Source organism: Thermobia domestica, chromosome 12 (genome assembly GCF_964235325.1).
Source record: "Thermobia domestica chromosome 12, izTheDome1.hap1.1, whole genome shotgun sequence".
In the NCBI taxonomy this organism is placed as follows: domain Eukaryota; kingdom Metazoa; phylum Arthropoda; class Insecta; order Zygentoma; family Lepismatidae; genus Thermobia; species Thermobia domestica.
The window spans coordinates 72,544,964-73,121,679 of NC_137465.1; the positions used below are offsets into that span (position 1 = coordinate 72,544,964).

The 576,716-nt window shown below is 35.5% G+C and overlaps 1 protein-coding gene and 1 long non-coding RNA gene across 4 annotated transcripts; both read left to right on the forward strand.

The window, feature by feature from the left end:
• Positions 1-111,695: 111,695 nt before the first annotated feature.
• Positions 111,696-461,416, forward strand: fuss (SKI family transcriptional corepressor fussel). Of its 3 annotated transcripts, none has more exons than XM_081733785.1 (6): positions 111,696-111,863; positions 250,029-250,183; positions 273,243-274,619; positions 384,571-384,622; positions 399,695-399,856; positions 460,966-461,416. In XM_081733785.1, exons 2-6 carry the CDS (start codon positions 250,031-250,033, stop codon positions 461,055-461,057), a joined length of 1,836 nt encoding a protein of 611 aa, XP_081589911.1. In that variant the 5' UTR covers positions 111,696-111,863; positions 250,029-250,030; the 3' UTR covers positions 461,058-461,416. The 3 variants fall into 3 exon arrangements, with proteins under 3 accessions (XP_081589911.1, XP_081589910.1, XP_081589912.1); XM_081733784.1 differs by lacking the exon at positions 111,696-111,863 and adding an exon at positions 118,010-118,115; XM_081733786.1 differs by lacking the exon at positions 111,696-111,863 and adding an exon at positions 186,646-186,700.
• On the forward strand, positions 134,873-144,268 carry LOC145665733 (uncharacterized). Its single transcript, XR_014127623.1, has 3 exons — positions 134,873-135,030; positions 142,933-143,071; positions 144,115-144,268. It is a non-coding gene; the product is annotated as an uncharacterized LOC145665733 (long non-coding RNA).
• Positions 461,417-576,716: the final 115,300 nt, after the last annotated feature.

Below are 576,716 nucleotides of genomic sequence, written 5' to 3' on the forward strand. Positions count from 1 at the left end.
TGTTTGAACCTACAATAATATTTAGACAAATCAGATTCTGATTTAGACAAATCAGAACATATTGAATAGCAGTATACATGAATGAAAAACAAAAAAGTTATTATTTCTACAGTTTCACCATGAAATTTCAAAGGAGATAAAGAGCTTTATATCGAATAACAGTAAAATATATTTTACAAATTAGGAACCTTATCAAGATAATGAATCTGTGTTAACGGCATATTGTGTACCATACTTTTCTGTATAATGTTATTCATGATCAATCATTTCAAAAATGATTTAAAATATTTAATAACAAAAATCTGAAAAATAACGATAAAATGGTGTATAAGTACGTAAGTAATAAAAAATTGTATAATTTCCATTATTTACAATTTTAATTCTTGTATTTTATTTACAATTCCTATAAACAATCGGGAAAAGTACAATACGAATAACGCATTAATTAATGCTAAAGATGGTTTACATTATGATTAATAATTAAATTGTTGAACATTACCATATGCACATCCTGATTTTCGTTTACAATGTTACTACGAAACCTACAGTATTTATTAAATACATTTTCGAATAATTTCTTGAATGGCGAACAATGTTTTGTTTCTAAATCAATAACAGTAGAATAGGTATATATCTTCGTGGTCAAATAACCAAACCAAAGCAGATAATCAAATCGAAGAGGTGTAAAGTGGAGAATGGTTCCGGAGATAGTACAATGAGTTGCACATATCAAAGGGGAGCATATAGAGCAAATACTGCAAAAGTGAGTGTTTTACCTCTTATATAATTTGCATTTTATATCTGTAATATACCAATAAATTATATAATAAATTCTTTTGATAATTTTTACATGCTATAATGTAACCCCAATTAACTTAGAACCCTCTATTGTAAATTTATGATAGTGTTTGATAGTTTGAGATATTTCCAATAAACTTTCTCCTTGAACTCTCTGATAAAATCTATCTTCTTATACTGTTTAATTTTTAAATCCAATCCCTGTTAATTTTATCCATCGTATACAATCTGATAATTTTTGACATATGAAATGTTTTTTTAATTAATCTTACTATGCATCTATAATAAAATCCTTTGGTTATCTTCGACCGGATGAAATACCTAATCATTCTATCTTACCGTAAAATTCTCTGATAAATCTACTGATAAAGCTTGTTGCAATGAAATATAGTGCCAATCAACTTTATCTCTGAATCCAGTGAAGATCTTATGATAACGTTTTATAATTGAGAAATGTGACTCCAATCAACTTTATTTTGAACTCTAATAAAATCTTCTGATAATTTTTTACCTTCATTTCCACCAATTATTTGATAAAAATTTGTATGTTATTTAATATATATTTTGTCAGTTCTAGACTGCGGGAAGTTCTGTTTATAAGATACAAATTTCACTAAGAAAGAGTTCCTATTGTTACGGTAAATGCATCATGATTTTGAAATTTTATAATGGCCATGTGGAAGTCTGTCTATTCCGTTTTTCAAGACATATTTTTTTATCATCACAAGGACTTAGTGATGCCATATTTAAGTCTACAGTATGAACCTCATGCGTAATAATTTTTAAAAAAATATTTTTCTATACTCTTTCTTTCATTCAATAGACAATTTTTATAATCTTCCACTGTTCAGTTTTAGCAACAGTTTTATAGCTTCATAAGCATTTTATTTTTAAACTTTCTACATCATGACAATATTTTTAGATTGTAATCCAATAACCTCGATAAATATTTTTTATTATTATTTTCATCTTTAATTTCCCAAGTACTTTTTGTTTACTTGTAGTATACCATATTTATTTTATTTTCTATCCAATTCATCTAGTAGATCAACTTCATCATGCATTCATTTCAAATCTTCACGTACACCATCAGTAAATATGAGATGCTCTAAACTATCTATATCAGTATAGATTAGCTCAATTTTATTTCCATAATTTTTCTTTTTAACATTGGAATGAAAATCATACAATCTAATTTTTGTAATTCTAATGTACATACACCAACATACATTGGTTCGTCAAATTTTTATTCAGCTCTATTCAGCTCTCAGCTATAAATATGCTTAGCTAACAAATACACCAATAGATACCAATTAGGCACGACTCTTCGTATTGTTTATAATCTGAAACTGTTCTACAATCTAACTGATTTCTAATATTTTCCATTGTTTTTCAAAATACACTATTATTCATGAGCACATAAAACTCTTTTTTAAAACTGGTAATGGTCTTTGTTCTGATATATGTGTTACTTTTTAAATCAATGAATTAGTTAAATTGGAGAACGTGTTGTACTTTAGGTACTTTTAATCCCAGCTATAAATATTTTTTTTTTTTTTTGTATTTTGATAATGAAACACACATTTCTGTGTATTGTAAAATGTTACTTATAATTCAGTATTTTAGACGCAGGAGATTTTCTGTTTTCTGAAAGTAACGGATAATGTTTATGATCATTATGTAACTCCTCTTGATATTCCAAATCTTCTTCAAGTATTAAACTAATATCAGCATCACTAGCTATAGTTATAATTTTATAATCTGTGTATGACCATTTAAATTCTCCATATAGTAAATACTGCGTCATGGCCAACCATATAGATTGTTCGTATCTAAATCTAGCAAATAGGAGCTTTACTTATTTAAATTATAAGCTTTTGTATATTTATTATTAGCATCTTTTGTATATCATTTATTGCATTCAGATAATCAATCCCCTTTCCTTTTTCTATCACTAAACTCATATAAGAATTTATTTGTTCTAGATCAATCTCTTATTTAAAACAAGTGCCAAGTGTCGGGTCCCTACAAAGTAGCTGGGACACCTAAATGGCACATGCCTAGCACATCCTGTGCTGTTAGGGTACTGTACGAAGCAAATAATTTCATATTAAATTTTAAACGGTCATGTAAATCAAGTGCATTGCCAATTTTATCTTTTACTATTTATCCTATAACACCTAAAAATTCCGATGTCTTGTAGCTTGTTAGACAAATTAATAATATCCCTAACAGCACAAGATGTGCTAGGCATGTGTCATTTAGGTGTCCCAGCTACTTTTTAGGTACCCGACACTTGGCACATATGATATTCATGTGCTAAGTATATACTTCAGCTACCTACAGTTTTAGGTACTTGTTACACCTAATTGATATTTGCAACTATGTACCACAAATATAGCACATATATACCTGGCTCAGTTTCGCACTCTACCAGTCATTTGTTTTTATGTCGTTACTTGGGACATATATCTGTCATGTTCTAGGCACGTCTTTTAGGTACATACTGCTTCAGATACCCTAACAGCACAAGATGTGCTAGGCATGGGCCATTTAGGTGTTCTAACTTAATCTCTCACATTTGATGCATTTGTTGCTTCTTTTTCTAAGCGATTGTGTACTAGAAGCAACAAACGCATCACCTTTATTAGATAGCAACTGTCGCCGATCATTTGAAAGTAAATATGGAAGAACCATGAAACCAAGGCGTCATTTCACTCGTCATTTTGTTATAAAATTACATGGCGAGTAGATTTTATCTGATCCCAAACGGTTATCGTCGAATATACACGGTTAAATTAGCACTCTGATTAGCCAAATTTAAAAGACCTCAACAATTTATCCCCCTACAAGCCTCGTTCTTTTCAGCGCCTCCGTGGCGAATCCAAACCACCTCGCGGGTAGTAATCCAAAGGTTGGTGAGTCGCACCCACCCTGGGGTACATTATTTTTACTTGTTTAAAGTGTTTTTACTCACCTTAATGTAAACACATTACGCATATAGGCGATTTAACATATTTTAGGGGAGTAATTTTGTGGTTCATTGACGCTTACGCCATGGGGACATATCTAGAACATACTAGGGACGTTCCCGACGTACATACTAGGCATGTGCCTAGGAGAGGACATAGACTGTGATTATCACTTGCCATTCATGTGATTTCTCTCTCAGAGGTATATAAGGCACATACTGGACACATTCCCATGTACCTGAGGGAACATGATAGGCATATGCCTGCTATGTAATTGTGCTGTTAGGGATCTCAAGTTAAAATTCTGCTTTCAGGATCAGTTTCTACAGTTTTAATTTAAATATCTTCAATTGTAGACTTATCTTGTATAGGTTCAGAGTAACAACCGCCAATCAGTTTTTAGTAATTCAAATACTCTGCTATATTTAATCAGTGTGTAATTCTGAATTAGATGCTATATCATTACTTATCGATTAAATAAAAAGAATTTTGGTATCTTTCATATGGTTAATGAAAATCATAATTATCAAATCGAAATTAATTTTTATTTCGCTCTCCAATATGATCTAATAGTGTCTTTTTAGTCGTATATTTCCAATATTTTAGTATTTTCTTTTTAAAGCTCTGTTTCTCGATTGTAATCAATCTGTGTTAGTAGATATTTTTTTCTTTTGCAAAATGTATATTGAGATCTCTTATCAATTGCATTTTTATTTGTTGTTTGTCGTGAACTTCAATTCATTTATTTAGATCAAAGCACGAAAGGGAAACTTCGTTTGTATGCATAACCTATCTCTGTATATTTTTACCTTAAGGTATCCAAGTAATGACCATAATGTCATGGTGTGAAAGCTTACTGTTGTATCATTTTGATTGTTCATCGTACTGTTTATGTTCGAAGTACTGGGTTGTAATGTATCATTTTCCATCTCCATTTAATAGAGAAAAATATCAATGAAAATTTATCATGCCATTACTTGGCATGATACAAGTTCGGATTCACACTTATACAGTAATAATTCATGTAGTTCAGATTTTAAATGTGTATTAAAATTTAATTTGTTATATATTTATTATATTGTACGCAATATACTTTTTGAGCATTTTGTAATTTCACACTTTTTTCGAAACGTAATATTTACATCCAACACCAAATTTCATAGTAATACTTTTACCAAGTTCACTAAAATGTTTAACAGTGCGGTCCGGCGCTGCTGGCGCCACGACATCACTGCCAACCCATACATCTGACGTGTTGCCAACTACAGATGTTTCCATTTTTCTGATCACCATCTGTATATAAAAATGATCGAAAATGGCCACTATCACTGTCGAATTTATAGTTTTCTGGGTCGCTTAGATGAACAGTGATACTTCGATCCCGTTTAAATTCAAATTCAAACCCGCAACTTGGGAGAAGGGTATATATATATATATATATATATATATATATATATATATATATATATATATATATATATATATATATATATATATATATATATATATATGTGTGTGTGTGTGTGTGTGTGTGTGGTCGAAAATGACCAATATTAGTGTCGAATTCATAGTTTTCGGAGTCGCCGAGATGATTAATGATCTTTCCGATGCTGTTTACATCGATGCTATTAAAAACGAAAACAGCATATTTTACGGGTACTAAACACATGAGATACGGAGTTGTGCATTTAAATTTTCATTTCGACCCAGCGATGCGGGTAATATAGCTAGTTATAATAATAAAAATAAGCAATAAAATGAGGGTTGGTAATATAGCTATATTTATTACAAATAAAGAGTTAAAGAAATTAATAATTGATAACATTTTTAAAGCTAAAGAAATTAAAAACATAGAGAAAGCTATTAACAAAGGTGTAGTTTAATATTAACTTTATCAATCCAACAAATTAAAAAATGACGAAAGAATTCAAACAGGTAAAAAGAAATATTACGGTGATGTTGTACTTACAATTCCTGTTTTAACTTTAATAGGTTCTATTGTTGTGGGATCTGTAGCGATTGTTAAAATTCTTATAGATAGTAAAAAGAATTAAGAACAATTAGGAGAACAAAAAGACATAATAAATAAATAAGAAACTATTGCTTTTGGTTCAGACTTAACATAAAAGAAAAAACTATAGGCTGTGAGTAACAGTTTTTTTTTTATATAGGAAACGGAACGTGGAATTATAATTTAGGTAACTAGTAATATTGGAACTCATTTAATTTGGTATTTGAAGAGGGAAGTTGTAAATATATATTTGATTCTTTAGGTGGCACTCCTTCTAAGATTCTTATGAGGAATTTGGAGGGAAATTGTTTTATGTAGATGAAATTTAAAAAAAATATTTCATTGTTTTTCTCTTGGATATATCTTTAGCTGGCCATTAAGCTTTAGTAGTTAAAAAATAGATTCTTAAATATATAAAAGGTTGTGTGAGAGAAGTACTGTTCTGAAAAACAGACTAAATCATTATTTAAATAATAGGAATGGTAACATGAAGTTTGGAAGTTTGGTTAATTTGTATGTACACAATTTATTTGATTCCTAATGTTACTAGGAAAAATAATAAACTTAAATATGGGTATAAAAAGTAGAAATATTACTTGGTCAATGTGAAAAAAATTATTAAGTTTATATATATATATATATATATATATATATATCGTAAACATGTTATTTAATGAAGTTGGAATAACGGCAAAAGACAAAGTATATATATAATGAATATTATAGAATATTTGAAATTTAGAATTAAATTAAATATATAACATCTCATATAATTCAAAATTCATTCCATTTGATACTATTAATATTCACTTTGATTCAGTTGATGGAATGATTGTAAAGCATGGTAATTATAACCACAAATCTGCAGAGATTATTGCTTGTTCTAAAACGGAGTCTGAATTTAAACATCCATTCATTTACAACTCTCCTTATACATTATTATTCGTTATTTGTCATGATGACTTTGATTAGTTTCGAGTAAGTATTAGGGATGAAAATGTTCATTTAACTGCTTTTGAAGAATTTATTATTGGTGTTCTTTGTAAGTAAATAAAGTAAATCTATTAGTAATAAAGTAAATATATTAGTAATAAAGTAAATATATTAGTAATAAAGTAAATATATAAATATATAGTAAATAAAGTAAAATTTCTTATTTTATATAAATGGAAGTACAAAACAAATTGAATGTTATGAATATGAAAATTTTCTATGAAAATCCAGAAACAATAACACATTTAAATTCAAACAATAGAAATATTGATTGAAATAAGAGAAAATATGTTTATAACTCTCACATGAGATATATTAGAATGAAATTTTAAATTACAGGTGATGCTGGTGGAATATTTGAAACAAATTTAAAATTATTGGAAATTTCTTTTCATATTTGTTTCAAGAAATTGATGTTAGTAGGCTTGGGACACTTATAAATACTATCAATCATCCAAGTTTAATAATATCAGCTATTGTCAGTATAAGATTCACGTCAGAAGATGTATATTTAAAACAATCGGGATCTATGCACGTTCATGATAAATTAAATGTTAGAGAACATACACTTAATTACCATTAAAATAATTATGCGAATTTGAAACTGATTATAGAAATATATTGTGAAGAGGAAATTTGAAATTTCATTTATTACAAGTGGAACGAATGACGGTTTTTTATAAATCGCAAACAGAAAATAATGCAACTACTCAAGGACAAAATGAAAAAATTATAATAAAAAGTATAGGAATTAGAGTTGCAATTGTTGAATTTAATCAAGGTTTTGAAACTAAATATAAAGCTCAGATGCAAAAAGAACCAAATCAATTAATATCATTTAAGATATATTAATTCCGAAGTATTTGACATATCTGATTTTGTTATTTTATTTTTTCAAACAAGTAAAGACGATAATTCAGATCACAGAAAGAAGTTAAATCTTTTTACTTTTGTAATGTTTGAAATTTTTATTTCAAGAATGTTTGAATTAAAACGTATCCCAGAGAAAATTGTAGCTTAGATATTACAAATAGAGTTTATTTAAATATGTTTAAAACGTATATAGATTGCAAGAGATTTGTATACGAAAATACAGATATGCTTTTTAGTCCTCAAGATCTTATTGAATGTAAATAAATGTATGTCCTCAATTGTGTTGAAAGAAAACAAAAACTGTTACTGCTAGAACTAGTATAAAAATGATTTTAACTTTAGAAGTGGTGTAGCAGGTAAAACAGTTGTTATGCCATATTAACTATATAGAGAAAAATTTCATATTTGATTCGAAGATTGTGAGAATTACTAGAAAATTCTAAGTTTGTAATTCTTTTGCCCTTAAAAAGATGGAATATCTCATGATATTATACATGAAAGATTGATTCTACTATTAGAATCGACAATAAAAGAATGTGAGAGAACATTGAAGAAAAACCAGAAAAAATATAGGATTCTATAAGAGGTTTCCATTATTGTTTAATCACGTTTTCCATAGCTTTATCAGCTGCAACAGGCTTTGTAAATATTTTAATACCAGTAACTATAAATAAAATTATCAGTACTAATTTTACAACAATTTCAGCAGTTATTACTGGATTATGTAGTAAATTTAATTAAAATAAAAGTGACAGATTATAGAAATTCAATTGATTTCATTAACAATGTTTAAAGTGAATTAAAAGTTCTGTTAACACTCAATGGAAACATGGATGATGAATACATTAATATATTGTCGAGAACATTAAAGATAAATTGTTTAAAATATCTTCTGAAATACATCTCAACAATCAAGTGATAATTCAAATATAAGAAGTTTCAATACGTATCCTTAGTTATGCAAGCGATAATACTTTGTAACATAACAACAATACAAAAAATCTATTGGCGTTCGAATTTTGAAAATCAGTCAATAAATAACTGAGACATAAAAGGTTTTAATATCTATGCCTAGAGTTATGTAAACAATTTTTCATTAATATATCTTTAATGAAACAGGCGTTGTAAATATTTTAATACCAGTAACTATAAATATATCTTTAAGTTACGTTTCAATTATGAAACTCAATCAATAAACAACTGACATACAAATAACTAACTCTATGGCCTATGGAACCTCAAAGTTCAATGCCTTTTTCACAAAATATCTCCACTGACTTCTATCCTTAGCCAACAGGATCCAATTTCTACTTTATATTCCTACTTCTGCGAGATCATCTTAATATTGTCATCCCATTTACACCTAGGTCTTTCTAATGATTGTTTTCCGATTGGTCTTAAAGTAGACTTTAAAAGCGTCCCTATTTTCTTCCATCCTGGCTTTGTGACATGCCCATCTGAGCCACCTAGATTTGATGACCCTAATAATGTCTGCTAAATTATGTAGTTTCTCCTTATGAAGTTTCCGCCATTCCCCATTCTCGATCCTCTTGGATCCGAATATTCGTCTCAGGATCTTGTTCTCAAATACTTTCAGTTTATGTTCTTCCCTCAGAGTAAGTGACCATGTTTCGCAACCATACAGAACAACAGGCATGATTATCGCTTTGTACAAGCTTTAAATTCCTCGACAGAATTCGCGACGACAAGAAATTTTTAATTGAATAATAACACGAATTTCCTGCGACACTTAATTTCTTCGTGAATATAGTTTTCGTCTGTTAATATTGATCTTAGATATTTCAAAGTATTCACTTTATGATTTGATATTTTAACACATCTATGATTTGCCGTATTACGATCCCAACAAACTTCCGTGTATTTACAGATAGTTTTCTCTACGCTTACTTTTAAATCCATGTTCCTGCAAGCATTTAATAAGACCTCTGCATTTCTTTTTGTTGTTCTCCTATAATCCCTTATTAAATTTACATCACCAGCATACGCCATAACCTGCTGAATACCATTCAACTCTAGACCCTAGTTGCTACATTTGATTTTCCTTATAGTATATTCCAGGACAAAGTTGAATAATAATGACGACAAGGCATCTCTTTGTTTCAGGCCATTTATGACATGAAAGTTCATGACCAAACTTTTCCTACGTGGACTTTACTTTGGGATACTTTTAAATATATCTTATTTAATCTAATTAGCTTTTTCGCCATTCTAAATTCTGTAAGAATGTTGTACAATGTTTCTCTCCTAACCGAGTCGTAAGCCTTTCTAAAACCAATAAACTATTTATGATCCAGGGTATTGTATTACCACTTCTCGAGTATTTGTCGAGTGGTAAATATTTGGTCAATAGTCGATCGATTTCGTCTAAATGCGCACGGATAATCTCCAATTATTTCATCTACGTATGGGTCAATCTTGCTAATAGAATATTGGAGAGGGTTTTATAGGATGCTGACAGAAGAGCAATGTCTCGATAATTATTACAATCAGTTTTGTTGCCTTTTTTGTAAATTGGAACAATCATTGATTCTTTCCACTCTTAAGGCAATTCCTCTTTGTTCCGGATAAGGAGAATAAGTTTGTGAATCTTGTTCAACAGTTCGCCTCCATTTGTTCCACAATGATTGATTCTTTTCACTCTTGTGGCAATTCCCCCTTGTTCCAGATAAGGGCAATAAGTTTGTGGATTTTGTTCCACAATTCGCCTCCGGTTAAAATTAACTCAGCCAGAATTTCGTCTACAAGTGGAGATTTGTGTTTCTTTAATTTCTTTGTAGCGATATCTACTTCTACTCGGTTAGGTTCTAAAATATACGGTTCTGCGGCATGCATTTCCCTTTCTCCACATACATTAACTTTTGACTGAGTGTTAAGCAAATCGTAAAACAAATCTTTCCATCTATTAAAGTTGCTATTTATATATGTAAGAACTGTTTATTCGGCTTTCTTTAATTGCGTCGATCGCCTTATACATGTCCCGAATGTTTCTGTTTTTACTATTATCTTCAAGTTCCTTAATTTTAGCTTTCAAAAAATCACGTTTCTTTGTTCTAAAAGTTTTGGAAGTTTCCCGCCTGATGTCTACGAAACTTTGTATAGTTATTTTATTCGGATTTTGCAGCTAACGCAATTTTGACTGTATCCTCTTCTCTGCTAGTTTAATGCATTCCTCGTTGAACCATGGTTTGTTCCTACGTATTTCCGAGTACCCCAATTTTTCTTCTGCTGAAATTTTAATGCTACCTCTGGTTTCAAACCAAGTATTCTCAATACTAGTGCAGTCCGAATCTTCTAAAAGCGAGGAATCTATTATAAACTTCTATCTAGTGTTCCTCTCTTACCTGGCTTTCTTCTAATTTCTTTAAACTAAGTCTCTCCGTTTCCAGATATTGAATATTTCCTTTATTTAAGGATAATCTCTCTCTTATTATCCTTATTAGTGCTGCTACCAGGTAGTGATCAGTGTCTCAATCAGCTCCTCTAAACAACCGAACATCAATTACGCTAGATTGTCTTTTTGTATCTACTAAAACGTGATCAATTTGATTATTTGTTTTCCGCCTGGTGAGGTCCAAGTATATTTATGAACGTCGCGATATGGGAATTTTGTAGTCTGTACGATAAGATTTTTGGATGTTGCAAAGTTCAAGAGTCTAACACCTTTGTCATTACTTATGCAGATTTTCATTCCCTATAATCGGTTTGAAAATATCCTCTCGTCCTACCTTATCATTGAAATCCCCTATTAGAATTTTCTTATGGTATTGTGAGAGTTTGTCTTTTATATAGTCATCCTTATCTTCTGTTGGGGCATGTACATTTAAAATAATAATATCACACCACCGACCCTTAAGAATAATAAAAGAAACCTATCATTAACAAATTCAACCGGTTTAATTGCTGATGTTATTCGTTTATGATTGAGATATAAAAAGATTTATTGCTAATCCTTAAAGCTATGCTAATAGTTTTACTTGAATATAAAACATCCATATATGCGCTTTCAAGTTACATATGAATTTAGAAAATTGGTACAAATAACTGTTTTTGTTTTGTCAGGGTTTCAGCTGAAAGTTTGACACTAAATTTAGTGATTTTTCAACATTTGGCCTATAAAACCATAACCCCTCGTGGATGAAATTTCAACGCTCTACATCTCTAAAAGAAACTGAGATATCAGATATGTTATTACTTTCATGCTTTGAATTTGGTCGGCATATGAGCAAGTTTGGTTTTCTCGAACAGTTACTCACTTGCTCAGTAGATCACTTACTCAGGAGTACTTACTTACTAGTGCTCTCCATTATTTAGTTAATCACTTTCCACATCGATGCAGTTACTTAAGTGCTGTGATATCTGTGACTGCACCAGTATCTAGTTGAGAAGTACTAAATTAAGTTTGCTGCTGAGATCCTCACCGTCAAAAGTGATTTACCATCGCCGTAAAGAGTATGTGATCACTACTTACATCTAGAAGGGGCAGGCTGCATAAGCATATAAATTGTTCACAACACCAGTGCAATATCATCTGTGAAAAGATTCGGATTCTCAGTTTTATGATTTTTTGTATGATACGTTAAGGGAAGCACTATATTGTATATTAGTGATTGGTTGTATTTTTAAGTTTTGAAAATAGTGTATTTGCCGAAACATTCATCTCCAGAGATTTAGTACAAAGAAGAGGTGTAACATCTATAACATCTATTTGGTTTACTAAGCAACTCTATTCGATTTACAAGACAGGTAAGAGGAGCAGGGATATCTAAAAATCTGAACTTTCAAAAGTGTTCTAGAGAGGCGCAATTATGATTAAAATTAGCAACATAATAATTTAATTTCTCTATCTCGCGTTAATTTTAGTATACTTATCTTAATTTTAGTATTTTCGAGCATCCTAACGTCACCACGTACAATTACAAGATAAAGAGAATATTTCTCCTTTAAGAATTAAATCAGAAAATGTTGCTGTGTTCCCGATCAGAATTTGAACCGGCAATTTTTTTAATTACGAATCCAGGTCTCTACCACTTGGCTAAATGCAACTTCTTTACAACATATGAAAAATTAGTATATCTGGAACATGTCATGTTTGCTAATCACGTTTTACGTATTTTCTATTGGCAAGATATATAAACGACTGCCCATTCACATTTGAGTTTTACATATGAATGAACACCGATTGGTATATATATACAACTAAATGCCTGTTGTCCTTCATATCCACGAGCTTTCTCGAAGTTCTTTTTTTTCTCCCACATACTTACTCTTCACTGTCTCTCACCTTCAATAATCATCAGTTTTCTTTACATCGGAAGTTATAATCAGAAGTTTCATTTCATTCCATTTTCTGTCCATAGTAATCCGTATTGTTGGCTTGGTATACTTAGAGGATAGATATGACGTACAAAAGTCATATCTATAACTTTAGGGAAATAACTTTAATAACTTTAATAGGGAAAAATAACTTTAGGGAATAAATCTAAGATATTGATAATTAGAACTAAAAGTGGACTATTATAACTGTTAGCTAAAATGTCCCTTCTTCGCACAAGAAGAAAAAGTTTATTGGAAATATTTGAAAGATATATTTGGAAACCTGCCCCCTTTTGATATTTACTTAAATGAAAAGTGAAATAATACACCTCAGTTCGAGCCAAGTAATAACTATGTTAAGAAAATGCATTTCATACAGTGAAACCATTATTCTGTGCAAGAAATTTAAACTTCCTTTTCCCTTGAAGATTTCTTTCTTCTGTCACTGTGAATTCATTAAAAAAAGAGTCGACCTAAATGCTAATTATGTTCAAAAGCTAATTTTAAATGGTTCAAAAGTTTACACACTTCGGTCATTTTAGGAACAGAAAATGGGATTAAAATATTTTAGAAATTGAACCCTAACCAGTTTAGGAGCAGAGTTGTCGAAAACTCTTGAGCACGTTACTATTTCAGGTTATATAATGAATTTCACTTCTTTAGCACAAGAGGCTCGTGTGATATTTAATTTTCGGTGTATGTGGTAACTTTCCACTTCCGTTAAAATACCCATTTTAATGAAAGTGATATGACGAAAATCAGGTTCCAGCTAAATGTTACCCTCGAAAGTTTATTTCAAACAATCCAGGCCTTTCCTGTTTTGATAAGATGCACAACGTCAAGGTCAGTTTTATATTTTGACAAAACGTTATTGAAATTTTTCCCTTCGAAGTAGAATTTTCGACATTGCTGGGGAAAATGACCACTTACTTTTATCTTTGATTTTATATGTATACGTTCACTTCTTTAGGAATGAAAGTCTTGAAAACGCTGAAACATTATACCATTAGTTTTAGTTAAGAAATTAAAAGATAAATTTCACACTTTTAACTTAAACGAAATCTTATATGGCATTTTCTAAATAGATATTAGGAAATTTTAATATTATTGAAATACAGAATCATCAGATAAATGTGAACATAGAAACAATCTTCCTTCAAAATATGAATCAGAAAAATACATTGTTCCCCGTCCAGAATTCGATCTTATCTTAAAATAAGTGCGACTCAGAGTTGCAATTGCCAAAGGAATATCTTAAAACCCAAAAGACCCCGCACAATGCTTATGGAAATTGGATTTCTGTGCAATTGCTTGAAACCATAGTATGTTGTACTGAAGATATTCTGGTCCTGAGAAGTCTCAATGGGCACAACCACCAATCGCTCACCGTTTGGTCACTACATGGCCACTTTTTTGAAAACATCATAAGGTAATTGTATTTTGAATTTACATGGAATTGCTTCAAACCATGATATGTTTTAGATATTGTGATCCTGAGAAAAAGTGTCAACAGACACAACCATCATCACTGACCATTTGGCCGCTACAGGGTCATTTTTTTTAAATCAGCAGAAGGCAACTGTATTCTGGATTTCCATGGAATTACTTGAAACCGTGATATATTGTAGATATTGTGATCCTGAGAAAAGATCTTAATGGGAACAACCACCAATCACTGACCGTTTGGACATTATAGAGATACGTTTTTGAAAACAGAAGAAGGTAACGGTATTATGGATTTCAATGAAATTGCTTGAAGCCGTGATATGTTATAGATATTGTGTTGATGGGAAAAGTCTTAATGGGCACAACCACGAATCAGTAACCATTTGCAACTATGGGGTCACATTTTTTAAAACAGCAGAAGGTAACGATATTCTGGGGTTTGGTGGAATTGTACGAAACCCTGAAAAGGTTTAGATATTCTCACTCTATCCCACGACCCGGAAAAGTGGAGGGGAATGTAGCGGCCATCACCACTTAAGCACAGATAACATTCTCTTGTTAATCTTTCGGGACAAAGGACAGGATAACCGACCTAGGCCGAATCTCCCGAATGAGAACAAATTCTCTACCAACTGACCTACCATGGCTCGGTAGCCACAAATTAAACAATTTTTATCACCTTCACATCTATAACATATCACGGTTTCATTCATTTTCACCGAAATCCAAAATATTGTTATACTCGGCTGTTTTAGATAAATCTGGACTTGTAGTGGTCAAACGGTTAATAATTGATGGCTTTTCTCCTTAAGACTTTTTTCACGACGAGAAATTTTACAACACATCACAGTTTCATTCATTTTCACTGAAATCCTGAATCTCGTTATACTCGGCTCTTTTCAAGAAAATGATCCTGTAGTGACAAAACGGTTAGTGACTTGTGGTTCTGCACATTGAGACTTTTTATCAGAATCACAATATCTACAACATATCACGATTTCAGTCATTTTTACCAAATCGAGAATATCTTCGGCTGTTTTAAAAAATGTGGTCCTGTAGTAGCAAAACGGTCAGTGATTGGTGGTTGTTTCCATTAAGACTTCTCTCAGAAGCACAATATCTACAACATATCACTGTTTCGGTCATTTTCACCGAAATCCAGAATATCGTTATCTTCGGCTGTTTTCAAAAAGTGGCCAAATGATCAGAGATTGATGGTTGTGCCTGTTGAGACTTTTCTTCAGGATCACAATATCTACAACATATCACGGTTTCAAGAAATTTCATGGAAATCCAGAATACCGTTACTTTCTACTGTTTTTTAAAAAGTGGCCTTGTAGTGGCCAAACGATCATTGATTGTTGGTTGTGTCCATTGAGACTTTTTCTCAGAATGACAATTTCTACAACATAACGGTTTTGTCATTTTCAACGAAATCCATAATATCATTATCTTCAGCTGTTTTCAAAGAAGTGGCCCTGTAGTAGCCAAACGGTCAGTGGTTGGTGGTTGTGCCCTTTGAGACTTTTTTTTTCAGGAACACAATCTCTACAACATATCAGGGTTTCAAGCAATTCCACAGAAATCCAATTTCCATAAGGATTATGCGGGGTCCTTTGCTTTCCAAAATTGTTCTGTCTTTAATTGGAAATATATATTTTTGCGTCTATTACTTTGTTGAGTGCAATCTAAATTATGATGATTCAACATCTTGTGCCACACAAAATGGACTAGTTCCTTCAGTTTTTAAGATATAAATAATATTGGTATCCTTTGAAAGATAAGACTTTACATATAATATTCATTTCTGGATGTTTTTCTACCAGTATATGTCTGGTAGTTTCATAGTAATCTGCTATGAAATAAATATGAACAGTATAAACTAAATTTTAAAGATAATAGCCGCCATATTTAAACATGGCACCAATGTACGTGAAGGATATTAACTTAAATCAATTGAATCATATATTATTTTCAATTTGGCATAACAACTAATTTAGGTGATTTGCTAACTACGATTTCTAACAATTTATTTATAGTCTCAGGAGTTCCAGAGAAATATTAAGACAAAATTAGTTTTAATTTTTTTTCCATCTCGAGTTGTCTTATTTTTCTACACTACGAATAGAACAATATAATAGCTCGTACATGCAGTGTATTAACATATTGTTTGTCGACGTCATAGTAGAGAGAGTAATGAGAAAATATGCGATTACTACAGGTTTTTCTGTAGGTACATCAATTCTGTAGCTAGGAAGTAAGTGCGGTTCAGCCGCTCGTCCCCCCGAAACACCCTTCACTCCCCCCGAAACTTTTAGTTGTTAGTTAGAGTGTAGCACACTACTACGCGAAAATTGAAAACACTTGAGATAAAAAATTACACATACTTTGAAAATATTATATAATGGAAAACTTACCAATTTAAAGCTGTTTGTTAGATTTAAACCCCAATCATTAATACACCTTCTTCTTGTGCTGGCTGCCTTCCAAGAGTGCTTTAAGAGGATACTCATTCGTATTTCTTGCATCGAAATAATAATCTTCACGAAATCATAATCTGCTTGTGCTATATTCCTCTTGGATTCTTGTTCAAATTGATTATCGTCCTATAAAATGTCATCTTTATTGCCATCCATATTTTTTTAGAAAAAATAGTATATTAGAAAGCCCTTAACAATAAACTAATAGATTGACTTCTAATCCTATTTCATGCTGTAATTAGACACTGAACCACTTTAAATAAGCTATGAAATAAGCTTTCTCTTTTTTAAAAAAAAGTCTAAAGGGACGAACATGTGTCCATGACAATTACAGAACAAAGGTATGTTACGTTATTACATCCATTATTGTGATATTATTGTAAATCGTACTTGGTTATTTATCGAATAATTCTATTATAGGACATTGCAAGAAGTAAAATACAAACAATTAAAATTACGTGCTATTTTCTAAAGTATGGAACAGATATTCCTGCTGAAACCTGCTAAAATATGGTGCTTTTAGAATAAAATTCGTAAATGTTAAGTAAACTAGAAAGTCTGAAAAAAGGTAATTGTATACAATATTATTGGCGTTCAACAGAAAAGAAATCTGTACAAAAATAAGACATACTAATCTTTAGATTTCAACGAGTTCAATACAATGATATGGGTATGTGTAAATCCTCATGAGAGGAAACCAGCAGAAATGATTTTAGTAAACCTAAAAATTAATGATTCATAAAAACACTATACTATAATATATCCTCATCAAACTTTTCATTATGTAATAACAAGATGACAGTACTCAGTATGTTTAATGAGATAGAGCCAAAAATCGATAAATTCTTAAAATTAAATGTTTAGTTACAGTATTGTCCAAAGATGAAACATATGATATACAAGTCGATAGATTACATGCAGCTGAACAAAAGAGATGCTGGAGAGTAAATTCTGATGTGAAATTTCCGAAAAAAATGAGAAAGAGCAATTTTGTGGCGTTAAATAAGATTAGCTTGTCATTCGTTGCAATTGATAGCTTTTATACTGGTGAAAAGTATTCTTTATTCATTTTGTTTACGTACTATACTGTATATGAAAAACAGTACACTGTTAATTAGCTTATTGTATCTACTTTTGTCTTCTCCTAACGAAAAACTCATACTCCTAACAGTGACACACATAATCGTAATAGCGATAAATATACTTCTAACTGTGATGCGTATACTACTTTTAGTGCTCACAAAAACTAGAAAAGACGATTATGGAGTCAAGTGCCTAATAATCTTTCAATTAAAAATACCTACAATCTTTTCCTGAGGGGCACTCTACTATTTAGTTAAAAGGATACACATACATATATTAGTGCTGGGCACAAAAACCGGTTTTTCGGTTTCTGGTTTTAGGAAAACCGAAACCGGTTTTGAAGATTTTCAAAAACTGGTTTCACTTTTCTCCAAAACGTTTCGGTTTTCCACCGAATCCGTTTCGGTTTTCTTCAAAACCGGTTCAGTTTCTCATCGAAACCGGTTTCAGTTTCTGCAAAACTGGTTCTATTTCTGACCAGAATATGGTTTTGTTGTTCTCCGGAAAGCGATTCCGTTTTCACAGAAATAATTTGAAGTGTTCTGTGAAAACCGAACCGGGCTTTTGGAGAAAATCGAAACCGCTTTCGGTGAAAAAACCGAATTGGTTTTCGAGAAAACCGAATGTCGGTTTTTCGGATTTAGGTTTTCCTTGAAACTGGTTTTGCCCTTCCCGAATATATATATATATATATATATATATATATATATATATATATATATATATATATATATATATATATATATGGGGTGATTCAGGAGGAATGTCACATAATTTGTAAGGTGATTCTACACGGAAAATAAACCGAAAAAGTCTTATGAACTTGTGTCCAATTTCCGATCGTCACTGTACTCAACCGGGCTGAAGACTAGACACATCTGTGAATTATTATGAAGACAAATGTGAATATCACTTACTGAAATGCGGTGTAGTATCTCATGAGCTATTCAACTTAGGGAGATGAAATTTAGTATATTAACTCTTTATTAAATGTAAACAAAACGTGTCCTAGTATTTTTAAAATTCTCCGTTACGGGGGATATATTCTCTGTATATCTGGAAAATTGGTAGTGGGTTGATTTGGAAAACTAATCGGAAACGATCAATATTAGTTGAGAAATAAATTGAGAAATAAACTACAGTTCTTCGTATTTTATATCCGTTGCTTTCTATTATAATAATTGCTGAAGCTTGTGTTTTTATATGGAGCGTTCAGAACACATGGTAATCAAGCCATAAATTTGTGAGAAAAATAGATGTAAAATTTGTACTGTAAGCTTAATTACTGGAAATTTTAAATTTGTATGGTATGCTTAATTATATGGTAAATTTTAGTGATTTTTGTCCCCTTTTCGTTGGTCTACTTTACCTTGATTTGAGACTTTCAAATTTTATCCTATTTTATACTGAAAAAGTATCTGTAACTCATGATAAGAATTAAATTGAAATTCATCGTAATTTGGTCCACGATAAACATTATACCATTTTATATCGTAAAGGTCAGATCCACCGGTATTGTAATAGAGCGGTGTTTGAGCAATTGATCGTAGAAATTTAAGCTCCGATTGATCATAATTTCACAGTCTTGTTTTATTAGAAGTGTAAACTTTTTAGTCAATGGAAAAGAGGGCGTGGATCATGGGTCAGAGTTCATGTCGATGAATTTTGCTGGATGATGGGTCGGAGTGCGTCACAATGGGTCAATGTGGTTCATGGTGGGTGGTAGGTCAGAGTGTGTCATGGTGAGTCATAGTAGTTCACGGTGGGTCATGGGTCACGTTGGTGATGGATCAGTGAGTCACGGGTCAAGTTTTTAATGACACACACCATCTCTGATCTAGGCAGGAGCTCCAATTGGGAAAGGCGGGGCAATTGCCCATCCTCCCTGAGTTTGAGATGTATATACATTTTAGTCAGTAGTATAATAATATACTAATAAAACACGTGAAACTCTATGTGTATGAGAGAGTATTGCCCCAAGTCTGAAATCACACTACTGGATCTAAGTCAAACTTCAGGACTCCTTGTGATCACTATAGTCCATCAATATAATTTCTTCTATAACATGTAATTAGGTAGGAGTGAGCGATTTTACCTATTATTTTATACAAAAAAGTCATTTAGTTTCTATGTCTAAAGACATTAGGAATATTTTTAGAATAGTTGTAAGACCAGTTCGTAGGTTCATCCGGCAACTCCGCAAGAAAAGTAAATCTGAAATAGTACTTCATCCATCAACGAAATTGATGCTTGTGTCCCTCAGGGAAAAAACCCAGGTTTCCATTTAACACTAGTGAGAGTATGCTATGTTCATTGATTGCGCATGTTCAGTAGACCAGGACTCTTGATATTGGAGCATTAAGCTGCCACCGCATGGATTACTAATTGATTATTTCTGGAAAATAAAGTTCCACAATGACATCTCTTACTGTTACAGTAAAAATGAATAGGGGTTGTTTGGAAAGAGTCTTTTCCTTCCCCCTTTGCTGGTTTTCTCAACCTCTGGCAGTAATAATATCAAAAATGATTGAGGCAACGTATTGCATCAACAAAATCACTTTTTATTATTTCTGGCGATTAACCAAATGAAGTCCCCTTCCCTTGTTCTCAAATCGCTCACTGTGTACTGTCTGCAAAGATTAGTAACGATTCTCTATTGTCGAGTGGCTTCAAGTAATGCGCCAGGGAAGCTCTTAATCCCTTGTCCTGCCTCATCCCTCGACTACTTTTAGGATCAAGCGTTCGTTTATACGACTCCCGCGTGTTCGCGTTTTACTGCCAATTAGCAAATTAACGGCCGCCTTCACTTGCTCCTCTCCAGCCCTCAGAGGATGAGGGCGAGTGCGGCAAATCACTTCCAGTAGGCGGGGATCACCAACTGCACCGGCTACACGGGTTTCCAACTAGGGGAACGACTCTTCTCAGCCACGAGAGCATTGTTTAGATATCGCTACCGCAAACAGGAAGCAAGTCAATTTGCTACTCTCCTCTTCCTCCTTCACTTCTTTAGGCGTGATGCCTGTTCTTTGCATCACTTCGAGCGTATAGAAGGGAACAGGTTGTAATTAGGGTAAAATAAAATAGTAAGTATTATACATCGTTATTATTTCTAGGGAGCCACGTTTTACGTATAACTTTACGGATGGAGTGATTGTATTCGATAGATAACGATTGCTACTGTAACCCAAAAAACACAGAGATTTTTAAAAATATAAAGTTCCCGGGAACCCTTTCTTCCAAATGTTCTGTTGTCAGTGAAATAAATTCTACTTTGTTAAATCCATTAGTTGATTTTTAAGTCTGATTGAAATTAGTTTACTCATCTTCTCTGGACTTATTTTTAGAAAATAAGTTCTAAAATACGTATCATATAGAAATTAAAAAAAAAAAACTAAATAAATTCATTGTATGAGTCAATAAATAATTCGTATTTCATTTATGACTTTCATGTGACATGAAGGAAGGCACCTCTTTCGGATAGTAGCTGAATATGTTAGAAATTTGAAGTAGTAACTCTAAATGGCAGGTGAATGCATTAACTTTGAAGCAATTAGCTTATTTTCTGAGGAGAAAACGTAAGACGATAATGAATCCAGACTTGAATAAACAGTAAGAAGTGGTCAAATTCATACGATCTTATTTCTCCGAAAAGTACAGTATTTGTTGTATGTAACAAATATTGAAGAAATATGTGAAGCGCATTTTCCTCCGTGAAAAATGAATAACGTGAGTACTTATTGTTTGTTGATTTAGAAAGTGCTTGTGAGATGGAAATTACAAGACTAGTAGTTTTAAGAAATAGGACTCATATTTAGAAGAGTATTCTTTTACATGTACGTAGGGTCTACATAAATATAGATTTAAACAATCTGTTCCAGCAGAATTATTATTATTATTATTGATATCGAAAAAGTGGCGGATCTAGCACGGGGCCGAGAGCTTAGACCCCTAGCTTTATGGGTAGCAAGAATAATTTAAGCTATTTATACAGGGTGTTTCAAAACAACACCAACAACGTTTGGGAGGTGATTTCTGACACCAAGATATGACAAAAAATATGTATAGACCAACCTGGGTGCAGAAATGCTTCCTTTCGAGGTTATAGGTTGTCAGAAAACACGAAAACATGAAAAAATAAAGTTTAAAGGTCCATAGCTAAAATACTGTGGGACGTCCTAAGTCGGGTCAAGACTTCACTTTGGAACTAGTATGTACCCTATCCATTATTCATGTTTCAGAATCCTGCTTTACTTCCGCAACAATTTTTATAGAAGTAGTTGGTGAATACTTCAAATTATATGCCCACAGCCAAACTCTCTCTACAAAAATTATTGCGTGAGTACCGTAGGATTTTGAAATTTGTATTTTTGGATAGCACACATATTAGTTCCCAAATGAAGTCTTGACCCGACTACGGTAGGTCCCATACTTTGGAAGCTATGGACCTTTGAAGTTCATTTTTTCATTGTTTTCAGCGTTGTCGGTGTTGTTTCAAACGTTGTCGGTGTTGTTTCAAACTTTGTCGGTGTTGTTTTGAAACACCCTGTATATCTTTATATAGTAAACTCATGATATAGCTATCATAGTCTGGGTTCTGGCTACCCCCTCAGTTTTTACCTTCTAGATCCGCCCTGCATCCAACGACATAGATACTTTTTACAGTCATAAATAAGGCCCGGATTTTTATGTAGTACAAAGTACCGAAATATGTACATAAATATGTAACAAAAATCAATGAAATATGTAAGAGATATGTTAAAAATATGAAAATATGTAAAAATATTTTTCATGTTTATTTTGTGTCTGTGCTATGTTCTTAGCTAATTAATATACTCTAACATATTATGTGATAAAAGCTTAACAAGTGTAAATAACTTCCTACAGATACGTACAAATTTTCAGGAGAAAAAAGTGAAAATATGTATTAAGAAAGTAAAAAATCACATTATTGAACATATAAACATAAAAAATATTTATTTAAACAAAAGGCATTTACTTTTGGGACGAACAATGAGCCACTAAATAATTTTACGCAATGGAAAAACTTTGTCACTAACTTGTCACTGATACGTTCAAATTTTCACTAAGAACAAATAAAATTGTCTCGTGGAGAAATAAAAATCACATTATTGAATATCAAAAGAGAAAAAAATATTTAAGAGAAACAACGCTTACCTTTGGAACTTTCAAATCTATAACTGCGCGTTTGAAAACCACTAACTTTCGATAGATACGTTCAAGCTTTAACAATTAACAAATAGACTTTGTAAACACATTGTTAGAAACAGCACCACCCGTAGAGATTGCACATACAAAAAAAGGTGAGAAAGCTAGCCAACTGTGTGCGTTTTAGTTCGTTTTGTCGGCACACACCGAGTGGCGTCTGCTTGCAAAGGCGATAAGCACAAAAATCCTTATATTGTTTTATTTCTATATATATATATATATATATATATATATATATATATATATATATATATATATATATATATATATATATATATATATATATAAAAACAAATCTTTCTTTTTTTTCAGGATTGGAAACGATAACTGACGACGTTTCTTTGCATATTGTAGAGTGTACGATTTGTTTTAGCGCAGCTTTCCCGCAATGCAAATCGGTTGAACAAAGTGAGAGAAAAATACAGATAATTAAATAAAGTACTTTTTGAGTTATTGTTCCATATATAGGCCTATCTTTATTTGTGTATTATTTAAAGAAAATTAGCGAAAAGGAGCAAGGAAACTGAATTTATGTAAAAATATGTGCAGTAGACAGAAAATATGTTACAGACTTCAAAATATGTAAAAATATGTAATGTGATTTTGGTTTATATGGCTCCTTACTTCGTAATTTGCGAACATTTCATATTTTCCCCAGCGTACATACAAAGGAAAAAATATGTAAAAACATAAAAATCCGGGCCTTAGTCATAAAGTTAGTTTTTGTCCATTATTTCAAAAAGTGCGCATCAGAATTTAGCCCTTAAGGGTATCATTTTGTTGGACTTGAAGTGATTTTTCAACTAACGTATGTCTTATCTTTAGGGATGCCCACGATACAAGATTTGAGGCTCTCTCGTCTCGAAAATGTGCTGTAAAAGTGATGTCTCGACTCGAAAAATGCATTCTTTATTGGAATAGCTGTGTCTCGACTCGAATTTTGTCAGGAAAATTCTGTCTCGACTCGTCTCGTGCGCATCCCTAACAATATTTTAGGTAGGGGTCTAAATAGAAAATAAAATTTAAAAGGTTATCTTAATTTTAGACAATATTCTATCAGTAACCATACTACATAGTGTCGTCTTGCGAGTATAATAAAGAACAGTTTTATTAGGGTATATTTGAGCATCACTTTCAGCTTAATAGGTGGTGTGCTTTTTCGTTCGGAATCAATTTTTAGGTTTACAAAATAATTTGTTTTCTCAGTTTCCTCGGAAACTACTAATAAGCTTTTACACCAACAAATATAATTTTGTTCTACCTAGATATTCACTTACAGCTATCGATTGGTGTATGTTTGTTCTTTGGACATTATTTTTGCTGCTAAACCTAATAATATTGTAGAATTTCTAAGTGCTTTCCTGTTTCTTTCTTTGTTTCTTTCTTTATTTTTTGTTTCTGTTTTTAAGTATAACTAAAATGAGAATTTGATAGAGATGCTGCTTGTCTGCTACTTGATTTATTACAATATCTATTTGGATATATATATATATATATATATATATATATATATATATATATATATATATATATATATATATATATATATATATACTGAAGACTTCCATTCCGTGGTAGGTCAACGTCTTAATGCAGTTTCTTTGACTATGATACGGCTCTAGTTCTGGAGATTGAGCAAAAACAAGATTTTAAATCTATGAAGAGAGAGGGCAATCTGTTTAAAAGAAAAACAATGAAATTAAATTTTTAGTTTAACGTCTCTCCGCATGGAGTAATACCATCAAAGATGTTCCCATAATTATATTCCTTTGTTGGGTTAGTTATTGAAAACTCTTCCACATTCGAGTAATTTTTGCAAACAATGCTCCCATTATTTGATCGAATATTTGAATAAGAGATATTTGAAGAAAATATTTTGCAGATGCTCGAATGTGGTTATTATTCATATTTCAATATTACTGTGGAGTATTATAGTGTTAGATAAAACATACAAACTTCAAAAGAGCGATGAAAAGGAACTAGATATATTTGAAACGGAATAAGGAAAAGAATATAGATAATTACACTTTTTGAAGGAAATAGCATAATTGAAGGAGAAACATTAATATTGTAGAAACAAAAATAAATGTGAATTAAATTAATTAGCATTCAGTTTTGCACGAAATGTTATGCTAAGGATTATAGAATGTGTGGAAGGTAAAAGATAGGAGAAACATAAGAATGTAATAGTAGAAAATGCAGAATTTCTACTAGAGTATCAAGAGATTTGTCGGGTGTAGCGGAGGGAATCTTCTAGACTTCCTGTATAATGTAGTGAGGCTAATTATTATGTTTATTCTCACTATATCCAATTAGGAAGGCTACACGATAGTTTGAATCGGAAACTTTAACTCCAGACTACAGATTTACTTTCAGCACTAATTGAAACGAAATAATAATTGATGTTCTTGCATTTGGTGTCTCAGGTTTAGAATCTGATGGGAATAGTATCATTCGCAAAAAAAAAAAAAAAAAAAAAAAAAAGCGAAGTCAGTGATGAAGAGTGCAAAAGAAAGATATAAGAATTAATCATAGGTATTAACGTTTCCTGAGAAGAAGTAGCAGAACTGGATGGCAAATCGTATCTGGATATTCTCCATTATCCGAAACTTATTCGTCACTCGCTTATGATTCCTTATCCGGTACCGGAATATTACCTGTATATCCGCATCGTTTTCCAAATATCATATCCATACAACGAACCTCGGTTATTTATTCTGATTTTAATCAAGAATCTTCTCCGCTACTATGTAATACCTTCCTTGACTGCTGGAAATTTAAGTAAATGAAAATTGTTTCCTATAACTTTTCCACAGATGATTTCCTTATATTGTAAACTAGCATATATTACCCGCTTCGCTGGGTTGAAATGAAAATTTAAATGCACAACTCCATATCTCATGTGTTTAATACCCGTGAAATATGCTTGCAGTAAATGTTAACATTATAGCGCCTGTCATTTATGTTAACCCGCCGAGTGACACGGTCATGCGGGTTGCATATAAATACGTTTATTTTTACCTATGATGAACTAACAAAGGATTTGTACGTTATGGACACTTGAATGGTCAATTATCTCAAGACACTGGTAATTAAAAATTAAAGTGATATGATAAAAACCATCTAGGGTCCAAATCCTAATAACCCCCCAAAAATGAAAGAAATTGGTTCAGCCGTATTAGCGTGATGAGCTAACAAAGGATTTGTGCGTTCTCTTTTATATAATAGATTGTAAATAAATACCATTATGTGTCATTGTCATAAACTTAACTTCTACACAAAGTTATATGTTTTCTAAAATGATTCCTTATATATATATATATATATATATATATATATATATATATATATATATATATATATATATTGGTCTAGGAATTAATTCGTGCGGGTGGACAAGAGATGGCGCAACGAACGGAGCGTCCCACAGTTCCGTGTATCCACACATGTGTTGCAAACCCCTGTCATCGCGTATCGTTCGTAGTATAGGGCAGTGGATTAAAGCGTCAACAACACCAGTTTGTAGTTAACTGAAAATGGCGCAATTTGTGCCTGATAAAGTGTTTTTGCGGGGTGTCCTGCTGCATTACTTTAACATGCAGAAAAGTGCGACTGAAAGTCATCGTATTTTGGTGGAAGTGTATGGTGACCATGCTCTAGCTGAGCGAACGTGTCAGAAGTGGTTTGCACAGTTTAGAAGTGGTGATTTCGGCTTGGCAGACCAAGAGCGAGCTGGACAGTCAAAAAAATTTCAAGACGAAGAATTGAAAGCATTGCTCGAGCAGGATTTGTGTCAAACGCAGGAACAACTTGCAGCAGCATTAGGCATTGTACAAACAATAGTCTCCAAACGCTTGAAAGCCATGGGAATGATTCAAAAGATGTCACATTGGGTTCCACATGAATTGAAAGACAGAGACGTTGAAAGACGAAAAACCATTTGTGAATTGCTGCTTCAACGACAGAGCAGAAAAGGGTTTCTGCATCGAATTATTACGGGTGATGAGAAGTGGATCCATTACGAGAACCCTAAACGAAAAAAGGCCTGGGTGAAACTAGGTGAACCAGGTCCATCACAACCAAAACGAGATATTCACTGTGCAAAGGTTATGCTGTGCATATGGTGGGATATGAAAGGTGTTGTGTACTATGAGCTGCTGCAACCGGGTGAAACTATGAATGGAGAACGTTATCGACGACAATTAATGCGTTTGAAGCAAGCTCTGGCCAGAACACCACCAGAATGGGAGAACAGACATGATAAAGTTATTGTTCAACATGATAACGCTCGCCCACATGTCGCAAAACCGGTCAAAACCTATTTAGAAAATGTCGGATGGGAAGTTTTACCCCACCCGCCGTATTCACCAGACGTTGCTCCTTCGGACTACTACTTGTTCGATTGCATGAACAACGATTTGATTGGACAGCGGTTTACTTCTTCAGAAGATATCGAAACATGGGTCTCTGACTGGATCGCTTCCAAGGATGAGGACTTCTTTCGCCACGGAATCCGTACATTGCCTGACAGATGGGCAAAAGTGGTGGCTAGCGATGGACAATATTTTTCTTAAGGTATTTATGTATTTTGTGTTTGTACTACAGCTTCAATGTGTGCGTACCAACCGCACGAATTAATTCCTAGACCATATATATATATATATATATATATATATATATATATATATATATATATATATATATATTGTGTGTATGTATGTATCCGTGGATGCATCTCTGTATACAAAACTATATTGATATTACGTTGTAATAATGGCCACGCATACGCCATCCCCGTAATGCTCTGCTATACAAATCCTGTGAAATTGACCAGGTTTCCGTCAGTCCTTATATTTTCACTGATGCATTCGCACATTGCACGTTTCATGTACAGCAATGTGATATTTCTCACTATCACATTGTTTCTGCTCGATTAACCATCGGCAGAGGAAAAAGTCATTCTATAAGGTTTCTTATAGCTACGTAAAATATAGTTTTGAAGTTCAAAATTCAAATTATTTGATTCTAAAGGGTTTAACTGAAGATAAATTATTTAGATCCTTATAGTAGTATTCTACCTTTTTCCTCTCATCTCAATACATATTACTGTATCTTCATCACACTCATTCTCAAATGCTTAAAATACAGGCTACTCAAATGGTGTTCTTTCTATTATCATAGTTGGAAGCCCTAGCTTTGGTAGGATAACCCCATGTATTCTCGATGTAACTTGTTTAATACTGAGCAGATGGGTAAGTATCCACACAGCTACAGTACAATGGAAAGTGAAGAGCGAGGGGAACACCACCTGACTTTTACCATATGTCACGCACCATTCACGACTTCAATAAGCCATTGTCAAATGGATCTCAGCTAAAGATATCAAGATATACTCAACTTACGATAGTAAAGAATGAAATATCACAACTGGTTCTGCGAATAAGTAATCACCACAATATTCAACTTAGAGATGGGTGAAAACCTTTATTAAATTTATTGCGATAGAAGCATTGATATTAAACAATATTTTATATAATAAGTATCGTTTTTCTTTCTTATCTGTATACAAGTAACAGCAGAAGGATCTTTGCTAATATTAAATTACGTAATTCATAAAGCATTTATAAAAATCCATCAAAATATCACAAAAGTTGCACCAAAATCATATCAGAAGACGAAACCTACAGTGTAACCACAAAGTTATCGTTAATAGTGGTAGAGTTACTCAAACAGGGTTGTCATTCTGGTCTATTCACAAAATGTTAACATTGGGGAAAATACTGTTTTATACAATGAATTTAAATTATGGGACTATGAAAATATTAAGCGTATAATGCTATAATATGCAAAATAAATACAAAAGTTTATAAATAAGAAAATCTTGTAGTTCTCATAGTTGACGAATTTTCCCACAATACGAAAAAGTAAAGCAGTTCCACTTATTAACCAAAGGCATAAGCATTCGGGAGCTTATAGTTTCTCTTAATATATATATATATATATATATATATATATATATATATATATATATATATATATATATATATATATATATGTATATATATATATATATATATATATATATATATATATATATATATATATATATATATATATATATATGTGTGTGTGTGTGTGTGTGTTAGTGTGTGTGTGTGTGTGTATGTCACTTAATTTCTCAGTAACTATTAGTCGGATCTGAATCAAATTTGGTGAGTAAATAGCCCATGTCTAAAAGAATAAAAACGTTGTACTTGGTGGCTGGGCTACATCGGGGATGTGCTCGGGGTATCAGGTCAGATGCTCAAGTGTGTTTTGCTCAACTATTAAAATGTGGGACATTTGCTCAAGTGTCTTATCTTGCTATTGATCATGAACTGGAAATCCATCACAGGCGCGAAAATATTGGCTAATGGCCAGAACGGGGGTTGAGATTTTCATATATGATAAAATATGTGCAGGGTTGCCACAAGTTAGATATCATATTTTCCATATTACGAAGGCAAAACATTGTATCTGATCAATTCAAGGTACAAACTGGATTTCTTTTATTGCTTAAAAGATTTAAGAAAAAGAGAATAATTAATTACAAACGATACACAGTATGTACGAATTCTTAAATAAATAACATTAATTTCTCAGGTTATGTACAGTATAATTCAAATGAGCTGTATTGAAGGAGATTATATTAAATGTTCCATTGTTTGAAACAAAATGTTTTATGCGTAGATTATAACAACGATTAAGAATAGTAGGCCTATTAGCCAAGAGAAGAGATTTAAGGCTGTTTCATCTTAAAAAGGAGGCTTGAAAGTGCTGTCTTTAAAAATGAGTTTTTGGAAGAGTTCGGTGTCATCTCAAAAATTCTCTCTCGACATTATGTTGGGTAACACTAATTCCATAATCTATATAGTACTATTATATACAAGAATGGAAGTGATTCTCTTATCATCGCCTAGATCATGCTTCTTTAGGTAAAAATAAACTGAAATTTTTGACAGAATATTCCTCGGGTGTACTCCACTAGCGCACAAAGAAATGAAATAAAGTGCTTATGGTATTGCGAGCACACAATATTCGATATTGCGTTGTCATGGTTAGATTTGTTTTACAAATTATGGCTATATAAGAGATTGTTCCTGTTACATAGAGAGGCAAATATCAAGAAATATAATAGACGTTTATTATAACACGATTAATTGCCACATTTTGATTTGTGAAAAATACGGGAAGATGTTTTGTATGAAAAGGTAAATAGCAAGAAGTATAACATATACGTAATATTATTATATAGTAAATTTTATATCCACGATATGTCTTTAATTGACGTTTACCCATTTTTAGTTAGCACCTATAAAAAAGAGAATAGTGAACATCACCGGCTAGCACCACAGTATAAGTGCCGCTAAATGTGTAACTTTCGTGAAGGGGAAAATTTAAGTTTGTTTGTGTACCAGTTTTAGACAATTTAAAATAGGATTCTTGAATTTCATTTATGCACAATTATTCTTGCTGTTTACTTTGAAAATGATACCATATGTTAATAGAGAACAGCAGTTTACTTTTTTAAAGAATATGCTGACAATATGAAAGTATAAAGACGTGACACGTAGTATGTTGACCTATCTCCAAATTCTGTTTTCTTCTCCAGCGCGAAATAAATTAACTAATCTTGTGTTCAGTGATAATGCAATATTTGTTTCGAGGGTGGAGGATGGTGATTTTGAAAAAAAAAAAATCACTTGCCAAAAACTGTTTTACACAATGGAGTATCTTTGCATAATATTTTGTGCACTCGAGGTTTCTTATTTGTGTCATGATCGCACAGAGGCCTTTATTTGAGCACTCCCGGCCTACGGCCTATCCCTTTTATTACGGAGGCAAGAGATAAGAAAGGATTGTTGGAGCACGTATTCCAAGGGAAATAAAGAGGTTTTTAAAGTTTTTTTTCTTTTTTAAAAAAAGAATTCAGTATCTCACACATTCATGAAATTAGAGAGATGAAACTCAGCATATAAACTCTTCTTTATAATAAGAGAATACGTATTTTTAGCGCTTTCAAAAATGCCGTTTCTAGCGGAGACATTTCTATAATATTCAAACTTCTCTTCCTTTCTTCAGAGACTGTCGAATGTGAAGATTCGCTTAAGTTGGAGATGTGGAATTCAGTACATAGATTTTTAGTTAAAAATAAGGGAACACATGTTTCAAGAGCAAAAAGAAGGTCATATTTATTATATTGAAAATTCCTTTTATTTATACATAAAGTGCCGAGTGTGACAATTTAAATTTCCGGTATTGTATTTATTACACTTTATCTTCCTGTAAGGAAAACAGAAACTTCTGCTACTGTATGTATAATCAGAATACGATAAAATATGTATTTAATAACTAGCCTTCGGTTGTCTGGGGACTTCGCCCAGAAATCGCCGTGTTTCCTCAGCCTACGGCCTCACATCTCATACACCTGCAAGCATACCGATTTTCAGTTCAAACATCAAGTTTCATGTTTCTAACTTTCGGGATCCCTAGATATGAATGTATTATTATAATCCGTAAAGAGGATTACGTAATATTTTATCATTTAATATTGAATTTGGAAGTTGTAGTATGGTTCTTTCAATTCCGGTTTGAGTAGAAAGATTAGTGTTGAAATGGAATATAGGCTATTCTTGGGACACTTAATTGATTAAAGAAAATTGCTTCTCGCTATCTATTACCATTTTTAATTTACAGTGATCAGCATTATAACCGGAAGAGAGTAACTTCTACTTCCGGTTATTCTAGAATGTTAAGGATGAAGATGAATGTTGTCCTTGAAACGTTTAATCGATTACGAAAACAGGTTTTCGCTATATATTACTGTTTTTGCTATATAGTGATCAACGATAAAAGAAGATGTGTCTTATTTCTACAACTTGCGATTTCACTAGGGTGTTAAGGATGAAGATGAAAGTTGTCCTTGAAATTTGTAATTGATTTCCGAAAACCGTTTATCTCTGTCTATTTCCGTTTTTCCTCTGATAAATGTGGAAACCGGAAATGGCTCATTTCTACTACTTCCGGTAGGCAAATCACCTCCATCAACGAACTCCCTCGAGATAATCACTCTATCTATCTATGGCAAAAAACAGAATTTAAAAATTCGCATTCGTTCAAAAGTTATCGTGTAGAGTAACGGACGTATGTACTAACATTGTAATCTTATAAGTACCACTACGTGATCCTAATAATAGTAATACTTCGACTAGCTAGGTGTTTCGCCCTCAGACTCTTGCATATGTTCAGCCTACTGTCTCGCAGCTCATAAACGTACAAGCACACCGAATTTCAGTTCAAATACTAACTTTCATTTCTCTAACCATCCTGAATGCCGAAATACACTGATAATTTCAAGTACCAGGCGACTTTGCCCCCAAACCTGCGTTCGGCCGGCCCACGGGTTTACATCCCATGAACCTATAGAGTACCGAATTTCAGTTCAAATACCAAGTTTCATGCCTCTAATCTTCAGGGATCCAAAAATATGAACATCTTATTGTAATTGTGATCCTCACCTTTTTCTTTTCTTCTAGGCCAGATGTAAAAAATACGTATAGTGACATCTTATCATAATAATTGCATTCCCTACCTTTTCCCCACCATTTTTCTTCCTCTTTTTATTAAAATATCAGATGTTTCTAACCTTCAGAGATTCGAAATATCGATATATAATAATTGCAAACCCCCACTTCTTTTCCACTTTCCATTTCTTTTCTTACCCTTTTAGTAAAATATCAGAAAACGCTGAAAAAAAAGTATCACATTATTTTAAATGAGAAATCTCAATACCAAATTTCAAATCTGTCACTTTAAGGAATTCGGAGATATGGCCATCTTATTAAGTTAATTTCCATTCCTATTTCTCCCCCTTCCCCGTCGAATTTCCAAAAATTCTTTTTTAGTAGTACCCTATGTCATAAATCTTACATATTGTCCAAATTTCAAGTTTATAGTTTGAGCAGTTTGGTCTGTGGGTTGATATATATTTGAGAAGTTTAATTAAGTGCAAACTTTTTAGTCCAGTATGTAGGAGTCTGAACTAAAAAAAAAAAAAAAAAAAAAAAAAGTAACTTAATTAAACTTGCAGGGCAGCTTCTTTCCATCAAGTATAGGCATATCCTGGAAGTGCGCTTTAAGCTTCAGCAAATATGGCTGCCATACCTAATTTGGCCGCCTTTGTCTATAGAAGAATGATGCTTTCCTTGATTTCTTACTTTACGTTCAATTCTACAGTCTTGAAAGTTATAACAAAATATTTTCGAAGTAAAATTTCATTTCGTTTGATATATAATACATTTTTGTAGGTTAGGTAGATATGAAGTTACAAATGATAGAGTAGGCTTGTGTCTGTTTCTTTCAAGAGTAGTTTTCTGATTTTTTAAAACTCTTCCATAAAGAAGGCAGATTTCATCAACCAGTCAAAATGTATAAATACATGAAATTACAGGAGGAAGTATGGGTGATGTAATACTGTTTTCACATTAATTTTCAGGAAGTGACACGACTTTGTCTCTGTTCCAGAAAGAGAACAAGACTTGTTAGAAATTACTTGGGAAATAGTTAATTGCAATAAGTTGTGAGTATATTCAACAAATGTACTTCGAATCTGAAATAACATTTCCAATTACACTTTTGTGCATCGTATGATGAAAACGCACTGGCTTTGTATCTATATTTCTTATACAGAAGATTTATTTCACACCAGTCACCCATTTCTCAGTTTTTACCTATAAGAGCAAGTTCGAGCAGACGACACGTATTGAAGGTGTACCATCAGGAGAAAACTTCACTAGAGCAAGATATTCCAGCAATTGATTGTAGATCGGAGGAGTAAATGAAGAATATACTCAATTACTTGTTTGGACACACCAGCACCAAACTTTTTTCTTTTTCTGAAGCTTGTGTATTGCAAGTATAATACTCTCATGTACTTAATCCAACTATTATGTTAGTAATCTTCGAGATTGTACATGTCGGCGTTTTATTCAGACATGTTGGCGTTATATTAGTGTTGAACTGCCCTCGAATTATACGTTACTTTTATGAATCTTTCGAAGTTCCTTCTTTCTTTTTAATTTTTCAGAGTAATAGGTAACTTTCCTGTTCTGAAAGAAGCAGAGTTTATTACATGAAACCTAAATTACTAAAATAGAAACGCTCTGCTTAAAACTCGTCGTTTCAACATTTTCCATTTGAAGCAGCAGTGGGTCTGATCCAACTCAACTGTATCGCTTATGTCCCAGCAGTGCACCTTACCAGAGATTGGTTAATTTATGTGTCTTTTATGTACTATAGATACTTTTATAGTTTATAAAAAACTGAATTTTGCTTAAATAACGTTTTCTCTTCGGACTATTTGCTAAATAAGTTTATAGAAATTTTCGCATAATACCCTATTATTTTCAAATGTACCATATTTTTTATATATAAATTCTAATTATGGCATGTTTCTTTCATTCTTTCATTCATCAATGTCTCCTATAGCCTTTGAGCGTAATTGAGAGAAGTTAAATTTGACTATAGGTCTATATACTACATAGGCTTTGGCAGAAATATTCGATGGGAGAGGATATGTAATAACTGTGATAATAATAATATCTTCCTATTGTGTTTTGTAGAGCGCATGTTCACTTCTCTTCCTGATACTCCCCCTCTCCACATAAATATGAAGAGTATGTGGGACGAACGATAAAAATCATATTTTCACATTTCTGAGATACTTTTTTTTTAACTGTTTTAAATTGCAAATTGATTTTCATCGTTCTTCTCGCCTACTCTTCATACTTTTTCTCCACTCCCTGATATTCAGGTTCCAAATACCAAATCCCGATATTCTCTCTCCCCATTATTTGTTTATTTAACTAAAATAAGTAAATTTGATTTTCCTTCTTTATTTACAATTAATAAAATATTTGGAATTTTATCTTATCTCCCCCTTTCAAAAGTTCTTGAGGTACACTATGCAATACAATACCCCATTCTGGAAAACATTGGGAATGTATAAAATACAATCGGGGATCTCATCCAAATCTCCTGTCCATTGCAGTTATGGTGTGGTGCTTGAAGTAATCGTCTCTACATTTCCTTCACGGTTTGGTTAAAATATCCCTTTATTTGGATAAGTATATACTGTAGCCTGTTAAAAATTTTCTGAACATTTGGAAGCGATGTAACGTAATGCCTATAAATTAACCCTCCTCCACACATTAAGATTGTAACTTTTCCAAAATTTAAGTAATCTGAAATCCATTCTATTTAAGTAGTAATTAAAGTTTAATCCAAGTCGCCCGATCCCTCCCCCACCTTGGATCCACGCTTGCCTGGATGGCCTAACCAGGATGTACGGACTCGGGATTTGAACTCGGAATCTTACGATTAGTAAGTGCAGCACAAACTATGTACCAGATACTATTTTAATATTGTCTTTTCTTCTTAATTAAGATTGAAGGAAATTTTGATAGAACTACTAGTAAGAGTTATGCCTAGTACGTAGGATAATAACAAAACATTTGACCAAAGAACGTAACTTTAAATTAAAATTGAACATCTCTTTCGAAATAATAATAATAATAATAATAATAATAATAATAATAATAATAATAATAATAATAATAATAATAATAATAATAATAATAATAATAATAAAACTGACTTATTCAGCATATATTTGAAAACTTGGTCCTAATGGCGTCAACCCTCTGGTTCGTGGGGTTCCTGGTTCAATTCCAGCCCGAGCAAAGTAGGCTTTGTTGTGAGCACCGTGTGCGTTGGTTTTCTCGGATCCTACCGTTTTCTCCAACTTCCTTTACTCCAGCATTGTGATCCGTCTCATGCTTGTGTCCTTTAGCCTCGGTGCATAATCATAAGACGTTAGGCTAAAAAATAAAATAACGGCGTCAATAGAAATTCGATACTTAATCAACATAACTTCTTATTTTTGCTTCGCTTTCACATTGAGATAATTTAGTCAGTACTTTTAGGTTGTGATATGTTTTTAAAGAAAAGTTCAGTTAATTTATTGTAAAACAGACATTTTATATTGTAAAGTCTTAGTTTATGCTTCTTTTTCAGTTGAACTAGTTTCAACTATGCTTAGTTTACCATATTTTTAAAAGCAACACAATTTTATGTGACACACTGCAACCCTGTCTATCGGAGATATTTCATAATAGCCTGCAGCGAAACCATCCATCCCCTTTCTGGTATTTGCTAAGAATGCAGCAGGTGTCCCTTCTGTTTCGGTTGATGATCATCAGATTAAGAAAAAAGATAACTACTTTAGGAAATGACTCTAGTTTAGAGACTTGAGGAAATAGACACTTGGGCAAATGACCCTATTTCGTGCTCGGATAGGCACAACTTGCCGTGTATGTGGTACTTTATTTCTCATCAACTACTGACCGAATCTGAAACAAATTTAGTGGGCAAATAGCTCATGGCTAAGTGGATAAAAAAGCTATATTTGTTGGCCTGGTTCAGGTAGGGACAGGATCGGCTTGGCTCGGCTCACCTTGTATGTAGTACTTTATTTCTAGGTAACTACTGACCAGATATGAATCAAATTTGGTGTGCGAATAGCACAAAACCAAGGAAATATAAATTCCTATATTTGGTGTCCGGGCTCGGATCGGCTCGAATCACCTTGTATGTGGTATTTTATTTCGCAATAAAAACTGTCCAGATGTAAAAGAAAATGATGTGCAAAAGCCATGGTCTATGGAATAAAAATTGGTTTATTTCATGGCCGGGTTCAGAAACGGACAAGTTTGGTTCGCCTTGTATATATTATTTCTCGGTAACTACTGGCCGTATCTGAATAAAATTTGGTGTGCAAGTAGTCAATTGCCTAAGAACTAAAGATCGCTGGTTTTGGTGGTCAGACAAGTCTCAACAACAGAAGTTGTATTCCACAACTTTGTAAGCCGGGACCCTCTGAGTTTGATTCACTTTTACTTGTCTGAACATCAGTTAATGTCTCCATATGTTACTGTGGGTAATATTTTGCATTCTTCTTTCTATACTTCTAGGTCAAACATCTAAATTTCACGTCTGTAACCTTATGGGATTCCGAGACATAGACATCTTATTAATGTAGTTGCAACCTCCAATTCCTTTTCTGGCATCTCTTTTTTCTTCTAGGGCAAATATATATTGGACCCATATATCACATAGGGTCGAAGCTGTATGCCATACCGCCACTGGTTTTTCAGTGATGAAGGCATACCTTCTTTGTTTTTTCTGTGATCAACAAAGAGCTTGGCAGATAAAAAGATTTTATTTCTGGTGTAGAAAAAATTTCTAAGTAGACAACACCGACATTTTTGTTATCTTTTTCCTACCTTTTGTTTTTAAAATGGGGTGTCTTCAAAGAAGTTCAAAGAGGTTTATTAGGCCAGTCAATGAAGGGTTCAATAAGGGAAAAAAAGGTGGAAAGGTGTTACAAATTTTATTTTCTTTATAAAAGTGTTCGGATTAACATACTAATTTTGCACCCCTCTACCACCCTGGATTTGGCTGATATCTTGGAAAAATAGCGCCAAAACAGTTTTTTTTTTTTTTTTTTTGTAAATATCTGGCATGGAAAGCCAGAGTTGGCGTGAGTCAATGAAAACGTGCAATTATTATGAATATTTATTCAAAGTAGTTTACCTAAAGCAAAGAAGAGAATTACTAAAAATTAGGTACAAAGTTGAATTAACACAAATAAGCCATTCGTACTACAAGTATACATTTTCCGTAGCGGTAAATCATCCGCAGTGGAATGATGTCCATCCTTCAGCCAAGAAATAACTAGCTCGTCTTCTTTGAGCTTGTCTAGCGGTGGGCCATTAACATTGATGAACAACAAGTTAGATAATCTTTGAGCTATCTATTTCTAATATCATTCATCTGTAAATACATAAGGGGAAATCCCCGTTCGCACTCTGTCGTGGAAATTAATAATACCTCTACCCGATTTCTGCAACTCCTCATCGACAATCTGCTTGTTAGACTTAAGTCTGATAACGATTTTTCTTGGTCAGGTTTGAAATACTCAGAAAGAAGTATCATCTTTCTATCACCATACAACATCTTTTCCATATAGACCATGTCAGTTGGTAATGTCGACTCATGGAGAGCAGAAACTTCATCTACCACATTTTCTATTGGGAATCTTGTGAATAAATTATCAATTAAAGCCTGATAAACTGGTGACTTTTTATTTGTTTATAAATTTAATTTTTGCAATTACACATAAAAGTTTGATGCCATTACCAAGTTCCCTCCCCCGTCTAGAAAGCGAAAGGTTCCTGGAATGGAAAGTGTTCAGAGGTGAATGGGAATTTCCCTCCTTCTTCCCTTCAATCACCACATTGCTGTTTGCCATGTGCCAAATTACGATGAATTTCAATTAAATTATCAAAGTATAATTATTTCCTTGTTGAATTATCGATACCGGTACTTTTCAGTGGAAAAAAGGATGAAATTTGAAAAAAAAATAAAATTTTCCATATAATTATGTGTATAATCCAAACTTCAAATTTCAGTGTAATTAAGCTTACAGTACAAATTTTATGCCTATTTTTCTCACAACTTTATGGATTGATTACCCTGTACTGTAAGCGCTCCATATAATAAAAATAAGCTTTAGCAATTATTATAGTAGAAAGCAATGGATATATGAAGTCAAGCTCTGTATTTTTTGTTTCTGATTTTTTTTCTTATATAACATCGATTGTTTCCGATCCTTTTTACAAACCAACTCACTACAAATTCTCCATATATAGAAAGTGCCCCCCCCCCCATAAAGAAGAATTTTTAAAAATGCTAGGATGTTTATTTTCAATAAAGAGTTAATACACTGAATTTCATCTCCAGTGGCGGAGCCAATGGTAGGCTTGGGGGGGCCAGGCCCCCTTGTTCAAAATCTTGGGCCCCTAGCGCCCCCCATACAGAGTGATACTGCTATAGGTCGACAAACGGTGAGTTCATAGTGGCAACAAGTGAAACTACTACAGAAACATATCTCGATAACAAAGTTACCAACTGCAGAATATCGTATGTTGCAATAGTCTGCGTTCCGAGTAAAAATCTTCAGGCTTCTTTTTGTTTGTAATACAGCAAGATCTAATTTATCGAAATCTGTAAGGTGCATGCATTGACCTCAGCATCTGAACGTTCCTTTTAACCTCTGTCACTTATCAGGTTGTCTTCTTTGTTTTCGACAAAGAACAAAAAAGAAGAAGAAGAAGAAGCAAAATCAGTCTGCATTCTGATTTGCTTCAATGTTGAAAGTCATACTAAAATTTGTTGAATACAAATAGCATCATGAACTGCAGTAAAACTTTACACTCGTTTTGGACGAAAGAAGTCTTCGTACACTAAGTAATTAATTTCCATCGATTATGGCGACATAGAACAAATGCATAGCATCCAACTAAATAATTTGGTATTATTATTATTATTATTATTATTATTATTATTATTATTATTATTATTATTATTATTATTATTATTATTATTATTATTATTATTATTATTATTATTAAATAATATCGAGAGGTCTTGTTTAATATACAGTAAAAGAAGAGAGCAGAAGTTTTTATTATTTCTGTCATTCTCTCTGCTGTTCGTATCCCAATAGTTCGAGAAAATTAAGATACTGAATACTGCCAACACCTACTATTTGCTACTGGTACAGGTTCTACTTCTCGACTACTTACTGGTCTTGTCTCTAGTACGTCTAATTTCCTAACGCTCTTGGCCGCAGGCCCGTGCTGGCCCACCGGGACACCGGGAAGTGTCCCGGTGCGCCCTCCGAAACATCACAGTATAAATAAAGTTACAAGATTTTAGTAATAAATTCTTACAGTTTTATTGGTAAAGAACCCGTGAAAGGTGCAGTGCACCCTTTACATTAGGCGCCCTTGCGAGTCCACATCAAAGATGAACGATTTTATTTACTCCTCTGTATAGCACAGTTCTGTACAATAAATACATATAGTTACTATTGGTAAAGAACCCGTGAAAGGTACAGTGCGCCCTTTACATAAGGCGCCCTACGAAACATCACATTATAGATATGTGGTTTTAGTTATCCTGTGTACCAGCTTTATATAATAAATTCAAATAATGATTGTTAATAAAGAAGCTGTGAATAATAGAAGGCGCCCTTTATAATTCATACAGTTGCTAGTGGCAGTGAACAGGTTAATCACATACAAAAATATTATAAAGTTATGTAGCTATAAAACGAAACAACGTGATACATCAAGAGTAGTTCGGATAGTCAAACGTATGATGCATTCATGATATACTACACTGACACTAGTTTCTAATTTACGATTTTTACGGTATCGAAGCTTTTACAGCCTTAATATGCGTCCACATATCCGAACATATTGATTGTTCCCGTGTGTTTTAAATCCGTGTTCGGATAATCAGTACCTATTGTAATTCTAAAATATAGCTATATTAATTTCCGTAAAATGTGGTCTTCCTGTCACCACGGCACGGGGCGTCCTCAGGTTGTGGATCGAGAAGAAGGCCTCTGGAATATAGAGATTAGCTGCGAATATACTGAATAAGCAGTCGCGGACAGACAAGGGGTGATCCTCCAGTTTGTGGATTTGGTTTGGGGCTAATAACTCATCCTGTGAAAAAAGGCTTGTTCACATATATTCGCAGAATCCTCGGATCAGAACTGATAACTTGGCACGAACTCAGCTAAGTAAAATCGACATGAGAATTGGAACATGGAAGATAAAAAGTCTCTATAGGACAGGCGCGTTAAAATGAGTTTAGAAATAGAAGATGGAACTAGTGAGATATCAGGAACTTAGATGAGAAGGAAATGGAGGAGTCGAGTCGGGAAATTTTACGTTCTTTTACGGGGAACGAATTAAAAATTACCAACTAGGATCAGGGCTTTTCGTTCACAAACGAATACGTAATATCAGTAATTACATGGGTTGAATTTGTTAAAGTTGGTTTTTGTTTTACTTTTCTTAAGAGTCGGTGGTGTAATATTATTGTTTTAAATGTACATGCCCCAACAGAAAATAAGGATAACAATAAAAAAAAGTTTTTACGAAAGAATAGAACGGGTATTTGATCATCTCGTGTAATACCATATGAAAATTCTGTTAGGCGGTTTCAATGCGAAGGTAGGACGAGAGGGTATTTTCAAACCGATTATAGGGAATAAATGTCTGCATGAGGAAGGTTGTGACAATGGTGTTAGACACGTGAACTTTGCAACATCCAGAAACCTTATCGTGATGATTACAAAATTCCCATATCGCGACGTTCATAAATATACTTGGATCTCACCAGACGGAAAAACACAATCAAATCGATCACGTTTTAGTAGACAGAGGAAAACAGTGTAGCACAACTGATGTTCAGTCGTTCAGAGGAGTTGATTATGATAATAAGAGAGAGACTATCATTGAATAAAGGAAATATTCAATATCTGAAAACAGAGCGGTTTAATTTAAATAAATTGGAGGAGAGTCAGGTCAGAGGAGAGCCAGATTGAAGTGTCGAATAGATTCTCGGTTTTAAAAGGTTTGGAGTGCACTATTGTTCAGGATACTTGGTTGAAATTTGAAAAAACATTAAGATTTCAACAAAAGAAATATTGGAACAGGCAAAAATACGTAGGAACAAAGCATGGTTCAACCAGGAATGCACTAAAGTAGCAGAGAAGAGAAAACAAGAAACAGCGTTGGCTACAAAATCCGAACGAAATAACTACATAAAATTTCACTGTCATCTGGCGGAAAACTTCCAAAACTTTTAGAAGAAAGAAACGCACTTTTTGAAAGCTAAAATTAATTAACTTGAAGATAATAGTAAAAAATAAAAACATTCCGGACATGTATAAATGCATCAACGGATTTTAGAAAAGGCTATCAATTTCGTGATTATATATTAAAGAAAGCTAAAGGAACAGTTCTCACTGATCAGGATAGCATCTTAAATAAAGTTTTCTTTCACGATTTGCTTAACACATAGCCAAAAACTAATGTGCGTGGAGAAAGTGAAATATATACAGCATAACCGTTTATTCCAGAACCTAACCAGACAGAAAGATAAATCACTATTAAAAAATTAAAGAAATACACATCTCCGGGTGTAGACGAAATTCTGGTTGACTTAATTTTAGCTGGGGGGGGGGATTGTAGAGCAAGATACACAAACTCATTCTCCTTATCTGGAACAAGGAGGAATTACCACAAGAGTGGAAAGAATCAATCATTATTCCAGTTCAGAAGAAAAGCAACAACACTGATTTAATAATTATTGAGGCATTTCTCTTCTGTCAACATCCAATAAATTTTCTTAAACATTCTATTAGTAAGATTGACTTCATACGCATATGAAATTATTGGAGATTATCAGAGCGGATGTAGGTAAAATCGATCAACTATTGACCAGATATTTACTATTCAACAAATACTTGAAAAGAAATGGGAATACAATATTCTGACACATCAATTATTGACTTTAGACTGGGGTAAGGAGGGAAACATTGTACAACATGCTTACAGAATTTGCAATATCGAAAAAGGTAGATTAATTAAGATATGTTTAAATGAATCCCAAAGTAAGGTTCGAGTAGAGAAATTCTTGTTCACGAGCTTTCACGTTGAGAATGACCTGAAAGGAGATGCGTTGTCGCCATTATTATTTAACTTTGTTCTGGAGAACACTATAAGGAAAATCAACGAGAGGAATCAAGTCCTAGAGCTGAATTGTATTTACCAGGTTATGGCGTATGCTTATGATGTAAATTTAATAGGGGAAGATAGAACAATAGAAAGGAATGCAGAAATCATACTTAACGTTTGCAGAGCTATGGGTTTAAAAGTAAATGCAGAGAAAACTAAATAAATGGAAGTTTGTCGGGATCGTAATATTGCATTCTATGGACGCGTTAAAATACCAAATAATATTTTCTTTCGACAAAGTGGATACTTTCAAATATGTAGAATCATTATTAACAGACCAAAACCATAATCACAAAAAAATTTGATGTCAACTGAAAGCAGGGATTTCGTGTTATTATTCAGTTAAAAATCTTGTTGTCGCAAATTCTGTTGAGGAATTTGTAGTTTAAAATATAAAACGACAATCATGCCTGTTGTGCTGTATGGTTGCGAAACATTGTCACTGACTCTGAGGGAAAATCGCAGACTGATAGTATTTGAAAACAAGATTCTTAAACCAATATTCGAACTCCAAGAGGAACGGGAATGGGCAATGGCGAAAACTCCATAACGATGAACTGCATAATTTTATACTGTTTACAAAAACATTGTTAGGGTCATCAAGTCTAGGGGGCTCAAACGGGCAGGTTATGTAGCCATAATGGAAGAAATTAGAAACACTTTCAAAGCTCGCACTGGAAATCCAAATAGGAAAACGAAAATTAGGAAGACCGAGGCGCAGATGGGAGGACAATATTAAAATGGTTCTCGCAGAGATTGAAATATAAAGTAGAAACTGGGTCCAGTAGGCTAAGGACGGAAATCAATCGATAGCTTTTGTAAATGCAGCACTGAACATCCTGTGTTCATAAGTCATAGAGCTATATTAAGTTGCTGATACACTTAGCTTCTTGAAAGAAAGTATAGATGCCTTTCTATATCAAAATCACCAACGAATTCGTTTTAGAATTAACGTAAATAGCTAATTTGTGGAAACCTTGAATCGAAATCCTCTTTACTAGAGAAAAACGTTTTAGTTCCTAATAACATTTCTGTCAAATAAAAAGAAGCTAAATGTATCAACAACTTAATATAGCTCTATGGCCTATGGACACAGGAGGTTCAGTGCCGCGTTTACAAAAGCTCTCCATTGATTTTCGTCCTTAGCCTACTGGATCCAGTTTCTACTTTATATTTCAATCTCTGCGAGAACCATTTTAATATTGTCCTCCCATCTGCGCCTTGGTCTTCCTAATTTTGATTTACCTATTTGGATTTCCAGTTCGAGCTTTGAAAGCGTTTCTAATTTCTTCCATTATGGCTACATAACCTGCCCGTTTGAGCCTCCTAGACTTGATGACCCTAACAATGTTTTTGTAAACGGTATAAAACTATGCAGTTCATCGTTATGGAGTTTCCGCCATTCTTGGTTTAAGAACCTTGTTTTCAAATACTATGTTGAGTTTGATAGAAAGGCATCTATACTTTCTTTCAAAGTATATCTATCTATCTATCTATCTATCTATCTATCTATCTATCTATCTATCTATCTATCTATCTATCTATCTATCTATCTATCTATCTATCTATCTATCTATCTATATCTATCTATCTATCTATCTATCTATCTATCTATCTATATATATATATATATATTCCCGTTTGGATGGGCGCCCTTTTAGTAGACTTGTCCACCACCCTCATTAATATCCCAGCACGGCCCTGCTTGGCCGTGGCAACTAAGTTGAAACCTTCTGCTGCGATGTTAATAAGCGATACTAGCGATCTCCAAGGAAAACGGAGTCAGCGCTTTGTGTGCCTATTCTACTAACTAAAGCCTGGGGAAATGAGGATAACAAAGTCAGTGATTCTTTATAAATAAATCTTTCAGAAGTATTTTCTTTTAAACTATTTTAACTGTAGCATAATCCCAAAACTGTTACTACTAGAGAAATTCCGAAATTTATCACAGAGCCAGTGCTACAATCTTCTGATTACTAACCACCAGGTAAGATACCGAGATGATACAACTTGGTCGCGGCAGTAATGCTGTTTTGTGTAAAAGTGTAGTTACTCCCATGACCAGGTTGTATCATCCTGTTATCTGATGTTTGTGGGACTGGTCTACAGATATTCCATTCAGTAAGTTCAGTCAGTGAATACCAATTTTTATCGCAGGTTTATATTAATTCTGCGTCAAAATATGTATTTCTGAGAAAATTAAGCATTAAGCATTTCTGAGAAAATTGCATTGTAGGAATTATGCAGAACAGTAAATCAGTGGTGCCCCTCCTTCAAATCTAATCTCAAAACTTACAATATTAATTTAGCATCGACTACAGGATACTAGCGTTATTTCAACTAGATTTGAATTTATTTTATGGCTTTGAAACATCCGAAACTCAGAGGGTAGAAATAAGGGAAATTAGTCAATAGGGCCACCGAGGAAGAATCTTGGTAATTTCCTCAGTTGAAATATTTATCCACGAGGGATCAATTACATCATCTTCCGAATCTTAAGCTGATGTTCTACCGCTGAGCTTTGGCTATTCAGTGTGGGTGTGAACTGTTTATGTATTTGAATTCACGTCAAATTCTAAAATGTAGTGAAGGTAAACAAGCGAAAGAAAGAAAAGGACCACGTATACTTCTTTTGCTGTAAGGAGTCCCGATTTAAATGTCTGTTCTAACACTGTTTGATATTAGGGAAAGAAAAACATATTTCCTCTTTTTGCTTCAAAGAGTGCTCACTTCATCATTTTAATAACGTAAAGGTACATTCATTACTCAGTTTTAGAGTTCAAGCGAAAAAGTAACCAAAAGTAATTAATCTATCAAAACAAGATCCTGGAACCGGGGCAGTTGCCTGGGCGCCAGCAAACTAATATGTGTGTTTATTGGTGTAGATGTAGATGAAAGGGGTAGTAATCGCAAAATTTTCCGTGAGCACCAAATGTCTAGATTCGTCGCTGATTAGGCTACCATATTTTAGAGCGTGAAATTTTGACATTTTTCTGAAATATTAAGAATACATGATAATTATTGGCAGTTTACTTTAAAGTGAAATTTAAGCTTCAACAGCATGGCTTATAATTTAAAGTGGGGTGGAACGGCAAATCACTGTCCTGTTAGAGTTCAGTTCCTGTTTCTGTGCGACGTTTGTCTCGTAAGCACTTTTGTCCTCGTACATCACATTTTACTTTATTATTATTATTATTATTATTATTATTATTATTATTATTATTATTATTATTATTATTATTATTATTATTATTATTATTATTATTATTATTATTATTATTACCAAAGAACTATTTATATTATTATGCGGTATTAAACCAAATCTGGAACTTGTGATATTTATTTACTTCCATCATACCATCCGGGAAATAAATGTCATCTATACGAGATGGAATGTTTTCGGGTAAAATGTAATATGACTGCTGCCATGCTATAACTTTGAGCTTCGCCTTATTTTAAGTAGATGCAGGCATGTCGGAAGGTTTGATTCTTGTACATTCACTAGTTCAAACGCTGTCGAAAATGGGTCTGGAGAATATGACTCTCAACGAGCAACAGTCTAACAAATTTATCAAGAATATTTGGGAATATGCAAAGAAAGTGGTCCTGAAATTCCAGAGCCGTAAATAGAATATAGGGGTTCCTCGTGGAAATGAACTAGATATTCGCCGTCGAAATATCACAAATTCATTTTGGATGAATCTCTTCCTTCATTGGAGGCAGAAAACGAATTTTCTAAAGATAATATACTAACAAACATTTTTCTGCCTACTATTGATAAAGCAGTCACTGAGACGGAAAAACGCTTTGGATTATGTAGCAAAATCATTAGATCAATCACCACTCTACATCCAAAAGGTGAAAACTGTCTAAATCACAACATTGTGGAGCATATGGCTCAGTATTATGAAAGTGATCTGCAAATATTTAAATGTAAACTCAAAATCCTCCCAAACACAATTAAGTTGTATGAAGATGAAAGAAAACCAAAGTTGATTCCTTGGTGAATGTCGTTGATCTTTGCGTCTACAAAAACGCATTCCTAGAGACCAACTAGTTAGATATAATCTCTGTGACTAGATCAGTTTCTAGTGCTACATGTGAAAGGCCATTCTCATGTTTGAAAAGAGTAAAGACATATAGGCAATTCAATGGCTGATGATAGGTTGAAAAGCTTAGGATTACTTTATATTGAAGAAAATTGCTAAATCGTTAGATCTTGAAGAAGTTGTTGATAAGTTTGCTGTTGCCCACAAGAATAGAGGCATGAACCTCTAAGTTATTTTCTTGACCAGTAAAAGTGTATTTCTCTGCTTCCACTTAAATCAACCAGCCACACATATTTTAAAAGCAGCGATTAAATTACTACTTACTTATATTGGAAATCAATTGTATTAATGTATCCTAGTTGTTTGAAGTAGTAAATTAATACATTTTCACCGTAAAAGAGTAAAATCATGAACAATAAAGATGTAAACATTCAGGTTGAAAACACACACACACACACACACACACACACACATATATATATATATATATATATATATATATATATATATATATATATATATATATATGTATATAAACTCATTCATTGGAGCTGGCCCCCTCAAAATTTTCTTGGGCCCTTCATTGCCCCCCCCCCCCTGAAAAGAATTCTAGTTACACTACTGTTCAGCTCCGTAAGTTTAACGGCTTGAGAGATACTCATTTTTTACCGCAAAAATACGGATCCTAACTACCTCCTTAGGATATTATGCATTATAATGAAAGCAATATAACATCCCAGTTTGGATTAAGGATTAACTATATATCAAAAGTAATTTCATTTGACTTTGCAATTTGACCGTGATGATCAGGCACACATATATTACAGTGATTCAAAAATGTATTTTTTCCAGTAGTTAGTTCCTCTAAAAACTCACAGGTCTGGAAAGCCAAGTCGTATTATAAATCCTATTGCTATTATTACAATTAAAAATATCAATATCCAAAAGTGCCTGAAGTTCTTTTTTCACTTGGTTAGATTTACTCACCTCAGGTAAGTAGACAGAAACAAATGGTAAAGGAAGGGAAATGAAGGTCTTGAAAGTAAAACGAAAACAAATTTACCAGTCTTTAGAAGATACTGTCTACAATGCAGTGAGCAGAGTGGGTCGTTAGATCATACTGAGTCGGTGGGTCGCAGTGGGTCACGGTGGGTGGTGGGTCGCAGTGGGTCACGGTAGGTGATGGGTCACAGTGGGTCACGTGCTGTTGACCCACGACCCACTGACCCACTCAGAGAACTTGACCCACTCCATCTCTGTGGAAAGCATCTTAGAACAAAACATGTTATTACAAAGAGTAATCTACATTAAATTCTCTACAACAAATGTTCTCTTCATTTTTTTTCTAGGATGCATCGTTTAGATGCTATAGGTCTGCTACTTATGCTTCTCCGCTTCAGCATTGCTTGGTAGCAGAATCTTAACGAAAATTTTCTGATACTATTTTGTTTCAGCGATTTTTTCAAATAAAATATAAATTATTATATTTTTCATTTATTGCAGGTGTGACTAAGGATAAGTAATCATGTCAATTGGATCATCTATGTTCAAGATGTCGGCTGAAAAATATTTTATCTGTGTGAGACGTGTATAGTAAAGGGACTGAAAACATTATAGTAAATTGTAGTATCAAAGTGAAAGATGGAAAGGAATACCAACTTAATTGGCTGAAAAGTGTTACGGTTCATGAAAAGTGTAGAAAATTTACACAAAAGCAAGAAGTAGCAAAGCGTTGCTAGAACGACATACTTCATCACTTATGCGATAATCCTTAGATCAAAAGTACTAAAATTTAATTTTCGAGAAGCGTGCCTGTTTTGTGTACATCAGTGTATATTAGTCTGGAGGATCGGTCATATGATCGTGCACTTTTTGATTAAATTTGCAGTACACAATAATTGATGTGTAAACAACAATATTAGGGGTGGAGCCAATCGAAATTGGCGCTCTTGTCATAATGGCGGCCATATTGAAAAATTAATCTCGTAAAGATGCTTTTTCTTGAAAATAACTTATATGTGCTCTTTATGTGCAAGTGACAATATTATTTTAATTACTATCGACCAAATAATGAACAATTTACACATTTGTATATTTTAGTTTGTTATTTAGTTAATTTAGTTTGCTATTTTTCAACATGGCGCCCAATGTGACCAGATTTAACATAATGCCATAACTATAGAGTGATGGGTATCAAAATATATGTTCTTGAGGTCACTAATTGCAAATATATGCTTAGAAATACTATCAGGCGGTCTGTTTTTGATTTAAGAAAATGGAATTAACAGCACTATTAAGTATTTTAAATTTATCTTTCTAACTTTACACGTCAAGCTTGTGGAAATTGAAGTTTGAATATAAGATTTCAGCAATATCAAAACTGTACAATAAAACATATCACATAGCAACAAAATTGAGAATTTTACTTCATGTTAAAACATGAAGGAGAGTAAAATTAGAATTTACAGTCTTTCTTCGTGTACCTATATTCAACGTTCACATCCTTCACATCTACAAAGAGCTGTACATGGTAAGTCAGCTTTGAAACAGCTACACTTTCCAGAACACACTTTGGAACAATTACATTTCAAAATCTCTCTTGAAGACTCACTGACTAGTGGAGTTGTTGTCCAACGAGGTATCCACCTTCCTTCCGTTTGTGTTCATCCGTAAAGACTCAGAGATGGAAGTTCAGGTTCTTTTTCAAGTGATCTTCCCCAAATCTGTCTTGTTTGATAAGCTGGTCGAAGTAAATGCTGTAGCAAAGCATCTTGAGTTGGAGGTATAAGCTCAAGCTCACGATTCTTTCGTGTAAACATCTTTTGCCAGACTACATTTATGTCATTATCTATGCTGCAACGGTCATATAGCGATACAACAAATTTTTCAACAATTGGAAACACTGTCTTCACGGCTTCTATATCTGGAGCACTTGATAATACTTGAAATGCCGACGTTACGTCATCATAAGCTTTCCAGGCTGTCCAATCTAATATTTTACCTTTACCCGCAAATTTAGATGTAGTGTCACTTCCCGTCAAAGCATGAAAATCAAGTATTGCAGAACTTTTCTCACTTCCCAGTGTCTTTGATATTGCTGTAGCATTGATGTAACGCATATGTTTTCCTGATCCATACAATACCCACAAACAATCACATTCCAACTTAGCTGCTTGGTTGACTGCCAACACAACCACATCTGAGTCAACCGTACAAACTTGTGTATTTCGATACTCTTCTATTATACCATCTCCTGCATGTAAAAATATTCTTGTGTCTGCTTCATCTTGAGAACATGGTATTATTCTACTTAAATCCGCAGGTTGTGAACAAACGGCACTGCTTCCTTGAGTGACAACTTTTCCTGGATATTCTGCTAAACTTACAAATTTTGCCAATAAAAGAAATAATTCTGTTTTGTTTTTATCAACTTTAAGAAAGTCCTTCCAGTTTTTAGGCACCTTTTTATCCGCTTCAACTTTTCTTCGAATTTCTGTTCCTCTCTTCTCACGAACACAACTCTTCAAGCTATCTGGTTTATAGGTATCAAACACTACGTCAACACGTTCACTTGTCCTTTAAATCGATTTCTAATCATGTTTATGAACTTTTCGGTATAGTCGGCAAACCAATCTGTAGCTACGGGTGTCAGAAAGTGCACAATGACTGCACCATCAAGAATAATCATTTCAACATCAGGTCCAGCTGGATGAGGTTCATAACTATCTTTTCACTGCAAGAAATAACTTTTTCCAGGGAGGGTACTATGTCTGATTTACCTCCATACCGAATGCTTCCATTGCACTTTGCCAGTGACGGAGGAAATGATTGATGCTCATGACTAAAAACTGATAAAGGTCGCCATCTCGAACTTGACATCCTATGTACTTTCTAAGGAAAAGATTGCGGTCTTGTTTGACGGCTACAATTTGTTGGGTGATTGTACATTTCGACCTAATTGGAGAACTGAAAAGCGGAAATTTATTCATTGTCAGAGTTTCATTCATATTAACTTCATAGTTTAATAGACGATCAATGAAGAATTGTGTGCTCTGTTCTCTTCCAAATGCCTTCATGTTTCTATATGATTTTGTAACATTTTCATCAGCAACCACAAGTGAATACAAGGTAACAAATCTTGCGTGCTGTCCAGAAAAGGATCTCCCATTTTTTTTATTGTTTCCGCTAGGTTTCTAACATCCTTGATAAATCGAATCTGATTTGATGACACTTGTTCATGATGAATAGTTGAATCTGAGGAACTTGACAGGCTAAAAATTTTTAAGCATTCCTCCACTACCCGTGACATTTTTGGCCCTGAGACCATCCATCTACAAAGTGCTTCTGGATTCTCTGTAGTTCCTACAGCTCCTCCTTCGCTCTTAACAAGCACATTATTATGTTTATGTGCTTCGTCAAGAGGCATGAAAGAAAGAGGTCTCGAAGTTTTATTTACTGTGAACTTCCCCTTGGAGAATTCTTGAAGAATAGTAGGGTGAGTTTCTTTAAGTCGTCTCATATCTCTGAGATGAACTGAAACAGCTCTGCGTGGCGTAGTTAGTATGATCCAAAGCAAAGAACAACCACACAATGTTTGATAAAGAACTCACATAGCACTGAAAATCTCCTTCATGAACAGATCGATCCCATATTAACATGTCAAGGATGACTTTCATTATAAAGTTCCAGAAGAAAAACTGGGGACTTTCCTTGCTCTAATTTCTGACAACTCATTAAAAGATAAGAGCTCATTGCTGTCCTCTCTCGATTCAAGGTATTGCTTGTAGGCGTCGCTCTTCAGTTTGGAAAGTATGCATGCTGTTACTTGATAGGCACGAAGCGTCTTCTTTATATGTACCACTTTGAGAAACGCGTCCGCAGACGCGGGAGTTGAAACTCTAGCTTGTTCTAGAGCAGTTGTCCAGCCACTTCCTTTCATAATGTCTCCAAGACATTTAAGAAGGGCCATCTTTATGTGAAGGCCTCCTAACATGGCTACAAATGTATCTTCTCCATAAGAGTTTATCCAGGTCCATTGAATTTCCTTTAGAATCCTGAATAGCGGTTGATCACAAGCGATGACTGGAACTTGATTGGGATTGAGGTGAGACACAGTTTTTCTAATCACATCAATGCAATGTTTTATTGTTGCTACTGGGTTAGAATACTCAGAAAAAAGAAGCAAAAGAGCACTTTGAGTCAGAGGTTGTTGACTTACATTTCTTTTTTTAAGCATGATATGATGCCCATGTGCAATCTAAAGTCAGATGTGAATCTTCTTTTTCGGTAGTACGGTAAACGTGTTCACACCATTCACTTTCTTTATCATTTTCAGCATTCCCAATTTCTAATGGTGGTATCGTCTCAATTTTAGGTGCAGAGTGTTTTATCTTTGGAGAAAATACAGGCTTGACTAGAGTGTAACTCTCTGGGAGTTTCATCAATTTTTTTTTCATTTGTGCACTACACGCTCTTCAACTTGTTCTTCATCCAAATGTTCAATATCTGGATGTGAAACAGTGATATTCCCGTTCCATGAAATGAAGTAGTAGATGAAGGATTATGATCGATATTATCAATTGCATCTGTAGTAAAAACATTTTTCTTCAAATGTAAGGGAGCTACTGCCATGAAATGAATTATAACATAATTACCCAATTCTGCTGAGAGGCAGAAAATTCTGTCATAAGGTACACTAAGTCCTAATTCAAACAACACATCAACTATTTGTTTTGATCTTGTATATGAATGAATCATACACCCAACGGAAAAGGGCAGCGGCGTTATTTGGAGAATGGACTAAATGCTGTGAAACTTTTCTACGTTTTTTAAAACAATTAAAGGATGAAAGCTGTGAAAGAGAGAGACAAACTTGGGACATATAATCCTCTTTGTTTCCAATGTTAGGACCATATAATACCGTTCCAATAAGAGTTGACAATATCGTTGGTACACTGTTTTGTTGGCACTTATCCTCAAATGACCCTTTAAATTGAAAGTGGGGAGGTTTAAAAATATCTCGTCTTACTATATTTGCAGCATGAGATAAAACAATGGCATCTAACTCAGAATTATGAGAACATGCTTTCTTGAGGCTTTCTCCTATAACACTCTTTCTCAAAGCAAAAATTCTCGACCAGCGCCATGGGGTTCAAGTTCTGTAAAATGACTAAGTATTTTCATTTTAGCCGCGTTGAATGCACTGTACTTGGGTCACCACAAAGTTGCTAAATTCTCTCACAATAGAGTTTCCTGAGAAGGCTCAATTGCAGCACAGCGGAAATTTCGTCGTCATCAAGAATACTTTCAATGTACACTAAAAGTTCTGCTAATGCTTTTTTTTCATATGTATGAACGAATTCTTCTTCTGATCTTAATTTTAAATCTCTTTCACGATTATATAGGGCCACAAGACATTTTGCATGATACACTGCATCTTGAGCAAACATATCACCAGCACTTAACTTTGCAATTAATTTGTGGTCTTGGAAAGTAAAAGCACATGATCTCACACGATTATCTATTTTACGTGTTCGTGATTTTCGAAATGACTGTGATTTTTCATCCACTGGTTCGTCACAAAAGAAGCACAATGTACACCCACCTTGACTGACTGAAAGTGAGTCCTTTGATCTGGTATTTTTTTTACTTGATGCAGATACGTCTGTCTTATCTTGATTTCCACTTTTCTTATTTTTCTTTCAATTGCCCTGTCCAATTTAGTTTTATTGAATTTGAAAGAGCAGCTCTTATGATATTTTGCCTTTTTATCTATAGATGTTTGCTTAATACCTTGTCCTTCATCCACCATTCTTATTTTAAATCCAGAAGGTAGTGACTCTATTTCTTCAAATTTTACTAAATTTTCCGTTATAGTTGAATATCCAGCAGCTTCATTTGATGATTTACCAGCAAAATCACCAGGGCAGGTCAGCCTCTCCTTTGTCACTTCTTGGCAAAAAAAGACTAAGATTCCAGTTTGTGATTTCATCACGTGGTTTGGAAACCTCAGTATTGTCTATTAGTTTGAAATTTCGTTTCATTTTAGTTCGGAAATAAATCGAAAACAAAATTTGAGCTACACTGAAAGACGAGAGAAATAGCAGGCAAAAAAACTGTAAAACTAATAAAAATAAATAAATCAATCAAAATTAAACATTTAAATTCAACAGTTTACTACGCCAAGTGTCAAATGACCTTTATCAAGAGCATAAAAGTGAAAGTAGATTATAATTTAAAAATTAAAACGCATTAACATGTTAAACAATACAATTAAATGTTATTTTATATGTTCAGAGTGGCAATTTTTAATATGGCGGCTATCTCGACGAAATCACGTGATATTTTTTTGGCTCCACCCCTAGAATTGTTTCTTATGATGCCTATAAACCGTGCGTAAAATTTGACGTTTGTATCGTAAATTGCACGATTCTTTGAGATTTTGTTACGGATCCTCCTAACTACAAAAGCTTCTACTTCAAAAATCGATAATGATATAGGTAGTTTATACTTCAAAGTTATGTTTTGTGATGGAATGAATATTGCAGCTCTCACTGAAGAATCTGGATATTTAGATGCATCTGTATAAATGATTACAGTATTTTTGAATTTGGATTTGAATCTTAATTTTTGAATTTGTTCTGTCCAAATATTTTCATATATTTTTTTCGTAATACTGGATTATCTATTTTAAAGAAATTTGGAATATTAGATTGAATACTGACTAGATTAGTTGTATATTGCCAGGTAAAACAAGGAATAAGGGGTACTTTATGATAAAAGGTTTTATATATTTTAAACCACTATATGCTTGATATAACCACGGTCGATTATTAAAATTTTTAAGATGTTCTAACTTACTAATCATTGGAGATGTAGTTCTACTAAACTTTGATAAAAATAATTTTCCAGTCGATTTTTGCAATAAGAGTAAATGGGGTTGACTTAGTTTCTTCTAATATAGCTTGTTTTGGGCAAAAACTAGGTTGTGAAAAGATAATCTTAAATAAATCATAAATTATCGTATCCAATCGTTTATAAAATTGAGTTATATTATGTGGATAGAATGCTCCTCCTACATAAACTTAGCCACTACACTTTGTTTTAGAATTGTTACTAGACTAAAAGGATTAATGCCATATTTCTTAGATACTATGCACTGAAAAAATCTTGAAAAATTAATGGCTTCCCGTGAAAGATGATTCCAATTTATTTTTTTATCCAAAAATAAACCTAAATATTTAATATAAGATTCGTTTGATAATTGAATATTTTGAATATTAATCGTAGTTATAGGTATAGATTTCTCCGTCTAAAAAGATTATGAACTTGTTTTTTTTTTTTAATTTATTTTTAGACCATTTTGATTGGTCCAATTAATAATGATAGAAGAAAAGATTTTAGCTTCTTTATCCCAATCTGCAAATTAGTTGTAAGTATAGTAGCTAATATATCATCCGCAAAGCAAAGTAATTGAATTGATTCGGTACTTAATTTGAATAAGTCATTGGTGTAGATATTGCAGAGTATAGGATTTAATTTACTACCTTGTAGGAGACCTTGTGATGTAGTACGATAAGTGTTATAAAAATTACCAATTTTGATATATATTTTCCTATTTATTAATGTATTGAGAATTATGCGAATAATCTTACTCGGTATATTTAAATTATATAATTTATTGATAAGGATATACAAAATTACGGAATCATATGCTTTTTGTAAGTCAATGCTAATTGCTAGCAGATATTGTCTGATATAAAATGCATAATGAATATTCAATATTACTGGTGCTAAAGCATCATACGTAGAAGTATTTTTTGGGGGGGGGGACCAGTTATATTATTATTAAAAATTTGATTAAATTCTAGAAACCAATTCAAACGATTGAGTCTGAAATTTTCGAAAATAATATACGCGCATGTAAGTAATGAAATTGGACGGAAATTTACTGCTGTTCCGATAGACTGTTTTGTTTTAGGGATTGGTATAACTAAAACCTTTTTCCATTCCATAGGAATGACACTGGTATTCCATATTTTATTAAAATATTGTAAAAGTAGTTTGATACCTGATGTTGGTAAATTTTTATAATGAGAATATGTGATCCTCTCAATCCCTGGTGTAGTGGATTTTGTTATATTTTTTAATACTATTTCTAATTCTCCTATCTTAAAATCTTTTTCTAAGGCTGGATTAGGATTATGTAAAAGTTGATTCTGTAATATAAGTCGTGAGTTATTAATAAAAGGCGGAATTAAAATCTGATAAAATTCTTCTACCCAATTTAATTTACTAAGATATATAGGTGCATCTAAATTAGACATATTTTTAATATATTGTCTCCAAATTTTTCAAAGTTGTTGAAGCGGAGTTCTATTGGATAACATAACAAAATTCCTGCAATTTCAGTCTTTTGGTGCTTTTAATTATTCTTTTGGGTTGAGTTTTTTGAGAACAATAATATAGAAAGTCTTTCCTTGATGGATCTTTAATAGATTTGCCAAAAGCATATTGAGTCATATTTATACTCTGTTGACAAGTTTGATTCCACACTATTGTTTTTTTTTTCTTTGAATGTTTTCTTTCTGTTGAGAATGATTAAAATGTTTGTCTAAGGTAGTTTTAATGCTAGATGAAACCGTAGATTTAATAAGGTAAAAAATTTATGAGGGATGTTTTAATACTTGATCAGAAGGAGAATTAGAATTTTTTTCATAAATTATTTTTTGATATTGATTCCAATTTATGTTTGTATGTATCTTTTGTAATTTCGGCTTAAAACCTAAATGAAGTGCAGACCTATTAACATCTGAAAAAGGAAATGAATGAGTTTTAAAATAATAGGGTAATGATCACTATCACATGGTGTAAAATAGTCCACCATTCAGTCTCAATATAAAGGCTATTTTTTGTTAATGTTAAATCAGGTGCACTATGACCTGTTGAAGAAATCCTTGTAGGCGCCCCATTGTTTAAGTATAGATAATTTGAACTTGCAAATTTTGATAGAAATATTTTCCCAGATGTATCAGTCAGTACGATTTGAACCCCATATATTATACTGTATATTTGGATCTCCTCCTATATAATCTACTGTATATTTAAATTATTATTAAATAGTCTATCCCAAGAATTAATATTTGGATGAGTATCAGGAGGAATATATATACATTAAGAAATTTTAATTTATTTACTACTACTCCAAGCATTTGAATTTGCGATGAACTAACTATATCCGGAAGTGTAAACGTGTTGTATGAGTAAGTATTTTTTATGCCAATGGCAATGCCCCCATAATTATCTGGTCAAGGTTGATTAACAATTATGTAGATTTTAATTCTCAAAACTGTTTTTGTGTTGCACCAAGTTTCTTGAAGGAAAAAGAGATCTGTTTTGAAGATGTTAATTAAATGGTTAATATGGTGAATTTTATTATTTACACTTTGGCAATTCCACTGTAAAATTGTGAATCTATACAGTGATTGCCGGTTCATTCTAATTTAAATTTAAAGTAGAATATAAAGATGATATTAAAGTTTCTAAATGTTTGTCAAATTTGTTTGCCAAAGGACCACCAAAAATATTTGATTGGTATACATTTTCTAATTGCATCCTTATATTTTTTGATTAAAATTATTAATTGTAACCAGATCCTGCCACCTAGAGGGAACTAGAGAAGAGTTTAAAGGTTGAGAACCAGTTAGAGCCCTAAATCCCTTCTGATCTTTATTGAGGAAGGAGGTTCTTGTGCATGATTCCTGATTGTTATAACGATTGTTTTTTCTGTTAATAGATCGACAATCATCTAGATCAATCTGTTTCCCTGTCTCATTGAATTTCGGATCCCATGGTTGTGAATAGCTATCCTTATATCGCTTCTTGACAGAATAAGCTCCATTTATCGTTTGCTTCCGAAAAGGGGGGGAGTTAATGTTAGTGAATCCAATATGTAACTTCTTTTCTTTTCTAGTGAGGAATCTGAACTATTAATTTATGTTGAAATATTTGAGGTGTATATGTGGTAGATAACCTACTCGCATAAGTATCATTTAATGTGGATATATTAAGATGATCTTGATTCGAGGATATATTAAGATGATCCGAGGAAGTACGAAATTTACACTGTGTAAATTTATAAGAGGAAATTGATTTTTTCTGTGTCTTACTCACTAACTTGTTTGCTTTATTAAAGGAAATTTTGTTAAGTGCCATTAGTTCTACTATTTTCCTTTGTCTGAGTTTTTTTGGACATACATTACTATCTGCCATATGATCTTTTTCACAACTAAGACATTTAGTAGGATTCGTACATGTTTCATATGCATGAGGGGTCCACAATTTTTACGTAAAATTTTATTTAAGCGACAATTTCTCTTTAAATGGCCATATTTAAAACATCCATTAATGCATTGCCTTATAGATGGGATATAAGTATTCACGGGTTGACGCATATAATATAATTTAACATCTGGTGATAATGATTGAGATTCAAATGTGAGAATGACTGTTTTTGTTGGATGGAGTTAACCATCTGAAGTTTTCCTGTGATTTCTGCGCGCTGATGTTATTGGTACTTCACATTGAATATCCGTTAATAAATAATTGGTCCATCGTAATATCCATATCTATATCACGGACTACTCCCGTTGTATAAATAATGTGATTAGGAATAAAAGCTTCCCATTTGTTTTGTAATAAAATGTTGTGTTCCAAGAACAGATTTGGTTCCTCTCCTGAACGAAATTTAATTTTAAGAAGACTCCGTCCTATACCTTCAATAGCTTCAGAAAGCAGTTCAAGAACGATTTTATCATAAAATAAATATTGCGAATATTATATTTCTAAGAATCCCACACTGAACTACAGTACGTTGCACAATGCACACTCAATATGCACTCTATTCACCAATACAATCGCCAGTTTTCCAGCAACTATTTCATTTCTGTTTATTTTATATCGATTCGAAAAAATATTAATTTAATGTAAATTTTAATTTTAATATTTGAGGGTACAGACCAGAGTCGAAATTGCCTCTTGTCCAAATATTAAGCAATGCGCTGAGGTGTAGGTATAGATTAGCATTACAAGCATTCAGTGATTCATATATAGAAAAGGCTCAAAGAAATGTTCACCTACTGTTCCACTCCATGGACTGACTTGGCAAAGTCAATGTGAAATTGTTGTAGACTAATAGTGCATGTTCCTTAGGTTAACGTTTTCTGATTGGTAAAGGTTACCTTGTCGATGAATAGGATTCGCGACAAATCTGGAGTGTCGTGTCGTAGCAACCATGTGTAAAACCGAACACGCTTCGCAAAATCATATTCATATAATTTCTGATGGATTGAGATATGATATGGAGGAACTGTGTGTTTGCAGAATGCGCAATGCACTTCACTGTCTCATATAACCGTCCCTAGCTATATCGCTGGAGCTAATGTGTGGATTTGGAGCAACAATGGCAAGGACATTTTTTGTTCCCACCTCACCTGTAACTGGCATGTTCCACATACCTTGTCACGAAGTTATGTTTCCGGTATTCCTTAATTTCAGAAAGAGCATACCAAAAAGACGCAATCCATCTGTCCAGATATCTCTCTGCGCAAACACAGCAGACTTCTGAGGCATTCTTCCTGCACTCTCCATATATCAGGATCATATTGACTTTTTCTGCATTTATAAACACATCATCTTCACTTTTGTCTATACGATTATGAAATAGCACGATTTCGTAGCTCAACAATCGCAACTTGCTTATCACGGAACACTCGGTCAGGCACCTCGGAAGGCATACATACCGAAGTACATTCCGTACCAAGTGGCGGTCAAGCGATCACTTGTCTTTCTGTTTACTACTATTCCGATGAACATGTCTCCGGTACTATCCGCAACAGAAACATAAATCAAACAGCGTTGTATTTAATCGTGTGTGCCATTTCATCTTATTTATATTTTTGTCTATTGTTCCATTACAAAAAATCGTTTCGTTCCTGATGCCCTCTCTATCAACACTTTTCCTATCACACCATATCTCCGTTTGACGAGTCCCATTTGATACTGCTTTTTACCCTAAACCACATATCGCTAGCGTTTCTAGTTTTTTCCGTATTTCAGGGGGTACTTTTAGATACATCACCCTGTATACGAGTACTCCATGATGTGTCACCTTTACCAATATTGAAATGCTATAAATTAAGATTACATATGTAGCTATTATGTAAAAATATGTAATACCAAAAGTAATATTTAGAATACTGCAATGTGGACAATGCACACACTTTAAAAGGTGAGAAAAGACTGTTACAATTGCAAACCGGAACAAAGTATTAACCCTAATTATAACGGGAAAGGGACTGCTGGTGCATTTCTTCTACTCGTTTCCATTAGCTACATCGATCGTCCCTACATTTTGTTTTGGGTAGGTGACAAGCCTATGCTGGATCCCTAATCATTTCTTTATTAGAAGGTAAGAAAGTATTTTAATATATAAATATTGCATGCTCACTACACTAACAATACTTCCAACATGAACACTCGTCAAGGAAGCAAAACTGAAACAATTTAGCTTCAAACAACCGATTAACGACGCCACGAATTTGATTGCCTATTAGTTAGATTTTGTATAATTATGAAGTGTTGCCAGTTGACTAAGACAGAATTATACAACATGAGAATCATAATCGCACTTCGAACTTCTGATTATACGCTCAGAAACACCCAGAAGTTCGTGGACCACAATTTATAAATCACTGATATAAAAGATTTGCTTCATTACAATTATTGATTTGTGTTTGTCAGTATGGCACGTCTCATACAGATTCAGTGCTATAGGTTCAGTCGATGCAGTTTCAGTGATGGATTAAAAGTATCTATTTATATCCAAGAATATAGAACTTTAAGAACACACTTCGATTAAAAAGAAAAAAATCAAGATCTTGATATATGCCCCACCTCATTACTTCCCTTGTGAAACTGAAGCAGAAGTTGGGAAAATATAAATCAAAAGAATGATTGAACGCGGGATTCACACATAATACCTCTCGTTAGCACACATAACACCTCTTATATAAGTTCACACATAACACCTCTTATATAAGTTCACTTAAATCAATGTTTTGTTCTTTGGATTTGAGTATAGCGTTTCTTTCAGCAGTGAACTTATATAAGATGTAGACCTACAGCTTCAGGTGGAATCCGAACTATCGTAATGCGTTCATATTTCAAAACTTCTCGTCTGGAATCCATTCAGGATCCCACTGACCAAACGCACGAGCGCTAGTCATTAGATGTCTTGTCTTTATTTTTATTATTATTTAGAACTGCATAAATTTCTTGTGTTACCTTATAAAGCTTTAGGAGTGCAGGTGAGACTGATACATAATATTTAGTTAATTTAGTCATGCCATTTATTGTTTCGAATTTCGTTTTTAAGACCAAACAAAAAAAATGAACGTGTGAATGTATGTATGTATGTAATAATTCAAAATGTTAAACTAAAGTATATCTTAATAGTTTAAAAGCTTCTTCTTTTCAATATACTTTTTATAGAACTATTTTATTTATTTGTAACTTGTAATTACATTTTCCACTTATATGTTTCACATACAGTAATACATTTTCAGACAAAAATATGTTAAAAATTAGTAATTTCATTTAAGTATTCATAATTCGGAACCTTATTATCAGAAGGAGAAATCAGTATTAACAAACGCTGCATTCGTTATGTTGTACACACACTCTTCATGATAAAGCGTGTTTTTCGTCTCATAGTTAGCAACTCAATTGAGCGTCCTTTTTCGCAGCCCCGCTTGTTTCAGCTCGTCAGCAATCGAAGGAAATGCTTAAATGGATGGTCTCTGTTGTAAATAGTATACGTTTCTCTAATAAGGAGATATAGCTAACACATTGATATGCTGTGATTTTCTTGAAGTGCTAGTAGCTTACACAGAGGAAAAAAAAACGTTTGTGGCGTACGTAAAAATAAATAATTACAGTGGTAATTCCTGTAGTTTTTGGATTTAAAGTACAACTATATATAAAACATCCTGCAGAAAACGTATAGCTGAAAACGTATAGCATGTTTTATAATACTGTCCATATATACTTCTAAATGCTCCATGTGTACGTACTTTCCGTATAACTGTATATAGGCAGTAAGGATCTCATAAAGAGATGAACGTATATAACATATAGCTGGCGTATGTAAAATACGTATACGTATGTAATATGCGGAAGACTGTTAAGTATCGGACATTCTGCAGTGGCATGATGTAACATCTAAGCGGGGAAAAAGACAGTATGTATGTAGCATATGGGTAATGTGTGCTCCGTACAGATTTCTGCATTAAACATATGGACTCCGTATATTTGAACACCATACAGCTGTCCGGATAACGGACTTTTCTCAATATACCGTACCTTAATCTACCAGTATTTCTGAGTTCTGTTATCCTTTTAGCAATTTTCGTTCTATGACATTCCATTTCAATAAAAACGCCAGAGAAATATTGTCATCTTCATATCTTTTAAATTTGTTTGTTGACATTTCTTCTGTACACTTTATACGAAGCATGCTTTATTTATACGTACCAATGGACCACTGAATATGAATTGAAAGATAACATATTTGTAGAGAAATTAGCATCTAAAATTTCTCGAGCGGTATCTTAGAAAATGATACAAGAGTTCTCTTGATGGGTACTCGAAAGATCTCTTTTACTAAAAATCAACACCGAGGTGCCTTGATGAAACACGAACTCCAATTTTGTCATGTTTCTAATTTCTAAAACTATGCAGTTATTATTTAACCGCTCTTGAATAATTATCGCAGAAACTCTATCGTCATCATTTAAACTATAATATTTGTGATTCTGTTTCCATTTCTATTTTCAGCTGTAATGGTCTGGTATGTGAAATTACTCAATACTAAATCGAAGAAGACAGTGGCTGTTGACAGTGTGCAATCGTTAACTGAAACACGGAATGTCTAATTAATATTTCAAGCATAAAGACAATTCAAAGGAAAACAAGTTAACAAACACGAGAGATTTCGTGCAATGACTGTTTTATTATTACCTTTCTTCGTTACGGTGTTTATCAGCAATCTTCATATTCCACCGTTCTGTGTTTTCCTTCTTTGAGCTCGTATTCGGTTGCAATATGTTATGTAAAAAAATATTTCTTGCTAGTCAGTCACGTGATTGATACATATTTCATAATCTACGCTTTATTTCACAAATAAAATAAAGGAAATAGTCATAAATAACGGTGAACAGCTATCGTGTCATCGACACGAAATAGTCCATTTAGTTGAACTGGATGAAATTGATTTTCATTCTGAGGGTAATATTGATAACAGATATTAAAACGACTACTGATGTTTACACTTGTGTATGAAAGTAAAAATTTTGTAGCTTGAAATCTGTCTGAATACTTTTTCTTTCTTTTATATGTATCAGAGAGGAAATATTAAAGTAATCTAATCAACAGTGTCCACAGCACATTGTCCACTTCAATGAGTCTCACCTAAAAGCCAAGCTGTTCAGCATGGAAAGCGCCAGCTTTAATTTCTTGTGAGGAGACAAACGAAGGGGTAGAGATTTTGGGAACAGTTAGTTTTTGGCCTCAGATCCAAGGGGAGGCTATAGGGGCTCTAGGTTCCGCTTGACGCCCAGGTATACACTGGATAAAATGGGCTTCAATCCTACTTTCTTTACACTGGATAAAGCTGCAAACTATGGTTTAGCCCCTCCCTTGATCATATCCTGGATCCTGGTTCTATATCTTATCTATTTTTTTAATATACGGTGTAAATAAAATAAAGAGTTTGTTGGTGTGTCTGTGTGTGTGTTGTGTGTGTGTGTGTGTGTGTGTGTGTGTCTGTGTGCGGCCTGGGGACCTGACGAGTGGACCGAGAGTTACCAAATTTTGATCACGGGTACCTTGGTTCAGACCCCAGATCAAGACGAAGAGTGTTTTTTAAAATTCGAACCAGAGGGGTCTCAAGAGGGCGTTTACCGGGACATTTAAAAGTAGTAGAAAATAACCGATATTAGTGTCAAATTCATAGTTTTCGCGGTTGCTGAGATCAAAGGTGAAACTCCGATAGTATTAACTTCCAAATTCACCTCATTCGGTGCAGGTCGAAGGTCACCGGGGATGGATACCAAGACAGGTAAAAATAATGCAAAATAACCTATATTAGTGTCAAATCCATTAGTAAAATAGTCTTTCGTTGTTCAATTTGTTTACATAGATATATTTTATCTGATCCATGTGTGGTATATAACAGCTAGTTATATATATATATATATATATATATATATATATATATATATATATATATATATATATATCGGAAAGGATAATTTTTCATTACTTGACATACAGTGCATTACAATACAATATATCTGGAGGACAGGGGTAGCCATGAGGAAGCACTTGTCTAGCTTATCACAGTTGTTTGTGGTCGTCAATGCAGTCTCTTTCTGGCAATAGATGCTCATAATGTCAATTATAATGTGAAAGTTGAAGATTCCTCTTCTTGTGGTAGACACAGTCTTCCTCCATGACAGATGGAGACCAAAACCACGGGAGATTGAGCATATGGACCATTTAGGAACACCATCACCTCAACTGCATGCTTGAGGAAACAAATTGTAGTAGTAGGTCATTAGGCACAATAATGAAATCCCATGATATGACAACGCCATGAGGGTACAGTAGTAATGATCATGATGTAGCTAAAATTGATAATATGACTTTTCTATGCTAAACTTTAAAATGATCTGAAAATGAAACTCGTTAAAATTAAGAGGTGTTTGAAAATACGTTAATCCACAGAACAACTTTGCGTATGTAACTTCATGACAATCCATTGTTTTCCCCCCTCAAAATACTCGGTAAGTTAATACGTAATTTCTGTTTCTTTCTTTAGTACTGAAGAGGGTGTGTAAGAGGGAGGAAAAATCGGCAGAAACTCCTCCTACATCACTAGCGGTCAGAAGAAATAAGTGGGGAATCTAGCTCTAGATGACAGGTACTACGATCGGACGGCTGTCCTTTGAAGTAAAAGCATGATTATCCAGTAAGGAATTAGCAAGAAGATTTTCTAGAAAACAGAGACTGGGTTTGGAAGGAGATTAGGAGAGTGATGTGAATGCCTTCATTACGACGTCTGGGTGCAATGCTGTCACTCCTCGATGATCAAGGCCGGTGTCCAAACGCTCGGCTTCTTACTCTTTCTAAGGCTCTATCGTCTGCTGGTCTCGAACCCTTGTAGAAGTTTCCTCTTGTGAATCAGACTCTCGTCCACTGGCCAGATGCAACAGCCATCCGCCAGCTCGCAGTCCAACTCCACAGCCACTTCCTAAAGCGGAAGTCTATTAAGGTCGGGCCCAGGGCTCGGCAACTATTACAGGTAAGCCAAGAAGCGAGTCCCAGACGTCACGGGAGGTGTGGTATGAGGTAGTAGGAGGAGTCAGGAAAAAGTCTCACACAGTTATTACGAAACGTTAAAAAATAAATAAATAAATTAAATCACATTTACAAAGTGCTGATTCAGCAAAACACAGAACAGTCGGTCACTGGTCCTTGAGAGCATTAGTTCACATGTTGCTCCTTTCTTGCGACGTAATATAAGCACATAATAATATAGCAAAGGTCTCTGTCCTTTCCCGAAATACAGTAAATCTCTCTAAACACAAACAGCACCCACAAAAATAGGCAACAAACATCATTGTTCTCTGATAAATTTGATATATACAAAATCAATCAATCAATGATAGAATGATCACTGACAGTCTCTAATGTGGGCGCCAGCACAGACACATCAGTCCCTTTACAGTACTAACATTTAATAAAGTATCTTATTCCTGGTCATTTTAATAGGTTTAGAAACCTCCAAAATTTGTTTTGTTGTTGTTAATTTTATATCCATAAAAGGGAACGAGAAGGACCTCCAAACTTCTAGAGGTACATGTCATGGTCCTATACGTCCCTCCTAAGGTGTTCAAGACACCCGTTGCCCTGGGGCAGGGACCCAGGTTAAAACGAAATATGTATAAATACTTCGCTTTAGCCCTGATTCGTTTTACGTATCTTTAAATTATCATGTTATTATAATAAACATATCAGCTACTAATTACTAACCATAAATTGCATCCAGATATCGTCGATTTATTCTTCTGTTTTATTCGTACATTAAATATCAACAGCAACCATATCTTTCGTATACGTATCCTCTAATTTCGTGTGTATATCTCCGTAAAGAGCTTTCCCATAGCAACTAATAATCTCGACAATAACAACATGTTCTATCAATAACAAACTAATAATCTTACTCATGACAACATGTCCTGTCAATAACAGCGTTCTTTCTTTTAATTATATCTAAGCTATATGCTTAATTATTGCGCCTCTGATCAATGTTGATAATATAGGTACAGATTAATTATAATAGGGATATATCGCTGTAGATGTCGCCCAGAACGGGAATTCCGTAACAGTATTACAGAGAAGGAAAGAACCCTGGATATTTTCAAAACATTCACCTTTTGAATAGTCCTCGTACTAATTGTTATTACATCAATCCTCGTATTAATTATTATTATTACATCAATATAAATATTTTTCTTTTCTCTTCTTTCTCCATATATATATATCAATTCATTTATAACAACATTTTCCTTTTATTACTAATTACGTATCATAAAACGTCGATTCATTATAAATATCATTTATGGGTCTATTCAAAATTATAACTAATTGATGACTTACGCAGAGTTACTAGTTAGTTGTTCCTCTTTTACATTGAACGATAACATCCATATACAAACAACATTATTTATAATTAAGATCGTCATCTTATCAAAACAACAACAAGATCAGAAGGCAATAATTACATTTAAAGGCTTCAATTTAAAATCAATGTCATAGATTTCAAGTTAACATAATCAAATCTCTTTTGAACATGTAAAGTAAAATAAAGGTAAACATAACACTCAAAGTTAATACAAAGATAAAATAAATTAATCACATCATAACATGTTGCAGAAATATAAAGTCCAAATGAAGTATTCACAACACAACTCGTAACATCTGAGAGAATAAATTAAGAATTGTTATCCAAATTTAATTTAGTTAACATATCAGGGTTGACTAAAGTTTCAACTAGTTTCAACCATTTGTTTTTCGTGATTTTCGAAGGTTGCCATACCTTTAGTTCGTCAATATTGCGAAACCCTATAGATTTGCCTGTTTTAGCATCAACTAATTCAAACACTTTAGGATTAATTTCCTTAACACATAGGTAAGGACCAGCATAGACATCACAAAACTTATAAATTCGCTTTAAACTAGCATTGCTTTGCGGATGGAGCTTCAGAAACACCATGTCGCCAATTCTGATCTGATACTTATTCTCCTGTTCTTCCTTTACCTTTTCATTACGTCGTTGAAATTTCTGAGATCGACGAGTTCGAACCATACTTATCAAATGTGAGGGTTCCAAATCCTCCGAATCTCTTAACTTTATATCAAAATGATGTTCAATAGAGTATATTATATCAGTTCCGTTATGTATATTTGCCGGAGCCACTCCGAGCGAATCAGAGATAGAATAATTTAAGAAATAAGTAACTTGAGTAACATATTTTACCCAATCCGAATGTTTGTCTTTACACAAGTGTCTGAAAAGTGTGCCAAAATGGCGATGAATATTCTCCACCACGGAACTGCTCGGATGATATGGGGTAACCAAATGGACTTTGATACCCGCATTAGCCATTGATCTTATAAATGAGTCGCTACGAAACTGTGGACCATTGTCGCATAGAATATGTTCTACCGTTCCACAATGAGGTATGTATACATTCAATATACGGTATATAATGGCTGATGACGTCGCTTTTCTCAAAGGGTAGGCCACAACATAACGGGAAAATATATCCATCACGGTAAGCAAGTAGGATTCTCCAGAAGATGCCCTTGGTAAAGGACCATATAAATCTATAGACAGGAAATAGTGAGGTCTATCAGGTAGTATTGAAAGCATCGGCTTATTGACAGCACGGTTATTATGTTTAATACGCATACATTCTTCACAATCACTAATGTATGTTTTAATAGTACGTCTGAGAGATTTCCAATAAAAGGATTTATTGATTAGGTCAAAAACCTTTCGATAACCAAAATGCCCAAAATCGTCGTGATACGCCTTCAGTATCTTAGGAATTAATGTAGGAGGAACGCAGATTTTCTTGCGATCTTTAAATTTAAAGTCTTTAATCAATAACACATCATTTGAAAGCACGAACGTGGTATTCCACCCTTTGGGACAATTACAACCTGGGGCACATGACGACAGATGGTTTATAATTTTCATATAATCCTCGTGATCTCTTTGATTCTTTATCAAGTCTTCTAAATCTACATGAGCAATTTCATCCTGAAGAATCTTAAACACGTTGATACTCAAGATGCGCTGTTCTTCACCAGGGAATATTCTTGACAATGCATCCACGGGACCATTATTTATTCCTTTTATATGCTGTACTTCGAAATCGAAGGACTGGAGTTCTAACGACCATCTTAATAATCTATTGTTGTACCCTCGTATACTGCGAAGATAACGTAGCGAACTGTGATCGGTGATCACCGTAAAATGGCACCCACTAATATATGGAGCAAACTTCTGGATCGAAAAACGTATTGCTAATAGTTCAATTTCAGTAGTAGTATACCCCTTTTCTGCTTTCTTGAGTGTCCGACTCACACAATGTATGACAGCGGGATTTTCCATTGTAGGATTAGGTTGCCAAAGAATTCCAGATACTCCCGCTAGAGAACCATCACACTGCACGAAAAAAGGCATATCATAATTCGGATGATTTAAACGAATATTTCGCATTACGCAGTCCTTCAGTTGGTTGAAACTTCGTTCCTGCAACACACCCCACTGCCATGGTATTCCCTTTTTGGTAATAGAGAATAAAGGTTGTGCAATTTCAGCAAAACGAGGAATCGATTTTCGAAACCAATTGAACAACCCTAAAATTTGGCGAGTTTGTTTTACATTAGTTGGCGGAGGTAGATCGTTAATAGCCTGAACTTTGGACTCACTGAAACACAAACCTTCGGAATCGATCTGATAACCAAGAAATTCTATTGACGTTTTGAAAAATTTTGATTTTTCCAGGTTTAAAGTAAACCCAGACACTTCTAAACGTTTTAACACAATATCCAGATATTTTAAATAATCTTGGTAATCTTTTCCCATAATTAATATATCGTCAGCGTACACTATTACATTACTCCTCAGATCTTGGCCCAGGACTCGATTTAAGCATGATGCTAACGCTGCACTTCCATTGATCAGACCAAAAACTACTCGATTATATTCGTATAGATGTCCTTCGAAGGAAAAGGCCGTGTAGGGTCGTGATTCCTTATCTAGCAGGATTTGGTTATACGCCATGACCAAATCGAGATTCCCAAAAATAACGTTCCCTTGTAATGTACTTAAAATTTCTTCTACAGGTGGGTATCTGACTTGCTGTAATTTTATGCACGAGTTCAATTTACGCATATCTAAAACAATTCTCAGGCGTCCATCCTTTTTCGGTACAACATGAATGGGGTTTAAGTGAACACTTTGGGACGGACTAATTATCCCGTCACGCAACATTTCTGAGATTTGTTTCCTTACATTTTCCCTGAACCTGTAGGGAATTATATAGGGTTTAGTAACAATTGGGTTTTTGTTATGTACCTCAAGTGAATATAGGAAATTTTTACAACAACCAGGGCGGTTAGAAAATACCTTTCGGTGTTTATGCAAAATCTGTACAAATTGTGAAGTTATATCTCGGTCTTTAATTTCCAAATCATGTGAAATTTTTTGGACATAAAGATCGAACGGATAAGCTTCCTCACCTTCATCAACTAAATTATTCACCATATTGCATTGAAGCGAGCTTTCTTCCATACGAGAAATCAATTTTTGTGTTATTCTGTCAGATAACCCAGGTAAAGTAAATGTTTGGTTCTCAAAGTTTAAAATTACACGAAATTGTGTTATGAAGTCAAGACCAATCAAAAGGTTTTCATTTAACTCATTTATTACTAGAATAGGAAGATTAATATCCCGTTCTTGCACAGACAAGACAATATGAGTTCTGCCCATAACTCGCTTTTTATGTTTCCCTGTATAATCAACTAATATCAAATTTTCAAGCTTTTCCAATCTGGGATTTGAATATTCTTTAGCAATCTTACTCCAAAATGAAAAAGACAACAGCGACGCGTTAGCTCCCGTATCAAGTAAAGCATTTAAAGAAATTCCATTAACCTTCACAGGAATTCTTGCCGTACAGAACGACTTCAAAAATACAAAATCATTGTCATAATTATATGAATCATCAATGTCATCGTCGGTTTCCCAACAACAATTTGCAATGGGTAAATACTGATATATACAACGTCTATGTACTACATCAAATTTATATTTATCATCATAGTTATCCTTAAATAAATTGTCGTCGTTCTCAAATAAACTATTAGATGAACATTGAGACGAATAATCATGAGAACCTTCAGCTGATATGGGATTAACCCCAACCATATCAGCGGGTTTTAGTTTAAATTATGATTAACAAATGAGTCAATTAAAGTACATTGAACACCACAATCTTGGTTATTCTCTCTTGATCCATTTCCCGTTTCATTTATTACTTCGGTCCTATTCCGACAGTTCCTGCCATCTCGAGATCTCCAATTGAATCTGTTTTGGGTCACACTGGTGTGCATGACATTGTTACTGTAATTACGTCTTCCACGAAAGTTTCTTCCGTTCGTCCAACTGTTCCTCGGATTATTATAATTCGTTCCATTTCTACCGCTAGAATTGAATCTTCCATTAGCTCCAGTTCCAGTACGTATAACAGATCTTTCACTAATTCCAATGCCAGTATTGTCACGTGACCTCTCATCGCTGCGAAGATTTTCGGTATTTTCATTAGTTATATTCAGGTTTCTGACAGGAATTGGATTGGGTGGATTACGATTACTTCCGCTAGGGTTCGGGAATTGATTCTCGAAGTTTTGAACTAAAATTATCAGATGATTGAAGTTTACGCATTGAGCAGACAACAGAATCTGTTGTAATTTATACGGCAATAAAATGCGTACGGAAGCGATTATTCTGGATTCTGGCTGAAACGGATTGACGAGTTTAAGTTCATTATATGCATTGATTGTAAAATCCGTAAGAGATTTATCGACCCGAGGTGAATAGTGTCGAGTTCGCACCATCGCATCACGGTTAGCTAACAAGAAATCATTTTCGTAATTAGCCAACAGGGCCCGTTTAAATTCTTCGTAGGATTTTATATGGTCGCGAATAGCTTTAAACCACAAGGAACAAGGAGGAAGTAACAGATGTGGTAACAACTTCATAAATTTAGATTGATCTACACCCATAATCTCGCACTCTGCTTCAAATTTTTCTAAGAACGAGCTTGCGGTTTCGTCACACTTACCGCTGAATTTAGTCATGGCCTTAATTTCACTGACCTTAACGTTTATTTTGCTATAGTTATGTTTTTGTTGGCGTTGATAATGGTCTGGAACCCTTTTGTACTTATTTATCTCCTTTCTTCTTTTGCGATCTGGACTTTGGAATCGCCTTCTGTGGTTTTCCACAACTAAACCATCATCAGTAGAACTCTTAGAAGAAGATATCCCGTCAGTTTCTATTAATGGAGTTCTCGGGCAGTGATGCAATGCTTCCTGTTGAAGATGCAATGTTTCCTGTTGATTGGGAGTACCCAAAGCCTCCTTATACATAGGATTATTGTAGTCACATTCCCTCTCTTGTAACGATCTGATTTCCTCTTGTATGTTGGATATCAGTATGCTATGTGAATTGACCTGGGCAGTAATATTCACTATCTGATCTTTTTGTTGGGCTGTCGTCGATTCCACGGCTTCAACGGCTTTCTTTATCGACTCTGTTTCTAGAGCTAGTTGATCCTGTCTATCTTGCCATTTGTTATTAAATTGTTGAAACCTAGTATCAACTTCTCGCGTCATATCATTTGTAATTTTGTTGGTAATTTCATCAGCTAATACTTGCAAATTTTCTTTCAAATTGTATTGCAAGCGATCAAAATTTTCTTGCACACCTTGTACTTTATCTGAAAGAGATTTATGCTGCGCTAGTATCTGTTCTAGCTTTTCATCGTTTGATTTCAGCTTTTGATCGTTCAATTTCTGCATCTGTTCTAACTTTTCATCATTCAATTTTTGTTGTTGATCCAATTTAGTTTGTTGTTGATCAAATTTAGTATCAAGTAGTTGACTAAACATATCAATAAGGTTAGAATAGGAATGTTCAGACAGAGTTACGGCATTTCCAGGTATGGTTTCATTTGAAATGCTGGGTACTTCTTCAATCTCGGAATTCTGCATATTAGCAATTCTTTGTATTCTCTTCCCACTTCTCAAAGTAGTGAAACTCATAAAAAGGCATATATACGTATGCACATAAACTCAGTTCTTACTATTCTTCGGAACTAAAGGTTTTCGGTATAGTCCCGTGTCTTCGGCACCAGATAAAACGAAATATGTATAAATACTTCGCTTTAGCCCTGATTCGTTTTACGTATCTTTAAATTATCATGTTATTATAATAAACATATCAGCTACTAATTACTAACCATAAATTGCATCCAGATATCGTCGATTTATTCTTCTGTTTTATTCGTACATTAAATATCAACAGCAACCATATCTTTCGTATACGTATCCTCTAATTTCGTGTGTATATCTCCGTAAAGAGCTTTCCCATAGCAACTAATAATCTCGACAATAACAACATGTTCTATCAATAACAAACTAATAATCTTACTCATGACAACATGTCCTGTCAATAACAGCGTTCTTTCTTTTAATTATATCTAAGCTATATGCTTAATTATTGCGCCTCTGATCAATGTTGATAATATAGGTACAGATTAATTATAATAGGGATATATCGCTGTAAGGTACACAAAAGTTCAGCCAAATCACTCCGATTCTGCTAACGCTTAAGTACATGGAAAAGTTTACACACGAATTTTATGAGTTATTTACAATATCTGGATATGAATCTTTTATGTTGTGAAAGAAGCTTCAGATACTTGTCTGCAAAATATGCATATATAGAAAAGTTCTTGTGCGTTTGTCTCGTAAGTAGTAGTCCTTCGTAACATCCTATTAGTATACTTTTTAAATTTATACATTCCACAACTTATAATATTAAGGGAACTTATTTAGCATCCATGATAAATTAAACAATGAGTAACTTTGTGATACATCTTACTTAAGGATCATAAAGATGAAATATTTCTGAAGTGACCAAAATGGACTTGAATCCCTTGTGCACTAAACTCTATAGAGAAAGTGGAAAAGCAGAGCACAAAACTTATTACAGATATAAATACATGAATGCTTAAGAGTAAACAGTGGTTCTGTATGAAAACTGTATTTTTACGGGCTTAACACAGAGTTTAGCTTAAGAAAGTTATATGAAGAAAGACAACCTTCATCCTGTTTCTTCCTAGTTTCTCTAAAGTTATTAGTAAATCTTGTGCTTAATAACACTATTACTTTACTTGTCTGCAAAATATACATATATATAAAAGTTCTTGTGCGTTTGTCTCGTAAGTAGTAGTCCTTCGTAACATCCTATTAGTATACTTCTTAAATTTATACATTCCACAACGTATAATATTAAGGGATCTTATTTAGCATCCATGATAAATTAAACAATGAGTAACTTTGTGATACATCTTACTTATGTTTAAATATGTATAATGTTTTTAAAGTAATTATTTGACTTTTCTGTTCCGAAGAATATTGTTCAAAATAAATTGTGTTTTATTAACCGGACATTTGTTCTCAACGGAAATAAATAACAATACTGCTGGATTTCCTTCAGAACATACTATAATAGTTATATGAAATATCATCTTGGTTCTTGACTGAAAGAGAGATTAGAAAAATAAAGGTCACGTTTAGAACGGTAAAGTTAAATTCCTCTGAGATATGTGCATGTGCATCAAAATTTATATTTATTTTGATAATTGAAAATATAATACTGTAAGAATTATTAGGTTGATACAAATCAGGTATCCTCTTTGACGTCTGGTGGCAAACTCGCCAAACCAACAACTAAAGATAAACTAAGGTCACCTTTTAGGAGGGAAGATCTTCCCTGATGATCGATTGGTGTAAGTGTCTGACAATTGCTATTATGTGAAAACACGAGACAATTGCGATCACTTTCTTTTAAAGTTTATTTCTAAAACATGAGTTGTGGAAATTGAGACCATTTTGATAATCATCTTATATGTTTGTATCAAACATAGGAATTATATTTTATATATATATTAAGGCTAAAAAGTAGCCGAAAACTGTTGAGTAAGAATATTAATTACATAAAGAATAGAATAAGCTGATGTCATAGTTAAGAGAGCTATGACAACACAATATATTATGTATGTCTTTTCTTATGTTACTTGTGTAGGAATCGCTAGATATTCAAAGCGGACTTTGAAGTACTTTAGCAATAAGATAAGTATTTCAATTAATACAGTGGTTCTTTTTTTATATAAAGAACAATCCATTTGAAGATTCAAGACTTGATTTCTTCCCTCAAGTGGAAAGCAGCAAGTGGAATGTGATGGTGATCCAAATTTACTTAATCTAAAAGAGATCAAGTGAAAGAAATGGTAAATACAAATGTATAAGAAGATTGAGAGAATCACTCAGAAGTACGAAGTTCTGCTGATTTCAGAAAATGCCTGAGATCTTTCGCTCATATTAAAAGCTGCATTAAGAAACAATCTTAAATGAAATGCATATGACACTGATATCTCATTTTAATAACAGTACTAGACAAATAATGCTTAAAAAGACCACAAAGTGAAAGTTAAAGTGATTTAAACACAACTAAATAATGCGCATTAGCTCAAAATCTTAACCTCTTGCCATATTTTGACGCGCTGGACGCGTTGCTTTTCACTTTTCATTTCAGTATTTTGACGCGTGTCACGCGTTCCGATGTTTGAGCGACTGTATCCCGCTTGCTGCCAATAGAAGGCAGAAGTTTACAGGTTTCCTGTGCTTTGTGAACATCTGTTAGTTTAAGTAAGCGCCAGAAGAGGCATAGATGTTTACAGCATTGCAAAAAAAAAAAAAAAAAATCCGAAAGAAGTAATATGTGAAGGGGTTAATAACAATTATTTTGACACTTTCAGTCGATCTCAATTGTCGCGATAGCGGTTGCAAGATTTCTTCGTACCGTAGACGGTTACTTCCTGTTTCGCAGAATGTTTTATCAGTGTACAACGTTGCCAAGTTTATACATTCCTGTTTTGCAGAAAAGTTTTGTTAGTACACCATTATTACAAATATTTGGCGAAAGGAACAAAATACCAACATAAATCTAAAGAGGTGCGACTCGCAATAGAGACTTGTCGCACAAATTCAATCGTGATTTATTGCAACAAGATACAAGAAAAAATGACAAACATACAAACACATAAATAAAGAAATAATTTGCATTGAACAATAATGGCATGAACCTAATAAATTTAATATATCACCTTGTCTTCATTGGATTGTAATTTCAAGTATCCAAATGAATGCAATGAGATACTGCATTAAAGTACGGAATAAGGCCAATCTCACCACACCTAAACCTACTCTTAAGAACCCATGTACGACAGTTTAAACGTCTCCACAATCTTTTCCGCAAATCTCAATTGCCTGCTTCCAACAGCCGCATCCTCGGACTGTTCTTGCTTCAAAAGTAGAATAAATATGTATATATAGGGATGATTTGTCCACTTCTATTAAACTTGAAATGCTAAATCTTGGCATTGTTCGTAATTTTTTCGCTGTTGTTATCAAATTTGTTTCTTATTGACCTGAAATATTAATAAAAATATAATTAGTACAATGTAAGGAGTCAAATACTAATCCAATAAAAAAAAAGTAAACTTTCAAATGTTGCTGTATTTACAGGTGGAAGATTGCATTCAGTTCGTCAACATAGGTGTCCGCCAAGTAGTCTCGGAATACCTGTGTCTCCGAAATATTGGGTGCGTCGTCTTGTACAGGGTCAGATTTAGGGGGATGCACCGGTGCACGTGCACCTCCTTTCGTTGTAAATATATACTGTCTAAAGTGAGAAGCTAGCAGTGAAAATAGCAAATCTTTTAGAAACTTTTTACTGTCACGTTTCCATTTGTTGCTTAAAAGTAAGCAGAGCTTTGCAAACGCAATAGTTAAATAGATTTTCTGAAGGTTGAAGCAAAAGGAAACACCAAGCAAAACAATATTCCTTATTCACCACAGACACCTAAAGTCATTAAGAAAAATCAAATTTAATTCAAATTTAGTAGTAGTTATTGGTGCACCCCCTTAGAAAATCCTGAATCCGACTTTGGTCTTGTATATATGGAAATGCATCAGAATGAGCAGAAGTGCATCTGTTTTCCTAAATATATTTCCTCATATCATTATCAGCCTTGTAAAGTGGAGTCAATCCAATATCTTGTACCTTTCTCCGTATATATTGGGAAAAATGAAACAAATAAGCGCGTAATGTCGCTTGCTGTAATGTTTCTCTTGTAGCGTTTATTGCCGCTTGTTCAGTCAGTAATAAATTCTTGCACACAAAACTGGAAGCAACAATCTTTAGCTTTTTTCTTGACTTGCTGAAGCATGGGTATGTACAGTGACTGACTTTTACTTTGCAATAAGCAGAAGAGGACTGAAAAAAATATCCGAAGTACTTTCCGTGCAGTGTATATACAGATGGTGATCAGAAAAATGGAAACACCCGTAGTTGGCAACACGTCAGATGTATGGGTTGGCAGTGGTGTCGTGGCGCCCGCAGCGCCGGACCGCTGGTGTTGGTGTGTTAGGTCGGTCTCCATACTACGTCAGGCGCAGTGGAACAGCAGTGTCCAGTGGCTGCAGCAGACGGAGGTAGTGTAAAATGGGAGACCTCTCAGATTTTCAAAGAGGGCAAATTGTTGGTGTGCGGTTATGTGGAGTGAGTGTGACAGCAGTGGCTACTGTGTTAGGTGTGTTGCGTGGGACAGTGTCGAAGGTGATGACGGCCTACACAACACACGGGAAAACCACATCGGGGAAGCGGAACAGTGGGCGGAAAAAAATCATGAGTGACAGCTCACGCCGGGTATTAAAGCGCATTGTCACGCAGAACCGTAGTGCCACTGGGGAGCAAGTGACGGAGGAACTCAATCAGCACCTCCCCCACCCTGTTTCGACAATCACAGTCCGCTGCGAATTACATGACATGAACTTACGGGGTCGTGTTGCACGGGCCAAACCGCTCATCAGGGACCATAACGCTTTCGCACGCCGCAAATGGTGCCGAGACCATGCAACTTGGACCGTTGAGAACTGAAAACGTGTGATATGGTCGGTTGAGTCATCCTTCACCCTATTTCCAACCACGGGCCGTGTTTATGTATGGAGAACGCCCAAAGAAGCTTATGATCTGCAGTGTCTCCGCCCAACTGTGAAACATGGCGGCGGCTCGGTGATGCTGTGGGCCGCCATATCATGGTTTTCATTGGGTCCTGTGGTCACACTTAGCGGACGAATCACTACCAACGATTATGTCGCAATTTTAAGAGACCACTTGCATCCTATGGTCCGGATGTTGTTCCCGGACAATGACGCCATATTCCAGGATGATAATGCACTCATTCACACAGTTGGCGTTGTTGCAGCGTGGTTTGAGGAATATCGAGATGAAGTTCAACACTTCCCCTGGCCCGCCCAATCTCTAGATCTCGACATAATTGAACATCTGTGGTCCGTCTTGGAAACACGACTCCGACGACGATTTCCATCTCCATCCTCTCTCACAGAACTGGCCGATGCCCTGCACGAGGAATGGTGTAAAATTCCACTTGCTACCATTCACGACCTCTATGCCTCCATCCCACGTCGCATCAAGGCTGCTCTGAAGGCGAAAGGTGGCCCGACACCATATTAATCTGGTAAGTTGCAGTTTCGTTCAGGTGTTTCCATTTTTCTGATCACCGTCTGTAGCTATGAAAATTGACGTGAACAAATTTTAAATGTTTCATCCATCACTATTTTTTCCTTCCTTTCACTTCACAGAAATTCCGTTTCACTTTACAGTGCGCTGATATACCAGCCATCTTGCCATTCTCAATAATTTATGAAATAATTTGTTCATTACTTATAATTTGTATATGTGATTACAATATTACGACGGAATCAATTTCTCAACATGTAATACAAATATCGGCGTACTTCTGGTGCAGTACAGGTTTTCCAGAAACTTATGTAAAAAATAAAAACTCTCATTCTAGTACAAATCCACAGCGCAGCATACAAGTCGAGTTTCATTTTACTAGCTGCCAAACATAAGCTCTCTAAACTAATTTTAAGAAGAAAATGGGAAATTTTAGGCCTGCGTTTCTTAATTTTTAAATTAGTGTTGTTCTGCACTATTGCACTATTGTGCACTTCTATTGCACCTATATCCACATTTATTTTTAACATAAATACAGGCTTCTATATTTTTAATTATATTAATTCATTTTACTCTCTCCCCAGAGGTATAGTATCGAGAGCGCGCTTTTTTTGGTTTACGGGGTCTCGGGTTCGATTCCTGGTGGGAGTGCACTGAAATTTGAATTATTTGAATTCCATCTTATACCCTAAGACTACGTCTCATATAGCCTCTATGTTAAAAAGAGACGCTGCAATTCTACAAACAAGAAACAATTTACATTTTTTTTCGATTATTGTTATTATTTCTTAACACAGTATTTTATACTAAAATCCAGTGTACTTTCTGTTAAAATCAATTTGAAAATTCAAATTCATGAGGACCAGAGATGAATTAATCCAGTTTCTATTGTTTTAAAAGAGAAAAATCAATTGGAACTCAAACGATTTAGTGCTATAGTGTTATCCTGAAACCTAATAAGTTCGTATTCATAAGCATCACTGAATATTGACAACTCTCAGTTATTGTTTCAGATAGTGAAGACTAAGACCCACAGAAGGAAAAGTCAAATTATGAAACTTGATTAGCAAAGAGTCTGTTTTTAGCTGTGGGTGGGAGGTTTATAGCTGGTTTCGCCACCACTGGTTTCACATTTTTTAAAGATCAGGTTCCTATATTAAATTAGGCCGAAACAGTTTTCAGAGAATCATTGAAGATGAAACGCCAGTCCAACTGTGTGCACTATAGTCTTCTGATCGTTGGAATTAGAGATAGGCCACGGACAGTGGTTGAACATTGGTTTATAGATACTTAAACTCATTTTTACACGATATGTATAAGTATTGATTCCATTAAAGTAGGTGATTCTTAACTGTATTTCTTTTGTTGATTACCTATAAACTACTATTTACAAATTTTTATTCTTCCCTTTCTGTATTCTGATTATGTACCACGTATCTACTTATTTGGATGCAGATAAAACGACTAGTAAATATGAATAATCAATTTTCTTAGGTCTATTTGTCGTCTATTATATGTGTCTTTATGTTTTATGTATATGTCATAAATATATTAATAAGCATACAATTCACCCATCTGTTATTCCCTTGTCTTCTCAAATCACTTCATGGATGTTTCGCAATCTGATAATTAAGGTTGAAATCAAACACGCATGCAAGAGTCTAATGAATAGCTCATTTCCTGCAACATAATGATTCATTTGAATACCGACAAATATATATCCATTACATTCATAATGCTTTGAGAATACATGTGAATGTTCAATTATATTATACACCAACAGTATATCAAGAAGCATGTCGATAACGAATATTGATTTTTTTTTTTTTGCTTCTCTTTGCCAACTATGTTTCATTTTACTTGAGTTAAGGTCTTACAGGAAGAAACAATGACGACTTAGCGGTAAACCATTTATAATTGAGAGCTCAGTAACAATTTTGATTTCAGATGGTACATGTACAAAAACTTCGTGATATACAAACACCATGTCCATATTTTTTTCTTTTTTTACTTAAACGTTTTCCAATGCACTTATCATTATTTGCGATACTTCGTTAATTTACGTTCCACAGAGTAGAATGAAATTTCTGTTTTTACGTCTCAAGATCAATTTCTGTTTTTACGTTGAAAGCTGAAGAAAACTGATGATTAATGAAAGTGAATGTTTATGAAAGATTTGGTGGATTGATAAAGTGAGAGGAAATGGAAGAACCCATGGAAAGGATGTTGTCTACCACAAACATTGGCAGGCCTATCTAATCCGGGTTCCCTCCCACGTTAGGTGAACGATCTACCACTGAGACAAGATGCTCTTTTATATCTCATATCGTCTCTTAACTAGTTTGATGTCAATATTTCTTTCATTAATTTATTAACAAAGGAGTTTTTAATATTAATATTTTAAAACAGAACAAAAGTCACTGTACAGAAACTATTTAATGAATGTATTTATAAATAAATATGTTGTGATATTATCTGAACAGTGTAAATTGATATTTAAAAAACTGTAATTTTAATCGACTAAATGCAGAATAATGTTTAAAAAGAAATGTGAAATTTCGCAGATTTAGTACGCTCCGAAGAAATAAACCGAATAATAGAATTTGATGAATAGCATATGCATAGACAATCTAGCACTAGGTAAAGTCTACATTACCAAGGTAAACTAGGTAAGTATTGCGTCGCACAAAATTTAATATGGCTGACATAAAAAGCCGTAACATTAAAATGTAAAAATATAAAAATTATCAAATATCAATTGAAACATTTTCTGTGGGAGTCTTCCTTGCTAGTCTGTGGTTAATACTCACGCCTTTTATACACAGGCTTCCGAGCGCGGTTTCTGTTGGGAGAATTTTGAAATTTTAACGCATTACTATGATATTGATTCAATCGAAATTTCACATCTCATTTAGTCTTGGTGCTGTACGGGACGCTAAACTCTAACCAATTTTGTGTAGGGCCTGAAATAAAAGGATCATATATATGCTGTGAATGTACCCGAATACCTTCAGTTTTTGTCATATTCTGGAATTGTGGAAGCCTATGAATTAAAGGAAATATTTATTTATTAAAACATTTTTTATATTACTCTCTGAACTTTCATTCACTTGTCGTTGACAGTCAAGAATTTGTAAAATCATTCTAACAATATTGTAATCTAGGAAATAAAAAACTACAAACTATGTCCTTCTTGCTATTACACTTCACAAGACGTTGGATTTTGATTGGTTTTTCAAGTCTGGGTTCCTAAAGGACTGAATTTTAATGAAGGAATATATGTAGGGGGAAATTATTTGAAATCTCTAAAGACTGTATTTAATTACAAAAAATCTAAGGTTTTCTTTAGCATACTGTAAAAAATAAAACAGCATTTAAACACTTTTATTGTAGATGTTGCTGGGGATTTTGAAGTGTGCTTCGGGTGTCCAAAAGCGTTTATTCTCCGAAAACACTATCTAGTATGACATATTTAAAACACTTCTTATCGGCAAACAGTTCGAGAACAAAGTACATACATCTGGGGTATACTTGGACAACACAATATCTGCACTGAGAAAAAAATTGTAGGTGGCGTACTTCAAAAAGTAGGTTACATGCGTAATTCCTGTAGTTTTTTGAGTTAACGTACAGCAGATGTATAACTGAAAACGCATGTTTTATAATACTTTCCGTATAAGTGCTCCATCTATACGTACTTTCCGTATGAAACAATATAGGCGGTCAGGATCTCACATACAAATGGACGTATATAACATATAGCTGAGAAATGCAACATAAGTATATGCATGTGATGCACGGAAAACTGTTGGATGTCAGACATCCTGCAACGACATGATGTAACATCTAAGGGCAGCGTCCATGTAGCATACGGATAACGTATGCTCCGTACTTTTTTCTGTAGTAAGCAAGAGAATACCGTTTATTTGCACAATATACCGCTGTCCGAAGAACGGATTTTTCTTAGTGTACAAGGGGTGAATATGTGTTGTCATGAGGTGTTAAAAGAGTGTCGACAATGTGTATAGTGTCATACGGTGTCTAAAAGAAGTTTCTGAATTTTTTGCAGCATAATAAACGTTATACTTTCATATATACCGGTATAGGTAGAACGCATAATAGGAAATACGGTTTCCTAATGTTTCAATTGATGGTATTACATTCACCGACAGATCAGAGTTACTTCATCTAGTTAGTTTACTTTATACGGTACATGTAAATTATATTAAAATGTTGTTTGTTTGTAGAAGTTTAGCGTCCTTTTTCAGCACTGAAGGTGTATGAAATGTAGACCTATAGTTTAAGATTGATTTTCAATAACTAGAATGCACTTTCACTGACAGACAAACCCAGGACCACGTGGACCAAAATGTTTAAGTGCTAGCCACTAGACGGATAGGGAGGGCTACAGTATAATATTGTAACCGTCCTGTAGCCAACCAGCATGATTTAAATTTCCAAAATATGTATATAACATGAAAACTGTAGTTTCCTCCCGTAACTCTACTTTCATTTTCTTCCCTGTTTCTTTCATATCGTACATACCGTTGTATTATTCCTCCTATGACTTTATTCTTTCTATTTATTGATTCTTCGCGTTTTCAAAATATCCCCTAGCGTTACAATGTTTATTATTTCACACCCAATAATACATCAACTGTTTTTTTGATTATTGAGTTTATATTCTGCCATATGTTTAGCTTTCGTCTTTTCCATTTAGTACTGTTTTATGATCTTGTTTCTAATGGCTTATTTTTTAAAATTTCTTTAACTCATTATTTGCATCTTTTCTTCATCCTATTGTTTTCTAATACATTCTCTGTGTTTTAGTTAGTAGTAGCGGAGTGAAAAATAAACATACGTCATTAATATGGTTAATAGTATCCCAATTCCTCTTTGCTCTATCGACAGTTTTGTATTTTTGTAATTTTGAATGAGATGTTACAAGTATGAAGGACATATATACGTGTCTTGGATGGTATGTTGTAAGGGTGAATAAACTATTTGATGTCACATGTTATTTGAACCAACTATTTACTGGTATGTACACATGTGTACTCTTCTTTATTATGGCGGGAAATTTTATTTTAATAGGGTCAATGACACATGTACGTATCCATAAATAGCGAGGATATTTATTTTTACGTATACATTTATAATTCGCTCTGCCAACATGGGTGCAATCTAAAAAATTGTGGAAAATTACTCTTCATGCAGGACTTTCATGTAGACTCTGTGATAGAGTACGCCATTGTAAAAAAATTGCTTCAGTATATTTTTATTATTACGTAGATACATATTGTATATTCTTGGTGATCATGGTATTGGTGTATTTTTTATTATTACGTATATATTATATACTTAGGGTGAACAATGAGGAACACTGTGATTGTAAGTCTGCTTCTTACGTGCTCCTTGAATTGAGTGAGGTGAGTGAGGTTCGTGTTCGTAAAGATGTGCGGTGAAAATTTGTTAATACAATGAGGTAAGTTATATTTTGTCTTACTTTGAAGTAACATTTCGTTTTATGGGAAATACTACAGTCTATGGGAGAAGTTACGACTTATTTTTTTTTGCTGTTTTATATGAAAATACTTCTTCAATACACTACCTCACCTTTTCCCGGTATCAGTTATGAAGTCAGCATTTCATTGTAATTAAAATATGTGAGAATGGGGCAAAAGTCGGATTTCTTCTGGGGCAAGAATCCGAATGCGGACTTTTGCCCCAGCTCGAATTTGTAAATAATGTTATTTTTAAATTTAAATTCTAGTTACTAACAGTAGACCTATTTAAATTCGCTTGTTATGTAGGCTTTCTTTAGCTTAACTAAAGTTACGTAGGCCTGTATGGAGGTTGATCTTTGAATTTGGACAAGCCAAGCTCAACACTGATTAGTGCTTCGATGGCACCAAGGGCACTACTCATATTTTAGCGGTGTAAACAGAGCCTAGGTTTAATAGTCAGTAGTGCTAACACAGACCCGTTTGTATTGCTAAATCCATCTCTTGAGGTGTGAAAAGTGCTCTTGATGTCATTTGGTTCATCGGTGCTGAGAAACATTTGTCATTTGCTATTAGAAACCCTACGAAAAAATATGGTTTAAATTTAAAGAGATATGACATCTTTTTCGGAAGGTCAAGAAAAGAAAAGAAAAGAAAAAATGCGTTGTCGCATCCCTAACAACGCAAGATGTGCTAGGCATGTGCCATTTAGGTGTCCCAGCTACTTATGTAGGCCTGTATGGAGGTTGATCTTTGAATTTGGGCAAGTCAAGCTCAACACTGATTAGTGCTCCGATGGCACCAAGTGCACTACTCATATTTTAGCAGTGTAAACAGAGCCTAGGTTTAATAGTCAGTAGTGCTAACACATACCCGTTTGTATTGCTGCATCCGTCTCTTGAGATGTGAAAAATGCACTTGATGTCATTTGGTTCATCGGTGCTGAGAGAGATTTGTCATTTGCTATTAGAAGCACTACGAAAAAATATGGTTTAAATTTAATGAGATATCTTTTTCGGAAGGTCAAGAAAAGAAAAGAAAAAATGCGTTGTCGCATCCCTAACAACACAAGATGTGCTAGGCATGTGCCATTTAGGTGTCCGAGCTACTTTTTAGGTACCCGTTACTTGGCACATATGATATTCATGTGCTAAGTATGTACTTCAGCTACCTACAGTTTTAGGTACTTGTTACACCTAATTAATATTTGCAACTATGTACCACAAATATAGCATTTATATACCTGGCACTCTAACAGTCATTTGCTATTATGTCGTCACTTGGAACATATATCTGTCATGTTCTAGGTACGTCCTTTAGGTACATATTGTTTCAGATACCCTAACAGCACAAGATGCGCTAGGCATTCGCCATTTAGGTGTTCTAAATTCGTCTCCCACATTTGATGCATTTGTTGCTTCTTTTTCTAAGCGATTGTGTACTAGAAGCAATAAACGCATCAACTTTATTAGATGGCAACTGTCGCCGATCACTTGAAAGTGAATATGGAAGAACCATGAAATGAAGTATATAGACACCCGTCAATTTGTTATAAAATTATATGGCGAGCAGATTTCATCTGTTCCCCAACGGTTATAGTCTAATATATGCTGTTAAAGGAGCACTCTGATTAGCCGAATGCAAAAGACTTCAGTAATTTATCCCTCTACAAACGACGTCGTCTTCTTCGCCTCTGTGGCCAAATCGGGAGAGCACGCGGCTAGTAATTCAAAAGTTGGTGGTTCGTGCCCACTCTATTGTAATCCTACATATTTTTTTTACTTGTTTAAAGTGTTGTTTAGACTCATCTTAATATAAACATATTACGCATATAGGCGATTTAACATATTTTGGGGGAGTAATTTTGTGGTTCATTGACGCTTACGGCATGCGAAACATATCTAGAACACATTAGACACGTTCCTCAGGTACATGTCAGTCATGTGCCATGGGGCTGACATAGACTGTGACTATCACTTGCTATCCATGTGATTTCTTTCTCAGAAGTATATAAGGCACATACTGGACACATTCCCAAGTACGGTACCTGAGGGAACATGATAGGCATATGCCTGCTATGTAATTGTGCTGTTAGGGTTTGGATGGATGAATGTGCCATGGTGGCTCTGAACTTACAATACACGTGTTTCTATTTCTGGGAGTGATGGTAGTTTATTTTCTGATTCTCGTCAACAACGAAACTTTTGTATTTTTTCTACAGGGTGGTTTTAGTACAGTGGATTATTTAAAAAAAAAAAACATGATTAAAGCAAATCTGACTAGCGGAGGGAGGACTTGGGTAAAGGAGCTACCGATTGATGCAGGTGTGGAGAATGGTGGCCATCTTTGCCATCCTGGATCCAGGTTATTTTTTAATGGGAAGGTAGACATGTGATACATCAATTAACACTGTTTTTTTTTTGTTTTTTTGTTTTTTTTTTTTTTTTGGCAGGGGAATGCAGTCCTGCAAGCAGAAATGTGTTATCATGTTCCGTTCCAAAGTTATGACGCCCCAAAGTTGACGGTTTTCAGTTTCCTTACAGGGACAGAGACATAGCACTAACGCTGCAAGAAAGACGTGATGCCCCAAATTTGACAGGTTTTCTTTTCGTTGCAGGTAGACGAAATGACACTCACAAAGCAGGAAATATTTGAGATCATCCTAATGTCTGGGGAAAGAAGCAGTCGTGTGATTGCCCAGGACTTCAACTCGCGCCACCCCGAAAGACACGTACCACGTGCTTCCGTGATGAGGATTCTCCATACGTACAAGTGGCATCCCTTCAAGCTACAGCTTGTTTACAACCTTTCAGAGGATGATCCAGACCGGCACATGGAATTCGCAAATTGGGCTTTGTTTCAATATGACCGAGATCAGCATTTCCCAGCCAGCATTCTCTTCACAGACGAGGCAAACTTTTATTTGGATGGGGAAGTGAATCGCCAGAACATTCGATATTGGTGGCATACAAACTCACATGCGATCAAACCTTGCAAGAGGGCCCCTTCTCATATCATGGTGTGGTTTGGCATACGGAACACGTCGATCATAGGACCCTTATTTCTGGTACCAGTACTTTCTCCTGACACTATTCATTTGACATAGGAAAATGACGGTACACTGTTTTCATCTACGAGGCTATATCGAGATGGTACCTATATTAAAATAGCCCTGACCTGGCAGCTAACTTTCCTCATCTCTTTCCAACAGCATAAGCCAAGATGTCAGTTTGCTGTAATTAAATTTAAATCAATTCCGTTTTGTATCTGTCACATCGCTTTTAAAGATGACGTCAGCTCTGTGGAGGGTGGACATTGAATTTGCGTGTGATCTTTGTTTCTTTGTATGTTCTTTTTACTACTCTCTGTATAGTAATTAAAACTACATACAAATTTGCTTCGGAGCTCCTTTGTGGCTAAGCGATTAGCGTACACGCCTTTGGCGTGGGAGACGTGGGTTCGATTCCCGGCGGGAGCTCATGTGGTTCGGATTCCATGTTAATCAGTATCTCATATAGCATCGCCGCTGAAAGGGATGTTAAAAGCAATTCAAGGATTTGCTTAGTTTTGGATATACCTGTATGACGTAAAGTAATCCTGAAGGCAAAATTAGTTTCTATAGCAAATTCATGAAATTCATGTTTTAATTAAATTCTCAAACACAGGTTATCACCACTTACAGTTCCAGGGGGTCAATTAACCTTGAAGGAGGACTCACCCCTTGACCCCGTCTGGCAACTGGTCTGATGCTCCTCCGAAATATAAATCCGGAACAACCCGGAGCCTCCTGAACGATGTCCTTGCCTCCTAGTCTTCACGACTACCGAGGTCGATAATAATAATATTACTACTACTACTACTACTAGTGGTAGTAATAATAATAATAATAATAATAATAATAATAATAATAATAATAATAATAATCAATAGTAGTAATAGTATCATTGATTATAATTATAGTGTCTATGTAGGACACTTGAACAGAGGATTTGAAACTCCACACAGGGTATGGCTCGATTTGGCTCGTTTCGGCTCGACTCGACTCGAAACTCGACCCAAATTCGAGTCGAGTTGGGGGAGATTTTTCGAGCCGAGTTCTCGAGTCGAGCTCAAAGATGTCTGTTTCGAGTAGAGTCGAGTTTCAAAGAAAACTCGCTCGAACTCGCTCGTGCCCATCCATAGTATACACTAAATCACCGTCTATTTCATACCACTTTGCAATGGCCGATTTTATCTTTCTGTACTGTGACACTTTTATCCCACTTTCCATAAGGTTCCATTGTTGAAGTCTTGAACCGAGCAGTTGCTCCTTTGTTTTAGGTAAATCCAAGTCCCGAACTAGGTCATTCAACTCAGCTTGTGTTATCAGGTATGGTTTGGAAGTCTGGGGTGAAGGAAAGTCATCATCATCATCTTCCTCCTCTTCGCCGTGCCCCATCCTGACTCTTCCCTGGCGAGAAGTTCGTCATACAACAACCACTAAATGAAATGATATCTTTCAGTTTAACATCCACAATTACACTCTTTAGATTAAGAAAGACGCGTGATTAAGGCAAGTGAATGTTGACTTAAGAATTGGTAGAATGGGAATGTGGGAAGAAAGGAGATAATCCTGAGAAAGCCTACGGACACAATGTTTTCCGCTACAAACTTAATTGGCGCTCTACGACTGAATCTTCTTGCCTCCAGCGACAACTAAATACACTCGCAATATATATATATATATATATATATATATATATATATATATATATATATATATATATATATATATATATATATAATATTTTGATATGTTACACACGAAGAAAAATTGGAAGAACAGGCGTTTGCTACAATACAAACGTTCTGCTAACGATAGACGATGTTACTTGCACAAAGTTTTCTGAACGGATGCTGATCGGTGTTTGTGAAGGTTAGTGGAGACACAGATTACTACGTAGTACTTTCACGTTCAAATATGCTCGCTCGCTCAATTATTTAGGTCGAGATTGATTGAGCCCGAGAACCGGGCTCACGAGTTTGAATACAATAAATTACCATCCTGCAACATAAATTACCATCTGTATACTCTTTATATAATCTTATTTTAGGCCAAAATAAAGTTATGGGTTAAATCCCGTTAATTCGTTAACTTCTGGTGCGATTACTTATGTGATGTTCAACGAGAAAGAACTTTATTTAATCTAATTAATCTAATCTAAATTAAACTAATGTGAACTAACCTAATCTATTTTTATCTAAAGTAAAGTAACCCAAGCCTACCTAATGTGTGCTTCATAAGCTGGCAGGGTCTAACGGAATTTGCAGTAGCGTTATCGTAACTATTTTTCAAGTATGACCCAGATATGTCCAACTATTATATTCCTTCAAAAGTGTAATATATATAACTTTATTCTCAAAGTTTTCGACCAGAAGAAAATGTTTTAAATGTATCCCATTGGAACAACGTTTTGAGAATTATGCCGGTAACACGAATGCTTAATTAGTATTTTAAAGAATGCCTCCATACCCCAATTTCCTTTATACAGTTTGTTTCGCCGGTACACGAGGACTGTAAAAATGAATATTTAGATTTAACTTATATTAGTTCCTAAATAATTCCTTCAATCGCTTGCGATGAATCCTGTTTAGTAATTGTTCTAGGTTATTACAAAATATTTTAATTTTACTTGTAGTGTTCGACAAGAAGTGATGTCTTACATTCGTCTTTCTAGAGTTTCAAGAACACTATTTTCGCTATTTAAACGCTATTTAAATACGTCCAGAACAATTTATTAACACTTCTTGACTCATTTCCTCCACAAAAGCTGTTATAAAAATGTTTGAACATTGTTTCATTTTTAGTGTTCCACTGCAAGTTGTAAGTTTTGAGATAAAAGAATAAATCCACAACGAAACGATTCTCACACCTCTTCGTGGAAAGAAATTTTAATAGAATTACCTTGTAGGTCATTATATCTGGAAAACGGTATTTTTTATATTATCTCTTTAACAAAAATTTCATTTAAATCCCAATACGATCGTATAGTACCGTGACGGAATGAAATAATAAGTTACTTGATTAACCCTTAAAACCTAATTGAGAACAAATATGGGTGGAGGCGGTCTCTTACAAGGAAAAATGAAGGTTCATAGTCGAAATCTGAGAATGGATTCAGAAGCAGCTCATCGAAATAATTAAGAAACAGTCAACGTTATGTATTTAACAAAACATTTTCAGACCTGTGTAATTATTAACTTCAATTGAGTCAGATTTGATTTGGCATTTGTTTTACAACCGGTTGCCAACCTGACGTCTACTCTCAACCTACAATAGAGAACCAGGATTTTCTGTCGGAGTTTCCTTCTCTAATTTCAAAAGCACTATAACTACTACTAAAATTTACCGAACTACTGTTAAAATTACAAAATTATTATTAGAAGATACAGAACTGCTACTAAATTTACTGGTCTACTACTGAGATTTATCGTACTACTGCTTCACTCAAATACCTATCAAATACCTATAAGTATAGAGAATACTACACTGGGAAACGAGAATGAAAAGATGGAGTGCCATGAAAGATGCGTTAGGATAATAGAATGTGATCGTAGAAACAGACCTAGTAGTCTACATGTTGAGGATCAAAAATACAAAATTTAAGATACGTTTCTAAGGAACAAATTAGAACAGACGCTTCAAAACATAAGAAATGAGAATGCAGCTGGAGTAGATACGAGACACGTTGAAAAGAAATACCTCTTTTTTTATGTGAAAATGGTTTAACTTGTCGGTGTATAATGACCGCACATACATCACTAGAACTTTAATCTATATAGCACAATAATTATTTTTCAACATAATCACTCTGGTGATCAACAAACCTCTGCCATCGTGTGACCAGTTTTATAATCCCATCACTGTAAAATTGTTCATCTTCTCAACAGAACTACACACTGACTTCCTGCTTCACTGCACCTTCAGAATCAAAATGAAGTCCTCTCAGGTGTTCTTTCAATCTCTGAAAATGACGAAAAATCTGATAGCCCAGATCTGGACTATATGCGGGATAAGGCATGGTAGAGAAACTATAACCGTCACCAGGTTATATAAGTAATTTTTGTGGAAGCTATGTATATTTTGGAAAGACAGAAATCATTCTTCAATTTATATTTTATTTCTGCGACGTAAATAATTTCTTTCTTCGATGGGAACTGCTAATAATTCAATTTCTTTCCCACGAATCAAGAACAAAAGAGTCTTTCATCGTTCACTCGTACATATGTGTGAAAGGTTTTTCACTGTGAGAGAATTTTAGTGAGTAACAAAGATAACATTCATTATCTGAGCTATATATATGATAATCATATTTCTACTACTTGGATCCTCAGTGTTTCTTCCTTACTCATTAATATGCAAAGACTACGTTCTATAGTTATTGGGAACTGAATTGTTTTCTTCACACAGGCCGACGTTTTTAAGCTTTTGAAAAGTTACAGAAACAAAACTCACTGATTCTGACTAAGTTTAGGTCCCTGAATATGCATATGATATCCATTTTACTACATTAGCTCGCATTTTTGTGTAACGCATAGTTGACAGATTTACCATAATAGGGAAAATGAGATATCATGAAGTGTACCGGCCAATGAGCTGTTTGCGTGCCGAAAGGGAACCAACTTCATTTCGACAGTTGTTCAAGAACGACATTCAGTTTTAAAAATTCTTAAAATTAATTTTTTTTAAATCAAACCAGTTAAAGAAAACTATATATTCTGTTTGTGTACTAGCACTAAAAAGTATATATATTATGTTAGTCTATGCCTATTAGCATTTACATAAACAGAGTAATTTGTAAAGTCTAATGTTTAGAGCTGCAAATAACACCATCTGCTTTACTTTTTTCTTTTATGAAATGTAGGGGTCCTCTCTCTTCACCGACCAGCAATAGTCCCCCATCATTGCAGAGTTCCATTGTCCTTGATATCGAGTTTCCGTCGTTCTTATATCCTGGTGAAACCGTTCTCCCATTTCGTCGCTTACATCTGTAAGTTTTTCTGGAAATAAGTTGAGGTAGGAGTACAGAAAGTGGATTTTCAAAGACATGCGACATCCCAGAGCTTCATATGCGACCAGAAGTTGCTGCACCAGAGCCTCGTAATTTTGAGCTTTAGTTTTGTCCAAAAAACCTTTTACAACTTGAACAAAAGCACGTCAGGCATTTAACTCTTTGTCGTTTAAACTCTGTTCAAACAATTCGTCATGGATAAGTTTGCGAATATCAGGTCCTGTGAAAACTCTTTCTTTTAATTTACCATCACTTAGTTTTGGAAAACACTGTCTAAGATACTTAAATCCTTCACCTTCTTTGTCCATAGCTTTTACGAAATTCTTCATGAGGCCCAACTTAATATATAGAGGTTGAAGCAGCACCTTGGCTGGATCGATCAGAGGCTCATACTTGACACTGTTGGTACCGGGCTTAAATGTCTCTCTGGGGGCCACTCTTTTTGTGAAAAATGTTTTCCTCTGCCCTTGGGTCCCAAAGACATACATACACACACACACACACAAAAAAAACAGTACTTTGTAAATCCACTTTTCAGACCAAGTAATATTGCAATAATTTTCAAATCTCCGCAAATTTGCCAACCATATTCTTTGTAGTTAATACGATTAAAATGAGTGCGACATTCTCTTAAGTCTCTTTCACCGAAACAGAGTGTGCCACAAAAATAGACGGCAGCTTATTTCCATTATGAAATAAACTGCTTTCAGACTGTACTTAGACGAATCTATAAAAATACGCCAATCGGGTGGATCATGTTGAATTTCTAATTCATTTATCAGACCATTGATGTCCGTGCATACACAAAGGGAACCTTCCATTCTGTTGTATTCTGCAAAGGGCTCGATCGTTTTCCTGTAGTGAGTGTAAGTAGTTCCAGGAGCCAGTAAATTCCACTCTTTGAGTCTAGCACCCAAAAGTTGAGCTTTCTCTTTCGAAAGTTGTAACTCTCTCACTAAATCATTCAACTCATGTTGTAGGATGAAGTAAGGCTCATCTTTTACGTGGAAAGAACTGTCTCTCGGATCTTCATCTGCAGATATTGAGTTGGTGTCCTCATCGCTTCCTGTAGGAGCTGTAATTTTTGATAGTTTCCTAATCTTTCGGAGGAGTAGGTACAGGTAAATTTTCTCCATGGGGCACTGGTCTGATCGCGGATTGCAAGTTTGGGTATTCGATGGCACGTGTTTCTTCTTGTTACTTCCTGCTGTATTCGTCATACAGAAATAGCAATCATCTTAATGATTCCGGGGTTCTCTCCATATCATCGGAACAGCAAAAGGCATCCTTCGCTTGGTTCCTTTAAACCAGGCAATCAGAGTCGCATAACACATCAAACAACACACATGAGGGGCCCAGCTTTTATCTTGATCACCGATCTTGCAGCCAAAATAAAAAGAATATGGTTTCCTAACGTCATCATTTATCGATCCAATCTGCGACTTAACCATAAATACGCCACAGATATAACAAAATCTGTCCGGTGAGTTTTTACATCCTCTGCGGGAAGAACTTGACATTTTGCACAGGAAAGAGAAACTTAGTTTAACAGCACAACCACTTATCCCATGAAATCACTAAAAAAATACTGAAAACACAGACAAACAGTTCTAGAAATACGGTAAAATAAAACTGAAGTTACTGACGTAAAAATTCCAAGTCAATTCTCCCGACAAAATATACACTTGAGAGATTACTTACTGCAATGCATAAGAGCAAGACTGATCCACGCAATAACTTCGCAGTCGGTCCTTTTTTCGCCCGCTTCATCGTGCCGCTCATTGTTGCCACATAGACCCTATTTTTTAAAATGGTTTCAGTGGTCTAAAAACAAACAAACAAAGGACGGAGAGGAACATCCCCGTCCTCCCGTTATTTATTGTTATATATATATATATATATATATATATATATATATATATATATATATATATATATGACAACAAGGGGGGTCCTATCTGTCGCCAACTGAGTGAAATCTAATTTATTTCTTACTCAAATAGCATTGTCAGACCGGTTACTTCGATGACAACTGAAGCCGTCCCTACAAAATGGCAAAATTGGCAACAATGCATAACGCCAAAATACGAGCTAATGTAGAAAAAAAAAGCTATCAATTTCGAATTCAGCATCCTAAAATTAATCAGGATCAGAGGTTTTCCTTTCTGTAACTAAACTGACGTCGGCCAGTGTTCTTTATGGACATACTGCGGCAGGCCAGAGCAGACCAGGTGTTTGAGCGAATCACCGGCGCCAACTATATCGCTCAGTCCGATTTTATCTCTACGTTCTCACGTTCAAACTACACCCCCTCCTCCTACATTGTGGCCAGTGAACTGTGAATTAACGCAAATGGTTTTAACATTCAATTTGCATATGCATACAGGTGGCTTAACCTAATTACATTTCAAAATGAACTGCGAACATTGACCAGTTGGTCAATCCAGCTTACAACTGGAACACCTCAACTTTAGGAGTTTGCTCCACGTGTCGATTTAGCGAACATGTTCGTGGAATTCGCCATAGAATTAAATTAAAGAGCATACGTCTAGTGACCGCTCAAGGACTAGTATTGCGGCTTGCTCCCGTTTAGTGAAGTCCTGGGTCCGCAGAACCTGTGCGTATGATTAGTTAATGTGCCCATTAATGTCCTAATAATACAGTGCGATTACCTGTATTTGTTCTGTTTTATACTACCGTCAACTTTTTAGGGATTCTTCTCGCAGCAGCTAGGAACTTACGTCATAGAATTACTTTAGTGTTACTCCACAGTGTTAACCCCACGTGCATTATTTAGTGGTGTGAGAAAGGTGTGGTGAACTCCCAAATATAATATTTCATCAACACATATGTGATACAAAAGTAAAGGGCTAAACGTCATGAAATGTGAAGTGTAGTTTTATATTAATGGAAATAGTTAAGTGTTTACGTCTATATCAGTGTTTAGTGTTGTGATTGTTTTTCTTCTTCATATGTTTTTACACATAGTGCTCTTAATAAAATAAGCATAGTATTTTATTTAATGTATTTTTATTGCATGTATGGATGATATTTTTGTGTGTCGTGATCTGAGCGATCATCTGTATGTCCTTGAGGATTTCGAGACAAGATATTCGAACAAGATATTCAAGACAAGATTTCCGAGATTCGGTGCTTGATGCTTATCTTATTCTTAAGACCGGAGGGCGATCCGGAAAAAGTTCTGTAATCCCTTTATGGAACTGTCTTTTGATGTCTTAACCAGGTAAGTTCAGGTCTCCTGAAAGTACTCGTTGGTCGGATAGCAGTGGGGCAGATCCGAAAAGCAGTTACAAAACCAAGGCAATGATTCTTCTCTGCTGTCATTGCATTAAGACGATCTCATTCAATACGTGCTTTCACTTCTGAAATGAAATGAAATCTTTAAATTTTACGTCACACAGTTATGCAGTGTACACTAAAGGAGACTATGATGATGGGAATGAGTGGAATGACGGAATGAATAAAGTGGAAGGAAATGGGAGAGCCCGAGAAAACTTGCACACTTGGTACTTGTCCATCACAAATCCCACTCGGCGCGAGCTGGTATTGATTTAGGGACAACTCGTACCAGAGGTGAACGCTTTATCACATTGATAAAAAGGACTTGGTCAGATTATTATATTTATTTGGTGAGGTCAAATGGTTAATTTATTTGTTTTTTTTTTTAAACCAAATATTTGATCATTTATACCCGATATGTTTAGTCATTAATACTTATATTATTTCGTCAGAAAAAATCAATTGTTAATGTTGTAATACCAACCAAATCATTACTAATTTGGTTTTCTTAATATTAAGTGACAATTATCATGTGTATCGAACTGACTTCTGGGTATTCATAAGGGAAAGATAGCGTGAACAAGTTGGTTGAGAAATAGATGTGTGTTGAACATTAACAATTTCCTGCTACACAATTACCAATTGATTAAAACAAGAATTAAAACAAACAACTTGATCTCACGTAGTAAGTGATAATCCCGAGTTTGAGTCGATACAACGTTTGTGGTATGCTTTTATGATCCAAGTTGTTGCCCACGTCCATCAGAAATTCAAGCCAAAGTGACTACGCCGAAAGTTGAAATAAAGAAGTGGTGATACTTTAATATTACTACATTGGACCAGTTGGTTGAAAAGGTACACAGTGGGGACTAAATTAACTAATCAATCTGTTTGGAAGTAAGTTTACTTTGTTGTGTATATGTCTGTTAAGTAATGTCTATTGGTTATCTAATGTCTATCGGGATGTATCCAGATAAAGTGGTCAGATATATTCAACGTAAATTGTCATTGGAAAAAAGGTTGTAAGTCCATTTGGGGAGAAGAGTAAGTGTTCGAAGGTTTTGTTACATTACATTAGGTTAGGTTAGGTTAGAGTTTGGATTTATCTGGCACAAATTTAGCGAAACCAAAAAGTGTAATAATGTCAATAGCGTCGAGGAAAGAAACCAATGAAAATCAGTGCAGTGAAATTTGCGAAGAAATTGAACAAGATAAACTTTGTAAGTCGCTAAAATTTGAAAATTAAGAAACTTAGGAAGAATATCATACAGTCGGTAGCGTCAATGGTATGCACTCGGAACACAACAAGAATTAGTTCAAGATATTGAGACAACCACGTAACAAAGCAAGGAAGTACAAAGGTTAACAGAACAACCAATTCAAGCTCATGTGATGAATGAAATGACAGAAAAAGAAAATAGATATAAAGAGAATCAAATGAATTATTCTTGTGATTAGCCTATCAAACACATTGGAAGACATACAATAGAAAGAGAGAGTACAGGGGCTAGAGTACGTATGGACAAAGGTACGATTCCCTAAAAACAGGGGAATATATTCGCGTATGACAATTGTGCGTCACGTGGAGTTTGATATTAATGGCGTCTAGAACATAAACAAGTTTGAGTGTGTTGCGGAAAACTACAAGCTATCTAGGTAAGTATTTATGTTTTTCTAATAGGTTGATATAATATTGGGACATAAGTACTAACGATTTCAAAGTACTGTAAAGCGTTAGTTTCTAAGATATTCATTGTTTGACAGGATGGAATAAATTGACTTTCTTCCAACAGTTGGCTGTGCAACATCACGGGAAAGTCCATTGTCTAGTTAGGAAGTAAGGGTATGCAGATACTGACGGGACAAGTATACGCATGCGTACTCTTGCCCCTTCTTTTCTATGGAAAAAAATCCAATTTGATTGAGATCTAACAATCAAAAAAGAATGTAGATTCCTTTGTAACAGGCAGTGATCACAACTGTTAAGAATGCTGGTTCCCATATGTACCCTATAACGTTAAGAATTCTGAAGAATACTGATATTTTCTTATGTACGAGGGACAAATTGTTATTACATAACAATATTTAAAGCAAACTCACCTAACTTTACCTAGCCTGAAGTGAGTAAAATGAATATACGTAACGTTTGACGGCAGAAACATTGGGGAAGTTTGGGAGAACATCTTCTGAGCAATCGTAACTCCCCCGTTCAGTAATGCATCACCATAGTGTAAAATTAATAGACCCTACATATATTTTCATTATGGACACGACAGGTTACCTACGATTGCTTATCAGATGGTCTTATAAACTTGTCCATTTAGAATGTGTCTTTTACGGTGTAAAATAAAACTATTTTTTTTTTTCAGATCCTGGTGCGCACATGTCAGTGGAAAACACACAGGCGGCTTCTTACAGAACAAGAGTTTACAGAAGCAAGAATGACAGTGGAAGGGGGCGAGAGCAAGAGGAGCTTCACTTCAATGTTACCCTCGTAATTAATAAGCATTCTTTACTATAAGAAACTGATGAAATATGCTGACGTTGAAAACTATTTTTATAATTTTTCTAAATATTATCTGATTTTTGTATCTTATGCATTCTCATTACTGATATAAGGAGAATTAAGGAATTTTCTTTCTTTTATCTTCTACAAGAAGAACCTGCACCGTCTTTGGGCACAATAAAGGCAGTATTTACCAAGGAATGGAGAACGAATTAGTGGAATATATTGCATTACTGGATCAACTCTTCTATGGATTAACTTTGAAAGATCTAAGAAGAGTGGCGTACGATTTTGCTAAACATAACCAGTTGTTCCATCGCTTTAGCCATCTGTCGAATGGCTGGAAGAGTTGGATAGAGTCTTTCCGTCTAGACTTCCAACTATTGCTTACAGCCTTCAAACACTGGTCTGGGAAGAGGTCGTGGTTTTAGCGAGCACAACGCTTTTCTAATTGTCTACAGGACCTTGTAAGAGAAAATGATTTCCCTCCACAGGATATCTATAATATGGACGAAACTGCCATAAATACAGTTCCTCATAAAGTTCCAAAGGCGTTGTTGGCGAAAGGAGAACCAATTGTGAATAAAATTGTGCCTAGTGATCATGGAGTTACCGATACAGCTGTTTTCTGATTGAGTGCATCTGGTTCTTTTATTCCACATGCGTTGATATTTCCCAGAGATCGAATGAAATAGGAGTTACTCGATGGAGCGCCGTCAGGGTCTGTGAGAATAATATCTGATTCCGGTTTCATCAACTCACAACTTCTCGTAGAATGGTTGCATCATTTACACCAACATATGTGATCAAATCCGGACATGTAAAAGATATTGTTACTTATATGTTAAGTTTACCACCCCATACCAGCCATAAGTAGCAATCATTAAATCGCTCCTTTTCTGTTACACTGAAATCCTGGTATTCAACAGCGTGTTATAAATGGATGGTGAATTATCCATCCCGCCCAACTGCACAATTCCAAGTGGCGACTTTGTTCACTGAGGCTTATTACAAAGGTGCAACCATTGGTAATGCAGTGCTATGCTTTCAAGAATGCGGAATTGTCCCACTGAATCCAGATGTGATCACTGAAGATTTTCTTCCTTCTACTGTGAATGTCGTAAATGTAAAAGCCAACTCTGATGGTGAAAGCATTCCTGAAGCAAAGAATGAGCTTCTCCTCTGCCAGTTGCTCCTTCTTCTCCATCTGCTACCAAATCTTCAGCCAGTAATGCTGGACCCTCACTAAAAGAAAGCAGGAGCTCGTGTTGACTATCCATTTCAAACACTCCTCTGCTGGTTGCTCGTTCTTTTCCATCTGTTCCCAAATCTTCAATCAGTAACGCTAGATCCTTACTAGAAGCAAGCAAGAGCTCATGCAGACTGTCCACTTCAAACACTCATTTGCTGGTTGCTTGTTCACCTCCATCTACCAAACCTTCAGCCAATAACGCAAGATTCTCACTAGAAGCAAGCAGAAGCTCATGTGCGCTGTCCACATCAAACACTCTCCTGTTGGTTACTCGTTCGTCTGTTTACAAACCTTCAACCAGTAAAGCTGGATCTTCACTGGAAGTAAGCAGCAGTCCATGCGTACCGTCCACATCATACACTCCTCTGGTGGTTGTCAGTCCTCCTTCGTCTGCCACCAAGCCATAACCAATAAATCTCGATCTTCTCGAGGTCAATCTGAGATTCTGAGATCCTCTCCTTTCAAACAGAACTTATTTCTGAAAGGCACCCTCCAAAGAGCAAAGGCAAAACTCAACATGCACCAGGAAAACTACAACAAAAGACAACTCCTCAGGTCAATGAGAAAGTAGTGTAAGGGTGTCCATTGTGCAATATCATCTTCAGCGATCCCTCAACAGAAGATGCAGTGAATGATGGCATGAACAATGAACATCATATGAAGGAGTGGGCATCTTCATCTGTTACAATTGTAAATGCTCCTTTGAGTGTGTATTCTTGCCCCTTTGATTTCGTACTCTTGCCCCACATACTGGGGCAAGAGTACAAATTTGAATGCTTTCATTTTATGCGTTCTAGTTTCTCCAAGGACAGAGGTATATAAAAGTTGAGTTCACATTTCGTAAAGCAGAGTAGAAGTTTTGTGTTTGATGTGAAGGTCTCCGATGTAACTATTTTTTACCAAGATATATACTTTAATTGAAATTTGCTTACTCTTGCTCCTTTCCTCTCTCTCTCTCTCTCTCTCTCTCTCTCTATATATATATATATATATATATATATATATATATATATATATATATATATATATATATATATATATATATATATATATATATATATATATATATATATATATGGTTATTCAAGAAGGAGAAGATTTAAAATATTATTTATTTCTAATGAATAGATTGAGTTTCAGGCACACAGATCACAGCGCCGCTATAGGCATTGAACGAAACTAGTAGATGGGGATTTAAAATGAACCTCTCGTTACCCAGTGATGTATGGTATGTGCCTCTATCTATTGGCCGTTCATTAGAAAACATATCTTAAACTTACGTTTTTTTAATAACTAGGTATTTCAAATTCATTGTTCATACTCCAATTATGACAGTTATTTTCCACTCTTATATCGATGTGTACAACGTCGCAATAGATGTTAAAGTAAAAATGTTTGGTACATTCTATTCCAGTTACCTACAAGTGAAGGTATTTCATTAAATTTTATAAAGCAAAAAATCAACAGAAACTTCTCGTTGAGACATAAATTCCCGTGCTTTAAGAAACAGTGCGTCTGTATCTGTGAACTAGCTTACTGCTTCAGGCTATTCTTAGACAATAGTGACACCTGATATTAACTTAAAAGTATGATAGAACCCTGTCGTGAGTCAAGTGGGTCAAGATTTGTGAGTATGTCAACAGGACGTGACCCACTACAACCACCTTCCACATGTCCCACTCTGACGCACTGACCCACCATGACTCATTGTGATCCCTAAGACCAACCGACTCACTCTGCTCAGTGCATTGTAGACAGCATCTTCTGAACAGTGGTGAATTTGTCTACGTTTTACATTTAAGGCTGTGTCCAAACTCGGAATGCGTTGGGATTTCCGTATATACAGTAATAACATGGCATATTTCTTTCCAAAATATTATGAAAACTATTTATTTCATACATTTCAAAATTCGTCCAAATGTTTGTTAGTATTAATATTGCATGTTCACTTTGACTTTTCCTTGCTAGGATAATATTAAAGCGCGCTAATTGAAAACTAATATTCTTCCATGTAAAAGCTGTTTAATATATGGCTCTACATGTTGCAACAACGCTGAACAGTAGATAAGGGGCTAACCACGTAGGTTTCTTTCATTCTCGGTCCCCCGCTAGATCATGTGCGCGAACTTTGGGTTGTCCCCGGAGATAAAGAAACCGATGGAATGCAGATTGATAGCAGATAACAGGAAAGTTTGTTTTCTCTCTCTGTAGATCTTAAAGATTTCATTGATTCTACATAATCATCTCTGTGAATAATTACCTGTAGAGACATATTGTGACGAACGAGACATATTGTATTAAATAATGTGACGAACGAGACATATTGTATTAAATAATGTGACGAACGAAAATCATCATACACTAGATCTGGTCTTGTCTAATATAATGAATATAGAAGTCAATAGGGAATATTGTCCACTAATTCCAGAAGATGTACACCATCCATCCTTAGCAATAAACTTGATGCAGCAGGGGACTGCGAAGATTAAAAAGAAAACTAATATATCAGGATCAGGATTGATATGTTTAAAACAAAATGTTTAAAACAAGTGTTTAAGACATGTTTAAAACGAGGGCTGTTGTTTTATTCAGTTTGTTTTAAACGTTTTAAACAAATTGTTTTAAACGTGTTTTTTTTTTCGATGCTGGTTGGACATGTTTAAAACAACTACAATATCAGATTGAAGAAGCTAATTTAATTTTCTAACAAACAACCCAGGATTTGTGCATGTAGTAAATTACAAGCAGAGTTATATTCTTATTATAACAGCAATTACTAAACGAAATTCTGCACATCAGTGTGCGTATAACTAAACCAACAGAAATTCAAGTGAAGTATTTGAACATTTCTTAATTTCCAGGAATAACGGAGGTTAAACACACTATACACTATTCTAAAATCCAAATTCACAAATTCAAAACTTGGGTATTTTTTGATCACTATCATTTCCATAATAATGACAGTTCTCACATCATAAGCTAGAAGAAATGCTCTGACAAATACAATACAACTCATAGAAAAGAGTAGTGACTAGCCTACAAGGAGCAAATGACATTTTAACTAAACAGTTTTCAAGATACATCTCTATCTGCAACATGGGTAGCTAATAATGATTAGTGTCTACGGCATAACAACACAATTAACTCTAGACACCCGCCAGGGATTTTAACAAAATGGTAGACTCTCACGTTCGAGGCTGTGGTGACCCCCCCTAATTATCACAGTCATGAGTTATACACCATTGGAAAGCTTATAGACCACAGATTCCAATGAGGTAACATTCGTGAAATTCCCGTCGTATTCGTAGAAAAAGAACAGACATAAAAATCATTAAAAATATGAAAATATTGACTTTGCGGGGCCCTGGCAACCCTTGTAGCCACCCTACGCTGACAAAATGATGCTAATGTGTAGGCCACATACTTGTGACAATAATATAAGAAATGGTAGCCATTGCTGCCATTGGGTAATGAATTCGTTTTATGTAGGAAATATTTTTAAAAAAATATGCGCAGAAAAGCATTCATTGAATTAGACTTCTCTCCCCTCCCTCAGTATAGTTCCATGTCCATATGCAAATCATTTTTGCTGCACACATCATGTATACGAACAAGAATTATGCTTCTAGGCCACTTCAGTGAAATATATCTTGTGTTATATGGGACCGTCCCGAAAATAAATGTAAATTAACCAAATTTGACCTCCTCTTCCTCTATAAACAACAAGTACACATATAGGTTACTATCATGTAGGGAACTACTTCATTGCTTCACATACCAATTTTTATGGATGTACCACAAAGGAGGGAGGAATACCCGCCAAAACCTGATGAAAAAAAAATTGATGAAAAAAAAACTTCATCCTCCCTCTCTCGGCCGTACATACGTACCCCCTATATACATAAAATGCAACTGACGGAAAGCTTCATCCCTCAAAAATACTTTGGTACCAAATCATCTTTCTAGCTTAATATAGGACTGAGCTACTGATGTTTGTTGTAAAAATAAATGTAATTTACGTAAAAAAAAAAAAAAACTTAAACTCCAAAAATTGGCTAACTTTGCCCTCTCCTTGCTCCCCCATATAAGCAAAAAGTACAAATACACGATAATACCATGTAGTGTACTTCCTACTTCATTGTTTCACGTAACAATTTTTATGAATCTATCCCCCAAGAGGGGGAATGGCTCCCAAAAAACTGTTGAAAAACAAACGATATTTACCCTCCTCCCACATACATAAAATTCACACCAGCAAAGCTGCATCTTTCAGGGATAAATTGGTACCAAAACCATCTTCCAGCCATAATTTGAGGCTTAAGACAGCCATTGAGGTTTAAAGCAATGACACAGCAGTTGCGTCAATGGGAGTTTATGCAGACGACCAGTAGAGCGTAACACAAAGAAACTAAACTACATATTCTGTGAACGGAGATCGGGAAAACCTGATTTCTTTCTCCGGAATTGAACATTTGGGCGGATCGAGATTAGGGAAGTTCCCGAAATTTGATCTAGCGGTTGAATATAGATGGCAAGCAATACCTAAGAGTGTAAAAATGTAATATATATGCCTATTTAGATTATTGTTTTAAACAAAATAAACATTTTAAACATTTTTTGTTTAAAACAAAGTACCTTGTTTTAAACGTTAAAAACGTTTTTTTTTAAAAAAACGTTTTTTTCAACCCTGATCAGGATATAATTTTAGGAAAACTAATTTCTTATGATTGTATCTTGAATTCTCATCAATTGACTGGAACTGCCTAAAGAAATATGAAAACGCCAATGGCCTAGTTGATAATCTCTATTATATATTTTATAGTGTATTTGACAAATGCGTACCACTTAAAAAGAACTCAAGAACAGCTTATCCGTGCTGGTTTACAAATGAAATTATCAAAACAATCAAAACTAAAGCAAGGTATCATAAAAAATACAAATGTAATAAAGAAGTGAATTATCTCAATAAATTCAATGAATTGCGAAACAATACAGACACCAACTGGAAAAGGTCCAATCTAAATTTATCAAATACTTGTACAAGACAACTGGAATTTATCCATATTATGAAAAATTATCTAACATTAATAGACAACTTCTGTATCCATACACTTGAACAAAGGCGAAATGTGACAGATATCATTCATCTCCATAAAATAGTACAAAACGAATTTAATTTTACGGATCTCATATCAGCATTAAATTTTCATCTCCCAACACTTAAAACTAATAACTCTGGCCTGTTCTATTGCAACATAGCAAGGACCAACGTATTATTGAAATCACCAGTTTGGAGAATGTGTACTACTTATAACAAAATATGTATCAAACACAAAGAAATTCACATCTAAAATATGAACTCTATGTTTAACCCTTTCTGGAACCTGGGTTTTGGGGGTATTTTTTTGACTTTCAGTCAAGCAGCTACTGCATCGTCACTATTTACACTAGGATCATGGTTTATACCTCATTCTCTTTAGAATAGAGCAGGCTTTGAAATGATACCACTTGCATGCCTATACCATATATCAGGAGAGGGAAAAGTGGTGTTAAAGGGAAAATTTAGGTGGGATTTTTTTCTCACACTTCGGGCCCCTCTGGAACTGCTCTTTGTGAACGTAGAGATCTCAAAAGAATCTGATAAATAGTACTCGGTAGACTGAATGTGTGTGCCAAATTTCAAGTTTCTAACTTGAATAGTAAGGGCAAGAGAAAGTTCATCAAGAATCCCCACAATGCCCCAAATTACCGCAAAAGACCCTGATCTCAGGTAAAAAAAATTCCTGAGACATCTCTATTTACCCTAGGACTATAATCCGCCAATCATTCTCTTCAGAATAGAACTGCCTTTCAGGCGGTACCATTCACATGTCTCCAAAATGTATCTAAGGCGGAAAAAACCTGAAGAAAGGGTTTTTTGGTAAAAAATATCCCTTTTTTCAACTTTTTGCCCCTCTGGACCCCCCTGTTTTAACGCAGAAATCTGAGAAAAATCTGTTAAATACTACTCGGTGGACTGAATGTTTGTGCACAATTTCAACCTTCTAGGTGCAAAAATAAGCCCACAAAAAATACCGAAAATGTCCAATATTCCCCTATACAGAAGTATATTTTGATAAAAATTCCCTGAGACATCCCTAATTACCCTAGGATCATTTTTCACCCACCGTTCTCTTCAGAATAGAACTGCCTTTCAGACGGTACCACTCACGTGACTCCATCATGTATCTGAGGCTGGAAAATCCCGAAGAAAGAGATTTATTGGGTTAAAATATCCCTTTTTCCATTTTTTGCCCCTCTGGACCCCCCTGTTTTAACGCAGAGATCTGAAAAATTTGATAAATACTACTAGGTGGGCTGAATGTTTATGCACAATTTCAATCTTTTAGGTGCAAACGTAAGGCCGCCAAAAAAAATATATACCGACAATGTCCAATATTCCCCTATACAGAAGGATATTTTGTAAAAATTTCCTGAGACGTCCCTAATTACTCTATGATCATGGTTCGCCATCATTCTCTTCAGAAAAGAACTGCCTTTCAGACGGTACGACTCACTTGTTTCCATCATGTATCTGAAGCAGGAAAATCCCGAAGAAAGGTATTTTTTGGATAAAATATCTTTTTTTTTTTTTTTTTTTTTTTTTACCTTTTTGCCACCCTGGATCCCCCTTCTGCTAACGCAGAAATCTGAAAAAATTTTGGTAAATACTGCTCGGTGCACTGAATGTTTGTGCAATATTTCAATCTTCTATGTGCAAAAATAAGCCCGCCAAAAAATAATGAACATAGGCTTAATAAAAGAAAATATATTGTTTAAAAATATGACGTCATCACCTCCTATGTCTCGACGCAGGAAGGTGTGAAACCATACGTAACGTCTTCTACAATGCCTCTGGACTTGAAAAATACACACACACACACACACACACACACACACACACACACTCCACACACACACACACAAAAAAAAAAAAAAAAACGGACGAAAAGCTCAAATAGAAGAGTTATAACGCAATGTACCATGAAACACCCGTATGGTACAAATTGAACCATGAGATCCCGAAAGGGTGAAAACTATTGTAAATGTATTATGTAATACACCAACACTATAATTGGGCTTATGCCTATTGTGTTGATGGCAAATAAATAAATAATAAATATTGGAGCTAACGACGTACGAAAGTTTCAGAAAATGTATGTTGCTTTCAAATGAGGGGAGTGTTCACCTTATAAAAGTAGTTTCGAACTGTATAGCGTAGAGTAAACTCGCTTATTTGTCGCATCAACTGACAAACGTTTATACAGAGAAAAAGGATTTAATCTGTTATTATGTATAGAGAACTGCTTTTCGATATATTGTATCGTTTTTGCTCTATGAAAATCAATATTGAAACCGGAAATAGTAGAAATTTATACCAGTTCTGGTTTTCAATAGAGAGATAGGAATGGTGGTGATATATTTTCTAGAGACATTGAATCAATTCCATAAAACTGCTTGTCGCTAGCTATTATAGATTTTGATTTATGGCCCGTAGGTGGTCGATCTCTATCATTTATGATTTATAGGTATAGAGAAGATTGACGGAGGAGATTGAACCTATTCTTAGGACGCTAAATCGATTCCGGAAAACCCTTCTCGATATCTCTTGTCACTTTTTGCCCAGATACCTGTTAACAGACAAATGGATAAAGCCGTTCTATTAGACTTCCGATACTTATGCATAAAATAGTCTGGAAGTTTAATAAACCCAGGTAGAAGAAATATAATTCATCAAATATATTTTCGTGCAGATTAAGAATATGCGAATTTCAAAATTTCTTTTACATAAAATAAACGGGTACTTAGGGTTTACGTGGAAAGCGCAAATTTGGCATGGTTGTAGCTTTCCAGGACTAACCCAAGGAAAATTTTCAAAAGTGAATATTTTAATTTTTATGGGGTCTAAAGGGAAGATGAAGAAATTCGCCATGTTATTTTAATGGGCATTTTTTCGACCTATAATCTCATGTTTTAAGTACTTGAAATTGGAATAAAAACTTGAAATTCTGTACACTTGAACGTTATCGTTAGTGTTACCTAAGTAAATCACTAAAAATAAAATTTTCCAACTTTAGAGTGGTTTTATGGGTAAGCGAAAAATCTTACCCATGTTGTTTATATGAAACATCTTTTAGACCCCAAAATTATTGGGCACTTCCTATAAGTATCTACAAAAGTTAAATTTGACATGATTGTAGCTTTCCGAGACTATGCCACAGGAAAATTCTAAAACTGAATATTTTTAATTTTTAGGGTGTCTAAAGAAAGGATGAAGAAATTCCCCATTTTGTTTAAATGGGCCTTTTTTGGGACTTATGATCTCATGTTGTAGATACTTGGAATTGGAAATAAAGACTTGAAATTCGGTATGATTGAACGTTTTCGTTAGTGTTACATAAGTAAATCACCAAAAGTAAAAATTTCCAACTGTAGAGTGGTTTTATTGGGAATTGAAAAATCTTTCCCATGTTATTTATATGGGACATCTTCTACACCTCAAAATGTTTAGGCACTTCCGGCAGGATTAGAATGATGAAATTTGACATGATTATAGCCTTCTGGGACTAACCAACAGAAAAATTGCCAAACATTAATATTTTCACTTTTTAAGGGGTCTAGAAGGGGTCTAAGAAATTTCCATGTTATTTAAATGGGCGTTTTCTTGGGATACAAAATCTTATTTTTTTTTAGATAGTCGAAAAGTGTGTTTAACAGGTGCGAGGCCGTAGGCCGAGTAAACACGAGAGTCAGGGGGCGCAGGCCCCAGTTTGGACAAAGTCAGGTAATGTTTAGAGCAAATGCACGATTTAAGAGACCCGAGGCCGTAGGTCGAGTAAACACGGGGTAGGGATGCGCACGATACGAGTCGAGACAGAACGAATGTGTATATATGGACTAATATAGCTTTCTGTGGATATATTTTTATTGAATCCGTGCGATTTGTGATCATTCCAATTTGCGACAAGGTTCATGTTGAGAGTTTGATAAGATTCCTCAGCCGAAAATAATAATTCCAGTATGCGACCAACCGGTATTTGGTTCTTTAAATGAAACAGGAGAGTAGAAGTGATACACGTTGCCAGATATTTTCCCCTAAAATTATGAAGTGTTATGAACTACGTAGGGGAAACAAGGATAAACGTCTCTTTGTTCAAAAGGTTTTCAGTCAAAATCAAGTGAAAAATATTTCACTTGCTTATCCTTGGAATACCAACATCGAGTCCAAATGATGTAGACATTCAGAAACATTGTAATATTCATTTATTTATTTTGTATACTACTATTACGCATACGCACGAAATGCCATGATTTGTCCTTCCATCTTCCCAGATTTTTCTTTTAAACCTTTATTTTTTAAAGTTACATTCCTTATTTTGGAAAGCAAAATAATGATAATGCTTTTAGTTTTGCATTCCCCTGTCGTGTCTCTTTTTCCACCGCGCAAGAATCAAGATTTAGGTTCAAAAATGGAAATAGGAAAAGTGCACCCTGTTTAACAAGAAGGTTTGTTATAAAATATAAGTAAAAAGATGTGTAGGTAGATAAAGTTGTCTCATTTCTGACAGCGGCCAGTCTTACCTCCCCCAACCTTTTCTTCTTCCAAACCATATGATCAGGTTATCAAGTAACATAACTTCGAAGATATGCACTCTCTGCATTTTTAGATGAACGATATTATTTCATTTCGTAATTTGTTTCCCTCCCCTACCAACGTTTTAAAGATCAGTGAGGAACAATGGTGTGAATAGATTTGCACCACCACGAGCAGGAAAAGAAATCTTGCTGATTCTCCAATACTTTAATTTGTGTTTACATTTATGTTTCCAACGTTGTCACATTTCCTTGTAAAAAGTAATATTAATGAACTATAAGAGCTAGTTTAAAAATAAAAAAGTGAACATGTAGTATTGGGGCAGGTTAACATCTGGAGAAAGTTTGAACTGCATGAGGCAAGTAGTTTTCATAATACTTTGGAAAGAAGTTCACCATGTAAGTATATAGATATTGATGATCTTAGCTGGAAACGTTAGACACTGCCTTATGGCCTCCGATTTTCTTCCTTTTTCATTTGTTTCTATTTACTTACCTGAAGTAAGTATAAGCCTAAGAGAAAAAAAGAACTTCAGGCATTTTTGAATATTAATATTTGTAATTGTTATAATAGCAATTGGACTTACTACTTGGCTTTTGAGGCACAGTCTAATTTTACATCCTTTTTTTTCTCCTTTACGTTGGCTTACTTTACCTTGATTTGTGACTTTCAAATTTCATTCTATTTCCCACTGAAAAGTATCTGTAATTGAAAAGGAAATAATTATATATGGTAATTGAAATTCATCGTGAAACGGCCCATGACAAACACTTTACCATTTTATATCGTGAAGGTCAGATTCACCGGTATTGTAACAGAGCGTTGTTTGAGCGATTGGCCGTAAAAATTCAAACTCATTAATTTCCCAGCCTTGTTTTATTACAAGTGGAGTTTTTTAAATCAGTGGAGAGGACGGCATGGATCACGAGTCAGAGTTGATGACGATGGGTTTTGGTGGATGGTGGATCAGAATGGGTCAAGTTGAGTGGTGGACCAGTGTATCATGGGTCAAATTTCATTCTGGTCCGCCTATTACCTGCATACGCTGGCGGTCTTTCTTGTCATCAGGTAGGACGCAGCGCAGTTGTGACAACTGTTAGCGTGAATGTAGACTATTGGGAGTTAACGCGACTAACAAAGTGAGGCATCTCATGATTATCCTCCGGATGCCTGGTGTAGAGAGGGCTCTACAAAATACGACGTTATTTCCATGCTCGTTTACTCAACGATCTCGTGTTGCGCTTTGTTAAAGCCGGTTGTAAATACTTCTCTACAGTTGAAATTCTGCTTTGGTTCATAGATGCCAGGAAAAGTCCGAGAACTAATCCACTTCTGAAGGAGGCAAGATGGCGTCCAGCAATACAGAAGTCAAGGTCTCGCAGTCAGCGGGTAATTTATTTTGTTTACTATTTAAATGTAATTTTGTGTGTTCAAACTTTGTGTGTAGATGTATGAAATAATGTAAATTCCTTGTGTTATTTCGGATTTCCTTTGTAGTTCTTGGTATGCAGCACATTATTAGTGTGTGCGTAGAGAAGTCTCTATACTCGTTTTTCATGCATGTAGATTGTGATAGAGACAAAAAAAATATCCAATATTCGAAATATACTATGTAGATTTGTTTTCTTGTAGTTTGATGGCGTTTGTTTTGCCAATAACATAAACTTATAAGCACCGTACTACTGAGCTACTATGCATCCTTGAAACCAATCTGGAATTACTTAGCAAGAAATAACCATACCTGGCATGTGAAATTGTAGATGAAGAAGGCACAGGTGACTGTGAAAAGACTCCGAGGAATACTGAGATAGATGCATAATAGAATTGTAGAGAATTTTGGACAACAGGCTTTTGGGACTTGGAGGGCAATTGACGAGGAAGAATTCCCAGCGGTTTATTTTCAAAGCGTACGCAACCGCTTGCCAGAAGTGCTGATCTTTTGCAATGTCTTATTTTTAATCATGAATAAAATAACTGTAATAGTTTAGTTCACTCTTCACAGTGCGGCTTCTCGGACTCCGCTTGCATTTCGATTCTAAACTGCGTGGAAAATAATAGTCACTTGGAAAATAAATACAATAGTTGTTATCAGTAGCATTATCAAATCTTTTCAAAAATAGCCAAAACATTTCTTTCGCAATTGTCAGCATTACCTCACACATTTTCATATGAGATCCAGGAAGCCTCACGTCAGTGTGAGGATTGTGGTTCCATTAATTTAAAACAAACTGTAATCATGTATTTATTTTATTTTCAGTATCCAAATATGACAATGTACTGGGCAAGTAAAACCAAAAGTTCCTATTATTCGAAAGATCCTATTAACATGACCCGTGATCGCTATAGGATCCTCCGAGCTAAACTGAAAGTAATGTTAGATGATGAAATTCCTGAGGAGGAGAAAGAAAAGGGCATATTTTGAGAAGTGAGACCACTTATTGAACGTATGTGACAAGGTTGTCTGACTGAAACATTCATCTACTCAAGCAATGACAGAAACGAAGAAGATGATTCAGATGAAGCAGAACCTTCTTCAAAGAAGTCAAAGGAAACACCTATTTCAATACCAGTCTCTCAATCAAGATATGCAGACGCAGCACATCGTCCAGAAATCGTTGATCTCAAGAATTATGCGCGTTGCAGAAATCCAGGCCGGAAACAATTTTCGAGGGTGCGATACATAAAATGTCAAGTATTCTTCTATGTACAGCCCATTCGAAACTGCTTCCTCACCTTTCACAAAAAGCAGTAAAGGAGTAATGAAAGTGTGGTTATTAACAATAGAACAAAAATACAAATGAATATGAGGAAACATTCCAAGAAAGAGTATTATATTGTAGCGTAGTATTTTGTAGTGTAATGTTGTTTTAATAATATATATAGTTATCAGGTATGTCATTAACAGTCATGATATTTATGTATGAAAAAATATATAAAAGATAAAAGTGATAATTATGCAATTTAGAACAATTTCTTTTTCATAAACATGATAAATGTAACAATAAGAATTAATGGGCCTTATGCAGAATTGTTTTGACCTATGATTAGAGCCATACTAAAGGCCTGACTGCTGCAGGAAACATATGTTAATCTAACTCTTTAGTATGGCACTAATCACGCGCCAGAATGACTGCATAAAGCTCAATATTTTAAAACCATTTCCGCTTTATGCAGAGTCATTTTGACGTATGATTAGCATCATACTAAAGGCCCGACTACTGCAGGAAACATATTAGTCTAACTCTTTAGTATGACGCTAATCACGCGTCAAAACGACTTTGCATAAGGCCCTTCATGTTCTAAGTTGTAATCGTTGATTCCGAGTGTAGAGATGGCTGTACATGGTGTTACTACGCATGCGTGTAAAAATGTTTATCAAATATTTTCGTTTACTGGTCAAAGGGCGGTAAGCATTAAAATTATACAACACTTACCATAAAAATGGGCATAATTCATATAGTTGAATTTTCCTCGGTCTCAGGAGGTTAAAGCAAGGATTAAGAATACGTAAGTATTTTCGACTAAATGTTTATGCAACCTGTAATTCTTAAAATTGTTTTGAAGTTTGTATATTAACTTTACTCAAGACTTGATATGTAAAAAAAGACTGCATTTTTGAGATGTAGGTTCTTCCCAGAAAAAGCCGGATTTTGGAGGGGAAAGAACGGAAATTTTTACTTTTTCGACTTTTTATGACTTCTTTAGTCAAGAACCACTTCTGTTTTCCTGTTGTGGATTCTACAAATTAAAAAGTAACCTTAGTATATAACATTCACTTACGTATGAATCCAATGTTTCGTCAAAGGATGGCTACCTTATTTGGTTTTCAAACTGGCATTTCTTCAGGTGCCAAGAAGTGTAAGTTATACAATCCAACATAAGTTATTCATGGAGTCAGTCAAGTTGCCTAAATACCTAATCCACTCCCTGTAATTTGTACACCTTGTCATATGTGTTTTGCAGCCTTCCTAAATTCAAAATGGCACTCAAGGGAAAGATATCATAAACCAAGAAACAGACACAACACCATTTCGATTTTGGTATAAAATTTCTCTTGTATTTTGTAGAACCTAGAATAACATCAGTTCTATAAGATTAGTTTGCAAAATAAAGGCTATTAACGGCACTTCTAGGAATGATGTTCATAACTGTGGTAAAAGCTTTATTATTGACAAAACTACATCTTTCTGTATTGTTATATCGCTTCTATATGTTTGAGATGGAACACTTGGGTATTGCTTTTCTTAACTGTCTACCCCTCGAATTTTAACGATCTCAATAAACGCTATGTAAATAGAAACATTTGTTCCCTGTAATGTCCTCCACAAAATATATCTTTATCTCCTAAAGCGTTACTATCTAAAGTTTGTTTATATATAAATTGTAAACAATTATGTTGTTCCACGAAATCTCACATTTTCAGAACAGTTACATTATTAAAATATTTATTAAAACACTTTTGTCGTTGAAAATTAATGTTTAAAACTCTACGAACAATTTGTTTGAACTTGAAAATCCACTGTGTTGACTGATTTGTCTTTTTTCTTTCCTTTTATGAAACCGATTTTTCTTTGGTTCTTGAACTTTTTGTTTTAATTATTTCTTCAGAATATAGTAATTAAATGTTATTTCGTTTTATAAGAGGAAAAGAATGGTAGAATGCACAGTCATTAATTCATTAAAATCGAAATCTTAAAAAAAGACTAAAATTTCAAAGGCAAAAAGCCTTGAGGAAAAACTTAGTTCTTTTTTTTATAGCTCTTGCATCTCTACTCAAGATAGATATGCCTTTGCTTTATACAGTGTGTCCGTAAAGTCGCGCAACCCAAAGTTTGATTGCACAAATCTTTTGAACCAAGAAAGATAAAGACATAAAGCCCGTCTCACACGGATCTGAACTAAGGCCTCAATCCAGGCTACAACTTAACAGTGTTGCTTAACTCAAACTTCCATACAATTTCTTTTATCCTCAGGTGATGTAGGGGTTTCAGACGATCCTTAAAGAGCCTCTCGTGGTCGGTGTATTAAACAGACAAAAACACTTGAAGAATGTGTCACGCACAGGGCAATCAACTGTCGTAATTCTAAATATTATTGTTTATCTATTTCAGAATATGAGTTCATCCGAAGATGAAATCGCCGTAGCGCTGATATCTGCTCCGTTGTTGACACAACATCTGCCCTCCCCTCCCCCCAAAAACGAGAGAGAAAGAGTAAAGAGGAGCTGCTGGTCAGGGAGTAAATTCTTCGCCCCAATAATGCACAGTAAAGCAGTTCAAAGGTGAATAATGAACCACATACAGAAGATCCCTATTCCTACAAAAAAAAAAAAAAAAAAAATCAACAGAGTGGACTATTCAGAATCCCATACGCTATTGCAATTAGTAACTCCGAAAATTTGGCAGCGAGATACGAACAAGAGGGAGTCTGTATCAGCTGAAAAAAAAAGGTCTGTAGATCCTCGTATCCACCAGATTGTAAAACTGAAAATCAAATGACTTGTCCGCATATGTAAATGAGGAAAGTTATCAGGCGCTGAAAGCTAAAATAAAGAAAGAGCAATTTTCTAGTATTGGTACTGAGTGCATCCGCTCAGCTCACTGCCCACAAAAAATGTCCACATAACCCATAAAGTAAACTTATACCGCGCCGGGAGCTCCTCTCATGCACTACACCCGGACTTTCTGTATTGTGCCAGCATTGTAGAACTGTTCCCTAAAATTGCACGAAAGCCACACAACATTGATGACAATTAACTTTCATTGTTTCCGTTTCTGGTGCTGGTTTACTTTTCGCGTACCACACCTGAATTTTATGTTTATGTGTATAGAATTACTAGTGTAAAATTATTACAAATGCTTTACGACGGATAAAATAAGTGAGTTCATATGAAAGATGCCTGTATAAAAACTAATTTTCACCGGCGGTGAATTTATGCACAAGTGTACAGAAGTTGTATTTTGTTTACAAGTGAAACGCTACTAGTATGAAACCATAACAAATGCTATTGAAACTCGTATCATTGCCAAAACTCATTCGTTTCCACTACCCTCGCATATGCGGATACCCACCTTCACTGACGCACCCCTCGCTAACAATCGGGCCCTCCAGCTTCGGTTAGATAGCATTCGTGCTTTTTAGTGGCTACCTAGCGCAAGTTGTTTTGTGTTTTTTTTTGGGCTGTAGTTTTTATGCATGCATCCGGACGCTGTATTTATAGGCAAATAGTAAAAGAATTATAATTTTTCAACAATTGCTTATGATACCCCCTTGAATTTTAACTATGCATTGTGGACATTTTATGTCGCCCAGCACAAATCATTTAGAAAGCAATAAGAAGGAAATTAGTAAAGGAATTCTAATTTTTGAACTCTTATTTCGAGTGGTGCGCCAAAAGTAAACCTGCACGCTTTTTTACAGTTTTTGGTATATAAGTTGCACAACATACTTAAATAACGTATTTTTATTCTTTTAAAAGATGTAATTACATTTGTTCACACCTTTTGTGTTCTGGCGGACACTACTTAATTCACTGCATACCTTCTCTAAGATCTTTATTCTTGCAGTTTTTTAAAATAATATAAATCGTGCTTCACATTATCTAAAAATTCATATTTTTCATATGATTCTATTAATATTTTTAGTATTTCTCTTGTCCAGGCAGCATTGTTTTGAAATTACAGCGAGAAATAAAGTTGAATGTCGTCAGGCGCTACTCCTTTCTGATTGGTAGTTGTATTGAAGTCCAGAAGAAAATAGAAACTGCTTCTATTTCTTCCAAGTCAGTATCCAAATAAAGACAGCAGAAATTTTCAACCTGATCTAAGGGCAAGTTACCTCTCACACGATCGTTAAGTAAGGTCGTGAGTTTTAGATCGTGAATCGTAGCCTTACTTCAGTCCCGTCTGAGACAGGCTTAAGACTTGAAACAAATGTAAGCGTGTTCTATGTAGATATTTTCGAGACCATGACCAACGTTGGAATTTGTAACATTTTAATGTAGTGAAGAAAGTAAGTACAGAAAGTAAAATTGTAAAATAAAAAATGTTCAAAATGAACAAAATCAATATTCAGTTGCAGAAAACTGATTTCCTGCGGGTTAATCCCTGTGTATAAGTGCAGTATGCATCAACATTTATCCATTGGTGCGAAAATGTGACAAAGTCGATGCAGTGTTGCCATGCAAAAAGACAATTTAATGCAAGTCTATAAAATGGGTGTCTTCTGGCAGAAACGCGGCTCCTGGCAACAATGTTGTGTTAAAATTACTGCAACAGGTGTGTTTTAGGTTAATTAATGATAAGCAATGAAAATTTGCACATAATTGATAACTTGAGTTTTTGTTCAAAAATTTGCGTTAAAAAAATACCCACCTAGCAGCTGCCATAAAAACTTAAGTTATCAATTTTGTGCAAATTCTCGTTGCTTATCATTAATTAACCTAAAACACATCTGTTGCAGTAATTTTAACACAACAGTGTTGCCAGGGGCCGCGTTTCTGCCAAAAACACCGATTTTACGGACTTGCATTAAATTGTCTTTTTGCATGGCAACACTGCATCAACTTTGTCACATTTTCGCACCAATGGATACATGTTAATGCATACTGCACATATACACAGGGATTCACCCACAGGAAATCAGTTTTCTGCAACTGAATATTGATTTTCTTCATTTTGTACATTTTTTTATTTTACACTTTCACTTTCTGTACTTACTTTCTTCACTACATTAAAATGTTACAAATTCCAACGTTGGTCATGGTCTCGAAAATATCTACATACAACGCGCTTACATTTGTTTCAAGTCTTATGTCTTTATATTTCTTGGTTCAAAAGATTTGTGCAATCAAACTTTGGGTTGCGTGACTTTCCGGATACACTGTAGGGTATGTATATAAGACTAACCTTTGGCCCCCGGACTCCCGCATTTGCTCGGTCTATGGCCTAGCATCTCTTATGTATCATTATTTGCATCAACAGTGAATCAGCATTTGCTCTTAATAGTTCCTGAATTGGACAGCTAGGGGTTCGCTCCGAGGTCCCTGCATTTGCTCGGCCTACGGCCTCGCACCTCTTAGACCCACAATTTTACCGAATTTCAAGGTTTTTTTTTCCTATTTCAACTATCCAAAAGAAAAGATTTTGTATCCCAAGAAAATGCCTTTTAAATAACATGGGAATTTCTTCATCCTTCATTTAAACCCTTTAGGCCTAAAATCTAAAAATATTCACTTTTGGTAACTTTTCCTGTGAGTTACTCCCGGAAGGCTACTATCATGCTAAATTTCATAATTCTAATCTTGTCGGAAGTGCCTAAACACTTCGAAGTGTAGATATCCCATATAGACTCTATCTATATACTATTCTAAATAACATGGGAAAGATTTTTCAGGTCTCTATAAAAGCATCCCATTCTGGTGAATTTTATTTCTGGTGATTTACTTGAGTAACGCTAACGAAAAAGTACAAACGTTTCGAATTTCAAGTTGTTATTCCAATTCAAAAAAAGAAAAAAAAAACGGCCCATTTAAATAACGTGGAGAATTTCTTCATTCCCCTTTAGACACCCTAAAACTTAAAAATATTCTTTCGGCAATTTTTCTGTTGGTTAGTCCCGAAAAGCTACAATCATGCCAAATTTCAACTTTCCACGTCAACCGGAAGTACCGCTTTATTTTATGTTAGTCAGTTCATATAGTTTTATATATAGGATAGGATTAGGATGTTGCTTCAAATCCTGTTTGTGTATGCTAATATTGTAAGGTGGTGTTCACTTGCCTGTCCCTTCCGCATTTCAAGAACAAAACTAGCAAGAACTATTCACTATAGCATCAACATTTTTAATATGCATATTGCATATTGTTTATTATTCCTGTAATGTACGTTTTGTGTTTCTTTTGCAATGTCTAGTTTTCAATCGATAGTGGCTATAAAGAGAAAATGGAATTTTACTTTCTGTGAGAAGTAAAGCTCAGCGCATAAAAAATCAAATATTGAATACAAAGGATAGTTTTCTCTTTTTTCTTTCTTTTTTTAATCATACAGAAGGCAGAAACAGCATCTGCATAATTACAGGGAAATCAGAACTAAATTAAAATTACCTGGAAGCAATTTTACATTTTCTGCCTTGTATCTCAAACAAAGTCTCAAGAGATCTTAGCGTTGGTAATAACACAGACACATTTATATAAAAACTGCTTCCTCTATGAGCAATAAAACGTTGAGCAAACACGTTTGTGTCCACTCAAGTTAAGTCACTCATGCGGCTAACTGGATTATCGCACGGTTGTTCAGCGAGAAGCGAAAAACAGCTTCTGATGTGAATGCCGGAACGAATAAATTCCGCTTCTCTTAACGAGATCGAAGGCATAAATCATAGAGCGTGTGTTTGTTTGTTCTGTGTGTTACAAGGAGAAGAAAACGGGAATAAAAATGCAATATCATTTTTCTTTCGGCGAGAGTTAAGCGAGTTTCCAGCGATAATGCATTGAATGTAGACGCAGCGGGTCCTGCGCATTGAATTGTCCTGTTGAAGTGTTGTTGGGCGATGGGAGGGAAGCTCTGAAAGAGGTAGTTAAACTTTATTGCCTTGCTCTGATTGGCTGAGAGTCCGAATGACGGCTACTAACACGTGACTAAGACTCCACGCCTCCAGAGTTTCACGGATCGTGGTTGAGTGAAAAAAGGCTCATCCGGAAGCCAGTGCGTGATTGTGTAAGTGTGTTGGAAACAGCCGGAAGAAGGAGGAAACACTCCAGTAAGTAAATGTTTCATTGCTGAAGAGCGAGCGGGACATGGTTATCGACACTTTCAGCGGGAAATGATCGTTGCCCTAAAGTTAACTGACAGATCGAGTTTTCACTTGATTCTTCGAAAACGCGACACATTTTTCATTCTAACATGTTTTTCTAAGTGCTCTTTAGTTGTTCAGCGGTAGTTTCGTTAATTTCATTACTTCATTTTTATTGTGTAAAGAATAGTTAAAATGTATTTTGATTGTCCATGAACCTGTAGCTACTCTCGACTATAATAGAAACTTTTACTCAAATTTGCTCTTTATCAAACAAAAAAACATTATTTTTCCTACTTTTTCCGAGAAGAAACCAAAGAAATATCTTAACAATTTTAGGAATTTTCAAACTCAATTCAAAGCTGTTTTCCGGTATCAATTACATAAAAATTCATAAACAATATTAGAATAAAGTTAACCTCATAACACATTGCGATTTGCATAACGCTATTTGTATTTAATCTTTGTTACTCCATCGTGTTTTAAACATTTTCCCTTGCATCTGGTTAATTTCTTTCTACTTTCATGTGGATTGCCGGACTCAATTATTTTTTTTGGAGAAGGGAAGTTGTATGCGGAAAAAAAAAGTTTAGATACAGTCTGTGCACTATAAAATGTATTATTTTCCTATGTCGATGATGCTTCAGTGCTAATTTTGAAATTTAGTTATGTATTATTTCTCGTTTATGAAGATGAAATATCTCAGCATAAATCCTATAAATCATAGCATGAGACAAAATTAAAATAGCAACAATTCTTAGTTCAATACAGTACTGATTGATAAAATCGTACATTTTTCTCGCGATAATGAATATCGAAATAGAACCTCCAGTGCACCCTACATTCCTATTTGAATCCACCTTGATTCAAAAACTGTAAATGAAAATTATTTCATTCAGACAATTCGAATAAAATGAATTCATCTTTACACTTATTATGTAATTTGCAAATAAGAGTTTCGTGTAATCTGAACGTAGTTACGTTCTTCTGGAATAATAATAATAATAATAATAATAATAATAATAATAATAATAATAATAATAATAATAATAATAATAATAATAATAATAATAATAATAACATTAAAGAGAAGCGGAATTTAATTGATAAGCCAAATAACTAAAGTCCTTTTCTGAGAATACCCACACACCGTGAAGATTTTAAAATCTGGTTAGACCGCATATGAAATCACGAACCCTTATATATATATAGATAGCATTTTAGATAGACTTTTAGATAGCATTAATAATAAATTGTTATGTTTGGATTTTGTGTAATAAATAAACATAGATATCTAGGAAAGAATCATGAACAAGAAGAAATCAATTAAAGATTTGATATGTTTACCGAAAGAGAAATAAAACAGATCCTAACAAGTCATCCATATGACTCTTCTCATATTAGAAATACACCCGTTAGAGCTCTTCGTCACCAATATGAGTTCTCGATCACCTCATGAGACATGCACAGTCAAATTTATGTGAATTAATTATCATTTTAAAAATAAATAGTAGGCCTAATATATATATATATATATATATATATATGCATTTTGAGATTAAACATGCTATTGTAGTCTAACACAAAGAGATATACAATCTAAATCAAAATAGAAAAAATATATCAAAATAATTATCCGAAGATAGTTATGAAATAATAAAGAACAGTGTGACAAAATTTATTGGTTATAACGGTATACCTATGTTGTATGGTGTATCTTCACGTAATGTCACATAACTATCACATTCCTTTCTAAGTATATTATCCGTTTTCATGGATGCAGAACAAAAATAATATTCAATGCATTCTTTGGGTTCGCGTCTATTTTCATGTATCTTTCTTTGATGATGCAGTGAGCCGAAGGCTCAGTCGAAACAACTAGTTAATGATCCGTATGGGCCTTTATAATTGGAACATTTTTATTAATTAAAAGGAGTAAACGAAATGAACATTTGAATGCCGTACTATTACGTTCCTCGAAGGTGAGAAACACAAGTGAACAATTATGAGAGAGTTGATGAAATAAAAATTTAGAAGGATGCGTTAGAACTAGGAGAAAAAGTATGAGGATGATGTTCTTCAACATGAGTTCACATAGAGCATGGTCTAACAGCTTTCACTCTAAGGGTGAGCACCCTACTTCGATAGCTAGAATCTATACGTAGTTAGAGTGAAACTAGATAAATTATTATTAATAATAATAATAATAATAATAATAATAATAATAATAATAATAATAATAATAATAATAATAATATCTGAACTATTATGCATCAAATCAAATCAGTACATTTCATCAAATTTCATTGTTGCAAACAAATTAATTTGCAACGTGCGCTACATGCGATTATTTTAAATGTTCCCATGAATTAAAAATCAGAGTAATGCAGAAGAATAGAAGCGACGAAAGGGGTAAGAAGTTCTAGAAATCGGAATATTCTCACATACACAAAATCAACAGAACTTCTTTCCAAGTCTTTTAGCGAGTTCCCATTTTTTTTTATCGAACCCGCAAGACCTCGCGACGTTGATATACACGCCACTATAGGCCTAAATGTATTACATCTTCATCCTAGACACCTCATATTTCAATAAAAAGTATGTTTATATTTCTACTAGACAGTTGAGGTGCTTCCGTGTTTCTAAATGGTTAATAGACTTACCTTAATGAGCGTGATCATGGGCTGGATACGCGAAAAGACAAAATTTTTAGTGTTGAATCGTGAAAGTGCTTCATATCTTCAGTCACGAAGCAGGTCCGCAGCCAGCCACAAAAGTTTGGCGATGGGAGGAAGGGAAGAAGGATATAAATATGTTAGGGCATATAAGTCCTTAAAAATTCTACACCACTTTACATAAATAGTTAACGCGTGGTAACCATAGTTTTCATTATATTTCTTTACTCTAGCTCCCTGTTCTCATAATAATAATAATAATAATAATAATAATAATAATAATAATAATAATAATAATAATAATAATAATAATAATAATAATAATAATAATAATAATATATTGAATATTTCAGAAACGTTTATTAACCCGTGAAACATATAACATGTACAGAGACTAACACTACTATTGGATGCATGAGATACATTCCATAATGAACTTCTATTTATTGAAATAGGTTGTAAGTAGTTCAGCGTTTTAGTGGCGTAATAGAACTGTTAATTTTCTTTAACCCTTTGAGCGTTGCCCTCTGAGACATAGACCTTCCCAAGAATGCAGGTCTTTTTGTTGTAGTTTTTAAAAAATTAAATCCAGAAATCTAGAAACATAAGAATTATGTATTATACACACTTGGAAAGGTAGAAGCTTCCTCTTTAGTTTGACACACCATATTTTACGTTCCAATTATAAGCCTATAAAGTTGCCTACAAGCCTATAAAATGCATCATGTATTGCATAAAATTTACAAACTTAAAATGTTGAAGAAACATTATAATGTACATAAAGAAAGTACGTGCCTTATACTTTTACTGACTATATTTGCTTATAATATTTCTTTTAAACATTGGATTACATTTTCAGCATCTGCACTGAGCTAGATTGTATCAATTTATGATGTAAAGTCTTTTCTAAAATGAAAAACTTCGAAGCTGGGATCTTTACAAACTTTTCTTGTATAATTTTATGCAAATATATATATATATATATATATATATATATATATATATATATATATATATATATATATATATATATATATATATATATATTCATGAATTCAGGAAGGGATAAATTGTTACTGTTAGTTTTGTTGTACACTAGTCAAAAGTTGGCCAAACCCATGAGACACATACGAAATGTCTTTCCGTCAAAAAGCTCATCGTCACTTTCTCTAAATTCTTCGTCCAAATTGAGGCATATGACACTGTCCTACAGACTTTTTCTCGTCATTTTTGCTGTAAAAGAATGTGCACACCATTTTCAGACGTCTACAGATGGAGATTTGCTCATATAATTTCGCTGTCTAGAAATATATAACTTGTCTATAACTTGCCTGCTTGCACATCAGCTAGTGACAAAATTAAGATCCATCAAATTCAAAGAACAACTCAAGATTGATTACTCCGTACAATTATCAGAGAAAGCAAATTAACTGAATGAAAGCACGTATTTATATGAATCCGCAGTCTACAGAACTTCGGCTACTCCGTATATAGGCCTATACGTAATTAGCATTTAAAGTGTTAACTACTTTTTAACAACTTTTGAAATTTTTCTATTGCCTTAGTTCCTTTTGCATGAAACATCATTTAACTGTTTGTTTTTCTTGAACCTGGGCTAAGTGTGGCGGCTCTTAATAGTATTCTTGTTAATTTAGTGATATGCTAAAATGAAGAAAGACAAGACTAGATTAAGTAAATATGCTCTTTATCATTTAGACTATACTGTATATTGTCAACAATAATATCTGAGAAATCTTCTAAAATGCATTTTTAAAATGAAACACAATGAGAGGTACGAACCACCGCACAAAACTTTCTTGCTCCCGCTTAGTAAATTAGATCAAGTCATGCTGCTGTTATATATTCCTAACGTATTTATTTATGAAATATGAACAAAATTATGATTGGCGTTTTCGGAAAACTTCGAAGAAAGCTTACTCCCAAGACTAAGCTCTTCCTTGTTCATTTTCAGTTTAAATGACACGTAAAATATTGTACGATTATATATTGTGTTTATTAATAAAACACGAATAAAACTGGCTGAACAGATTTTGAGATAACTATCCAAAAAATATCCGATATCTTCAGATGAAACGCCTTAAACCACATTATGAGGCTACTAACGAAATATATATTTATGAAATAGTGAAACCATCAATAAGTTTTTGTCCACTTACAGCGGTATGCCCCGCAAGATTTCATTGGGTGGGCCCATGCCTTTTTAACGGGGTGCCGGACTTATACATACTAAAAGCAAACCGAAAGTCTTGTTTCAGGATATGATAGTATTAACAATAATTCGCCATCATATACTACATACATAGGGCTACTAAGGATAACCAAATCCGGATTTTTAATATCCTGATTCCGGATAGTGAAATCGGAGAACTCTGGATTTTGGGTAAAATTCCGATATCACAGAAAATTATGATTTCGAGGGGAAAATAACTATCTTATACTCAATTCGGATGTGAAATCATAGTTACTTTTCAGTATAACTGGGTGAAAGGTAACCAAAACACTACTTGTACGAATAGAGACGAACGAAGAGATTTCCGAGCAGCACATACGGCTAACAGTATTGTCACATCTCGATCCAATACAGGTTAGCCTTTATAAAGTTATTTTGGAAATTTTAAATTACATATCGTATTTATCTGATACTGTATGAATCATTCCATTTAGAATCTTTTAATTTTAAGGCGTGGAGGACATTACAGTTTATGGCCCACAATTTCAGAAAATTTTCTGAAATCCTTATTGAAGGCTCAGCCAAATATGTCAGTTGATTAATTATTGTTGATTTTTTTTCTCAAGTGCAGACACTAATAGAAAATGCACACATATTTTCTCCATCGTGTGCTTTTCCTCTTCTATATCTTCTGTCTGCTCCAACAAGTTCTTTACCACACCGTGTTTGTCTTCATGACTCTTTCTCTGTGTTACAAATAGTGCTACCAACTGACTGGTTTTCAACCGAACAGTTTGGTTTTACTATTTATTATCCGGTGCTTTGTTCGTTAATCAGATCGTACACCTTTCGTTTCGTCCTTTTATTTACAAGAATTATGCGTATATTTTTAGCTAAAAATATGTTGATTAGTTAATTAATTTTGTAATTAAGTTGAGACTATAAGAAATTGTTACAGTGGCCGAAATTCAAATTTTATGAACATTGTGGATCATCATATTTACTATTCCATCCAGCAACGCTTACGTAGAAAAGATTAACAGTAGAATGAAACACGTATGAAGCAATAATAGACTGCTGAACTCATAGTGTATTACCATATCTCTGTGTCAGGTATTGAATTGTTAGATCATTTAAGAAAAATAAGAACCAAACAGGTTCTTGACGATGCAAAATTTACTGTATGGAGAGTTTAATTTCTAAAATTATTTAGTGTTCCCCACGAGACAGAAGTGCATTTTCAAATTCGAGACGAGACGATTTTTTTTTTTTTTTTTTTTAATTTCGTAGGCGACACTACTTCCTCAAGTCTTAGATCTCAGACTCCGTTTAATGTAATTTTGTTCAGAGTATAAACGCTATAAATTGATAAAATGATTGTACGAACATGATTTAAATCTTTCAGTTTTACGTTCCACGATTATACCAGACAGGCTAAAGGAGATGGTGATGATGAGAATGGTTTAAATTGTGGAATGAAAAAAGTGGGAGGAAATGGGAGAACTTCTAGAAAACCCACGCACACGATGTTTGTCCACTACTAATCTCACTTGGCGAGAGCTCGGATCGAACCAGGGTCCTTACATACCAGAGGTGAACGCTCTACCACTCGGTCACCGCGGCCTCTGCACAAACTTAATGAAGATTCAACGTTTAAAGATATGCAAGTCATTAAATATACTCGAATAATAAATATCATTTAAATGTTGTTGTATCATACTCTTCGTAGACTTCTCGTGAAGGATTTTGATAACTCCTAAATGAAATTAAGACAAAATCATCGCACAAATTTTGTATATAAACTTACTGAACGAGACGAGACGAGAAAACTTTCCGAGAAACGACAAAGAATTCCTCGAGAATTGAGACGAGACGAGAGTTGTACAAAATTTACGAAACGAGACGAGAATACTTTATTTCTAGTCTCGTCTTGTCCCGTGGCAACACTGAAAATAGTTATAAATTTTGTTACAAAATGTGACATCATTATCATAGGTATTCTACCATTAGTGACAGGACAGGTCATTTGCTGCAACTGAGAAGCCTCCATGTTCCACGGTCTTCCGCTAAGCTCTTCGTTTTCACGTACAATTTTTCTATTTTGACACCATCCATTAATTGTACTCTCCTTCGACCTCTCCCTCTCTTTCCTGCCATCATACCCTCTAGCACCCTCTATCATACCCTCTATCATACCCTTCGTGATACAGTTTCTTCTCAGTCAATCATCCAATCAATTTCTCTTCATCTTCTTAATAATATCTAAAATTGTTCTTCTCTCTCACACCATTTCTAAGACCCTCTCATTCGTTTTCTGCTCGACCAAGCTAATTTTCTCAATTTTTCTCCACATCCACATTTCGAAAACTTCCAGTCGTTTTTCACCATTTTTGATTAATATCCATGTTTCTGACCCATACAGTACAACACTCTATGAAGTATTGTATGAGTCTTTTTCTCAACTCTTTATTCAAGATCTCACAAAAGGATCTTTTCTTCCTCCTAAAGGATTCTTTCGATATTCGTATTCTTGTTTTTATATCACGTTCACACCTCATATCACCATTAAAAATACTACCCAGGTATCGAAAACTAGTCGCCTGTTCTATTTTCTCTCCTCCTACTTCTATATATTTGACACTGACCGCTTCGTTCCCATCACCATGCTTTTTGTCTTTCTAACTTTATTTTCATCCCATATTCATCAAGTTTTCTAAGATCTTAGAATATTGATTTTCTCTTCAGATTCTGCAACAAGCACCATATCACCTTCAAACTGTATACACCTAATCATTTTACCTCCTATTGAAATGGCTTCTTCATTTTATAGGCTCTTTTTCACTATCTTCTAGGTAGATATTAAATATAGTTGGCGAGAGACAGCGTTCCTGTCGAACTCTCCTTCAAATTGCGCTGTCTTCTGTGATTTCCACCCCTATTCTAACACTTACTGTAGAATTTTAGTTAAGCAAAATTAAAATATAAAACTTAAGCAATAAACTTAGTGTTATTGATTTTAATTTCTTATTCCACTGATAACATTTAGATCTAAAAATTTTAGGTTGTGTTATAGCACTACCAAAAGCAAACGTATTTATTTAGTAGTCTATCAAATAGTATAAAAAATTAACTTTGTGTTTTGTAGTTTTGTGCAGTACGACTATAACGTCCTTTTCAATAATCTCATTTGTTGATTCAAGAATTATTTGAAATAGCAACCTTTATTTGCCCTACTAACCTTATTTAATTGACACCTAAACTACTCAGAACTGGAAAAGGGATATACTAGTTCAACAAAAATATAAATAGCTATGTGATTCTTATTGTTATATTCCCAATGGGATTACTAATATTTTTTTCGGAGTTAACCCAGCATCATGAGGCAAACGGAGAATTACCTGAATTAAAAGGTTGCGAACTTCTGTCCAGAAAGACAGAAATAAAGAGAGCTGGAAACCGATGCGGTGACTACGTATCATTCCGTTGAATGCGTGCAATCTGGCCGACCGTAATCCTTTGTGTTGTAGCACTGGATGTTTAGCACTAAATAAATTAGGTAACTAGCGAAATCACGGAACCTGTAGAAGGGACCATTTTCTGATCTTCTATTTCTTGAAGCTCTAGTTAGAAATATGTGACATATCTACATAGTCATTTCGTAGCATTGGCATAGAAATAATAGTTTTGGGATGTCCTGTATTTTTATTCAAATGGTGAGAGAAAAGCAATATTTGGTTTACAACTCCTAAAAATAAAAATAAAAAAAAATATAAACGAACTAGATTGCGGAAGCATTTGGTTAGGCTGCAATATGTGTTACGAAATTAACATGTAAGCTATCTCTTTGTCATAGAAATAAAGATTTGCTTCGTGGGGTATATAATGCCAAGTTTCCGTTTTTTGACGGCATTACGAATAGAAAGCTCCTCGTGCATACATTCAAAGTCAACTACTATCTTAGCAAGTCTGTAAAATTACTTAAATTGTAAATGATTAAAATTTTAACATGTTTCACAAATTACTACAATCAAAAAGTTGATATCAAAAATCAAAAAGTTTCGAGACTAATTCTAACACGTCAACAGATGATAGCGCAACGCTGCATGCACAGGCACAGGGAGCACTGAGCACTGACTTTGATAAGTCAGTGTGCCAAGAGACATCGTCTTGTGTACATCGGGAGCGGTGCACTAGAGCTATTCTGACCAGTGCGTTACCACGACTGCAATTACCTCATGGACAGCAAGTTAGAACAACGAGCGAACGTGAAATTCTGTGTGAAACTGGGCAAATCCGCCATAAAGATGATTCAGTGAATGTACGGCGTTGCAGCAATGAGTCTTTCGCCGAATGTCCTCCCTCAGATGCTTAAAACCTGGCAATTGAACTCGCTATTGATAGTCTGTTCCCTGGAGATACGTTCATGAAGCACAATATCGCGAATGTCGAAAAAGACGATGAGCATGCACTTGGTCGAGCCGCGGACCTGCGTCGCCTTCTTCGGTCGTGGAGATGATTGGCTTTTCCACTGTGAAGACAGTTGCTTTGCCTCAGGGTTGCACTCGTATACGCAGTTTTGTCACCGGTAATAATCCTCGACATGAAAGACGGGTCAATCATGGTCAAACACGGAAGAAGTTTTTGACAAACACAGTATTCTTTCTGCTCCTGGCTCAGCAACCTGGGGACGAACTTGACAGCAACACAGCGCATGCTCAAAGCACAAGTGAGGATTGCCTGCACTGATCGTATGACACACTGACAATGGCAGCAATTGTGAATTTTTCTCCGACGATCCTCATGCACAAGTTATGTTCTTCCGTTCTTGTGCCTCTCAAAACATGTCGAATGGCTCATTGCAGCATCGCCATACACTTGCTGAATCATGTCAAACGTCTCTGCGGCGGATTGGCCCAGTTTCACACAGAATTTCAAGTTTACTCGTTGTTCTAATTTGCTGTACATGATGAAATCACAGACGTGGTAACGCACATGGTCAGAATATTACCAGATGCACAGCTATCAATGTACACAGGACTATGTCTCTTGGCACACTGACTTGTTTCTCTTGACAAACAGAGGCAACGACGGCTTGGAAAGAATCTGAAGCTCGTGACGTCGAAGCGACGCTAATACTAGTCGTTACACCATTGGCACTAGTCACTGAAGCTGCAGGTGCACGAGTGGTCGCAGAAATGGGCACCAAGGCAGGAGATGCGTAACTAAGAGAACAAAGTTCGACGCTGGTGAAGGCGCAGAAATACTGACATCGAGGTGACGGCACTCGCGACACGTCGTAGGCACGCAATGAACGGGGCAATCGACATTAAATCGATATTCGACGCAACTTCACTGAGACGATCAACCATTTAATATGTATACTATGCCACACTGAACTCAAACGCATATTAATTTGTATATTATTTCTTTAGAAAGAATGAATACTTTTGAGATCGTATTAGTGCAATTTGTTCCTACCCACATAGACGTGTGAAGAAAATGTAACGAAAACTGTTCCGACCAAAAATTCGGCTAAGATTTTCTCCGATATCCTGATTTTATCCGAAATGAGGATGACAAATTTCTGAAGTCCTCATTTTCTTCGATACGGTAACCAGATTTCCTTCGAAATCTGAAATTTCTTAGAAATCCGTAAAGTAAAATCTCCGGATTCCGGTATTTTAGCCATACTGTAATTATTATTATTATTATTATTTGCAGTTGAAACGGGTTTTGACATTGTGCAAAATTAGAAACACAGGCAATAAAATGTCACAAGAAAAGAAAAATTGGTTTAGGAAGTCCATTTGTTTGATTTCGCCTAAATGATAAAATGGAAAAAGTAGAACAAAAAATAAGATCACACTCAGACATTATTATGCAATAATATAGTAGTAAAATCGCAATTGTGAGCATCCAGTTAGGTAGGATGCATAGTCAACTCGTTGTTCTCCCTGAAAAGAGATTAACAAAGTACGACACTTTTAATCATTTCAGCCGTCACAACTTCAAACCTGTTGTACCCAGAAGCATAAAAATTACACAAAACATCGGTACATTTATTATGTATGTTCATGCATGTAGCACAGCTGTTTCATTATAAGGGCAAACATTTATTGGTCGTCTTACATGTATCTAAACAAAATGGTCTGAGGAGGTTTCGAGAAAATCTTCCGAAAAAAAAAATATTTGAGAAAATCGTCCAAAAAAATTCACCTTCAAGAATAAACTAACCCTTTTAGAATTTTTCAGGGGAAATGGCCCACGTCACACTGTAGGGTAATTAATGAAGTATTTATTTAGAAAATTTGAACAAAATCGACTGAAAGGCATTACATAAAATTATCCGGAAAATATCATCCCCAGGAGAAAACTACTGCTTGTAGACTTTTACATGAGATATCATTTATCCCACGTTATATTTTTATTAATAAAATGTATGTTTATGAAATACTAGCAGATTCATTTTGGACATAAATGAAGTCTGAATTTAGATTTAAACTGCACCGGAAGTGTCACTGTTCGTATCAGCGATTACGAAAGTTATGGATTCGACACTAATATCGGTTATTTTCTTTCATTTTTATCTAGGCCTACCTACCTACCTACCTATATATATATATATATATATATATATATATATATATATATATATATATATATATATATATATATATATATACATATATACTCCCCAAGTTGCTGAGCTGAATGTGTATTTAAATGGCATCGGAAGTGTCACTGTTCATCTCAGCGACCTAGAAAACTATTAATTCAACACTAACATCGGTCTTTTCGATCATTTTAAAATATCTTCTCCTCCCCTAAGTTGTACCATAAAATTTAAATAATGAAAGCCATCACAGGTCCGAACTTAATGTATGTTGAAAATTTGATCAAAATCGATCTTGTGGTTCAAGTTGTTAAGTCTTATATATATATATATATATATATATATATATATATATATATATATATATATATATATATATATATATATATATATATATATATATATATATATATATATATATCCCTCTCCTCCTCCCGTACGGTGTACCGTCACAGAGTGAAATAATAAAAAACATTTCAAGGCCCGTATCTCACCTATGTTGAAAATTCGATCGAGATCGGCTAGGTTATTTAAGAGGTACGAAATTATAAACATAGTGGCTTCCATAGATAGAGGAACAAAATCGCTTGAATCGTTTTTGAGAATTGTCTTAAAAAAAATTAATGTACCAAAAGTAAATTACTGCTTTTGAATTTTTCTTTATAAAATATTTATACCATATTCTAGAGTTGTTTATGGTATATTGATTTATGAAATAGAAACAAAAATCTTTTTGAATTGCTTTCGATAAATTTGCAATTGTTTACAATCATCCTCTATTAAACTATTCTTATTTTCGAGGATAGGAAGAAAATTCGGAAAATACTCTTAGAGAATCTTATAAATAACTTAAAATTCTGGATATGTTGAACCGTATGGCCTGTAGGTGAAGGTATATTCATCGGCACTAACGAACGGACGGATGAATAGACAGACATCGAAAAGACACCTTTTCGAATAGAGATCATGGAACGTGTAAATACGTTAAAATCTCGAATACGATTATATTCCCCTTCCCATACTTCCTTCTGTCCTATCATCGCTCAAAGTAAAAATTACACAAAAATGAAATAAGTGAAAATATACGGAAATAAAATAAGTAAACAAAATCCGCAGAAATAAAGTAGTATATAAAAGAATATCGAACGCACAAATAGTATGTAAAACTTCGACTCTTACTTTATAAAAGTGAAAACAGCACAGAATTATATAACCTTCTCGAAATCATGTATTCTTAGTTATATTAACCTGTATAACTACAGTGGAATGGTAATATTTAGTGATAAAGTAACAAATTTCTTCCAAAATTTTGGAAATTCGTGAGACCGTGTTCGACAATCATCATTATCATAATAGGGATTCTGCTATCATTGGCAGATCACTTGCCGCAACTAAGAAGCTTAAATGCACTATGGTCTTCCGTTAACCTTTTCGTTTCACGTACGATTTTTCTGTTTAGATACCGTCCATCAACTGTAACTCCTTTACTACTTCCCTCTCTTTCCCGTCACCACACCCTCTAGCACGTCCTTCATGATAGAGCTTGTTCTCAGCCAATGTCTCAAACCAGTTTCTCTTCCTCTTTTCAATTACATCGAAAATTGCCTCTTTCTCCTCTACTATTTCTAACACCTTGTCATTTATTTTCCGGTCGACCCAGCTAATTCTTCTCCACACCAACATTTCGAAGGCTTTTACTTTGACAGTAGCACCGATTAAATTTAAAACTCAAAATACGTATTGTCTTATTTCATAGCAATTGAAAATATTACCAATCCTATTAAGAATATTTTTGGAGCTGAGAAGTAAAGTAGTATAAGTAATAAAATCTTAATCTCACAGAAGAAGCGGAAAAGTGTATTCAAGATAGTATTTTGTTGAATTGCGTCTATAGTTTATTGACGGAAAAATTTTTCACTTCCAGTGTTCCAGTTGTCTACATCTCAAAACTTTCCTAGTGTCCCTCGTACTAATGTAAGTAAGAAAAAATATGATAACTCAATTTCAGCCAAAAAGTGGCTTGGTATAGTTTACCTCTCAGCCCCAGATTTATGTCTGACTGCTAGACTGTACCCAGACTCACAGAGAACGTCCCAACATTAGTCGGAATTCGGTACTTGTTTTGTATTATTCCTGACTTCGGTCTTTTCGAAATCCATATGTGTTTCAGGCCATTTCGCTTACAACGATTACCGACATTAAATTCCACTCACAGCATTTTATCTCTGATGTCACTGAGGAATTACCAAGAAATTCGCTGAAAAGAGGTGCATTTATTCTAGCCGTTTTCAAAATTTCATCATCTGGTATTTCCTTCAAGAGATTAAAATTAATCTCAAATAATGTATCACCTATAAGTATCTAAATTCTATTTTTTTTTTTCGTATTAATATAGCACATAATCATGGCTTCCCGCAGAGTGAAGCAAGGGGAGCCTCCCCTTGTATTTTCGAAGGGTGTTCAGTTCTTGGAAATACTTAGACATGTCAAAATATACTAATTTTATCGCACATACTATAGTAGGGCTATTTAAAATATGTACTCGTGTGTTACGTACTATAGAAAAAGGAATTGAGTTGATTTTGAGCTTAACATCCCGTTCAGCAGCGAGGCTATATGAGACTTGGACCTACTGATTAACGTGGAATCCGAACCACATGAGCTCCCGCCCGGAATCGAATCCGGGTCTCCCACGCCAAAGGCGCGTACCCTAACCGCTTAGCCACGGAGGAGCTCTATAGTCAAAGGATTTGTGCGTAGAAGATTGTTGTTTTATATGGTGAATTATGTGTTTCAAAGTATTTGTATATTCGCGAATGAGCATGTGCATCGGACTGTCGCCCCTTTCTTCCGAAAAAATCATCCGTTCATCCCTGCACATAATGACGCTATGTGGTTTGAGGGAGGGAGAGGAAATATCACGAATTTCATTGTAGGAAATTAGTCTAGGAGCCCATGGACTAATTAAAATTCACCCACTTGAATGTATGGTATCTACTCGGCCATTCGCTTCGTAGTTCTAAAGCCAGGGAGTTTAGCAAATAATTGAATTTGTATGCAGAAGTCTACTTTTTATTTCCTTCTTCTTCTTTCTTTTTACATTCATTCTTTTGACTATACTTTGAGAAACGCATTTATTTCTTTTTCTTGCAACATCTCATTCTGAAAAGTTAAAATATATAGCCTGCGCACTATACAGTACATTAAAAAATAAATAAATAAGAAAGAAAATTACTACACATTATTGGCAAACTCACTTCCACTCATTCATAAATTACAGCCATATTAACTCGAAGAATATGCTTAATATTATGCTTAGTATTAAAATAATATAGATTGATGGTAAATAGACGATGAATAATCATACCGGTAGCGAAAAAATACTCTATTTCATATCAATCAACATTCCTCACATTATGAATGCAATATAACTCCTGTTATCCAGACGGTGACAACCCATTTTGTTCATAGGACAACGTGCTCAGAGACATTCGATCCAGTAACATTTGGTCCAGTGCCATTCTGTCCAACAGACATTTGGTCCAGCGTAAAATTTTTCCACAAGACATTTTGTCCAAAGTACAATTTGTCGACAAATATTTGGTCTAAACAGCGATTTGTTCATTGGACGGAACATTCATTAGACATTTCGTTTATTGGACATTCGATCCAAACCCATTTAGACTAACGTACATTTCGTCCAAAGATATATTTAGTATTAGTATTTGCAAAAAAAAAAAAAAAAAAAAAAAGATGTATTGGTGAAATGATATATTAGGAAATAAAACAAATAAGTACACTGAGAAAAATCCATTATCCGGACAGCGGTATATTGTACAAATACAAGGATTCGTTATGTTTACTAAGGAAATCTGTACGGAGCGTACTTTATCCATATGCTACACAGGTATTGCCTTTTACCCGCTTAGATATTACATCATGTCGCTGCAGGATGTCTGATATCTAACAATCTTCTGTATTTTACATACGTATACGTATGTTAAATACTTCAGCTATATGTTATATACGTCCATCTGTGTGTGAGGTCCTGACCGCCTATAGACACCTCTTTCTTGCACCATAGATGACGTCATGAAAGAACAGTCGTTTGCTTGCGAGTTGGTTTATAAACGAGGTTGTTTACAAACGGAAAAGAAGAGCGGAAGCAAAAGCCTGGGTAAGTGCAATAGTAAACTATCACTTTAGTTAAATATTCCATTAATTATATATTCCTTTAGTATAACTTGCTTTAATATAGTACTAAAAAAGTAATGTGATTTATGACTACAATTCTTACTATTGTAACTCGTTAATGGTTGAGGAGAAAGAAATGGGTTAATCTGAATTTTGAGAAATCTTTGAATATTAATGTTTTGTAACTTTTTACATTTCAAGGTACGCAAAATGAATGTTATGTGTTTATTCTTTCCTTTTTATATGTGACGGTTTATTACTTGATGGAGATTTACTACAGGACTGCTTAACATAATTGCTAAGAAACCGTTTTCAGCGCGAACATTTTCTTGTGTAGTGAAGATTTAGGATTTAGATTTCTGGGCTTTCGGCATCAATGACCTTGTTAGCCCGTCACATGTGAGTTATGACGTCCCTCGGTGAGCACACTATCCGGGGAAAGGGAAGGAAGCAAACGGCCTGGGACCTATATGTTGGGTACCACCCGGCATTTGCCTGGTATGAAATGAGGAAAACCCAAGAAAGCCTCATTCAGGATGTCTGGACTTAAAAGCTTTTGATACTTTTTCGACCGAGTGCCCCTACCGGAATCGAACCTGGGTCCGCTCGTACCGAAGGCGAGAGCGTTACAACTACGCTACGCGGAGCCACTTGTGTCTAGGAAACCTATTTTTACTAGGATATCTGCAACAAAATTTATTTCCTTTCTTTCTTTATTTTTCTTTTTCTTTTTGTTTTTTAACAATAAAACAAAACATATTTTACAGCCTCACTGAAATTTAAAAACAGCAGTCAGGGAGAGCTCACGTTTAAGATTCTTTTTGTTTTGTTTTGTTTTGTTTTGTTTTGCTTGTTATGTTCTCTAGTTAACTAATGTTTGAGTTCCTGAGAATTACATTATTATTATTATTGTTTCATAATTTTCGAACCAAAAATTAGATGTTTTTCTTTTTTTCTTGTGTTGACGTCATTGTGGCAAGTTGGGGTGTTTTATCGTACCTTGGCATTAATTTGGTTACTAGCACATAGTTTCAAGGTCATAAGTTGTAGGCCGCTTGAAACAGCTATTACACAGTTATTTGAAGAGTTTCAGGCAGGCTGAGTGTCAGGCGTTTGACTTGCAGCTTTCGTTACAGCGTCTAAATTGCAGTATTGGATTGCGTCCAGCTTCTATGGCTGGTAAAAAAGTTATATCGCTTTCGTAATATGGTAAGAAATACAATGTAACAGTTAGATATAGTATATATGACTAGTTTAATTAGTCGGAAATTACTCTGTTTCCTTGTCTTATTCTTTCGATTATGTTTAAGTACTGTGTCTTCATAGTATTGTTTCACTATTTCTAGAAGGAATTAAGTATTAACGAAGTAAAGAATAAGCAGAAGCCCACTTTGATTGACGTTTACTATTTCTCATACTTCATTGAGAATGTTTTGATCCCCAATTGCGCAAACTTCTAGTGTGTGTGTGTGTTTCTTTTTGTTGTTGTTGTTGTTGCTTACACTGCTTTAGATATGAGCTCCTTCATGGCTAAGCGGTTAGCGTACGCGCCTTTTGTGTGGGAGACCCGCGTTCGATTCCCGGCGGGAGTGGTTCGGAGTCCATGTTAATCAGTAAGTCCACGTCTCATACAGCCTCGTTGCAGAAAAGGATATTAAAATCAACTCAGCACTGCTTTACAGATGGAGTTGTTTGATTCAGGGTTCGAATGAAGCTTTTTACTGGAAGCAGGCACGTAGCCAAGGGGTGGGTCCAGACCCCCCCCTCTTCGGACCCAGAAATGAAAAATATTAAGGAAAGATGAAACAGAAAGAAACAGATGAATCAGCCTCAAAAATAGAAAGCTACAATAAGCGTTTTGGTTACTCTTTCTTACGAGGAGCTTTGTGTGGAGGAAACGGGAGGAGGGGGGGAGGCGGATCAAGTTGAAATTGGATATTATTGTAATGGAACATTCCAAATTCCATCTAGCTCCATGTTAACCGTATGCAGCGGCGCAAATCTGTCTTTAACATTGGGAGGGACGGGTAAGACAGTTCTCATAATTTTTTTTTAAGGATGTTCAAAATATTTATGAAGTTGAAAAACAATGCTGCGGAGGATCAGAGTTGTCTTCAAAATTGTGAGACGGGCAGATTTAAGGCTTATTCTGGGGTGGGGACATCAATTTCATCTTACTTTCCTTTGTGGTAATCGGACACAAATCATCACATTTCTCTCCAAAAAACGCATTTCAAATCGGATTATTGAGGGGAAAGTCCCCCCACTTCTAAGATTGGAGGGGACATGTCCTCATCCCCCCCGGGATTTGCGCCAGTAACCCTATGGACTACAAATGACGATCGATAAACCGGTTCTTTCAGATAGCCTGTCAGAACTTAAGCAATGCCCAGAATTGCCAATAATATGAACCATTTTGAATTTCGCGGCAACACTAATCCATTTTATAGGATGTCTTTACTCCCGAAAGAGATCTCGTTGCTATTCTTGACGGCATTGAACTAAGATAAGAGAAATAGAAAGAAGAAGAGAAGAACCGAGTTCTAATGACCTCGGAAGACTATGTCTTTGTCAATACTTTTTTCTATTCTTTTACGCAAGATTTCTTCATAATTCTTTAATTAAAATACTTACTAACATATCCTCATTTAATTGTCCTAACAAATCAATATGGATATGTTGTCAGTAAAATAGTTTAGATTGATCGAACCCCTGGTGTGATAACCACAGTATTTCGTCACGGACCTCCCGTATTGCGAAATCGTGGCTACGTGCCTGCGGGGAGGGGGCGACTTTTCAGATATACAATCCAAGCATTTTATTTCTCAGTGATGCAAGATGTAATATATAGTATATAATATGTAAAATATGAAATGAGGGAAAATATTTTCCCGGCAAGGGAGAAATTCTTTGGCGAGTTGGGGAAATTACTTGACGAGAGGGAAAATCTTCATCCTCCCGTTGATTCAAATCTTGATCGAAGATCATGCGAGTAGGATTCCATATTATGCTGTAGGTGTAGGTAGTACACAGTCTTGGCGCTGAATAGGACGCTAAACTTCAAGCCAACAACATGTCTGTAATAACCTATTGCGATTGAATGGTAATGTAACGTAATGTACGATATGTGCATTTTCTAGATGCCATAAAATTATAATTTTAATTAAACATTCCACGATTATGTACTTCAGGTTAAAGGAGTTTGATGATTAATTGAAGTGAATAATCGAGGCAGTGATTCTCAATCTTCTTGACTTACGATACACTTTACTAAACCCCAGTGACATCGATATATTTGTTTAGATTTTGGTTTGCTTTCCAACAAGTCGAGCCGCGCCAAAGCTGTGTAGGCTTACTAAGTTAAGTGAACTAATCCTAATCTAAATCCATTGTTTTCGGGGGCGCAGAAATGGACAGTGACACTTCCGATACTATTTAAATCAAAATTCAGCCAAGCAACTTGGGGAGGGAAAGAGGGGAGACGGATCTTACAAATGATCGAAAATAACCGATATGAGAGAGCGTTTCGTAATAGTAAAAAAAGTGACTGACTAACGTAACATATTACTGATTTTCTTATTTTCACCCAACGAAGCAGGTAATAACGCTAGTACCGTATGTGTAGACTAAATGAGGTGATTTGTTTCGTGACCCTTCGAACAATGTACGAAGCGGATGCAAGCAGTTAATACATGGAGTTAGCTTACCTAAATTTAGATTTCGCTTTCCGAAATCTTAATGGATGTATTAAGTGATTTCGTTACTTACACTCTCAGTCTCTAAATACAAGGATTCAAAACACATTTTCGATTCCAAACTATGACTCTGCTAGACAAAGAAAGCATAGGCCAGTGTATGTTTTACTTCATTTTCATATACGTGCTCGTAGGTTTTCTCGGGGACTTGGTTTCCTCCCACTTTCTCATTTCACCAAATATTCCATAATCATTAACTTGCTTTAATCACCGACTCCCTTAGCCTAACAGCATAATCGTGGGACATTAAACTCAAAGACTTTATTTTTATTTTCAAGTAATTACTTTTCTCTCCCTTATTTATTTTTAATTTAATTTCTCTTTCAATTTCCCTCTTTTAGGAACATGAACATAATTTGCAATTCTTTCTCATTATAATAACACTATTAAAAGTCCCATATGCAGCTCACCACGTTGGAACCCAGCGGAAACAGATGAACAACGAATATTGTCGAAAATATGTATTGCTTACAGCGGCGTAGCGAGCATTATAAGATTGGGAAGGGGATGAAACTTGAAATTGCCAAGTCTTGATTTTTTTTCTTAAAAAAATGTCAAGTCTTGATAAAAAAAAATTGCCAAGTGTTTCGAAAATCTTACAAACCCTATGAAAAACTATTACAGCAACCTTATTTTCATATTCGTTCCATTCCATGCCCCGTCTGAGACCGAATAAGATCAGCCCTTCTTCCGCTCTCGAGTACAATTTAACATCTAACCTCAGGATCATTATCATCACCCACGATGCACAACTGTTAATTTGATAACTCATGGCTATGTTAGGTAACCTCCGCCAGCTAATCTTCACGAGAACCTTTAAAGTTACAATCAGTTGTAGAAATGCATTTAAAAACGTAGAATAAGGTAGATTATATTTACTGTTTGTGATGTAGAAGTGTCTAATTTACATATTAAACATTCAATTGAGGGGTTCAGTGAGAGACCAGGCTAACTTACATCCAGGTCAAGATTGAGATTTTGACGGAACAGCATTCTAATGTCATTAATTGACCTTTGCCTCAACCACTTGTCTGTGTGGCTTGTCCTGAGACAGGGGCGGATCCAGGGAGGGTCTATCTCCCCCAAGAAGAGGAAACTTTGTGTATTTTAATATAAAATAAAACCCACCCAGAGTTGAATCTCTTAAAAGTAGCGATAGCTTGTAAGTAGTGGCATTACAACCCACCGCCCCCCAGTAGTCCATCCTGGATCCACCCCTGTTGTATACTAAGCCAAACTATGAATATCAGACGTATCCTTTGTAACGTGCTGTTTTCATTTGTTTCCTTTTCTTTCAGAAAGTTAAAATTGTCAGTTAGCCTAGTCTCTCGCTAAACTGTCAATTGTGACAAAACACACCAATAATTGTTGATGCCAACTAAAACATACATATCCAAAGCCTACAAAATATATCACATTATTTAAGTTTTCTTTCTTTCTTTCTTTCTTTTCTTTTTTTTTTTTTTCAAAATCGCTTGCAATGTTTTTCTTCGTGCCAAGCATCCGAATGTCATCTTGAATTCTGACCTTCTCATTTCACTACAATTCTTTGAAGTGTAAGACTGCCCAGCTTTTTTTCCCCTCTCTCTCGCTCTCTTCAGTCCTTCAGTCTCCCCCCACTTTGATTTCATGATTTCGCACTCTGATGAAAAGTATTAAACACCAAAATGGAAAAGTACTAATATATAACCTCTCTTTTAGTAGCCCCTCCAACCACACGCCCGGGGCACGTGCCTTGCTTGCTCGCCCATAGCTCTGTGAGCTATATAAGTAAAATACAATGCGCGCGCATATGTAAACTTGGTGCCAGCTTTGATTCTCGCTGAGAGAGTATACATATAATGTTGGTTCGAATTCCATCAAAACCATAGGCTCATTTTTGTGTAACCTTGGTACTGAAGAAGACAGTAGACTTCAACAAATATTCCTGTCGGGCCTCGATGGCTCAGTGGTAGAGCGTTCACCTCTGGTGTTTGGGGTCATTGGTTTGATCCCAGCTCGCGCCAAGTAAACTTTGTGGTGGACAAACACCGTGTGAGTGGGTTTTCTCGGGGTTCTCCCGTTTCCTCCCACTTTCTTCATTCCACCATTTCATTCATTATATTATCATCAGCGTCTCCTTTAGCCTAGCCGGTATACCCGTCATTATTGATACAACTATTATATACAGGATGCATCAGAAGTCCCTTGTCATCCTTTCTGAAAACTACAGGGATGTAGTTTCATTGATTGCGAGATAAGAGATACACATTAGGCCCAGAGAGATACTTTCGGATTACATCACGCGGACGGTCGCCATCTTAGATTCGAAATTGTAATACGGACGATAAGTGGGTAGTGTGATACATGGCCATGCACTAAAATGTTCTGAGGATGTCAAATATGCAATCAGATATCATGTAACTTATTCTGGTGAAATGATATTGGCAGTGAACCAAGTGAGACTATATGTAGTGGTATGTCATATCCTTCTGTTTTTTTTTTTTTTCAGTGATAGAGACATACCGTTTCTGTTTTTTTTAGTGATCAAGATATACCTTCACGGAAGAATAAATGCTAAATACCATTAATAAATCCATTTTTTATACGTATTGACGAATAGCTTTGCACATAAAAAGATTTTATTTCTTATATAGATTCTAAGTTGACAATACTGACATTTTTACCTTTTTCTACCTTTTGTTTGTAAAATGAGGTGTTTTCAAAGAAGTTCATCTAGTTTATATTTTGATGTGCCGTATTGAATTGTTTCTTTCGTATGTATGTATGTGTCGTCTTATCTGAATTCTTATAAGCGTCGTGTTTTGAGCATGGGCGGATTTAGGGGATTGCTGTGGGGGCAGATCTTACGTTAGTTTGAAATACCCCTCATTCGAGTGTGTGGTCCAGGAGTTTTCCCGCTGGAAATTGTTAATATTAAAAGTCGGTTTTTGAGCACTTTCGTGTATAATTCTCTGATACAAGGTAAGGGCTATTTTTTTATTTATTTTTTTCCAGAAAATTGTTCACGATGGATGGATCAGTCTCTCCGTTTTTCCTCCGTAACTAAAAGAAGCTTTCCAGTGGTTTTCAAACATTATGTAAATAGAAATGCAATCTTGTAGGCTTCACACCTCACTGCATTTGAACATTTAGATAGCCGATATGTCGAGTCAAAATCGTAATAAAACACACCGCCTCTGATTTTTCCCACTTCGAACACATTTCCCTGTTATAGTCAGGGGTAAAAGCGAGGGGGAACGCGGGGGACGCAGTTCCCCACCTCGAAAAATATGTAGGGCGTCCCCCAGATCCTAAAATGGTACAATGGGCAGAGATAGGCAGGAGGAACGGCGTGGAATGATGCCGCTACCTACCGTCCCCCCACCTTTTCAGGTCCACTTTTACCCCTGGTTATAGTATATGTTCCACATGTTCCTACTGACCAATAAACATTTGCAGAAGCTTCTTCCAATTGCTGTGGACACAAAGTAGGATATAGGGTCAAATTTGTGCACATACGATGGCGATACTTTGTTCTAGATGATAAAAATTATGAATATTTACTGCACAAACCATAGCCTTAACTTTTCCACTTAGCTAGAAATTGAACAGCGTTAGGTCCGGTGATCGAGCAGCCATTCAACTGCCTCTCGTCGATCAACCCATGTTCTAGAGAATTGTTCAAGTAGTGACGCAATACGAATCCATAATGAAGAAAGCGCCATGGTGTTGAAAAAACTGCGAGAATGTACCATCCTCGGGCATCGCAGCTCGCAATATCTATCCCTGTACGAGCGTGAGGTATTATTCCGCAGTTAATTTTATGGAATGAAAAAATGACTGATTAGACGTATTCCTCATTTGTCTGCCAACACCATAATTAATTTTCTTTGCGCTGGTCATGTTGGAGGGGTCTTGCACGCGGGGTTGTCAGGTGACCGATTGTGCATGTTCTGCCTATTAACCTTCCCATTTACGTAGAGGTCAGCTTCATCTGAAAAGAGTATTTGCATAAAAATGTTAACCATAATTACTCACTGCACTTGGCGATCAACATCGTTCTCGTGGAGATGTTGCTTCATTTGCACCTTGTACGGATGCACTTATACACGCGCAGACCCTATGACTCAACCCACATTGCATTAATAAATGACGTGTGCTCCTCTGGGGCCACATCGAGAAAGAAGTCAGCACTGCCGTAGGCGTTGCTTCATCTGTAGCTGTCTACGATCGTCCGCTACGACGTATGTCCACGAATGTGCCCGTCTCCTCAAATTTAGTTAATTACTGTGACACTGCAACATGTAACACAGTCACATTGTGGATGATTCTGTTTGCAATCGGTAACCACTGTACAGGCACTCCTCCCGCTCCACAGTTTGAATATTTCGATGCATTCCTCACGTGCTAACGGTATGGTTCTACATCTAGAAAAAAGAGGTAAATACAACATTCAATTGGCAATAACTTTTCACCAAATTAAGCTCCATGGAATCTGATTGCATATTTGACATACTGAGAAAATTCTAGCCCGTGGCCATATATATATCACATTACCCACCAGTTTATAACAAACAAATTTAATCCAAAATGGCGGCCGTCTGTGAGAGTATTCCCAAACGGCCTAATGTGTATCACCCATCTCACATTCAATTAAACTACACCCGTGTAGAATTTAGAAAGGAACTTCGTATGATGTATACAGGGTGTTTCGAAAGTCCTCTGACAGTTAGAGTTACAACAAAACGTAAGAGGAAAAACCATTTCTAAATATGTTGTTTTCAATCTAAAGTGAACACTTTTTAAATCGGAGGAGCCGTTTGGGCTGTACTCTTTATGCGCCCAATGTGGAATGAAAATGCAATGTTACCATTTACCTGGACCCACAACATATGTGAATGAAGTTACTGTTTGAAATGGGGGCTAGCCATCGACATGTTAGCATAAAAATCAGTAACTTCATTCACTTATGTTGTGGGTCCAGGTAAATAGCAACGTTGCATTTTCATTTAACATTGGACGCATAAAGAGTGTACAGCCAAACGGCTCATCCGATTTTGAAAATTCCTTCAACTTACATTGGAAACAACATATTTGGAGACGGTTTCCCAAATACATTTTGTTGTAACTCTGATAATAATCGAGTTACTTTATGTCAGGGGACTTTTGAGACACCCTATATATCTTATGGAATATATGTTTGATGTCCCTATAACTGTGGTATAATTTAGTTTGTTTAAATTTACAAGTTATTACAAGTAGATTCTGACTTAAATGCGTAAGAGTTTGTATGTAACTAACTAATGAATTCTATTTCATGAAATTTACATTGAAATATTTAACACAAAATCTTTTATATTCATGCTTAACTTAGTGACTTTGCTTTGGACTGCAACTGATTATTGTACCCCATTATTGCTTGAGAAGAAACAAGATATCCGAATCTTCATTTGGAGAAATCAAAGGTCTATTGGAATGCTGAGGATTACAATCATTACTTTCTACACTTTAAGGTGCGTAAATTATATCTAGGTATATTCTGTGTTTATTGTTATAATTACTATTACTATTATTGGGTTTAGAATCAATCAAGTACTTCATGATATTTTAGAGGGATCAAGATGGCTGCCAGATAGATAAATATTTGAGCGTCAGGCCCTTATTTCTTTTCAATTTTATATTTAATCAATGTCTATTCCCCCCCCCCCTCATTATTCCACCAAATCGTATTCCAAGACCATCAATTTTCAATACTCATTTGTGACTGTCAGCATACATAGCATAACCGTAGGACGCTAGAACACGAAAACCCCATAACTGTGTGGGTCCTCCCTTTATTTGACAATATCTTGATAGCCATTAGTCATATTTTCATTAATTTTCTAAACTACTGTCAAGTATGGAAGCCCCACATACCTATGGTGTTCCTATTTATTTCACCATATTTCGGTAACTGTTAAACATACCGACTTGCGGTTTCGGTAAACACACACCTGTAACGTTCTTTATAAGTTTATTAAGATATATTTTAGAATGTTTAGAAATGGGAGGTCTGCGAATGCCATAGTACCCGAAAACCCCCATAAGGACGTGTGTGTAGTGTATTGAATTGAAACTACTTTTGAGGTTGTTGTTAGCCCTCAGTAATTACGTTTTCGAAACTGCACAATCTAGTACGCAAATCTCACACTTCTATGGTGTTGTCCTTTATTTTCCCATACCTCGGTATCCATAAGGCTTACCGAGTTGCGGTTTTCTGTACTAAACAGATATCAGTTCTCTACATTTTAGAGACATATATTTCCACATATCTAAAAATGCAGACATATTAGGTACCCCATGGTACCTCGAACGCCAGTGGGTACCCACTTACTTTTGCATAGTAATACATTTCGAGTTGTTCAGCATCAACAAACACTTTTTTTTTAAATTCATCATTTTTCTACCAGAAACCCAAAAGTCCATACCTGACCGAACAGATTTTGTCCATTTAATCTAAAAAATGTTAAATATTTTAAAATGTAACATTTTAAATATTTTTGGATTTTTGTTTCAGGTATTTCATGCATCAAAACAAAACCAGGATTCTGCATGAAAGACAGCGAAAAGAAGCAGTGTAATTTGTGGCTAAAAGCACGTCCTTTCTGAAGACAGACCCGATTGTATTTACATTCTTTTGTACAAATATGTAACCTTAATAAATATACTGCTCCGCAAATTATTTCTTTCTTCCATAAATTAGAATAAATGTATGTCTGTTTAAAGAAAATGTTTGTTAGCATTAAGTCCTTTCAACTCTTTTTCTCTGTAAATAAGAACATTATACCTTGCAACTTTTTTTTTATCATTTTGCAATTCCGATTTTATAAAGTAAATCTGCACGAAGCACTATTATTTCAGTCATACATTAATAACTAATGTATTGTTCTGTGAATAAGGCAATGGTATAGTGAATATGTTTTAACATAAAATCTGTAACTCAGCTTTTCAGTAGTCAACTTTATTGAGAATCCGAAGAAAGAAAGAAAAAATGTTGGACTTAATGAATTTCAAAATTATTTTTGTTCGAATTCCTGACTAATCCAAATTATCCAGAGAAATCATTTATGTTGCTCTCTACAGATGTACCCTTTCTCCAAATCGTATGAAAAGGAGACTTCATACATCGCTATATTTTGTATGTACTATGTTTCGTATTTATTTAATCACTTTGTACCTTTCTCTAGTGTTGAGAAGGCCGCAAGTGTCAATCGAATAATTTAGTGTTTCACTCATGTAACCTTGTGACTAATGTACGTCCTGTCGGTATATATATGTTACTGGGTTCGATTAGCGACAAACAATTTTTAGTGTTAAACAAATACAAAAATCTACACGCAATGAGATACGATGATCTTTGCCTCATAGACAATACCAAGCAACTAACGGTACTGAGTGTGGTTGAGTTTACTAGTGGTATTATCTGGCTAAAATCAATGTTCCGAGAGCTATACTTCTTTTTGTGCTCTGAATGCAAACTTTGATATAACCGTTTTAAATTATTGTACATCTATCTATCTATATAGCTATATCTATATCTATCTATCTATCTATCTATATATGTATATAATTGTAAACTAGAAACTTCCGAGTAATTCTGAGAATCATCGCTCTTTCTTTAAATAATGTATGAGACTATTACACTGCTCGTTACTTAAAATGTTGAACTAAGAAGGATACATCCAGGAAAGTCCAAATTTGCAGAATGTATAGAGCAGGGAAGGATAAATATGTTTGGTCGATGGCTGCACAGCTTCTCATACCTGTGAACTCCGCCAGCTACAGTTGATGAGCTGTGGCATTGGATCGTAAGACGCATGGCTTACCATACCAGAAGAGAACATCCTCTCGATGTCTCGCTGTGTTACAGTCGTTCTGGTTGTCAATGTTGGGTCAGTTCTGCTCTGCTATCACCACGTTGTCACACAGCGAATTCAGCGGTAAGTTTAACCCTTAACGTAGCAAGCCTAAGTCGTCAAAGTTGTTTACCAAGCTGGAGTCTTCTGGGGACCCCAAGTATTATTTTAATTTCTTAACATAGTATTGCAGAGGGTTACTCCAACTATTATTTTTTGGATGTCTAGAAGCATACTTAAGTTAAATGAACATTGTTGACGTCAAATATTATGTATATTTGAACACTATTCAGTTCTTCATACAATTTCATACTTTTGTGTTCGTAAATCTGAAACACAGGTTTAACAATGGAGTTTTTACATTTTGAAGTGTGTTTTTATTTTTTGTATTTTTTAAAGAAACGCATCTTTGATCTAATCATGTAATTGATATCTCAAAGGGTTGCAGGATACATATAAAAATCGAGAATAAATTGATTCTTATAATTGCGGCAGTATCACCAAATATCACTCTCTGGGGTCCCTAGAGTACCCCGCTTGGTATGTTAAGGGTTAAGCATATTCGACACTTACTATTAGATATCGGCTTGGGAACTTTGGCGTAGCTACCCTGTCTCCTTGAAGTTGCATTTTTAACGGGGAGTACTGTTTAGGAATCATCTTGTGAGGGAAAACGTTTTCAGCTGACACCATGTTTTTAATTATAGCGTCATTTAAAAAATAACTTATCTGTTAATTAAAATGTGCAGAGAAGTTATTTCTGGAAAATCCTATTCACGCCTCTTATGGTAACAACTTCTGCATTTTGGAAGAGGATATTATTAAGGAAAAGAATGAGGTGAAGTCGTCTTTATATAGTACACACGGAAAAGAAAGTATTTGAAAGTTGACAAATTTTCTTTTGCCAATAGCTCGGCAACAAATTAATTAATATGGATCTTTTTGTTGTTATTCTTCGAATAGTTATAACTTGACAACCTGCCAAAGTCGGTACTCTGATAGGTTAATTTATTGTTGAGTTTTTAGGAAAACAAATTTTGTCAACTGAAGAATATTTTCTTTCGTGACTGTACAAGCAATGGATGATAATGGCTTAATAAATGACTATACGTAAGTCTTTTTTGAGTTTGAACATAGGATTGTACATGGCTGTGCATTTTGCATTATTATTGAAGTGCTGCAACTAAGTTATTGCAAAAGGTATGATAAATTCTTACAGTAATATTGTCACATATTGATTTAATCTGTATGAAAACTAAAATAGTTTAACATATGGTTACCCTCCTTTGTGCCAATAATTTTAAAATTAACTCTTGTGCCACTTTTCAACACTTGGCTTTGCAGTAGCTTTCCAAAGAATTAGCAGGAAGTCCAAACTTACACCCTGCAGATAAATACATTTCTCTGGACAGTTTCACTGCTCCAAACTAAGATTTGAAAAGTGTAGTATTTTTAATTTTATTATTATTGGCACAAAGGAGATCAACCATATTTTAAGCTATTTTTGTTTCCATACAGAGAAAAACAATATGTGGCAACATTACAGTAAGAATGTATCATGCATTTCTCAGTATGTTGCAGCACTTCAATAATGGTGCACTATACGTACAATCTAGATCCTGAATATGTCCAATTCATATATTACAACAAGGCAATACGTATGCGATACAGGTAAAATCCGTATATTTCATATGGACAATCTACAAGCTACATACATCCAGTCCATACATTACATATGGCCAGCCTGTACGCGACATACGTGTAATCTATATGCCGCATGCAGACAGTCTGTAAGCTGCATATGTGCACTCTGTATGGTGCATACGGATATTCTGTATGCTGTATCGGGACAAGCTGTGTGCGACATAAGGAAAATCTGTATAATACATACGTACAATACGTATACTGTATCTAGTCGTACGTATGGGGCACAAGTACAATATAGATGCTGTCTCGGGGTTGAACGCAAGAAACATACGTACAGAACGTATATTGCATACTTCTTGAAATCATGCTCCGTCCTGATAGTCAGTGTATGTCGTCATTATTAACCCACATGCTACATACGACCCTGACGTCACAAAGCTAGATATTACCTCCGTATATACTTGTTACTGCAGATGACGTCACACGAATGACGTCATTGCACTTATGTAGACAGTACGTATAATACATACTTTTTCAGCTATACGTTTGCTGCAGGATGTTATATACGGTTGTACGTTAAGTCCGGAAACTACAGGAATTACGAATGTAACCTACGTTTTTAAGTATGTCACCTACATTTTTTTTTCTCAGTGTAACACATTTACAAAACGTCCTCTCAGCGACATATTGCATTTTGAAATAGTCTTTGACATTTAAACGATAAACCCTCACTATTATGTAGTATGTTCAGAGAATGAAACTAGTTTAATCCCTGTCTATAAAAGAAAACGTCCTGAGTGACTGGTTAAACGCTCAGGCCAACTCATTTAAGCTAGAAAGTTGAATTCTGGATATGTTATAGGATATGTGATATAAGGATTCATTAAGGAAGGATTGTTGAAAATTTGATGTGGAAAGAGAGTGGGAAAGAGGAGCAATTATTATTTTAAGATGTCAACTTATCGACATTTTATGTCAGCAAATGTCAAAAATATTTGTCGAAAAATTGTACTTTGGACAAAATGTCTTTATTGAAAAATTTTACGTTAGTCTAAATGTCCGTTGGACAGAATGACACTGGTCCAATGGATCGAATGTCTCTGGGCACGATGTCCTATGGACGAAATGGGTTGTCACCGTTTGGATAATAGGAGTTATATTGCATTTATAATGTGAGGAATGTTGATTGATACTAAAATAGAGTATTCTTAATATTCATGTCTCGGAATTTGGTATATGGACTTCTCATTTAAAATAATTAGATATGCCTTTCTATGTTTTCTAATATTTGACATAGAAGGTAAAAAAGGGGCTGACAAGGGAAGAGGGTGGAAGTAATTATTATAAGATATCCATATCTCGGAATCTATTAAGGTTACAAACATGAAATTCAGTATTTGGACTTTCCATTTAAAATACGTAATTAAAGGCCTGTTTCAGGGGTTTTTGATATTTCCCTTAGAACGTAAAAAAAAGTTCGGAAGATAAAAAGAGTCGACGTTGCAATTGTTAATACAAGATTACTGCATCTCGAAACTTCTTAAGATTACACTATGACAATTAGTATTTAGGTACTTAATATAAAATAAAGATGTGTTGAAGCATTTTTGATGTTTAGCATAGAAGAGAAGAAAAAAACAGGAAGAAAAAACAAGGCGAGTTTCGTAATTGTTACGAAATAATTATATTTTTCGAAATTCTTAAGATCAAAGATATGTTAGGTATATGAGAAGCATAGGATTTGTGACGTAAGGTACCACTAAGGAATAGTTTATCAAAGCTCTGCGGAGAAGGGGGATTTGGAGGTGACAATTAGTCTACTATGGTAAAATGTCCATATTTCCGAATCTCTAAAGAGTAGAGACATGAAGTTCGATAAGTTTATATGAACTTCTCATTTCCGCCAGATCACGTGTCTCCCAAACGTTGAGCTTGTTTTTGCTACCAGCTTTCTACAAATGCTTTAACACTGTTTGTGATAAATGTTTAAGTCATAGGTAATGTCAGTGCTGGTCTTGTTCGACTTTTGCCAGAATATCACCCACTTTCTCCTGTGATTGATACACCGTATCTTCGACATCGAAAATTTCCAGAACGAAAGCAGCTGAACTATCTTTTTGCTGTCATAAACAATGTGCATTTCTTCACGAGCCTACGGAGAATTTGTGTCTTTATCTAAATAAAATTGTAAAATGTAGTGCAGTTTTGGGGAAATGTCTCTCATCTTCACAGTGCAATACAATGCATCTGATTATAGGTCTACAAACACTTTTTGCACATGAACTAGCTTGAACTTTCAGCTGTGAAATGACGTTAGGTGGGACCCTTTGCGATTCATATTTCTCGCTATTTCGGATACTAACGCTACTACTATTTTTATACTATTTGATATTACATTATTCTTATTTTTTGAGTGTGTTTATTACTTATGGTATAGTAATAGAAACATTAAAGTTAATAAATAATAGGAAACATTACGTTACACTGTCAAAGTACAATGTTATGAATGTTTTTGCAACGGATACATATTGCATTTGAGCAAAAATAAACTATCCTATACTTATATATTATTACACATATATTTAATTGCATTATATGTATTTATAAAGTAAATATAAGATAATAAAGTTACTCTACACACCTGTTCTCTAACAAATCTCGGTTTAGAGCTGATAACGAAGGAGCAATGATATTACATTGTACCAAATAGGTTTTCACTGGAGTTTATCCATGTTTACTATATGGAAACTCAATTGCATCCTTCTGGCAATAAGTAAACCCATTCATTTTCACCAATTTTGTACGAACAACCCATAGGACGCTATGTCTTCTGATAGGACAATTGGGCATTCTTTCGTTAAGCCATGGAAACAGCTCATGCAACTCAATTGGCTGCTCGAACAATATTGTTCGCTATTCAAATAATTAATCGTTTCTACTACTAAATTGTTAAAACAAGTAAATTGTTATCGATATTTTCATGACGATTGCTATGCAATCTATATTCACAATTTGATACAATTAAAACGAAAATCAAATGAAATCTTTGAGTTTTACGTCCCACGGTTATGCCGGTTAGGCTAAAGGAGACGGTGATGATGAGTAATGAATGAAATGGTGGAACGAAGAAAGTGGGAGGAAACGGGAGAACCCCGAGAAAACCCACACACGCGGTGTTTTTCCACCACAAAGTTCACTTGGCGGGGGCTGGGATCGAACCCAGGACCCCAAGCACCAGAGGTGAACGCTCTACCACTGAGCCACCGCGGCCCCCACAATTAAAACGAATCGGAGTGGACTTATATGCGCGACTTTTAAATAAATAACACCATATGTTGTTAAATGAAATGAAAATGAAAATCGAACGCCCATTTTGAAGATTTTCAACATACATATTTAATTAAATTTATTTCGCAATCATATCACTAGGATCCTGACAAAATATGTTAACAAATCAGGCAACTATGCTCCTGATTGTTAATGTAACAAATTTTCAATTATTTTGTTGTAATATTCAAATATTTGATTACCCGACTTTCCACATTACTCATCATCATCATTATAGGTATTTTGCCCTTATTGGCAGGTCACTTGCCACAGCTGAGAACCTTCCATGTTCTACGGTCTTCCGCTAATCTCTTTGTCTTCACGTATACTATGATCCTTCTGTTTTTATATTGTTTATTAATTGTAGCCTTCTTCGCCTTCTCCCTCTTTTTCTTGCCACCATACCCTCTAGCATGTCCCTCATGATACGATTTCTTCTCAGCCAATGTCCCAACCAATTTCTCTTCCTCTTCTCAATAATATCAAAAAGTGTTATTTCCTCCCCCACTATTTCAAACACCTTCTCATTCGTTTTCCGCTCGATCCAACTAATTCTTTCCATTCTTCTCCACACCAACAGTTGTTTTTCATCACTTTTACGTAATGTTCATGTTTCCGCCCCATACAGTACAACACTCCACATGAAGCATTTTGTAAATCTTTTTCTCAACTCTTTATTGAAGGTCCACATCACTAGGTATTAGTAACTCTTGAACTGCCATTTAAGTTAATTAAGATAATACGTGTCAGATTGACTTGCAATTGGGCTCTATTTAAATAATTGCTATAACTTATCAGTTAAAGTTGAAGTTAAATGTACAGTTGCGAGTTAATAGATTTCTTCAATTTAAATAGGCGATCGCTGTAGTGATAGTATTTTCATATGAAACTAATTTATTTTGATCAATATTATTCAATTAAAAATTTGACCTGAGTATAGCGCAGTATTCTTCGAAAACCAAGAAATAAAATACTTACAACATAAGTAAATTGCGATTTTAAATCGGGAGTCCTGGGAGAAATGAAGAGACACATATTTACATACATACATATTTACACATGTTTTATTAATATTGGTTAAAGAGTAGCTATATAAATCGAAGAATTACAACTATTGTGGTAAACTAACTTACTGTTATCCACGTAATCAATAACTAGAACAGAGGTTGCAACAAACTTGCTCAAAAGCTATTCTGTAAGTTCTCACCCCTTAGTACTTCTTCTTTCCCCAATCTCGGTCTGCCAGCCATCCTACCTCGCACGTTTTGTTGGTGAAATAGAATAGAGTATTACAGATCAATAAAGCGTAGCTACATTTTTTCTGTGAATGAGCAGTTGATAACAGAGGGAAGTATTGCGGTGATAATCTGTGGAGTGAGGGAATAGGAAACAAAATGTTAATTCGTTTCAAACACAACGAATCCCACCAACCGAAAGTCATTAGAACCAAACCATGCGTGAGTATGAAGTCACTAATCCTACCAAATCCACGAGCAGCCACCGATTGGATGGAGGCGTTCTTCAGGGATGGGTTATAGTTCCCCTTCCCACGGCTTTCTTAATAACCTTTCAGGATAACAAGCGTTTTCAGCGGATTTCCCGTTGTTGAATGCAACACTTAGGATCTTCATTAACCTTTATGTAATCCGGAGGTGATTTACTCACAGGATCTGTTCTGATGATTATTTTCTATTAATATCCTCTCTAGACATGAGATCACGGGTTTATACATGAGTATAAAAAATAAATACTTTGTAAAACTTGTTTCAAACATAGATAACACGATTTGATCTTAAAGCTTTAAACAAGCAGATTACATTCATGAAAAACGAAGAATTATTGTAATTGATTTGTTTACATACCAGTACGCAGAAAGTAGGTTCAGAATGTATTGTAAAGTACCAGTTTTGTTTATAATCACAGTATTAGGTTCATACATATTTTTTAGATTTAGAATAAATTAGTGATATAGCTCTCATCTTTTGCGCAGAGATTTTCAGGTTCGATCCCAGCCCTCAAGGGCATTCTGATGAATTTACATCATATCTAGGGGTTTTCTGGGGAGACAAAAAGGACAAAAAGGGAAAAGTATCAATTTGGTGAAAATAGCTAAATGAATAACTAAAAAAGAGAAATTATTCTTTTAAAATATAGAATAGGAACGTAGAACGTAGTACCATTACAGGAAAGAAAACTTTAAGAAAAAAATAAAGCAAACAATCTAAATTTTATGACGTTTAAAAGTAAGACTGAGTCGTCAAATTACAGTGGGAAAATAAATGGAACCACAAAGCTAAGAATATAGGATGTTTTATTCAACTAATTGGAGATACGTTGTTAAGATTCGAGAGTAATTCTGTGTAAGACCTAAAAGAGAAGGCAATGACGATAAAATTATTTTGATGATACCATTGTGATAGTGTTGAAAGAAGAAGAATCTGGTACTTGTACAGAATTACACATTAACAACTATACACACAACTGAGGAAAAGAAGGGAACTTATTACAATATAGAAGAAATCATAAACATAGACGAAAGATATGCATGAGAAAAGGTATATTATAATAGTTTTATGGTGGAAGGACAGGCAAGTATGGATTGGGGGAGAAAATGGAACACTGGAGAAACTCATAGATTTTTATAGAAAAAACCCTCCTAACTAGGAATTCTTGGTTGAGATTAACGAGAGATGGTGATATACACTAAAAACTGCAAGAGTTGAAAAGAGATCTTAGATTATGTTTTGATTTATGAAACATTTCGGAATGGTTTGGAAAACGTAAAACTACGGTAAAAGCTATTCCTCAGCAGATGTATTTTCAAATTATAGCATTATGCTGGTTAAAATAAATATTCAGGTGAAAACTACAGCCAGAAGAAAAGTAGGAAAAAAGTTAGACAATGAAAAATTGAAAGGTTAGTACAGTATAAACATTTGTTTTAATTCTTTATGGATCAAGGTGCAGAAGAAATAGGAGAATACCGTGAACAGGAAAGGCTAAGACTGCGGGCTAAGAAAACATTGAAAAAATAAGGAAAAGTATGAAAAGAGAACAGTGCCTAAGAAGGAAAAAGGATATACTCACAAAGAAACAAAATGCAGAGAGATACATATAGAGACGAAAGGAAAATTTAATGGAATTTTGAATACTTAGAGAAATTAAAAAGAGTTGAGTTGATTTTAGTTTAGCGTCCCTTTCAGCAGCGAGGCTATATGAGACGTGGACCTACTGATTAACGTGGAATCCGAACCACATGAAGAAATTAAAAAGAATATAGCCTATAAATATGTGAAATACACAGGAGGTGAAATCAATAGGAATTGACAAAAAAAAAAGAGGAAATACAACGATAGTGGAAAAGAACAATGAAGAAATAACAGAAAAATTAAGGGAAATGAATATATGTTGAGAAGATGTCTGAGGATTGAAACTGACCGCGCAGTTAAGATGTTAAAGAGAAAAACGAGGTAAAAGAAAGCGAGGAAGAGTTTGAGAAACCAAATAGAGTCTGCAATATATAATATAAAGAATGAGAAAACAACAATTTGATAATGTACCAATTAGATTTAGACGAATATGAAAGAAAAGAGAAGAAAGTGATTGGCTTGTTGAGAGTAGTCGATGAAAAGTTTATATTAATAAAAAAAATTAAACAAACTTACATAGTATTTATTGGCCTAGAAAAAGCTTTTGATTAAATGAATTCGGAAATGAAACTAAATTCGGAGAGTACTTCATGCCGGATAGGCAAGCAGTTCGGGCTGGAAATCCTTATTTAAATGACGAAGGAAGAAGAAAAAGTAATTTAATTATTACTTTGTTGTGACCTTCTTGTTATGGCTATGCGTCGCCATATATCAGTTTTGTATATGTTTATTTATGATAAACAACGTGAAATGGTGAATAACACTGAGTCGGCATAGCTTTATACATACTCAATATTAATTTATATTCTACAGAAAGGATCGTAGATCTAATTCTTACGTAAGAGGCAACAAACTGTTAATATACTCGTAGTAAAGAGTGAAAAGTGTTTGGTAGTACAATGGTTATGAATATTGGCGTGGACTCAGCACCAAAATATTTCTAGTACCTTCAGGATGAAAGTGACCGGCTTTAGGAAGTTGGCAATAAAGTAATAGTTACTTGGAACTGATAATGTAGAAAATTGAAGCTAAATTCTAAATTATAGTATTTTGTAGTTAGCTTGCAAAGTTTCATGATTGTAACACCGTAACAATATTGTTTATATTCTGAATTTATGTTGACATCAAAATATACTAATTAGAGACATGTTTGTAAATCAGAAGTAAGATTTATAGAGTACAGGGAAAAAAAAGTGCAATTGGAACGGGAGTTTGACAAAGATATCATCTTTCACTTACGTTAGTAGAAGAGTTTAAACAAGGAAGGTGAAGGAAGAAGTGCTATGTATCAGTATATACAGTTTGCTGATAATGTAGGTCTCTTTGGGTTAGCTGAAATAAAAATTAATAAGCCATTAGAATGCATGAGAAGAAGATATAAAGAGTGGTCACAATCTTAGTGGTCATATATGTATGTTCCTCTGTAAATCTTAATTTTTTCTAAAATTTTCTTTTTTTTCGGTTTTGTTTTTTTACTATATAGCTATTTCTATCTATCTTATCATAATTATATTTAAGAAATTACAATGTGTACAATTTTTAAAAAAGAAATAAATTTTCAGTGATTGGAACTTGGAGAAGGCTGAGTTCAAACACCGTATTCACCCGAACATAATCTGCCACCGGATATAGCCGCACTTAAAATTTGAAGGAACGGAAAATTACATAGATGCGCCGAAATATAAACCGAGGGAAAGAAATAAATACTGGGAATAATTTATCAGCAGATTCAGGGTTAAATAATTAGGTAGATACATATTTTATTTTATCATAAATACAGTAATAAAAAATACAATATCATTATTGAAACATCTAGGTTACAATTACGTACTATATCTACTGTGTAGACAACTTTCTGTTAGCTACCGGCCTGTTTTAAATAGGCACGAAATTTACCTATTCACCGCCATCACTATTGCCACTACTGATTCTTACTTCCGGTTCTCACTCTGTCACTCTCATTTACTATCGTTATTTCAAAGTGAGAAATCATCACATTTTTAAAAGCATACGAATGATGGTATGACATTTTTTTTACGGTCGCGAATATGAGAGATCGTAATATTTCACAATTGAACTTTGAATAAAGGTGTGGCTTATATTCGGACCAATATGATAAGAACCTATCCATTTGCAATGATGTAAACAGACTGTAGGGGAGATGGCTGAAATTCAGCTCAAATGTAGAAGAGACTATGTAGATTCTGTATTCCAAAAGCAAATTGTCTTCAAATGGATGGAACATAGTTAAAAAGCAGGAAACATTAGCAGTAATGCTAATGGAAAATCAATTAAAAAACAGATCAATAGATATTTTAAAAAACAGATAATTCTTCAACTTATCTAAAAAATCAAAAGAAAGAGTTGGCCGAAATTCAGCTTAAGTATAGAAGAGACTATGTACATTCTATATTCCAAAAGCAAATTATTCTAAAATGGATGGAACATAGTCACAAAGCACGAAACATTAACATTAATATCAATGGTAAATCAATGAAAAACTAATAATTCCTCCACTTATTTCAAAGACCAAAAGAGGGAGATGGCTGAAGTTTAGCTTAAATATAAAAAGGATTATGTAGATCATATATTTTCAAAGCAGATTGTCCTAGGATGGATGGAACATAGTCGAAAAGCACGAAACATTAACATTAAAGTCAATGGAAAATCAATGAAAAAAAAAATAGTCTCCACATAGCATCTCAAAAACTATAATAAGGAGATGGCTTATTGCAAAGACACAATGAAGAGTTGAACGTTGTATAGCACGTAAGGTAAATATGGATAGAACATTGTCAAATGTCAATTTGTTTTAATAAAATCAATAATAATGATAAAGTATGTGCTTCTTCTGCGAATTACCCAAGGTGCCCCACGCAGAGGTTACTTGCTTGAAATATCTCACGTCTGGATTTGGGATCTCCGGACTAGATTTTGCACGCAACATGAATTTTGACCTGATCACGTGACATAATCTGATTCTTATGGCAAACCGGATAGGCCCTTTAGTTGCATGTTTTACATATGCTCTGTTGATGTAGAAAGAAATTTTGCAAAATATGCGAAGCGTACTAATGAGTAACCGATGTTTGCATATTAAGAAGAATATCTTACTGTCATCTATACAACACTGCATCCCAAAGCACGGAACAAGTTACTTTTGAGACAATTTTCCTGCAATTTCTTTTAGTTCGTTACTACTGTGATTATTTCATCATTACTATCACAACTTAGCCTTTCTTTTTAAATCCTGAACTACTTTTGAAAGTGTGTACACACATAAGTCAAATACACACACGTTATACAGGATGATTCTTTTAAAACTCACGGGTTTCATTTGGGTCTAGAATTTCTAACTGATGCCCGATTTTTATGCAGCTTGTGGCAAATGATCAAGGAAGGATGGGGGATTTATGGGACTATGTTTACTGGTTTAAATTCATTCGGGGTAATATTGATTACGCCTCAAGAAAAACAGCAAATTTTCGCCAGCGTACCTTACAATTGGAATGAAGTGCGCTGTGGTGTGAAGATTTGAGTTTTCTTCGTTAGATGGCAACCTTGCAAAGGTCAATAAGAAACAGAAAACTGGGCCAGCTGTATTGGGAATTGTGCTGTACAATTCTGTGCTAGTGTGTGAGTATGATCAGCGCACAGTGAGAATAGTGTACTCTTTCATGGAATCTGTTGTTACGCAAAGGGCATTTAGATACAAATTTGCCTCACATTCTTCCCCAGACAGGAACATAATGTAGTCGCTAGTGAATAAATTGGAAGAAACAGGATCGGTTCTGAGTGAGACAGGAAAGCATCGGATCCCACAGGCGAGTGTTGTGAAAGATGTCAATTATTGACTAATTAGGTGACCCAAGAAATCTTTCCGTCGTTTGTGACAAGAAACCGGCTATAGCTATTTAACATATGATTTATGGGCGTTATCACTAACACTTAATTTGTATTCTCATTAACACTTAATTCGTTTTCTCCAGTTTCGCTTTAAAATTCCGAAACCTCATTCTACTTGTAAAGTACACTGGCGAAAATTTGCTGTTTTTCTTGAGGCGTGATCGATATTATCCTGGACTTCAGTTACAAGTTCTAGACCCAAATGAAATCCGTGAGTTTTTTAAACAATCACCCTGTTTTATATTTAATTTTTGCCCAGCCTGTTCTATATATTAGACTGTAGGTTATAAAGTAAACTTTCTGAAGTCATGGTACCATACTGTGGGCAATGTTGAATTGAGAGCACCAAAGACATTTTTTTTTTCAACACAATGTAATAACACGCATTTTCATTGGCAATTTAGTAATTTGTAAGAAAATGTTGTTACTTTCTGATTATTAGTTCATCAAAACAATTGGTATGTATTCAGTGAGAACGGTAGATTTATTCATGGGAAGTAAACGCCTATGCAGTTTATGAACTTTTGCTAACGAGACACGAGAAGTTGAGTGAAAAAGGCACATATTTATCCATAATTTCTTTTTGTATTCTCTGTTTCTTGTATGATTGTCCAGGAATAGAAAAAATGATAGTTGTTAAGATGCCTAAATTTTACGGAGTGCAGGCTAGCAATATCCAGTCAAAAATTTACATCTCCAGTGTCATTTGAACCGTGTGATGTCGAACATTATCCTTAATATTTAATTAAATACATTTGCAATCCGTTATAGATGGGCACAGTATATTTACATGTTGGCCGTTTGACTGTCGAGTAGCTTCTCGTAATATACGGCCGTTTGTGTTCTGTGCCTGTCGAATAAAGACACAACAATAGTTTATATATATATGCAATGAGGGCTTGATGTATATGAAACTTGAGCACAATATCCATTTTTCATTTCACATTAAAATTCTATGAAGAAAAGCATTTGTGTTGTGACAAGATAGAAGCAAGTCATATAATAAGAGCTGAAGCTTATTACCAGGTGCCAGTCCTTGGGACACCGCTTTGGATAGCTTGCACACTTTACAAAATCGATGTAAAAGTAACCGGACATATTTGTCAGTTACTTTACACCGCCTTGCATAGCTCTGGCAATCTGGCTTGGACCCGTTTCAGTTACTACTTTTAATTCATTATCGTTGATATCTAGCAGTTTCCTTGCACGAGATCCATATTCCAGGCTCCGATGAATATTTTCGGAACCAATTCTGGGCTATTCATTCAGTTATTGCATTCTCGCCAAACGCTTGTGCTTATAAGGTGCCTGATTAATATACATGTATTACTATGGAACTAATTATCTTGTGAGATTAGTTGACTACTGTATTCACTGTTTACACAACTAACATAGTCAATAGACTTACTAAATTTTGTCATTTTCAGGTCACTCTTACGATCCGTGGTGCATTCTTGCGCGAAGTTATTGAGAGACAAATTTAGTGCTTTGCAGCAGTGTCATTTCGATTTCGATTTGAGGGGGAGGACCTTCCGAATTAAGTAAAGTTGCCGTGTTTCATTAAATCTCAAACTCAGGCGGGGGATTGCTTCAACACTGGAATCCCAAATTACGCCCCTCGTGTTTTGCTTAATTGATAAAACGAATATATATTTTATAAGATTTCTATCATTTATAAAGCTAATTTTCCATTAACTGTGTCAGTTTAAAAACTTCCGTGTTTTTCATTGATAATTTTTCTGTAACATTTATATTTACAAAATCTGGTATTTTTAGTGTATTTTCAAAATCGGTTATCTAGGATACACGTTTTAATGACGTCTATTTTTGTTTTCGTAGATAAATAGATTATTCTATGGTATAATAATGATTGCTTAAGAACGGAAGTAACTAGTTGTAATTTAATGTACCTAGGCATGAAACAATATTTCTCAGTAGAGATCAATAATTTAGATAATATCAAGTAAAGGCTCTATCACCTACTAAGAAGTCCATAACAATAAGTAAACAGCACGACATAAATTGCGTTTACACAAACAGCCAAGCACTGTGACAATTTAATACATGAACAGGTTACACATGTGCTTCCCAATCAGGGGTGTAGCCAGCAGGTTTAAGTAGGAGGGGCCCGTCGTTTTTGAAGGGGGGCCAGCTACAATGTACAATGTACAAAACCAAAAAAATGTGTTGCAGCTAGTGTTTTTGAGGCCTGAAAAACCGGAAAATTTCGGTTTCCTTCCGAAAAACTAAAAACAGGTTTTAGCTTATTATTATTATTATTATTATTATTATTATTATTATTATTATTATTATTATTATTATTATTATTTATTTATTTATTTATTTATTTATTTTTATTTTTATTTTATTTTATTTGCTTTTTCTTCAGAAATTATATTCCAGTAGTTTTTATTGTTTAACTAAGAACTACTCCCAGGACCAATCATTATACCTTTGTGCATTACTTTTCAATTTGAGCCCTTGTATACCGAAACTATCTATAAAGGAAAAAAGTTATATCGCTTTTTCACCCACCACCTTCGAATATCGATGTCAACTGGGGCTAAGACTACCTGGAAGATCAAAAATAGTCCCCATCAGGATCGACGACCTTCTGCCAACGTTCTGGGAGGCCATGGATTCCATCGCGGTAGAACTTCGTGGGCTGTGAAGCGAAGAAGGTATCAAGTGATTTTACAACTATACTTGAGATTTGAACTGATGTCCTCTAAGGTGATTGTGCAAGGAACAGGATGCAACAGGTGATAATCGTACGGTGCAATGTCCAGGGAGTATGGCAGATCCAATAGTGTTTCCCGTCCAAGGAATAGAATGGTGTCCCGAGTCATCCTTGCCACTTGGGCGTTGTCCTGTAACAGGAGGACCCCTTTACGATTCAGAAGTGCCGGCTCCAGAGTTCTGAGTTTTTCTTGAACATTGCTCAACTGCTGACAGTACATAGTTGCATTAATGATCTGACCATCTGGTAGCAGTTCCAAATACACGATGCAGCAAGAAGTCCACCAAACACACAACTTCTCACCAAGTGTAGGACTTTCTTCTGGTGCAGTGATGGTTTTGGCTGTTTTAGAACCGGTTCATGGATACTAACCAATGATGACTTCACCATGGAGTTTTGTGCAGGACCCACTTCTCATCACATGTCAACACCTTGTCCAGAAATAGATCCTTCCTCAGACGAGACAGCAAAGAAACACAGGTGTCTGCTCGCGTAGCCTTCTGGCCCGAAGTCAAATCATGTGGGACTCATCGACGCAACTTGTAGTGCTTCCTAAGTTGATGGAGGTGCTGCCGAATGTTTTCTCCACCCACATGAATTGTAGTCCTAGTTCCTCACGTGTCGGGCCACTCTTCGCCTCAATTGCTGCCTGAAGGTCTTCATTTTGTACATGTGTTGGTCTTCCAGCACGTGATGCGTCTTCGAGTGTTTCGTCACCGTTCTTAAACTTGTTAAACTACCACTGCACTATCCACGTAGTCACGACACCCTCACCAAAGGTCTGGTATATCTTCGCCCTACTGCAGCGGCGTTTGACCCTAGTTTGAACTCGTTCAGCATACACGCCCGTATGACGCTCTGTGGAGGTCGCATGTTCACTCTGTCCTTACGCAAGCTCACGGTGTAACTGAACGCCATAACCAATTAATATATTGGTTATACCAACATTAATAACTGACCTTTGCCTTATCTTCATTCGCATTCAACTCACAATGTGGGGGCCAATTAAACACAGAGCTCCACAAAAAAAAAAAAAAAAAAAAGACAGAATTTTCTTTGTTACCTTTATACATAAGACTGATTTTCTTTGAAATTGCATTTAATTTCTTTAAGATCTCCTGACAAAAATATTTATTTATTATTCGTTACTAAAAAACATAATTATTTTATTAACAGCTATAGCTCTCTTCCTGTTTTACACTAAGTAACATTAAAAAGAGCGAATGAAATACAAACTGAAAAACTTAACAAAAAAGTTATTTTTCACCAAATTTTCCATCTGATAAAAATGTTTTTTAAACACTAGTTAAATATAAAAAAAATACCATGTACTTACTAATTAGTTTAGTATCATTGTTTAATGATAGTATTTATAGTGCCTTCTTAAAATGTTTGACTTCAAACTATCAAATATAAATCGCAGTAAATTGTGTAATTTGCTGTCATAAAAAAAGTATACCATATAACTTTCCGATCGGTGTGAGAAAGAGATACCATACTATTTTGCGATAGGTATGGTAAAATAATATTTTCCATACTATTTTACGGTAAATTATGAATTATATGTAAACTTTAAAACTGGTCATTTGGGGGGGGGGGCAGGAAGTCATTTGGGGAGCTTGGCCCTGTTGCCCCCCCCCCGTGGCTACACCCCTGTTCCCAATGCTTGATAGATCTTCCATATTATAAGTATTTTTGTCTTCAAAAATATTATTGCAATGTCATTGTATTTTTCTCACGCGGGTCTCAAGACATATCTCAAGTTAGCCCACCACATTCATAGAATGTTATGAAACTTTCCAGGTGGTTAGTGCATTGTTTGTGTATACACTAGTGCAAATAATACTAATGTTAATGTTCTAATAGTGTAGTAGTTATTAGCAACTATTTGTTTAGGTCAACTTGAGACTTACCATCTTCTACAATAATTGTACTACAAACAGGTGCTATTCGTTACTGCATTGCTAGTTCGCATTAATGCTCTAATAGCGTAAAACTTATTTGCAATTATTTGTGAGCGGAAATTGAAATTTACCAACATCTATATTAATTGTCTCTCGAATATTCCGTTCGTTATATCAGTGCTACTGTACATTAGTGCTCTAACATTAACGTTAATGCTCTAATAGCGTCTGAGATATTAGGATTAAGGGAAGCACGTTTGAAGTTTCACAAAATTTTACATAAATTATCCAATGAATAACAGACATTGTATGTTAGTGCACATTAGTGTTCTGACAATAACGCTATCATAGTATCAAAGATATTAGCGATTATTTGTGGGCTCCAAGTGAGGTTTACGCAACTCTACGCTAATCCTTCCACAAACATGGGACAGGTGTGATTTGTTAGTGCATTGTTAGTACACATTAGTGCTGCACCACTAACGTTAATATTCTAATAGCGTAAGAGTTATTAGCGATTATTTTTAAGGAGGTAAACTCAAGACAAGGCAACTTTTACACTAATTGTCCCACAAACATGGAACAAGTGTCATTTGTTATGGCATTGCTAGCGCACATTAGTGCTCTAGCATTAACATTACTATTATCAAAAATTTTAGCCACTATTTATGAGGGGTAACGCGAGATTTACTAACTTTAACAAGTTGTCTTTGAAATATGGGACAGATGCAGTACCTTAGAGTAGCATTAGTGCACACTATTGGTCTACTACTAACGTTAGAGCTATCATAGTTTCAAAATTATTAGTGATTGCGCCGGGTCCAACTTGAGTTTTACCAACTTTTACACTAATTGTCCTGCAAATACAAACACGTGTTATTCGTTAGTGCATCCTTAGTTCACCTTAGTGCTTTAACATTAACTTTAGTGCTATCATAGTGTGGAAGTTATAAGGGATTGCTTTGTGAGGGTAAATTTAGATCTATTAACTGTTACACTATATCCCTCATATGTGAGACAGTTGCTGTGTATTAGTGCATCGTTAGCGCACATTAGTGCTACAACAGTGAAATTAGCTCTATCGGAGTCTAAAAGTCATTAGTGATTATTAGTGGATAGTTGCTTGATAGATAATTAAGGAAGGATCCCGTACTTATTCAAAAAGCAAAAAGAAACTATGCAATTATGGTAGTAAAGTACATCTAGTTCTGAAGACGAACTAACACCTTCACTGGAATTTCTGTTTATAACAATGATAGGGACGTAAAATATGAACGCTGTGCAAACTCATGATGTTTCAAAAACGTTTTGTTTCCCTATTTCACCCAGAACAGAATATTGAATTTGATGAATGTATGGTGGAATATTTCGGTAAGCATAGTTGTAAACAGTATGCCTGTAGGAAACCTATCCGTTTTGGATATAAAGTCTGGTGTCTAAACACTTCATCTGGATATCTGATCAACTTTGATGTATATACGGGGGAAAATCCGAGAGGACGCACTGAAGATGAAGAACTGTTTGGTAAGTGCGATGCTCCTATGCTTACCATGATCGACGAGTTAACATCCAGCATGAAATACTACCATTCCACATTGACTTCAACAACTTGTTTACAGGAATCCTTCTTCTAGTGCACCTCAAGAATAGGGGATACAATGCTACTGGTACGATTCGAGAAAATAGAGTGCCCAAGGATTGCCCTGTTATGAATTCCAAGGAAATGAAGAAAAGAACCCGAGGTACATATGAGGTAGAGGTATCCACGGGCCGGAATTTTTAGCCTAGTCCCGGCCCGACCCGTGAATATATAGCTAATGTGAGGTCCGACCCAAGTCCGAAATATGTTTTACCATTTAGGCCCGAGCCGGCCCAAGTTCATGTGATAATCAAATGAGCCCGAAATAAGCCCGAATTACAGCAACTTAATAATTAACACAAAATTGTATTTTTATTACAGCAATTAGAGGTTTAATTTTGCTGTTGTACTTCTTTTGAAAGTTCTCCAGAAAGAACGGTCAAATCAATAAATTTCGTTGTACAGTATATTTACAAAGTTAGATCCGAAAAGGTCCGAGAAATATGGTTGTATATTTGAAAGTTTACGTTCTGGGCCCGAAGTGATATATGCTTTGTAGGCCCGAGTGCAGGCTTAGACCGTTCAGACCTCTAGTTTGAGGTAGCCAAAAATATTAATGAAACTTGTGTTGTACGTTGAATAGACAATTCTGTCGTCACATTTGCGTCTACACGTCACGGAACGCAGCCTGTTTCTAATGTCGAGCGATGTTCCTAGTGTGAAAAAAAGAAAGTTCGTGCAGCTCGTCCATATGTATTCGGAGAATACAACAAGTACATGGGAGGTACTGATCAAATGGACCAGAATATCTCATATTATCATTTTGGGATCAGATCCAAAAAGTAGTGGTGGGCACTTTTCTCTTGGATGATTGAAGTATTGGTACAAAATACATAACTTTTGTTGAGAAAAACCGAAATAGGCATATCTCATTTAAAATTTCGAAGACACATTGTGATTTTTTTTTCAGAAACACCTAGGTATAAGACCATATCATTAGGTGCAGGACGTCCAGCTATTTCTACACAGTAAAAACTGGTTGTGTTAATTCAACTCAAATTTAACACAGGGAAGTGGTTCCAGCGTGACTACCACTATGCGCTGTTTAACACAGACACCGCGGTGTAGGCGTTTAACACAGGAGGTGTGTTACGTCTTTAACACACAACCGGTGTTGAGCGGTGTTAAATTCGGATCTATGTTAGTATTTTCGGTGTTCATTCAACACCATGGCAGCGTCGCTAGTGTGGGGAAAATTGTTGAGTGTTACTTGTGGCGGTGTTGCACCAACACGAAGAAAGTAACACAGTGTATAGTGTGTTAATTATTTTCTGTTAATATTACACCATGTCAGGTATCACTATAACACACTTCCCTGTGTTACTTCAACATCATTTCCTTATTATTTCACAACAAAATCTGTGTCATAATTCAAAGTCAAAGGCGTGTAAGTAACGCCGTTTTGGTGTTAATTCAACACTCCCTATGCTAAAATTCAAGGTCAGACCACCAGATTAACACCGTTTTTGGTGTTAGTTCGACTCCACTTCTGTGTTACTATGACACCTATTTCGGTGTTGAAATTACTACGTGTGTGGTGTTGATGTAACCATTTTTCTGTGTTGGAAAACCAATAGGTGTGCATGCTTACGCTTACCGAAGATTCTAATATTAAAATAACAATAGTAAACTACAGAACACTTCATATAGAAAATCTTCATAAAAATTTTTGTCGTCCTCCCCAACATTTATTTTGAAGTATTTCCTGATGGTACGAAACACAACCTTCACGAACAACTTGTTTAAGAATGATAGGAAACTCTTACAGATATCCTTATAATATGTTTGCCTCTTAATCGTAATTCTACTTGATTCCCGCCATTTTTGAAACAAAATCCCCGCTGTTGACTGGTGAGCTCTAGTGCAGTGTAGAAGTGACAGAGTAATACGATGTTGTTTCTCACTGTTGACATATTTATTCACAAACATTATGTAAATGAATTGAAAACAGATCGCGCGTTTTGCATGTTGAAATTTTGCGTATACCTGGATTTTCTTAAGTATTTGTTTCTACTGTGTTTGTCTGAAGCTTCAATTCATAAGCCTTTAAAATTAGATGCCCAACATATTTGGCAATCACGCAGAAAACAACACCGAAGATTCTACACTTGTGTTAATTTAACACACAGGCTGTGTGTCACTTCAACTGGTTGGGGATCGTTTCGTCCAAAGATATTTCGTCCAAAGGACATTTCGTCCAGAGATATTTAGTCCAAACACATTTGGTCGAGTGACTTTTGGTCCAAAGGACAATTCGTCCAAAGGACATTTCGTCCAAAAGACACTTGGTCTAAAGGACATTTCGTTGAAAAGACATTTGATCCAAAGGACATATCGTCCAAAAGACAATCGGTCCAAACGACATTTCGTCCAAAAGACAATTGGTCCAAAGGACATTTCGTCCAAAAGACATTTGGTCCAAAGGACATTTCGTCCAAAAGAAAATTGATCCAAGAAACACTTCGTCCAGGGATGTTTAGTTCAAAGCACATTTCGTCCAAATGACATTTGGTCCGGGAACGCTTGGAGGTCCGGGGTTAGTTTCTATTAGAAGAGTAAAAATGATCCCTATAACATTATGACTCAGTAGCTTCTTATTTGTAATGGAAATTTGAAATAGAGATGTATTACGCATTTTTCATTTCGATAGAAGAAATGTATGCTGAGATATTCAGAAAACGCAAACGCTTGAAAACAAAATGGCCACAATTCTTTGCTTTCATTAATAATTTTACAAAAATACAGTTGTAGCTTCGTTGGTTAAGGAATTCACCTCCTCCCGAAATGATAAACAACCCTTTGAAGAGCAAACTCCCTCTTCATTTGAGGACAATATTGCATGGTCACGTGAATCTTCTATTTGGTTTGAGACTTTGCAATGAATATCTTAAATGTACTGTACTGTGCCGAGAAAATTAATACGAAAGCCAAAGTATATACTGTATTTGCATGAGGAGTAACACTGAAATAAAAATACAAGGAAAGTGAACAATTTTGGTTTGTCATACAACTCACTAATTATGTAGAAACGTCTGCCGTAGTAACATACTATCAATAGTCTACGAATAGAAACCAGGTTTGTGGTCAACCTGAAACGGTACCTATATTCTACACGAAATGTTCCAACTTTCATCTTATATTTGTCAATCACTTATCACAATGTTGCAGCCAAGAATGTGACTGTTTAAGAGTATTATTAACATTAAAAAGAATATATTTTTCTATTCTCAGTATTTCTTCAAAGAAACTTGACACACATTATTTTTTACTTTTCTAACACAAGGGTTTGAATACTTAATACCCTCAAATTTAAACTCCATTAATTTTAGTCACCGGTACTTATTTTAAAACTATTTTATTCACAACATTAAAATTTTAGATGTCATGTTAGCAGTTATTGCAGCAACATATTTCACACTCCAACCTTTCCCTCATTCCTGTTGTTCGGCCATTTTGTTTTCAGGTGTTTACGTTTTTCTGAATATATCAGCATATATTTGTTCTATTCCTTTAGAAATAAGAAGCTACTGAGTCATAATGTTATAGGCATCATTTTTATATTCTTCTAATAGAAACAAACCATGGACCCTCAAGAGTTACCGGACCAAATGTCCTTTGGACGAAATGTGCTTTGAACTAAACATCCCTGGACGAAATGTTCCTTGGACCAATTGTCTTTCGGACGAAATGTCATCTGGACCAAATATCTTTGGACGAAATGTCCTTTGGACCAATTCCAAATGCCCTTTGGACCTTCAACTACCGGCATTTGACACACAACTCCAAATGGAGAGTGAGTTGTTCTAACCACCTGCTTGTGTTATATTTTAACACAATTGTGTTAATACATAAGCATGTCGTTGAAATAACACAACGATTTTTTTTACAGTGTAAGTTTAGCAGTCAGCAATACCGTGCAAGTGATGATGTTCGTCTTGATGGGAGTTCGCTCTGAGCGTAGGCGTTGTGCAAGTACACTGTGTTCAAGCACAGTTCGTACGAAATGTTTCAAATATAATGTAGGTTTGTGCTGACTGTTCAATTTCCATAAAGTTCCATAGATAATGGGCTCCATAAACTGACAATTCCATAGTCCCAAGACTGTGATTATTTTGTCTTCTAGGCTGTAATAGCTTTTAAGGCAATAAATGTTTTTTTTTACATACTTATTAATAATTTAACAGGACATCTACTGTATCTAATCATCAAAACTTGAAAAATATTGCTTGCAAATATTAGCCAGCAAAAAAAAATAATAATAATAAAATTAAAAAATAAAAAAATAAAAAAACTGCCAGACCATTTTGCAGTCACAGTGTTTATACTCGCCAACTCGCCAAATGTACTTCATTGTCGTGAGTTTTCTCGCCAAGTGTAAAAACGTACTCGCCACTGGCGAGAAGGCGAGTTTAAATTTCAAACCCTGATAATCATAATATCCGAAAATATTTATTTAAACGCCTAGCGTGTTCATATGATCAAAGGGGAACCCTAACGAAACCGCTTACGTCACGAATTCAAAATTTCCCATGAACAGTCTTTACACCTAAATGACTAAAAATTACAAAGTTCATCAAAATTGAAAACATGTATCACAACCTACATAGTGCAACATTTTGGTATTACCAGAAGAAACATATTTCCAATAAAGTTCGAGATTACATTTGCAGTGATACAATTGAACTTATTGATAAAGTTTTTTTTTTTTTTTACTTGTACAATACTAACTTACTAAATACCGTAGAACCTCTCTAAGTCGTCACCTTTGGGACCGGGAGTATGGTCGGAACGCAAAAGGTCGGATATTATCAGAAAATACACAAAATTACGAATTTACAGTAAAATAGAAAATCTCTGAACTCAAAAATGACTGTAATGCTCTCTACAGTAAAAACAAAGGAACAGAAGGCATGAAAAAATGTACAGTACAGTAAAAAAACACGCACAACAAAAGAAACAATACAAGCGATGACGGAGAAATAAAGCGAATATGCGGTAACGGCAAGTAAACAACAATGCTGCGACGGGAGAAAACGACAATTGGACTCGTGAGTCACCGACGAGTCGGGAAAAGTTCGACTCAAGCACGGTCGGATCAACGGGAGTGGCGGACGAGAGGGTTTCCTCTGTACATGAGAATTTTCTGGAATCGTAATATTACAACTTATCAAACGTCAAAATATCAAATAATACATTCAACAAAGTGCATACCTTCAAATATCTAGTACCAATATTAACAGACCTAAACCATATCTACGAAAAATTTCAATTTCGATTTTTTATTCGTGTTGGTATTCGTGTTTTTATTGAATTCAAAATCTTTTGTCTTTGGGAAATTTGTCGATAAATTTGAAGCTTAAACTTTATAAAACGATAATCATGCCTGTTGTGCTGTATGGTTGCGAAACGTGCTCGCTTACTGTGAAGGAAAAAAGCAGACTGAAAGTATTTGAGAATAAAATCCTGAGGCGAATATTCGGACCCAAGAGAAACGGGAATGAATAATGGCAGAAACTTCATAATGAGGAACTGAATAATTTATACTGTTTACCAAAAATTTTTCGAGTCATCAATTTTGGGAGACTCAGGTGGGCAGGTCATGTAGCCAGAACGAAAGAAAGTAGGAATAGTTTCAAAATTTTAACTACAAATTTAATGAAAAACGACCATTAGGAAAGACCTGGGCGCAGACAGAAGGGCAATATTAAGATAGATCTCGTAAAAATAGGAGTAAAAAGTAGAAACTGGATCCAGTTGGCTTAGAGCAGAAGTCAGTGGAGAGCTTTGGTGAACGCGGCATTGAACCTCTGGGTTCCATAGGCCACACAGTTAGTTTAGTTTAGTTAGTTTAAATACCAACTTACACTATTAGAAGCTCATTGACTGTGGTTAAAAGTGATCAAAGATAAGCGGTTACAACGGTAAAAAATACTTTCCTTGATAGCTTTCTCATTTAATAATAATAATAATAATAATAATAATAATAATAATAATAATAATAATAATAATAATAATAATAATAATAATAATAATAATAAAGTAGGTTTCGCGAAATCTGAAAAATTCTTGGATTTTTGAAAAACATATAGAAGTAAAGTGAAAGACGTTGGAAATCTCCAATAATAGTAATAGTGATGGTAATAAGAAAAGAACTATTGCTCGCTACTGCAATGGACCGAATCATTACTGGTAAACTAACTAACTAACTCTACGGCCTATGGAACCTGAAGGTTCAATGCCGCGTTCACGAAAGCTCTCCATTGACTTCTACTCTTAGCCAATTGGGTCCAGTTTCTACTTTGTATTCCAATCTCTGCGAGATCCGTCTTAATATTGTCCTCCCATCTGCGCCTAGGTCTTCCTAATGGTCGTTTTCCGATTGGTCTTCCAGTCAAGACTTTGAAAGCATTTCTACTTTCTTCCATTCCAGCTACATGATCTGCCCACCTAAGCCTCCTAGACTTCACGACCCTAACAATGTTGGTTAAACTGTATAAATTATGTAGTTCCTCGTTATGAAGTTTCCGCCATTCTCCATTCCCGTTCCTCTTGGGTCCGTATATTCGTCTCAGATTCTTGTTCTCAAATACTTTCAATCTATGTTCTTCCCTCAGAGTAAGCGACCACGTTTTGCAACCATACAGAACAATAGGTATGATTATCGTTTTGTATATTTTAAGCTTCAAATTCCTCGACAGAATTCGCGACGACAAGAGATTTTGAACCGAATAGTAACACGAATTCCCTGCTCATTAGTGGTAAACTTGCTTCAAATTTCATAAAAATAATAATTAAAAAAAAACTACAGAATTTGTCATATTTTCCATTGTCCAACTTTGCCTTAAACATATTTAAATCTGAATTAAACTTCTCGCTGAGGAAAACAATACGATTATTGCAATAAATAAATAAATTAATTAATTAAAAAAATAAAATAAAATAAAACATAGTGTTTGATGAAGCCAAAGTGAATAGTTGGCGAAACTGTCACCGCTAACATTTCTCACGATAAACGTATTATTTTGCTCAGCGAGTAGTTTAAATCAGATTATAGAATTTATCAGTCCCAAAAGACGGAAAAACACTGTCTTGAGCAGTTTGTTCATCGTCTAATCTATAATCGATAACTTGCAAGATTTATCAGGATATTCCAAATTTCCTACTTATTCCTTTTGAACGAGAATAGGAAAAGATAGTGAAAAAAAATTGAATTCGATATTTCAACCGATTTACTTGTTTCATTGTTCATGCATACTGATAAATTTATTTTTCATATATATACAAGTAAGTCACCTAATTTGCCATTCATCCATTGATACGCGAACACGCATAGATGCAAAATTTTAAGGCCCTCATGGAATTCTACAGAGTAGTTTTTCGGCTTTCAACTCTTTCTCCAAGAATAAGGGTAATACTGTAAGGAGAGAATCAAGATTCGATTTACTCAAAACTACACTAATAATTTTATTTATATTTTATAAATCAATCGTTCATACTGATAGCTGATACAAACTACCAATATAGAAATTATGTTATTGATTTTTATATGTATCATCTCTAATAGAAATCAATAACTAGTGTAGACATTTTTCAAATGTCTTAGTGATCTCACAGTTTCTTAGTGATTTTAGTGATCTCACAATTTCGTAGTACTGGGGGTTATTAATTTAGTGCAAAAATTCCCTCATTAGTACAGAAATTTCCTCGCCACGTTTTTAGGCGTGGTGGGGCTATCCAAATGGTAATTCCAATCTTCTCTCCCTAAAATCCCTAAAATTGTGGAAATTCTTATCGTGGAGAAATCAACGGTTAATAAGCCGTTAGGCGAGATGTGATTAAAGCGAATCTATTATTATTATTATTATTATTATTATTATTATTATTATTATTATTATTATTATTATTATTATTATTATTATTATTATTATTATAATTTTATTATTATTATTATTATTATTATTATTATTATTATTATTATTATTATTATTATTATTATTATTATTATTATTATTATTATTATTATTCAAGACGAAAATTCAATTCTGCATCTGAAATCGCAGAAGTAAGGCAAAAAGCATGTACGGTTAACGAGCTGCAGTGGGAGGCTTTAAGGATGGGTTCCAGGTAAATAAGATAGGGGACAACTGCAATACAAGTAATTGTGGTCAAATGGCCGCTGGTGGTAAGCAAGCAATCTCTGAATCTTCATCTCAACCCTAGCTTTGAAAATCTGAAGCGCTAAGTGAATCTGCAAATCTTTGAAACTAAATTATTTTCAGTTAGATGATTCAAACTTAGCATGTCTAATAATAATAATAATAACAATAATAATATAGTCAATTGAGTAATATGAGTCAATGCACGTGTATAATACAATAGTTGCGACGTTAAAGGAAGTTAATATATAACACATTGTTTTTTCCGTCGTCATTAATTTACATTTCTTTAAAAATACGTAATGCTATTACCTACTGGATATTGTCATGTCCTATTTGTTGACATAAGTAAATTACTTTTTCTAAAAACGACTTTATGAATTGGACCAGAACGTCGAACGCAATTTATAAACTATCACATGTCAACAAGGGTTAAACAATTTGGCGTGTGGCGGAGAGATTTTATTACCACTCCTCTGGGAGTTTATAGTCATAAATGGTCAGAGTCACATGCCGTGGCCGTCACGGTATATGCTTATTATTGGCACTCACCTTATGGAGCGAAAGAAAAACACACTCTTGTGGTCAATATGTGAGCTAAAACAACAAAAGGAATTACACGTGTCAGTTTCAAAGAGTGCACATAATTAATGTCTTAATGTCAGTATTTCCGTATAGATTAAAACCCTGTCCTCAAATCTCTATGTTCTGTACTTCACCAAAATTTATGAAGTAAAAAATTTATTATGGGCAAGTTTAAAGAAAAAAATCAATCATCTTAATTGCCATCGCATCAAGGGTTATTTGTATAGGTTGAAATTCTAAAAGAGATCAGATCAGCCAAAGAGAGGTTCAGTGTTTGATATCCTCTGAAGAAGAACTTCATACCAGAAATTTCCCAATTTAACTGCATCACTATTGAATTTAAGAAACATTAAATAAATGTGTTATTTTCTTTCATTATTTATGCTTAACGATAGGATATATAAAGGACGCTTCAAAATAATACCAGTGAACGGAGAAATAAAGGTTATTAGATACTGAAAAATGCTCTTATCAATATTTTATTCAAGTGGATTACTATTTGTGTACAACAGTCTTAAAAAGTTCCTAAACAAATGTTAGATTAAAACTATTATTCCAACCAGTTTCCCAGCAATTGAAAAAAATATATATTAGCTCGTTTATTGCGGCAAATTATCGGCTAGAAGTAGGTTTCACACTGGAAGGTGTTAATAAGCAAATATGTCGCGTAAGGCCAGAGGATGCATACATAACAAATTACAGTGAGAAGTGGAAAGAGGATGATTTTTCAGAAGAAAACATGAGAGTATAATAACCCCAATAGGACAAATATCACGAAACGAACAGGAAGGTGTAATCAATGGAAATTAGAATGAAATAAAATGTAGTAACGAGAACAATACAAAGAGCTCCCTTGTAGCCATAGTTAGTGTACGAGGTCTCCAGCTTCGGCGTCTCTGATTCGATTTCCAGCAGGAGATCATGTGGTTCGGGCCCCAAATTAAGCCGTAGGTAGACGTTTTATTTACCTCTAGTACTGAAAGAAATGGTAAGCTTCAATTTAACCAACCAATAATAGTAGGAAAGAACATTAAGAGATAACACACGGAACATATTACTTGTATTATAACATATCATTACCGAAAGTACCAGTAAACTTCTACAACTTCCAGTCTTAGTGGGATGTTACGAAAAGTGATAGTATATTTTCTTGAGACTCTGAATTCATTAGAAAGAAAACTCTTGTCGCTATCTATTAACGGTTTGTTTTGCGCCAATGAACATTGAAATCGGAAACGGTTGCTTTCTACTACTTCCCGTTTGAGTAGAGGATTAACATAAAAGATGAAACTCTTGTGATGCTGAATCGATTTCAGAAAACTACTTCGTAATATCCCTTACAGATTTTACTCTATGGAGACCAATTTTAAAACTTAAAGTAGTAGAAAATTTCTATTAATTTGGTTTTAGTAGAATGTTACAAGCGGAGTATCTTTTCTTAAGACTCTGAATCAATTCCGAAAAACCGCTTGTCGCTATATTTGACTGATTTTGTTGTATTGGGACTAATGTTGAAACCAGTAACAAATTAGTTCCACCCTTTTCGATTTCAATAGGGTGATAATAGAAAAAATCATACTATTCTTAAAGCATTTAATCGATTCCTTCTTGATATCACTTACCGTTTGTACTCTGATACCTATCGACAGACGGTTGGATGGACTGAAATAGGCATTCTATGAGATTTCCGATGTATAGCATAGTTCAGAAGTCTAAGAGGGACTTCTCTATTATCAGTCTGTCACGCTATCCTGGAATGTTATACAACCAGAGATGGCGTATACAATTTGACCCAAGTCCCACTGACCCACACACCACCGGAACCCACTTTGACCCACTCCGATCCACCACCCACAATGAACCACTGTGGCCCACTCCGATCCACCAAAACCCATCGTTATCAACTCTGACCCATGATATAAGCACTCTTCTCTACTGACTAAAGAGTTTACACTTGTAACAAAACAATGCTGTGAAATTATCACTAATTGGAGTTTGAATTTCTACAGTCATTCGCTCGTGCACCGCTCTGTTACAATACGGGTGGATCTGACCTTTACAATATCAAATGGTAAAGTGTTCGTCATGGGCCAAATCACGATGAATTTCAATTTAATTACCATACATAATTATTTCCTTGTACAGTTACAGATACTTTCCAGTAGAAAATAGGATGAAATTTGGAAGTCTCAGATCAAGGTATACATAGGTAGTTGACCACCGTAAAGGAAAAGAGTGTAAAATTTTCTATCTAATTAGACTTACCGTACAAATTTAAAATTTCAATGTAACTAAACTTACAGTACAAATATGATGTCTATTTTTCTCACAACTTTATGGCTTGATTGCCTTGTGCTCTGAACGCACCATATTATAAACACAAGCTTCAGCAATTATAATAATACAAATCAGTAAATATATAATGAGAAATACTGTATTTTTTGTTTTTCAATTTGTTCCTCTACTAATATCGATCGCTTTCGATTATTTTCACAAATCAATCCACTACCAATTTCCTATATATAGAAAGTGTCCACCCACCATAAAAGAGAATTTTTTTAAAAAATACAAAGACACGTTCTGTTTATTTTTAATAAGGAGTTAATACACTGATTTCAGCTCCCTAAGTTGAACGACTTCTGAGACACTAAAGTTTTCACAAAAATTCGGGCTCCCACTCCCCACTTAATATATGTATTATAATGAATGCGATATGATAACTTCTCATTTGGGATTGGGGCCTAACTATATACGAAAGGTCATTTCATTTTACTTTGCAATTTGGCCGTGATGATCAGGCACACACATAGTTACATTCATTTTTTTAATATAATAATTCATATATTACAGTGATTCAAAAATATAATTTTTCGAGCAGTTAGCTCCTCTAAAAATTCATAGGCTGTATCTAGAAAGCTAAGTAGTAGGTCCTATTGCTATTATTACAATTACAAATATCAATACATTTTTTCATTTAGATATATTCATCTCAGGTAAGTAAACAGAAACAAATGAAGAAAGAAGAAAAATGGAGGCCTTGAAAGTAAAACGTAGACGAATTCGCCAGTGTTCAAAAGATACGGTCTACAATGCACTGAGCAGAATGAGTCGGTGAGTCCGAGTGAGTCAGTTGGTCAGTGTATCAGAGTGGGTAACGGTGGGTAGTGGGTTGCAGTGGGTCACGTCCTGTTGACCCACGACACACTGAACCACTTACAAATCTTCACCCGCTTGACTCACTGGGACCCACCGACTCACTCCATCTCTGCACGCTACTTCCTAATGGTAAACCGAAATGTCAATAGATAAGCACTATAACTTGCCAGCTTGACAATCAAAGATATTTTTTACCTTGGGTATTGTTGTGTATAATGAAGTCCTTGAATAATTGCATTAAAAAGTATGCTATGGAGTTTGAGGTGATTGGTGAGCAAACTAATATGTATATAAATAAATACATTTGTTAAACATAAAGTAGAGCTTTTAATAAAGCACGATTTAACGTATAATGTATAGTAGGTTGAAGGCATGGGTGCAAGAAGTAGAAAGAATAAAGGACAAGTTGAACTAACAGGAGAAAAATTAAAATGCCTCAAGCGTATATACATATATACACTAATCTAAAGTTTGGTTCAACAATTTCTCGTCCACTTTCTTTCAGTCAGGCACCGTTGTTTCACACATTTAACATTTTTACTTTGAAATTGTCTCTATCGAGTATGTTTAATAAACTTAATAAGATAACCAATAACATATAAGTAAATCTTGCTGTAAGAACATAACAATTTCAGCTACCGCTACATTTAATCATAAGAACTAACGGTTACAAATTACGTTTCTATATAATTTTATATGGGTTGAGAGCAAGAAGCAAGTATTGACCTACTTTCGTAATTATGTAGCTACGAGACGAATATTAGCGTCTAAAATATTAACGACCTCCAATGTGTAATTGTACGAAACTTCTATTCGTGCGTTCCTGAACGAACTGTTGTTACATCACGAACTATTATCACAACAAAGTTAATCACGAAATATCGTTCATCCCCATCTGTCTCCCTCTGCATTCTCAACAGCCAATTGCTTTATACATACTCGTCAGTGTTGTCAATTGCTGTTAGTAAAGATTTCCGGTTCGAAAGATAAGTCACATTCAAACTAACTTAGTTCCGTTATGTTGTGCTCTTTCTAGAGAAACCAATAGAGCGTTATAGCCCGAACAGAACAACGAGATAACAATAATAATATTAATTTTGAAATAAAGTGAAATAAATTTATAGTTTTATGTTCTAATAAAATGAAATAAATTTTTAGTTTTATGTTCTATCTTTACGTTCTCAATTCTAATTAAGACGGATGATTAATGAAGGTAAATGATAATGAAATAATAAGCAGAAAGTTTAAAATCTATGCCACAAACGAAGTATCTCATGAGTTCCTCATGCTAGGAAGATGGAACTTGGTATATAGGCCTAAGCTTCCTATTAAAAATAAGTAGCCATGTATCGTCACATTTTAGAAAATTCCACTTCTAAGGGAAGGAGGGGGATAATTTTTATATTTTTTTCTGGACATTCAAATCGACGTTGTCTCATCATCACGGTTACTTTTGAATCGTAGAGTAAATTTTGGAACATAGATACTTACTACTTGCCCGAACCGCCTTTTTATCGTCAGCTTTATTAAAATGCTTATCCTGATGAGGAAGCAGGTTTTAAATGTATGCTCGATATATAAATCATCACTGTGCCTCCATGCAAAATGAATTTTTGGTCACAGTTAGCAATTGTCTCATGCCTGATTTATTAACTAAAATGCCTATCCCAAGAAGATAAGGGCTCACAATTCATGTCAAAACTAAAGGATCTCAAAACCTCTCAAGTTAGACAGATATAACTTGCTATATAATATCCTGAATAAAAGGAAAATTAAGTTTGAAACATAGCATTTCGTTCGAGTCAAGTTTTTATCATGTCATTTTCATTAAAATTCTTTAGGGGCGCGGTGGCTCAGTAGTAAAGCGTCCACCTCCGGTGCTTGGGGTCCCTAGTTCGATCCCAGCTCGCACCGTATGGACTTTGTGATGGACAAACACCGTACACGTGGGTTTTCTAGGGGGTCTCCCGTTTCCTCCCACTTTCATCATTCCACCATTTCACTCATCTCTCATAATCACCGTCTCCTTTAGCCTAACCGGAATAACCGTGAGACGTAAAACTTAAAGATTTCATTTCATTTTTTCATTAAAATGCTTTAAATCTTAAATGAGGGAACCAACTTTTACCCCCTGACAAAAAGATGTATCTCTCACGAGCCCGTCATCGTTTATTATTTTTTAAATAGTAAGCACTTTGGTTGATCTGGGTTTTCCTACAATTCTTTGATAAAATGCACATCGTTAGGGAAGGAACTGCGTTTAAATTTTTCACGAATAATAACGACTGCACCGTTTGAAATAAATGTTTGAACAAGGTTAGCGCTTGAGTCAAACTGATTTTTTATCATTTCCTTTCATTTCAAATTAGCACTGAAAAGGAAAAAAAAAAGGTTTTAAATATACCTTACGAATATTTCACATGTCTTCCCGGGCAACGCCGGTTACTTCGGCCAGTCATCTGTAAACCATATACGCAAGTTGCTTTCCTTCACCTATATTTCATCTTCCCTTGTAGATTTTTCTTCGCTTCCTCACTAGACCAAACGACTATGAGAGGCAATATATCGATAGGTTTCACTTCTCAATTGTACTTCTTTCTGTCACTACTTAAACACTCTAATTCTTATTCGTCAGTTTGTATAGCTATTATTTTTATGACTTTGATCGTTCCGTTCTAACTTGTTTTAGAACTACTTTCCAGTTTACTCAGTAAAAAATCTTCCTGAGATTAACTAACATTTCATGCATTTATTTGCCTTTTCCTTTAGATTTTTACTTATTACAGTTAATAAACCAATATCATCTCTTGTGTTCTTACCTCCCTTAAACTTAAACTGTTTCTCCTAACTTACTTACTCAATTGTCTATTTAGAATTCTAAGAATATTATTTTTCTTCAGGATATTCTTTTCTATGATTCTCTTTCTCATCTATCAGTTCTGTTTTCTCATTATTTTCTCTACTTATTAAATTGTTCAGACAGGGGTGAGTGTGTACTTTTGTACCACTACTATATCCTTCTTTTATTTAAGTCTTATCACTATAACTCATCGTTAATAAATTATATTTTAGTTACCTACTTTTCAGGCACTTATCTTTATCCAGAATTACTGCAACATATTTATGACCATCTTTCTCATTCTCGGAGTAATAAAATTCTCCACTACTTTTCCATCTAACTTCACCAACTTCTACCAAATCTAGAGTATTTTGATTCGTCTCTTCTTTCAGAGTTTATTTTTTTTTTCTCTTTGTAACATGATACGGATGTTCCGAGTTTCTAATCCAATTATTTGAGTCCTACTTGTTGTTTTCCTTCTGTTTGTCTTTCTTACATTCTTGCTTATGGCGTGGGAGTTTTTCACTGTTTTTATCACCTCAATATCCTATATCCTAAAGGCATTGGTCATGTCTGGGCCTAGTGTTCAAGTAGCCGTACCAATCAGTATGACTTCTGCCCGCTTCACTCCTGGAACAACTGCTACTTTCTTCCATAACAAAAATGCACAGTGGCTTGCTGGAAAGTGCTCACCTGTAGTGTGACGGGTTGTTGGTACGACCACATGTCAGGTGAGTTTATGATTGACAACTCTGTGTCCATGTTTCTTTCCGAGGTTCTCCCGTTCTTTCCAACATTCTTATTCTATCCATTCTGTCATAATGATTTACTTTCATTAATCACTTGCCTCCTTTAGGGCATAAAAACATATTAAATTAAACATTTCGTTTTATTACTTGCTACTCCATTTATACGAGGGGTCGCGGTGGCTCAGTGGTAGAGATTTCACCTCTGGGGCATGGGGTCCCTGGTTCGATCCAACCTCACATCAAGTGAACTTTGTGGTGGACAAACTACGTGTGCGTGGGTTTAATCGGGGTTCTCCCGTTTCCTCTCACTTTCTTCATTCCACCATTTCATTTATTTCTCATTGGCACCGTCTCCTTTAGCCTAACGGGTATAAACATGGAACGTAAAACTCAAAGATTGGTTTTCATTTCATTTTCGATAATCGACACAGGAGAGCCTTCTTTTAGCAAGCTAGTCCTTGCATGTCCCTTAATCCCATAGAAATGCCTTCTAATGGGGGAGAGGTATACCTGGGTAATATACAGTTTATCTAAAAACATTACATTGGTTAAGTCTCCATTGCAGGTCGTATGAAGTTTTTAATTCTTTGGATCTTGTACTTTAAAACGCGGAGAACCACTTGTTTATGTTAATAAGAATTATAGTTAGATAGCAACACTGCTATTACTTCGGGAGAAGTAATGAAGAGCGTTGAATATAATAGAAAGAATTATTAATGAGCAACACTTGAGGTCTGTACGAAGGCCTATTACCGATGATTCTAACGATAAACATCCAGTTGCATCATTCATATCAGTTTTACACGCTTCGTGACGGAACACGGGAACCTTTATCGCTTTCAAAGCGAGTGGATTCTACAAAAAAATAAACGAAAGAAAATAATAAAAAAGCAGAGAATAATCGTTAGTCACAAAACTCCAATTCCTATCTATATAATCACACATGCTAAATATTTTACCCTTGAGAACACTCCGAACGAAAACTCGTAATAATATACACTACATTGATTTTCCTAGTTTATCAGCGATCTATTTGGCGCACAAACACTTTACCTTTATTTAACGTTCTAACATGAAGATTAAAATAAAAGTCATTAACTAGATTCACATGCTTTGCAATCGAGAGGTTCCGAGTTCGAAGCAGGCGGTCGGCCATCCTGACTAAGGATTTAAATTTTTTTTCTTCAGTTCCAATAGGCGAATACCAGAATGAAGCATTTAAATATAAATGATATACCTAGGTAGATCTTCTGATTGACTTCATTCATTTCACTTCCATTTCTTTTCTTTTCTTTCTTTCTTTTTCTTTTTCTTTTTTGTTATTATTGCTATAGATCGTTAAAAGATCCCAGTGCACATTGGCTTCACAGATTATCTGCAAATTTGTTCTAACAAGTAAACAATGTTAAGGAAGACTCATAGAACAGTGCAGTGGCGTATTTACGATTTTGTTTCGGGGGGGGCTTTGCTAACTTTATTCCTGGAAATGTGAAAATTCTGCAAGATATTTCAGTTACTTTAACATAGTAAATAAAGTTTCGGGGGGCTTAATCTCGGAAGCCCCCTTATATACGCCACTGGAACAGTGTATATTCATAGTATCACGCTCATATTTTATTTACTTAATTATTATAAAGTTTTCTTTTGACTTAGATATCAGTTCTAAAAATCTGACGTCACAATAATGTGTGACATATAAACACTTTGTCCTTAAATTTGAGTTATTAACTGTGGCGTATTTAGGAGGGTCTATCGGGCTACCCCCTCCCCCCGGAATAAATGTCAGTTTATTCCATTCCATCTACAACAATAATCCTTCTTACCATTTCTAAGAATTTCATTGACTTTCCATTTTTCTTATGCTGTTTGTTCAGAAATAATACTATATTTGTCAAATTCCAATCAATGTAAGAAATGCGTTTTTTTTTGTTCTTTCGTCCATTCTACTCTTCTGTTTCTTTTTCCTAGTTGTTACTTTCTTTCGTTTCTCTTATCATACTTTCGACCGTTGTTAGTTGTGATTCAAGTCGGCCGTCGTTGTTACACCAAAACTAAGAGGAGCTGATAAGCGAAACTGATATTCCACACGAACTTGTTCGGATACCAACTTAACGGGACTTATTATAGCAAAGGAATATTTACATCGTTTAGTTATAAAGAAAGGTACTGTAAATGTTTGAATTAAAGAAAATTAAGAGGGGAGAATAAGTGGGAATTAGGTAGGCCAAGAGGACGCTTCCTTTTCTTTTATGAATAGAATAAAATGTTAGATTCACTGCTAAATTTTTGTGTGTATTATATCACATAAGATCCAGCAGTCTACAATTCTTACCATTAAAAATTCAATTTATGCATAAATTAAAATATATTTAATTCTCAACCTCAGATGGACAATTCCCCCCTGCTACCCCGTGTTGTGCATAGCCCCCGAAACAAAATTCTAAATACACCACTGATCATTAAAATGTAAATTTATAAAAATGTAAATTTATCTCAGTCTTCTGGCTATGCATCGAAGATAATGGCAATTGGAGTCAATGTCACGAGTGAAGTTTCATAAATCAACAGTGTGTGCTTTATATTCATTGTACGTGTCTTCTAGTGTGAGCAATGAAATACTATTTTTCTGGATGGATGAAAATCAAATAACGATGGGTATTTATGTTAAAAATTAAAGTAAATTAAAAGCTTTAAACTTTATAACAGATTTATTATAATTTATTTTTGATCCATTTAGGCACTTAAAAATATGAATCACTTTCAGATAAAAATTTGGAATAAAAAGCTAGGCGCCTGACTCCGGTCACTGTGGTGATCTACCGCCCGGGATTTTTCAAGCTCCCATTATATTATAATCAGTATAATTGGGTAATATGAAATATTTTAAGTCAAGAAAACCGACCGAAACGACGATTAAGCTAGTGATGTGCTGACATCACTCAATTTTAAATAGCTCGTTTGTTCACTTAAGCAATTGCAACCTTAATGAGGCAAAAACTAAGTATCTTTATCTCGTTTGTATGAAACTAAAGAAAATTTATGTAGGAAAAATCACATCCGAGATTTTGACATATTGATACATTTCACACATATATTCGCATATTCAAGAAGGAAAAGAAAAACTTTAATTTCTTCGATATCTGTACGTTTTGATGTGTAGACAGGTGTTTTTTTCGGTATTCCTCAGACGAGCAGTTCTTAAAATTCCTCCATTTGCTAAAAGTAGATATTTTATTAACTTATATACGATATCTAGTATACAGGGCTATTTAAAAGAAGAGAATCCACTGACACACATCACTAAACAACCAAAACTACAAGAATTGCAACTTCAAAAGTTTGTATAACCTAAATATTCCCCATGTACTCCAGGGATGATAACATGGAAGTTTACAAAATGAACTCCTAAGAGGAATGAAGCGGGAACGAGCGTTTACTTAACTCAGTAGTTCCCAACCTTTTTTTGACTGACGACACATTTTACTGATTGACCAAGAAATAATAATAATAATAATAATAATAATAATAATAATAATAATATAGCAGAAGACTAGAAGTTTCTATTGAGTAGTGACTCTATGTACCAATGAGCATTGATGATGTTGTTGGAGGCATTGTCTGGTACAGTAAGTGTCAAAATTGATTTTCGCTGACTAGGGGAGACCGGGGCTATTTGAGTACAGTAAGAAAAAATTTGAGTTCAAAGTTCACAAGCAAAAGGTTTGCTCCCAAAGCTCCTAGACATACCTCATGATACCATTGTTTAAACACAAAATTTCAATCTCATACTTCTCTTAAAATTTCATTGACTTCAATAGATCTTTCAATAAGGAAGCACCACTTGTAGACGTAACAGCCAAATGGGACGAAATGGCGACTGAAGTATTAGTCCAGAAGAAAGCAATTGTAAAATTTGCTACACCGTAACGTGCGGTATAAAGATTTTTTCTTTGCTTTTTATTATGATATGAAATGTTTTCTTTCAGATTCCGAGTGATCCCACCTTGACACCCTTGGATAATTTCCAGTATGACATCACAGTTTTACCAATCTAATCTATGTATTAAATGGTGATAGATAAGTTATAATCTCTGTAACTCGGCAACAATACACAGTAGGAAAAACATTTTTCCTAAGCTACATGTAATCAAACCTTTTCACAACTTGTAGCAATTTTGTGGACATTGCTTCAATGGTGACGTTACAATTTTGAGAAAAGTTATAATTCGCTCTGATCCAAATATTCAATCTAATTGAACCAAACTGAAAGAAATGGCAGAAATATATTATATTCCAGTCATCATGAAAGCACTAAAAAAAACTTGTACCTGTAAGATAAATAGAGGGATAAGGGCTTTAATGTCAGGATAAGATTTACAGTTCTCTTCTTTTTAAACTACATTTTAAAAAGGAGACGTTTCACATTGCGAATTGTTGATATACATATATATCAGGCTATATATATATATATATATATATATATATATATATATATATATATATATATATATATATATATAACAGCCCTATATATGTATATAGGACTTGAAAAATCAACTAACCTGCTTGACAGTGGCCAGTACTTTTTTACATTTGACGGGTCAAATCCCATCAATCAGAAACGTGAAATCAAGAATAAATAGCAGATGACACTCTTTTTATGTGTAAGAGAAATACCAATAAACAAAATAAAAAACAAAAGTCTTGATTTGTTTACTTTGTCGCAAAGTTATTTTTGTTTATTTGTATAAACACTGTGTTTTCAAGCAAGATTTTTCGAGTCCTGTATATATATATATATATATATATATATATATATATATATATATATATATATATATATATATATATATATATATATATATATATATATATATATATATATAAACGGTTCGAATTGTATATATATGTGTGGGGTGTTAAGAACTATACCGACAAATTGTAAGAGATGATTCCTCACATTAAAATAAGACCCAAAAAAATCATATGGATCTGTGGAAGAGTGCATAATTTTAAAGCTATACATGCCCAAAATCGTGAAAAAGATTAATTTCAACATATACTATTTCGAATTCGAAAAACAGTGGACTGGTTGTCTAAATCAGCCTAAAGGAAGTAATACATACTCTATCCAAATATGCGTATTTCATCTGTATGTAAAGAATGTGCAAAGTATTCCCTACAGGGTATAAATCCCACAGATGCTCTCAATAGAATTTTCAGATATGTTCTGATTTCAAGGTGGGTCCAAAGTAGGCAAAATGTAAGTCTTCACAGCAGTGAACACAGAATGAAGCTTCTGTAAGAAGTTGGAAGTTTAGGGGCCACCAGCACATCCTAATGGTTGAATTGTTAGGCACTACATCAGGATGTTTCTTACTAACTTCATCTGCAACACGTGCATAAGAATATCCATTGGCAAAATAATGTTCAACAATGAAAATTCTTTGCTCTTGGCAAAACGTGCTCACAAAGAAATACACAAAGCCAGACGCACCCTGAAACTTTTACTGCAGGGATCCAAGTTTTGTGTGACGGGGTCCAATACTACAAGTCACTACGTCTATATAGTTTAACGGGTATTGTTTTGGACTCGAAGAGGCAATAAATAATTGTAAAATATTTCCATTTATATTTCCAGAAAAAATTATAAGACTAGATGGTTATTATAAGAGAAATAATACAGATGAAGTGTAAGATCAAATTTTCATGCTACATCAATCATTTCCCTGTTAAATAAGTATAGTTTTATTGAGAAAGTATACAAATGTATTTTGAATTAGAAAGTTTGGGAAGGGGTCAGGACTCGGTGGCCCCCCGAGGTTGCACCCCTACAAAACACTGTCGGTTTACGGTTTTTAGGAAAACTGAAACCGGTTTTTGAACATTTTCAAAAAGTTCGGTTATCTCCAAAACCGGTTCGGATTTCACCGGATCCGGTTTTGGTTTTCTTCAAAATCGATTCCGGTTTTTCCAAAATTGGTTCTATTTCTGACCAGAATAGTGTTTCGTTGTTCTCCGCGAACTGATTCCGTTTCCACAGAAATAGTTTTAGGTGTTTTCCAAATGTTTCCACCGAAACCAGTTTTGAAGGAAACCGAAACCGCTTTCGATGAAAAACCGAACCTTTTTTGAGAAAACCGAAATATCGTTTTTTCGGATTTCGGTTTTTCTAGAAACCGGTTTCTGGTTTTGTAAAAACCGGTTTTGCCCATCCCTAATACAAATACACATTTCAATGGCGTCTAGATGTGTTATTGTTAATACTCATGTTGCCATTTTGTGGTAGCCGATGGAATTATTTATAACACAATTTATAGACAACTGAATTTGGATGTGCGCGATTTTTGTATCGCATGGTATATCACGGATTTACATAATGTATTTTAACGTAATTTGTTAAATATATAACAAACATAAATTGCAAAACAAGATAACATGGAGTAGTGATACAAGTGAAGCGATTTAGAAACAGAGCTGTATATACACGTACAAACTTAATAGTGTGTTGCAAGCGACCATTAATTCTGGAATATGACAAAGAAGACACAATACACTGTAGGATGTTCATTTCACACAGTAATCATGATATGTACTAAAGAGTAATGGACTCGTTGTTTTGTATTCAAAGTGATATAGATGAGGCGGAACTTTCTCACCGACATTCTCAGTTAATGCTTAATATTGCAGCGGTCATTCTGTCTTGGTTTGCTCGTTGGAACATGAATAATTAAGCAGGTGCTATTAAAGTGAACTATCTACGAAGGCGGTGGGCTCTGTATTACACTCTTCATGATGTTATCTCCTATGACTAATCATACACACATACAAAATCAATTTTCCTTCAGCAGGAAAATATATTTAGTTTTTGTTTTCGTTTCTCTGTATAATAAAAGAAAATTAATAATATCCTCTAGTTTGGGCATAACTTAATAGTTAGTTCACGGGAGCAGATGCTTCTTTCTCACAACGTTATCATAATGACAGCTGCAATTACCGTCACTGACATTGGGCTTCAATAGTTCTAGAATCTTTAATATTATTGAATTTGTCTTGCATCATCAGTCACAGGATATTATACATACAAACTTATAATCCGCTTACCTTTTTTCTTTAGCATTTAGTAAGGAATTCAGTTGATTTATTCCATAACTAATTACAGCGCATCTTTACGCAATCTTGGATGAGCTTCCAGTATTTTTATATTGTTTTTCTTTTTTATGTCTGAAAGAATGTTTATCCAATACAGCTTACATATTACTTTTATCTTTGTCATGTTGACTGACTCTTGTAATTATATAATACTATATGTCAAAGTATCTTCTGATTGTTCTTTGTATCGATTTGATTTAATTTTAGCGTCCCTTTCAGCAGCGAGGCCATATGAGACGTGGAACCCGAACCATACGCGCTCCCGCCGGGAATCAAACCTGTGTCTCCCACGCCAGAGGTGCGTATGCTAGCCGCTTAACTACGGGGAAGTTAATTCTTTGTATTAACCTGCTTATATTATTTTAACCATCTTTTTCTTGTTCCGATTTAGCTGTTAGCATTGTTTGTCCGTTAACTTCCTCTATATAAAGAAAAGAAAAGAAAGAAAATGGCAACATTCCCTTTTATTTCATCTGAGTATTTTGTAACAACCACCTTCCATTTTAAGAAGTATCACTTTATATTTTTAACGGAGCCTTCCATCTTTCTTTATTAGGAACTGTTTATCACTAGACCTGTCTACGAGAAAAAAAATAAAACAAAAAAAAAAACACGTTACCAATTAACTTTTCTTTGATTTTTTTTTTTTTACAAAAACAGATTATACTATACTAGATTGCACTAAATGAAATAGTATTATTATTATTAAGTATTCTGCCTTTTTCCAGTCCTGGAACTAATGAGGATTTTTTCTTCTTAATTTTCAAGAACATTTCAAAAGGGCCTGGAAATATTTCTTCCATGTTTCTCGATTTTCAGCTTCCTCTTTTAACTCTCAATATTTTCTTCTATTTTTCAAATCATCGATCAGTTGTATTCTCCTTCTTCCTATTCCTCGCTTTCCTTCCTCCTTTCCTTCTATGGCGATATGAAAAGGACAATTTCTTATCGAGATGTGTCCATTCCAATTGGCCCTCTTACGGAACATGCTGGCTAAAAGCGTCCTCTTGTCTCCTACACATTTTAGAACATCTTCGTTTGTTACTCTCTCTGTTCATGTTATCTTCTCCATCTTTCTACAACACCACATTTCGAAGCTCTCTAAATATTTCTTCTCTAACTTCCGTAATGTCCAAGTCTCTGAACCATAAAGTCCAATATTCCATATACAGCACTTGACCAATTTATTTCTTAGTCCAATATTAAGCCTGCTAGTTAAAAGTGGAATATACATTTGGAAAATAGGCACGTCATTAGCTGTCTTTTAAAAATCATTGTTCAAAATTAATTAACACATTCACCTTTCTTTTTCTTTCCTTTTTTCCTTTCTTTTTAATCTTTTTATTTCTTTCCTTTCTTCTTCTATTTTTCCTTTTTTGTGTGTGTATGAGAGAGAGAGACAAATTATGCAAATTTGTAGTTGTAAATGAGATTCTTGTTTTTCAAATACAACAAAATCATAACAGTTTTCTTTAGAAACTCGTACTAGCAAAATGCATTTCCGTAAGTAAATTATTATATAAGTTTCTTGAGAAGAGTGAATTATGACAGGTATTAGGATTATTAATGACATTTATTTACGAAATATGAGTAAAATAGTTTGACCACTTTGCAAACTTTTTTTCGAAATCTTACCGGTAAAGTATTTCTTCTGATTTTTGGCAATATTACTGTAGCATTATTAATGAAAATTTGATTTCTGAAATGTACTACAATCATTAGAGCTGTTTTCAAGAAAATAAAATTCTGATTTACATTCCCCAGTCTTTGATTTTTAGAATACGGCTGAAAGTCCATAACCTCTCTACAAAATTTTATAAAAATCTGAAGTTATAATTTGACTAAATACCTTGTACGGTGCAGTGTCTAGAAATATATTGATGAATAAATCTAAGACTAGATGAGTGGACATTCACAGATCACTTTTTCACCAAATATGTGGCATGAAACATATAACTCAGTTGAAATCTACAATCCGAATTTCTATCAGGTATTCTATAAAGTATTGAGCCTTGGTGATCAAAATTAAGAAGGCAATCACTGTGATTTGAAAATATCATTAAGTCACATATGTACGTACCATTTTACTCGGCTATTTTTCCGGCAACACTGTAATTTCATCACTATATAACTGTGGTCTCTTATGAAACTAACTTAACATCATTCTGGGAATTCTGCAGACACCAAAATAAACTGTCCCAAGTCTATAATACACCGTGGATGCATTAAAACCAACCTGTCCAGTTATCTCAATTTCTGAGGGGTCATTGAAAATGTATGCGGTCTATTGTTGTCAGCGTAGTGTACGAAACCTTTCTGTTTGACTGGATTAGACTGTTTCTTTTGAATTGCTAGGCACTCTCGCGTTAGTTGTCGACAGTACAGATCCGGGCATATCATTCTGCAAGACGACAGCAGTTCGTGATGCACAATACCTTGCAATCCCACCAAACCCAAGGCATAACTTTCCTGGGCGTCAGTGTGGATTTTGCATTTGCCACAGACTGGAGCTTCTAGCTCCGACCGCGAACGTTTTCGCATATTTTTGTCGTACGCTTGCATCACGATGAGCAATCGCTTCAGAAAATTTTCTAATTCATTACGTTTCAGTAAAGATTCGAAGAAAGAAATTCGATCTTGTAAATGTTTTTGAGTGAGATCATGTGGCACCCAAACGTCGGCCCCTTTTTTCCTAGCCAACTTTATTCAAATGATTTAACACTGTTTCGTGATGTATGTTTAGATCATTGGCGGTTGTAAGATTGCTTACACGCCGGTCTTGCTCGATTTTAGCTTGAACATCATCCATTCTTCTGTGATTGGCCGCCCACTGCGAGAAGCAACTTGGACATGGACATTTCCAAAACGAAAGGAACTGAACCATCTTTTGCCTCTTGCTCTTGATAATGTATCTTGTTCATACACAGCTTAAATTTCTTCACGGAACTGCGCTGCACCTTTATCGAAATGGAATTGTAAAATATTGCGCAGTTTTGTGGAAAATTAACTCATTTTCACGGCGCAATACCTTACGTCTGATTGTAAGAATTCCTTCAAATGGACTGACCCGCTGCGACTCATTTACTGACGCCGTCTCGTACGCAAAAGACTGCATATCTTTTTTTAGACTAGTTGATATTGTTTTCACAAGATTTTCTTCACACGCTACCGACACTCAAAACTAACAAGTAGAATACCTGCAACATTCTAACCGGGATCCATCAAATGTTACATGTTACAATCAAGATAATGGAAAAACAGTTGAGAGGAATTGCCACAAAATTAAATGAAATCTAAAAATATACGCTGTTTCTTCGTAGCAAAATGCATAGGACTTGTGCTTCCTGCGCACATGATCATAGGTTCGATTTCCCGGTGAGGCACTTGCTTCAGATACAAATCCGAATAGGTTCGGTTTTCAGTTTGATCACAAGTCGCAGTTCCATATGGACTTGGTGAGAGAAAGGATCATTAAACTCAGATTAATCAGTAGGCAAGAAAGTTGTCTGCAGTTATATTTTAAAAATCAATCTACAAATTTGGACTTCCCAACCTATGATGGTTGATAGTTAAATTAGTTTTGGTGGCAAAATTTACCATTTCTCATTAGCTGTTGAAATAGCAAGGCTGGTAATTTTGCCCGATCTTTTAAGTTTTCATTTAAAAAATGGATGTAGTATTGCCTAAGAGTTCTTGATTTTTTCATGCTGTCCAAAGTGTAGTCTATCTTTGTTTTCTTCATTTTTCTTTTTGACCTATACATTACAATTTTTTTTAATGTGTTACTTCTGTCTTATATAAACACCTAAGCTTAGAAGAATATTTTTCAGTATTCCTGATATTATTAGCTTTTTCCTTTCTTAAATAATGTTGTCGTATTTGTAATATATGAATGATGTAATGTATGTAATGTATGTAACCATTTATGATCAATGTGCAGTAGAACTATATCAAAATAATAACTCAAATTTAATAGAAATTGTGTAAGAATCACCTGAAAACAGTATGGAGAAATTTGATGGCCCCCTTTCTTGGCAAAGATTAGGCAGATACGGACTCGGGCTTTCTAGAGTTAATAGCAGTTAGTGGATTTAAAACATTTACAATTTGGTGTAAATATGATTTGTAAAGATAGTCCTGTTGAAACTGAGCAAACGTGGAATTAGGGACACTGAACATACGAAACATAACTGATACTTTTACATGTACTAGTAATCTATTATTTGTGAAAACAGTGGAAATTAGAATGTTAAAGTATTCTGAGAAGCTATTACTGATAATACTGATCTGATACCGATTACACAGGCCGACGTTTTTAAACTTTTGAAAAGTTACAGAACAAAACTCACTGATTCTGACTAATTCTAGGTCCTTGAATATGAATATGATATCCATTTTACTACATTAACTCGCATTTTTGTGTAACGCATAGTTGCCAGATTTACCATAATAGGGAAAATGAGCTATCATGAAGTGTACCGGCCAATGAGCTGTATGCGTGCCGAAAGCGAATCAACTTCATTTCGACAGTTGTTCAAGAACGACATTCAGTTTTAAAAATTCTTAAAATTAATTTATTGAATCAAACCAGTTTAAAAATTATATATTCTGTTTGTGCATTAGCACTAAAAAACTATATATATTCTGTCAGTGTAGGCCTATTATCATTTACATACACAGAGTAATTTATAAAGTCTAATGTTTAGAGCTGCAAATAAAACCATCTGCTTTACTTTTTTCTTTTATGAAATGCTGGGTCCTCTCTCTTCACCGAGCAGCAATAGTTCCCCATCATTGCAGGGTCCCAACGTCCTTGATATCGAGTTTCCATCGTTTTTATACCCTGGTGAAAACATTCTTCCATTTCGTCGCTTACATCTGCAAGATTTTCTGGAAAGAAGTTGAGGTGGGAGTGCAGAAAGTGGATTTTCAAAGACATGCGACATCCCAGAGCTTCATATGCGACCAGAAGTTGCTGCACCAGAGCCTCGTAATTTTGAGCTTTAGTTTTGTCCAAAAAACCTTTTACAACTTGAACAAAAGCACGTCAGGCATTTAACTCTTTGTCGTTTAAACTCTGTTCAAACAATTCGTCATGGATAAGTTTGCGAATATCAGATCCTGTGAAAACTCTTTCTTTTAATTTACCATCACTTAGTTTTGGAAAACACTGTCTAAGATACTTAAATCCTTCACCTTCTTTGTCCATAGCTTTTACGAAATTCTTCATGAGGCCCAACTTAATATATAGAGGTGGAAGCAGCACCTTGGCTGGATCGATCAGAGGTTCATACTTGACACTGTTGGTACCGGGCTTAAATGTCTCTCTGAGGGGCCACTCTTTTTGTGAAAATGTTTTCCTGTGGCTCTTGAGTCCCAAAGACACAAAAAACAACATTACTTTGTAAATCCACCTTGCAGACCAAGTAATATTCCAATAACTTTCAAATCTCCGCAAATTTGACAATCATATTCTTTGTAGTTAATACGATTTAAAATGAGTGCGAGATTCTCGTAAGTCTCTTTCATCGAAACAGAGTGTGCCACAGGAATAGACGGCAGCTTATTTCCATTATGAAGTAAAACTGCTTTCAGACGTACTTAGACGAGTCTATGAAAATACGCCAATCGGATGGGTAATGTTGAATTTCTAATTCATTCATCAGACCATTAATGTCCGTGCATACGCAAAGGGAACTTTCCATTCTGTAGTATTCTGAAAAGGGCTCGTTCCTTTTCCTGTAGTGAGTGTAAGTAGTTCCAGGAGCTAGTAAATTCCACTCTTTGAGTCTAGCACCCAAAAGTTGAGCTTTCTCTTTCGAAAGATGTAACTCTCTCTCTAAATCATTCAATTCACGTTGTAGGATGAAGTGAGGCTCGTCTTTTACGTGGAAGGAACTGTCTCTCGGATCTTCATCTGCAGATATTGAGTTGGTGACCTCATCGCTACCTGTAGGCGCTGTAATATCGATAGTTTCCCAATCTTTCGGAGGAGTAGGTACAGGAAAATTTTCTCCATGGGGCACTGGTCTGATAGCGGATTGCAAGTTTGGGTATTCGATGGCACGTTGTTTCTTCTTGTTACTTCCTGCTGTATTCGTCATACAGAAATAGCAATCATCATACTGTTTCCGGGGTTCTCTCCATATCATCGGAACAGCAAAAGGCATCCTTCGTTTGGTTCCTTTAAGCCAGGCAGTCAGAGTCGCATAACACATCAAACAACACACATGAGGGGCCCATCTTTTATCTTTTTCACCGATCTTGCAGCCAAAATAAAAGGAATATACTTTCCTAACGTCATTATTTATCTATCTAATCTGCGACTTAATCATAAATACGCCACAGATACAACAAAATCTGTCCGGTGAGTTTTTACATTCTCTGGGGAAGAACTTGACATTTTGCACAGGAAAGCGAAACTTAGAGCAACAGCACGACTCCTTATTCCATAATATCACTAAAAGATACTGAAAACACAGGCAAACAGTTCTAAAAATACGGTAAAATAAAACTGAAGTTACTGACATAAAAATTCCAAGTCAATTCTCCCGACAAAATACTTATACACTTGAGAGATTACTTACTGCAATGCATAAGAACAAGACTGATCCACGCAATAACGGCGCAGTCGACGTCTTTTTCGCCCGCGTCATCGTGCCGCTCATTGTTGCCACATAGACCCTATTTTTTAAACCGGTTTCAGTGGTCTAAAAACAAAGAAACAAAGGAGGGAGAGGAACACAAGTGTCAAGCATTTCAATCATCCCCGTCCTCCAGGTATTCATTGTTATATATGACAACAAGGGGGGGGGGGTCCTATCTGTCGCAACGGAGTGAAATCTAATTTATTTCTTACTCAAATAACATTGTCAGACCGGTTACTTCGATGACAACTGAAGCCGTCCCTACAAAATGGCAAAATTGGCAACAATGCATAAAGCCAAAATACGAGCTAATGTAGTAAAACGGCTATCAATTTCGAATTCAGCATCCTCAAATTAGTCAGATGAAAGGTTTTCCTTTCTGCAACTAAACTGACATCGGCCAGTCTTATTTATAAATAATTTTTGGTAGCTGCTACAACATGACCTTTAGGAAGAAACATTAATCTTTACTTAAAACCAATGAGTTCTCTCGTGGTTGTATGGTTTGTATGCATCTCTTGAGTGCAGTAGATCCAGGTTTCTTTTCCAGTTGGTGTTAACGTAGTTTGTGTCCCGCGTTAAACTGTGGGTTCAAGTCTCATATACCCTTGGAGCTGAAAGGAACGTTAAACTCCTAAACCGTCAACAAGCTAAAATTACAGTGTCGAAAACAGTTTATTATTCATAATGCTACAGTAGGCCGTTGCTTTTCTTATATACGAACAATATAACCAATGATATATATCACAGCAGTAAAAGTAAAAGTAGCTCTTCTAATTGTTTAAAAGCATCCCTGGTTCATATGAATAGCATTGTTATATATTGAAATCTTTTCATATAAAACCTCAAAATTATACATGCGCCGCCATAGGCGTATTCGTAGGAACTGGAATTATGTCAAATGATGTTGAATCCTCTGGTAAACATTTATGTTAAGTACATGGAAAAGTAAACACTGTTTATTTTATACTATAAGAGTTATTTACAGTTTTTGGACATAAACGTTTTAAGGTCTGAATGGAGCTTCAGATAGAGATGAAATATGCTCAAAATGTTAAAGGTGGACCTGTATGTGTACTGAACGTACTATAGATAAAATTACCACCAATCTATAAAGTAGATTTAGCATATTCGTTATACATATAATAGCCCATATGAATAAAGAATGCCTTAGCAAAAGAAGAGAAGAAAAAGGAGATTATGATATGGAAATGTTCACACAAGTTGTTAAGGTGGATGTTGGGGATCAGCCGAACACTAGGAAGTTAAAGATAAAATCTGCGAAATAAACTGGAGAGGATATTAGGAGGTAGAAGAAAATGGCAGATGCCCTATTAACGTGTTTGGGTTTAGTCTGTGGTTGATTTTATTATTCAGTTTTACTAAAATGTTATTGGATGATAAAGGTCATATAATTGCTTATGAATTAATAATTCTTTGAGTTTATGAACAAAGATATTTATACTAAAGCGGGGCGCAAAATTTCAAAGTCAGACGCACTCGCCAATCCGAAAATGATGGTCGCCAGTATCTCTCACATACAAATTATGAGAAGTCTCTTCCCCTCCCCACGGCTTTTGGTTTGACAAAGAAAGATATTACATGTCTCGCGTTGACACGCCAGGAGGCAAACCATTTCCATCGAGATGGGAAAGAAGGTGCGAATTACAACGTTGTGGAGACTCACTTTCCATGTCCGTTGTGAAGACTTCACATTCTCTCACTCAGTGACAATTGTTTTCGTGCGAAACAAACTGCGCATCCCCATGAGTTTAGGCAGAAACCGTTCCTACTGAACACTGGTCGTCAGCTCTAAATTTCTAGTCGCCGATGGAGAACTGGCGACCGAAAATTTTGCACCCTGTATTAGAGGTTAGGTAATAAAATATACTTTCATGGAGTTTTGGATTTACTGGTAGTAAGTTATTTCAATGGTTATTTGGTAAAGTAATAAATGTTATTGATGATCCATATTGTGAAATCCTGTTCAAGTAATAAAAGATTGGAAGCAGGTTGGATAGGCATATTTAACTCGCACCAAGTGTAACTGTTTGATCACAAACTCTAATGTAAAATATTTACAGAAACTCAATCGTATTAATAGACGAAATGACCTTCCATTTGTTGCTATTAGGTCAAATGGCTACTCCACGGTAATAGTGGGTACCAATTATTTTCCAACTTAATTTTATAGGTTAAACTAGATTGTACTTCACAGCTTCTTTTAACTATTCACTATTCTTAAAACTGTCTTCCAGCAAAAATAATGGATATTGTGGATAATAATTTGAAACTGAATAACAGATTAAAAAGGAAGTAATAGTGGAACTTATCGAAGGAATAAAATTAGGTGTATTACCTAGAAAACCAGACTTTTGTTTGTAACACATTGTTTCATTGAATTATTTCTCCATTGTTCACGTAATTGAATAAGTCTTTCGCTTTATTCTTTCCCAGTACACAACATTATTCGAACAATATAAATTATGCATCAACCATTTGACAGCATGTTGGGGGAAGTTATTGTATTTCCGATTTCCGGTCAGCGCGACGGTACCCCAGTCTTTATTTTCTCATTCGCTGTGTGAAACCTTAATTTCTTTGCGTGATCTTCTTAACTAACTTAAAAGGTGCACACGCTTCGATCCATTACCACATATTCGTCCACTCATATTATTCTTCGTAACGATTCATAAAATTACCGTTTCACTACTACGCGTTAATAAATCATGTCAAAACACTTTAAAATATATTCTTAGTCTCGACCCACGGTTACCCTAATTCATCTTGTTTTCACTATCTGCTCCATCACCTGTAAACAAAAATGTAATTTTGTATAATGTAGTGATCCCAAAATATCATTATGGGACTATTTGGATTAGTATTAATATTTTCCAGAGTTGTTTGGTTGTAAACAAGTTATTTGAATCTAGATTTAAGTATCGTATTTAGTTAGGTGACTCAAACTAGATCTACACCATGCAATGAAACTGGTGAAGCTAATGTTGCTGTAAATATGTCGCATTCTTTCATTTTTGTTTACTACAATCTCTCATAGATACCTTGCCATCATTCACACGCCACTTACCGCAACTGAAACGATTCCATGCTTCACGGTCTTCAACTAACCTCTTCGTATTCACGTACCATTTTTTGTTTTGATTACTTCATCAACTGTAGCCTCCTTCACCCTCTTCCTCTCTTTCCTATCACCTTTTTTCTAGTACGTCCCTAATAACACAGTTCCTTCTTAGCCAATGTTTCAACCAGTTTGTCTTCCCCTTTTCATTTATATCTCGATTGTTTTCCCCCCACGATTAATAACATTCTCTCATTCCTTTTCTGCTGGCTTCAGCTATTCCTCTCTATTCTTCTTCACATCCACATTTTGAAAGTGTACATTTAATGTCATGCAACTTTGTCCAAAATGGCGGATATGTGTTACTGAAGCATCTAGCCATAAGCTAGAATGTCTTTAGTAAGTGATCTATCGTATTCTTGTTTTATTTTAAGGTGAGACTGGAACTAAAGGATGCCCTCATGAAGGCCTTCATTGTGACAGTAACAAGATGATAATGCGTAGCGTGTTTAGCGAGATATAACCAAAAATTACGATTAACATTTAAACTTTATGTTATATTTAACTAAAACATTGTCCAAAGTTAACATATGTATCAGTTCATAGATCACATCAAGCTTAAGAAAATGACATGCTTAAGGAATTCTGATGCGTAGTTTTGGATAAGACGAACTTTTATGGCAGTAAAAAACAGGTTATTTGTTGTCAATATTAATTGATAGTTCTGTTGGAATAGATTGTTTGTAGTTATATTTATGTACTACATAGTGGTGTATTTAGGGGGGCTTCCGGGCTTAAGCCCCTCCGAAATCTTATTGACTATAGTAAAGTATATGAAATATCATGCAGAATTTTTACATTTTCAGGCAAAGCCCCCCATGAAAGTTAGCAAAGCCCTCCCCGAAACAAAATCGTAAATACGCCACTGATACTGCACATAATAAAACTATTCTGATAAATATCAGATCATATCTTTTCCTAATATGATATGACACACGTAATAGTTTGGACATACTTCTTTAACCTCTTGCAACATTTGGCTATATTAATTTGATTTTCACCAATGCTCGTGTATTTATTTTTTCTATTTCAACACTAGAAAGCATGGATAACAATTTACAGAATAATCAGAATTTCCTAATGTAAGTAGTTACAATTTCATATTATCCAACATTTTGATTACCTCAAACGTACATAATTTTAAATCACTGTACACATATGTTAAAAATATGACAACATGTCATGAAGCTGTACGGATTGTGAGTATCTTTTGTGTATTCTGTTTTTATATGAACATTACTAATAAAAAATAAACACTTAATCTTATTGATCTGACACGGGAGAAAAGCACCCTTTGACTGCTTAGTACCACGGTCAATATGACTGGGTGATATCATGTCTTTGGTATTTTCTGATTATTTTATGTGTCTAGGTGATAGTTTTCTGTAATCATTCAATAAACCTTTTGTCTGTGTTGCGGTTTGAATATAGAGCATTTCTTTTATCAACCTGCATCCTGTAGGTTATGCTAATCATGTTACTACCTTAATGCGTTCTTTATAACGAAAGTAAAATTTTATTATGCTCTCTTCGATGTTGAATGTTATTGTTATTATAACGCACTACAACTGTTAAATAAAATGGATTATTGCTTCTGTACGTGTGGAACATACTGAAAGATTATGAAGCCTCGGTTTAACATGAATGAGAGGCCACATTTTAAGTTGAGAGTATATTTAATGTAATTCCATAATTTTGAAATTTAACTTAGAATATTAAAATGAATTATGAATTGTAAACTGCGATGGTCAAGTATTACCATTATTATTCAAGTAATTATTCTAATTGTAAGCTTACACTTCATCGCTGCAGTTAAGTATGTAACATTTAATACGTTTCAAAACCTGTTTCATACATAATTTACTTAGAAAAATAAAATAACTAAAATTATATATATAACAATTTCTTGTCAAATATATATATTAGACGAGAAATTCGAAATCATAAAACACTGTAAAATTTACACACGTACCTTTTCTTCATTACATACTTCATATCGAAAACATTAAGCAAAATGAAAGCTTTATCCAATGTAATATTTAAAAATGAAACTGATCTTGTTTCTGATCAGATCACAGGGAAACAGCTGAATCGATAGAAATAAATTTTTGAATAGTTATCAACTGTCTCGAACTACTTTTCTAAAACTCATGTTACTTTGATTACAACGTTCATCGTAAGGGGGGCGGGATCATAATTTATACGAAAACATCAGTATCTCAAGAGCCTATCAAATCAGGAACATCAAACTCGGTATGTAAATCCTCATTAAAAATAAATGAACATGTGTCCCAGTATTTTTGAAAATTATAGTGTTATGTAGGGAGCAAGGAAGCGTCATATACATAAGTCTAGCTATAGTTCGCGTCACCCGAATTGGCGTGTGGCATCAGCCAATAAGCTAGCAATGCGCTGTTGCTAACTAATCATTCATAATTGATTGTGTTCGTATTTGTTTACAACTATGAATGATTAGATTCCTTCCTCAAAGTTTAGTGGCAGCGCATTGCGAACTTGTTGGTTGATACCACACGCCAATTCGGGTGACGCGGACTATAGTATCTTATTTCGATACTATAGTATCTTGTTTGTATCATGTTATTTTGCTACAAGTTCGTGTCCCAAGAGAGTTGCGAAGATCTAAATTTAATCCAAATGTAAGTGTACTTCACGAGTCCTTCAACTTAGGACGATGAATCTCTATAAATAAATTCATCATCTAAAACAAAGAGGACACGTGCTTCAGCATTTCCAACATTCCCTTTTATAATGGAGGAAGAGATAATTTCTATAATTGTTTTCTTTGCATTGAAACCGACATCGTTTGTTGTTTGTGACCGTATTATGGGAAAACAGATGAACTTTTGGCAACAAATTTTGTAACATATTTATAACTTACTTCGATCTAGGTTTTGTCATATCCCTTTCATTAAAGGGCGTATCCTAAGAAAGGTAGGGGTCCAAAATTTATGCCAAAAATAGAACATCTTATGAGTTTTTATCGGGATACGGTCAAAATCTCGCGACCGAAACCTCGCCGTTCAAAAACTCGCGGCCTGAAACCTAGCGTGGCAAAAATCTCGGCGCCCAAAATCTCGCGGGACATAATCTCGCCGGGCCAAAACATCGCGTGACCAAAACCTCGCCGCCCAAAACCTCGCTTGACCAAAATCTTGCAGAATGAAACATTTCCTTAACAGTTACACAATGAATTTCTTAACATACAATTCCATATTACCAATAATAATAATAATAATAATAATAATAATAATAATAATAATAATAATAATAATAATAATAATAATAATAATAATAATAATAACAATAACAATAATAATAATAATAATAATAATAATAATAATAATAATAATAATAATAATAATAATACAAAATATAGTGAGCGTGGGCTCTCTCGGGGTATTCCCGTTTCCTCCCACTTTCTTCATTCCATCATTTCCTTCATTCTGACCATCTACGTCTCCTTTAACCTACAGCACATAATCGAGGGACGTAAAAACTTAGATATTATTTTATACTTTTATAAATATTATTCAGTTTTGTTAGAATTTCCTAAGGTCACCGTCAAAGTGAAATAAATTCATCCCAGGCTCAAACCCCATATATGTTGAAAATTTGATCGACACCAGTCGAGTGATTCAAGTGTTATTAAGTCACAAATGCAGCCAATTTCATTTTTATGTATTTCTATGTCTCCCCCTTCCCGTCAAAGTGAAATGATAAAAACCGTCCAATGCTCTAACCTGATCTGTGTGGCAAATTCGATCGAGAATGGTCTAGTGGTTCAAGAGTTATTAAGTTTCATTTATTTTTAAATATCTCCCACTCCCTTTCGTTGTGCCGTCAAAATGAAATTATAAAATACATCCGAGGCTCGAACCTCATCTATGTTGAAAATTTTAACGAATGGTTCTAGAAGTATGATGTCACAAACATAGTCATTTTCATTTTTATATAGGATACATTTCCAAAGCACGCTTTAGAATTTTACTTCTCATTATTTTAATACAATTATATGTTATAGCAACATATATACATACAGCAGTATATAGAGCATTCTACATCGAAGAAATCGTCATGACGACGTTTTATACTGACATTTTTTCCCAGGCGAGATTACGTACCGCATGGGTATAACGAAATTTTGAGACGCGAGGTTTTGGCCAGCAAAGTTTTGACCCGGCGAGATTTTGGCCTGCGAGGTTTTGGCCCGGTGAGATTTTGGCTCGAGAAGTTTTGGGCGGACAGGTTTTGCACAGGCGAGGTTTTGACCCGGCGAGATTTTAGGCCGCAAGATTTTCGTCGGCAAGGTTTTGGCCAGGCGAGGTTTCGGCCCGGCGATATTTGGGGCCGGGAGGTTTTGGTCCGCGAAGTTGTCGCCGCGAGATTCTGACCGCGAGGTTTCGTACCCAAACCGTTTTTATCATTACACTTCCACTGAAAGACATGCTAAACAGGGGAGGGAGAGAGTTCAAATACTTTCCATAACCCTATTTTCTCCGGGCGAAGAACGGACATTTCTGGCAGTATAAGAAGAAAAATATTTATAAAAATAAAATCTATTTAATTTAATTTAGAGATCGTTAATTTTTGAATAGGTTAAATATCATTGTTTGGCAAATAATTTGCAGTTGTTTCAATATGTATCCATCCTGATATTGTTACCATAGATCAATCTTTCTCAACCTATTTTATATCACTATCACCCTTTTATCATATTCTCTTGCCAGCGACCGGTTTTGTAATAAGCTTTTCAATTATTGCTGCTTATTTCTTGTGAAGGCTAGCGAAATCACACCAAGCTCAGGTTTACACTTGAAGTGAATGAACTACCCAGTTTCTATTATATTTGTAGTTTTCTTATAACTTATATCAATATGCAATTTTTCAGAAGTTTCAGTTTTCTTTTTTAAATTTGTGTTTAATATACTTTTTGTTCAATACAATAAGTATGGAAATAAAGAAGCGGTGTGCATAACTTAAGGACGATATTGATAAAACAACATAAAATATTGCGTAGTCGATGGAAATGAATGAAATTCTGCAGCAAGTTACTAGAAGTCTCCCACACGCATACAGGAAGCAAGGTGTTACAAAGCGTGATCGTCAAACAAAACACAACGACACACGAAGCAAGACTATGTGATAATACTGTAATAAAACACACAATCGCGTAACAGTTTCAACACAATAACTGTGTCTTCATCAGGCCTCCATTCCTTTATCATACTTCCACTCCCCCTCGCTGGTTTGGAGTGGAAGTCTGATGGCACAGTTATTGTACTGAAACTGTTACGTGTTTGTATGTTTTATATATATTATCACATAGCCTTGCTGAGTGTGTTGTGTTTAGTTGACAATATGGAAACAAGGCCTGATAGCGTGATCGTCAGTGTGACTGTAGTGCCGAATCTTTATGCTTCTCCAACGCAAAACAGTTGATGAAATGGACGAGCCAGTGTTTGGCAGTAAGAGAGCTGCTAAGGTGCATTGCGGTGCTGGTTGATGTTATTTACAATATTACCAGGAGTTACGCTATTTGGGTGACTTTATATGTGCAAGAATTGTTGAGAAATTAGAAGAAGAACGAAATGTGACGAGTATGGCTCAGGATCTTGGTATTACCCAGTTTTATGTACATGGGGAGCATTCCAAACCACAAGAAATCCTGTGCGAAGGAGAGATGGTAGTCGATCGGTGTCAACTATAGCAGAAGATAACCGTTACATTATAAAATAAGGAAAAAGAGATGGACATTAAACAGCAGGTGCAATTGCAAATACATCTAAGAAGACAGGAAATCACCTAATTTCCTGCTCCAGTTTTACTTCGACTACTCGCGGTAGCCTGCTCTTTGCCCGACGACCGTAGCCTTGCATTCCGTAACACCCACACTTCTGCGGTAATGTCTCCTGTGTGCCAAGAACACCAGGACTGGACCGAGGAGGAGTGGGGCAACATACTCTTCTCTGATGAGAGCAGATTCAGCCTGAATAGTGATTCTGGACGTATACTCATCTGGAAAGAGATGGGAACACGAAATAAACCCAGAAATATTGTCGAATATGATTATTTTTGTTGTCCAGTGTTCTTGTGTGGGGAGACGTAAGTTGCAGGCTCTACCGATTTTTCAATTTTTGAATGCAGTATACTCACCAGTCAACTATATTGTGACACTGGGTTCATTCTCCACTTGCGTCTTTACAAAGGTGCAGTCGGCACAACTTCTTTATGGGTAATAATGCGGGACCGTATCGATCAGCACGGTGGCGAAACTCTTGGAACGAGAGCATATTCGGCTAACAGACTGTCTTGCCCTTGCACCGAATCTCATCGAGCACGTTTGGGACGCTATGGAGCTTGTCACAAATGAACAGCCAGCAGTTGTCAGCAGCGCTGGTGGAGTTACGGAACTCCATACCACAACAATTCATTACCAACTTTCTGAGCAGCACGAAAGCACGTTGCATAATATGCATCGCGACTGTGGTGTTACATACCCTTTTACGGACAATTTTACTCCTGAAATGTCAAGGGTTATGAGTCGCAGTTCTTTCAGTGTAATATATTGCCTCTATAAAAGTGTCATTTTTGTTGTTCACGTGTTTCCTTCCGCTGTTTTCTGTATCATACTCTAGCACTACTTTCTATGTATGATTCAAGTTTCGCCAATCTATGCCACCTGGAGGGACGCCAGTGTATATGTCTATCAAAATAAGAAAGTCAAAAATTATATTTATATTTTTTCATTACTAATTGCATTTATTCTTTTTCATCTTTTTTTCTCACAAATTTCATGTATTCCTCTCGCAACACCCTAGGAGTCCCGACCCCTAGTTTTATAAACCCAACTATAGAAATCATAAAGTAAATTCTAATTTATATTTAAAAAGACCAACTTCAGTAATTTTCTTCTACTACAAATATTGCACTCAAGATGCACAGGAATGCATGTAATGCATATTTTCAGGTACTGCCGATTGGTTAATTGTTTAGGAGTTTAGCGAACCTTTTCAGAACCAAGGCTGTACGAGAAGTGGATCTAAAGGTTAACATGGGGTGGGATCAAAGCCAACATTCAGGAATGAATCCATGCTTTTTAGGCAGAAGCCGAGAGTGCTAATCAACTACATTTGTCACGACGGAGTCCATCGTGACTAGTGTTTGTTTCCTCTTTGTATCTATATAATTATATTAAAGTTCACCAAATAACCGCAGAACAACGAAGCGTGATTTTACTTAAGTGGAAGGACTTGTGGGTTAAATTATACTTTAAGTTACACTCTTAAACTTATAGTATGTAGTATAGATTTAGAAACGAGACGTGTTATCCAAAGACACGTTTATGCTAGAATAAACCATGTGTAAAATTAAATACAAAACGGTTGACTTAGAAAGTAATTAGGTTGAATTAAGTGCAAGAGAAGGAAGAACCCCTAAAGTAAAACGTAAGTACGTGTTTCTCCACCACTAAACCTACACATAGTGTATGTAGTTTGAGATCTTATGGAGGTCAACTACTTTGAACACCGATAAACCACTGCTATACCTCTAATCAACTTGCAAGATAGTTTAACAATATTGCAAAGCAAATGATTCAGAAGATACAACTAAGAAAAGTAATAGCTCAATTCTTCCACCCTTTTGGGATGGAATTCCCAAAATGTGTGACATTGAATGTGAAGTTCACCTACTTTATATCAAAAAGCGCCATGTGTAACAAATTTCATGCCACTCTATTTCTGGTCGGAGTTCATGTAGTAGTTCAGACCTTATATTAACCTCTAAGTCCACGTCTCACATAGCATCCACCGACGCTTAACTGCAAAATACCTTACACAACTTCTTAAGTTATATATATATATATATATATATATATATATATATATATATATATATATATATATGTGTGTGTGTGTGTGTGTGTGTGTGTATACAGGCGCGGATCCAAGGGGAGCTATAGCTCCCCTTGATGCTCAGGTATACACTGGACAAAATGGGCTTCAATCCTACGTTACACTGAAGAAAGCGACAAACTATGGTTTAGCCCCTCCCATGATCATATCTTGTATCCACCAGTGGATATATATATATATATATATATATATATATATATATATATATATATATATATATATATAGTAGATGGATACGTAGATTAGGAAAGAAGCCATACAATGTGGACAAAACCCAAGTTTTTACTGGATACCACAAGTGGCAGTGGCCTACACAGCATCCTAACATAAGATGATGTGACGAAATTACGAAATTGTCCAAGATAGACGGTTGTCAAGAAGTATTGTCAAGACCTTAAACCAGCAGTGGATCGACAATTGTTGATAACGCTCACCACTTCACTCATATAACTCCAGTTCCTATTCTTGATATGTGACCATTTGTTATTATGGAGTAAACGCTTATACCTTGTTCTGGGAGATCGTATGTTTAAACCTATAGTTATAAGAATTTCTAAAATCAAAGTCACTTAAAAAAAATTATCGTTCCCCTTCTCCGCCATTAATCTTCTGATATGTACAGAGTATACCAAGGTTCCTTAAATAGGTTTTGGCTGTAAGCTCTCCCTTCTAGCTGCGTGTGTGTGTGTGTGTGTGTGAGAGAGAGAGAGAGAGAGTTTATGACTTGGTATAGCACACAGTTCTGCGAACTCGAAATATTTTAACAGCCGGGTGCGAACCGGCTGAATAGCACCACTGGTTAAAGGGTTTTAATTTGGGACCCATCTCGCACAATGTACTTATGTCTGATGAGGATCTTGGTTAAAAGATCGAAACGTAACATGTGAAGTATTTATTTTTATGAATAGTACAGTCTTGTTCAGCAGCTCAGTGTTTTATTTCTGAGTCTATCCATTCTTGATTGTATGTCTCTCTGGGCCATTTGGACAGCGATGACCTGAATGATGCAGTGTTTCAGGTCGTCCAAGTTGCTAGTTTTGCTGGCATACATACGATCCTTGACCACGCCCCACAACCAAAAATCAAACAGCAGCCGGTCGGGGGAACGTGCTGGCCATGGGAGAGGACCACATTTACCAATCCAACTTTCACCGAACGTGTCATCCAGATAATCCCGAACAATCTGACTGTAATGGGCAGGAGCGTCATCTTGCTGAAAATTATCTCGCTGGAGAATGGCAAGTGGCGCGTTCTCCTCCATGAAGGTGCTGAACATGGCAAGGTAGTTCTCTCCCATGATGATCACTTCTTCAAAAAAGAAGGGTCCAGTCATTCCAAATTTGCTCACTGCATACCAAAAGTTCACCTTGATGGAGGTTTGGGTAAAAAACCTCGCGGACCAAAACCTCGCCTCCCAAAACCTCGCGGCCCAAAATCTCGCCGGGCCGAAACCTCGCCGCCCAAGACCTCGAAGGACAAAATCTCGCCTGGCCAAAACCCCGCCTGGCCAAAACCTCGCCGCCCAAAACGTCGCGGGCCAAAATCTCGCGGAGCCAAAACCTCGCCTGGCCAAAACTTCTCCACCCTAAACCTTGCGGTCCAAAATCTCGCCGTGTGAAAACCTCGCCTTGCCAAAAGCTCGTCTTCCAAAACCTCGCGCCCCAAAATATCGCCATACCTAAAATCTCGCCTGACCAAAACCTCGTTGTAATGATCTCGCGACACAGAATCTCGCCTAGTCTAAATTAAGCGAGACGTAATGTCGCCGGAGAAGAAATGTCGTCAGGATAAAATCTCTTCACGACGATTTCTTCAATGTAGAATGTTCTACATATTACTATATGTATATATTTAGTAATAACACATAATTAAATTAAAATAATGACAAGAAAAATTCTAATGCATGCTTTGGAAAAATATATATATATATATATATATATATATATATATATATATATATATATATATATATAAATTAAGTGACTATGTTTGTTACATTATACCTCTTGAGACATCCTACCGATCTCAATCAAATTTTCAACATAGATGAGGTTCGAGACTAGGATGTATTTTATAATTTCACTTTGTCGGCACAACAAAATGGAGTGGGATATATATATATATATATGTACTATATATATATGTACTTTGATATGTACCGAAACTAGAGATTTTGGTGCCCCTACTGTCACCACACCAAGCTCTTCCTTCCTTTTTTCTTTTTACTTATAAGAAAAGCAGCAGATATTGTTATACTACACTGAATTTTTATTAGGCTGCAGGGGAGATTTTGGCCCACGAGGTTTTGGCCACGCGATGTTTTGGGTGGCGAGGTTTTGGCCCGGCGAGATTTTGTCTCTCGAGGTTTTCTCCCGGCGAGATTTTGTCCCGCGAGGTTTTGGGCGGCGAGGTTTTGGCCACGCTAGGGTTTGGGCGGCGAGGTTTTGGCCACGCGAGGTTTTAACCCGGCGAGATTTTGTCCCGCGAGGTTTTGGGCGGCGAGGTTTTGGCCGCGAGATTTTGTCCGTATCCCCTTGAGGGAATCCAGCATTTGCTTGCGAACTTTCTGCGGGTGCTCGGTCGCCCAGATGACATAGTTGTGTTTGTTCACACGACCGCTGGTGTGGAATGTTGCTTCGTCAGAAAACATGAACAGAATGTCTGGCTCTATGCGTACCATTTCCAAAATAATTTATGCACCACTCACACGTGCTTGCTTGTCCGCGTTTATGAGATGCTGCACAATCTGCAAGTAATATGACTTCATTTCTAGATCACGGTGTAAAATTCTAACCACTGACCTTTGAGAAATGTTAAAGTCTAGAGAAATCTCCGCGAGTACTTAGTTGAGCTGGCTACCATCGCTCCCTGGACGAGGACGATATTCACTTCAGTTCGGACAGATCTCTTTCTACCTTTGCAATCGTCCTGAACGGACCGCGTCTTTACAAATTTCTAGTAGATCCTACCAATTGTCAGGCGCGGAGGTGCATCTCGTCCACTCCAGGCCATAAATTTTTCTTGTACGATGCTTCGCGACTGAAAACCTCCACCCAGGCAGCTCTATTCCATCGATCCTCAATGGAATATCGCACGTTATGGTTTAATCTGCAAAACAAAAACAAAAAGAACCCATTTACTGTTAACATCTTTTTGTCTCACCATGTGTATATATGTCTCACCTAAATGGGGCACTGTCATTCGAAGTTCATGTGCGGTATAAACGAACGCTGTGGCCTCCATCGAATACCTTTCTCAATTACTTATTTTTGAAAACATGCAATAGATGTGATCTATGAACCATTGTTTACTATTGTGAGCCGTTAATTAACTATTGTGAGCCGTCAAATGCCGGTAGTTGAAATGACACACAGCTTGTGTGTTAAATTAACACAAGTGTAGAATCTTCGGTGTTGTTTTCTGCGTTATTGTGGAATATGTTGGGCATCTAATTTTAAAGTTTTATGAATTGAAGCTACAAACAAACACAGTGGAAACAAATACTTAAGAAAATCCAGGCAAAATTTCAACAGGCAAAACGCGCGATGTTTTCAATTGATTTACATAATGTTTCTGAATAAATATATCAACAGTGAGAAACAACATCGTGTTACTCTGTCACTTCTACACTGCACCAGTCAACAGCGGGGACTATGCTTCAACAATGGCGGAAATCAAGTAGAATCATGATTAAGAGGCAAACATATTATAAGAATATCTGTAAGAGTTTCCTATCATTCTTGAACAAGTTGTTGGTGAAGGTTGTGTTTCGCACCATCAAGAAATACTTCAAAATAAATTTTTATGAAGATTTTCTATATGAAGTGTTCTGTAGTTTACTATTCTTATTTTAATATTAGAATCTTCGGTAAGTGTAACCTTTCCAACACAGAAAGATGATTTTCCACCACAGAAAAATGGTTACATAACACCACACACGTAGTTATTTCAACACCAAAATAGGTGCCGTAGTAACACAGAAGTGGAGTCGAACTAACACCAAAAACGGTGTTAATCTGGTGGTCTGACCTTGAATTTTAACATAAGGAGTGTTGAATTAACACCAAAACGGTGTTACTTACACGCCTTTGTTCTTGAATTATGACACAGATTGTGTGTTGAAATAATATGAAAATGATGTTGAAGTAACACAGGGACTGTTATATTGATACCTGACATGGTGTAATATTAACAGAAAATAATTAACACACTACACATTGTCTTACTTTCGTCGTGTTGGTGCAACACCGCCACAAGTAACACTCAACACTTTTCTCCACACTAGCGACGCTGACATGGTGTCGAATTAACACCGAAAATACTAACACAGATTCGAATTTAACACCGCTCAAGGCCGGTTGTGTGTTAAAGACGTAACACACCCCCTGTGTTAAACGCCAATACCGCGGGGTCTGTGTTGAACTAACACTGCATAGTGGTAGTCACGCCGGAGCCACTGCCTTGTGTTAAATTTGAGTTGAATTAACACAACCATGTTTTTACTATGTAGACTTGATAAAAAATATTTTCGTGTTCTTTATAATATCTTCCACGTTATTGGTCAGCTCTATGAAATTAACATATGATTATGACTCCTAGAAACATTGCGTGATATTTCAATGAAGACATTGGTAAATTTGCACTAAAACTGTTTATTAGTTTTTAGTTTTGAGCCATTAAGGATGATGCATAGTTACACACACACACATATATATATATATCAGTATGAATATACTATATCATCCATTAAGGTTCTAAGCCTTAACACAGTAAAGTCTTGCCAAAGAAAACAGATTATGATTTACTGAAATCTGTTTCATTGCCGTAGGGGCACGGCGACTCAATAGTAGAGCGTTCACCTCTGGCGCGTGGGGTCCCGTTTCGATTCCCACTCACGCTAAGTGAACTTTGTGGTAGACAAACATTGTGCGGGTTTGTTTTCTCGTTGTTCTCCCGTTTCCTCCCACTTTCTTCATTCTACCATTTCATTCATATCTAATCATCACTGTCTCCTTTAGGCTAGCCGGCATCATTGTGTGACGTAAAACTTAAAAGATTTCATTTCCTTTGTCCTTTTTAATTGTCACGTTACGAAGTCTAAGATAAAACATAGGCAATGAAGATATGCAAGATCATTTAAGAAAAAATCTTAACACACACACACGTGTACGGGCAGAAGTTGAAAAATGTTAGTAAACATGACTAACATTGTTGGCAGTGTAAAAACCATTCTTCTCAGTAAGAAAATTGACTGTTTCTTGTCTAACTTTCTATCTTCGCTTCTGATATTGCTAGAAAATATATATACCGTATAACTATAAAATTACAAACCTTTATATATATATATATATATATATATATATATATATATATATATATATATATATATATATATATATATATATATATATATATATATATATATATATATATATATATATATATATATATATTGATGTGAGTAATATAGTGCAGAAGAGAATGAAGTTAATTGCTACTTTCCATGAAGATTGAATGTAACACTTAGATACGCTGTGTTTCTAATTAACAACATACAATTCTCTATAGTGGAATAATCATTCGGTTACCTAAACAATTTTCTCATCTTTACATTATCTCCATGGTTATGAAATCAATAGAAGATAATTCAGGTTGCTCACAAATTCATAGCTCTTCATTTTTTTCTTGCTTTCCTTTAGGAATTCGAGGCCCCTTCCCCTTGCTTTCGTGAGAAGTAGTGGGGAGTTTCCCGCTTCAGTTGATCCTACTTCGTCTTCCACAATTCCGAGATGATGAGTTTATTAAGTTGTGATGACATTCACCTCCCCCATTCCCCGTCTCCTCCAACTGAAATTCAATGGAACAAAGTTTCTTCGCGCCATAAATGAGAAGGAGCAGTACCTACAGAGTACCTTCCAACTTTTCCTTCCGTCAGCGAAGCATTTTCTTTTCCCACTGAAAAACCATTAAATAAAATAAGCTGCCAGTCGCCCCGTTGCTGACTAGTTCGCCCGGACACCGCTGCTGTTTCGATAGCGCTCGACAAAACCGGAATTTAATTTCCGGCGTCACAAAAGCAGAACGTTTGCTTAACGCATCCTCAACAGAACTCGCCATCGCTTGGTGTAAAATTGAATTATCCCTTCCCCTGGGACTGAGGGTGCGCCTCTCATTCTCCGCTTCCAATTAAAATTGACCCCCTCCGCCCTCCTCTTTTAGCCATCTCTTGTCGAATTCGGAAAACAACGAATGGACCTGATTGTTGAACCTCTTTTCACTGGCGACATTGTTGTTGTTCCACGGTTTGATTGGCAGCACGTGAATCGCAGCAGAATTACTCCCCTTCCCTTTTCACCCCATCACAGCAGAACGGAATCGATTTTCTAATTAAAAAAGAAAAGATCCCCCGCGAATATTAATAATATAGCTGCATATTCAATATGACGTAAAGTTTCCAGTCGATGATGAGAAGTGTGTGTTTACTTTCACTCTTGTAGATTCGAACAATTCAATGTATTTTAAATGACTCTTCACTGGAAGAAGATAAAAGAGTTCACGGTACAAACAGTTCTCCCTTTGCGTGTCAAGTAACTATAGAAACAAAAAGTGATATAGGAACCAAAATGATTTAACAGTGAAGAGTCATGGGTATAATGAAATTGAAAATAAAATATCCCTTAAGTACCACTAATCACAGAGAGGAGATACAAGTGAAATACTGCTTTAAAGTACAGTACTAGAGCATTTCCTCTGAATTTTCTTCGAATCAAACATTCAGTAACAACTCAAACATAAGGTAGAAAAGATTTTTTTTTAATTTTTGGATCAGAAGATCCAATATATTGCAATAAAAATTTTCTTGTAGGCTTTATATCTGGAGAAATACATATAGTGTAGACAAACCCAAACTATCACTTAAATGGATGTGCTTATTCCACAGACACTATGAAAAGTCGATTTATGATCCGTTCAATAAATTTGTGTCCTCTCATTCAAGATCGCAATCTTTTGATCCATTTTGTTGGATCATTCCTAAAATTATTATATTACTTTTTCTTAAATATTAGAAGTTATAGATTGAAGAAAGAATATGAACATACAAATTTTACATCTACAGTGTAAAATAGAATCTCAAGAGTGGGCCGTAGTGGGATGAAATTAAAATCTGAACTATACTAGGGACGCTGGAACGCATCAAAATTTCTGGGAATTTTGCTCTAAATGTTTAATTTTATTAACTTTCGTCCATATTGCAGATTTTCGCTGGTAAGAAGTGTGAAAGTAAGTTTGTTAGGATATCTTTAAATTACTTTCATGAAAGTCAAACAAATTTTATGTAATTTAAGCTCCATAATTAATTTAAGTTCCATTCAACGCAAAGATTTCTTCGGTTCTGCGAAGAGATTACAGTGTAGACGCAGTACAGTAATCCAAATTACCGTAATTATTACCTTACTAACATGAGGAACAGAAACAAATTTAAGTAGGATCCATCTTCTAATCTTCTCTATCCTTTACACCAGAGGTTTCTAATCTTGTTTACTGCGTGTCCAGTTCACAAATACTGCATATTTTACGCCTTCACCCCTCATCCAGGTCATTAATCTATATGCCTTTTGTCGGCCATCAGCGATTTCAGATGCATCATTAAATTCACAAATCTTCAATAATAATAATAATAATCTATCTATTAAAATGCAATAAAAACTGCCAAGGTCACGGTCATGGTAATGTTGTAGTTTTGTATAGAGTATCGGGCCGGGGCCCCTGACTCCATGAGTAGGATGGTAAAAAGAATATATAGAGATGTGCTGGTAGTTAGTTGGATATTACTATTGTGTTGTTATGGACGGAAGTCGACATCTGTAACTATTGTAGAGTGGCCGATTATGATTTCATTACGAGTTCTGGAAATATATTAAAGACGTGGCGTGTGATGGACGTTCCGGAGAGTGCGTTGAGTGCCGATGCTAGCTATGGCTGGATTAATATGTCTGGGTAAAGTACGCCAGAGAACTTCTCTAATAGTGGGTAGCTCTAAATCTTTCAGAATCTGACTGTTTCGTGTGTATCTGTCGTGACTTGTGTTGTGAAGGCCTGAAAAAAAAAATTGGGTAAAAAACAGTTTTTTACCGTTTTTTCCCTGAGCTTGGAAAAAACCGGAAAATTTGGGAAAAATTGAAATTTTCGAATATTTTACTACATTATGCTTTTAAAATGAAAACTATTTTGTATTTACTAGTTTACAGTTAAGATCATTGAGTGCTTATGTGTCCTATATTAGAATAGGGAAAATTTGTATCAAGAAATATACTGTATGTGCGCCACTCCTTTAAAGTTAGCACCGTGATAGAATGGAGTTATGACCACAAAAGATATTAAAATAAAATTAATTAAGATAGACGCATTTAAATTATGTTAAGCAATCTTATGAAGTTCCCGCTTTATGGCACCGAGGTGTTAAAATAACGGGGCCAGAATAATTTTAGTTAATACCGGTATGTTAAAATCAAATTTATTATATTTTATGGAGATACGATCTTACTTATGCTGTGTAATATTTCTGGAAATTTTGAACCCATTAAAAAAATCTTTCGGAAATATCGGCAAAAACGGCAAAATATAATTTAGAAACTATTTTTTCGCCTGATGTTAATCTTATTTGCTGTAACGTGTCTGCAGCGTGTATATATATAATGTATTTTGCTAGCAGGAAAAGTACTTAGAGCAACAGGTTTTAATTTTACTTTTTAGTTTTCTGATTTCTGGTAAAAATCCCTCCTTATTATTTGTATATTTTTCGAACAACTCAGAAAGAGAGATGATCTTATTTACATATACATATACACCACACAAGTGTAAATTTGAATAGCGAGAAATACGCCCTGTTTCAAAAAGAATACACGTATTTCGAATGCATATATTTATTAAACTTTAAGACATACGAATATGAAATTTTACACACATATTTACGAACCTCTCAAGTTCACATTACAGTTCAAAGTTCAAATTACAGATGTTCAATATCTCCTCCATCAGCGACACGAACAATATCACATCGATACTCAAATTCCTCCCATACTCGGGCAAGCATGTCCTGCGTCACTGATGTTATGGCAGTACGGATCCGATTCTTCAACTCTTCCAGGTTCTGTGGAAGTGGTGGTACATAAACGTTGTCTTTAACGAAACCCCACAGGAAGAAGTCACAGGGTTCAAATCCGGTGACCGTGGAGGCCAGCTGAGACATGCTAAGTCGCCAGCTCCTTGATGACCAATCCAACGGTTCGGTAGAGTTTCATTCAGATATTCACACACTTGGCGACTCCAGTGAGGGGGTGCCCCATCTTGTTGAAAAATGAAGTTGTCTTCGTACAGCCTCGGAAACATCCAGTTTTGTAACATAGCATGATACTGCTGACTGTTAACCGTGTTTCCATTAAAGAAGAATGGGCCATAAACAGATGATCGGGATATCGCACAAAACACATTGACTTTGCGCGAGTCTCGTACATGTTCAATGACTGCATATGGGTTCTGTAGGCCCCAAATTCGAACATTTTGTTTGTTTACCTGACCACTAACACGGAAAGTCGTTTCATCACTATGGGCTATTATTTATTTATTTATAATCTTTATTATTTAACATATTATTGGAAGGACATTATGATCTTTGCGATCAAAAACATACTTGTAGGCGAACTGGAAACAAATCATGGATATACGTGAGAACAAAATACTACATATATAATATACGAAATATAGGATATATAATACTACATATAATATAGCGAGAATGGTGAGGAACATACACAGTATGGCATGCGTGAGAAATTAGGCAACAAAATGTAAAGTGAAGGTATTGGTAAGCGATATGTGGTCATGGTGATAACGAGAGATGAGATGAAGTGCACTAACGCCACAACACGACACAAGAATTGTTAGAAAGATGAATGCGGTTATCTTCTGCCTAGAGGCTGCCCTAGGCCAATGGAGACGTGGTGAACCCTGTTAGTGAAATGGAATCACTGTGCATATGATGAAAAGATATGCTGTAGAGATGGTCTGGAGGGACTGTGTAGCAATATAAAGTAAAGAGAAGGTGAAGTGGAGTATGATAGTACCGTGCAGAAGATGAGTGGAGTGCAAGATGATGCATAGTTTCAAACAATAGAGGATGGTGATGTGTGTAGCGTTGAGTAATGAATTTTAAGCGGAGAATTTCGAGATGGTAGGTAAGTGTAGGAAATGATATTAAAAAATATAGATCTCGAGTTGGACTCGGGAGAGAAATGCGGAAGGCGATGCGGAAAGCATGTCTCTCAAAAATGGCTAATTTCTGATAATGTGAGTAAAGAGCGAAAATTCAAGCTGGAAAACAGTAAGTAAGAACTGGGCGGAAGAATGCCTTGCATGTGTTGAGAACTATGTGTGATGAAAGACCCCAGGTTGTGCCTGTTAGCCGTTTCAAGAGATTGAGGCAGTTGTAAGCTTTAGTTTTTACACGGTTGAGATGCGGTTTCCACGTTAAATGATGATCGAATAGTATGCCTAAGTATGATCCGAATCCATATTTTGGATCATCAACTTGTTTCTAGAGGAGGGCCAGAATGCTTTTGTTCGAATAGGGAGTTGCGTATCATCCAATATTTTGCTTATTTCTCTGACACAACCAGTTTATCAGCTTAATCGGTCAGAATGTTTTGGGGAAAACGCGTGGTAACTGTCAAATACGTGGTCGACCCGGGAGAGATCAGGAGCAAAAGCAGACTATAGGAAAAGTAAGTGATAGCAACATCAGAAATTTTTTTATCATTCTTAAAGACTACTTTCCTCAGACAATTCATAACATCGAAAATGAAACATGTGTCCTCTTCCACATGAAAATCCGTACAGTGATATCCTGAAACTTTTCTTTCCAGCTCTCTAAACAGAATTCTTTTTTCAGTCTTAACAAGGAGCCCATGTTCATCCACTAGTTTAGACACATCAGTCAAGTCGTAACTGAAAAAGCACTTAAGGTCATAGCCACGAACTTCAGCTATGTGAACTATCTTTGTAACTAATGACTGTGTACTGATCCCTTTAATTTTCTTTCCCTCTGAATTATCGTCCTCGGCAGCGTACCACAGTTAGGGAACTCCACATGATGAATTGTGTCCCAGATACTTTTTGACTTTTCAATAAATCTTTAGGTTCTTCCATATATTAAGTATTCTCTGTTTAACTTCTTTTTCAACATTTATCTGTGTAACCAGGTTATGAAGAATTTTCATTCCTTCGAAAGGGTTCTTCTTTAAAAGTGTGAACTGTATCATAGTTGCAATGATGTTATCTGTATGCCGAGTTTCTAACATTGAAAGTTCATGATGAACTTGCAAATGTGATGTTGAAATTGATTGAGTTACTTCTCGATAGACATTTGTTATTGCCAATAATTCATGAAATATGAGCTCCCACTGAGCAACAAACTGCTTCTGGTTGTACGCCCTATTATTTCTGATGCATTCTTCTGAGATCTATTTATTGCCTGCTCCAACGCCATATCAGTTTCAACCGCTGTGAACTTGTAATCGAATCTTTTAACAACATGTTTCCCTTCCAAGAATGCGTTGAATACATCTGTTTGTGTTAGTTCTAACTTCCACATATCCTCCAAGTAGAGAGAACTCCAACGTTGGTAATCAACACAATCAAACACGGCAAATTAAGGTTAAAGTTGTTGAATAGTATACATACTTGTTGAATAACCCAAGAAAGCATGTGGACCGGACGGAATTCCTCCATATCTGATAAAAGCATGTTCAGAAATTTTACATGAGCCATTGATTACATTATTTAACTTAGTGCTTAAAACACAAACATTTCCCAATATTTGGAAAACAACTAGGGTATCGCCAATTTTTAAAAGTGGGGATAATAGCAAAGTAGAAAATTATCGACCAATAGCCATAGTTTGTGCACCGGTGAAACTTCTTGAACAAATATTATATGATCGTATTTTCAATCACATAAAAAGCTACATTTGTGAAAATCAACATGGATTCTATCCTGGTCGCTCAACAGTAACAAATTTACTTAATTTTACCCAATTTGTTCACGAGGTTATTCATAATCGTAATCGTGTAGATGTAATATATATTGATTTTGCAAAGGCCTTTGACATGATTAACCATGACATACTTCTTACAAAACTTTCAATCTTAGGATTTTCATCAGAGTTACTCAAATTATTTATATCATACTTGAGTCAAAGAAAACAATATGTAAGTTTTCAACAATCAAAATCATTTTGCTATAATATGAATTCCGGGGTACCACAAGGCTCAAACTTGGGGCCCTTATTATTCCTACTCTTTATAAATGATCTGCCAAGGTATGTTAAGAACTCAAAATGCATATTGTATGCAGATGATGTTAAGTTGTATAAAGAAATACAAACGAATTCTGATATATTAAAACTGCAAGAAGATTTAAATAACATATACACATGGAGTATAAAAAATAAATTAAATTTTAACATTAAAAAATGTAAGTTTATGATATTTACAAAACAAAGAACTGTAACTGAAATTCTGCCATATTCAATAGGAAATCAATATCTGGAGCGTATATTTACATATAGGGACTTGGGAGTTACATTTAGCAGCGAAATGTCTTTTAATAAACACATTTCATTGATCACACAAGATGCCTTCAAGCAATTGGGGTTTGTAATCAGAAGCACTAAACTGTTTACAAACGTAAATGTCATTGGAACTCTTTTTAAAACTCTAGTACTGCCAAAATTGGAATATGCGTCAGTGATCTGGGCAGCTAAATGTAAGACTCAAGAAAATCAGATAGAAGCAATACAAAAAAGATTCCTAAGGTACTTATATTATAAGAAAACAGGACAGTCTGCTCTGGTAAATAAAATATCTTACTTTAATTTGTTAAGTGAATTTAATTATATTAAACTTTCTGCTAGATGTATCATTGCACAAGAAATATGTCTACACAAAATAGTAAATGGCATATTTGATAATAGTGAATTTTTACAATATATTAAATTTAATATCAGTGACAGAACGTTAAGAACAAGAAATCTGTTGTGGTATAAAACATCCAAAACAAATACATACAAAAATTCACCATTGGTCAGAATGTGTAAGCTGTATAATAATATAGCACAAAGTGTAGAAGAATTTGACCTTAATCTTAACCAGCAAGTATTTATAAAATTAATCAAAAATAAATTTTTACTGAATAATAGTTCAGGATAAAATAATATAGGTGTAATTATGTACTTTATATATGTATTGATGTCTTCTTGCTTTTAAGTATATGTGCGTGTACTTATATGTGTATGTATTCATATAAAACCTATATACCTGTAGGGTATGTACTTCAATATGTGTACCTGGAAATATTCAGAAGCATAAACCATAACTGTTGTTTATAGCGATATCTATTATCTAATTTTGTGTATCTGAGAACAATGTTTTTTGCCATTTTTGTGTTTTTGTGTTTTTTTTTTTGTATTTTTATTTTCATTTTTCTTTTTAATGCTATCTTTTTTCCTTTTTAATTTTTATCACTTACTAATCTAGTAATTGTTCCTTTAATGTATGTAATAGATTGTAAGAGCCTTCTGTAAATGGAGATTTTTTTCTCTGTTGAAGGTAAATAAATAAATAAATAAATAAATAAATAAATATGGAGCTCCCATAGTCCTTCTCTGTCAGCATGTATCAAGTTTCTAAGCAAATTAACCATTCACAAGAAATTATCCCAGAATAGAAACCTCCGATGATTTTCTACCCTCTGCTATAAACGTCTCAAAATCAGTTAGAAGACGTGTCATCTGAATTGACTGGTAAGCACTTTTCCACTGTTCAGAAAACTTAAAAACATGGGCGCAAAGAAATATGGATTCGTACCGGTATTGGTGATACTACGAGAATGGTTCCCATTCATTATATAGCAGCTTCCTTGGGTCATGAATATTCTTCCGTTCTACCTGTTGTTCACACTTTATCTGGTGCAGACTACACCAATAAATTTGGTACAAAGAAAGCAGCTTTAGACTGTAACCCTACGGCGTATTTGAAAGAATTTGGAATTACATATGAACCACTTCACGAAGTTTTACAGTGTGCTGAGGAATATTTTGTTCAGGTGCTAAAGAAAGGTACGACTCGCAAGACACTTGATGAACTCAGACTATGGCTGTATACACACGAACAAATTTTTTGTTTTAGGATCTCCCTCCTACAAGCAACAGCGCTCTTGAGCACTTAAAAAGAGCTTTTTTTCCACCATGTGCAAATACACTGTTTGGATTAACACTTCTCATTTAGACCTTTTAAGGTTTGGATTTGAACTGAGCAATGGAGCTATTATGAACACAAAAAAACGCTTCAATGTTTTCCTACTGGATTTAATTCAACGATGTAATTGTCTAAAATGTGTAACATGTGCCTGTTTGTGTCGGAAGTCAGAAATCGAGTACTGCTTGTTCTGTAAGTGCAGAAGTGTCGCAAAAGACAAAATTGATTGTAAAAATCCATATACCTAAATTATTTTGAGTTAATACTATTGTCAGTTATATTTTAGCTCGAGACTAAATGAACAGAAGGAAACTAAGCAATAAACAGTATTATTATTATTATTATTATTATTATTATTATTATTATTATTATTATTATTATTATTATTATTATTATTATTATTATTATTATTAACACTTATTACATTACAAAAAGGGGTAGAGGAATAAACATGCCTTACAAAGTACGTTTACTTACATACACGTATGAAAAGAAAATGCATAAGGAATTTTCAAGGCATTCAAGTGCTGCGCAAATTACAGCCTTTGACAGGTCACAAGCCTCAGCGCTTTGATCCATACAAAGTGGAATATTTTTGTTATTTCTAAAGATAGAACAATAATTCTGATACCTTTGTAAGGTCTTAATGTATACTCTTTTGTATACTTGACAAATATCTTGGTAGCATGTTATATTATTTGATGCTGAACACAAAAAGTACATTAACGAAACAGTATTTTTTACTATTTAGGGCGCCATTATTAAACATGTCTGTCACACATGATAACTAACTTTAGTTTAAAAAAAAATTATGTCAATTTTCCTTCAACAGGCGTAAAACGGTATTTCAATTTTTATTTATTAACAAGTTACAAAATGTTAAAATTCTTACAGGTGATTTTCCATGGCCGCCATCTTGAAGCCGCCATTGCAAAACAGTGTGGGGGTGAGGGGCAAACACCCAACATTTTTTACTTCCTTATGGACACAAGAATATATTAAACTAACAATTTCCTCCATACACAGACTTGCATACAGAAGTATTGTCAGCCCCAGTACTATTATTCAAACTGATAATAATTTCCAGAACTTCGAAAGCATCCCAAACTTCCCTCGTAATTTCAGACCATTTCATTAGAGTGCAATGTGGTCATATAATCATATTTTATAAAATATGTCCTTTGCAAAATATTTAGCTGATACTAAAGCGAAAGAAAAAAGAACAACATGAAAATAAAGATTTTAGTTTCCATGATATTATCGTTCAATCTAAAGGGGATGGCTGATTAACGAAAATCAGTTGAAATATCTTTGGTGTATTTTAAGATTGTTCTACTGTTGAGTGAGTTTGTAGTTTTTTCTGCTAAAAAGTATTTATACAAACTCATAAGGCTTAATTATTTTTCTTTGAAATAATTTATCATGTACAGCAAAGTTGTTCCTTTCAGCAGTGAGGCTGTATGAGACGTGAACCTACAGCTCAATATGGGATCTAAACCACATAGTTTGCAAGCTGGAAATCAAACACGGGTCTCTCATGCCAAAGGCGCGTACGCCAACTGCTTAGCAACGAGGGAGCTCATCACGTATAACATATTGAAGTGCCTACCGGTAATAACAAACACACTTCATTTAAAGATAAACAATAGAAACCTTTCGCTACGGCACCAGTAGCATCACTTCAGATTTTGAGGGGGGGAAGAGGGAGACTGTCCACCGACGTAAGAGTTTCACGTATCTTATTAGTATAATTTACTAAAAATCATATGTTTCTCAAACTCCCCAACGCCGTCCTCGAAATGGCGCCCCTGATCCCAGTGAAGTAAAATTGTGTTCTACGCTTTCTCAGACTCCAAGCATTTGGTCAAAATAGCTGAAAATGATATCCTTGTCTTCAGTGGTCAAAATGAAGTTGAGGGTACCATTACTTTTTTTTTTCTCCTTTCACTCTTATCCCCGTGTGCTATAACTTGCCAATTTTACTTGCATAATACAAGATGGGCCATAAGTCACTTGACCAATATGCATTTGAAGTGAACCACCTTCTTACTTAAGAAATTATTTTAAATTGTATCATAGCATTAACACTTTCATTATTTCCCAGATAGAAAAGTCCATTGTACTGAGATCCGGTGATTGCATTAAGCATTCAATGCTACCTTGTCTGTAATACAAAGATTAAAATTGTCATTTAGAAAGTCTCTTACAATGTTTCCATCGTTAGAAGATAAACCGTTTGGTTGCAATGCGATCATTTTAACAAATTGGTAGTAGTTTTCAAATTTAGAATTGTTTTCCAATTTTTAATCATCACCTAATAGAACATTTGAATGTATTTGTCAGAAGTAACAGTGTGTTCAAACAAATAGGTTCTGATAATCTCATCAGGATAAATTCGTACACCAGGTGCGTTTAATTTATTCTGAACTAGCAGCGTTCACCCCGCTTCGCTGCGGTCACCCCGGAACGCAATAAACTTTGTTACTTAGATAATTTTTACTTTTTCGCTTTCAAATTGCAGTAAATGTTAACATTATATCGCCTGTCATTTATGTTAACCCGCCGAGTGACACGGTCATGCGGGTTGCATATAAATACGTTTATTTTTATACCTATGATGAACTAACAAAGGATTTGTACGTTATGGACACTTGAATGGTCAATTATCTCAAGACACTGGTAATTAAAAATTAAAGTGATATGATAAAAACCATCTAGGGTCCAAATCCTAATAACCCCCCAAAAATGAAAGAAATTGGTTCAGCCGTATTAGCGTGATGAGCGGACAAAGGATTTTGTGCGTTCTCTTTTATATATATAGATTACTAAACGTGAGTTTTCAGAATCCTAATAGACGCAGTTGCGGCTATTCACTCTACAATTTAGTGTAAACCATACCTCATTAGTTCATATAATGTTCTTATAAAACTTGTCTGTTTTTTTGCCATATTACATACTATTCACAGAATTCTACCGAGTCAAGATCATTCTCATTCAGATCATGAAGTAAAGCTGGTCGGTATAATTTGAACACTATCTAATGTGTCCAGCATTCTTCGGAGGCTTGTTCTTGAAATACGATATTCACTGGATGCTCTCCGAGTTGATTTAGTCGGAGATTACATAAAATATTGTGCTACTGTCATATATTTTTTTTAAATGTAGTCACACATTTAGAAGCCTACTTGCTCTAGAAAGATTCAGTATAGACCTATTTGTTTAAAACTTGTATTCAAGAACCAATACATATATTGCCTGTCGGGAAACAGATACAATGTTCCGATAATGGTGCGCGAATAACTAAATCATATCTTGCTAATCATGATCATATAACCACTACTTTTGGAGTTCATGTTCATTCTTTGATAATTTTATATTCATTATAAATTTAATTACACATGTAAGAAGGCTCAAATCCTTTAAAAAATAATTTCTTATTATTATTCATGAACCACACCAAAACGTAGTGTTTATGTGAATCGTTTACCTCTCCTCTAATCAGTTGAAAATTGAATATCTGCTAATGTCAAACGATTTATGACCTCGCTGCTGTACGTATTACAATATAATTTATCACTAAAATTCCAAATCTCAATTCCCATAAGGTCAATTTTCATAATTTTATGTCCATGGTTTTAATTGAATTCGCCGAAATGAAAGTAGTTCATATCACTAATATGCATATTGTACATTACTAAAGGGAATTTACACTAAAACACGGAGTTAATATTTAAATTCAAAAACAAATGTAAAATATTGACATAAAATGTAAATTAAAATATTTCTTCAAGCAAGTTTTTAATACTTGGAAATATCAAGGAAAGAAATACCATCCGAATTATTTGCGTAAAAAGTACGTAGTTGCATTGGTTCATATCTTATGTGTCCCTACAGGTGACATCTGCCTTTGTCCAGCTAAGATAATGTGCGAAACTGCATAATTATATTTGTATATAATACTGCAAACAACATATATCTATATAGTCAGGGAAGAAGGTGAACAGATGAAAACTCAACTCATTCATCACAACACCGATTACTGAGAAGCTTAAATAAAAGAAGAAAATGCGAGGTGTACCAAAGCTACTATATTGGATTTCTTATTTCCACCAAGAGGTACTCAATGAACCAGATTAAACTGAACTGAAAGGTAAAGAGGCAAATCCTGGTCCGCTGGTCTATACTGGTACGCGACGCTGCAACAGTTAAAGCACGCGCAAGTACTGTGGAGTGAATAGCTCAGTGGCTTATTTTGCTGTCGTGTTTTGACAGTTATTGAGCACATTAATGCGTTGATAATTAATTTCTGTTTATTTCTGAAGTACTTTGTGCACATTAACAATGACTACTTACCGACAAAATACTACGAAATTCGAATTTAATAAGAAATTTAGATTCGTCCGACCCAGTCCCACTGACTTACATTCCAGACTCAAAGCTCATTTGCAGGATTATTTAGTGAATAATTGTGCCCTTCAATTACACAATGAGGATTACTCTGTCAATATTCAGTTTTCTTCATCGTCGGACTACTTTCTCTAATCGTCAACTTAGGAGAACATCGTAATCATGGTAACTCACCAAATTCAATCAAGGGTTCTATAATTAAAATGTTGACAGTAAGAGTGACTTCACGTTAACGTAGGTGGCAAAAATCACATCATTATAGTGCAGGTTTACAATATGTTGTCAAATTAAAAAAAAAAAAAAAATAAAACTCCCTCTATTTGCTCTATATCCGGATAACTCCCTAGACTTTCAATAGAATCTTGGATAATATTTACGTCATTTCCACTGAAACATAGCGCAGGGCCGTTTTAAGTAGGCGAAGCTTAAAAGACTTTAAAGTCTACTTACTTCATTAATATTGCACATATAAAATAAAGAAATATATATGTATTTATTACAGACGCTTTTCTTATAAGCTAAAAATAAATAAAGAAGTAGTGGAAATCTCCACTCCGATGTTTTGTTTTAAAAGTTACTGAATATCTTTAGGTAACAATGTAGTGCTACAGCCATAGCAGTGTCAGATAGTAAACATATTGTCCATTCTGGCAATTATCGTTCTCATATTCAGCAATCACAAGGGCACATCTTTAACTCTACTTAAAGAGTATGGCTAAAGACAGATGGATCTTCCGCTTGTATTTGTTTCTGAATAATTTGTTTCATGTAGTCTCAGAAATCTGAACAAGGTAAATGTATGTACGGGTTCGGGCCGGACTCGGGCCTACAAGGCTTATATGACTTAGGGCCCGGACCGGGTTCGGGCCGTAAATTTTTAAATATACAACTATATTTCTCGGGCCTAACTTCGTAAACATACTGTACAGCGATGTTTATTGGACCGTTCTTTCTGTAGAACTTTTAAAGCACAACTGCAAAATTAAACCTCTAATTGCTGCAAATAAAAATACAACTTTGCGTTAATTATTAAGTTTCTGTAATTCGGGCTTATTTCGGGCTCATTTGACTGTCTCGCGAGCTCGGACCGGGCTCGGGACTAAATGCTAAAATATATTTCGGAATCGGGTCGGGCCTCAGATTATAAATTCATGGACCGTGCTAAAATTCCGGCCCGTGCAGACCTCTAGAACAAGGTAACGTGATAATTTTAAGCCTGTCTTCTGTCCCTGTTTCTCGAAATTCATTTTATTACTTTTCAACTACGTGCAACACATCCAGTTTAGAAGCTTATTTATTCTACTTCTTTCCCGATCAATTGATTACCGTTCCATGGTTACATAATACTATATTTACACAATTACTAGTATACTAAAATCAAATTAGTACTTGAAAGTTTGATTAAAAAATTAAACTGTAATTCTATCCGCTTACGCGAAAGAGACATACTGTTGTGATATTCCTGTAGTAAGTCGACAGCCATTACCTAATTAAACATAATTTCTCCATCTTTAACCTTTCTTTATGGAATTAGAGGCTGCCGTCAACTACAAAACAATATATTTCTATCATAGGATATGTTTTTCTGCAGAAAGATTGAAAAAGGATAATGAAGTACAAGTAGATAAGTGAGCGTGTTCCATAATACAATAGGAAGCATGATATAAATACCGTAATTTGAAATATGCTTACATGATTAATAAAAGATATTTTAATTAAAAACAAAGTATTTCATTTCTAATATACGTTTCAACACATCGCCTATAATATATTTTAATTTATTTGAAACTTGCTGTTGTATTATTTTTTCTGTTTCCTTCTACACATACTTCTACTGTATATGGAATGGACCACTTGTATATTAATATAGTCTAACTTTTAAGCTAATAGATAAAAAGAAAACGCTCTAATATTGACAAGGGGAAATTATTAGACATATGTTTCAATATTTTCAGGTTAACAGTGTTGCCAACTCAGCATATATATATATATATATATATATATATATATATATATATATATACTTCAAATGACAGCACGTTAGATTATTACATGTTTCAAGTCTCGTATTAAACATAAATTTACAATGATACACATATTATTCAGTGTTGCAAACTAAGGACGCTCCAATATCACAAACGTAAAAGAACCAAACTTTGGCGGTTACTACAACAGTAATAGCGCAAGTAGGACAGACAGAGCAATACACATCGAAAGTGCCTTTGTATCGAATACTATCATAATGATATGACATATTTCGAACCAACAGCAATAAACTAACAGGAAATTGAACATTTGAATTTTTTCATAAGACTTTATCTTAAATAAAACCTGTTTAGATAAATGTGACGTCCAATCACGTAGAAAGTTTTCAATAGATACGAGGGTAGGTTGATAAGTTCTCAGCCTCACCAAGAAAACAAGTAGATAGGAAGCGACGCTTGGTGTGTTTATTCAACATATTCCCTTTGTAGTGCAATGCACTTTTCAATCGCTGCTGTAGTGCTTGCAGGGCAGAAAAATAGAAGTCGGATGAATGCTCTGCAAACCAGGCCTCTGTTTGAGAAATGACGTCATCGGCGCTATTGAAATGCGTTCCCTTTAAAAACATTTTCAATTTAGCAAAGAGATAAAAGTCTGATGGAGCCAAAGCAGGCGAATAAGGTGGATGTTCCTGTATTTGAAACCGTAGGTCCTCCAATTTTTGCAATGTCAGACGTGCCTTGTGTGAAGTCGCATTGTTCTGGAGGAAGATTACCCCTTTTGACAGCTTTCCACGTCTCTTTTCCTTTAGTGCTGCTTTCAGTTTGTCCAGAAGAGATATATAGTAAGTTGCATTGATGGTTTCACTAGATTTTAGGTAACTCTGCAATAGAATTCCTTTATACTCCCAGAAGACCGTAGCAAGGACCTTAGCAGAGGAGCGCTGTGTCCTTGCCTTCTCCGGATGTGGAGAACCGCTCTGGCTCCATTCCACTGATTGCTGTTTCGTCGTGAGATCGTAGAAATATAACCAGGTTTCGTCCAGAGTTACCAGCCGTTGCAAAAAAATTGATCTTATCCGCTTGAAATTGGGACAGAGCTGCCTTACTTGCCTCCACCCGTTCACGCTTCTGATCTGCCTTCAAAAGTTTGGGAATCCATTTTGCTGCGACTTTCCTCATACTCAAGTCTTCATGGATGACTTTCCACACCCGTTCATGACTAATGCCTAATGTATCCTCTATCTGTTTGAGCGGGATTCGGCGATTGTCGAGGATCATCCGGTGAATGGTGTCAATCATCTCGGGAGAGGTCACTGACGTTGGTCTGCCACACATTGGATCAATGTTCAGATCAAACTGCCCACGTTTGAAGTTCGATGCTCATTTCTTCACAGTGGCATACGATGGTGCCTTGTCCCCCAATGTCGTGACAAGGTCGTTGTAGATCTCCTTCGGCGAAAGTCTCTTTAGGAAGAGGTACTTGTTGAATACACTGTGTTCTAATTTACTAATTTCTGGGACGTGGGCTGACATCCTAAGTTGGACCTGAAAAAAAATCGTTTAGTCAAACCAAATTTTGCACAGTAGCTTCACAAATTATAAGTCTCATAAACGTATATAAGTTTTATATCTAGCTGAGTTTGAACCTAGGTAGCTGAGAACTTATCAACCTACCCTCGTATAAACATCATAATGCCGTTTACAATACTATATCTCAAACCGTTCCGGAGATTGAAAAATATTGGTAAAGATAGCTATGCTGCTTGAAATGACATATTCCCGGAAACCTTTTAAAACAATTGTTGCTTTCCTTTGCTGCTGTAACATTGCAAAGAGTTTTTGGTAGTTATAATTACAATATTTTCTCGGAATTACATAATATTACGCAGTGTTGCAAAGTTTACCGATACTTAGAGTCTACTGTGTATACGGAACAGTTTGAGACTTCAAATTGTTGTAAAAGGCATTATGATATTTAAATCTATTGAAAATAATTTTTTATTTACTTTCCATATAAATGTCCCGAATAAACGTACTTTCCGTACGAACGAAAGAACTGTATATAGGCGGTCAGGATCTTACATACAGTGAGGTAGGTAGCATATACATATACAGAAGATGGTTAGATGTCATACATCCTGCAACAGCATGATGTAACATCTAAGCGGGAAAAAATGTAGCATATGGATAACGTATGCTCCGTACTGATTTCCGTAGTAAACACAAGGATGCCGTATATTTGTACAAGATACCACTGTTCAGATAACGTATTTTTCTCAGAGTGGCGTAGTATCATTTGAAGAAATAAAACTTTTTATGTTTAGTAGGCAACACTCTTAATATGGTAGTATTGGAAACTATAGAGTGGCCCAAAAGTAGGTATACACACCAGCATTGATCAAGTATCACATTTTTATCAGTGGTAGAGCGTTCATCTCCGGTGCTTGGGGTTCCTAATTCGATCCCAGCTCGCGCCGTGTGGACAAACACCGTGCTCGTGGGTTTTCTCGGGGTTCTCCTGTTTCCTCCCACTTTCTTCGTTCCACCATTTCATTCATCTCTCACCATCACCGTCTCCTTTAGCCTAACCGGCATAACCGTGGGACGTAAAACTGAAAAAAATTCATTTCATTTCAAGTATGACATTTTAATTTATTAAGATAATGAATTTATATGCTTCGATCTGTTCTGAAAAGAAATTAAGAACAAATAATAAAGAAACTAACTAGGGAAGGTCGCGAGGTGTTACTCGGGCTTTGTATTGATTTGATACTATGCTCAATCGACTCGTTTTTACATATGAAACAATTACGCAAACGGAGATATCCTCGATCGGAATTACGAGCGTTCGAAGTTCAAAATTGAACAGATTTTGCAAAAGATTTGAAGTAACTATTTTTGAGATACACGCTTTATTCTTGGTATCAAGGTGTTTTCTTGGCTGCCCAGCACAGTGGTGGAGTCAAAACGTATGCATTTTGCTAGATAAGAGCACTTATTATAGAGGAGGTGAAGGGTAATGGTGTTTTACAACTTGCAAATTGCCTTCTGTTTTGTGCACCGGATCGATAGGCTGATAAAATGTCTTTGCCACCCCTATTCGACTATATTGTCATTCAAATGGTACTTCCTGTGTGGCCACCTTCAAATTGAACAATGACATTTGTCTCCAAAACGCTTGGCCGCGGAACTAACATGAATGAGACTCCGAACCCAGTCGGCCTCTATGAAAGACTGTGTTTCAACATCTCATCTCTAGCATTTTTTTTAAATGTTAACGGATTTTAATGGCGATTGTTGGAAAATAGTGACAACAGGATATATTTTGCGATATTCGGCCATAAATATCTCCAAAAACAAACACGTTGCTAGTGACAATGTATGCAAACATCAATTTTCTCCAGAATAGAGGCCACCTTTTTCATAGCTTTCAGCGCACATTCCAGCTAATCCATTTCTTTTTTAATTTTTCGGCTTATTTTGTCGCTGAATATCTTCAAATATTCCCTGGATTTTGACTAATATTTTCCTATAATCGGAATTTAGATTTGCTGAAAACTAAAAACATGGCAAGCGATAACGTATTGAAACACCGTCTTCCACAATGCATAAGCATACCCCTACAGTGTTCGGAGTACCGCTCAGGATAGTTTCGCAGCCGACCGCTCTTGCGCAGCGCGATTAGTTTGAAGCGCTAATTCCGCGCGATTGGCTACAAATGAAATGCCAGTAATGTAAACTGATATTCGTATTCACTGTCAGTGCAGTCTGTGTTGGATAAAGTTATTTGGATTAACTTCACTTTAACAATAAACTGATTTTTGTTTTCCACATGATATACTATGTTGTGCACCCCAGTGAAAAAGTTTTGTTGAACAGCTGATCTGGGCAAAACAACATTGTTGACAGAGCCTTTTAAGAAAATATTGGTCGCACTCCTACCTAAGGGAAAGAACATCATAATATAGATTATCACAAGATTAATTACGAATACCATGGCGTTCATCATTGAATTTCGCACGCCTGACAAAGCGTTTCGGGTACAAATGTCATTCAGTTTGAAGGTGATATTTCAATGACAATGCAATCAAATACGGGTAGCAAATACATTTTATTAACTTATCAAAACTGTGTGCCAAACAGAAGACCATTCGCAAGTTGTAAGACACCATTACCCTTCTCCCCCTCCCCAATAAATGCCCTTATCTTGCAAACTGTATGTTTCCACTTCACCACTGTGTTGGGTACCCAAGAAAACTCCCAGATACCAAAAAATGAAGCGCCTATCTTTTAAGAAATGGTAACTTCAAAGGATTCGCAAAATCTGTTCAATTTTGAACTTTGAACGCTCGTAATTCGAACACATTTCCTATCAAGAATTTTCCGTTTGCGTAATTGTTTCAAATGTAAAAATGAGTCGATTAAACATAGTATTGATATGAAGTCAGAATAACAGTTCGCGACTTTCCCTAGTAAGTCATAACCTGTATGGATAACAAAAGTAAATGATATAAAATGTCATGATTGATCAGTACAGGACTGTATACCTACTTTTGGGCCACTCTGTATGTATATCGGACACTATCCTCCTGTCGATATTTGCACGTTACGTAGTTTCAGCGTTTATCTATTAGTTTGTAAGTTACAAGCCCGTACCAAGATAAATAGATAAGTAGATAGCACCCTGTACATACTTGTATTTCAATAATTAAAATATAAAAGTGTCAACGTAAAAACTGTGTGTGTAGGAGGTGGAGAGGAGGGCAGAATGAATACACTCATGAATTCGTAATCAATATGTAATAATGTGAATTTCAACCTAAGCACGTCATTAATTAATTAAGCCTTAAAGTTTGCATGCAAAATTCTCCTCCTTAGAAATATTTAATCTTAAAAGGTTCCCGTGATTGTCTGTCTATCGATTGCAGTAGTACTTTTCTGCTCAATTAACAAACAAGCGAGAAAAGAGAAATTGAGTTGATAGCTTGCAACTGACTTATTGTTGCCTTAAGTTTGGTTAGATGCTATATCCAAGTAATCTACTGCTTATTACTATGCATGATCTCAAACCTACAAACTTACATAAAGAATTGTACTTATATACGAGTTATTCAACAACATATTATTACATACTCTGTGTATAATTATAGTCTCCAGATATTTTCTTTCAATATTATGAAAAAAAAAAAAAAAACATGGATGTTTCAAATGTTCTGAATTAAGATTTTATTTCAGTTTAATCTCAGTTACTGTAATGAATGTGAAACATTCCACTTAATAAATAATTTATATTTTAAATGAATTTTTCAGCTAACATTTCAAAACATGTTCCTTAAAGATTCTTTTAAATAAATAATTCGGATATTGTTAAAATTTACGTCTGTGAAGTTGTCCCGCCCACCTAACGAATTTTTCTTTTTCTTATCTATAGGGATGCGCTTGAGTCGAGACATGTCTCGAATCTCGACTCGACTCGACTCGAATTCGAGTCGAGATTCGAATCGAGACACACTTTGTAAAATTCGAGACGAGTCGAGACAAACGTATTTCTCGACTCGAATTTTCGAGTCGAGACACGAGTCGAGTCGAGACGGCTCTTAAAAATCTCGACTCGACTCGAATGTCTCGAAAATCTTTCTATAATTTTTAATATTATTTTGAAGAAAGTATTCACTCAGAAACAGCCTTGAAACCAATTCCAGCTTTTATTCCTTTAGAAAGGTACAGAACGCATAAAATTAATAGTTAATCTTTAAAGATCAAGATTTAATTTTCAGCTCAATTCAGTTAATTAGAACTAATAGTTAATGTCGTTGTATTTGGTTGTACTGTAAATATAATGATAATAATAATAATAATTGATTATCTAGTTTGTATAAAACTATTATCCGTAGTCTAAATCTAGTTTGTATAAAACTATTGCGATAGAGTGAACTTCATAAATTCTCTGAATGAGCAGTTGGTAGTCTATAGTAATTTAGCATAGTTATAATTATTGTGTTTTCGTTCCCATGAACGCAATAGGGTTACGTAACTTCTGGATTATTCGCTTGCCCAACTATTCTGAGGCTTTAATATGTTGCAGCATATCACGAGCTACGGATAATATATAATGTAACATTTGTTGTACATCACATATTATGATACAAGACTATTTTACATAGTATATCTTATCTAATATAAATATAATAAAGAGTTTGTTTGTGTGTTTGTCTGTCTGTCTGTGCGACCTGGGGACCAGACGAGTGGACCGAGAGTTCCCAAAATTTGGTCACGGGTACCTTAGTCCAGGCCCCAGATCAAGACGAAGCGCTTTTTTTAAATTTCGAACCAGGGGGGTCTCGGGGGGACGTTTACTGGGACCGACCTGGGGACCAGACAAGTTGACCGAGAGTTACCAAATTTTGGTCACGGATACCTTGGTCCAGGTCCCAGTCTAAGGCGAAGCGTTTTTGTCAAAATTGGAACCAGGGGGTCTCAGGGGGGCGTTTAGCGAGGCATGTAGTAAAAGTAATCCAAATTGATCGACATTAGTGTCAAATCCATAGTTTTCACGGTCGCTGAGATCAATGGTGACACTTCCATCAGCGATGACTTGCAAATTCAGCTACTACTGTATGCGGGCCGGGTGTCAACGGGTGAGGAATACCGAGACATGTATAAATAGCCCATATTGATTGATACTAGTGTCAAATCCATAGTTTTCGCGGTCACTGAAATGAATGGTGATGCTTCCACAGGTGTTGACTTCCAAATACAGCCCCCATGCGAAGAATGGGTATATTAAGCTAGTATTACAATAAATGGACTGCTTGGATGCCAAGAACTAGTACAGATAAGTACCATCCACTTCTATGAATAGGTATTTTTTAAAAGGATTTTTGTAAACACTAAGTTATAAAACAATGAACTACATACAGTAGTTATGGTTTTGGTTCCCAACATAAAAGAAATATGGATTGTTCATGAGATATTGAACTTCAACTTTCACTCCTGGAAAATTTCAATTTTGGAGTTAGGCCACTTGGCATCAAAGCAGTTCACTGTAAGATAAATACATTCCGCACATTAGTAACATAGTTGTTCAGGGGCCTTCGATTTCCATCCTCTCAAATGAAAGCTGAATGATTGCTTGATACATGCTGACTATATAGGAGAAATAGTGTATTAAGTTTTCGAGCTTTGGTGCGTATCCGTATTTACACTCTGATATAACTTTAAGTTCACACTCAAATCGAGCTAATTGTTTAATGCATTTCGAAAGCTTTTGTTTTTATGCAGCTCATTAAGGAAAATCTATTTCATAATCGTAACATTTATGTACTAAGAAACTATGAACGTAAAGTGGACTCGACCTAGCCCCGTGGCCGCTGTGACTCAGTGGCACAGCTCTCACCTTTGGTGTGTGAGGACTCTGATTCCGTGTGTGTGTGTGAACTCCGCGGCTAGTGTATGCGTACAGAGTCGGAAGCGGTATGTATTGTTTATACTACTTACAACGTTACCCCCCACATAAAATATAAATTCACCCTTTCTCTCTTCCCTTTTTCGAATACAATGAACCGAATCTTTTGCTGAAGAACGATGCTAAAAGAAAATTGAAACATCTGTGTCTAAACTTTCTTTGAAGCGCAGTCTTTTGTATTTGTAAGGTTTTGCGAGTGTTTTCAAGATAGCCAAATTTTTACCATGGACTCCTGCTGCGAACTGACCGTGAGTAAACACCCGATCTCGCTGTGCTCAATTTCTCTCGCACACGTGAAATGGGTTTGTTGTTTCCAAAACAAATAGGAAGTTACCTTGTGCTTTTGCATTTCTGCACGCACACAGGTACCATTGTTGTTTTAATGATCAGAAGAAATATCAAAACCATCCGATATATATGATACAAAACAGCTAACAGAGGGAGGCAAAGATAAAAGTAGGCCTATACCAAGTTTTCCGCGTGGTACCATTATGGAGAATAAATATTTGATAAAGTCACGTAGATGCGCTTAAACCTATTTCATCTGTCCTTATAATTTTTCTGGTCTCATCAATTTCTCAGGAGAATACGTACAACATATGTCCAAATTCCATATATACTCTTTCTAAACTAATGAGTAAACTCATTAAGAACACCAACTGATATCAATAAACAGGAAAGAAAACAATACTTTATATACTTCTATCATTTGGCACACATCTCTATGAAGCACAGCTTGTTTCTTTTTGAAATAGCTCCTTCGTGTCACAGCTGTGGCTAGTTTTGTTTTGTGTTAGGATGAAAGAGAGAAATGCAACATTTGCTTCGAGGTGAAGTTATATATATTATTAAGATGAGCGGTGATAAGCGAGGTTTAACAAAGAGTGCCTTTCGGATGCACAATTTAACGGGTAGTTGCAGTCCGTGTTGAGAATCGAACCAAAGCTATGTAAGACATGTTAATATTGAGCTTTTTTGTGGTAAAAGTGAACTTCAGAAACACACAAAAGACTTGAAACATCAAGCTAATGTAAAGCAATTGAAAAATAGCCTACCTATCGCTGCATCTTTTCTGTGGCTAGAAACATGCAGTGTGTAGCAACAAGAATCGTGTTAAGGACTTTTTTTTTTCGAACATAACATTCCCTTCCACACCATAAAAGACAATATAATGTTTGTTAAAAGAAAGTGCACATAATATTTTTAAATTTTGTTTGTGATCCTATCATGCATAATTATAAATAATGCCTTTCATACTACGAGAATGAGTTCAACTATACGTCATGGCCCCTCTAAAGCGGGGCCGCGGTGGCTCAGTGGTAGATCGTTCACCTCTGGTGCTTGGGGACCCTGGTTCGATCCCAGCTCGTACCAAGTGAACTTTGTGGTGGACAAACACCGTGTGCGTGGGTTTCCTCGGGGTTCTTCCGTTCCTCCCACTTTCTTCATTCCACGATTTCACTAATTTCTCATCATCACCCCTCTCCTTTAGCCTAACCGGCATAACCGTGGGACGTAAAACTCAAAGATTTCACTTCATTTTTTCCCTCGAAAGCGATATCTTTCAAAATTATTTATTGTTAGATATTGTAAATTTACGGTATCTATTTTAGTGGACGGGAAATTTTGCATCTAATCGGATAATTTCATGGCTTCTAACAGGAATTCGCAGTTACGAAATTTGCATCACTGTCTTTTGAAAGGATGCCTAGAAAAAATACTACTAGAAAATAACTGAAAACACAAAATGGATTTGATAGCCAAATTCACGTCATCTTGGTGCGTCATCATTTTTCTTTAAATATTTGTATTTAGTATTAGATTAGACTTTAGTGTCCCTTTCAGCATCAAGGCTATATGAGACGTGAACTTACAAATTAACGTGGGTTCAGAACCACAGGAGTTCCCATCGGAAATCGAACCTAGGTCTCCCGCACCAAAGACGCGTACGCTAATCATATGGACAAGGGTGTTCGATATTTAGTAATGTGTACATAAAGTTGTGAAATTGCGCTTGTATAATGGAATGCAATTCCTTCTACTGACATAAACCTTCACAATACTTAGCTGGACAAAGTATCTTTAAAAAGAAAATGTCACTCTTTATGTTTCAGTTCCTGGTTCGACTGAAGGATGGAACAAATTGCAATGAGCGTTTTTGGATCCTACTTTGTGTAGTTGATTCATCATAAACTTGGTATTTGATACGGATATGAACTATTACACTTATTTGGTGTTTATTTTTAAATAATAAGTCCTAATACAATTTCATAAAGTTGTAATTCTTCTTTAGTTTGTATCACTTTACACAATGACAAATCCAAAAGGTGTGTTGTATCGGTGCAGTACCAGTTTTTCACGTTTTTCAAAATGTTCCAAAACCCAAAGAATAATCTTTAATTTCTGATATTTTAGTGGTCACAAATTACAATTTTATAATGTAGTCAATGTTTATAATTACTGGGCAGTTGGGCGTTTAAACTAATGACATCATAATAAAGTCAAAACCCTAATTTTGAGTTGAATTGATTCTGATTTTAACGTCCCGTTCAGCAGCGAGGCTATGTGAGACGTGGACCTACTGATTAACGTGGAATCCGAACCTCATGAACTCCCACCGGGTATCAAGCCCAGGTTTCCCACGCCAAAGGCAAGTATGCTAACCGTTAGCCACGAAGGAGCTCCACCATAATTTTAGTGGGCGATAAGAAATATCTCGCCAGTGCTTTTACAATAAATAAAATTTTATAAGTATGAAAGAATAGTGGTAAGAGATTTTATAATAGCTCTTTTATTTATGAGATATGAGTATTTTGAAAAAAAAAACAACAACTAAAGAATAGGTTGGCGGAACCACAAAAGACTCGTAAAATAAACTTTCTTATAAATACATACGCACCTTACTCACCTTTTATAATTGCTATGCTTACGTTCTCCATAAAAACAAAAATTCTCTTTTAGTGATACTTTACACAAGATCATGAAGTGGGTTCAAATTTAATTAAAGGCAAAATACAATACAATAATCCACAAATATTGCCTCAAGTGAGTTTAAAGATTTCTAAACACTAGTGCGAAACCGGGCTCTGCCGTTGCGATCGATTTACAGGTCTTGAGACGAAAGTAAGGAGGGTCTTACGCACACAGTAAGTAAAAACAATGAATATGCCGGTAACTTTCCCCCAAATGGGTGTATCTTAAAACTAATCTCACCATTATTTTTCTAATGAAATTCTAGCCCGAAATTATGTATCATATTACCCTATTCCCATTTTGAAAACTTGACCTTAATTCAAAATGGCGGATTTCAAGATGGCTGCCATCAAGGTCATATCTACCATACGACTTCCCCCCAGGACTTATATGTATCCACATGGTTTTTCTTCACTTTTCTTCATTAACGCTCCGTTTACAAAGGGTAGTAAGGGACTTCTGTGGTAATCTCTAATAACCACATCACAACTCTTAAAAGTTATTAAAAAAAAATAGAAAACATGCACCATGGCAAAAATTTGTCATCACAAGTAATGATGCATACATGCCTTCTATCAGCAAAAAAAGTTTCATTGAAATTGGAGCCGGACATTTGAATGATGTCCCTTGTGGGATGTGATTGAACGTGACGTCAGAACACATCGCCCCCCTTCCCGGAATTTACGGGAATTAGGTGACTGAGTGAGCACATGTGGTGCCAGCTCTCTCCAGCGACCTATCAAGGATCATTGCGTGTATGCCAAGACGTGTCGCCGTTTTTATCCATGCCAAAAGTCGACATACTGACAATTAGGTAGGTAGTCATGATAGTCTGGCTGATGTGTGCGTATATTTTAACTCGTACATTTTGTCTCGACTCGAATTTCGAGACGTCTCGACTCGAATTCGAGTCGAGTCGAGACAGAGACTGTCGAGTCGAGACACGAGTCGAGACAGAAACATATTTTCGAGTCGAGACACGAGTCGAGACAACATTTTCTCGAGACAAGTCGAGACAGGCTTAAATCTCGACTCGACTCGACTCGAATGCATCCCTACTTATCTACATCGTTAGTTTATCGTTAGTTTACGTTAATTTTGCTAAAATTATCGTTAGTTTCGCAAAAATAACGATTTTATTCTAGAAATAAATGGGCAGGCCAACTTTACGGTTCCCCACCCACAAACGAATTTCAAAAGTTTTTCATATCACATCGTTAGTTTATCGTTAGTTTACGTTAGTTTTGCTAAAAGCATCGTCAGTTTCGCATAAATAACGATCTTATTCTAGAAATAAAGTTTCCCGCCAACTGTGAGTTAGCCCGCCCATATTGAATTCTCATAAAATTCCAACTCATATCGTTAGTTTATCGTTAGTTTACGTTAGTTTTGCTAAAATTAACGTTTGTTTTGCAAAAATAATAATTTTATTTTAGAAATAAGGATTCCCGCCAAATGTAAAGTTAGCCCGCCCATAAAGAATTATCATAAATTTCTATCTCACATTGTTAGTTTATCGTTAGTTTACGTTAGTTGTACTAAAACTATCGTTAATTACGGAAAAATTACGATTTTATACGAGAAATAAATGGGCAGGCCAACTTCACGGTTCCCCGCCCACAAACGAATTTCAAAAGATTTTCATATCACATCGTTAGTTTATCGTTAGTTTACGTTAGTTTTGATAAAAGTATCGTTATTTTCGCAAAAATAACGATTTTATTCTAGAAATAGAGTTTCCCGCCAACTGTGAATTAGCCCGCCCATATTGAATTCTCATAAAATTCCGACTTATATCGTTAGTTTATCGTTAGTTTTGCTAAAACTATCGTCAGTTTCGCAGAAATTACGATTTCATTATAGAAATAAATTTTCCCGCCGACTGTGAATTAGCCCGCCCATATTGAATTCTCATAAAATTCCAACTCATATCGTTAGTTTATCGTTAGTTTACGTTAGTTTTGCTAAAACTATTGTTAGTTACGCAAAAATTACGATATTGTTTTAGAAATAAAGTTTTCCGCCAACTGTGAATTAGCCCGCCCATATTGAATTCTCATAAAATTCCAACTCATATCGCTAGTTTATCGTTACTTTACGTTAGTTTTGCTAAAAATTAACGTTTGTTTTGCAAAAATAACGATTTTATTCGAGAAATAAGGATTCCCGCCAAATGTAAAGTTAGCCCGCTCATTAAGAATTATCACAAATTTACATCTCACATCGTTAGTTTATCGTTAGTTTACGTTAGTTTTACTAAAACTATCGTTAATTACGCAAAAATTACGATTTTATTCGAAAAATTAATGGGCAGGCCAACTTCACGGTTCCCCACCCGCAAATGAATTTCAAAACTTTTTTCTATCACATCGTTAGTTTACGTTACTTTTGCAAAAACTATCGCTAGTTTCGCAAAAATAACGATTTTATTTAAGAAATAAATATTTCCTGCCAACTGTGAATTAGCCCGCCCATAGTGAATTCTCTTAAACTTCCAACCCATATCGTTAGTTTATCGTTAGTTTAGGTTAGTTTTGCTAAAATTAAGGTTTGTTTTACAAAAATAACGATTTTATTAGAGAAATAAAGATTTCCGCTAAATGCACACCCTAACAGCTCAATTACATAGCAGGCATATGCCTATCATGTTCCGTCAGGTACACTGAACTGTGTCCAGTATGTCCCTAAGGAAAGTAAAACTAACGTAAACTAACGATAAACTAAGGATGTGAAATGGAAATTGATGATAATTCTTTATGGGCTGGAAACTTTACATTTGGCGGGAAATCTTATTTCTCGAATAAAATTGTTATTTTTGCAAAACAAAGGTTAATTTTGTTGGCGGGAAACTTTATTTCTAGAATAAAATCGTATTTTTTGCGAAACTAACGATAGTTTTATCAAAACTAACATAAACTAACGATAAACTAACGATATGAGTTGGAATTTTATGAGAATTCAATATGGGCGGGCTAATTCACAGTTGGCGAGAAACTTTATTTCTAGAATAAAATCGTATTTTTTGCGAAACTAACGATAGTTTTAGTAAAACTAACGTAAACTAATGATAAACTAACGATATGAGTTGGAATTTTATGAGAATTCAATATGGGCGGGCTAATTCACATTTGGTGGGAAAATTTATTTCTAGAATAAAATTGTTAGTTTTGCGAAACTAACGATACTTTTAGCAAAACTAACGTAAACTAACGATGTGATATGAAAAACTTTTGAAATTCGTTTGTGGGCGGGGAACCGTGAAGTTGGCCTGCCTATTTATTTCTCGAATAAAATCGTAATTTTTGCGAAACTAACGATAGTTTTAGCAAAACTAACGTAAACTAACGATAAACTAACGATGTGATATGAAAGACTTTTGAAATTGGTTTGTGGGCGGGAAACATGAAGTTGGCCTGCCCATTCATTTCTCGTATAAAATCGTAATTTTTCCGTAATTAACGATAGTTTTAGTAAAACTAATGTAAACTAACGTAAACTAACGATAAACTAACAATGTGAGATGGAAATTTATGATAATTCTTTATGGGCGGGCTAACTTTACATTTGGCGGGAATCCTTATTTCTCGAACAAAATCGTTATTTTTGCAAAACAAACGTTAATTTTAGCAAAACTAACGTAAACTAACGATAAACTAACGATATGAGTTGGAATTTTATGAGAATTCAATATGGGCGGGCTGACTCACAGTTGGCGGGAAACTTTATTTCTAGAATAAAATCGTTATTTTTGCGAAACTAACGATACTTTTATCAAAACTAACGTAAACTAACGATGTGATATGAAAAACTTCTGAAATTCGTTTGTGGGTGGGGAACCGTGAAGTTTGTCTGCCCATTTGTTTCTAGAATAAAATCGTTATTTTTGCGAAACTAACGATAATTTTAGCAAAACTAACGTAAACTAACGATGTAGATAAGAAAAAGAAAAATTCATTAGGTGGGCGGGACAACTTCACAGACGTTTAAAATTTGTATGCATAACAATATGAGTAACTTCAAGAAACTACAAACAAAAATCAGAAATCACCGAAGGAATATTGGCAAGCGTACTGATACTCATGCGTAACCTATTGATGATAATCAGTGATGGAATCAGTGATTGATTTTTTTTTAAAGTACGTTGATATTATTTAAAAGTACTAGGCTTAGGAATAATATTTTGATCAACATAACGTCAACGATACCAAAACTTTTTTTTTCTTGTTTCGATGGTTAAGAACAATTTATTTGGTTTTATAGGCTATATACACCTACATAACCTACTTCTTTTACTTGTTTCCATAAATTAAAATAAATGTACTTTATAGAAAAGAGAAAACAACAATCGATCAAATGTCATATACAAAAACACACTTTCACGTTACTTGACCCTACTTTCTTTGATTCTTGTTCTGCGGATTTACATTACCATTTTTCATTCAAGTTGATACTTGGCTAGTTTATAGTGGCCGGCTCCAAATTGGACACCCTCACATGCCTGAAATCCAGCACCTGAGGCATAGATTCTACTGTATAAGCTATTATTATATTCCCAAAACCATCAAACGATGAAAAGTTTAAAATTATTAAATACTAATATACATCGTGATTTCTCCTTGTGAAAATTCTATCAAGATTAACAATACGATACAACCACGAAAAACAACACGTCCTACGCAAACGTATTTTTCAGTGGCATCAAAACATAAAAACCTTCAAAGTGATAATATCAAGCTTATTCAAGGTGATGGTGTCCAAAACATATTAGTTAAAATCTTCAAGGTGTCTATTTTAAATTGAAAAAAACATATTTTCCAGAATAAACAGTGCCTTGTTAAAACTAAAACAGTTTTTAGTGATACTATAAAACCAGGCATTTTTAAAAATTATCTTCATTCGACCTACACCTGCTAAGAGTGTGGTATGGTACAATTATTCTGCGTCCAGAGGAACCACCCAGGACTGACAGCGGTGATGGAAGGCCTGTGTTTGTGAGTATGAGCTTTGCGCTGATGAACTTTTACATGACATAAATGTCGTGAGGGGAGGACTACAAGACATTATAAACACACGAGAGTATCAGGGATTTCTCCTTGATAGACCCCTACAATTGTACTACCTATATTTCACATTATGATTTTGTAAATATTGTTTGTATCTATATCGTTTGCATTTATGGTGACGGTTTTAATAAATACCACAAATATATGACACTTGTCATTTTATTAGAATTCTGATTACTTAACGTGACAATTGATTGTTGCTACATTTAGTATCATATTATCAGTAACTTATAAGTAACATATTATGGCTCCCCCAGAGGAATCTCTCTCGTGTGGTTCTTAGTGTTTGTGTTCCTCTTTTCACACATATAAGGCACTTTTTTTGCTTTGTTAACTCCATTGTGGTCATTTCATTTCTCACATTCTCTTGTCATGCCCACGACTCGCAGTCAGGCTTCTTTCATTCCCTTAAACACACCTCAAGCTCAAAATTCAAACAATATGGCAGGTATTTCTTCCATCATTCCCGATATATACAGTGCGTCCAAGGAACAACTCGCGGATTTATTTTTACAAAATTTTTTGAAGATCGCACTGGTCAATAACTGGGATGACACAAAATGCATCAAGATTTTCGAAAAGTCCCTTTCTGGACCCGCTCAACATTGGTTCTCCACCCAAAATCTATCTACCCTTCCTGGTCAACCGTCCAACAAAAATTCCTAAAACAATTTGGCGACGAACAGGTTCCACGATCTCGCATTCATCAGTATAGGGCTCGAGTTCAACTCCCTAATGAACCACTTTCTCATTACGTTTTCGCAAAGAAATTTCTGGCAGATCAGGCATACACGCAATTAGATTTTCAGGAGTTTCTTTTAGAATGCGTGTCGAGTATGACACCCGAGAACATACGTTGGTTTGGCACTCGCACCATATCTGACTATCCCACATTTATTGATGAGGTTACAACCTTAGAACGCACTCAGCTCATGGCCCAAAAGCGAGAAACCGACTCTTCCTTTTCACGCCAAACTTCAGATGTCCCAACTTCTAGCGCCATTCAAGAACTAACTCATCAAGTTTCACAGTTACAGCTTCATCTCAACACCCTTTCAAATTCTCAACCTACCTCTGTTCATTTCGCTCCTACCCGTTCTCGTTCTCCTAGTCCTCACAATCACAACACCCTCTCTCCTAACCATAAATCCCTTCCCTTTCAACGGTCCCTCTCACCCCATCCGCCGTCCTCCTGTCTCCAACATTCTCATTTCACCAATCCGACCTCTTCTTCTAACTCGTGTACTCATTGCTCCACACACCCATATCATTGTTGTCAATGTACCGCCTCCTCTCATTGTCAAACTGTCCCTCAGTCTCCCCCAACTCGTAACACTCCACGAAATGATCACAATAACGACTCTCGTAAAGGCAAGAACAATAAGCGTTTTAATAAGCATTCTTCCCAACCCCAAAACGTCTATACTACACAACAGCCAACCATACCCATTCCCCCATATCCGTTCTATCATCCCTTTTTTCAATATCCTACCCCTACCCACCTACCCTCACTCCCCTCCCCTTCCCCTGTCTCCACAAACTCTCGTACCAATAAACCAAAAAACGCCAAAAATTAGCGCGAGAGCGCACCAGTCTCCTCGCGCTTAATTCTCCCTCATCCCCTTCTTCCCCTCCCTCTTCCTCAGATTACCTCCAATTACCGTTGCACTTCAAAGGCAAATTACCTTACGTAAAAGCCCGTTGCATGACCAAGGATGTTTTCTTTTGCCTTGACTCTGGTGCTGAAGTCAGTCTCTTTCCAGCCGACCAACTCGACCCTTCGGTTCGTACTTTTAAGCTTCACACGGTTCTAAATGGTCTTTCATCATCTCCGGTACATCTCTCCCGTGCTACCATTCTCAACTTAAATTTTAATGGTCATCAATACTCTGTACTTTTTCGTTTGGTTCCTTTCAAAAACTTTCCTGCTATCCTTTCCAGTAAATTTCTTCAAGACCATCAAGCAACCCTTGATTTTGACAAAGGCATCCTATCATTACGTCATCTAGGTCGCATGCCTCCAGCCGATAATGCAATACACAGCGTTAATACAAACACATTTCACTTTTTCAAAAAACATCCCACTCCTCACATTGTTTTTCAAGCACGTAGGAGACTTGTCATACCACCCCGTTCAGCTAAAGCAGTTCCTCTCAAGGTTAACGGTCACTTTCCAAATACATCCTTCCGGCTACATACTCCTATCTTACGAAACTTAAGTAACTGTTATATGACGCATGCTGTTGTTTCCATAGATAACCTTGTTTTGCCACTTGCAAACGTCTCGTCTCGTCCCCAGATTATAAAGGCCAATACTCCCATTGTTATTGGTTCTATATTTTCACCACCGGAACAAAACACTAACGCTTACACCATCAGACAGGTTCATTTTCCCACGGACGAGGACGCTTCACGACACAAAGCACAACGCCTTAAAGAAATCGGTCATCTCATTGACATTAACAAATTTCACTTTTCCCCTGACATGAACGAACATCAAACTGCTCAAATGAAGGCGCTACTTTCTGAATATGCTTTTCTTTTTCAATGGCACGACAATGATTTTACAAAAATACCCACCTTTTCGGCCACGTTAGACTTAGAATCAGACGTTCCCTTTCAGTCCCCCCAATTCGTCATTCCACACAGACTTAGACCGCGAGCAAGAGAGCTCGTCCTGCGCCTCATTAATCAAGGAGTGTTTGAACAATCAGATTCTCAGTATAGAAATAACATATTATTTGTTTTAAAACCAAATTCCAAAACTGAGCTAAGGGCCGTTTTTGACCTCAGGGGCCTTAACTCCCGTTCCAGAACATTAGCTTCTCCTTTAGAAGATATACAGGACGTTCTCGAGTCTCTTTCTGACTCAGTTTGGTTCAACTCCTTTGATTTACACTCCAGTTTCTATCAATTAGACTTAGATCCCAAGGACAGACCGGCCACTGCGTTCTCCATTAAGGGTCTTTCTCTCCCTTTCAATCACCTTCAGTTGACATCTGTTCCTCAGGGTTTCAAAAATGCCTCCATTTTACTTCAACAAGCTCTTCAAACCATTTATAGGGACATCTTCCCCAACAATATTACCTCATTCGTTGACGACATGTATGTCCACGCAGATTCATTCGATCAGATGATGATTGTGCTTCGTGCCTTCTTTCAGCAAGCCGCCAAACATTCTCTGCTCTTTAACATTAAAAAATCAGTTCTCGGATCAAAAAGAATTAAATGTTTAGGCCATATTATTGACAATCACACTCTACAACCTGACCCTGATAAGATTTCGGCTTTAGCTCAGGCACCCAGACCGGCCACTCTCAAAAGCCTCAAAAGCTGGTTAGCCAGTGCAAATTTTTTCCAACGTTTTTTCAAAAATTTTTCCATCATTCTTGCACCCCTTTATCAGGCTCTGTCAAACAATCCTAAAAAGCTCATCTGGACTCCTGAGCGCGTTCAAGCGTTTGAAACAATGCAGAAACTTCTAACCTCACCCCCCGTACTTGCTCTATATTCAACCCGCAATACACACCACATTCTCATGACAGACGCCGCATCAGTAGGCGTCGGGGCGGTGTTATTACAGAAAGATCTCACTACTAACGTTGTGCAACCTGTTTGCTATGTCTCTTCCAGACATCCCAAAACCGTTTCCCCCCTTCCCATCTTCCATCAAGAATTATATGCAGTGTACTTTCTCTTCGGAAATTAGAACAATATTTGTTAGGCCACCATTTCACCCTAGTTACTGACAATATTTCTCTTCTTGCCGTTCGGAAAACAATTGTTCCATCCCCAAAAATTTTGAGATGGTTAAACTACATTAATACATTTGACTTTACAATCAAACATGCAAAAAGCCATCAGAACCCCATAGCTGATTTTCTTAGTAGGCATCCTGCTCCTCTTACGCAAGACACGATAGACATGGACAATGAAGTTGTGCCTGATTCTGTACTTCTAACTATCGATAACAACTTGGATCTATCTCGCCTACAGGGTGAAGATAAATTCTTCTCCAAAATTATCGAGACTCTTAACAAACGAGACGAGACAGATCCTTCATTCCAACGTCTCAACAAACAATACGTTATTCAGAAAGGCATACTTTACAAAAAACTGTACCGAGTACCTAACTCTCGATTACTGCTCTGCGTACCCGATAGTCTTAAACCAGCTTTATTCGATGAGTATCATGACTCAATGACTCACATAGGTTTTACCAAGATGTATTGGATGTTGCGATACAAGTATTTCTTTCCGCGCCTAAAATCATGGCTAGCTCAGAAACTTAAATCATGTAAAGGCTGCGCCATCTTTAAACGCAATTACATGCCTAATAACCCCACAATTCAGCGTTTTCCTCAGTCAGGCCTATTTGAAACCTTTTCTTTGGACCTAGCAGGCAAGCTAATACCCAGCGATCCCGAAGGTTTCCAATACTTTTATGCAGCTACGGACCACTGTACTGGATTCACCATTACTCATCCCATAACAACTCCAAACAGCGACAACTTCATCAATTTCATCACAAACCATATCATTCTTCCATATAATACTCCTCGCACAATCTACTTAGATCTTCAGAGTTCACACCGGTCTACCGTATCGTTAAACTTTCTCAAGTCTCTTAATATAACAGTTAAGTACGGCCTACCCTATCAACATCGTTCTCTAGGCACAGTCGAACAAAGATTAGGCTCCTTGCAAACGAGTCTCAAATTTCTGTGCCAAGACAACCAGAAATTTTGGCCTCGCTTCCTTGCGCATGCCACTGCGGCTCTGAATAAATCACCCTTAACTTCCATTGGTCTCTCTCCTCATTTTCTCCTCTATGGCGTTCATCCCACCTTACCATTAGACAATTTGCTACATGTTCAACAAGAAACTTTGAATACTAATGATCGCCTACTTGCACTCAAAGAAATGAGGGACCTCGTTGAATTTCGAAAACACCAAGTTTTCACTGATCTGAAGAAGCGCATTGAGAAGGTCAAAAATCCAACACAGTTCTTCCCTGACAGTTTAGTTATGGTCTTAGATACCTCAACAAAACCTAACACTTGTAAGCCATTATCCCGTCTTTATAAGGGACCCTACAAAGTGATTTCGAACGTCTCGGCTGATGAGTATCTTCTAGATATTGATGGGAAGCCAACGGTCATTGCTAAGACCCGTTTGAAACTGTACATCCCACCTACAAACCCAGACCCCGAATTTGAGTATAAGTACAAGCGCTTCCTCAGTACCTCTAAATAGGATCCGACCACACATTACTTCAAAACCCAACTACCAATTACATTTCACGTTATGTTTTGATTATCTAATTTAACGTTCCTAGTGAAACATGATCCCTTTCTGTAGTACCACACTGGCAAAACTTCCGACTTTGTCTCTCGTTATGCCATAATTACAGATACAGGTAGGCAACACACATTACAGGCAATATTTCTCCCGTGCGGCATTTTTTTTCTTCCGGTAGTTCATTATTATTGCATATGCTTCGTCTCCTGTTTTAGGCAACCCGCTGTACATGTACTATTTCTCCCGTGCAACAACTCCTAGTTACGCTCATAACAAACTCTACGCTTTTCCTTCTCCCCATAAGCAATATACCGGCATCATTCATTATTCACGTCATTTTTCTTTCCTAGACGCGTAAGGAAAGACATTCCATCTCATTTCCTTCTTGCGTCCTTTTTCGGGAACGGCTGGTCCGACCCCACTTGATATCACTAAGGTCGCTAGGACGAAATGCTTTCTCTCATCCCACACCCATACATTACAGTCAATATATCACAATTATGTGACTTTTTTTCTCTCTCTTCTTTCAGGTTTATTCTCTCCATCCTATTTGTATCAGCTTCAGGCACGTTCATGCCACAAGGCGTACAGTTTGTTAATGGCATTGACTATATTCCCCTTCCCCAAGCGATCCCCTATTCCCAAACCTTTCCTTTAATCTATAACATTTCAACACCTACCTTTCAGTCCATCAATTCAACCATAGAATGCAAAACTAATACTTCCCGGTTGTGTACCCATTTTCAAGATTTTCTATCCTCAATAAATTCTCTGTCTAATGACATTCAAACTTCTACATACTTGGTTAAATTTCTTTCTAACGGAACCCCTTCTTCAAGGACTCCGAGACCCCAAAGAGGTCTTTTTAACTTCATCGGATCAGCATTAAACTTTCTCACAGGAGTTGCTACTGAAGACCAAATACATTCAACTAAAATTAATTCCGAACAACTAAAGACACACGTACAAGAGCTTGAAAACCATGAATCTGTTCTCAGTTCTAAATTTTCTGATATTTCTCATCAGGTTGCAACACTTGCTGAACAAACTTCTTCTTCCTTCAAAGATGTGCAAACAACGGTTTCTGCTCTCATTGCCGATGAGACACGCCTACTTGAAGCCATGCGCACGGATCACTCCTCTTTTGTTACTTTCTCTAATATGTATTTAAAATTTGACAACGCGATCCTCCTTATGCTTCGTCAGTTACTTTACTTAATTAATTTTAACGACATTTTTGACCAATGTAAAGAAAACCGGTTATCTCCTCAAATCATACCAGTTCATCAGTTACATTCTGACTTACATGATTTTAATCTCAAATTGGTTTCAAAAAATTTACGCGTCAATCCCGTTTTGACAGCACCGATCATTTACACCCTACCCCTTACCACTTGCTATTTCTTTCCCGATCATATCATTTTACACGTAAAACTCCCTGCTATTCCCCTCCATACGCTACCACGTTTATTTAAATTAGTTCCCTATCCGGTTGCGTCAGCTCAACAAAATTGCTATTTACAGCTTCCTTCCAATTTTGTTGTCTTCATGGATAAGCAAGCTATCCCTTTTTCTCCGGCTGATCTTACATCTTGTTCCTTCTCATCTAAACATTTCTTGTGCAAAATCCCTACTATTTATAATCATACAATAGCTTCTTGTTTACACACTTTGAAATATCAACATATATCGGGCTTACTAAAAAACGCCTGTTCTTACAGCTGCACCCTCACACAACAGTTTACCATCACCCAAGTAGACGATCATCAATTTATTTTAACCCGACCACCCAACAACCTTCATTATCTTTTCCTTAATGGCACTGCCACGCCATTATACATTAATAATTCTTTAAATCTCCGTGTTACTTTACCCTGTGACACAAGCCTCCATTCAGGAATTATCGAACTCATACCCCGCTCTCATTTCTGTCTTCCGACCACAATCATTCCTGTCCATTTAGTCCTTCATCATATCCATATCATTGATTCCGATTTACTCCTCTTACCCGCTGATAGGATTCTCCCTTATAACTCCCTTCAAAATCTTCCCCTTAATTTTAGCCACCGCATAACACCAATCACAGCTACCAATTCTTCCTATAAACCGCCAACTTGGCTTTCCTGGCTTCCCACGGACGACTATCCCACCATCTCTATCTCCTTCTCTCTCATCCTGTTTTCCCTCTCTATGATGAATACCCTCTTCATCTATATTTTACATCGTCGTACACACCAGTTACCTTTAACACCTACCACAACTCAGCCACCCGAACTAATTCCCCTTAACTCACGTTAACTCTCCTTCCGCATCTCCCTAAAGATTGATCAGGTGCCTTCTTCTTTTCAGTACGCCATTATACGTATTTTTTACGTTATCCCTTTTGTTCCTTGTACGTTACATTTGCAATAGCATTACACTTCTTCCTAATTATCTTTTCTCCCTCTTTTCTTTCTTTTAGTCCTTTAAAAAAAAATAGGTTTTCACAATGGTCTTTAACAAGTAATTCAGTGCCTCCTGTCATGTAATTTCTTTTCCGCATCCGGCCTATTTTCACAAACGCACCTGGGCTACCCATCATCTTGCTACCCGTTTCCATGGATGATGCCTACCAAGTCGCAGTTTCCTTTTCTGGATGATGGACCTCTCGACTTCCAGACCACAAGATGCTGTCCATTCTGGCTCAAGGATCAAGCCTTCCAGATAGCGGACTTCCAGGAGATAGCCCTTGACTCTCGACGTGCTGCACCACCACGATCAGGATTTCCCGAGTTCCAGCCTTCCCGGATACACAATTGGGATCACGCTCGACATCTACACGGATCCAGCAGTTTTAGTGATTTTTTTTTTTCTCGTGTGTGTGTTTACTAGTGCCTCCTTCCTCTAGTGTTTTTGTTTCTTTCTTTTGTGCACCAGCCTCATGGTTATAAAAGTCAAACGATGAAAAATTTTAAGGGATTCCATGTCACTGGTTCTCATGAACAGTTGACCATTGTACTTTATTAAAAGGGGGATTATTATATTCCCAAAACCATCAAACGATGAAAAGTTTAAAATTATTAAATACTAATATACATCGTGATTTCTCCTTGTGAAAATTCTATCAAGATTAACAATACGATACAACCACGAAAAACAACACGTCCTACGCAAACGTATTTTTCAGTGGCATCAAAACATAAAAACCTTCAAAGTGATAATATCAAGCTTATTCAAGGTGATGGTGTCCAAAACATATTAGTTAAAATCTTCAAGGTGTCTATTTTAAATTGAAAAAAACATATTTTCCAGAATAAACAGTGCCTTGTTAAAACTAAAACAGTTTTTAGTGATACTATAAAACCAGGCATTTTTAAAAATTATCTTCATTCGACCTACACCTGCTAAGAGTGTGGTATGGTACAATTATTCTGCGTCCAGAGGAACCACCCAGGACTGACAGCGGTGATGGAAGGCCTGTGTTTGTGAGTATGAGCTTTGCGCTGATGAACTTTTACATGACATAAATGTCGTGAGGGGAGGACTACAAGACATTATAAACACACGAGAGTATCAGGGATTTCTCCTTGATAGACCCCTACAATTGTACTACCTATATTTCACATTATGATTTTGTAAATATTGTTTGTATCTATATCGTTTGCATTTATGGTGACGGTTTTAATAAATACCACAAATATATGACACTTGTCATTTTATTAGAATTCTGATTACTTAACGTGACAATTGATTGTTGCTACATTTAGTATCATATTATCAGTAACTTATAAGTAACATATTACTATAAAGACGAGAGAAAATTATAGTTATTCAGTGCATTAATTACCTGAAATCTAAGCTGGGATCATATGCGTTAGAGGACATATAGTGAAAAAAAAAAAAAAAGCGAAAACACCGGATATTGGAAACCTTAACTAATGGTGGTTTCATAAACTTCGATCAGAAAGAAAAAGACATTTACTGGTAAGATACTAAATTGTCCAGTGTTACATGTAAAAATATTTTATTGTACTTGAATGATACTTGAATACGGAGATTCATACGGAATCCTGTTATTGCAATTGTTCAGTAACTAAATATTCCTCCTGTTCAATGATTTGTACTAATTTCCTGGTCAAATCTTTGTCAATAATTATCCAAATCTGCATTTCGGATTTGACTTAGGTACTTCACTGAATTGGATTTAAGATTTGTACAATACTACGATCTTTCTTTCGGTTACATTTACTAATTTAACTTTACTAAGGTACTTCATTGAATTGGATTTAAGATTTGTACAATACTACGATATTTCTTTCAAAGTTACATTGACTAATTTAACTAATTCCCTATTCTCTCTTGAAACAAGAATCAATTTTAAAATTACCCACATTTTTTTTTTTTTTTTTTTTTTTGTACAGGAATGGAAGCTGCTGGGACCTGCCCCGGGGGCCTTCGTGACATCTCACCTCCATGTGTGACTGGAATTCCAGTGAGTCATGTAACAGAGCATAGAACTCCTTCTGACCAGAAAACTTCATCTACGCAACATTGTCTCGGATCAAAGCCCAACCAAGTAAGTGGATATTGTTTCTGATATTTATTTTTTCACCACTTATTCTTTGTGTGCACTTTGTCTCCTGAGTTCTTTCCTCTTCTACCAGTAACATTAGGAGCCCTTAAGTCTGAAAAATAACGAATTATTCCCGTAAAATAAAGTTGTAAACATGCTTATCACTATCACCACTAGTGTTGTATCACCACTGGAAAAAACTGGAAATTTTGGGTAAAAAAACAGTTTTTTACCGTTTTTCCCCGAGCTTGGAAAAAACCGGAAAAATTGGGAAAATTGAAATTTTCGAATATTTTACTACATTATGCTTTTAAAATGAAAACTATTTTATATTTACTAGTTTTCAGTTAACATCATTGATTACCTACGTTTCTTTTATTACACTAGGGAAATTTTATGGCACCAAATATATTTGCACCACTTGTTTAAAGTTAGCACTGTCATAGAATGGAGTTATGGCTACGAAGGCTACTAAAATATAATCCTAGTTAGATTAATTAATATCATCATCGTTATCATAGGTATTCTGCGTTTATTGGCAGGTCACTTGCCGCAGCTGAGAAGCTTCCATGCTCCACTGTCCTCCGCTAACTTCTTCGTCTTCGCGTATGATCTTTCTGTTTTTATATTATCCATTAATTGTAATCTCCTTCGCCCCCCTCCCTCTCTTCCCCGCCACCATACCCTCTAGGACGTTCCTCATGATACAATCTCTTCTTAGGCAATGTCCCAACCAGTTTCTCTTCCTCTTCCTAATAATATCTAAAAGTGTTCTTTTCTCAACCACCATTTCTAACACTCATTCGTTTTGCGCTCGACCCAACTAATTCTTTCCATTCTTCTCCACACCCATATTTCGAAGGCTTCCAGTCGATTTTCATCACTTTTACGTAATGTCCACGTTTCCACCCCATACAGTACAACACTCTATACGAAGCATTTTATGAGTCTTTTTCTCAACTCTTTATTCAAGGTCGCACAAAACAGACTTTTCTTCCTCCTAAAGGCTTCTTTCGCCATTCCTATCCTTGCTTTTATTTCACGTTCGCACTTCATGTTATTACTAAGAATTAATTAATATAGACGCATTTAATTATCTTAAGTAATTTTATAAAGTTACCGTTTAGTGGCAGGGAAGTGTTAAAATAACAGGGTCAGAATCATTTTAGTTAATACCAGTATGTTAAAATCAAATATATATTTTTATGGAGATACGTACCTTCCTTCTGCTGTGTAAAATTTCTGGAAATTTTGAACCCATTAGAAAAAGTGTTTTATTCGGAAATATTGGCAAAACCCGGAAAATGTAATTTAAAAACTATTTCTTCGCCTGATGCTAATCTTATTTGCTGCAACGTGTCTGCAGCATATATACAGCATATTTCGCTAGCAGGAAAAATATTTAAAGCAACAGCTTTTAATTTTTCTTTTTAGTTGTCTGATTCCTGATAAAAATCCGTCTTTATTATTTGTATATTTTTCGAACAACTCTAAAAGAGACATGATCTTATTTACATATACACACATACATCGCACAAGTCTGTAAATTTGAGCAGCGACAAATATATTAAACAATTTAACATGTGAAACTTCTGTTCATTATTATTAAAGACTAGCAGAATACCTGTTCTTCGCACGGAGAGAATACGTTTCAGTTTGAGTATTAAGGACAATAAAACTGTCACCAATAAACTTAGGGACTCCAAAAACTATTAATTTGACACTAGTATTAGTCATTTTCAATTACTTTTACATGTCACCCTCCCCTTTTACGATAGTAGGGCCTAAATTTGAATTTAAACGGCATCGGCAGTGTCACTGTTCATCTTAGCCACCCCAAAAACTATGGATTCAACACTAATATCGATCATTTTCGATCATTTGTATATATTTATATTTCCCCTGCTCCCATTTCACGGCGCTAAATTTGGATTTAAACGGCATTAGAAGTGTCACTGTTCATCTCATCGACCGCGAAAACTATGGATTCGACAATAATAGTCTATTAGTCATTTTCGATCATTTTTTATATGCCACTACCTTCTCCCACCTTAAAATTTCGGCGTTGAATTTGGATTGAAACTGCATCGGAAATGTCACTGTTCATCTCAGTGGCCCTGAGAACTATGGATTCACACTAACATCGATCATTTTGAATTATTTTTATATATCTCCCCCTTCCGAATTTGAAGGAATAAATTTGGATTTAAACGGCATCGAAAATGTCGCTGTTCACCTCAGTGACCCCGAAAACCTATGGATTCGACACTGATATCGGCTATTTTCAATCATTATATATACCCTTCCACCTCCCGTAAGTTGCGGGCCTGAATTTTTATTAAAACAGCATCGAAAGTGTTACTGCTCATCTCAGCAACACCGAAAACTATGGATTCGACACTAATATTTGTCATTTTCGATCATTTTATATATATCTCCCCTACCCTTCCCCCAAGTTACAGTGCTGAATTTGAATTTAAGCTTCATCGAAAATGACACTGTTCACCTTAGCAACTCAGAAAACTATGGGTCCGACACTAGGATCGGTAATTTTCAATATATATCCGCGCTACCTTTCTCCAAGCTGCACCTTCAAAGTAAAATGGAAAAATACATCTCAGGCCCGAACATCATCTAGGAAATATGTTGTAAATTTTTATCGAGATCAGTCTGGTGGTTCAAGAGTTGCTAAGTTACAAATATAGTCACTTTCATTTTTATACATATAGATAATTTGTCGCACTAGAAAACACGTATTTGTTTACATAAAAAAATTTTATACATAAAGTTTATATTAAAGTCTGTATTTGAATATTAAATAATAGTAATTATAGGCTATGTCTTAGCATGCGCGCCGACTGCGTGGGTGCTCCGGTACCCACACAAATAATCTTGTGGGTAGGGCGCACACATAAGATTTTTAGTTTGGACCCGGGTTTGAACCCGTTTCCCTTGCGTTAGCCATGGTAGCCATGTTACCGACTGAGCTAGGTAGAGCAGCCCCAACTTATCCTTATGGTACCGGTATACTTTGCTTTATCATTACATAGCCCTTTATTTCAGTGTTTATAAAAGATTTTAATTGAAAACAAATATATCAAATATTGAGACTTCACTAAAAAGATATATGCTAACACGTACCGCCATTGATATGCACCACAGAAGTTTAGGGAAGTCGGCGCCGTTGTGTCTTAGTGCATGAGTGTTAGTGAAATTTGCCTACTGCTCTTTCTTTTAAGAAGTAATTTGGTTAAAATTAACAAAATTTCACCAGATCAAAAAGCACATTAAGAACTCTGTTTCATTCTAGAGCCCTATTTGTTGCAATATAAACGCTTCATGATAGTAGATGTGTATGCAATTGTAAACGTTCTGTAATTAATGCACAACCAGGAGTAAACGACGAAAAGGCACATAAAGAAAATGAGTGCATACTATTAATTTTGAAGAATAATTACAACAGTTTTATTTTCGAATGCTTCTTTGTTTGTTGTTTTTTTTAAAAATATTCACAATATTGATATTTCTCAACTTACATTTTTCACGCGTTTGAAAAAATAAACTGTCCCATTACTAATGGAACTAACCTAATACAAAGATTTTTGTTATTTTCCCAATTTTTCCGGAAAGAAACCGGAAAAATCGGTTTTTTACTAGCAGGTTCAAAATTTCCGGAAATTTTACAACACTAATCACCACCATCACGGTTAATAGTAATATTTATAGGCTTGCATTGGAAAATTACTTGTTGCTGCAAATTGAGATTGGATTTCTTTCGATCTCTGTCAATCTATTTGTTTTGGGTTAAATATCACCTCCTTTCATATCGTCCATCTTTGAAATGTCCTCTTTGTTCGTCTTCTTTTTAAATTTTCTATCACACCGTACTACTCCCGAACAAATCAGCTTATTTTCTAATAATGACATAATCAGCTTCTTTTCCTCCTTTAAATTATCTTCAATACTTGTATGAGTTATTTGTCTTCCTCCGTTTTTTGCTAACACCTTGTCTTTCCACCCAACTAATTTTCTCAATTCTTTCACATATTTACTTTATAAAAACTTTCATCACTGTATGATTTTGTTCTCTTTAAATGCTTATTTCATCATTTCCCATTCTTACTTTTATTTCTCGTTCGTTTTACATCTTCACAATCAGGTTCTTTCTTAAGCTCACCCCACATTTTTTATAAAAATAGTGAATAACTTGAAGACAATGAAAAATATTAAATAAATTTGGAAAATGAGCCAGATAGTATTTAGAAAACGATAGTATCTACCTAACAATTATCGTGACGTCATAACCTTGCACCCAAATTTTTTGTCTTTAAAGTAAAGTTTGGAAAAAAGTTATTAAAAAGTTATTATTAGTTTATTTAAGAATGTTTTGTAGATGTTACCTGGCTCACTTTCCACATTTTTAATATTTTTCGTTCTCTTTAAGTTGTTCACTAATTTTCGAAAAAGTGCGTTTAAGCATAAGGAAGAGCCTTAAGAACTTCATTTGTCACATTTCTAATTTCTTCCATTTAACTTTTGTAGTTGGCATAGATAGATGTCCTCGTTCCAATCTCCATTAGATCCTCTGTAATATACGGTAATTCTCAAAAACATATCTATGTATATTAAGAAAATTTTATTATTGAAAATGAAGCAAAAGTCTTAATTTCTACAAAAACAAGCAAATTCATTTCCAAGAAAGTGAAATCAGAAAAATGAAAGCAAGAAACTTAAAAAATAAAAAAAAAACTCATACAAGTGAAAGGCCAAGACAGAAGTATATAAACTGACCATAAAATAATAAAAAAAAAGGAGTCAGATCTGGTCAGAAGCGACGTTATAGTCTGTATCGTAAAGTTTGTTGACTGACTAAATTACTAAGTCGTCATTATGGTTCATAGCATATCTAAATATTCATTAATCCTGTAAGTAAAAACCTTTTGAATCAGTTATGTTAAAAAAAAAAAAAAAGTTCAAGTGCATGGATGTATTCCCCAAAAGAGGCTTTAATTTATTCAATTTTAAATTTTGTTTTATATCAATGACTTATTTTAAATTCAATGTAACTTCATATCAAATACAAACATATAGATGCATGTTAGCTTTTCAGTTTACTACCAAGAATTCAATAACCTATATTCTACTGTTTAGTTATTCTAAGAAACTATGCATATCTTCTGAGAAATTTCTCTCTCTCAAGAGACTGTTTTCATATTTAAAGAATCATTCCTTTTGATTATTAACATGATCATTTAAGTAAGTAAGTAAGTAACAAAACCTAACTTTTTATTTAAAAAAAAATTACGAATCATCTCTTCTTGTACAAGTGACTAACTAGAATGTTTTCTATACTGTGATTCCGGGTTCGATTCCCTGTTGTGGTGCTTGCCTTGTATTTGAACTTGACTAGTAGTTCGAACTGAACATTCAACAATAGAATCCATCTCAAACAGCCGCAATCACTATTAATTTAATCTACAGTTGTTGGGCAATATCAGAATAGAAATATCATACGTTCGCCGAAGACCATGAACATCAAGGAAGCTCCTCAATTGTGGCAAGTGACCTGCTAATAATATCACAAATGATAATGATGATGATATTCTTTACAGCTGCTCAAACTTTATAGCGCCCTGTTGTTTTTTGTTTCACATTTAGCAGCTAGTGCAGTTTAATTTGCAAACGAAATACACTTTAACTCAACTGCCTTTGTCCTAGTCACTGTCTAATACACAGGTGTTAAATAACCTCTAACGAGCTTCCTTTGTAATTAAATTTTCTTGTTTGCTTCCTCTTTTAATTTACACAGTTGATTCACATACAAATTTACGATCCCTTAAATCCATCATAATCGCCTTTACCACTCTTATAAAAGGAATCGTAGTTTCACTTGTAGAAAAGCTTATTACAAATTAATACACACTATATACGCTTCTTTTAGTCTTTCTGTCTTTTTTTTGGGGGGGGGGGATATCTATAATATAAATAAACAAACGCTTCTTCTGTTCTCCCACCGTTTCTAAATCCAAACCGTTCCATGCCAATTTCCTCGTGTCGTCTGGCATGTAAGTTTCTGTTTAATATCTGAAATACTACTTGAGTTACTCACTAACAATTTTATCTTTCCACTTCTTACAATATATTCCTCCCATTTTCCTAAAATTTTTATTTTCCTTACTAACATACTTCTATTCTTATTTTTTACTATTGTATTTATTTTCTTATTTGTCTTACTCCTTTCGGTTGATTTTTTTTAAAAATACATTTGCTGGTATTATTCTTCTCTTTGCAGTTACCCTGTCTTCTCACATCTATTTCTATACCATGCTTTTCTGCCTCTATAATTCTGTTTACTATCAGTGTTTATATTCTAACAAATTATTATAGCACTATTTAGTAAACTAAAGTGTGTTGAATTCGAATTTACTGGGTGTTTCCGTGACCATGGTTAAGACTTAAGAGAGAGAATGGAAAATGAGAAAAATGTAGTTTGAGAAACCGAACTACTATTTTGAAATTGATATAAATACGATGGTAAGTCAATAAGTATCTGCAATCAATTTATTATTTATTACCACGATAGCACAATGTTTTTATTCATATAATTTTTCAACATAGTCAGCTTTTCAATATACCTGGTCCATCGTTGCACAAACTTTCCGATACTCTCTGCAAATCAGGGTTTTGGTTGCGCAGCAAGCCACGAATGCACCGCTTCCTTCACCTGTTGATCGAAGCTGAATCGATTACCTCTGAGAGTATATTTAAGTGGACAAAACTGATTTTAACCCGACGGTGCGAGATCGGGACTGTATATAGGATGCTCCAATAACTCGAAACAGCGTCTGAAGAGTTTGAGCAATGTGGACGGCGGTATGTGGACACACATTGTCATGCAACACAAGAACGCCTTCCGACAATCGACTTCTGCATTTATCACAAATTGCAGACTTCAACTTGTTTACAAGCATATAACTGTACTTTTTACTGTGTATTGATGACCCCTTTTCCAGATAATGTTCCAGGATGGGCCCTTGTGAGTCCTAAAATACTGTGAGAATCACCCTCCCTGCAGAAGATGGATTCTTGAATTTCTTCTTGACGGAAGATCCGAAGCTCTTCCATTCCATGTTCTGGCGTTTGCTTTCTGATTCAAAGTGATAAATCCATGTTTCATCTTTAGCTATGATTTGCCTGCGAAACGCTTCACCTAGTTACCATAACTGTCAAGTAGGTGCTGACAGATTCTTACATGGTTTCGCTTGTGCTCTTCATCGAGTTTTTTCGGAACCTATCTCGCACAGACTTTGTGTTCTCGACGCAGTTGAACCTGTTATCTATGATGTCATATGAGGTGCCACTTCACCAACAGTCACTCGTCTGTTATTTAGAATCAAGGCACGGACTCGTTCAATAATGTCATCAGTTGTTGCTGTAACTGGACGCCCTGCTCTTTCCTCAATCTTCACACTCGTTCGATCACTTTTGAACTGCTCACTGGTAAACAGTCCATCGAGCAAACACATTGTCCCCGTATTATACTGAAAGTCTTCTATGAATTTCTGCTTCTGGTACACCTTTAGACCACAAAAAAAACGGATGACAGAACGCTGTTCTTCTTTGGACCACACAGATATTGGCACGGTCATCTTTACTTCGCAACAGTGCAGAGCGGACTCATGTGATAACGCTGCAACCTATCAAGAGCGAAGTCAATGGTGACACCTAGTGTCTGATGAGCACACAATGCCAACCTGGAAAGAAATACAAAAATATTGCGGTTACTTATTGACTTACTCTCGTATGTCCGTACTGGAGAAAGAATTGTCGGGATTGAAGTGTAGTGAAAGAATATATTTCATTGTTAGACCTGCAGATTCCATTAAAGTAAAAATGGATGGAAAACAAGGTGTTACAAGGGTAGCTCCACAGAAAAATACGATATTCCGCATATCTTATACAAAAGTACGAGGAGAAAGCATATACTGTAATCACTGTAATGGTTTCAAGAATAAAAAAAACGTATAATATAGTAGCCAAAAAGAATAAACATGTGGGACTGGCAGGGTACGACTTTCAGAAATGATGGACAATAACAGAAGAAGCAGTTTGAGGTACGAAACTACTGTTTGAAAATGCGTCGGTTATTAGCCTCACAGGAAAGTAAGATATTTCTGAACTTGCCAACTACTGTTGTCATATTTCACTGTGTTTCGTTATGTATTGATATTTTCTTTTCTTTTTCATTTCATTTTTTCTTTGTTTGAAAGCAGTTCGTCTCATAAACTGTGCGCTGTAATAACAAGCAATACAGGGTGTTACAAAAATGTGTCACAATTGGGAAGATTTTTGGAAACAGATTCCTTACATCAAAATAAGAGATCATATGGATCTGTGCTCAAAAGTGGATAGTTTAGGAGTTATAGGGTGCCGAGAATGTGAAACAAGTGAATTTTAAAAGTTCATTGCTCCAATATTATGGGACCTAACGTAGTCGGGTCAAGACTTCACTGAGGAACTGGTATGTGAAGTATCCAAATATCCATGTTTAAGAATACTTCAGTACTTGCACACCAATTTTAGAGAGGTAGGTGAAGAGTGATCAGTTACTCCAAAACAACCTTTTTAAAAATGATTGTGCAAGTACCGGAGGTATGAAAGATAGTTCACATACTAGTTCCTCAGTGATGTCTTGACCTGACTACGATCGGTCCTATGGCAGAGGAACTATGGACATTTAAAGTTATTTTTTTCACGTTTTCGGCACCCTATAACTATAAAACTATGGATTTCCGACCACAGGTCCATATGAACTTTTTTCTTATTATGATGTGAGAAATCTATTCCCAAAATATTGCAACACATTTTAGTAACACCCTGTAGCGGTGTTGCGCTAATTTAACTGTTGTCGAAGACATATGCTGCGCAAAAGCAGATCAGAAGTTACTTTTCTCGTCTGTCTATTGATTATTTAGCCTTTAACTGAAGTCTACAAGTCTCTTTGAACTTCTGTTTATAATTGCTTTTAAGCTTAAGCATAATATTCCAACATAAACACAAAGCATATTTGCTTAATATAGAAACAACCAACTGTCATTCTACTCCTACCAAAATTTATGTAGATGCAGTGTGCAACATGTAACAACTACAGGCGTATTGCAGAACTTTATATATATATATATATATATATATGTATATATATATATATATATATATATATATATATATATATATATATATATATATATATATATATATATATATATATATATATATATATATATATATATATATATATTATCAATCATGCGTTTTATTGCCACATCCCAAATCCTTGTGTGGTCAAAGTTTAAATGCAGTATAATTCCAATTTTCTGGTCTTCAGTTGTATAGATTGTCAAATATTCGGATCGGTATCAGAAAATAATAATAATAATAACAATAATAATAATAATAATAATAAAAAGCACTTAATAGAACTTATTAAAGCGCGTATTCGTTTGTTCGTAGAAATATGATTTCCTTGAAATTATTGAATATACGCATCAAATAATTATCAGAATAAATATCAACTCTAAATTTTGAAACTACACTGAGAAAAAAAATCGTAGGTGGCGTACTTAAAAAGGTAGGTTACATGAGTATTTCCTGTAGTTTTTGGACTTGATGTACAGCAGATGTATAACTGAAAACGCATGTTTTATAATACTTTCCGTATAAGTGTTTCATCTATAAATACTTTCCGTATGAAACAATATAGGCGGTCAGGATCTAACATACAAATGCACGTATATAACATATAGCTGAAGAAGGTAACATAAGTATATGCATATGATATACAGAAAACTATTACATGTCAGACATCCTGCAACGGCATGATGTAACATCGAAAGACAGTGCCTATGTAGCATACGGATAACGTATGCTCCGTACTGATTTCTGTAGTAAGCAAGATGATACCTTATATTGGTACAATATGCCGCTGTCCGGAGAATGGATTTTTCCCAGTGTATGTGCTGCTTTACTGTATTTTTAATTGTTTGTATTACAGGTTGTACTAAAAGTGATCTCATTCTCAACTGTCTTTCCATTTAAAGAAAGTGATAATAGGGAAATGTTTATTTGACATCATAACCAATGTTCGATGATTGCCCTAGTTATCCGGATTTTTGCAGTTTTTTACTGAAACACAAATTCTGTTCATGAAACGCTTTTATTCTGTAAATTTTCGAATGGATAGAGTGATTTCGAACTCAGTTATTTATGACATAGATGAGTACAATATTCACTTGTGGAACGTTGATGGAATATTCTCATCGTTTCATTCTAGAACCAGATTTCCTTAGTGCATATATTACAGTAATTCCAGTCATTAAGTAATAATTTACTTTACATAGTGTGGCATTAAACATTTAAAAAAAAATATTTCAGATAGTGTTGCCCACAAGATGACAAATACATTTGAGATAAAACAGAAACACGACAATTGTCAGTTCATTTTCGTGATGAGACAAGAAATTGTACAATTCTCATGGGTAATACTAATCTTACATCTCAAACAATATTTTAGTGTTACATGATTCATAGCATAAAAAATATAAATTGATAAAATTATCGTGCAAACACAACGTGGAGCATTTATCAATATTTAAAGATACGCAAGTCATTACACTATATACTAGAAGAATAAATATGATTTAAATATTATTATATTACATCTTTCGTGAACCTCTCGTGACGAGAAAGGGTTCTGATAACTTGTAGATAAAATTAAGAAACAAATCAGCTATACATTTTTTACATAAGTTTACGAAGAGAGACGAGGCAAGAACTTTTTTGAGAATTGAGACGAGACGTTATTTCTACAAAATTTACGAGACGAAATGAGTCATAATTATTTTTGATCTTGTCTTGTCTCCTTTTAAGGGCAACACCTATTTGAAAATACGAGCATACGTAAAAAAAGAAGTGAGAAAGTGCTACTCATAACTATCTTACACATTGCCCTGATCAAGGACTCAGTCTGTGTACTGTTCACAGATGAAAATTGTTTTACATAATCATACGTGGTCCGATGCAAATCCCCATTCTACAGTTGCGAAAGGAAATCAACAAGGTTTGCAAGCAACTTGTGGGCAGAGATAACAAGTGACTACACCTCGTTTAACTGCATCAGTGTACACTCTGTGTACACACTTCCTCTGTTATTAGAGGATATCACACTTGTGCGTCAATCTATGCAGGTTCAACATGTCGTGCTCCAAGTACTTTGTAGCTGCTTCTCGTGAATAGCTATCTTGATCAAACAATACCAAATAGGTAGGTTGGAAAAGAAGTTTCTCTTTTTTGGCCGGTCTGTTGGGAACGTCTGTGAAACAATTTTCAAGAATGCAGAGGACCTTTTCCTATACTATCAGCACTTATAAAAGTGTCAAGCACCAAATGAGTGTTCGTAAACAGGAAGGACCTACCAATTACATAGCCTATATTCTGTCCACCTCTTTATCTAGGGAGACATGGATGTCCGTCAAAAGAGTTTCATGGTTTTAATGACACGAAGAACAAGAACTAACTAACTGTAAGTAGAAAGAGAATGCATGAAAAGCAGAGAAGTAACAATGTGATTTACATTCTTTTTTAACATTGTCAATGGTTGGTGGCAATACATGACATACCATAACAATATTCCAAACGTAGAGCATGAAAACAGTTGAGTTATAGATAAGATTTCTTCTTCATCAACAGTACAAAAAATTTCTAAAGGTATACTGGTAATCGCGCAAGTACCGTTTTAAAAATTGGAGAGCCTACCGAAAAGGCCATAGCATTTAATCGACACAAAGATGTTATAAAATATTGAAAATGCTACGTAAAGACTCAAGGACGACTACCAATTTGGATCTTTTCCTCACGTTAATGTTAAGGTCTGATCCAGTAATTTCAAGCTTAGTTGAATAAAAGGAAAAAGAAAGAAGAAAAAAAGAAGCCCTTAGAAGTGATTGGTCTTTTGCGTATATCTAAAGAAGAGGAGGAGAAAAACATGATGTCAATTTTGTAAAATTTGCTTTCAAATGTGAGTTATACCAAAGCTCTAGAGCAGTGGTTCTCAAACTTCCCGACAATGCAAACCCACTGTTTATTCGGAAAGTGATCTGTGGACCCCCTTGCAATGCTATTTGAAATTTCACATGGTATTTAAAAATGTACTAATTAGAATAATTACCACTGACAGGAAAAAGGTTATGAAAAATAATACGGTAAGTAATTTATTCTAAAGATACAGGATTGTTTCCTACTAAACGAAATTTCAATTGAAAAGACAGAATCCACTTGATAAACTATGTTCTCAGATCTGGCGTCACTAATGCGAGGAATGAAATTCTCTATGTTTATCCACAATTGTATTGAAATATGGAATAACTTTTGTCACCACCAATCTTAGGTCCGATTCCACATTAAGACGGTTTCGCTTTAAGGTTTTAATACTGCAAAGAGCAGAAAAGGTCTACTCACATAAGTAAGTGGTAGGGAAAGGCATTAAATGTTGCAATGCCTTTTTAGACAACTCGTCATACTCACAGAGCAGAAATTTAGTAAAGGAGGAAAACATTGAATTTTACAAACATAGGTATAATTTCTAATTGCTTTCTTTTTAGAAATTGAAAAAATACTTTTTGTGTAACACCTGCGAGTTTCATTTTATTACAACACATTTCAATTTTTAGGAGTCTCGGACCCCCTGTCTAGGTCCCACGGACCCCAAGGGTCCATGGACCTTAATTTGAGAACTACTGTTCTAGAGATTTCAAACTTACTATGAGTACTTATTTTCTACCTAATCGAATTACAAGTTATTATTTTAAATTATTTGCTATAATGTTCTTAGTTGTGTTAAAATATTGTCTGTCTTTTTCACTATCTGGGCAACTGTACGACTAGAGGCGCAAGAGGAGCGGACACCATCCGGTGGCATCATCTGCTTCCTCGACTCCCCCCAGATATGTATTTGCATATCAAATTTTTGGTTTATTTACATATATGGTAATATTTCTATTTTGCATATTTTAATTATATAATTAAAATATTACTATATAATATTTTAATTATATAGATTTCAATAAAGAGTTAATTGTGGAAGCATAATTCACTATTTAAGTAAATTATATTTGTGTGTAACTTTGTATATATAGAATCATAGGGGAAGGACTTAGATTTTGGATTAATCAAATATCATAGCTGCAGTGTAAATAGAATAACGAAGAGTTACTTTGTATATATTTATTTTATTAAAACGTATGAAGCCTCAAAATCACGCATAAAGTCACAGCATGGGAGCTGCGCTTGAACATTGAAAAAACTGAAATGTTTTACAGACAGAGTTCTTTTTTCCTACAGCAGCTGGACATATGCACCGAGGAATGTAGAGCAGCGTTGCTATCCGTAATAAGCAACTAATGGGTGTTTGCATCTGCAATCAGCGTACCAAGCTAACTAGAGAATATAGTCGCTGAAAACTACAATAGGAGGACACGATGAAAGGAGTACCTTGATAGGAGCCTTCATGTCACGTTCAGCTTTTGTTCAAGAAAATTCAGGGCTACATGCGAAAATATACAGAACAATGAGGTGTGACTTTTCAGTTAGTTGACCATTTTTAGCATTTCGAAAGGGAATAGCATCACTCGGCAGCTATGTCAACCGTCAGGAAAAGTGAGCCTAGAATTTTGAACAATGTTGGTAGCTGGTTTGAAAACGAGGGAGAGGTAGTGATTACTCACAGATGCCTTCACCCCTGTCATGTAAATAAGTTTCCACAAGTAATTCTTTATATTTGTAAAAATTTTCTTGAACCTGACGTTATCTGAATATGTAGCATAAGTTAGGTCTATCTCGTTGTATATTCATTATCTATTAGAACAAGGCTTATTTCAAATAGTGGTTGTATCTCCGGAAGTCTCCACGAGGAGGATGCGTATTGCTCGTAATAGCGAAAAGATGACCGTCGCCAGTAGAGGATGCCTTGTGGAAGAAATGAACACATTAGTAAAATCTTTTAAAGCAACTGAAGTATAAGATGAAAGCTGTTCAGATTTTAAATATATTTGTAAATATGTATATACAGTATTTTAACACAGTGTTTTACCTAATCAAATGTTTAGTTTATACCAAAACAGCAAAATTCTCAGAAATAATGCACAATAACAAATCATCATGCAGGTAGGAAACCATTGTAAAAGCACCACAAGAGGCCAGCACCTGTTGGCACGAGAGAACGACCATGCAGGCAGCTAAAAATACAGGTGCATGATACGTGTTTTTGTTGATTTTTGTGCCATTATTAAAATTAAATATAGTGTGATACATATCTATTTAAAGCTTGAAATTGTGGAAGAACTGTGATAGTAGTGAAAATACAAACAAATCCCTCATATGAGTGTAACTAGAATGAGAAACTAGTGAAGAGTTCTAATTAGGTCAGAGAGTACAAAGACCTGTGGTTTCAACCCTCTTCACCTCAACCATCCCCCGTCATAAGATTTCATCGAGCTTCGAGGCGAGCCATGAAAAGTGAACAACCGGGGTTTGTTTTGAAACAAGGACTTGGGTGGAGAGAGAGAGGTAATTCGGTTCTTGGACGTGAGGCTGTTGACGTCGAATCTCCGTGTAAGGCTTTGAACGGCGCGCTCTGCCTTCATAATGTACTGTGTGTTGATAGGAAACAAGGTGAAACAGTAACGTCTTCTTCAATGTAACAGTTTTGTCAGTGTTGATAGGCAGTGTGTAAAACTAAAACACAAATAAAATGATATAAAAATTTGATGAAAAGAAAATCAGCTCTTTTCTGAAATCAGTGCAATTTTTCAACGATACGAAATTGTCACAAAACATTGCGTGGAGGTGTTCAATACCTAGAACATTCACGGCAGTGATTTCGTTTCGTTATCGAACAAAGTGTCATCTTCCTTTTTCTTATAAAGGGGATGAAAGTAGATAGACGGAATATAGCCACTATACACCTGGCTGGTTCGCGATAGGCAGGGAATTTCACGACTTTTTGAACTTTCGCTCATGAAGAAGACATTCGCCGTAGTTTAAAATTTTGGGATCGCAACCACATTCTCAATCTAACGTCTCTTATTGCTAGGACTTGCCATTTACGATGACTGAGCAGCAGTGATTCTTCTAGAACTTCGTGACAGCAAGAACTTCAAGCAACAAGGTGGCTGTCTCATCAATGGGAAGAGATGAGACCTCCGAAGGAGCACCATAACTCAGACCAACCCCAGTGAAGATTTGGAAACCGAGAGGGACCGGCAATTCCATCAGGAAAATTTTAAAAGAAGAGTGTACGAACATTCAAATTTCGAAAAAAGGCCTAAAATAAGTAAACGTGTGAAAATTAATATTTTTTTCTTCTCTGTGTATATTAAATTGTATCACTTTTGTTTCGCGTCTGCATATTAAAATCTTCTGTTCCAATGGAAGTTGTGTTACATTCTTCACCAGGAGTTCCTCTTAGGTATGTGTAATATGTAATATGTAATATGTTTTCATTCCAGCTGCCGGAGATGCAGGAAACCATCACGGCATGATTACAGCTAACATACGTGCTAGTTGTGTGAGTAGTATTATTGGTACAGAAATATCCTGAAGTAAAAACACATAGTGTTTGAAATAAGGAGTCTCTTTGCATTCCAGTAAAGTAACATCATTTTGGTCAGATAATTAATTTATCATTTTGCTCTACCGATTTCATTTTGCTCTACCGGATTAATTTACATATTTTATGTCATTTACACATTAATTTAAGATAGATTATCATTTGCATATGTTCTTCTTATGCAAATTGTGTCAGCCTTCAGCCGTGAGGCGGCCTCTCTGCTTCTTCTCCACCCCTTTCCTTACACATAATATAAAACTATTATTTTCGGTATACTACAAAAAATACCTACACTCAAAAAACGCTCCCGCTCTTCCGCCTTCGCTCCAAGAAATTAAAGCTGACGTCGTCCCTGATGGCTTTTAAATTTCTGCAATACACACTGAGAAAAAAAATTGTAGGTGACAGACTTAAAAAGATAGGTTACATGAGTAATTCCTGTAGTTTTTGGACTTAACGTACAGCAGACGTATAACTGAAAACGCATGTTTTATAATACTTTCTGTATAAGTGTTCCATGTGTAGGTACTTTCCGTATGAAACAATATAGGCGGTCAGGATCTCACATACAAATATACGTATATAACATACAGCTGAGGAATGTAACATAAGTATATGCATGTGAACTACGGAAAACTGTTACATGTCAGACATCCTGCAACGGCATGATGTAACATCGAAGGGCAGTGCCTATGTAGCATACGGATAACGTATGCTCCGTACTGATTTCTGTAGTAAGCAAGAGGATAACGTATATTTGTACAATATACCGCTGTCCGGAGAACGGATTTTTTTCTGTGCACGCGTCTTGATGCCTACAATGTAATTCTACGTCATTCGTGAACATTTTAATTGTTCACAAACTGGCAGATTTGTAAGAAAATAATTCCTCGTCTGAAAGTGTACTTTCTATCATTGCTCACCATCCCTGAAAGTCGTAACCGATGTCACTATGCCTTCAATGTTTCAATTCTTCTCCAGTCCCGCGTTTTCCCCTCTTATTCAAGATAATGCACATGTTTCTACTTGAAAGAATTACAATACAGGTATGCTTTCTATCGCATTTTGATATAAGACACACGAAAAATTGAACTTTTCTGTGGGTCTACTCTTGTAATGCCCTTGCTTCCCACCCAGTTTTACATTAAACGAATATACAGGTCAAGGAATGCAATATTTTCTTTTATCATCGCGCTCAATTCGAAAATCCTGTCTTAAGTATTGGATATGTTTGTTTTATTCTGACATAAAGGCCTATTCGGCGGACTGTAACCAAGAACCGACTCATTTCCCGATAGTGGTCTCAAATTATTCTTCTTGTCGTTGTCCACCATCTCTCCAAGTCACACCCAAGGTTACAGAAACACCTGGTGTATCTCCAGATAGCATTCTGTATAGTAAACTGTAAGTGTATGTTTTGATGAAAATATAAATGTATCAAAAAATGCAGCTTATCGTTTCCTCAGCAGGATCTTATATTTAGAACAGACTGAAAACTGACGTTGCTGTACATATAACATACAATACTAGATTCTAACTATTATTGTTTAAAATATTGAGTCCTCATGGTTTGGAAGTTTTCTATAGTTTCATATCCTGAAAGGAAACTCGCTTGTTTAAATAGCTATTTTGAACGGCCTTACATATACTGACTGAGTCGTGAATGAATGGTGTTAGATTGGCAGTAAACTCCTTGACGCTTAGAAAGTTCCTGTATGTATACACTACAGTAATTAAACTCTAGAACAATAAGATTTGAAAGATGAACTTCAGTTTTATTTGTAGACGGGAAAGATTCTTTATGTATTGTCATTTTTTAATTTAGCTGTAATAGATTTATATTAGATCGTAAAGTTTTCCTCACTTTTTACTGATGTAAGTGTGATATTTAATAAAACGATCTGTTAGAAGTAACACACATATTTAAAGAAACGAAACAAAACGTATAAAGAAAATGCAACTCCCATAATTTTCTTATAATATGACTGCATTCTTACAGAAGCTGATTGTTACTGTCAATAGTGTAGAATTTATGATCCCATCAACCGAACAGTTATTGTTCGTCAGCAACTCCGTTCATTTGTTATTCGAAGTGGTAATAGACGCATTGCTGGCTGTAAAGAGAAACGGACCTAGGACAGGGTTTAAAGTGAGAGGGAACGCGATAGCACCTCGCTCAACCACTTCCAAAAATACCTATGGCGTCCCTCTACTTGATATATATATATATATATATATATATATATATATATATATATATATATATATATATATATCTAATGGGCAAAGATAGGCTCAGTGGAAGGTGTGACCTCATCCGTCCTCGTACCTTTTCAGATCCAATTTTACCCCTGACATAGGGTATCAAAATCTGAATACTTAAGGCGATCATACAAAGGAATGGAATACATCTAGTCTAGGGTAGCATTTAGTCTAATAGTTAGAACGAATATTTACGAATTGTCCAAACTCTTAGGTTAACGTGAAAAGAAAAAAGCGATTTGCCATCATCTACTGGGTGTGATTACGTTCATGAAAAGGTTGTTTTCCGTAGATAAGGTCCCAGATAAGAATTAGTAAGTCAACTAGATTTTAAAATTACTTATTTCAAACAAAATTCACTAATATAAAACTTCAGGCTTATACATTGAACAACAATGGCAAAATTGAGAACTAATTTCCTTGCAAGTGACATCAGTCCTATGGCAGCTTTACCAGAGGTACTAGTTTTAAGACTTCTTTCATATAGTCAGAAAGAAAATCAGAAGGAGATACGCTGAACCAAATCAAAACAGTCGGGTATATACTTTTTTTTTTTTTTTTTTTGCGCTGAATACTATATACGAGTAAAACGATGCACTGACCATGCATCACCAATTGAAATGTTCGTTGCATAACAGCACAGACTTTATGTGCTCTTGCGACATGACGGTGAATATTTTATTTGAGTATACAGAGATGAGCCGAATTGCAGGAGAGACAGATAAGAAGTAAGTCACATTCTTTTCAGTTTTCTTTAGTCATACAGGTTTGAAATGCTGATGAAATTAGTTAATTGATAGAGTGAAGTACTAAATTTACTGCCGCTACAATGCTTACAGAGTTATGACTAGCCAATTATAGCATCTTCAACTAGGTGATGCGTGGTCAGCACATCATCTTTCAGGTCTCATTCTTCTTGACTTTATGGACAGGGGCGTCATTTTGGGGGGTAAGGGAGGGGCATTTGCCCCCCTGAGTTTGAGATTCATATAGATTTTATCAATAGAATAGTAGTAAATCACTGAAAAACGCGAAATTTTACTTATATCAAGGGATCTTGCCCCTTCCCCCAAGCCAAATCTGAAATGATGCTACTGTTTATAGACCTGAATTCGTTACTTCTTAATTCACGTAGTTCTACAATTGCTATATGATCAGTGGCGTATTTAGGGGGGCTTCCGGGCTTAAGCCCCCCCCCGAAATCTTACTTACTATAGTAAAGTATATGAAATATCTTGCAGAATTTTCACATTTTCAGACAAAGCCCTCCCCGAAAGTTAGCAAAGCCCCCCCCGAAAGAAAATCGTAAATACGCCACTGTATATGATGATCAAAATATGAAATGCAACTTTCAGTTTTAGGTTCCAGGATTATGCCTTAAAGGCAAAGGGAGACAATGATTTTAATGCACGCAATGGTGGAATGCAGAAAGTGGAAAAAAACGAGAAAATCCAAGGAAACCGATGCAATGGTTAATCACAGGGACCACTTGGCGCAAGCTGGAATCGAGCCAGAGACCTCGCGCAACACATTATTGGTCTACTGCTGAGCTACCTCGGCCATTCATGATGATAGGTTAAAACCGAAAAATGTTAGTGATAGAATTGCTAGTAAAACCAGGAACCATGATTGGGAATACGAAGTCGCTTACGCTAACAATTAGGTTAAACAGAAAGGGAGCTTCTGGGAGGTAAATTTTATAACATGACCTTACAATACTTGTGATTAATTATGAGAAAAGTCGTATTATGCGGAATCACAAATTATATATGTATACTATGGGTCAATCCATACGAAGTGGTCCAGAGGTGGTTGCTCAGCCATTTCCGAAAATTATAAAAATTTGAGTGTGATGAACCTTGTGTGTGAGAAGATCAATAATATCATTCACGTTGTCGTATGTACGAATGTTCCTGAATGGCGGCCATCTTTGTTGTCGGTGGAGTGCCAATTTTTGCATTTGCGAGCGTTTACGAAAACTACAGTTGCTCAGGATGTATGAATCAGACGAACACCAAACAAAAACGAATGTTTATAGGACAGACTGAGGTACACGGAGAATATAAACTTTTGCGTCTAAATAAATATGCAGGGTTGCAAACCAATACATGAAATCTCCAGAAAAAACTATAGAAAATTACACTTTTAAAGGGGCTGTATTTGGGAATGGCATAAATTGAGGGGTTCATAAGTTTTGTGCTAAATACTATTGCATATGAAGTCTGTAGAAATACCCACAGCTATGATACTGCTGGCACCGTAGATTTATGGGGGTCCGAAAGTTGAAGTTTGTGATTTTGATGCCATATCTCAGGAGGGCAAAGTGCTAAACATTGCTGCTTATGCCACAAAGTAATTCTGTATGTGAATAAACTATTGCAAAAGAGTTATGACTGATATTACATGGGTAAAAAAAGTGAGGACATGGTAAAAACGCGAAGAAAGCACGTGCGTGACGATGGTTGTAGCCCGGAAAAAATTAAATGTAGATATGTTTTACGCTAGATCTCAAAAACTATGCATGATGCAGCAGTTAGGTCCACTTTTGTTTGTGTTTTGTTGTGCAAAAGCTTGCGAGTGGCGTTTGTTTCATCTTACTAGCTCCATGATCATTACCACATCTATATGGTAAAGGGGTTAGCTCCCTCTTGCTCCCACGACATACATCGTCGAACTGGACTGCAGTATTAAGGCATTTAATGTATCAGCAAAGTATCATTGAAATCCAATCACAGTTACGGAAGTTAATATGTTCACAAGGTTGCGTTATATAGGATAGACTAGTCTTTGGCTAGCTGGGGACTCTACCCCCAGATCCCCGCGTTTGCTCGGCCTACAGCCTCGAACCTCTAAAACTTACAATTCTACCAAATTTCAAGTTTCTTTTTTTATTTCAACTATCTAAAAAATTAGATTTTGTATCACAAAAAAACCGATTTAAATAACATAGGAATTACGTTATTCCCCAATAGATACCTTAAAGTTTAAAAATATTCAATTTTGGCAATTTTCTTGTTGGTTAGTCCTGGAAATCTACAATCATGCGAATTTCATAATTTTAATCTTGCTGGAAGTGCCTAAACATTTTGGGGTGTAGATGTCCTATATAAATAACACTGGGAAGACTTTTCAGTTCAATAAAACCTCTCTGCAGTTGAACATTGTTATTTTTGGTGACTTACTTAAGTAACGCTAACGGAAAGGTACAAGCATATCGAATTTCAAGTTTTTATTGCAATTCCAAGTATTTAAAACTAGCAGCGTTCACCCCGCTTCGCTGCGGTCACCCCGGAACGCAATAAACTTTGTTACTTAGATAATTTTTACTTTTTCGCTTTCAAGTGATATGATAAAAACCATAGAAGATTGCAGTAAATGTTAACATTATATCGCCTGTCATTTATGTTAACCCGCCCCGCTTCGCTGCGGTCACCCCGGAAGTTTTCGCTTTCAAGTGATATGATAAAAACCATAGTAGATTGCAGTAAATGTTAACATTATATCGCCTGTCATTTATGTTAACCCGCCGAGTTACACGGTCATGCGGGTTGCATATAAATACGTTTATTTTTACCTATGATGAACTAACAAAGGATTTGTACGTTATGGACACTTGAATGGTCAATTATCTCAAGACACTGGTAATTAAAAATTAAAGTGATATGATAAAAACCATCTAGGGTCCAAATCCTAATAACTCCCCAAAAATAAAAGAAATTGGTTCAGCCGTATTAGCGTGATGAGGTAACAAAGGATTTGTGCGTTCTCTTTTATATATATAGATATGAGATTATAAGTCAAAAAAAAAAAAAAAGGGCTCACTTAAATAACATAAAGAATTTCTTCATTCCCCCTTAGACACCCTAAAATTAAAAATATTATTTTTTGGTAACTTTCCTGTGGCTTAATACTTGAAAGCTACAATCATGCTAAATTTCAACTTTCTACTTCAACCGGAAGTACCCCTTTATTTTATGTCAGTTCATGTAGTTTTATAAATAGTTAGGATAGATATAATGCAACCTTTTGAACATATTAACTTCCGTAACTGGGATTGGATTTCAATGTCACTTTGCTGATACATTAAGTACCTTAATACCGCTCTCCAGTTCGATGATACGTATTGTTGTTGCAAAAGAGAACTAACTTCCTTGTCATATAAATGTGATAATGATCATGGAGCTAGAAAGATGTACATACGACAACGTGAATGATGACATTGACCTTCCCATACACACTTCGTCACACTCAAATTTTTATAATTTTCAGAGATGGTCGAGAAACCATTTTCACCATTTTTGGACCACTTCAGATGGATTGACCCCTATGTATTAGCGAAGTCAATTTGTGATATCACTATACTAAGAAAGATAGGGTTGAGATCGTCACCTCCTTGTCTATAGCCACTCGTCTTCAGTGTGAGCATATGCATATACAGTACTTTGAATAGTATGGTCGAATAAAATATACCAATTTTTATAACAGTTCTCACACTTATGTTTACCGGATAAGCAATTCTTTCTGTTGTTTTATTAAATGCAATATGAGTATATATTTATCTTTCTTTTCTACAAAGTTGTAATACTTTATATGTAGTCTTTTTAATATTGAAATGTATTACTTTTGTGGGGAATATTTTTTTCGCTTCCAATTTCCACTTCAAATCACGTCAATCATTTTAACGATATTATAACAAAACAAAACAAGAAATGGACTGTCTTATTGCTATTTAATGCGCTTATGATCTGGCCATTTTGTAAAGTAATATAGAAAATAGAAAATAATAAAGTAGAATATGAATAGTAATATAGAAAATAGTAAAGTAATAGAAAACCACTCATAGCTCCAATCCCGGCAACTTCTTCAACAAATAACAGAATATAAACACAACAACAGCGATTCTACACACTAAACGCGCCAACATATGAGATAATATATACACAGTATGTTCGCGTAAGTTGAACTTAAACCTAAATAGTGAGATTTTGAAACAAAGATTGTAAGTCAATTTTATATTTATGAAGGTATATTTCACATGATGATAATTGTAGTAAAAATTAGTTCATGTGTTTTGATTAATATTATGCCTTATATCATTTTTAAATCTTTATAAAGTAATTTCTTTATTTTCATTATCAGGTTGGAACTGTGATGCTGTATGGCGTACCTATTGTGTCTCTGGTCATCGATGGACAGGAGCGGCTCTGCTTAGCACAGATTTCCAACACACTGCTCAAAGACTTCAGCTACAACGAAATACATAACAGACGGGTGGCTTTGGGAATTACCTGTGTTCAATGCACTCCCGTACAATTGGAGATATTAAGACGTGCCGGAGCAATGCCAATCTCATCTCGCAGGTGTGGGATGATCACGAAACGCGAGGCAGAAAGACTCTGCAAAAGCTTCCTTGGAGATAATTCGCCGCCAAAGTTACCAGATAACTTTGCATTTGAAGTGTTTCACGAATGCGCATGGGGTTGCCGAGGAAGCTTCGTTCCGTCACGATATAACTCATCTCGTGCAAAATGCATCAAATGTAGTTACTGCAATATATTCTTCTCCCCGAATAAGTTCATTTTTCATTCTCATCGGCTCCCTGATTCTAAATACGTTCAACCAGACGCAGCGAACTTCAACTCTTGGCGACGGCACATGAAGTTATCTGGATCTCCTCCTGAAGAAGTTGTTCATGCATGGGAGGATGTGAAAGCAATGTTCAATGGTGGCACGAGGAAGAGGTTGATGGCTACACACTCGAGTCGCCATTCTCCTACAAAGCAAGCAAAACTTTCTTTAGATCAAGAAAGCGTTATCAAGTCCCACTCTTTTATCCCTACCAAGAAGTCCTTTCCTTTACACGATTTGCCATTTTCTCCACCAGCAGTCTCACCAAGAGTTCCTCCATTTCCGCCCATTTCAGAGAAACCTCCGTTACCTTATGATCTTCACAGGAGTTTCGTCGACTATGTCTGGGGCCAAGGAAAACCATTTTCTCTTTCCGGGCTTTCTCCGTATACATTACCGTGGTTAAAGAGGCCCTTGATAGCTTTTGGTCCACACGTTGCATTGCATCCAGAAGCAGAAGCCTCACACTTACATGGGGATACTTTGTTAACGCCTCCACCGGTAATTGAGGAGAAGATGTCTAGCCTCCAAAGTCAAATGAATTCAGTTGGGTCAGTCTTTGGAAAATCTCCCTTCTATACTTCCGCTTTCCGTCCGGTAGCCAACTCAAAATCTAGTCGAATCGAACAAACTGCATCCGAAATATTTCCTCTTAGACCATCAATTCCGGAAGATGAACTGAAAAAATTAGGCAGCACTTCTCCTCCGGAAGACACCACTGAAGCGAGTGATGACGAACCTGTAGACATCGAAACGACGGAAGATGACGAAAACCGCACCTGGAGAAACGACGAACAAGCTCAAAACAACCAACCGGAAATATCGAGTTCAACGGAGGTGTGCAGTAGCAGCAGCAGTGTACGGGCGGAAGCAAGTAGGCTAGGAAAGGTAAGTAAACAAATTAGATATATTTGCTGATAGTTTCATGAAAATTGTGTATTTTCAATAAGAGAATTCATTTTGGCATTTACGTTGTGGTTGGTTTAAGTTGTGAGTGGTCTCCGATGATCGTATCTCCACGGATTTAGTAGTATACTTAGGAGCACATTAAGATACTAGACTCATATGATTAAAGATTTATCAGAACGTACAAATATGATAACACGGAGAAGTCAGCGATAGCAGAATACTTTATATAAGAGTCTGAAATTATTATAGGTAGAAGTAAAGTTCAAAGAAAGAGCAATAAGGAAGTTAAAGTAAGTTAAGCAACTTTAATATTAAAAATGGGTAAATTCTGAGGTTTCTACTTTCGAAGATATATATATATATATATATATATATATATATATATATATATATATATATATATATATGAATAAATGTGTAAAATGAAGAAAGCTAGCTGAAAATTCGAAAATGAAGCTTCCTCTTTAAACATGAGCAAACAGCAGTGATATAAGAAAAATACACAATGAATATTATTTAATTTAAAGTATATTAAATAAGCCATTTGTAAATTAAAGTCAATCATTGTCATAAACCATTTGAGAGTAATGTGCTTATGCACCTTTGCACCTTTAAGAATGCTAGTGGAGCAACTAGAAAAAAATAAATAAAATCTTTGAGTTTTACGTCCCACAGATATGCCGGCTAGGCTAAAGGAGACAATGATGATGAGAAATGAATGAAATGGTGGAATGAAGAAAGTGAGAGGAAACGGAAGAACCCCGAGGAAACTCATGCATACGATGTTTGTCCACTACAAAGTTCACTTGGCGCGAGCTAAGATCGAACCACAAACCCCAAGCACCAGAGATGAACGCTCTACCACTAAGCCACCGCGGCCCCTTGGAGCAACTAGAGAAGCGACTGCTGGAGCAAGAACAATTCTCGACGTAAACTTTAAAAATCCAATTTTATTGAAAATGCACATGATTTGTTTAAAATACTTCCATAATAAATATTCTAAGAATTTAAACTGAAAAATATTGATAAAGTATTTTATTCAGTAATACTTGAAATGTATATGAATATACTCATTCATATTTGACCCAGTTTATTATTGCCCAGAAAATTCCATACAATGAAGCCTTTTTAACGGAATCTTCCGTAACACGTACAAACTTTTTTGTCCCAGCAAAAATATATGTATTGTTATGGGAGAGAATCTTCTTTACGAACACTCTCAGATACGGACACGGACAGTAAGTCTTCTTCTACCTCCCAATGTTTAAGTAACCTCTTCATAATAGATACGAAATACTCTCAGCGCATACGTATTTAGCACAGAAAATACATACTTTCTGAAATTTGAAAATAAATATACTGACCCCTTCAACTAATCCAGAAATTACAATCAAATTTCGATCAGAAACTAGTGTCTGCAGGATTATATGGCAGACAAGTATTGTAGACTTTTTCTTAAGAAATTAATGAGCTTTGATGTTTGGTTAATTATATTTTCTGTGTTTAATAATAATGTTGTATGCTCTTATTGAGTTACTTTTACTTTTAATACAACCAGTAACCTGTTTAAAGAACTTTTACACAGATATGAATGTACTTTAGAAGAAAATGATCACATAAGTGTTTTGCAGTACATGCCTATGTATATAACTTATACACCCCTCAGCGATATTTCGTTCCTTTACAAAGGGTGATTTCCCCCTCATTCCTCCAGTAATTAGAGTACAATATTTTGATATTAGTCTATATTTACATCTACAACTGTGTTTACTTTATTCTTCATACAATGACCATTTGAATTGTGAGTAATCTTTCTTCGTGTAGTCTCCCTGTAACGAACACCTCTCATATGCGGACAAAAAATCGTGTCTCATCGATGTCCGTTATTGGGAATTTTCACTGTGTTATTGGCGTCCACTTTATGTGGCACACCACTTGTGTAAAAATCTCGTACTGCATGTTTGAGATGAAATACGTAGTTTATTATGTTAAACAAGTAAGATTTGGTGATGGACATTGATTAAAACAAACAAGGAGAGGGAAGTGGAGGGGAAGAGATATCAATATTTGGAAAAAGAAATATATATATATATATATATATATATGTGTGTGTGTTTGTGTGTGTGTGTGTGCTTCGGATGCTCATTCATTGTCCATTAGTTATTCCATTTGGTTAATGATCACATCGTCCCTGATTTGCTCGAATAAGTGTGCATTCTTATTCTTCACGATATTTCAAAACCAATTTCATTACATTCGGAATGTTTATTTATTTTGAAATTGATTGTTTTACCGTTTATTACATTAATTTGTAATCTCAATTATAACCTACTTTTAAATATTTGTTCTTAAATTATAGCGGATTATTCATGAATTTCACTATTTACACTCGTCCTAGCAATCATTAATGTGGGTAATCACCAGTTCCCTATATCATCCATCCAGCAGTGTCATTTCAGGTTTTTCTTGGGAGGGAAGGATACCCTCTCAGTCCCATATAAGTAGATTTTTACGATTTTCATTACTACACTATTATACTTTTGATTAAAATGCATAATTAAAACGCACACATACACAGAGAAAAATCCGTTCTCCGGACAGCGGTATATTGTACAAATATACGTTATCCTCTTGCTTACTACAGAAATCAGTACGGAGCACACGTTATCCATATGCTACATAGGCACTGCCCTTCGATGTTACATGATGCCGTTGCAGGATGTCTGACATGTAACAGTTTTCCGTAGTTCACATGCATATACTTATGTTACATTCCTCAGCTGTATGTTATATACGTATATTTGTATGTGAGATGCTGACCGTCTATATTGTTTCATACGGAAAGTACGTATTGATGGAACACTTATACAGAAAGTATTATAAAACATGCGTTTTCAGTTATACGTCTGCTGTACGTTAAGTCCAAAAACTACAGGAATTATGCATGTAACCTATCTTTTTAAGTATGTCACCTACAATTTTTTTTCTCAGTGTAGGACGGCTATAAATGATTCATTCCTTTTTTAAAAAAAACTATATTTGCAAATGCTCAACCAATGAAATCGCTTGAAAATAGATTTCCACTAACGGCCTTAGGCTATGAGTTGTTATTAAAATTCAATCTGTGAAATTGTTAGATTTACATTTCAAAAGTTTTTATAATTACCTATCAGGTTTCAACTCCTAATTTTTTTCTAACAATGACAAACCAGGGCGCAAAATTTCTAAGTCAGACGACTTGCTAATCCAAAAATGCTGGTCGCCACGGCCTTCGGTTTGACAAAGAAAGAGATTAGATCAGGGCATAAAATTTAAAATACAGACAATTAGATTCAGGATAATCAATTTTCAATGGGACAATTCTTATACAGTGGCGAAGCGTACTATCAGACTCTGAGGCCGAGCCTATCCTGTTTTCTACCGTATATTTTCTTTATGTTTGGTTTCTTATAAAATAAAGTCAACACTTCAAAATTTCGTTTTTTTTCGGTAACAAAATAGTAGGTTGGAAACACTCGGAGTCCCTTCCGTCTGAGCCTCACCAGCTCGCTAGGCAGGTTTACTGGCTATTTTGCACAGAGAGCGAAGCTATTATCGCTGGGAATTGCATGCATTGTTGGGAAGTGGTGAAGGCTCGCCCCTGGGGGTTTAGTTTTAACGTTGGAGGCATCTTTCAAGGGCAATATGTTATAAAATGATTTCCTTAACATAGAGTAAGAAATTTCTGTGTAGAATTATGTATTGCTATTAGTGATAGCTTGTTTAATTTAGGTATGTACTCTCAGGAGTTATTCAGAGTAGCTGTTTTTTTTCCTACATGGGGCCTGGTCCATAATAGCATGTAGAATGTAAGTCTGACTCATTAAACATATGTATAAATTTACCAAACGCTACCGTACAGGATAAAATAATTACCAATATTTGTGTGTAATTTTAGTTGAGTTTTCCATTTCATAGAATCAGTGTGGTATTTACGAATTTGTTTCGGTGGGGAAGTTTGCTTGTTTCGAACGGAGCTTTGGTAACTTTAGTCCTGGAAATGTGAAAATTCTATAATATATATAAAACAATAAAAAGTTCTGATAAAATTTCGCTGAGTGCTTGAGCCCGGAAGCTACCCCGTTAAATATGCCACTCTATTGAATACAATATTAAATGTCCTGCGCTGATTCAAAGAAAGTTTCTTCTGGGCATTAAATTTCTAGTGAAATCATTATCATATGATGCATTAATTAAATGCAGTATTGTACTTGTACTTACTTTAAAGTGAGGGATGTATGCAGGGGCGTATTTACGATTTTGTTTCGTGGAGGACTTTGCTAACTTTATTCTTGAAAATGTGAAAATTCTGCAAAGGTTTTTCATTTACTTTAATATAGTAAATAAATTTTCAGGGTGCTTAAGCCCGGAAGCCGCCCATAAATACGCCACTGGATGCAAGTAACAAACGATTATCCAAGAAAGTTGACAGCTAACTGTAAGAATGTACTTTCTTTTTCTACCCCTCCATTTTCAAATATGTAAAAAATGAAAACAGCAATTGAGGAGGAAATTCCCCTCATCTCCCCCTGCAAATCCCAGACAGGAAAAAGTATGAACTGCACTTCAAAATATTTGTAATGGAACTGAATAGGAATATTCCATAATAATAATAATAATAATAATAATAATAATAATAATAATAATAATAATAATAATAATAATAATAATAATAATAATAATAATAATAGACTACTTTCCGTCTACTTTTGCATATATTTTCATTCATTCTTGTTATATTAAAGAAAACAACAGAAACCTACTATCTATACATGTACATAAAGTCAACACTGAGCAGTGTTAGAAATACAAATAAGAAAATTCTTTAAAATAAATAGATTTGGTAGGTCTTTTTTGTTTAACTCAATAAGGAAAATAGAATTTTGACTGTAATTTTAAATATTTTATGATACATTAAATGTTATTTGTGTTATTAGTTTGTCGGGCCTTCCGTAATTGTGAGATTACGCTTCGCCACTGTTCATTTACACGTTAAAAAATATATCTTTCGATTGAGGGTGGAAAAGGAGGGGAGAATTACAACGTTGTGAAAACTTCACTTTTCGTGTTCGTTTTGCTGACTTCACATTTTGTGTTTTCTCCCACTCAGTAACAATTATTTTCGTGCGAATCAGAACTGCACAGCCCTAAGAGTTTAGCCAGAAACCATTCCTACTAAACACTGGTCGCCAGCTCTAAATTTCTAGTCGCCAGTGGCGACCTGGCGACCGGAAATTTTGCATCCTGCCTTAAACTATTTCATAACTACAATCATAAGGTTCAACAAGTTTTCAAACTAAAGTTTAAAAACAGTGATCAAAAAAATTAACAAGTTTTCAATTTTTTAAAAAAAAAATTAAAATTAGAATTTCAAAATGATCAGCAAATCAGACTGCTCCAATGATAGTTTTTCACTAATGACTTTAGATTATAAGTTGTAACTAAACTTCAAAGTGTGAAATTGTTGTTGTTGCATATTAATCGGCTTTAATAATTACTTATCCAATCGAAGGGCATTCCAAGACATTTTTTTCACCAATAACATTAAAGATTCAAAAATATTCAAACTAAAAATTTTACACAACTTTTCACATACTTTTGAAAAAAACTTTATACAAATATTTGAAAGTAATCAGCCAATCAGATTACACCAGGAATAAGTTTACACCAATGATCTTAGACCATGAGTCGTAATTACAATACTACACTGAGAAAAATCCGTTCTCCGAACAGTGGTACATTATACAAATATACGTAATCCTCTTGCTTACTACAGAAATCAGTACTGAGTATACATTATCCGTATGATACACAGGCACTGCCCTTAGATGTTACATCATGTCGTTGCAGGATATTTGACATCTAACAGTATTCCTTATATTACATACATATATGTGTTATCTTTGTCAGCTATATGTTATATATACATCCATTTGTATATGACATCCTGGTCGCCTATATTGTTTCATACGGAAAGTATGTTCAGATGGAACGCTTATACAGAAAGTATTATAAAACATGCGTTTTCAGTTATACGTTTGCTGTACGTTAAGTCCAAAAACTACAGGATTTACAAATGTAAGATACGATTTTACGTACGCCACGTACATTTTTTTTCTCAGCGTAGGGTGCAAAAGTTTTGAAACAAAAATTTTAAAGTCTGATACTCATCAGAAATATATTCCAAAATAAAAATTTAATGAAAAAATTCAAATTTTTTAAAAAAATTAAACAAACATTCGGAAGTGAATGCCAATCAGATTGCATCAATATTAACTCTCCACTAATGACCTTAGAGTTGCTACTAAAGTTGAACGTGTGAAATTGTTATTTTTGCATAGCAATCGATCTTAATAATTACATATCAAGATCCAAGTACAAGATGTTTACACCAATGACCTTACACTATGAGTTGTAACTACGATCCTGAGATTTAAAGTGTAAAATTGTTGATGTATATCAATAGATTACAATAATTACTTATCAAATTTCAAAACCAAAATTGGGACTTCGAGCAAGGATCAATAAATCACATTTCTATAAAGATAACTTTCCAACAATGACCATACTATGTATGAATCGTGGCTATAAACCCTTAGTTCAAAGTGAGAAAAAAATGTTATTTTATATCAATCGGTTTTAATAAATAATTACCAGGTTCCATACTTTACATTTCGATTTCAAGGTCAAAATTAGAAATTAATCCAGAGGTGTAAACCTTGAGGAGATTTGGTCCCCCAAATGACTTCCCGACCTCCAACTGGAGTTCGACTATTAGATATTTATTTAAACAATTTTACTAAAGGAAATAATGTATGCTTATAATAGAACAAATAGAAGTGCTCGTTCTTCACACAGGAATAATAAGTTTTAATGAATATGAAACCGGTAATTTAAGTATAGTAAAAATTGTTCCTCTGTTAGCTTTTAGAAGGGGAATTGTTGAAAATGTTGCAACACATATTTACTCACTTTTGATTGAGAGTTTATATATCGAATGTCACTCTCCCAATTTAAGCGACTACTCACTTTAAGCATTTTCTGAATTTAAAAAAAAAAATAAAATATTTTAACATTAGTATTTGTCCCCTTCAGAAGCCAAGTTTTTGTAAAGGCTGAAACGCGTTTTAAATTAATTTAAATTGAGAGTTTATCTTCCGGATTTCTTACCTCCAATTTAAACGAATACTACCATAAAGTTTTTCTGTAGAAAGAATCGGAAATTTGAATATTATAGAAATTGTTCCTTATCACCATTAGAAGTAGAATTGTCAAAACATGTATTCTCTTATTTTCAATTAAGAGTTTAAATACCGAATTCTATACTTCTAACTTGAGTGAATGTTCACATTTGGTAGTTTTACAATAAAGAGACGAAATTTGTAAGGGAGGAATTGCTCTCTTTTCCTTATTTAAGAGCAGAATTTCCGAAAAATGCACACATATTCAGTTATTTTTAATGGGAAGCTTATAAGCCAAGTTTAATCTTCCTAATATTAGATGCTTAATTCATTAAAAAAAAAAGAAAAAGAAAAAAAGAAAAAGAAACCGATTTGAACCCTTTTTAACCTCCCTTATCATATGTATTTAAAAAGACTTTTCGTAACACTTGTTTTCAGGGCAAGGGAGTTTGCGGTCCAAATTTTGTTTCTAGCTGTGGTGCAGGTATGGTCTTTGTGTTGATGAGTGAGTCATTTTTATATAGTAGTATAGATACAAAGGGGGAGAAAGATTCTAAACGTGGTCAATACTTTATAATATAATAATTACGAACTTCCTAAACGCAATATTTGTTGCAATACTGATCAGTGGCATAGCCAGAAATATATAATGAAGAGCACTAATAATTGCCATAATGAAGAAATCCTCCCTTCCCCTGCATACCTACATACAAAACACAAAGCACCGCTGTGGTGTCACCGGTTGAAATGTGGACCACGTGGTTCGCCAGAGTCAGTGGCGGATCCAGGTTGACACCTGGGGGCTTGGGCCCCCAATTTTTTTAGTAATAAAATTAATTTAAGATATTATTTATATATTTTTAAAATTTCTTAGTAAACTAATGATTGTGGTCTGGCTGCTTCCTAGCTTTTACTTTCTAGATCCGTCACTGGCCAGAGTATTTCCTGGGCTCTTATTACACGAAGTTTAGTATTTTCGTTCAGTACACAGAAGTGAGGAGAATTGCAGGAGAGACAGATAAGAAAAAAAGAGGCAAACCCAATTTTTTTATTTTATGTAGTTACACAGTATTAAAATACTGTGATGATATTTGCTAAGAAGTATTAAATTAAACTTCCTCATTCTACAGGTAGATGCCTTATGTTCAACTGGGTTACGATTGGCCAGTGCATCAGTTCCCAAATGCCATTATTTCTGTTCGTTAACTCTTAATGCAGGTAGCTTCCCACTTGCGTCATGATGCTGGATCGCAACTGGAACATACTACATATATAATTGCATAATCCATTTCGGTATAACTGTACTAAAAGGGGTAAGGCTTGAACCGAGTCAGCACCCTGTCTACGTCATTGATACGGATTAATCATCAACTTTGTTATTCTCATTTACCTAATATGATGCACATAATTGCTACTTTATTAGCATATCATATTTTTGCACAGTTGTCTAAGAATGATCTTATTTTTTCTTTCATTTTTCTCTATTTTTGATTAAGAGTGAACTGATTGAGAGAGATCAGCATTGACTTGGCATTAAAGCAATACATATGATTTTACATTGTCATCTCAACGTACGAACACTTTCAAACCGTTGGATCTCACACAACTTGTCAGAAGCTCAAACACAGTTTCACGTCAATTGGTGTAAAGAAATGCTAAAAGTAGTCAACCAAGGTAAATCAAATTCGGTTTGCGCTACATCATTATAGGGGACAAAATTGGATATATTCATACGATTCCGAAACTAAACAGTAATTCACTGTTTGGATGTTTCAAATGAATTGAAACCAACGAAACTTGTGCGTTCGAGAAGTGATGCCAAGTAAATGATTTTTATTTGTTCTGGTACATCAGAATTGTGGCAACCATAGTTTTAAAAGAAAGAATGACTATAAAAGCTGAGTGATAGAGGTAACAATTTGATTACCAGAGATCATCAACGAATTACGTAAAACAAACCCAAATCACTGCATCATTTGTTACCACCACAACGCCAGTTCCCACTTAGCACACCAAATTCTTGACTTTTTGTAAGCAAAAATGTCAAATTGAATGACTCATTGTCCGTATTACAGCTGATTTAGCACGTAATGATATCTCTTTGCTCTTGCACTTGAAAAATAAGATGCGTCGTGAGTGAGTTGTGTCGCCTGAAGCAGGCGTTGTCACATTCGTAAAGCAGTTTTTGAGGTACTTTTCAAATTACTGTGAAGAATAAACAAATGGAAGCAATCGAAGATAATTTAAACATAGGAAAGTCTATTATTCCGAATTTTATAATACCGGAACACTAGCCACTGGAAGTAGTAGTTCCAGAAAGTTTTTTCAGTAGTCCTCGTAACTACAGTTGTTTTCTGTACGTAAATCAGACTCGTAGCTAGCGGGGGACCAGAGGTTCTGAGTTCTACCCTTGCAATCACCTTGAGCCATCTTGAAATTTTCAGTTATTTGGTGGACTGTAGCCCCTATGCATGAAGGGTGAACTCAAGGAACTACCCCAAAAATGATTTCGGTTCCTCTTGCTTTGTGCTTTGGCTACGGCTACGGACTAGTGCTTTGGCTACGGACCAGAAATAAATGTTTGTACAATGAGGCTTTATCCGTTCAGTAACTGTCTATTTCAAGATTGTTATTTTAGTACCACAGCTCATAATTATGTTTTCATAATACCGACATTAAGTAATGTATCGTAGAGTAGCACACAAAATGTTGGCTGTCAATCACGTATCTAAAATACATATATTTTATATTTTCTTTTCTTCATCATACTAGTTTGCTTCTATAGGATCACCGTCGTGCGTAATCTCATTTACCCATGTGCGCGACCTTTTCTATTCCTGTAGGAAAGATCTCGAAAAATAGGGGTTTTGTAAAACAGTCACCACTGAAAGCTCTTTCACCAATGCTTGCGAACCTGGAATTGTGCACTAGGTACCCAAATACACACTGCGTTATTCTTAACAATATTGCTTCAGTAGTGGACAGGGGCGGATCCAGGACGGACTTTTGGGGGGCGGCGGTGGGTTGTAATACTGCTACTTAGAGCTACTTTTAAAAGCTCCTAACTCTGCGATAGGTTTTATTTACATATAAAATAAAAGAAAAGTTTCCTCTTCGGGGGAGGGGGGCGATTGCTCCCGCTGGATCCGCCACTGGTAGTGGATATTTTATGCAAGTTGTTGAATGGGCGTGAATCATTGTTATTTATATATGACAAAAGTTTCGTTGCACTTGAATTATGGATAGTATGTTTCTGCTTGGGCACGCTATATTAGAAAGAATTTATTGTTGCAGTGCCGCTGCGGTTCTAGCGCAAACTACAACATTGTCACGTAAACTTTCCGAGTTTTTCCTTCTGCTGCTAGGAGGATTCTAACAGGATGGCCTGAAGTGATAAAGGAACACGCTGCTCTTCTGATGTCCCGCGTAGAGTAGTCGTTAACGCTCTCGCCTTTGGTGCGTGTGATTCTAGGTTCGATTCCCTTTGGTCGGAAAGGTGTAAAACCGTTTTAGACCAGCGATCCTGAGGTTTTTGCTGGGACTTCCTCAGTCACAGCATAAAAAACTTGGGATGGTACCTATATAAAGATGCAGGTCGCTTTCTGCCTTATCCACTTCCGTGCTAATGTGATCACCGAGGGTTCATTATCCATTTTTCGTGAAGGGCTAAAATGGTCATACATGCCTTAATTCCAAAAATATAATCTTTCCTTTATCTCTTTTTATCATACGAAGCAATGATACCTCAGTTACTTCGAACCGTGTTCTCCTACGATATTGATCTCCTGCAGTAGCAACAATGGTTGACCATAAATACCATAACATACATTTGAAATAGCTTGTTCTAGAAATTCTGTCCTCCCATTTTCCTTCAAAATGGCTTGTGCCCTTAAAAATAAGTGAAAGTGAAGAGAAACAAAAGTGAATTCTATTTATTCATTAAAGATTAGTTTCAACCTGAAATATTGAATTGCTCTACTTATAGTTGCGAGGCTACGTCCGTTTAAAGCAAGGTGAGTGGCAGGATCTTTTGAACAAAACTGTAGATGGTACCCCTGCACATAGATCATCTTATGAACGAAGTTGTTCATTTAGTTTTTGTGTTATTGCTTCATTGTATGCAATATTACGTAAACAAATGAATAAAAAAGATGCGTACGTACCTCTTAAGAAAAAATGAAATGACACAGATTATCTTGAAACCAGAGGTCTCTTTCACAAACTTTATAAAATCTACAAGAATTTCTTACAGTCGTAGAGTATTGTGAAGCAGATCCATTAGAAAAATAGTAAAAGCAATTTGATGTGCTAGTGCTGTTATGATTTGTGAAGTATGAGGCATAAGCGATTTGACCTATTCATTATTAGTATTGCTAGATTAATCCTTTTGTAGAGCATGCTTTAGATTTGACCCAATAAACATTGAAAGAAGTGACTCTCGTACTCAACTGGTTCTCTGTTATTTAGATTAAACCTCAGAACAAATAGGGTCAATCACAAATGCCATAACATTTGAGATAGCTTCTAGTTAATGTTACGTTTAATTTGAAAGGCAGCCAATCAAAAATTTGTAGTACGAGTTGAAGGAACTCCTAAAGTAGGGAGTATAAGAATGTAAACTTGGCTTCTAATTGAAATATCCAATTTTTGGTTGTCAAGGTAAACAAAGAGAAAGAAATATCAAATTTCCAATGTCTAATGTTCTTAGTTGTTTCATCCTGCACCAGAATAAAATCCTAAACACAATTAGGAGCTCTTCAAAACTTATTTTGCCTCAGCCGCAATATATGTTTTGAGCATCACTTATGGCGTGGAAATCGAAAGTTTTTAAAAAGAACAATATAAAGACGATATGTTTTACAAAACAACTAGAAATAAGAATATACACAAACAATCGCTTACTTCCCGCAACTGAAAGGTTTGTTAATTACGGACAAAATTCTATAGATTTATATATATGTATATAGTAGACAATATTCAGAAAGATTTCAATTAAGCTGAGAATTCTTTTTCTGTTTGTTTCAAACAATGCCTTTGAGTTCATAAAAATGTGGTTTCTGTATTGTACTTGTAAGTAGACGTCAAATCTCTGGTTGCTATGGACTTAACAACAGAATTAAAACTATTTCATAAACTACCAATTAAAGGTAGAGACAAGCGATACGATTGTGGCTATATATAACATATTCTTTGGAGAACACACGATATTAAGAGAAAATAACTTAATTGGAAAGAGATAGAAGGAAAAAGAATAGAAGATTGCTGTAGCTGTGTTTGACTTGTGGAAATAAAAATAGTATTTTTGTAATTATTTTTTGCACAATAACACTTCAATTTGTTACTTCTGTTATCTCTTGTTTAGGCAATGTATTATTATTTCAATAACGCTGTATTTTTCTACATTACAATGCTAATTATTCCAATGCATGTGCTAAAGTGAATTGGTGATTTTAAGCAAACACATTTTGATACTATTGAATTATTAAAGTAAAGACAATGAGTTATTCCTATGTTATATAGAATCACAAGAAGTAATTAATTAAATCAAGATTACTTTTTATTGGATGCCACTTTTTAAATATACGTAGTTTTCTTGCTTCGTTTCTCTTACATATATAATATATATTAACTTGTAAAATAGGCAGTCGATATTATTTTCATAATGCATTATTCCGATAAGCTATATTTGTATTCTGCAGTTTCTTAGACCCCAAAATTTGATCGAAAGTAATTCTAAATCGCACTTTTAATATCTATAATACGTACAAAACATACCTACATCACTACGGGTCCAGGATGGGCTCGGACTGTAAATCTTTAAATACACAACCATATTTGTCTGGCCTAACTTTGTAAATACACTATACATTGGATATTTATTGAATCGTTCATTCTGGAGAACTTTTAAAGCACAACCGTAAAATTAAACCTCTAATTACTGTAAATAAAAATACAATAGTGAGTTAATTATTAAGTTTCTGTAATTCGGGCTTATTTCGTGCTCATTTCATTATCACAGAGTTCGGACCGGGCTCGGGCCTATATACAAAAACATATTTCAGACTTGGGTAGGGCCTCAGATTATAAATTCACGGGCCGGGCCGGGCCGGGCCAGGGCTAAAAATTCCGGCCCGTGCAAACCTCTACATCAAGAGAAAGCTAAGAATCTACGTGCCATTCATTTTTCCCTGGAAAATTCTTTATACCTATCATCCTAAAGTAAATGCTTAAGAATATTACACATCATAATAAATTGAAATGGAATATACCGCTAAGATCCAAAACAGCATTCTAGTAAAGCTAATCCATCATTTTATGTAAATGGTTTTATAAATTTATAGGTGTGAAAATGGTTATACACGCGGTAATTTACCAAGTCTGATATATTGCTTTAATAGGAACTTATATCGAACACTTACCCAAATATTTCATGGCCCATTTAGGCGTTCCAGGTAGTAAGGGTCAACTCAACAGAAGTTTGTTTTGAAATAGTACATTTTAAACTTTCTTCATAAGGTCGAACTTAACAAGTTCCTTTATTAATTGGTTATTATTGTTTAATTGTTGTTGTTATTATTATTTCTGTGTAAAAATAATAAACGACCAAATATTGAGTCAGTACCGTGCCGTGTGTGTGTGGGGGGGATGCGATCGGGGCGTTGGCCCCGGGCGCCGAGAGAAGGGGCGCAACATTCGGGAAGAGAAAAGATATATATATATATATATATATATATATATATATATATATATATATATATATATATATATATATATATATATATATATATATATATATACAGGGTGGCCTATTTTAATCTTTCCACGGAAATATCTCGGAAACGGTTATACATAAATGAAACAAATAGAAACTCAAATGAGAAATGCCATGGGGCACATCGAATGGCATTATTGTGGTGCCCCCCAGGGCCGCCTTCCATGGGGGCCCAGTGAACAACATTAAAATTTTAAATGAAAATTAGGTCGAGTGATACCTCGTTCGATAGATCTTCAAACACTAAACTGTGTTGTGGCAAAAGATTTTTCATATTGGTCACCGTATTCAAAATGTTGCCAGGACATGGAGCCTGTATCAGATAAACCATCCAGTATCACTAATATGAAAACGGTTGGAGATAAATGAACAGAACAAAACGTGAAACAGGAAAATGGCATGAGGTACGTCGAATGATGTCGCGGTGGTCCCCAAAGCTGCAATTCATGAGGGCCCAGGGCCCAACTTTAAATTTTTAAATGGAAACAATGGGTGAGTGATACCTCGTTCAATAGATCTTTAAAAACTAAAAAGCGCTGTTGCAAAAGATTTTTCATATTGGTTACCGTATTCAAAATGGCCACCAAGACATGGTGTCTGTATCAGATAAAATGTCCAGTGTCAATAGAATGAAAACGGTTAAAGAAAATGAACAGAGCAAAACTTCGAGTAGGAAATAACAGAGGGTATCTTTGTTCCATGGCTCGCGAATGTTGCAACAGAGGAAAAGATGATTAGAGTAAAAATGCCGTCATAATGGAAAGGAGGAAATTATCGCTGCAACTTCTCTTCGTAAATGGGTGAAGCGGGAAGGAACGGTGAAATTGCAGATTAGGACCTTAGGTTTTGCAAATTGAATCTACACAACAAAATTAACAGAAATGTGTTTTTATTAAAGATACATGTCTCTGTAATGAGAAAAAGTAGTTAAAATTCGTGTTAAATTGTACCTTTCATTTTTATTGCAGGCAATGATATGATGCAAAAATGAATCAACTGAAATTTGAACAAAATTGTCGAACAGTTTTTAGAACAATGTGTTCAAACGTTGGTTTCGTTCAACTGTCATCTGCACGGTATTGGTTCGATTCTTTTTGTTTTTTGCGTCTTCTTGCATATTATGTCCAGGGCTTTTTCTTTGTGAGCCTCCTCACCTCTCACGTCTGGGCTTTTTTCTTCGTGATTCCCCTCGCGTTCATTATCTTCAACCGTTTTTATATTAGTGGTATTAGACGTTTTATCCGATACAGGTACTATGTTTAGGTGGACAGTTTGGAAACGGTGTCCCATATGAACAATCTTATGCCACAACACTTTTTAGTGTCCGAGGATCTATCGAACAAGATATCACTCGACCCTTCTTTCTATTGAAAATTTCGAAGTTGGGCCCTGGGCCCCCGTGCAAGGCGGCCCTGTGGATAACCGCGACAACATCATTCGAGGTGTCCCATGCCATTTTCCTGTTTCACTTTCTATTCTGTTCATTTATCTTCAACTGTTTTCATATTAGTGGTACTGGACGTTTCATCTGATACAGGCATCTGTCTTGGCGGCCATTTTGAATACAGTGACCGATATGAAAAATCTTTTGCCACAACGCTGTTTAGTGTTTGAAGATTTATCGAACGAGGTATCACTCGACCCATGTTTCAATTTAAGATTTTAAAGTTGGGCCCTGAGCCTTCAATGAAGGGCGGCTCGGGGGACACCACGTCAACACCATTTGATGTACCCCATGGCATTTTATTTGGGTTTTTATTTGTTTCATTTATGTATAACCCTTTCCGAGATATTTCCGTGGAAAGATTAAAATGGGCCACTCTGTATATAAAATGGAAGGAACATGTAATAAAAAGTGATCAAAGTCAATTAAAAGTAGGGTTTATTTTTGAAAAGTTTCTTATCTTTGCGCCAACCATGATGGCGCTTTGCAGCTGGTCTGTCGATTTCATTCATGTGTACGGGGGCTCCGTTGTAGCTAAACTCTCCCCCCGGGCGTTGACTTTCAACGGCACGGTATTGTGTTGAGCCCACTACACGGAATGTCTCATATACTCCCTCCGATATCATAAAAATCTTGTACCGTCCGTGCTCTTAGCAAAATGACTGAATACACATTTAGTTTTTTTTTTTTTTTGTCATATTTCTTCTAGCCACTTCCCCAAAAATAATCAGAGGAAAAGAATTATATTGAATAATTATGCATGAATAATGATTTACCAGGAAAAGTCTCCAAGCAAGAGATGAGCGAACTGAGTTACAAGAAGTGAACATGGAAGTTTCTTGAGTGTGGAAAAAATGACTTCATACATATCTAACTTATTCGCTTATGTGAAATTAAGACAATCGAGGAGCATGTTGGTTTATCCAACATTACCCTCTCAACCTATTCGCCATTGAATCAGCCCTTTCAGCCAGTGGTGTATTTTATGGGCAACCGAGAAAACCGGCGGTAGCCCTGCAACATTAATCAAGAAAGTTATATCAATTAACTTAAAATAATACGTTTACAGTTTATTATCTTCTTTTCATGGTACTAGTTTTTCCATATTTTCGCAAACGTGAATACGTACTAAGGCACCCGTTAACGGTTAGAACGCAATCCCTCTCGCTTTCGTAGACACTGATAATTTGGCAACCCCTGGGTTTCCACTGTCTACTGCTAGCAGAGACAAACGTAGATTCTTCGTAGATCTGTTGCGCGTCCACGTAAATTCCTCCGTAACGGTGTGCTAGCGAGCTACACTCTGGCAACCAAGTAGGTTCCCTCTCTGTGGATTGGTTTCTGTAGGCGGACTGACATAGCCATTTTGAGGCTATCTAAGAATTTCGGGGCATCATTTCATAGCGCTTTGTGTCTACGTAATGCAAACTTTGTGTTTTACTTTATGATGCTTATTATTGTAGATACAATTTCTTATTGCGTTATTTGCATTGAGTTGAATCCGCTGATTTGTGCCAACCGTTACGAAATGAGGACCGCAGACAGTATTGTAGATTGGAGAATTTAACTTCTTTTACTCTGGTAAGCATTGTGAGTAACGTCTAGCAGGAAAATGAATGCTACGAATAAAATTATCAATTTTCATTTTTGTTACAAAGTAAATTGATTATAGAACTTTTTTGTAAGGCTAAAATGAACACAATAATAGATTTAAGACCAAATAGCAATGTCAATATACATATTTCGTGATGCAAATTCATGAACGAAAAATATTGTATAGGGTAAAAGGTAACATTCCATAACCTTTTGCGTTAACACAACGTAAAATTTTCGATTTAAGTAGCGATAATCGACGTAACAATTATAATGACCGACTGCATTTTTGAGTTACGTTTCTATACTCAGAATTTTTTTTCTGAAGACTGTTACGGAATGACAAGCAACGTCAGTAACAGAGGCCACTCTTGAGGTAAGTGACATTGTTAAAAATTAACGAATGCAATCCACAAGAACTTAACTGCGTAAATGTATGATGGAATTTCGTTTACAGTGGAAAACATTAATGGTCTCAACGCAAAAGTTCGAACAAAACACAGAAACCACTTTTTGTTCATTGTTATGCATATTTTGTACATATTCTATTATTATTATTATTATTATTATTATTATTATTATTATTATTATTATTATTATTATTATTATTATTATTATTATTACTTATAATATACAAAGTCAGTTGTAACCTATGCGGTCAAACCAGTGTACGCTACTGCTTTTAGCCCTTAATTCCGTTGCGTAATACTAGGAGATATCTGTGAGAAGGTGGAAGCTAATATGAGCGCCATTTTTTTCTGAACAACAGCTTCATGATAAGAAGCCGACGATTACTTATTAAGAAGGTTACTCACCGTATAACATACCTCTTTGTATATAGAAATCTATCATCAACGCAGGATCTGATGGCTGTTTGTGTGCTAAAACATTGTTACTTTGAATGAGAAGGGCCGCGGTGGCGTAGTGGTAGATCGTTCACCTCTGGTGCACGAGGTCCTTGGTTCGATCTCAAATTGCGCCAGGTGATCTTTGTGGTGGACAAACACCGTGTGCGTAGGTTTTCTCGGAGTTCTCCCACGTTCTTCATTCCACCATTTTCTTTCATTTCTAATTTTCACCGTCTCCCTTAGCCTAGCCGGCTAACCATGGGACATAAAACTTAAATATTTCATTTCATTTTTGGAATGAGAATGCCTTCTGTCCTGCCTACATTTTTATCCAATCAATTTAAAAACTAAGATGTTCTGTATATGTTTTCTGACCAGTTAGCAATGACGACTGGCGTGGGACAGTCTTTCTGTTTTCTAGACTCAATGTTGAATTTACGAACTTCGACTACGGACAAGATGCATTCTTTATATTCATTGAGTGGTATATACAAACAGCGTTCAATAAGTTTTGCACAGATGGGTATAAAAGTTCTATTAGTTTGCAATATGATTATGAAATTTTAGGTGAACATACTTCGATCGTTTGATTACAAGACTATGGCAAACGCATCTCACCCAGCGTTCTTTCCATGCCTTGAATACACTTTGGCAAAATTCAGATAGCTGACTTTTACACTATTGTTTCAAGCAAGAAATGAGAACCTTGTCACTGTCGAATGTTTTTCCCTTGCAAGTGAGCCGTTAGACGACCAAACAGGGAGAAATCCGAATGAGCTAACTCCGGACTATAGGGATGCTGAAGGACGACTTCCCATCCAATTTTCATGACTTTTTGCTGTGTTACCATGGCTATGTGAGGCTTGGCTATCTTGATGAAGTTTGATGACTTTACCTTGCAGCTCCGGCCTATTAATATAGAGAGCACCTTACCTTATCCAGTGAAAAACAATAACACCCATTATGAATTATGGAGCCATATTCCAAGAAGTTTATGAAAATGACATCATACTGGTCCCAGAAAAAGGGAGCCATAATTTTCTGGCCTGATCTGAAAATTATACGTTTTCTAAATCGCTGCAACAAACGTTGCATATTGGCATTGGTGATCTCATAAACCAGAAGCAACTTCCTATGAATTAATATACGATTCATCAGCGGTTTTGAACAGGGATTTTATTACCGACTGTTGTCGGATCCTGTCATCTACTTCAGTGTTTATTATGGTTTACCTGTGAACAATAGGAAATAACAATTATTATCATTTTGAAACAAACGATCAAAGTAAGTTCATCTAAAATGTCATCACATTGCAACTAATAAAAATACAACCCATCTGTGCACTAGCGTGCGCAGGACATTGGGAAGGTGGGTGCCAGATCGAAAGTACCACCATATGGAATGTCGTCCTCCCCCCTTTCCCCTAAGAAAAGATAGCGTCATTGCACCCGACTCTGCGTCGGCGACGCACGGCACACATGCAGACGGGAAATAATTTACACGTAATCTCTTCTCAGCTTGTAATAATTCTACATAAAAAAGTTTGTCTAATGGGGGTGCCAAGGCACCCATGGCACCCACGTTGCGCACGCCTATGCATCTGTGCAAAACTTATTGAACGTCCTTTGTATATACCACACAATGAATGTAAACAATGCACCTTGTTCATAGTCGGAGATCGTACATCCAACGTTGAGTTTAGAAAACAAAAAGTCTGTTCCATACCAGTCGTTGCGAAGCATTGCAACGCAGTACCGTATTTGCTGTAATCACAGTAAACATGGAGCTCTGAAACATGTTCCAAATTAAATGGTGATATTTTGAACATCCGAAACCAAGCTGATTGATCTGTCTAGATTGAGAGTCATTTTCTTAAAATTAAAAGTGTCAAATTGTAATCTAGATTCGAGGTGTACGGAAGAAAACAATAACTTTTAAATCGAAACTATTTACTCTAATGTTTATCGTTTGACTGAAAATTGCATTGGAAATGTAATGGAAAAATTATATCAGTGTTTATGAGTCCCTTGTAAGCAGACTCATTTGTTGTTCTGGGTCAATGAAAGGCAACGAAAAGCCATGCGTGCAACCAGTCCAGTGTTCAGTACATGTTTTGATACACGTCAAAACTAGTTACCGAGCTCCAGCTTCGAGCTAACTGTGGACTGTACTTCTTTCGACCTTTAATATTGTCAATCTTCATTCTGTCAATATTTTCATCACGCTTCACTACCTGACTGTTGGTGGAACAGCTCCGTCACAGTAATACATATTCCAAACCGATGTCTTTGTTGGACCTACACGTTGTGCCACCTTACTGAAGTTGTAATTGTTTCTACTCCATAGCCTGCCATACAAATCCTATTATTTTGAACGCATTCTGTTCTTTGTGTTGCAATTTTCACAAAGAGCAATGTACACTCATGTCCAAAATGATTGTTGCATATATAACTGTCTTCTTGTAAGAATATAATTTGATAATGATTTTGCAGGGTACTTTTAATATTGATACTATGTGTGTAATCGGGAATTGGATATTTGTGGTAAATTTCGTAGGAAAAGAATTATAAATACGAAAATTAGAATTAGTAAAACAAAATGTTGGTAAATGGACAAGAAAGTTTTAATTTCGTTTTATTGTTCTTATTTACTGCTCTTTTGACATGAAATTTGCCACATACATGTCTTTGCCGATTATACACATACTAACATTATAAAAAATACTGGCCGAATTTGTTATCAAATTATATTCCTATAAAAAAATATTTATAGACATGCGACAATAATTTTGGACATGAGAGTACATACATGCTTTAGTTAGAAAGAGATAATTGCGGGAACTCCACCATGAGCTACACCAATTTGGTTAATTAATTTGGAGATATGACAAAGCAAGTAAACAATTCAAAGGGAAAATTTATTTCGAAGAATGGTATTCTCTTAGGTTTTCCCCAACCAAAACGATGACTTTGATTTTTTTAGAACAGTTAATCAATGAACAGGTGTATTAAATGAAAAGTGTAGAAATAAATTGGTATGTGTAATATTATTAAAGTGGTTCTTGATTGTGCTTTTTACTTTACTAACACAATAGGTAAGTTACCTTATTAAATCTTAATAAAAAATTGTATTAAGCGAAAAATTGTTCATAACAAAAAGAAAACACATTACATGCGATTCTGTCTAGAAAAGGTTTTATTTATGTGGACTAGACCTCATTCAGAAAGCAAATTAATTTATATGATATTCATTCCCTAATAAGGTCATTCGTTATAAGCAAAAGAATAAAATTATTTTCACTTCAAGTTTAAAAATTATTAGTGCTGGCGCCTATACACTGTAGCATTTGTTCTCGATCTTTTTTGGTGACGGCACAGCCAACTTCGTTCAGTATACCCATGATGCATGAACGTAGTGTATGTTTACAGCACTTTGGCAGATTCTCATTAATAACTATAGGTTGAGAAATTAGAAATCTACGTTTTCGCCCGAACCGTTGAGGGAACGGTACTTTCGCTCGCTCCTAGCGTGGTGGAGAAAATAAAAAGCAGAAGATATTATATCTAGGTCAATCCATGCTAAGTGACCGGGAAAAAAGGAAAATTACCGCTCGACCTTTTCAAAAAATCTAATTTTTTCAGAAATGTTGAGTCCATATATGAGTACTTCAAAACCATAATTATTTTTTTGAACATCGCATGGCGACGCAGCGACTGCCGTCATTATGCGTTTTCTCGATTTCAGGCGTTGACGTTGTTTTGAATATCTCAGCATGTATTTATCCTACCAAATTGAAAATAGCTGGAAGTCTCCAACTTGTGCAGAGCTAAAACTTTGATCTCTTAACATTTTTGAATAAACCACTTGAAAGGGGTGAAATCAGGGCCTGTAGTAGCAACATTTTTGGACATTGGAAACATGTTTGGAAAAAGGAAGCAACTGACGTAGAGGTCTGAATTTATGTGTGCATTTAGTCCGGAGTCATAAGTTTATACACAAAAATTTTCAGACCTCTAGCTGCTCCCAAAGATCTGAAAAAATCGAAAAGTTGGGCAATTATGCCAATTTGGCATATTTCACTGTCCAATATTTTCAATGGGCCTGGATAAAAAATCTGAAATTTTGGGAATAGTTACTTCTTTAGTATACCATAGCACAGAGCAAAGCTCGTTTTGTGTTTTTGAGCGGAAGTGGGTCAAAGTATTAAGGAATGGCGTCATACTATAGGAGGTGTTTTGTTCACAAATTCAACTGGAAATTCTTTGTTGTAACGTAAAATAAAGTAGGATGAATGGTTGGTCCAGTCAAGGTTCTCAAGCTCGTTTCTTTCCTCTAGTTGTGACTCTGTCTTATCACACCCACAACAGCACTAATGAAGAATGCTGCTATCAGCAGAAGGCGAGAAAAGTCAAAATGTACACTTGACAAAAAGTTCGTAAGTACTCATTGCTCTTGCTGCTTGCTATACCAATGATATTCAATCATGTTTATTCTTGTTTTAACTGTCAACTCATGCAAAAGACTGTTGTCCTTTCGTTTGATCTACATTCCCCAGTCAGTGTTTACAGCGAGTGAGTGTTTACTGAACTAGGGAATGTAGATTAAACGAAAGGACAATAGTCTTATGCATGGGTTGACAGGTAAAACAAGAATGAACATGATTGAATATCATTGATATAGCAAGCAGCAAGAGCAATGAGTACTTACGGACTTTTTGTTAAGTGTACATTTTGACTTTTCTCGCCTTCTGCTGATAGCAGCATTCTTCACCAGTGCTGCTGTGGGTATAGTAAGACAGTGAGTCTCAACTAGAGGAAAGAAACGAGCTTCAAAACCATGACTGGACTAACCATTCATCCTATTTTATTTTACGTCACAACAATGAATTTCCAGTCCAATGTCCAAAAATGTTGCTACTATAGGCCCTGATTTCACCGCTTTCAAGTGGTTTTAGGCAAAAATGTTAAGAGATCAAAGTTTTAGCTCTGCACAAGTTGGAGACGTCCAGCAATTTTCAATTTGGTAGGATAAATACATGCTGAGATATTCAAAACAATGTAAACGCCTGAACTCGAGAAAACGGAAAATGACGGCAGCCGCTGCGTCGTCATACGATGTTGTAAAAAATAATTACTTATGGTTTTGAAGTAGTTTACATATAAAATCCTCAGAAAATCCACGCATACAGTGCTGTTCTCTAGTACACTGTTTCTCAACCTGGAGGTCGAGACCCGTAGGGGTGGCGAAAATAAGCAGAAGAGATAAATATAATTAATATCTTCTACCGGAAAATTACTATCTTCTTTAAATATTATTTTGAATTTTGTTCTGATAAGCATATTTTTATTTTTGTACATACTGTTTAGAACAACAAAAAATAGGTCTACTAAACATTTTTAACAGGTGCAGAGTTGTTTAGAAATCAATTTAAATGAAAGGGGTATGATATGAAACTAATAGTAACTGCCTATTGAAATACCAGAAAAATACAAATGCAACAAAACTTGCATATTGAAATACAATTACAATTGAAAGTTAATGAGATATCTGAGCATGGTGTAACTTCACTAGTGCGTCAATGTCCGGTTCAATCTTTGCGACGCACATTACCAAGTCATTTAAAACACTCGATACATTTTTTAACAACTGTCTTAGTTTTTTAAAACCAAAATTAGAAATCACTTTATTTTTCTATCATATGACCCTAAATTGAGGGAGTTATGAAGATCTAAAATTTTCAAACGGCCTTCATTTTGAAACAGTAGGATGGATCAGATTCGATATTTGTAATATAACTGACCATATTTGGTTTTAATCCATTCGCTTTTAGGGAAGTTACTGTATCCACAATATACAAGAAATGGATTGTACTATTATAGAAATAGATGGATATCGTGAGATCTCCGTAATAGGTGTATTAAAAATCTCACAAGCTTATTACAAACCAGAAATTATAAGGGGGTCGCTGGCAAGACGGTATGTGAAATGGGGGTCTTGATACGAATTAGGTTGAGAACCGCTACTCTAGTAGAATTTCAAAAAAGGAGAGAAGGGGTTTCAAGCTCGCAAATTAATATCTTTTCAGGATATTTTTGTAATCTTATATCTTAATATTTTTAATTTTTTTTCGTACCTTGTTCAAGATTTCTTTCGGTATTCCACTGCTGCTCACTACAAACTGGATATAACACAATTGAAGTAGAAATTTCAAATGCTATATGTTTTAAAAGTGCTCGTACATTCCAGGGCCGTAGCTTGGAGGTGGCCAGGAAATTGAGACCCACTCCGACCACTTGAGCCCTCCTGAAACTTCCAGTTGTTTGTTGGTATGCACAGGGGTGAAAGTGGATCTGAAAAGATAGGGGGCGGTAGGTAGCGACATGACGCCACGCCGTTCCCCCTGCCTATCTTTGCGCATTATAATTTTTTAGGGACTGGGAGGACTTACTTTTACCCCTTGATATGTATGTAAATAAGGTGAACTCAACTCAGCATCCTAAAAATGATCTCGACCCTTCCTATCTTGGTGTTCTGGCTAGGGTCTAGTGCATTTTACGTACAATTTCACGAGAATGTCCTCTGGTAAGACAATCTACTGCCCTTCTTAGGGGGCAAAATGTCCTCATTTTTTAAAAAAAATAGCTAATTAATTAATTGCAAATTGCAAAAACCAATTATAACGCAACGTTCGGTGGAAGAATTAGTAAAATTTACTCTGTAGATTTACCTCTTCACAGATAGACGTCTCATATTCTGCATTACATCACTACACAGAACAAGGTACCCAGAATAAAAACGGTGTAAGACCAATAGACCGGCGGCTAAATAATACATTTTATGAGGAAAGGTCTTCATTTCTCATAATTGTAAAGTTGAAAATTTTCAATCTAGACTATATAATGTTGTTGAAATGCACTGTTTACACTTCTATAAAATACACGTTTAACAGCCCATAATAATAGTACTAATAGATGGCGTGACTTACTCAAATTCATGTCCAATTTTTTTCTTTCTTTTTCAATCTAGAATTGTACAATTAATTTTCAGCGTCTGAACTTTGAGCTTATATTATAGAATACGTATTTCGATTAGGGATGGGCAAAACCGTTTTTATAAAAACAAAAACCGGTTTCTAGAAAAACCGAAAACCGACATTTTGGTTTTCTCCAAAAACATGTTCGTTTTTTCACCAAAACCGGTTTCGGTTTTCTTCAAAACCAGTTTGGCTTTCTTCAAAACCGGTTCGGTTTTCATTGAAACTGGTTTCGGGGAAAATTTTTGGAAAACACACAGAACTATTTCTATGGAAATGGAATCGGTTTCTGGAGAACAACGAAACACTATTCTGGTCAGAAATAGAACCAATTTGAAAAAAAAAACGAAACTGGATTCGATGAAAACCAAAACCGATTTCGGTGAAAACCGGTTTTTTGAAAATTCTCGAAAATCGATTTCGGTTTTTCTAAAAGCCGAAGGGAGTCACAGACTTGCGCACACTTCTCTTCTTTATCAGTAAATGCCAGATAAGAGATTGATTGACAGTATCTTTGGCCAGGATTGCGCACAGGATCGGGAATCGACGTTGCCAGGTGATAAAAACAGAATTGTACACAACGTCGAATGAAGAAATGAAAATAAGATTTCTGGACGCTAAATCTGAAATACTAGTTATTCGTACTTGGAAGGGAAAACACCACCACCTACTTTTATTTGTAAAGACAAATTTCAGGATATCAGGAATCAAAATTATTCTAAATGATTCAATTGTAATATTTTTTGGCTTTCTCCAGTTTTCAAAATCCTACAGCAGGTCAATAATTTTGTAAAATGTTGAAGTCCAATAGTAACTTCAGAAGTATATTCTGAAGTTACTATTAGACTTGAACTTCAGAAGCATATTCTAAACGAAGCATGTAAGAGAAAAGCAATGAAATATGTTAGTGATAAACCTAATAAGATTATCCGGCAGGAGCTTTCAAAGATGACGATTGTGTACAATTTACTCATAAAGATTCGAGATGGGAACGAGTCGAGTCAAAGATAATTTTCACGAGTCGAGGTCTGAGCCGAGTCAGTGTTCTGAGTTCGAGTTTCGAGTCGAGTCGAGTTTGATAAATGGCTCGCTCGTTCAGCTCGTTTTAACTCGTTTTGAAATCATGGCCTGATTAGATTGGAAAGTGAAATCCATATGTAAGCGGTAACGTGGAATACTTTTAGTGATTCTTTTGACAGGGGTGCATCTTATCTCTTACTTTTAGTGCATCTCGTGGGGTACTTTTTCTTTTAGTGCATTTAGTCTCGTCTCGAAAACGAGACGACAATAGATTTTTATAACGAGACATTGTATATATATATATATATATATATATATATATATATATATATATATATAGGGTGTTTCAGATAAAACGTCCAGTGCTTATAAATCAGAAACGGCTGGGAATAAAAAGATGAAACAAAAACTGAGACAGGAAAATGTCATAGGGCACATCACATGGTGTTGTTGATGTGACCCCCAGGGCCCTCCTTGAAGGGGGCCCAGAGGCCAACTTTAAATGTTCAAATGGAAACATGTATTGAATCATACCTCATTCGGTAGTCCTTGAAAGACGAAACAACTTTTGTAGGAAACAATTTTCGATTTGGAACTACAATAACCCCATGTGATGTGCTCTATGACATTTTCCTATCTCAGTTTTTGTTTCATCTTTTTTATTCCCAGCCGTTTCTGATTTATAAGCACTGGACGTTTTATCTGAAACACCCTGTATATATACTGTAGTTGTTACCGTCAAGGCTGAGACCTGCACAGTCTAAGTTTTGAGCCCAAGCATAAGCCTACCCGGATAGTGATGTCAACCGGCTCTGCTAGGTTCAACTTAGCGAACAGCTCAAGCCAGCTCGGTTGGGATGTAGCCTGCCCAAGCCAAGCCATCTGCTCAGATCAATTGAGCTGGCTTGGCTGGGATAAGCCACCAACTCGGCTCATGTGAGCCATCAGCTCCAGCCAGCTCCGTTGAAGCGAGTCCATCAACTTGGTTCTACTCAGCTCAACTGAGCCAATGGCTCGAAGAACTCCTTCGTGGCTACGCGGTTAGCGTACGCGCCTTTGGTGTTTGAGACCCGCGTTCGATTCCCGGTGGGAGCTCGTGTAGTTTGGATTCCACGTTAATCAGTAGGTCCCGTCTCAGATAGGCTCGCTGCTGAAAGGACCGTTAAACTCAAAATCAATCAACCAATAGCTCGAACCGGCTCGGTTGGGGTGAGTAGTCAGCTCAATTCGGTTCGGCTCGGTTGAGTGAGCTGTTGGCTCGTCTCACTTCTCGGTTCGGCTCGACAGTGAATGGGCTGTGAACCGAGCCGCTCAAGCCGTTGATGATCCTAAACCCGGGCCGAACAGTTTTGAACATGTTTGGCAGGTGCCTTATTTTAACAATTTTTGGCTGGAGCTCGAATACTTGCTCCTCCGGAACTCAAACCCAGAACCTCCTGACCGATGTCCTTGCCTTCTAAAGACCAGGACGACCGAGATCGACAGTCAATTAGCTTTTACTATTCAGATACAAACCGCATATCTTTCAAAGATTATACACGGTGTTCATATAATAATAATAATAATAATAATAATAATAATAATAATAATAATAATAATAATAATAATAATAATAATAATAATAATAAATGTAGTAGTGATATTGATAATTATATTATCTATATAGGATACTTGAAGGGAGTACTTGTACTTGGAACTACACACAGGATTTAGGACGAATTGACTCGTTTTGACTGGACTCGACTCGAAACTCGACCCAAATTCAAGTCGAGTTTCAAGAAAACTCGCTCGAGCTCGCTCGTGCCCATCCCTAATAAAGATATGAGGAGTTGCAGAGAAGCAATGTATAATTGTCGAAATAAATTAGCCCCTACTCGACTCATATGCACATTCCAAGCTATTAAGCAGATGGCAGAGATCGAAGATGTTATTACGGCGAAAGGAGAAATGTCCGTTTTCGTGGATGCTGAGTCTCAAATAGTGTTTCATACTTGCCAAAGAAAGTAAAGTAAATTTTTGGCACATTGACTATGCTATTTTGATCTGGTTAACACAAAGTTAGTTTTTCATTTTCATAATAATACAGGGTGGCCCAAAAGTAGGTATACACCCCTGCATTGATCAAGTATAACATTCTAGTTTATGGGTTTATTTGCTTCGGCTCTTCCTAGCTTAAGATGTAAGTAAAACACATTAAAAGCAAATAATAAAAAAACCAAGCCTATCTGAAAGATACCAATAAGAAATGATATGAAATGCAATGAGCCTAATCAGTACGGTACTTTATACCTACTTTTGGATCACCCTGTAAACATCTAAATTTGGCAGCGTTGTAAAAAAACTGTGCGCAAACCTGGATTTTTGGATCTTGATCTGTATAACTGAAAAGTGTGCGCAATCTTGGATCTCAAGTGTGCGCAATCTTGGATCTCAAGTGTGCGCACTCTTGGATCTCAAGTGTGCGCAAGTCTGTTGCACCCAAGCCAAAAACCGAAAAACAGGTTTTTGTGTCCACCACTAATTTCGATCATGATATAACTGGTTTATTCTGCTAACCTCAGGGGCGGATCCACGACGGACTTCGGGGGGAGGTGGAGGTTGTAATACCGCTACTTACAGCTACTTTTCAGAGCTCCAAACTCTGGGGTTGGTTTTATTTATATATAAAATAATAAAGTTCCTTCTTCTGCGGGGGGAAGGGCGATAGCTCCCTAGATCCGCTCCTGAGGCTAATTAACATTGCGAAGTCCTTTGACTTTATCCTTTTGTGACTCTATTTGCAGATTACATACTTCTCAGCACCGCAACCACTGAAACAGATTTTCCGAGCATAATAAATAGTTTAGTTAGAAATCTATAACTCAAGAACCAGGATGAATAGCGACTACGAGTTTGTTTTAAAACACAACTTAGATCTTTCTTCATGTTTCATACGCTGTGTATATCTAAGTGTACTTTTAATACGTAAAATCTTTATCGTATATTCTCTTTCCATGTTATCATGAATATCATTTTTATTTTTGAAAAATATTTTACCCTATGCATAGCCTCTAAGATATTTCAAAATATAACATATTAGAAAAATATATTCTGGTGTTATTCTATAGATGAAAAAACGAAGTGCAAGCATGCACATTTTCTTTCCATAAAGGAAGTCCAAACCGTTGTTAAATGCACAATAAAATTGTTTGCTTTGTAACTCTGCTCATATTATGTTGGAGAAATTGAAGGAAATGCCTGAAAGGGGCAAACCACGCCTACTGACGCTCGCGCGTGCGCAGTAGGAGGTAGTTTACTAACTTGTCAATTTATAGTCTAGCCTACATTCTTGAATATCTCTAGAAAATATATTTTTTAATACTTGTGGAATATTTTTCTAGTTTCTTTTCTTCAAGTGTATGTTGATATTACTTTCAATTATTTCCTACTTTCATTGTCACATAGCTTCTATATTTCCGCTGCACACACACCGAATCTTGCCGCGGAACACCAGTTGAGAATTACTGAACTATAGGCTAAAATCGTTCTTGTTCTTGATTGAAATCTCTAATTGTATACATTTAACATTTTTTTCCTAATTTCCTTCTAAGGAATATAGTTTGAATTGCAATTAAATAGCCGTAATATATCACTGTAGGAATAGATGAATATTAATGCTCAGATCTAAATGTGGTTATATGCCTTGTCCTAACAATAAATAACAAAGTACGTCTAAGTTCAGTCATCGCTATTCATTTTGAAAGAATACAGTTTGAGTTGCAATTAAATCGCCATAATATATCACTGTAGGAATGGACAAATAGGCCTAGTAATACTCAAGTCTAAGTATGGTTATGGAGCCCATGTATTTTCGAATAATTAAGTTGAAACAATAGTTTTAAATCAGCAAATTGTTTGCATGCTAGGAACATCCATTCACATCAGGATGATAGGCAGCGCTGGTAGCGACACATATTAGCGTGCCTATTTACTATCAGGGATTACCGTGATACAGAGACGTACACTCATGTCCAAAATTATTGTCGCATGTCTATAAATATGTTGTTAAAGAAATATAATTGGATAACGAATTCGCTCGGTATTTCTTATAATGTTAGTATGTGTATAATCGGGAAAGGCATGTATGTGGCAAATTTCATGTCAAAAGAGCAGTAAATATGAAAAATAAAACGAACGAAAACCTTCTTGTCCATTTAGCAACATTTTGTTTTACTCATTCTAATCTTCATATTTATAATTATTTCCCTATGAAATTTACCACAAATATACATTTCCCAATTATACACATAGTATCAGTATTAAAAGTGCCCTGCAAAATCATTATCAAATTATATTCTTACAAGAAGACAATATAGATATGCGACAATCATTTTGGACATGAGTGTACCTCTTTTATAAATAGGATTATCAATTTAAATTAGGATTACGACTTTAACATATGCATGTATGACTCTTTTTACATGTCTTTGGTAATAGGAATGAAATAATATCTTTTTGGTGCAACAGGGAACTCACTTTCTCATTATGTCACTGATTATAAGGACGAAATGAAGCTATTAATTTTGCAAACCTCTCCTAAACACCTAGAAAGGGGAGACCATTTTAAATAACGTATAGAGAGACGTTACACGTAACTTCATGTGAGTGAGTCCTTTATGTAAATTTCTTCCCTGAATTTTCCTCCAACGATTTTCAAGGAAAGCCCACTTGAAGTACTTGAGGCCGCTTTGGTCTTTCTTGAGTTTCCTACAGTTGTGGACGAGGGAGGTATTTAATTACTCGGAAGATGTACGCTATGCTTACCCTGGCATTTGGTGGTTGCTCAAATGCTTAGAACGACCTTCAAAGGCAAGGCGCGTCCTTTTCTTCGTCAAAAGTCTTTCGCTTCCTGCGGCGCCTCGTCGTCTTCTCGGGGTCGCTGTGCTTAACGTCTAAGTTAATTGTTAAAGAGAGTTCATTGGTTGTTTAAGCCAATATGATTAACACTTGGGATATGCCTGTAGGATACGCAACTCTGCCGGGTAATTAGGCGCAGGTAAGATGAGATAAAAGGGGAAGTAACGTTATACAACGATTCACCTTCTTCCCCGTAGATGCTTCTGCAGTGTTGCCATGTAGGTATTTGTTCTTCAGAAAAGTTACGTTGCAAGGTGTACCGAACGTATTAAATTGCTCAAGTTACGAAAAAGTCCATGTATGTAGTGACGTAAAAAGTAAAAGAAATGTTTTAATAAGAGAAAAGTGCATAGGAAATGTTTTATTGATATTCGTGATGGGGAAAAATAGCCTCGATGTTGATGTCCCTATTAAACCTCAATCAATCAATTCACACTCATTTTCCTGAGACACCGTTAGTCTGTGAGAAATTTGTCAGTAAAATTAGACCGAGCAGAATATACCGTATTCTCTCCGGTACCGTAGAATATACCGTACCGTAGTCTTTGTTATATTCAGAAAATTAACAAAGTACTTCATCGGAAAGGTTGGTAGAAAGATGTAAACAGTATTGTATTGATATTAACGCTAAAAATACAAATAAGGTAATGAGTAACTATACTAAGAAGAAAAGTTTAGGAGAAAAAACATATGTCAACTAGTTTTCGGTTCTTATGTTAAATATGATTACCGAAAGAGGCTATATGAGTTAAACCAGGGGTAAAATTCAGGGGGAACGTTAGGGGACGCCCTTACCCCACTTTCAAAAATTATCTATGGCGCCCACACTAACTAACTAACAAACTAAAAACTAACTCTATAGCCTGTGGAACCCAGAGGTTCAATGCCGCTTCCACAAAAGCTCTCCACTGACTTCTGTCCTTAGCCAAGTGGATCCAGTTTCTACTTTGTATTCCTATTTCTGCCAGATCTAACTTAATATTGTTTACCCATCTGCGCCTAGGTCTTCCCAATAGTCGTTTTCCGATTGATCTTCCGATCAAGACTTTGAAAGCGTTTCTACTTTCTTCTATCTTAGCTACATGATCTGCCCACCTAAGCCTTCTATACTTGATGACCTAACAACGTTTGGTAAACCTCATAAATTATGTAGTTCTTCGTTATGAAGTTTCCGCCATTCACCATTCCCGTTCCTCTTGGGTCCGAATACTCATCTCAGTATCTTGTTCTCAAATACTTTCAGTCTATGTTCTTCCCTCAGAGTAAGCGACCATGTTTCGCAACCATACGGAACAACAGGCATGATTATCGTTTTATATTTAAAGCTTCAAACTCCTCGACAGAATTCGCGACGACAAGACATTTTGAACTGAGTAATAACACGAATTTCCTGCTTTTAGTCCACATTTAATTTCTTTGTGAATACGGTTTTCGTTTGCTAATATTGATCCTAGATATTTGAAAGTATCCACTTTATCAAAAGTATTATTTAATATTTTAATGCACCCATAATTTGCCATGTTACAATCCGGACAGACTTCCATGTATTTAGTTTTCTAATTGCATTAGTTATGCAATTACATTAGTTATATTTCACAAAATTGTAAATAACGACAATAACTGTAAATAATAAATAAAGACAAACGTGAATAATAATGACGACAACGCATCTATCTGTTTCAGGCCATCCTCGACGTGAAAACTCGTGGACAAAAATTTTCCTACCCGGACTTTACTTTGAGATTCATTTAAACATATCTTAATTAATCTAATTAGCTTTTTCGGTATTCTAAATTCTATAAGAACGTTTTACAATGTTTCTCCCCTAACCATGTCGTAAGCCTTTCTAAAATCAATAAGTAGTTATATACCGGTGTATTATATTCCCACTTATTTTCGAGTATTTGGCGAATGGTAAATATTTGGTCGATAGTTGATAGATTTCGTCTAAATCCGCACTGATAATCTCCAATAATGTCATCTGCGTATGGGGCCAATCTTGCTAATAGAATGTTTGATAGGATGTTATAGGATGTTGACAGAAGAGAAATGCCTCGGTAATTATTAAGTCAGTTTTATCGCCTTTCTTGTAAATTGGAACAATGATTGATTCTTTCCACTCTTCCACAGGCAATTCTTCCTTGTTGCAGATAAGGAGAATGAGTTTGTGTATCTTGTCCCACAATTTTTTGCCTCCAGCTAAAATTATCTCAACCGGAATTTCGTCTACACCCGAAGATTTGTGTTTCTTTAATTTCTTTATAACGATTTCTATTTCTAATCGGTTGGGTTCTGGAATATAAGGTTCCGCTGTGTGTATTTCCCTTTCTTCACCCACATTACTTTCTGGTTGGATGTTAAGCAAATCGTCAAAGAAATTTTTCCATATATTTAAAATGTTATCTGTATCAGTGACAACTGTTCCCTCAGCTTTCTTTAATATGTAAGCACGAGGTTGATAGCCTTTCTTAAATTCGTCGATCCCCTTATACCTGTCCCTAATGTTTTTATTTTTACTATTATCTTAAAGTTCCCTAATTTTAGCTTTCAAAAAATCGTGTTTCTTTGTTCTAAACGTTTTGGAAGTTTCCCGCCTGGCATCTGCGAAATTTTGTGTAGTTATTTCATTCGGATTTTGTAGCCAGCATAATTTTGCCTGTTTTCTCTTCTCTGCTAGTTTAATGCATTCCTGGTCGAACCAAGGTTTGTTCCTACGTATTTCCGCGTGTCCCAATTTTTCTTTTGCTGAAATTTTAATGCTATCTCTAATTTCAATCCAGGTATCCTCAACACTAGTGCACTCCGAATCTTCTAAAGCCGAGAATCTATTCGAAACTTCAATCTGGTATTCCTCTCTTACCTGGCTCTCCTCTAATTTCTTTAAATTAAACCTCTCCGTTTTCAGACATTGCATATTTCTTTTATTCAACGATAATCTCTCTTTTATTATCGCTGTAACCAGGTAGTGACCAGTGTCACAATCAGCCTCTCTAAACGACCGGATATCAATTATGCTAGATTGTCTTCTTCTCTCTACTAAAACGTGATCAATTTTATTATGTGTTTTTTTGTCTGGTGAAGTTCAAGTGTATTTATGATCGCGATGTGGGAATTATGTACTCTTCACGATAGTGTTTTTGGACGTGGCAAAGTTCACAAGTCTAACAGCGTTGGCATTTATTTTCTTATACAGACTTTCGTTCCCTATAATCGGTTTGAAAATATCCTTTTGTCCTACCTTCGCATTGAAATCCCCTAATAGAATTATGATGCGGTATTGCGGAAGTTGGTCAAATATCCATTCCACTTCTTCGTAAAAATTGTCTTTTACATTGTCATCCTTATCTTCTCTGTTGGGGCATGTACATTTAAAACAATAATATCACATCACTTAATCTTAAGAACAATAAAAGGAAGTTTGTCAGTAACAAATTCAACCGCTTAATTGCTAATATTATTCGCTTATGAACAAAAAACCCTGTTCCTGATTGGTGTTTTTTATTTCCTTCCCCGTAAAAGAACGGAAAATATCCTTACGTCACAGTTCCATTTCCTTTCCACCTAAATTCCTGAACTTCTACTAGGTCCATACTGTATTCCTATAACTAACTCCTTACGGATTTTAACGCGCCTGCCCTACAAAGACTTCTAATATTCCATGTTCCAAATATAATGTCCATTTTCTTTAGCTGAGGTCGCGCCAAGTTATCAGTCCTGGTCCGAGGCTTCTGTGAATGTTTCTGAAAAAGTACTTTTTTTTTTTTTTTTTTAACAGGATGAGGTTGTTAGCCTTACCGAAAACCCCAAGCTGGAGGACCACTACTTGTCGTGTGTCCGCGACTGCTTATTCAGTATATTCGCAGCTAATTTCTATATCTAGAGGCCTTGTCCTCGATCTGCAACCTGAGGACGCGCCATGCTGTGGTGGCAGGAACCCACATTACACGATATGGCGCTCCCCCACTTTCTAAAAGAATAGAATGGGCAAAGATAGGCACGAGGGATGGCGTGACGTTGTGCGTCCCCCTACCTTTTCAGATCCACTTTTACCCCTGAGTTAAACTATAAATGACAGTTCATTGCACATACGGTGTACTGTTAGCCCCAGCAAAATGATCTTCTGTTTACCAAGAGGAGAAAAAGAAAGAAAGTACTTGTTTTGAAATTATGGTGGATATGGTATCGAGATGAGACTGCATACAATCTCGGTCCACAAATAGCGGTCTCTATGTCGTTTCGAGTCGAAAATTGTCGTCTTGGTCTTTTCTCAATCTCGGTCTCGTCTCGAAATAAATTGAATGAAGTTTAAAGTGTGTTAGAAGTATCAATTTACAGCCTGTAGTTTACTTTTTTTATTTTTCATTTCCGTCCACGGACCTCTTCGTAGCTAAGGGAGTAACGTTTGTATTTTCTATGCATGTATTCGCTGGTACAATCCCCAGTTGATGCATGAAGCCTTACATAGAACCCGAATAGTGATTGATTGAAAGTCCCACTTTAAAAGCAATGATCTTGTCTCATACATCCTCGGTATTCAGAAGAACATTAATTTCTAGTTAACCAAGTCCTTGTGTACTATAGTTTGTTTCCTCTTCAAATGGTGCCATTTAATACCGCATTCAGATACCAATAGATTGTAAGAAAAGTGTATAAACAAATTGTGATACAAATTTTAAAATTTTTCATTTATTATCCTTTACATTCATCTTTGGCTGCAGATACACAACAGAAAATCATGTTCATTATCTTAACAAATACTGGTAAGTTACTGCTAAGTATGTTTTACTTCAAATAGATGAGATGGGATGCATTACTAACAATTCACTTTCCCGAGTTTGACAGTGTATAACACAGGTATTATGATTAAGTTGAGCATGCTTGTAAATCCTTATTTTGCTTTCCGTATGGCATTAATTCGCTTTGTATTGTTATCGTTGTAAAGTAAGTTTTTTTTTCTTTCTTTAATCTGCGAAAAGTCTATGTTAAAACTTACGCCGTGTCTTAGTTCATTTTAAAATGTGTGGGAAGAAAGATATTTGTAATTCTGAATTGACTCAATACAGCAAATGAATCACCTCAATTTAAGAAAAAATGATTCAAATAAAATGAAATCTTTCAGTTTAACGTCTCTCGATTATGTCTTTTAGGTTAAAGGAGAATGGCAATTAAGGCAAATGAGTGATGATGGAAGAATTGATGAAAGGAGATTATGGGAGGAAAGAGGAGTAAACCGAGAAAACCCACGGACACGATGTTGTCCACCACAAACTTAATTGGCCGGGGATCGAATCAGGGATCCCACATGTGTTTTCCTGTTTTCATATTTGTCTCATCGTTTCTGATTTATAGGGGTGGCCAGAGACTTTTCAATTTAGTTTGTGTTTACATTTTGACCTGCTGTCATTTTGCACAGGTTTGTCATAGAGAGTCGAGACTTGCTCCATCTTCTTTCGTTTCACAACAGCTTTCAAATGATATGGTACTTAACCCCCCTTTCCATTTCAAACTTTTGATTTGGCCCCTGTCTGGGACCCTAGGGAATTTTTTTTACCTCAAAAAGTGTGTCCTTAAAACGATGGGATACGTGTTTGTCGAGTTTCACATCTACCCTAGAGTTTCTGAACCAATGACCCGGTTCAAACTATTCTGCCAGCTAACCTTTACATTAGAAAATATGTTGTAATGCACGATATCCCGCCCGGTAACACGCATAACTTTGGGATTCATCTAGTTATAACATATCAAACGCAATCACAATGGTTTCTTTCGGATGTTAGCGGAGCTACTTCGTAACCTTCCGTTGTCAGATAGTAAAATAATCATTCAGAAAGGATTGTATAATGTATTAAGAACGTCCGTTTTCCAGATTTGGGAGCGATGAAGTATTTATTATCAATATATAACTGTTTATTATATAAAAGTATATGCAATAATCATTTATTCATTGAGTTTATTTTTTATCATAACTGACATATGTGATTATATATATATACAGGGTGACCGCGTGACTATGTTACAAAATTTAAGGTATGATTCCTGACACGGAAACAAGAAAAAAAGTTCAAATAAACTTTTGTCCAGCGTACATAATTTCGGAGCTACAAGGTGCCGAAAGCGTGGGAAAATGACATTCAAAGCTCTATAGCTCGACTATGGTGAATGATAGAGCTAATGCGGCATGGTCACGTCAAAGACACCGAAGCTGCTGTATTCAAAAATGCTTAGGTCGAGATCGTGCAATTCGTGCACAAGGGATTCCCCAAAGGAGCGTAGGGATTCCCGGATAATCTGTCAAGAAAGATGGGTCGAAAGATGGGTCCCAACTGCTAGCAATAATGCGTCTGTACTAAGTCGATATCTCGCACAAACACAAAATGGCGAACAGTTTTATACGTGCCATGTGTGGTTGCATAACGTGCACTAAATAAGAGTGGGAAACATGAAAGAAAAATGTGAATAAATTGGTACAAATGGTAAATACGTGATATTACGCTGTCCTATTATTGAACAGACGCTTTTAATAAAAGGTAATAGTCATGAAACTTACTAAAATGTTGTAAAAGGATCACACTATTAAAGTCTTTCTTCCATGTATTGTTGTCATTGAAAACAAATAAACAAAACTGAGCGAAACAACCATAATGCAAAAGAGGTTGTTTCCTAAAAACAAAAGTCACAAGAATGGGAATAATGTCTTCAATCAACATTTTACAGCAGGATTGGATGCAGCCAAGAACATCATCAATTACCTGTAAACGAGACAAATCTCCCAATTATCCTACAATAGGTGATGGACATGGCGTCCCTCTACTTCAACACAGGCGTTACAGCGTCGCAGTAAGTTCTGACGCATCCGCTGTAACAACCCAGGAGCTGTTCTTATAGTATCACAGGCAGCGAGTATTCGTGCTAATAGTTCTTCTGCGTTGTCTATAGGCGTTTCATCGACAAGTGTTTTGACATGACCCCACAAGAAAAAATCAAGTGGAGGCAAATCTGGGGAACGTGCAGGCCAATTACAAGGACCGCCTCTTCCAATCCATCTGTCACGAAACGTTTGATTCAAATACTCTCGAGCACTAGCTGAAAAGTGGGCTGGGGTGCCATCATGTTGAAACCACATCCGTTGACGAACACCGAGTATGTCACTCTGGAAGTATGTCTTGTAGGAATCTCGTATACACTGGTGCAGTTAATCGTGGTGGTAGTAAATATAGACCTATTATCTGATCACTGATAATACCCGCCCACATATTTATGGCGAATCGGTCTTGGTGACCCCTTTCCCCAATTGCATAAGGATTTTCGTCTGCCCATACATGACTATTGTGACTATTAAATATCCCGTCTTTCGTAAACCAAGCTTCGTCGGTGAAAAGCACGTAGGAAGCAAACTGCGGATCAATTACAGAGCGTTGGAGAAACCACTCACAAAACTGAACGCGAGGTTGAAAGTCAGTTGGACGTAAGGCCTGAACCCTCTGCGGATGATAGGGGTGTAACTGTTGCTCGTGTACTACTTTCCAAACAGTATCTTGTGCTACTCCCATTTCACGTGCTACTTTCCGGGTACTTACTGTTGGGTCTTGGGCGAAACGATCAAGCACTTGTTCTTCAAAGTCCGGAGTCCTTGTGGTTCTTCGTCTTCCTTGGTCGTAGTATTGAAGTTGTAAATTCCCCGTGTCTCGTAAGCGTTGAAAAAGTCTGGTAAACATAGTATGGACTGGACGTCTTCTTTGTGGATACTTCAGTCGATATAACCTATCAGCTTCTCGACTGTTGCCATTTGCTTGACCATATACAAATATCATGTCCGCAAGTTCTGCTATCGAATACTCCATTTGATCTCACATTCGAACAAGCAAAGCACAAACTACACTAAGGAACTCGTACGCTACGAACAAACCACATGAAGAATGACCTTCCATTCCACCTTCCACAACGCCTTCTAGTAGCGTTGTCTTATACTTTCCTTACCTTCGATTGTTTTCTACGACAGAAGGAAGAACAAATGCTTGTGATCGAACCTGAAAACTGTGGCGTACTTCAGGCGATAACACCGTCTGTGAAAACAAAATATCTTCTAAACGATAACAATATGACGACATGTTAAGCATTCTAGACAAAATCTCGGAATCAGTCCTGCAAAACATCGGAAGCAGCGACTAAAACAAACGTCCTGATAAATTGTTTTTCCTTGTTCTTTTTCAATGTTCGGGTAACGCACATTACGGCTAATGATAAGAAACGGATATTTTACTGTTGTTCTCTGGCAGTGGTCACATTAACATGGGATGGCGGAACAATCCCCCTCTCGTAAAAAGTATCCTCGGCTCGTATCATCAAATAAAATAAGATTTCTGCCTGGAAGAAAGCACCCATATCCCCCGGTTTTTCCCCTTAGTTTTACTTGCTTTCAATGACAAAACTACATGGAAGAAAACAATGTTAGTGTGATGTTTGTATAACATTTTAGTACTTTTCATGATTATTCCCTTTATTAAACGCGTCTATACGTACAATGAACAGGACAGTGTACTATCATGTATTTACCATTTGTACCAATTTATTCACATTTTCCTTTTTATTTTCCCACTATTATTTAGTGCGCGTTATGCAACCACACATGGCACGTATAAAACTGTTCGCCATTTTGTGTTTGTGCGAGATATCGACTTAGTACAGACGCATTATTGCTAGCAGTTGGGACCCATCTTTCGACCCATCTTTCTTGACAGATTATCCGGGAATCCCTACGCTCCTTTGGGGAATCCCTTGTGCACGAATTGCACGATCTCGACCTAAGCATTTTTGAATACAGCAGCTTCGGTGTCTTTGACGTGACCATGCCGCATTAGCTCTATCATTCACCATAGTCGAGCTATAGAGCTTTGAATGTCATTTTCCCACGCTTTCGGCACCTTGTAGCTCCGAAATTATGTACGCTGGACAAAAGTTTATTTGAACTTTTTTTTTCTTGTTTCCGTGTCAGGAATCATACCTTAAATTTTGTAACATAGTCACGCGGTCACCCTGTATATATATATATATATATATATACAAAACATTCAATCACATTTCAACACAATAACTGTGTCTTCATCAGACTTCCACTCTTTCTGGCTACTTGGGAGTTGGTAATCTCTTATATACTTCTCGGAGATCAAGTTTTAGTTAGGCTCATTAAAAAGTAACCTTCATTAAAAAGTAATACATATGTTACTAGCTTTCACTTTTTCAGCTGCGCACTTGTCCAATTAAAAATATCCGTTTTTGCTGGCTACACTCTTGTCCTCTAATTATCCTCATTATGTTCCCTTATTAATGTGTTCTGTTTTTCTTCTTCCTTTTCCTTTTTTAAGTAGAATGTTCTCCCATTATTTATTTATCGAGAATCATGTATTCCAATTCATCACCTTGTCTCCTGTTTACATAATTTTCCTGTTTCTTTCCATTTTCTCTCCAATGTCCTGTTCTCTGCTTCTATGAACTCTGCTCCTTCCAACGCTATCCTGTGGTTTGTCTCTTTCTGATGCTTATATATTGCGTTGTTGTTACTTTTCAATCTTACATCATCTTTGGCTGTCTAATACTTTCTTCCATCTTTTTTTGTTTCTCCTATGTAAATTTTGCTACACTCCGCGCACTCCACGCTTTACACTTGGTTTTCCTGACTATTTCAATTATAATGCTTCGTCCATTCTTGTACGTCTAATTTCTGCTTTTTGAAGTACCCTCTTCATCTTCTTTGTTCCTTTGCCTAGGCTCTCTATACCAAACCATTTTGTTCTTGTCTTCTTGTTGTTTCTTTCTCTTTTTTGCTACGCTTCTTCGTACTACATCCTCCTCGGTATATCCATTTCTACTTAATTGTGTCCAGAACTTCTTTAAATCTCTTTTCCTCTGTTTTTCATCTGTGTTTAAGTCTCCTATTCTTTCCTCCATGCTTTTTACGAAATTCTTCTTCGTACCTTATCCACATCACTTCTTTTGTGACAATATCTCTTGCTACACAATCTTTTTGGTACCAATATGTAATGAATTCTCCTCCTATCGACTTCCTTATTTTGATATCTGGATAGTTCATCTCCTTGTCTACTTCTGCCTCATTCTCTAGTCTCATGCCTTTCTCTTCATCCTGCCTGTCTCTTATGAATTTCTCCAGTTGCTTTTTCGTTCCGTTCCCTTCCATATTTCCAAACAGTCATCTTCAGAACGGCAAAAAAGACGCAGTCTTTCTCCTCCTCTTTCTATTGTCTCCTCCCATCGATTCGTTACTATATTTGACAAGACTGGACTCGAACAAGATCCTATATGAGTTCTTCCTTCATTTTTACAATCCTGTTTCTGATTATACAGTATCCATTCTTCCACAATGCCTCTCATTTTCTTCTTACCTTCTTATTGTCTCTATTTTCTATTTTCTTTTCACCGATTTCTTCTTCTATTATCCTCAACATTTCTTTTCTCATAAGGATTGGAAACACACTCTTAACATCAAGTCTATAACACTGTGCTCTCATTTTCTTTTACCCTAATTTGTTTATCATCCTCTTAACCTCTTGCGCATCCTCTACTCTAGTACTTTCCTGTCCTTCCCTCACGGCCTCAGGCATCCTTTTATTATTTTTCTGCAAAGCTTTTAACATATTGTTCCTAAAGTTAAGAATCGGTTTCAACTTTACTACTTCTTTGTGGGTTTTTTGAAATCCTTTCATCCTAGGTAACCTTCCCTTTTCTCTCACTAACCTCTTGAATTCTTTCTCCTTGCTGTCCTCTACCTAGGTATAATCTTTTTCTTTATCTCTTCTTTGTGTCCGTTTTGCGCCACATTTTCGTGTCTCGTCTTTCAGATCTTCAAGTTTTTCTTCATACAGACGGACAAAGCGGGTGTTATAGTTGTGATATAATCAGATTTTGCCAGGGAGGAGCGACGAGCATGATTGTGCACCGACACAAGAGTTTCGCGTTCTTATTAGTATGTTAATATTCAATTTTTTAAAAAGCATGTGTTTCTCAATCTCATAAGAGAACAGTTGGCCTCCTTTCCCTTCCCAAATGACGCCCCTGCTTGAATTGACGTTCAAGTGATTAAAGGTGGGCGTTCACTCTTGTGAAACTAACTAGCTAACTCTATGGCCTATCTAATCTGGAGGTTCAATGCCGCGTTCACAAAAGTTCTCCACCGAATTCTGTCCTTAGCCAACTGGATCCAGTTTCTACTTTGTACTCCGATTTCTTCAAGTTCCATCCTCCAACTGCGCCTGCGTCTTCCTAATGGACATTTTCCTATTGGATTTCTAGTAAAACCTTTGAAAGCGTTCCTTCATTCTTTTATTCTGGCTACCTGACCTGCCAACTTGAGCCTCCTAGACTTGCTGACACTAACAGTGTTTGGTAAACGATATAAACGTAAAGAAGGAAATTCGTTCAGTTCAAAATCTTTTGTCGTCGCAAGTTGCGCCCAGGAATTTGAAACTTAAAATAGATAATACGTAATCATGCCTGTTGTCGCAAAACATGGGCGCTTACTCTGAGGGAAGAACGCAGACTGAAAGAGAGAAAACAACTGTGACAATTTAAGAAAAGATTGCGTGGCAACCCTGATTCAATCTATGAGAATCACGTCTTAGTTTATTTAAGTCTGGTAAAATTTGGTATTTTGCAACCGACAGTTTTGTCAGTGTATGTGCTGGAGCCTCTATATCTCTATTCTACTGTCATCAGTCTTGCCGCCTGTATTCTCCCATGAAGAGCATGACTATGTCATTGATTCTAACCTACCACTTGTGACATATGCTGAGTGTACAGATCTGAGAATTATCTGCAGTAATATTCTAAAAGTTTGGAGAAACTACAATAGATCGAATGCAGAGTGATATAATATCAAAAGTGGAGCAACGTGTCAACAAATTGAAGCAAGAACTGTCTGCACAATCCAGAACTGCGAAGTTGTGGGTACAATATATGCGTAGAATACATCAACATAGTTCAGATGTTTATAAGAGATGAGCAAGAAGGAAATTGAAATCTACATGTGGCTACTATACCTACAGGTGATGCAGCTGTTACAATTCACACATTTTTGTTTATACAATCATTTTTAAAACCATGAAAATAATGTTATCCATCGAACATCAGACAATTGGATAGAATTTCCTCAGAACTTATACAGTCCTTGAACATGGCATGATGGGCATTATTAAGAGTAGGGGAGGTTTAACACATAGTTATGGAATGGTAGAAACTTCTGCAATACATATATTCAGCTTCTACATATATTCGGAGAAATGCATCATGCTATAACATCTTTAACTGGAGTTCAACATCAACAGAGTGTACAACACTGGTAGCAACGGCGAATAGCCATCAATCTTTTCAGTATACGCTCATTGTTACGCAATATAGCCTTTGCTGTTATAGCAGGAGTTGTTAACAAAGTGAGCTATTACAATGCAGATATTATTGGTAGTCGAATACATTAAACATCACATCGTCACATTAGTTAGTTACGTACGTTAGTTATTGTCATCCTACACACGCATGATAGTTAAAGGGGCGGAAGTTCCTGAGCAGATCCGTACATACAAGTGCAAACTTTATTAACGGCAGGGACACATGCTCATATGTGGGGAATGGGAAGGTCAGAATTTCTATCCGGAAACAATTGATGAGCCTCCACAACTAACTGCATCTTAAACGTTATCCGTGATCAGTACAAAACATTACGGAGTAAATTACGCAGTAGCACCGCCCGCATCTGCAGAATACACGGATTACAGTGTGTGTCTGCATGTGGATACTACCATGAGGATTACTGTATTAATTCTCGAGATGGCATAAGAATTTTATCTGTGGACAGTTCATCATGAGGTGAAAGTCTCTAAGTAGAAAAACATACATGGAAATGAACCCCCATAAATTTACAATCAAACATTTCGATGATACTTACTAATCACTGCCTGGCTTCAATTTAAATAAAAGATACGATAAAACGCATTGAACATTTTCGCTCCTCTTCCTCAAACTATATTATGTTGTGGTGCAGTATTAATGAAACATTTCCTTATTAATATGAACGAAATTGTAAGGGATTTTAGAAAAAAAAATATCGCCCAAAGACAACTCACATCAAGATGAAATTAACCTATGTAGATTTATGTATATAAAATTATTGAGACATATATTAGAGTTATTAATAAAATTCTTTTAACAAAATTGCATTAGTTAACTAACTAACTAACTAACAAACTCCATGGCCCATGGAACCCGGAGGTTCAACGACGCGTTCACAAAAGCTCTCCATACACTTCTATTCTTAGCCAACTGGATCCAATTTCTACTATTTCTACTATCCTATCTCTGCGAGAACCATCTTAATATTGTCTTCCCATCTGTGCCTAAGTCTTTCTAGTGGTCGTTTTCCGATTGGTCTTCCAGTCAAGACTTTGAAAGCGTTTCTACTTTCTTCCATTCTAGCTACATGACCTGCCCACCAAAGCCTCCTAGACTTGACCCTAACAATGTTTGGTAAACCGTATAAATTATGTAGTTCCCCGTTATGAAGTTTTCGCTATTCCCCATTCCCTTTCCTCTTGGGTCCGAATAGTCGCCTCAGGATCTTGTTCTCAAATCTTTCAATCTATGTTCTTCTCGCAGAGTAAACGATCATGTTTCGCAACCATCAACAGGCATGATTATCGTTTTGTATATTTTAAGCTTCAAATTCCTCGACAGAATTCGCGACAACAAGAGATTTTGAACTGAATAGCACGAATTCCCTGCTTTTAACCGACATTTAATTTCTTCGTGAATATGATTTTCATCTGTTAATATTGATCCTAGATATTTGAAAGTATCCACTTTATCAAAAGTATAATTTAAATATTTTAACTCCTTCATAATTTGCCGTATTACGGTCCGGACGCCCTTCCATGTACTTAGTTTTCTAATTGCATTAGTTATATTTCACAAAACTGTAAATAAAAATCTCAACTCCAATAGTATACTATCTTTTGGATATTCTCAAGGAAGTGATTTTTGCAACATTATAGCAATATTGATGAAATAATTATAAATATCAACAAAATCTGTTGTGTCGTTTTTAATGAAATGAAAAATCTTACTCCCAAGAATAAACTACCCCTCGTAGATTTTTACAGGACAAATGAATTATTCCACAATGTCAGATTTTTAATGAATTATTTATTCGTGCAATATGAACAAAATCGCCTGAGTACTTTTAGAGAAAATCGTTGGAAATAACACCCTCAGGAGTAAAGTACGCTTTTCGATTTTTCTCAGAGTAATGACTTGTATCCCACAATATGTTTTTTTTTATTATTATTGAAAAGATAATTAATGAAATATGAAGAAAATCGTTAGAGCCATTTTTGAGAAAATCGCAAGTTTTGGTTTTTGTATTTCGGTAAACTATCATTATTTTTAGGGATAGAAAGAAAATTCAAAAAAACTCTCTCTGGAGAATTATATGGAAACCTTAAGTTTAAAATTTGGTTCAGATACGTTGAATGGTAAGTCTCCTAAGCGAGTGTACGTCAGGACGAACAGACGTCGATGTCACTTTATCGGTATGTATTGGCCATGAAACGTGTAAATCTCCAATTTCTTTTATGATCACCATAATTTTTCTCGTTACGTTGCTCGAAAGTAAAAATATGAAGTGTCAATTTTGTTTACTATGGGTTTTTCTTATATATAGCGTGCTCGTTTTGGAATTTAAGCCTGTTTTGTTAAGAATATGCTACTGTATTTTTTTCTGACCAATTATATATTTCATTGTACAGATTAAAACTACTTTTTTTTGTATAACAACGGGTGTTACTTCAATAACAACATTTCTTTCAAAATGTTATTTTCATAAATAACTCGACTTCCCCAAACCTCCTGAATATGGCATTCTGTAGTTAATTCCCTCATTACTAGCTGATTTCATATCTCGAAGATAATTCTATAATATTTGGCTCCGGGTCAACCATTACTATTACCCCAAACATACACATTTTCCATAATACACCATTTACAAATACTGTAGATCCTTTATGTTTATTTTCCCGATAAATCTATTACTGTAGTCACGAGCAAAAGGGGTGGGATGTCTCACAAAAGCCTATATCTCGGAATTCATTAAAGTTAGAGAAATAAAGTGTGTTAATATATTTTTTTATTTACAGAATTCGGAATTCCTTAGCTTAAGAGAAATGAAATTTGTTATTTAGGCTTTTTATTTAAAATAATCAAACACGTGTTTCTTGACATTTGAAGTAGAAAGAAAGCGATTAAAGGGGAGTCGATCTCGCTGCGCGATGCCATCTTCAATCGCTTGGCCCGGTGGAAGTTTTCCGATAAATCCACGAAGTACGTCATGAATAACCATACATATGAGGGTATAAATACAGTATTCACTCAATGTGTGTACAAGATGAGGTTGTATATAAAGCGAAACGAGAAAATATACTGTTACGTTTCTTATGAATGAGAATTGCCAAATCTCATTTCTAAGAAAATATCGTCTCGGTGCACAGATAAGAAACTTTCTCAAATTTAAGAAATTATTTTTAACAGTGTAACTATAAAAACAATAAATCCTCCTGCCAAAAACGGAGACTTCTACTAGTTTTCCATATATGACATCACAACTGACGACCACCCCAATCACTGCATATGTCAGGCTTGTCGTTCACATACGTTTCAATCGTCTATAAAAATTCCAGTTATTTAACTGTACCCGAGTTTCTAATAAATAATTGAACAGTCTCAATGAAAAGTAATTTCTATATACTGGTACTTCATAATCTATCCATTCACTAATAAGTAAATAAATAAAAATTAAAAAACGAGAAAAACTTAAAATAAATTTACTAAATTTCAGTTATATATACGTCTAGTAACCCTTAATTAGTACTCAATTTAGTATTGGATCCAACAGTTTGATCAATAGCATAGACGATGGAACTCATATCTTTTGCACATTCTTTTTACTGTACTTTTTCATGTTTTCTTTTCTTCTTATAATTTTACTCGCGTTTTCTGTGACTTTTTCTGCTTATGTATAATAGTATTCACAGTTGTCTATGTTAGTTCATGATCAGCAAGATATATTTAAAAAATATGTATAGTATCACAAATATAACAAACTACATGATATAAAGAACTTCACCACAGAGAAATAGTGCAATGTCTGCGGGAAAATTGAAGGAGAAACTGTGAAGTATTGTTATTACGGTTTTATCGCAACTTAACTATCATATTGATATTGCTGTAGGTGTTGAAATATAGAGGGTCCAAAATAGTGGCCGACTATATTTTCCGAAACCAAGACGTTCAAGAGATAGAAAAGTGGTTAAAATTATGAGAAATTAAACTGATGTTCAAACGCACCTGTAAATTTTTAATTTTATTTGTTTTAGCACAACACTATAGTTTAAGATAGCTCATACATTTGTCTAAAGTAGATTTCCAGTAATGCACAATTTTGATGATGATTTATTTCGTAACTATAAAAACAAACAAGATACAAAAATAACTCAAACATCTCTTTCAATATTCAAGTAACATTTTATTTATTTCATTTTCGTTCCACTTAAAAAATATTTTCTGAAAACATTACCAAACTTCTTGTAAGTAACACCATATTCAAGTTACAGATGTGACAGTATTCTTGAGAAGGCTAGAAAATTTTAAATTATATCAGTATGATTTTCTGTATTAACTACTTAAACGTGATATTGTAAAAATATTTCACTAATTTTGTGTTGATATGAAAAATCGCTATACGTTATTGTAACAGCTATCGCCTTATAGGGAAGTCAGTACACTTTAAAGTGTGAATTAAGGAAAATCTTTTCAATCATACTGATTAGATATTCGGAACTTTACAATGATTGGAGGTTAGCATGCTGACTGTAGAGACAAGAAAATATATAGAAGATAGGAGACAATAAAAATCTATTACCTTGGTGCAAAGATGTGTTACATTATGAGATATTCAATGCCAAATCGTTTTATTTTTCTGTTACTTGTGACAAAACATTTGAAAAACTAGTAAGAACAACCACTGTATCACTTCTGTAAATCACCACTATAAATTTAGACTATTAGACGTATATTTAACAACCTGTACGTTTAAACCTTACACAGTATTTCAGTGCAGTTTATTCATAACATTGGGGATAGTATGCCACTTGAGTCATATTTTACTATATTATTTATCCCACTAATTATGTTATAATAAACTTATTAATGAAAGATTTTATAGATTTTATATCCACTTACATAGATAATTAATAAAAGGTAACACGAAGATCTTACTAATTCTGAAACATCGTTATAAATCAACGCTTACTAATGACACACATGGTTACAACTTGCTTTGTTCTTTCATTTCATGTTTTCTATGTTTGAAAAATATTTAGCACATTGAAATTCTATATGAAATCATTTTGAAGTTTAAAACTAATGAGGTTTTTTGAGTATTTAAAACGACATGAAAAATTAACCACATGCACATATGTACGTATGCTATTGGTTTTTGTCTATTACTGTTTCCGAGTGTATACATAGCGTTAATTCACCATATCGTTACGTTAAGTCTATTATTTGCAAGATAAAAAATATAATCCTGTTGAATTGGAAGAAACGTGGTTTCGTAATTCTAATACAAGTGGCTGATTGTCAACTAACGATGTTGATTTTAACATGTATGTTCGAAAAAATAAGAGTAATTAGACGAGAATGGTTTTTAAATTATTTTAGTTCGGGTAAGTTAATTTGAGTTAAAAAAAAAAAGTTGGCTTGTGGAAGCATATATAAAGATTGAAATAATGAAAAAAAATGCTAACAAGCATTTTTGTTCGATATTTTCAATTTAAGTTAACTGATATCTACATTTCCCTAGTTACAAATACCGTATGGCTCAATTCGTTCAACCAATACGTGTTAAAAATATATTTCGTGGTTAAACATTTTATTCCTGAGTAAAGAATTCTGAGTATATTTCGCGCAAATTTTAATATTCTTGTTTAACACTGCATAACAAAAACAAAACACATTATAGGTGTACTCAACTGCGATAATCGAGCAACTAATTTTGCTACTCATTATTCACTGATGACAGTTCTCTGGTGAATTTTGTATTTTATTGCAATAATTGCATAATAAGGAAACAATTCGAGTAGCCGAGTAGTGCACATTGCGCGATCACGGTTTCAACCTCCATTGGAATGCTTGGGATTCCACGTTAAACCATTAAGTCGGTCGTATGCTACATAGTTTCGTTACTCTACCCATTACAACCCTGGAATTTATTAGATAAATAAAAACTTTCTGACCAGAATAATACACTTATTTATTAAAACTAAAATAATGTATAACAATTTCAGCAACTTAGCGTTGTCTTCCTCAGACACTCAATGACAATCAGATTTCATTAAGTTTCTGAAGAAGACAATATTAAGTTCTTGAAACTGTTATACATTATTTTACTTTTAATAAATAAGTGTATTACTCTGGTCATAAAGGTTTCATTTATAGTTTCATTCTTACAAATGGACGATAAATACTGTAATATGACAGAAATTAATTGGTGAAAAGGAAAATATATTTAATTAACTATTATTTCAATACTTTGTAAATTATTCATAATTTAAATGGAATGTCAACTAATCTATGAATCGAAATCCGGATGCTGATACACATGCATTCACTTATATGTAGATTAGAATAATAATAAACATATCTAGTATGGGGGATAATATCTATACTTATAACAATCTCAATCATTTAGTTCAGGTTAGGACAAACAAATGACTTAGTTGGAAATGACTTAATTTATTAAATAAAACTCGAGACATCATATTTTGTTACTTATCCAAAACTGGTGCTGTGGCCTTCTGCTATTTAATAAATAACGACTGATCATACTCAAATTAAGAAGTGAGTTTCGACGGAAGAAAAGATTTGTAATTTTGAGTCCAATATAAGCAATACGTATGTTATTAAGTCACGAGCCAGCTCTGTACTCGCCAAAATTCTTTCGCCTAGGATGATGGAGTAGATCTTGCCTTTTCTATGGACACATGTACACATTCTCGAGTTCTATACAAAATCAGTCCACTTACCTTGTCTTCCTAGTTTTGGTGGCGTCATTACTCTTCCGCTTACGTTAACATCACAAGAATTTCCTGATCACTCGAAGTAGGAAGTGTTTACAATTTAAACTAACATTGCTACATAACATAACTTTTGTTATAGAAGAAATGTTCTGTCTGCACATAATTTTTAAGTTGCTACATGACTTCTTTAATTGATCTAAAGATATATGAATGACCGACAGTACCAGTCAGGGAATTGAATTTTTATTTCCATTTAAAATATGAATAATTTATGAAGTACTGAAATAATAGTTAATTAAATATGTTTTCCTTTTACCAATTAGTTTCTATTAGATTACAATGCGAATAAACAAATTAATACCTTGTTTGTTCTTTCTTCTAGGATCCTATAAAGCTTAGGACTATTACTTATAGTAGTAACTATGGCTTAAGAAATTCATAAGTTTTACAACACAGAAATAAATTACACCATTCGATATTATATGATACTGCCCCAAGATAACTAAATCAGAATTGTCATCAGGCTTATGATCCTTCTATCTTCTTCGACACAAAAACTTCTTACTAGAAGATTTCCAGCTACCACTCTAAGCATTCAAGCAAACACTTCAACGTATATTTTGCATTGGTCTGCAAATAATACGCTACGCCCATCTTCTTTTATAGACTATACTCGATGTGGAGTACATATAGAAGGTTCTTCGGTTTATATCGGACCAAATTAGGATTGCCACTGCAATTTGGGTAATGACACATCTGCTTTTGTGAGCAGTAATATGCCTGAAGTTGTAGATGGTGAGTGTCGTCAAATCGATAATAAATTAAACAATTACTGGGAAAAGTATTTCAAAGCTCTTTTCCATGCTTGTTTCTCCTACATCTTAAAATAATCAGCCACGAAAAACAGAAGGAAGAGAACTCGAAAGTTAGTAACACCTGCAATGTTTCAGGATGCAAGCCAATTACCATGCCAAGAAAATCCGTCGACCCAATGTGTGGTCAGCCACGATTTAATTTGGTACTTTCAACTGAAAACACACCAATTCATAAAACGTTCCGGCTGAAGTGTGTCTGTAAGGCCAATATACATCAAAAAGACGTCTCCTACAATAGGCGTCTCTGCACCTTCGCTGGTCTCTGGAAAACTTGCAGGGAGAAGTTATTCCGAATTTCTTTGTCCGTACTTCGCCAAAGTTTGCACCAATGGAAACTTTGATGTCGAATGATAGCCCATAGTACTGGGGGACCAAGGGAATACCACTGAAGGTTTCGGTGACAACACCTTTCAAAATCAGTTTGATATAAGTCGAACGATCTTCTGTGTTCTGAAATTTCGTTAGAAACTCTCATCTGATCTTCGGAAAGTTCATCCACTTATGCTCCGAATATTTTCTGAGAATTTTCTGTTTTCGGACCCTAGATCTATATTCATAACTGCAAATTTGAACCCAGTTTTTGAATCCAAATAACAACAGGCAAAAGTACACTTTTGTAATTTTTTCTCTTTTTTCTGTTAATTAGGACGTTAAATGAGTTTACATGGAATAATTAAAAGCACATATTTTATGACGTTAGTGTTCGTAACTTCGAATAATAATAATAATAATAATAATAATAATAATAATAATAATAATAATAATAATAATAAATGAAGGATGGTCTCTTATATATACATCCTTTAAGGGCATTAACCATTCTAAAGTTGTGGCTCTGGAGTTAATTGGAGACCGAATTAACGACCTCTCGATAACAAGACTAAATTCTAATACTTCAGTAGCTGTATGATTACAATTCAGCACTTTAATCTCTACATTCATGGTAAAATTTTCATTTCAATAAATATTCACCTTGGTATTTTTTCATGTGATTACTTAAATAAGCTTCAATTTCTGGGTGGATATAGACGACATATAGTTGGCAACGCTGTCTTTCAGAAATGGCACGGGAGCCACTGACATTTGCAGTAAATGATGAGAGGAGGCGCTCGATAACCAACCACGCTCCCTAGCAAAATATTGTCAAACAGAATTGTAATCATTGTAAAAGGTTACCCCGTATTTCATACTTAATATAAAAGGCTCGGGAGCGGCGCTCAAATAACATTTGATTAAACGTGTATTCAGAGGCGGGCGGCGGAACGACTCCCGCTGGATGGCAGCAAAAGAGACAGCTTCAAGTGGTCATCGCTTAATTTCCCCTTGCACTGCAAACACCGTCTCCCCACTCGCGATCGACGGACCGAGACGTTCGTTGCGTCAACTTGCCTTCCCATGTTCCTTTATTGTAAATTCAAGTGCTCCGTCTCCCTCCGTCACCTGAGACCACCACACCCTTCGCTGCCACGGAACAAGAACTGTAACCATCATGTGGAACATTAATGCATCAATTATCATGTCTTTCGATAAATTATACAATTTAATAAATTGCACTCGTTGCTTGGAAACTCGAAGATAAGAATTTCCGTATCACGTTGATTACTTTTCGCTGCATAGTAGGGAGTTGTACTTTAAAAGAATTGATTTTTCATCAAGGTTTCTCAACATTCATTAATATACTTGATTATATTTTATTTTAATTACTTCGTACGTACAAATAACAGAACTAGGTCAATTTCTGGAATTATGTTGTTGGCTTTTCTTTTGTCATACACCAAAAAGGTTACGGCAGTTTTGTGGTCAAGTGTTCATCAGTGACGTTGTCAGCTTTAATTTCTTTGGGAATAGGGGGAAGGGAAAGGCAAGACTAAAGCAATTTTGAGGGGAGCAACTATCATTCTGTATACCGATAAAGAATTGTTTTATATTACATTAAGTTGATTATAATAATAATCAGTAGCGTAGCGTGATATTCCGAAAGGGGGATGCCAAAGTTAGTCATTTGTGCGATATAGTACTACTGCAAGCAGCAATATATAGCTATTCCGAATGGAATTATAGGGTTAGACAAAATTTAGGAGGAAGCCCCCCCTAATTGGAGGTCTAGTGGGCATAGAGAAGCGAATGCGTGGATTACGTTAGAATTTAATAACCAATTGTCTCAGCTCCTTCTTGCCACTACCGTTGTGACGAGAAAACTAAGCCCCACTTTTGTATGAACATTGTTTCCAGTATCGTTCCCTTCATTTCTTTCTTGTGGGCGGCTTTTTTCTCCACATACCACACGTCAATCTCGTTCTTTTAAAAATATATATATATATATCGCCCCTAGAAATTTGTCATCTTGGGTCCGGAACTCAGACACCCGTTCGTGAATATGGGCCTGAGTGTATATATCATTTGAAGATGTAAATACAAAGCACTTAAACCAACTGTGGGGGCCTGTTTCTGTATCCAGATACTGAAGTCAAGGGCGCAAATCTGTCTTCAACGTTCGTGGGATGGGTAAGACTGTTCCCATAATCCTTTCCTTTTTTTTAACGATGTTCAAAATATTTATGAAGTTGAAAAAATGCTGTGAAGGATTAGGGGAGCAGAGTTGTCTATAACATCGGCAGGAGGGCACATTTTAAGGCTTATTGTGGGGGGAGGGGAGAAGAGACTCATATTACAGTAGATGAATCAGATATCTGAGGTAAACCTGTTGTACTCGTATATTATATACCAAATGATGTAGATGAAATAGTGGTACCTATCATTATTACAACTCAGTGCCGTGAGCACATTCTGAAATTTGAATATGTGCATAATAATAATTGACATGTTTCTACTTATGCATCCACAATGATCCACATTAAAATTTTAGGACATTTGTTTTATAACAATACAAATAATGACTTCCCCAAAACTATGAAAGAAAATCAATCAGGCCTATATTTGGCGCAACAATACTCTTATCTGAGCAAAATTATGATTACCACAATAGCATTATAGGAATTGTTACAGGAATTAAACAAATAGTTGAAAATAGACTACTAATAATTAATGACAATGAAATATTAAAGAATACGATTCTTTTTTAAAAATGAAACAAGTCAAAGGACATCAGTTTCCTTTGTAGCAGTCGGATAGAAATCATCATCATCACAATCTCAAATCGGATCATTGGGGGTGGGGGTGGACAAGATTGTAGGAAACATGTTCCCCTTATGTCCCCGAGATTTGTGCCAGTGACTGAAGGGCCCTGGCACAATCTTTGCGAGTGACGGGGAGTGGTGGCTCTCTTGTCCTACCAGATCGGTGACCGTAATTCTACAGAATGCTTTAAATTTATGCCTGTGTCTGTGAGCTCCTTTACGATGAAGATTACAATTACGATGCATTTAGTTACGATTAAGGCATAACTATTTTAATACTACTATTTACATAACCGGCATGCTTCAAAAATGCATTGAACTAACCATTTCCGTTTTGTTCTATTTCCTTTATATTAGGGCTCGTACCTTCTGTTCAGAAACTATAGCTTAGTTCAAAATATATACAGTTGGAAATACTTGAATATGCCAGCGTATATATAAAGCAAATGTAGGGTTGCAAGGGATGAGGAGGAGTGAGAAGGGAAGTATTGCGCATGCGCATTTAACAGAAAGCAGACAAAAATCCCGATGCTTTCAGTAGGCCTGGAAGCCCGAGGAATATAGCGTACGACAGGAGGAAAGACAGAAAATGTGCATCTGAGCGACCGTGCATGCGTAGGTTCCTCTTGTCAAAGTAAGTCGAGAGAGCGCGCCAGAAGATTGCAGTGGAAATAATTGTGATAATTACAAGCAAACAATTTATATATAATGAAATACGTACTTTTTCTTATTAACAGGGGATGCCGGGCATACTGGCGTTCCCTTACGCTACGCCGCTGATAATAATACAATATGTCTTGGAAGCAGGCAGTGGCGCCGATTTCTATATAAATTGAGGTAGCGGCATTCAGGTATGTGTTTCGTTGTCAGATATCATCTACAAGAAATCGATGAGAATTTTAATACAAATACGTAGGCCCAAGCAAACTTAGGGGCCGGGTCTCCTCGGCCTCCCATGCCCCTCTTCTGGCGTCGTCGTTTGTTTTCATCCCTTCAAGAATATTTCTTGGTCCAATCGAAGATCGAAAAGAACAAATAGTGTTCATTGTGTAAATTTTCTTGGATTCCCTTACCTACTTATTTAAATTGACGCTTCGAAGAAGGTAATATGCCAAAGTGAAAATTCAGTTTCACCCGTGGATTTACGCCAAACTTTGTTTCAATATTGCGGTTACTCTTTATTAAACTTACCAGCACATTTCAACTTTAATGAATAACGTAAAGACAATTAAAAATATCAAGAAATTAGAAAAAGTAACCTATTGTACACAACAGTAACGGTAAAAATGGGATGTTGAAACAACACAAAATGACTAACACGTTACTTGTGTGTTAATTCAACAACAAGCATTTATTTATTTATTTATTTACGTTTACCCGTTCAAAGGGTTGCGCCCTTTCTTCGGTAAGAGTTAGAGAGAATAGCATAAGAGGTCCAAGTTATCATTAGAGGGTCTAGGTGACAACAAGACACAGCTAACTGAGAGAATTTGCATTGGTATTTATCGTTTAATATGAGCAAAGCTTTGCGAAATATATTTGGCACTTATGCCAAGTAACGAATAATGTTCTACGTTTTCTGTAATCGCTCACAATAATATTGTTGCACATCTTTGAATCGTCTGACAACAGTTACATAGGCAATAGTTCTGCCATCTTCTGTTCATACGTGCTAAGACATAAGAATAACATAAAGAAAATAGATGAAAGCACTGCTATCTGTGTAACTGCTGTCAGATGATTCACAGGTTTACAACAATATTATTGCGACCAATTACAGAAATCATAGAATGTTATTAGTTACTTGCCATAAATGCGAAATATATTTCGCAAAGCTTTGCTCATACCAAACAATAAAATACAATGCAAGTAACGAGTATCAGAGCCAGTAACGAGGTATTTCTGATATGCTCTGAAGGCGATGTGGTTGGTGTTGAAACAACACACAAGTAACACGTTAAAGTGGTAGTCATTTTGTGTTGTTTCAATACCCCATTTTTTGCTGTGTACCGTGCTATGGGGAGAGGGGCGAGCCGGGCAACGGCCTCGGACGCCGAAGTAACGGGGCGCAAAATTGGGGAGGAAAAAGAATATATATATATAATGGAAGGAAAAAGTAATAAAATGTGCTCAAAATCAAGGAAAAGCAGGGTTTATTTTTGAAAATTTTCTTATGCTTCGCGCCAACCATGGTGGCACTTCATGGCTGGTCTGTCGACTTCACTCATATGTACGAGAGCGCAATTATATACTCTCGCCCCGGGCGCTGATTTTTCACGGCGAGGCACTGATCCATAAAATGTTATTAATCCTTAACTATTCTGGTGGGGTCTCACAGAGACCAGTCGTCATTTTTGTTTCTTTCTAAATTTAAAGGTAGTCAATAGTTTGTGCTGGTTTCTAGTCTACCCTCGTAGTTTGGCGTAGATATCATTGTGTTAATAGAAAACAGAGCAGATAACTCTGACTTTTTTGCAATATGAGTTACTTGGCTTCTGACATACTCCACCAGTGGGTGAGCGTTGCTATTTTTAATTAAATGTCATGAATGGTAAACTCGATTTCTTCCACTTTTATAAATTTGGTGTTTTACCATAAATTTGGTGTATGGGGAGTATTATCAAATGTTGAATGAGGAAAATAGACTACAATCAAGCATAATATTTCAACGAACAAAAATCATAATACATCGTTCAAGTTAGAAGTACACTGTAACAATTGGAATAAAGCAGAGTTACACATATTTGATGATCTCCTTGTCTCAGTGCAGAATGAATACTCGGAGGAAGAACTGTCTTTCCGATGGATACGACTTTTGAGTATACGACTTAACATTTATGAAAATTGTTGAAATATGAATAATTCGTGAGAGAGCGCAGGTTCTGTAAGTGTAATTATTAAGAATGTCTTGAAAATTGTATTTTACGAACAACCTTCCATTTTTCTTTTTTCTTTTTAAATTGTAGAATCTATCCATAATGTGTTTACATTCGTGAACGAAAGTACTATTGAACTTTTTATTAAACATCATTTTTATCTTCACTATTGCCTGATTGTTTTTCCCCTCATATTCTTGAAGTTTCATAGCCGTGTTTCCTTCACGGTGCCTTAATACGTTTGCGATGGCCTAAATTACAAAAAAGTGACAACTTCGGAAGGAGAACAGAAAGGCAAACTCCCGCACCCGGTGACGACACCCCCTTCCCCAGCAGGCATTTATTGTAATGTTGATCAAGTAATATAAAAGTATTCTTTCCGGTAAAAAAAAAAAAAAATCTGTCCCCAATTTTTCCGCCTTCTCTCTGCTTGCCCTCACCAAGAAATTAAAACTATCACCGACTCCGTTGAGACTCCTTCAGTGAGTTCCTGGATTAATTTCTTCCGAATCTAAAAATAATTTTCACTGAATGTTTTACACATTAAGAAATAAATTAGTGATTTGTGACTCAGTGAAGCAAATTAGTTCTCTATATAGCTTAGTTCATTATCATTGACTATGTAGATATTTCTAGAATTGATCTTTAAACGCTTGTCAAATGCTGTACATCGTAATGTGAAATATCCCAATACATAATTCGCAATATTCCAATGTGAAGAGCGCCCAGTACAGTTCCTCAGTAAAGTATACCTTATCGGTATGAATTCAAATTTCCTGTACTATTTTTCGACGTATTCATTTCAATACACTTTTGCCGCCTCCTATAGGCTTCTTTATCTCGGGATCGTAGAATTCTATCCCCCCGTCCGTTCACCATTAAAAAACTTTCTGTATCATTTCGTTACTCACGATACGACTAATGATGTTTAACACTCGTAAATCGAATCTACTTGATGGCTTTGTACACACTAAGGTCCCGTAAGATCTATAAACACTAACAAGATACCCTTTTCGCTACACGGCTTCTTCCAATAATAACAATTATAATATGTATTAAAAACTACCTTAACGGTGACCCATTGCTAATCTGTCGGTGCCCCTGGATGGACTGGCCCATGAGTTCAGAATAATTGGCCTAAAAAAGAATAAATGTTCTTCCCGTTTTCGGATTTTAAAAAAAAAGATACGAATTCCACACTTTGAACATGAATATTTTGTATGTTGGTTTATCACACACAGCGTTTATCAGAATCGTAGTTCTTCCTCCAAAGGGGCACGGTCGCTCAGTAAAAGAGCACTCATTTCTGGTGCGAGTGGTCCCTCGTTCGATCTCAGACCATAAAAGTTTGTGATGAGCAACATCGTGTCCCTGAGTTTCTTAGGACTTTTGCCGTTTCTTCTTTCACTTTTATTCCAAGAATTATTTCGGAATAATTACCTTCCATTTATCACTCTCTCCATTAGTGTAAGAAATATAACAGTGATGAGATGTTAAGGGCTTCGTTTCGAAGAATTTTTCCTCAGAAAGTTTATTTTGTACTGAGAGAAAGTAGATGAATCAAATGTGTCTATCTCTGCTTCTTTTGATTTCTAAATGTTCTTCTTACTTGAATGACGTACTACAATTTTTCTTCGTTGAAATATTATACTTGGTTGTAGATAATATACTATTTTCCTCATTCAACTTTTGATAAAATATCCCAAGATTACTTAGTTTCTTTGGGGTCACCCTTGCGACGCCCCCTGTACCAGGCATTAATGGGATTTACGTCTAAAAATACTGGAATTCCATTTCACCCGACTTCAATCCGAAATTTTGTTCTCGAGTTGTGGCTTTCTTTTTTATTTTCCCAACAAATTTTCGGCTCGTTATAGCGCCTAAAGGAAGAATTTCTACACCCAGATTGGTCCATACTTTTTGTCTGATCTTGATGTCTTCCAAGGGTCTCTTTAAGGTGGAACTGGCAACATTGATGAAGCTTCGCATGCCAGGAGGTATACTCTTGTATTCTGTGCTTCAAAAAAGGGGCCATTGTCAGACTGGCAAAACAGGTTTCTTTCTTTCTCTCTCTCTTTTTTCTTTTTTTTTGAACAAGCATCTACATTAAATATTGAATCGAAAAGCATATTTCAAAGCGAGAGAAAAAGCATTTAAGACTAAGCTGTTTAAGGCCTACCGCTCCCTGGCGACAAAAAAACAGTTGCGCAACTATCTTGTTGCTGTCACCTACAGTCATTAACTTCACGGCGACAAAACATTTTTGTTGTCACACCCTCGCTCACTGGCGACGGCAACAGAAAAGTTGACGGGCATTTGATATCACAATTTGGTGGGATTGGACACAGTAGGATGGACTTCGAAGAATGTGCTATTGTTTTGTGCGCTAATGCTGAATTTAAGAAGGAAGAGAATAAGAAAAAAGAAATACTGGTTACATCTATATACAGTAAGAGATTGCTGAAGGGAAAATTTTACACGCTATATAGTAATTTACGCAATTATCTCTTGAAGTTCTTTAGCTACTGTAGAATGAATGTGATTATAATTACCTTTGATGAACTTTTGTTGTTTCTAGTAGCATCAACAATAACAAAGATAAACACGAACTTCAGGCTAGCTGTACCACCTGAAGAAAGGCTAATAGTGACATTAAGGTAAGCTTGTACTATCTATGTATTAGATTGATCTACCTGTAAAATAATCGTTAATAATGTAATCAGACCGCCTAATGACATTGGTTCATTTAGTTGTACTGCAATATCAGATTCAAAATCTAATGGGGTTCGGTGTTAAAGCGTTCACCTCTAGTGCATAGGGTCCCTTGTTCTTTCGCGGCTCGCGCCAAGTGGAGTTTGTGGTGGACAAACACCGTGTGCATGGGTTTTCCCATTACCGTCTAGTTTAGCCTTCCTGGCATAACCGTGGAACATAAAACTCCAAGGTTTCATTTCATTTTCATTTCAAAATGTAATAGACTCCTGTGTACAGAGGTTATTCAGTCTACATTTGGCCAATTTCGACTTACCTAAAAATTTAGAAGAATCCATGGCGCCAGGTCCGTAAGTGCTCGATGTGTTTCCCTTGGTTCCTAACAATAGCCTGACAGCATAATTTCCACTGTAATAGGCTTCTCCGAAGAACTGGGAGGGGAATCTTGTCCCATTTCCTTTGCACAGTTTTCCAAAGTCCTTCCACAGTTGTCACACGCCGTTTTCCCAAAGCCCGCTTCAGCAATCCAAATCCACAATAGTCCATAGGACTTGCATCTGGAGATTTAACAGGTACCTCATTGAAAGGTATAACCTGTATACCACTTGCCTCCTCCATCTCCCTGTAGAATGCAAGGGACGATCGTGGGGTATGTGATGAGGCCTTGTCTATGTGAATGCACACCAGATTGGCGTCATTTCCGTACATTGTTGGAATTTCATGCTCGTAGATCGGCCGCATGATCTGCTCCTGAAACTATTGCGAATTTATTTTGCAGTTCTTCGCCACTCTACGAATCTTCAGTTTACCTCGGTAACAGTAGCCAGTAACGACCATGAACCCTTTTGGGAAGGATTCTTTACAGACACGGACCCACCTTCTGAAGTTCTTGGCGCCTTTCTCTCGGTACATGATGGCTCTCGGTTTGCCGCAGTCGGAAAGGTAAATCCATTCATCGAGCGTTACGACGTACATCCACCTTTGTTTTGCCAGATGCCGTTCGCACAGCTTCCGGGCGTTACACTTTCTTTCCTTTTGGTGTCATCCGTGAGAAGATTGCCGCGAGCTTTCATGACTTTTTCCAGCTTGAGTTGATGGTCTAACGTCCGGATCACAGTCCCCAAAGACACGTCAAGACGATTAGCCATACACCTTTGTGTTGGCGGATTTTCTTGCATTCCCATTTTGCGAAATTTTCTCTGCATGGTGGAGGTGGCCTTGGTGCATTCCCGCTTCCTAGGCAACTTCAGGCAACTTCGTTGGTGATCCAAATGGTGGAGCTTCGTAATAACTTTTTAATAACATTTTTATTCCACTTAAACTGATGAGTTGTAACCATTCTTCTTGCACTGTTTTCTAATGACAGAAACACTAAAATGGGTGTCATAAAGAGCCGCAACATAGCCTTCCCAAACCGGCTTAGTTTGGGCGGCATTTTGGTCACAGAGCGGAAACCCACACACTTGGAAACACATTTAACACAACACTCACAACAATGGTCCTGTTTTGTGCGTTATTGTCGTCCGCGCGGAAAAACAATTCCGTTCCCAGGAAGCCACTGCACAACACTGTAGGACGCCACGAGCCAGGTCGAGTGAGTCCATTCTGCCCGGGAGAGGGAAGGAACGAAATCGGCCAAACGTAGGCTGACCATCCTCTGTTATTTTTTTTCTCGGCTGGAAAACTTATTCCAGTTTCTTACAATGGCGAAACACACCTCTTCCCACAATTTCTTCTTTAAATTTATATCTGAATATTCTTGCAAACATTTTATATATATATATATATATATATATATATATATATATATATATATATCCCTGGATGTTTCTCTATTTCCTCAAATGTATTAGCTTCCGTTGGTAACACTTCTTTCCATGCGGAACATACGGAACGGACTCTAATGTGAAAAAAAAAACTTGTAGAAAACATTTATTTATTTATATATATATTTAATCTCTCTGCTTGAAGGTATCTCAGCAACTTTTCTGTCGCTGTCGCCGCAGGGAGCGGATTTTCATAAGAGTCAATGCATTTTTAGATGTTGCCCTACTGTTCCGTCTCCGAGCTGTTGCTCTGCTGTCGCCCTGCTTGGCGACACCTGGGCAACTTTTTTGTCGCCGTCGCCTCAGTAAGCGGACTCTCATAAGATTCAATGCATTTAGCCAGAGCAACAAGATAGTTGCTCGACAAAATGTTGTCAGTGAGCGGTAGGCCTAAGACTCAATGCATTTAGCCAGAGCAACAAGATAGTTGCCAGACAAAATGTTGCCAGTGAGCGGTAGGCCTAAGTCTCTTGAAAAAATAATTGAGTTGTCAGAGAAAGGCTTTTGCCTGTTGAAAAAAGAGCCTACACTCGCTTCAGATCAGTAGTATTAGTGACAGTTTCTTAATATTTGAATGGTAATCGCCTCCTATTTTTTAAGTTCAAGATGACCATCGTACTCTATTTGTAGTAAATAAATGAACACTTATACAAATTTCGATTATAAATATTCATCTTTCTAAAATGAAACCGTTCAGTATGTTTAATGTATAATATCAGTATAAAATAATTTCTTAATATGAACGCAGAGTGAATGTTATTTATCAAACCATCAATAGCACAGGTTTCCAATAAAAATGATCAATAAAGAAGTATTAATTACCATTTTTGGGAATCTTTCCATTTTCTCCACATGAGCTGAAGACTATATGATCTTCCAATATTCCTATGCAGAATATACTCTATTAACCATTTCTTTCAACATCACCCGTAATTCTGTGATACTACTTAACGCATCCATATTATTCAATTTTAACTTAGTAATATGTTCCTCCTCTAATTTTTTTTAAAAAATCCCAATTTTCAAGATGCCCCCCTTAGATCGGGGCGTATAATATACGATCTAATGGAGAAGGAGGCAATTTCTATCTATATCTATGTAATATAAATAAATATGATTGTAACAATTTTAGTCCGCTACTCCTCCTAGATCGATCGATCGATCTTGATGATTTTCGATTCATGTATCTACATAAATTTTTATCTCATTTTAGGCTTGGGGTGAGGGTAGGTAGAGACTGGGTGACATACAAAAATATCAATCGATCTTGATGATTTTCGATTCATATATTTACATAAATTTTTATCTCATTTTAAGCTTGGGGTGAGGGTAGGTAGAGACTGGATGACATATAAAAATATCGAAAAGGAGAGATGCTAATCTCTAATTCTTTGATTTCGGGTTCAATGATATGAATAGGAACTTTTACAATGCCAAGTCCAAATTCATCCCGTTTTAGTATGGGAGTAAAGATAAGAAGGAATGACATGTAAAATTAATTAAATAAGATCGATATTACAGTCTACCTCATAGGTTTCGGTCACTGAGACTAATAGTGAAAGTTGCTATTCCACTTAAGTCCAAATTCATCCTTCATCGGCACGAAGGTGAAAGGTTGGGTGGGAAGAAAATACCATGTAAAAATAATCGAAAATGATCGGTATTAGTCTCCACTGCATAGTTTCCGGGGTCGTTGAGATGAGTAGTGACACTCACGTTGTCTTGGAGATCCAAATTCATCTCCCATCATTGCAGGATGAGGAGCCGAGAGAAGAAAATGACATTATGGATTTTAACATTATACTTTCATTGAAATGCGTAACCGAAAGTGTGTAGGGATTCAAATGCTTTTCATAAACATATTCTCTCTGTAGGATAAATGGATATTTTAGCTAGCCGATAATGGCTATGAATTGTTTTCTATTATTCAGTCGATTTTATTATATTTTCTGCTATTTGGAACTTTTTATTATTTTATGCTTTTTAGCACAATAGTAATAAAAAGTCATTATTATCAGCTGCAGTATCAATTAATTCTCAACTAATCTAGGCACAATAAACAAATGTCTTAACGCTACTATTTTTGCTTATTACGGACAGAGCTCAACTGACCTACTTAACCCTTTCACAGAGTAAGTCGACTTTTGTCGACAGAAACAAAATTTCCTTAACATGCGAATGTCGACTATAGTCGACGTGTTAAAATTTGTTTGTCCGTATCTTGGCTTTGTCGAGAGTAGTCGCCAAAGTTGTACCGTTCATTTTTTTGTGTTCTATTGTTTTCGATAAAAAATAGAAATCACACAGAAAACCTTTGGCGACTACAATCGACAAAACCAAGATACAGACAAATTTTAATACGTCGACTATAATCGACATTCGCAGGTTAGGGAATTTTTTTTCCGTCGCCTTCCCCAGTGAAAGGGTTAACTATAACAAATTCGGCATCAGTTTGTCATTCAATTTTATTTTTTTATTATTTGTGTAATCAAGTTAATTTCTTGGTGAATTTCAGCACAAATGTTTTTACTTCACTCAAATTAGAGAAATATTGCAACTATACAGCGAGTGGAGAAGGGAAATAGGCTCCACGGATTAAAATTATTCGATTTTTTAAATCGTGTTTTATTATTATCAATCAAACACTAAACTTGGACATCTAAGTTCGGAGCCCGTGAACTCAAGTTCAGCTTCTCAAACCCAAGCTGGAGTAATTCAGGCACTAGGTCACATTACAAGCTTCAAATTGTGTGATTGAGACCATTTATGAAAAGGACCTATCTGGTTTGCCATAAGGACCAGACTGTGTCACGTGAGCAGGTCAAAAGTCACGTTTCGTGCTAAATCGAGTCTGGAGATTCCAAATCCAGATGTTATATATTTCAAGCATGTAACCCCCGTGTGGGTGCGCTGGGTAATTCGAAGGAAATGCATACCAGCATTATTATTGATTTTACTCGAACAACTTGACTTTTGACATTGTTCTATCCATATCTGCCTGACAAGCTATACATCGTTTTTGAGCTCTTCATTATGACTTTGCAATAAGCTTTCAATTAGCCATCTCCTTATTTTAGATTTTGAGATAAGTGGACGAATTATTTGTTTTTCATCGATTTTTCATTGACAATAATGTTAAGGTTTCGTGCTTTTTGACTATGTTCCATCCATTTTAGGACAATTTGCTTTTGAAATATAGACTCTACATACCCTTTTCTGTATTAAGCTGAACTTCAGCCATCTCCCTCTTTTAGGTTTTGAGATATGTAGAGGAACTTTTTGTTTTCCATTGACATTACTGTTAATGTTTCGTGTTTTTGACTATGTTCCATCCATTGTAGGACAATTTGCTTTTGAAATATACGTATAATGTACATAGCCTCTTGTATATGTGAGCTGAATTTCAGTCATCTCCCTCAAAGTTTGTTCATATCATTGAAGCCGGGTAGGCCCTTTAATTCGCATACAAAAACTATTATACATAAATCTTTGGTAAATCTGAACTCAAATTGACATTTAATTATAGTAAATTAACGGTTATTTGCCGAATTGAGTGGCGCAGCAACCGCGAATATTCGCAAAATGGCATAGAAAGAATACAAACCAACACAAAAATACTTTTGAACAATTTTTATTTAGAGTAGGATACTACACACACAATTATGACTTAACACAGAGTAATTTTCTGTACTTACAAGCTACTTGGTTTACTTTTTTACAGACGCAGGTGCAGATACACACAAAAAGAAGTCGGTCAACTGTTTTTGTTTTTCGCGTTAAAACACTTCTTCTATATTTACAATGGAAGTTTTTTTTTAAACATTTTGTCAATGGTTTTTAAAGCTACATTTTCTTTTAATACCGTAATTTATCGTCAGAAAAATAAGAATATTAAAGGAAAGGAAAATCATGGATAATTGAGAGTTTACTGTATTTAAATTTTGTGCTTCCTTCATTTACATGTTTAGCTTAAGTGGTAGAGCGTTGGCTTCGCATTCGGGAGGTCGTGGGTTCGATTCCCGCTGCCGGCCATCCTGACTGAGATTTTCCAGGGTTTTCCTCAGTCCTACGAGGCAAATGACGGGATTGTACCTACTAAACAAGCCCTAGCAGATACCTTCCCAAATCCTTTTCATTGTTATTGTTGTTGTTAGACATCCAGTGTAAAATGGCCTTGAGCTGTATCTGGTAATTTTAAATAAATAATTTTAAAAATAAATAAATAAATAAATAAATAAATAAATAAATAAATAAATAAATGGTCTTCCTGAATAGGAACTGAAGGACAAATCTAAATCATTATAGGTTTGTCATTTACACGTATATCTTTTAAATAAGTTACAGATCCTGATAGATGGATGCAGAATTACAAGTACTACTGATCTTCAGGCACAGTTTCCTAACTATCTTTTAGTCAGATTTTCACAATTTGCTGCTTGATAGTTAAAAGATTGCAATAAAATTTGTATAACTTTGTAGACGGGATTTGGCCATTTTCTCTATAATCACAAGTACCGGCTTGTTATGCGAAAGTCCAGATTATTTACATAATTGGCAACAACTTTGAACTTACATGTGGTTGGGCTCTCTGACTATGGGCCTTTTATTACATCGCTTCATTTAACTGTTGGTACAAACGATTTAGATTCATCTCATAGATGAAGATAATTTGATGTCACAATCAAAGACAATATTGAACAGGTACTGTGTATCGTCCATAAATTTTTAGTTACTCTTTGCTTATGCAGCGCTAAAATGTCCCACTGACGAATGTAGTGCCTAGCAACGTGATTGCAGTTCTCGAAGTTAGAACAAATGTATAGGATGCATCGAAGTCTTTAAACTGTAATTCGTTAACACAGTAGAGTATGCAGAATTTCATTAAGAAAAAAGGGGAATTCAAATTCCGAAGTTCATATCGTTTCCAGATTTTTGTATACTTGGTGCGGTAGAAATATCTGACGGTTTTGGAATTCGTATAACTTTTATTTTCGACCAAAAAAAAAAAAAAAAAAAAAAGACTGTCCATTTTATTGAATTCAGCATATGTTGCTTATCATACCAGGAAAAGAAAGTTTTAGAAAAGATCGTCTTGCAACAGTCTCCTTCAAATTTAAACAGTGTACTAAGATTGTTATTCATTGAAATATTGTACTTCTTTGTTTACTTTACTCTTGAACTTTCGATAGAATACCAAAAGAATTATTTAATTACTTCTTAGGTTATTCTTGCAATACATCCCGTTATACATTAACAGAATCCACGACTAAAATAATGAATATTCTATTTTACTGGACTATGATTCAACATTTGTTTCTGAGTTACAGCTATTTTCGCATATTTCTGACAATTTTCGGCTAATCATAGTGCCAAAAGGACCCATTTCCATAATTAGGTTGATCAATACTTTTTGTCTTATCTTGGAGTCAGGAATCATTTCCCAAATATTCTCGATTCGTATTATTTAGATATACAGTGTAAATGAAACAGTAACAGGTTATACCAATGGTTGGGCACCTTGAGTACAAGTGGATGTTATCCATACTGTTTTATCTCATGGGAGAAGAAAAAGTGGGCGTCCTAGTCCTACATAACTAGCTTAATGGTCTTGTCTAGTTAAACTTAGGTGAATAGGATATAACTTTCTTTCTAATGGTCTTGTCTAGTTAAACTTAGGTGAATAGAATATAACTTTCTTTCGGTATAACACTTCATTAGTGAAACACGACATTCACTTTAATGCAGTTGTGCTAAAGGATTCTGAACTCCAAAAATATCTAAATTAGTTTCTTCAATGTTCTTTTGCTTCTATTTAGAGCAGAAACTTTTAAATGCGATTAACTGGAAAAGCTCGAATAAAATTTATGATCTACGTTTGCCTCTTCTTACCCTCTCCATCTGACTATTGTGTATGTGTCAGTCGGTTTGAAGTGGGCGAGTGAGAAAAATATTGTTTGAGATGATTCCTACTCAACTGTTGAACACCATATTCTTTGTTTGCAATTTGTGGGAAGGCCTTGTGTTGTTAAATAATGCACGGCCCAGTCTTCTGTGAGTGAGATGGCAGATGGCCGATAACGTCAAATGTGTTTGCGCCGTAGAGCCTTGATCCGTGTTTTCAACTTTACAAATTCCTTCTGCATTATTTATCAACGGGTGATCAATGGATTGGTGGTTCTTGTCTGTTAACGTGTTGTTACGCAAGCGTATGCTGAAATTTAATGGATATCGGAAGCTAAAACCCCCAATGGTTCTTCAAGCTTCGCTAACGATGTGTCACTTCTCGTGCGCGACGTTTAATCATAGGCAGGAATAACAAACCACGGTTATTCTCCCTTCCCCTACTCTACTGTAGCTGGTATTTCTTTCTTTCTTTTTCTTTTTTGTAAAATGACATATGGAACATGTACGAAAATTAAAATCTATGTGGTATACTTATCGATTTCTGAAAGTAGTGGTATTTGGAACTCTGGATACAGGCTAACTTGCTTGTTCTATGTTTACAAGTTCGTACGAGGGGGTGCTGCTAATTTTTGCCTTCAAGGTCATAAAAAAACTATAAATCACAGAGCCAAGTATGTACTATCAAATGAAAACTTACACAATTATCTACAAGATTATGTCCTCATTTCTCAGCATAGTCGCCATTTACTGCAATACCTTTGCGTTAACGATAAACAATTCGTTTCATTCCGTCGGCGCAGAATTCAGAATCATGTGAGCATGATCCTGATCAAGAGCGAACAGCAGTCTCAACTTTTGCGTCACAGATGTAGTGTGTGCTCTTCAAATTTTCCTTTAATTAAAAAAATGAAAGGATCACTAGGGGCAAGATCACGGCCGTAATGTGGACGGGATAGCACAGTGAACTTCATGGTTTCAAGCGCAACTGTAGTCATGTGGCTTGTGTGTGGCCTTGCATTGTCATGGTATAGGAGGATATCCACTTCCTGTTGAACTCTGTTGGCACGTGCCCTTAATCTTGACACAGTGTTCCCACATACGACTTAAAGTTTACACTTTTCCTGTTGTGCAAGAATTCACAATGAACAACACTTCGGCTATCCTAGAACACTGTCAGGAGCAACCTTCCTGCTGATGGCACGGTTTTGGCTTTTTTGGGTCTTGGAGAACCATTGTGACGAAGTCCTATGGATTGTCTTTTGTTTTCAGGGTCATAGTGGGGCAAGTTTTCAGGGATGGACATATGACTCATCACCTGTATGAATTCTTTGCAGAAATGAATCATCTTCAGCTTCGTACTACTGCAAAAGTTGTTGACAGATGTGTACTTCTTTTTTCATTTCTTCTGTCAATAGATGATTTACCCAACTGGTGCACTCCTTGCGGTACCCTAAACAGTGAATAATGTGTGCCACCTATTCACGTGAGATTACAAGGGTATTGGACAATTCGTGCTGTGTGATTCTTCCATTCTAACGAATCAATTCATCAGCATGTTGTTTGTGATGATCATCTGTCACACTCACTGCTCTTTCTGTATGAGGTTCATCGTTCAGTGATGAGGTGTGTGGATCTGCGTCCTTGGCCTTTCGGACTCACGCCTCAATGCACTCACATCAACACATGCTGCACCATACACTTGTACCATTTGACGATGAATGTCAATAGGTGGAACACCTTCTGCTGTGAAAAACTCTATCACTACCCTCTGCTTTAACCGTATAGGGTCTATCTAAACATGCTGTCATGTTTACACCTGTAGCTTCTCAGAATACGATCACACGGGCCTCAAACTCGGAAACCTCAAGGTCACAGACCACCAGTCACAGTACTGCCCTCATTAACAATTTTTGAAGGTACCTGGAAAAATAAAATAGGAGGCAAAAATTATCAGCATTCCCTCGTATAATTTATAGATGTAACGTATTCCTAATCATTATTGATACATCCACGAGGAACGAAAATAAAATGACTCTTTTGCAAGTTTAGGCACTTTCTACCGATGATGGGAGGTGAAATTACACCTCCCACCAAAGTGTTCCAGTTTTAAATAGCGAAAGTATGGTTATATAATTAAACCTAATATTTGATGAGATACGTAAGAATGAGGTGAATTTAGATATAGAACGGTTCGTTAAAGAGAAAATATCTTCTGAAAGAATGTTAATGTAATTAGATTGACATCGTTTACTCCTGATGTCCAGAATGGTCTTAACTCTCTTGGAATGCATAAATATATTCTCTATGAGTGGTAGCCATAACATCACCATCAGGTTAGATGCAGTTATTCATTTTAGCAAACACAAAATAAGGTTTCCATTTTGAATGTCATCTTATAAAACGTTCATCGTAAAGAAGGTAACTCAAATTTAAGTGTACATAGTTAATGGTAGATATTACGTCAACAGAAACCAAACTTGTCACCGAAAATCGGCAGAAAAACATATGACACCGAATCTTTGGTAACATAGTTGTCTTTCTTGACAACAAAATAACTCTCTGTTATCAGTTTGAGGCAAATGGAGTAGTAATTTACGCAAGTAATTCATCCCTATATAGTAGAAATATATATGCAATAACAGTATTTTATTGGTATCATTATAATATTGTAAAAAAAAAAACTCTGTATTTAGTTCTAAGGGTTATAGAGTAATTCTACCATTCCTGTTACGAGCTATGAATTTTCTTTTCTGTGATGAGCATATGAAAGGATTTTTATAAAGATACTTGAAAGCACATGAATGGATCTATACCAATCTATACCAAAAAAGATGAAAAATATAAAACATTATCATGCAAATCAGCGTAAATTCTAAGTGGGTACATGATAAGTATTTACCAAAACCTAACAAAAATCGAAGCCATGGCGATCATTGTACAGATATCGTTTATAATTTACGATATTTATCTGAAATCTAGACTATTTCCAGGGTTATCCTTCTAGGCTATTCAGATTATCACACAGCATATCTGGGAAATAAGTGTAAGCCATATATCATGTATCAGACTCTTATTTTCCAAAATGATTAAAAAAAAATCGAAGGCGTGAATCTCATAATAACGGCACAGTAAATATTATATCTACATTAAAATTAAATAATTTCTAGGGTTTTCGTTGTCTGATATTAAGACTTAAAGCGGCACATTCATAAATAAGTGTAAGTGATACAATGGGCATCACACTCTTATTTTTCAGAATTTGAGAAAGATCGACAAACAATTATATTCGTAATGCGGACTATTCTAAACCGAGAATTAGCCAAGAAAAGGGGAAAATGTATATGAAAGTTTTGCTGATGTTCAGAAGGCATTTGATGCACGTATTATATTCATGTCTAATAATAGAATTAAGCAATTGTACAAAAAGGTTGAATTTTGGCCCCCCAAAAAATGTAAGAACGAAAGGACAAAACTCATAGAATCATGTATTTGTCTAAGAATACTATTTAGTTTATTTATAAATGATGTAGAGTTTCCCCTTAGTGAAATTTAAGTCTATTCACCGTATATTGAAAAAAAAAACGTGTACGTGTACCAGCTAAATACAGACAATATATCTTTGTTAGCGAGAACCCTGGTAGGGATAGAAAGGGCACTCAATAGCTTTACGAATGCTGCAAAGAATGGTAACTTAAATAAATATTAACAAAACAAACATCGTATCATTCAAACATGGGACGTTGAGAAAAATCTGTTATCCTTACAGTGGTATATTGTATATACAAATATACGTAATCCTTATATTTACTACGGAAATCAGTACAGAGCATACGTTTACCATATGCTAAATACTATTTCTGCTTAAATGTTACATCATGCCATTGCAGGATCTTATATATAACAGTCTTCTGTATATTGCATACGTATACTTATGTTACAACTTACGTCAGCTATATGTTATATACGTCTATCTGTATGTGGGATCCTATATACAGCCCTTTCTTTTGTACGGAAAGTACGTTTACTCTGAACACTTACACGAAAAGTATACTTTTTCAGTTATACTTTTGCTGTATATTAAGTCCAGAAACTACAGGAATTACATATGTAACCTACGTTTTATCTACGCCGTATACGTTTTATTCTCAGTGTACAAGCTGAACAAAGAGGAATTTTGTGAATATGACGGTAAAAAAGTTGACTTTCTAAACGCGTTTAAATATCTGGGGTCACAATAACGTATAACGGTAAACAGGCACAATAGCAGCAAAATGTAGCAGCAGCAGCTAAAAGGGAGTTGTTTATAGCAAAGAAAGAGTACTGTTAACAGGATGGTGATATTACCTATTAATATGTCCATGCAGATATTCATCCGATATTAGCATATATAATTGAAATTTAGTGAGCTAATTGCGTCGAAAATACAATAAATAAATTTAATAATAAAGTTACTAGCCAAATATTAGGATTACCACAATCGGCTCCAAATTGCACAGTACTCTTAGAAACAGGCAGGTTGCCGACCACCACATCAACGAAAGTACAAACACTTAAATGCTGTCTACTTTTCAGAAATACACTTCCATTTATGAAAATTGCAATACCCAGAAAGAATGGTCCAAATGAATCCAAACCTTGCGAATATGTATAAGGATGTTGTAGGAGGAAGTTATTAAAATTCAAGACAGATTGCCAGCAGCAACCTCTCGTCTCAGATTGGAGTCGTACAACACAAGGCCAGTGCATGTAGCAGGGAGGCAGTGGATAATTGTCAATCAAATTGGGAACATGTAGGCAAGTAGTAGTATGCCTCGTCGACGTCGAAGGGCGCAATATACGTAGTTGAGTGAGTTCGAACGAGAAAGAACGGTCGGTCAGCACGAAGCGGGTTTTTAGTACGGCGAAATTGTTGCTCGTACAGGATATGGTTTGACAACAGTGACGCGTGTGTGGAAGCAATGGACAGAAGAGGTTCGTAAAAAGCGACGAGCAAGGACGGACAACGCAATGTGACCACCACACGGAATGACAGACACCTCGTTCGGATGGCCATATGAAACCGGACAGTGACATCCACAGTGTTGGCTCAACTCTGGAGCACTGTCACGGGAGTTGTCATGTCTGCATAGACTGTTTGACGTCATTAGCTGAAGGCTGCACTGCTGGCTCGCATACCGTTACGACGGCTCTCCTTAAAAAGAAACTACAAACACAACGAATCGATAAGGGCACGAGAACACTGTCACTGGCGTACTGAATGGCAACATGTGGTGTTTCCGAACAAATCACTTTTCAACTTGTTCTTCAGTGATGGCCACATACGAGTACTTCGCTTCCGTGATGAGCCCATTCTGCCAGCTTGCATTGTTGAGCGTCATAGCGGACAAACGCCCGGTGTAATGGTATGAGAAACTATTGGCTACAACATACAATCGCAACTCATTAGTATCCAGTGCAATGTGAGCAGCAACCGGTATATTAGTGAGATTTTATAGCCCGGGATGATCTTCTACTTATAGGGAACTCCTGATGCCATATTTCAGCATGAAAATGCCAAGCCACATGTAGCGAGGAAAGAGCAAGCTTTCTTCGCAGAACGCCAGGTATCAATACTTCCCTAGCCTTCCCGGTCACCTGACATGTCTTTCATCGAGCATGTCTGGAATATGGTTGGGCACAGACTTCTTCGTCACGGTCTGCCACCGGCAGATGTGGAAGTCTTGGAATCAAGTACATACCACATGGCAGAATATCCTTCAGGAATATATCCAGCTCCTTCTTGAGTAAATGCCATTGCGTATGGAGGTGCTGATCTCAGCACGTGGTTTATTCATACGACATAGGTCATTTCTAGGTCACAGGTGATGTATACTGTTCTGAAATTCACATCATTTGTATCTTGTCATGTACCGAATCTCTGAGATAAATTTCATTGTTCTAGTATAGATCTTTCTGGGTGCTGCAATTTTCGTAAACAACAGTGTAGCATTTTAAGTAATTCATCACCCTTGCAATAGGCTTGCTTCAGGGCGGAAGAGAAGGAGGTGTTAACAATGCACTTGACGAGTTTGATTTACATCAATTTACAAGGAGAGAACATATTAGCACACGGGAGGCACTTAAAATAATCGAAAATGCTTAAATCAATGTAAAACAAAGCCATGATTAGAGCTATATACTAAATGTAAAACGGAAGGGAAGAAAAGGAAACACATAGCAATCTGTCGAGGTCACGCAGAAGGCCAATTGCCTCAATGAGATTGGGTACATGGGAGTGGAAAGGGAAGAAGGGTGAGGATGGAACAAGCAGGTTCGTATTTTGGGACGGTGTGGAAGACGAGAGGCATCCCTTGTTTGAATGCAGGGAATAAAATGGCGCACGGGATGAAAATTCCCTTTAAAACGTAGAGCAAATTATACTAGTAATAAAAGAAATTTGAAAAATGAAGGTAACAAAACAAATGCAGATGATGCTGGAGAAGAGAAGAAAGGCACTTAGGGAAAATAATTTTCACCTTTTAGATTGACTATAGTAAAAAGTCCAAAGTAAGGGCGATATCTAAATGGTTTGCACGAAACAAAAAGCAACCTATGTGCGTACAAAGAATAAGTGAAAAAAGTAGAGTAAAAAATATAATATAGACATAATATAATAAAATATTGTAACGTTACTTTTGTATTATGGGTTCTATTTGTAATAGCTAATATATATCATGGGTTATGGATCTACGATATATAAAATAAAACTAAAACTAAATATTTCTTCCGGTTTTCGGGTGGCAAACGTCTTGTATCACTTGTAAACCGGAGGAAGATATGTCGAATTCTCTTCGTGAAAGTATAAAACATCGTTAAACTATATATTTGTAAGGTAACATATACTTAAACTTTATTAAATATATAGTATTGTATATATTACTTCTATTACTACTACAACTCTAATAATAATAATAATAATAATAATAATAATAATAATAATAATAATAATAATAATAATAATAATAATAATAATAATAATAATATAGTAGAAAGAATAATAGAATAAACACCAGAACACCTCATATCTTAATTTTAAATTCTATCTATACTAAGACGACTAGGTATACTTGCCTCGAAATCAAAGATGCTGTTGTCGAATCAACCACCTGGTAATTTTAACTTTATTTTTGGTATCTATCTCAGTCCTACAAGCAAATGTTGGAGTGATTAATGTTATTTTAAACATTGACAGCCTTACTTTCGAAATGATTGTTAGGATGTATTCATTAACATACTTTCATATAAAATTATGAAGATATTTATTATCTTGTGAACAATTAATATGAACAGAATAAATTTTGGATGAAAATTGCACACAATGAAGTACAAGTCCTTTCACGAAGGCTTATCTACTTACATGTATTTTACCGTCATTTTCTTACTATTATACTCTGTCTTCTCCAAATATGGTACATGTTAACAGTTCAGAGTGCTCCTTGGAAGGATCTTAGTTACGCATTGTAGAGGAAATAATGCAAATCACTCGATATAGGATCAAAAATAACAAGTTAAACGCTCTGAGGTTCAATTACTTATTTCATTGTAGAGTGTTCTGGTAATTTTCTATGGCAACATGTGTTACTTTGTCATTCTAATGCCGACGAATAAAACATTCTAGAAAGAATATTGATCCATGTCCTGTCTTGGCTTAATTTAGAATAGGAACCAGTGACATACTTTTGTTTCTACCACGATAAAATTTCGCACTATTCTGTTACGTCTCGTTAGGACTTAGATATATTTATTAGTACTAATACATTAATTTTGCATGTTAACCTTTTTTTGTCTTGAGTATATTGCGTTGCTTTTACTACAACTATGGAAATTCATGACTTACTGTGAAATCATTATTCAACATTATCTTCTTGATGAACGACAATAATAAAGCAATATTTGTTGAAGTAATTAGTATTCAGTTTAAGAAACTTCTCCTCGAGATACGTCTAAACTTTAGAAGTTCTATTGTCTTCTACTCGAGATGGGTATGCAGAGAAATGTCGTCACAGAGGTGATGCTGGAAGGTAATTTCTGCTACTCTCAAGGGACCTATTGTAGACCCAAGCACAGAAGTCTGTTACCGATAAACGATGTTTAGTATGCGAGGAACGATTAAATGAGTTTCAAAACTAATTTTTTCTCGCAGCGGGTCTTGCAGATGAGTCTCCGAGAGAACATCAAATGTGGTGTTGTTTTACTAACAATCAAAAGTAGAACTAATTTGTGAGTTACCATTGGGTATTCATCACATTTTCTTAACTACTTGGTTGTCCTTAATCTGTTCTTCCCTCTGATACTGTGTTCGTCACACAACGTAAGCTCCAAGTGAGAAGTCTTCTACCCTCTTCAAATCCGTAATGTGTCTAACCAACGATGTGTTTAGCGTCCTATATAATTATACATTTCCAGAAATAGAGTCCATTAAGTTGTTTCTATTAAAAGTGTCTGGACGCAAGGATGATATAACTTGAAATTTTGAATATGTTACGAGTTTTACAAAAATGTGAAGTAATATAATATATTCTTACTGAAATATGTTTCAGAAATGAAAAACAAATCTTGCAATTTATGTATATTTTATTGAATTCAGTTTCTAGAAGTTCGTGTGATAAATTTAAATTTCAGATGATAAGCTAGTTGTTTTGGAGGTTCGACATCTCCTCCTTCTGAAGGTATGTTTATACATATATATATATATATATATATATATATATATATATATATATATATATATATATATATATATAGACAGAGAGAGAGACATAGGGAGATACATACACATACATACATAGATATACTATTTAGGCTACAATATATTCACATAAACCTTTACATTCTGAAATTAGATTCAGATAAGATCTTAAAGACAAAATATGTTTAAATTGGCCCCAAAAGTGGAGTATATTCCCTTGTGTATTGAACGCCGATATTCAAGTTATTAAGAACATCATCATTTTAAAAGAAAATAAACGGGTATTAAACGAATTATACACTAAAATACGTCAACTGATACAATCACCCTGTAACAATAGTTTTATACTATAGATATCATATAGTGAATTTATTTTTTGTTGTATGAACATAAATCTACATACAAAAATTCATACATTATGTCAGCTTACGACATTGTAAAGGATAAGTGTTGTATTCTAGAACTATATTGATAAGCCTCTATATCCTATATGGACAATAATAATAAATTTCCTCTGTAGTTTTTATCCTCTGTATTTCTTTTGATTTAGCTTGGAATAAAACTTATCTAAAAATGTGAAGGAATGATTCTCAGAACTCTCTCCTTCGTTTAATAAAGTGAGTTCTTACCATAGATTCATCAGACATCTGAATATATTGTTATCATATGTATGAGGGGCTCCAAATACGGGTATAAAATATATATCAGCACAAATATTCTGTAACCACAAATGGAGTGGACGATAACTGAAAAGTCTCCTTGAAAAGTAAATTTTCTTCTGGTACATGGATAATCCTGTTTAATATGTTCTTTTATTACAATCTTCTCCCACTTTTTAATTTTATTTATTTGCTTAATTATACTTTATATTCTGCAATATCTTTCTTAACTTTCTTAATATACATTTGCTTCTGAAATAATTTCCAAATTAGTAAGTCTGCATCTTTAATTACTGCAATATTGTTTGTCTTTCTTCTTTTTGACAATACATCCTTATGTATTATCAATTCCACTCAATTGTTATTATTATTATTATTATTATTATTATTATTATTATTATTATTATTATTATTATTATTATTATTATTTGCATTCTAGTTCGTATTTACACCTCGAAGAATTGTTTTCATTGCTCTTTCGTAATGTTGATATTTTTCTCAGTAAAATACGATACTCGAAACAAAACATGTCACAGAGAATGTATTACTTCATGAGTTATCTTTCGCCATTTTCATTCTTTGCTTGTGTTTCTTGCTCATACTTTATTCTAACATTAACTGTACTTTTATATTCAACAAGTTCCCTTAGTATAAGTCGCCATTGATCTAGTCTTTTTTAGCGTTTTTCATCTTAGATTATCCACAGTTTTTCCTCGTTTTCCCCACTTATGCTAATTTTCCTCTCAGATTCTATAAGAGATGTTACCTGCTAAATGGAGACATTTCACATTTATGTCCTCTACTAAAACTATCTTCACTACTTTTTCTATGTACGTATATTATGAATCATATTGTTATGTTTCATTAAGAGTACATGTGAATCGTGCGTGCTGTACAATGTACACTTCAGATGATCTTATGGTCATATAACTTTCTAATAAATAAATCATTACACTTGTGATTGCGTAAAATCTTTGTGTGGATGGTAAAAATGTTAATTATAGAGGGTGAACCATAAACTCACTTCACAAAATTGCATTTGAAATTGATTACTTATCAACTATGGAACTATGAAATTATTATTACAAGTTGCGCCTCTGGGTGAAGGATTTGTACTTATGAAGTCCTAATTGGGCTTTTGTGGCTTACATTTAGGTGAAGAATTGCTGCTCGTGAAATTCTCTATTTTGTGGCACCAATCTGTAAATGTATTTACAAGAAGAGTGAGGGCTATGAGCAATAAGTGACAGAAAAGCACCTCCTGCTAGTGAAGCTGTGATTGAGTATGAAAGGACGCCAATGCGGTAGAAAAATTTCTCGATGGAAGGTCACGACCACAAAAATGGTAGATATACCAGTTAAAATCACTGAACTGAAAATGGACAATAATAATTTTAAGGAGGGATTATTGAGAATAGGATGTACATTTAATGTAAAAAACTATGACCAAATAACTAAATTGAAGTAAGTTTGAAAATTCGACCCTGGTTCAACAGGGGCAGTAACTTTTCCTAGTGGAGCCACACGTACACTTGGCTGAGAGGTTTATTTTCACTTCTATCGGTAGAAAACAAACAGAAGAGTTATTTTTATTCCATTCCCTAACCTACGTATCAGTAATGATGGTTACAAAAGTAACGTGTCTTAAATCCAGAGATTACAAAGGACCTATATGCCGTGACTCTACCAATATTCTAATGCATCATAAATTAAGAGTAAGGAGTACTATGCAGTTGTTAATGTTAAAATATGTAATACTATTGTGCTGCCAAAATGTCTTGAGCCGTGGCAAAAATGCGAACTAAAGCTCACACCCTCACACACCCACGCGTTGAGCCAATAAGAGTTCAGCTGTTGCTAAGCGAGAGAAAGCGAGTGGAATTCCTTCAGCTGATAGCAGCGCTTGCAACGGAAGACTAGGGATCAAGTCAATGTGGCATTAGTATAAGCACAATATTTTAGAACACGCAGTGAAGATAGAGCACAAGAAATGTGTGAAAGCTTGTAATGAATAAGAACAAGGATAAATGTAAATCGGCGGGACACTGGAACAAAAGCCTTCAAACTGGGACTATTTCCAGACACATAGTAACCCTATGTTTAAGCATATTTATATTCAACATTTTCGACTTGATTCTTGCTCTGTTTCGGGAATATATTCTGTTAATGAAGTGTAGTGTTGGCATACGCTACTAGACCTTCTGGTATTGTACTTACTTACTACTTGCTTTCAGTTGCTGATGCGTGGCTTCAACAATGGTAAAACACAGGAATTTAGAAAATCAGAGTGACAGTGAGAACTAGTCGAGTAGTAAAACATTTCCAATTTTGGATAGTCGATAAACTTCGGATCCCAGATAGTTGTGAGGATTATACAACTAAAAGTTTCATATCGCATGTAGGAAAAAATTAAGGAACTTATATGTGAAGCAACAAGCAAGTGTTAGAATAAGGAAGAAAATAACAAAAGAGAGTGCAATTGGGAGGGGAGTTCGACAGGAATGCTGTCTCTTGCAAACATTATTTAATATTTATTTAGAAGAGGTAGTGAAACATAGCCTATACAATGAAGACCGCATTTCGGTAGGAAGTAGAATGATTAAATGTATAGGTTTGCAGTTTGTTGTGTTGTGACATGGTGTTTGTTGTGAAATCTGAAAAGAAAATTAATAATACGTTAGAAAACTTGACTAAGGTCTGGGAAGAATATGGGATGAAAATAAATGTTAGAAAAACAAAAGCCATGGTGATTGGAACGATGAAAAATGAATTAATCGTCTTAAATGTGGTTGTGGAAAAGAATGGATTTAGGATTTAGATTTCTGGGCTGTCGCCATCTATGGCCATTTAGCCCTTCACGATTTGAGGGATGACGTCCCTCGGCGAGCACACAATTCGGGGAAAGGGAAGGAAGGAAGGATTGGGGAAAGAAGGAAGCGACCTGGGATCTATATGTTAGGTACCACCCCAGCATTAGCCTGGTATGAATGAGGAAAGCCCAGGAAAACCTCATCCAGGGTGACTGGCCTGGAAAATCCGTTCGCACCGAAGGCGAGAGCGTTAGCGTCTACGCTACGCGGGACTACTGGAAAAGAATGGAGACAATTGGGTTGAGCGGAAAACGAATAAGAGAGTGTTAAAAACGATGGGAAAGAAACGAACCATTTTAAATATCATTGAGAAGAGGAAGGGAAACTGGTTGATACATTGGCTAAGAAGAAAATGGCAAGAAAGAGAGGTAGACGGCGAAGGAGGCTACTATTGATGGTCGATATTAAAACAGAAAAACCGCACGTGAAGACTAAGAGGTTAGCTGGAGACCGTAGAGCATGGAAGATTCTCAGTTGCGGTAAGTGATCTGCCAATAATGACAGAATATCTATGATGATAATGACGATAAATTTGACAAAATTCCATTTTGTTTGTTATTTCCTTCGCCAATTATTTTTTATTTCTTTATAGCGCAAATTAAATATATATATTAAGAATTGACTTGGAAATATTGCGCACGAACGTTGGGTTCGAAAGGGCGAAAGGACACTTGTGGGGGGAAATAGCTTCTAATTTTTCCGTAAAAGACCTTACATAAGGGTCTCGAACAAACACTGAGCCGCTATGCCAGCCATTGAAATAAGATTTAATTAACTCACTTTATCTGTGCGTATACTCAATCTAAACACATTTGGACCGGCATGGTTGCAAAGTAGTGTAAGTCTCAAATTGAAATAATTTTCCTGAAGAAAACTTTGAACATCAAAATCTCATGTAAATCACATGAAGATAATGATGTTCATTACCAGCATTAGAAAAAACTTTAATAATTATGCTTTCGGTTGCAACCAAACAATAGCTGTTTTAAATGAGATATTGAAGTTCAAAGTTCTCTCCTTAAAAAAATCATTTTAAAGTTGCTGCATGTGAACTCATAAGAAACATCAAACCGGTCCATTTGAATAACTTAATTTACTTTTTAGCAAAACATTAGGTTAGATTAAGATTTGCTTGAAAATATTGTAAGCCTATTATGATTGGGTTTACGTATGTGTAGAACATTTCAGGGGTCAAATTATTATGAAAATGCATAAAATTTTAGTCGCAAAATTTAAGAGATAAACAAAAAGAGTAATCTAATGACAGAATTGTAAAAACGTAATACACAGTACTTGCTCTACTATTAGAGTTACCTAACTGCATTAGAATTTCAAAATAGGTCTCTTGCTGTTGTTGCTGTTGAATGCATAAGAAAGCATTAACTAAAAGAAAAGCAGATGTTGATATCCCCCTTTCGTTAGTTGGCACTTAGGACGTTAATCATCGCTCAATGCCTATTGCCCGAATTGCCTTCCACATAATGTGGGTCTTTGTCAGTGGAAAAACATTAATTCTCCCTTTTTAAATGTGTAGTTGAATCGACGCCAAACAATGCCTCTTTCTCATTATTCAGATTAAATGTCAACGTGACCTTCCAAAAAAGTCTTTCATAATAAAAAGACATCAGTCCCTTTGACGATTAATCTAAAACATACATCCAATGTTTTATGGGTTCTTTTTGTTTTACGTTACAACTAAAGGAAACATTATAGTTCATAAAAATGTAATGCTATAAAACAATAGTAGAAACACTGCCTTTGTGTAATATAGATAATTACGAATGAAATGATATTATGTATTTTAATGTGTTCGCTTCACTTTTAGTTGCACTCACAGAAGTTTGTCGTTCTCCAATAAATTGTAAAATGATTTCTTAAATTCGGAAGGTTCAGTAAATTCGAAATTGAAGTAAGGGAACATTTGTTCTTAAATAGTTAGCTATTTTTTTGTATTATACCTATGTATAATAGAACAGATAGTGACAATTACTGTTGCAACAAAGTATTAAAAGGAAAACTATGAAATATAGAAATCAATTTTACTATTTTTACTATATTTTCCCTATGTACGTTGATTTTTCACTGGGGTTATGCACATAGGCGTAAACAGCACCCACGCAACCCCCACGGAGCGGGAAGCACACAAGCTTCAGGAGCACAAAATATATATAGGAACTAAGGGAACTAAGGCACAACAAAAGGTTGCGGGGGGGGGGGGCGCTGAAGCTTCAAGTTGCATCATTGGTTATACGCCTGCTCGTACAATTCTATATGCTGGCAATTTGACCAAAATGAATGTAACATGTCGTGAAGTAGTTGTAGAAATATTTTTCTATTGTGTTGGCAAAAAAAGTTAATACCATAGTTAATAATGCATCACTGGGTAAGTTATTTACAGATGAGCTTTCTTCCGTATAGTGTATCCCAATAATTAGCTACAAACATATTCTTCATTCTATGCACCACACTAATCTTCATAATAAACAGTCAACTAGTAGATGTCTTTGCTCTATCGCTTGCCTGTCGGCGTCAACACAAATCCCCGCTTTGTCGCCCGACTGCGAGCATATTTGCAGATCCCAAACGTTTCAGGTATCCTCTGATCTTATTGGTCGATACAGATAAGACATCAAGAGTCTTGGCATATATGAAGCAGAAAGCAAACGCTGGATGCCGTCGGCTCTCATAGCTGAGCATGTTAGTGAGTAGGCTAGTAATGAAAGTGGTTTGTGGCGTGGGTTCAAACTCGGCCCAAGAAAGTTTTTTTTTATGTTTTAAAAATTTTCATAACACTTTTTCATTAAAATAAGCGCGCAGTCTTACTATACGAATTCATAGTAGTAGTAGTAGTAGTAGTAGTAGTAGTAGTAGTAGTAGTAGTAGTAGTAGTAGTAGTAGTGGTAGAAACGAGTTAGAAGCCCCGCAGGGATTGGTTGGGTTCTGTTCTCAACATCAAATGGGCAAATTAAAGACTTGCCCAAATTTTTCTATACATTTTACATGACGAACTTAAAACAACTGGCTACGGTAGCGCGCGAAGACTGAAACGTTTGGAATCGGGAAAAATGCTGCCTGCGACAACTCTCCATTGTCTTTTGTTTACTTAGCTATTTTGATAAATCACTGCATTTTTCAGTGTGGAGGGATAATTGCAAAATGATCTAGGTTCTGCTAATTCGTAAATGTAATTTTTGTGCATATTATATTTTTCTACTTTGTAAAAAAAAAATCTGCATCTTCTGTATAAGGAAACCACAATATTTTATCATGTTTTTCTATCTTCTAGGAAATATTGTAAAAGTTGTTATGTTTTTAGTATAACATGAATATATATTTGTATAATCACATCATTGACATGTATTATACCATAATAGCAATCAGCCAAAGTAAATAGTCATTGAACGCAATAAAATTCAATTTAATTTATACTTCGGTTATGAACTTGTGAAATTATTTATTTCTTATTTTTTCTAAAAGTTATTCTAAAAGTTTTTCTAAAAGTCTATTTTTTCTAAAAATTGTTTTAAAAGTTGAGTTTTTGTTTTTTAAAGGACATTTCATTTTGAAGTTAAAATGTGTAGGTAATTTATTGATTTAAACTACTAGTACTGAAAAAGATGAGAATAAATGTTTAGTTTATCAGATATTAATTATGCCCTATAGGCTAAAGAAGAAAACCAAAAATGGACGTTGCAGAAATAATTTGAGCAGAATAGAAGAGAACAAGAGCGCAAAAACAAACCAATAGATATAATATTCACAAACTGACCACAGTCTTGAATCAAATTTCTATCTCAAAGCATCAGATTAATGTGCCACTGTATTCCTATTACATTATATTAAATATTTTAGAGTCAGGAATAAAAAATAAAATCTTTGAAATAATATTAACCGACTTTTAACTTTTGTCTGCGCTAAAAAGCAGAAAATAATTATTATATTAATAAAGCACTTAAAAGTAGGAAATAATTATAAATAGTAGGAAATATTTATAAGAAAATTGAAATCTATGTAAAACTAATTAATTAATGTCTCATAAAAGTATCATCCAATCTAATTTTATATTTTATATTTTCTGTTTTATAACGCCTTTTTTGAAGTCGGTAAATACTGTTTTCTTTAAATTTTATTTTTGCTTTTAAGAGCGTTTTTAAAGTCGGTAATTTTCTTTCAAATTTTCCACTTTATTGTTACCTTAGTAGTTTAGTTAGGTATCTAAAATAAAAGCAGGACACTAACTTCTCATACAACTGTTTGAGCTAAGTATACATGTTTCGGAATTATACGTAAACATACAAATATTAACACTATCAGGTGTAGAAGAGTTTTTATGATCTAGCTTCAACGACTTTCATCAGATCCTGATGAAATCTATGTGAAACGTGCGAGAAAGTATACTCTTTTTGCAACCCAATAATAATAATAATAATAATAATAATAATAATAATAATAATAATAATAATAATAATAATAATAATAATAATAATAATAATAATAATAATAGCTTTATTTTAAGTGCTATGAATAGCTCATAGGCAAAAATAATCATTTTAAACACACCAGAAAATGTATAGTATAGAATGATTATTATAGCAGATTGAGGCCTTTGTCAGGAGGTTAATTTATTAAATTTATAAGGTTCAAACTGATATATAAAACAAAAAATTAAAAATAATAGTCAATTTCGTAATATACTATTAAAATAACTATGCAAATTAAGGTCTCATTTAGCTACCATTTAAAAGAATGAAACAACCTTACTTAAAATTGCACATCCAACATGCAAAAATTTTGGTCACATATTGTCATACGTATTTTAACATAAAAGACTGGTCATTTGAATAAAATAGTATAGAATACACTGAAAATACACAATAACAATAAAATAAAGATAAGTAGCTAGAACCCTTGTCATAAAGATAAAACACTTTATTTTTTGTAAGAAATGGTCTGACATTCCTTCTTCTTCTTCTTCTTCTTCTCCTCCTTCTTCTTCTAATAATAATAATCAAAATCTCTACATCTATGTTGAATGAATGAATATACACAGAATGAAGTCGGTTAATTACAATATTAACTATGTCGGTCGTTGAGGAGTTTCATAATCTAGCTATCATGAAATTTATATGGAACCACCTAGAAAGCAAACAAATAAACAAACAAAAAGTAATCACAAAATCAGTGCACCTATGTCGAAGTTATGCATGATCATTCATAAAATTATGGTATTAACACTGTCAATCATTGAGAACTTTCATGGTTTACTCTGAAAGCTATTGTTAGATCCTTGTAAAATTTACATGGAACCAGTGAGAAATATATTCTTTGAAATCAAAATAGAATCGTCAAATTCGGTGCGTCTATATCTAAGTTATACTCGAACATACACGCATATTAAAGTTAGTTAATTACGGTGTTTACACTGCATACTTTACAATGTTACATGGTTTACACCCTGAAGACTCTCACTACATCGCTACAAAACTTATATGATCACACCGTAAAAGGATATTCTTTCAAAAGAATCATACAAATCGGCTCATTTATGTCGAAATTATGAGTGAACATACCTCCAACATATATACCTATGAACGGATTGAATTGAAAACCTCCTCCTTTTTAATAGACTTAAAAGATGAGGTTCTTAGTTTCATGTATATGTATGTGAACCGCTTACTGCAGAAAGCAAACTTCTCCAACATTTACACATTTCCTTTTTTGTGACGATAATGGTTTATAATAAGCTTAGCACCGTTTAGCACCGAAATGATACTTGTTCGCTCAATAACTATGGGCATCGTAACGCCTTCAAGTTTTCGTTTACTGCAGAAAGGAAACTTCTCCCGGACGAGTTCCCTATCTTCAGTAAATAAGATTCTGTAATTGTCCCGTCAGAAATCACTCCAATGATAGGGATTTTGGGATAATACACAAGAAGCTGAGGAAAGAGAAAAACTACACAGTGGATGACATTGTTGAGCTCATTAAAACTTCCTCGATCATCTTTAATAAGTTTTCCATTGTTCAAGTGAAAGCGACTGATTTCATTGACTAGAGTTAATGATGGCCTAAATTTTACAAAATAGAGTGTCTGAGAGATTACTCTTATGGCAAAAATGTCTCTAAATACCAAAAAACGACTTTCAAAATACCATGAGATGTAGTTCTCATCTCTAACTTCATATAGTGTTCAGTGTAACATGAATATTAGCGGCTTGAGAGTGGATACTTTTAGGCTGAGGAACTCTTCTAAACACTCTGTCCTGCCTATAAACAACAAGAAAATGGATGACATTTAAAAAACGTTGGTTACATACCTCAAAAAAATATGTTATTTTGGAGTCCAATTGCATCCTGGACTCTCACAACAGAAACACGTTCTAACGACAAAGATGACTGATTAATTTGTAGTTACACAACTCACACATTATTCAGAAATGTTTAACAGCTACGTTTTCTTCAAATAAAGGATATTTATCAATTTCATGCTAGTTTTTTTTTTCATCAATTCAATTCACAATTCGTTTGAACAATGCATTTACTGCAGAAAGGAAACATATACAAAACACAAAACAGTGACCCCTCTATCCACTTACGTTATACACAAATTTTGCATGTGTATTTGAATCACATATACTTCTATCATTAAAGGAAAAATACATGTTATAGTGGAAATATCGTAAAGATAGTTTTATTCAGTTGTTTGCCTTTGCTGTAAAATTACGAAATGTGGACATGTTTGCTTTCTACAGTAAGCGGTTCATGTATGTTCGTGATTGTATAGAGAATCGTTGGTCATATTTTAACGCCATTTTCACTTATGGAAGAAAGAATTTCCAAGAAAGATTCTTACGTATAAAATATTTGAAAATAACAATAATAAATTAATTATTTTTAAAAAGGCTCAAAATAATTCCTGCAATGACTGGTAGAAAAATATCCTAAATATACAGCAATCAGATTATCAACAAAGTAACGTGGGTTGCATATAACAAGGGGTTAAGATTTTGTGTAGTTACATTTCTCTAAATTGTTTAACGTTGTTTGGTGATTGATATTTAGGTCACTAGCGATATTGACGATATCATTATTGCTTACATGTCAATTTTGCCCTACTTTTTCCAGAATATCATCCATTTGTTTATATGATTGGTCGCCCATCGTAAAGATAAAAACAAATTTAAATTAAAAACAACTGACTTAAAAAGCGCAACAGAAAGCAAAAATTAAAAACGCTTGCAATGGAAAAATAAACAATTTTAAAAACTTACTAAAAAGCAGAAAATAAAAAAAAGTATTTTTTAAATATGAGCAGAATTTTATAAAGCATTAGAAAGCATAAAATTATAATAATAAATCGCTTAAAATCATAAAATAATTCATTATCGCTATGTATTAAATATTGTTGAAATTATGTCAAGCCAAACATATTAATGCCTCACAAAATTACCATCTAAATAATTTTATATTAGCCATTAAGTTCTTCGGCTTGGTTCGACATCAACAATTTATTTTAGATAGTACCAATACATATTTTCTCCTTTTAAGTGCTCTTTTATTATTATTTTCTGGTTTTAGTGCTTTTTAAATATTGAAGTCGGTTAAAAATTACCTACTGAATTTAAATAATAAGTAAACCAAAATTAATTTTATAATGAAATGCGTATAAGCTAAACATAGTAGACTGTACTAGTTATTGCATTTGGAAGTTTGTTATAATATGTTGAAGCGGTTTAGATGTTTTCTTTCATATCTATACTATTAAATAAAAGTGGCACACTCATCAACATAAAAACCATACTACTATAGCTAGAAACAAAAAGTTTGACAGGAAGCTCTCTTGTCATGAAAATCTTTCAGTTTAACATATCATGATTAAGCCTATTATGCTAAGAGACACTGATGATTAAGCTAGGCGATTGATGATGGAATAATTGGTAGAATGAGAATATGAGAGGAGACGGGAGTCTCCTGAGAAAACCCACAGATACGATGTTGTTCGCCACAAATTTACTTGTTCGAGGATCGAACCAGTGGCCCCTCAAACGAGAGATAAGTGTTCTACAACTGAGGCTCCCCCTCCCTCCCTTGTTATGAAAACAAGTGAAAAAGGATTTTTTCAAATACCCCAAGCGATGTAAAGGGGGGTCAAACCTTTTTCAAAGAATGAAGTATCTCGCATTAGGAATATAAAACTAGAATATGAGCTTCACATTTAAAATAACTTAACACGTGGGGCAGGATTTTTTGTAAATTCAATTCTTAAATAGAAAAAAGTGGGCAATTTCTATCTTACAAATCTCAACTCCTTATTGTAAAACTGCCAACTGTGAATATTCACTTAAGTTAGAAGTATGAATTCGGTAATTAAAGTCTTAATTAAAATAAGAGAATACATGTTTCAACAATTCCACCTCTAATAAGAAAAGGGAACAATTAGTATATCCATATTTCCGAGAAAAAAATATATGTGGAAAAATTATGCCCTATTCTCTTTTAAATGGAAGTAAGAAGGCTGATACATAACTCCTAATTGAAATTAATCGAAAACGTGTTTTAGTCTTTTCAAAATCTCGGATCTAAAGGATACAACTTACAGTATAAAAGTTTTCGATACTTTGTTCAGACCCAGTATACACTTAAGTTGGGGACATGAAATTCGTCACAATCAAAAACGAATAAACATATATTACAGCGTTTTCAATAATTCCACTTCTAACAGCAAGAATAGGGACAAGTTTTACAATATTCAAATTTCCAGTTTTAAATTCAAGAAACTTCATTCTTCCTGTGTGAAAAATGAATACTTCTATTTGTTCTATTATAAGTATTGCTTTAGTAAACATATTTAAATAAACACATAACATTCGAACTCGATTTGCACGCTGCTGCCAATAATTCACCCTCCATGAAGTTAAAATCAGTAAAGAATACATTGTTAGATTTCCTTCCCCGATATTTAAACATTTTCTTTTTGGATTTAGATTTGAACTTGAGTTTAGCTTCCCTTTCAGTAGCAAGGCTATGTGAGACGTGGACCGACAGCTGAACATGGGAATCGAACCACATGAACTTCCGCCAGGATCTGAATTCGAGTCTCCCGCGCTAAAGACATGCACGCTATCCACGTAGCCACGAGGTAACTTCGCTGTGTTTCAGAGTTCCACTATTATTTTTTTGAAACTCATTAGGTTTGATACAATATTGTGTACTGACTACCTTCTTTGACTCTTTTTCCGAAATCCTCAATTTTTAAAATTGAAACCACTAATGAATAAGCTGTGAACTAACTCACTAATGTGGGATAGGATACTCTTCTGCCCCTATTCCCGATTTAAAATGTCATACACAATATCTTACTTAAAAGTATTAGATTGCCATGCAATGTGGCGTTTTTCGAGGCTTCATAATCATTTTCACTAATTTGGAAAATCAATCGAGAATTAAAGTGATCCTATATCTTGCTAGAGTTTACAAAATCATGCTTTATGACAATTTTTGTAAAGATTAACCGAGTTTGATAAAATATGGTGTATGTGTTCATTGAGGCCTTCACATAATTCCTAGCGTTTTAAGTCAGTCAAATATGAGTATTTTTTTAAAAAAATTGTCCCCATTATTTTAAGAATTGTCTATGATAACTTTAGTAAAAGATCACTCTTTTTCAAATGTAGCGTAATATTGACTGAAGATTTCCTTTCGTCTCAGCTATTTGGAACTGAAATTTGGTAATAATGAGGGAGTAAAATTTCCACAATTTTATATTATATATTTTTAGTAAAACATTTTTAAAACACTTTTATATCAGATTTTTATTGAACATAATGTGAAACAGAAAATCTCTTTAAGCAAAGCAGACTTGAGGTAGCTTAAGAACGGAGGGTTTGAGAGAGTAGTTTGTTAATCATGTGTTCGTTTGTTTTAAGTCATGAACAAACTCTGTAACTGAAAATTATGTTATTTGTTAAGTGATTTTAATTGATAAATTACAGCCTGATAAAACATTTTTTAAATGTGATATTTACACCACTAACAACAGCTTTTGCTGATTTATTACCTTATTTTTATACCGAATATGGCGTTATGTTTACCGCTAATGAAGAATTGATAATTAAAAGCGATGTTCAAAGCGTAAATCCTACTTAAAAACAAAAAGGAGTTCAGTGAGAAGTATTTAGTGAGGTGGCTATGAAAAAATTAGTATCTAACTTCCTCTTTTGAATATAATATATCGTTTATAGAAATAGAGGCTGTTCCTTTCCTGTATTTAGTGGGTTTACTGAGGAGGGAGCAGTAGAGGAGGTCGTAGCCAGTGTTGACAAGATTAATGAAGTCTCTCAGACGCTCGGCAGGAAGTCAGATGTAATGTCAACATGGCCGCTCTCATCGTATTCAGCTAATCCATAAAGAAAATTGCGCTCTGTGTTGATAGAAGCTCCCTCACTCAATGAAACAGAGAGAAAACGTGAAAAATGTTTGCTTGGTTGGTAATACCTCGAATAACACATTTCTGTAGCTATTGTTGGTCGTTTAACAATGATATGTCTGGATTTTAATGAACATAGAAGAGCGGATACATTCACGGAGATTGTGTATTTAAAAGGAGCTCGTAATAAGCTTGTTTAATTCGGGGCTCGGCCCTTTGTTAAGCCAGGCTTTTACCTAATGAAATTATCAGGGAGCCGACGGAAAGAATTAAAGACGTTAATGAAATTTCGTGTGGACTATTAATTATCACCGGAGGTCAAGTTTACAAACCTTTGTGTCAAATGCTTAATTTTGTATCAGTCAGGCTGGATGGCCTCGAGGGAATCTGGCGTCGAGATTAAACTGCTTTCAAGGGAGAGTGGATTGGGAAAGTAGTGGGAGAATCTACAGGAAAGCGATGTACATGTGTATGTATATGTATGTTCATTGCCTGTGTATCTGCGTATGTATACTAAGCTTGAAATTCAGCTTTTGATCCCTGATTCTATTTTGTCCTATACTCATTTACAATCTCAGAAGTTATTTTATGAAAATAAATTTGTACAGGTTTACGGTGAATTTAAATTATTCTCCCAATATTTCTGAATTCCTCACTATTGAGTACAATAACAAAACTCTGACAGAACTGCCCAAAAATTTATTTAGATTAGAATATTTATCTGCCATTCCACTTTACTACTACTACTGCTACTACTACTACTACTACTACTATTACTACTACTTATTATTATTATTATTATTATTATTATTATTATTATTATTATTATTATTATTATTATTATTATTATTATTATTATTATTATTATTATTATTATTATTATTTTAAGCTTAGTTAATGATTGCAAAATGGAAGTAAATCCGAAGCAAAATCTTATATAAGAATTATTTGGTGTAATGTACATTTTATAAATAGTGAAGAATAATAAGTCATATAAGAAAAATTCATGAGTCTCATTTGATGTTCAATTTTATCTGAAAGTAAAAACTGAGTAAGTAAAATCTGAAAGTAAAACTAGCAAAGACTATTATTTTTAAAGGTTTAATATTTTAATATCTTCTTAAGGCATTACAAAAAGTTTGGAATAAAGAAACATTAATACTACAGCGTTACAAGACTTTGATTTTGTCATAAGTCAGTCACTGTTACGGTGACCAAGTAGTAGAATGCTCACGTCTGATTCGATGCTAGTTTGTGGCAGACAATATCGTGTCCTCAAATTTTCTCGAGGTTCCTTCCACATTCTCATTCTACTAATTATTTACGATAATTCACTTTTTAGCTTACAGGGTATAAATGTGGGACGTAAAACAGAAGGATTTCATTTTGTTTGAATTAGCGTAATTATAGAATACTGAAGAATATTTCGCTTAATTTCACTGTTGTTAGGAGCATATCAGTACTTACTGTAATTGTTGTGGTTTTTAATATTCTAAATAGAAGTTATTATTATTATTATTATTATTATTATTATTATTATTATTATTAAGTATGCTGCTTTTCGGCAGGTCCTGGGACTAATGAGGAATTTTTTTTTAATTTTAGATTTGGGCCTGGAAAAGTTTCTTCCACTTTTCTCGATCTTTAGCTTCCTCTTTTAACTCCCAATATTTTCTCTTATCTTTGAAATCATCTGTGTTCATCTTCTTCCTATTCCTCGATTCCCTTCCATCTTTCCTTCTATGACGGTGTAAAGAAGACAATTTCTTCGCAATATGTGCCCAATCCAATTGGTGGCTAGAAGTGTCCTCTTCTCCCCTATCCGTTTTAAAACATCTTCGTTTGTTGCTCTCTCTGTCCATTTTATCTTCTTCATCTTCTTCCAACACCACATTTCGTAGCTCTCTAAATATTTCTTCTCTAACTTCCGTAATGTCCAAATCTCTGAACCATACAGTCCAATGCTCCATATATAGCACTTGACCAACTTCTTCTGAAGTATAATATTGAGCCTACTAGTTAAGAGTGATCTTTTCTTGTTGAATGCTTCTTTAGCCATGGCAAGTCTTGACCTGATCTCTTTGGTGCAATAAGCGTCTCTCGTCAAAATACTTCTCAGATACTTGAAATTATCGACCTCTTCAAGTTCTCTTTGTTCTACTCTTATCCGTAAGAGGTTAGTAGTAGAAGAAAAAATATGAAATGACTTGAACATTATAACAAATTTTCAATATAATTTAGAAAACGTTTATTTTTCTTTTATTGTAATTCAAAGATGATCTCGTGAGACCGACACGTAGTTAAATGGTTTGCGTTTACGCCTTGATACCATAGAACAATGCTTCCTAATCTGTGGTATATGTATCCCCGGGAGATCGGAAGAGATCCAAAGAGGATCAACAAAATCATTAAACTTTATCGTACAATGTTGTTCACATTGCATTACCTAGGTTGCAACCATTTGAAAACAGATAAAAACAAAATAGACAAAAAGATTCAAGAAGAAATAATAAACTTACCAATCAAAACTATACGAACACATTTCAACACCTTAAATAAACTTAATACGCAAACAATATCTGATCCAACATATTCATTCGGATTAATAAACTAGACTGGTTACATGCCGTATTCACTCCAAAATGAAAATCATTCTGGACTAGGTAATATAAATTGTCAATTTTATTAAGACCCATCCTCTTAACAACACATTATTTTCTGCTCTTTGTAGTGAAATGGAAAGTAATCACCAACACTTATTATTACATTTAGAAAATCACTGACAGTTGCGGAGTAAGTTTCTGACTCGGTTGTTTGAGTGCCATGATAAGGTATGCTTGTTCTTAATTAATTAATTCTAAATTTTAGTTGACGCACATTTTTAAACGATTTCACTTGGCTCTCGCCTCTTGCTTATTTGATGGCCATTTTTTTACGTTTGAGTACTCTTTACTCGTGGGTTCAATGTAATTATGTCATTGTGTTTTTTGGGCAAGACAAGACAGAGGCAACAACAAGAAGTTAAATTTTTGGTGCAAGCGTTTGAAGAAGGGGAAACATAATTCCTTTCAGTTCACACATTGAGTGATTTCATTGATTCCAGTGAATAGCCCCTTTGTAGTGATGTTGCTAGAAGTATGATTGAACATTCGAGGTCATTAGTATCTTAACAAAGTCTGTACTTAACGATTTGTTCTGAAATAAAAATAATTAGATGAAAACTTCTTTTCCACGTTCGAAATATGGGTTTTCTTCCGTCAAAGAACAATTTATCGAACAGTCTTCTAATTCGACGTTTAAAATATTGTTCCCTTCTTGGTTCCTTCTAAGGCTATTTATTCTGAAATTTTCAAAAGGGCTGTAAGACACCTGCTGTCAGTTGCAACTACATACCTGTACGAGATCTTTTTTCATGTATTACATATGAAATACATATGCAAGAAAATATGTAATATAGAGCCAAGCCTGAGTATCAAATTAACCAATTTTGATCAAGAAATACGGAAGTTGACATCTGATAAACAGCATCAACCATCATATTAGATGTTTTGAATTCATATCAGCACATATATATGATTTTATTGTATATTAGAGTACTGCATTGAAATAAATGACACTTTTAATATTCAAAAATTGAAATTTATTACTTCATTTTTATGATACGTACAACATATTTTTAAAAATCATTTTTGATTTCATGGTAGGCCGCAGAGAACTAGCAGTTGTCACAGGGATTCCGTGGCTTCAGAAATGTTGAAAAACGTTAATAAACAGGGATGACACAGTGCACTTTTTAATCTTTGAACGTAGACAAAATTATAATTGTTCATACAATAGAATGTAGAAAGAAATTATAGGCTTCAAAATGTGATTATTGGATAATTTGCGAGAAAACAATTCATACAAATCTTGCAAGCAAGCTTTCACTTTTTCACATCTATTTATTCCGCTATAAGAGCAAAGTGGAATCACGAGGTCATGGGGGAACCATCATTCATTGATCTATATATTAGGTAAGTGTGTAGTTTTAGACTATCACACAAATTTAACTTTAAACAATGTTTTCTTTTAAATGAAATAACGTTTAGAATCGAAACTACAAAAAAAGGTTAATAATTGTTCAAGTTCAAATAGTCAATAAATTTGAAATTTACATGCTGCTACACATTTACATTCTTCCCGCAAGGAAACACGTTTTGTTCTTCAGCTTGTTAAAGTCAGTTATCAATCACGTTTAACGGATTCGTTATTTATTTTACTTTTTCCCTCTACAATATTATTTCGATTTCTTTCCTGTTGAAGAAGAGCAAAATAATTGCATTTCATATGACAATACTCACTACTATAGCGATTGTTTTCCCAGTTTGAAAGAAAAATAATACATTAAAAACTTCTATATAGCATATAGTGTTGCAGTAGTATCTCATACAGACACAAAATTTCTAATGCGAACCAATCCGTTTTATATCCATACTGTTGGGCAGTTAGCTTGTATTGCAAACATAGAATTTTACTTGCTAATTTCAGATGTTTTTTCAAACAAATAATATGTCAATTATGAATTTAATACTTTATTACGCCATGCTAATATTGCATAATTTTCTAAAACTTGCAGTTAACATGTCTTGAGGTATACTTTACATGTACTCTATAATTGAAACATTATGCCTTAAAATTAACATATACAGCAGTCTAATTTAAAACTCAAAAATATGCTTTACTGAACCAGATTATCAGTACATTGTAGGAAGCTTACAAATTGGTTGCAGTATTAACTTAAATTTAAAGCGATACAATTTTAAAATTCACATTTAATTAAATAGCTCATTCGAGCAAACAGGCAGAATATTCCAAATTCAAAACTATGTACAAATATGATAAACTTTCTAGTCGAAGGAAGGGGATATTTTTAAATGACGCAATATAACATAGATAAAGCATATGTGGATGTATTTTTTTAAAAAAAACTATGTGCAACAATTATTTACATTCTCATCCCCAAGGATCGAATCTAGGTTTCCTATTATTCCTATTATTTATTAATGATTTGCTGCAACGTGTTAAGAAATGCTATAAACTATTTGTTTGCTGACGATCTAAAGATCTTATTTGCCAATAACATTTGAACAAGACTGCAAAAAGCTGCAGGATGATCTAAATAATATAAATGAATGGTGACAAGAAAATGGTCTTACGTTAAATATAAACATATGTACGTGACATTTATAAAACGAAAAATCTTCAAACATTTCCACACTCGATAGGAGGAACTCTACTTAAAAAAATAGAATCAGTGAAAGATCTGGGTGTATCCTATGATAGCTGCTTGTCATTTAAGACTCATGTAAGAAATATAACTAATGAAGCATACAGAAACTTAGGCTTGGTAATAAGAATGGGTAGAGACTTCAATAAGATGAATGTATTCAAGACATTGTACGCATCTTTTGTGCGGTCGAAATTAGAATATTGCCAGCCACATATGGAACCCGAATCATGTTACCAGCACAAAACAGATTGGTATGAACAGATTAAATTCTTAAGATATCTCACTTACAGACAGGTCACTACCCTAAATTTGATTCAACTGCTACCCTAGTAGCAAATTTTCATTTAGAAACCCTTGTGCAAAGGAGAAGCATTCTTGACAGACCCGTAGCTAGTCCCAAAATGTAGGGGGGGACTGAAGTTAGGGGGGACTGATACAACCATATCGTAGTTCATTACCATATTATAGTTCATTTGCAAGCCTACCGTGAAAATTTTGGGGGGGCCTAGACCCCTTTGGATACGGGCCTGATTCTTGATGTATTATTTTTTCAAAATTATGAACAATGAGATAGATTGTTCGGAACTAACGAATAAGATCAAACTTCGGGTTTGTACCTTAAGAACGAGGCAAGCAAATACGGATTTCTTTAGCTAGCAAGAAAGCTAGGACGAATGTACTAATGAAGTCTCTTATGTGGCAAATATATGTTTCTTGTAACAGGTACAGCAAGATAAATAAGAGTTTAGATATTTGTAGTATGTCTGCAAACGATTTGCGAGCTGAACTGTTGAATCGCTTTAGCACACTATACAAAATACTGTAATTGGACCCTAAAGGTCTGTTGTATTCTTAAATAAATAAATAAATGACTCCCTTAGTATAATACCTTTATTTACGAAGATGATGAGAAATCATTAAATCTTGGTTGCCTATAATATTATGAGAATATTATTAGTGTTAGTATTGCATCTACGCTGAAAAGAAATGTTAACCTCTAGTAAGCTAATCCATCATTGAATAAATCAGAAAAAAATAAAATTGTAATCACTTCACAAATAATGAATGCATTATGTTCCAATAAAAAAAACTCTTTCACAAATTATTATTATTATTATCATTATTATTATTATATTCAACGTGTAAACAAAGGGCTAATGCTCCCAAATTTTTGTCATAAATAATTTTCTCTTCTTTCTAAAAGCACAATTTTCGGGAAAACAATATTAGAAGTTGGGGAGAATCGTGAGGACTTTTTGATATCGGAATGGAAATTTCTTAGTCATTGAACGAGTTCTCGAAATTCTATTCAAAGCGACAAAAAGAAAGTTTTTACTAATGGTAAACTCATTGTGTTCCATTGGAAATAAAGAAATAACGTTTGATATTTGTAGACTCGTCACTTTAGAGTAATATTTGTTTCTATGACTTTGCAAGTTGCACAGAATTTAGAGGACTCAACACTTGGGTTATGACATGATATATTTTGCTTTCAGACATATAAAAGGAAGACATGTAAACAAATATTTTATTTAGTAGCATTTTGAAGAAGTTGCATGACTTATTATTATTATCATTAAATTGATAGTGTCTGTTCTCCTTAGTTATTCACTAAAATTGCACCAAAAAAGTGGAAAGGAGAGCGGTATAATACATTAAATCTTCCGCTTATTCTTTCAACTTCCTTAGCAAACTACCAACCATAGGTTTACAATAGCATACATATTTTGTAGTTGTCCTAGTAATCAATTTTAGTTACATATCATTGTACGTATTTTGATCAGTTACACTGCATGCATGTTAAGTAAATTATGTGTTAATCATTAATTTTTTTAATGTCTATTGGAATTATAAGTTAGATGGAAAATATCATCGAAATAATCACATGCCAGTGATTGTATGTTACTAGGTGAGAGTCTGTGAGAAAGAACAGAATAAACATAAAAAAGATATTAGAATATGTCGTAAGAACATAAGATATTGTGAATTAAGATTATTAAGGATTACAAAAAGAGATAAAAGTAAATTATTGTAAAAATAGTTTTATATAGAAAGATACGAATAAAATGAAGATATAGAAAATGAAATTCTTTTTTAAAGAATGATTGTATGAAAGGTATATGGCTGCATTTATTATTCCAAACGGTTTCAGGTAATGAATAATCGCAGCATATGAGATGTGGAACTATAGCGTAATATGGGATCCGATCTACACAAGTTCGTCTGCAAGATCTTCCACTCCGAAATGCTTATTTGAGTTATAGTCTATTTCTTTTGTAATACGGAATTAATATACTATGCATAAATCCGTAATATTTAGCTAAAAAAAAACAGTGTATATTGGCATGTGGAAAATTACAGTGTTATATTGTACACGAATAGTTTATTCTTAAGTTTTAAATTAAAATATGTTATGTTTACTAGTCATTTTAATCTATTACTTATTTACTGGCTGATGAAAAGGTCATTTGAATAGAACTTTGAATTTGATTGGGAAATCTAAATACATTTGATGATAATAATCAAAATGAGGTTATATTTTAGTAGCATTACAGTTAAATAATCCTCATTCATTTCGGTGGGTGGAAATTCAGTGATGTGTTTAGTGGAATGGAGATTATCACATGTTGTCTCTAATGCGAATAATTAATTGACATGTGCGTTGTAAACAGTTTCTCAATCAGGAAGATTGATTTTGGCTGCAGCGGCATCTCTGTTGATGGCAAATGGCAATGTAATTGGTAATTAATCAAGGGACGCGAGGTTCAGGGCCTACTTGTGGCGGAATGATCTCGTTTGTGGATTGCTCGTGCAAAGAACCTCCCCTTTCCTCCAACTCACACTACTATTACCCACGCCATTCAGCCATGTCATTCTCTCAACACCAATGATGATTATTAATTCAGTTTGTTAAAATTTATTGTTGTTTGTTTCATACATAATGTGGACATACATTTCCTATTTTACATGTGTGAATATCAATATAATTCTGTTCTAAATAAATGTATTATTCTAACACACACACACATACACACACACACACACACACACACACATATATATATATATATATATATATATATATATATATATATATATATATTCTGTGTAGAATATATATATATATATATATTCTAATTAGACTTATTCGAAACATGTCTTGATGACGTTCAGTAAACTGTAATTCATGTTTACTGAATTTTATTACGTTCTTCGTGAATTTTTAGACAATCGGCATTATTTTACACTTTAATATCTATATTGTAAATATAAAATATTGAAAATTGTTTAAACTTTATTTTGAAAGCCACTTTGCATTAGAACTGTTCCTACATCTCAAACACGGTACTTCTGTCGTCCAGACATGGAAGAATTTATTTTTAAAATGTTAATTTAATCTTTTTCAACATTGTAAGAATCAATGGAAATAAAATAAACATGCTTATTACTGTTTCTACTTCTGAAACATTTTACTTCTGTCATCCAGACATGGAAGAATTTCATTTAAAAATATTTTTATAACGCTATAAGAATTAATGGAAATATAGCAAAAATGCTGATTACCACTTTCTGCATTTCTGAGATCACCTGTTTATGTGACATTTCTTTCTACGCTGTATCTTTCGATGCTTCGTCAATGGTATCTTTCGATTCGAGTCTATAGGTATCAATGAACGAGTAAACATCGACCAATCTTCGGAAACAAAACAAAGTTAAATGTTGGGATGTGAAAAATTGCGATTCTGATTTTCATGAAGTGAGATTGTCGTGGATGCGGGCAAATCAACTTGTGGATTCCATCCAAAGTGCTAATATCTTTGGCTAAGTTGGAACTGCAAATTCTTCCCCGAAGAAGCAAAATCATCTACAATATGAGAAGTATCTAACCGATAATCATATCAACATTGTACGTCCTTTCGACGACCTTAACAGTTGGTTCCATTTCTTCATAGTTTTACCTTTGGAGAGAACGACGGCAAGACTCTTCATAATCAACCGATTGTCAAGCAGATGAAGAGATCAAAGTCAGAGGAGTTACTATGCTGTGTTAGTGTACTGTGTTAGAGTTACATTTCCTCTCACTAATCCCTTCTTACGGGACGTGGTGGCTCAGTGGTAGAAAATGGAATACAAAACAGCAATCAAGAAATTCACTCAATTTTGCTGGAGCGAAACTGAGAAGTAACCATCATTTACATCATTTACGAAAAAACATCTTCCAAGATTTGACCAAGACCAGTCTCGTGAATTCCCAGAAGACCACCAATCCATCAGAGTGACTTCAGGAATACAAATATGTAAGTGCCACAAAACGTCAGTTAAACTTTTGCTACAAGCTCTACGAAGCCACAAGAAATCTCAATTAATCGTGTCTTCAATATACGGTACATCTTACATGCATCCATTTCCACCTCGCAACTTTGTCAATTCAGTGAGACATTTGTAATTTTTAAATTGACGAATCGCCTTGGTAATTAATTTTTCTCGAGTGATTCAGTTGTGATTCTACTCTCGCGGCCTATTATTGTTATATCCTATATTTCTTATTTATTCACCCCCTCTAAATCGCCATAGACATTATGGATTTTCAAGTTCCAGCATTATTCTCTTTTTCTAAGATAGGAGAGAATGAAAAATGCGTTGTATTTCCCTGTTGTTCTAAACGCAGAACGGTGGAAACAATATTATAATAAATTCAAGCAAAATAGATAGAAAAATGCAATCACAGAAGTCAAGAATGGCAAAAAGAAAGTGTTTATTCTTGGCCGCCATTTTTTTCACTCTTCGATAAAGAACAGTGTCCACAATTTTGACTTTGTATCAACTAACTAGTTACCTAATACAAGAAGGTGGAAATATTTCATTATTTCTAATGACTGAAGTACCTTCCACACAAATCGAAAGTTTTGCCGGGATAAATTTTGGAAAATTGGAAATACCATGCCAAAAAGAAGATCAGATTCATATTCCCATTCTGTAATAAGAAGTCCTGACAATTCGAAGACAGAAATAACATTTTCTAATGTTTTCGTTGGAAAAGGTAAAAATAGCGGTGTTTTCTTGAACTGCATTACACAGGTTCTCTTTCTTCTGAGTTAAATATTTTTGTTTAAAATACCATGGTCATTGCATTAAGTTAGTATTATGATTTATTCTGATTGCTGATTATTTGATTTATGATTACGATTTATTATGATTGCTTCTTGAGCTTCCCACGTTGCTATATGGTTAGTTTGCGGGACGATCGGACTTGGCCCCTTGTGGTGCCTTGAAGTTTGGGCACCCTAGTAAGATGAAGTTATAAGATATACGTCTCATATATTCTCAGTACTGAAAAGGACGTACTTCAATATTATCAACCACTACATTTGCCTCTTTGTAGTTAACCCTCAGAACGTAACGTCAATTTGGGTTGCATACCCGTTAGGTGTTCGAAAATTTTAGTCATTTACGAAACGGGAATCTTCACAAAATCTTACAGCAGTGCTTCCCAATCTATTTTTGCATGTTCCAGCTAGGCCTCTTTAAATTTATGTTGTCCTCCACTGTAATATGATATTTCAGACTGTGAACTTTTGTCTTGCTTACACTATTAATTTTACTTAAAGGATTTATGACTAAAAAGAAAGTTTGGTATACTTAAAAAAATTTAAATTACGGTAAAATGCAAAAACAGGAATTAAAACGAAACAAATACGTAAAACAGAAAAGAAAACTTAAAGAAAATCATTGTACTTTTTAGAAATATGATGACGTTTGTAACATGTTAATTGAGATATTACATACATGGGTCATTACGTGTCTGCAGACAGGGGTCGTGATGATTCTCTTAATTTATAATTTTATAACTAAATTAGTTTATGTAATTCGAAACCATTTATATGTTCTTATGTTTCAAACTTTTATAATCATAACCATATTATTTTAATGTTAGAAAGTAGATAAAACGATGGACTTCTTCCACCTAAACTGAATTTGTAAGTAGAATAACTCAGTGGTGTTTAAAAATCTTAAATTAAAGGATTATTCACCATCCTTTGTATATTTGTATGAATTAGAGGTCTGCGCAAAATGTTTATTTTTTCTATTATTTTAACAGTGAAGTTCTGTTCATTTATTTTATAAATTATTTAATGTATCCAAATTTACGAACTACCCCTCTCGCCCGGTGATGCCTTTTCCACACGTTGGGAATCTTAGTATTATAAAAATTATATGGGTCTATTCCTGTCAGCCATGACTAAGAAATCTGCAAACCTACGTAGTGTTTATACATCACAACATATTGCGGCAGTAGGTTTGAAGAAATTGAGGCCCTTCCAAAGGTGGAACTGCTAACCATTAACCAGAAGCGAGTTCATCATTGCTTGAATTTTGTATTGAAAACAGAAGGGAGAAAAAATAGACATTTCCGGATTCACTCAATTATATCCGATTATAGAGATAAGTTCTGTACACACTTTAACCAAGTAAAAATTAAAGTAAGCATTTTAAAAATAGACATCTTTCTAACTTTCTCCGCTTTCCACCTCTTTACTCTTAGTCTAGCGGCAAAATCGAGTAATGGGGGGTGTAGGGGGTATAACATGTTACTGAGTGCCAACTGATACATATTTTGATTTATGGGTCTCTAGGGAACATGAAACGGCTTGTTGGCATTCTTAAATTTCTAAAATTACGTCAGGAGCCGCCATTTTGTAAAGTGATGGCAGTTGTCAGAAATACACTACTTTATCTGTAAATATACATGAAAGGCACTCAATATATGACACCGTCTATTATGATACCGTTCATCAACTGTACCCCCTTTACTCACTTTCTGTTGTGTCACCATAATCTCTAGCACCTATACATGAATATAGGACATCAATAATTAATAGTGTTAAGTATTATCACAAAATTCTTGTAATTTTACGAATACTTGTAATTATATCCACCATCTACCTAGAAACTAGTAGTATACACGCAAAAGCTATATTAATGTGGATATCTGTATCTGCGTAGACTACTAGTGATATCCAATTATGCAGAATCCTATACCTGTCCAAAGAATGTATAAACAATAAAAATGATTGCTTTAAATTGTTTTAGATAAGCAAAATACAATTCATGGACATCTACAACAGGTATTTTTTTTTATTTCTAATGTAGGACAAGTTCTGCTAAATCAAATTTTTACAAATGTGGTGAAACACTGTGAAGAGTATTTTAATTTATTGCTCAGTCTCCGGACAGTTTGTTCTTAATACCCCTTTCGGTAGTTGACCATCCTTGCGTAACTTCAATGTGGGTTGCATAGACATCAGGCCTTACACGAAAATGCCACCGTTAACACGCTTTCCATTTCGAAGTACTCAGTAAATTTTAAAACTTGTCATCACAGGAAAATCTATTAATATTTGTTATGGTGAAATTTAACATACTCAAACATAGATTCAGCCACTATAACGAAACTATACTTCGTTATTATTTAAAAAAGTGTGTTATTAATACATTCCAACAGCATTATTTCATAATGCATACATGACTATTAAGTTATCAGAACAAGTTAATAACTACTCACATATTTATTCTTAAACTTTACTCAAGTGATAGTGTTGCTATACTCTTTCTATATTCTCAACTCATGCATATATATTTTTTCTCTTACACCATTGCTATTTATCTTCTAAAACCGTTACTACACCCTCTGAGGCAAACATATCGACATTCCGTTGTTTTATTACAATGCTTGTTTACAGTTAAGCACTCTCTCTACACTTTTGTTCAATCATCATTTCTGACTATTTCATTTTATTCTCAACATTTTATTCCTCTTCCCACTTAACAAAATTAAAATTCACAACTCGATAATTTTAACTTACTGCAGACATTTTATAAACAATATATTCACATATTATTTTCTCGCTTACATCAAAATTAACTTTGATTTTCCAACATGCTCCTCAAATTAATACTATTACTAAACTGTTTTAATAGTCATATACAAGTGAGAATAACAAAGACAACAACGTAAAAATTAATTGGTTGCTTGAGCCGCTATAAAAATCTTCAGCAATTCATAATCCTTTGCATTTCGTTGTTTACTGTTAGCATGACTACGTAATGATTATTCTTTGTGTTCACGATACAATAGTAAGGTATGGGATGGCTTTATATAACATTTCTTCTGTGTAACTGACCATCTCTTGTTGTTACTGTATTATAACAACAGTTTATTAGTTTCAAAACACAAATAGAAAAATCTGAAAGATAGTTTTCATATTGAAAATGTCATGTATAACTGTAGAAAACATCATCTTGAGTTGAATTGAGTAGATTCTGAGTTTAACGTCCCTTTCAGCAGCGAGGCTATATAAGACGTGATCTACTGATTAACGTGGAATCCTAGCCACTTGAGCTCCAGCCGGGAATCGAACCGGGTCTCCCACGCAAAGGCGCGTATGCTAACCGCTTAGCTATGAAAGAGCTCGAAATATAATCTTGTTTCTCAATCTTGTGACTGCGACATTTGGGAAGACAGCGCATTTAATTTCCAGATTGTTTTTTTTTTCTTCAGGAAGAATTAATTGTCGCTTGGAATCCTCGCCACAGGTGCATGTAACAACACCTGATGAAGACATCACAACGCTATTATTCACTTGAGCTTAGGCAGCATTAAGTGAGATGTGACTTTGTGCGGTGTGTTTTGTGTCCGTGTGAAATGAATGCTCGGAAGGAACAGCGAATTTGAGTTATTTAAAACAAATACTTGGAGGAAGAGTTGAAGAGAATATTGTAAGCAGCATTTTGTGATACATCAATAAATCGCGCAACGACCTTTCATTAGTTTGAACATTTCTAAGCTGGAAGAATGTTCATGGAGGATGATCTCCGTCCTGATTGCCTGTTAGTGAATCAGAATAAGGAGAAAATTGTCCAAGTCATTGCGCTTGTAAGATCCTAACTTTGACTCATCAATAATAGGGTAATTAGACATTTCCATCATCTCATGCCATTAAACTTTACACGAAGACCTAAGGATGTGGAGTGTATGGGTGAAATCCATGCCGAGAATTCTCACACAGAACCAAGACACTCGTCTCATCATCAGCAGGGAACTGGGCTAAACAGCCGCCAGTGATGAATCACGGGATTACGAGTATGACCCCAACATCAAAATAATGTTGTCAATGGAAGTCCCCTATATACCCGAGAACCAATACAGAGAGACTAATCCGATATTGGGGGAATATGTTACTGACTTTCTTTCTTTTTGACATGTTCGGGCTCGTGCATCATGAATTTGTTCCACGTGGCCAAACTGCCAACAGTAGATCTACGCAGTTATAACGGATAAGTTATAAAAGACCTGAGAAATGGGCATCTGGACAGCAGTGCTTTCACCATGACAATGCTTCGTTCACATTTTAGGAATGATATTCAAGTTCTTGGCCAAAAACATTATTTCTGTCGTGTACCATCACTCTACTCGCGGCCTCTAGCTCTGTGTGACTTCCTGTTTCCTACATTAAATTCACTTTAAAACGGAAATTATATATGAACATCCAGGACATCTAGGATCACACAACTAGAGCACTGCGCTGCATTCCACAATAGGTGTTCCAGAATTGATTGCTGAAATGTCAACAACGTTGAATTGGTGTGCAGCAAGAAACTACTTTGAAGGGCACAAGCACAAATACGCGTTAATTATATTACAGCATCAGTCCTGAAATTGTATGAACAGCCATTGTAGGTTCGGAATGCGGTTCAAGTTATCCTACCATACATTTAGTCACTAGAACACAATAGAATCTATTTAATATATAATACGTCAAACCAGTCACAAGTAACGCCATTTTAATATGCTCTTCTTGTAAAAGTATTTTCAAATACCAGTCAGTTACTCCGGCACGCGTGAGTGTCATGTTAACAGTATAGGGTGCTAGCTACACTTCTGTATGTATTATTCCGGGTTGTGAACGCTCACTTTTCTATCGAGCTTAGCACAATTCAAAGTCAGAGTGTAAAAGTGAGTTAACACATGCTCAAAATTAAGCATTTTAAAAGGAGCGCGCTCAACTCACACCCAGTTTTAAGCTACGCTCAAATTCAACCATCATAGCTCTGTAGTCTGTTAATGGAAAGTTATATAACGAATATGAACAGATAGAGTAATCTTTCTACTAATATCTGTTGCTAAATATATTTACATAATTACTTTTACATATTCGGAAAAGACAAAAAAAAGGATAGTAGAAAAGCTCATGTTACCCATGCTATCCTGGTAATGTACGGATAACTATCGACTACAAAAAAAAAACTTTAAAATTTCTTTTATTTGACAATATAAAACCTGATGACAGTTACTGCTAGTACGGCATCTATTGGACCTGTCTTATTTTCATATTCATAGAAGTACGTAAATTATACACACAATGGAAAGCTAATTACGAAATTTAGGTCTCTTGTATTGGAGAAATGCAGTATTCCCTTTTCATTTTGGTGTAAATATAAAAAAGCACAATATTATAAATCTTAACAGTGACAGAAAAACATAATACTCTTTTCCCATTTATTTAAAAATCTTATCTCAACTATATATAAAACTACATGAGCTGAGATAAATTACTGAGCACATCCTGTAGGGTTACAATTTGGCATGGTTGTAGCTTTCCGGAATTAACCCACAGGAAAATTGCAAAAAGTGAATATTTTTTTAATTTTTAGGGAGTCTAAAGAGGGGATGAAGAATTTCCCTATGTTATTTAAATGGGTCTTTTTTATCTATAATCTCATGTTTTAGGTACTTAGAATTGGAATAAAAACTTAAAGTTCGGTATATTTGTACGTTTTCGTTCCGTAAATAAAAGAAATTCAAATTTGGAGTGATTGTATAAGGAACTGAAAAATCTTTCCCATGTTATTTATATGGAACACTTTCACATCCCAAATTGTTGAGCACTTCCTGTAGGGTTACAATGATTAAATTTGGCATGATTGTAGCTTTTCGGACGGCAGAAAAATTGCCAAAAGTGAATATTTTTAATTTTTAGGGGGTCTAAAGAGGGTATGAAGAATTTCCCCATGTTATTTAAATAGGCCTTATTTCGGTCCTATAATCTCATGTTTTAGGTACTTGGAATAAAAACTTGAAATTCGGTATGCTTGTACGTTTCTGTTAGCGTTAGCTAAGTGAATCATCAGAAATAAAATTTTCAACCGTAGACTGGTTTTATGGGGAACTGAAAAATCTTTCCCATGTTATTTATATGGGACGTCTTCTATACCCCAAAACGTTTAAGCACCTCCGGCATCATTAGAATGATGAAATTCGGCATGATTGTAGCCTTCCAGGACTAACCGACAGAAAAATTGCCAAAAGTGAATATTTTTTTTAATTTTCTAAAGAGGAATGAAGAAAATCCCATGCTATTTAAATGGGCGTTTTCTTGCGATACAAAATCTTATCTTTTAAATAGTTGAAATAGGAAAAGAAACTATAGAATTCTGGGTTCAAGAGGTGCGAGGCCGTAGGCCGAGCAAAGATAGTGTGTGGGGGCGAAGTCCCCGGATGGGGAGATTCAGGAAATATGAAGAGCAAGTTCACGAAATTCACTGTTGATGCAAAGGCCGATAGATAAAAAATGAGAGGCCGTAGGCAGATCAGACTCGGGGGTCAGAGGGCGGAGCCCCCAGCTAGCCAAAGGCTAGTTTATAGTATAAAATAAAAAAATACATTAGTTGCGACAAAATTACAAATGTTGTTAGGAAGGCATATTCTTAATTTTCATATATATGTAATGGAAAAAAGAACATTTTCAAATAAGAAACAAAAGAGAGATTTCCTTTACTTATTAGTAAAGAAATTACTGTATTTCTTTCAATCGCACAAAATGTAACTTTCATTAGAAATATTTGCACTCATTACGAAGCCATTTGCCACACTGTATACAACAGTTCCTTTATTTTCTGGAATAGTCTTCAGAAAAACACTGCATAAATTCAACACCAAAGAATCTTCCTCAGATACATAAGATAAAACTTCTATTATAAAATAATCCTGAATATCAGAATTCTCATTAGTAATTTTTCTTTTAAGTACCATCATCGTGTCGCCTTTTGAATAAGTAGTTCTAAAGAATTTCTTGACCATCCCTTACTCATATTCTGACAATGAGAAGTTTATGGATAATATTCTGGTTTATGAACAAAACGTAGTTGAATAAATGCGTCCTGAGCAATTTCCTTCTTCTATGCAATTCAGAAGCTAAGAAGGTGTACTGTTTCCAAGTAATTTATTTGTAACAATATTTTCGAAAGGAGTATTGCTGATGCTCGAGTATACCACAAATATCTTTTCAGAATGAAATCAAGTATCATTTCTTCTTGTTATCGTTGGTGAAAACTCACGATACACTGAACATTTATCTTCATCTTCAAGTCGATAGGTCTCATGCAAAAGCTGGGAAATTCATGTCTTCTTATATTTGATAATGTCATACCGAGCAACTGCTTTCTTTCTTCCAATTCCTCTCTGGCTGTTTGCAGGCTTGTTAATAATTGTTCCAAACCTTGATCCATTGGAAAACAGCTAAACTTCCAACCAGTAGCTTCAACAACGAAACCTTCTGATACGAATTTTTTATATGATTCTGGAAACGAACATAATATGGAGTTTCCAACATTATGGAGAAACACCATAGATTCCAACAATGAAAATCCTTTAAACATTACAAAAATTGATTGTAATTCATTGTTAACTACAAACGAGGAAACTTGTTATTCGAAATTCGAGCACATTCATAATTGGAAGTCATATCCTCCTTGTCGTTGGAATTTATGAAAGAAATTACTTACTTTTCAATTAAGTTTCACAATAGTTTTGTTCATTATACTTAAATATTGACACTTGGAGACACGAGATTTGTTGAATTCTTTTACTTAAGAACCCGAGAATAACTTATTCTGGAATGTTTTTCCATATAATCAATGGTTTTCTGTAAAAAAAAAATAAATAAATAAAATAAAATAAAATAAAATAAATGAGTATGAAATTCACATCTACTTTCCAACACTGTTATTAAAGATCATTTTAATGGAATGCAATTTATATACTGTGGTAGGTACCTTATTTATATTTATTATGTGTGTAATAATCCCTGAGACTATTGCCCATGAATCTGGAAGTCGAAATTTATATGTTGACCTTCCGTGTATTTATGAACGAAATAATAATAACAATAATTACTATTATTGTTATTATAGTATCAAATCGCGTCATATTTTAGCCTATCGTAAAGAAACGGTGCCAAATAAATATATAGAACTTGTTGCATTATCTTACTTAAAACACGAGAAAAACATTTTTACGTATATGCGGAGTATTTTTCCGTATGGTGGATAGCTTTTAGTAAAATCAGAAAACGTATGAAATATAATTTTAAATGTATGAAAATTCACATGTGAATTCCAATCTTGTCAATTTTATTTGGATAAATTCCATATAATATGATAGTTACATTACTTATAATTTATGGAACAATATCCGGATCTGTTGCATACGCTTACCAGAATTAAAACAATCTCTCAGTTAGGTGGTTTTGCTTACCCACCATCTTTCATCCTCCATATTGGGTAAATTGACAGTATTCAGGTCATGTGACCATTTTTTCTTCGTTCGATAGGCCCCTATGAAGTCAAATTGAGGGTCTATGTTTATACACACGTGACCGAAGCTAGCCTCTTGACTATTAGAGTTAATAGTTCCGAGAACTTCAGCGGAAGTATAATCGTACTCAAAATTATCACCTGCTATGTATTGCTAATAAGATAATCTGAGTCATATTACCACCGCAAACGATTCCCGAAAATTATTCCGATTCCTCATTAGGGAGTTTTTCGGTTCAGAGTATTATTTTACATATGAAATAACTTCGTTCCAAAATTTATTTTCGATTCGTCCAGGTTTGCGATATATGTGGGGTCCGTTTTAGGCAAGTTTTAACTTATATATAATTCAGTACTATAATAACAAAGTTACGAAAAATGTAAAGTTCTACTTATATCGAGAAGTTTCGCCCCCGCCTCCCCAAGCAGAACCTTAAAATGATGCTGCAGGATTCGTTGGATAAGATTTCACTAATTCGGGTTCGATTTATAATTATATGCCATTTGTCATGAATTCATTAATTTTTAAGTCATAGTGTGTGAAGTACGCTTTTCTTCTGATCCATTTGTTTTTTCCTTTCCTCCTCCTCCTCCTCTTCTTCTATTATTATTAATATTATTATTATTATTATTATTATTATTATTATTATTATTATTATTATTATTATTATTATTATTATTATTATTATTTTGACCACAGAGATTTATATAACTCGTTGTGGTGAGGTTTTGTTCTGACGAGATTTCGATCTGTGAGCTTTTCTCTACGAGATTGGATCTATAAAGTTGTGCTCAGGCGAAATTTTGGGTTCACAAAGGTTTGTGCAACAATGTTTTGATCATGCGAGATATTTACCAGCGGTATTTTGATCGGCGATGTTCGACTACGAGATTTTTGTCAGTGTACCGTTAAGTAAATTACACATTAACTCTTTTTGTGAAGTAATACCTTTTAAACGTATTTTCTACTTTAGTAATGTTCAAATAAAGCTTATTTATTGTTTCCTAACTCGTAAATTTTGTTTTTCTTCTGTAGGAGGAAGAAGAGAAAGTACGAGAAGAGGAAGAGCTTCATGTTGTGACACCTGGTAAGTAATAAATAATTAATTTTTCACCAATAATACGTTGTACAATGTAATTGGTAAAATAGGTGTAAATTAAGAGTGAAAAATCGAAGTAACGACATTGAATACACACGCCTCAGAAATTAGTAATCACATTATCTAGTTATATTTCGATGTTAAGATTTTTCATTACCCTCACCACTACTTTTTTGAATTTTAGTGCATAACTGAAAGATAGTAAAGAGTATCAACTCTTTAGAAAGCAAACCACAAAATATCTACAAAATGTCATTAAAGAAATTAATAACTACCTTCAGGAGCTTTCTTGTCAACTAGAGATTTGGGTAGGAAATTTGTTGTCTATTGTCACCGATAATTCTCCATAATTGAAGACTCGCTGTAGAAAACAATGTAACTGCCAAACACAAAAGTTACTGTAACAGTAGAGACAACAGATGGTAAACTGTGAGTAAGTGTCAAAAAATAGAAAATACTATTGCTAGAACTACAACCTAGCATATAACCAAGTATGAAAATCTAACTAAGGCATAAACGTATTCAAAAAATAAAATAAGTGAAACAATTTCAAGGTGACACTTACATTGTTTTCTATAGCGAGTCTTCAATTGTCACCCGCTCATATTTCACCTCTGTATGAAAGGTGTTAAAAATACAGGAGTTGTTCTGCAAGTTCATAGACTAAAATCGCTATTCAGAATTCGAGTGAGTAGGAGGATTGTAGAGGTTTTCGTTTTAGAAAAGACGTCCCTTACACTCTACCCCATTTTCAGCGATGTACTATTTTTTCGAACACACGTTCCACATCATTTTCTGAGAGTTAATGTAAAGTAGTGGATGTGGCAGCTGTTGCGTCTTGTCAGTGCTAAACTTCCTTGCGCGTAAGTTCATTTTACGTGTTTCACGTAGAAGCAAATCTTCGGAAAAGTACAATTGCAGTTGAGTTAAATACACCATACCCTGACGTTCGGCGTCTCTGTGAAATCGATAAGTTAAAAAAATGGATTTACGAGTGCAGTTGAATTCGGCGTCTCTGTGAAATCGATAAGTTAAAAAAAAATGGATTTACGGGTGCCACATGAGCTGACACGGGACTACAAGAATCATCGTCTGAAAGTGTGCAGTTCTGAAAGTATATGGAAGCGGAAAAGTTTCCCGGCATCAGATTGTCACTTTGGATGAAAAATATATCTGCTATGATAATCGTAAATGGTGGGAACAATGACTGAATCCTTATCAACATCTAAGACGGTTTACTAAACCACCTTTCCACCCACATAATGTGTTGTTGCTGGTATTCTACTATGCCTGGTATGTCTGTGGTTGGTATGGTCCATCACTTTTTTATAAAACGAAATGAAACCACCATTAAAAATCGTCACAGTACTTAACTTCATGAAATGAATCGCAACTTTGCTCGCAAGTATCCAAAAATATTCAAAGAATATGGTTTTCACGTGTTGCACAACAGTGCACGGTCCATTGTCGCTCAAAGTCTTTTAAGACTCCCCATGCGTTACAGTATGATGTCCGCATCCACCGTATTTTCCTAATGTCTCTCCCAACGACTGCCTTCTGTTCCGCATCTCGATCACTTCTTGGGAGGAAAATTTTTCCTGCTAAAAATTAAAAATATTCACTTTTGGCAATTTTCCTGTGGATTAGTTCCGGAAAGCTACAATCATGCCAAATTTAATCGTTGTAGCCCTACAGGAAGTGCTCAATAATTTATGTCAGCTCATGTAGTTGTATATATAGTTAGATTAGGATATATATATATATATATATATATATATATATATATATATATATATATATATAACCCGAAAACATGAGATCGGATGGTTGAACCCAATTTGATGAAATTCTGCGTATTAATTGTTTCAATTTAATTATTTGAAAAGTAGCTGAAATGCTAGTTCATCTCCGTCGTATATGAAATATTTACAATGAAGAAATGAGTGAAATTAATTACTAAGAACAAGCAGCTCCATTACTGCTGTTGGTATGAATGAAATATAGAAGTAGTGAAGAGCTACGGATATATTTCACTCATACGGAAAGTGGCAGTGCCCAAGGCATTGCTTCTTCTTAAAATTAATTTAACTTATTTCTTCACTTTCTCTCTATCGTCTCTTTGTCCCTTCGGAGTTGTTCCGATCAATATGAGTGAAATAAATAAATAATTATAACAACGTCTTCGGCGTTCCCTACTTAATTCTCGGACTCACTGACATGTTACTTCTTGTTTAAACTTGGACTTAAATGTCATCTGGGAGGTCACTAATCAGCATATTGAACTGGAAAACTATGGATTTGACACTAAATATCGGACTTCTGAGCACGTTCCACACGACGGCAGGGCTAACTTAGATTTGAATGGCATCAGGAGTATTACTATTCATCCCAACGACGCCCAAAGCTATGAATTTGACACTAATGTCCATCATCCTAGGTAATCATTCTTTGTTATTATTTAAGCGTACATACAAATATATGTTGTCGATTGCATACAGACAAAACATTCTTAGAGAGAACCAGCAACGTTCATAAAATGTTAATCCCCGGCTGCCATTCCTACAAGTCAAAAATCGAAAAAGCCGCTGTGTATGCGACTAGATCTTGTGAAAATCTATCTGTGTGCAAAGTTTGGTGGCTTTAGGTAATACACAGACAAACAGACGAACACACACATATATATATATATATTATTTTATTATTACTAAATAGCTAAAATGCGAGTTCGCACAAAGAGTAAATTGTTTATGAAAAATATTTGAAAGTGAAGAAATGAATGAAATAAATAGGAAAGAACAAGGCATTTGATATCAATATGAGTGATATATATATATATATATATATATATATATATATATATATATATAATGAATAACGATTAGTGATGGCTTCGAAGTTACACCTGTCAATTCCTGGACCAACTGACATGTTCCTTTTTGCCTAAACTTTGGCTCAAATGTCATTGGGAACTGTCATCAATCAGCTTAGTGATGCTGGAAAACTATGGATTCGACACTAATCGGCCATTTAGAACATATTATTTTTCACTCAGCCCTTCCATTGACAATGGGGCTAAACTTGGACTCTAAAATCATCGGGTATGGCACTATTCATCTTAGAGACTCTGAAAACTGTGATTTCGACACGAATATCCGTCGTCCCCAGGCATTTATCTTCTCTTTTTATCCATACATTTTGACTCCCCGCCAATGCCTCAAGCCGAAAATCAAAACAATGGGTAAATAAATGAGTGAAATAGATAAATAAGGGAAAACAACGTCTTTTGCGATACTCCTAGCGATATGAGTGAATTATATAAATAATGAAGCATTGCTAGTGTCGATATGAGTGAAATAAATAAATTCTGAAGGATTGTTAGCATTTAGCGTAAAAATGTCTAAAAATGAGACGCATACTAGTCGAAAAATCCCACTCAGTTGAAAAAAATTGTTATAAGGGTCAGTTTAAAAGTTCAGATGTAATTTTCTAGAAAATTGAGAAAAAGCAATTTACTTTGTAAACATAAAAAGTGATGTTTAATGATAGCCACACCATCTATTACAGGGTTCTTACTGGTCAGAGAAATCAGGGAAGTCAGGGAAAACTCAGGGAAGAAGACTGGAAATCAGGGAAATTTTATAAAATATATTTTTTCTAACCAATTGCAACCAATTCTAACCATTAATGATTACAGTATGGAACGTTGCTCAGATTATTATGGGTGGTAAGTGGAATGTACGTATGAGCAATTGATTATTATTTGTCTCTCTGGAATAAATGTTCTCATATATATATATATATATATATATATATATATATATATATATATATATATATATATTCACCGTTATTTATTACTTTTATATGTCAACATCATCCCACACCTGTCATGAAAGTCAGGAAATTTCCTGCCAAAGATCAGGGAAGGTCAGGAAGAAGTCAGGGAAATAGATTTCTCCAGATCAGTAGGAACCCTGTATTAAGGTGACACTAGTTCTGATTTATACCCTCAGCTCTTCATTATGACACTACCAAAATGAAAGTACATTGTATGGTTAATGAGATATAGCCCAAAATTATGTGTAATTCTTAAACTTCATTCTCTCTTTAATTCAAATATCTTCCAAAGATAACACACACATCGTTTGATAGATAACATCAAGCTTAACAAAATTGTAAGAGATGTTTAATTGTACATTCTGTAGCCAGGGGCGGATTAAGGTTTTTGGGACCCAGGAGCCGACTATTTCAATGGGGTCCTATGTTACGAATAATTATAGCGCATAAATTTTCTTTGCTGCCTTCCACAGCCTCATAGGCTTATCGAAACACCGATAATTGTGCTGTAATATTTTATTGTACTCCATGTTTACAGTAATCAGTTTAATTACATTCATTATTAACAGCTAAACGCTCATATACTGCAGTGTAACACACAAATGCCAAATACAAGCCAAATGGTCAACAGCCCTGTAAAAACACTAATGGAGTAAAAAGAGAAAAATCGTATACAAAATAGGTAAAGATGTACAAGGCTACATTGTTAGAAAAGTTTTCACCTTACATTTTTGCTCTGCTAAGGATTCTATTATGTCATTAAACGACGTTAAAATGACAGAGACATATCAAAGGAATTGTCATCATAAGCTCATAATTTGGTTTGTAATAGAGTCCAAAAATAGCTCATTTCCTCACGAATAAAAAGAAATAGTATCGTGAAGACGTTGGCGAAAGAAGACTTAACTCTAGGGAAAAATAGCATGGGTCTGAAGCCTATAATATAATAAATCGGGAGCTATATTTTAGTATTAAGGAGAGGGATTTTTGGAAGCCCCTTGAGCCTGGGGGTCCCGGAGCCAGGGCTCCATTGGCTCCGCCCTTAATCCGCTCCTGTCTGTAGCTCAATCCAACAATTAAACAAACTACAATACAATACAGTAAATACAGGATACATACAATAAATAATAGACAAATACAAAAATACGAAATTACATAATAAATTGTGTAAAATACTGTTGGGGGTAGCTCGATCAGCCTCGAATAGTGCGATAACACTGGATCTCGGCAGTGTGCCAACAAATACGATGGTAAAATAAAAAAGCTTTTAAAATACTGGCTAAAACTAAAGACACAAAATAACAAAGAGTTGCAAAAATTATGCTAAGCGATCAAATGAAAAGTCGAAATAGCAACACCTGGCTGCAAAGAGTAAGTAAAATCGTAAAAGAAACTGAATTAAGTAGACAAATAGATTAAACCAGAAACTTAAAACACATAAAACATATTGAACTAAGTATAGTAGAAACCTCCTTTAGGTCACTTGTCGAAGAGGCAAAATCTAAAGATACAATACACAGAATTGGAGAGACAAAAAAGGTATTTGAAAGGGAAACGTACGTAGATTTAAATAGGGAAAGGAGGAGAATAATAGCTATTTTAAAGCTAGGCATAGGGAAATAGGAAAGTCGCAAAGATGAAGAGGGTGTGCGAAGATGTGTCATGTGCGAGGAAGAAGAAAGCAAAACATCACATTTTATTTAGATGTTCGGGATATAGTAAAGTGCGTAAAGATAAATTAATACAAAAATACGCAGCAAAATGAGAGGAAGCATTCAGAGAAATACATAATAGTGATAAAAAAGGGACTGAAAATCGTAGGAGAACAACCGAATATATTTTTCGAGAGATGCAAAAGAAAGAATGACAAATTAAAAAGAGTAGTCACCAATTGCTCCATCAGAAACATAATCCTGTAATATAGAATGCAAATAAGAAGAAAACAAAACGCAATGTAAACTGACACAAAAGGAATGCACAGTACTACATATCACGGATTTGTAATGGAAGATATATTCAAATAAAGTTTATTCTATTTCTAGTTCATGTACTGTATATATAAAATATACTCTATTAAATATCAATTCTTCCCTTTTCCTAACAGTGAAACACAGTCCTATCAGTGGCACATACTTAACAGCTACGAGCAGACTACTTTCATATCTTTCTAACATTTGACCATAAAATTCAATTTGTATTCAATTCCACCTTCGCTGGTCTTATCATCAGAGTTGCAGCCCTAGAGCCGTGTATACTGTATAAATAGAATTGTTCTTGTATTAAAATGCATTCAATATTTACAGTATGAGCTGTAACCAAAATGGCCCGGCCTTAGTTTGGAATAGCTTGTTCTAAGTTGAAATGTTTACGCTAAAACATTGCAATAAATATTATTTGCTAATGACTCTGGCTCCAGATAGATTAAATTTGTTCTAGGTCTTGAATTTGTATTATTTAAAGGTCACATTGTAACGGACCATTTTGGCACATGGCCCTTACAGTATATGTATGTTTTAATGTAAATTTGATTTTGTCAATTCCTGAATTAGCTACTTATCTGAAAGTTTGAAATAGTTCGTTTATTTAATCGATTTTATCATTGAGCCAATGATTATTTATGTCTAGATGTGTAATATGTTAGTAAACTTGCAGATTCGGAATAATGAACTATGTAATAAAATTTAAATTGTCTATTTAAATATTGATCGAAATTATATAACAAAATAATTATACATTTTAATATTTTATCTATAGTCAATTTAATATACAAAACGTGTGATTTTAATGAAAAATAAAGCCTTTATGAAATGTTGTGTAACAAGAAGAAGAAAAGTAGTAGATACAGAATGTACTAAAAAAAGAAGATTGATGTATTAACGAAAGTTGTTATTGATACTTTATAATTGAAAAAGGGTGAAAATATTACTTTACCAAATACATAAGATTATTACAGAAATAGCGTTAATTAATTTGGTGCATCTGTACTGTGAAATTTTATATAATAATATTTATATTTTACTGCAGGTGATATAAATATGAACATGTATGAGTAAATAGTTAGGATCCCTGACAATATCTCATCACCTGAATACGTCGAACTTCTTTCGTTTACTTATGTATTTCCAGATGAGTAATAAGCAGATGAAAATAGATAGTTGTTCTTGGCAGCTTAATCTATAGTAATGAAGCGTACCGATGGTGGATGCGACTGTGTGGCATAGCAATACATTAGTCGTTAACTCATGTTCGTCTGGATACTGCAATGGTCACGGTGAAGCTAAATACTTGAGGCAATGCTGCAATATTTAAATGCATGGTGCCAATAGAGCCCTGTATAGTTTGCATGTAGCGTATTGTCCTCTTTGAAGACTTCACGTCTGTGGTATTTAAATAATTTTACATCCTGATTGAGACATGTAGCATTAAGCGGCGTTATAGTAAAATGTACGTACTTCCTTCCCATACCATCATCTGGTGTTTCCTTCCTACAAGTTACACTGATAAATCTGTTAACTGCCAATCCAGCTATATTTAATAATTATCATTATGCCACGAAGACCATCTGGAGATTCCCAATCCCGACCACATTGCTACGCACCACGACCAGGGGACTTGGCAGCGTACCTATCGATATCCAGGCCAACATAAATTCTAAATCTATTTGGAACCGTCTCGTGTTGCCTTGGTGATGTTAATAGTCGTGACCCGGCAATGTGAAAGGGCGGCTACAGTAGAGAATGGCGACCCAGCCAGGATTGTTGCTAGAGGGCGTTATGTCTCTGTTTGGCATCCTAGTTGTGATTGCGAAAGCCTGTGGAGGTGTTTTGTGGAGAGAAGTTAGCCAACATCAATCGACGAAGGTGTAGAGATAGTCGGGGATCCAGTATATGAAGAAATGACGAAATCGAAGTGCAAAAGAAATGTTACGGGAAATAAAGACTCCCAAGTGAAATATAGATGTGGTTGTGAGCCAAAGGAGGGTGAAAGTGAACCCACAGTGCAATGCGAAGAGTGTGAGACGGTGTTCCACGTTGAGTGTTTGGACCTTGAACCGGAACAATATGAAGCGATTTGTAGTCCTGAAAATAAGTGGAAATGTAAGAAATGTTTAGAAACAGAGACTGAAGTAGAAATGAATGGTTTTGGAACATCATCGACTCTGGACTGTGCCGGAAGTGTCGACAGTCGAACTGAAGAGCCTCAAATGTCTCCGGAAATGCAATTTATGCTGAGAGAGTTTCGAGACCTCAGTAGTAGATTAGAGGAAAAGTTCATTTCAGAGTTGCAACGGGACAAAGAGAATAGGAAGAAGGAAATAACAGATCTCAAGGCGACCATGATTCTTTTAAATATCGAGTTGACAAAGGAGGTGTATGATGACGTAACTCAAATGAAGACGGTAATAGCGGAAATCCAAGTGACGGAGACCAAACAGAAGGATGAAATGCTGCAGATGCAAGAGAAAATTGTATCTGAGGAGGAGAACTTGAAAACTCTGAAAGCTACAGTGGACTGTCATAGTAAATTACTTTCGGAGTTGAGTACTCAGGTAGAAAGACAAAAGAATAATTATGAATTATTGTCTCAGCGAATTACAGGTAAAACTAACCATAATAATGCTGATATTTCAAGTGTTAAAGTTGATAATCCTGTTATAATTCATGATTCTGTTTCAGGTATGAATGCATCTTCCGAAATATCCGTGGTTGCGACATCTGTTTCGTTAAGTACCGCCACGGTAACAACAGTTACCAGTCAATTGGGATATGATTGCTGTAAATGTATTAGACATGTAAATTCGGGAACATCACAGACGAACACGAACCCTACCATGTTGAATGTAGGACGTCCAATACCATCACATCGCGAGGATAATTCGAGTGAGGAGTGGAAAAATATTTAGTTCCATACCGATATTCCACAGATAGAAAGTGTTCCGACTATTCTGATCGTGAGAACGCTATATCCTTAGCCGAGTTGCGGAAAGGTTTACCTATTGGTGATGAATATCGAGATAGTACTTGTTGTATGAAATCTTATCGAGATAATACTTGTTGTATGAAACCTGGTGATTTAAGAGATATCCCTAAATATGGGGGTCAAGTTACACCAGGGGCGGCTCGGATGTTCCTTGATGAGTTCGAACAATATGCTGCGATGTTCAAAATAACTGGGAATAACAAATTGTTATTATTAACGCGCTGTTTAGTCAAGTCTGCAGGCGCCTGGTTACGAAACGTATCTAGTTTCATTTACAGCTATGATGATTTCTTGTATATGTTCAGAAAACATTATTTGTCTCCTAAGATAGAGAGATCTCAGAAGCGTCAACTCCTGCACGAACGGTATGACAAGTCTCGACACGCGTCAATGGTAGAATTTGCGTGGGGATTGGTGGACAAATACAGGATGATTGTAGAAGAGTATGATGAGGATGAAGCCATCGATATTGTTCTATCTTGTCTTCCTCCCGATGATTCAAGATTGTTACGCGCCGCTCCTTGTCGTTCAGTAGAGGATCTATTATTCCGTCTGGCGGATATACAGAGATGTTCTAATTATTCGCCAAGACACACGCCTGCCGCAAGAACTGTCATTAACAAAGGCTCGCCGGATAAGCAAATTACAAATTCCGCGGTGCAAACAAATTCAATGGAATTTAACACCGGACCAGGCAGATTTCAACGCTATCGAAACTATAATGGAAATCGCTTCCGCAGAAGAAATTGTAATTATTCAAATGATGATAACAAAAGGCAGAGATGTTGTTGTCACACCAGTTGTCCTGTCCATAGTAATGTAGCTAATAATCCTGAAATGGAAGATAATTGCGTGGGATCTAACTTTAACGAAACAAACACTACCATTAATGCAATTACAGGTCAGGAAAACTAAGTATGCACTCTGTGTTAACAGAAAAAGAAGAATGCTTATTGTTTTATTAATTATTTGTGGTTAGTTATTGAAGTTGTTATGTTAAACCTTTATTGTAATGTTAACCCTTTGATGCTATGTTAACCCTTTGTTGCCCAACGTTAATGGAACTTACGATATTTTGTGAAAAATTTTAAAACTACCATTTTAAAATTTTTCTTTGATGGGCCGGCAAAACTGTAACGGATCATTTTGGCACATGGCCCTTACAGTATATGTATGTTTTAATGTAAATTTGATTTTGTCAATTCCTAAATTAGCTACTTATCTGAAAGTTTGAAATAGTTCGTTTATTTAATCGATTTTATCATTGAGCCAATGATTATTTATGTCTAGATGTGTAATATGTTAGTAAACTTGCAGATTCGGAATAATGAACTATGTAATAAAATTTAAATTGTCTATTTAAATATTGATCGAAATTATATAACAAAATAATTATACATTTTAATATTTTATCTATAGTCAATTTAATATACAAAACGTGTGATTTTAATGAAAAATAAAGCCTTTATGAAATGTTGTGTAACAAGAAGAAGAAAAGTAGTAGATACAGAATGTACTAAAAAAAGAAGATTGATGTATTAACGAAAGTTGTTATTGATACTTTATAATTGAAAAAGGGTGAAAATATTACTTTACCAAATACATAAGATTATTACAGAAATAGCGTTAATTAATTTGGTGCATCTGTACTGTGAAATTTTATATAATAATATTTATATTTTACTGCAGGTGATATAAATATGAACATGTATGAGTAAATAGTTAGGATCCCTGACAATATCTCATCACCTGAATACGTCGAACTTCTTTCGTTTACTTATGTATTTCCAGATGAGTAATAAGCAGATGAAAATAGATAGTTGTTCTTGGCAGCTTAATCTATAGTAATGAAGCGTACCGATGGTGGATGCGACTGTGTGGCATAGCAATACATTAGTCGTTAACTCATGTTCGTCTGGATACTGCAATGGTCACGGTGAAGCTAAATACTTGAGGCAATGCTGCAATATTTAAATGCATGGTGCCAATAGAGCCCTGTATAGTTTGCATGTAGCGTATTGTCCTCTTTGAAGACTTCACGTCTGTGGTATTTAAATAATTTTACATCCTGATTGAGACATGTAGCATTAAGCGGCGTTATAGTAAAATGTACGTACTTCCTTCCCATACCATCATCTGGTGTTTCCTTCCTACAAGTTACACTGATAAATCTGTTAACTGCCAATCCAGCTATATTTAATAATTATCATTATGCCACGAAGACCATCTGGAGATTCCCAATCCCGACCACATTGCTACGCACCACGACCAGGGGACTTGGCAGCGTACCTATCGATATCCAGGCCAATATAAATTCTAAACCTATTTGGAACCGTCTCGTGTTGCCTTGGTGATGTTAATAGTCGTGACCCGGCAATGTGAAGGGGCGGCTACAACATGAAACAATAAATTGTCTAAAAGAAAGATGATTATTTTTATTGGAGAATTAGAATAATTAAAGAGAAACACACTCCAAAGGATTTGCAATTTGTTAATTTTATAAAACAAACGGTATTTTTGTGATCAATTACCGGATGACGTAAAATCTTAATATTCCATATGTAACTGCCCATTTCGCTAAGAGAGCTTTCTTCCTCAAATGCTACATTCTAGGTGAAATGCTACAAATGCTACAAATGCTACATTCTTATTCTTTCTTGTTCATTTTATTATATGTTCATGTAATCATATTTATTGCTGTTCAATTGTATTGTTTGCAGATGACCCTGAGTATTTATTGCTTTGAGTACACTATGTTGTTGCATTTTAAACTATTTCCTTTTGAGCTAATCAAAATGGTGGATATCATGAAATTCTAACTACTTACATTACGGAATTCTGATTACTCTTTAAATTGTTATCCATGGTTTCTAGTTTTGGCAAAGATATATGAACATTAATGAAAATCAAATTAGTGTAACCAAATATTTTAAGGTTAAAGCAGTGTATCATTGATAGAAGTCTTTCTAGCATTGTTAGCAAATACCATTTGATATTTACAGTATTTTTTTTTTACATATACAGTACATAAATACTGCTACAAACAATGTGATCCAGCAGAACTATCATTAGTTGCTATTGGCAACGAACAACATGCTTTTTTCTAGCGCCACAAATTCTGTTTCGTTAGTTATCTCGGAAACTACGCATCATAATTTATGTTAAGCTCGATGTGGTCTATCAAATGATGTTTGTCTTATTTTTGGACAAGATTTCAGTTAAACAGAAATTAAAAATTAAGAATTAATCATGATTTGAGATTTGAGACAGCATCTCATTAATCAGACTATAGTGTCATATTTAGAATTGCCAACTTTTGAAAATGGAAATATCGGACACCCTCCTGGAGTATGTGTACATTTGAGATTGTGACATCATAGCTCGTTAAAAATGTGAATAACCTGAAAGTGGTTACTTCACATAAAATTGAGCAATTCCGAGTTCGAATTTAATAACTTGAGTTACTGTTCAAGCATTTATTAAATTTACTCATTCTAGTGTTGAAAATCATATTCACGAAGAAATTAAATGTCGACTAAAAGCAGGTAATTCGTGTTACTATTCGGTTCAAAATCTCTTGTCGTCGCGAATTCTGTCGAGGAATTTGAAGCTTAAAATATATAAAACGATAATCATGCCTGTTGTTCTGTATGGTTGTGAAACATGGTCGCTTACTCTGAGGGAAGAACATAGACTGAAAGTATTTGAGAACAGGATCCTGAGAAGAATATTCGGACCCAAGAGGAACGAGAATGGGGAATGGCGGAAGCTTCATAACGAGGAACTACATAGTTTATACGGTTTACCCAACATTGTTAGGGTCGTCAAGTCTAGGAGGCTTAGGTGGGCAGGTCATGTAGCTAGAATGGAAGAAAGTAGAAACGCTTTCAAAGTCTTGACTGGTAGACCCATAGGAAAACGACCATTAGGAAGACCTAGGCGCAGATGGGAGGACAATATTAAGATGGATCTCGCAAAGATAGGAATACAAAGTAGAAACTGGATGCAATTAGCTAAGGATAGAAGTCAGTGGAGAGCTTTTGTGAACGCGGCACTGAACCTCCGGGTTCCATAGGCCATAGAGTTAGTTAGTTAGTTAGTTAGTGTTGATTGAGTCAGCACATGTAATTTTTGTGGTCTACCATAAACAATACATAGTACCTAGGTATTTAAAGTAGAAAAGCAAATATAATTGGCAATATAATTATGAAATGAACAAAATATATTTGAAAAATAAGTCTTACTAGCTTCTCTGGGGCTGGTAATGTCTCATAATGCCTACATACTTTTACTGGATCTAGATGCATTATTTAACTGGAACATGTAGCTGAGGATGAAGCAATGGTAGGTGCGTTCTTAAAAATATGCTTTTGTTGGTCTTTAGCAGTTTTGAAAAGTTCAGTAAATTTTCCTACCTTCTACTCTTCAGCAAATTCCTCGCATAACAGGTCGATATCAAAGCGAATTGTAACCTCTAGTTTAACTATGTTCATCGACAAACGATTCCTTTCGTCACTCCAAAACAATCTGAATAGAATGGAGATTAGGACTAGTAAGAGGAAAAATTACTGGATATTTAACGTCCAATTTTGAGCTCGTACCGGACAAAGAGGTCAAAACCCAAACTGTCCGGTAAAATACCGGACGGTTGGCGACCCTAGTCGTATTATTAATATCATAATGAAGAGCCTTATGAGAATATACTTCAGTATCAATTTCATCTTAACAGATGGCGTGGCTTTCGTTCAACATCAATTTTTAATTTACAATTTTTTCGGGAACTACGCAAGAGCTCTTACTCTGACGCCTTTTATTTTGTTCAACTTTGCGAGAACTATTAATTGGTACATCTCTCATTTTAGAGATTTTTTTCTTCATTAAAACCTAATAATATTGTAAAATTGTAGAATAATTGTGTACTATTGTAGAAATATTTGTTTATGAAATATGACCGAAATCGCCTGAGTAGTTTTTGAGAAAATAGTTTGAAATAAAATTCACACCCAGGAGTAAACTACTAGTTGGTGGTATTTTTGTAAGAAGTTATTTATGAAGCATTAGAGCTATTAATGAAATATTTTTCAATAGAATATGAAAAAAATCACTGAAGCCGAATTTTGAGAAAATCTAACGAAAAGAAACTCATTTCTAAGAAGAAACTAGTTCTTTCAGGATAATAAAAGATAAAATTATCATGTATTAGTGAAACATATATATATGAAATATGAAAAAATCGCCTATCAAGACTACTCACTCCAAAGAGTAAATCGCCCATTGTGTATTTTTTTAAAAGACAAGTACGTTACTACATATTGTCAGGTTATTTACGAAATATTTACTTATGAATTATGAACAAGCTCGCCTGAATCATTTTTGAGCAAATCATCCGAAAAAATCATCCCTCCCAAAAATATTTATGAAATATGAACAAACTCGCCTACAATCATCTGAAAATACTCACCCCAGGAATAAACTATGTCTCTTAGATCCTTCCAGTACAAATGGGTTCTTGTAACATATTGGGAGATTATTGATTAAATATTTATTTATGAAACAAGAACAGAATTGCCTGAGTTCTTTTGTTGAGAAAATCGTCTTAAAATAACACATTCCCAAGAGTAAACTACACCTCGTAGTCTTTTCTACAGACAAATGACTTGTATCACAATACAGAGCTGTAAATGAAATATTGATATATATGATATATAAACAAAATACAGTAGCTAGAACTGTTTTCGAGAAAATCACATTTTTTTAACTTTCACCCTTCAGTAAACTACCCTTATTTTTGGAGGTGGGAAGAAAAACCGAATGCCCCCTCATTAGAGGATTTTATGAAACGTCAAGTTTAAATTTGGTGCAAATACGTTGAACGATATGGTATCTAGACCAGTAAACAAGTAACACCGAGACCAACGAACGGACGGACATGTATTTTAAAATATCTTTTTCGATATAATTAGGGACTATGAAACATGTAAATTCATTAAATTCTCGAATTTGATTTTATTTTCACGGTCACCATACTTTCTTCTCTCATGTCGTTGCTGGAAAGAAAAAGAAAACCCTACAGTGTGCAGCAAGCTTAAGTCTTGGGCGCAACAAATAGTGCATATACAGAAAATAATTTCTTCTAATTTTTAAACACATACAAACCTATCTCATAAAGTGAAAAATAATTAACCATCAAACTCTGTTTATTTTTGTTTGATAACTAGAAACAGTATTACTGTTATTTTTCAGCTCCGTCATCGCCTGTGGAGCCTGAGTCGGAGGCCGAGGGTGAGAAGCCAAGTGATTGGGCGCGGAGAGACTCTGTAATGGCACGACTGGCCATTGAACATCAGCTCAGGCAAGACAAAGTCCATCGCCAGGAGGTAGTGAGGCAGTTACAGTTAATGAGAGGTAAATCTTCTTTACACTTATTAATAATACCGTGTTATCAAAATAAAATCTAAAAGCAATCGTACCTATGCAAGGAGGTTTCAAAGGTTGTGGAATAGGATAAATTATAAAAGCAACATTATATAAAAATTTAACTAAGTCTCTAGTGTCACGGATTTTTAATTATGTGATATGTGGCCAAGTAATTTGTTTCCACTGTCTTATTTTTGTCACCTAGTTTGAGGAAAGCTCCTTTCAATTAGTTCACTATTTACTTCAAAATTCTAATATATTGCCTCACAAGTTAGGGTTGTCTTCATTAGAATCAAAGCTCTAAGTAAGGAAGAATATCAAATTACGCATAATAGATATTCTCCTACAGATATGCACTAAATAATTTACGTTTTAACAGCATACACTACAAGTATAATTTCTACAGCAGCTCACTGTGGTAACGGAAACGTGTTAAATTCATTTCTTCGAAATTTTCTTCTGTTGTTTTACTTTATGACGGACGCTTAATTTAACAATATTCAATGGAAACTTTATGGCTCTCCATAGACTTATGCCACTTATAAATTTGTAATTTGGTTATTGTATTTATTCACAAACAATATAATATGAAAGAAGGCTCAACTGATACATTTTTTAAAGCACAAAGTCCTTCGTATGTCCAGATTAAATAAACGCCACTAGTTGAATGTGAATACTTCCTAACAGTAAACCCATTGTGAGTCTAAATTCTGGCAGTCATTGAATTTAACAAAATTTGTTGTTTGTTTTTTGTTAAGTGATGGTCATTTTTAATCCTTAACATTGTCACGTTTGATCCACAGAAACAAATTGATTTTTATACAGTTGGAGTGCGAACAGTGTTCATAAAATGTCATTTAATCGTGGATAAAAAGTACGGGTCCCCGCAGCAAAGTTTCTCTTCCACTGTTTAAATTGGATCATGTTGTGCTGCAATTATTACGGAAACATTTATGTACGATAGGTATTTTCGGAAAACTTTGTGTCCAAGGAAAACACCCTGAAAACTATCCCTCATGACTTTCTTTCAAAGATGGGAAAGTTTTCAAGTCATATTGTATGGTTGTTAGCTAAATATTTTTATGAAATGTCAACAAAATCAACTGAACATTTCTTTTGAGAAAGTTGGCTAGAAACAACTCACCTTTGTGCATTTTTACATAAAAAATTACGTAAGTCGTATACTAAGGTTGGTAATGAACATGAACAATATTGCCTGAGTCACTTTTGAGAAAATCATTCGTAGATTTCTCACCTGCAAGAGAAAACTACCTCTGCTTGAATTTTTCAACAGAAACTACTTACTACTTTTTACCAGATTAAAAGTCGTACGTTTACCAAGTTCTGTCAAAATTGCTTTAGACGTTCCCCAATCACTGGAATATTCACTCATCCAATATATATATATATATATATATATATATATATATATATATATATATATATATATATATATAGATAGATAGATAGATAGATAGATATAGATATAGATATGCGAGCAACGCGTGCAGCTTTACCCCTTAAATTCCCAATCCAGATCCTTAAATTTCCCAGCCAATTCTTGCCTAAACTTGTTATTAGATGCCAGTAATTGTAATAAAATAGCTTGACGAACCAAAATTATGGATTCGACACTAATATCAATAGTTTGAGACATTTTATTTTTCATCCCTTCTCACCTCTCATGCGGACTTCAACGCTATGGGGAGTACCATTGTTAATTCCAGGAACATCAAGAGTTATGAATTAAACACTAATGTCGGTCGTTTTCGATTACTTCAATGACAACTCATTCCCATCATCCTAGGGATGCTAACGAGGGTTAAATGTTCGCGTAAACCAACTTACTGACCCCGAGAACTATGAATTCGATACTAATATCGGTCATTTTTTTATTTTTTTCATGTCAGCATTCCTCCTCAGCAAGGGGTACTAATAGAGATTGAACTTGGATTTAAACGAGAGTGTCGTTATTCATCTAGGTGACCCCGAAAACTAGACTCTGTACTAATATCAGTCGTTTACGATCATTTTATACGTATGTTACCCCTTGCTTATTTCCCTTGGTGTACTAGGGAGTCTTGTCCCTACTGAAGGTTGAATTTTAACTTAAAGGTCATCAGAACGTCACCGACAAACTTAGGAACCCCGAAAACTATGGATTCAACACTAAAATAGGTCATTTTCGATTATTTTTATATATCACAGTTTTAACTGCCCTCCAGGGTGCTAATCGGAACTGAACTAGAACTCAAATTGCATTTGGAGTATCACTGTTTATCTCAGTGACCCAAAAACTATGGATTCAACGTTAATATCGGTTGTTTTCATCATTTTTATGTTTACCTCTCCCACATCCCCAGCAGTACTAAGGGATCTTGCCCCCATTAGGAGCTGAGCTTGGACTTAAAAGGGATCAAGGCTGCTACCAATTACCTTAGCGATGCTGAAAACTAATAATTCGACACTAATATCGGTTTTGATATTTTTACATGTCACCATTTCATCACTCCGGATGCTAATCGAGATTTAAATAAGAATTAAATGGCGTAGGAGTGTCACTGTTTATCTAAGCGATCCCGAAAACTATGGATTCGACATTAATATTGGTCGTTTTCGATCAAGGAAAGTCAAAGATTTTAGGAGGTCATAGGGGAGGTCATTCAAAGCAAAAATTCTTATGTGAACATAGGGTCTATTCCCCCTCGTTCCAGAGATAGGGGTGGGGTAACTTTTTGCCTCTTGCACGTGCCGATTTTCTTTTGATACATTCTAGCACACCCTATAGTTGAAGTTATGTTACATATTATGCCTCGTTTGAGAGCTAATGAAACATGCTTGCACATGACATACAGATTGTCCCAGTACTGCTTACAAGAGGGAAGTTTTTCGGAGGGAATTTTTTCGAATTTCCCTATAAAACTCACTTTTTAAAACAATTATATACTGTTCTTCAGTGGAAACACTGTCGCTAGAGGAACAGTACCTGATTAGGTGAAAATGATACTGTATTCCAAAGACCCAGATGAGGTGTAAAGTTTTTAGCTTCATTAGTAGCCGTAAAAAATCTTCCTAAATCTCCTTACTCTAGACCTAATAACATAATAATGTTCCAACTTCCATAGATGACAATGATTACGAATATTAATAATCGAATGTTTTTACGCAAAGTTGGAAATACAATATACGAGAACTTTACATTTCTATGTGGGAACACTAATTACAGTTCTGAACAACAGATGGCAGTGAAACAAAACCTACTTGAATTAAAGATTTTGTACAACATACTACAGCAGAATGTCCATTGCAATAGGGTTGTCGAAATCATAAATAATTACTTCTAATACATAAACAATAATTGCTTCTAATTCATACAGATAGAGACGTAACTCTACTAGCGTCAACCATCAACGTAATTATTTTGCGCGTGCAGCAAATGTTTAAAAACATGACTATTCTCATCAATGCACTTTGCAATGCGCATAAGTACCTTCAGCGTTGAGCGATGGATGTCTTCTCGGCACACTTTGATGGAATTGAATGCCTCTAGAACGATCTGAATTAACTCGTCTTGTGAGTTGGCGTTTTATCTGTATACAACGTCCTTCAATCACCTCCACAAGCAAAAATCCAAAGATGTAAGATCCGGGGAGCGGGGCAGCTAGTGAATAATCGACCTCCGTCCTCCGCGACCCACCCACCCATAAGGAAACTTGGAGTCAAGATATTGACATACAGCTTGTGTTGCATGGGAGGGAGCCCCGTCGTGCTGGAAGTACATAGAGTTTGAAGAGTCACATCTTGCAGTAGTACTAGTAATTCACGGCGTAGAAAATGCAAATAATAATCACCGGTCAAACGCTGGAACAGAGAAAAGGGACCAATGATCTAATCACACATAATCCCCGCCCAAACATTTACAGAAAATCGCTCCTGATATTGTCTTACTTTGATTGCCCTAGGGTTTTCGTCATTCCAACGATGTCAGTTGCTGGTGTTGTTTATCTCATTTCTGGTGAAAGTAGCCTCATCGGTGAACAAGATGAACGGCAAAACATTAGAATGCTCCTGTACCCATTGGAAGAAACCAACATGCAGTTCACTGTCTGCTGGATGGAGATGTTGCGCTCTTTGGACATTGAACGAATAAAGCCCTTTTCTTCGCAGTACATCAAGTACATACGTACGAGGAAGCGCAAATTGATTAGAAATGTAGAGTTCTCATGTTAGGGAATAGTACTGTATTTCCAATTTGCATAAAAACATTCGTTTATTAATGTTCGTAACCATTGTCATCTATCGAAATTTGGAACATTGTTATGTTATTAGGTACAGAGTAAAGAGTTTTAGAAGAATGATTTTTTTACGGCTACTCATCTGGATCTTTGGAATACAGTACATTTTCACCAAATCAGATACTGTTCCTCTAGCGACAGTATTTCCACTCAAGAACAGTGTACAATTGTTTTAAAAAGAAAATTTTATAGGAAAATTGACAGAGGTTGCCATTGCACTGCTAAGTGGAGGTAAATCTGATGACGTAACAACCATATCTTTCCAGGAAATAAATTTAATTAATTTTTTCACAACCTGCAAGAAAAATGCTTAGTTTAACACACAAGACAAACGCTAAACGTTGATAATCCGATAATTCTTTTATAAGGACTTTGTATTATTTCAGTAGTCGTCACTAAGGACCTTTGCAATGGCGAAACATATTGGGAAATGAGTTTCTACCAACTTGCATGAAAGTATTCGCTTTTAAGATAATTTAGGTGCCTCCGAAGCTTAATTTCTGTGGATGTCAATAAACAAGTTTACGCAAAATAGAAATCTGGGCATACCGATTTATTTAGACAGAAAAAAAATCATCAAGTTTCATTACAGTCGCGTTACACAGAAACTTCCTATCCTTCAAGAAAGAATACTTACATTAGATTATAAGATACAATACTATTTTTTAAAAAGACTTAGTTTCACATCCTACGTTTTTACCTGTAGGGTAAAGAGGACGGATGATTAGTGAAAGTGAATGCTGATCGAACATTTGGTGGAATGAAAATGTGGAAGGAAACGGGGAAATATCAAGAAAAACAATGGACACCAAGTTATTTATCACAAACTCATAGTTCCTGGGGAGCAAATTAATGGCTTTAAGATGCAAAATATTGAATGTAGTGCAAATTAATATTTTGTTTCCCATCGTTGTAACTTTTTTTTTTTGCCATGTATGGCTATATAAATATATGCTGATGCAATATTTACTTCACGCCGACGTCCTATTGTAGAATGGTGCAATCTGCAACTCTGCGATTCTTCCAACGTACACATGAAGCATTGGATAAACATCTGCATACTATTGTTATGAAACTATTTGCGCAATGCTATGGAGTTATTTCTTAGAACGATAAAATTTTAGTATTACAATGGAAGGTTAATTTAGTATGTTACATCCTAGAGCAGGAGTTCTGAACCTTTTACACTGCCGTACCACCAAAGCATTACCGCCAGAAGTCGTAGGTGCCACCAGCAGTGGCTCGCGTACCAGTAGTGGTACGCGTACCATAGGTTGAGAAAACTAGCGTGTTTGTTGTTTTTGTTCTGTTCAGTTTGGGACCGTGAATACTATTACACTTACAAACATTTTAAAGGAATATATATATATATAACAATTATGTCAGTAAGATCTCTGTTGTTCGCACATTCGAAAGTTATTGTGTATTGTAAGCAGGATTTTACCATTTCTCAGACCTCCGATGTAACAAATGTAGCGTTCAAAAATGTGTGTAATGCAGTCAATTTTATTCACGCTACAAAAAACTATGGTTACCAATGTAATGAATTTCTGGTTATGGATTATTGGACGTTAATAAAAATTCACTGTCTAGTAATATTCCTGCAGTATTCTTTATGGTTGTTGTTAGGTAGAACTACCACATTTTGGAGATGTGAGCGATAACAAGAAAAGTATATGCTTTAGTTTTCTAGCACGATTAGCACAATAAGTTATGGCACTGGAACTTAATTAGGATCGAATAATAAATAAGACAAATATATTGTTAATATGATTTGATCGTGAATACAGAAAAGAAGTAAGGATTGAGGGTGATAAAACCTAACAAAGAGATCTGATACTTGACATATCGTTCGACTGCTGCTTCTGCATTTATCCAGCCTCTCCAATTAGATGCCCTACTACACTCTGGCCTTTCGGCTGAAGTTCTCTCTCTCTTTCTAGTTGAGATTGAGTTCCAGGTATTGGCCCATCAGAAATGATGCTCTATTCCAAGAAGGTTTGTTTCCAGCTGATCCGAAACGCTCGTGGTGTCCTTCAGTTTCAAATTACTGTCCCTTAACTGGTCAATAGTAATTCGTGACATTCAATTGCGAGTGAGTTCTTCAAGAAGACATATATTCAAGAGAAGGTGAAACTTCTGATATTCGTGACCTAACTATTTAAGTGAAAGGAATTGGCTAACAAATACAGGTGAGGCTTAAATACTGAGAGTGAAGAAAAGAAAATACAGAAAAAATATCAAATGGAAACCAAAGAGAAAGAGGAAGGAGAGTTCGTCTGCAATTTTATTCTGATTCTTTTTCCTTGCATATACAGAAATAATGTTGACATGAGTTTCTTGTTAAGTCAACGATTCATTGACAAATACGAAATCAGGCACTATACCTGGCTAGCTGAAATAAGAATATTGGGAGTCCATGGTTCTAATTTTAATGATTCCCAATAAAACTACATTTCATTTTTCTCATCAAACCCTTAATTATTTTCGTTAGCAGTATACGTAACCTTCTCAAGGTGGAATTAATTTTTTATGTGAAATAGTTTATTTTAAATATATTTTTTCAGAATGTAGTTTTTGATTATATGAAATTAAATTATAGTAAACTACAATATATTTGTCTGTGTTGTGTTATTGTATATTACTTGATTTTTTCTTAAGACAGCTTATAATTCCCAAATTTGGGATTTATGCTGCGTCTTGTCTAATTGCTTCACCCGCATTAATACAACCAGTGGTTTAGTTGGACCGAAACAAACCGGAACGCTGTTCCGAAAAATATTTGTCAGACAATGTTGAAAGCCAGCATGAATTCATATGGAGACTGCTAGATTGGTAAAGGGGTTCCAGTAAATATTTTTTAACTAAATCACTGAATATACCTAATGAACCGAACAAGTTAAAATACATGAAATTGAGAGTTAGAGTTTTAATTTTAATTGGCACTCACTGACCCACACCAAGTTTCAATATATACGACCTTTGGTTTCAGTATAGTTTTCTGCTTACTTATTTATTAATTAATAAATCACATTTCTTAAATTCTACTTTTGTAGAGAAAAGGTAATTAACAAGAGCTAGTTCTTAAGTTACAACACTCATGTTTATACTGAAAAAAGAATTAAATAATTATTTAATTTGATCATCCATGAATTTTAAACGAAGCTTAATAGTGTTTCACATTTGAAAGCGACAAAGAGTTCCAGTGCTTTAAAAAAATCTTTCTTAGTATGAAGTGTCTAGAAATCTGAACCGTAAATTAGGAAAGAGGTACCAATAATTTTGTTAATTGATTACGGTATATCACAAAGAATAGGGGCTTTTATCTAAGAGATCTCCCTTTTTGAGCCGGTTCTGTGTATCAATGAAACTCCTATTGGGACGAGTGAATCAAGCAGGGCTCACCAATTCCTATTCTGTGGTTGCTAAGTCTGCAGTGTCAGAGTGTAGAACGAAGTTCTCAGTTCATTAGTGGATGAAAGGCGGAAAACATTGAGGGTAAATTCCTTTTTTAAAAAAGAGCAGGCAACATTGTTCTCAACAGATCATTAACCTTAATTCCTCCGTAAGCACTGATCTCTTCTCCTTTAATGTGTAGCCATGGGGGCGCTTAGGAAACTTGTAATAATTACAAGCCTAATAGCTTCTTCGTCGGAAGATATGAAACTGTAAAGAGCAGTTTTTGATACAGCTCAGTTCTCCCTTCCCTTCTTCACCTACCAATCCTTAGCAATAATCCGCTACGCAAGCGGTGCTGCTGTTTCTATGGAGGTCAAGTGCACTGTGCGTTGCCAATCACATTCTGACTCAACCAATACAAAAGATTTTTTTTTTACACTTTATTTTAAATGTAGTTAATAAAGACAGTTAATACACATCTACTGTAAATATACTACATTACTTCAATTAAATTACAATTCTGTGATTACTAAATTAAAAAAGACATTATGAAATATCAGAATATCTATATGCAGTCAACCTGAATATCAATAGAAATGTATGTGTTAGTACATGCAATGATTTTAATATAGGTCAAACGGTCATGTACCCCACTCATTATCCCCCTCCTAGAAGTGGAATTATAACAAATGTATACAAATACGTACAAATGTATACAAATCATTTTCAGTTCATGGGTTAAACGGAACTTGGCAACATAGTGATGACTGGATTCTGCCTAACTACTTCAAGTCTAATTGCTATAACATTTCTCGGGCACAGTAATATTGAGAACTGACACATTTGGCGCTGTGTGCTGATGTAGGAACGAAACCTTGTAGAGTGAAGAACTAGGGATAGAAGTAGATTCTATAAAGTGCTCTTTGCTTTCACACAATATTGAATCCACACGGTAGATAGTATTAATGTCACGTGAGCTATTTTTCCAACGAGAATACTATCCACGTGGCATAATGTTTTAATAAATAATAAAAGCGTGTGCGAAGACTATATATGTCAAGCTATCCTGTAGACTGTAGACTGTCTGCATTTTATTAGATGCAGAAGACACGCGGAATAAAATTGGTATAAAGGTCTTGAAATACTTTGGTGGGTGAACAAATGTATAGCTTATCAAAAAATCATTTCGATAATGAAATTAGTTAGGAAAACATATTAAAGCTTCATAATGTTATAGGATGCCTGTATGCAGACTTGAAAACTTGTAACAAAAACCAGCATACATTGTGTCACGCTCATGCATTAATGATACGATTAAGCTTTATGGGAAAATCGAAAAAAGTAAAATCTTTCAGTTTTATATTCCACTCATATGACGTGTAGACTTAAGGAGACGGTGATGATGAGAATGAATGAAATGATAGAATGAAGAAGGTGAAAGGAAAAGGAACAACCACCAAAAGATCCACTCAATGTGTTAGTTCACACAACGCCTACTTGGCACAAGCAGATGTATTAGTTCAACAATGCACCAAGAGGTATGCAACCGTTGCTCCCTCTATTGTGGGAAATTTTAATTGGCTTTGGTGATATGATGAGACAGATAATTCAAATTAGTCATTGTCTCTCTAATTACATTGCAATCCTTGACAATGTTTTGAATGCTGATTTGGAAAGTTCAAGCAACTGTAAACGTACAAGAAAACGGTTTAAAATTAGCTTCTGGATAGAATTGTTCGTATATTTTTCTTATTGTTTTAGCCAACTGTGTCTCATCTCGTATTCACATTGTGTGTTGGACTTGGACCAGACTACCACATGATTAATTATTTGTTGCGATATCAGAAGGTATAGCACGACGGGTGCCAAGAGATCTCACCTCTGATCACAAGACTGCACAAATGGCAATAAGTCTCGAACACTTGATGTAGTACGAGCGCAAGGGCAATAACTCCTGTTCAGGATCAACTGGATGCACAACTTTACTCCGGAGATCAAAGTTGCCTGAATGACATGGAAACATCCCAGCTTAGTCGTATGAAAAACCTCGAAGTGTAGCACTCCGAAGGGAAGATTATGTTGATAATATTCTTGGACGTGAAAACTGTCATATTGCTTGATTGGCTCACTGCACGGACCGTCAATACTCATTGCACGCTATTGCCACACACTAAACAAACTGAAGTCCGTCACTCGATGCAAGAAACCAGGCCTCTTGAGTAGAGGGATTTTGTTCTTGGACGAAAATGAAAGACCCCACTCAGCAAGAAGCACTGCAGAACACAATCGTCGTCTCGAATATAGAGATCGAATCATCCGGCCTACACCCCTGATCTTGCCGCCTCAGATTTCCACCTTTACCTGCGTTGACGTAGCTACTGAAACATCACTTCGGAAGCAGCAAAGAGGTGCAAGAAGCTGTGAAGAATTTCTTCAAGTCGCTGGACTCCGATTTTTACCAAGATGGTTTCTTCAAGTTGATTTCACTGTACGAGAAATGTATCAGTGGTAGTTGCGACTGTGTGGAAATATAGCAAAAGGATTGCGTTTTGTTATGACATGATACTTTTGCTGTTTGTAGTCGAGTTTCCCTGGGAAGAAATGAAACTTACTTTCGGAATGTCTCTTTCCCATAATATTCAGTGAAATCAGTCAGAAACGAACAATGAATTTAACCCTTACTGTAGGATGAACACCTTCTCCTCCGATCTGAAAAATATTTAACGATGCTTCTCATAAAAAAGAAAGTATTGATTTTCTTTGCAAAATAATGCGTATTTTTGAGACTTCATGCACATTCTCACTACTTAGAATTAAAATCAATAAATAACGAGAGAGTGAACTTTTCTCCTTCACTCCAGGCGTAAGAAAATACAAGGTGTATCAAAACAACGCCATCATTTGGGAGGTGATTCCTGACACCAAGGTAAACAAAAAGTATAGATCAACCTGGGTGCACAAATGCTTCCTTTCGGAGTTATAGGCTGCCGAAAACATAAAAAAAATGAACTTTAAGATCCATAACTCTAAAGCTATGGGACCTACCATAGTCGGGTCAAGACTTCACTTAGGAACTAGTATATGCCCTACTCAAATATCTAAGTTTTGAGAATACTGCGGTATATCCGCAACAATTTTTAGAAAGATAGTTGGTGAGTACTTCAAATTATATGCCGTAACCCAACTACCTCTATAAAATTGTTGCGTGTGTACCTTAGGTTTCTCAAACATGTATATTTGGATAGTACACATATTAGTTCTTAAGTGAAGTCTCAACCCTACTACGGTAGGTCCCATAATTTTGAAACTATGGACTTTTAAAGTTCATTTTTCATATTTTCGGCAGCCAGAGCTCCGAAAGAAAGCATTTGTGCACCCTGGTCGGTCTATACCTTTTGCCTTATCTTGGTGTTAGGAATTACCTACCAAACACTGTCAGTGTTGTTTGGAAACACCCTGTCTATTCCACAATTAGCTATGTATTTTTTTCTGTTTTGACACAACATAATTTGATGTTTATTGAGGTTCTCACAATCTCCAGTGCTTAAAGTCGGTCGAAACTGAGGAATCACTCTACGCTTGCCCTCTCATACACACACAAATTGTACTGTCACGTCAGAAGGGCGAGGACAGACAGGCTTAAATCAAAAGGGCCCCACGTCAAAAGGGCCACGCTTCAAAAGGGCTCTGCGACAAAAAGGCCTCACGTCAAAAAACCTGAGATATAGCCTGAAAAACCTCAGAAGTATAAAAATACTTATTAGATAAAAGTATTCTGTGGCCAGTACGTGATTTATTTGTGTTGAAAGAACATACCTGTGGAAAAATTTAGGATTTGTAAAAAATGTTACGATAGACGAGCAATAATGATACGCGTGAACGGAGGAAAAGTAAATATTGCAGATGGGTATTGATGCGAAAACTGCATTGAATGGGGTATGGATGTCATGGCAAATACTTTGGATTCCGTGATATTTGATATTACACAATACTTTTTCAATGAAAAAGGGTAGATTTGACACATCAATTTAGGCTAGAATCTTTTCAGATGAGAAAAAGAACTCATTTTTTAAAAAAATATCTTCGTTCGTTTACGAGATACAAACAACGCGTGCGTGGATTTTCTCGGGGTTGTCCCGTTTCCCCACACTTTCTTCATTCCACTATTTCATTCATTTCTCATAATCTCCTTTAGCCTAGCCGGCATACTGTGGGACGTAAAACTGAAAGATTTCATTTCATTTCATTTTCGTTTGCGAGATAGGGTGCTACGTTTGACATTTGTATGTAGCAGATCAAAGTATCTGGACAGGTAACGAGACCCATAGACGCAGGAAAGTAAAACGTTGCAAGTGTGTGTTGATGCGAAAACTGCAGTGGGTGAGGGTGTGGACATAATGGCAGCTATCTTGGATTCTGCCATATTAAATGTCACACAATATTTTTAAATGAAAAAGAGTATGTTTGGCACATCAATTTAGGCTTGAATTTTCCCACAATGAGAATATGATCCATTTTTTACCAGTCCTCATTCTTTTACGAGGTAGATGTGCTCTGTTTGACACTTGTGTGTAGTAGACAAAAGTATTATTACAATCCAGTAATAATGTGGCGGAGGAAAAGCAAATGTTGCAAGTGTGTGTTCTGGCAAAATCTGCATTGAATGGGGATGTGGGTATTATTGATCACATAAATATTCAAATACAGTAAAACCTGTCTTCAACGGACCCTTTATTAAACGGAAAACTGTCTTAAACGGAAATATTTTACGGTCCCATGAATTTTGGAGAACAAAACGTGTAAAACTCCCTTCATTAAGCGGAAACTGTGTTACGCGGACAACGGAAAGAAAAATAAAAATTTAACGGAAAATTCTGAGTTCCGGACTACAGCGTTTAGAAGATGTTTAGACCTTCTGTGAGACATATACATTACACTGTCTGCGATAAAATGTTCGTTCGTTTGTTAAATATTTCTGGACAGTGTTGACCTTCCCCAACCACTACTCATATTCACCCCCACAAATTGTCCTTAATCCCCGCAACTTAATCAAGAATTATACGAAATGTCGGAAAGAAGAAAACGAGATAGAGGAAGAAGAGGAATACGATACCGAATTCCAAGAAGAGTGTAGAATAAATACATATCAAGATTCTCTCAGAAGTTTAAAGGAACTGCAAAAATTTGCCTTATGAAAAAATTATTCTGATTCATTTAGCATAATTTCTCAGGCTAAAGTGTATGCGGAAAGTCAAGCAGCCAAGCAGCAATGTACACAGAAAACCCTGCTTGGCTATTAGAAAAATAAAGAAAACGTGTGCATAGCATATTTTGTATTCATTTTTGTGTGTGTGTGTGTGTATTTATTCGTAGAATAAAGAAGTACTGTAATCGAACAATGTACGTACAGCGATATATTTCCTCAGTATGCCCCTTTATAAGCATGTATTTTTTAAAAAAAGAAAGGAAAAGTCTACCTCCACTAAGCGGAAACCTGACTTTAACGGAAATTTTTGCAAGTCCCGCTCGATTCCGCTGAAGACAGGTTTCACTGTATTATTAAACAAACTACTATAAAATGTCCTCAAAAGAGATTTTATCCCTCCAAGTCAATACAGTTAGTATTTAATAGTAAACACATAACGATTTACAAATTCCTTTAAGCATTTCGACATCATTGTTACAATTTTCCTAGTATAGTGTGGGGAAATATTGTTCTACGCTGTATGTAATGCTTTCCTCAAACATTCTTTCACCGTAACTCGTACATATTGGCCTTTCTTTGCAATTTGTTCCTGCAAGATTCTCAATGGGGAAAATTTGGTCAAGATGTGTCCTAAGAACGTTAAGATATATTTCCTTTTATCAGAATCTCATCAATACACACTAACTCTCCAACGTCTGGTGGCATATATAACCCAAACCATTACACTTTCCATCCTAAGTATTTTACAGTAGGCTGGTAGTTCTTGACATTTATCTCTGTATTTACTTGTCAAAAAAACTATTATTCTACCTTCATATTCATGCAGGTTTAACTTAAATTCGTTGATAAACAACACATTCCCACCAATTTTTGGGTTTATCTTCGAAAGTATCTAGAAAATTTATATTTTCGGTTTATCTAGAAAATTTAAGTATATTATATTTCTTAATTTGGATAATACATGGTTAAAAAAAGGTTTAAAAAAACGTTTTTTAAGGTTCTTTCAAGGTTAAAAAAACGTTTTTTAAAAAAAAAACAAAAAGAACGTTATTTATGTTTAAAACGTTTTTTTCTTTAAAATGTTTTTGACCCTTAAAACAAAGTTCTTGTTTTAAAGAACAAACATGTTTAAAATGTTTATTCTGTTTAAAACAATAGTCTAAATAAGCATATACATATATTATATTTTTACACTCTTAGGTATTGCTTTCCATCTATATTCAACCTCTAGATCAAAGTTCGGGAACTTCCCTAATCTCGATCCGCCCAAATGTTCAATTCCGGAGAAAGAAATTGGGATTTTCCCGATCTCCGTTCACGGAATATGTAGTTTAGTTTCTTTGTGTTACGTTCTACTGGTCGTCTGCATTCTTAATCTTTAAACGCCCATTGACGCAACTGCTGTGTCAGGGCTTTAAACCTGATTCAGTCTTAAATGGCTCAGTCTTAAACCTCAAATTAAGGTCGGAAGATGGTTTTGGTACCAATTTATTCCTGAAAGAAGCAACTTTGCTGGTGTGCATTTTATGTATGTGGGAGGAGGGTAAATTTCGTGTTTTTCAACAGTTTTTTGGGGGCCATTCCCCCTCTTGATGAATAGATTCATAAAAATTGTTACATGAAGCAATGAAGTAGATCACTACATGATAATATCGTATATTTGTACTTTTTGCCTATATGGGGTAGCAGGAAGGGGGCAAAGTTAGCTATTTTTGGAGTTTAAGTTTTTTGACGTAAATTACATTTATTTTTACAACAAACATCAATAGCTCAGTCCTTAATTAAGGTAGAAAGATGATTTGGTACCAAAGTATTTTTGAGAAATGAAGCTTTCCGTCAGTTGCAATTTATGTATATAGGGGGTACGTATGTACGGCCGAGAGAGGGAGGATGAAGTTCGTTTTTTTAATTATTCATCAAATTTTTATCATCAGGTTTTGGCGGATATTCCTCCCCCCTTTGTGGTACATCCATAAAAATTGGTATGTGAAGCAATGAAGTAGTCCCCTACATGATAGTAACCTATATGTGTACTTGTTGTTTATAGAGGAAGAGGGGGTCAAATTTGGTTAATTTACATTTATTTTCGGGACGGTCCCATATAACACAAGATATATTTCACTGAAGTAGACTAGAAGCATATTCTCTTTCGTATACATGATGTGTGCAGCAAAAATGATTTGTATATGGACGTGGTACTATAGTGGGGAGGGGAGAGAATGTCTAATTCAATTAATGTTTTTCTGCGCATATTTTTTAAATATTTCCTACATAAAATGAATTCATTACGCAATCGGTACCATTTATTACATTATTGTCAGAAGTGTATGGCCTACACATTAGCATCATTTTGTCAGCGTAGGGTGACTGCAAGGGTTGTCAGGGCCCCGAAAAGTCAATATTTTCATATTTTAATGATTTTTATGTCTCTTCTTTTTCTACGAATATGGCGGGAATTTCACGAATGTTACACTGAGAAAAATCCATTATCCGGACAGCGGTATATTGTACAAATAAAAGGATTCGTTATGTTTACTAAGAAAATCTGTACGGAGCGTACTTTATCCATATGCTACACAGGTATTGCCTTTTACCCGCTTAGATATTACATCATGTCGCTGCAGGATGTCTGACATCTAACAATCTTCTGTATTTTACATACGTATACGTATGTTAAATACTTCAGCTATATGTTATATACGTCCATCTGTGTGTGAGACCCTGCTCTCCTATAGACACCTCTTTCTTGCACCATAGATGACGTCATGAAACAACGGTCGTTTGCTTGCGAGTTGGTTTATAAACGAGGTTGTTTACAAACGGAAAAGAAGAGTGGAAGGAAACAAAAGCCTGGGTAAGTGCAATAGTAAACTATCACTTTAGTTAAATATTCCATTAATTATATATTCCTTTAGTATAACTTGCTTTAAGATAGTACTAAACAAGTAATGTGATTTATGACTACAATTCTTACTATTGTAACTTGTTAATGGTTGAGGAGAAAGGAATGGGTTAATCTGAATTTTGAGAAATCTTTGAATATTAATGTTTTGTAACTTTTTACATTTCAATGTACTCAAAATGAATGTTATGTGTTTATTCATTCCTTTTTATATGTGACGGTTTATTACTTGATGGAGATTTACTACAGGACTGCTTAACATAATTGCTAAGAAACCGTTTTCAGCGCGAACATTTTCTTGTGTAGTGAATGAAGATTTAGGATTTAGATTTCTGGGCTTTCGGCATCAATGACCTTGTTAGCCCGTCACATGTGAGTTATGACGTCCCTCGTTGAGCACACTATCCGGGGAAAGGGAAGGAAGCAAACGGCCTGGGACCTATATGTTGGGTACCACCCGGCATTTGCCTGGTGTGAAATGAGGAAAACCCAAGAAAGCCTCATTCAGGATGGACTTAAAAGCTTTTGATACTTTTTCGACCGAGTGCCCCTACCGGAATCGAACCTGGGTCCGCTCGTACCGAAGGCGAGAGCGTTAGCAACTACGCTACGCGGAGCCACTTGTGTCTAGAAAATTTATTTTTACTAGGATATTTGCAACAAAATTTATTTCATTTCTTTGTTTATTTTTCTTTTTCTTTTTGTTTTTTAACAATAAAACAAAACATATTTTACAGCCTCACTGAAATTTAAAAACAGCAGTCAGTTCTTTTTGTTTTGTTTTGTTTTGCTTGTTATGTTCTCTAGTTAACTAATATTTGAGTTACTGAGAATTAAAACATTATTATTATTGTTTCATAATTTTGGAACCAAAAATTAGATGTTTTTCTTTTTTTCCTTGTGTTGACGTCATTGTGGCAAGTTGGGGTGTTTGTATCGTACCTTGGCATTAATTTGGTTACTAGCACTTAGTTTCAAGGTCATAAGTTGCAGACCGCTTGAAACAGCTACTACACAGCTTGAAGAGTTAGGAGAGTCAGGCGTTTGACTTGCAGCTTTCGTTACAGCGTCTAAATTGCAGTATTGGATTGCGTCCAGCTTCTATCGCTGGTAAAAAAGTTATATCGCTTTCGTAATATGGTAAGAAATACAATGTAACAGTTAGGTATAGTATATATGACTAGTTTAATCAGTCGGAAATTACTCTGTTTCCTTGTCTTATTCTTTCGATTATGTTTAAGTACTGTGACTTCATAGTATTGTTTCACTATTTCTAGAAGGAATTAAGTATTAACGAAGTAAAGAATAAGCAGAAGCCCACTTTGATTGACGTTTACTATTTCTCATACTTCATTGAGAATGTTTTGATCCCCAATTGCGCAAACTTCTAGTATATGTATATATATATATATATATATATATATATATATATATATATATATATATATATATGTGTGTGTGTGTGTGTGTGTGTGTTGTTTCTTTCTTTTTTTGTTGTTGTTGCTTACACTGCTTTAGAGATGAGCTCCTTCATGGCTAAGTAGTTAGCGTACGCGCCTTTGGTGTGGGAGACCCGCGTTCGATTCCCGGCGGGAGTGGTTCGGAGTCCATGTTAATCAGTAAGTCCACGTCTCATACAGCCTCGTTGCAGAAAAGGATATTAAAATCAACTCAGCACTGCTTTACAGATGGAGTTGTTTGATTCAGGGTTCGAATGAAGCTTTTTACGGGAAGCAGGCACGTAGCCGAGGGGTGGGTCCAGACCCCCCCTTTGGATCCAGAAATGAAAAATATTAAGGAAAGATGAAACAGATGAATCAGCCTCAAAAATATAAAGCTACAAGAAGCGTTTGGTTACTCTTTCTTACGAGGAGCTTTGTGTGGAGGAAACGGGGGGGATCACGTTGAAATTGGATATTATTGTAACGGAACATTCCGAATTCCATCTAGCTCCATGTTAACCCTATGCAGCGGCGCAAATCTGTCTTCAACATTGAGAGGGACGCGTAAGACAGTTCTCATATTTTTTTTAAAGATGTTCAAAATATTTATGAAGTTGAAAAACAATGCTGCGGAGGATCAGGGGAGCAGAGTTGTCTTCAAAATTGTGAGGCGGGCAGATTGAAGGCTTATTCTGGGGTGGGGACATCATTTCATCTTACTTTCCTTTGTGGCAATCGGACACAAATCATCACATTTCTCCCCCAAAAACGCATTTCAAATCGGATTATTGAGGGGAAAGTCCCCCCCGTTCTAAGATTGGAGGGGACATATCCTCATCCCCCCGGGATTTGCGCCGGTAACCCTATGGACTAAAATGACGATCGATAAACCGGTTCTTTCAGATAGCCTGTCAGTTAGAACTTAAGCAATGCCCAGAATTACCAATAATATGAACCATTTTGATTTTCGCGGCAACACTAATCCATTTTATAGGATGTCTTTACTCCCGAAAGAGATCTCGTTGCTATCCTTGACGGCATTAAACTAAGATAAGAGAAATAGAAAGAAGACGAGAAGAACCGAGTTCGAATGACCTCGGAAGACTATGTCTTTGTTAATACTTTTTTCTATTCTTTTACGCAAGATTTCTTCATAATTCTTTAATTAAAATACTTACTAACATATCCTCATTTTATTGTCCTGACAAATCAATATGGATATGTTGTCAGTAAAATAGTTTAGATTGATCGATCCCCTGGTGTTGTAACCACAGTATTTCAAGTCACGCACCCCCTTCCATTACGAAATCCTGGCTAAACGAACGAATATATGCTACCAGTAAAATAGTTTAGAATGATCGAACCCAAACGAAGCAGGTAATTAACACTAGTACTAGGTATGTGTAGACTAAATGAGGTGATTTGCTTCGTGACCCTTCGAACAATGTACGAAGCGGATGCAAGCAGTTAGTACATGGAGTTAGCTTACCTAAATTTAGATTTCGCTTTCCGAAATCTTAATGGATGTATTAAGTGATTTCGTTACTTACACTCTCAATCTCTAAATACAAGGATTCAAAACACATTTTCGATTCCAAACTATGACTCTGCTAGACAAAGAAAGCATAGTCCAGTGTATGTTTTACTTCATTTTCATATACGTGCTTGTAGGTTTTCTCGGGGACTTGGTTTCCTCCCACTTTCTCATTCCACCAAATATTCCATAACCATTAACTTGCTTTAATCACCGTCTCCCTTAGCCTAACAGCATAATCGTGGGACATTAAACTCAAATACTTTATTTTTATTTTCAAGTAATTACTTTTCTCTCCCTTATTTATTTTTAATTTAATTTCTCTTTCAATTTCCCTCTTTTAGGAACATAAACATAATTTGCAATTCTTTCTCATTATAATAACACTATTAAAAGTCCCATATGCAGCTTACCACGTTGTAACCCAGCGGAAACGGATGAACAATGAATATTGTCGAAAATATGTATTGCTTACAGCGGCGTAGCGAGCATTACAAGATTGGGAGGGGGATGAAATTTGAAATTGCCAAGTCTTGGTTTCTTTCTTTAAAAAATGTCAAGTCTTGATTTAAAAAAATGCCAAGTGTTTCGAAAATCTTACAAACCCTGTGGAAAACTATTACAGGAACCTTATTTTCATATTCGTTCCATTCCATGCCCTGTCTGAGACACGAATAACATCAGCCCTTGTTCCGCTCTCGAGTCCAATTTAACATCTAACCTCAGGATCATTATCATCACCCACGATGCACAACTGTTAATTTGATAACTCATGGCTATGTTAGGTAACCACCGCCAGCTAATCTTCACGAGAACCTTTAAAGTTACAATCAGTTGTAGAAATGCATTTAAAAACGTAGAATAAGGTAGGTTATATTTACTGTTTGTGATGTAGGAGTGCCTAATTTACATATTAAACATTCAATTGAGGGGTTCAGTGAGGACCAGGCTAATCTACATCCAGGTCAAGATTGAGATTTTGACGGAACAGCATACCAATGTCATTAATTGACCTTTGCCTCAACCACTTGTCGGTGTAGCTTGTCCTGGGTTAGGGGCGGATCCAGGGAGGGTCTATCGCCCCCAAGAAGAGGAAACTTTGTGTATTTTAATATAAAATAAAATCCACCCAGAGTTGAATGTCTTAAAAGTAGCGATAGCTTGTAAGTAGTGGCATTACAACCCACCGCCCCCCAGTAGTCCATCCTGGATCCACCCCTGTTGTATACTAAGCCAAACTATGAATATCAGACGTATCCTTTGTAACGTGCTGTTTTCATTTGTTTCCTTTTCTTTCAGAAAGTTAAAATTGTCAGTTAGCCTAGTCTCTCGCTAAACTGTCAATTGTGACAAAACACACCAATAATTGTTGATGCCAACTAAAACATACATATGCAAAGCCTACAAAATATATCACATTATTTAAGTTTTTTTTTTAATTGCTTGCAATGTTTTTCTTCGTGCCAAGCATCCGAATGTCATCTTGAATTCTGACCTTCTCATTTCACTACAATTCTTTGAAGTGTAAAACTGCACAGCTTTTTTTTTTCCTCTCTCTCGCTCTCTTCAGTCATTCAGTCTCCCCCACTTTGATTTCATGATTTCGCACTCTGATGAAAAGTATTAAACACCAAAACGGAAAAGTACTAATATATAACCTCTCTTTTAGTAGCCCCTCCAACCACGCGCCCGGGGCACGTGCCTTTCTTGCTCGCCCATAGCTCTGTGAGCTATATAAGTAACATACAATGCGCGCGCATATGTAAACTTGGTGCCAGCTTTGATTCTCGCTGAGAGAGTATACATATAATGTTGGTTCGAATTCCATCAAACCATAGGCTCATTTTTGTGTAACCTTGGTAGTGAAGAAGACAGTAGACTTCAACAAATATTCCTGTCGGGCCTCGATGGCTCAGTGGTAGAGCGTTCACCTCTGGTGTTTGGGGTCTTTGATTTGATCCCAGCTCGCGCCAAGTAAACTTTGTGGTGGACAAACACCGTGTGAGTGGGTTTTCTCGGGGTTCTCCCGTTTTCTCCCACTTTCTTCATTCCACCATTTCATTCATTATATCGTCATCAGCGTCTCCTTTAGCCTAGCCGGTATACCCGTCGCACGTAAAACTCAGATTTCAACAAATATTCCCTTTTCAGCAAGACATTAGGTTAAATTGGAAACAACGATCTAGATCACATACTTCCAACTTCATTATTGATACAACTATTATATACAGGATGCATCAGAAGTCCCTTGTCATCCTTTCTGAAAACTACAGGGATGTAGTTTCATTGAATGCGAGATAAGAGATACACATTAGGCCCAGAGGGATACTTTCGGATTACATCACGCGGACGGTCGCCATCTTAGATTCGAAATTGTAATACGGATGATAAGTGGGTAGTGTGATATATGGCCATGCACTAAAATGTTCTGAGGATGTCAAATGTGCAATCAGATATCATTTAACTTATTCTGGTGAAATGTTATTGGCAGTGAACCAAGTGAGACTATATGTAGTGGTATGTCATACCCTTCTGTTTTTTTTTCAGTGATAGAGACATACCGTTTCTGGTTTTTTAGTGATCAAGATATACCTTCAGGGAAGAATACATGCTAAATACCTTTAATAAATCCATTTTTTTATATTGACAAATATTTTATTTCTCATGTAGAAGTAACTTCTAAGTTGACAATACTGACATTTTTTTTTACCCTTTTCTACCTTTTGTTTGTAAAATGAGGTGTTTTCAAAGAAGTTCATTAGTTTATATTTTGATGTGCCATATTGAATTGTTTCTTTCGTATGTTGGTATGTGTCGTCTTGTCTGAAGTCTTATAAGCGTCGTGGTTTGAGCGTGGGCGGATTTAGGGGATTGCAGTGGGGGCGAATCTTACGGGAGTTTGAAATACCCCTCATTCGAGTGTGTGGTCCAGGAGTTTTCCCGCTGGAAATTGTTAATATTAAAAGTCGGTTTTTGAGCACTTTCGTGTATAATTCTCTGATACAAGGTAAGGGGCTATTTTTATTTATTTTTTTTTTCAGAAAGTTGTTCACGATGGATGGATCAGTCTCTCCATTTTTTCTCCGTAACTAAAGAGGCTTTCCAGTGGTTTTCAGACATTATGTAAATAGAAATGCAATCTTGTAGGCTTCACACTTCACTGCATTTGAACATTTAGATAGCCGATATGTCGAGTCAAAATCGTAATAAAACGCACCGCCTCTGATTGTTCCCACTTCGAACACATTTCCCTGTTATAGTCAGGGGTAAAAGCGAGGGGGAACGCGGGGGACACAGTTCTTCACCTCGAAAAACATGTACGGCGTCTCCCAGACCCTAAAATGGTACAATGGGCACAGATAGGCAGGAGGAACGGCGTGGAGTGATGCCGCTACCTACCGTCCCCCCCACCTTTTCAGGTCCACTTTTACCCCTGGTTATAGTATATGTTCCACATGTTTCTACTGAGCAATAAACATTTGCAGAAGCTTCTTCCAATTAATGTGGACACAAAGTAGGATATAGGGTCAAATTCGTGCACAGACGATGGCGATACTTTGTTCTAGATGATAAAAATTATGAATATTTACTGCACAAACCATAGGCTTAACATGTCCACAAAGCTAGAAATTGACCAGCGTTAGGTCCGGTGATCGGGCAGCCATTCAACTGCCTCTCGTCGATCAACCCATGTTTTAGGGAATTGTTCAAGTAGTGACGCACCACGAATCCATAATGAAGAAAGCGCCATGGTGTTGAAAAAACTGCGAGAATGTACCATCCTCGGGCATCGCAGCTCGCAATATCTATCCCTGTACGAGCGTGAGGTATTATTCCGCAGTTAATTTTATGGAATGAAAAAGTGACTGATTAGACGTATTCCTCATTTATCTGCCAACACCATAATTAATTTTCTTTGCGCTGGTCATGTTGGAGGGGTCTTGCACGCGGGGTTGTCAGGTGACCAATTGTGCATGTTCTGCCTATTAACCTTCCTATTTACGTAGAGGTCAGCTTCATCTGAAAAGAGTATTTGCATAAAAATGTTAGAGTTTAACCATAATTACTCGATAACTCGGTCACAAAACTGCACTTGGCGACCAAGATCGTTCTCGTGGAGATGTTGCTTCATTTGCACCTTGTACGGATGCACTTATACACGCGCAGACCCTATGACTCAACCCACATTGCATTAATAAATGACGTGTGCTCCTTTGGGGCCACATCGAGAAGGAAGTCAGCACTGCCGTAGGCGTTGCTTCATCTGTAGCTGTCTACGATCGTCCGCTACGACGTATGTCCACGAATGTGCCCGTCTCCTCAAATTTAGTTAATTACTGTGACACTGCAACATGTAACACAGTCACATTGTGGATGATTCTGTTTGCAATCGGTAACCACTGCACAGGCACTCCTCCCGCCCCACAGTTTGAATATTTCGATACATTCTTCATGTTCTAACGGTATGGTTCTACATCTAGAAGAAAGAGGTAAATACAACGTTCAATTGACAATAACTTTTCACCAAATTAAGCTTCATGGAATCTGATTGCTTATTTGACATACTGAGAAAATTCTAGCCCGTGGCCATATATATGTATCACATTACCCACCAATTTATAACAAATAAATTTAATCCAAAATGGCGGCCATCTGTGTGAGTATTCCCAAACGGCCTGATGTATCATCCATCTCACATTCAATTAAACTACACCCGTGTAGAATTTAGAAAGGAACTTCGTATGATGTATACAGGGTGTTTCGAAAGTCCCCTGACACAGAGTAACTCTGTTATCAGAGTTACAACAAAATGTAAGAGGAAAAACCATTTCCAAATATGTTGTTTTCAATCTAAAGTGAACACTTTTTAAATCGGAGGAGCCGTTTGGGCTGTACTCTTTATGCGCCCAATGTGGAATGAAAATGCAATGTTACCATTTACCTGGACCCACAACATATGTGAATGAAGTTACTGTTTGAAATGGGCCATCGACATGTTAACGTAAAAGACAGTAACTTCATTCACTTATGTTGTGGGTCCAGGTAAATGGCAACGTTGCATTTTCATTTAACATTGGACGCATAAAGAGTGTACAGCCAAACGACTCATCCGATTTCGAAAATTCCTTCAACTTACATTGGAAACATCATATTTGGAGACGGTTTCCCAATTACATTTTGTTGTAACTCTGATAATAACCGAGTTACTTTATGTCAGGGAACTTTTGAGACACCCTATATATCTTATGGAATATATGTTTGATGTCCCTATAACTGTAGTATAATTTTGTTTAAATTTACAAGTTATTACAAGTAGATTCTGACTTACATGCGTAAGAGTTTGTATGTAACTAACTAATGAATTGTATTTCATGAAATTTACATTGAAATATTTAACACAAAATCTTTTATATTCATGCTTAGTGACTTGGCTTTGGACTGCAACTGATTATTGTACCCCATTATTGCTTGAGAAGAAAACCGATGTCCGAATCTTCATTTGGAGAAACCAAAGTTCTATTGGAATGCTGAGGATTGCAATTATTAATTTCTAGACTTCAAGGTGCGTAAATTATATCTAGGTATATTCTGTGTTTATTGTTATAATTACTATTACTATTATTGGGTTTAGAATCAATCAAGTACTTCATGATATTTTAGAGGGATCAAGATGGCTGCCAGATAGATAAATATTTGAGCGTCAGGCCCTTATTTCTTTTAAATTTTATATTTAATCAATGTCTATTTTTCCCCCTCATTATTCCACCAAATCGTATTCCAAGATCATCAATTTTCAATACTCATTTGTGACTGTCAGCATACACAGCATAACCGTAGGACGTAAAACAAAGATTTATTTTTATTTTTCGTTTTCATGTCTTTTCTTCATAGCTGTGAAAAATAACGCCTTCAACATGATAAATTTGTATGCTACTTGCCTGCATTCGAGCACAGTAATAAACTATTTGGACATTACGAAGCAAAGCAGGTCTACTTTGCAGTTAGCATAGTTTTGAAAGGACGTGACATAATGATATTGGTGTTGCGATGTTCAGCACCGTAGATAATTAAACAGTGCTAGTAAATAAATCTGTAACAATTGTATTGGTGTTTAGCTTACATGACCTCCAGACGGGCCATTTTTTTACAACATATTGTTACTTGTACTCTATATGAGGGGCCGCGGTGGCTCAGTGGTAGAGCGTTCACCTCTGGTGCTTGGGGTCCCGGGTTCGATCCCAGTCCCCGCCAAGTGAACTTTGTGGTGGACAAACACCGTGTGTTCTCGGGGTTGTCCCGTTTCCTCCCACTTTCTTCATTCCACCATTTCATTCATTACTCATCATCACCGTCTCCTTTAGCATACCCGGCAAAATCGTGGAACGTAAAACTCAAAGATTTCATTTCATATAAACTTTGGTGCAAAGTAACCCCATAGATGAAGATATTTTGCACCACATACAAAAAAAGTATGTTCAACATACTAACATAATGTTTGTCTGCAATGTTTTCTCTCCTGTATTTATACATTTCACTTTTTACACAAAACTGCATGCAGTCTACAAATATTGATGTTGGAATTATGGCACAGGTATCAGTACTTAGTATGAATTATCGATATTTGTAAAGAAAATTGTGTATTTTCTGGTACCGAAATAGGAGCCACATTCTGATAGTTTAACATGACCCACAAAAATGGCAACTGAAAAACAGAAAAAATCTCCGTGAAGAGATTTGCCTTGGTTGTTCTTTATATCCAAGAATATCATCACAACCGTAATCAGTGGAAGATTTACGGGATTTGGGGCTTTCAGGCTGAAGCCCACCCAAATTGTAGGATTTCTTTTTTAAAAAATCTAATTTAGTCATTCCTATGCGTATGCCCGTCAAGCCCTTCAAAAAGTCTAGTGATTTCTAAATAAACGAAGTATTTCTGTGTGAAGTCCCTCTCAAACTATTCTTCTGAATCCGCCGCTGTTCGTAATTTATTTTCCAACAAGAAATCGATTTCGACATCTACCTAAAGAGGAAATTTTCCTAAAGTTAGACGGGAGGAGGTGCCAGTAGTAAGAATTTCCCATTTAAGGGGTTACGTTGACCCGGTGCAAAGTAACCACGATTTGAGGCTCAAAACAGCCTTCTCCCAGTTTTATTTTTTCTATGACTTTACAATGTTTCACCCTTCAGTTTCAACTATTGCTTGGAAGTCCCATCATACACAATAGAATTCTACGAAACCGACTTAACTTTGACGGAAATTCTTGTAGGTGATATCCTCCAAATTTTGTCTGCATTTACAGTGAGTGCTTTCCATACCTCTACAACAACAAACCCTTCAGGTGATTAGAACTGATGTTAACCGCCAACATTATAGCCAAAATCCAGTTAGATGTTCTATCTTACGGTGGCAATTGAAACTTTCTCTTTACAGTTCATGGGTTTACCGACGGAAGACTGTGTAACTTTTTTCGTATTTTGTGCGAAGTTAACCCTGAAGTGCAAAGTAACCCCGTCTTAAGGTACTTACAGATTACCTAGGTAGTTAGCAATTTTCACATTCTTTTTTAAGGTGGTAACAGTTGGAGCCAAGGGATGTGCGATATTTCGATCGAACGATTAATATTTTCAAATATCAAACTATCGATGTCGAAATTTTTGACCGATATATCGATGTTTTTGATCTTTATCAATTTCTATATTTTCGATTTTTGATATTGCTTATATTTTGATATTGCTGTATTTTTTGATATTTCGAACAAGTTTCAATAGTATTTCAATATCGATTATCTATTTCAAAATTTGGATATCACAAAGACCTATCGAAACCCCTCCGAAATGAAGTTTTTGTCTATGGCCTGATTAGGGTTGCGCACGGCACGAGACTAGACAGAATTTTTGTTACGAAATTCGAGACGAGACATAGCTCTTCCAATAGAAACAGATAACGATTTCGAGAGGAGACAACTTTCGCGACATCTTTGCGAGAGGTGACAGTCTCAAATCATTTCTCGTGCGCACCCCTAGCCCATATCGTGCGTTATCAAAAAGCATGTTAATGAGAAATAACAACATGTAAATACAATATAGGTAGTTAAAAACATTTTTGTTTTCATTCTTCAGTAATGCATTATTATTAACCTCAGTATTTTATAGTCCCTTCTTAATCTTAAGGTGATGTATAATTAAGTTTTGAATTCGGTTAACTTATTTTGTTTCTCAAATTGTTTTAGAAATGTATGTACAAACATGTTTATTTTCATTCTTGAGTGCTTAAAGTCACTATAGTTATTAAACATAGTATTTAATATTGTAGTCTTAACGTTAAAATAATATACAGTTAACTTTTGAATTCAGTTAACATTTTTCTTACTGAAATTGCTTTAAAAAAGTATGTAAAAACGTTTTTATTTTCTTTCTTGAGTGCCAAAAGTGATGCACAGTTATTAACATTAGTACTTTATACTCTATTCTTAATTTTAAACTGATAAACAGTGCGTTTCTGAATAAATTATGTCAAGTTGTTTGAGTGACGAACACTGGTAGAAAATTCTGACTACTACTGGAACATTTTGATTTTAAGCTGACGACTACTGGTGCAAGGATTTTAAAATATTGTTTTTCCTTCAACGGCTACTCCTTTTTGAATTCTGACTACATGGTCATTATAGGAAGGATCAGTGAGTCTTTCCAACTATGGTACAGCTCCGACAGATTCACGATGCTCAGAGAAGAGACAAAATAGTATGTTTTCAACCTTAAAGTGAGAACCACTGGCGTTTTTACCCTGCTATGCAAAAGTAAGTGGGTACTCCAATGGGGTTCCAATGCGGTACCTAATTTCTGCATTTTAGATATATGGAAATGCATGTGTCTAAAATGTAAAGAACTGATATTTGTTTACTGAAAACTGCAACTCGGTAAGCCTTACGGATACCGAGATATGGGAAAATAAAGAGCGACACGATATGTATGTGGGGCTTGGGGCTTGCATACTTGAAGGTACAATTTGGAAAATGGATTAAAATATGACTAAGGCTTTCAAGATATTGTCAAATAAAGGGAGGACCAATACAAGTATGGGATTTTCGTGTTAGATGATAAAATTTCCGAAACCGGTCATGGAAAGTTAATAAGCACCAGTAGCAATTCCATCTTCAAGTAATTAGATATTTCCATGGGGTGTTAGAACATCTTACAGTCTACTAAGATTAAATTTTAAAAGCTTTTGAAAATATAACTTGACATTTGTAAAGAGTATTAGAAATATGTAAGTATAAATATGTTTACCTAAAACTTCCAACCAGTACATCTAACATCTGGAGAAACGCCGTAAAATAAAAGAGTATGAGATGTTGAAACTTCGGAAAAATTATTGGTCCCAACAAAATTAAATAAGATGGTACTTCTATGGGTTAAGTGAGTACCTCATTACAATTTCGATGGAAAGATTAGTTCTAGGTTTTCTTCAGGCAGTTCCAAAGGTTCATCGAGCTGTGTAAGAGAGTGAAAATTCCCTGTGAATATCTAATATAGTAACCAAAATATAACGAGTCATATGTTTTATGACGTAAAAATAGAGATCTTTTAGGATTTGTACTTCTGGGTCTTTGCTATAAGAAAGAAATTCAAAAACCTACTGTATATACCTTAATATACAATTAAATCAGTGAGGACACAGTAACTTCGTGGTGGGGTGTTTACCTAGTATGTTTTGCAGAAACTACACTGGAGTATTCTCTTAATCCACAGAGATACGATCACACTTAACTGCCCATTTAATTTTAAAATGAAATCAAGGCAAATGAATGTTGATGATAGAATTGATGGAGTGCAAAGGTGGGAGGAAACGGGAGTACCCCGAGAATACCCACGAATACGATGTCGACTACAAACTGACTTGGCCGCTGATCGAACCAGGGACCCAATACACCAAAGGTACGCACTCTACCACTAAGCCACCGTGCCTGCACCCATTTAATTGTCTATTAAGGTATATACGGTAATTTTCTGAAATTTCTTCTTCTTACAGCAAAGACACAACAGTACAAATCCATGTGGGTCTCCATTTTTACGACGTCATAAAATACATAATTACTTATATCTCGGTTGCTATATTAGATATTGACAAAGAATTTTCATTCTTTTTGTACGCTAGGAATTATCACGCTTGGATTTACCCGAAGAAAACTTCGAGCTGAATTAATCTTTCGATCGGAATTGCCCTGACGAGTGTGAGGTACTCACTTCACCCATATAAGTACCATCTTATTTAACTTTTATTAAGATCAAAAGTTGTTTTATGAAATATCAAGATCTAATACTCTTTTATTTCACGGTGTCTCTCTAGCTGTAAGATGTACTGGCTGGAAGTTTTGGGTAACTCTATTATCTTTTCTAATACTCTTTACAAATGTCAAATTATATTTTCCAAAGCTTTTCAAACTTAATCTTTTTAGACCCATGATGTTCTAAAACCCCATGGAAATGCCCAGTTACTTTAGGATGAAATTGCTACTGGTGCTTATTCAGATTTCATGACCAGTTTCGGAAATTTTACCACCTAACACCAAAACCCCATAACTGTGTGGGTCCTCCCTTTATTTGACAATATCTTGATAGCCATTAGTCATATTTTCATTAATTTTCTAAACTGTACTGTCAAGTATGGAAGCCCCACATACCTATGGTGTTCCTATTTATTTCACCATATTTCGGTAACTGTTAAACGTACCGACTTGCGGTTTCGGTAAACACACACCTGTAACGTTCTTTATAAGTTTATTAAGATATATTTTAGAATGTTTAGAAATGGGAGGTCTGTGAATGCCATAGTACCCGAAAACCCCCATAAGGATGTGTGTGTAGTGTATTGAATTGAAACTACTTTTGAGGTTGTTGTTAGCTCTCAGTAATTACGTTTTCGAAACTGCACAATCTGGTACGCAAACCTCACACTTCTATGGTGTTGTTCTTTATTTTCCCATACCTCGGTATCCATAAGGCTTACCGAGTTGCGGTTTTCTGTACTAAACAGATATCAGTTCTTTACATTTTAGAGACATATATTTCCACATATCTAAAAATCCAGACATTAGGTACCCCATAGTACCTCGAACGCCATTGGGTACCCACTTACTTTTGCATAGTAATACATTTCGAGTTGTTCAGCATCAATAAACACTTTTTTTAATTAATCGTTTTTCTACCAGAAACCCAAAAGTCCATACCTGACTGAACAGATTTTATCCATTTAATTTTAAGAAATGTTAAATATTTTAAAATGTAACATTTTAAATATTTTTTGGATTTTTGTTTCAGGTATTTTATGCATCAAAACAAAACCAGGATTCTGCATGAAAGACAGCGAAAAGAAGCAGTGTAATTTGTGGCTAAAAGCACGTCCTTTCTGAAGACAGACCCGATTATATTTACATTCTTTTGTATGAATATGTAACCTTAATAAATATACTGCTCCACGAATTATTTCTTTCTTCCATAAATTAGAATAAATGTATGTCTGTTTAAAGAAAATGTTTGTTAGCGTTAAGTCATTTCAACTCTTTTTCTCTGTAAATAAGAACATTATACCTTGCAACATTTTTTTATCATTGTGCAATTCCGATTGGATAAAGTATCTGCACGAAGCACTATTATTTCAGACATACATTAATAACTAATGTATTGTTCTGTGAATAAGGCAATGGTATAGTGAACATGTTTTAACATAAAATCTGTAACTCAGCTTTTCAGTAGTCAACTTTATTGAGAATCCGAAGAAAGAAAGAAAAAATGTTGGACTTAACAACGAATTTCAAAATTATTTTTGTTCGAATTCTGGACTAATCCAAATTATCCAGAGAAATCATTTATGTTGCTCTCTACAGATGTATCCTTTATCCAAATCGTATGAAAAGGAGACTTCATACATCGCTATATTTTGTATGAACTATGTTTCGTATTTATTTAATCACTTTGTACCTTTCTCTAGTGTTGACAAGGCCGCAAGTGTCAATCGAATAATTTAGTGTTTCACTCATGTAACCTTGTGACTAACGTACGTCCTGTCGGTATATATATGTTACTGGGTTCGATTAGCGACAAACAATTTTTAGCGTTAAACAAATACAAAAATCTACACGCAATGAGATACGATGATCTTTGCCTCATAGACAATACCAAGCAACTAACGGTACTGAGTGTGGTTGAGTTTACTAGTGGTATTATCTGGCTATAATCAGTGTTCCGAGAGCTATACTTCTTTTTGTACTCTGAATTGCAAACTTTGATATAACCGTTTTAAATTATTGTATATCTATCTATCTATCTATCTATCTATCTATCTATCTATCTATCTATCTATCTATATATATATATATATATATATATATATATATATATATCATAAAATTGTAAACTAGAAACTTCCGAGTAGTTCTGAGAATCATCGCTCTTTCTTTAAATAATGTATGAGACTATTACACTGCTCGTTACTTAAAATGTTGAACTAAGAAGGATACATCCAGGAAAGTCCAAATTTGCAGAATGTATAGAGCAGGGAAGGATAAATATGTTTGGTCGATGGCTGCACAGCTTCTCATACCTGTGTACTCCGCCAGCTACAGTTGATGAGCTGTGGCATTGGATCGTAAGACGCATGACTTACCATACCAGAAGAGAACATCCTCTCGATGTCTCGCTGTGTTACAGTCGTTCTGGTTGTCAATGTTGGGCCAGTTCTGCTCCTTTGTCACCACGTTGTCACACAGCGAAAACAGCGGTAAGTTTAACCCTTAACGTACCAAGCCTAAGTCGTCAAAGTTGTTTACCAAGCTGGAGTCTTCTGGAGACCCCAAGTATTATTTTAATAGTTGGAGTAACCCTCTGCAATACTATGTTGAGAAATTATTTTTTGGATATCTAGAAGCATACTTAAGTTAAATGAACATTGGTGACATCAAATATTATGTATATTTGAGCACTATTCAGTTCTTCATACAATTTTATATTTTTGTGTTCGTAAATCTGATTCTTATGATTGCGGCAGTATCACTAAATATCACTCTCTGGGGTCCCTAGAGTACCCCGCTTGGTATGTTAAGGGTTAAGCATATTCGACACTTACTATTAGATATCGGCTTGGGAACTTTGGCATAGCTACCCTGTCTCCCTGAAGTTGCATTTTTAATGGCAAGTACTGTGTAGGAATCATCTTGTGAGGGAACACGTTTTCAGCTGACACCATGTTTTTAATTATAGCGTCATTTAAAAAATAACTTATCTGTTAATTAAAATGTGCAGAGAAGTTATTTCTGGAAAATCCTATTCACGCCTCTTGTGGTAACAACTTCTGCATTTTGGAAGAGGATATTATTAAGGAAAAGAATGAGGTAAAGTCGTCTTTATATAGTACACACGGAAAAGAAAGTATTTGACAGTTGACAAATTTTCTTTTGCCAATAGCTCGGGAACAAATGAATTTATTTGGATCTTTTTGTTGTTATTCTTCGAATAGTTATAACTTGACAACCTGCCAAAGTCGGTACTCTAATAGGTTAATTTATTGTTGAGTTTTTAGGAAAACAAATTTTGTCAACTGAAGAATATTTAATTTCGTGACTGTACAAGCAATGGATGATAACGGCTTAATAAATGACTGTACGTAAGTTTGTTTGAGTTTGAACATAGGATTGTACATGACTGTGCATTTTGCATTATTATTGAAGTGCTGCAACTAAGTTATTGCAAAAGGTATGATAAATTCTTACAATAATATTGTCACATATTGATTTACTCTGTATGAAAACTAAAATAGTTTAACATATGGTTAACCTCCTTTGTGCCAATAATTTTAAAATTAACGCTTGTGCCACTTTTCAACCTTGGCTTTGCAGTAGCTTTCCAAAGAATTAGCAGGAAGTCCAAACTTACACCCTGCAGGTAAATACATTTCTCTGGACATTTCACGGCTCCAAACTAAGATTGAAAAGTGTAGTATTTTTAATTTTATTATTATTGGCACAAAGGAGATCAACCATATTTTAAGCTATTTTTGTTTCCATACAGAGAAAAACAATATGTGACAACATTACAGTAAGAATGTATCATGCATTTCTCAGTATGTTGCAGCACTTCAATAACGGTGCACTATACGTACAATCTAGATCCTGAATATGTCCAATCCATATATTACAACAAGGAAATACGTATGCGATACAGGTAAAATCCGTATATTTCATACGGACAATCTATAAGCTACATACATCCAATCCATACATTACATATGGCCAGCCTGTACGCGACATACGTATAATCTATATGCTGCATGCACACAGTCTGTAAGCTGCATATGTGCACTCTGTATGGTGCATACGGATATTCTGTATGCTCTATCGGGACAAGCTGTGTGCGACATAAGGAAAATCTGTATAATACATACGTACATGACGCATACTGTATCTAGTCGTACGTACGGGGCACAAGTACAATATAGATGCTGCCTCGGGGTTGAACGCAAGAAACACACGTACAGAACGTATATTGCATACTTCTTGAAATTATGCTCCGTCCTGATAGTCAGTGAGTGTCGTCATTATTAACCCACATGCTACATACGATCGTGACGTCACAAAGCTAGATATTACCTCCGTATATACTTGTTACTGCAGACGACGTCACACGAATGACGTCATTGCACTTATGCAGACAGTATGTATAATACATACTTTTTCAGCTATACGTTTGCTGCAGGATGTTATATACGGTTGTACGTTAAGTCCGGAAACTACAGGAATTACGAATGTAACCTACGTTTTTAAGTATGCCACCTACATTTTTTTTTCTCAGTGTACCACGTTGGAATTTGTGGTCTATAAGCTTTCCAATGGTGTATAAGTCATGACTCTGTGATAATTAGGGGCTCACAGAGCCCCGAAGGTGAGAGTCTACCATTTAGTTCAAATCCCTGGTGGGCGTCTAAACTTAATTGTGTTGTTATGCCGTAGACACTAATCATTATTACCTACCCATGCTGCAAATAGAGATGTATCTTGAAAACCGTTTAGTTAAAATATGTTGTTTGCTCCTTGTAGGCTAGTCACTGCTCATTTTATGAATTGTATTTGTCAGAGCATTTCTTCTAGCTTATGACGTGAGAACTGTCATTATTATGGAAATGATAGTGATCAAAAAATACCCAAGTTTTGAATTTGTGAATTTGGATCTTAGAATAGTGTATAGTGTGTTTAACCTCCGTTATTCTTGGAAATTAAGAAATGTTCAAATACTCCATTTGGATTTCTGTTGGTTTAGTTATACGCACATTGATGTGCAGAATTTCGTTTAGTAATTGCTGTTATAATAAGAATATAACTCTGCTTGTAATTTACTCCATGCACAAATCCTGCGGAGGATGGGTTGTTTGTTAGAAAATTAAATTAGCTTCTTCAATTTGATATTTTAGTTGTCTTAAACATGTCCTACCAGCATCGAAAAAAAAAACACGTTTAAAACAATTTGTTTAAAACCTTTAGAACAAACTGAATAAAACAACAGCCCTCGTTTAAAACATGTTTTAAACACTTGTTTTAAACATTTGCTTTTAAACATATCAACCTTGTTTCTTTCTAGCAACTCTAGCATTATATCCTTCCTGTATTAACTCCACATGGTATAATACACTGACTAGAGAAAACATTGTTACCACCCACTACTATCTGAACGAAGTCGTTGAGTTCTACCGAATATTTGAAACTGTATATTAAGATCATTTTATTGCTTTATAGTCATAAAGTAACAATTAACTACAAATATACTTACTATTAAAATGTTATATTTACTATTAACATATGTGGTAACTTCACAATATTTTACAAATGCAAACAAACGAACAGAAACGTTAAGAACACAATGAAACCCTCTTTATTACTTGCCTGTCCGAATACTTTCTTCTACTAGAAACAAATGTCAAACGTAGCACACATTATTTCCTAATTGAATAGCGGTCGGTCAAAAATCGGTTCAGATTATCGTTTGTACGAAGATATTAGCATAAATTTATGTGACAGAAATAACCCTTTCTATTTAAAAATATTGTATGTATATAACATGAAGTTCAAGTTAGCTGCCATGATCATTTAACGCAGTTTTAACACCAATACCAACCTGTAACATTTGCTTTCCTTTTGTCCACGTGTCTCTTTGTTACTGCCCTGTCATGATACTTTTTTCTATTAGATAGACATGTCAAACACCCTGTCCCATAAACAGATTGCTATGTGTCAAAAATGAGTTCACATTCTCATTTGTGGGAATATAAAGTCTAAATTGAAGTGTAAAATCATAGCCTTTCTCATTTAAAAAAATGTACGATCTGCAATATAGCGGAATTTCAAAATGTCTTCCACGGTGACCACACTCCAAATCAATAAAGATTTTTGCAACAATACCAATTGCAATAATTGAATTTCCTTTGTCCACGCGTGTCGTTATTATTGTTCTGCACCAATACTTTTGACTAACCCTGTATGGAGATCCACATGTATGTTCTTATTGCAAAATTAAAGAAACGTTTTCAAGAGAATATTATTCGTATAATATGGGTTTTTATACTTTGATTCAGGGGCAGAAATAGTATTTTAGAACTAAGAGAATAGTCATTAATAGATAAAGTCTGATTGGACTGTGTCTCGAGAATACAAACTCAGAGAGACCCGGGTGAAAGCAAATTTTCACCGAGAACCGACATAAGCGATAGTGATTATTGCAGAATAAACAGCATCCAAAAAAATTAAGATCACCATTCAAGTTTCCTTTTTGTTACTAATGTCCACTGATATTCTTCCTTCTGTTGGACAAACACTTCTACTTAGTAAAGGGACATTATCCCCTCGTGAATCTTTGATTTCCACTCCTGTTTTGATTTCAGGTTTTCTGGCCGTGGGACCATTACTGCCCGGGCCCTTTTGACCCGGGCAATTTTGATGTGGTGTCCTTTTGACTTGGGCCTTTCTGTCCTCGCCCTTTTGTCTGGGCCCTTCTGACATGGACCGACAAATTATGTAACTGAAAATTCACACTAGCATTCATGTTGGTAGAATGTGGCGTGATTTTTTCTGAAGATTCAGATTCTTCTTTACTGATTGGAGTTGAAATGTCACTACTGAGGGAGTGACTTCTATCTCCATCGATTGTAACTAATTTGTTTCATGAAAATTTCTTTAAAATATTCATATTTTTGTAAAACGTAATGCGTGTTTGGTTGGAGACTAGAGATTTACTCTTAAAGTTTGAGGTTAAAATTAATGGGAAGAAGGAAAGAGAGTAGCTCGCTTCTACTATTACTGAGCAACCCTTTCTCGTCATATATACAACATATCGAAAGGTCGTAGATACTAAGTGGGTTCGAAACCTACTTACGAGACAGGTGTTTGTCGTTTTACAATTCATAAGATCATTTATTTACCGTTGTCTCCTTTAGCTTGAAGACAGAACAGCATTTAGTTTTTCACGCGCTACCATAACCAACTGTTTTTAAGTTGCTCACAAGAAAGCGGGTGAGGTTAGATTTACCTCCAAGTTGCACCACCCGAATGTGACGTAATGTCACGTGGTATTGTCATGAGTGCAAAGGTGGAATAAAACGATCCCTGCTGGGCTTCTAAACCTCTTCGTTCGCTGACGCTCGCTCAGCTGTTTCGTAACGTAAGTAAACAGGCTATCAGAAATCTCCAGGTAAATGGTGGAAAAGCACAATTTATGCATTATATACTATGGACAAGGGCAAATTAGTATTTTTTCATCTTATTTTACTGATAAAAGTGTTATGAAAATTAAAAAAGTAAAAAAAAAAAACTTTCCTTGGATCTGGTTTGAACCCACACCAAAAGCAATTTTCATTACTAGCCCTCTCGCTAGCATGCTTAGCTACGAGAACTGACAGCATCTGGTGTTTGATTTGTGCTATATGTATGCTGCATGGCGAGAAACGGATAACCCCAACCAATCAGAATCGTGTATTTACCTTCTATAGCTACAGTCGAGCTTGATTACCATATATGTAACAGAACCATCCCACAAATAAAATTAGTGACACATAAACTCAATAGCAACAGTTAAACATATAGTTATATACAAACTAATAAAGAAATTCTTTCACATGTGGCTCACACGGACCTCTTGTATGTGAATGTGCTTACAGAAAGAAATAAACCCCAACTTAAAGCTCAGAACCAAAATACATTTCTCGTGCTATTGTATGTTGTGATTGAGTAACTGTCATGGTTTTCTCTCCGTTACATGCTCCGCAGCACAACGGTAACTCCATTTCTCTGAATAGGCAGATTCAATTTCTGGGAGTATTTGGAATTCACCATCACAAGGGGACAAATCATAACGATTGGCTGAACTGGAAAATAGAATTTTTAAATCCATTCGCTATAATGAAAATTGATTCACTCTTAACGATAAATCTAAACATTATTAGTTGGTAGTTGTAAAAGTTGGGTTTGGTCGCACTTGTGTGCAAGTGTATGAAATCTTACTGTACTTATAAGGAACTATTTGTTACTTTCCATTTTTCTTATACCATGTTAGAAAACCAATATTTTAAGTCTATGGAGCTTTATCTTTTGTGTTCCTTTCTGTTACTACCTGCAGTGCAAATTATTCTTTCTTTCGAAACTTCCTCACTAAATAATTGCAATAATATTCGTAAAACTAGACTATTATGATGAAACTTCATTATAAGGTCGAATATAATAAAAGTTTTAGGTAAAACATTTTGTGTACATTGCTCCACATTCATGTTAAGGTACGATTTTTAATACTCGTATTATATAGTTTCACAAATGAAATTTTTCTTCTGCTAAAAAGAAAAGTATTTTACCTCTCAATTTTACATATGACTTTATAGATAGTTCCAATTTCTACTGTAGTAAATACAATAACTGCTACATTAAATTTACCTACGAAGAGGAACTATTGTTCAGTAGTAGAGCACTCGCTTCTAATACAAGGGACTCTCGGTTAGATCCCAGACCATATGTATCGTGTCTGCGAAAACAAACTAACCGCCACTTTCATACTTTTAAGAAAATTACGTATAAAGGTGCGAGAAAGGATGTAGGTAGGAAAATAATGCAGTAATTAATTTTCCTAACATCGTTAAGTACATTTCGTGGTAGTCTGAAAACTTATTGTGTATTATTATGTTACTTCTATTTTAATTTCTCTTAGTATTGTTACTGGTCGTTAATAAAAATCACCAATCCTAACCTTCACAGCCCGTTGTACGTGTGTGAACGGTGACTACGGTTTTAAGTTGACGACTAACTGTAATCATTACCATCTCTGGTTGTTATATACCCTTTGCGTTCCTGTTTCTCTTCCTCTTCCTCATTCCAGAGATTTCCAAGTATAATGATAGGTCTTTGTTGAATGTACGACTTAATTCGCAATTTACTAGTTGATATAAATAGTATAATAAATTCTTTTGTTCTACAGTATGTCTGTAATCGTGACATATACAATAATAAAAAAATTAGTAACAACTCCATATACTTTTATTCCTTTACAAAATTAGTTGTTTTCTACATATAAGCAATGAAATATACATCAATTTAGGCCTAATGGAAATTTAATGCAGAATGCAAATTAAGTCACAGAAGTTACCTGTATCTTCAACAGCTGGTGATACTTTACAAATTGCGACGTACATGAAACACAAACAGCCTTTCCGAATATTCATGTCATGGCCAACCAGGTCCAGCTTACTATGAGGTTCGCGTTCGACTAATTAATCAACCCTTCAATTAGATAGTACCATTCCGTTGTCCAGGTGTTCAAGATTACGCAGGTGGAGTGTTGAAGTTGTCGAACGTGTAGTGAAACTTGTTGTTAGTTTTCTGAGATTCAAATTTACTCCCTAAATATTCTGTGTTTGTTTCATAAATGTTTATACTGAGTGAAGTTTAGAAAGTAGAAGGATGAGATACTTAAAAGTAAATTGTGCAGGGTTCATTATTTTTCCAATACAACTATACATTGTTCAGCGTAAGCTCTAAACTCCGATAACCAAAATATTTGTATCCTTCCGCTTGTCACAAATACGATTGGCTAGTGATGTATCACTCCCACTCCCCACGGGGAGGAGCAAATTATACACGTACATTTTGACAATACTGTCTTGTGTTGTCCAGATACTTATAGGTACAGCAGCAGTGGAAAAGAAAGAAAAGAAACTCGAAAGATTAAAAAAAAAGAGTATTTGAATTTCGCTCGTAAACAATTGTTGCTCAGTGAATAAAGGTTTGCCTTGTTTGTGTTTCACCACAACACTCGTGAAACCGGGATTCATGCCAGTCATCTTTCAGACTTGAAAAGCAGAACACCCGTCCAGAGTTGAGTTGGCGCCATATACTAATTACTGCCCATGCTTAGTGTTTATTTCTATTGTTTCATTAATCACACTCGATTGCAGTAGACTATTATTAGATAATCCGTATTATATTTTTGTCATTTACAATAATATAGCAGTTTTATATGAAGCTTCATAGTAAAAGTAATAATGCAATCACATGAACTATTTTGCGGAGGAGTACAAGCGTCGGTAGGACAACAGCAAATCAGCGAGATTTAGTTTCACGTGGCTTTGTTTATCGCAGTTTAGAGCTTACGCCGAACAATGTATAGCTAGTTCATCGCAGTGAAATATATAGTCTATTTTTGCATTATGTAATAAACAAAAGTAATAATGACTTTTAGCCAATGAAGCTTGAACCAAATAACTCAGGTATATATTGCGGAACATACTATGTCAATGCAGTTGTAATATTTGTGCATTTGATTACTTTAAACGTAAAATATCTTGAATAGTTTACTATTTAACGCTACCTTGTTTCAAACAATCCAGAACGATCTCACCATAGCATTATTCTACAGAGAACTGTAGATGATATAGATGATCAACTGGTTTAACTTTATGCCAGCTGAATAAACCAACGGACCATGTAATGAACCAATAGAATGTCTTCATTTGATACGTATAGATGTAGATAATAATAGTTAATGATTTCATAACTTTGGGTGCCAGTACTACTACTACTACTACTACTACTACTACTACTACTACTACTAATAATAATAATAATAATAATAATAATAATAATAATAATAATAATAATAATAATAATAATGATAATAATAGTAATAATAATAATAATAATATAAAACTATATTATATCTTAAAATGTAAGATTTTAAAACATATCGTGAGAGAAAATCTTATTATTAAATATCGTAGTCCTCTAAGATGGGGCCTTTCTATTAAACCTTTTTAAGTACGGTATTTCTATAGAGTAAGGAATGGTTTCATTAACATGCATGTTTTGTGGAGGTTGTATATATGTAAAGACACTTTCAATGCTTACGTTCATTTTGTATTTCACTCTGATTATATCGACGTATACCTACACAGGTAACCACAAATTATGGTTGGAAACATTGTCAAGCGAATTCCCCAAACGCAATTACTAAATTAACAACTGCAGCATCACACAACTCAATAATATACGTTGGCATCAATTTATCAATAAAAACCATAAGCGTATATAACGTAAGTAATTAGATAACGAATACCATATTTTAAAACTTTAAATAAAACTAAAATTAAGCTACCGCATGTACTGTACATAAATATTTTGAATTAAAATTATATAAGTAAATTAAACAGGAAATGAAAATTTCATCCTTAAATATAATGCAGCAAAAAGTGTTTGTACATCCAATTGTTTATTAGTAGATTATTTATATGAGGCTTTACAAATAAAAAATGTTACTCAGAGATTGAAGCAGAAGAACAATAACTGTATTATGGTTAGAAACACACTAAAGTAATAAGGGCACACAACATAAAAGATGTATTAGTCAATAAATAAATTATATATATATATATATATATATATATATATATATATATATATATATATATATATATGTGTGTGTGTGTGTGTGTGTGTGTTGTACAGAAATGTTACCTTGATTGATCTTATTCCACCAGTCGCATCTTCAGGAAGGATTTCTTACATGTCAGCGAGTCTTATACAGAAGTATGTACGTAATTTGCATAAGTGATACACGGGGGCTTTAAGTTTTTTAAACTCTTAATTATTTTCTAGATATAGTTCTATAATGAACAAACCACTGGTGCAATAGAAAATAAATATACGAAAGCAAAAAAATTATTACATGCTACAAACGACAGAAGCTCGTTAATTTAATGTTGAAGATATATTCAGAGGTGTATTAATGGTTGAAAAAGTTACGTCTACACAAATTGTGAGTCTTAAGGCCACTGGCGAGGCTTAAGAAGGAACATAGAAGAAGACAGCGTCTATCCTTTCAAATTTTCCGTTTTTTGACGTTAAAGCAAGTTCCTTTTCTAGAATCGGCTTCAATGCAAGTAGACAGATTGCACAGTGTCTAGCGGAACCATGAACACCCCTGTATTGAATTCATATTTCTTACATCGATTTATAGAAGCGAAGGAGTACCAGCCGCACAAGAAATGAAGGGCTAAACACTCACAGTGTAGAATCACTCAAAACACGTTAGACATTCTGTCTATTACAAGATTGCCACTCTAGCTGACTGGGAGAAATATTTTGAACTACCAGGAAGATCGCTACTTTCTTGTTGTTGTTTATTTCAAATCATCTAATCTCTTTAAAATGTTAAATTGTTATAACGTACATTTGAAGAATGATTTAAAAAACACATTCTGTCATTTTGTATCAAATATCGTAAGAAAGGCTCCGGGAGGTTCTGATGTCGCATTTGCACCTCTACTACTATTGCGTATTTCTCAAAAATGATGAGTGGAACTGAGGTGATTACTAAGGATCGCCACAAAGTTCCGGTTTCGGTGGAACCGGTTCTTGGAGATCTGGTTTTCAAAACCAATTCCGGAACCGGCTCCAGATCAGGATCCGGAAACCAGGTCTCAGAACCGGATCTTAGGAACCGGTTCCCGACCTGGATCCGAAACTCCCCTCCCAAAGACCCGCACAAGGAGACACAAAGTTGACCTTCAAAACACTGCGAAGAGGACCACGCGCTTGTGCCCTTCCCGCCCAGACCCGCTTCTGCCCCGCAGAAAAATTTTTTTGGTCTACCAGTGGGTGTTAAGCCAAATGAGTTTGCCAGTTTGACTGTTTAGCCAATGAGCTTGTCAGTTACCCAGTTTGTTTAGCCAAATGAGACAAGCGGCCGCCGCCTGTCTGTCGCTTCCACCACTTAATCTAGCACACTGCTCACAGCCTGCCAGCAGCTCGGATTTAGCGGCTGCATCTTGAGAAAATAACGTCAAATTTGTAATGCACGAAAATGTTTACATTACATTACACCTGAAATAGCCGACTGGAAAATCCGTTTATGCAACCGTACAAATAATAGAACAAAACAAATAGCCATAACTAACTAACTCTATGGCCTATGGAACCCGGAGGTTCAATGCCGCATTCACAAAAGCTCTCCACTAACTTCTATCCTTAGCTAACTGCATTCAGTTTCTACTTTGTTAGAAGCCAAAGCCATGGAAAAATATATTGACAATGTTTAAATTTTTGCAGGATCTCCCTCTCCCGAAAAGAGGGATGGCGGGCTCAGAAATTTCAAATGAAAAGGAGGGTCAACTAAAAACTGGCAAACGCCAGTAGCACTCATCAACATACCAACAACTTGCACTTCAAACATTTTTTTCGGTACAGCCTATGGGATCCCACAACATCCGTAGGGATAATTCATCCCTAATATCGAAATTTTCATGCAGCCTCCCTTTTATTAGGGTTATTTGGAAATGTCAAAGTCACGGTTGAATAATAGTCCCAAGGCCTTTACCCAAGGATTTCCACTTATGAGGCAAATTTTAGACTTTTACATAAAAAGCTACTGCTTCCTCATTACTTATTGTAGGATCATGGTTCATACCTCGTTTTTTTTAAATTTAATCATATTTCTAATGGTACCACTCAATTGACCGTATTATACATCAGAAATGGGAAAATCGAAAAGAAACATGAGATTTTTTTGAAAATAAAATTTCGAAATTTTTGTGCCTCTCTGGTCCGGGCCTGGGTTCACGTAGGGATCTGCATTAAAAAAACATTGTTATGTACATAATACTCTGCAAAATTTGAATCTTGTATCTTGAAAACTGAGATTGGAAGAAATTTTTGTAAGTTTGAAGGTGACCCATTCTTTCATATATACTGCGTCATCTTTATTTGACCTATAGTCATGGTTCAAACGCCATTTTCTTTAGTATATCAAGCTCTTCCAACGGTACCACTCACATGTCCGTATCATACACCTAAACCGGAAAATTAGGGAAGAACCCAGAATTTTTTCTAATCCCACCAAAACACTTTGCTCCTCTAACCCAGGCCTGGGTTGACGTAGGGATTTATTTTTTTTTCTAAAAATACGTTGTTATGTACATAATATTTTTCTCGTGTGCAAAATTTGAATCTTGTATCTTGGAAACAAAGGGCGGAAAAAATTGTTGAAACTCTGAACTTAGGCTCTCTCTATATACGTATATGCACATGTATATACATATTATAAAACTTCACTGCGTCATTACTATTTGGTCTAAAGGTATGGTTCAAACGTTATTTTCTTGAGTATAACGAGTTCTTGTCAGTGGTATCAGTTACATGTCCGTATCGTGTGACTGTACAGGAATAATCGGGAGAAAAACCGGAAGTTCTTCTTTAAAAAAATCACCCCTTCGGAACACTTGCGCCTCTCGGGACCGACCCCGGTTTCACGCAGGGATCTCAGAAAAATTTTAGAAATACCCAAAGGTACTCACAATCCATATGCAAAGTTTCAATCTGATATCATTCAAACTAAAGGTGTGACAATTTTTTGAAATTTGCCTTAAGAAAAAATAAAAAATCACTCCCCTCTACACCCAATTGCCTCCGCCAAGTTGACCATCCGGTTCCAAAACCCATCTGAGGGTGTTCTTTGGTCTATTCTTGAGTTGACTAATAAATACCCGGCTTGAATACCTGTTATAGAACCTAAATAATAGGTCAAAGATGATACTACGCCATGAAAACAAAAGTTACCAAAAATCCTAAAAGGATTAAACCGTGCTGACGTTATAAATAAATTCCCTCAGAGTCAGAGAGGTACACACTAAAATTAAAATAGTTTTTCATAATTTGCCGCGGTTGGTCTGAAAAGGAAAAGTTTCAAATAAAGGTTGTTTCTATTGTTGAGTGTTGCTCATTTTTGCCAGTTTTAAACCATCTTTAGATTTCAAATTTCTGAGACCTCTCCGCCAACTGTAGTTTTTTTGGGGAAGGTCGTGCAAAATTACGAGACGACATCGTACATACTAAATTCAGAACCGGTTCCATACCTGGATACGAAAAGCCCAGTTCCAGAACCGTATCTTAGGAACCGGTTCTAGATCTGGATCCGAAAACCCGGTTCCGGAACCGGATCTTGTAGAACCGGATCCGTTCAGAACCGAAAACCAGTTCCACCAGGAACTGGTTCCGGCCATCCCTAGTGATTACGGCGAGTGTTCATCTTAGGATTTTGAATCCTCATTAAAACTCGGTTGATTGAAGTTTAGTACTTTGTTCAAATTTTAACAAAGCTAGAAATCTGTAATTCAACACTTCTTGATTCACTGCTCTCGCTCTAATCATCTATCATGACATGAGAATTTGAACTCCACCTAGTTGTTCATTCAAATATAAAACCGTAGGAACTAGTTTTCAGTTCTCTCCAATATTGGGTTGAACGAGGGAATATGTAGAGAGAGAGCTTCAATGGTTCATGAATGCGGCTTGTTTTGCTGCATATATATTCAAAGTGAGTGATTGTCATAGTTTACAAATGGTGTCAAATTATTTTGTATGTCATAATACTTTAACCATTTTTATGTCCTGCCATCACAGCAGCATTATCATAACATGGAACCAACAATATCTTATGTCCACACAAAATAATAGCATGTCTGTCTTTACAGAATTGAAAAACAATGTTCTGTGTACGCTATAGGTAATTTTTAAGCAAACCGAAATATTTTTTAATATTGCTTTTTAAAAATTGTCAAAATCTGAAATTTTCAAATTTTGATGGCAAATCCTCACTGATAGTATACAGGGAGGACGGAATTAACATTTTCCCTAAAACGTTGTATTTCCATAGTATGTATTCCATGCAAACCACAAATCATATGTTTTTTTTAATTTGGGCACAGGAAATTTCAAAATTTTTTGCACAACATATTTTTTCCCTAAGTTTCACATTTTTTAAAACACTTTATGTTTCTTTTCTCATTTCTGAACCTGGTATGGTTTGAACCTTTTATAACACCTTGAAATTGCAACTTCCTTAGTTGCAACAACAATAACTCAATCTGATGATTTTTCAAGGGTTTGATACATGCAAATCACCCGAGACAAAAAAAAAAAAAGTCTTGCGGCACTATGGCCATGCACATCTTTAACATGTACCTTTTTCATATAAATTCAACGTGGTCATAGTACACATTTGACCATCAACTGAATGATTTGAAATGAAATGGGGCTATTTTAAGAATTGAAATGCATGAAAATGTGTCAAAATGTGTGGAAATGTTACGGTGTTTTTTATGATGGATCAGGATTACTTGATCTGTGGATGATATGTAAGACGTTGTGCAGGGAAAATCAACGTATCTTATTTATTTTTTCTTTCAATGTAAGTAGTGATATATGGATATTACGCTTATTACAACAAATGGAGTGATGTATTCAATTTTAACAGCATTATTTGTAAGAATTTTGTAAAATAAATACAACTACTTTGCATTAAGTCCGTTGGCAAAACTACAAAATATTACATTCCTTGAACAGTGCACAATTTACATTTTACAGATTATTAAAATATAATTATTCACTAATACACGTTATTGTGATAAGCCTCACAACAGCATCCTCAAACCTTCGCCGAGATTACAAACAAAAGATCTCCTCCAGTTCCTTACCAGAGGGTAGCGTTCCCAAAACTGATGCAACGTTCCCTCTTTGTACTGCCATGCTGATGCGTTGCAGTAGAAACGAGGTTGCTCTAGCATCTCCTGACGATAAACGAATGCGATGACCAACTTCTTTTATAAAGTTAAGGCCTTCGGGACCCCATGAACCACCCGATTCGACAGCTATAGCGACAAAATGATATTTGTCGAGTAAATTGCTATATTTCCTGCGCTTTTCTGTTTCCCGGCGAGCAGCCACGTTGCCAGCTTGTGCTGAGGAAGAATGTATATTTGAAGGGGCGAAGGTGTCGGAACAAGTAAAATCCCATAGAAGTGCTTTTCCTTTCTTCCACGGTATTAGAGTCATACCATCTGGCCTCTTGCCGTCTGCACGACTGCATCCCAACGGTTCACATATAGAAGGAACTCCTGCTGAAATTAGTGCCCTCATGATAATGTCGTTGACGCTGGAGTGGCGTGAATGTCTGCCCGCACTATTGGCACAGGAGAGTCCATGAAGGCCCTTCTTGTCTACGACACTTCTACAGGCAGGACATCTGTGTTGCTCGCAAACATCTGCTCCCAAACGCAGTGCACTGGCAATTCGAAAACTGTCATTGGGAAGATGTAATCCTAAAGAAGGTGACGGGATAGCATGGAGCCAAGCGCCTGCTTCTGGAGATGATGTAGCTAGAAGTCTGGCCTTATCTTCTGGGTTATCGGATGACTGAAGCAGAGCTGAAAAGTGATGATTTATAAGAGGATCGTCCCAAGAGGATTGTAGTCCTCTCTTATCAAGGTCAGGGGGATCTGATCCCACTATAGATGACCACTTAGCAATGCTATCGTTGACATCCGAATCCGATACTAGGCTAAGATCTTGTTGAAGAATGGTCTCGATCAATGGCTTAGCGCCATAGAATGAAGACAGAAAGGATGAAATAGCCAGATCCATGGCGCGACGAATGCCGAGACCTCCGTGGTTAACAGGAAGGGACGCCTGCAGCCAAGAGTTATTGTTGAGTGAACAATTCAGGATAGATTCTAGACCGGTTTTCAAGGTGTTGTCATAGCATTCCAGTAGATCAGCATCCCGCCAAGAAGGAGCACAGCGAAGAAAGTATAGCAGCCTTGGCATGGACAATGAGGCACGTAGTAGGTAAAAGGCAGAGTGAGCTGAAATCAAGGAAAGACGTGTGAAGAAGAATTCTAATTTAGAAATTTTGTCTTTTAATATTGTTCGTCTTGCCTCATTAGATAATGCTGCTCCTAATAAGCTGGCGTCATCTGTCGAAATTCTTTGAATCACAGGCGCGGCTTCGTCAAACAGCTTGAAGAGATTATTAGACTGCTCATTGGAAACTCCGAGAAAGCTGACCTCACATTTGGAGAAATTCATTTGCAATCCGATCTCCTTAGCCCTTCTACGGATCATTTCTAATGTCTCTAGTACTGTATCCTTGTCTCCAGCTATAGTCCCGTCATCCAAATACCATATGTTCAGTTCTGTATTGATACTATTAACGATGGATTGTAAAGTTAGTGCGAACAAACCAGGGCCAAGAGGGTCGCCTTGTTGTACGCCACGCTGAGAGAGGATTATTTCATCTCCTAAGTATAAGTTGCTCGGTTGCGAGTAGCACTGATGTACGTATCGATAAATTGATGGAAAATTGTTTTTTACCTGTATGAGCATAGAATCACGATTCAGCTCGTTGAATGCGTTTCTAAAGTCTATCTTCAGAAACACTTTCTCCTGATGGTGTGGAAAAGAGTAGTACATACGAGCAACGTGGACTGCTGCTTCTGCTCCATGTGAGACGCAAACTCCCAATTGGTGTGGGGATAGAAAAAGTGTTAGAGGTTCTCTAATTCTATGGCAAATTATTTTGGCTGACAATCTCCTCCACACATTGCCTACTGCGATGGGACGAATGCCGCCACTTTTCTTCCTCAAAGCTATTAGTGATGCTCCAAAGAAAATAGGTCTAATTTCCATGGGCACATCACCCGAAATAATCAAGTGGAGAAAATCACAGATGGCGTTAGTCAGGTGTTCTTTAGCTTTGCAGTCTTGGGAGAGTAGGAGGTCCTTTAATATTGAAGGACGGAGACTGTCCATACCTCCTGATGATCCGGAAGGAAATGATTTAAGTGCCTTCGTAAACTCGTCAGCTGATACTCTAGCTGATACTATATTTACGACAAAAATTAAGATTTTTATGTTTTTAGATGTTGATGGTATTGCACAAAGAATCAAAACCTTGTTTATGTTAGCTACTTATATTTTTCTTATATAGTACAGGAATAATAGATGTTGAAAGAAAGAAAGAAAGAAAAGCTAATAGGGTCAATGACTTTTAGTTGCTGTAATTAAACTTTTCAAAAACTTAAATACAATAGAAACAATTTCTAATATACATCTAAAATCAGTAAAGTATCATGTGCTTCTGTTATATGAATAGTGTGAAATTAGTTGTTGTTATTGTGGTGTAATTAAAGTGATAAAGTAAAGATGTAATTCTATTCAATGGTAGATTTATACCGCAATGTATGTGTGTATGTATATCAAAACTTTGTTGATTTTTGTCATTAAACGTTCTATGAATAAATTCAAGGACATTTAAGCAAATTCGGAAGGGACACTAATCGTTTGATTAATAACAGAAAATTATGGAGCAACAATTATGTATACAAATTATCATACAATGCGATACACAATTTAAATGAGTAAATATTTTCAATGTGAATAAAGTACATGTATTGTTAAACACTGTCATACAATAGAAACATCAGATTTTTTAAAAAGTTTTTTATTGAGAAAAAAAGAAACAATTATGTTTTTCCTAATTTACAGCGTTGCTTTCGAAAACAAGGATTTTCAAAGAACGGAAATTACAATAGTTTTCAATTTAACTGAGTACTTAGTGCCTGAATGACAATATTTGGAATGAAGATAACCGAATGTTGTCCTTTGTTTCAATGTCTTCTATTTAACCCACGAGAAAAGTAATCAGAGTGCAACAATGCAATGGTTGAATCTGGCCCGCCTCTCCACACTTGTATTCGCTACTGCCCGCCATCTATTGCAAGCAATGTCCAGTATTTCGAGAGCGAAAGCAATCATTCCAAAGTGTGTTCAGTAAAAGACCGCCTGAACTGTTTGCAAAGGTCTCTGCTTAGCAATAGATACTCCAATTGTCATCAGGTTCGTTTAGAACAGAGTCAACCCTATCCTTTATCATAGCTTTGAGGACATGCATTGAAAGAGAACAATCCAAATGTCCTGATTAATTATCCATTTGTTGTTCTCAATTCAGAAACAAGTTGAAATACAAACAACAATATGCTGTGTACATTGGGCTTTAAAAGAAATAAATGTGTTTTAAGCAATACCAACTTTCTAAAAAAAAATAATCACAAATACTACTTATTTATTACACAGAATTTTTCCAATCGGAAATTTCAAATATTGTAATAAATAAATAATAAATAAATTGATAATTTTGTGAAATATGTCATGCTGTTGCCTAATTCATGTAATAATCAAAGATGCTAACACACATAAATTTGTTTGTTCGTGAAGTAAAGAACTCCTAAATCTGATTTTCCTTATAAATAATATCCATAATTGGGTGTCTTTGTTGTTTAACTCCTGCCTTCAGTTACGAAGCAATTTCAGATGTTTCAATGTCAACCTTAGAGTACATAACACTGATCTCTAACAACAAATACTACTACGTAAACCATTAAAACAAGAAGCAGCTCTTCATAAACTCTAAGAACTTATGGCTCTTGACTCGAAACTACATGGAAAGAAAATGAAATTTAGTGAACTTTAATTGCGGTTAGTACAGTATATTTACATAGTTAAGAACAATTATTTCGGTCTAACAAGGGTGTCCTTGTATTTCTTTTCTTTTAAAATGGGTCTAAGTATGCCTCTGGGCTAAAAATTCTTAGAGTTTATGAAGATCTGCTTCTTGTTTTCATGGTTTGCGTAGTAGTATTTGTTGTTAGAGATCTGTTATGTTTTCTAAGGGTGACATTGAAACATCTGAAATTGCCTCGTAACTTAAAGCAGGAGTTAAACCACAAAGACACACCCAATTATGGGTATTATTTATAAAGAAAATCAGATTTAGGAGTTAATTACTTCACGAAAAAACAAATTTATATGTGTTAGCTTCTTTGATTATTACATGAATTCGGCAACAGCACGACGTATTTCACAAAATTACCCATTTATTTATTTATTTATTTATTTATTACAATAATTGTGATTTCCGGTTGGAAAAATTCTGTGTAATAAATAAGTATAGTATCTGTGATTGTTTATAAAATGAAAATAAATAAGAAGAAAACCAAAGCTATAAAGTGCATAGGAGCAAGACAGGAAGGGGCAAACGTATGGCTAGATGGAGAGAAAATCGAGGACATTAAGACGTTCCCCTATTTAGGAAGTCGAATGTCCTCAGACGGAAGAAGTGAAAAAGACATAAGTTCAGGAATAGCACAGGCTAAACAAGTATTCAATAAGGAAAGAGACCTGCTAACATAAAAAAAATGTGTCGTTGGGTGTTCGTAAACGATTTATTAAGACCCTGGTATGGAGCGTGGCGCTTTACAGATCAGAGACGTGGACATTGTGAGAAGCTGAAATATCCAAGCTGGAAACATTTGAAATGCGGCGCAGAATGCTGCGCATATCATGAACCAAAAGGAAAAGGAATGAAGACGTAGTAAAGGAAGCAAGTGAAGGACGACAGATCATGAAGATAATAGGAAAAAGAAGAAACAACATGCTTGGCCATCTTATTCGCCACCGATTAGGTACTGTGTTGATAGAGGGAAAGGCAGAAGGCAAACCAAGAAGAGGAAGACCAAGGACAGAATATTTAGATGCAGTTACGAAGGAGGGACCTTATCAAAGTTAAAACAGCTCTCCCAAGGGAGAGAGAGGTTTTAAAATTTCCATGTTGCCCACCAACCTATGGCTGAGGTCAACAAGAAGAGAAGAAATTTTATTTAGTCTTAATTGGTTCTTGAGTATGTTTTATAAACATTTCTGCCAGGATAAAATTTATTTGTACATCTATTGTGACATTATCACAATGTAACTGTTGCATAATTATTGCATATAAGGACTACAAAAACGTTTATTATTGTTATTTAGGATGGAGAAGTAAGATAATGAAAGAGCGTGGGAGGGGCATAGTGTCCACTAAGACTATAAATAAGGCTAAGCTATCCAAGACAATAAATAAGCTATCCAAACTTTATACGTCAGCTCAAAATAATGCTCATAATCATTAATACATTGTATTCTATTAATATATTGTTTCATTTTATAATGCTCCATACAATAAGAAGCAAAGAATAGTAGGTTTCAAGAGTAGGCCCTTCAAGAACACTGGCTATCCTTTCGTATCCTATTCTTTATTGCATAAGAATGAGGGGAGACATGATTACTTCGTCACCGTTTCCAGGAGAAGAAAGTGTTGAGTGCAACACACAAATTCGAAGTGAAGCGACAAAGAAGTACGAACCTGATTAAGACTAGCCTTTAGTAAAGCTTCAGCAAACGTGAGCGAAAGTCAAAGCATAGTGCTTAGGAGAGGAAGTGTGTGATTCGGCGCAGAGATATAAAAAAAAAAAATATAAATAAATAAAATAAAAATATCGTATTCATTAACGGAAAATTAACATAATAATAATAAAATGCTATTATAAATACTGTTAATACACAAATGAACTAGCATTTCTTTTTTTCATAGTCGATCTCACGATACTTATCACTAAGCTTCGGATTTTTAGGTCCCAAAAAATTCAAATTAGGATTTTAAAAGGTGCATTTTAGGATTTTATAGGTTTTTAAAAACACCGTTTAGGATTTTTAGCGTTATATTACTGAAAACGGAATATTACTACACTTTAAACACTTTGTTAGCTATTTCATACTTAAATGGTAACCTTAATTTAGTAAGCTTTATGCTAACCAGTCTTCTGCGTAATAAAAATAATAAAACTCTTCTTACCTTGGACTTTTTTTGATAGCTGAAATATAGTTTAACATATGTATGGCCTGTCGTACTATAGTAGTAGTAGTAGTAGTTGTTTTTTTTTTTTTTTTTGTCAGTTTTCTTATATTTGAAATTTTATACACCACCACAAATATCACTTCACTTTTCTAACGATACACTGAGGAAATACGAATGTTCAAATATTGTTTTTCCGGCACTTTTCATGTTTTCTATAGCGCAAAAAGTGGTCACTTCACTCTCTGTAATGGCACTGAACAACAAAATATTTGGCAAGATTTTCTGTTGTGAACTTTTTCCTGTCGTCTGACAAAACTCTCTTGAATGCAGAAAAACTGCGTTCCACATCACACGATGTAAGAGGCGCATATTTCATACTGGCTAATTCCTCGGGATTCCATAGCAAATTTTCTTGGACATTGTCTCCACGAAGAATTTGGCCCACTAGTTGTATCTGTGTGAAATCAGGACTGCGTTTCTAAACCGCCTCCAACTTGTCCGCAATTTTTGTTCCAACTTCCCCAGGTACTTTTTTCTCTTTCACTTCTTGAAGAATTTGAAGAGCTTCTGTTAGTGAAAGAGACTTCTTCTCCAATTCAGTGATGGATTGAGGCAGATGAGAAAAGTTGGCTTTAATGTAACTTAGTTGTTGTACAGCAAACTGTGACTTCAGTGCTTTTTTTGGAGACGTGATTGAAGCGGCTTCAATCTCGTCGAGCGAATCGATGATCTGAACAATACTTTCAGAATTATCTGCATAGTACAGTGCTGCTGAGAGCCACGTTCCCCAACGGGACACAACGGGCTGTGGTGGCAGTGGTGTGTTTGGAAGCATATCCTTGAAGATAGCCACTCTGTTAGGAGCTTCCGAGAAAACCTTTACAGATGAAATTATGTTGTTGACGATTGACTACGTGTTTGAAAGTATTTTTCAAGTTAAAAATAACTATAAAGAATCATTTAGGACGTTGTATGTTCTAAAAGCTAATTTAGGATTTTTTAGGTCCTAACCCCCCAATTAGGACATTTTAGGTCCTATAAAACTAATATAGTTCTACTTATAGCAACTTGAAATGTAAAGAAAACACGAATTTTTTGCATTCACTATACAGGAATAAAATAGGTTCGAACCTAAGAATCCGGAGCCTACTTATCACCCATAGAAGGTGATTCACGCATCAACACCCAGACCAGACGCGGAAACGTAAAATTTGAACTGAAAATTCCTTTTGTCTCGAAAGCAATGGATAAGAAGGGACTGTACCACGAGGGCGGTAAAGAGGGCTCAATGATTTTGGCAACAATAGAGTATCCCACTAATACCTGAAGCTAGGGAGATGAAATCTGATAATCTCCTCATTAGAATATCTTAGCTTTTTCCAAAATATCGTACAATTCCTACAATATCCAATTCCCACTTTTTATTCATAAATGCCCAATGTAAGGATTTGCTTGAGTTATTGCAAAATTCTGTTTAAAAACTCTTAATTAAAAGGAAGGCAATGCACGCATTGTAAATTCCGCTCCTGAGATGACAAATGGGGTCATTTTCTATAATATTGAAATTCATGTTTCTTTATTCAGAAAATGCCAAATGAGGGGGTTCGCTTGAGTTCCTGATGTGAAATTCGGTACAGTAAAACTTAATTAAAATAAAAAAAAATACATACTTTCATTGTCTAAAGTGGGAAAAGGGGTAATTTTTACAATATTAAACTTTCCGTTCCTTTGCATTCAATATTTTATCTTAATAAAGAAACAAGTGTTTCATCATTTTCGACAATCTCGCTACTAAAAGAAAGTTTCTGCAATATTCAAAATTCCGATAATTCACTTCTGCTCGTAATAGTATAGCACTGTGTGCTACCCTGCAGTAGCAATGTTTTGTACTAGAGTACGTTAATATTTGTCGTTATGAGCGAAGTATATAGCTTGAGTTTGTATTTGAATATTCAACAGTTTTTACTTGTTTATTGGAAGTAGTAATACTCCATGTAAAACAGAAGCATTGCTATGTTTGTTATTGCACTGTACAGTCAATTGCAAACAAATATTGCATGAATAACCACTTTCTGAGAAGTATTTCAGCGTAACCGTTTCGAGACTTCACGCAGCGTTACTGGAGGATAGCTTATCGTTTGGAATCGCTAAAAGATTTCATGGCTTGCGAAAAAAAAGTATATTTTTGGGAGAAGCGAATTTCACGCGTGCAGTATAGTAATAGTAACGCACCAAGGGTAAGAACAGTCAAACAGACGCAATTAAATGAATTTAGGATCTTACGATTATAAAAGTCTACGAATGTGAACACACAAGAAGAAAGCATTTATTATTTGGTAAAAAAATGTTTATTGTGCACTGTATTTGTTCCTTGTCTGTTAAGCTGAACAATTGATATTTCTAACAGAAGCGGATAAATTGCCCGCTAGATGGCAAGCTAATATGCCTTAAAAACCAAACAGTAAAATAAACATTTCTTATAATTTTTCGCGTAGAAAAATAGCTGCCTATCTATCTTTGAACTAACTAATACATTGCACCTTATGAAGTGAATAAATGCAGCTTCAGCCGCAAACTGGGAATCAGAGTTGCCAACCGTAGCGGAATTCCGCTACGTGTAGCGACTTTTCGTTGTCCTGGCGACAAAGCGGCAACGGACGAAAAATACGGAAAATGTAGCGACTTTTGAAAACCTGTCTTAAAACTTCCAACTTTCCCCTATAGCTTGAAAGAAGTGAAAAATTAGGTTACAAACATTTACTTCTTTCTAAAATGCTTAATATAGTTTTGTAGAGGGAAAGTTCACAATTTCAATAAACGGGATTGTCCTGTTTTCAAGAACGCTATATGTAGGAAGTGAGGAGAATTGCAAAAGTGGCCAAGCCTGCTTCTGCTTCTGTTGATTTCATTCAAAATAGGAATTGCAATTAAGTCATAAAGTGCATCTTTTGTTATTGTAACTGGCAGCCAGCATTTACAAGAAGGCAATATAATTGACGGAGTAAACTAAAGTTCTTTAGAGTTTGCTAATTTAAACCATAAGTTATTGAAATAAAATGTTATAATTTTGAATTAACGGAAAGCGCTGTGCAAACAGGTACATACGTAGGAGTGAGGGTATGAGGACGAGAGATAACCTGGAATTCCTATTTGTATGTAAATTTGAAATAACTTCATGAGTATTTTACAGAGTTAATATACAGGGTTTTCATAAAGTCTGGACGGATTTAATTCGCTTATAATTTACATAAAAATGCTCATATTGAAATCAAATAAAGTGCAAACGGTAGCGGAAGGATTAAATTTTTACCTGTAATCTGCACCAGCTCAGTTCATTCACCGCCACACCTCCAACTGGACCGTCTAGGAATCGACTTCTGTGGGCTGTTGATGATGCTTTCCCTTACCCTGCTCACTGTTGCAGGCGATGTTGGTGGCCTCCCACTTCGAGGACGGTCCAGGACGCTTCCTGTCTCCAAGAACTTAGCATGCCACTTTCGGATTGCACTCTCAGTCGGTGCCGACTTTTTGAACTCTTTGGTGAACTTTCGACACACCAGAGTTGGTGATTTTTAGCTCTGCGTACCACAGAACACATTGCGCTTTCTCTTTCACCGACGCCATCTTTGATACGGTAAAAAAGTAGTCTTCTCAGAGGAGTTTTTCATTTATTTATTTCTTTAAAAGACACACACCAATACAGCTTACAACTTACTTTCAACAGTCAACATTGAAACAACAATGAAAACAACAATGGATGGAATTTGGTGAGAAACTGACCCTTGCCCTCTCTCTCCCTCTCTCAACGTGTTCAGAGTTGCCGCTTATCTAATAGTGTTGCCAACTAAAAATTTAATCCTTCCGCTACCGTTTGCACTTTATTTGATTTCATTATGAGCATTTTTATGAAAATTATAAGCAAATTAAATCCGTCCAGACTTTATGAAAACCCTGTACAATTTATATTCAGGTTGAATTTAGATCAATTGGAAAAACTTAAGAGATCACTCCCAAAAAAATTCCTGGATACGTGCCTGTACCATATTTGTCAACCTATATTATTTACATTGAACTCTATAAAATAGTACATGTATTTGAGAACTTTCCTGTATTACTTTTTATTAGAATATTCATACTACCGCCACAGTAGAGATAATAGATCCGAAGTTTTTAATCACGTAGGATTGTGCTCACTAATTAAAAATCTTACATGATTTTGTTGGACTGCAGCAACAAATTGACTCATGAACCGTGAGCGTTACAGCCGTTCCGGTAAACATTTTTTCCAAACTATATCACTGCTTATGTGTGTATAAATTTTCTATTCATAGCAATAGAGAATAATAAAAACTTTTTCACATTGTCACTATTTCATTAACATGACATTATTATTATTATTATTATTATTATTATTATTATTATTATTATTATTATTATTATTATTATTATTATTATTATTATTATTATTATTATTATTATTATAATACCTGTTGGTAGCTCGTGAGACTAATAGATCCTCCCTTACGTTAAATCTGGAAACATTTCTTCCACGTTTCTCGATCTTTAGCTTTCAGTATTTTCTTCTATTTTTCAAATCATCTGTAAATTGTGTACCGTGTACAACTTTTTTTCCCCTTTTTATACTCTGTATTTGTCACCACCAACTCATGTTGCCTACAATAGTCGATCAGCATCTGGGCCCACGCGTTTCTTCAGCCTAGTGTGGCCCACTGTCTTATTCTCAGATCCTTCTCGCACCATACTGTTCAAATTTTCCATTACTCTGGGGTTAACCAGACCCCTTCTTATACAATATGCCACTAATTTCGTCATATATTACTTACACTTCATTGTCTTCAGTCTTCATGGTTAGCTATTGGTATATACATTTGAATTACAACAATATCCACTGGTTTTATACTTAGATTTGCGTTAAGCGATCACTACACATTGCATTTTTGTAACAATTTCAGTTATTTCGTTTCTCCTTGTTATCGGTTCACCATTCTCAACCTTAACTCCACCCGTGTAGAATATTGTGTAGTTTCCGGACACTATTTCACCTTTCTCTGACCATTGCACTTCATTCAAATCTACTATGTTCACTTTACACTTTCTCATTTCCACTTTTAAATTTTCAAGTTTACCCGCACATCTTCAAGTTTCTACCTTTCAAGTTCCTATACTGAAATGTAAGTTCTATATTATTTTTTGATGGCTCTTTCCGGAGTAGTTTTTAGGGATGCGCACGAGTCGAGTCGAGACAGAATTTTCCTGAGAAAATTCGAGTCGAGACACAGCTCTTCCAATAGAAAAATATACGTTTTTCGAGTCAAAACATCACTTTTACAGCACATTTTCGAGACGAGACAGCCTCAAATCTTGTCTCGTACTCATCCCTAGTAGTTTTAACCTGGCCCGGAGATCCAAAAAGGACATTATTTTACTCCCGGAATATTTTACCTCAGGAAGAACCATCATTATGTTTAGTCTCCTCTTTCGTTCCTCTTGGGAAAAAATAACGTGATAGTATTCCCATTTCCTTTCCATATTTCCATACCGTTGATCACCTTGTGGTTCATCTGCCTTTTAGAACAGTCTCTCTCATAAGGACGAGAAGGTGCCCTGACCTCTATCAGCCCATCCGCCCTTCGAGGAGGCAGTGGGCACTTTATAGAGGATGATTCCTCACCTACGTTGGTCGCCAAAGGCGTTGCCTATTTTCTTCCACGAGGAAATGTAGGTTGGGATTTTCCCATCAATCAGGATGAGACTCGGCGGCATTACTCACTCTCTTCAACACTTCTAGAAAGCATGACATAACTCCCATTAATATCGATAAAACCCACATGAAACTACAATTCGAAGGTCAGATAAAGTTCTTATTATTATCATTTTTAGGAAGACTGATTTTAAAATAATGTAATATGTAGAATAATATCACCTGAACAAACATGGAGTAATTTTAGTACGGCGAAAATTACCTCTTGCACATATAAGTATGGTGGCATCGTTTGTGAATGACATATCACTGATTTGTAGATAACGTATTCATTGTTTCCTCCCAAGAGAATATTACATTAGAAACCATTGGTTATTGGACTTCTGAGATTTCTCTACTTTCAACACTTCAACAATTCTATTATTCACTTGGATTTATCATCCGTATCTTTTTGCATACAGAACACAACCCTATGAAGTTGAAGCAATAAATAAAGAAACTAAAATTATAAGTAATTTAATTTAATATTTATAAATAATATGTCAATTAGAATTTTATATGTAGAGTATTAGCAGATATATACTTCGAATTAATTAGCAACTTCTGATTACAGGGTGTACCAAAAGTCCCTTACCACGCCTTTTAAAATCCAAACGGATGTAGTTTCATTGAATATGAGACGGGCGATACATATTAAACTCAGGGGGATATTTTTGAGAGTATGTCACGCGGACGTAGTCATCTTGGGCTCGAAACCTTTATTATGAAGGATAAGTGAGTAGCGTGATAAATGACCATTGGCTAGAATTTTCTCAGGATATGAAATATACAATCAGATTTTACCTAACTTAAGTTGGTGAAAAGTTATTGCCAACTGAAACTTATACTTACTTGTTACATAAGGTGTTTCACATGCTCTCCGTGATGTGCAATGTTCCAATTTCCAATTTCATGTTCCAATTTCTGTGGATATGAAACAGGGTATTTGGTGTAATTTGTGCGCAAGCAGCTGCGATACATTGTTTCAAATGACGAAGATTACGAATTTTCACAAAACAAACATGTCCACGCAGGTAGATATCAAGTGGCATTAGGTCTGGTGATCAGCCAGGCCATTCGACTGGCCCACGTTGACCAATCCATATCCCAGGAAATTGTTCATCCAAGAAGTGATGCATCACGACACCATACTAGGGAATCCTACCGTGTTTAAAAAAAACGGAAAAAAACTGTACCATCTTCGGACATCGCACCTGGCAGTGTCCGTTTCCGTAATAGCGGAAGGTATCATTCAGCACTTAGAGTTCCTGGGATGAAAAGGATCGATTATTCGTATTCCCCATATGCCCGTCCGCATTATAATCTTCTCAGCACCGATCATTTTGGAGGAATAGATTTCAGAAAATGTAAGCTGTCCCCCCCTCCAGTGCTCGATAGTTTGACAACAGAAACTTATGTATGACATCTTATCACTTATGTATAACAAATCTGGTCATGACTTCTTAGATTCTCTATTACATATTCAGGAAGTTGAAAGACGTGTCGAACTTGTTACAGAGTCTGCAAGAAAAGTGTGCAGACAAAAAAACAGAGATGGCTACATTAGAGCAACTTTGCTCCCAAGACTCACAATGCTAAAATGTGATTTTTAAAAACCCTGATTTTAAGGCTAAATCCTTGACTAAATCAACATAATTTAGCACACCCTAATTGGTAGGATGGTTGGGTAAGGTGTGGGTGGAATTCGAATTACAGCCACCTCCTCATGATGACTTCTGGGTCATTTCATGAAAAAAGAACGTTGAGAAAGGTCGAAGAGCTGGAAAATTATTATGAAAGTAAAATTATAAATCACTTACATTAATGAATTATTAACAAACATGACCTCACTCAACTAAAATAAAGTACTTAGACGCTATAGAAATGGAAAAAGTAATATGTATATTTCTTGCGTAAAGGTAAACTTTGATGTTTTTTAATAATTCTTTTTCAAACTTCAAGCCGTTTGCGCGAACTGAAGATATAATGTATGATTTCTCTCGTTATTTTTTCGTTGATATCATGCAAGTACGCAACTTTTGAGCTCTATTAGAATTCGATACTCGAAAATTTAATGTTTTCGCTTCACCCTACTAAAGATATCTTTGTCTAGTTAAAATAAATGCTGACATATTTTTAGAGAAACGAAAGGAAGTGTGAGTACTGTTCACTGATTTACAGATTTTCGACATTGTGAAATGGAAAATTTTATTTTGTGTTTAACATATAAGGCTGTGATGAAATATTAAATGAAATAACAAGTACAATTTATTAATAGAATAGAATAAATGTCAGCGGGGTATTTGACAGGATTTTCCTCTCACTGAGATTATTGAGTATTTATCGAGAAGAAGTAATGAAGAACGGTTTGAGTAAGGAAGGTTATATTTCGGTAGAAGGAGTTAAATGGGTACACTTTGCTGATGATTCGGGTGCTAGGGAATTTGAATTGAAAATTAACAGAAATCTTAGAAAATTGACGAAATACTGTGTGATGTGCGCGATAAAAAAAAATAATAATAATAATAATAATATTAAAGAAATTGCTCATAGGATTTGCATTTATCTGTTTCAACTGATTCTTTCAGGTTTGATCCCAGATCAATTGACTTTGTGGGGGATAACATTGTGTTCTTGATTTTTGGGGGGTACTCCCGTTTCTTCCTATATCCTCATTCTGCCAGTTATTTTATAATCAATATTCACTTTATCTTCTTTAGCCCACACGACATAATAGTGGGTTGATTTTATTTAATCTCATTTTATGTGTTAGACTTATTTCGTGCTATAGTTATGCGACCACGCGCAACTTGCTAAAAGTCCTTCGCCATCTTGGACGCCAATATATCGCCGTATTCGAGATATTGATGTTCTTGTTTTTTTGTCATTTGTCCCAATGATCTCTGTGGCCACAAGGTAGAAGATTAATGTATTCGTCGTACGTAGGTGATGCGTACATCTTAAAGTTCTTGTGAAACATCACTTCAGCACCATTTCTTATTATACACAAATTCTCTCACACATGATTTAGCTCCTGCCTTACTCCTAATCCTAAATATCTAGACCTCACTTTTATGGGATCACCACTCGCTTTTATACGATATTTTAAAACAATTGCTCTAACGTTAATATGTATTGTACAGAACATAAATCTTGAGGACTATATTCATAAATATATTAGCCTGTAATCGACTTCTTTTCTTAGTACTAATATAGTAAGTCAATCACGGCAGTTATATTTCTTAGCCTACTACTAATAAAGAAGATATAATCTTCTACGGTCTACTATCTATGATGGCTATCAATACAAATCTCCTTGTTTTAAAGGAAGAAATTGTAATATTAACAGTATCGTTTGAAGGCGATTGTATGAAGCTTATGTGGTATTATTCATAATCAAAATAACTTTTTTTTCAATTCATAAATATATATCGGATGACTATTTTTCATTAATCAATTGTTTGTACTTTTTATTTTCAGATGTCCAAATTCCACTTCACCACTTATCTGGGAAAATGACCGTGGACTATCCAAATCTCACCAACTATCAAGAATCAAAGATAACACCGTAGTTCCAATCACTTTTATCATTTGTTTTTACTTGGAGTTTATTGGGAAGCATTTTCTCTCCCACAAGTGATACACCAGTGGTTTCCATTGTGAAGTATAAGAACTTGTAAAATGAAAGTGCTAGAACTTAAAAGCAGTTGTGTACAACAGAAGAATGTAAATTTGCTGTTAATATTGTATTTAATATATTCTATGAAATTTATTTCTCCCAAGACTTTCATGTTGTATTGAGTGCATAATTACCTTTCACCAATTTGTGATGTAAATAAGATATACATATAAAATATGTGGAACTATTTCGTTACATATCAATGTTTCAACATAAATAAAGATTAATGATTATTGAGTGGTTGAAAAATAATTTGTTTCATTCTCTGACATCTTTACTACAAGTCCTTACTACTCTTTATAGAATAAGTAATAGGTAATACAATAGGTTAATAAAAACCAGTAAAAACGCATTTAAAACACTTCGTATATATCTTCCGATTCAAAAGAAATTTTCTCCATACAATGTGTCTGTAGAGAGCATGCTGCTATTAGTTTGAAGATGGTCAACACTACAAGTATAGTTGTATGTGGATAACAGTCTACATCTCCAATGCAGAAAAGTGGTTAGTATACGTGCCTTTGGCCCGGGGAAGCCGCGTTCGATTCTTGGTTCGACATCCTAATGTCTCTCGACGCACCAAACAGCGCTTGGACTCAAAAATGTCCCGGGTGGCCTAATTACGCGACAGCAACTTCCAGTTAAATCGGAAACGCTTTGATCTCTTAAGTAAGATCACGAACACTAAACAATTAGATTGGAGGCAGGTATACGTTCCTTTCATACGTTCCTTTCGTAAGCACAAATCACATTTTCCTTATATTTTTGTTTGGTTATAGAGTTTTCGGATAAATGAGAAGAAAACATATGTGATTTCTGTACAGTTTGCATGTAATCCTAATTTCGAAAGTGCATTGGACGAAGAGCTGAAAATCTAATTTATAGCAGGTGCCTCTTTTCAAGCCTAGCTACTATTTTTGACGTAAATAAACGACAACAATAAATCTAAACATTGTTCAGCGTAAGCTCTAAACTCCGATAAACAAAATATTTGTATCCTTCCGCTTGTTACAAATACGATTGGCTAGTGATGTATTACTCCCACTCCGCACGGGGAGGAGCAAATTATGCACGTGCATTTTGACAATAATGTCTCATGTTGTCCAGATACTTACAGCAGCAGCAGAAAAGAAAGAAAAAAACTCGAAAGATTAAAAAAAAAGTATTTGAATTTCGCTCGTAAACAATTGTTGCTTAGTGAGTAAAGGTTTGCCTTGTTGGTGTTTCACCACAACACTCGCGGAACCGGGATTCACGCCAGTCATCTTTCAGACTTTACCCGTCCACAGTTGAGTTGGCGCCATAATTACTGCGCATGCTTAGTGTTTATTTATATTGTTTCATTAGCCACATTCGATTGCAGTATTATTAGATAATCCGTATTATATTTTTGTCATTTATAATAATATAGCAGTTTTATATGAAGCTTCATAGTAAAAGTAATAATGCAATCACATGAACTATTTTGCGGAAGAGTACAAGGACAACAGAAAATCAGCGAGATTTAGTTTCACGTGGCTTTGTTTATCGCAGTTTAGAGCTTACGCCGAATAATGTATAGGTAAGATTTTATTTCCATATGTACATGTATACATTTTATTTATGAGTAGGATACAATGTCAGTAACAAATGCCACATGATAATAAGCCTTCATACAAAGGCAAGAAGGAAATCACATCTTCAGATGTTTTTACATCAATGAAAATCGTATTACAGAAGTATTGGGTGGTTGAATTGGAGTTGTCTGTTTCAGCAGCGAGGCTATATAAGACATGAATCTACTGCTTAACGGGGGTTACATGAGATCTACATGTAAGTTCCTATTGTGAATCGACTCCACGTTCCCTGCTTCAAAGAGACGGCTTTGTAGATATATGAGAGAGTTCATTGAAAGAGAAAACAAAGCAAAAATTGGTGACCACGCTTTGATGTTTTTTTCTTATATCTTTACTTAAATCTTTGGTCCAGTGTATCGTCATTATAAAGGTAACCAAGAAAGTTCTGTCACTTTTTGTGGAGGTATGTGTTCCATTCGCCCTCACACCGTGAGAGGAATGCGAATGGAGATACGACGAAAGTCAGTTGTTGGTGTGGGTATATCCAACATACTACCTGGTTATGGCAGTTCAGTTACACCGTGAACTTGCGTAAGAACAGAGTAAACATAGGATCTCCACAGAGCGTCATAAGGGTTGTATGCTGTACGACTTCAAACTGAGGTCAAACGCCGCTGCAGCGGGGAGAAAGATATGCCAGGCGTTTTGTGAGGGTGTCATGACTACGCACGAACATTTGAAATCATTCAGCAGTACCTCCATCAACTTGGGAAGCACTACAAGTTGGGTCGATGAGTCCTACATGATTTGACTCCGGGCCAGGAAGCAATGCGAGCAGACACCTGTGTTTCCTTGATGTCTCGTCTGAGGAAGGAGCCATTTTGGACTGGGTGTCGACATGTGATGAGAAATGGATCCTGTACGAGGCTCCATGGGATCCGTCATCATTTGTTAGCATCCCTGAACCGGTTCCAAAACAGCCGAAACCAGCACTGCACCAGAAGAAGGTCCTCCTGTATGTTTGGTGGATTGCTCGTGGCATCACGCATCGGGAACTGCTACCAGCTGGTCAGAGCATCAATGCAATTGTGTACTGTTAGAAGTTGAGCCGTATTCAAGAAGAACTCAAAACCCTGGAGCCCCTTCTGAATAGCAAGGGGGGTCCTCCTGTTACAGGACAACTCTAAGAACCATGTGGCTAAGATGACCCGGGACACCATTCTACACTTTGGATGGGAAACACTATTGCATCCGCCACACTACCCGAACGTTGTACCGTCCGATTATCACTTGTTCCATTTCTTGGACAATCACCTTAGAGGACGTCATTTCGAATCCCTAGCAGAGGTGCAAAATGCACTTGATAAATTCTTCGCTTCACAGCCCACCAAGTTCGACCGCAATGGAATCGATGGCCTTCCAGAACGTTGGTAGGAGGGGGTATGGAGGGTATTTTTTTATCTTCGAGGTACGTCTTAGATGACATATCGATGCTCTCAGGTGGTGGGTGAAAAACCGACAGAACTTTCTTGGTTACCTTATAATTACGCAAAAATGCTACTCAAGGGTTCAGTTTAGCAAGGATGCTATTGGAGACTGTTATCCTAGATTGTTGCTTTAACTTGCGGTTGTAGTAGGCTTAACAAGAAAGTTGGAAAGAACTTGACATTTCGGGGAAAATGGACAACGTCAAAACTCTAATAAATCCTTGTGATTTAAGTCGAAAAGTCTTTGCTGTAAATGATATTTGGTATGAAATTAAGTTCGTGAATTAAAAAAAAAAAAAAAAGCTCTCTCACACAATAATTTACAACGAAATAAGTACAGAATTTTTTCTACTACCAGAAACTTTATGATGTTGAATACTTTTGGCAAGAGATAATTAATTCAGGTGCACATAGGATCAAAAATGTTGGTGTTTAGTTAAAAATTAGTGTTCAATTAGCAGTACACTTGCATAGGTATTCAGTTGCCACTGATTTAGGGTTTCCAGACATTCCGGTTTAGTCGAAACAGTCTCGTATTTACATTAAATCAAATTTTTGTGCTCACCTCCTGGAATCGAATCTTAGGCACACGCACTAGCCATAAGTACAACAGGGAGCTCTCCACTAAAAATGTTCAAAACTCCAAATTCTCCAGTTTTTCACCAGAACATAATATAATTTACACGACATTTCAAATATTGTTCATTTATTAGTAATCGATATTCAACTAACACGTGTAAGAAGAATAATCTACTATCTGGCTCAAACTGAGAGCTCACCTATTACTTCCAAGTGATTAATTCTGATATGTTCGCAAGAAGAAAGTGCATGATTATTATCAGTATATTGTAAAAAGGGTGTTCTGGCATTTTGCGCGGGAAATCTGAGACCCTGTGACATGCGATGTCACATCCTATTAGACGAAAAGTACAGAAAGACATGAATATCATGTAAATTTCAATCTAATTGAAGTAGTTCTTGTTTTCCTAAATAGATGACAGGAAGAAAGGTTGTGTGCATGAACGAAAAGTATCGCTTCCCTCCTCTCACCTGAGCTCGTTTGGTGGACATGTCGTTTTAGCTTTTCATAGCGATTAAACCTGCTGCACAAACAAGATTTGCTCCTCGAACGAGACATGCCTAACCGAACAGGGAATAGCAGCTATGTATAACCCTAAGTTACGTGAAACCTGTAAGGTTAGAGGAAAGTTATCGTTTAAAGATAGTCAAGAATTAAGTGATAGGGTAGCTTTACTAAAATCCTTCATTTTTGAGTGTGACTGTGTACTTACTTAAGAGTTTTGAATAAGTGCCGAATTAATTCCGGATAAATAAGAAGTATGTAAAAACGCGAGTGAAAATTTACAAAAATGAAAATCGGTATAGTTGAACTTATCCTAGTTAAAATACTTGTAGAACAATTCAAATGTTTTTCTATCTAAAAATCGCTTTAGATAGTTTCTTAATAGTGTTTCTTACTGTTCAATAACGATATTAAATGCAATATGTGATAAATTACAAAATAATAATTTTTGTACAAAATTACAGATCTAAATCAGAAATAAAGTTTTACATGTGAATGATGTAAAGCGCTGCCCATGAATAAACAATATTAAAAGTGTCTTATACTAAAGTGAAAATTTATAGATTCTAAAATTTATAGATAGCGGCTGTCAAAGATATTCTTAATAACAAAATGTTAAAACGACTTTATAAAATTATAGATAAAACCTTTCTTGCTTTCGTGTTGAAATTGAAAGAACTAGTGTCTTTTAGTCCGAGTTATAAAATCGGATTTTATTGGATTTTTGTTAAATGTGAATGTGTGCAGAGCCGTGAATATTGGTATCTTTTCCACTAAATCTCCTCACCCAACGCCTGAAATTGCTCACGTCCCTACAGTGTCCTCATAGAAATTTGTTAGCTTTCAACTTCTACAGAGGTGCAACACTCTTTTACGAGGAACTCAATCATAGCTCTTTGTTTACGCCTCAAGTTCATAGCTTCCTTCAGTCAATCTTACACATACAGTACACAAATGGTAGTAAGGTCTAATATGTAACATGGTAATAACACATCAACAACGCGCTACTCATTACGAAAAGTTATACAAAAAGCATAACTTTCTGATATTAATTGAAACTCAAGTTTTATCTAGCTCTTTTGAAATTATGCAGTGTTTTAAATAATTAACCTATATGATATCAAATCAAAGATATCGTAATACATTAATCTTAGAAAAATGCGTAACAGCATGTTTATTTATGTATCATAGAAATTCAAATAGTATTCTTTTCAACAAAGTCGTTGCAACATGTGTTAGAGCCCTGTTAGGGCTGATTAACCTAATTTCTACGTCAACTATGTTTCTTACATGAAACATATACTTTTAATATTCAGTAAATCTTTCGTTTCACACGATGACTTAGTGGTGAAGCTTTCACCTCTCGTGCGAGGGTCCCTGATTTGATCCTTGTCCTCATAAGCTTGTGGTGGACAACATCGTGCCCACGTGTTTTCCAGTGTCCTCTCACATTTTAATTCCACCGATTACCTTATAACTTCTAATTTTCCTTAGTCATCCACCTTTAGAGTGAAGAGCATAATCGTGGAATCGGGATGTAAACCTGGAAATTTCATCTGATTTATCAAATATCGCTTCTCTTCAATATGTAATATTTAACTTCAGTGTTACATTCAAACATTTGGTACACTTGCGTTTTAAATTTTCATCATTTCAAAATGAACATTATGTTAACTATATTAAGTATTATTTAAGAGTAATAATGGCTCATGAGTTATTGTTCAGGTTAACTAGTTGACTAACCATCGTACTATTAGAGGCAAAAAGTGAAATCTGGACAGAATATTATCCTTGTCACCTGTCACGGAAGCAAGATATCCCAATTCAAAATAATTCGTGTAAAGAAGAAAGCTGTTCCAATCTCGTACGAAAATGTAAACTTATATTATCAATATAGCCAAATTCTTCAGCCAATGTAAATTATGATATCAATTCTGCTAAGTGCTGGAAAAATATCTCGTTCTGAAATTATTTGGTGAACTTGGCCAACTGTTACATTATAAATACACCCTAATTCTTCAGCCAAAGTAAATTATGATCGATTCTGCCATTTTCTTGAAATAAATTTCCTCATTCTGGAATTATCTTGAGAATTTGACAAACTTGTTACGTTATCAACTAGTCAAGTTCTTCACCCAAGGTAAGTTATGGTCTGTTATAACCGTTCGCCAAGTTCTTTAAATAATTTCAGTATGAAATTTGTTTCAAGAACTTGACAGTATCTATATCACAATTTGCCTTGTCTGCAGGATTTGGCTGTGTTTATAACGTAACCAGTTGGTCTAGATCTTCAAATAATTTCAGAATAGATTGGAGTGGATGAGTTGAAAAACTACATAATAATAGTAATAATGAAGATATATCCTGAATAAGTCTTACTTACTTATATCCTGAATAGCTTTTAGCTGTAATCAATTACTTTTCTGATGGTTTAATATTAACTTTAATGAGTTGAATGTTTAGTTTTCCTTCTGCATTCGATTCTAGAGCTTCCTTGGAAACAAAATTGGAAATCTTCCACGAATTACGTTTAGTAATGACGAGCTTATAAGTACAAGAAATGTAAATATTTGTAAACCACTCTTTTAAACCACTGCTTGACTTTGATCTGCAGGCTATCTCTACTGACTATAGTCCGGCATCGGAGTTTCTAATGCAGAAGACTACGTATCAACAGGACCATGGGTATTGCATCTCACTCATCTTTACAGGCTTTCCAAAAGCAGCAGAGACATGTGCGAAATCAACGATGGGACATGTGCTGCTTGAGAGTCCGAAACCACAATGGTAAATTGGGCTGGCATCTGAACTCTTGACAGGATGTCACAGGAGGAAATTTGGCGAAATTTCAGTTTCCTGTACAATACGGTGGTAGAATTCCAGCAGTTCCTTTTCGCTCAGCCACATAACATAGTTTTAGAGCGTGCAAGCAGTTCTTGAGAGCGACCATGAGGCGTAAATACCTGTGAATGACGCGTTTGATTGTTGCCTGTAGTGTGTTGCCTTTGCTGACGATCACACGCTGTGTGTGGGATTTTGGGAAGTCGCCATACGCAAAGTCACACGCAATAGCGGCGGGGTCCTCCTCACGCATAGCCGTTCCTAGCTGCTCGCGTTGCTGTGGTGGGGCAGGACTCTGTGCCACATATTTGAGTATAATACGATTCACACTGACACAACCTACACGAACATTTATGCACCTTACACGTATCTACGATGGGTGATTCCGTGAACTTAACATCGGAAAAGGTCAGATGAATCCCTCCCAGAACCTATTCACTTTCGGCATCATCAGGATACGTTTGACCACATTGCTCTACTGCGTGATTAACAAGATATTGTTGCTTGCCTCTAGCAATCTGACAGCAATGGGTTGCGCATGTGCGGTACGTTTGCATATAGACTTTGGCTCAACTTACGTGAATCAACCTCTGTACAAGAACAACTCCGATCAATCCGAAAGTTAATGAACTGACAGAATTTCAGTTTCCTTGATCTATATATTTTATAGTTAGTTGAACTAATAAATTAAATCAAAGATGCTGTAAAAAGCAAAAAAAAAAAAAAAAAAAAAAAAAAAAAAAAAAAAAAACCGACAAATCCCAGTGCATTCTAAAGTATAAAAGCTACTTTATTTTCGAACTACCCAATACTATTACTGGGAACGTAATCTGTCGTGTTGAGCTACTGGATAAACCTGCCATACGTCTAAGTAAAAACCGGGACAATCCCGATTTTGGAACCCGAGTGTCACGCGTCCCCGAAAATTTAGTCGAACAGGCAAATGCCCCATATTTTAGTCACGTCTCTTTTATCCATCAACACCACTAACCACAAATCAGAAAAATCCCTACCAGTTCTAGTTCAATATTTTTTACCAGAAAATGGGGTACACTTGAAAGTTCTGGAATTTAGTAGGAAGTCTCAAAAGAATTTTGTGACCGGTACCAGAGTTGATATGGGTATGTAGAGAACCGGTAGGCTCTGTAGGTCACGAATAATTTGGTCTCGATGTCATAAAGTGAGATGTGTTCGAATAGGGGTCGAAAAACTTATCAACGGTCCCGACAGTGTTATAGTCACTTCTCGGATCACCGTGCTTCACTGGAGATGGGTGCTTCCGGTGGAGATTTTTAGGTCTATCCTCATCTTCTAACTCTGCTGCGTAATTCTATGTCGCGCATTACCCACGAAACAACAGAGATCTAGCAGGATCCTCACGAGAAGTGACGAGAACTGGCCCAAAAGCACGGATTGTTTACTTGTGGGCGTTCGTATCTCTGGAGACCAACGGGTACCTCGGGTATTACGAGTATGCGAATAATGTGCAAACATGCTAGTTTGCGAATACGCAAACCCAGATGTCGTATTTGAAGTTGTTCCAGTGCCACAGCCCAAAATAGCCAGACACTGTTGATCACTCTTAGCTATTTCGACCCATGCGCCAGCTGAGCTTGGTTTGTGTGTGTGTGTGTTAGGGAACAAATCGAACTGTACCCCCCTCATAACGCACTCCTAATTACCGAACTGCTAGATATCACAACTAAGCCCAAGAATGGGTTCCAACTAGAACCAAAGCAAGAATGCGTGCTCCGTAATGCTAATGCTTTGAAATATTTTTTTAATGATGAAGAGTTAGAATTGTGGTTGTGGTTTGTACACAATCAGCTGAATATTTTTGAGACAAGTATACGAGAAATTGAAAAACAGCACGCGCGTATTGTTGATGCTTTAGCATGTTATGAACTTATCGTATTGAATGTGAAAAATAGGAAAGATAATAATTTTTTGAGTGTAAAAGCTAAATCTCTGGTGGAGGACATGTAAGTCTGACAAACAAGCTCAGGATAGATTTTCTACTTAGTACTATGTTTACACTTTCTACACTGTATCGTATTGCTATCTAATTTCAAAAGCAAAGGAATTTTCAGATTTCAGCACATTCAATTTTTGTACTGTGATAGAGTTTGAATGGTCAAATGTTGAAGAAAGTATATAAGTAATAGAAAAGTTAGATAATATGCAAGTTGACAGCACAACAGTCTTTGACGAGTTTTCTATTATTAAAGATACTGTAGCAGAAGAGTTAAATAACTGGAATAGCTCAAATGCGAAAGCACACAATCGATGGGTAGCTTTGTTCAGTATCCTTAAGAAATGATTTATAACTGTCGCGTTATAACTTCCCAAAACCTGTCGCGTTTGGTCTCTGCATTATAGGGTCAAACGCAGGAATAGAACCTGTTTCTTCTAGAATTAACTACTTTTGATTAAGTGGGAAACAAATATTTCAGAATCCACCATTGCAAATGCTGGAATTCTGAAGCAAAACTTGCACTCTTCATGCACTGAAATGTACAATCAATTGCTCAATAATAAAAATCTGTGTGAAAATATCCATTTTAATTATAAATACATGTAAAGCGAAAGATTCCTTGTTTGTCTGTTTTACAAATAATATGTGCTAAATATCATTGTGTATGCAATTGAGAATTGCATATTATCTTATTCTTGTTACGAAATTACATTGAGATATGGTACAACCGTATCAAAGTTGCAACTGTCATGTTTTTGTTTTATGAATATTCTCATGAATATTTGATACAACAAGATGTAACATTCAGTACTTAAGGAAAGACATTATATTATGTACAATATATGAGTAAAATTTCCTATATTATTAACATTATTTGTGTAAAATCCCTACTTATATTTTTTATTATTATTGTTTGTAATAACAACAATTAATTTTCTTGAGTCCTTCTGGAATATACACTACTGTGTCTGGGTAGGTACATTTTCTTCAGCTAGATTTTTAAATAACATTTTGTTTGGGTAGCATATTCAGATGAAAAATCTCATGTAAATATCAAACAATTAAGGTCTTGAGTTAAGTTTAGCATCCCTTTCAGCAGCGATACTATACGACACATGGACCTATTGATTAATGTGGAATCCGAATCACATGAGCTCTATCGGAAATCGAACCCCGGTCTCTCGCGCTAAAGGCGCGTACGTTAACCGCTTGCCACGAAAGCGCTCTCATAGGAGTTCTCAAGAGGCATAAAGTTTCCTGAGAACAGATTGTTTATTACTTCTTTGTATCCATTTCAAATAATGCACTGAAAATGTTTCCAAAAAAATATTGTGTTGGAAAGATTAGATGGGGAAGGAGAGATGAAGGTGTCCCGTATTCTAATGAATATATATATACTGACAAAAATGAAGTAGTGCACTGAAAATAAATCTCGAAATATTTTATTAGGTATTCTAATCTTATCTATAATACTCTACCCTTCTGTGAATAGTTGGTGTAATGCTTGTAGAATGGTGAGCTCATTCGTGGCTAAGCGGTTGGTGTACCCGCCTTTGTCGTGGGAGTCCCGCGTTCAATTCCCGGCGGGAGCTCATGTAGTTGGGATTCCACGTTAATTAGTAGGTCCCATCTCATATAGCCTCGTTGCTGAAATGGACGTTAAACTGAAAATCAATTCAAGCTTGTAGAATAGAAATGACAAACATTAGCCTACGAAGTCAATCTGAAAAGCATAATTAATGTTAGTAAAAATTAACGTTCATGGAATGTAAGAAGAATTGAAGTAACTTGATTACATTGATCTCCCATCTGCCGGCAATGATCACAGATATAAAAATCTTTCTCCGCACAGGCATCACATACTTCACAAGCAGCGGCGCAAATCTGACTTTAACATTGGGAGGACAAGCAAGGCCGTTTTTTTTTTTTTTTTTTTTGTTAAGCGATGCTCAAAATATTTGTGAAGTTGAAAAACAATCCTGTGGGGGGATCAGGGAGCAGAGTGTTCAACATTGGGAGGCGGGCAGATTTGAGGCTTATTCTGGGAGGACATCAATTTCATCTCACTTTTCTTTGTGACAATCGGACACAAATCATGATTTTTTTTTCCCAAAAAGCACATTTCAAATCGGATTATTGGGGGAACAGTACTTCCCAGTTTCAAGATAGGAGGGGACGTGTTCCCCTCATCCCCCCGGGATTTGCGCTAGTGGTCACATGCAGTAGCCTCATTTCAGATTTTACCACGAGTCCTCTCCGTTGCCGTCTTGCGAATGCAACTTTTCACAAAATATGCATGCCACATTATCCATTACTCACTATTGCGCTGAACACTAAACCCTCATTGGATAACCAGTCATTGTCCGCTGTTCCAAAGCGTAGCCTTTTTTTTTTGTTTTTTTGTTTTTTTGTTTTTGGTCTTGAGTGATGTAGCCTTGCGTGATTGTCTATTTATGTTGCTAGTTTGATTTTGGTCGCCAGAAAATATCACTTGACATTTCACTTGCAGTTTACGATTCATATATAATAGCGAAGTTTAGCTATGTTGGTTTATAGACCAGTGAACAGAGGTATGATGGTTTACAGATTATCCTAACCTTATATTCCAAACATGCTTTCTTGCCAAAGAATCGCAATCACAAAAACATACGAATTAAATCGAGCTCTTAAAACTTTATCCTATAGATGATATATCAATTATACCGCCTACTTACGTCTTATTAGTCTCATAAAGTTCACCAAACTCTTTTACACTAAATAAACACACACAGCTCCTCACAGAGCAATACTATTTGGTTTCAATACACTTCAAGTCTAATTGCTGCCTGCAGTAAAAGATGTACATATTATCCCGGTATGGTTCAGCACCTAAGACTTCAGAAAGAGGAATATTACGGTATATCTATGTCAGTTTTGGCGCTTTACCTCTGTCGATTTTTTAAAAAATATTTATTACAAAACATTAAATTCTGGAGACATGAGTTTGAATTTATCATGGAATTTATGCCCATACATCAAGTTCAAAATTAAGACTTTGGTATGTTCCGACAACAGTTCACAAAATATAAAATCTGATTACACATACACATGCTGCCTTGATGGTAAAGTTGTAACGTAGCTTAAAAAGTTTCTTGATGGGGCGAAATAACACGCAAATCTATATACAAAGCGTGTCCAAATGAAACTTGCCACAGACAATTCTGCACACGCTATACAGCATTGAAGAAAGTGTGTGTTGGACAGTTCCATACACTAGTTTGACGACTCCGATTTGAGCGGATAGATAACAGTGAAGACAAAACAATTTTATCCGTTTTCCCACTGAAAAGTATAGATAATTCGACAAGGAAATAATTAGACCATAATCATTTAATTTAAATTCATCGTAATTTGGCCCATGACAAACAATTTACCATTTTAAAGAGCGGTGCTTTATTGTAACAGAACGGTGCTTGAGTGATTGATCATAGAATTTCAAACTCCGATTAGTTAGAATTTAACAACCTGGTTTTATTACAAGTATAAACTCTTTAATCGGTAGAGAAGAGACCATGGATCATGTGTCAGAGTTGATGACGATGTGTTTTGGTGGCTCAGTGGTTCATGGTGGGTGGTGGTTCGGAGTGGCTCATGATGGGTAGTGGGCCAGAGTGAGCCACGGTGACTGTTGGATCATGGGTCAGAGTGGGTCACGGTGGGTCAGTGTTTCGTGGGTCAAGTTTTCATTGACCCACGCCATCTCTGATCAAATCTGTAAAAACAAACCAAACAAAGAAAGAGCAATATTAATACACAAAACGCACAAGATCTTAGCTGTTCATGACATAAATATTGTATGATAAGAATAACTTTAATATATCCACAAATCATCATTTGGCATATTTTACCGAAATACCTCATGACTTTTACGACAACCTGATATTTTAAATGTTGTTAATACGCAAAGTTCATTGATCTCATCACTTATTCCTTTATTCTCTTATGATCATCAAAACCTTTAGGGTACTTCCCGTAGAAAATGAAATGTAGCATGCAGGCTGTGTGTAGCGTGCAAGTAAACAAATGAAAAGCAATAGGATATTTCCCTCCCCCAAACCCCCTTAAAGTGGAATGTGTTGATTATTCAACAAAAAGACTTGAAATTCAATCAGAAAATTCATAAAATATAAAATATGTAGCCAAGTCTGGACTTTGCAATAATAATAATAATAATAATAATATAAAGAAATAACAGAATTACAAAATCAATTACGTAAACAATACCTTCCAATTGAGAAAAAATGATTGCCACGACGCAGGGTCATGAGTTGTGGGGGCAAGAGGGCCACTGCCCCTAGGGAAGGTCCCCACCGTTCAAGGGGCCCATTTTAAGACAAAATTTTCTTACTCCATATACTATACGAACATGAAATTATAGGTGAAGCATCAAACAGATTCACTACATTATATAAACAGAAGAACACACAAAAGGTAAATAAAACAAAAATGAGTGTGGGCCCGTTTCAGTAAAAAATGTCTACTATTAGGGGCCCTAGAAATAATATATATTCGTATATTATTGTCAGATTTGTCAATATTGTCCTCTTAATTAATTTGTCGTGTATAGAACGGGCCCAGAGGCGTAACTAACGACCCCACAAATCTTGCTGTGCGGGAGGGCCCACAGGATCCGGTGGCCCATAAAGAGTAAGAGAAGGGTGGAAAGAGAGGACCCAAGAATTAGGAAAACTTTTTTCTAGGGAGCGCAAATATGCGTATTAATGCTTGCCCCCTCCCCAGAAAAAATCTAAGTTATGGAGTAGCCACGACAGGATTTGAGGCCGTGTCTCTGCCATACAAGTTCATAATTTACCAATCTACCACAAATTCCACATACAATGAGAAAACAATAAACTAGTAGTTACAGAAGATAAAAACAGAACTTTCTTTTTCTACACGTGTTGATGCAATTCAAAAAATACGAAAATAATGTCAGCCGCAGATACATAGCCAAGGGGTGGGTCCGGGGGTCCGGACTTCCTTTTCGAGACCAGAAATGAAAAAAACAAATTAAGGAAAGATGAAACAAAAAGAAACGAGAAAATGAAGAATCAGCGTTAAAAATATAAAGCTACAGCAAGCGTTTGGTTACTCTTTCTTATGAGGAGCTCTATGTGAGGGAAACAGGGCGGAAATAAAGTTAAAAATGGATATTATTGTAACGGAACATTCTGAATTCCACCTAGCTCCATGCTAATCCTGTGGACTACAAATGACGATCAGATAGACTCTCAGGTAGAACTTAAGATATACCAATAATCCCGAGCCTGGCAACATAGTTTCCAGTGACACTTGTTAAAGAAATTTTCAATTTCGCGGCAGGATATTTTCACTGCCGAAAGAGATCTTGTTGCTATCCTTAACGGCATTAAACGAAGACAAGAAAAAGAAGAAAAGACTAGAACAACCGAGTTTCAAAAAACCTCGGAAGACTGTGTCAACCGAGTGAAATTTACAAGAGAAGGAGTATACTTTACAGTGAGAAGAGAATATCGTAAACAACTGTAAAGAATTTTGTTCGAATGTTCCGAGAAGTTCGAGAACACACCATAGACTTTACCACGAGCCACCGTGACTCCTTCAATAAGTATTTTTTTTTTAAATGCTTATTTTTCGTAATTATAAGTGAAAACTCGTAACTGATTTTAAAACGTAAATATTTCATAAGCCTCTTTTATATTCATTCTAAATTTGCGAATGAATTTCAGCTGCGGAATTTCATACTGTTTTGAACTTACTCATGTTTTGAACTTACTCACCTTATACAATGAAGTATAAGTATCAATATGATTAAAATGCTTATATTGAGTTAATAGAAAACTTAAGAGAATCATGGTATATTTAGTTATTATTTCTACATATTCACCGAACAAACATTTCTTGTCGAATATTAGTCTTAAGTCTCTTTTTCTTATTCTATTTCTAAATATTCCCTCTCTACACGATACGTGATCACAATATATTTTTTCCTCGTATATGATAGTATTTATGTTTTGATTTACATTTATAGCCATATTATTTTTATTAGCATAATAATAATAATAATAATAATAATAATAATAATAATAATAATAATAATGCATATAAAACATTAGAGATTCTCTCCATAATTATAATGTACACTCATGCCCAAAATTATTGTCGCATATCTATAACTGTCTTCTTTAAGAACATAATTTAATAATAATTTGCAGGGTACTTTTAATACTGATACTATGTGTATAATCGGGTATAATCGGCAGATGTATATTTGTGGTAAATTTCATAAGAAAAGAATTATAAATACGAAAATTAGAATGAGTAAAACAAAATGTTGCTAAATGGACAAGACAGTTTTATTTTCGTTTTGTTGTTCTTATTTACTGCCCTTTTGACATGCAATTTGCCACATACATCTCTTTGCCGATTATACACTGTAACGTGCCTTAGGTATGGCTCCGTCGTGGGCCACCGGCCGTTAATGACCAGGACAAATATCTATAAAGGGAAACATGCCCTACAATAATTATTGTTAAATGAGGGAAATTAGGCGAGATCCTCCTAGTGCAAATGTTAACTATATGTTCTATAATAATTCCCATCTATAGGATTTCTGCGTATTTCAGCTTAGCAAAACAAAAAAACATGATATAAATAATCAGAAAGATGCCATTAGGATATTGAAATAAAAGGTTATATATGTGAATTGAAAACTTTATAACAATAATTCAATCAAGCAATCTCTACTTTCAATGGATTTGAACAAGAATAGTAGTTTCTACATATGTAAATTTATATCCTGATATATATATTTTTATACTGGATGAAACTGTTTTTACTGTAAGTATATTTAAGGAGTCTAATAGAGTAGCAGCATCTACCCTACCACAATTCCATATCATTAATTTTCTAAAAAAAAAAAATTATATTCAAAATTGTTTTAATAACACACCGTTCTATAATTCAAATAGATATAAAATATATTTAGTCCTAATTAATGTAATACCTTAAATCAGAGAATATAACAAATTAGTATAACAACTCACCCATTTACAAAAGTGATATCTTATTCCATTCACTCCCGATTTAAGTAAGTGGGTGTCACAGTACAGAACTTTTCATCCACACAATATCACCAAACCGAAATAACACTATTCAGAAATTAGATACCAATACTTTAGAAATATCCGAATATAGATTTCTTTTTCAGGAATAAATGGTAAAATTCACTAATTCTGAAAACCCGTAATATATATATATAATAACCTTATATACAGTTGAATATAGTAGAACAGATAGTGCCCACTTGCACAGTAGCAATCGAATGGCTAAGCCATCCTCTTCAAGCACCGTCGTAGGTACGTAATTCACCACTTTCCGCCAGAGGCGCTAAAAAAATGTACATCTTTATTTCGGGTTGCATAGTCCACAGGCAATAAACTCCAAGATTTTTTTTTTTTTAAGTGTGGATAAAATTTCCGCACGTAACAACACATACTAACATTATAAGAAATACCGGGCGTATTCGTTATCAAATTATATTCCTGCAACATATTAATAGACATGCGACAATCATTTTGGACATGAGTGTACAATAAACTTTTACATTATCTATAATTTTCGTCCCCATACATCAGACCATTAAGTAATTCAGTTAAATCATTTATAACTGCAGGAAGTAAAATTTTCAAGGGAGTTCCTTGTAGCACCCCGCTTTGAATTGTTTCAATATCAGATCTATGTACTATGACCTATACCTGTAATTGTGATCTTCATATAGTCTTTGAGCTTTCTTGTGTTATTTGAAGAAGATTAGTGACTGTAGATTTTTCTTACCAAGCCATGTTGGGATTATTAATAATAATAATATATAAATATGACACTTTAGAATTTAAGTTACACCGGTATATCATCTTAAAACGGAAAGTGGTTAGTTACGTAAGATCTGTGCAGTTACATAAGGTTTCTTGGATCTTTGTAGACGGAATATAAAACAAATATATATCAGGAAGCATACACCGACAAATTGAGGCAGTTAGAGCACAAGGAAACCAAGGCCAAATTATCATACATGGATAAGTAAACATGAAAAAGTATTTTTTTTATATACATTATAAGAATCACTTACAATATCTGGACATGAATCTTTTAAGCACTGAAAGGAGCTTCAGATAGAGTTCTCATAGATGAAATATGTGAAAAATAGCCAAAATAGTGCTTGATTCAATTGCGCATTGACTGCATCTTATTTATATCAATCCTTAAGAAGTAACAATTGAAAATATATGGAGTTGATATTATTTGGCAGTTAATTGAATATTTTAAAATTATTAATCTGAGAGAAAAAGAAATCTTCCAATCTGCGATTTATCTCTGAAAAGACAGAGCGTGTAATCTTCTTGCTGACAATCTAACAGAGTAATACGTTTTCGAGGATTTACAACGAAAAATCCCGTATTAGGAGACAATACAGATTATAACTTTTATTTTTGTTTTGAGCTAATATAGGACCATCATAAAAGGCAAAGTAAAAAACGTAGTCTGTAGTCACTTAAATAAATGAGTCGATTGCAAAATCAAAGGCTTCGCGGGGTTGAGAACCACAGCTGGCGGCTTTGCATAATAGATGAGAAAATGTTAGGTCTGTTGTCAGTGGCTTCGGGCAGTCAGTGGTATGGGAAGAAAACAACAAACACAGGCTCCTCAAAGTATCATTTAATGAAATTACACGCCGACAATAACAACCTGGTCGTCTGTCACAGGCAAGTAACATAGGTGCAAAAGCAGCGCCTGTCTATCAAACGACGAATATTAACCATTTTCCGTAAGCTTTGCCAAATACATACTTGCAACCACAAATAACCGACTACTGCATAAGATGGTTTAAACTAATGGCACTAACGTTACAGCAAACAAACATCAATGAAAGACCCTGAAGCACAACTCCTTTGTGGAAAGAAACTTTTGTGCTGTGCAACAACGTTTAGGAACATTAATCATGAAAGTACGTTTCACAATTCCACATATACATATTACCTCGAGAAAGATTTATTCATGTTTTAATGTAACAAAGATAGTTAATACGCATTTGTATTGAAAGGGAGAGGCTAAATTGAAAGAGAGAGTTTAGATACAACGAAGACTAGTGTAATATATTAATTTCATAGAAACAACTGCAATTCTTCAAAGTGTAGGTTATTAAATACGGTTTCAATAAACTTCATATGATGAATTGAAAGCCAGAGTGAACTACCTCTACCTAAGATATATATATAATTTTTATTGCATTCAAACTTGACTATCGCCTGTAAAAGTATAAAATTTTCAGGAAAAGTTATAAATATTATATTAAGTTATGCGAATTGAGTATAAGTCGAAGTAAGTTCTGTTTATCATTGACAATAGAGTTACCATGTACTAGAAATGGGTTCATTTTTCTACAAATCATTAGCAAGAGCTTTTCAAATTTGGTATTTTGGTTAAAATTCAGTGCAAGTACAACAAGTGCAGTGCAAGTAACTGCAGACTGTGTGAACCATGATATTTTTTTTAAAAAATGTTTATACTAGAAGAATTATATCTAATGCATTTCTACAGTGTGTCCATAAAGTCTGGGTACATTGAGATTGAGAATTCTAATATTTTGTTTTTGTTTTTCCAGATTGAATGATGTCACTGTCTAATGAAGAACGAGTCTAGTTGGTACTTATTCTTAAGTGGACGAGAAGGATGGGCGTATCGCAAAATTCCGGAAGAATTTAACCTTCAACACTCTCATCGTCAACTTTTTTTAAACTGCCGTCGGGAAATTAATCACAAAGTTTAAAGAAACAGGCAATGTGTTGGACAAACCCCGTTCCGGATGACCAAAGACTTCAGACGAAATGAGAGAGGTCGTCTTGACTAAAGTTTATGCTAGCCCAAAGAAATCGCTTCGCTGAACATCCACGGATTTGGATGTTCCTAGTTCAACCATCCATAAAATCCTGGCAGAGGAAAAGTTTCATCCATACAAATTACAGATATTCATCACTTAAATGAAGATGACTCCGATAGACGCATGAAAATGTTTGAATGGTTTGCAGATAAATTGGATGAAAATATCAATTTTACTAAAGAAAATATTGGATGAAAATATCAAATTTTTTGTGTATTCTTCAGTGATGAAGCTGTGTTTTATGTCAATGGTGAAGTGAACAGACAAAATCTTCGATAGTGGTCTCAAGGCAATCCACATTGGATGAGTCCATCCAAACAGCAGGGCTGCCAAATAGTGATGATATGGTGTGGTTTGTGGAAAGCTCATGTGCTAGGATCTTTCTTCTTTGATGAACGTGTAACGAGTGAGACTCATCTGAACATGTTGAAATACAAATTGATACTTCAAATTGAGCGTTTGGATGAGTGACTTCCAGGCTGGTTTGAGCAGCTGCAGCTGTTGGAGATAGCTTGAATGACAATTTTCCTCACTGTATTGGGAGAAGAGGTCATGTGGAGTAGTTTCCTAGTTCGCCAGACCTTTCTCCCCTTGATTTCTTTTACTGGGGTATTCTGAAAGAGAAAGTTTACTCGATGAAGATTAGAAATTTAAACCATCTGACAGAACACATAATCAGTCAGTGTGCTGAAATCGACGGCAATTCAGACCTATTTCATCGAGGTTCACCTTAATCTTGCAAAGCGCATCAAATTATGCATTGAACAGCACGGAAATCATGTTGAAAACCCAGGCTTTATGGACACTCTGTATATGTGAGCATATACAAGGAATATAAACTTGTCTTTCCATTTATTTCATGCATATGGAAAACTTTGACAGCCAAGTAATTGTCTTTAAAGGAAAACATAGACCTATAACTAAAGTAAAATTTGACACCACATCTGCACCCCAAGAGGCAAAGTGCCACCAGATTCAATTTTTAAAAAGGAATGTGAACCACGTAATACTAATTTGCTAATTTTTTCCATTGTTTTTCTAATATTACCACTTCAGTTTTACTTTTTGGCATATACTCAGCCAAGTTCGTATCAAATTGAAAAGAGAATCGAAATAAATCATTCAAACTATAACAAGATGCACGTATACTTAAGTAGGATGATGCTTCTTCATTAGAGTAAAGAATGTAATTAAATAAATGATTTTCTAGTTTTCCTCAGATAATAGATTATATGAATCAATAGCGTTTTCTTTAAGAATGGAAGATTCGAAAGCAAATTATAGAAATATCCATTAATAATGATCTTAATTTCGCAAGATATATTCACACAAATGCAAGGAAGTTCATTTTTTAGAGAGAGAATCGACAGATCTTTCGAATCTTTTCTTTCATTTTTTAAAGCGGGTTTGTGACTTACTTTCGAAGTCGTTGCGTACGTTTAACACATACTATGTATACCTCAAATCAGGAAGTGATAAATTTTGCAAATCTGTTACGTTGTAACCGAAAGTGGGTGAGCTATGAAAGGATTGATTAGTGAAATTACTGTACAATCGATCAATGGATAGAAAAAACGTCTCATGCTGCATGCTTTTACTACTGTCTGGATTTGCCGCAAATCTAAAATTAATAACTTACAAAATAAATGATGGTAGGGAGAGAATAAATAAGAATTATGCCTCACTGTAGGTATACCTAGCAACCTTGCAGGAGATGGAGAATAAAACAAGGTGCGAACAAAGAAAGGAAATTTCAAACATTCATTCATTTATGGATATAATTCTGACGCTTTTGTAGAAAATTCTAGTTGTATTATCCTAAAATAAGTAAGTTCGCATTATGAGTGCATTTATGTAAACAGTGTTAATGAACTAGACCGACAAACTGAAACAGGTGATTCCTCAAACCAAAATAAGGAAAAAAGTTCATATGGACCCGTGGTCAAAAGTGCATAGTTTCTGAGCTAGGACTGTCCAAAACCGTGGGAAAATGAACTTTGGAGGCTAAAAAAGTATCTCCAAAACTATTAGGCATTGAGCTGAGGCGGCATGTTATTGTCTTAGACTTGTAACCTGCTCTATTAAAAATTGCATGATTCTGAATCGTTCAGTGGCGGCATAAAGGAGTCTCCCACAGGAAGTGGCGTGTCCCAGATATTCCGTTAGGCTAGATGAGTCCAATTCATGACAGATAGAACAACGTGCCACCAAGTAACAAAAAGCCGTTGAAAGACCATCAATATTTTAAACAAAATCAAGATGGCGAAGGATTTTTAGTGTGTTGTGCGTCGTTGAATAATTAGAGTTGGGGCTGAATGTAGTGGGAAAGAGGAAATTCAATAATATCATTATATCCGCAGGTTCATGACCCACAGTCATGATCTGTGTGCTAAAGGAGACAGGCATTAATAACATGTAACAATTTTGGAAGAATTGATTCAATGAGGATTTGCGAGAAAATGATAGTGTCCCTAGCAAAAAAAAAAAAAAAAAAAAAAAAAAAAAAAAAAAAAACCCAATAGATGCAATATTCTTCATCACAAACTCATTTGGTCGTAGATATAAAGTGGAACCCCTTGCCATACAGATACACACTAACACTGAGCTACCATGCACGGCTTCCCCCTGCCACGTAGCGAACAATAGATTGTTTACAACGTATGGGAGCTGATGACACGTAAAAGCTACAATATTGGTTATGTAACAAAAAGAGGGAAGTCGTGTTAAGAAGGTAAATATCTCGAGAAGAGTTAGTATATCCTTTAAGATTTGTTCGAAACAAATTAACATTCCACAGTGTTGCCTTTTATTCTAAAGGAGACGGATAATTAAAGAAATATGAAAAGAGTTGAGGGAATGAAAATATGCTATACAATGGGGGAACCACGAGGAAACCCATGGACACTTCTGGAAAGGCGCCTGCTTATTGCGATGACCAACATGGAAAGTTTCTTGGCTATTTGGGTCACGTTGTAGTTAGTAATATGACATATGACATATTGTCTTGCCAGGCAATAACAATGATGAGAGTGTCATTGAGGGATCAGGAGCACACGGACACGTCTGACAACGATCTACACTTAAAGTAATCCCTCTCCCTTCACCTCCCCGTTTCATCTTTGATGTATGAACATACGAGATTACCACAGGGACAACGAAAACAAAATGCAGTTATAACCTCGTCAAAGGGGGTTACATTAGGTCAAAAGGAACGAAACGGACCTCCAAACGTCTAGAGGCACGTGTTCTGCTGCCATAAGTCCCTTCTGGGGTGGTGCAATGTATCCATTGCCTTGGGATGGTCTTATGCATCCCTGGACCTAGACCATTGTTCTTGAGCTTGAGACCCAGGGGTAGAAAAGTTCGCTAAAGAACGCTCATACTACTTACGCCGTCAACCAATCAACCAAGTTTACTATTTTACTATTTTGGAATGCTGCAAAGATTGTGTGAGAAAGTGAGACGCAAATAACTTTCTGCGAGAAAGTCACCCAAAATCCAACATGACAGCGCATCTACCCAGACGGCACAGTCCACATGGAAGCTTCTCAGCAGAAAACAAATAATTATGGCAAATCATCAACCGAACTCACCTGATTTCGCTCCAATGACTTTTTTCTTTATTCAAGGATTAAAACAGGATTGAAATGAAGGAAATGATTGAAATGAAACAGGATTGATTGATTTTGATGACTTTGAGGTTAACACAATAGAAGCCCTGCAGATAGTTCCAGAAATAGAGTTCCAAAAATGCTTCGAAGGATGGAGTACACACTGCCATCACTGTATAGCTTTCCAAAGGGTAGTACTTTGAAAGTGATCATTTTAGTATACTTCAATAAAGGTAGATAGATATACAGTTTAACCTCATTAATCCCAATATTTGTTTGCTCGAGCTGTTTGGATTATCAAAAAGTTCGGATTACTAAGGAATGCTAAAAAAACGCCCGAAAAAAACTTAAAATACGTACATATTTACTGACAGTAGTTAGCACTGCTCATCATTTCTCTTTAAAGAAAAAGCTAGCCTTCTCTGCGGTAATGTATTCACTTAGCATGTTATCTTCTGTCTTCTGCTGCGTTATATATATGTAAAGTGCTTGTTCAACACCCACATTTTCAGCCGTTCTCAAAGTTTGTCGCTTTCCCGGGCCACATTCCGTACAGCAGTGAGAGATCTTATATCCCTTAATTTGAATGTCAAACACCATCGATTTTCCCACACAATATTCGGAAGCAAGTTTTCCTATGTCCAGTCACTTGATTATCTTGCACTGACATCTTGGCAACGTACGCCTGACTGCACCTGACTAATCTCGACAGCTTTCTTTACGTTTATTTACGGTTGCATTGTTGTGAAATGAAAATCAAAAATGCAATAGGTATGTAGAGACGACGACGGAAGGCCATTCGGAGTACTGTGCATGCGGATTAACGCGTTTTTACTGTATAAAGAGAAAGAAAGAAAGAGAGAGAGAAAATAATAAGTTGAGTACATGTATTTATTAACTGAGAAACTATGCCAAATAAAGGCGTGTCATATATATACAAGAACTTGCTCTCCTTATAAATAATCTAATTCGTCTCCAAGATGTCAGTAATTTTGATTGAGAACCAAATTTTCTAACTGAACGATGTCAAACAAAGAAGAAGGCAAATAAGCAACGATTGAAGAATGAATAATAGCTTAAAATTGAGCTGTGAATGACAAATGACTGCATATCTACTTTGTTCATTGTCTCCATGGATACCAAGAAAGAAATCGAATTAAACTTACGTTATGGAATAGAAATGATTCAGTCTCTGGACACGTGCGCTACCAAACATAGAGACACACATTTCTTCTTTCTGCATTAATAAATGTGTACAGTTAAAGTAATGTGATTGTTTGTTGGAAAAGCAATGGTTAAAGGATTCTATATTTTTCCTCTGTCTTTTTATTATGCAAGGCGTCTAGCAAAAGTAACTCTAACTACCCATGCATGAAATTGCAAACACCAACGTTCGTTTGTCAACCTGACAAATAAGTAAAGACTTTCTTAAAAGAAAGGAGTTCATATTCTGCAACATTGACCTCTAGCTCCTTTGAAGTTAAAGAAACTCAACAACCATAAGATAACTTGTGTTATGGATGAAAATTCAAAAACTACCAAAAAAAAAAAAAAAAAAAAACATTTAATTCTTGTTTATTTCTTTCATTCTAGTTTAATGTGTTTTTCCATCACCAAGAGTGTATGTCACATGGGGTTACAAACTTAATATGAGATCCGAAACAGACATACTTCAACCGGAGATCAAGTACAGATCTTCCACACGAAAGGCTTAAACGATAACTGTTTGTTCATGAATCTTGCCCTTATGCTAAAGATCAATCACAAGGTAGCATACTGAGGAAGACAAAATATTAATGAATTTACCCGTTAATAGAAATAAGATAAGGGAATAAACTAAGGAAATTTGGTACAGAATACTTTTAACTTAAACCTAGAAACGGGTGATGCAGCAAAATCTGGACTCTGTGTTGCGCTCTGTGGCAATTTAATGAAAAGTATTAGGAACAAAATTAGTATATGCAATATGGAGAGCGTTTCAACTAGTATTGATATGTTTTTCTTTGTTTGCAACCAAACTAGAACAATGGCCTCAAGCGAAGACACCCTACGTTTCCGAGGGTTCAAGTTTTATTCCGCCAGCATCCAGTCCGGAAAATGGTCCACTGTACGGTACTTTATGGCTGAATGAATGTCCACATGTAATATCTATGTTATTTTGAAACCTTTTCACGACAACACACCAGTGTCTCGACGACCTAGCTCAGGTGAATCTAACGCCAAAATCACTGGAAGAAAATTGACCACCCTCAAACGTTTGTTCAATCACAACGGGATTTCACAGCGACAAGCAGCTCAGCGGCTCCAATGTCATCAAAGCATGATCTCTCGGAAGCTTCAGAAGGTGAATGTAAAAGCATAAAAGAAGAAACGTTTCCCACAATGTAAAGACAGGCAGTAGTCCGACTCGAAGAGGTTGTGTGGTCGTCTGTATCGAAAGTTTGAGAAGTCCTCCTGGATCCTCGACGACGAATCCTATTTCACGCTATCCCACTCCACCATTTACTCCAACAGCACCTTCTACACCTCGAAAATAGACGATACGCCACCTAGGGTGAAATTCTATCCCAAAATTAAGTTTGAGAAGATGGTTTTCCTTTGGTTTGCAAGCGGACCACACGGATGGTCAGAACAGCTGATCAAGGGGTCCAATTTCGTCATCAATAGCAGGGTTTACCTGGAGGAATGCAGTAAGAACGTCTGATTCCAAACATTAGAGCACAGTACGACGACAACTACGTGTTCTGGTCGGACAAAGCCAGTGCGCATTACGCTAAAGTGGTGATGAAGCACTTGGAACAAGAATTCATCCATTTTGTCGCTAAGGAAGACAACCATGACAACGTATCGGATGCCAGAGGTATTGAGGACTTTTGGGCTCTGTTGAAAGCCCGAGTCTATGTCAATGCGTGGAGAGCCAAAAACACTCGCGAACTCATGAACCGCATCAAGTTATGCCCGTGACAAATGTACATCGGACGTGTACAGCGCCTGGTGGAGAGCACTAAGAAGAGGACCATCGATTAAATTAGACACAATGGTGTAGTTGAGAGTTGAATAAATGTGTGTTTCGTAGAACTTGTGTTACGCTTTGTATTGCTCCCTTCCTTTTTGTTTCACCTTAACAACCTGCTACTGATATTTTTAGTTTCAGGCAGTCCAGATTTTGCTGCATCACCCGTTACTGTATTATTTTTTTTATTGTTGTTAGAAGTTTGCTTGCGTTTTTCTTTATCAAAATCAGAACAAAATACTTGGGGAATGTTCTGCTAAAACTCAAAATTACTTTCTCAGAAAATGAGTTTTTAAATATCGTATTAAAACATTAGATCTAGAACATGAAAATAGCACCATGAAGCACTCTTGAAAGCACTAATTTGATTCAGGAAGACATGTGTAACTACCAGGGTTGCATTAATAAAGAAAAGATTCAATTTGAAAATTTGAGCTTTATCGAGTTTTGAGAAAACCATTCTTCAATATATTCTGACAAAACAGATTGTGCTCTTCAAATCATTGCATTCATTGTGCTGATTATTGATAAACTATACACAACATATGAAAATTAAATATATATATATATATATATATATATATATATATATATATATATATATATATATATATATATATATATATATATATATATATATATATATATTAGTGTACAAAGCAGAATAATTATGTCAGTTAAGTCTTGATAATTCTGACTCGTTAAATTCAAATATAACTGTGAACCTAAAATGCCCATCTATCTATTAACCAATTAAATGAACCAAACATACTGAAAATAAAATGAAGAAAAGATTGACACAGTTTCAATTTTAAGAATACTTTATTGCACTTTGAAGTCGATCAGCGAAGTTTGGAAGGAACGTATTCCTTGGAATTCTCACATTTTAGAGAAACAAACCCACAGTGTTCGTTTTTTTCTTCTTGTAATGAAGTGGGAAATTCGTTCATTTTTGGAACATACGCGAACAAAACATTGCGTTAGCTCTCGTTCCTTTTGCAATTATTTAATACATAAATATCATTGTCTATTTCAAATTTTCTTCAGTTTAAAACTGTGCTAGACAAAAGGTATATTTTTTTTTAGGAATGAAACGGTAAAGTTTGAAAGAAATAAAACATACTCTTATACATGCATCTGGCAACAGTAGCCATAACTTAATATAGTAAAGCTTTATGCAAACAACCGAACGTGTGTAGTGATGTTAGATAGAAAACTGAAAAAGACGGAAGAATCTTCCAAGTTGACGTGGCAAGATTTTATTTCATTGTATTTTAAACGCGGAGTATATATATATAAATTATGCAGCAATACTCAGACCATCTCTGAAAAATATAGTTCTTCAATTAGAAGACAATTGAAGTAAGGAATTCAATAACAAACTAGTACAATTCCAAACTATATGCATTTAATACTAAAACTGAAACTGGAACTAATAACTTGTAGATGCAATACAAGGATAAGATCAAAGATAGAGCCTGTTGCATACCGAAAGCTAAATCCATATCAGAAAATCAATAGTAGTTACCTCTTACTGTATTTGCTCAATGGAGACCAATAATGAAACCGAAAGTAGTAGTAAATGTCTACGGCTTCTGGGTGTAGTATGTATGTAGATATATGTGAATGAAGGTAGTATCTTTACTTCAGACGCTGAATTGATTCCAAAATTCTGCTCATGCTATCTACTAGCGTATGTATTCTATAACTATCAACCTTGCAACCGGAATTACTTCCAATTTGAATAAAGGGTTAATGGAGGAAATAGAACCTAGTCTTGGAACGCTAAATTCATTGCCAAAAACCGTTGCTCTACAGATATCAATAATGAAACCGGAAGTTGTGGTAGATTTCTATGACTTCTCGTTCTAGTAGAGAGATGTAGATGAAGATGGTATCTCTTCCTCAGGCGCTGAATCGATTCCAACAAACTGCTTGTCGCTACCTATTACCGTATATGTTTCATGAGGATCAACGTTATTCTGAATTCCTAACATTTCCAGTTTGGATAGAGAGTTAACGGAGGAAATTAAATATATCCTTGGAATTCTAAATTGATCCCAATAGACCGCTTCTCGCTATCTCTTTATCATGTTTGCTCTATTGCGATCAACCTTGAAACCGAAAGTTGTTGGTTTATTCACTTCCGGTTTGCATAGAAAGTTAACGGATGAGATGGAACCTATTCTTGCGATACTGAATTGATTCAAGAAGAACGCTTATTGATATCCATCATGTTTCCTCTAATAATGTTGGCATACAGTTTAACAGACGAGAATAGCCGTTCAATAAGACTTCAGATACTTATACATAGCATAGTTTGCAAGCTAGTAAGAGTACAGTCATAATACTATTTGAATATGCTTGGGTTTTGATAGTTTAAAATATTTGTAGTTAGTGTTTATTACAATATAATGCTTGGTAAATTTTTGAAAAAGACAATCATCTTTTACTATATCAATTTAGGTTAACTAAATACGACTTTGAAATAATGCATGAACGAGCCTACTCTTAATTCCATCATTGAATTAATGGAAGGACATTCACTATGGTTTTATGTGTACGTACCCAATGTTATGGACAAAAATTCTGTGCGTACAGATTTCAACTGTACTTGAAGTTATTTGAATTTTGTTCATTTTGTTTCATATTAGTTTATATACAGTATAACCTCGTTAACACGAACTCGTTTAAGCCGAACACTCGGTTAGAACGAACAAAATTTCGGTCCCGGCATCGCTGTACGTTATCTCATAGGAAGTTTTATCGGTTAACACGAATTTCGGTTAGCACGAATTACGAACTAATTTTCAGTCCCTTGAGTCAGTAAAGGTTTTCATTTAACACGAACTTTCAATTCTTTGTTGTTTTTTTTTTTCAGATCATTTTTCTTATTTCAGATTTCACTCCAGATCAGTTTTTGACATACAGTATTTATACAGATGAAAATTGCCTAGTAAATAAGAGAAAAATTAGAAACAGGTATCTTTCCTCTCTTATGAGGTGTTGATTCTGTCCTCCATCAAGCGCTGAACATGCAGGAGCTTGACAGACGAGCTGCTGGCGACAGCTCGAGACAAAACATCTTCTCTCCCCTGTAACTCCAAACTGGTGACAGCAGTCATAAATACCTTTCCGCTACTAGCGTTACCCAAACTGCTAGCGGAGTTATCAATTTTATAACTTGACCTGAATTTTCTGCGTGGATTTTTTTTTTTTTTTAATCTTCGAACATAGGATAATAAGCTTACTGTAGTGTTTTCACTTTTCAGAGGACGGTACCGAGACCGAAACTAGTCTCGATCTCGATCTTAACTCGAATTTGAGACCGAGCCGTGCTTTTCGAAATCGAGACGAGACCGAAACTCTCAGCCTCGTCTCGATACAATTCTGTGGATGGTATCAAGACGGAGAAGAGTCTTGGTCTCGTCTCGAATTTGGAACCGAGACTACTCAGTCTCGTCTCGATACCATCTCTAGTATTTTCTATGACATACATAATATACTTTATATATATATATATATATATATATATATATATATATATATATAGTCTGTATATTGTATTGCGTATGTATGGAGAAAATGTATTCGAATAATAAAATTTGGGTCCCCGGTTAACACGAATTTTTTTAACACGAACTCCTGATTTTTCAGTCCCTTGGATTTCGTGTTAACGAGGGTTTACTGTATTATCTCTAGTTAGACTAAACTCTATCTGCATCTACTTTCTGCTCATAATGGGGCAGATTACATTGTTGTAAATATGTGTGTAGTAAAATTAATTTATGTCGTTCATCTTGTAGTCTGCTATTGCTCTTTGTTTGAGCAACACAAGATGGCAAGCAATTTATATGCATTTCCAGATTTGTATACCTATTAGATTGAATTTTCAATTTTAAAGGTCTAAGTGCACTTAAGACTTTAACCTCTAAGAGCTCAAATTCTGAAACTCGGTGCAGAATTTGAGTAGAATTTAAGCTCTCAGAAAAACCAACTCCCAGAATTTGAGCTTTCAGTTTAAAGGCTGTAAGTCCATGTGAAAGGTGGTCCTGCCAACTTCACGCTGCAGGACCACCGAAAGCTCAAATTCTCAAACTCCGTCCCGATATTCAGTAGAATTTGAGCTTTCAAAAAAACCAACTCCCGGAATTTGAGCTTTCAATTTAAAGGGTCAAAGTAGACTTAAATGCTGCAATTTTGAACACATCGTACCAAGACAGGAGTTGGTTTTTTTTGAAAGCTCAAATTCTACTGAATATCTAGACGGAGTTTGAGAATTTGAGCTTTCGGTGGTCCTGCAGCGTGAAGTTGGCAGGACCACCTTTCACATAGACTTAGAGCCTTTAAATTGAAAGCTCAAATTCTGGGAGTAGTTTTTTCTGAGAGCTAAAACTCTACGCAATATCTGCACGAAGTTTCAGAATTTGAGCTGTTGGTGTCCTGGTACGATGTGTTCAAAATTGCAGCATTTAAGTAGACTTAGACCCTTTAAATTGAAAGCTCAAATTCCGGGAGTTGTTTTTTTAAAGCTCAAATTCTACTGAATATCTGGACTAAGTTTGAGAATTTGAGCTTTCGGTGGTCCTTCAGCGTGAAGTTGGCAGGACCACCTTTCACATGGACTTACAGCCTTTAAATTGAAAGCTCAAATTCTGGGAGTTGGTTTTTCTGAGAGCTCAAATTCTACTCAATATCTGCACGAAGTTTCAGAATTTGAGCTGTTGGTGTCCTGGTACGATGCGTTCAAAATTGCAGCTTTTAAGTGGACTTAGACCCTTTAAATTGAAAGCTCAAATTCCGGGAGTTGGTTTTTTTGAAAGCTCAAATTCTACTGAATATCTGGACGAAGTTTGAGAATTTGAGCTTTCGGTGGTCCTTCAGCGTGAAGTTGGCAGAACCACCTTTCACATGGACTTAGAGCCTTTAAATTGAAAGCTCAAATTATGGGAGTTGGTTTTTCTGAGAGCTCAAATTCTACTCAAATTCTGCACCGAGTTTCGGAATTTGAGCTGTTAGTGGTCCTGCCAACTTCACGCACCTAGTAAAACCGGAGAAAAAAGAACATGGAATTGTAGCTTTTTCAGACTTGCAAGAAAGTATTGTAATATTTTTGTTTAGTGAAAAGCTAATGAATAAAACCAATGTTTCGTTCTTATATGATGTCGAAGGTGAACAAACTACATTTTGTCGGTAAAAAAAATGCTCTGTACTAACTTTTCTGACTTAATGCACTTTATTCGGTTAAGCACTTGGAACTTTTTTTTTTGCACTGAAAGCAAATCTGCACTACACCGCTGACATGAATATCTTGCTCTTCACTTAGGACACAGGGGACAGAAGGCCACGTTTTCCTCTTCTCAAACACCTCACTCGTGAGGGATGGTGGAAAGCTCACTTCCAATCTGCAGTATGATCTTGATTGAAAAACTCAGCCTTTGTGGCAGATGTCCGATGAACAAACTACTTTCCATGTGATGCCTAAAAAGTCATTTTGCCAACGTGTTCATGAAAGCCAGTCTTATCATCATTGCAGACTTAGCGTAGGTTTGATGCAAAACATACACATTGACACCACACGCAACATCCGCAACTTCACGTGTAATTTGCACATTTTTAGTCTAGAGGAGGGATGCAAATAAGCAACACAATTTTACTCGCCCAAGAAAAAAGCCACTAGCCCACATCCAACAATAGAAATGATTTACTTACCTTTGGTATGACATCAAATACTCGCCCGCATTGATGAACCACTCGCGCCGGGCTAGTGCTTATTTGCATCCCTGGTCTAGAGTATCCACTTCGCCTTTAGTCATGTTAATATATGTGATTATTCCAGGTTTTCCCGTCTCTGGAGGATTATTTGATGTGTGGTGCCAGACGAGCCACACGGTAAGACACAATACTACTAATAATTGGCAGATAACGAAAGACTGCTAAAACATAAAATACTCACGTAACTACTATAGTACGTCTGTGAGATTCCGCGACCCCTCAAGCGCCGCGCACAAGGTAACACCTATAACTCAAACTTCACAATATGGAACTATTTGCTAGATAGGAAGGTAGACGAGAAGATCCACTTGTGGTGGTAGGGGTGTAGAAAATATAATGATACAAAGAGTCGCAGCGGTGTGAGAGACGGTCCATAGTACTTACGGGATAATGAAAAATTGTATTCGTATGGATTTCTCTTTAGTAAACTAAAATTGTATTTTTTCGCTTAATTCGGGAAATTATAATGGATAAAGTAACAATTACTGAGACGACGAAAGGCAAGGCTGGTTCAAGTGTGAGGGAAACCTACTTTACACGATACAAAAACAAGTTGAATTGTAGAGCGCAAACATCCCAGTGGAAATATATAGCGGGCGCATTTTCCCCTCTTTTTGTGGTAGGGCGCATATTTCCCGGGTGCAAAATTCTTGCATCCTCGAAAATTATTATTCTGACCCAGGCACGGTTCTCAAAACTAGGCTCACCATAATAATACAATTTCATAGATGGGCGTACATAATTTTATTTTGGATTGAAGTTATTCAGGCGCGAAACTCGTATTTACAATTGCCATGTCTACCTGGCTCCGAGAATTTTTCGAACCTGAACAAGAGAAATATTGATTGAAATTCATTATATATTGTAGGTGTCGTTACTTCGAAACTTCAAACTTTTTTTTCAATAATCTCATACGAAATAGTGTTCTAAGCATGCGAACGTAAGTTAGTTACAGTATATTCTTCCTCTCGTCAGCTCTGAGTTAATTAATGTTTGGTATATAGTGATATAGTAGCAAAAAATTATATCGTGAAAGTATGGCGTTTTGTATGTTTTCGGAGGTACAGAAGGAAAAGTCATAAAATCAAACGTTTAAAGAGTTCAGCCCTTTGTTAAGTTTCGTCCATGTAGATTGATTTCCCATATATTGCTTCACTAACTGGAACAGAATATTGTGTTTATTACTCGTCATGACATATTACGAACATTCATTATCAACGGACATGGTGGACCAATAGTAGAGCTCTCATCTCTAGTTTACGAGGTCGCTGCTTTGAACCCAGGCCATATGAATTTGTGGTGGAAAACATAGTCCATGGGTTTTCTGATGATTCTGACGTTCCCTTCTACATGACACATTCCACCGATTTTTTTATAATTTTTCACTCTCATTATTCATCCCTCTCCCTTTGCCTACAGGACACATTCGTGGAATATGGAAGTAAAAATTTCATATCATTTTATTTAGTAATCAGCCAATTGTAACTAGTTTGTTATCATTACTGTGTTACCATATCTGTTTATTTGTTGGTTTAAATGTTAGCCCATGTGCTCAAAACACTTTAGTCTATCTGTAAATGTTCACATGGACTAATATAAACCATTTACGAGTATGTCCCAAGGGGTAAACTAAATGACGACTGTAAGCGAATATATTATTGTAAAATAATATTTTTAATGTGAAAGTAATTCAATAATAGCACTGGTGAATTTCAGAAATTTCGTGGATAAATTTATCATCTTAAGTTTCTGCGTCCTTACGCTGACCTCAGTAAAGAATTCCAGTTATTTTTACTTTGGAAAATGTTTTCTCATGTGTTAATTTCCTCGGACTCCTCCCTGGACGCATAGCTATCGAATTCACGACGAACTTGAACACCCAAAATTAGCACTTTACTATCAAATCCCTGTGCTTTTATGTCGTTGATGTTTTTAAAGGATGAATAAAATTCACTTCGTAAGGTCGGTCGGTGACCCAAACATGAGAACATTAATTAGTTTTAAACTCAGGCTGCCAACAATGTTAATAATATTGCAAATTAGTACACTACAACTTTGTCCTTAGATATTCAAGTATATTCAAAATAATTTGTAACAAATAAAGACACAAATTGTTTACTTTTTTAAAAAGCGTTAAACTTTCTTACTTTTCTTATTCTTTCTTTTATTAGTAACGTTGTACACATTTGAAAAAAATGCAACGTACCTTTCGCTACAACGTTTCTCTACTGAGCGGCGCAGACAGCTTCCCTGAACCGACTTATGAAGTACTAACAAGCAGTGTTGCCAATTTGGGGGAAAAGTCGCTAAATCTAGGGGATTCGCCTTCCAGGATAGCGACAAAAAATAATTTTTCCGATTAGCGACTTTTTCGGTGATTTTGGAATTATAATTTGGCGACTTACTTGCAAATCTAGCGACTTTTGTGCTGCGAACAACTTGTCCTAAAATAAGTAGGTCTACTATTAGCTTTTATCAGTTCAGATCTATGTTTATTTTCCTTTTGCTTATTTGAATCAGTGCACTTTTTGACAAGCTGGAAAAGTAGAAAGCATTTATATCTTTTTTTCCGCTTTGATTGTTGTTATTTCTTACCTTCTAACGGGGACGAACTCCAGCTTTTAATGTCCTTTAGTTTACACAGCTTCCGTACATTACCGATAGCAAACAGATTATCTGTAGAAGCGTGAGTAGACCTTTTAGACCAAAATGTTTTCGAGGCCTTTAATTTTGCTCGCTTTTTTAAACTCATTTTTGATTTTGTTGAAGCAAAATTGATCATAAAGTTAAAAATATATTAAAAAAAAGTGAAATTATTGTTAGCTTTATATGAGTCTGAGTCTTTCATATACGTTCCTGTAGCGTAGATAGTACTATATATGAAAGAGGCAAAATTCCACGAATTTTTAGCGACTTTTTACCCCAAAATTGGAGTGATTTCATCTCCAATTTAGCGACTTTTTGTATCAACTTGTTGGCAACACTGCTAACAAGGCGGTCATTGTTTAGAGCGCACGAACAGCAGACTGGAAGTGAATCGCAAATTTGTACCAATTAGAATCATCGCATGAGCGAAAGAAAGTGTTGTTCATAATTAACTAGCTCTGAAAATTTTTTGGTGGCACAACAAAAGAAAATCAGTGGAAATGTCCATTATATGTAATTATGTAGGCCTATATTCGATTAAGCGGAGCCCATACATAATGTAAGAGAAATCCTCAGCTAAATTATCACTTCTACGGGTCTTTTGATCTGTCCATTGTAAGAAAATCTCTAGTTTTAAAATTATGAAAATATTGTATAAAGGCAACCAAGAAAGTTCGGTTCTGTCGCTTTTTGTGGAGGTTTGTGTTTAATTGGCCCTCACACTATGAGTTGAATGCGGATGGAGATAAGGCGAAGTCACTTGTTGGTGTGGGTATATCCAACATACTACCTGGTTGTGGCAGTTCAGTTATTCCGGTACAAAATGAAGATTTTGAGGCAGCAATTGAGGCGAACAGTGGCCACACATGTGAGGAACAGGGACTACAATTCAGTATGAGTGGCGAAACCATTCGGCAGCACCTCCATCAACTTGGGAAGCATTACAAGTTTGGTCGATGGGTCCCACATGTTTTGACTCCGTGCCAGTAAGCAACGCGAACAGACGCCTGAGTTTCTTTGCTGTCTCGTCTGAGGAAAGAGCCACTTCTGGAGAGGGTGTTTACTAGAGGCGTCCGTCGAAAATTTCGTAGGGAGAGTCAAAAAATTAGCTTGCTATTATATGATTTTTGTCTTGTTGGAATTCAGATTACACAAACTCCAAGCCCTATAAAGATTAATATGTTGCATATATTCCAGGATATTATTATTATTATTATTATTATTATTATTATTATTATTATTATTATTATTATTATTAGAAATATAAAAATCGAAGTAATTGTGGTCTGGAGGATTAAGAAAGATATTTAACCATTTAATGTGCTCCCGTATTTTCGAAAAAGAAGTCACGAGCTCCTTTCAGGGGCGTCGTTTAGGGGGCAGAAGGCAATTTCCCCTCCCTGAGTTTGAGAAACAATATACTTTACTCAACTGTCTACTAATATACTAGTAAAACCCGTGAAAATCTTATGTCGGTGGGGGCCTTCTCCCCCAAGCCAAATCTCAAATGATCTATAATGACACCCCTGCTTCCTTTTACTAGCATTTTCCCTTTTCTATTACTACAAAGCATGAAAATATTATTTATTTTGATGATACTATTATTTTTGTAAAACTACGAAAGACAACAAATACGAAATGAAATTAGATGACAAAATGGATTACATAAAATTAAACTATATACATTGTACACCAAGATTGTACAGACTACTTCAAAATTTTTGTAGTACAACCTTTCCCAGAATCCTCTTTTAAAGTATTTATTTCTTTCTCTTGTTATTTAACAAGTCAATATGACATATGCACTTCGAGTCAAATGGATATACGTTTTATTCATATAAGAGCAACATGAACTTTTATCAACGCTGACCAGAAAATTTAAAAGAAAAAAGTATATATTACTTACCAATAACAGGAGAGACCACGTTCAGGATTATCATAATAAAGATCACTATCAGTCTGCCAACGCCCTCATATTTCTGGTCATATCATAACCATTTCAGATTTCACTCACACAACTAAATTGTTTACTAAGTTTGATTTGAAGTACGAATTTCTATCCTTTATTATTCATTATAAGAATCACAGTTAATGAAGTACTACTAATGCAGAAATTTTGCATATCTGGGAAGTTTGTTTGATAATGGCTCTTTTCAAAGTTATGTGGTTAATTGAAAAAACACTAAATTTGCTTCATCTAAATTACTCGAATAAATATTAAAACAAAATTCACAGAGCACGCGAATTATATACGTTACTTTTTGAACAAAAATTGTACACGTCTTGGCTCTTTTCCGAAGGCATCCAACACAGTAGATACAAATTCTGTTTTGTTCTTTTGTGCAGTTTCTCGATGAAAACTCATCATGCATAATCCTGTTAATCGTTCTTCAGACATGGTAGATCTTAACCAAGTTTTAACACGCCTTAATGTACTAAAACTCCTTTCAACGGTACAAGTTGTAACAGGAAATGTAATAGAAATTTGAATTGCCTCTTTTATTGCTGGGTAAAATGTAGATTGGTTCAAGTTGAAAAGAGTGAGTTTTTCTAAATTGTCAGAATCCAGATTTATATTTCTCCACAAATCAAACCAGCATTCTGCCTGAGAAATGAAATTTTCTATTTTGTACGTTCGACTTACTTCTTCCATCTTCAGCAAGAAATGAAACTTAGAAAGATTTCTCATCTCGGATGGATGTAATGCAAACAGAGAGAAACCTGGATTATTATCCTCAGAAAATCTGTTATTTAATGACTGTAAAAGAGAGTCGATGTATGGGACAAAAATTGCTCTGCGATAATATTCTTCTGTGCAAGTAGAAGGGGGATTAGCACGATCAACTTGTCGAGACGAAGCTCCCACTTCTGGAAAATCGCTTGAAAAGTTTATTCTGCGTTTACTCTGTGATTTCTAAATATACCAATCAACTCATTGATATGAGACTTTGCTGCCATTAAGTTCAATTGGATTGCTTGTAAAATTTGCACCACTGACTCAAGATAGGAAGAATAATTACTGATAATTACCAAAGAAACTATGAAACTACCTGTAGATCCTGTACAGAAAAGGCGATAAGCATTGTTTCTTATAAGTCAAACAGGAGAATTTATAGATAAGTCTTCTAATGCACGCATTATTTGAACGAAGTGTTGAGAAAATATTCTTATGCTATTGTACTTAGAAGTCCATCTAGTATCTGAAAGGAGGGAATGCTAGGAATAAATTTCATTCTCAATGGGCTTTCACAAAAGAAAGTAATGATTTCTTTAACAGTCTCGACGGTGTTGCGTATGTCGGAAACGGGACACAATTTGTTAACAACAAGATTTAACTTATGTGAAGCGCAGTGGTAAAAAAAAAAAAAATTCTTTTGGACATTTTTTCCTAATAATACTTTGCACTCCATTACTACACCCTGCCATGGGAGAACAGCCATCAAAGCCTTGACCAACAAGTTCACATTCAGATAAACCGGTCTCTTCTAAAACCTTTAGAATTGTTTTAGCAATGTGTTCGGCATTGAACTCATCCAATGGAATGAATCCGATGAAGTCTTCGCGTACCTTATTTTCACTGGGGTCATAAAATCGAATTCCTATTGTGAGGTGCAGGTAGCCAGAGCCGAAACTACTGTTACCTAAGAACACCAACACAAATAAAAAAAAAATAAATAAAGTAAATGAAGTGGAGTGGCTGGGAATATTCAAATTAACAGAGATATTTACATAAAATGCATATAACTTACTTCTGAAATCATTTCTTCCCTCTTGGAGATAATGGTACTCTCCTGCAAGAGCCGCCACTGCCACAAAGTTTAAAGTCGGTAGAGCATAAAGTTTCAGTAAATGAGAACAGCAGATCTCAGGGTTAACTGCATAACAGCCATGCTCAAGATGCTACTATAGTGAGTTGTTTATGAATTACCAAAAAGGTTAAAAAAAATCTATACGTTTTAAATTAACAGGTAGCAGCCTGTTTTGAACTCACTATACTCATGACTGTTATTACGGTTCCTTGGGCATTAATATTCTCTCTGGGCCCCATTCAGAGAGCCGGTCAGACATACACAAGACAAGGGAATATGCTTCCTTGTATCACACTCCTGAAAAACAAACATTCTCATTAGCAGTAGGTACTCACCCTGCAGCAAATTGAGTTGAACACAAATTCTGGATAGAGATGTTGATTTATTTCCAAGAAAATAACACATTAAGATGGGAGCTTTCGAGGTATATCCACTCCAATACACTCACACATTATTTCCTTCGGTAGTGCACTACTACAACACATACACGATTTATATATATATTTATATATATATATGCGACACTTCTTTGCTATATTCAAAAAAATAACAAAAGAGGGGAGGACGAAAACTTGATAAATTAGGTCTGGTTGACCTTTAGTAATTAAAAAAAATATATACAAATTTCTTAACTCCTCATTTTTGATGAGTTTATGGTCTCTGACTGTCTCAGAGAGGAGTTATCAATATTACACAAAAATTATTATCTTGTAATAACAAGTTAATTGACGAAACACAAATGTAACTGGTTAACTAGCATAGTTTCTCGTGGGACAGTTCCTGTAGTTGAAACAGACGGTTAAACACGCACACAGTTCTAGTTCCATGTCACTAAGTCCTTCCACATTTCTATTCCACCACTGGAGGTTAAGAGTCCTTCACAATGTTAAAAGACTGGATAATGAAGTTTCTTGGCGCGGACATATGATATGTCCATGAATGCCAGCTAATACAAATGCTGGTAACCTTGTACAAAAGTCCAAGGAAGGCTCTGTGATAAAAGACGATACAGGCCTTTTTAACTATCTCTACTAGAGATGTTTCACGTTACTTGTTCCAATAGCATACTTAAAATGAAAACGCTTCCCCATATTTACTAGTGGGGTTTTAAATAAGATATCCACTTATCTATACGTGACGGTTAGCACTTTTTAAAAAAAAATAAAAATTATTATAATAATAAAGGATTTCAATAGTTAAGTTCCATGATCAATTGCAGTAGTTGTAAGTCTTAGTCGCAAGCACTGCAGATAAGTGCTCTGGTTAACACATTCTTAGTACACTCGAAAATGATATGTAGAAGTTAAGTTCACTACACACACGAGTTTCTGGTATGTCACGGGAATATCCACGGGGACTATGTCCACACGTCTTCCCGGGTTAGCCGCCACTGATATGTAAGAGACGATATTTTATATGTTATCACCACCAAATACCAGAACGAACTCCCTTGTTTTCCCCAGAAAACAAGTATATCTATCGCACAAAAACAGGAAAGGAAGAAACTCGCTTCCTTTAGAGTCTCTGACAAAAAAGGTTTGTGCCTTCTGGCTATCTTCTGGGTGGTCCTTTCTGCAAAAACACCAGTTCAGCCGCTTCTGGTTGCAAATTCAACCCTTCACCCCTTTGACAGGTGCTGCTCTTTGTAAATTACGGAGAACTTGGAACCTTCTGCTCCCAGCAGAAGTCTATGAGAGTTTTCAAACAGAAACTATCATCTCTCCCAGAAGCAGAAGTAAGCCCAATTTCCTGCGGCTGTCCTTCAAGCTGTCTGCTACTAATGGCATCCATGTTTGTATGGAGAGGGATAGAGGAAATATCTTTGTTTATTTTTACTTTTGATAATTACAAGATCCAAATGTCTTGTACGAATAAGGATCACGCTAATAAAATAAATCAGGAATTTTGTACGGTATTTCCAAGAACGATTTGAGCGTAATACGTTAATATTAATATTATACATAGAAAATAAGTCAAAACAGAGTAAAACATTTTAAACTGGTGTTGCATCTTGGGAAAAAACTAAAGGTCCGCTCGCAGACTTTACCGGTCCTGGGTGAAGAGGGGGGCGGAAGAGACGCTAGAGCTAGCTACATAGAAACTCACACCTATAGAAATCTAAAAACTCACATGTAGAAGCGAAGAATTTTATGACTTTTGAAACAATAGAAGTGGTGTGTCTCTACCCACTGTTACCAAGTCAGTGTGGTTCCACTAAGGAAGTTTGTAGGATACTTCCTGTGTATAAGGAGTCTTATTTTAGTCCCTCTTCTGGTGATTTCTTTACATGGTGAGTTGTGAGGACCTCACATATCGAAGTCTAGGCGACAAGAAGTCGGGAAAGAAAAAAAAACTTCTCTCAGTGCTCGCTCTGTCTTCCAGCGTTCTAAAATCCATGCATGATTCCCATAGAATCTGCCTATTTCTTCTTTAATTAATCCATCGTAGATGATTTCAATATCATTCTTCCTTCATCCCCATGTATGCTATATATTATACAACGACTCGGTAATTAGATGCAACCCGTAAATACACTATAACTAACCTATAAAGGAAATAAACACAATTGAATAAATGCAATATAATACAATATTGTATTAATATTTCCGTACTACGCTCGGTGTTTTTCACATATATACTCATAATATCTAATTAATATGCAATAATTATGCTAATATTAAGCAATTAATTATATCACAAAATAATATATTTACATATTGATATGTAAATGTGCCCCTCATCTGCATTTCGATATGCAGATGATGGAGAAGGACATTGGCCTTCTACAGTATTTTCCCCCCTATGATTCTAGGTGCTGTACTGTCTAGCACAGGACGTAGATCATAAAGAGGGCACATTTTTGTTCCTGAAAGTATAAGTACACAAATTATAAAAAAACAAAGTAAATCACACAGTAAACATAATAAATGAAATACTAATACACAAAAGCTAAATATCGAGAATTCAGTATTCCCTAACTTTACATAAACATGAATAACATAAGTTCCCATACACACACTAATACACTGAATACACACTAACACTAACACTATTTACACAGGTGTCACATCCGGGTTTTTGATGCATCAATGTGTGACCTGTTGCATCTCTATTGCACCAGTACCACTGTGAGTCTCTTCTTCTCTAGAAATATACGGCTTTAAAAGAAAAGCATTTCTGGTCATCTTGACCTCTTTTGTCGCTGGCTCCGCTAGTGTGTACATATTTCGGCCAGTGGTAGCGACAATTTGCCACGGCCCAGAGTATAGAAGTAAGAGCTTTTTTGACACACCTGCTAGAGCGTCCGACTTGGGAAACACTCTAGATAGGACAAGGTCACCCACTTTGTACTCTACAGTACGGTGTGACTTGTCGAAGTTTCGCTTTCGTGCAGCAGCATTCTTTTTGTGGTTCTTTCTAGCAATCTCAATATAATACTGCACGTCATGGCGCTGATCCACTTCTGGGATTTCAAATAGCCTGGCTATGTCTCTAGACATAGACTGCCCAAAGTGACATTCAAAGGCTGACACGCCAGTGGTCAGGTGTTTCGCCGAATTTAAACACTTCTCAATTTTATCCAAGTATTTGGGCCACAATCTGTGGTTATCATGGCACAATTTACGTAGTAAACGTACTGTCGCCTTGACAGCTACTTCTGCCATCTCACCCTGCGGATAATATGGCGTAGAAGTGATGTACCTGATACCAAGTTCTGCTAAACCATTTTTCCAGCGGTTAGACTGGAAAGGTGACCCTCTGTCTGTCAAGACTAGTTCCACACTAGGGTTCACTTTTAAGTACTCTTTTAGTTTCCTAATTGCAGTGGTAGTGTTGGCCTTCCTACACGCATACAAACCAATGAGTTTCGAAAATGCGTCATAGAATACTAAAATATAGTGGACTCCCCCAATTCCCTTGGTTAGTGGTCCTAACCAATCAGCGCAGGCCAAATAGCCTGGCTTCTCAACAACGACGGGATTCAGTGGTCCCGGACGATAACATTGGGGAGGGTTGCTCTTCTGACATAATTCGCAGGAAGCGCAAAATTTCCTCACACTTGCTCTCATCTTCGGCCATACGTAGAATTCTGATAGAAGTGGTAATAGTTTACTAGCCGACATGTGCCCTCGATCTGTATGGTAATAATCGAGCAGTGGAACTACTAGCACTTCTGGGATGCATATTCGGACTCCTTCCCGGTCACGCTTGCATAAGCGCCCGTTCAAAAATTCAAAACGGTGACAAGCACCATTCACTTTTGGTGAGTCCGTCTTCTCTTCTACGTTTCTCTTGATCTTGCCGTAGACAGGATCTGAAGACTGCATCTCCGGTAGTATGGCTATCATCTTCTTCAACTCACATGGAATTTCCGTCAGGATGGACATCAGCGACTCCTGGAGGATAGGCTTCCGTGCAACACTGAGGTCTTCTTCTGTGTGAGGAGGGTACCTAGAGTGATAATCACTTAAATTCTCGTTGGACTTAACAAACTGAAATTCAAAATTGAAATTGGAGAGCAGCATCGCCCACCGGGTGATGCGCTGGTTTGTAAGCCTACAGTAGAGAATGAACTTAAGAGCAAGGTGGTCACTGCGAATTATGAATTTAGTTCCTACTAAATATTGTTTAAATTTAACAACCCCATCTATCAGTCCAAAAAATTCTTTTTCTGTTACAGAATAGTTTTTCTGTGCTGCATTAAATACACGTGAAGTAAATGCAATGACACGGATATCATCATTATCATCACGCTGGTACAATAGAGATGAACACGCAATATCACACGCATCCGACTCTAAAATCAGCTGTTTGTCAGGCAGGACGGTTTTCAGCACTACTTCTTCCTGGAAGATCTGCTTGATCTTCTCCATCGCTGCCTGATGTTCTGGTTCCCACTTGAACCTCACATTCTTCTTTAGTAGTTGGAACAACGGATGGAGAACTTCTGAGTACTTCCTACTAACACATCTATAGTACTGGCAGTAGCCAATGAAGGAACGCAGTTCCTTTACGTTCCGGGGTGTTCTAAAGTCCAACACCGACTTCACTTTCTCCGGATCTTTACCGATACCGGATTGCGAAAGATGAAAACCAAGTATGTTTAGGCTTTTCCTTGCGAAATTGCACTTTTCAGCCTGAGAGTTAGGCCGCCCGCAGTGAGTAAACCCAACACTCTGTCGAGGTGTACTATATGATCATTGAAGCTCCTGTCGGCTAAAATCAGATCGTCAACATAAGCGCGCAGTACTCTCTAGCTTCAGATCCAATCAGCATATCTAATGCTCTGACGCAAGACGCAAGGCTTTGTTTCGTCCCAAACGGAAGTTTCTGGAAGACATAAGAAATGCCTTCATGTAGGAATCCTAAGTATTTCTGGTCGCTTTCCTTTACTTTGATTTGCAAGAACATTTCAGTCGCATCGACACAGCTAAACCACGAATTGTCACAAATGTCCTGGAGAACAGATAGGGGTGGCATTGGTCTGTCAGAAAGATCCCCAGATATTTTGGCCAGAGCTCGACCATCAATACAGACCCGAATACGTCCGTCACTCTTCGGTGTCACTACCAGAGGGTTAATATACGCCGTAGGCTGTTTCTTTATCACCCCCCAGGCCAACCAACGCGAAATTTCATTAGATACTAAGTTTCTAAATCTCTTCGGGTAAGGATAGAGTTTTGTCTTGGTTGGACGTTCGTCCGTTACTCCAATCTCATGCACGTAGTTAGCTATGCAACCTGGCTTGACATCAAAAAGTGCTTGATGCTTGAGAAGCACAGCTTTCAAACTTTCTCTTTGGAAGGCTGAGAGATCTGAGTAGTTCGATACAAACTCCTCTATCTCTGAATGGGAGGCGCGTGTTTTCACTTTCATCCACTCTTCTGGTGGGAATACGTGAACTGCCATTTCTTGGGCAGTCGGGAATCTTCCATCGTCCAAGTTTGGGGCACGAGCTGCCTTGTCTCTGCAGGTCTTAGGCTCATTCTGTGCACTAACCCGTATGGCCTTCCGTCTTTCGTCTGACGGGGAAAAATTACACTCAAAATTATCTACTTCATCCATAATACTAAAAGGTTTCTGGCACTCTCCATTCAACTCCAAACAACGAACTACTAGATCCTCAGTCTCGCAATCTACTGATCTAAACGTCACTTCTACCTCATAAGGATGTTTGAGATGTAGAAGGCCGGTGTCATAGTCTAACACGGCACGAGATTCGGTAAAAAAGTTGGATCCTAAAATCAAAGATCTGTTCAGACCTGAAATTATAATACCTAAAGTATGAAATTCCTTCCCATGTATCTCAATGACTAACAGCGTTTGGCCAATGATCGTCGCTGATTTACTTCCAAAAGCAGACGTAACCCGTATATTCTTCGCACTCAAAAATGCGGGTGGAGGGTGGCTATTTGAGACAGTATCCCAAATTTCTTTCGAGATTGCGGAGCAAGTTGCCCCTGTGTCCAATAAACAATTAACCTCTTTTCCAAACAAACTTTTATCTCTGGTAGTGAGATGACGTTATTGGTAGGTAATTCATCATTACAAGAATCAAACAAGTTCTTAAATATGCCATTCGCCTCTTCATAGATTGCCCTATCTATATCAATGTGTTCTCCGTTCCTACTAAGTAATGTTAATTTATTTTCAAACATGCCTTCACTAAAATGCTTCTTCGATTTTATCGCTAAACATAAATTACAATTTTCTTCTTCTTTTTCTTCTTCAGTTACTAAAATTTCTTTCACTGCGGTTTCGCAAGCGTTATCATCAAAATGTCTATTTTCTACGTTATCTTCAAAATGTCGCACATACTTGGAATTTAATTTTGACAACTCGGGTGTACTCGTTTTCTCCGTGACCATCCTACCGTTGTTCCAAGCATATGCGGACAATCCTCATTCCCTTGACGAAGGAGATGAGGATTGATTACTCCTGGTATTGTTTGTATTTTGACTGGGAGGAGGGGGCGCACGGTCATAATGTTCGAGTAACTGTATTTCCTCGTCCTCTCGACGGAAGGAATTTCCTCGTTGTCCATCCGTACTGCGCATTCCGCCCCTCCTTCCGCGGGCTACACGACCGTTGTTGTGGGTGGAGTGGGAGTTCCCCCCACGTGACCAGCCAGACGACCCACTTCCGCTGCTCTGGTTTCGAGGCGGGGAGCGCTGGTGGTTGTTTTGGTTCGTGTTGTTTTGTCTCCGTCTCAGGTAAGGACGCTGGTTATCTCGGTTTCTGTTTTTCTTCCGAGCCCCGTGCTTACCGCTATGGCCAGAGGGGTTATTTTCCTCACTTTCTATGCTCACCTTGAGCATGTTGACCCCTTTCCTCTGGTTTGTTTGGTAGAACTGGTCGCGGTTAGTCATCGACGACTGCAGTTCTTGGACCAAATTCAACAGTTCTGCAATGGATTTAGGGCGAGACGAGACTATTGCCCTAAATAGCCAGTTAGGAAAATGCCGTGGGAGGACCTTTAGTAACGTCGCATCTGACATTCGGGGCTCCAAAATACTGTTTTTGTGCAGCAAATCCAACAGATAGTCTGCGGGGGATTTGTGCACTCTACTGTCAAAGTGGGAAGTTAGAATGTTTGCCCTTAAGTTAGCCAACCGCTCTTCACTTAGATAGCAATTCCGAAATTCATACACGAAATCATCATAGCTTTTAATTTTGCTTCGGTTCACCTGGAACCATTGGTAGCAGGTGTTCCGGACCGCTCGAGGGATGAAGCTAAGTCTCATCTCGTCCGGTACCCCAGTGACCTCGAAGTACCGGTCGAGATCTTGAAGAAAATTATAGGTCTCGGTTTCCGTCTCGTTTCCTGTATACACAGCGAGGGTGACATCTCTGTGTATGAGACCTAACGCAGTTGCTAGATTTTGTCTCGTCTCATGGGTACATGAGCGAGACGTCGACGGAACAGGGTCTGTCTCGTGGGCAGTAGCGAGGTTCCCAGGTTGAGAACCGGGCAAGTCGCGACTCGAGGTGTTGTTTGGTGATGGAGGACGTTCTTGGGTGGTGGAGACAGAGATGTTTGCGAGTCTCCCCTCAATCACCTCACTTGTCTCCTTCTGTATGGAGTTCTTCCACGCCTCCATTTTCCTTTCTAATTGAGTGCATACATCCTGCACGGTATCTTGCATCTGCTGGATGCTACCGTTGCACTCTGAACGAATCTCCTCGAGTGGCGTTTCCTGCTCGATTTCCCCCCTAAGCCTGGCTAGTTGGGAAGCGAAACTCACTTCCACTCTCTTGACCTGATTATTAAGTTGTATAGTGGTCTGTTCGACACGAGACGAGACCTGTTGTATGCTTTCAGTGAGATCAGAGTAATTTTCATCGAACTTCTTCGCCGTTTCCTGAATGCGTGAGTTTAGTTCTTCACGAGCGCCTTCGATCTCCCCCCTAAATTCTACTGTGGTGATCTCTAGCCGCTCAGTCAACTCACGTTCACTGTGCTCGAGTCTTGAACTCACAGTCTCCAACTGGAGTTCCCGACGAGCATTGCTGGACTCTATAGCCTGTTCGAGACGTTTATACATGTGTTTCGTCTCTCTATGTACCTGCTCCAGGCCAGTCTCTACTCTTCTGTCTAATTTCTCTGAGCTCTCTTCTAATTTCTTTTCTAATTGGGTCGCATTTTCTACAAGCTTTAATTCTAAGTTTTTCTCTAAATTCTTAGCATTCTCAACTTGTTTCCGCGTACTCTCTTCAAGCTTTAAGTTTAAATCTTCCTTTAATCCTTGAAAAAGTTCGCTAAGCATGGCGGCTAAATGTTCATGACTTCCGTTTCCCCTAGAGCTACCTTCATTTTCGGCTGGGCTAACAATTTGTTCCGTAGTTTAGTCCCTTTCCTCCCTCAACGGCACTTCCGGTTTCCTACCGGTGACTGGCGGAACTGTTTCCACTACGCCAGCGTCTCCCACTACACTGATCATGCGCTCGTTAGCGCTCTGCGCTTCTACACCACTACTCTCTTCTGAGAGCTCGCCAGCTCTCTGCGCAAAATCTTCATTCACGAACTCTTTGTCCATGATTTCAACTTTTCGAGCCTGTGCTCGCGTTAAGACCATTTACAATAGAAACAGGTATTACAAAAGTTACTTCCCCCCTAAGTTTTAAAAAAAAACTGAATTCTCTAAACACAATGTTGATAATACGAAATCTTCAAAACACAATAATACATTCAAACACAAGACACCGCCGTTCTTGGAAATTTCGGGAATAAACACAACATAAACCGAAAAAATTTTACATAAACAGTATTCTGACCAGTGAGTATATTGAGTATACTCTATGCCCCACGCTGGGCGCCAAGTTTTTGTGAGGTGCAGGTAGCCAGAGCCGAAACTACTGTTACCTAAGAACACCAACACAAATAAAAAAAATAAATAAAGTAAATGAAGTGGAGTGGCTGGGAATATTCAAATTAACAGAGATATTTACATAAAATGCAAATAACTTCTGAAATCATTTCTTCCCTCTTGGAGATAATGGTACTCTCCTGCAAGAGCCGCCACTGCCACAAAGTTTAAAGTCGGTAGAGCATAAAGTTTCAGTAAATGAGAACAGCAGATCTCAGGGTTATCTGCAGAACAGCCATGGTCAAGATGCTACTATAGTGAGTTGTTTATGAATTACCAAAAAGGTTAAAAAAAATCTATACGTTTTAAATTAACAGGTAGCAGCCTGTTTTGAACTCACTATACTCATGACTGTTATTACGGTTCCTTGGGCATTAATATTCTCTCTGGGCCCCATTCAGAGAGCCGGTCAGACATACACAAGACAAGGGAATATGCTTCCTTGTATCACACTCCTGAAAAACAAACATTCTCATTAGCAGTAGGTACTCACCCTGCAGCAAATTGAGTTGAACACAAATTCTGGATAGAGATGTTGATTTATTTCCAATAAAATAACACATTAAGATGGGAGCTTTCGAGGTATATCCACTCCAATACACTCACACATTATTTCCTTCGGTAGTGCACTACTACAACACATACACGATTTATATATATATTTATATATATATATGCGACACTTCTTTGCTATATTCAAAAAAATAACAAAAGAGGGGAGGACGAAAACTTGATAAATTAGGTCTGGTTGACCTTTAGTAATTAAAAAAAATATATACAAATTTCTTAACTCCTCATTTTTGATGAGTTTATGGTCTCTGACTGTCTCAGAGAGGAGTTATCAATATTACACAAAAATTATTATCTTGTAATAACAAGTTAATTGACGAAACACAAATGTAACTGGTTAACTAGCATAGTTTCTCGTGGGACAGTTCCTGTAGTTGAAACAGACGGTTAAACACGCACACAGTTCTAGTTCCATGTCACTAAGTCCTTCCACATTTCTATTCCACCACTGGAGGTTAAGAGTCCTTCACAATGTTAAAAGACTGGATAATGAAGTTTCTTGGCGCGGACATATGATATGTCCAAGAATGCCAGCAAATACAAATGCTGGTAGCCTTGTACAAAAGTCCAAGGAAGGCTCTGTGATAAAAGACGATACAGGCCTTTTTAACTATCTCTACTAGAGATGTTTCACGTTACTTGTTCCAATAGCATACTTAAAATGAAAATGCTTCCCCATATTTACTAGTGGGGTTTTAAATAAGATATCCAATTATCTATACGTGACGGTTAGCACTTTTTTTAAAAAAATAAAAATTATTATAATAATAAAGGATTTCAATAGTTAAGTTCCATGATCAATTGCAGTAGTTGTAAGTCTTAGTCGCAAACACTGCAGATAAGTGCTCTGGTTAACACATTCTTAGTACACTCGAAAATGATATGTAGAAGTTAAGTTCACTACACACACGAGTTTCTGGTATGTCACGGGAATATCCACGGGGACTATGTCCACACGTCTTCCCGGGTTAGCCGCCACTGATATGTAAGAGACGATATTTTACATGTTATCACCACCAAATACCAGAACGAACTCCCTTGTTTTCCCCAGAAAACAAGTATATCTATCGCACAAAAACAGGAAAGGAAGAAACTCGCTTCCTTTAGAGTCTCTGACAAAAAGGTTTGTGCCTTCTGGCTATCTTCTGGGTGGTCCTTTCTGCAAAAACACCAGTTCAGCCGCTTCTGGTTGCAAATTCAACCCTTCACCCCTTTGACAGGTGCTGCTCTTTGTAAATTACGGAGAACTTGGAACCTTCTGCTCCCAGCAGAAGTCTATGAGAGTTTTCAAACAATATGTTTATCTTCACTTATTACACACTTATGGAATAGAAAAATACATGTTAAAATACACAGAAATAAAGAACAATATTCATACAATACATTGTTAAGCTATACAGAAACTGTCATCTCTCCCAGAAGCAGAAGTAAGCCCAATTTCCTGCGGCTGTCCTTCAAGCTGTCTGCTACTAATGGCATCCATGTTTGTATGGAGAGGGATAGAGGAAACATCTTTGTTTATTTTTACTTTTGATAATTACAAGATCCAAATGTCTTGTACGAATAAGGATCACGCTAATAAAATAAATCAGGAATTTTGTACGGTATTTCCAAGAACGATTTGAGCGTAATACGTTAATATTAATATTATACATAGAAAATAAGTCAAAACAGAGTAAAACATTTTAAACTGGTGTTGCATCTTGGGAAAAAACTAAAGGTCCGCTCGCAGACTTTACCGGTCCTGGGTGAAGAGGGGGGCGGAAGAGACGCTAGAGCTAGCTACATAGAAACTCACACCTATAGAAATCTAAAAACTCACATGTAGAAGCGAAAAATTTTATGACTTTTGAAACAATAGAAGTGGTGTGTCTCTACCCACTGTTACCAAGTCAGTGTGGTTCCACTAAGGAAGTTTGTAGGATACTTCCTGTGTATAAGGAGTCTTATTTTAGTCCCTCTTCTGGTGATTTCTTTACATGGTGAGTTGTGAGGACCTAACATATCGAAGTCTCGGCGACAAGAAGTCGGGAAAGAAAAAAAACTTCTCTCAGTGCTCGCTCTGTCTTCCAGCGTTCTAAAATCCATGCATGATTCCCATAGAATCTGCCTCTTTCTTCTTTAATTAATCCATCGTAGATGATTTCAATATCATTCTTCCTTCATCCCCATGTATGCTATATATTATACAACGACTCGGTAATTAGATGCAACCCGTAAATACACTATAACTAACCTATAAAGGAAATAAACACAATTGAATAAATGCAATATAATACAATATTGTATTAATATTTCCGTACTACGCTCGGTGTTTTTCACATATATACTCATAATATCTAATTAATATGCAATAATTATGCTAATATTAAGCAATTAATTATATCACAAAATAATATATTTACATATTGATATGTAAATGTGCCCCTCATCTGCATTTCGATATGCAGATGATGGAGAAGGACATTGGCCTTCTACACTATCATTAATTGTTCTATACCCGCTATATCGGCAGTCTCGTCTGCCAGCACGCTGTAGTACTTGGAAGATATAATCTTAGATTTTATATAATTTCGGAATAAAACATTACCGGCAATTGATAGAAGCTCATTCTGAATACGTACTGCCACTACTTGGCGTTTTCAGCGGCAGTCTTAAAGTGCTGTTTTAATAAACCATTTCCAGAATCCACTCTAAATTGGAGAAGATCATAGAAATTACCGGAATTGAAATCCTTCCCTCTCAAAGGTAAGTCATGTGTTGCACAAAATACAATTGACTCAATAATAGATTATAGCTTTTTCCTGTTCTCCTCAACTTGTTTCTGTGCTGCTTCGTTTACTTTCTGCTCAACAGGTAAAGTTTTGTTAGTCATAACGTTTGAAAAAGCTTGAATACGTTCTGTGGATACGATGTGCCATTCAGATTTTTCGTGTGTACGAGCACAGGCAAAAGAGTCATTGTACTTTTGGATTGAAGTTACAATAAAAGACCCCTGAAATCAACTTTTCATAGTTGGCCGAAATAAAACACAATGCCTACATAGCCCCTTGTAGCTTTCTAGAGAATGAAAGCCAACGAAACTGACCAAACCATTTGTACAAAAAAGGACGCTTTCCAGTCAGAGCATCTTGTTTAAAATTATACGTTTGCCTAGGCTGCCATGGAGATACTAAGAGATCATACCTGTCAGTGTCCCACAAACATGCCTGGGAATTTAAATCAACGTAATTCCAATATCTTTGGGATCATAGCTGATCACGTCACTTAAAACAATGTCAGAAAATGTGGAATCACATTTGGGACATTTGGACGAAAATACACTCACTTCGCTGTCATTTGATAACTCCACTTCTCCACTATCACTTAACTCCACTTTTGCACCAACACTTACTGCAAAATAAATATCTTTAGAATAGGTAGTTTCTTTTAAGAATATATTAATCTTTGTTTGTTTCTTAATTTTCCTGTCCATTGTTGGAGCAGAAAAAAGGCTACTATTAGTTTAATTACATGCACAAATTAAAATAAATTGGAAACAAATATCAACAACCGGTTTTCACACAGTTAAGAACTGAACTGATCTAACTTGACCTCTTTCACTTGAAACCTTGACTAGCTACCACAAATAGAAATTTATAATGCGTAACTGGCAACAGATGTTGTATTTAATTAGCATCTCTTGTTTATCAAGCGAAAATAACATTCCATACAAAGGAAGTTTGGTAGGCAGGTCATTTACCCAACCTTGAAACATGGATTAGCGAGTAGTCTTTATTGGTGACAAGTAGCAGCTCATAGCTTTATCTGTCTTGCTTTCGAATACGGCTAATGGGGAGGAGAGAGGGAGGCAATAAATATCATCTCTTTCCTTGTTTCGACAAAGGAAAAAAGAGCGAGCCATCCCCAAGCCAGCGAACTCATGTCCCCCTTTTATTTTTAAAGATGTCCCGTTTTTCGTCCTTGTCCTTGGTCTCCTCGGAAGACACAAACAACGCCTTTGTTCGATTTATAGAGAAAACTGCCCGCTGAATTCAAATATTTATTTTCAATTGTGCACTTGACCCAATCCAAGTCACGTGTTTGTAGGGATTTCATATTAGCAACGCAGAGATTGAGAGAGAGAGAGAGAGAGAGCAATGCATATTTTTAAGGATGAGTGTGTCTCCTCCTCTTTCTTCGAAGAAGTTTTGGTCACTTGGGAAGAAGAAGTAATGCTACCTTGTTTTCCTGGAAGACCCACCAAGAGGTCAATGTAATCTGTTCATGAGTGCCAAGAAAACAATTTCAAGATATTGTCATAATAAGCATTTTACATCTGTGCATCAGGTCGACATAGGCCTATATATATATATATATATATATATATATATATATATATATATATATATATATATATATATATATATATATATATATATATATAACTAGCATACAAGTGGAAATGCGTAGATAAGATGTTTTGTGCATTTAAACAATATGAAGCTCCAGTTTTATAAACATCCTTCTTTCTTAAAAAAATACATACTTTTTTTTATTTGAAACAATTACTTCTTATTTTAGATATATTAGCCTGTACTCACCGGATTCCAGGGGAGGTCGGTCGACCCCTTCGACCCCCCTGTGGACGCCCATGGTCTTTACATATGATAAGAAATGGGGCTTTTACGAAGCTCCACGGAGTCGTCATCATTGGTTAGCATCCCATGAACCGGTTCCAAAACAGCCGAAACCAGCGCTGCACCAGAAGAAGGTAATCCTGTGTTTGATGGACTGCTCGCGACATCGGGAACTGCTACCAGCTGGTCACAGCATCAATGCAACAGTGTACTCTCAGCAGTTGAGTCATTTTGAAGAAAAACTCAAACCACTTCTGAATCGCAAAGGGGTCCTGCGAAGCCCCACGCAGCTAGGATGACGTGTTTAACAACTGCTGGCATCTTGATTGTAGTATCAGTTGAGCATGATCCATGAAAAAATGAAGGTAAATGTGACAGTTTTCTGTAAATAATTCTTTTGTGGGGGTTTTCCCGCGCATTATAGCCGCATAGCAATAGATAAACAAAAAAAAGGGATTTAATCATCATCATCATCCGATAATTTTCCCACAGGCCATACGGTAAGTGGCCGACCAGAAATTGTAAGGAGAACTCGGCTCCAGGCCTCTGGAATCTACAATATAGAGCATCTCATTAAGAGAGCAGTGATAGAGGATAATTTATCAACACAGAGAAGTTTGGCCATACGATATGGTATCTCAAAAGGCACAGTTTCTAACATTATCTGGAAGAATTTCGCATTGGAAGAGTGATACAAAGTGCGCGGACATCACAGCGCAGAGCACCGCATCCAGAATGAAGAATAACTATTCCTGGGTGAGACCAACAGAGATTGATCCATTTCCTAACGCCAAACAGACCACAAGAGACCTTCTGACTTTGTAATGCAGTGCAAGGAAAAGATTTCCAAGGGATTTCTGGTGATTGCTGGATTTTGCAGTAGGGAGGTGCTGCAATTGTCGAAATCCCTTCTAACACCAAAGTCAATGTAGCTTACTTCTAGAAAAAATCATAGATCCTTTGTATGACACACACATCACCTATACGGTGACAAGGTCACAAATGTTTCTATCCATATGGGAAATTACTCCACCATATCTTTCGATCATTCCACGTATTCTACGCAAGGAAGGCTGAAGGGACTTGAATCCGAGTAATTCCACTTTCATCCATCTTTGTAAAGCACCGGACGCCTTATCAAGAGACTAGTGTGAATTTGGACTCCTCAAACAGGCACCTTCTCAGCACCATGCCCGTACCGTGCAGAATCTTCGGAACGTTTCCAAAGCTGTATGACGGGCCATTCTCCTTCCCATTCTAAGCAGGAATTTACTCTAGTTATTGTTGCCCACGAGACGAGATATATAGTTTCAAATTTGAGACGAGACCATAATGAGAATTCACATGATTAACGTGTACATTCACAGCAGCAGTTGTGATATGACCAGATAATTATCCTCAGCACACTGCTAAACATTGTTGCCATTCTTAATAATAATAATAATAATAATAATAATAATAATAATAATAATAATAATAATAATAACTTATTTAGCAAATATGTACATTATCGACTAATTTTGGAATAGAAATCACGTATTTTTAAAATACCAAGTTACGTACATTACTATGTTTATTTAAGAAATCGAAATACTGGACCTTATTGGTTTTCTTATTTCTGTCCAAGTCAGAACACATTTATATTTCGTAATATTAGTCTCTTGTTTCTAAATGTTGGGAGACCCAGCTTCAATTTCCGGTGCAAGCTCTGTGGTTCGGATTTCAATTAAAGCTGTAGGTTCACGTCATATATAGACGCACTGCTGAAAGGACGCTAAATTCAAAATCAAATTGTTTTTAAGAGTTATAATAAGTAAAAAGTTTCTACCCAAATGCAAGCGCGTATATCTTTTACCAATAAGGAATAAACACCATTATTATGTAAGATTTATTATCTACTAACATAAATAAAACGAAACAATTAAAATAATATTACACATTTAATAAAATTTATTTTATATGAATGAATGAATTAAGAAATTATAAATGCAACTTGAAAAGAAATTACTGTGTTTCTATATATTTTTTTACTCGTCTTATTTTGCATTCGATAATTCCCTTTTATGGATCTCGTGTGTGGAAATACATATGCAGCTCTATATAGCATAGATCCCATGTGTTATCCTTTTACACAACAAATCCATTCATATATTTTGCGTCTTTGTAAATTAATGTCCCTTTTAATACTAAGCATTTAGAAGGCATAGATATAAAGATAACCAAGAAAGTTCTGTCGCTTTATGTCAAGGTCTGTGTTCCATTCACCCTCACACCGTGCGAATGGAGATAACGCGAAGGTCACTTGTTGGTGTGGGTATATTCAACGTACTACCTGGTTGTGGTAGTTCATTTATACCGTGAACTTGAGTAAGGACAGAATGAATATGGGATCTCCACAGTGCGTCATAAGGGCGTGTAAGCTATCTGAGTTCAAACTGGGGTCAAACGCAGCTGCAGCGGGGCGGAAGATATGCCAGGCCTTTGGTGAGGGTGTCGTGACTACACGGACAGTGCCGCGGTGGTTCAACAAGTTTAAGGACGGTGACGAAACAGTCGAAGACGCACCATGTGCCGGAAGACCAACACATATAAAAAATAAAGATCTTCAGACAGCAATTGAGGCGAACAGTATCCAAACATGTGAGAAACTGGAACTACAATTCAGTGTGAGTGGAGAAACCATTCAGCAGCACCCCATTAATTTAGGAAGCATCTCCACCATGTGCAGTCGCCCCTTGTCAGTCTGAAAGCTCAGATAACGCGCTAATAGACAGTGTAATTCGGGATGTTAGAACTGACAAGTTGCGCCCAGAATTTTGTAAACATTGAATTTGCTAGAGCGTAAAGTACAGGATCTGACCTCGGTTGCATATAAATAAGATCAAACATATACAAAAGAAACAGATTGTGATGTCAAAGGGGTTGAAAGGGATGGTTAATCTACTTGCACTTACTTGTAAATCTTGGTGTTGCCTTCTCGATGATTCTCCCAGTGGATTGATGTCCGTCCATCCTTCTCTCTGGTCAGCTGGTCGTTCAAGTAGTGTAGAGCTGAAGGTTTGCGAAACCCGGGCAGGAAAACTAACGTTACGAATACAGTAAATCTAATCAAAGTTGAAATTGCTCTTTAATGGATTATCCGTCGCAACTGATAACTACAATGTTTGCTAAGGCAAAATGCTCTCTAAGTTAGAGCAAGATAAACTCCTCGTAAATTCAGAATCGTGGCTCGTGCTCCTACATGTTGACTCGTCTCTCATACGAGCCGGACTACCTCTTCCAAAAGTGTCTCAATGGTTTTGATCGATGTCCCTCCGTATTAATATCCTGGGTCATTGACTATTTCTTCAGTCTTGATAAAAAGTGCGTGCTCATAGATTAACCAAAGGTGGGGTGATGATAGGAATGCTGACAGGGAAACAATCTGTCGTTTTTATTGATTAAGAAATTACATGTATAAGAAAGAGATGACAGACAGCAAGAAAACTTCCTAGGAAAAGCAAATGAACTTAGAAAAAATCGAGAAGTGATTTAACATTAAATGAACGATTATGCTTCTCATTGTGTTGAATTTTAAAATAAAATGTCCCAAAGTCCGAAATAAAATGTTTCATTATGTTTTCAAATACACATATCTTCATACTACAATTTAGATCGATGGTTCCCACATGATTTGACTCCTGGTCAGAAGGCAACGCGAGCAGACACCTGTATTTTCTTTCCTGTCTCGTCTGAGGAAGGAGTCATTTCTGGACAGGGTGTCGACTTGTGATGAGAAATGGATCCTGTACGATGCTCCACGGCGCCGTCATCATTGGTTAGCATCCCATTAATCGGTTCCAAAACAGCTTAAACCTGCACTGCACAAGAAGAAGGTAATCCTGTGTTTGATGGACTGCTCGCGGCAGCGTGCATCGGGAACTGGTGCCAGCTGGTCATAGCATCAATACAACTGTGTACTGTCAGCAGTTGAGCCGTGTTGAAGAAAAACTCAAGACTCTGGAGCCAGCACTCCTGAATCGCAAAGGGGTCATCCTTTTACAGGACAACGCTAAGCGCCACGTGGCTGGATGACACCATTCTACGCCTTGGATGGGAAACACTAATGCATCCGCCATACTCCGCGGACATTGCACCGTCCAATGATTACCTGTTCCATTCCTTGGACAATCCCCTTCGTGGACACCAGTTCAAATCCCTAGTAGAGGTGCAAAATGCACTTGATACATTCTTCGCTTCACGGTCCACCACGTTCTACCGCGATGGAATGTATGGCCTTCCAGAACGTATGTAAAACGTCGTCGATGCTGATGGAGATTATTTTTGATCTTCCAGGTACGTTAAGTGACATATCGATATTCGAATGTGATGGGTGAAAGAGCACTGAACTTTCTTGGTTACGTTTGTGATTTAACGTGGAGTCAAACCAACATTTCTTTGTTTGTCTGTTTGTTTACTAGACGAAATGTCCGTTCTTCTCGTGGGGAGAATAAGTTTTAGAACATATTTTGAAAGATGTATTTGAATCTTTCTTCCCTTAGGATACGCATTTAATTAAAGTAATATGATAACAATAGAGCTCCATTCAAATACTAACTATGTCCCGAAACTCATTTGAATATGTTCATGTTTGTTGTGATGATGAGACAGACAATGTTGAAAATATTATAGAAACTGTCTCTTATCCCTATTTCCCAGAAGCGGAATTTTCAAAATGCTGGAGCGCGTGTCCATTTGTTTCTAACAACGACTTCATATAACAACTTTCATATCCCTAATATGAGGACTCATGACATACTATATTTTTAGCATAAATCTTTAAACTTCGTCTTTCTCCCATATGATACATATTTTAATACAAGAGACATGTTAGAATCTTTGCTGAAGGACAAGTATGTGTAAAAGTTAATTTCAAACTCCTTAGTCGCTTTTGTGTGATGATAAGACAGACAACGTTAGGTTGAAAGTGGGGGGAAATATAGAAGTTATCCCTTTTATCTTAAAAGCAGAAAAGGTTCGAACGTTGTTCGTTTATTTGTAATGAGAAATTTACCGTATATACAGAGTTTCACGTCCCTAACTCGAGGGACTCGTGAGATACTCCTTTTTGGGATAAATTATGAAGGCCCCTTTCCCGTTTAGGGTCTGCATTTTATTCGAACTGATATGATAAAACCCCAGTTCGATATAAATACTATGTTCAAAAATTCATCGCAAACAGATCAGCCATTGCCCCATTATGAGATCACAAACAAAATAAATTCAATTTCTATTTGTAGAGATATATCATCTTTATGTCATGCACAAACGTCTCACTTAAACAAAATATTTTTAATTTAAGGAAAAAAGAATAATAAAAAATCTAGATTAGTCATTAAATGATACACGTTTTATGAGATATTGATTAATATGGTGTTTCGTATACGGAATAAGAAAACGTTCATATATTGTGAAAATTCAACCAGATTAATAAGATCTTAAGGAGAAACGTATTTCAAGAATGTAAACGGTAAAAATACCAACTTTTGTATGATGTAACCAATATATCTATGAGATGCTTTCAGATGTATTTTGTGTGAGAGACATGTGTATAGAGAAACTTCTTTCACAAACTTCTGAAATCGTTTCCGTGTGAAAGGAGGGGCCCACTTCCTTTTACGAGGTGTTGACTAAGCCTACTGATAGACTCCATTCAAGGTACCAGCCGACATGAAAGTTTCCCTACAGAGGCTAAAAAACTCCATTTTCAGCTCAATTGTTAATCCCTGTGGATTAAAAAAGGAAGGTATTGGTATTTCTTTAGTTAGAGGAATTCTGAACAACCACCTCCACCATCCTCGCCAGTCACAAAATTACTTCTTTTCAACACAGACAGAATTCATGCTCATTTTGTTCGTGAATGTATGGCATTAAGGAATGAAATTACCGACTACGCCCAGAGTGTTGTCTAAATATTATGTTCTAACAGTATTATACAGTAGTATTGAACACTTTTATCAACCAGCTTCAGTGTGTACGTAGGTGTATATTTGCATTTATTCCTGCTGATGTCATAGTATGAGGAAAAAATATATTTATTAAGTTTTTACTACAAACAGTCAATATTATTGTAAGTCTACTTGAATAAGAGCAGTGCTAGCTTTCTTTTCGTGTGGTGATTTTAAAAGAATTAAAATAAATTGTATCAGTACACTATCGTTTATGAAATGTTTCACCATTTGGGTGCAAATATCGCGAGCCAAAACCTCGCATGGGCAAAACTTTACAATGAAAAATTTCTTGAGACGAAGTTCACCTACGACCAAACCTATGAAGTTCACCTACGACGTAACGATTCTTCGTGAGTAGAATGTTCAATCAATGAAGCGTTCGGGCACAAGAAAATCAGGTCACCAAAGTTTTGATAAAATGATACATAAAGTACACTTAAGTACAATATATGGGAAAGTTGATCCTTTTCCATTATAAAAGTTTACAATATATGGATGAATATTTTAAGCTCTGAAAGAATTTCAAATAGAGATCTTAAAGATGAAGTACGGTATATATAAAATGACCAAACAATGGACTTGATTCCTTTGTGCAGTGAGTGCACCGTACCGCTGTGTGTGTGTGTGTGTACACTCATGTCCAAAATGATTGTCGCATGTCTATAACTGTCTTCTTGTAAGTATATAATTTGATAATGATTCTGCAGGGTACTTTTAATACTATGTGTATAATCGGGAAATGTATATTTGTGGTAAATTTCATAGGGAAAGAATTATAAATACGAAAACTAGAATGAGTAAAACAAAAAGTTGCTAAATGGACAAGCAAATTTTATTTTCGTTTTATTGTTCTTATTTACTGCTCTTTTGATATGAAATTTGTCACATACATGCCTTTGCCGATTATACACATACTAACATTGTAAAATATACCGGGCGAATTCTATTCAAATATCAAATTATATTTCATATTTCTACAACAACATAGACATGCGACAATAATTTTGGACATGAGTGTACATAGAAAAAAGCTAATCTCATTTCACAGTTGTGAAACTACGATAAACTTCCAAATTAGGCGAATTCAATATGGAAATAGATAAATATCTTCTGGCTACATTAGATCAATAACTTCCAGCTGCACACTTACAACTAGGGACCTGAGCTTTTAGATTTAACAATGACAACTAAAAGTTACGTAAAGCAAAATAAATATTAAAAATGCCTCCAGAAGCATTGAAGGGGTAGATCTTTGCGGAATTTGAATAGCGAAATAATCCAAATATGACAAAATATCCAAATATGGCCCGGATTTATATGTAAAAACATATTTTTTTCTTCAAACACGTACAAGCCCAAAACAAAGTTTATTATCCCAATTAGGGGTCTGCAAGTATAAATTACTAATTTGATTTCACATAAAAATACATATTTTCTGAAAAATTTATGCAAATAAATATTTTGGATAATTTTGTAATAAATACATATTTTTAATGATTTTCCGTTATTTTATTCTAAATTTCACAACGAATTGTTTTTTTTCTTTCTCTCGAAGGAAATTAACATTGGGAAGAGAATATGCTACATAATGACATGTTGATATACCCCTATATATGATAAACAATCCCGAGCTCCGAAAGTTTCTTACCAAATATACGAACTTATGTCCACCAGATGAGTCAACGCTTCCGAAAACTGTCTATCCACGAGCTATGAAGAAACATTAACACACATTAGGTCCGTATGTGAAAATGGAAAAATTTGGGTGAGTATTGATGCAATTAGAGATTCTGTTAGTGTTAGAAAAGTGGAAAATGTCATAGTAGGTATACTGAAAAAAGATGAAACAATTTCCAAACAACATTTCTTGCTAGTCTCTAAAGAACTTTCAGTTACGAATCACATGACAATTGTCAGGCTGTTCAATGAATCTTTGCACATTTTGTGATCGGATGGTGTGAAACATGACAATGTTTTGCTTTTTCTGACTGATAGTGCTCCTTATATGAGGAAAGCTGGTGAAGCTCTTTTTGTATTCTACCCTAATATGATTCACGTGACATGTGTCGTAGACGCCCTACATCGATTGTCTGAAAAAATCCTAACCTTTTATCCTAAAGCAGACAAGTTAGTGTCAAATCTGAAAAAAAAAAATCATAAAATCGCCAACTAGAATTCAACTTTCAAAGAAACAAATCCCGATCTTTCACTTCCTTCAGCACCCGTAATCACGCGGTGGGGTGTCTGACTATTTTGTGTGGAGAAGTTTGAAGCATTTGTATCTGTAGTAACAAAACAAAACCCAGACAATGCTTCATCCATTAAAATTGTTCAAAATTCAGTAAGTGACAGTGGCTTGAAATGTGACTGCGATTTCATACCTGCCAATTTCGGTTTCTTGACTCACTTTATAAAGAAACTAGAAACTACGGGTGATTTATTGAGTACTTCGGTGTGTTGAAAGAAAGCTGAATGTCCTTTCTGCTTCGAAAGCTAAAGTCGTAATAAAAAATTTGTTTGAGAAAAACATTGGCTATAAAACTTTATGTAAACTATCTGAAGTAATGGAAGGTCAAAACACAAGAAAATTTGATGGCGTGAATATTTGTGATATGCCCTTTTCAAATACGCGAGGTTAACATCACGTGATGTAGAGCGTTCCTTTTCTCAATATAAGGCAATATTTCGTTACAATAGCCACGGCTTTACGATGGACAATTTGGAAAAGACGTTAGTTATTCACTGCAATGCCCATGGAATTTCGACATCTGATGAATAGGAGCTATTGGTGAGAACCAGTATTTATTTTTCTTATTTTGATCGTTTTTCCATACTTTTCCTTGATCTTTTTTGTTAATTTTTTTTTAATTTTTAGCAAACATTTTTTCATTTTTAGCACAGTCACAGTTTCCATCCCATCTAACTATCGCAGACCCATGTTTTCTCTTCATTTGATTCAGATATCTTTCTACTCGAAACGACTTTATTGCTTACGACTGACGATTCCTCGTCTCATTATTTTCTTTAAATATACGAAATGTCCTACCTTTTCTGTTTAGACCACCATTGCTCTGTCGCTGCATCCAATTTGTTCCCACAATAGTGAAATATCAGATACAAATGATGCATATTGCCTGTGACTGAACGTTAATTCAACATTTAGTTCAACATTTAGTTATGGCCAATTTTATCCAATTGAGACACACTTTCGGTGGCTTTATCAATCTCTGAGCTCCGAACTCTTGTTCCTATTTGCAAATTGCTTTTTTCCCGTCTTCTATTATTACTCTTGAGTTTGTCCCGAAGTAACAGAAACGACCTATATATATATATATATATATATATATATATATATATATATATATATATATATATATATATATATATATATATATATATATATATATATCGTTAGTTCGAACAGTTCGTGTGGAAGTTCTAGATTGCTATTCATATCCTGAATAGTTAAAATTGATTTCATACTGGTGTTAAGTTCAGGCGACAATTTCGATTTGATGTCTTTACATAGATATTTGATATGTAGATTGAGCTGGAAATGTAGTTTTATTGTAACTTCGAAAGGGTGAAGCAAGCTCCGGCCGAGTAGGTTCTTCCGGGACTTCCTCTTGGAGCGGTAGCTGTAGGTGGGATGCGTCTCTCCGCATGTGAAGAATTTTGTTGTTGTTGATTTTGGCACAGGCTAGTTTCATGTTGGTTGCTAGTAGGAGTAAAAGTGGATCTGAAATGGAAGGGGGACGGTAGGTAGCGGCATGACGTCAAGCCGTCCCCCTTCCTATCTTTGCCCATTGTAATTTGTTTCGAACTGGGGATTGGCCATACATATTTTCCGGAGGTGGGGGCAAAACGTCCCCTCGCGTTCCCCTCATTTTTACCCTTGGATGCTAGAATATCCGCATCGTTGTTGATTGGTACACTCCGCATCAAAAACTTGCGACTGCTAACGCTGTGCAGTTAAGCCACCCAATATACACCTTATCCCATAATCGTGTCAGGTAAGGAGACCCCTCTCTCTCTCCTTCTATCTTCTCTAACATATTAAAATTACCTAAAAACATAAGCACAAATCTAATTTCAAACTACACATGTATTAGTTTCGATAAAATGAAATAACAAAACCGAGACGAAACAAGATTCATAAGTTAATGTACGGAGAAACTGAACACAAACAATGAAAAATTGAAACCAATGGATGTCTATTACACAGAGATTCAAAAATGAGGCAGAGAGAGAGAGAGAGAGAGAGAGAGAGAAAAGAGGAGAGAAGAAGAAAAGGGAGAAGAGATAAAACTGTGGAATTCAAACGTAGTAAGAAAAGAAGCTAACACTATAAAGTTCCGTTTCCAGAAATCCAACAGTAATACAGGAATAACATTTGTTTTACATACTTTTCAGAACTATTCGAATACATAGAGAATGCTTTAAACATTCATTATGCCACTTTCATAATGGATAGCACACTAAATTTCAAGTAGAACTGTAGATCTCCGAGACACATCTAGGATAATGTCAAAAGTTTAACAAATATGCTTTGTTTCCGCGTGGTTCGGTAATGAATTCGGTAGTGTTCATTGGACGTATTGATCCAAAAACACATTCTAATATACCCAGTAGATAGCGTTGGTCATATCCTCCATTTCAGACTACTAATTCAAACTGAACAAAAAAACGAAACAAAAAACGAAAAGAAAAGAAAAGAAAGAAAGAAAGAAAGAGAAAATTCAAGAGTTCTATTTTACTGCTAAATTTCTATCAGAAATACCCTATATTAAAAGTCCAAACTGTATCGTAATGGAAATTACAAATGTTCGAAAGGAAAAGTTTGTTCCTCATGGATGTAGCATGTTTCAAATTTCAACATCAATAAAACATGTTGAATTATAGGATGGAAACAAATTTTGTGTCGAACTAGTATAAATAAAATTTTGTTTTCAAATCAGCAAAGAGGTTACGATTTTCTAGTCTTTTCCGAAGATTTATCTGTTCCGACCATCCAGCATTGATTTCATCTCTTCCGGATATAACGCAATTTGCACAGATAGAATGAACACGGTAAGAGCTTAAACGGATCACCGTGTCAGTCGGATGAAGTTGGTTAGATTATACACCACAACTCGGACGAGGATTCAAATCCGTAGTGACCCGGTAATTCGACTGAAACTCGGCAACCCATAGGACAAAAAAGAGATTTTACTTATTCCCTTGCGTTTAAACAGTATTTCTGTCAAAGATGACCATGACTGGAGATGTTATCCCCAGAGCACGAAAAACACGACCCCGAAGTTCCCAGTTAATTAGATTCTCCAGACCAGGTATATCGGGCTCTTGCTCCGTTTTAACTTTGGAACATGAAGTGTGTGAGAGAGAGGGAGAGAGAGGGAGAAGTGAAAGATGCAAAGACAGGATAGGGAAACATCAAGAAAAAAAGAGAGAGGGAAACGAATATAAATATGAAACATACTTATCATTGCAGTGTATGATGTAGAACGCACACACTGTTTGCTCTAGTTATCACCAGTGATGCCTTGTATGTTCTCCATCAGAAGATGAATCTCTGCAGCCATTATTTTATGCGATAAAATTATACTACTTGATGGGGAATCGAACTAAGATTTTCCATTTAGAAGTGTAGCACGTTACCACTACACCACCGATTACTTTAGCCAAACTTTGTTTAAGAAATGTTGTAGTGTTTCTTTCTGAGAGCGATAACACCAAAAATATATACTGCAGATCAAATATGTTTTTGGAGTGTCCTGGTAATTCCCTTGCCCTTCCCAACTAACATTATAAATCGTTTCTATCATGATACAGGTATTTGCTTCCACATTCTTATGTATTGCTTGTCCAGTATGATAAGTCGATTCCTCACAATCATGATGATCCGTTTGTGCTCTTAGCGTGTTCATTGCATCTGTGCAAATTACGTTACATCCGTAAGAGATGAAATCAATGCTGGATGTTTAGAACAGATAAATCTTCGGAAAAGGCTAGAAAATCGTAACCTCTTTGCTGATTTGAAAACAAAATTTTATTTATACTAGTTCGACACAAAATTGGTTCCCATACTATAATTAAATTTGCTTTATTCACGTTGAAATTTGAAACATGCTACATCTCTGAGGAACATAAACTTTTCCTTTCGAACATTTGTAACTTTTCATTACGATACAGTTTGGACTTTTATATAGGGTATTTCTAACAGAAATTTAGCAGTAAAATAGAACTCTTCAATTTTCTCTTTCCTTCTTTCTTTCTCTTTTCTTTTCTTTTCGTTTCGTTTTTTTTGTTGTTCGTTTTGCATTAGTACTCTGAAATGGAGGATATGACCAACGCTATGTACTGGGTATATTAAAATGTATTTTGGATCAGTATGTCTTGAATTCCACAGTTTGATCTGTTCTCCATTTTCGTTTTCTCTCCTCTTTTGTATTTCTCTCTCTCTCTCTCTCTGCCTCATTTCTGAATCTCTGTGTAATAGACATTCATTAGTTTCAATTTTTCATTGTGTGTGTTTCAGTTTCTCCCTACATCAACCTATGAATCTTGTTTCGTCTGGGTTTTGTTATTTCATTTTATCGAAACTAATACATGTGTAGTTTGAAGTTAGAATTGAGCTCATGTTTTTAGATAATTTTAGTATGGGAGAGAAGAAAGGAGGAGACAGAGGGGGTGTCTTTACCTGACACGATTATGTGATAAAAAGGTGTATATTGGGTAGCCTAACTGCACAGCGTTAGCTGTCGCAATTTTTTGATGCGGAGTGTACAGCTGTTTGTGAAATGAGAGGTGTAGGACTGATTTCTCTCGCAACTAGGAAGCACTGGCCCGGAAGTTTTAGAAGCCTGGACCCTATGGATTTCCTTATAAATAGGTACATCATGTGCCAAAAGATAATCGATAGCCTGTTGGTTTTGTGACAAAACGCGAAGCATATATGTTGGTCCATTATTGTTTTTATGTGCATGCATCCTTCAATGTTAATGCTCTTTTGAGAAAGCTCTTTGTGCACTTCGTTGTCCGTGAACTCTGAGAGAACACCACGAATAATGGCGGAAAACATTGGTGATTTTTTTACGAGATGGTGGTTTTTTAGGTCTAGAATCGGAGTTTTTTTTTTTTTTTTTTGTAAATGTTGTATTTTCCCTAAAGATTTCGTATGATGCTTTATTCTGCAAAAAAGTTCCAAAATTAGAATCTTTTGTTTTGATAGGGTACCTTTTCTAGTCTGGACTATTTGTTCAACATTAGCACGTGGAACATATTTAATAATCTGAAGGAAGATCATTTTTGGTTATGTGTATTTCGTGTCAAAATCAGTGAGGAAAAATTGTTAACCGGATCTGATGTTATTTCGAGAACTGCAGATGATGATTCTGAAGGTTGCAATCCAGTGTTCACGTTCTTTTTTGATATGAGTTGGTTGAACGCTAGCACGTTGGGATTCACAGGGATCTCTCTTTGCAAACTGGGTTGAATCAGTGGAAGGGTGTCGTTTTCTAGGCGTGCTAGCAGTAGGTTGGTTTCCCCAAGAAAAATACCTAGTGCGACTTGGTTTGATACCCCCGTTCTTATTCATTGTTAGCAGTTCGGAGAGAGGAGGGCCGACTTGTTGAGGCAAAGCTTTGTTCATTTGGTCATAAGAGCCAGTGCGATCGAGAAACACCAGACTAGGAGCTTATTAAGATAAGGGTTAACGTCAAGATAAAGGCCGTTTGGATAACCCTCTGGGTGCTTATGTTGTCAATCGAGAGCTCTATTTACAATAACACCATTGTCCTAGATGAAACTACGGGCAGTGGCGTATGGAAAGGGGGCCGGAGGTGCCGGGCCCCCAAAGAGGTCCGACAATGTACTTTAGTACTTTGATGTTTGTAATTTTTTTATATATTTTTATGTTTATATATTTTTTTGTTTGTAATTTTTCCTTATGTACCTATAACAGCACTTGCCCCCCCCCCAAACACACATTCTGGCTACGCTACTGACTACGGGTATTGCAAATCTTCTTTCTTGCTCCCACAAGAGAATATGAAATGTCCGAATAAATCGGGCAGGTTAAGAAGGAATAATGTTCCGTTCAAACATACATTTGTTTGGATATAGTTTGGACTATTGGAACTGCTCATTAGAATATGCGATACACTAGTTAGTCCTAACATTGTCAGAGACTATGGCAATTCTCCCTTTATCAACATACTATTGTTCGTTTTGGAATTCCATTTTTTTTTAAATTTTGTTTTTCCCGTTCGCTCTTGTGTTCTAGTATGCAATTGGAGTTCTAAGCACTTCCGTTTTTAACAACCAAGAGAAACTACGTACATATGAGAACATATTGCGTTGTTATTGATGAATGATAGTTTCGTAACATTGCACATTGAATAATAATGCGTTAATACACTTCATTTTCAATTCTGCTTATTTTACAATCCTCCATTTCCTCTGATACACTACAAACTACATTTTCAAATCACGCAATGGTTCGAATATTTCACTTATTCACTTTTATGTTGTAGCTTCTACGGTAGAGTCGTATTAGAAAAATCTTTCGCTATTTCGTTATATATTATACCGTACATTCGGTTGTGAAATTATTCAACTTTCCTCATTATTTTCTAAGAAATTAGGGTTCGATACAAAGCATTTATACGCTCTGTATACTTAAGAATCCCGAAGATAACGCCCCTGAAAGAATTGCTATGCTGGTTTTTCACTAGAAAGCAAGTCGATGTGTCATACATGCCTCCAATACAAGATACTCTGTGTCCGGCCATAAAAAGAGCACATTTTAAAGCCCTAATATGGCGTAAAGCGCATATTGCGAACTACCTACAGTGACTGACTGGGGTTGGACTGTTAATGGGAAAGGGTAATACGAGTTAATAATGTGTAATATTCCTTGTGAACCTAAAGACATTCTCTCAGCGATTAACTTGAGTCATGATTATGAGATGGGTACCTTGAAGCGTACTACGAAGTTATGGAATCTATTACCAGGATAATGCGAAGGATAATAAACTCTCGTGAAACAAGAAAAAACTGAACACTGTCATAGTTCGATTAAGGGAAAGCCTTTGTTATGCAACTTCTTATTTTATTCTTTCCTGAAGCTGTCCGTCCGTCTTTCGACCTGCTACCGATCGGTTGAACAGCGTAAAATTCCTGTGATGTGAAGGAACGGAAATCAGGAAGTGTTTGTGTGTTTTCTTTGCCCCCTTTTAACCTGCGTTCTGAATGTGGTGTTATGGTGTAGTGTAGTGTATATTAAAATATTAAAAAGAATTAATGTTCTGAAGATTGAAGTAAGAAGGACAACTTCGGGCTCTGGAAGTGTCCCGATAACTAACGTGTGGATTCACACCAGAAGAAGAGTATCCTTTACTTTTCAGTAAATGAATATAATAAGAAAACACATGACTGGAGTACTTTTCCATGATAATTAAAACATATTTCTAAAATACTTATGAACATCTGTAGAATTAATATTAATATGGATCACATAATATAATAAATTGTAGAAATATGTGTAATGATAATTAAAAAATTGCTTCTCTTGAGTGAAATATTATATTTTGTATACTGTTCTTTTCCTTACGTTTTATATAACAACAATTTTGAAAATAAAAATTTATTCGTATTTCATACTCGTTTTATAAATTTAGCTATTTGGCGCACACAAAGAATTAAAAATGATTATTTTGTCAAATGAAATATATATTCTTAGGAAAAATCCTTTCTTTGAAATTTTAACCAAACGGTTATATTTACGTAAAAGGTGCTAATAACACAATGTGTAGAATGTACTTAGACCTTTTTTTAAAAAAAGAAAATTAAAATCGAATGATTAGGAGCTAAGTTATAAGGGGTTAAGCGAGCGTTGACTCATCATTTCCCTTCCCCCTCCCAGTCGCGGGTTTGACATGTCTACCATAACTTTTCTCATTCCTCACCTTATACGGAACAAAATGATACCATCCACAATACTCTACCATTAAAATGCATACGGGATACCACAAGAAAACCCACGATATTTGTGAGTTGCTTCTGCTGAATATGCAACAAATTAACTATTGCTGTTCCTTTTAGCTGTCAAATTTGGACACATTTTGTTTCAGCTGAGACATAAAAATAATATGTGTACAGGTGTGTGAGTTTCTGTTGCTCTGACTTACGTTAGTAACACATCATAAAACGTAAGAACCACTATTCAGATTGTTAGTCGTAACGATATCAATTCCCCGTCGCTCTTGGTCAAGAGTTCGTCTTTATCACATGGTAAAAGAAACAGAAAGAGATTGTGTGGAACATGCATGTTTCATGAAGGCCATTTATTGCGAAGCATTCAGTTAACAGACGATTCCCTCGGGACTAAATTACTCTCGTTTCTCCACGTTATTAGTCCGTTCCGCTGAACACGTTAACCAAAAACGAGAAAGCACGACTTAACAGGAAGGGACGGTGGTGCATTCGGAAGGGATTTCGTAGTGAAACAACCAAATCCTGCTCTCCACCAGGACACTTACTCATTTCGAGAAGAACTGGTAACTGGCGCTTCCCACAAGTTATTCCCCCCCCCCCAAAAAAAAAAGAAAAAGAAAAGGAAAAAATGAGTGAAAAAGAAGAGAAACACAAGGCCATTGCATGTAGAATAGTTTGTTTCTTCTTCTCTACTAGTTTTACTCTTTCCTAGAAAATATTTCCCAACTTTGCCATTCGTAAACATTTATCTGTCTGTCGAATGTGACAAGGTTTCCGAAAAGTGAAAAGAAAATGAATTACCAAAGAAAATGAACCAAAGCAAACAATTCATAGTTATTTCACGAACCACAGAAACATCGTCCTGGGGTTTCAAAATTTGGACTGTGTAACAAAATACGTCGAATCCATACCCTGGGGTCTGCTGGACAGAACTTTTATTTGTTGTGTGTAGCTGTGTAATTATTGTTAGTAATTAATTTTCTAAGAACGTCTAGGGCTGTACTTTAATTTAATTACTTAAAGAATCATATCTCGAGTCAGAGAACAAATACCAGAATTACTGTTTATAGCTCTCCTTTATTCTACATAGCATCATAAACAAAAAGGCTTTAGGAGATTTTAGCAATGCTAATAAGCTCATCAAGTTCTTACTGCAAACTCTGATCAACAATTAGACGCATTGACTCTAAAATGGAGTCAGTATGCTTCTACTTGAAGTCCACTTAAATGTCTAATTTATCTCTAAAGTTATTGTATCTTAACCTATAACAGGCATCTCTTATAAGTTTCCCCATCGACATAAGAGTTTCATTTATTGTATTACTATATTACTTACAATTGATAAAAATATATATGTTAATCAAACTCAGGGGACAATTGCCTCCTCTGCCCTTCCCAAATCATACTCTTGGGTATTAGATTGACTTTACTTACGGACTGACTGACATTAACACTAGTAAATAAAATAAAATCTAACATTTCACGTTTGTTTTTTATACAATTAGTATACTAGAAAAACATATTTTTTATACGATTTTCATTTTATACATCATTTGTGAAGAATTTCTTTAGATTGTAACATAATTTTTAAACAAGAAAGAAACGAACAAAAGAAAATGTAATTCACCACTAAACTAAATCTGAATTTAGTGCATTACAAGCTATTTGAAAAGTGGCAATTCGGGTATCGATCTGCATCTCAGGATGTTAAAACTGGGTTTTGATCCGTGTCATATGATGTTAAAATCTAAGAAAATGTTCTTCGAATCATTATTAGTAAACAACCGGTTTGATATATAAATGGCTTACAGATTGTTAAATAGAGAAAACAAGTTTGTGTGTGTGATCGGTGATTTAGTTTAGAAATATGAGGCTGTAAATTAATCAAAGCCTCGGATGGACATTTATCTAATGCAAAACCCAACTGTAACAGTTATTTTTATGGGTAACTGCATTTGAAATAATTGATACGTAATGTGCATGTGGATTCGGAAATCGATATATAGGCCTATATATTGAGCTGAAAAATGATAATATTCCGTGTCTGTGATATGCAGTTCAAGAAGATAGGTGACAAACAATATTTTATGATTTTAATTATGACTGTAACGAATGTTTAATACTAGCTTTGAAACAGCTTCTATGGAATCTACTGTTGATGGAATATGAAATATTTTAATGTACAAAAAATAATAAATATTCGGCGATTATGTGTGTGCAATGAATAATAATAATAATACTTAATGGATATGTTTTAATGTAAACTATAATTTAGAAAAGATGTTGGAAAGTTAGAAGTAACTCGATTAAAGTCAAATAAACATTCATATGTTGTTTTGTATGCATCTATATTGCAAAATCACATCAACAATTCATGTGATTTTGACGCACAGCTTTATCATCTATTCGCCAATTATCTATATGTATGTTGCAATGGTATATTTCTGTATTTTACTGTGGGAGTTTGTCGTCAGCAGATCGAATTTCAAATCTTTTTAAAATGGAATATGTACCTGTGTGAGTAGGTATGCATTTCAAAAAAGTAGACTATGACGAACTATACTGAGATTACAGTATGTACAGTTAGTTGCAGATGGTGAGATTCTATTTGAGAGTTTTTTTTTTTGGGGGGGGGGTAGAATTTTGTACAGTTCCTAAGTTCAGTGACAGAATTATTTTTACCTAAGCGACTAGGAACAAATGCATGAATACTTGTAAGGATGTGTTTGTGGATTCCAATCCGCTCTATTCTGAAATGACAATCTAAAAATTGTGTGAAAACTGATCTTGTTTTTCCCTGTTACACTGGCGAGAAGAAATTCGTGTTATTTTTCACTATTGATTTCTATTGTAACAGCAATTCTTATGGCTTCCTCAAAACACAACTTGGTTCCATTGTCTGTATTCCTACACCATAATTTATTACATTAAAGTATCATTAATATCACTTAACTATAAATCTTAATATTGGAATAAGGGAGAAATTGGTCAAGTCTTATGTGTAAAGTATTGAAGAGGTTCAGAAACTTGAACATTCGAAAGTTAGAGAAGAAATATTTAGAAAAAGATAAAATGGACAGAGAGAGTAACAAATGAAAATGTTTAAAACAGATAAGAGAGAAGAGGATGTTTTAAGCCAGCATCCTTCGTAGAAAGGTCAATTGGATTGGACAGAACTTGCGAAGAAACTGTTTTCTTCATACCGCCATAGAAGGAAAAATGGAAGGAAAGCGAGCGTAGGAAGAAGAACAACACAACTGATCGATAATTTGAAAGATAGAAGAAATTGTTGAGAGTTAAAAGAGTAAGCTGGAAATTAAGGAATGTGGGAGAAACATTTCAAGGCCCAAACCTTAAGAAAAGTCCCAGAACCTGCCAAAAAGCAGAATGCTTAATAATAATAATAATAATAATAATAATAATAATAATAATAATAATAATAATAATAATAATAATAATAATAATAATAATAATATGCTGACCCATCTCCGTAAAAGCAAGAGCTGGATGATATTACCTAATTTCTACCTCATCATGCGTTAACTATATAAGATCAAAGATTCTACGCAGCTAGTGTATAGGATAACAAAATGTCAAATTTGACCTTGTAGTATGTATGCTAAGTTTTTGAATCCAATAGAAAAATACAAACATGGGTACAAGAAGTATATTTTATTGGAAGTTGGAAGTTGTAATGGTCAATAATTAACTAGTCATGAAGATCGTCAAAAGGAAGTGAATAGCATGATTTATTGTACTCTACATTTAAAATATTAATTCTTTTGTTTAATGTCTTGAAAGTGTTTCCCCGAGAGTTTCAACACATAGAACCTCCATATACCATACGCCCATGTGCCGTACCGGTGTTGGGCAAATTTCAATTAAATTAACAATTAACAATTAATCTGTAAATTTAATTGTTAATTGCAATTAAAAATTGAAGTAATGGTTAATTCTTAATTGCAGTTGGCCATTAATAATCGAGAATCAATTGCAATTAATCAATCGATTGAAAGTATTTGCAGTGGAAAGTAATTGCAATTGAATTCAGTCATTCAATTGCAATTGAAACTAATATGCAATTAATTCAATTGCAATTGATTTCCACAGCAATTACTTTCAATTGGTTTTCACTAATTAATGTTAAACACGGTAGTTCAGAGAGGGCGTGGGGCAATGAAAACTTTAGCCACGACCAATTGACTGACCACCCATCGTGACCTACGACCCACTATGGCAGACTCTGACCCACCACCCACCATGAACCACTCTCACCCACTATGACCCACAGAACCACCAAAACACATTGTCATCACTCTGACCCATGATTCACGCCCTCTTCTCTACTGACTAAAGAGTTTAAACTTGTAATAAAACAAGCCTATGAAATTTTTACTCATCGGAGTTTGAATTTCTACGATCAATCGCTCAAGCACCGCTCTACTACAATAACGGTGGATCTGACCTTTCTAATATAAATAAAATAAAGAGTTTGTTTGTGTCTGTCTCGCTATCTTTGTGCGGCCTGTGGACCCTACGAGTGGACAGAAAGTTTTCAAAATTTGGTCACGGGTAGCTTGGTGTATGTTCCAGATCAGGACGAAGAAATTTTTTAAATTTTGAACTAGGGGGGTCTCAGGGGGACGTTTACCGGGACATATAAAAGTAGTAGAAAACGACCGATATTAGTGTCGATTTCATATTTTTGGCGGTCGCTGAGCTCAATGGTGAAACTCAAGACCGCCACCAACTAATTTCGAGGTCACTTCTTTCGCATCGTTTAGTGCCAGTTTCTTGCCGTTTTAAGCGCGTATTTACATGTTTGGTGCGGCACTGGAAGTGGATCAAAATGGGCCTCGAAGGTGGGACGAAAATGACCAAGAGTTCTGCCACTATCGAATTTCGTGGTCGATCCTTTCGCATCGACTAGTGCCTGTTTTGTGCCGTTTCATGCCCCTATATCGACGTTTTGTGCGTCACGGGAAGTGTGTTAACCAGGCCTTCAAAGTGGGAGTTAAATGACTCACTGTTCTGCCACTATCGAACTTCGAGGTCGTTTCTTTCACATCGTTTAATGCCTGTTTTGTACGTTTTGTGCGTAACCGGAAGTGGGTGAAAATGGGCCTACGAATGTAACGAAACAAGTTAATGCTGTTCCGCCACCAACGAATTTCCAGGTTGTTTCCTTCACATCGTTTTGTGCGTGTTTTGTGTTGTTTTGTGCGCCTATTTCCACGTTTTGTGTGTCATTGGAAGTGGATCAAAATGGGCCACCATGGTGGAACAATAATGACCCACTGTTCCTTCACCAACGAATTTGGAGTGCATTCTTTCGGATCGTTTTGTGCGTGCTTTCTGCCGTTTTGTGCGCCAATTTTCACGTTTGGGGCGTCACCAAAAGCGGGTCAAAATGGGCTTCCAAGATGGGACAAAAATGACAAAGAGTTAAGCCACTTTCGAATTTCGAGTTCGTTAATTTCACATTCTTTCATGATTGTTTTGTGCCGTTTTGTGCGCCTATTTCGACGTTTCGTAAGTCGCTGGAAGAGGGTCAAAATGGGCATCCAATGTGATAAATTTACAAAGTTGTTTATTGATCGGAAGTAATGAAAGGTACTGTATGTTTTATGAATGAGAAATACAGTTTGAACATTCTGGAATACATGAAACATGATTTAATAAAATATATAAGAAAAGTTAAGGGTACACCACACTTTGTATACAACTAAGTAAAATCCAAGCGGTCTCGTGGTATGTCAGGTAATCTCGTGATTGTATATTGGTAGTTCTGTGATATCATGAGTTTACCTGAAACTTATTAAACTCCTACTCAGAATCGCTGCCATTGTTGTGCAGCTTACGCATAAACGTAAGCGCAGTGTCACTCACTTTTACACATTTCCAATGGTATCAGATATAAAAAAATACACTGAATTTATTTTGTTCCATTCCTTTTTTGGTATCATTGTTGTAATTTCCACCAGAGTTGGCGTGGGTCAATGAAAACTTGACCCACGACCCACTGACCCACCACCCACCATGACCCACCACCCACCGTGACCCACCATGACCCACCACCCATCGTGACCCACTCTGACACACCACCCACGGTGACCGACTCTGACCCACCACCCACGTTGACCCACTCTGACCCACCACCCACCATGAATCATTCTCATCCACTTTGATCTACTCTAACTCACCAAAATCCATCGTCATCAACTCTGAACACGATACACGGCCTCTTCTGAACTGACTAAAGAGTTTACACATGTAATAAAACAAGACTGTGAAATTGTCACTAATTGGAGTTTGAATTCCTAGTCAATCGCTCAAGCACCACTGTTACAACAACAGTGGATCTGACCTTTACGATATAAAATGGTAAAGTGTCTGTCAGTGAGGAAATTGAAACAGTTCGAGGTGGGGAGAAATTAGGATGTGCCTAAAATATACTTGTACTAAGAGAGTATTCTTTCAGGTGTTAATTTCTGAACGCGTTCCACAAAAAACTTCTATTCGCAGAAAAATACCCCTGTACAATATGGGAAAGGTTATGGTTTCTCAGTTCACAGTATTTTTCTCACAAAAGACTTGAAAAATCAGTTGTTCATAGGGTATAAAGGTGCTCGGGTACCATCTGTGAGAGCATCTCCATAAAGTATGCTCATAATTGTAATTTGTGTAATCACTAAAACACCACGTTAAATTTAAGTTACAGATATGCATAATTGCAATTATTATGAATATTTATTCAAGGTAGTTTACCTAAAGCAAAGAAGAGACTTACTAAAAATTAGGTATAAAGTTGAATAACACAAATAAGCCATTAGTGATACAAGTATACATTTTCCGTAACTCGTAATTTTTCACCCTAAAACAAATCTGAAATCGGATTTATTTCCTGTTGGTAACTTTTTGGCGGTAAATCATCCGCAGCGGAATTATGTCCATCCTTCAGCCAAGAAATAACTAGCTCGTCTATTTCGAGCTTGTCTAGCGGTGGGCCATTAACATTGATGAACAACAAGTTAGACAATGTTTGAGCACTTAGTGTATTTCTAATATTAGTCATCTGTAAATTCATAAGGGGAAATCCCCGTTCGCACTCTGTCGCGGATATTGATAATATTTCTACCCGATTTCTGCAACTTCTCATCGACAATCTACTTGTTAGACTTAAGTCTGATAACGATTTTTCTTGGTCAGGTTTGAAATACTTAGCAAGAAGTATCATCTCTCTATCACCATACAACATCTTTTCCATATCGACCATGTCAGTTGGCAATGTCGACCCATCATCTTCCACGCCTTTGATAGGGAATCTTGTGAATAAATTATCAATTAAAGCCTGATAAACTGATGATTTCTTATTTGTTTATAAATTTAATTTTTGTAATTACACATGAAGGTTTGATACCATTACCAAGTTCCCTCCCCGTCTAGAAAGCGAAAGGGAACGAGGTTCCTGGAAAGTGTTTAGAGTTGAATGGGAATTTCCCTCCTTCTTCAACTTCAATTACCACACTGCTGTTTGCCATGTGCCAAATTACGATGAATTTCAATTAAATTATCATAGTATAATTATTTCCTTGTTGAATTATCAATACTTTTCAGTGGAAAAATGGATGAAATTTCAAAGTTCCAAATCAAAGTAAGTAGACCAACGTAAAGGGAGAAAAAGTGTAAAATTTTCCATACAATTATGCGTACAATCCAAACTTCAGATTTCCATGTAATTAAGCTTACAGTATAAGTTTTATGCCTATTTTTCTCACAACTTTATGGGTTGATTGCCCTGTGCTGTAAGGCTCCATATAATAAACATTAGCTTCAGGAATTATTGTAGCAGAAAGCAATGGATATATGAAGCCAAGCACTGTATTTTTTGTTTCTAATTTTTTTCTTAAATAACATCGATCGTTTTCGATCATTTTTACAAACCAACTCACTACTAATTTTCCATATATAGAAAGTGCCCCCCCCCCATAAAGGAGAATTTTAAAAAATGCTAGGAGACACATTGTTTATTTTCAATAAAGAGTTAATACACTGAATTTCAGCTCCGTAAGTTTAACGGCTTGCGAGATACCCTTTTTCTTTTTCGCAAAAATTCGGATCCTCACTACCCCCTTAGGATATTATGCATTATAATAAAAGCAATATAACATCCCAATTTGGATTAACGCCTAACTATATACTACCAAAAGTAATTTCATTTGACTTTGCAATTTGACCGTGATGATCAGGCACACATAGTTACATTCATTATTTTAATATAATAATTTATATATTAACGTGATTCAAAAATGTATTTTTTCCAGTAGTTAGCTCTAAAAACTCACAGGTCTCGAGAGCCAAGTAGTAGTGTAAATCTTATTGCTATTATTACTATTAAAAATATCAATATCCAAAAGTGCGTGAAGTTCTTTTTTCACTTGGTTAGATATACTCACCTCAGGTAAGTAGACAGAAACAAGTGGAAAAGAAAGGGAATTGAAGGTCTTGAAAGTAAAACGGAGACAAATTTACCAGTCCTCAGAAGATACTGTCTACAATGCAATGAGCAGAGAGGGTCGGTAGATCATACTGAGTTGGTGGGTCGCAGTGGGTCACGGTGGGTCACAGTGGGTCACATGCTGTTGACCCACGACCCACTGACCCACCCAGAAAACTTGACCCACTTGACCCACTGACCCACCGACCCACTGACCCACTCTATCTCTGATTTCCACTACATGTTCCACACAACCAGTCATTATTTCTTTTCACCTTTTTGGACACTACTTTGACAGTGGTTTCTTACATTCTCCAGAGGTTCCAGAAAGCTGATCATTATTTTCCAGAGACATTTGTTCTATTTTCTTACGTTCTCCAAAGGTTCTTGAAAGCTGATGATTGTTCTTTAGTTCTGGTATTCTTTAGCTGTCTTGCAGATGAGCGCCCCACAGATTTTAAACCACTGGTATGTCTCTTCCAAGTACGGGAAGCCGTAGAAACAGACTTCCTATTATAATATCAAGATAAATATATATTTAACGTGAATGAAATAAGTTATGACTACGTATGTATAATACACTGAAATATAAAGATTCCATATGTGCCGATACAAGCATTAAAATATTTGGGATGTCTCACAAATCCATGAGCATCATTGTTTTGATAGAAATCAATTAATCAATCAATCAATCTGCCAAATAAGCATAACACCTTTCTACTTGCAACAAATTCAAGTTTTACTCTCAAGAATGTGCCCCTCCCTGTTCTTCACTTTTTACATCAACTTTTTGAGGGCATGTATTCTAACTACGAACTAACTTTAATGTGGTTTCATCATGAAATTAAGATGTCAAATAAATCAATGGTCAAATCCCTCGTAGCAGTTAGTTTTACTTTTACGCAGAGCGTGTGGCCCTCTTCCCCTTTACGATTTTTTGACATTCGAGTGACCATTTACTACAACTGCGAAAATTATTATCACAGGCTATGCGTATCTGTATCATACGTGTATATCAAGTTTTACTACCACCGAAACATTTTAAGAAGCTGATATTTCGTTTTCAGTTTCGAGGTTAGAGGCAATATACGTGGCTGAACCTAAGAAATTGGTCACTGAAAATAAGGGATCAGCAATTACAATCAAATGCTAACAGCCAACGACGAACATTTTCATTTACCTTTGAGTTTTTACTTCAACACGAGCCAGGTTTCCACTAGCTGTAATGTATCTGGGGTTTTTAAGGCAATGTTTTCAATATTTTGCAAAACAAAAAACAACGTTTTTTTTTTTTTTAACAGACGTTTCGGACATTTCATCCAGAAGCCAAGTGTTGCTCCACTCTGCCGCCAATTCGTTTACGGCTTACTATAACCTTCTGCTATCTGCCGGCATAAAACTGGCAACTTGGCAAGATCGTTTCATTTCGTGCTAAAGCTCACAAATATTATCAACACAGAGAAAGCAAGCAATTAGGTAAATAATGTTAAAATATATCAAGCGTTGAAAGCGAAATGTTTCCCCTGATATCCAGCCCAAAATGTAGGGGGGCGCCTGAAGATGGGGCCCGATCCAACTATATTATAGTTTATCACCATACTAGTTCATTTGCAAACCTATTGTGAAAATTTTAGGGGGCAGCAAAAATTTAGGGGGGTCGGCCCCCTAGACCCCCCTGGATACGGGCCTGCTGATATCGCAGATTTTGTGATTTATATATTTGGAGGTTACGTTAAGTGTCAAAATATACTTAACTTATTTATTGTTGGATATTAAATTTAAATAATTCTGAATTTTTTTTTAAAATTTAGTACCATCAGTATCACATTACATTCCAAACGTGTAGTTCTACAGAAATAGTGTTTAAAACTTATGCTGAACCGTTCGTAATTGGATGTTTTCCTCTTGTACTGTCAGTATATATTTTTAAGGTAAGTAGGAAATATCATATAAGGTAAGATCCGATGCATGTTAACCGATCTGAAGTTGGTCCAGATTGAAAATTTTTAGAACGCATTTGGTTACAAGCTTCGTGTCCTTCTTTTATTTATTTATGTATTTATTTATTTATTGTTTGTTTGTTTCTTTATTTAGTAGCCACAGTATGCACTCATATTTTAAAGGGTGAGCGTAAACTATCTAAATGCGCCAATATAATTAACATTATTTTCAAAGAAGGCAATTGTCTTCCCTTGTAGGCAAATCGTGTATTTGTTCCATTTTCATTGTGTCGACAGCTCATCAGTCTGTACCTTATCCGTACATTTGCTTTTTTTTTTTCATTGTGCATTAAGTGGCAATGGCACTAGCATTACTTATGCAATTTCTATCTTATCAGATTACCTATAGAGATGTGACCACTGTAGAAAAAGGTTTCTCATATGTTACTTCGTTAATTACTAGATTTCACTCGTAAATTTTCTAAATAGTGGTCTCATTTTCTTAATTTGTATCTTTTCCTGCCAACTTTACTTTGTCCTCAGAATATTCTAAAATTATTATTAACTGTTCATTCTTATAAAATAGTATATTTCATAGTATTCCTATCGCTTTATGCATTTGTTTAGAAAAAAAATATGGTGATCACCATGGTAACGAAGAGGAAATGAGGACATCACTATTTCAGTCTATTAGAGCGAAGAAGTTACGACCCTCTGCTGAGGGATGCTGTCTTTTCAATCTTTTGCATATTGACCGAAAGCCAATGACTCACAGCGAAAGGATGTTAGCAATTCAAAGAGGTGTACCGCATAAATACACCAATACTTTAAATGAAGCTAATAAAAGTAATCTTTAATTTAACACTCCAAAGTATAGGCCTATTTAGAAATACAATTTCTCCTTACATTTTAGTCAGTGTTCGAATTAAACTTCCGAACGAGTGGGGGATGCTTATGTAATGTCTCTATTAATATAGAAGGCGAAAATTTATCCCAGACTGGGATGTTATGTTACTCCTGTGATACGAGCCGGACATAAATTTTTACGAAAGGGGAATTTCCCAAGCATTCCCCGTTAATTTGAACTATGATTTTAGTTAGGGGCCTCAGAAAATTTAGGGCGGGTTGAGCCCTTCCGAGCCCCCCTGACTACGGGCCTGAATAGGATGTTTGAAAACAAATAGAAAACTAGCTTATTATTTCGAAAAACACTTCGTTTTAAAAAAATTACAAAATCAAATAATGCATCTAAATTAACCACTTGTAAGAATTACAAAAAAAAAAAAAAAAAAAATTGCATTACTTTAAGTGGAGACAGTGAAAGTACAAACTTCTCAATATCATGTAGCATATTCTTATCATAACTAAAAGTATATCCAAATACAAACATCACATAATTGAATTTTTAAGATTTTAACTTGTTTTGTCTACTCATACGTGTATCGATTATACATGTTTTTACATTTCTCGTTTTTGATTATATTATTCTGTCTTCATTATTTTCATTTCTTATTACTATTCTTGTCTTATATTATTGTAAATATGGTATTCATAATCCGTTTTTTTCCTTTTCTGGTGTTAAATATTGCTGTATATATCAGTTTCCTTTATTGTAATGTGTAATGTAAAATAGCAAAACCTCTGTTATACGAGGTGTAGGGCCTATTCAAATTATAACACCTCCTACTTTTTTCACTAACTAATCACACGAAAACTATAAAACTTGTGTCACTTCTCGACATAATCTCTCTACACCAGTACACATTCTTCACAACGTCGACACCTTGATTCCATGGCCCCAGCGAACGCTTCTTTAGAAGTGTTTTGACTACTGGAAAATTGTTTATACTACAATAGCGGCATGGCTAGTGTATGTGCGACCACGGAGAGAACATCGTGGAAAACAACCAAAAGTCGCTAGGATCCAGGTCAGGTGAGTAGGAAGCATGAGTAATCTCTTCGAAGTCACAAAGAAACTGATGCGTCACTTTCTTTCAATGCGCTGGTGTGTTATCCTGGGTGGAAGAACACATGTGCAGTGTTTTTTTCACGCAATGCTGGAAGGAATTTCTTCTTCAGAACATCTTCATATGATTTCCCTGTCACTGTAGTGTCCTTGGAACGCAATGAGTAAGGATTACTCCATCGTTGTCGCAGAACATGGCTACCTTAATTTTTTCAGCACTGGCGCTTATTCCGGAATCTTTTTGGTGGAGGTGAATCTGTGTGCTTCCATTTAGCACACTAGTACTTCGTTTCAGGATTGAAAAACGACATCCATGTCTCATCTATTGTCACAATTGATGAAATGGAAGTCCCATTCATGGCGTCATCACACGTCAACAGTGCGTGATAACATGGCACGCGCGCCGCTTTGTGGCAGTTTGTCAGCATTCACGGCATCCACCTGAAGGACACTTTTCGCATTTTTAGATCTTTATGCAGGATTGTGTGCACAGATCCCACGAAAATGCCAACTTTCGCATTTTCGGCAATGTGTTCCCACTGATTCGGCGACCCTCCGAAACGACTTTCTCTTCTTGCTCGATCATGTCGTTAGACTGGCTAGCGCGAGGCTGAATTTGTCTTGATTTGTTGTCAGACTATAATCAGCTTTCTTTAAACTGTCACATCCACGAACGCAAATTAGATATATTCATAACACCATCATCATCTGTTGTACTCAACCGTCGATGAATTTCAAGCAGTGTCACAAGTCGCAAATGGAGAAAACGAATGATTACATGCTCTTCTTGTAATAAAAACGTCGTCATTTTACGACTATCGTAAGTATCAAAAACAGTCATAATTAAAATCTTCGCGAGAGAAGATCTCGCAACAACCCTCACAATAGGTTCAATGTAGTCATACTTGTCAATAATAATAATAAATTACTTGCAGAACACTAAAGTATGTTACTTTCAAATGTGATTAACTAACCTTCTATTACAGTCATTTTATTTTTCAAAAGAATGAATTTTATGTTTTAAAAATTGTACTTTATTATACGAAACAAGCATATTCCTCTCTTATTTTCATAAATTTTTGGCAATAATAAGTAACGTATTCTTTTATAAGTGGAGTAAACCAAAAATAATGTTTTTTTTCAGAAAAAAAATCGTGTTTAATGAAAAATACTTGAATAATAATTAATATTCTCAATTGATTGTGCAAGTTCCGGCATCTACCTAATTTATCCTATTCGAAAAAGCAACATTTAATTCAATATTACGTACATTATTATAATGAATTTAATTATAATAGTGTACTTGTCTATTTAAACTGTAGTAGAATATAATGCATTTAGTTTATTAAATTCATTTATGGAAAATATATCTACAAATAATACGACTCTTTTCTTAGTAACAGACGTTGGAGAAATCTGTGTAAAATCTCTTGAGACAACAAACAGTATAATATTATGTTATGTTCACTCCTGTCTAAAATGATTGTCGCATATCTAAATTTTATAACTGTCTTCTTATAAGAATATAAGTTGATAATGATTTTGCAGTAAATCACCAATATTTTCACCCGCGATACAGCCCATACCATGACAGACCCACCACCATGTTTGACACTTGGATTAATGCATTGTTCGAGCATGCGTTCTTCAGCAAGTCGACGAACAAACTTCTGCGTTTAGTTCCAAAAAATTTCGAATTTACTTTCGTCACTAAAGAGCACTTTATACTACTGTTGTACTGACCAATTCTTATATTCTTTAGCCCATTGCAATCGTTTACGTTTGTTTTGTTTACTCAAAAGTTTTTTTGTTGTTGTTGTTGCAATGCATCCTCTTGATGAACCGTGTTTTCGAAGTCGGCGTTTCAGTGTTTTAACAGATACGACTATTTCTCGGGTAGCATTAAGTTTTTCTCGAATTTCTGGGGCAGTTAGTGTTCGTTGACGTATGCTTGTGACCACAATAAACTGATCTTCATTCTTTGACGTTATTCGCGGTCTTTCAGGTCATCGACGATTAACATTAGACAGAGTTTCGTTGAAACGTTGAATAGTGCGAACAACTGTAGGTTGATGTACGTTCACTCTTCTAGCGATCTGTCACGCAGAAAACTTTAACGTGTACAATCCCGCAATAACAGCACCTTGTTCTTTACTAAGTTCACGAACTTGAGCCATACTGTTCATATGTGTCGGACAAACAATCACTTATTTAGTATATTTTAGCTGACAACTCGTGATGACCACTGGTCCCTGAAAGGCAAACAGAAAAGAAAACTAGGCACAATTCCAGCTGGTTTCGTACTTACAACGACATTTTATGTTGTATGTAAACAAGTATTCATGTTAATAATTATACCAGCTAAAAGCATATTATCTTCCTACTTGTCAAGAACTTTTCTATTTGCTGTGAGGGTGAGGTGTCGCCACATTTTGCACTAATTTTTGATCGCGAGAAGTTATTTTACTGGTGACAAATTTAGAAACGTTTCAGAATGACTTAAGAATAATTTATGTATAACATTCCAACATATTTTCATGAAAATCGGTACACCTTGTACGTATTTACAGCATTTCCATGGGTGATGCAATACTTTTGGCCGGTAGTATATATATATATATATATATATATATATATATATATATATATATATATATATATTGCTAACGGAAAAATACTTAAAGCAACAGTTTTTAATTCTACTTTTTAGTTTTCTGATTTCTGGTAAAATCTCTTTATTCTTTGTATATTTTTAGTATAAGTCAAAAAGAGAGATGATCTTATTTACACATACACACATATACCGCACAAGTGAGTAAATTTGAGCAGCGAGAAATATATTAAAGGGTTGAGTATGTGAAACTTCCTACAGACTAGCAGAATACACATTCTTCGCACGGGGAGAATAAGATTCATTTTGGACACAAAGGGCACAATAACTATCACCAATGATCTTATGGAGCCCCAAAACTATGAATTCGACACTAATATCGGTAATTTTCAATTATCTTTATATGTCACCATCCCCCCTTAGAGTACTAATCGGGTTGAATTTGGATTTAAAAGGCCGGAAGTGTCACTGTTCGTCTCAGCAACCCCGAAAACCATCGACACGAATATCGGTCATTTTCAATAATTTTTATATATCTTCTCCCTCTTTTAAGTTGTGGGGTTGAATTTGGATTTAAACAGTATCGGAAGTGTCACTTTTCATTTCAGGGACCCCGGAAATTCAATACTAATATCTGTCGCTTTCCCCTCTCTCTTTCCCTCGTGTTGCGACTTCAAAGTGAAATAGCAAAAGCCATCCCGAACCTCATCTGTGTTGAAAATTTTATAGAGGTAGGTAAAATTTGAAAAAATTTTGAAACCATTAGTAAAAAAATCATGTGTTCGGAACTGGTAAAATCCTCCCTCTTTATTATTCGTATGTTTTTCGAATAACACAAAAGAGAGAGGATCTTATTTAAACACACACACATACACACACACACACACACACACATATATATATATATATATATATATATATATCGCACAAGTGAGTAAATTTGAGCAGCGAGAAATATATTAAAGGGTTGAGTATGTGAAACTTCCGTTCGTTATTATTACAGACTAGCAGAATACCCATTCCTCCCACGGGGAGAATACGTTTCATTTTGGACACAAAGGGCACCAAAACTGTCACCAATGAACTTACGGAGCCCCAAGTTCATTTGTGGATTTAAACGGCATTTTCTGTTCATCTCAGTGACCCCGAAAAATATGGATTCGAAGGACATATATATATATATATATATATATATATATATATATATATATATATAGTGTTTCAAGGTAATAATAATAATAATAATAATAATAATAATAATAATAATAATAATAATAACGAACATAATATATAGCACAATTAGCTCCCATTGTTCAGACTTGAAATCCTACACTTTTGAGTAGAACAGCATTTTTATAAAATATAATTGAAATAAAAGCATGTAGGCAAGAATTTATTTCGGAAGGGTCAAAGGTATTTGGGTGGTTCAAATCCAAATTCAAATTCTATTAAAATTTGTAAACTTGCTTCTAGAATTAGATTAATTTGCACAAAAATTGGGATTTGGGGATGTCCGGACTCCCAAATCCCACCCCCTGCGTAGTTCTTGTTGAAATATCTACGTTTTATAGCCTATTGCAGACAGGAACTTAAATTACGGAAAGACAGCAAAATATTTTAAAACATGGATCATAGGATAAGAAATGTACTCACATGGTCCTTGGCAATTTTAAAAAAGCGACTATGGGTTAATCCATATGAAGTGGTCCAGAGTTGCTCGACCATCTCCGAAAATTCTAAAAAATTCAGTGTGACGACCATTATGTATGAGAAGGTCAGTAACATCATTCATGTTATCGTATGTACGAGTGTTCCTGAATGGCTGCCATCTTTGTTGTCGGTGGAGTGCCAATTTTTTCTCATTAAGATCTTTATTACACCAATTCTAAGACTACATTACTCAGTTAATGAGATATAGTCCAGAATGTTGATTGATTTTCTTCCTTTAAAAATAACATTGTCAAACACATTATATATGTATAAATCGATAAATCACATCGAACCAAATAAAATGAGATGCTCGAGTACAAGTTTACATGTTTAGTTTATAAAAAAAAAATATGCTGCACTAACAACTGAATCTTTCGTTGCCAATAATCAGTGACAGCTTTCATTCATTGTCCTGGCAGTAGCGAACTAGCAGCTTGCTTGTTTTTTCGTAAGGTGACACACATACACTTTTTCGAACATGCTAGTTGTAATCGTAGGTAATAACAATCAAGTTAATTAAAAGGTCTTGGTAATAAGTATTTTCAAATTGGTTAACATGAATCCGAACCTGTTTTCGGGACGGGTAATTTGAATAGGGACATCAAAATATAAGCTGTCACTTTAGAATCTTTTTAAAGAAAATTACAAAAGTGTTTACTTAAAATATTAACTTTATTTATTATTTACAAGGCTATGAAAAAATATTTCTTCACATTCTTTCAAATATTACAACTTTCACAATTACAAATTAGAACTTCTCACTCAGTACAAGATCGTACAAAAAATAAATACCAAAATTTATAGTTGTGAAACAATTTCTTCTGTTATAACTTTCATTTTAAATTCAACGACGGCAAATCAGGTCAAGAGGACAAAAGTTACTTGTAATATGGGCAAAGTTCCTACAATCTAAGAACCCAACAAAGCTGACTCTCAGTGAACTATATGAAAAAAACTAAATATTCTAAACTTTCTAAATAGAGTACTCAAAAAAGATCTCATGATACATGTTTGTAAACAAGTCATGATTATACTAACCACTGCTTACTTATTAACGATGTTATTATTGCTATAATAATTGCGTTTCTTCTTACTTTCCTTATCCATTTTCTGTTAAATATTATAGCTTCTTATTGAAGACTTTTTATTATTAACTTATTACCAACTGCATTCTTCTACTTATAATAAGGAATACATATATTGGATTATTTCGAAAATATAAAAAAGAAGCTGACATCAATCAGTCATTAGGTCAGTCATAGATAGGGCTGCTCGTAGATTTCATGGTCTTTCACACAAATTCTATGCGAGGTCCAACCAAACTTGTGAAATCTCCATCCCCGTAAAGGTCGTCAGGACAGTTGTAACTTCGTTTTTGTTGGATATAGTAAAGTAACAATATTTATATGGTTCAAGTTCTTTTTTATTATTTCTTTCACCATTTTTAAAGGGCCTGTGACACATCCATAAGGTGCCTGGGCCACAACCCTCGATTTTGATGAAACTTGGTAGATTAATAGGACACTTTGCAAAACTAATGTAACTAGCAGGAATTTGTCGAAAAAGCTGTAGTTTCTAAGATTCGATTCAGAGCCATCCGATTCATTAAAATGGCATTTGTCGTGATATCTCGGGAACGGCTCCGCCGTGAACAAGCAAACTTTGCAGGCCATAGTAGATACATGATAGCTTTGAAAAGGAATTGAAACGAATTGTCTGCACCTGCGCAGAGCGTAAGGATACACTATCACGTCTATGATCGCAGTCTATTGGAACACATCAGTGTGATGCAGGCATCTATGCATCAAAGAAACATGCCAAAATCATAGCCAATAGGATTACCTATATATAGTTAATGTTGCCACGCTCGTCTCGATAACGAGCAAACACTTCCTGACGAGACCTGTCTATTATTTGCAAGACGAGACACGCTTCAGTGTTGTAAGGAGACGAGATGCGACAGCTCCAATATCCCGTTTCGTCTCGTAGCAATACTACTCAGTTGTATAAAGCAAAGGCTAACGTAAGAGATCCACGACAGTAGTTTCGCAGGCTTGTTCGGGTCACGACTAGCATATAGTCGGTTTTCCCTTCATTTTTATCACGAGTTTTCTCGTAATGTCCTACGAGACGACACCAGTATCTCATGTTTGCGACGAGGCTGTTTCACGCGACGAGATGAGACAACACCAAAGGTTTCGTCTCATGGCAACACTAACTATATATAAGTAAACCCTATGGCCTATGATTTTGGCATGTTTCTTTGAAGCATAGATGCATGCATCACACTGATGTGTTCGAATAGACCGCGACTATAGGCCTGATAGTGTTTTCTTACGCTCTGTTAATACTATGCTACTGTTGTGTAACATTGATGACTTACAGTACTTGATATCACTACGCCCCGAAAATGGCGACTATTAAAGTTAACTATACGACTTCTACACAGGTGTAATGCAAATATATGACTGACAAGCCAGACAAAGTGCGTAACTAGAGGCGGGTGTCCGGGGGCAGACCACCCCAACATCTTCTTACCTCAATTGCTTGAAAACGCTCACTTTTGAGTCTAGTTTTTTTCTTGCATTATGTTATACTTGTCATGTAGTTCAAACTAAGCAAGAGAAAAATATATCGCAGTCTTCACGTTTTCGAGATATGCGTATGCTCACAATTATTTGCGCTTATGCGCAGTTCTGCGCAGGTGCAGAAAATTCGTTTTAATTCATTTTGAAGCTATCATGTATCTACTATGGCTTGCAAAGTTTGCTTGTTTTCCCTGGAGCCGTTCCCGAGATATCACGACAAATGTCTTTAATGAATCGACTGTATCTCAGAAACTACAGTTTTTCGACAAATTCCTGCTAGTTACATTAGTTTTGCAAAGTGTCCTATTAGTCTACCAAGTTTCATTAAAATCGATTGTTGTGGGCCAGACACCTTATGGATGTGTCACAGGCCCTTTTAAAATTGAAAGAGCTTTTGTGTAAAGTGTATCCCTCCATAGTTGGCTACTTACATGGTGGTGCACCACAGGCACTTCGTCGGTAACTTCAAACTTATAATACTCATAACTGAATAAACAAAATAAATAAAGAAAGGACATAAACTGGCTCCCCAAAGCTAACAACAATATTCCAACAATATTTGCTACGGTTACCCCCTTTGCGGTCATATTAGTAAAGAAACGCAGTTTGTCCTTTACAAGATAATATTACCTCGACATACATTTACATTATTTTTAAGATTAAATAATATACAATAAGCTAATACATTACTCACATATTTATCTTCATATTTTCTCGTATTTCTTTTATTATAATATATTCATGGGCATGTTCAGTTTGGCCCTTTGGAACAAATGCTATAACTTCAATAAAAGTATCACAAATTGCCCACTTATAATACAGTATATATAAAGTATATATGTTCTCTTATTATTTGTGTAAGTGTTATTCTCTTACATACAATTTTCACTTTATGGCTTTCAATGAATAGGTTAGGTTCTCTAAAATAACGATGTGTATGGCATGTTCCTTTTTCTGTACTTATAAATGTATTTATAACTATAAATTTATTTACATAAAACTTAATATTTCGACTCATATTTCTTTGACTTACATAACTACTGTAGTTATATATTTTTCATTAGTCATTTCGATAACCTGAGAATAGATATAAAGTATAAATTTATAAAGAAAGTAGTCGTAACTTCGAAATCAACATGTATTCTTCTTCCATTTCTCATTAAGTCACATTCTCTTAGATAAAAATGTACTTTTTTTTACAATTGTATCACAAATATTATCACAATAATATCACAAATATTGTGATAAATTTATATTGGTAATCATCTTGATGATTAAGGTTATTCAGTACCTATTTACCCATATCTATCACTTACTCGTGCTTACCTCAGACACATAGTGTTTACTTACTATGTGAATACTAATACTCACTCAACCTGACGTAGGAGAATGGGGTTATAGTTATTTATGAGAAACAATGACTACTCAGTAATCTACCTTTTGCTATCTCATTTTATTATGTGATCTCATCTACACAAGATGTGGGAGTGACTCTTACAGGGCTATTCTATACCCGATAATGACAACGGATTAATATGTGAGTCACCCACTTGTAAATAGATCATTAGCATTATCTCAATGTTCTGAATAACAGACGTGATTATCAATCAGCAATACATGGATTGATAAACAAATCAAGAATGCATAGCATTACAATAGAATACTGCTATTACTAATATTATTGTTACTGTTATTATACTACTACTCGGGTTTATCATAAAATACGGTTACGAGGACTGTGAGAATTGCATTGCCTAACCATACTGATGTGTAAAATTAAGAAAAACCATAAAATACACAACTTACATGTTCTGATCCATCAATACTGTTGACTTAACCAAGAAGCGTTAAGACGAGACTCTCGCGTATACTCGAGACGAGACTAAACCGCGATTGCAGATGCGAGCCAAGACCGACCGAGACTCGATCTAAGAGTGAACAAGGCTGAACGTGACTGAACGAGCCTGTATCCAAAACTGAACACCCTGGTTTAGAAACCAGGAGTTTTTATATTTGCCTCATTTGTTATTTTTCTTTCTCATGTCCTTCCGGGCCAGTACATTCTAGACTATGAAATAATAGTTTTGTGACGTATGCATAGAAAACACAGCTTTTACACTTTCACTGAAGAAATTGTTTTGTCGTATGGGTATTATTCAGTTTCCTGGTGTCCTTCTTCCTGTTTTTAACCAAACCAATAATAACTTATTTTTCACACTTTGGTATTTTTCCAGGTGACATTCACTTTTAATAATAAAATGTATAATCTTCGAAATTATAAAAAATTCGATCAATCTCGATGTTCTCGTGATATTCCCCCACTTAAAAAAATAATACTGAGCAATCCTGTAATGGATGCCCAAAGTTGTGAATTTCGATCATAGTTCGATGGTCACCCTGTATAAGGAGTTCAGCAAGGCACTGGAAAACACTATGTGTCATGAAACTCGTGAAGCACACTTCCTATATACTAGATGCAACGTCAGTTTCATGCCTAGAATGCTTGGTGCAGGGACAGAGGGAAGAAGAATAACATTAACTAGCGATTGCTACCAAGGGTGGCTAATGAGGCATAAGGTTGTAATAGCGGTGTAAATACAGCGTTAACACCTTTAGTACAGTGGCTAATACATCGAAAGAGTATGTCCAAGAAGGACGAACAACCTATAATTAAATGTATCGATCCAGAAGAGTAAAGCGTTAAAAGTTGCATATCAATTTACCTTTAAACATTGTAGAAAAAAAAGATTGTCTGACTCGTATGGCAGGTAATGGATTATCACACCCGTTAATCATTATATTCATGTTACAGATATGAACAATAGAAACACTATATATATATATATATATATATATATATATATATATATATATATAACATAAAATAAATCAACTAAATAAAGTAAATACATAGATACATAAATATCAGGGGAATGTTGTATATTCCGCTGGTTTTTCCTTTATGCACAAACCTTAGCCTTTGGCAAATAATGTGCATCCAAGATGCACCTGTACTTCCCTTTCAGTGCAATCTGCCATGAAGGTAAACGTTAATGTAGGCAGAAAGGGTTAAAGGAAGGGGAATAAAAGGTTAATAGGCATAAGAGAATGTGATCAGGAAAAGGGAGATAGCATACGGTTTTTTAGTGTGTTTTTTTTAAGGATAAGACGAATAGAAAATACCACCACCAACTAATATTAGGGAATATTTACAATGCTGTTTGTGAGAAATATCTCGGGCTAAGCAATGAATCCACAGGAGGAGATGCAGGTCTGGATGGAGTGGTACAGGAATCAGGTGCAGGATCGTGTGGCGAAGGTGTTGGTGCACCGTGTCCTTCCAAACGTGTTAACAGAAGGGGGTCTTCCCCATTGTTGTGAGTGGAAGAAGCACTTAGGCAAGGATGCGTTAACTGTGATGTAATATTCGAGTTATAGAATCTGGAACGTTGTTTGGGTCTGCCGTATCGACACCAACAGAGGCAAAAGATAATGGATATCACACATCCTACAGTACCGACGGCACTGATAATTGTAACCAGAGTTACCATATCGAAGGGGGTTTGGGCCCTCACGGGATGTACTGCAATAAGGCCAAAAACATAGACGAGCCACCTGAAAGGGAGAAAACGAACTCGTCTTACAGGTAGTCTACAATTGAGCTATTAAAACGAAGTGCAAATTCTAGTTCTATTTTTTTATATATGTCTTGCCTTATGGCATGCAATAATTTACTTCCCAAGAGTTAGCTGTACGAGTTGGGGGTCATAACACAGTTAATTTTAGTACAGAAGAATTCGTTGACCTGGTGAAGGTCACGGTGGGAATTCCTTCTTGGCAGGATGGCCACCTGACTGGCGCAGGATTCACTGATGCGTGCGAATGCACTTGCATTGTGAGGCTCCTGACTACGACCGTAAAAGATCAGGAAGGAGGGGGAAACCCTGAGTGAAAGTATTTCCCAAGCTATGCAAATCAAACGGGGTCATTCATTAAAGTGATTAGTCTGTTATGTGCTGTGCACATTGTGGTGAAGAGGCTCGAAGCGGGTGGCTTGGTGAGTACTAAGGTACTATTAACTCACACTTCGGTTGGGCGCGACGCGAAAGATATTCTTTTATGTGTTTGTATATGGATTCGTGTGTTGTGTTTGTACACACGAAAATGTGTATCGGGAAAACGTGGAAACAAATGCATTCAGTGGGGTGAAAGGCAAGAAATGTAAGTTTATTGCCACGGGAATGAGCTTACTTATTGCTGTATCTATTTATGAGACGTTCTCTCTCTCTCTTTTCTTTTTTTTGCTTAGAACGAAAGAAGAAATGGGTGGGTCTGGGAATAGGGGTACATACAACCTATGTTGTATTTTCCTGGGGATATTTTATATTTTGTTTTCGTTTTTTGTGTAAACTCAGAAACTCAGCATATGCTGAAGTCTATCTAAATCTTTCTCCTTCTTCCGAAAGAAATGCGTTTGTTGCCTAAAGGGGTTTTTGAACTACACGGAAATTATGTGTAAGAAACCTAATGCAATATATATCGTTGTTATGCGTAACAGTGTAGTATATATATATTTTTTTGGGGGGGGGCTCATCTTAATCAAATGAATGAATGTCCCGTGTAACCGTATAGTATTTTATGCGATTACGTGTTGTTCGCCGAGAAAAGATCCAAAATATTGGTTAGAGAATTTTGTATTTGTTTGTAGTTACTTTCGCATAGGAATTACTCAAATGTTGATCGGAGCGAGGGAAATGTGGGGAGTAGCATATGTGAGTATGAAGTATATTAGATACTGTAACTATTATGTTGACCATTTTGGGGGTCAATGTGGTGGGTATACCCTCGAGATTCCAAGGGGACCAGAGCCCTTATAATCTTAGGGGGACCAATGTAATTGGTGCACTCGTACAATTCGGGGGGAACCAAAGCCCTTAGAATTCAAGGGGGCGCATGTCTCCCTTGAATTATCTATTGTTTTTACACAATCAAACCTTTTACAGTGAACAAACTCATTCTGTAAACAGTTGTTATGTTGGAAAATGCATCATGGGATGACATGAAGCGTGGTCCAATTGTGAAGTACCGTGATAAACTTACTGAAACCCGTGGGTATATGCCTAAGTTTTGCATACAATTAAGAACAAAAGTAAATAATATAACGTATGGAAGTCTAAATAAGATATTCCTTGTATGAATAAATGCATCATATATGTGTACGTAAGATCATTTGTCTCTGAAAGGGAAAGAGGAGGGTAACATACGGTAGTCTACGAAGCGTGTAGGATTACTCGTAGAACGAATAGCTGCACAAGCTGCATATACACTGAGACGTGTCCGCATCAGGTATAAGAATCTAAGTAGGCAAGTAACACTTAATAACAAGCTGGTTCATGAAGTAGTGACGAAAATGAAATCAATTACACATGGATTAGAAAACCAATATGGCTGCTACGCGTATGCACGCTGGCGTGGACCAAGCAGTCATTATGTATAAGTGTAGAAATGTGCATGCAATGGCTGGAGATAGTCATTTGCCACGTTTTCGTCTACGAATAACCCACATGGGAGGGGCTTGGGGGGAACTACGGCACTAGATAGTGGCGGAGGTAGAGGGGTAGACACGGGTAAATGGGGTTTGCGGAACTTCAGGATGCTAAGGCAGGGTATGATGTATGTGAAAACAAGAGACAAAGTCGGGCGTTTGAGCATATATATATATGGTGCATTTATACATGGAATGCTACACGAGTACTCTGCTACCAATGAGTGTGGTTACAGATATTGTCCGCACTTCGTCTGAAATTCGGGACTCGGACTTTCATCCGGTATATACAATTTCAGACGTGATTTTGCTATTGGGACCTGTTGACCATTCATTAAGACCATCTATGAATTACCATCTAGGCGGCTGTGACTTTCAAAGGGGCCATCAAATAGTTGTTAAATACTCCTGCAATCACCGGGTTTGGCATATAGGCGTTGCACAACGACTTTAGATCCAGGAAGAAACTCTGTCGGTTGCTTCTTAGAATGCAATTTTTCGCGTTGCCGTTCAAATATTTGATTCCTTCGGTATAACACGTAGTCCCGCATTTCCCATGCAAGAGTTAGCCTCTCGTGATTGCTTAGTTCTTGGTCGGGTGCATTAAGCACACGATCAATAATGAACGCAGGTTCGATACCAAACAGGATCGAGAAGGGACTGACGCGAAGTTCCGTGAGGGGTGTCTTATTTACACTAGCAGTGGCGGTCTGTAGAAAGTCCGGCCATCGTGCGTGTTGTTCCTTGGTAAGGAAACGCAATGCATTCTGGATGGCTCCGATTCGATTCTCAGCGTGCCCCAAAGTTTGATGATGGTGGGGGAGGACGTAACGAACTTCTACCCCCATACTTGCTAAGAATTGCCGCGTTTTCGTGGACGTATGGGATGTTTGTTTGTCCATAAAAAGAAGAGATGGACAGGAGTAGGGCGTCACTATATGGTCCATAAAGAAACTAATGAAAGCTTCTGACGTTGGGGATCTTACAGGTGCAGTAATAACAAACCCACTGGCATGGTCTGTCGCCAAATAGAAGTACTGATATTGATCTGGTTCGGAAGCGATTAACTTCCCAGCCAAGTCAATTGAAAAGCACTTGAAGAGAGTGTCGTGGGGTAGTTGTTGCACTGTTTCGACAGACGGTTTATACGATCTTTTAAATAGAGAGCATTCGTGACACCTGGCTAATTTCCGATATAGCCATTGTTTCATCTGCGGGAAGTAATACTTTGATTTAACTAGCAGATGTAATTTGGTAAATCCCGGGTGGGTTAATGAATGCGTGTGTAATTCATCAAAGATCGAATCCCGTAATCTGTTAGAAACGCAGAGTACTAGTCTGTCGTTAGGTATGGCCTTGATCTTCTTATACAGGATACCATTCGAAATCGTGAATTGCTTTCTCCATTGGTTATATTGGCGCTGAGAAGTATCTTCAGTTTGTAAGGCGCGTATAATCTTACCTAGAAATGAGTCCTGGCGCTGTAGTTCACCTACATCAACTCGTTTGTCGAGAGCCAGCATTTGGTACTCATGCGGGGTTTCTTCCGCTTCCGCTATCGTTTCCTGCGTAACCGGGAGTGGGTTCCTACTCATCATGTCTGCCAATCCGTTCTTGCTTCCGGTCAAATGTTTGATATTAAAAGAGAATGTGCTAAAGAAATCTCGCCACCTCAGTAGTTTGGGACTAAGGTGATTCGAGGTTTTCATGGCTGTGACCGCTAGTGAGTCGGTGTAAATAATGAATTCCTGTCCAATTAAATATTTATAGAATTTTTAGCCCAAAATAGACCGCATATAATTCAAGCTCATAGATGGGTGGGGGCGTCTTCCTTGGCGGATGACGGGATGATGTAAACTGCACCGCTTGCCAGTCGGCATCAGAGGCGCGTTTCTGTAATAAACAGGCTCAGACGCCAATTAAACTGGAGTCCACCACCAGGGCATGCTCCGTATCTTGGGTTGAATATATCTGAAGAAGGGGTGGGTTAGTCAGAGCCTGGCGCATTTGTTGGAATGCACTCTCGCATTCATCTGTCCACACCAATTTCTTCGGAGATCCTTTTAGAGCTTGATAAAGCGGTGCTAGGTTCAGTGAGATATTGGCAAAGAAAGTTCGAAAGAAATTCACCGAGGCCAACCAAGACCGTAATTGCTTGACAGTTTGGGGCTTGGGGATGCTCAAAATAGCCTCAATCTTAGCTGGGTCTGGTTGAATATGACCTGCTCGGATTATAAAGCCAAGACACTTTAGCGTTGTCACACCAAACATTGATTTTTTGAGATTGAACAAAACCGAGTAACGTTGTGCAGTCGCTAGTACTTTCTCTAGACTTACCAACAGTTCTTCAAACGTGCGCGCCCCTAAATAAAGGTCATCAACATACATAGTAAGGTGGTTGGGATCCACGTTTTCAAAAATGTCACGCAAAATGCGTTGGAGCATAATCGTGCTGTTAACATGCCCCATGGGCATGGCTGTCAGTTGGTACATGGAATGCTTAAGATTTAGGGACGGTACGGAAAATGCAGTAAAAGGACGGTCCTCAGGGTCTAAGGGGACCTGACAGAAGGACTGCGATAAATCGAAACAGCAGTAGTACCTAGCGTCTGCTAGGTTTTCAATGACGTCTGCCATATTGGCTGGGGAATCCCGGATTGGATGGCAGGCAAGATTGAGTCTATGCAAATCCAAACAAATACGCAGATCGTCAGAATTAGGTTTTGGAACTACTAGAATATTATTCCGAGTTGCTGAATTGCTTAATTCAATAATGCCCATCTCTAATAATTTCAGTACTTGTTGTTTTGCCCTAGGCCGTAATCGGTGTGGCACCGTAAACATCGGGGGTCGAAAGCGTTCTCTAGATTTTAAGTCAAGAGTGGCTTCATATGCATCTATATGGGAAAAATCAGTGTCAGACCATTTGAAAACACTGGCATATTTAGTAAGCACATCCCTTAATTTTTGTTGTTGTTCATTACTCAACTCTTTGTTAATTTTGAATTGTTGTGAATCAATAAGGTGACCAATTTTCGCAAGCCGTTCTTTTGTTTTTTGTTGTGCATGCTCAGCAGTCGGTGTAAACAACTTACGTACTGTGTTTACATGTAGCGACTCAGGAATGTCTGGTAGAACAGACGCAATAGCCAAAGGCGTTCCCTTATGAAAGTGTTTGGGCTTGGAAGCCAGATTTACAACGGGAACCGCTATGTTGTCTGTACTACCTACTGTGTGAGCAATAAAGCAACGTTGTAGGTTGCTGTTGATAGGTGTATGTATGTGAACAGCACTAAAATTGACACCTAACGGTATATCAAGTGGAATGAAAATAACAGAGCGTGGAGGGACAGTTGTGGTTTGTTTACAAACCAACGTAAAGTGTTAATTCGTCTGCATTTTCGAAGCAACTGCAGGAGGCAACTGAGTAGAGCCTACGGGTATATTCTGATCTAAATATGGACGACAGCCAAAATGACGTAATGTGAGTGTATTATTCTGATATTCAATTACGGCTTGATGAGTTTTCAAAAAATTATTAGCCAAAATAATAGGAAATTTAGGAATTGGAATAAGCCTAAATAAAACCGTAAGTGATTTTCCGGGCAAATTAATCTTAATGTTTGCTGCATACTTAAGCGATAATGGTTTCTCGCTTACACCATACAGATTTGTTTCCATCTTAAATACAGTCACATTGCGTGGTAAGGCTGTCCACGGTAACAGGGAACTCTCTGCTCCGGTATCAATCAGAAAACGGCGTTTTACGTTCCCTATCGAACCCTGAACGTAAAATAATTGGCCTTCGGATTGTAGTGGTAGGGTGAGAATGGTAGGAGATAAGGTATCATGGTTAGGGACTGATGGTTGAGATGGACTTGAAAGGGGTGGCTCAGGAGCTGAAAGCTCCTGAGGCAAATTCAGTTTTTTGGATCGGGAACAGTTTCGAACGGTTTAGGTGGTTGGGCTGCCGGGGGAGGGGGATGGGGTGGGAAAGCGTAAGGAGTCGGTGGGGGTATCCGTAATACGGATATGGCGGGGCATACGGAGGGTATGCCGGCGGAAATTGCCCATAATAGGCGTGGTAATTATCATTGCCTTTTGGAAATGTATTATTTTGCTTCTTCTTATTCTGGTTCTTTGCTTTGGCCTGCTGGGCCGAGTTCGATTCCTTGTTCTTGTTGCCCTGTTTAGTTTTTGGCGCAGGAGGCTTATCGTGCCGATGATTACACTTAGAACAATTGGTTCATGCTTCCTGGCTTCTGCGGTAATCCTGTTGATAGGACGGAGCAGGAGAAGTTGCGCGGGGGGTGGGGGGTCTGGATGAAGTTTCTGCAAAGTGTACATGAGCCTTATGGGAATTGAACTGGAGCTGTAACTTGTCCAGCTTGTCCATTATTTCGGCGTATGGGTCTGCTTGCCTAACCCGGGGAGTAGAATATACAGTGGGGTTGGCAGTAGGTTGCGGGGCCACTGGGGGAAGCTGAGGGTCACATGACACGACCCGCTGTTGTTGTACTTATCTGCTAAGAACTTCTTCTCAAATAAGTAGTGCGTTAGTGGTTCGCCCGGGGCTTGAACTCGCGATCTGTAGACATTAAGTGCTGTTAATGGTATCTGACAAGACCCAAATTGCTCCTCAAACGCTGCTTTCAAACCCGTCCAGTCTTTGTTACGTAAAGACTCTTCCTGTGTCTTGTACCAATACAAAGGCGGTCCACTTAAGCAAGTGGGAAAGATAGCTTTAATCCGATCGGGTGTCCACGCGTTGATCTCGACCAAACGTTCAAAATTTGCCAAAAATCTGTCAACACTTTCAGACGGTCCATCGGAAAATACATCTAAGGAGACAGGGGGAAGGATCATGGAAACCGGATCGAGTAATAGCCATAGTTAACTAGTGAAAGTAGCAAAATAAAATCTGAAAATTGCACTGAGAGCGAATCACAAGTTTAAGTAACCAACACTACACATAGAAATAAGGTTTATGCATTACACATAATTATGCTCAGGCAGTACAATCATAAGTCCTCTTATTCATTTCGGGGAGCCATATCACAGATATTATCACAATTGTATCACAGATATTGTGATAAATTTATATTGGTAATCATCTTGATGATTAAGGTTATTCAGTACCTATTTACCCATATCTATCACTTACTCGTGCTTACCTCAGACATATAGTGTTTACTTATACTATCATATATACGGATTAATATGTGAGTCACCCACTTGTAAATAGATTATTAGCATTATCTCAATGTTCTAAATAACAGACGTGATTATCCATCAGCAATACATGGATTGATAAACAAATCAAGAATGCATAGCATTACAATAGAATACTGCTATTACTAATATTATTGTTACTGTTATTATACTACTACTCGGGTTTATCATAACCTACGGTTACGAGGACTGTGAGAATTGCATTGCCTACCCATACTGATGTGTACAATTAAGAAAAACCATAAAATACACAACTTACATGTTCTGATCCATCAATACTGTTGACTTAACCAAGAAGCGTTAAGACGAGACTCTCGCGTATACTCGAGACGAAACTAAACCGCGATTGCAGATGCGAGCCAAGACCGACCGAGACTCGATCTAAGAGTGAACAAGGCTGAACGTGACTGAACGAGCCTGTATCCAAAACTGAACACCCTGGTTTAGAAACCAGGAGTTTTTATATTTGCCTCATTTGTTATTTTTCTTTCTCATGTCCTTCCGGGCCAGTACATTCTAGACTATGAAATAATAGTTTTGTGACGTATGCATAGAAAACACAGCTTTTACACTTTCACTGAAGAAATTGTTTTGTCGTATGGGTATTATTCAGTTTCCTGGTGTCCTTCTTCCTGTTTTTAACCAAACCAATAATAACTTATTTTTCACACTTTGGTATTTTTCCGGGTGACATTCACTTTTAATAATAAAATGTACAATCTTCGAAATTATAAAAATTTCGATCAATCTCGATGTTCTCGTGATAATTGTAAACATAATATAGAGTTACAATGACACATTTAATTGCTGTATAAATATTATAATGTCTTACGAATGTTTGTTAAAATGTCATACATTAAAGCTTATACATACCGCGTTCTTGATAACGTTATTAGAATCCATTACATGTTAATAGAGGCATCTTAAGAAGAAGGGCAATGCATTAAACGACATTACATTAGTATAATCGCTTTTGGTGTTCTTTTAGGTACCTCATTGCAACCACAACATTGTCCTACACCACGAGATGTAGAAAGAGTAGAAACAACATTTTGAATTTTTTTCCAGCAATTATGCAAGAAATTTAAGAAAGAAGACGATAATGGTGAAATGAAGAAAGTGGGAGGAGGCGGAAATACTAGAGAAAACTACACGATGTTTATCCACAAGGCGCACTTGCTGGGAGCTTGGATCATAGCAGGGTTCTCACAAAAAATGCAGTTTCTACTAACGTTAGAAATATTTAACTCAACAGTCGTGACAAGGTACAACACTTTTCAGTAAAAATACTCTATACTATGTAACGTTTCAATACTATAACAGTATCTTCATAAGACTTAAACACACTTATCCACACTAGATAAGTGTTTTTAGGTCTGATGAAGATACTTTTATAGTATAGAAACTTCACATCTTATACAGTGTTTTTACTAAAAATGTTGTACCTTGTTACGACTATTGAGCTAAATATAAAATATATTTACATGGTCTTCAGGTCTTCAGGTCGTTATTTAACGTTAGAAATATTCTTTGAACATATTGTTGAATTTTCACCTATACACGTATTATTTACAGTGAGGAAACAAACATTATGGGCGAAAGATACTACTTTCATCCCTAGGAGGGTCACAGGAGGATGATATGTAAAAAATAATGTATGTAGGTGTGTCTGTATGTATCTATATACTGTCTAGTATAACTCTGGAACGTGCGGAGCAATTTTAACGAAGCTTGGTGCACATATTACTTATAGACAGGAAAAAATGTTGTAGGGGTGAGATACATCTATCATCCCCAAGAGGGTCACAGGGGGATGACATATGCAAATAATCGAAAATGACTGGTATTAGTGTCGAATTCTTAGTTTTCGGGGTCACGGAGATGAGTGGTGACCCCCAATGCCATTACCGTAAAATATAGCCCTCACTGGTATGGGAAGTGAGGGTGAGTTAAAAATAAAGTCACAGTGAGTATGACGTGAACAAAGAATAGATTCAGTCGAGATAAACCGGGTAATCAATCGTTGAATTGAGCATTATATGGGGAGTTGGGGGATTCAAATATTTTTCACAAACTTCGTCATACTGTACGAGGAACTAACCTTTTAGCTAATATATATATAGTGAAACTTGCATAAAACGGAAGGTGATAGGTCCGAATTTTACTCGAAGGAATAACAGCAATAAGGACTGTTAGGAGTTTCCGTGATAGATAGATTTCAGTTTTATTCAAGTTAGGGTTTCTACAATTTTCACTGTATATATATATATATATATATATATATATATATATATATATATATATATATATATATATATATATATATATATATATATAATCATAGTCAATACACTGCTGGATAAAGGTCTTTCCAACTCTTTTCCACAACAGCCTATCTTCCATTTCCACTTCCACTTCCTCTTCTGAATGGCTTGTGGTAGGTGCATACACTTGAATCACTTGAATCTCTGGGAGAGTTTGACTACAAGCCTTGCTACTCGACTAGATAAACTATTTACCTCAAGGAGCTTGTTTTTCAATTTTACATTGATAAGAAATCCCACTCCGCCGGTCTTGCCACATTCTGATCCTCTGTAGTAGAATAAGTGTTCGTTCTTCAGTTCGATTAATTCTTCTCCTTTCCTTCTTACTTCGCTCAATCCGACGATGTCCCAGTTGACTTTCTATAGCTCTTCTTCCAGCTCCTGGAATCTTGCTGCTGAAGCCAGGGATCTTGCATTGTATGTAGCCAAGGTCAGTTTTAAATGGCAACCTAGTAAGGGAATTCTTAGCACCCTCTGCCTGCATGTGATTCTGAACGTTGCCTTGCCCAGACACAGTTCGGCTTCCGGAGAATTAGGATCTTGGCTTATTGTATCCTATCATGATTGCTAAACAAGTTGGAGGTATTTGGCAAAAATTACCGTGTCGGCCAGGCATGTTGGTGATAGCCCTCCCTGTTGGCCTTCCTATCGTTAGGGAAACCTGTAAGTTTCACCGTGGACAGGAAGTTACCAGTCTGCACCCCTAGGAGGTACGGGTAGGACACAAATGACTAGCCCGGCCGGTTCCATACGTCTTCGACTAATTCTCAGCGTGCGGGTCTCCTTCTTGTTTACTACTAAACACCATTTCGCATATATAAATGACGCACCCAGTATATATATATACAGGGTGCGTCTTTATAATGTCCAACCGTGATAACAAAAACTAAAAGAGGGAGGGAAGCGAAACCTTGCATGAAGCAATTGTAGGAAGTGTGACACCTAGCCACTATTGGTTAATATCACCGGATGAAAAGTGTTGCCAACTTAACTCAAAGTTGTATTTTTTGAATAGCACTACGTTAAGTTATTACAAACTTTAAGTCTACATACAAATCGAAAACAAACAATACCACTTTTATTGTTCAGTGTTGCAAACTAATTATGCTATAATATCACAAAAATCCAGAAACTTTCCAATTTTGGAGGTCTCTACAACAGTGATGACGCAAGTGAGACGGATGATGCATCGCACATCGAAAGCACCTTACAAGGGACATCACCCAATTGTCCTGCTCCGATTTCAATGAAATTTTTGTTGCTGATAGAGGACATGTATTCATTACTTGTGATGACAGAAAATTTTGCCATGGTGCATGTTTTCTATTTTTTAATAATTTTTAAAGGTTGTGATGTGTTTAATAGACATTACTGCAGAAGTCCCTTACTACCCTTTGTAAACGGAGTGTTAATGAAAGAACAACCATGTAGATACATATAGGGCCTAGGGGGAAGTCGTATGGTAAGTATAACATTGACGGCAGCCATCTTAAAATCCGCCATTTTGAATTAAGGTCAAGTTTTTTAAATGAGCATAGGGTAATATGATACATAATTTCGGGCTAGAATTTAATCAGAAAGACAATGGTGAAGTTAGTTTTCAGATGCGCTCATTTGGTGAAAAGTTACAGGTATATTAATTGTTTATACTTACTATGTGCGTAAGACCCTTACCTCCGCTTCTAACCCGCGTATTAATGATAATGAGTGGATAAAGGTTTCGGTAATACATATTATGCCTAGAGAGAAGTGATACGATAAGGGTATCATTGACGGCAGCCATCTTGAAATCCGCCGTTTTCAATTAAAGTGAAGTTTTGAAAACTGAAAACCATAGCATGTGGCACCAAATTTTAATAGTAACTTTTCCCAAAAAGCCAATGGTATGCTTATTTTTATTCTATAGTTAACAAATATGAATTTATGACTCTTCTAATGTGCACGAAACGTCCATTATTCGATCTTTCAAACTGGCAACACTCCTAATTTTCACCGCATGTTTTAAGATTCCAACTGGCACTTTGCAATTGATTCCATGGCTCATGTTTTCTAAATTTATTACATTTTTTAAGAGTTGCGATTTGTCAGTTCATGAATACTGTTGGGATAAGCATCCAGCAATCTTTCTGAATTTTTTAGACTTGCCATGTAATTATTAATTTCATAGGCAATGTAATTATTTATTTCCTATACCTGCCCTTCAAAAACTCGTTTACTGACATGAATCATCGCAGAACGAAAGAACTCCAACTTTGCATTCAGGTAACACCAGAGACGTAGCTTGCAATGGATAGTAGATGAGACGAGAAATAAGTTGAAAATTCACTTCAAAAAAGGAAACGAAATATGATTGTTGTGTAAATCAATGGTCTTTTGTTTTGTTCTATATTTATTTGTTTATTGTATATTTATTTATTTATTTATTTATTTCTATGGCAATATTTTAGATAGTCAGACAAAAAAAGTCATTCGTTTTCTAGCGATTGTTGTCGGTGGTTCATGTTTGTAAGATTTATAATCAGTATTGATCGGGAACTCGATTAAGTTACACCTCTTTATAAACAAGTTACCTGTTTTCATATTTTGTTCACGGTACAAACAGTGTGTTGGGAACAGTTATACTATGTCTCTTTGATATTTTCTATCATTGCTGCTGTTCCTTTAAAGTTGTATTTATTTTTTAAAAAATACTGTTTGTCGTTTGCGCAACATGTAGGCTACATTTCATGATAATTTTGAGTTCGTGTTACACCAATTTCTTATAATTTCATTTGTATTTCTTTACATCACATAGGTCCATAGGTTTCTCATGTATTTTGGGTTAAAATAAATAATTACACTGCCTAGGAAATTAATAATTACATGGCAAGTCTTCAAAATTCCGATGTAATTCTACACCCGAGAAACAATATGCAATTGTTATGTTCTGCCATCTTTATTCTAAGAAAAATATATAGTTAGATTTTTTAAAGAAAAGAAAAAGTACAGGTAAAGTGTTACATCAAATCTTTAGGCTACATCAGTCATTTCTCTACTAAACAATTACAGTTTTATTATGAAAGTGTACAAACAAATCAAACATATGTGAAATTAAGAAGTTTTGAGGGGAAATCCGAACCCAGTAGATTCTCCGTGTCGGTGTGCCCCTGGTGCTCATCTAGTAGTCCAATCAATAAAGAAAAAATTGGCTTTTGTCGGGACTAATAGTACCAAGCTGAAACTTTGCCAGCTATTACATCAGAAGGGGAAAGTTTCCTCAAAAGCCAACCCTCCCCCTCTTGTTTCCCCCCACGGCCCTAAACATGCAAATTTGCGTACCTACATTGAAATGTCAGTAGGTCGATTAGGCCAGCTCGTATCAATATAATATTTTAAAGTTAGTTTTCTCACATTACGTTTTTTAAATTATGCCTTTATGTGTTTTTAGCTGAAGTAAGTACTGAAATAAATTGAAATAAATTACAGAAAAAGTAGATTTTTCAATATGATGTTCAACATTTTTGTTATTATTATTAAAAACTTGTTAACGCTGCAACAGAATGTTTCAAATAAAACCTTTAGCTTGTTTTATTAGCTTTAGAATGATATATGCACTAATACGTTTATATGAGTGGGAACGATGTCCAGAGAGTTCTTATCAAATGACTGCAGGTGCGAAAAAGTCATTCTGCCAGGCCGGCCGCCGTACTCCGGCTTTGACGTTGTCTACCTTCATGTGTCAGTTTCAGTGGGAGATTGATAAAATGTGTAGGCCTATGTGCTAAGTGATTTTGTGCAGTGGAAATGAGAAGTATTTAATGAATATCTAATTGGTTCCTTTTTTCTGTAAGGTTTTTGGTTTATAATTTGAAATGTAGGCATAGATTAGTATGCCTTTAGGATACTACTTTGTTATCTTCAACTAGATTGTAACAATCTGATTTTTGTTTATATGCTCATAATCAATTTACATTTTTATCCTTAAAAATCTACACACAACTTTACTTTATGTTTAACTGCCAAATAATAGTTTTCAAGTTCAAGGCAAGTATTGAAAGGTTTAATCACTACATGATTATTCACAATCAATTTAAAAAGTACGAGTAGTATAAAATATGCAATATACCTGAATGAAAAGGCAAATATGATTCATTTTAAACACCAAACTTCAATTTAAAATACATAACTCTTTATAACGTTTTGTGATAATACAACATTTAAACTTAACTCAGTCATTGACAAGAGTGTAGTAATAAATTCATATTGTTTCAGGCTACCTGAGCAACATTAATATAGGAAACAAAGAATAATTTTGATTTAATTTCTGTAATTTGTGGAAATGAAGTTGACGTAGAGACTGTAGTTGTAAAAATGGTGTACATTCTATTCGTGAAGTTAATGTACAAAGAAAATGTGATGTGCATGAAAAGTTACGGAGAAGAAGTATTAAGAAAGTGCAATTTTAAGAATAAAATTAATTCAGGGGGAAAAAACCTCATTCCAGAAGGTCTTGATATTTTTACATCACAAGTTACAAAAAACGAAACTTCAAGTGTATCCCAAAATGTTGAAAGTAAGTGCGTTGTTATAAATCACGCTGTCGTATTTGTTGTAAGACCTAGATCGTTTCTGTCGCCCATATAGACAAGTCTTGCTTTAAACCTACATAGATTATAAGGTTCAAAACACTTGATAAACATATCGATGGGAGTGTGATCATCTTACAGTCAAGCCACAATCTACCAAACATCGAACATCAACGCTGGCTCCAAAGCTATTCAATCAGATATGTTTCTCCAACATGTTTTTGATAATGTAGACATAAATGAGTGAAGTTTTCTTTATAGCAAAAGCACTTTCCGTACTAAGGGAGGGATTTATTATGTTACGCTAGGTATCTGTGTCGAAACTTAGATAACAGTTAAGGGAATTCCAATTGTGTCTTTAACACCGCAACTATCGGAGAGTACTTATATCCAATGATAAAGAGAAATACAGGCCTTTCTTCAATGGTCATTGAAGACCTCAGTGAACTTCAACAAATAAGATCTCTTAAGGCTCAATCTTTACAATATCTGTTTCCACTCAACCTTATATGGCTTGTTGGATTATAGTTGCAGCCGGAATGGAGTGGATTTATGACTACCATAATGGGAAGCTGGAAAAAATGTTAAACCATATATTATGGCTGCATTGCAGTTGATCAAAGCAGAAAATGAAACCAGTTGTAGTGCTTGATGGAGGATTTCTTATTTATTATATTCCTTGTACTTACGAAAATGTTATTCAAAACTATAGCAACTGCACTAAGTGTTCACTGAATTACGATTACCTACCTAATACTTTTTGGTCCACTTTTGTTCAGAGGACGGCCTGAACACGGCATGGCATGGATTTTGGTAGTTGCTGATATGTTTCCGCGACGATCTAACACTATACATTCCTGATGGTATCCCACAATGAGCCCACAGATGTTGGTGCATGAGTTATGGTGCGAAGAGCTCGTTCCGCAACATCCCATAAATGATCTATAGGATTAAGTTTCGGTGAGTTAGGGGGCAATTCATATACTAAAGCTCCGTGAAATGTTCCTTAAGCGAAGCAAGTGTAGTCCTGGTTTGGTGGCACCGTGCATTGTTGTCCTGGAAAATGCCATCTTCGTGTCGGTAGAAGTCTTGCATTATAGGGTGTACGTGACTCTCTAACACATACAGGTACACAACGGATGTCTTGCTGTGGTCCATACACACCAACGCTCCCAGTCCATGCCAACAGAAGCATCCCCAAACCATACAACGCCCCGCCTGCCCATATAGTACGTATCATGCACGAGGGACCCACAACTTGGTGCTGTTGGCGCCACACATGCGCACGTCCGTTCTAGAGGAGTACCACGAACCGTGATTTATAGAACCAACACACTATTTTCCAAACATCCATGATCCAATTAGCGTGTTCCTGTGCCCGAGCGCGACGAAGTCGGCGATGGCGAGTCGTAAAGAGTAGGTGACGAGTGTGTAGTTTGCTGTGGAACTGCTTGCGTCCCAATGTACGCCGTATAGTTGCGTGTGATATGGATGTTCTGCATCTACCATTCATTGTATTGGTCACATAATTTCCAGACAATGATGGTTCGTTTGGCTGTCACGAGCTGTTTGACTCGACGCTCGCTCCAAGTTTTGAATTTCCATACGCCCCCGTAGTTCCATCCCTTGGATACCGTTACTCCATTTTCTTTCCACTCCTTGTAAACCTTCCCTACACAGGAATGGGCGCATCGGACAAGTATTGCTCAGTACCTACATATTGCTCGTTGCCCGCAATAATCCCCTATTAAACTGCTGATAAATCCTGGCCACTTCCCATTATAACAGTATGCTGTGTACCAACATGTAGCCTCGAAAGTGTTTTTTCTCTGCAATACTACCAGTCGAGGTGGTCATATAGTCTGCTCGGCTGCTGGTCACACTTTCTTGTGTGGAGGAGTGGTCGCAATTCAGTGAGCACTCAGTGTACATTGTAAACACATCCGGAAGAAATGTCACTGTCGTTTTTGACGGTTATCGTGAAGATAAAACATGTTATAGGAAAGCTTTGATACCAATACCAAGCTCTAAGCCATTTTCACCTGGTGATCTTCGTTTCGTTACACAGAGCTGTGAATAATCTTGCGCCAACTATATGTAGAAATGTAGGGTTAGATTGTTCCATCATGTGTGAACACTGTAATGGACTTTTCTGCGATAATTCTCCTGCCTATGACGATGTTATAGACTTTAATAATGGTGAGTATGAACAGTGTAACATTTTGTTTTAACCAGATTAAGCTGAGAGCTGAATTGACTTTTATCAGTCAACAAGTCAACAGAACAGACTTTTATCAGTCGATTGTATAAAGGATAGTAATATTGTGGAAAGTAAAATATTTGATTCTACTTTCTACATTCAATGTGTTTGAGGTGGGTGGTCCATGATTATGTTATTGCAGTATAGAGTACAATATTTTACACTGTTAAGCACCTACCAATTGTTGCCAGTCCAGGACATGGCAGGTCCATAGATGGTGGATAAGGGAATAGCCCTGATCTAAGTTAGAAATAATCCCGAACCAAAATTGGCCATATTTAATTGCAATAATACAAGTAATAAACAAATTAATAAAACAAAGTAACCAAAATTTGTAATAACAATTATAAATAAAATATAACATATATGTTTGTTAATAATAAATATACATATATATATTTTAAAGGTAAGAGTTATATTTCGTTTTTTTCATATGTTCCTGGTATATTAGAAGGATAAGAGTGCTGTTACTGGATTCAATTCTCCGAAAGTATCTCATTCGTATTGTGAAACAGGATTAAGAAATATTTTTTTCTATTCGTAATTCTTCTACATATTGCAACAAAACTTAGCACGTACATTATGTATAGACAATAGTATTTTTCAAGATATATTATATTCAGGCATCTGTACCCGATACCGCTTCAGGGGTCCCCGAATTTCAAAAATGTGATTTTTTTGGAGGGAATGTATTATATTTATCCCAAATCCTTTTCTTTTGTACGTTATGAATACATGTTCATGGTACGACCTTAAGTTTCGTCGTCTTGTTTCATTCTGAAAAGAATGACGTATTAACAATGAGGCTTGGATGTGAACTGTGTTTGGGAACATATTTTTATATATGTCCCATTTTTTCCGAATTTATATATGAAATTCGGTATTGTCAAGCAGGAGTGAGAAATATTTGTACAGTACAATATTGGAGAGTATAATATTGGAGACCTTCTACTCGTCCGCTTCTGTCCAATATCAGATGCCTTGGCCGGGGTTTCCAAAAAGTTCATGGTTTTATATAGCGGCCTTGAAAAGTAGTCAACAAGACAGACACGAATATATATACACTTGCAGATTTCTACACTGGCAAGGAGATAATTAAGAGAAATGCTTTTCTATTAAAAAAGTATAACATGCCAGTAAATGACACACCTGAGAAAGAGAATGCAGAAACATAAATTCTCAAAGTGGGAACTCCAAAGTATCATGGGATACGTAGATGTTAATTAATTAGTATTTATATTATTATATTCATACTTATAATCACTTTACATTAAAGCATATTTCTATATATAGTATTGTCAGTAGTATATTATTTCATACAAGTCTACAGATAGATAGGTAGAAAAATATGTACATTTTTAAATAATTGTATTTTATTAATTATAATCAATAGTGTCATATATATAGTATTCACGCTAGGTAATTGTACTTCATGTTAAATTAGCAGAAGTGAGAACGTTGAGCTATCTTTTCACAAGTATAACCCAACCTTCTCAAAAGGGCGATTTGTTAAGCGCAAGCTTAATAGAGATATTTTTTATTAATTTAATATTTATTCACAAAATTCGCAATCTAAATTTTATATTCAGATTTAAAAAATATATATATTTAATTAGTTTAGTTATTTTTCTTATACATTAGATTTCAAGCTAATCATTCTGATATTTTAGTTTATTTTCAATTTCATGAAGTTTAGCTGCAGAACAGAATACTGCTTTTTCTTTTGTGTATTTGTTGGAAAGTTCTGTATGATTTTAGAAACTTCAGGGAGATAGAGGTTAGTGACTTATACAGCATCAAAGATTGCCAACTTGTAGTATCTAGGAAATACAGTAAACAAGATTCTTCTAGTGTAATATAGCTATTATTGCAATATATTGTAAGAATAAGGTAATAAATACTAAGGAAGGACAAAACAAAACTGGAAACAGAAAGTCGCTGAGCAATCTTTTGTTTAACTCTAGACACCTAGATAGAATTTTCAAACATAACAAGTGAGAAATGGTTTCACTGACCGCGATATTCACACTTTTAATGGAACCGCTACTCCTCCAGCCGGGAAGGGGGGGGGGGCTTCAACGGTTCTGGCTGCCCAGTCAGCGAACCTTCACCAAATCAATTTTGATGGTTCCAGGAGTAGATGTACCCCACTTGGGACGGCTGAGTCAGCGAAATTTGATCCTGTTTTCCTGGAATTGGGAGGCAAGTTTCGACAAGCCTTTAGTTGCTATGGTCATAGCCTTTTACGGCTACCACAGAAGTGCGTGGGAAAATTTTGGTTTATTTGACCCCCCGTCACCCCCTACTCCTCCTGGAAAGCCAAAGAGCATAAGCGATTAAGCCCCTTGGTCCTATTCCCACGAGATGTCTGGAGAATATGAACTGAAAGCATGATATTCAAATGATCGAAGCTTCTCAGGAGATTGTATGAAATTGGTCTTAGTTGCTAAGGTAGATATTATATGTCATGATTTTTTTTAAAGCGTGAGATGAGACACATTATATGAGTCTCAGAACGAAACACATACCCATGCAAAATCGTGTTGATTAGTCCCTTGGTCCTATTCCCACAAAGTGTCTGTAGAAGCCGTGATATTCAAATGATCAAAGCTTCTCACGAAATTGACTTAGTTGCTAAGGTAAATATTGTATTTCACAATTTTTTTAAAGACATGAGAAAAGAAACCATATATGAGCCCCATAACGAAACACATACCTATACACTCCTCCCCCAGACCCCTGCGAATGGATTCTAATAACGGTAGCTTCTCATAGCATATCATATTGTAGAATGTGAAATGTGTTATATGAATATTCACATGATGTCTGTTATGACAAGTAATTAAAATCACTTATGTAGAGAAATTAAAGATCAGATTATGCCAAATGAATTTGCTGCTAAGTCGTGACGAGAAATTGCAATATAATATATTCCCATAGCAGAAAAAACTACGTTAACGAAATTTAGAATTGAAATACAGTCCCATATAGATACCTGTGTAAACAAAATGAAACATGACTTTCTCAAGTCTTGATGTGAAAGATATTATCTTTTGTATTGAAATCGTAACGACATATGTTTTCGATTATGGTCGGCATGATCGAACTTGTTGAAACATGTTTCTCTAAGACAAACACGTGTGTGTGTGTGTGTGTGTGTGTGTGTGTGTGTGTGTGTGTATACAGAGAACATTTGTGATTCAGAGTTAGAAGAGTAAAGTGTGTGTCGATCCTCTTCCACGTAAAAACTTTCACTTCATATTTGTAATAGTGAGTGAGTGTGTGTGTGTCTTTGTACGTGGTTGGTCCGTTGGATGCCTAAAGCTGAGAATAAGTGTTATCATCAGACGATTTTATTAAAATAGGTAAGTAAAAAATATATTATTAAAAATATTACGGTCTATGATTATTCCTGAAAGAATAAAACAATATGTTAGGTTTTCATTTAACTATAAATGTACTTCAGACAATGTATTTACTTCGCGTTTCCGTGTTCGATAGAGAAAGCTAGTTTGTATTATACTGAGCGTTGATTTCTGAGAAAAAAAGATAAGATGAAATTCTTGAATGTTTTCTGACGCACATTGCAACTAGATAGCAGTTGACGACATATATGTGAATGTCTGTTTTGCTAGTCTCTTTCAAGTGAACTTCTATGATGGTTCTGAGAAAAATGATAAGAATGTTTTCTGGCTCGCATTGCAATTGACGCAAGAAGTGTCTGTAGACTTGGTATTTTAATTTTGATAATATGATGTATACGTCTGTCTTTCTGTCTGTAAATGAAATCTTTTAAACAATGAAGAGTTTTACGTCCAACAATAAAGCCAACAAGGTCTGTCTGTCTTTCTATGTCGGCTATGCTAATGGAGGCGATGGTAATGAGTTGAGTTGATTTTAGTTCAGCGTCCCTTTCAGCAGCGAGGCTATATGAGACGTGGACCTACTGATTAACGTGGAATCTGAACCACTAAGTTTTACGTCTTACAGTTATGTCGGCTATGCTAATGCAGGCGGTGATGATGAGTTGTTGAGTTGAGTTGATTTTAGTTTAGCGTCCCTTTCAGCAGCGAGACTATATGAGACGTGGACCTAATGATTAACGTGGAATCAGAATCACATGAGCTCCAGCCGGGACGATGGTAATGAGAAATGAATGAATGAAATGTTGCATTAAATTCACGTACACGGTGTTTGTCCACCGAGTTTTACGTCCTACGGTTACGTCTACTAGGCTAATGAAGGAGAGGTGATAATGAAAAAATGAATGAAATGATGTAATGAAGAAAGTGGAAGGAAACTGGTGAACTCCGAAGGGAAATCCAGCATACGATGTTTGTCCATCACAAAGTTCATAGGGCACGAACTGGGATCGAATCAGGGACCCAAGCACTTGAGGTGAACGCTCTACCACTGAGCCCACCGTGCCCTCTGGAACGTAAAAATGAAATGATAAGGACGGTTTTCCGGGGACTGTGAATAGCATCTTTTCGTTAAGTTGTAAAGGAAGCAGGGAATTTGTGGTCGCTAAAATTAATGATAAGTATATAGAAAAAAAAGACGTGATTTGAACACGGGCCCTCATGCACCAGAGGTAAACACTCTACCACTGAGGCACTGAAGTTAATTTCATAATTTTCTAATGTTAATAAGAGTGAAATCTAACGTTAAATACACATACATAAGTCAACGAACTGAGAGAGTTTTTGTATCTGCAATGTCTACTTGCAAAGAGCAGAAAAATAAGATAACAGAACATGTTTTGTATTTCAATGTTGTTCTCCAGCTGTCGCGTCAACATTATCTTAGGTCATGGTTTCAGACAACACGAAGCGAAGATATGTATGTGTGTGTGTGTGTGTGTGTTTTAGGTAATATTAAAACAGTGTTTGAGATCTAAAACTTGTCAAAACTAGTGTTGCTTATACATCTCGGATGCTGTTACCTATGTACACATGATGTTGATTGATTTTTGAGTTTAACGTTCCGTTCAGCAGCGAGGCTATATGCACCACAAAGTTCACACGGCAAGAGTTAGGATCGAACCAGGGGCCCCCAATCACCGGAGGTGAACGCTTTACCACTAATCCACAGCACCCCACGATTTCAACATGGGGGCACAAATCTTCAAGTTAAAACAATTGTCTATTCTCAAATAAGAGAACATTTCTCCATTTCTTTAAGTTGATCTAGGAAGTTGAACTTTATACAGTTTTCTCCATATTATAGTCTAAGCTGTATGTGATATTACTTTAAAAGGACGAAAGTAGTTAAAATATTCCCTATTATTATCATCAATTTCTTCTAAAATGCTCAGAATCCCGTCATAGAATTCGTATACTAGCTATGTACACAGGCGTGCATTAAGAAATTTTTTGTTGGGAGAGGTCCAAGCTTTGGGCGACGGGGCTCAAACACTACAAGCCTCTGTGTAGTATTGAACGCGTATTATTTTGCACTCGAAAAGACAATAAGTACTTGTAAAATACTTTCATCTGTATTTTCATAGCGTCCCTTTCAGCAGCGAGGCTATATGAGACGTGGACACTAAATCACCAAGGACCCCTATCGCATCACAAGTGAACGCTTTACCAATGATTCACCGAGTCCCCTAGTACTTGTAAAAATTCTTTCATCTATATTGTCATAGCGTCCCTTTCAGAAGCGAGGCTATATGAGACGTGGACACTAAATCACCAAGGTCCCCTATCGCATCACAAGTGAACGCTTTACCATTGATTCACCGAGTCCCCTTAGATCAAAGTACGGTACTCATGTAATAATATTATCTAACATAAAGTTTACTTGTCGAGGGGCTCCCTGGGGGGTAATATTCATACACGTAAAATATTTTAAAATAAACAATATTAGTACCGATTCCATAGTTTTCGAAGGTGCTGTATTCAATAAAGACACTTTGAAAATAGTAACATGACATCTAACGGGTAAAAATAGTGATGAGCTCACGGGGTCTCCCTAGGGGGTAATATTCATACACGTAAAATATTTTAAAATAAACAATATTAGTACCGATTCCATAGTTTTCGAAGGTATTGTATTCAATAAAGACACTTTGAAAATAGTAACATGACATCTAAGGGGTAAAAAAAAGTGATGAGCTCACGGGGGTGATATTCATACACGTAAAAATAATTTAAAATAAACAGTATTAGTTTCGATTCCATAGTTTTCGAAGATGATGTATTTAATAAAGACACTTTGAAATCAGTAACATGACATTTAAGGGGTAAAAAGTGTTGAGCTCCCGGGGGTGATATTCATACACGTAAAATAAACAACATTAGTATCGATTCTATAGTTTTCAAAGGTGTTGTATTCAATAAAGTCACTTTGAAATCAGTAACATGACATCTAAGGGGTAAAAAGTTGTGGGCTCCCGGGGGTGGTATTCTTACACGTAAAAATAATATAAAATAAACAATATTAGTATCGATTCCATAGTTTTCCTAGTGTTGATTCCATATCGTGACAGGATTCCAATCTGTGACTTCCCGTGCACTAAAGATGAACGCTGTATCACGTAAGAAAAAGAGATGAAATCTTTTAGTTTAAAATGTCTTCCCTCCCTCATTCACACGTTAAGGGGAGCATATGAATAAGACATGTAAGACACATGTAGGAACGGTTTTCCATGGAAAGTCAATAGCATATTTTCGTTAAGTTGTAAAGAAGATAGCATTGAATTTGTGGTCGCTAAAATTAATGACAGTATAAAAGAAAGACGTGTAGAGAGGAGGAGGAGGAAATACGGATTTCGCGTTCACTAAAATTAACGATAAAATTCTAAAACAGAATAAGTATAAAAGGCCGTGTAATCTACATATCTTCATTAGTCAATACATTTGAAAGAGATTGTGAGCATACATTTGTTTCACTCCTCATCCCATGGAATAGGAAGAAAAGTTAAAAATATTTAAAAGGTATGATGAGCGATTATTTCATTGACATCATAAAGTTCTGTCTTATATAGTATATATTTATATATCTAATATATATATATATTGATTTATAAGTAACAAAATTCATTTCTTTTTTATTTTAGGTTGCATACAAATAAAGATAAGTGTAATCCTTTTTCCTATTCCCGTTGATATTATTATTATTATTCCTTTTTAATTACTTATATATTACATTTTACTTATTCGTATATTCTTTTAAACACTTATATATCCTTTCAAAATATTTATATACATATATATATATTCCATTTAAATAAGATTTATATATCCTATTATATATCATATTCATATACCGTTTACACATATTGCATTACGTATATACATCTGAGGAAGAAAAATGGCAAAAGAGAGTACGCAAGATTTACTGAAGGAGATTACGGTCTTCATTAATGACATTGAAGAAGAAGAAGAAGAGGTAGTGGGCGTAAATAATGAAACGCAAGTTCTTTTAAGTGAAATAAATGCCATAATCGGGATAGAAGAAGAAGAAGAAGAAGAAGAAATGCAAGAAGAAGAAGAAGAAGAAGAAGACGCAAAAGAAGAAATGGAAATAGATCATCATGAAAAAATGCAAGAAGAAGAAGACGGAGAAGAACAAATGAAAATAGAAGAAAGAATAGAAGAAGCAGCAACAGCAACAGCATCAGCAACAGAAGAAGAAGAAGAAGAAGAAAGAGAAAGAGAAACTAATGAAATTCAAATTCCAGTAGAAAAAGAAGAAGAATATGATGAAGAAGAACTATTACAAATATTGAACAGTGCTAGCAATAGAACGATAACAGAAGAAGCATCAGGCCGTATTAAAGAAATTATAAAGTGGTTACAAGAAGGAACAGAAGAAGACGTCGAAGAAAGGAGAAATGAAGAAGAAGAGCTGCTAAATTTCACGTTTTCCCAAATAATAGGAGAGGATTACAACAATGAAGAGATGAAGATAGAAGAAGAAGATGATAAGTTTTACACGAATGAACTAGAAAATTGGATTAACAATTTGTTTCCCGATCCCAGAAAAGAAGAAGAAGAAGAAGTAATATATCCC

Coding starts and splice junctions, on each gene's coding strand:
- fuss (XM_081733785.1), top strand. CDS start 250,031: ATGGAAGCTGCTGGGACCTGCCCCGGGGGCCTTCGTGACATCTCACCT. Junction 250,184..273,242: donor TCGGATCAAAGCCCAACCAA/GTAAGTGGATAT, acceptor TTTCATTATCAG/GTTGGAACTGTGATGCTGTA. Junction 384,623..399,694: donor GCTTCATGTTGTGACACCTG/GTAAGTAATAAA, acceptor GTTATTTTTCAG/CTCCGTCATCGCCTGTGGAG.